At 37.8% G+C, this 474,055-nt stretch overlaps 14 protein-coding genes, 3 long non-coding RNA genes and 1 pseudogene across 25 annotated transcripts in view; 8 read left to right on the plus strand and 10 right to left on the minus strand.

Annotated features, from left to right (window-relative positions):
• Window positions 1-33,218: 33,218 nt before the first annotated feature.
• Window positions 33,219-50,469, minus strand: LOC139152333 (solute carrier family 23 member 2-like). The gene is made up of 13 exons (XM_070725476.1): window positions 50,414-50,469; window positions 48,343-48,582; window positions 45,025-45,188; window positions 44,471-44,565; window positions 43,805-43,875; window positions 43,267-43,448; window positions 42,343-42,469; window positions 41,634-41,790; window positions 40,174-40,424; window positions 38,601-38,730; window positions 37,439-37,582; window positions 36,692-36,787; window positions 33,219-34,302 (listed from the first exon to the last, which is right to left on the minus strand). Exons 2-13 carry the CDS (start codon window positions 48,559-48,561, stop codon window positions 34,133-34,135), a joined length of 1,806 nt encoding a protein of 601 aa, XP_070581577.1. The 5' UTR covers window positions 48,562-48,582; window positions 50,414-50,469; the 3' UTR covers window positions 33,219-34,132.
• A 5,113-nt stretch (window positions 50,470-55,582) lies between these two features.
• LOC139151051 (solute carrier family 23 member 2-like) lies at window positions 55,583-79,783 on the minus strand. 3 transcript variants are annotated; one of them, XM_070723579.1, is made up of 14 exons: window positions 79,376-79,783; window positions 76,371-76,461; window positions 72,193-72,418; window positions 67,154-67,317; window positions 66,583-66,677; window positions 65,650-65,720; window positions 65,116-65,297; window positions 63,638-63,764; window positions 62,532-62,688; window positions 60,288-60,538; window positions 59,561-59,690; window positions 58,250-58,393; window positions 56,783-56,878; window positions 55,583-56,280 (listed from the first exon to the last, which is right to left on the minus strand). In XM_070723579.1, exons 3-14 carry the CDS (start codon window positions 72,406-72,408, stop codon window positions 56,111-56,113), a joined length of 1,803 nt encoding a protein of 600 aa, XP_070579680.1. In that variant the 5' UTR covers window positions 72,409-72,418; window positions 76,371-76,461; window positions 79,376-79,783; the 3' UTR covers window positions 55,583-56,110. The 3 variants fall into 3 exon arrangements, with proteins under 3 accessions (XP_070579680.1, XP_070579679.1, XP_070579678.1); XM_070723578.1 differs by lacking the exon at window positions 79,376-79,783 and adding an exon at window positions 76,837-76,924; XM_070723577.1 differs by lacking the exon at window positions 76,371-76,461.
• Window positions 79,784-82,946: 3,163 nt separating this feature from the next.
• On the minus strand, window positions 82,947-96,985 carry LOC139152228 (solute carrier family 23 member 1-like). Its single transcript, XM_070725368.1, has 6 exons — window positions 96,739-96,985; window positions 96,339-96,433; window positions 88,438-88,594; window positions 85,254-85,504; window positions 84,627-84,756; window positions 82,947-83,122 (listed from the first exon to the last, which is right to left on the minus strand). Exons 1-6 carry the CDS (start codon window positions 96,983-96,985, stop codon window positions 82,947-82,949), a joined length of 1,056 nt encoding a protein of 351 aa, XP_070581469.1.
• Window positions 96,986-97,348: 363 nt separating this feature from the next.
• Window positions 97,349-100,580, minus strand: LOC139152334 (uncharacterized). The gene is made up of 3 exons (XR_011556599.1): window positions 100,491-100,580; window positions 97,703-97,898; window positions 97,349-97,503 (listed from the first exon to the last, which is right to left on the minus strand). It is a non-coding gene; the product is annotated as an uncharacterized lncRNA (long non-coding RNA).
• Window positions 100,581-115,625: 15,045 nt separating this feature from the next.
• On the minus strand, window positions 115,626-140,207 carry LOC139151050 (solute carrier family 23 member 2-like). The gene is made up of 13 exons (XM_070723576.1): window positions 140,031-140,207; window positions 128,625-128,934; window positions 126,475-126,638; window positions 125,933-126,027; window positions 125,188-125,258; window positions 124,656-124,837; window positions 121,915-122,041; window positions 121,474-121,630; window positions 120,800-121,050; window positions 120,289-120,418; window positions 118,919-119,062; window positions 118,442-118,537; window positions 115,626-117,959 (listed from the first exon to the last, which is right to left on the minus strand). Exons 2-13 carry the CDS (start codon window positions 128,841-128,843, stop codon window positions 117,790-117,792), a joined length of 1,806 nt encoding a protein of 601 aa, XP_070579677.1. The 5' UTR covers window positions 128,844-128,934; window positions 140,031-140,207; the 3' UTR covers window positions 115,626-117,789.
• A 3,972-nt stretch (window positions 140,208-144,179) lies between these two features.
• On the minus strand, window positions 144,180-162,159 carry LOC139151052 (solute carrier family 23 member 2-like). Its single transcript, XM_070723580.1, has 13 exons — window positions 159,276-162,159; window positions 157,827-158,049; window positions 153,837-154,000; window positions 153,302-153,396; window positions 151,431-151,501; window positions 151,079-151,260; window positions 149,763-149,889; window positions 149,313-149,469; window positions 148,666-148,916; window positions 148,136-148,265; window positions 146,759-146,902; window positions 146,145-146,240; window positions 144,180-145,642 (listed from the first exon to the last, which is right to left on the minus strand). Exons 2-13 carry the CDS (start codon window positions 158,025-158,027, stop codon window positions 145,473-145,475), a joined length of 1,788 nt encoding a protein of 595 aa, XP_070579681.1. The 5' UTR covers window positions 158,028-158,049; window positions 159,276-162,159; the 3' UTR covers window positions 144,180-145,472.
• Window positions 162,160-163,597: 1,438 nt separating this feature from the next.
• On the minus strand, window positions 163,598-185,006 carry LOC139151054 (solute carrier family 23 member 1-like). Of its 2 annotated transcripts, XM_070723581.1 has the most exons (14): window positions 184,938-185,006; window positions 184,477-184,567; window positions 174,303-174,525; window positions 173,942-174,105; window positions 172,812-172,906; window positions 172,251-172,321; window positions 171,780-171,961; window positions 171,178-171,304; window positions 170,725-170,881; window positions 167,859-168,109; window positions 167,252-167,381; window positions 166,517-166,660; window positions 166,084-166,179; window positions 163,598-165,875 (listed from the first exon to the last, which is right to left on the minus strand). In XM_070723581.1, the coding sequence occupies exons 3-14, from the start codon at window positions 174,507-174,509 to the stop codon at window positions 165,712-165,714; spliced, it is 1,788 nt and encodes a 595-aa protein (XP_070579682.1). In that variant the 5' UTR covers window positions 174,510-174,525; window positions 184,477-184,567; window positions 184,938-185,006; the 3' UTR covers window positions 163,598-165,711. The 2 variants fall into 2 exon arrangements, with proteins under 2 accessions (XP_070579682.1, XP_070579683.1); XM_070723582.1 differs by lacking the exon at window positions 173,942-174,105 and having other exon boundaries at window positions 184,938-184,989.
• Window positions 185,007-194,365: 9,359 nt separating this feature from the next.
• Window positions 194,366-221,222, minus strand: LOC139151055 (solute carrier family 23 member 1-like). The gene is made up of 13 exons (XM_070723583.1): window positions 221,132-221,222; window positions 217,678-217,900; window positions 217,314-217,477; window positions 213,077-213,171; window positions 212,392-212,462; window positions 211,714-211,895; window positions 205,113-205,239; window positions 204,655-204,811; window positions 196,694-196,944; window positions 196,151-196,280; window positions 195,450-195,593; window positions 194,918-195,013; window positions 194,366-194,694 (listed from the first exon to the last, which is right to left on the minus strand). The coding sequence occupies exons 2-13, from the start codon at window positions 217,876-217,878 to the stop codon at window positions 194,519-194,521; spliced, it is 1,794 nt and encodes a 597-aa protein (XP_070579684.1). The 5' UTR covers window positions 217,879-217,900; window positions 221,132-221,222; the 3' UTR covers window positions 194,366-194,518.
• An 8,875-nt stretch (window positions 221,223-230,097) lies between these two features.
• LOC139151056 (uncharacterized) lies at window positions 230,098-241,248 on the plus strand. Of its 2 annotated transcripts, none has more exons than XR_011556331.1 (3): window positions 230,098-230,235; window positions 238,082-238,263; window positions 238,666-241,248. It is a non-coding gene; the product is annotated as an uncharacterized lncRNA (long non-coding RNA). The 2 variants fall into 2 exon arrangements; XR_011556330.1 differs by having other exon boundaries at window positions 230,102-230,235; window positions 238,082-238,259.
• Window positions 241,249-244,388: 3,140 nt separating this feature from the next.
• On the plus strand, window positions 244,389-356,360 carry LOC139151058 (xanthine dehydrogenase/oxidase-like; annotated as a pseudogene).
• Window positions 309,549-318,694, plus strand: LOC139151061 (xanthine dehydrogenase/oxidase-like). Its single transcript, XM_070723586.1, has 8 exons — window positions 309,549-309,675; window positions 310,979-311,036; window positions 315,521-315,617; window positions 315,983-316,091; window positions 317,006-317,194; window positions 317,539-317,595; window positions 318,219-318,298; window positions 318,559-318,694. The coding sequence occupies exons 1-7, from the start codon at window positions 309,601-309,603 to the stop codon at window positions 318,237-318,239; spliced, it is 606 nt and encodes a 201-aa protein (XP_070579687.1). The 5' UTR covers window positions 309,549-309,600; the 3' UTR covers window positions 318,240-318,298; window positions 318,559-318,694.
• On the plus strand, window positions 319,181-345,074 carry LOC139151059 (xanthine dehydrogenase/oxidase-like). Its single transcript, XM_070723585.1, has 13 exons — window positions 319,181-319,312; window positions 319,902-319,978; window positions 320,249-320,345; window positions 320,602-320,711; window positions 320,887-321,050; window positions 321,316-321,472; window positions 321,957-322,055; window positions 322,309-322,426; window positions 323,237-323,288; window positions 323,488-323,623; window positions 325,455-325,574; window positions 342,932-343,150; window positions 344,984-345,074. The coding sequence occupies exons 2-13, from the start codon at window positions 319,937-319,939 to the stop codon at window positions 344,984-344,986; spliced, it is 1,317 nt and encodes a 438-aa protein (XP_070579686.1). The 5' UTR covers window positions 319,181-319,312; window positions 319,902-319,936; the 3' UTR covers window positions 344,987-345,074.
• Window positions 356,361-357,245: 885 nt separating the features above from the next.
• On the minus strand, window positions 357,246-389,556 carry LOC139151057 (lysosomal alpha-glucosidase-like). The gene is made up of 18 exons (XM_070723584.1): window positions 389,323-389,556; window positions 383,722-386,386; window positions 379,012-379,157; window positions 377,763-377,928; window positions 376,668-376,764; window positions 370,157-370,395; window positions 368,682-368,813; window positions 367,057-367,164; window positions 365,952-366,065; window positions 365,735-365,819; window positions 364,278-364,395; window positions 363,675-363,811; window positions 362,997-363,169; window positions 362,250-362,398; window positions 361,479-361,620; window positions 360,772-360,985; window positions 360,019-360,224; window positions 357,246-359,368 (listed from the first exon to the last, which is right to left on the minus strand). The coding sequence occupies exons 2-18, from the start codon at window positions 385,864-385,866 to the stop codon at window positions 359,306-359,308; spliced, it is 4,434 nt and encodes a 1,477-aa protein (XP_070579685.1). The 5' UTR covers window positions 385,867-386,386; window positions 389,323-389,556; the 3' UTR covers window positions 357,246-359,305.
• Window positions 389,557-390,721: 1,165 nt separating this feature from the next.
• Window positions 390,722-412,501, plus strand: LOC139151062 (lysosomal alpha-glucosidase-like). 2 transcript variants are annotated; one of them, XM_070723587.1, is made up of 17 exons: window positions 390,722-391,347; window positions 396,141-396,286; window positions 396,821-396,986; window positions 397,580-397,676; window positions 398,172-398,410; window positions 398,898-399,029; window positions 399,794-399,904; window positions 400,523-400,636; window positions 402,479-402,566; window positions 403,171-403,288; window positions 403,987-404,120; window positions 404,923-405,074; window positions 406,990-407,138; window positions 407,842-407,983; window positions 408,426-408,633; window positions 409,302-409,504; window positions 410,988-412,501. In XM_070723587.1, the coding sequence occupies exons 1-17, from the start codon at window positions 390,922-390,924 to the stop codon at window positions 411,048-411,050; spliced, it is 2,688 nt and encodes an 895-aa protein (XP_070579688.1). In that variant the 5' UTR covers window positions 390,722-390,921; the 3' UTR covers window positions 411,051-412,501. The 2 variants fall into 2 exon arrangements, with proteins under 2 accessions (XP_070579688.1, XP_070579689.1); XM_070723588.1 differs by lacking the exon at window positions 404,923-405,074 and adding an exon at window positions 404,450-404,601 and having other exon boundaries at window positions 390,742-391,347.
• Window positions 412,502-424,657: 12,156 nt separating this feature from the next.
• Window positions 424,658-437,374, minus strand: LOC139151063 (uncharacterized). Of its 4 annotated transcripts, none has more exons than XR_011556335.1 (4): window positions 436,947-437,374; window positions 436,164-436,241; window positions 433,278-433,385; window positions 424,658-426,792 (listed from the first exon to the last, which is right to left on the minus strand). It is a non-coding gene; the product is annotated as an uncharacterized lncRNA (long non-coding RNA). The 4 variants fall into 4 exon arrangements; XR_011556334.1 differs by having other exon boundaries at window positions 433,278-433,391; XR_011556332.1 differs by lacking the exon at window positions 436,164-436,241.
• A 17,453-nt stretch (window positions 437,375-454,827) lies between these two features.
• Window positions 454,828-457,275, plus strand: LOC139152335 (uncharacterized). The gene is made up of 2 exons (XM_070725477.1): window positions 454,828-455,294; window positions 456,171-457,275. The coding sequence occupies exons 1-2, from the start codon at window positions 454,879-454,881 to the stop codon at window positions 456,196-456,198; spliced, it is 444 nt and encodes a 147-aa protein (XP_070581578.1). The 5' UTR covers window positions 454,828-454,878; the 3' UTR covers window positions 456,199-457,275.
• A 701-nt stretch (window positions 457,276-457,976) lies between these two features.
• LOC139151064 (uncharacterized) lies at window positions 457,977-463,147 on the plus strand. The gene is made up of 3 exons (XM_070723590.1): window positions 457,977-458,149; window positions 460,748-461,194; window positions 462,072-463,147. The coding sequence occupies exons 2-3, from the start codon at window positions 460,803-460,805 to the stop codon at window positions 462,415-462,417; spliced, it is 738 nt and encodes a 245-aa protein (XP_070579691.1). The 5' UTR covers window positions 457,977-458,149; window positions 460,748-460,802; the 3' UTR covers window positions 462,418-463,147.
• A 4,503-nt stretch (window positions 463,148-467,650) lies between these two features.
• The window catches only part of LOC139151065 (uncharacterized), a 14,121-nt gene continuing 7,716 nt past the window's right edge, over window positions 467,651-474,055 (plus strand). Inside the window, exon 1 of the mRNA XM_070723591.1 lies at window positions 467,651-467,840. The gene's annotated coding sequence lies outside the window, so the exon portion shown is untranslated. The remainder of the gene's footprint in view (window positions 467,841-474,055) is intronic.

Here is a 474,055-nt window from a genome sequence, read left to right on the forward strand (position 1 = left end):
GCTGCATATTTAGAAGGCAAGACCGAATACTAGCAATAAATGATGAATGGATTAATGGATGAATAAAAGAAAACGAATGTAAAGCGCTCATGAAACCTGGACTATCAAGTAGTCGATTCCTCTGGATGAGAAGGCTAGTATATGAATTCAGTGCTATCACACATTTTCTTATCACTAAAAGGTGCTTTTGCCATACTACTATCGAACTGATGTGGTGTTGATTCGAGATAGCATCAGTGTATGCTGTCGTCAAACCCTGCCGATTATTTACCTTCCTTTGATGGGCGACTCGGCATCTACTTCAATGCTGTCTCTGGCATCGAGCCCGCCCTTCTCAGTTAAAACCCTGACGAAACTACACTGAATACTACACTGAATCCTCTTTGTACCCATCATCTGTTCACTTTCGTGATCGGGGTAGCAAATACCTTTGGAAGTAACTGATCGCCATATTGGCATGTTATACCTTGAGGCACTTCCATGGTTATAGGAACTTCTGTGAACGACGCTGCCCAATCCAGCTCCAACAGCTTGATTGAATAACAGTGGCTCGACCTGCTCGACGGAAAATGGAAGGGGAACGGTCAGGCGACAGATATTTCAGGCTACTTCCAAAATCGCAAGTCTTGACACTCAGGTAACACAATTGTGAGCAGCACCTTTTGCATCGCTGTTCCTCTGAGAAAGTACTGAACAGACAAGTTGAAGTGTACTCTCAAAACCAATACAAGGGAAAACATTGCTGAAAACGAAGGCGTGACAACAATGGAACAGGTTGAAACTATGAGATTGAGCCCAAACTAGGGGGACGGACGCCCTTCGCTTCAGACAACCATTTTCCTGACAAACGGTTGTACATTTTTGTCACATACGTTGAAATGAGAGAAGGAATATGCACGTTACCGAGTCTCGTTTCCCGGCAAACGATTAAAGATTGGTGGATGTGCAACATATCTTGCAGTGAAAGATGGGTTTCCTTTCGTCTTCCATCCACAAAAATACTACTTTACCAAAACAGAGTCATAATTTAAGTGCATATTGAAATAACCTTTGTGTGCAAAGTGAAGCAAGTCCAATTTAGATTTGTTCTTCAAGTTGGAGCTTTAGTACATCTGATGTATATGAGTGTATTTTTTAATATGTAAGAATGTCCGTAATACCCGCCTCGAAACGAAAGAAGTTAAAACTTTGACTCAAACTTTCCTCAACGAAACATTAAACCATTCCATCTTATAATCAAGAATAAAGAAAAACATAGTTCACCGTGCAAAGTTGGAATTTACTTATTAAGTAAATTTGCTGATTAACTAATTAATTAATTAATTAATTTACTGATTAACTGTACCATCATGTCTCTAATATCTCATTAGCGGAAGATAAAAGTTGTGGTTGTACAAGAAAGGAATGCCAAACTTCGACTTAAAAACGAGTCTCACATAAGTTGCTGATCAGAAAAATATTAAAAATGGAGTCGATTATATATTTGTGTACAGACACAAAATATATACCAATTCTACATACAAAATTTGTGCTGTTTGCTTGTCAAAAATATTGTATTCGCCGGTCCAATTCATTTTAACACGATTGGAACTAATTTGGGATAATTGGATGGTGAAGTAATGTCGGTTCAATCTGCGAATGTAAGCTCATCTGCTTTTTTAAGTTACATACTAGTTTTATGAGTATGCAACATTCAGCTATATGGCACCTAACACTTTTGAGAAATTTGAAAAATATGAATATCCAATTATCCCAATTAGTTCTCATTGTGTGTTTTCTATCTTACTTATCGTACTGTATTTATTTATTTTTCAAAAGGAGGAATTTTATCACCGTTTCTCCTTTATTACGCACAAAACAGTGAATCGACGAAATGTTAAGAGATGTAATTAGCAGTCAAGGGTGGGTCCTGTTTTTTTTTTTAAATTACCATATACGCATTTTTCACCCTGCACCTGTCCAGCTCCCTATTCCCTGGAGAGTAGGCCTACTTGACAAATTTAATCTATGAATTCTCAACTATAATCCCTCCGTTGTGTCTCAACTCAGCCATTACAAGTCTCCGTGATTTTGAAAAGTGAACATTCGGGACCCGTCAGTATCTTCAGCAGGCGGGGGCAGCCTGTTTTTGACTTTGGTGATGGAGGGGTCACCATGTTTTTGAAATGCTCAACAGGGAGGTCAGTCAGCTTTTCATTTAAGTTGAGTGCTCGTAACAATACATCATAACACTGAAAATAAACTTTTATTCCTAAATTATCCCGAAAACACAGCGTTAAACTAATTTTGTCTTAGTGCTCTTTTCAAGGAGAGTACCTGTAGTTTATAACAACACAACCCTTTTATTATTTTTTCTGTAATGTCAACCACTTTGTGTATTGTAGTCCTTGAACCTTTTCGCCCCCATTTTCCAATGTATAGGTCCACCATGATGATGGAAAGGTATTTTTCAATGCCCAGTGTTTAGTTTATTTAAATAGCCTGTATATGTATGATCTGAAAGGGGAATTTCAGCCCAGAACAAAATCATTACTTACCTTGATTGATACTGATTATTGGAACTGTTTTGATATGTTGATAAACTGAAGTCTGGTCATTTCTGTCGTTAATAAGCTTATATAATAAAAATAACGGAAATTGTCAAAAGATACAGCTACGGTGTCTCGGATGGTCTTGAAGATTTTATACTGTTATTCTAATCAATGTAAACAATTTAGGGACGTTCGCTGTGTTTCCGACCCATGTTTAAGGATTTTCCAATGAAAGTCGACGCATATTTAGGGATTTTTCCGCGAAAAAGTGACCCATTCGAGCGGCACGTACCCGTTCACCTTTCTATGGGAGTACCCCGGGTGTGTGTTACCTGCGTTATCAGGTGCAGCCAACGAACAATGCACTTTTAAAGGGGTCCTTACTATGATAAGATATATTGTACATGACAAGTAATGTGAACTGACTAATTTTAAGTCAAGAGGGTAATTGATTAGCTGTTCATAATTTGCCCTCCCACTGAAAATTTTTCGACTTACCCTGCCGAACTCAAACTTCATTTTTTCCCGCTCCCCACATATTTTTGCCTGTTTCCCCTCCCCACTGTGAATGTTTGAAGCTCCCCTGCCCTGTGGCGAAAAAACTTGCCGATTTCCCCTGCCGTGGAAAAAATTGCCCTCAAAATTTTGTCATTCCATTTCCCCTGCAGACATGAAGCTACCCTACCCTGTGATGAAAAAAAACTGTCGATTTTCCCCTGCCCTGAGAAAAAAATCCCCCTGAAAATTAACATTCCCATGCAGACACCAGACACATACTGCAGTGGCCTTGTATTTGGTTTCCATCCTGCAGTACATAGAGTGAGATGTGGGGTCAATCGATAGGCTAAGTAGTCTGGGTAACCTGTAAAAGGTATAAGTACTTGCACTGTCCCCATCCCCGGAAACACCATGGCTGAAATTCCCCTGTCCCCGTTTTAAAAGTAGCTTCCCCTCTCCTCGTTTTTCGCCAAGCCCTGTCCCCAGGACAATCAACCAATATCTGCCCTGCCCGACAAAAAAACCAAAATTTGCTCCCCTGCCACCTAAAAACATGTCCCCTGCCCTAGCAAAATTAAAATTTCCCCTGCCCTCAAAAACTGCTTCCGGAATAGCTTTTTCGATGAATAGCTCCGTTGGCTGCACCTGCGTTATGTGGTGGAAGGCCGTATAACGCCGCTAACACACAGCCCTGCGCAGAGCTAGGCTGTCGACGGCCCTGCCACGTAATGCTTAAGATATTAATGCCTAGAAAATCCATCATATAAATCGGCCCGACGTGGTTTCAATACTAGATGCATGAACGGGGGTACTACGACCTATTAAAGGTCGCAGCAAAATATGGCGGGGGCCTCGACCTCCCCGCTTATCTGTCTATTGAACCCTGGGCTATACGCAGCGAGGAAGCAGTACTCTAGCTCAATTTCCATAAAGCCGTCTTTTTTTCAAATTGTGCCCTGAACATTGTGTTCAGAAAACTTAAATTTGGTTTGGAACAATTCTATTTCTGAAAAAAAATATCGAACCTTAGTAATTGAAATATAAACAACGATTTATCATGCGAAAAATATTATGCTAAATGATATTACATGCGAAATTATTTATAGGTGATTAGATGTAATCACAGAAATCAATGGCAAGATGTAAACTAAACAGGGCGGAACTTGTTTTAAATTTCCACTGTACCCGATTATCAGAACTTACTTTTAATTTTGTTGGTATAGTTCTGAAGGCTTTGAAATAAATCCGTTTCCCGTGACTGGTTTCACCAGTGACTGGTTTCACAAATTGCGTCCACCCTTTTAGATGTCGCGATTCTTGATATATCGTATTCTAAAACACTTTTTTGACATATTCGATTTGAAAGTGTCTTGCCTTCTGTTTTATTCACTTTGAACGTTTGAGGACCGGGCATTGTTACGAATTAGATCATCGAAATTTCAAATCGAAAATGTCAAAAAAGTGTTTTAGAATATGATACATCAAGAATCACGACATCTGAAGGGGTGGACGCAATTTGTCACGGATTAGGGAGGAAATTTTTATTCCTCCGATAATATTTAAATGCAAAACGTCCCAAATGTAAGTAAAATATATTTGTACATTCCAATAATTGTCTATGACAGATGCATATGGCCGTTGTGAAAAAATTGAGTGCGTTTCAAGTCCTCGCACACTCCCCGACTTTTATTTTAAAAAGTACTCCTTGCAGTAAATGTTTATTTGTTTTAATAATTGCCAGTGTGATACTATACAAGACACGGCACAACAGCTGTGTGTATGGTGATGCTTCAAACGGAATCCAGTGCACAGTGTGTTTTATTTGCCCGATCAACATAGCAACTTCAAGAAACAGCGACTGCATATTCGGCCGTGTGGATTTTACAAAAAACGATTGTTTTCGCTATTAATATCGCGCTCTGCAAAAGAACATCACGCAATCGAAGGGAAAACAAAAGAAAGAAACAAAATCGTGGGGAGACAATACAGTTTCAAAGGTTGGAGTCCTAGCAACGGATCAACATAGTTCTTTACGGCGCAAAAAGTCATAACGTTTCATAACAAACAAAGCAATGAAAAAGTCGTTAGGTACCCCCTGTGAGTTTACAAAAAAATAGCCATGTTCGAGAATAGTTTCCGACAAACCAAAAATAATGTGACATCTTCATTGAACGAATATTTTCTTGATACTTATCAGTACCGGCTTTTCAGTCACTATCTTACAGATGCAACTCTAACTGGCCGTAAAAATAAAAGGAAAGATAAGAGTACTCAATATGCCCTATTCCTTTCTCATTTATTCATAATTCTCATCTGGATTCATCTGGATGAGAAAGCTTCTATAGTGGAACGAATATGTTGAGATGATTTGGATTCTAATATTACAATACAACCAAATGCAGTGTGGTCTATATTTGGGAAATAAGTACGACAATATAATCGCTTTGTTAAGGTCAACCTATTATTTTACAAAAGAGTATATAATAAAATATAGATCATCGAATGAATCTAACATTGATTTCGGTACAAACTTCTGCGATTTTTGTCAATTGTACCACGGCTCTCTTGAATCGGAGAACACCAACCAGCGTCAAGTATGACGTCTGGCGTCTACAGTGACATGTAAAAATGTTTTATATTTAATTTAAAATGTTTTGTATTTATTACTAGTTCCTGCAGAAGCCTTAAAAAGAGTGTCGGAATATATATGGGTGTCGAAACATGGAATGTTGGCGCTTAGGGCGGTCACCACCCACTGCGAGTGTCGGTGATGGCGACCGCATTGGCAAAACGCGAGAGACTTTCAGACCACGCCTAACATAATCACACAATTTCGGTGATGGAACTTGGTATAATACCTTTAGCTCTGCGTGGCAGCTGGGTGTAACCGAAAACAGGCCACGCAGCCTCCCACCACAGCCCGTTTCGCAGCCGAAAACAACAGTTTTTGATGAATCCAGCGTATGAGATGGAGGTCGCCATTATGTGCAATGATTTCTGGGTATGGTTCAAATCATGATGCAGGTTAAATTATGAGTTCAGATAATAAAATCGGTCAAATAATCGCAAGTCAAGATAATGTCAAGATAATGTCGTAATAAAGTCGTAATCATGACCAAATAATCGCATAATAATGGCCAAAGTGACCATACCACCAAATAATGGCATAATAATGATGAGATAAGTTCCAAATCAAAGATATAAATACTAAATAATAGCAAAACAACCGAATTAACCAAATAATTTCATAATAATGTCAAGATGATCTCAAGATAATGTCGTAATCATGACCAAATAATCGCATGATAAAGACCAAATAATGACATAAAAATAACAAAATCACCAAAAAGGGCATAACAATGATCAAATAAGTTCTAAATCAAGACATCAATGACGAGTAATTGCAAAACAAAATATTATCCTCATAATTTCATAATAATATCAAGATAATATAAAGATAATGTCGTAATCATGACCAGATAACCGTATAATAAAGACCAATAATGACATAAAACGACCAAATCATAAAATAGTGGCGTAATAATGATGAGACATTAATTCCGAATAATGGCAAAACAACGAATTAACACAATGAATTCACTACGGCCCAAAGGCGCCCCATTTTGTACGGTATATAGCGTCCCGAATTTTCGCCACACATACGAGGAGTGCGCGTTCAGAGAGTCAATTTCACCTCCCGCGTCATGTTGAAAATTTCGCCGTATTTCCTTGCTGCACATCTAAATATTAATGAAAGAGCAACAGGTCCTATTTCCTGTATATGCTGCCCTTACAATTATAATATTTTGGGAAGAATTTCACAAGGGAATTCCAAAAATACGTAAGCGATAAGAGACATATGCAAAATCAAGTAAAAACACAGTCAACAGCAAAACGATCTTCAACTCGTCATTTCATAAAAATAAGAGGGAAACTAAAAAAAATAAAACCATAGAGTTTTAGTTACCCTTCATGATATGTGTCATACCAAATATTATAAAAAATAACAGCGAAATGAAAAAGTTAAACCAACGGTTTTTTCAGATGTATTTTTCATTTTACGATGTGTCTAATCTGCCCGATTTCCCATAGAAAACAATGGCGTTTAATGTACTGAACAGACCGTACAACTATCGCTCGTTCAAATTTCTCAATTCTGAACCAATTATAGTGAAAAGTGGCACGGTGTTTCCTTGATATATACAAAATTGCTGTCGTTTTAGTTTTTGGAATTTCTCGACGAAACTTGTTTTAGTTGCATTTTATTTTTCCGATCGCTGAACTTTTGCTCTTGCCCTCAATAAAATGGCGATCTTACGGCGTTTGCATATGCAGAATCAGGGTCTTATATTGACGCATTTAATCGGTTAGCGTCTCTTAAATTGTACAGACCAAATACCAGTCAGGTTGTTGTAATTTATACCAAATTTTGGCGAAAATAAACTATGAAAATCCCAGTAAACTGCAAAAATAACACAGAACAGAGGCGAACGGGCGTAGAGTCTCCACTGTAATCGTGCACGTGAACGTTATCGATCGATATCCTTTTGTCCGAAATTGATACATTGTTGTCTCGCTCACTCGCGTGTAGTCCCCCGTTCACAATGGCGCCAAACTACGCCGAGGTGCGCCAAAATGTGCTGAAACGTACGTAAAAGTATCACCAAAACTAAAAAAATTGTCGTCGATTTAATTTCAGTACAGGAAACCAACGGATACCTTGATGTTAAAGTGTATAAGTCAATATATGGGTTATTGTGGAAATGTTTATGACGTGACCTCAACACACGAGCGCCCTGCACAAGCGGCGCCCAAACAGATTTTCGATCGATAATCTATTGAAAATAACTTGATACAATGTTCGCCGTTGTCAATAGCGACCGGCTGAGAGCGCTGTTCGATAGAAATTATGCTTCGCGGAATACCGTACACTGAGGCATACTTTTGGGCCGTAGTGATTCATAATAATGCCAAGATAATGTCGTAATCATGACAAATAATCGCATAATAATGGCCAAATAATGACATAAAACAACCAAATCACCAAATAATGTCTAATAATGATGAGGTAAGTTCCAAATCAAGACGTCAATGCCAAATAATGTCAAACCAACCAAATTACCAAAGAAGTTCATAATCATGTCATAATAATATTCAAATAATGATCAAATGATTGCATAATAGTGGCCAAGTACTGACATAATTAGCAACAAATCACCAAATAATGGAATAATAATGATAAGCTAAGTTTAAATAAAATTTCAAGATAATTTTGGCGGTGTTGTCACCCCATAGAGGAAGCAAATATTCACACGATTCACTCTTGGACGTAGCTGTAATAAATCACTGTGCATTATTTGACAGTGTGATATTACAGGTACTGTTACATTGGGCGCATGGGTTGACGGTTTCCTGGAATGCCATGAAAAGACAAATATGGCAGTACCAAACAAACAAACAAAATACATAAAATGCCAGTATTTTCACGGCAAGCACAGACAGGTTCATGAGAGACGCCTCCTCCCAGATCCGCTCTTTCCAAGATGGTTTCTTTGGAACCAATTTTCCCAGGCTATCTTGTATGTCCTCGTACTTGTCAGAAAGCTGTCGTTGAACCCTTGGGAAAGTCCAGTCTTCAGACTTTATGCATTCTTTCTCTATTTTGCTTCTGTCTTCGATAACTCTAGTGTATTCCTCGCGAAGCTCTTGGCATCCTGTTTATTAATGCCTGCTACATCTTTACGCAGGGCTTTTAGCCTTCTGGCGGCTTCCGAGTGTTTGCTTGCTTTTTTCACCGGACTGTGCTCAGTACGTCGAAGGGTTTCGATAAGGGAGATAAAGATTCCAGCCGATACAGTGACAATGGACGCTATAACGTTCAAGCACGTCTGGTTGTTACGCGCCGGAGTTGCTGACGACGTTTTCAGGGCGTCCAGAATCATACTACCGCCACTCAGGGTACCAATAGCAGTGACAAAGGTATGCAGATAAGTGAGTCGACGATCGAAGGTTTCGTAGTAATCTGCACTGAGTTAGTGCGCCATGCTGTGAAAATACAGCGAAAATTCTAGCCCCTTCATCTCATCTACCAGACTTGTGGCTGTTTCATTTTTTGCTTTTGAAGTCATTTTACAGGGAATTGAACCAGAGTTTTGCTTACGTTTTCATCCTGCTCCTTCTTGAATGCGAAACATCGTCAGACATCAACGGCTACTGTTCAAAATCCGTTTGAGGCGTTTGCGATTGGAGCGGGTAAATGTGGTACTTGTGCAGAATGACATAAATAATGACATGCGACCGTTGAATACTAAAAGGACCGAGCGTTATACACAGGCAAGACAAAAAGCACAGCATGAAAAGGCAGATTGCAGAATGACCTTAATAATAACAAGCGACCGTTGAATACTAAAAGGACCAAGCGTTATACACAGGCAAGACAAACAAGCATTATATTTGTCAAAAACAATTGCCGGAAAATTTTACTGAAATATTTGCTGCATTGCCGAACTTGCGAAATAAATTCAAAGGACTTGATCTCATTGTGAAATCATGTCCGAAGTATTTATAGTCTGGTTTCTCCAACAACAAAAGCTATCTTGTATCTTCAGGGTTATGACCTCTCATTCTGACCGATCGTCCTCTCCAAACAATAACGAAAACAACATTGGACATTCCGCGTATACAATTAAGTTCAACAAGGTCATTTCGACATGATTCGGGAATACAACTATAAACTGCATCACATAAACTGCGCACAAGGCACGAACTTCTTAGTTGCAGCCAATTCAACACAAAACTGTGCGATCTGAAAGCACAGTTATAAGTACAACATTGCATTGTTTACTATACCTGTTGAGAAAACACTCAGTTATCTCAGTTTCTATTCGGCGGAAAAGGAAAACTCTTCTGTTTAAAGCATCCTTCCTTTTGTAAAAGGGATATATGACCCCTCTCCCCATGATTATGCTTTTAATATGGTCCTATTGGGGTGAAACTTGACATTTGGGTATGCACAGAGTAAACAATAAGCCAATTTATACGGAGAAAAAGAGAGAGTGAGAGGGGAGACAAGTGTTCCGCTTAATTCACAGGTATGCTAGGGAGTCGATGGTTTTAGGGATATAGAACACTTAGTCAGGGGTACCTAAGAAAGTGTAGCTTTTGAATGAAAACGATATCTTTGACACCCTGCAGGATAGCTTGGGTAGGGAAACCATAGTTGCTGGAATGGAATCCGTAAGTTTGGTCATCTAAAACGATAGCTTTGAACATATTTTGATGTTGAGGGCATAAAACAAGATGGCTGACAGCAAAAGCAGTGGTAGCGGCGGTAAATATTTTACCCGTTTTCGACAAAAAATCAGCAAGTTGTGTTGTGTAAGATGCTGCGTTCAGTGAGGTTCAGGTTCGATTACACTTCTGTAAAGTTTCTGCCCCCATTTTACAAAACTTGCAGAGAAATCTCCGTTCCCGTTTTCGAACTGAACAGGCTATTAGGACGTCCTATTCTAATACATGTAAATGGATTGTGTATGTGATAGTGTATAAAAAAGTGCTCGTGCATACATTGAAGGTAGAGAAGATAACTATTCATCTTATCTGAAGCTAACTTTGAAATCTTGGTAAGTCTTAACTCTGGAAAACAGACAATGCCAACACTAACGACTACGTCTTTACACAATCATATACATTCTCTTCCCTGTACATGTATTAGAATAGGACGTCCTGATAGCCTGTTCACTTCGAAAACGGGAACGGTGATTTCTCTGCAAGTTTTGTAAAATGGGCGCAGAAACTTTACAGAAGTGTAATCGAGCCTGAACCTCACTGAACGCGGCATCTTACACAACAGAATTTGGTGATTTTGTTGAGAAAACGGGTAAAATACTTACCGCCGCTACCACTGCTTTTGCTGTCAGCCATCTTGTTTTACGCCATTAACATCAAAATATGTTCAAAGCTATCGTTTTAGATGACCAAACTTACGGATCCCATTCCAGCAACTATCGTTTCCCAACCCAAGTTATGCTGCAAGGTGTCAAAGCTATCATTTTCATTCAAAATCTACACTTTTTAGGTACCCCTGTTAATAAAGGCTGAAGGTAAAATCCTCCAGATTTGTATCGAAATGTGTTGTCTCACGAAACCGTTCTGTTGCATCGAAGTCTTAAGCGTTTCTTCTTAATTTTTATAATGGTATCACAAATGTATTACTTCCAAATGCTGGAGGTCGCAAAATTGGAGGATTCATGATAAACGATCTTCTACGCAGTTAATAAAAGCACTTCATTGAAGTCTGCGAAGAATACGCATCTGATCATGATATTGATTACAATTCGAGAAAGTGATCCCAGCGTAAGCTTATGCGTTCATCAAACAAGTTATCGCCTTCCCATCAGTAATATTGTGTAACAGTTCTCTCTATTTTGTTCTGAGATTTACAGACTTCGGTCATATTTTCACTCATGATTTATCGGACATAACAACATCCAATACAAACTCAGGGCAATGCTTAGCAGAGAAAATTTGCTTCTAAATATTCTTGTACCGTTGACGATAAATCTCGTTGTTAATGGGTTTTATTATCATCTGTAGCAACAATGTACTACCTCCTTGCACCAATATTTTATACAAGTTTAAAAACCAGATAAACAAAATTATACTACGTAATTTTGAAAGTCATCGGATACCTGGATGAGGAAGTAATGCTCCAATTAGCATCGCCTGTGGTGGAAAAGCAAAAACAAATCTCAAAAGACAAAGGGGAGCACATATAGCAAAATAAATAAATATCGGTGAAAGAATCAATCACTCTTACGACATAACAAGTCATATGTTCATAAATTTGTAGAAAAATGCTGATAATTTCTAATCTAATTGTTGAAGTTACATGTCATATCCTCTGATTACAAATAATGAAGTAAATATAGAAGTATTGAATATTCAAATCTTCAACTAGATATTCATGCCGCTCTATCTAGCTTCTGAGAAAGCTTCCTGGCTACATGGAGCATAATAGACATTGAAAAAATTACCGTTTCTCTCGGTTAACCTGTTACCTGTTTGTTATTGATCCACCCACGGTGCTGTATGGTATGTTAGAAGAGAAACTTTGAAACAATTTGATCACTTCAAACGTTTTTGAAAACTTCATTTCATCTGGCGCCTAACATTATGCACAAAACAGTGGATCGACAAAATGTTCAGAGATGTAATTAGCAGTCAGGGTGGGTTGCGGTTTTTAAAATTATCATACACGCATTTTTCACCCTGTACCCACCCAACTCCCCACCCCATAGATACTTGAATTAGCAAATTTAACTAATGAATTCTCAACTACAGTCCATCCGTTTGTGTCTCAACTCAGCTGTTACAAGTCTCCGTGATTTTGAAAAGTGAACATTCGGGACCCGTCAGTATCTCCAGCAGGCGGGGCAGCCTGTTTTTGACTTTGGTGATGGAGGGGTCACCATGTTTTAGAAATGCTCATCTGGGAGGTCAGTCAGTTTTTGAATCAAGTTGAGAATCACGTACGGGGGACGGGGCAACATGAAGATTTAGTAACATCTGGAAAATGTAGGTAAAAATGGGACTAAGGTGTCTGGCACAATTTTTCAATACCCTTCCTATAATTTCATCGGGACCTGCTGCTTTGTTACTGTTTAATTTTAAAAAGCTCCCTTCAACATCACTTTGGGAGATCTCAATCTGATCAGAGACATGCATCAGACTCTAGGCCATAAGACAGTGTACACATTCAGCGGTAAAATCTCTTACATTCAAACGGGCATAAAATTTATTTAATTCATCGGGGAAGGCAAGTAAACCATGAGGAAATGAATTTAGACGGGTGTTTTGTTTTTTACCAATCATAACTTTCAACCCATGCGATGCAGCTTTACAATTATTTGTTTTCAATTTCTCTTCAACTTTCACTCTGTAGTTATATTTCGCAATTCCAGCCTGCCGTCTAAATTCCTTTCTTCTTCCCTATATTTCCTTCTGTAGCCTTAGTCTGTCGCTAGAGATGCTAATTTCTTTTCATTTTGAATCATTTTCAATTCTTTTGTTACCCAAGGCTTGTTATTCGGGAATACACATACTGATTTGGTGTTTACCACAATCTTTTCGCAAAACTTCACATAATAGGAAACAGTATCAACCAATTCCTGGAGTTAATGCAAGATGTTTTAAAAATGTCCAAGTCTGTTATTTGAAAGCAGTCTTTTGCAGATCGCAAATGCCCCCCGAAGACCAAACCTGTATGGTTTCGACTTATGGTTTTTCAGTTTTCTGCTTTCGACGATATTTCGGGAGCAAATGTACTACGTTATGATCTGAATGCCCGAGAGCTGGTCTGCCAATGGAGCGATATGCATCGGAGAATATTTCCATATCACATGTCGATAGTTCTGCCAAGACGTGTGGGAACTGTGACATACTGATACAAATTAGGGAGATGAGAAGTCATGTCACACCGATTGAAATCGCTTGACTATGAAGACAGGATTGTCAGGGGATCGCGTGATTGCTTCTCTGAGAGTTCGGAAATCTTCTCTCCAGCTACCTTGAAGTTGGGTCCTTGTACATAAACCATGATAACAGTTAGTTTACTAAACTCCCGGGGCAAGTAAAAGGGTCGAAATGACACCGACAACAGCTCGTAGTCGCGTGGTGCACACTTGTTCGTGAATATTGAACTGGGTAGCCCACCCTGCTGATGTGCAGCATTGAATAAGCTCTTTCTCTGATTGGTCCATTGTCACTATTCACAGCGACTTAGGGAGTCTATTTGTATTGTTTTAATTATATTGGTAAGATTCAGCTACCCAATTGGATAAAGCTTATTCAGTGCTGCACATTAGCCAAGCCCACCTGTTGCTAACAAAAGCACACAATCCTCCACCGCATCGCTTCTTTGCTTTGTTTTGGTCTCTGTCTGCACGCATTAGAGTGTAGTCCGACAAGGAAATATTATTCTCAGCTTCCTCTGTGAGCTACGTTTCTGAAAAACACAGTAGATTACTACGACGAAAATCCCCGTCGAATCTTACCAGGGCCGTTAGCTTACCCATCTTATTTTGAAATGATCTTACATTGGAAAACGTGATTGTAGGAAGTGGATATCTGCTACCACGTTTTCGGAGTCTTGCTCTGATCCCTCTCTTGATCCTCCTCATCTTACCACGTTTCTAACTTTGATATGATATATCTCCGTTGTTTTGGACTGATGCTGATGATGGGTCAAACAAAGTCAATGTTCAAATTAGAGTCTGGTATGTTGTTTTGAAATGTGAGTAGAAATTCACGACTATACTGAGAACAATGGCACCGTCGGTAAGTTCGGATTCCTTGACAGAAAAAGTCGTTAAAACGCAGTCAAGCAGAAGACAAATTACACCTATGATGAAAAAGATACACTTTCTTGTTGGAAGCAGTGGCCGACTGGTTTTGTGTGAGGCCTATCAGCTAGGCGATGTTGCCGTGAGTGTGTGGGGGTTCGAATCCCGTTTGGGTTATAGTAAAAAATTTATATTCTTGTCATACTTCCAATCGTCCATGTACAGTGACAGGGACACACACGACCTCTAACACACACACACACACAAATACAACAAAAACCGGGGACAAGTTGATGAGCCGGGGTCAGCCACTGCATAGCGCCCCTACATACATATACATCACATACATACAAACACACCCGTGTTTTGCATTGGCTTTGGGGGCTACTGTGTTTCGAAAGTTGGTATTTAAGAGGTGACGGTATAGTTGATCACAGTTGACAGGTGGCTTACAACCTGTCATGCGATAGCTTCGTTGTCTTGTACTTTGGACATAGAAATCAGCGAAGACTACAGGTCTTTTCTCCTTTGCTCCTTTTCCTTTTCATGTCCTCTGCGGTCATCAGAATCTTGATCTCCTCTTTAACTTGACCCCAAGTCCAGTTTTCACTTTTGACATAACTCCCCTCAATTCTTTTCTTTTCATCGCGAGAGACTTGTTTGGGTCATTCAGGCTGATCTCATACCATTTGATTATTCGCAGGCAGCTTTTCTGTGTTCCTCATGCAGCATTCTCCAAGAATATGGTGTACTGTTCACATTTGTGATAAAGGCAGTCCGGAAATGGCCGCACAACACAGTTTCATAGGACAGTATAATCTTGACAATCTTCGTGATGGACGTTCAATGTCAACGAGGGAAAAATGATTAAAGAATTAATCTGTTATGGGTTTTATTACCTTTTCGGAAGGTACGGTTATTCTTGTTTGTTATAAAAGCCATTTCACACACACAATTTTACTCTGAATTTTAGTTTACGTTTAATATGACATGACTGTACAGCGTAATGATTATACCATATAGCATAAAGACAAGCATCTTTGAAAGACTACACAACACACTGAGAACAACACATAGCATTATAAGACTATATATGACACGTATTAGACTTCAAAACTATAGACATAACATTATATGATAGAAGCAGAGTGGAACATGTTTGCAAAAATATACTATGTAATCAAAACAAAATATATATTTTACTGACATTACTATATATGCTATGATAACAAGGCTATACGACATAATTGAAATATTATAAAGGCGCGCGGAACAAACGTTATCATAGAACCGCAAGTCCTATGATGACAACACACAAGATAATTTCAAAACAACTGACATGCACAAAGAACAAAACTTGCACCATAGTTGTATTAAAAATGAACAAAATTGTATCATATCAATGAAAAGACTATTTTAAAGATCTGTTTGAAAACAACAAACACCTTTACAGATTGCATTATATAAGTGTTACAGAGTTCATTGACTTTTACGTCAATTCTGCATAAAGGTTAGTTATCAGGTTCAGACAGGTTCAGACTTTGTTAATTATATGCGATGATTATACCTTATGTGAGAAATCTAGCAAGTACATACTGTTGCCTTATGTGAGAAATCTAGCAAGTACATACTGTCCTGGTGTTTATGGTCTTGGCCATTGATATATGTAGGTACCTCAGCACCAAATACGTCAGGGAGAGACGTTGCATTTCATTAGTATGTAAATAAGGATTGTACGCATTGAATTGTATATACAAGGTGTCTTACGAAAACCAGCTCAGACGTAGGGACAACATCTTGAGAGAAGGAACTATCTGGTAATATGTAGCATCCATTTATGAGAAAAAAACGGTGGTATCTTTGAAGACTTGGAGTCTCTACGCTGTTTCTGTGTCCCGATATCCTCTCGCATGGCGATTCCTCGAGGAAGATAATTGTCAATGGTAACATAAGAGCATAACGTTATGACATAATTTAAAAACATCATCAAAACTGCAGAAAATAAAGATGACACTACAGAGCATATTAACAAGACTATTTAATGTAATGACAATATTAATATTCTAAACTGTAAAGGTAATGTTGTGTAACATAATATTGAGCACTGCATAACATTATACTACACAGTTGAAAGATTAAATAACACAACACGCGCGTGACACCACACCACACTGCACTAGACAACGCCACGCCACGTCACACTACACTACACCACCCCACACCACACCAAGTGTTGAAATGTGGCTGTCCAGACTGCTTCGACCTTTGGTATATATTCAATCTCTGTTCGTTTCCGAGTAGTGTTTCATCAATAGACAATTGCATTTTCTGTCACAATTCTGTTCCAGCAATGATAAAACGTAACATATCCGAAAACTCTACCAGTTCCTGTATCGAGACGGAAGCAAATGATTTACACGATTCACATTTGGACGTAGAGGTAATAAATCACTGTGCATTATTTGACAGGGTATTATTACAGGTAATGTTACATTGGGGGCATTGGTTGATGGTTTCCTGTAATGCTTTGAAAAGGCAAACATGGCAGTACCAAAAAAACAAACAAAATACATAAAAACCCAGTATTTTCACGGCAAGCATAAACAGGTTCATGTGAGAGACGCCTTCTGCCAGACCCACTCTTTTCAAGTTGGTTTCTTTGGAACCAATTTTTTCAGGTCATCTTGTATTGCCTTCAACCTTTCAGAAAGCTGTCGGTGAACCCTTGGGAAAGTCCAGTCTTCTGACTTTATGCATTCCTTCTCTATTTTGCTTCTGTCTTCGATAACTCTAGTGTATTCCTCGCGAAGCGACTCGGCATTCTGATTATTAATGCCTGCTACATCTTTACGCAAGGCTTTTAGCCTCCTGGCGGCTTTCGAGTGTTTGCTTTCTTACTTCTCTATACTCAGTACGTCGAAGGGTTTCGATAAGGGAGATAAAGATTCCGGCCGATACAGTCACTATAGCCGCTATAACGTTCAAGCACGTCTGGTTAGAATCATACTGCCGCCACTCAAGGTACCAATAGCCGTGACAAATGTATGCAGATAACAAAGGAATCGCACAAAAGTCCATCCCCAGGGGTAGGGATGAAATAGGGGTGTCTTGGTCTAAGCACAAAGTTCTTCTTACTGTGGTTCAGTTCATTTAATACGTTTGACTATAATATTTATTGCTGATAAAGATCTATACCACCAACTTTCTTTGCAGCTTTGGTGTCTTTGTCTTAACACTGGTCTTGTAACGATTTCTATTCCTCCTTCGCCCTGCCACCTATTTGTCCTTTGACAATTTTAAGCGAAGCTTTTTCACTGTGTTGCGTCAATTATCTGATTAGTTTGCTTGCCTAATTCTCCTAGGTAAGCAAAAGCAAGATATAACAAAAGGTCTTCTGTTATACCTTGCTGGTGCGTTCGTTTTAAACTTTGTCAAAGTTAATCCGGTGATAATCAGGTGACAGCGTCCACAGATTAGTAATTAACCCTTGCTTACTTTGGCGAATTAGGCACTCAAACTGGTCAGATAATAGACGCAACACAGTGACAAAACTTCGCTTATGTTGTCAAGATTGTCAAAGAACAAATACGTGGCACGGAAAAGGAGAAAAGGGTATCGTTACAAAACCAATGCTAACATAAGACAAAGACACCAAAGCTGCAAAGAAAGGTTGGTGGTATAAATCTTTATTGACAATATATAGTCAAACGTATTAAAATAAAATAAACCATACCATAGCAGGAAGAACCTTGTCATGAGACCAAGACACCACTACCCCAACCCCTACCTCTGGGGACGGACTTCTGTGCAATCCCCTATGCAGATAAGTGAGTCGACGATCGAAGGTTTCGTAGTAATCTGCACTGAGGTAGTGCACCATGCTGTGAAAATAGAGCGAAAATTCCAGTTCGTTTATCTCATCTACCAGACTTGTGGCTGTTTCATTTTTTGCTTTTGGTGCCATTTTACAGGGAATTGAACCAGAGTTTTGCTTACGTTTTCACCCTGCTCCTTCATGAGTGTCGTCAGACATCAACGGCTGCCGTAACGTTTCAAAATCCGTTTGAGACGTTTGCGATTGGCCGGGTAAACTCACGCTCATGTATTTACGTGAAACCACGCCATTTTATGAGTATGGTACTTGTGCAGAATGACCTAAATAATGACATGCGACCGGCTGTTGACTACTAAAAGGACCGAGCGTTATACACAGGCAAGATAAAATAAAAAAAAACACTTTAGATTGGTTAAAGGCTATGGACGGAAAATACTACTGAAATATTTGCAGTATTGCCGATCTTTCAAATTATCAAAGGACTGGATCACATTGTGGAATCATGTTCAAAATATTTATGGTGTGGTTCTTCCAACGACAAAAGCTACCTTGTATTTTCTGGGTTATGACCTCCCATTTCATAAGACCTCTCACTTATCTCAGTTTCTATTCGGGCAAAGAAAATTCTTCTGTTAAAGGTAGATAGCGCCCTTATCTAATATACCACTTGTGCGGGCTCATTTTAACGCTCTTGGTGTGATAAAACATTTCACCGGCTTAGTTTTCGAATTTGATAAATTTTATTTTTCTCTATAAACTTTACACAGGGATGGCGGCCATTTTGGATTTCAAATATCAGTAAATCTTGGGTTATTTGTTTTTCTAGTACCAAAATTAGCACAATGATTTTTATCTTTGATTTTGAAAGATATTGATGAAAGATTCCTTAAGGAAAGTTTGAGCAAAATTATAAGTACTTCACTTTCGAGGCGCATACTACCTTAAAGCGTCCTTCATTTTGTAACAGGAATATATGACCCCCAATGACGTGTGCTTTTAATATGATCCTATTTTGGTGAAATGTTACGTCTTGTCCTAGTGCTTCTTTCGGGGAGAGTAGCTGTAATTTATAACAATACAATCTCTTCATTATTTTCCATTCTCTAATGATGTCAACCACAGCGTATTGTAGTCCTTGAACCTTTTCGACCCCATTTTCCTACGTAGAGGTCCACCATGATGGTGGAATGGTATTTTGCAATGCCATTAGTTAAGCTTATTAAATACCCTGTATATGTATAGAGTGAAAGGGAATTCCAGCCCAGACAAATTCATTATTTGCAATTTATTTCCTTGAATGATACTGATTATTGGACCTGTTTTGATGCTATCATACATATATATATGCTATGTTGATAAAGTGAAGTCTTGTCATTTCTGTCGTTAATATACAGAATAAAATTAATGAAAGAATTTTCACAAATACAGCTACTGTCCCTCGGACATTAAGCTGTACCAAAAATAAGGACAACCAGACTTTGAGTGAGCAAAGCATGGTGTCATTAACACTTTAATTTATGGCTATTAACAGTATAATTACCAACCGAAGATTGTGATTTTGTGCAGTCTCTGTGACATTAGTGATTGACATCTATTTATATACAGCATCTCGGGTTGTCTGGTTTTTCAGAAAATAAGAACTACGTTTACAACTCATTCAAACATTGTATTCACTCTTTAAAATTCTAAATTTTAAATTCTTATACTACAACAAAACAAATTTAAGTTGGCATTTGAGAGGTGACAGTAAAGTTGATCACAGCTGATAGGTGCACATACGACAACTGATAAGATGCCATGCAATAGCCCCGTTATCTCGGAATTTGGACGTAGAAATCAGCGAAGACTACAGTTCTTTTCTCCCTTGCTCCTTTTCCTTTTCATGTTCTCTGCGGTCATCGGAATCCTCGATCTCCTTTTTCACTTGACTCCAAGTCCAGTTGTCACTTTTGACGTAACTTCCCTCAATTCGTGTTTTTTCTTCCAAGAAATTGTCATATTCATCACTTAGTTCCGCGAGAGACTTGTTTGGATCATTCAGGCTGATCTCATACCATTTGATTATTCGCAAGCGAAGGTCTTGCAGCTCGACGGCGGCTTTTCTGTGTTCCTTGTGCAGCATTCTCCAAGAATATGGTGTACTGTTCACATTTATGATAAAGGCTTGAAGGAGTCCAGATATCGCCGCTGTGAACACAGTGATCGTTTTGTATATCGAGTATTTGTTATAAAAGTCCGCCAGTAAACTCCCGGAACTCGCTGTATTAACAGCGGAAAGGACGGTTGAGCAATAAGATATCATGTGATCCCGTGTCTCGTAGTATTCACTGCTGATATGGTGGGAAACGGCGTGGAACCGAGCTTTGTCTGCTATCTTCCAGGCGAGGTTTCGCAACTTTTCAGTATGGTTAGACGAATTTGCATAATTTGCTGCATTCGGAGAACTGGTGTCACAGACAGATTGTTTATCTGATATCTTTTCAGACTTTGTGAATGGTGAAATGGTGATGCACAGGAGAACGATGATAAGAATGGTTCTACCATGGGTGAAGGCGTTGTAAGCAGTGAAAATTTGTTAGGAAGATCACCGTTGTGCTGTTGTTTGTGCGTAGGGGAGGTTTCGTGCAAGTCAAGAAAGTTAATATATGACTAGAGGTCTTTTGAGGTCACTAAAGGCGCCCTCATACAACACATTGGATTCCCCAATTATTATAATAAGTGCGTCGGTGGCCTATCCTAACAAAAACTGTTGAACATGTACTGAAACGTCGCACACAGAGACCGAAATTTAGACCAATTATTATTGCAATCATGAGCGCTGACACATAAAGTTGCATAATTGACATAATAACCGTTAATTTCGTGATTTCAAAGTCATGATGAAGCTAGAGAGAGAGAGAGAGAGAGAGAGAGAGAGAGAGAGAGAGAGAGAGAGAGAGAGAGAGAGAGAGAGACTTTCCAAATCTCATTGACCGAAGTATTGACTGATCTAGGACTCATATGGACGAAGATAGAGGGTTCCTTGTTTATTTCTACCATTTAACACAGCCAGGAAAGCAAGAAATTCGTTTTTAATGCTATAAGTATTGCTGACAAACGAAAAATAGGTCTTGGGTTAGAGCTTTGTTGAAAGGTATAGTCCAATGTCAAATGATCAAACAATGGGATTTTGATTTGGGATTTTGATTACCTTATTGAAAGATACGGTTATTCTCGTGTGTTATAAAAGCCATTTCACACACACAATTTTACTCTGAATTTTAGTTTACGTTTAATATGACATGACTATACAGCGTAATGATAATACCATATAGCATAAAGACAAGCATCTTTGAAAGACTACACAACACACTGAGAACAACACATAGCATTATAAGACCATATATGACACGTATTAGACTTCAAAACTATAGACATAACATTATATGATAGAAGTAGAGTGGAACATATTTGCAAAAATACACTATGTGATCAAAAAAAAATATAAATTTTACTGACATTACTATATATGCTATGATAACAAGGCTATACGACATAATTGAAATATTATAAAGGCGCGCGGAACAAACGTTATCATAGAACCGCAAGTCCTATGATGACAACACACAAGATAATTTCAAAACAACTGACATGCACAAAGAACAAAACTTGCACCATAGTTGTATTAAAAATCAACAAAATTGTATCATATCAATGAAACGACTATTTTAAAGATCTGTTTGAAAACAACAAACATCATTACAGACTGCATTATATAAGAACATAACATTATGACATAATTTCAAAAACGTCATCAAAACTGCAGAAAATAAAGATGACACTACAGAGCATATTAACAAGACTATTTAATGTAATGACAATATTCTAAACTGTAAAGGTAATGTTGTGTAACATAATATTGAGCACTGCATAACATTATACCACACAGTGGAAAGATTAAATAACACAATACGCGCACGACACCACACTGCACGAGGCAAAGCCACGCCAAGTCACACTGCGCAACACCACACCACACAACACCAAGTGTTGAAATGTGCCTGTCCAGACTGCTACGACCTCTGGTATATATTAAGTCTCTGTTCGTTTCCGAGAAGTGTTTCATCAATAGACAATTGCACTTTCTGCCACAATTATGTTCCAGCAATGATAAAAGGTAAGTAAGCAAATGATTTACTCGATTCACACTTGGACGTAGCAGTAATAAATCACTGTGTAGTATTTGACAGGGTATTATTACAGGTAATGTTACATTGGGGGCATTGGTTGATGGTTTCCTGGAATGCTTTGAAAAGGCAAACATGGCAGTACCAAAAAAACAAACAAAATACATAAAACCCAGTATTTTCACGGCAAGCATAAACAGGTTCATGAGAGACGCCTCCTCCCAAATCCGCTCTTTCCAAGTTGGTTTCTTTGGAACCAATTTTCCCAGGCTATCTTGTATGGCCTTGTACTTGTCAGAAAGCTGTCGGTGAACCCTTGGGAAAGTCCAGTCTTCTGACATTATGCATTCCTTCTCTATTTTGCTTCTGTCTTCGATAACTCTAGTGTATTCCTCGCGAAGCTCTTTAGCATCCTGTTTATTAATGCCTGCTACATCTTTACGCAAGGCTTTTAGCCTCCTGGCGGCTTCCGAGTGTTTGCTTGCTTTTTTCACCGGACTGTGCTCAGTACGTCGAAGGGTTTCGATAAGGGAGATAAAGATTCCGGCCGATACAGTCACTATAGCCGCTATAACGTTCAAGCACGTCTGGTGGTTACACGCTGGAGTTGCTGACGACGTTTTCAGGGCGTCCAGAATCATACTGCCGCCACTCAGGGTACCAATAGCTGTGACAAAGGTATGCAGATAAGTCAGTCGACGATCGAAGGTTTCGTAGTAATCTGCACTGAGGTAGTGCGCCATGCTGTGGAAATACAGCGAAAATTCCAGTCCCTTCATCTCATCTACCAGAGTTGTTTCATTTTTTGCTTTTGGTGCCATTTTACAGGGAATTGAACCAGAGTTTTGCTTACGTTTTCACCCTGCTCCTTCTTGAATGTGAGACATCGTCGGACATCAACGGCTACTGTTCAAAATCCGTTTGAGGCGTTTGCGATTGGAGCGGGTAACTCACGCACATGTATTTACGTGAAACCACGCCATTTTTATGAGTATGGTACTTGTGCAGAATGACCTAAATAATGACATGCGACCGTTGAATACTAAAAGGACCGAGCGTTATACACAGGCAAGACAAAAAAAACCCATTAGATTGGTAAAAAATATTGCCGGAAAATTTTATGGAGGTGGTGAAAGAGGAGACAAGTGTTCCGCATAATTATTTATGTTCTGGTTTCTCCAACGACAAAATTATCTTTTATCTTCAGGGTTATGACCTCTCATTCTGACCGATCGTCCCCTCCCAACAATAACGAAAACAACATCGGACATTCCACGTATGCAATTAAGTCCATTTCGACATGATTTCAGGAAAACAACAATAAACCGTATCATATTAACTGCACACAAGGCACGAATTTCTTAGTTACAGCCAATTAAACAAAGCTGTGCGATCTGAAAGTACAGTTATAAGTACGATGTTGCATTGTGTACTATACCTGTTGAGTAAACACCCAGTTATCTCAATAATAATCTTCTGTTAAAGCACCCTTCCTTTTGTAATGGGGATATATGCCCCCCCTTCCCCATTATGTATGCATTTAATATGATTCTATTGGGGTGAAACTTGATATTTTGGCATGCACAGAGAAAACGGGAAGCCAATTTATACGGAGAAAAAGAGGTGGTGAAAGAGGAGACACGTGTTCCGCTTAATTCACAGGTAAGCTAGGGAGTCGATGGTGTTCGGAATATAGAACACTTAGTAAAGGCTAAAGGTAAAATCCTCCTTCCCGATTTGTATCGAAATATGTGGACTCAAACACCCTTTCTGTTGCATCGAGGTCTTAACCATTTCTTCTTAATGTTTATATTGGTAGTATAAATGTACTATTTTCAAATGCTGGAGGTTGCCAAATTGGTCTATTCATGATAAACAATCTTCTACGCAGATGCTCCTTAATTGAAATCATTTCATTGAAATCTGCGAAGAATACGCATCTGATCATGATATTGATTACGATTCGAATAAGAATTCAAGAAAGAGATCCCAAGTATATGCGTTCATCAAACAAGTTATCGTCTTTCCCATCAGTAATATTGTGTAACATTTCTTTCGATTTTGTTCTGAGATTTTCAGACTTCGGTCATATTTTCACTCATGATTTATAAGAAATAACAACAACCAATACCAACGCAGGGCACTACGTAGCTGAGCTAATTTGCTTCTAAAATTTTATTCTTGTACCGTTGACGTTTTTAATGCGTTTGAATATCATCTGTAGCAACAATGTACTATGTGTATTTTAAACTGCGTGCCATCCGAAGTATTGTTATATGCCATAATAACGCATTTCCTAGGTTTGGTTATCCAAGTTAAACTAGCTCCTCCAAAGTGTGAATAAAGGTGATAATTCTTCGTCTGCTTTCAGACTTAGAGCCGCTTACAACTTCAGTATGCTCTCCAAACAATCAGAATACAGCAATCAGTCGCTTTGTTTCTTGTGATAATACGTAAGATTTAATTCTTCCTCCTTGCATCAATATTTTATACAAGTTTAAAAACCAGATAAACAAAATTATACTACGTAATTTTGAAAGTTATTGGATACCTGGATGAGGAAGAAATGCTCACAAATGTATTACTTCCAAATGCTGGAGGTCGCAAAATTGGAGGATTCATGATAAACGATCTTCTACGCAGTTAATAAAAGCACTTCATTGAAATCTGCGAAGAATACGCATCTGATTATGATATTGATTACAATTCGAGAAAGTGATCCCAGCGTAAGCTTATGCGTTCATCAAACAAGTTATCGGCCTTCCCATCAGTAATATTGTGTAACAGTTCTCTCTATTTTGTTCTGAGATTTACAGACTTCGGTCATATTTTCACTCATGATTTATCGGAAATAACAACATCCAATACAAACTCAGGGCAATGCTTAGCAGAGAAAAATTGCTTCTAAATATTCTTGTACCGTTGACGATAAATCTCGTTGTTAATGGGTTTTAATATCATCTGTAGCAACAATGTACTACCTCCTTGCATCAATATTTTATACAAGTTTAAAAACCAGATAAACAAAATTATACTACGTAATTTTGAAAGTCATTGAGGATGAGGAAGTAATGCTCCAATTAGCATCGCCTGTGGTGGAAAAGCAAAAACAAATCTCAAAAGACAAAGAGGAGCACATATAGCAAAATAAATAAATATCGATGAAAAAGAATCAATCACTCTCACGACACACAAGTCATATGTTCATAAATTTGTAGAAAAATGCTGATAATTTCTAAATCTAACTGTTGAAGTTACATGTCATAACCTCTGATTACAAATTATGAAGTAAATATAGAAGTATTGAATATTCAAATCTTCAACTAGATATTTATGCCACTCTTTCTAGCTTCTGAGAAAGCTCCCTGGCTACATGGAGCATAATAGACATTGACAAAATTACCGTTTCTCTCGGTTAACCTGTTACCTGTTTGTTATTGATCCTCCCACGGTGCTGCATGGTATGTTAGAAGAGAAACTTTGAAACACTTTGATCACTTCAAACATTTGGAAAAACTCCATTTCATCTGGCGCCTAACATTATGCACAAAACAGTGGATCGACAAAATGTTCAGAGATGTAATTAGCAGTCAAGGGTGGGTCGCGTTTTTTAAAATTACCATACACGCATTTTTCACCCTGAACCCACTCAACTCTCCACCCCCATAGATACTTGAATTAGCAAACTACAGTCCCTCCGTTGTGTCTCAACTCAGCCATTACAAGTCTCCGTGATTTTAAAAATAGAACATTCGGGACCCGTCAGTATCTTCAGCAGGCGGGGCAGCCTGTTTTTGACTTTGGTGATGGAGGGGTCACCATGTTTTAGAAATGCTCATCTGGGAGGTCAGTCAGTTTTTGAATCAAGTTGAAAATCACGTACGGGGGACGGGGGCAACATGAAGATTTAGTAACATCTGGAAAATGTAGGTAAAAATGGGACTAAGATGTCTGGCACAATTTTTCAATACCCTTCCGATAATTTCATCGGGACCTGCTGCTTTGTTACTGTTTAATTTTACAAAGCTCCCTTCAACATCACTTTGGGAGATCTCAATCTGATTAGAGACATGCATCAGACTCAGAGACAGTGTTACACATTCAGCGCTAAAACCTCTTACATCAAAACGGGCATAAAATTTATCTAATTCATCGGGGAAGGCAAAAAACCATGAGGAAATGAATTTAGACGGGTGTTTTGTTTTTTACCAATCATAACTTTCAACCCATCCATTGAGCTTTACAATTATTTGTTTTCAATTTCTCTTCAACTTTCACTCTGTAGTTATATTTCGCAATTCTAGCCTGCCGTCTAAATTCCTTTCTTCTTCCCTATATTTCCTTCTGTCGCCTTGCACAGATGCTAATTTCTTGACATTTTGAAACATTTCTAATTCTTTTGTTACCCAAGGCTTTTTATTCGGGAATACACGTACTGATTTGGTGTTTACCACAATCTTTTCTCAAAACTTCACATAATAGGAAACAGTATCAACCAATTCCTGGGTATTAATGCAAGACGTTTTAAAAGTGTCCAAGTCTGTTATTTCAAAGCAGTTTTGCAGATCGCAAATGCCCCCCGAAGACCAAACCTGTATGGTTTCGACTTATGGTTTTTCAGTTTTTAGCTTTCGACGATATTTCGGGATCAAATGTACTAACGTTATGATCTGAATGCCCAAGAGCTGGTCTGCCAATGGAGCGATATGCATTGGAGAATATTTCCATGACATGTCGACAGTTCTGACAAGACGTGTGGGAACTATGACATACTGATATAAATTAGGGAGATGAGAAGTCATGTCACACCAATTGAAATCACCTACTATGAAGACAGGATTGTCAGGGGATCGCGTGATTGCTTCGCTGAGAGTTCGGAAATCTTCTCTCCAGCCACCTTGAAGTTGGGTCCTTGTACATAAACCATGGTAACTGTTCGTTTACTAAACTCCCGGGGAAAATAAAAGGGTCGAAATGACACCAACAACAGCTCGTAGTCCCGTGGGTGCACACTTGTTCGTAAATATTGAATTGGGTAACCCACCTGTTGCTAGCAAAATAGGTGCAGCCAACGGAGCTATTCATCGAAAAAGCTATCCCAGGAGGAATTTTTGAGGGCAGGGGAAATTTTAATTTTGCTCGGGCAGGGGACATGTTTTTAGGTGACAGGAAAGCAAATTTATGGTTTTTTTTGTAGGGCAGGGCGGATATCGGTTGATTGTCCTGGGGACAGGGCTTGGCGAAAAACTTTTTGAGGGGAATTATTTCCAGGGCAAGGGAAATTGGCAAGTTTTTTTTTTTGCAACAGGGCAGGGGAGCTTCCAAAATTCACAGTGGGGAGGGGAAACAGGCAAAAATAAGTGGGGAGTGAGTAAAAATGAATTTTGAGTGCGGGAGGATAAGTCGAAAAATTTTCTGTGGGAGGGCAAATTATGAACAGCTATTTATTACCCTCTTGACTTAAAATTAGTCAGTTCACATTACTTGTCATGCACAATATATCTTATCACAGTAAGGACTTTTCTAAAAGGGCACTGTTCGTTGGCTGCACCTGGCAAAAGCACACAATTCTCCACCGCATCGCTTCTTTGCTTTGTTTTGGTCTCTGTCTGCACGAATTAGAGTGTAGTCCGACAAGGAAATATTATTCTCAGCTTCCTCTGTGAGCTACGTTTCTGAAAAACACAGTAGATTACTACGACGAAAATCCCCGTCGAATCTTACCATGGCCGTTAGCTTACCCATCTTATTTTGAAATGATCTTACATTGGAAAACGTGATGGTAGGAAGGGGATATCTGCTACCACGTTTTCGGACTCTTGCCCTGATCCCTCCTCTTGATCCTCTCTTCTTCCTACTTTTCTTATTTTGACATGATATATCGCCATTGTTTTGGATTGGTGCTGAAGATGGGTTGAAGTCAATATTCAAATTAGAGTCTGGTATGGTGTTTTGGAATGTGAGTAGAAATTCGCTGCTGTACTGAGAATAATGGCAGTGTTGGTAAGTTCGGGTTCCATGACATAAAAAGTCGTCAAAGCACAGTCAAGCAGAGGACAAATTACAACTATGAACAAGATACACTTCCTGCCATACTTCCAATCGTCCAGGTAAAGTGACAGGGACACACACAACCTCTAACACCCCCAAAAAATACAACACAAAAGTTGATGAGCCGGGGTCAGCCACTGCATAGCGCCCCTACATACATACATTACATACATACACACACACCTGTGTTTTGCATTTGGCTGGGGGGGGGGGGCTACTGTGTTTTCGAAAGTTGGTATTTAAGAGGTGACGGTATAGTTGATCACAGTTGACAGGTGACTTACAACCTGTCGTGCGATAGCCCTGTTGTCTGGTACTTTGGACATAGAAATCAGCGAAGACTACAGTTCTTTTCTCCTTTGCTCCTTTTCCTTTTCATGTTCTCTGCGATCATCAGAATCCTCGATCTCCTTTTTCACTTGACTCCAAGTCCAGTTTTCACTTTTGACGTAACTTCCCTCAATTCTTTTCTTTTCATCCAAGAAACTGTCATATTCATCACCTAGTTCTCCGAGAGACTTGTTTGGGTCATTCAGGCTGATCTCATACCATTTGATTATTCGCAAGCGAAAGTCTTGCAGCTCGACGGCGGCTTTTCTGTGTTCCTCGTGCAGCATTCTCCAAGAATATGGTGTACTGTTCACATTTGTGATAAAGGCTTGAAGCAGTCCGGAAATGGCCGCTACGAACACAGTGATCGTTTTGTACAACCGAAAGTTCGCCAGTAAACTCCCGGAACTCACAGTATTAACAGCGGCAAGGAATGTTGAGCAATGAGATACCCTGTAATCCAATGTCCCGTAGTGGTCGCTGCTTATATAGTGGGCAATGGCGTGGAACCGAGCTTTGTCTGCTATCTTCCAGGCTAGGTTCCGCAACTTTACGGCGCTGGTAGACGAATTTGCTACATTCGGAGAACAGGCGTCATGGACAGATGTTTTGTCTGATATGTTTTCAGACTTTGTGCAAGGTGACATGGTGATGCACAGGAGAATGATGATAAGACTGGTTCTAGCCATGGCTGGAGGCGAGGGACACTTACCGTCGAGTTGTTGTTTGTGCTTAAGGTAGGTTCGTGCAATCAAGATAGTTGATATATAACTAGAGATCTTTTGAGGTCACGAAAGGCGCCCTCATACAACACATGCATTGAATTAGGGACCCCTTAACAATTACAGAGGGGGTGGGCCGGGGGAATCAGGGGAGGGTCACTTTTTTATTAACCTATCTTAGGGGAGGGTCACTTTTAACAGAAGCTAATTTTACGGCCAAACCTTCCATTTTCCATGTGATACTTCCTGAATAGGAAATCACAGACGAATACACACATTATCAACAAGTTTCATTAGCAAAGAAGATGTAGTGGTATCCTACATTAAACACCTCAAACAGTTAAAACTGTCCGTTAAAACAGACAAAATCATGTGGGACAGGTGGTAAAGTCTATAAATGCACAGACATTGTTATTTTTATATTGGGAAAAATGTTCATAGTTCTCTCATAGACTACTATATATAGTGAATAACATTTCAGTGAAATTCCGAAATCAAATTTCTTGCACACACATGGACTTGTAACAAACCTAGTCAGGTATATTAATATCAATAGTCAAGTATACATAAGGGAGCCTGCAGTAATTACAGGGGGTTAGCCGGGGGGAAATCTTGTCACACTTGTACCGTAAAATGTGACCCTCCCCTATCCTCCTGTCACAAAATGTGCCCCTCCCCCTTGTCCGACATTCTAAAACTTGAACCCCCAACCACTGCAGTATTCTCCCCATGAATAAATGAAACAGTATCAGCTAATTTATATAACAATTGCTTTAATTGTCACGTAAGTTAGGGATAAATTAAGGAGGGGAGGGCTTGTTTAGTCGCAATTTATCACGCAATCTTTTTTGAAGAGATATGGTATTTCATACATTTGAGGGAGGGTCACCATGTTTTGTGCAACTATAAGAAGGCAAGATGTGGCTGATATCGTGCTTCATCCAAAAATATCAAATCATAATACATGGATTCTATCAGGCAAATTATTGACAATTTCCCCCCACAAAACATGCTATATCTGTATATTATATGTGTTTGATAATATATTTATATGTACTTTGCTTGAAGTGGGAGGTAACATGTGCATTTGTGTACAAGAAACTGATTTTTGGAATTTTCATCTAAAATTTCCTATTCAGGATATATGACTCGGACAATCAAAGGTTTGGCCATAAAATCAGCTCCTGTAAAAAGTCACCCTCCCCTAAGATAGGTTTATAAAAAGTGACCCTCCCCTTGAACAGTTCTCTAAAAAGTGACCCTCCCCAAATTCCCTCGGCCCACCCCCTGTAATTACTGAAGGCTCCCTAAATACACAGATTTAGCGAGTTTTGTTTTGAAAAAAATATCCATAGTTTCCTTATAGACTACTATGTATAGCGAATCAACATTTCGGTGAAATTCCAAAACTAAATTTCTTGTACACACAGGGACTTGTAAACACCCTAGTCTAATCAAGTACATTTATATCAATTAGGAAACGTTCGATAAATACACAGATATCGCCTTATTGAATGATTAGTGACTATCCTTATACTTGGCGGCTATGTATTATTTTGCGTCACCAACAGGAACTTCGTGGCAAGTTTCACTGTTTATATTCAACTTCAGCTCCGGACCAGGTATCCATCAGGAATGATTAGCGATGAGTGGCCTATGTTCACTCGTTATTTGGAAATTCGACCAATTTCGTGAGTTTGTCACAAACGACATACAACTTTATCCAAAATCGTACAACGCTGTCGTCTGCCACTGCATTGTGACCCGCTTACTTTGTAGTTCCAGTACGTGAGCTACTCATCGCGCCACTGGATAATATTTTGCACGTGGAGCAAAAGGCCGTTTAATATTATACCGCTTTCGTATATGCGCATTTATACACAGTGAAGGACGATTTCTGAGAGCGTGGGATCGATTTTGCCACAGCGATGATCCCACGTTCCCAGTGAGCAAGAATGTGAGGAAACGCTTCGCCATACCCCACCATGTACCACACACCAAGAGCTGAGTGGAAATGTACCTATCCAGACCGCTACGACCTCCCGTATTAGGTCTCTGTTCGCTTCTGACAAGAGTTTCATCAATAGACATTTGCAATTTCTGCTACAATTCTGTTCCAGCAAAGTTAAAATTAACATCTCTGAAAGTTTCACTAGGTCCTATATTGAGAAGCAAGAACATGATTCACGCAAATCATACTTGGACCATAGACCCTATAGAAACTCTACTGTCTATACTTTGACGTGGCAGTATTGTGGGGCATTTCTCAGTGTATTATTATGGGTACTACTCATGGGTTAATGGTTTCCTGAAATGCTTTGAAAAGGTATACATGACAGTAGCAAAAAGATAAACAAAATATATAAATTGCCATAATCTTTACGGCAAGTATAAACAGATTCATGAGAGACGCTTCCTCCCAAATCCTCTCTTTCTAGGTGGGTTCCTTTGGAGCCATCTTTCCATGGCTAACTCGCATGGCCTTGTATTTGTCAGAAAGTTGTCGCTGAACCCTGGGGAAAGTCCAGTCTTCTGACTTTATGCATTCCTTCTCTTCGATTTCACTTCTAGCTTTAATAACTCTAGTGTATTCCTCGCGAAGCGATTTGACATCCTGATTATCTCCAGTGCCTGCAAAATCTTTACGCAGGGCTTTTAGCCTCCTGGCGGCTTCCGAGTGTTTGCTTGCTTTTTTCACCGGACTGTGCTCAGTACGTCGAAGGGTTTCGATAAGGGAGATACAGATTCCGGCCGATACAGTCACTATGGCCGCTATAACGTTCAAGCACGTCTGGTGGTTACACGCTGGAGTTGCTGACGACGTTTTCAGGGCGTCCAGAATCATACTGCCGCCACTCAAGGTACCAAAGGTATGCAGATAAGTCAGTCGACGATCGAAGGTTTCGTAGTAATCTGCACTGAGGTAGTGCGCCATGCTGTGAAAATACAGCGAAAATTCTAGCCTCTTCATCTCATCTACCAGACTTGTGGGTTGTTCATTTTTTGCTTTTGGTGCCATTTTACAGGGAATGGAACGAAAGGTTTGCTTACGTTTTCACCCGGCTCGTTTTTGAATGCGAGACACCATACATCAACTGTTACCGTTCAAAGTACATTTGAGATGTCTCTCATTGGAACGTGAAACGCCATTTTTTGATAAATACAGTACCGTACGGTATGTGTAGAATGACCTCAACAATGACATGCGTTCGTTACCTACTAAAAGGATGAAGTGTTTCACACAGGTAAGATATAAAAACAAAACAAAAAAATTAATGTAATAGAAAAACATGTGGACGGAAAATATTAGGGAAATATTTTTCAGCATTGCCGAATTTTCAAAACTTTTCAAAGGACTTGACCATTGAATATATTTATGGTTCAGAGTTGTCAGGAAAAGTTGGTATTTCAGATACTACTAAAATGTTGTTGTTCCGTACATTTCACCACTTCCTTGCCCTAAAATAAGTCGATTAGTATGCGCGAACCAGCCTTCGCATATCAAAAATCAAATGCAAATACGCGTCAGCTAACCTCAGATACTGCGACTGGGTTTATTACATGTAAACCAAGCCATGCACGCATTCATGCCCGCAACACTAAAATTGTATTTAGACGTCGGTCTACTATTCTCAACATAAACTATTGCATCACTGACAACATAAATCTGAGCAAATATTTATCGTCGTGGACGTCACTACCGTCCTTCACTGTTGTATTTTTCTTTCCGAATCTGAAGTTGTACTCCATCATTTATGTTTATTACCTTTAATCCCACGAAAATCAGCATCTTTAAGATCAATACATAAACAAAATTATTTCTCTAAATAATCAACTACATCAATATCAATTTCACAACAAATCATGATGAATTATGGAATATCTCAAGTACTGTGCCAGGTGCACAAACGCGCACATAAATACATGCATTTCTATACGCGTTTGTACAGATGCCTTTGTTTGTACAGCAATCACATGATTTCTTGGGCGTACTGAGTGGCTGAGTTCCATTAAATAGTCACCAACAGAGGGTGCACTAACCAAGAAACTATATATTAAACTTTCTTTATAGTGCGTATTTGTTATTGTAAGACAGCTTTTATGTCAAAATATTTCCATACCCCCTAAAATGATAAGAGATATTAGCTTTTTTAATGAGGAAAACAACTTCAAGATGTTGTTCTTACAGTTCCCAAGTTCTGATATGACAAATTAAAATTAATACAGTGAGCAACAGCCTATGGTATTCTATGTTTGTGCTGTGTGGGGCACATTAGAGATATAACTGTCATACTCATTATTTTATCATTGCGAATGAGGAGAGATCCCATTCCAAACGGTTTTTGTCCAACCACTGATCAAAGCCAGATCGAACTCGCCAAGTTCTCTGACAGAGTGTCATTCAGGGTTTGGAGTAGTGTGATTTTGTCCGCTTTGAAATATTTTACTGAGAATTTAATTTTGAATGATTGAAATAATTCATCTTTAGAAACAGAAGTAACTTCAATACACTGTTGATACTACTTGTGAACAAACTACGAGTAGCCCTAATCGTTTTCATTTTACTTTCATGATTGTGTATATAGTATTACCAGACCTTGAACAAAACACGCATCACGGTAAAAGTTACAATGACTGAACAAAGCTGGATCCATTTTCATTCCTGCTTTTTCATAAATGTCGGGCAGATTGGAATGTAGCGGGTCCATCTCCATTTCCTTAGACGAGACATACCAAACGGTAAGTCGTACGATTTCATCGGTTTCTCCTCAGAGAGTTGCTTTCCATACTCCCTCCATGACAACAACCCTCTCTCCTTGGCAGTCCCTTCAAAAGATAACATTTTTTTCAACAGCGTTTTAGCGTGGTCACCATTTCGAGTTGGTATTTTGCAATTAGTACTTCGAACAGATACTTATTACTGTCGTATTTGTGTGTTTATACGGCTAACCAGGACACTGCATCGAGTTTCAATCTCATTTGGGAACTCATGTTATATACACATCAAGATGTTGTATGTTGTTCATAAAAGGGGATGATTCCCAAGCACAGACCACTGGAATCACCGAATCCCTTATGTTTGAAATACGGATAGTTTTCAATCGGATTCGAACCCACAACATACGGCATCAGTCGCCTGGCTGAGAGGCCACAGACAGAACCGCTCGGCTAAATCTCCACTCCCAAAAAAGAGTGGTTCAATAGCCGGCTAAGTTGTAACATTTTTCTGACTGAGACCGCTCAACACGTTGTAGAGTTCGTGAAGCACTCACGCACGCATGCTCACTATCATACATCGCAAATACACACTTTATCGAAGCGAAGAAACGAATTTCATCGCTTTAACTGGGCGAACGATAACCTCGGGGACAATTCTGTCCACCAGCAGTGTTACCAACCCAGGGTAGAAAATACGGATAGTTTTCAATCGGATTCGAACCCACAACATACGGCATCAGTCGCCTAGCTGAGAGGCCACAGACAGAACCACTCGGCTAAATCTCCACTCCCAAAAAAGAGTGGTTCAATAGCCGGCTAAGTTGCTTATGAAGTTTCAGCGGACCCTAAATTTGATGGACTAAATTGTCATACTGAAATAACCCTTGCCATTTATTCATTTGAAAGTAAAGTTAATATACTTAAGATAAAGTTTGTTCTTATGAGTAAATATTTGATTAACTTATACTTTGCATCAGTGAAGAAATGAGTGGTAGGAGTACAGCCTCCAGCGGCCAGTCGATATTCCAATTTATTCATTCAAATAGAAAATAGAAAGTAAACTAATAATCAATTTTTAAACGTTTGTTCACTTTGATGAAGCGCTTTATGGTTCTTTTCCAATTGAAAATGGTGAAATCATGAGAAATTGGTATAAACCCTTGCAAGTCAGTGTTTCATTTACAATGATCTTCATCTTAAATTCTAGTTATCTTAGAAACGTACCCATTTTCATTTATGTTAGGTAACTCTATACAGTTTGGTGTTTACCTCTCAAAACTGCAATTGGGAATTGGCGACTGCAACCTAATTTCCTATTTGTTATTTTCCGATTTCTATTTGATTTTTAGCGTGGTCTATGCTAAGGACTGGAGAGGGGGAGCACGAGACGAGTTATCATGACATCCAGAAAAAAATATGTCTAAGCATTCCCGTGAATATTACGATTAGGCTAATCATAATTCCATGGGTGTTTGATCCTTAAATTCCTGACAATTCACAACCTAAATGAATCAGCCTTTTCCTCTATTTTTCCTGGAAGTATTTCTGATAGAAATAAAAGGTTTAACATGACGGAATTGTTCATTTTCTCCACATGTCATAGCATGCACTACAACTACTCCAATGGGAAAATTAATAGTTGAAGTTGATCAACGCGCCAAGGTGTATAACTCCGCTACAATGCCAGCGCTCCTCGCGTACCTTGCCTTGGTCTGGGACAGGTCTAGCTAAGGACAGGAAACTAGCAAAACGTTTAACAAAACATTTAGCACGCAGAGTATGTCACAAACGTTTGTGATTGGTTCGGTATCCCTCTGTTCAAAAGTCGTGAAATTAGCTGCACTGCTGATGACCGTTCATCATGTTGCTGCCTACTATTTGGTTGGAGGGAGAAAGAACATTTGACCGCTACCTTGTTTGAAAAACATTGACAAACAAAACTATAGTTTTGTTCAAATATGTGGGATGTCAATCGTTCCCTTGTCACTATCTGGTTCAATCTGATTGGCTGTTTCGAGGTGTCCATCATTTACGTAAGGGGAAATCCCAATAGACCACGCCTAAACTCAAATACAAATTAGGATTTTGTATCGAATTTTCAGTTCGCTATTCAACATGGCATGACCCTGTGGACATCGATACATTGAAATGCAATTATACAAAAGATTTTTGGAAAGTTATAAAGAAAATAAATAGGTATTATCTAAAGATACTTTTGAAAAAGATAGGATTTTCAAATATTGAATGAAGCTTTCCAAGCAAAATTCTGATTGGCCACAATGTACAATCCTCACAAAGCTTTTTACCTTTTTTCTCACACTTTATCTTGAGGCAAAATCTAATATACTTAGAAAAGGGCCAAATGCACTTTATCTGCTCGCCTAAAAAATTGAAATTTGATAATTACTCTTCATTCTATTTTCTAATAGAATACCGAAATTATAAATTCGACTGACCGCAAAGTGCCACGGATTACTGAAGTTCGAACATTACTTACCTGGAACTGTGTTGTCCAAAACAAATCCAAGAAAACCACCAACTAACATTCCAGTTTTCAGAATTATGTCCAGTACCTGGTCAGCTTCAAAACTTCCTAGAATTACAACGTATGTGAATAAACAATGACCTAATTAAGTTGTAGCATATTCTGTGAAATGATATTCATTTCATTGCATTGTGTTGCATTGTATCTGCATTAGGGTAGAACGCGCCCCGGGACAGATATTCGGACTCTCAAATTTCTACTTTCTTTTCTGATCTGCCGCTTGTAGGAGCTCATTTTAAAGCTCTTTGAGAAAGAAAACTTTCATCATCTAAGTTTTTCGAAAATTCTAAATTAAAATTTCACCCCATTGAGTTAACACTGGGATGGCGGCCATTTTGAATTTCAAATATCACAAAATGTTGCATAATTTGTTACGCTAGTTCCAAACTTTGCACGGTGACCCCTGATTATCATAGTTGATTTGGTCAGAGAATTGTTGAAAAATTAAGATCATGAAACTTTGAACAAAAGTTTAAAGCTTTCATTTTCGAGGCGCATACTACCTTAAAGGGTAAGTTTTATGCCAGCACCGTCCGATAGCAAGTAAATCATCTAAAATATTAAAGGTGTAGGAGCTGCTGTTGGTCTTCAGTTGAAATCGGCAATCGACGCTCTCTGCTTTACGATACTCTTTGAGAATTCATTTTGGGTTTAAAGTTATCCGAGAAGGGAAGTATACGGTTTCTTATATATACCTACCTGTCTGAATAATGCCCGGCTCAGAATTCAAATATGCCGGTATCATTATTCCACTGATGAAAGCAAACCCGAAAATGGATAGGTTTCTCGTCGAGGTCATATCAGTGTGTTTCAGGCTAGAGACTCCAATGGACACAATGATACCTGTGCGTCCGACATAAATGCAAAGAAGAATGGTAATACAGATCAACATGTGAACATTGGTGACAATCTCATAGTACTCTGCTAATATGACAAGAGCAACCTCGCCTTTATTACGGACTTTTTAAAGTTATTAGATGTTAGTTTATGATGAATATTTGCAAAATTAGATGTGCTGTTATATCTTCGAGCAATGATAAGTATCAAGATATCTAAGATTGGTGTGTGTTTGAGGAAGTGCACGAATTCATAATTTCACTGTCCATTCGTTCATGAGATTGACTTTGCAATGTATCCAAACTGGAAGAAATTTTATGGTTTTTGCATTTTCCAATTCAATCACAGTGCAGTGCCAGACAGGTAGTGTCGAGCCCAATTTTTGACAAAAGAAAGCACCCTCTGCCATAAACTTTCAAATTAATATGAATACTTCTAAAGACCACTTCCCCCTTCATGAATGCATTCATTTGGCGGATATTATTGGGATTTAAATAAATGTGGTTTATAGGTTAGGCAAATAGTATCTCTTAGCGTCAATAACACATATATTTAGGAGGTGAGCATATCCTAGTACGACTTGCAGATTGATACATCGCTGGTGTTACATGCATGGCAGGATATGCGCATTCTTTTCGAAACCCTGATGTTACATATTGACTTTTTCACAAGAGCTCTATAGGTCTCCCTTTGTCTGTCTTTTTTGTTTCGCCTCTGTGGTCTTACGTTTTGCACCGAGTCCTTGTGGTGAGCTTCTTAAACGTCTTTGACTATAATTATCTGGTTTCAGATCGGTACATTAGCTAGCTGTCTTTCACTAAATCTCTTGCAATTCTACGGCTTCTGTAATGCTAGAGGGTTTATACATTTAGGTATTATCATACATCTCATATTAGCCTGCTTTAAGGTATACATTGTCATAAAATTATAAACTAAAAATCATGTAAAATAGTTTCCGTGTAATTCCTTGTTTCTAACGTATACTTTATCTTATTTCAATGACACTCATAGCTATACATCTTACCCGAAATAACCCACAAGACGCCTCCAACTATAGGTGTTGGTAGCGAGGCGACAACGGCTCCAGCCTTACCAACAACTGCGAATATAAAGAGCAGCAGACTGGTCCACTGAAATACTCGACGGCTAGCAACCTAAGTGGAAATCAAGCAGAGTTTTACTTGTAACAAACGTCGCCAAGACAATTTTCTCCGCTAGCAATTGAGATGTAGAAATAAATAAATGTGGCGCAGAAGAATTCAAGGCATTCGTAATTTTTAGAGATGTGAAAGACTTAGTTCACAACAACGTTCAAAGTTCAAAGTTACAAACAAAAACCTTAACGTTTAGGATGAAGTTTGATTCTGTTCGATGAATCGTTGTAGATTTTAAGATTTTGCCTTTGAAAATTCAGATAAGCTTGTATCTCACAAATATCTCTGCTGTTTTCGATACTGGCAGACAATATGAGCATGCATGCACGAAATTACGAAAAAAAAATATTGATCTTGGCAATGCCACCTAAATTCACATTAGGGGACATGGAGAGGTATTAATTCAGGTTATGTGATTACCTTTAGAGCAGTTTAGGCATTTCCATATATTGCTTAAGAGTTTTCTGTTACAATGGCTTCACACAACCATTTAGTTAAATGTTCGTTTTACAATTCGTAGTCTTTGCTGCATGTTTGCACAATTACGAAAATCCGCCTTTCTGTGGATATTACCAATTATCACCGAGACTTATTGCTTAACTGTTTGAATACGCCAGTGTCGTCTGTTACTCACATTACTTGATATAACACACTGCATACAACGTTGACAAGTTTTAGAAGTGCCAGAGTTTTTTATCTCTCGTTAATTGGTTGTGTACACTCTGACGGCTGTCTGCCACTCACGATATCATAGACTTCGTTTTGGTACGAGGGCGGTATGCGGTGAATGGTACAATGGCTTCCTAGTCATTTTGCTGGATTTCCTTACGTTTTCTGACCCAATCGTGATAAGGACCAGTGATATCGTTATCGTGGTTCAAACTTGTGTGTTCCTCTACCTCAGCAAAAGGCAGGTTTCGCCCCATGCACTTTTGTCTGACATTTTAAAAATATCTTCCCAGTCTGCTACTTGAGTGGACTCATCATTAACCTTTTGAAATGTGTGAGGTTTTCTTTGTCTTGTTTTTGTAATCTGTAAAATTTCCTTTTTCGCGACGGGGTGAACATTGATTATGGTGGCCATTTTGAATTTCAAGTATTGAAACAATTTTGATGATTGTTTTTCTCTGGTGCAAAATTTTCCACAGGGATTCCTGTTTGTGTTGTTAGTTTTGGAAACTGTCTGTTTCCAGGTCTATATTATTTGAACATTAAAGGCTGACATCTAAAGACGATGTTTTGTATCTCAAGTTATGATAATGTACAACCTAGAATCTGAATAAGACAAAAGAGGTAATCGTAACATACTATTGCAAATGTGAAATTCATTGCCATAGTCATTAATAGTTTGAAGTGACTGTTTAGAGCTCTGCATGCCAATGGCGTTTGATAGGTAAGTTTCTTGAAATCATTGCCGATTACTGGCGCTTATACACCCATTACCTTGGTAATAGCAATGGCGCCAATGTTCTGTGAATACGATGTAACGCCAAGAGAGCCCCACATTCCAGCGAACAGACCGGCTAGTCCCTCGACTGAAATACCACGATTTATAGCATGGCCAGGCGGTGGAGGGGCTCCAGACATGGCAGCACATGCGTAGTAGTCACCAACTGCATCGATGATGGAGGCGATAACACCAGCACACATACCAATAACTGCTGCTACACTAACCGTGGGTACACCCCATCGAACTGGAAACAAGATATCATTACATTACACGCTTAATATATTGAATTAAGTAAAAAAATAAGCCTATTTCTAAACTAGATGTACATTTATCAGGATCGGCTGAACAGGAAATAACACATAGAGAGGAAATTTATTTCTTTAGAGTCGCATATTCAGAATATTATTAAAAGGACCTTTCTTTCCGGACACCTGGTACCACCACTAATCATCAGTGATCCAAGATGGTCCTTCTTAACTTTGTAAATCACAAACGTCCCATAACCTGGTAATGTATAACCTTCAAAGAAAATGATTATTGAACCAGTTTAATGTCATATTTCAAACGATTCACGTTCTGCATAAGACAGAGCCCTGCAATATGTGAATCAGATAAGGGTCCGAATGGAGCTTCGAACGAATACGACCACTTAATGTAAGAATGAATTTAGCTCCATTGTCACTATCAGTAATGATATCAGGTCACATGTATCCAACTGATCGAAATTCCTACTTCAAGGCTGCGTTAAGATACAAAAAGTGCAAAGCTCGCCTTTTCTAGATTCAACCAATAAAAATACATAAACAATGCTCGCAATAGTTTCTTTACAGGTACATTGTAGAACGAACCAGCCTCGGAATGATACTACGCTATTGGATGCCAGAACGATACAGTTTTGAAACAACAATCGGATTTTTTGCTGCGTTCCTTTCTAAAAGACATGTAAATTTTCGGATAAAGTTTTACTCTTGCCGCTTGTTCCTTACCTTCAACCCAATTTTTTCACATTATCTGCTTATTCAACTACATTCATTGTTACATAAGTCGTAAGTATCTTCAATTTATGCGGCAGAGTCCAGTGTTCTCAATGGTTTACTTCCGGTTATTCTACACAACGATTCCATGCTTTGTGTAAATTCTGTTTTGTAGAGGTTGCAGTTCATGGAGTGATTTCAATAGGTTGTTTAGTCAATTCAGCTTTGTTATTTGCTTTTGTCTGATAACAATGGCGCACGAAACGTCTAATCTACCATATGAAGTGAATATTTTTACAACACTGCCAATTTTATCAGACATCTTAAAAGATATGAGTAAAGTTTCGAAGTTACTTGGCTCCACTTTAGCTGCTAGAAGTTTGCTTCACTTGTTTAATGCCCCTAATGAATTTCTTCGTCTCAAATAAGTATAATATCGAAACGCTGAATGTCGTTTATAAAAATAATTACAAGCTTACATGGAAGAGGGAACCAAACCCATGGAATAGACGCAATGCTGTCAGCATGTCTGTCAGTTCTGGCTTGGTAAGACGGATCTGATGGATCGTCGGTGAACACACCAGTTTCAGTCAAGATGTAACAGAATAGCCACGAGATGAGTATTGCTATGAGCACCTGAAAAAGAGCGAAGTACTAAATTTAAGGTAGAATGCACAAGGTGACAGATATCTGGTTTATACAACTTTATGACGCGATTTTAGTTTAACACTTGTGGGGCTCATGCTATGAAGCAAATAATGATTCGCCAGCTTATTTTTGTCAAAATAGAAAAGTTTCTTTTTTCTCCATAGAGTTACAACAAAAGGATGAATTTTGCAGCGTCGGTAAATATTTTATAATTTCTATAGACACAAATTTTGCGCGGTAACAACTGATTGCTATTCTTGATTTCAAAAGGGAATGGTTTAAAGTTTCCTTGAGGAAATTTTATGCTAACGTTTTTGATCTCGATTCTTTCATTTTTAGGCGCCATTTTTGTACGGCTAGACGAGGTGTTTCCTGAAAGGATGAATCTTATTCGTATATGCTTCGCACACAGAACCATAATTGTTAAACGTCATAGAATATGTTCCTTTTAGGTGTATACCCTTTACATGTAAGCGTACAAAACAATAGACACACTTTAGTGTAGGCATATCAATTTAGAAATCCCCTTAAAGTACTTACAGGAAAGAGTGAAAATATTTTGGCACCGTTGATGTAACATCTCCTTTGCTTCCTAATTGTGCACCACGGATAGGGTAATTTGATATTGCCCATGTACAGGTAGAACATTATCATAAGACCCGCCGTTCTGGCAATCATATGAAGAAATTTCCATGAGTAACAAAGATATCACCAGGCTTCCAATGTTTTGTTCATAGATCAATCCAACACATTAAAGGTGTTCTTACCATTATGTGCAAATATCAATGCATTCATTTCAAGTGTTTCATTCAGCAAACAACACAGGAAGGCGGGCAAGCTTGAATGTACCTGCTTGCAGTACTGTCCCATGCATTTCAACACAAACAGGACAACGCCGCCATCATTGTTCCGTAGATAGCCACGTTACAAAGTCTTACCAAAAGAATATACATGTATTTTCTGTGAAGTGTATTATTTTGGTCTTCCCCTGGTTGTTGGTCGATACAGAAACGGTCTTGTAGCATATTCTAGTAACTTTCTCATTAATTCAAAGTTACCATCTGAGCTGAGGACACGAAGGTGATGACAAACTTATGCCGCTGAAATATGTGTAGTTGTGTGAATATACAATCTAGTATGCAAAACGTTCTCTGCAAAGTACTCGAATACGACAATGTAAACCTACGATTATTTCTTACGGTTATATCGTAATGTTTGTCCAACATTTCCCCTTCTTGTTGTTGATTTAAAAGTACATTTCACATAAGAGTTGATAGAATAGCATCAGACGAAATTAATTTTCAGAAGTGGATAAAAAGTAACGAGCATAAACGAAATCGAGATTAAATATTTGCAATGGAGGCATTACTGGCTATAAGTTGAGGATTCAGAAACAAATTACATAAAAGATAGATTTTAAATGACATGTTCAACAGGAAAATAAGTACATGAGTGTGCACTTACAGGAAGGCTATACCCAAGTGTGTTTTGGCGTTTGGCAAAGCAATATCAGTGAGAGCAACTCCAATGAGTGAGATAGTTGGAGCAACGGTCAATGGTCCGACATAGTGCAAGACAAAGCCAATCGCACCGGATAATCCGATCAGGATTTGGAAACATGCTGCGACCAGAGTTGCACCTTGTATCTAAATTTGAGATCACGAATAAAAGTTTTTGTAAAGTCTGAAACACATGTCTGATTTGCAGTGTCAGCTAATTCGTATAAATTCTTTGGTGAAACTGAAGAATGCTGGGTCTGCACAATTTTGCAAATCGATGCATTCCAGGGGATGAATTTTTTCCTAACTATATATTGCGGAAACCCCAATTCTTTTCGTAAAGAAGATTGGGTGCAGCGGTCTTTGCGCCATGGTTTTTATGTGTTACGATTCTCTTCGGACGAAAACATGTTCGGACAATCAAAATGATGCAGGTAAGCACACTAGGTTTCACGGTAACTGTAAACTGTGCTGTTAACCACAAGGCTTAATTCGAATCTTACCTCTCTGACTCTGTCACTGTAAGTTATATCGTATTCCACTTTGGCATTCTCGGTGTCGTTTAGTCTTAGATCTGAAAAATAGAGGAAGCAGGAAAGAACGTTTGTTTCTAAAAAGTCGAACAGCATAAAATAGTTTCCAGGGCGAAAACTTTTCGCTGATAATAAAATATAAAATGAACCACTGTGGGCAATTTCAGTGTCAACAACAGTTTTTGTAACCCAGACGGCATCAATGACGACGATAATGGCTTCGTTTATTTCATTAACATCACTATAGATTTAGATAGAAATTAAGCCAAAAACCAATTCTGTTACTTCTATATAACTGTTTTGAATTACCTCATGTATCTTATGTGCAGATGTTTGGAGGAATACTTGCATCACACACTCGAAACTGCACAGTACGTAGCCTTGAAAACTCAAATGTACCTTGTCACAAGGTCCTACTATTCAAAGACTTTGTACTTCTAGACATAAATGAGCAATATACTTTCAATATACAGCATCGATGGAAATGTTCTTCAAACGATTATATGCTGGTTCTCAAGAATTCGACATTCCTATCAAACTCGATTCAGGGACATGCCTACCTCAATTTTGCTCCTATTTTTGCTTTCCTGTTATTATGATTTAAGTCATTTAGTCAGTTTGCCTCTCCTAAATTACCTATTTCAGAGTCTGCGCACTTCCATCGTTGTGTGGCCATGACTACGCTCGCTGGGACGAGTAGAGAACCTGCGATTCCCTGAACTATTGGTAACCTGCAAAGAAAACAACAAATCGTGAGAACTTTAAAAGCTTTTATTTTAAAGTCATGATCAACTAAAAATCCTTTGATTCATAAATCTTTGCCTTTGAAAGTGGCAGACTACAAGACACTAACGTTTTCTCAGTTTCAATTTATATATGTATTGTTTCTTAGAGGCCAACAAATAACAAACGTGTAGTTCCTGTCCACAAAGAAGTGTAGGCGTGTCCTTCATAACCAGAGGGCGATCACACTTTTAGGGGCAGATAAATTTGGTAAGAGTCACTGTAGTGTTCATCATTATTGCAATATAATTTTATTGATGTCGTGTTCCGGGACAGACAGGAGAGTGTTCAAGGAACGGTTTTCATCAATAATAATGTTTGTTTTTTTAAAGTTTTATTTGTGAAACCCTTACAAGAACAAATACCCAAATCCTATGTTAACAGGCTTGCTTCTTTCACATACGAACCTTGTGCCAAAGGTGGTTTGCAAATAGGTTCCAACAGCTTCGGTCAGGACGATCGCACTGAAGAATTGAGCAATCACAGTGTTCCTCTCGTTTTCTGGCACACAGGTCAAATCAGCCATGACAAACGGGACAAATAACGAACCAGCGAACATAGACAAATGATGCTGAAGAATATAAGGTAACACATGGGACTAAGTAATCAACCTATCATGTAAAAATATAACATTTAGTCAAGACAAGAACTTTTTTCGATTTTCACGTATCGGTATCCGTATCATGCTCGATAAAATATTTCCCTTTCAACGACCCAAGCTACTTAAGCTGCTAGTATAAAGTTCTGTTATATATGGTTTCCATTGGATTTCAACCTCTATTTTAAGTATTTTTTCTGATTCCATTGAATAGATATCATTTAATCTAGCTCCAATAACTCAACTTAACATTGTGTTTATAAATATTTCATGTGTAGCATCTATATGGTACAGAAATAATGTACAATTTCGCCTAGTGTAAGTCTACCGGTAAATGGTATAATGGTCAGCAACTTAAGTTACAGTATGGTAAAGATAATAATAATGGTAAAGAAAAGAAAATAAATCGGCTAAATCAAGTCCGTTTCTAAGAAAATGACTATCGTAAAGAATAAAGATTTGTCAAAAATTGCTCTTGGTTTGGAATTGGTATTCCTCTTATGGAGATTAAGTTAGCAATGGTGGTTTCAATTATCGGATTGACGGCCTTTCCAATCTCTAACAATTAAGTCATTGCTTTTGGAAGCCGTATGGCTATGCGATAGGCAAACATGGCCCTGAGAGTAAGATAAACAAACAGCAGATAGACTGATACTAGTATGTACTGTTGAATTTGATTTTTAGATATTTATAACAATTTTAACCCACTTATTATCTCATACGACGGTAATGTTTGAAATAATAGGTACCGTGTATATTTCTTCATTAAATTGTACTCCGAAAATATTTTACGGCTATGAGTGACTCCGAAATCCAAATTACAAGTTGTGCCGCTGTGTTAGGGGAGCCACAGGCGCATTAGCACGTCATTAGGGACACGATGTACGAGATCGGGCAGACGACTGATCGATGAAGCAGGGTACCCAAGGACGCCTGTGGGAGTTTCGTATTTGAAGAGTCGCTGGGTGTACAAAGCTTTGCAAGGGCTGTGATAAAACAGTTAACCGATGAGCGCGGCTGCTTTCGACATCGATAACATATATACCTTGTTCATTCTAATGATTTTGTTATGGAGCTGCATATGCCTTAGCTGATATGGTATAGAACGTAAGGGAGAAGCTGCAGATTTCACTTTATTCAGCATTTGTGATGCGTTACTCTTGGACATTTATCTGGAGAAGAAGGAGCAGCGAAACCTGTAGGAGTGAAACTTCGCATATTGCCCGGTTCGCCGTTCGATTGGTCCTTGTGAATCCCTCGTTATATGTTATGTATTCACCGTTTTTATCTTGGCCCAGAGATATGACACCCCATTCCTTCTGATGGTGCACATTACTGGCACGAAGACCGGTATAGCTTAGAGAACATTGAGCAAATAGGTAGCTATATGTGTTCCGGCTAGTAATGGTCGTCGTTTTTCTTGACCCCAATAAAAAAAAATAGCGAGGAGAAGATAATCTTTTAACGTCCTTCGCTCTACGGTCATTGCTGCCTCCCATACTTCAAACACGGCAACCTCTCGCTTTGTTTTCATGAAGGTATTCCTGTTTCTGTGGTTGCCTTCAAACAACTACTTAGTCTGTCGAAAAACTTTTGAATCTCGGGTTCTGGTTTGCCGAATTTGAAGGGCGCACGACCCCGGAAGCTCTGACTTCATCCGTAAGATCAAACTGTTTGAGCTTCTGAGGTTAGGTTGGTCGATTCGTTCACGCTAATGTATCTCGTCTGTGTAAAAACAATTGATTTTCGAAGTGTGGCGACACTTTACAATTCACCTAATCGTAGTATTTATTCTGCTACTCCACACAGAAATAGACAGATGACAATATTTATAAACAGAAAAACCTCTGATACCTTGTTCGATTAAATTTGCATATCGATAATATCATTTGTGTATGTCCCGGTGAAAATACCAGTTTGTGAACGAATCTGAGAGATTGTGTGTATGTAAATAAAGATAAACGCATTATTTTCGTTTTGGTAATTTGCAAGTCACCTTGTACAAATGCAGGTTTTATGTTTTCCGTTGAGAGATGGTGCTTCTACTGACAGTATCATGGAGGGAGATCTCTTCTGTATTTGGAAACCTCATATATTAAGGTAACACCCAAGAAGGGGTGCAGTTCGAACCATGGATGTACATCCATGTTCAGACAAAGACCCCTGACATCTTATCAGTGCTTCAGCTATATGGAATAGCAAATGAAAACTTCCAATAAGGAGTTCGACAAGTTTGTGATCACTCAATATTCAGGTGTCTTCCTACCAACACGCATTATGGCTCCTTTGTTATGGGCCATGCAGGGTTGATCTTTCTTGTACATACAAAATGAAGAATCATGACATTATTACATGCCGGCAAATCGTGCATCTTACCATAAGTATTCTTGCCGCGTAGGTCTTAATCTACACACCCACTAAAGATATGACATTCGGTAATAAACCCTTCTTGTAAGAATACGCATTTCAGGATCATAGACTATTCTTTGTATCCCACGTGAAAGTCTCTTTCAAAACCTCGGCTGCAGATTAAGTTTTGGATTCCATGTTCAAATGCAACTCCAACTGTATAAATCGTGTCTGCTGTCGTCTTCAAATGCAATGTCAATTTCTCCTGGTGTATGTTTCCTAACAAACTCACTTGCAAGTCCCGGAACCCTTTCACACGTTTTGGAATGATTTGTGATTCAGAAGGCCGATGGCTAAGCCACATGATCTGTTCCCGTCTTTTCGAAATGAATTAAAATTTGTTGACCGGAAGGGAACTGGAATACGCTCAAAGTATTGAAGGAGGGATAGAATGCGCTTAAATCTATGCAAAACATAATTCCTTTCTCTCACATGCTTTCAAAGCGTGATAGAACACACTATTCTTGATTCTGGAAACACATATGATTTAGAAATATTACTTTTATATAATTATGTTTGAGGAGATTCTTCCTGTTACTATGGAGGGATTCGTCCCGGGTACCAGGAATGAACGTTACCACGATACAGTACTTTTCTGTGGACATATCCTAAACCAGGAAATTTGTCTATGTATTGTTTGAGTGAAGTAAAACGCTTTGTCGGGGCTTGTCTCTTAAAGTTATCTCTTACCATTAACAGATAACTGAGTTTTTCTCACCTGAAGTCCAAACGCCAAGCAGGCATACCACGGTGGTATATCATCCAGCTTGTACTTCATTTGAACTCCATTGCGCTGATCGTTTTCTTGCTTCGAGGAGTCAGCAACATAGGTGATCTCAGTTTGGTCGATGACCTCACTCCCGACGACGCTGATGTTGTCATCTAAGCAATGGAGATCGATCTGCACACTCTCCACCTTGCTTCCGACCGACTGCATGCTTGGGACTCAATACTCTATCTGATCAAGAAAAATTCAGACAGAAAGCAGAGTTGGGCGCATCAGGTTCAAATATGACTTTTATCCATGCGTGGCGAAAATAGAACTTACAAATGAATATCATCCGTCCACTCCCATGTGCAAAGAGACATTTTAGATATGCGAGCAAAAGTGTTTGAAAAGTTTCTGAAAACTATAAGAATTAAATGATAGACGGCGGAAAGTTATAACAGAAATGTATGTCTTGTCGCCTTCTGTAATTGACTTCAAACATTCGAAGATTATATTATAGATGACATGACAAGTAAGATGCATAATACTTGGACTTGAAATGTGTACGTTCCACCTACAATTCAAAGGAATGTTATTTGATCCCAAGCTACCGATCGTTATGAATTGCTTAAGACAAGACCAGTCTTGCACGCACAACGAAGTATTATGCCTTTAAACTTGAATTTATTTATTTGTTTTGCTTTTTTACCTGTGAAACAGCAGGATACCTTAATTACAGATTCGTTTCAAATGTAAAAGTGTACGTGAAGGAATAAAACAATACACAACGATGACAAATATACAAATCATGCATTTCCAGATTTACACATACATCTAAAATTATTAACATTTTCAAAAATTTCAAAATTGTGCTAGTTAAAACAGTACCACTATTACGATATTTGACTCTTAATAAACAAATAAAAATGTTAGTTCGTGAGAGATTGGTCTAAAATATAGAATGTGAGTTGTTATATTCAACTAGGATGGGACCGTTATACTTTCACTGAAATATGTTTCCTTGGTGTACGTTAGAAGGATGAAAGATATTCAGTGAACGAATTTACAGTCAAAATACATTTAAAAGTTTTGAAATGTTGGTATGAATAAATTAAATGCTCTACCGACCAATTATAATGTGTTCCCGATAAGAGAGCAAGGTCGTGGCACTGCGCATTTTGTGTTTGCATAACATTAGGTGTCTTCATTTTTTCATTGTTTCGCTGCTTTTAAAAGGACCGTCCTTTTTCATGAAGAAAACATGTCATCGTACTTTCTATGAACTATATGTACCTTGGTAATATGGTATAGAAAGATTGTTGATCGCTTACGTCACAGCGGTCTTGGATTGCGACCAGCCTGTGAATGGGCGCGTTGGGCATTCTGATTGAAGTCAACTTCAATTATGCGAGACATATAAACATAAAGACAACGTAAAATACACGTTTAATACAAAGAAGCGTGGTTAGATTATTGGTTGATGGTATGGATTAAGGCACGCGTCTTTGCAATAACAATTTACAAAAAATAATATCATGATGTACTTTTAGCAGATTTCATGAAATCAAAGATTAAATGAAGATTTAAAGAACTCATTCGCTCGTGTGCTTTGCTACGCCTTTTAAACCCTTTGAGTGATGTAATTTTTCCCACCAAAAATTTAGTGCAACATTTTATCTATTTTTATGAATTTTTCTGTATTTTTAAAAATAATTTTGGATCAAATGGACATCACAAATAATTGGCGTGTTTTATATAGTTTTATATCAAAATTTTGTCAAAATCTGAAAAAAAATGACTGGGGTATATGTTATAAATGCAACAGAAATTGAGTTTGGCACTCAAAGGGCTAATTGACTAGTGATAATGTGTTTAGTACAAAGCGGTTAGCAGGTTAGCTGACAAGCTCAGTGCATACTCCACAGTAAAGCCTAACCAGACAAGTATCCATTGCTAATACAGATATAATAATTATGTTACAGTGCAAACGATTTTGATGAATGGTTTACTCTCTAAATATTTCATTTTCTTTGTGTTGTTGAAGATGAAATTATTTTAAAGGGAGTCTTTTTTCACTTACCTAGACATATCCTCTCGGCCTAAACCAGGTACGAGCTGTACATACGCTGACACAGTAACGTGTACCAGCGATATCGACAGGCATGCAACCAAAATAACACACATTAAGGCAGAGTGTAATAATAGAGGTAAATAAGGGTGGCGACCTGCTCGTATGGAGAATGACAATCGCTTAGACGTTTGACACCAAGAAAGCGGAAGACTACACAAATCTAAATCATTATATGGAATCAATTACACGAGTCGTCAGTTAAAATTCAAATTCGGACTTCTTGGACTTAAAAGTCTGGTTCGGCGTATCAGATCACAACGAGAAAACCCAGACTTGTTTCATGTCTGTGATCAAATAGAGCTTACCTCGTCAGATATTCACTATGGCATATAGGAGATGTATACACAGCGACTCAGTAACGCCTACCAGCAATATAGAGGGGCATGCAACCAAAATAACTCATTGTGGCAAAGGTAAAAAAGGGATGTGTCTTCTTAATTCAACCTGCTCGAGTATAACCACATGACACTAAGACTCTTTGTGAATAGCCAATAGCGACGCTAATTTGGATTACGGTGCTGTATTGCTGGATTGCTTTTGTGCAGAGATATAAATATGCATTTGTGTTGGCGGTTGGGCACAAAACTGTTTGAAGAAGACTTACCACAACTGACGATTACTTACATAGGAAGTTACACAAGCGTTTTAATCATAATAATCATTCTATAGCTACGCACGTCACATAAATGATATGCGACAACATGGGTAGAACCGAGATCTAAGTAAATGAACATAGCAACTAAACGCAGCATAAAGCAATACATTAAATATTACATTATTCAGATATTTTACTTGACAGACTATAGTTTAGTCATAGCAAGGACGTAGCAGCTACTGCCATGGTCGACTGCTGAGCATAGGCAAGGCATTCGGATAAGAGACCATAGAAGTTTTTTGATTTGTTTACAGATCAAACAAGGCTTCGGATTAAATGAAAGCCTGGAGATTAACACTGTGTTTTTCAATTCACGAGCGATCGACGAAAAGTTTGTGTACAGCATGTCAGATTTCAAAGCAAACAATTGAATGGAGCGTTGATCTATGTTCAATGAAAACAATATTGATTTTTGTGACCTCTTTCAAAACAAATTCCAAAGGAGCTCAACTTCCATATTGCTTGGTCGGAGGCATCTTGAATAATATGCTGCGCCGCCATCTTGCTCCTTTATTTACCCCGCCCACTCTTTCGGATATAAATTTAAATCGAGTAAACGTGGTCTAGATTACAGTATAGCTGTATTCCCAATTATGAGAAACATCACCCTAAACAGGCCAACAAAGGGATTATTTTCCTTTTGATGTCCACAATGTCCCCTGATGCTCTGACGGTGCTAAGGCGATCGAGTGCGAAAATTCAATGTTAACTATTTAGTAAGCTCATGGTTGTGATGCATTTTTGTGGCATGAAACCATAATTATGCATCAGACTCGATTTGATGCCACTTTAGACTAATGTCTTATTTGCATCTAATTTGCATTGACAAACAATGACAACCTCTCAAGGCACGAAAGACCACAACTAGCACGAAGTGGACATACTGCAAAAATTCCCTAACATTGATCAGATGTATATCGACGCACACAATCGAAACTGTTTATTTCTGTAACAACAGAGAACAAAACAAATTTGGCCAGCCTACCCCAGACTATAACCATACTATACAAGAAAACATAACTATAACCGAAAACTATAACTAACAGGAAGTTGTCCCACAAAGGGGATCATTAGGTTGCTCTTGATATGTCATGAGTTTTGCATCTCATTCGTGTTTGCTATATTTCATCAACATCTTTGAAACAATGATGACCTGCAGCCAGGACCCTTATTTCACAATGGTTGACATAGAACTCTTTTTCATTTTAAAATGGCGTCTGTAGAAAGCTGATACCTCGACAATTCACAATAATGCACATTTACTAGTTTATGAACGCAAACGAAACTGTCTTACCTGATTCATAATCTCTTGCTTGTAGATAGATACCACAAAATATAATTAACGTTTTTTCACACATATGTTTGTTGCTGAGAAAGTCTAGCCCTATGCTAAATCTTTTAAAAGCGGACGTTTGCCCAGGGAGGGTTCTGTTATTATAGCAGGGATTGGCGCGTCGAATTCAGCATGGAACTCTGTCAAAATAACGGAACCACCTGTCCACTCTAGGTCTATTCCCCGCAGCATTTTGCAATACCCAATTTGCAATTGTTTATCTAGCTTATGATTGTGTCATGTGCATTAATTGTTATTATATCATACCAGTATATTGATGTTGCAAATACAGCGATCTGATTGGTCGAGACGCGAGAACCGTGGTATATTGGCGATATACCACGGCTAGTATGCGCGCTAGCTCTCAGCTTGAGGAAAATTCATTTTATGACGTTCCACGCCAGAATGTCAATAAACTGTTATGATATGATAGACCAGTTCACTTCATATATGCACTCGTTATCGCTCGTGCATATATGTCGTGAACTGGTCAAAATCTCGTGGTATACCATCGCTGGGTGTGCTTTATTGCTTAAATATTGCATGCAGAAAACATATAAATCGTCAACAAGCTGAATATATGGTATTTCAAATATGCGGTTGGAAGTTCACCTAAAAGCTTTTCCTGTAACATGCAACAAACCCCGAAAAAGAATGTGCAAAGTTACAGTTACCGGGTTTTAATTACACATTCGTTGCGATTAGCATTATTTGTTGTGGAATCACTGTCTGTGGGTATATTTATTTACTGTTTATTTTAATCTAGAATAAAATCGCTAAAATCAAATGGCTGCCACCTTTACGTATGCTTTGTATCGACAGGAACATGAAGATCTTCGTAAGTTTTGTGAAGTATGGGCGCATTTATCAAAAAAGCCTGCATCACCTAACTCATCGCTACTGAAATACATGTATTATGAGACTGTTTGAATCGAAACCTTAAATGACATAAGTGAATGTCCACCTTGGAGATAAATTAGATTGCGTCATCTGTCATATATTTTGCGTAATGTCAGGCCATGTATTGGGTAATCAGGCTCAGCCATGCCAAATAAGTAAGCACTTCGGAAATTTTTATTAGGAAGTTGTGAACATTGAAACTTCAATGAGACATAGTGTAATGAATGTATTATCCCGAAAAAATCTTACTTTGGCACAGATCCATTATGAAGTAAATGCATAATCTATGTAAACTATCATTTGTTCATGAATGTCACATATAGCCATACTAAGTCTCTAATGTATAAGTTGTAGGCTAAGCTACGTCTCTAAGGTGAACGCTTTCTAAAATTGTAATTAAAGGCTATTGAAATTTAAACTTTGTGTAAAAATAATGCAATAAATGTGTTGTCCTAAATAGGTGTTACGTAGATACAGATCCACCAAGGAATAAATGTCATGTGTCTTAAGTATACTTATATTGTTAATCATTGGCCCTTAAAGTATAGGGTAAGATTAAGCTAACAGGCAAACACTTCCGAGATTGTTGTTTGAAGGCCATTGGAATCTGACCCCAAATAGATCTTACTTTCATATAGATCTATCATGACGTAATCATAATCTGTGTCGATTATCGGACATGTGTGTTCTATGGCACCCGACGTCAAACCACAGTCTCTCCAGCGGCATGTGCAGAGGGACTGTGGTATAGCGTATAGCTTTTTAAGCCATGTCTCATAGGTAAACACTTGTCGAAATGTTATTGAAAGGCTGCTGCAATTTGAACTCCGTATAAATATAGTGAAATAAATTAGCTTTCTTAAACCTATTTTTCTTGTATCAAGATCCATCTTGGAGTAAAAAAATATTTTGTGTCAGGTATATGCGTATCCGCCATTTGCCCAGATGTATAGGGTATAGCCTAAGTCAAGTCTTATAGGTAAACACTTCAAAATTTTATTAGAAGGTTGATACTATTGAAACTTGAAACATAGGGTATGGTTTACATGTCCGTCCCCAGGGATGGGGTGTAGAGGTGTCTTGATCTCTACACAGGTTCCTTATTGCTGTTGTTTATTTTATTTTAATACTTTTGACTAGGATATATGTAGGTAATAAAAAAATTTACCACTAACCTTGTGTCCTGAACTTATGCGCATGTTAGCACAGGTATGGCAAAGATTTTTTTTCCTTCACTGATTGATGTAGTTATCCTTTGACATCTTATGAGAAGTGTTATCACTGTGTTGCATCTATTATATCTGCATGGTGCGCCGAAGCAAGGACGGGTAAGTTACTAATCTGTGGACGCTGTAGCCAGAATTCACCGGATTAACTTTGACAAAGTCAAAAACAAACAAACGAGAAAGGGTTTTTGAAACATTTCACACGGATGTATGTATACTATCATAATAATAACCATTTTTGTAGGCAGGTAAACTCGATTTGGGTACAATTCGCTCCACGTAGCATATCCAACTGAGGCAGGGGCTTTTTGCCTAATAAATGGTCATCACATATCCCTAACAACTCAATAAGAGTCTCAAATTGTTGACACTCATTCTACATTGTATGATAGTACAGTAACTTATAGCAGCAGACAATTAAGTGTTTTAAATTCTTTAAGAAAGTTACATGCGAAAAGGAACCATGGTCTTATATACAATTTAGTAATTTACTTTCCGATAATGTTAAGGGCAACCATCCATGCAATACATTGGTACTGTCATGTATTTGAACGTTAAGAAATATATTCATGCTGGCTATTTGTGTTAAAGTGGTTAATTACAACACTGGTATTGTGCCGTTTATCTTTTGATAAAGAACTAAGAAATCATATAGTCTAAGACCCCTCTCTTCCTCTTTCTCTCTGTCTCTGTCTCTCTCTGTCTCTCTGTCTCTCTGTCTCTCTCAATATTACTGGTATTGTGCACAAAGGTTACATTCCAGCTGTTGACATGCAACAAACATAAATCATAGTTCAGCAGGGCTGTTAAAGGAGAGCTGAATAAATGCCTGTGACCCTACTCTGCTTGCACTGTAATTTACCTAATAAAATACTGTTGCTAGAGATTTATGCTGCATATCTAGCTGTGTGGATGTATTGACTATAGTACGCTATTATCATATGTGTTTCTGGAGTGTTTCTAGGCATTTAATATAAATAACCTGAATAAAAATAACCTGAATATTGATGACCAAGATAAACACCTTTATTAAAAATGACTTTCTGTAATCCAAGTTTTTTCGCTGTTATTACAATAATTTTTTTTTTCGTTAGTCTGTTAGAATATTTTCGAATGATGATATACATTGTGTCCCTTAATAAAATGACAACATATCAAATTGTAATGAGAAAACTGAAAACAATGCATATACCTAAACCCATAACATTACATTCATTGGTTTGCCATATAAAAACATATACAATTGTTGCTTACTTGAATACATTTCTTGAGGCTGCATACACAGGTTTTTTTAATTTTAAGTAACGCTATATTTTGAACAGACTTATTTCCGCTCAAAGTGTAAATGAAAACCAATTTACCAACAGGGATTATTTGAGAGATTATTAAGAGTATTTGTAGGTCAGCTACCACTTTATGATTGGTATTTTCAATTTGTGTTATTTTGTATGATTTTTCACCATATATTGTACAGCGAAGTTATAATTCATCGTAAAGCACAAATATGATACTGAATAATGTTTCATCAAGTCTCATTTCTTCTTAGTCATGAATGTCGGGCAAATTGGAATGTAACGGGTCCATTTCCATTTTCTAATGCAGGACATACAAAATGGTAAGTCGTACGATTTCATTCCTTTGTTCTCGGCATCTTGCTTACCATACTCTCTCCATGACAACAAACCTCTCTCCTTAATGGTTCCTGCAAAAGGAATATTATTTTTTTCAAAGGTCTTTCAGTATTGTTACCTTTGTGAGTGGTTAGCCTTGTACTCAAAGCTTAGTAATAAAATCAAATATTTATTACTTCTACTCTGATTGCCTATACTTAAGACCTTAGTCATCACTCACCGTAATTTTTTTTCGCTAATGGACATGGTGCGAATTCCTCAAACTCGCACAGTTACTACATGTTATTAATTAAAGGCAACGTTTACCTAGCTCTGACTAATAGAACCATTGTCCATTTTGTGTTCTTCAATAGATAGTCCCCCCAGTTCTGGACAGTCTTGTTTTATCTTAGTTCCCTTTGAAGTTTCATTATATCCTGATATTGACTTGACCTGGTTACTGAAATCACATTCGCCATGCATGTGTATGGATGTTATGAGAAAACGCCCAGTGAATGCCCACAGTGTAGTGTTAAAGAAGTTAGTAGGACAAGTACAGTATTCAGAGCACATTTGAACTGTTCCAATATCTACCTGGAATTGTGTTGTCCAATACGAATCCCAGAAAACCTCCGACTAACATTCCAGTTTTCAGTATTATGTCCAGTACCTGGTCAGCTTCGAAACTCCCTGGAATTGCAGTGTATGTGAATTAAAAACAATAATATGCGTTGAAATAAGTGTATTAAAAGGCCTACAACATTCCGATACAACCAAAGGTAAAATCACTCTTTAGATCTTAAGGTTAGCTTACGTCACTGCCTTGAATTGCGTATCGCCCCCTCTGTCCAGATAGTAGGCATAAAAGTTAGGGGGGTGTACCCCTAGCCAAACTCGAACGACTTTTTTGGCTTTTCGAAGTTCAGCCGACGACTAATCATAATACGGGTAAACATCTTTCACACCTTCGCAAATATCATGTCCGTAAAAGAGTGTGAGGCAAGGGCTTCCTTTGCTCAGAGCGTAACATCCAGCGCGCAGTGCACGAGAGAACTGCATCACGCCTATTTGTAACAATCAACCCTATTGTAACACAAAACCTATTTGTAACAAAAGTTAACCCTATTTGTAACAATCAACCCTATTTGTAACAAAAGTTAACCCTGTTTGCAACATTAGCCCTATTTGTAACAAAACCTAATTCAAAAACAACTTTGCCGTATTTGTTTAAATTTTGATGAAAAATATGCATATTTGTAGTTTTGGGGCAATTTTTCTTGTTTTTTTCCTTGAGGAAACTCATATTTTTCGGAAACTGCTCGTCAGATTAAATTTTGTTGTGCATGTTCCTAGGGGTAATAGGCCTAGTCGTAAGTCAAGTTGTGCAGATATATGCCAAAATTTATTTTTGGCAACTTTCACCATTTTCGGTCAAAAACGTGAAAAAATCGTCTTTGAAAAAATCTTCAATCGGGTGCGAAGTGGCTCCCTGATCACAAGGCATGAAAAAGGAGTCAAATTTCGCCATTCGCGTACATCTTTCCGAACTGACATAATATTTAATCCGTAGACAGGTTCCCTTGCTGAGTTTTTGAAGGGAAAAATAAAACTTTGGAAATGATGTCATATACCCTTTAACTAATTTTTAAGTTGTGCAACTAACGTACAAGTTGCAGGTTATTTGTATTTTACACCCACGTTGCATTTAAAACGAAAACTTTACCAGAAGGAATTGGATTGTTATTACACTTGTTATTGTACTTCCATTTGTAACATCGCATTAAACTCAATGGCGATGGTCCATGCCGCTGTCGGTCAGTATTGAAGTGTCTCAAAGGTAGCGCAATATTAATGCATCTTATATATGATTGTGCAATTTGTATTAAAATGCCCGTGTTTCCGAAGACACCCTCTGTTAGCATGTAGGCTGAAGAATAGGAATTGGAGTGGGTGCGAGTGAAAAGTTGAAATCGTAAGCAGGTACTGGCAAACTCCTTCTGCTTTGAGTAGCTCGAGTTTGCAGATTATTAAAGAACTATACCGTTACTGAGAGCTACCGACCTGTCTGAATAATGCCCGGCTCAGAATTCAAATATGCCGGTATCATTACTCCACTGATGAAAGCAAACCCGAAAATGGATAGGTTTCTCGTCGAGTTCATATCAGTGTACTTCAGATAAGAGACACCAATGGACACGATGACACCTGTGTGGTCGAAACAAGTATGGAATATTAGTGATATCATGAGGTTATTACAAAGAATGCACGAGGACTGCCGTGCAGCGTAAAGCAAAATGGTACGTAACGCTCACTGCTTTATGAAAGAATGTTGCTGGTGTAAGTCGGATTGTCATTTCTTCCTTTACGACGAACCTTTAGTGAGTTACTTGATATCGGTCAAAAAGTGGAGATTTGCAAAGGGATTCGCCACTTCACATTTAACCCTGAGATATTTAAAATCAAACAGTGACTTATTTCTGATACACGGGAATGTTTCTGTAAATTAAATACAGCCTTACTGACAGTGACACCTGTTTTTATGAAGCAATCTGATCATCTCCTACGACGACTCATATATTTCCGTGTGTGGCGGGTGCCAAAAAGGGGGCAGGATATGTTCATATTTCGATACACATGACATCACATGTTAATTCTTTGACTACAGAAATCCATATTTTCTTTGTTCGCCCTTTTTTGCACAGAGTTTGCCTGATGTTCTTGTTTGTCAATTTGCACACGTTTACATATACGTCTGTACACCGTCCCTCCACCCGTGGAGGGACGGTGGTCTGTAACGACAATTTTTTGGTTTTTGGATCGGTATATTCGTCTACTTTTCACCTTACTAAGCCCTCTAAAAATTAAGAAATTATGTTTTTCTAATGTTTTTTAGGAAATATCATATACGTAATATTGTTCTGCCTTCAGTATCGATTAAAGTCAAAGTAAAAGTACATAAAACAAAGTGAATGAAACTACTTCACAGTTTATCTAACTTTAAGGTAGTAATGCGCCTCTAAAGTGAAGGACTTAAACATTCGCTCAAACTTTCCGTAAGGAATTTTTCAACCGTTCTCTTTCAAAATCAACAAAAATCGGGGGTCACCATGCAAATTTTGACATTGGAGACACAGATTTACCGATATTAATAAAATTCAAAATGGCCGCCACCCGTATGCGAACTCTACGGAGAAAAGTAAAATTTTCGAACTTCGATAAAAACTAAGCCGATGAAAAGTTTTCTTGCACCAAGGGCCTTAAAATTAACCCCGCAAATGGTAGATCAGAAAAGAATTGTAAAAGTTTGAGAGTCCCAATATCTGTCCCCGAGATGCGTTGTACTTGAATCTCACTAATATGTACTTATATTACCTGATATAATCCACATGACACCTCCAACTATAGGCGTAGGTAGCGAGGCGACAACGGCTCCAACCTTTCCAACAATGGCGAATATAAAGAGCAGCAGACTGGTCCACTGCATCACTCGACGGCTAGCAACCTGAGTGGAAGATGAGCACAGTTTTGCTAGGGGGAAAATGCTCTTATGGCAACCTCTTCGACTGGCAACTGTTATATTGTATGTGGATTAGGTGGTGCAATTGCTTTCTTGGTTGATAGTGTACGTGTACGTCCGAAACGAGCAAACATGGTGGTAAATATATTTCTTTCTTATGTTAACACGAATGGAACTAATTGGGATAATTGGATGGCGAGGTAATAATATCTTTTTGATCTGCAAATGTAACCTCATCTGCTTTTCTTTTTAAGTTACTTGTTTTTAAAAGTAATTTATAATATTGCAACATTCAGCTATAGGGCAGCTAACATCTTTGAGAAATTTGAAAATATGAAAATCCAATTATCCCAATTAGTTCAAATCGTGTTTGTTAATTAAAACACATTATTTCCTGGGCAATTATGCGATAAACAAATATTTAAAAAAACATATGCCTAAGCGCCATACAAGAGCGGCATTCTAAACTATCATTTACATGTAGTTTGAAACGATGTCCGATGGATAAGCTCGGCCAATGAATTCATCAGGTTAGTTTTTCAAAATTTTAAACGACAATTCTCATGCATGTTCACCCATTACCTTGGTAATAGCAATGGCGCCAGTGTTCTGCGAATACGACGTCACTCCTATAGAGCCCCACATTCCAGCGAAAAGACAGGCTAGTCCCTCCATTGTAACACCGCGATTCAAAGCATGGTCAGGGGGAGGAGGGGCTCCAGACATGGCGGCACATGCGTAGTAGTCACCAATTGACTCGATGATGGAGGCGAAAACACCAGCACACATACCAATAACTGCTGCCGCACTAACCGTTGGTACACCCCATCGAACTGGAAACAAGATTTCATTGCATGTTTAATGCCTTCTTTTAAAAATGATTGATAAAGTCTGTTTCTAAACTATGGACATTTAATGAGATTTAGAGGAACAGGACACGATTCTTCTCGAAGAGTATTAGTTATCCTAAAATCTTGTTAGTAAGGAGGAAAACATTAATTCAATAGACAGGCATATTACTTTGACATTTAAAAAAGGAAATCGTTTCAAATCATCTAAGTTCTATAAAAGCTAAACACTTGCAAGTGTGTAGAACATAAACACAAGCAGCGCTATGAGCGTATCATACTATATAAGGATCAATTAATAGACGTTGGCATGCATGCCGTTAGCCTGAAACATCTGGCCAATAAAATAGTGAGTGGTATCGTGACCATAGCTGCAATGATGGACTTTTAAATCAATTCAATAATATTTCAACATTTTTCTTCTCCAGTACCAGCAATTACTGTGTTTTGTACAAGGTTATATTACCATTGTCTACAAAATGCGTTAACCTTTGGAGTCCATATCATTTACATAACAATGCACTGCGGAGGCCTTAACTTTTCAATGAATGATGAGATGATCAAAATGAGGTGTGTTTGTTTTGTTTACATTTGCAAAAAAATGGTTTGAAATTGGCTGCGGCAAGTAAAACTTATTTTTCAGTGCTGAAAATTTCCTTTTGAATGATGTGTAGCAAATGTTGTATATATTGAAAGTTTCCATTCATCATTACTTCATTAAAAGCAGCTTTTTGCACTTTCTTTAGCAGCTGAAGAGGAAATCAGCTTTGAATAAAACTAAAAAAAATTAAATAAGTAAGCAGTGTCTTTGTCCATTATTCATAGTATTTACAGTAATTTCTTATTTCTTATAAAATAATTTCTGTACTATTGTAACTTTCATTCTCGTCTCTACGTAAGTGTGCATCGGGGAGGTTGGTGTGTGCATTTATTTTATTGTTTTGATATTCTCTTTTTGGAGGATGTGCTTAGGCTTGAGGTCTGATTTTTTTCTTACTCAAGAAAACAACCACAAGTCCTCCATACTGATGGCCCTGAAGAAAACATTCTTTTTGTGGCCTGTATAGCAAGTTGTGGTATTTGACAAACCCGGTCTACTTTTCACAGAGCTAATACTATGACCCTATCCGATTTGGGCACACTACAGTGAAGCATACCTGATTTCAACAGAGCCAAGGCTAACCTGGCTGAACTCAAAAAATTATCATACAATAAAATATGCCCCATGTTGTGGTACATTCTTGATAGCTGCCAAACAATAGCATATCCAAGGCCCGTCTGGGCGACTTGGCCACGTACCCTTTCCTAGGCCCCCGCCTGAGCCTTATTCATATACCTAATTGTGGTCTTCGTATCAATGCTACAGAAGTGTTTTTTGGTAGATGTAACTATGGGACCAAAATGCTTTCTTGTATTGAAGTATGCTTAAACTATAGGATTTATCCACTTTTAATGTATTACAGTGACAAAATTTATATTTTGCGGGGACTATGTCATTGCCAATGACTCGTTATTGTTATGTCTACTTCAAAACTGTGTTCACACATTACACGATACTCAGTAGGTTCTGTACGAAGTGGGACTTTTCATCGAAACATTGTTGAACACGTAAGCTTCTGAATGTTACGATATTATTTAACACCAAAGCGATCGATATTTGAATAAGATATATATTTTTTAGGAGGATTTATCTGTTTCAGTGTCATATTAAACATCGATACATTGGATGATTTGCGTCACATTCCTTATTTTTCAACCGATGCTTTTATTGTATTGCCTGTCAATAATTAGTATCAATGAAATCACATAGTTTTCAAAGTCTTGAAATAACGTATTTTCTTCTTGTCTTGCAAAGAAGTTTACTTCACTCGTTTAATCCTTTTACCAAATCAATTTGTTTTTTTTATTTTAGTTGGGCCTTTACAAAGTTGACATTAGGTGAAGAGTGAATTTACATATAGAGTTTGTAATGGCTTACATGGAAGAGGGAACCAAACCCACGGAATCGACGCAATGCTTTCAGCATTTCGGTCCGTTCTGGATTGGTAAGACGGGTCTGATGGATCGTCGGTGAACACACCAGTTTCGGTCAAGATGTAACAGAACAGCCATGAAATAAAAATAGACAAGAGCACCTGAAATAAAAGAGGGATAAAAATAAACCAAACAATGTCATCTACGACTAGACGAGGTTAAATTCGAATTTTCTTGATAACATGTAACTCAACTCATTCATAATACAGTAGAAAGTCTGCCTAAATTTTCGCATAGTATGAGTTAAATACGTATACACACATCACAATAATCGTACAACGTAGACGAATGTGTCCCTTAACGTTCCAAGACAAGAAATTGACCTTTTTAATATAAACATTCTCTGGTTGTTAATAAGATCAAAACCCCTGTAGATTATACATTTTCTGAAAGCCTAGATATAGGGAAACATTTTTGTAACCACAGTGTCACCATTGTTTACATAACTATCACGTGAGAGGTAATTTGCATAACCTTTCAAAAATCGGTTTTCCCTATGTTTAGTCTCAATACAACAACATACCTGAATCAAACTTGCTGGAATGCAAGCTGTCACAACGCTCGTTCAATATGTGTCTGAGATTTTTTTATCTTGCTTGAGCACAATTTTAAAGAAATTAGCTACGGTTAAATTCACCGCTCTGGAAGTTTTTCTCGCATAAAAGTTTTAATTTAGACTCTTTGGAAGCTCATTACGACAGCTAGCATTCACATAAATTTCAACCACATATCTCAAAGCATTGAAACAAAAGATAGGGAAAACCGATTTTTGAAATGTTATGCAGGTTACCTATCACGTGATAGTTATGTAAATAATGGTGACACTATTGTAACAAAAATGTTACCATATATCTTGGCTTTCCGAGAATATAAAATTTACAGGGGTTCTAAGCTTATTAACCCCTAGAGAATTGTTAGCTTAAAAGGTCAATTTCTTGACTTCGAACCTTAAGTCGTGACGTTGCTGTGACGGTCCTGTGTACTTGCTGATAAGACAGACGAATTCTTAGTTGATGAATACTAGTCAAGAAAGCTAACTTAAGCACTTACAGGAAACAGCACGAATATTTTGCCGCCATCGATGTAACATCTCCTTTGCTTCCTAACTGAGCACCATGGATAGGGTATTTTGATTTTGCCCATGTACAGGTAGAAGACTATGATAAGACCCGCCGTTCTGACAATCAGATGAGGGAATTCCATCAGTAACAAAGTTATCACTATCTAAGATTTGGGCTAGGTCTAGATGGGCTGGCAGGAAATACATCTTAACATATAACACGTATACATCCTTTATATGTTTTACATTGATTGCGTGAAAGGTCTGCAGGAGTTACATTATAAGTTCCGAGCCGGGTCTAGATGGGGGTGCAAAAGTTCTGAATGGGCGAAAACTATCCCAGTACAGCGTACATTGCGGCGGAGCGATGCCTGGAACAAGTTTGACCCGACGAAGTGTTACATAATATATTCTTATTCAGCACCTATGGCCACGTAGAAGTCCAGATAGTTAAACCACGGTTCCTCTGACGTGTATTTCGTGCGAACATTATTACGGAAAATGTATTAATTGTAAAAAATATATTTCATGGAAGGCCCACTCAAACTAACGATTGCGTCCGATCTTCCCTCCCGAACAAGTCCTGGTAGTTAAGTGTATTTCGTGCGGACATGAAATGAACTGATATGTTAATCGAAAAGAAATTCCTGCTGACCTTTCATGTCATAAATGTAAAAAATGTAAAGAATGTATTAGATGTAAAGAATGTATTTCGTGCAAGCCCATCTAGACCTATCCTGGATCGTAAACCGTAATTCATGAGGGCCTATCAATTTCAAGATCAGCCAAAACTCCCGATGATATCCGACCGGCCCTCCTGACCAAATCCCGACAGTGAGATATATTTGGTCCGGACATTAATTGAAAAAATGTATCTAATGTAAAGAATGTATTGAATGCAGACCTTTTATGCAATAAATGTAAAAATGTATTAAATATAAAGAATGTATTTCGTGCGGACCTTTGATGTAAATAAATGTAAAACAAATTTATTAAACATAAAGAATACATTTCGTGCAAGGATAAATGTAATAATGTAAAACGTGGAGAATTCTTGACTTCTGGCCATGGATGATTTAGGTATGGAAACGGGGACGAGGAAAAGTTTATACCGCTGAAATATACCATCTCTGCGAAAGTATGAGTATTTCGAGGGGCAGTCGAGAACTGCGCTGCAAAAACGTCTTGTGTACAATGATGTAAAACTACGGAAATTTCGTGCGATTTTCTCGGAATGTCGACCAGTCGCACTTTTGACTTTATCTCGACCTTCTCATTTATATTTATGTGGATTGAACATAAGATATTCGAGACAGGTGAATAGCCTGGGATCATGTAAATTTCACGAGATGATAAAAGGAAATAAAAGAAAACTGAATAGATGTTAAATATCAGCGAGGAATTACTAACTGTGAAAGGTGGAATTAGTGACGTATTTTTTAAAACGTATCAACAAGTGCATACTTACAGGGAGGCAATACCCCAGTGCATCTTGGTGTTTGCCAGAGCAATTTCACCGAGAGCCAGTCCGAGCAGTGACAGAGTTGGAGCCACAGTAAGTGGTCCTACATAGCGCATGACAAAGCCGATAACACCTGATAATCCAAGTAGGATTTGGAAACATGCCGCGACCAAAGTTGCCCCTTGAATCTGGAGTAATGTAAAGCCGATAGGAAAATGTAAAACCTTTAATTCTTAATATCTTATTTACCGTGATTTGACAGATCTTTTAAATTCTTGCAAGATTGAAGAATATCGGACCAGCCTATTTTCCAATCAACGTGTTGCAAGCGATGTAATTTTTTGTAAAATATTATTAATAGGAGTGCTGTTCCCTACAGGAGAATCTCAGTCTTTGTGCCCCATTTCTCCGCGGAAAAAATTGAGTAATCGTTCAGAATATCCAAATAAAACTATTTAAAATACCAATTTTTGAGTAGAAAAAATTTACCTCTGGACTAAAACCTGTATTCGCACTGAAAATAATTATTGTCTAAGTTACCTCCGCTATTCTTTCCTTATACGTGATTCCAAACTCCAAAGTAGAATTCTCAGTGTCGTTTAAGTTGAGATCTGAAAAAAATCAGCGTCAATTATTAAAGTTTGCGAACTGAAAACAAATGCATAATCCTTACAACTCTTACACCGTGGATCCATAAGAAAACACGCGGAGAGATTTGTCAAGACTCTACTGGAGGTGAAAATAAGACATTGCTTAGCCATATTTTGATTGTAGCAGTTTTTACGAAAAGGGTAAAACAGTCTGTTTTAGAAGACAGTAAAAATGCATTAAATACTTTAAATTTGTAAATTAAAAAAGTTCGTTCTCTACGCAGACTTTGCGTATCAGGCGGGACAAAGCTCTTAGCATGCTGAAATAAACAAGATACCACGTCGGCTATTTTGGAGTCTTTTGTGATCCTGTTCTGATAAAAAGGCGAATAAAACATATGAAAATTATCGTTGCGATCAACTTTAGTGTCACAAACAGAACCAACCCATTTTAAAACTATGACAGCATCATTGACGACGATAACGACTTAACACCGACAACGATGTTGAGAGTTCTTATCGCGACCATGATGAAAACCAAAAGCAATAAAGTATATGAAGCGACACAGTCTTGAAATATCGAGGTTCAAAACTTCCCTTACTATTGTCTCCCATGAGGGCCTTTAATGGTAGTCTTTCCATATTTGTCTGTATGTCGTTTTCCTCATTTTATCACCCCGCGCTCTCTTTAGGCAGCCCTCTTTAGGCATCAACAAGCTACCACTTTTCATCTGTCTCTATCTTTCTTTCTACCCGTATCTATATTTTCTCTGCCTCTCCTGTCTTCCTCAATGTCATTATTATCTCGGCCGGGTTTTGCCTGTCGGCATTTGTCATGCAGTCAGTCAGTTTGTGCGTCCGCCGACCTGTCTTTTTAAAATACCTGTTTCTGAGTCTCTACACTTCCATTGTTCTGTAGTCATGATTACGCTTGCAGGGACGTATAAGGCACCCGCGATTCCTTGAACTATTGGTAACCTGTAAACAATTCCAAACTTACATTATTATATTATAACTATATCTTATTTTAAAGTCGTTGTCGTACGTGTGAGGAAGCTGAAATCTTTGCCTAAATTTAAGGCTGCTAACTTCCAAAGTTCCGGTATTTGCAAAATTCAGAAAGATGTCTTTGGTGTATAGAAAACAACATAAAACATATATAAAGTGTAGATCCTACAGAAGAATTAGTTGTAATTAATAAATGCACGGCATACTGATCTACCTGTGAGGCAGATAAATTGTTTCGATTAGTGCAATGCAGCAGCCATGATGGTGACAATTTATTATCATTGCAAAACATTTGATTGTTGTCGTGTTAGGGATGGAACGTAAAGTATTAAAGAATTTGATATAATGAATACTAATCGGTATGGTCATATTTAAACCCCAAACAAGAAAAACATACAGTATTTTAAACCACGAAGTGCTCTGGCACAATTGTTTCACATACGTACCGTGTACCAAAGGTGGTTTGCAAAAAGGTTCCAACGGCTTCGGTCAGGACGATCGCGCTAAACAATTGACTTATCACAGTGTTCTTCTCGCTGTCTGGTACGCAGAACAAATTGGCCAAGATGAGCGGGAATAGTAACGAACTACCGAACATCGACAGATGATGCTAAAAATAAAAGTAAACAGAACGTATGATTAATTACCAATTCATGTACAAAATGTACTGGAATAATGTAGACAACTGTCATCATAATTATCCATTAGCTATTGCATTGTCATCGACCAAGGCAGTTTTTACTATACAATCCGATGAAAATGTTACCTCTTCAAAATTATACGGAAATGAAAAGAAAAGTAACAGGAAACAACGAGAGAGAGAGAGAGAGAGAGAGAGAGAGAGAGAGAGAGAGAGAGAGAGAGAGAGAGAGAGAGAGAGAGAGAGAGAGAGAGTTGACTCGATTAGGTTATCCGTCTTTCAGCTAATATCTTGACCCACATGAGCCGATGTCGCAGCGATGTCTGTCTGTATGTCTGTCTGTCTGTTGGCATGAGATCTCAAGAACAGGCGATAGGATTGGGGAATACAGCGTATAGTATATGCATCCTATTTGGAAATAAGAGCTGATAAGTGGCTTGCACGTTAACGTACTCATTCGATCATAAGACCCTACTCGAGTATAAGACTCTCCCAAACTCTTCAAAGATGACATACATCCGTGTATAAGACACCTCCCTAGTTTAATTCAAAAAGCCAACAAATCACAACTCAAAAAGTGACAATAGTATGACTTTAACGATCACATATGCGAAGTTGTTGCCGTTTCACCAGCTAAAGATTTAGAAGAGCCTTAACTTGCACATGATTCGAACGGCAATTTATGTATGTAGCCGACTGCCCATTTACACTTTCAAGGTCATTTGGTCAACTTTTGATAATGCTTATTTACATAATTAATGATTTAGGAAGAAAACAAATATTGATAACAGATGCACAATATTTTATGGAAATGCTGCAAATGTTGATAACACAAGAATATGTCAGCGGTGATGAAGATATTGAGATGACATGAAAGTTAAAATTGCTGATTTGGATATTTAATGAAATTTCATTATCAGGGATTTGTATCGGGTCATATTAACCAAAGTTGACGAAACTTGCTTCGTGTATTGAAGATGCTATGATATCAATTATAGCAGGTCATTTTACAGCATTATCAGGTAATTACGAACTGCATATTGAACGACCTTTCCTAATAAGGTGTGTGTATATATATATAGACATATATCTGTGGATTGACTTCATTTGAATTAAGAAAACTTTCAGTGTACGTTTGTAAAAATGACAAGATTGCCTTAAACCAAAAATATGCAAATTCCATCACAATTTGAACAAATCATATTGAAGAAACCCTGGGTAAACTGCATATCAAATTTCAAAGCAAACGAATGTGCGGTTTCAGAGAAGAAGATTTTTTTACCAAAACCCGCAAAAAATATGCCCCTATATACAAATATGTAAATGTCACCAAGATTTGAACAAACGTAAGTGAGGTCACCCAAAGTGAATTGAATATCACATTTCAAAGCAATCGGAAATGGACGACAGACGATTGGACGACGATATGGGTGTTCCAGGTTGGATGTAAGATCAACACAAAGATCACAGTATTTCTTAACAGACTTTAATCTTTTACCATTCATAACATACTCAAAGTGCAAGGGTTTTCTGGATATCTTGTAAACCTGAGAAAATTACAATTTGTTGTATTAAAGGACATATCCCATTTGAAACTCCAATTGTAGAGCATGTAAGTTACTTTGGAGTGCAATACTATCTTGCTGAGATTTGATAGGACGAAAGTTTTTTAAATCATCAGCAAAGAGAGCTGAGTAGTCTGACTATATACACAGATTGACATGTCATTAACTTCAAGGGGAAGTTCACCAAGGATAATTTTTACACATTTGGTAGCTCTGTGGTCAGTTATCCAGGAAAAACTATTTTCACCATTTATAACTCGCGCGATTTAAAAAAAACCAAAACGATAGAAATAGTACAGGAAGTTGCCCATGCAATTATAATCATGGGAAAAAAGCTCCAAGCTTGGAGCTTGCATCATGTGATATGGAAGGGACCATCTTCGGATGGATATGGCCCCCACATTGTCCACTCACTGTAACACAGTAGAAAACAGCAACACAAAATCTGACATTGAACAGTTTATTATAAGTGATTCATCGTTTATGCAAGGATACTCAGTATAAACAAAAGTTATGTAAATACGCACAGCCTGGTTTAAGCATGGGTGAGTTGACAATGCCATACCCATGAAAAGATGGTCCCTTCCATATCACATGATGCAAGCTCCAAGCTTGGAGCTTTTTTCCCCCATGATTCAAATAACATGGCAACTTCCTGTACTATTTTATCGGTTTTTGTTAAAAAATCGCACGAGTTATAAATGGCGAAAATAGCTTTACCAGGGTAAGTGACCACAAGCTAGCACATATGTAAAAATCATCCTTGGTGAACTTCCCCTTTAAAACAAAAATAAAAACGGACCTAAATAGATCTCTGAGGAACTCCTGAAGGAATAGGCAACCAGTCTGAGTATTCTCCCGTAACCGTTACTCTTTTTTCCTATGTGATAGGTAATGTGATATCCAGTCTAAAAGCTTGCCATCAAAACGAAACAACCGTAATTTATGCAACAATTTATCGTGGGGTACTTTGTCGAAAGTCTAGAGAAGTCATGATAAAGCATGTCCACTTGCCCCCCCCCCCCCCTCGTTTAACACTTCACCAATATCATGAACAAGCTGCACAAGCTATGTACTATGTGACTTTCCTTTACATAATCCACTATGAATTTATGAAAGATATTTTTCATATTCATCTCATCCAATTTGTAATTTGTATATCTAATGTTTTTTTTTCACAGTTTGATATATTAAGCGTGAAGGACTTAACCAAAGGCATTTTTATTCATGGTAATTACATATTTGTATACTTATTGACTTTTTAAAATTTATTGATGGTGCATATTGTTCGTGATGTTTATCATCAATTTCAACGAAGTTGCAAACCTTTAGGAAATGTTTAATTTATTCAAATTACAGGCAAATGCAATAGAATAGAATAGAGTAGAATAGAATAGAATAGAATAGAATAGAATAGAATATACTTTATTGTCCTTTAGCGGAAATTTTTCTTTCGCTTCACCTACATATATACAATAAGACACACAAAGAGAATCACATAAAAAACAGAATAAAAGCTTATAAACGTAAACGTTGTTAAAAATTGATACGGGCTAATAAAAATAAAGACATCATGTAATGTGTAAAATGGGTGGAAGCTTACAAATTACAGACTGGAATTTAGTATGCTTATTGCACTTGGTATGAAAGATTTCTTTAAAATATTCTTACGAGTTATGGGCACTCGATAGCGTCTCCCTGAAGGCAACAGATCAAACTGAGGATACAATGGATGTGAGGCATCACTTACTATGCCTTGGCTTTCCTATATACAGATTGTCTATACAAATTACAGAGCTGGCATTGTTTCTTGCCAATTATTTTTCCGGCCATATTCACTACTCTTTCCAACTTATTCCTGTTGATAACACTCAAGTTACCATACCACACTGTAATATTAAAAGTTATCACACTTTCTCTGAGACTCTTGACTGACGTTAAAACCTCGAAGCCGTCTCAGTAAAAACATGCGCTGCATGGCCTTTTTGACAATACAATTGATGTTTTCATTAAAATTCAGCTTCTGATCTAGCTGTAAACCTAGATATTTAAAACACTTGACAATTTCAACAGATTCACTATTCAGTGTAACAGGCTCAACAGTGTCGGCACATCTATACCTATCTATCACAAGTTCCTTGGTTTTGGCAACATTCATTTCCAGAAAACTGCGTCTACACCAGTCTTGTAAGTTTGCAACATGGATGTGGGTGGAGGGACGGTGGTTCATTCAAGCATTTTTCTTTCACCACAAACGACATTGTGCAGTGCAAATGTATACTGAAACACGGGAGCATTTTCACTTCATAGAGAGTGTTTTTGTATGGATTGGCTTTCTGCATGAAATTTGTTTCTTAAAATTACTTATAGACATTTTCCTGTTAAAACGTCACAATCTAAATGAATTTTTTTGCTTTCCCTATTTTTTATATGTTATCGTAAATCAGCTCTTGAGAACGATAGAGTTCCTCAGCATACCAAATTCCTGTACTGTAACTTTTACATTTTCCAGGTGCCCTCAGCATTGCCTCGCGCCATTGCGTTTGCATGCCTGTTATTTGCCCTGCTGGCGGGCGACGTCATTGACCTTTGGCTTTCAGTAGACACCATGAAGACGTTTCTCAAAATCTATCCCAACTCAGGCATGTGATTTGCTTATGTACCTATCAGAGCCTCAGGTGACTACAGATAGAAAACAGAGAGTTCGCCGAATTACGAAAGTGCTCAGAAGTTGTAACAATTATAATTTTTTATCGTTCTGGATATCTTACTCAGGAAGAAATTTGCACTGCACAATGTCGTTTTTTTTTCTTTCATACGATATAAACGATATTTTTGACCATACAGAGAATGCATGTACTATGGTAAACGTTTCATATAGGGCATAAGGCGACTTTAAAATCAAGGCAGATTATATAGCCTTTCCCCAATTTGAACTTGTGTTATCCTGAAAGAATACACCATCCTGATCTTAGAAATGCATGTGAAGACAGTACGGTTCTTGGTGTATATTTCTTCTACCATAACGACATCTGGTAAAGAGCTTCTTCCAGGTACAAAGAAATGATCAACCCTCGCTGTCATAACTGGACATCACTACAGAATTGTTCAAATAGGAAAGCCGATTTTTATACGAAGTATGAAAATGTCAATTTAGGGAAAGTTTGTTCCAGTAAGTAAAAATAAAGTGAAGTGAAGTAAAAAAACTCTAGTATCGGGGTTTTATCTTTTAATTTTACTGAGTAACCTCCCTATTGAATATTTTACCGAGTTTTCTTACCTGAAGTCCAAATGCAAAACAGGCATACCATGGTGGTATATCATCTAACTTGTATTTGAATTTGACTCCATCTTGCTCATTGTTTTCAGGCATCGAGCGCTCTACGTAGATTACCTTAGCTTGGTCCAAGACCTCACTTCCGTCGGCGCTGATGTTGTCATCTACGCTATCGAGATCCACCTGTACGCTCTTCACCTTGCTTCTAGCTGATTGCATGCTTGGGACACTGATGAAGAAAATGTTATAGACAGGTATCAGCTGAGGAACAAACAGTGCACGTATAAATCCTGTTGATATCTGACGAAAACAAATTTCCTAAAAATGAATGTCATCCTTATTTTCCAATGTGAAAAGATACATGTAGATATCTAAAAACTTATGGTAAATGATGGACTGCGCAGGGTTATAAATGAAAAGTAGCCATTAAAAATGGTTGTGATGAATCATCGCGGACAGGGCAGGACTTGCATGTACAACTATATATTATGCCCTTTAACTTGTCATGTCCAAGCAAAGTAGATAAAATAAGTTTCAGGCAATTTCTAAAAGGCCCGTACAGTGTTTTTTCCTGATTAATGACACAATCGTGTTTTGCATAAGTGTCAGACAGGTTACTCGGTTGAATTAAAGTGTAAGTCGTGCATTGTGATATAATAAGCCTATGGCTACATATAGAGGCGAATTAAAGCCCCCACTCAATTATCAGATTTATCTAATATAAAAATGGTTTACTTGGTGAAATATTCAATGGAAAACAAAAGAATGACAAACTGTTAATGGGCTGTTGACACATTCACTAATGCGAGAACCTGGGATTGAGAAAGGCGCTTTTAAAGCCCCCACTCAATTATCAAGATTTATCTAATATAAATATTAGTTAGTTGATGAAATATTCAATGGAAAACAAAAGAATGACAAACTGTTAATGGGCTGTTGACACATTCACTAATGCGAGAACCTGGGATTGAGAAAGGCGCCTTTAAGCGTTCTGAAGAGAAATATCTGATTAAGTCAACACCACAGCTGTGCGTGAAGACTGTGGTGTTGACTTAATCAATTAATCCGCTGATACAGACAGCTGATTTGCAAGTTGGTAATGTTTGCGAAGCAATTGCAGTGGTATGTACATAGGTTGGAGAGGAGATATGGACTTGTAGGTAATAAAGAAAGCAGTCAGTCGCTTTGGAGTCGAAATCTTACAGTCGAAATTAATAAAATTACTTGTACTAATAAAGAAAGCAGTCAGACGGTTTGGAGTTGAAATCTTAATTTGAAATATCACAGTCAAAATTTTAAAAAATCAAACAAAGTAAACCGTCGCACAAAAAACATCCCTCCCCAACTCACCCCACGGGACTGACTGCTAGACACTGCCGAAACCAGCGAAATGGGAATCAACAAGATTAACGCAATGGCAGTCAACTTGATAATCGCTGAGGTGTTTGACGACCAGGTGGCAGGAGATCGTAAAAACCTAAATTGTTATTTCTAAAATCATTAAATTCGAGTTGTAAGTTAAAACTTATAGTTTAAAAACTTATCATCCTGGTTCAGCATCACAAATAATATCTCACTCGTTAGACGCCTCGATATATATCCCTACGGCGTATACGCGCGACTCAAGCAAACATGTCGATTCAACCAAAGTGACGTATCTGTTTTTGAAACTGACCAAATAGGGTACATCACGATCTCCACCATATATAATAAAGAATGTGTGAAAGTGAGGCTATGAATGCTACCATAGCCTTGGACAAGGCTGTTCCTAAGTGACAAGTGTAGCCTCCTAAAATAAACCAAGATTAGCATACGCTGTTTTCGTTTTGAGATAAGAAAATTTATATTAAATATTCTTCACGTGAAAATATTTACTATATACAGTAAGTTCCCGAACTGATATAACACATGTCAAGTCTGGGTAAAAAGGGGTGACCTTCTTTCACCGACCTGCCCGAGTTTAACCTCGGAACGTATTCAACAATATGCTCTATGAGCTCGTTGTGAACGGCCATACCAGCATGTCACTGTACCGTAGAATGAGCGAGCAGGACTAATGTACAAGTGAATTATTCCAGGTGACTCCGAACTATTGGCCTGGAACAGCAAAAACGACTGGATACATTCTGTTGGGCAGAATGGACCTCATCAGCTGAATTGAAAGCGGCCGAAGGTGTTTGACGTTTTTCGTTCGTATTATAAGTTGCAAGAAATGAAAAATAAGAAACATGAATAGTTCATCATCGAAGACAATGAAACAAACAAGTTCAAAAATCAGGCGGAATGGCCGTCGTGTGCCTGCAACTTTTTGCATAGTGGTATAATTTACAATTAACTTTTATACCTTAATCAATGATTCTGTGAATCGAACTTTGAATGTGAACTCGACACATGTAACCCAGATAACCATTTAATGATCGGTCGTTGGAGGTGGAATGATATATGACATGAGAACAGGTGCAGTCAACCAGACGATTTTGAGTAATGACTCCTTCCCCACCTTAGAAGCACCCAGAAAGATAAAGCACATTTCAGAATTGACCTATTATCGTCACAGTCACGTTGAACGGAAATTAAGAGCTGATGGGGTGGGGCACAAAGAATGACGGGGACGTGTAGAACGAATGTTCAGCAATGATATAGGAACTGAAATAGACGACAAAAAGTGACCACTCTGGTTTGTCAACGAAATGCCGAAATTGTCCAAAACGGCAGTTCTAACTTAATAATTTCAAATAATTACACCGGTTATTGAATACTCTGAAGGGTACTGTTCTTTCCATAGCCCCTATTTTTCTGCTCACCTGAAGGAGGCAGCTTTAGAAAGTCTTAGCAAGGGAATGTTACAGTAACTATTTTAATACATCCGGCGTGAGATCTCTGCAAATCAGGACGACGCATGTGTAATGGTGTAGGCCTAATTGGCACACTGATAACACTTTGAAACATTCGCCACGCTATTTGTTGATACGCAATAAATAACATTACCAATAATCATAATTAAATATTTTACCTTTTTCTACAAAAATCACCAAATTGTGTTGTGTAAGATGCCGCGTTCAGTGAGGTTCAGGTTTGATTACACTTCTGTGAAGTTTCTGCCCATTTTACAAAACTTGGAGAGAAATCTTCGTTCCCGTTTCCGAACTGAACAGACTATTAGGAAGTGTTATTCAAATACATGTACACGGATTGTGTATATAATAGTGTGAAGAATAGCTGCGAGTGTAGGCAATGTCTGTTTTCCAGAGTTGGTAATCTGAAGCTAACTCTGAAATCTTGGTAAGTCTTAATTCTGGAAAACAGACTTTGCCAACACTAACGACTACGTCTTTAGATATCATATACACTATAATCCATGTACATGTATTAGAATAGGTCGTCCTATATAGCCTGTTCAGTTCGAAAACAGGAACGTTGATTTCTCTGCACGTTTTGTAAAATGGTGCAGAAACTTTACAGAAGTGTAATCGAAACTGAACCTCACTGAACGCGGTAACAGAATTTGGTGATTTTTTTGCAGAAGCGGGTAAAATATTTACCACCGCTATCACTGCTTTTGCTGTCGGCCAACTTGTTTTAAGCCCCAACATCAAAATATGTTCAAAGCTATCGTTTTAGATGACTAGGCTTACGGATTCCATTCAAGCAGCTATCGTTTCTTCTACCACCCACGCTATCCTGCACGGTGTCAAGGCTGTAACTTTCATATTCAAAAGCTACACTTTCATAGGTACCCCGATATTGAGAGGAATCACCTTGTTCCACCACACTGAGTCGGAATCTCCTTGATGCCCGGGTTAGACATAGGGTATGCCATGTGCATGTCTACATTGATTTAGTTAAATAGAAGGTCGGTTGTCTTTTAATAGCCACTTTGCGTGAGGATAATAGGAAAAGAACAAAAATGTGAAATATGATAAGCGCAACTTATAACGGAGCTCTTCATAGTACACTAGACAAATTAAAAATGACCTGATTTTTATATTTTTCATCGAAACCTCACAATTACCATAGTATTAGGCCGATGACATTAAAATGACCTAATTTAGCCAATTTTCAATTTCTATATATTTTGCATGCTCAAACAATCAGAACCTGCCAAGGCATAAGAGGAAAAAACATAGGACGAGTACAGTGGAGAGGAAACGCTGCCACACATTGTTTGTATGTATACTTACGTTTAAATTATCAATTTCCAAACTCCAAGATTTTTTGTCAGTCTTCTCGGTATTAAAAGCGACGAACACAATTGAAACCGTGTATTTATTTCTGTAAAAACACACAACGTAAACGATGAAAGGTAACGTGGAAAAGCCTATCTAAGGGGCGTGACCCTAGGACAAGTGTCGTTAGGCTGTCTGCAATCGAATTTTTGTTTGCAACGTTTTAATAAGCATCATAGAAACAACCATACCTTGTAGCCACAGCCCTTTGATTAGAACGCTTAACGTCAACTACTTTGCATTTACACAAATGGCGTCAGTAGCAAGCTGACGCTTAGACGAATTGCTCAATGCACACTAGTCTTGCATTTTATTTACTCGAGTTAACAACGGAATCTTTGTTAACTGGTTGACATTACCTGACAGTAATTGGTCATTGAAGATTTAAGAAACGATTTATACATATGCCTCTGTTACTTACGAAGTCCAGTCTGGTCTTTAATCTCTGAGCTGCGAACGTATGCAGAGGTGGTGTGCAGCCAAACAAAACGTTTTAAGTCAACAAGAATATCAAATTTAATATATGCAATAAGGGCACGACTATTCCTTAACCTTTAAGCTAATGTCACGACATCGTCCTTGTGAACACTCTGTTTACACTGGAAAAGTAATGTTTCTTCAAAAGAAGTCGTCATTTCCGTTCAATGAAGGCAGTTTTTAGTTGTTGGGACAACCTCTCCCTAAAAAACCTGCCATTTTACATGTTTATTAACTCTGGAAAAAGAATATCAGTTTGATCAGGAGGACAACTAATTCTATAACTTATTGGGTTTGAGAGAGAGAGAGAGAGAGAGAGAGAGAGAGAGAGAGAGAGAGAGAGAGAGAGAGAGAGAGAGAGAGAGAGAGATTTAAGAAACGAAGAAAAATAGAGATAAAGGCCAGCGAAGAAACTCTGAAAGAGTTCTAAAAATTTGATGTCATCATAAAGGGGCTTCCAAAATTGGAAGAGTAACTTCTAAATAGGATTTTATTTATAAAAAATGTTGAAACGTATAAATAGTCATTCGCAAAAATTGAAAGTGGCCAGCGTAGTCGCAGGAGATCAAATGACCATATGTAGGTGAAATCATACACTGTTGCTAATAGCTGTCACCTATCACCTGCAATGCTGATGATACGATCCTTAACTGAACGTAATGTTTCTCTGGGTGTGATGAGTAGTTCACAATATCTCGTGTATTGTATCCCTACTGTACATCTCATTACATGGATACGTCCTGCCGCCTACCTAGGGCCTGTATTTTACCATAGTGTAGCCTAACCGATGAGCCCCTGAACAGGATTTGCAGTCAGCAGACTTTGTAAAAATATCTTCGACAGCGAACTGTGTACAGCTACACAATGCATGTTTTCTATTGGCGGGAGACCTTGATTATAAGACCTTGCTTGACCTAAAAAGGTGAATGCTCTTCTCACGAATAGGCAGCCAACCGAAGATTGAATAGTCTTTCAGAGATAAGAGCGTCACACTTTATTTGTTAGGAGACAGGTAAACAGCGTAAAATCTAACTCGTCAACCGGTGATACTGCACAAAGTTTACAATATTTGAGCTAGAACAAACAACTGTTAAAAAACAGTACCTTGTAACAGAAACATGCCATACAAAAGATGTCGACAACCCTGCATGTAGAATACAATTAAACATCCTAGCCTGTCGACTTAAGAACAAACTTCAGGTGGTACAACATGGTAATGCACACAATTTATCAATAATTCCATACAATTTATCCACTTAAGACGAATTTGAGGCGACTGATGATGAAAGTCTCGCAAACTCTCGAAACATTGTGAAAGGATCGCAGTGTTATACAGTCTTTCTCCTCTGTAATAGAGACTGCATTGACATGCAGATTTCTGCTGTGTCACGCCTGGCCAATCGCTTCTATGCACAAAAAAGGCGAATCATAAAATTCACTTACAAAATACATGCTACAATACACGAAACGCAATCAATCAAGATATGAACTATGTGTTGAGTTGCTTTCCTTTTATTGCTATCTGTTGGCATGAAGCAATCATGATGCAGCGGGTCTTTAACAGCACTGCTGGATCATATGGGTGTGACTCTACTTGGATACCATTATAACATTGCTACCACAATTCTGTTGCCATTGAGTTATAATGCATAATTGAAAAGATTAGCTGTGTCGAGATACCAACAAGCCAATATCCAAATAGCACGATCTTCATAATGACATCAATCTAGGTCATACGTTTGCTTCTTGTAACCCGACCTACTGTAAAAAAACCTGCTGACGTCAACGTTTGTGTTTGCTAGCAAGCGTGTCGACCTACTGTGCAAATTACTTCGTGTAAGGGAAAATGCTGATTTTTTAAGTACTCTGTCGATGCCGCAGCTAGTTAAAAGGTTGAAGAGCGACGTTTGCTCTACACGTAACGAATTTAAAAATTCAATACTCAATAAATCTCAGAAACTGCATAACAGGAGTAATTTGCTAAGACTACGCACAAAGGCAGGTCACGCCTATGATAGAATGAACATACACAGTAGTTGAGGGGGCCAGCCCAGCAGTTATCAGTAAAATGTGGCAGAACTGTCTCTAACATAGTCAGTATGGTGTATTTACATGTAAATGTAAGTCCTTCAGTGTCAAGGTGAAAACAAGAGCATGATAACGGCTCAACGTTTCCATTGCTACCATGCGTTAAGGCACGTTAGTACAGTGCTTGTTATAGATTATACACGTCTAAGGTTAGATTCTGTCTGTGTAAGCATCTGTCGTCCGTCGGTCTGTTCACAACATTCATCTGTCTATCTATCTATCTATCTATACACCTACCTGTCTACCTGTCTGCCTGTCTATCTATCTATCTATCTATCTATCTATCTATCTTTCTATCTAACAAGTGATCGATATTTATCGGCAGTGTCACCTCCAACCCATTCAAAGATATGAATAAAAAAAACTACAAAACTGTTTTCTTCAAAAGTACTCACCTTTTATTCCTACCGTCCACGACAGCCTATGGCTCTTTAGAATTTAAAATGAGCTGTACTGGTCTTGTGAACAAGTTTCTTTGATTTCCGATTGGAAATGATGTGTCAGGAATCTCGGGCCATGGTGCCTTATAAAGAGTTCAAGGAAAGACATACCAAACAAAGACAAGGAGATGGGCGAATCATGGGCCTTGAGCTCGACCTTTCATTTCACTAAAGCATGTTAAGGTGGTTAACCCACCATTGTTAATGCTGCCGCTTTATAGAGCACACACAAAAGGTCCATAAACTCACTTTGAATAATTTGTGAACGCAAGGTAAATAAGGCCGCCTAATAAGTAAGTCCCCCCAATAATGTAAATAATACAACCGCATATGTTACACTTAAGCCCCTCTGCTTTCAAGCTCGTGTTCACACACGTGAGCTAATGTCATAGCTATGTCTGTCTGCCTGCCTGTCTGTCTGTGTGTGTGTGTGTCTGTCTGTCTGTTTACACGATAACTCTAAAACACCTGAACAGTTTCAAGTCAGATGTGGTAGACAGGTACCATATGCTACATGCAAGAACTGACTAGACTTTGGTTAGTGAGGCTTGCATATTAACGAAGTTATGACGTATCATTTTTTCATGTAATGGTTTCCCTATTGAGACAATAATGACAGTGTCGACATATATCAAGAAATACTGCACAAAAGTTCATGAAACTTTTCACAGATGACAAGCTCAGAACATTATAACGATACTGTGAGTGTCATATCAATTATCTGCTCATTTGTATATTCAATGAACTTTCGTAATTAATGACATAACTCTGAAATTCCTACAACAGATTTGATGATGCATGCAACAAATATTGGTCTGATATACATCTAATTGTACTTGGAAGCATTGGGCAATGTCAAGTTAATAAATAGCTCAATTGCATATTTTATGAAGTGTTGTAATTAGTCATATAACTCCGAAATAACTGTGCTAAATTTGACGAAATCTGCAGCAGATACTGATCCAACAGATATCTAACTGTGATGTAAAGCATTTAGTAGTGTAAAGTTAATGAAGGGTTCATTTGCATTTTTAATGAACTTTGTGATTAGGTATAAAACTCTAAAATTACGGCATCAAATTTTGTGAAATTTGCTACAGATATTGATCTGATTAATATCTAATTGTGCTATGAAACATTGAGCAATGATAAGTTAATTAAGGGTCCATTTGCATATTTAATGAATTTGTAATTAGTGATATTACTCCAAAATTACAGCATTAAATTTGATGAAACGTGCTACATATGTTGATCTGAGAGATATCTAATTGTCCAATGAAGCATTGAGCAGTGCCAAGTTAATAAACAGCTCATTTGCATATTAAATAAAGTTTTGTAATTAGTTATTTATCTCTGAGAGTACTGTGCGAAAGTTGATGAAACCTGCTATAAATAATGATATAAAAGATATCTGATTGTTCTGTGAAGCGTACTACTATTAATGAATCTGTTGTAAAACACGTGAGCACATTCAGTTCACATCTGGTTTCAGATGCATAACTTCTTTCATACTGAGCAAAGAGTAGTCAGGCATGGCAGGACGAAGTGTCACTCTGCTACAATCATTATTTGTACGATGAAGTAGGAAGGGCGTACTTTGAGATTTTGCCTCTTTTACCAGTACAGGTCGAGCATGGAGAGGGTTTTTACACAAGTTTTTACTGGTGAGCCACAACCTTCCCTCTGGCAACGAAGTTAGTAAGCCTAGGGGTTTTACTACTATCATATTTTTACAAGCACGCGACTTAATTAAATAAACAGGACAGTCTATGGGATAGTTCTCCTCTAAGGGATGGGTACAACTATGCATAATTGTACTATTAGTAAAAGTGTTTGAATTTGCAGTGGACGCAAAAACAAGCCTCTACGAATTTTTGATAACAATAATGGAGTGCATTAAAAACGGGTTGACAAACAATCGGCGGTTCCTCGCTTTTTACTTTTCCAAGGGAGAGGGAGTGTGTTTGGTTTAAGTACCACCAACGATAAACTGTGATGTCCGACTAATGAGAAATAATAGTCCTCATAATTGTATTCTGAAAGGAAGGCAGAGACACTTGTTACAAGTTAGTTTGGTTTGTTCATAGATAGATGATACTTCTTTAATGATCTCTTGTTTTTGCGCCACTCTTACAATTATCAGCTGCTGTTGTTTGCAACTACTTGAAAGCGTGCCAAATGGAGAAATCAGCATAGTCTGCATTACTGTGAAACCTGTGTATCCTTCACAAAGGACCAACACACTAAACCTAAATAATTGACAAAGTCCTATCACTAAAATTACTTGATTCAAAAGTATTCAGCTGCCTTTCTTTTACATACGTCAAGTGTAGAAAAGGGAAGACAAAGTGCTGCAGAACTATTACTTTTACGCGAGAATTACATTTCGGGTAATTTGAGAAGGACGCCCAAATGTCTGTATTTTATATGTATGGAGTGTTTTGATTTGAATGAAAAATTAAGTGTTGCAGAAATGTCATACCAATGAGGCAAATAAATCGCGTCAACTGCCTCTCTTTTGCACTGTCAGTGACCAAGACAAATACATTTTCCTTCTTTGCTGACACACCAATTTCAACAGTCAACCTGTACCTGGGGCAGCGACAGGATCCAAAATTTATCACTGTCGCCGCTATGTTTGTAGGCTATGCAAGTTTCAATACTTATTCCGTGCGGACGACTTAATATTCCGTGCGAACTATTTATTATTCAGAGCGTACGAGATCATTATATTTCTTTGCTTTACAGAATGTCCCCTATACTAGCTTTCATACAATACAGAACGAATTATCAACTGATCTCACATACTGCATTGTCAGTGGCGTTAGTTTTCAGTCAAGACGTGAGAAGGCCATTGTAAACCTAATTGGTAGTTTATAAATTGTCACAAAATAAACTAAACTCAAAATACCTGAAACCATTTCAAGTAATTCATGCATATATGAAAAGACGCGAGCTAGAAGATGACAAAAAGTACGTTTGTAAAATGACATATTGTTTCTTGCTCACTTGACATTCTGTGCATTAAACGTTCAAAAGTAAATATTACCTTACAGTATCTCGTGCGCACGAGATAATATTTATTGTTTCTTCAAAAATGACTCATAAGGGTTATTGTAGGATTCAGGTAGATTTCAATCCTCACTTAAGTATTCGATTATTGAACGTCTTTTGCTTTTTGAAGATAGTTGCTCATTAAAGGTACATATAAAGCAAATTCGAAGGTTTCGATAAGTAGACATTTCACTCAGAGATGAAAATTCATAGGAACTTCCAAGTTAGCTTAAGCGAAGGTATGATGGAAATAAACATTGCTTTTGATAAACTTCTTTGATAAACATTAATCTATATGCAAGTTACGCGATTATAAAGGCAGTGCACATATTTCTAGCTCTATTGCTCGGTAATTTAATAGTTATAACTAAACTATAATGGATCTGCAGGATTTTTGCAAGGTTTGTGACTGAGAACGTTTGCTTTTGAAGTTTTTGCAGTATCATCTCAACATTTAAAAAACTCTGAAATATCACTCTTCCTTTTTCGCAAATGTTGGGCAGATGGGAATGTAGCGGGTCCATTTCCATCCTCGGACACGAGACATACCGAAGGGCAGATCGTATGGTTTTGCTGAAAACTTTCTCCCGGTGTCCTGCTCGTCGTCCGTTCTCCTCCACGTCAACAAACCTCTTTCCTTGGCCGTTCCTGCAACAATGAAATTTTGTAAAATTAATTGACTTTTTTGCCTTAACGATAGCCACCGGAACCCTCAAATATTTGTGACCGTAACATATGGAATTAGTCGATGTTTGGTTTTTGTAATGTTTGAACATCATTGTGTCGAATTACTTTTCTTTATTCTCTCTTTTTAGGACCAACTGAATTCGTTGACACTCGTACAGACACACTTACCGGGAACTGTGTTGTCCAATACGAACCCGACGACACCGGCAATTAGCATCCCAGTTTTCAATATTATTTCAAGAACTTGGTCTGCCTTTAAACTTCCTACAATTATGATGTCAAAGAATACCCATGAACAACCGCGGAGATGTACGCAAGCGTATTTGTTCAAAGGATTCATGGTGTAAAAATAAAACGGATATGCAAAGGGCTGTCTTTGGATCGCTTATTTAATGTGATCCACCGCATTCTTTAAAATAAAAATTACTATATATAGTTTATATATACATGTTCGTTTTATAAATTATGGAGATACACCGTATAGATAAAGACCAATGACCTGTGGTAATAGTAATATATCATTATCATATCATTATCGTTAACGTTTGCTTTTAGAAAGTGGCCCGATTTATAACTTGAAAGTGAATCGCAGTTTTTTTTTCTCTTGAAAGGTCGAAAGCATAAGGAATAACCTCTATACCTGTTTGAGAAGACAACTTGTTGTTGGGGTAGATCCCATCATTGGCAGCTACCTACCTGTCTGAATGATGCCCGGCTCTGAATTCAAATAATCCGGTATCATTATTCCGCTGACAACAGCGACTCCGAAAATGAATAGGTTCCTCGTCGAGGTCATGTCGGTATGGCGAAGACTCGAGACACCGATAGAAACGATTATGCCTTTGGAACAATATTAATATAATGTTAGATACGAAAGCTCCGAACAAATACCAGGTGGTAAATCCCGGGGATTGCTGAGTAAAAACACCGGTGCCCAAATGGCTAAATTTCTTTTCAGAGTTCTTTTAATGAAAGCGACACCCATTACGCTAACTGATCAGTTTAATACATATGAGTAAATAAGCAAATGGACATTCGTTTACAAAACGTTGCACGTAGTTATCCATGATGCAGAACACTGTTGAGGTCAAGGTAAATAACATAAAATTCTTTCAGAGATGTTTTGACGAAAACGCCGGATTACATTGATTTCACATGCCTAGTATTATGACAATATACACATCATTTCGCCTTCAGTTCAGTCGATCGAGGTAAGTAATATACTGGTTTTTGATAAGTTTTTGATGATTGAAAGACTTTAGGAGATCGTTCATTAGGCGGCTCACATTGGATCGCATTAATCTCATGGGAGTCCGTGAATTATTTATGCTTTAACGTCGAAGTAAGACATGTTGGTATGATTTAATACGGCTTTACAGTGAAACAAAACTTGCGTAATGACATCACTCGCTACAAACATTGAAAACGCGTCACATGCACCCAGATTCATGACGTATAGCGATACCTGACAAGACCCACACGACGCCACCAATTATCGGCGTTGGCAAAGACGCTGCGACTGCTCCCATTTTTCCAACGATAGCAAATACGAAGAGAAGAGCGCTTGTCCATTGAATTACTCGTCGGCTGCCAACCTGTCAGGAGTACATACAGTTAACAAACTTAAATATTCGTACGCTGATGAACACGCTTAGTTCAGCAACATTGCTTTGTTTTCTCCAATGAAGAAGAGGGTTACCATAACGATACTATTGCAAACTTCTGTCTGTAAAATATTAATCTCTGACTGTCCTTTAGAGGCACAGGAAGGCTATATTCTTTATGCCTAGCTGTGATTCAGGAAATGGCAAATGAAAGATTAAATTTCACAGATGAGTTTTCTGTAGTTTGCTGACGTATCAACTATACGAAACAGCTTATGTGAGGTTACCAGAAGAAAGGTACAAAGAATAGTTCAAGATGTACTTCGGATTATCCTCAGATATCGATCATATACTACGTTGTGCATTAATTGAGAACAATTGAAACTTCAACAAAAAATCCGTTACGGGAAGAGCCACCATTAAAACAGTTTTTGTAGTCATTAACGAAGGTCGGTCGTACATCAGATTTTTGCGTCTGTTTGCAATACCTTCGTGATAGCTATGGCACCAATGTTCGCCGAGTATGACGTCACTCCAAGCGAGCCCCACATTCCTGCAAGTAGACATGCAAAGCCCTCCATCGAAATACCCCGGTTGATGGCATGGCCCGGTGGTGAGGGCGCTCCTGATATGGCAGCACAAGCGAAGTAGTCGCCCATTGACTCGATGACGGACGCGACTGAACCAGCACACAAGCCGATCACAGCCGCAACGCTGACTGTTGGTAGACCCCATCGGACTGAAAGACCAAGGAGTGGACTTTCAGTGTATTTTCATGGAACACATTTCAGTAATGTAAGAAACTGATCGGCAGGAACATTGTCCCTTTCCATACTACTCTAGGGTGCGAATTACAGAATTATTTGAATTTTCAATCCTCTTGTATTTGTTCATGTGACCTTAGTCCGGATAAGACTATCGTTTTCGATGAAGACACAAGACGTAATTCAGCTAATAGAGTCGACTGAGAAAAGAGTATCTAGTAAACTATATATATGTAATTGTATATGGAACTTATACTGGCCTTTATTATTATTATTATTATTATTATTATTATTATTATTATTATTACAAGTTTAGGGGCTATAAGTATTATATAGAAATCTAATAACAGTTCATTGAAGCTGTGGGAATTCTGAAAAAGAGGTGTTGTTTATTTTAAATAAAAAAAAACTGTGCGCTACTGTTACTGCTTGTGATAAATAATGGTATATAAAATTAATTTGAGATACTAGTAGAAATTACTAGTAGAATTAATTTTAGCACATAAAATTAATTTGAAGGCATAAACTTAATTAAATGAATGCATAATAAGTTAGTACTATACTATATAACACTTATTTGGGATGACCGCATGAAACAAAATTGAAAATGCTTGATAAATTATTTCTGGTCTATATAAAATTAATTCTAACATACTAAAATTAATGGAAAACATAATTTTGACCAGAATGGCCCCGATTTACATTATCTTTATTATTCTTCCTATCTGGAGGCAAAGAAATTACAATTATAGAGTTCATGCTCTGATAAATACACTTAGTAGAGCATTTGCATAGTAACTGGGATTACTTTTAATGGAATTTGTAAAAAAAATGAAATTTTAAATGCAAATAGGTTAATATGGAAACACAGGGCAGCAAAATGGATATCATATTTTGTCTTTCTAAGCCAAAATAACCCTTTGGTATAATATTCTGTGGATTGCTGGTTTTTTAGACTGGATATTTGGTCTTTCTTACCCAAAATATCACTTTGATATAACACATTCTGTTGATCACTGGATTTTAGGCGAAATCTTTGAAAAACTGGTAATTTTTACTCCTGGATGGTTGCCATGGAAACATCTCACATTAAAATGAGTGTGATTTTTTTTTGGTGTGCTAACCAGAAAAAAAAACTTATGATCATTTTTTACATCAATTAATAGTTCTTTAATAGGAATTAGCGAAAAAGTAACATTTCAATCCCAAAATAGTTACCATGGCATCTTGAAACATTAAAATAAGTCTGGTTTTTGTGTTCTCTGACCCGAACTCCCCCACTAGATAATTTTCATATCAATCACAGTAACTTTTCATTGGATATTAGAAAATCCGAAATTTTCAACCCCTAAAATGGTTACCATGGAAACATGGGGCAGTGAAATCGATATATATTTGGTCTTTTCGACCCAAAATACTCTAATGGTGAAATTTTCACGGAAATTTAACCTATTATTATTCATGTTATTATTTCTATATAATACTTATATTAATTATTATTATTATTATTATTATTATTATTATTATTATTATTGTTCTTCTTATTATTATTTTTCTTCTTCTTCTTATCATTGTTATAGTATTATTATTATTGTTGTTGTTGTTCAAGTTGATTAAGACGATGTGTCCATAGTAGCATTGCACAAACACAATGGAAGTGTACAACTGAAATGATCAAAAATAATCGTGACCAAGTGAATGTGCTGAATAACAAATCTACCCGATTACCGTTGACAATAACGCAAGGTATACGGAAAACAGCAATTTCTGCCAATAAAACCCAAACATTCCGTGTTCTCAGAATTATAGAGTGCATCATTTACTTTACCGTAATCTGCACATACATGGAAGAGATATTGTAAACGTGTACGTACACGGAAGAGATATTGTAAACACTTAAAACTTTGAATGAGAATTTGCTATACACCACAAATAATATTAGAGCCAATGTTATTGTCACAATGCTTCTGAATTAGATCATCAATGTAAATGTTAAAAAGGTAAGGAGAAAGCACCCCGCCTCGCAATACACCATTACTCACATAAGACCAATAAAACATAGATTTCCCCATCGCACACAACACACAAATTGTTTCTATACAAAAAACAAAGGAATCGTTCTGTGTCGAGGGGGACATCCCTATCGATAAACGTCTGCGCCAATTTGAAGTGATTCACGCGATTAAATGTTTTTATTGCATTTAGAAAACAAACGAACATAGGACCACCAATCAAACAAGCAACTGTTGTAATAATGGTAATAAAAGTCGTTGAAAGGAATCTTGGCCCTAAAAGCACTACTTTCAAGACTCAAGAATCCTTTCGTACATCCTCTTTGTTAACGTAGCAAGCTCAGAAATTTACAATTGTTTCCCTAATCTACAATTGTGTATGTTCATTTTGAAGTTCTTAGTGGAATTAGATAAGACTTCACTGGCTTATTTTTGTGAAAATCAATACTTTATTTTTTTACCAAATACACAGGAACGGTAGCCTTGAATTTCCAAAATCGTTAAATCTGTTATCTTTGTTTTCTCATTACACAAAACTTCACTGTGGCCCGAGATTAATTCTTTATTTTGAAAAAGAATAGTTGAAAGTCTTCTTGAGGAAAAATTGAGCAAAAGTATGAGTATCAATTTCCAGGCACATACCGTAACTGAAACTAGTTATTCAAGGTCATGGTCATGGTCAAGGTCATGGTCATCTGTGGTAATTGAGAGAATATGATTTTCTTCCGATTGGTAATATTGAATTTTATGACTTTCTTTGATTGCAGAATCTGCCATGAAATATTAAAACATGTGAGGCACGCATAAACAATTTCATTTTCAGCTCATTAAAATGCTATTTTCTGATAGATTGTAATATATTTTTACGAGGCATGTGAACATCACTGTACACTCACAGGGAAGAGGAAACCAAATCCACGGCATCGAAGCAATACTTTCAGCGTTTCGATCAGTTCTGGCTTGGAATGCCGGGTCCATCGGATCATCGGGGAAGACATCGGTTATGGTCAGAATGTGGCAGACAAGCCACGAGATTAACACTGACAAGAGGACCTGGCAACGGATAATTGAAACAACACATGCATACGAGAGAAGAAATTTCGTTTTTCCAACTGGTTGAAACAGTATTGCAATTTTTCATTGTATTCTCTACGTAACAGTGTTAGTTAATAAATCGTCTGTGCTGTGCTGTTTGTGTTTGCCATATCGAGAGTTTCAGTTCGTAACATATGACCATGGGCTAGAGGGGGTCTACGTGCACCCCCCCACAGGATAACAAACCTGTATTTTTCAGAACCCTTGGGATCCCTAGAATACGAAATGGAATTTTAACAGGAAAAATATAGGGACGCAATAGCTGTTATGGTCATGTTTTGAAGGGTACCGCAAAATCACGATTTTCCAAGCCAAATGCATTTTCGTCAAATCTGTCTTCTTGTAAGTCATGTGCTGAGCTCATTTTTTAACATAACCTCACTTGTTTGGTATCATTAGAAAGGGAATTTATTCCTCTTTAAGATGACATATTGCATTATGCAATATCTTCTACAGTTTTTGTCAAATATAACCAAAACTTACCCCTAACCCCAAAATTTAACATTGCAAATTACAGTAACACTCAAATTCTACCAATTTTTTAGCTGGGCATAATAAAATATGCATTGTTTTTTTTGAAATCTGTTTTATTTGATACAGGGACATGTCAGAAATATGAAATAGACTTTTAACAGAAAAAATATTGGGAATCTACAGCTGTAACAGTCATATTTTGAAGGGTACCGCAAAATAACAGTGTTGCAGATTTGCATGCATTTTTGTTAAAACTGTCTTCTTATAAGTTATCAGCTGAGCTTGTTTTTGAATATAACCTGGCTTGTTAGGTATCATTAGAAAGATAATTTACTAATCTTTAGAATGACATATTGTAACATGCAATATCGTGTGTAGTTTTCATGATAGTAACCAAAACTTACCCCATACCCCAAAGTTTACATTGAAAATTTCAGTCATAGCTAAAACCAAATTCTACCATTTTTTTAGCTTGACACAAAAATATGGCCGTTTTTGCTATGAAATCTATTTTATTTGGTACAGAGATATATCAGAAACATGAAATAGACTTTTAACAGAAAAAATATTGGGAATCTACAGCTGTAACAGTCATATTTTGAAGGGTACCGCAAAATCATAGTGTAGCAGATTTGCATGCATTTTTGTTTAATTTGTCTTTCTATAAGTTATCTGCTGAGCTTGTTTTTGAATATAACCGGCTTGTTAGGTATCATTAGAAAGATAATTACTAATCTTTAGAATGACATATTGTAACATGCAATATCGTGTGTAGTTTTCATGATATGTAACCAAACTTACCCCATACCCCAAAGTTTACATTGAAAATTTCAGTCATAGCTAAAACCAAATTCTACCATTTTTTTAGCTTGACACAAAAAATATGGCCGTTTTTGCTATGAAATCTATTTTATTTGGTACAGAGATATATCAGAAACATGAAATAGACTTTTAACAGAAAAAATATTGGGAATCTACAGCTGTAACAGTCATATTTTGAAGGGTACCGCAAAATCATAGTGTAGCAGATTTGCATGCATTTTTGTTAAATTTGTCTTTCTATAAGTTATCTGCTGAGCTTGTTTTTGAATATAACCTGGCTTGTTAGGTATCATTAGAAAGATAATTTACTAATCTTTAGAATGACATATTGTAACATGCAATATCGTGTGTAGTTTTCATGATATATAACCAAAACTTACCCCATACCCCAAAGTTTACATTGAAAATTTCAGTCATAGCTAAAACCAAATTCTACCATTTTTTTAGCTTGACACAGAAAATCTGGCCGTTTTTGCTATGAAATCTATTTTATTTGGTACAGGGACATGTCATAAATATGAAATAGACTTTTAACAGAAAAAATATTGGGAATCTACAGCTGTAACAGTCATATTTTGAAGGGTACCGCAAAGTAACAGTGTTGCAGATTTGCATGCATTTTTGTTTAATTTGTCTTCCTATAAGTTATCTGCTGAGCTTGTTTTTGAATATAACCTGGCTTGTTAGGTATCATTAGAAAGATAATTTACTAATCTTTAGAATGACATACTGTAACATGCAATATCTTGTGTAGTTTTCATGATATGTAACCAAAACTTACCCCATACCCCAAAGTTTACATTGAAAATTTCAGTCATAGCTAAAACCAAATTCTACCATTTTTTTAGCTTGACACAGAAAATCTGGCCGTTTTTGCTATGAAATCTATTTTATTTGGTACAGGAACATGTCATAAATATGAAATAGACTTTTAACAGAAACAATATTGGGAATCTACAGCTGTAACAGTCATATTTTGAAGGGTACCGCAAAGTAACAGTGTTGCAGATTTGCATGCATTTTTGTTTAATTTGTCTTCCTATAAGTTATCTGCTGAGCTTGTTTTTGAATATAACCTGGCTTGTTAGATATCATTAGTAAGATTATTTACTAGGCTTTAAAATGACATATTGTAACATGCAATATCTTGTACAGATTTTATGAAATATGACCAAAACTTACCCCATACCCCAAAATTTACATCGAAAACTACTGTCATAGCTACTGTCAAATTCAAGCAATTTTTTACGCAGACATAAAAAATTAGACAATTTTTTGTATGAAATCTGTTTTATTTTGTATTTTGCCATATCAGAAATATGAAATGAACTTTTAACAGAAAAAATATTAGGATTCTATAGCTGTAACAGCTGTATTTTTAAGGGTACAGCAAAATCTCAGTATTCTGATTCGTATGCGTTTTTGTTAAATCTGTCATCTTATAAGTCGTCTACTGAGCTTGTTATTGATTATAACTGGGTTTGTTTAGTATCATTGATAAAGGTAATTGAATAGTCTTTACAATGACATATTGTAACAGGCAATATCTTGTATATTTTTCATGGAATATGACCAAAACGTACCCCATACCCTAAGGTTTATATTGAAAGTACTGTCATAGATAACGTGATCAAATTCCGTGAATTTTTAGCTAGACATGATAAAAATAGCTCTGTTTCGGTATTAAATCTGTTGTATATGGTACTAGGTCATGTCAGAAATGTGAAATAGACTTTTAACAGAAAAAATATTTGGACTGTATGGTTGTAACAGCCATATTTTGAAGGAAATGCAAAATCGCAGTACCGCAAACTGGCACCTTTTTTGTTAAATTCTTCTTCTTGTTAGTCATCTGCTGAACTTATTTTGTGACACAACCTGGCTTGTGAGGTATCATTAGTAGGGCAATTTATTCTTCTTTAAGATGACATATTGTAATATACAATGTCATTCATAGTTTTCCTGGAATATGGTCAAACTTTACCCCATACCCAAAAAGTTCAAATCGCAAATTACGGCTTATCTTAAATTCTACCATTTTTGCTGCACATAATACAAAAGGCAATTCTTGTTTAAAATCTGATTTATTTGTTAGAAAAGTATGTCACAAGTATAAAATTAACTTATAACGGGAAGATGATACAATTTAGTAGCCATTTGGATCATTTTTGGAGGGGGAACCCATATATTGCAAATGTATGTGTTTCGGCAAATTTGCCCTGATACCTGGGTACCCTTTCAAATATGATCCAAAAGGCTACAAAATCATATTATGTTCCTGTTAAAAGTTAGTTTCATATTTGTGACATACTTTTTTAACAAAATCACAGATTTCATAGATTGCATACAAGCATTGCCTTTGGTATATAAAGTTAATAAATTGTAAAAAAAGGTAGAGTTTCAGATTTGCAGTAATTTGCTGTGTAAACCTTGGGGTATGGGGTAAGTTTTGGTCCTATTTCATTAAACCTAAACAAGACATTGCATATTACGATTCATTTTAAAGACTAGTAAATTACCTTTCTATTGATACCTAACAAGCCAGGTTATGTCAAAAATCAAGCTCAGCAGATGACTTATAAGAAGACACATTTAACAAAAAAGCAAGCGAGTTGGCAATACTGTGATTTTGCGAGACCCTTCAAAATATGACTGTTACAGCTGTAGAGTCCCAATATATTTTCTGTTAAAAGTTTATTTCATATTTCTGACATTCCTCAGTACCAAATAAAAAGATTTCATATAAAGCATTGCCTTATTTGTTATGTCAAGCTAAAAAAATGGTAGAATTTGGTTTTAGCTATGACTGCATTTTTCAATGTAAACTTTGGGGTATGGGGTAAGTTTTGGTTATATATCATGAAAACTACACACGATATTGCATGTTACAATATATCATTCTAAAGATTAGTAAATTATCTTTCTAATGATACCTAACAAGCCAGGTTATATCCAAAAACAAGCTCAGCAGATAACTTATAAGAAGACAGTTTTAACAAAAATGCATGCAAATCTGCTACACTATGATTTTGCGGTACCCTTCAAAATATGACTGTTACAGCTGTAGATTCCCAATATTTTTTCTGTTAAAAGTCTATTTCATGTTTCTGATATATCTCTGTACCAAATAAAACAGATTTAATAGCAAAAACGGCCATTTTTTTGTGTCAAGCTAAAAAAATGGTAGAATTTGGTTTTAGCTATTACTGAAATTTTCAATGTAAACTTTGGGGTATGGGGTAAGTTTTGGTTACATATCATGAAAACTACACACGATATTGCATGTTACAATATGTCATTCTAAAGATTAGTAAATTATCTTTCTAATGATACCTAACAAGCCAGGTTATATTCAAAAACTAGCTCAGCAGATAACTTATAGGAAGACAAATTAACAAAAATGCATGCAAATCTGCAACACTGTTACTTTGCGGTACCCTTCAAAATATGACTGTTACAGCTGTAGATTCCCAATATTTTTTCTGTTAAAAGTCTATTTCATATTTCTGACATGTCTCTGTACCAAATAAAATAGATTTCATAGCAAAAACGGCCAGATTTTTTGTGTCAAGCTTAAAAAAATGGTAGAATTTGGTTTTAGCTATGACTGAAATTTTCAATGTAAACTTTGGGGTATGGGGTAAGTTTTGGTTACATATCATGAAAACTACACACGATATTGCATGTTACAATATGTCATTTCAAAGATTAGTAAATTATCTTTCTAATGATACCTAACAAGTCAGGTTATATTCAAAAACAAGCTCAGCAGATAACTTATAAGAAGACAGTTTTAACAAAAATGCATGCAAATCTGCAACACTGTTATTTTGCGGTACCCTTCAAAATATGACTGTTACAGCTGTAGATTCCCAATATTTTTTCTGTTAAAAGTCTATTTCATATTTCTGACATGTCCCTGTATCAAATAAAACAGATTTCAGACAAAGCAATGCATTTTTATTATGCCCAGCTAAAAAATTGGTAGAATTGAGTTTTACTGTAATTTGCAATGTTAAATTTTGGGGTTAGGGGTAAGTTTTGGTTATATTTGACAAAAACTGTAGAAGATATTGCATAATGCAATATGTCATCTTAAAGAAGAATAAATTCCCTTTCTAATGATACCAAACAAGTGAGGTTATGTTAAAAAATGAGCTCAGCACATGACTTACAAGAAGACAGATTTGACGAAAATGCATTTGGCTTGGAAAATCGTGATTTTGCGGTACCCTTCAAAACATGACCATAACAGCTATTGCGTCCCTATATTTTTCCTGTTAAAATTCCATTTCGTATTCTAGGGATCCCAAGGGTTCTGAAAAATACAGGTTTGTTATCCTGTGGGGGGGGTGCACGTAGACCCCCTCTAGCCCACGGACTAATATGACCATGATCTTGCTTATGGCTTGGTACTTCTTCTTCTTTTAATATATATTAGTTTTCTAGAAATAATATATGCCTTCTTTGTTAATGGTGTTGAAAAAATGAAACAACTTAATTTTAACTTACAGGAAAAAGTCCGAAGATCTTGGCGCCGTCTACGAAACATTTCCTTAGGGTTTTGCACGTGCACCTTGGGTAAGGTACTTTGACTTTGCACAAGTACTGGGAGAAAATTGTTGTGAGAGCCATAGAGCTGTGATTGATGTTAAAAAGGCACGTTACTGATGCAGATCTCAAGGAAAGTTGCGCACTGTCATTTACTTTAAACTACATAATTAAACTATGATTTAGTCTTTCTTCCTAATGCAACCAAGATCAAGACAGCTTCGTAGTTGTGGATAGAAGCTGGAACCCAATCAGCTCAGCAAAACAATATTTATTGTAAAATATTCACTGAAAGCGCTTCATTACATCAGCACAGCGATACGAGGTGAATTATGATTTGCTATAATATCTGCCATGAAACCACGTTAGGAAAGGCCTTTTTTCAAGTCAGGTACAATAGGCACTCAACGTATGCGGTGGCAAAATATTTGTTATGCCGTCCAGTAAAGTTTGAACGTGCGTCATCAAAAAGTTGCATCGGCAAACTGTTATCGCCGAGACTGTGACTGTACAGTAAATAAATATGAAAACATGTTTCAATTAGTTTTGATGCTAACATATAAAGGACAAGCGAAGGAAGGAATGTATACTCACAGAAAAGCTATTCCCCAGTGGCTCTTTATATTAGTCAGACTGACAGGATAGATAGACAGACCAATTAAAGTGATAGTTGGAGCCACTGTCAGTGGTCCGACGTAGCGAATGAAGAAGCCCATCACACCGGATAATCCCAGTAGCATTTGGAAACATGCTGCAACCAGTGTTGCCCCTTGAATCTAGTTAAGAGTTATTACGTCAAACAACATCACTTAAACGACTGAAAAACATTATACAAGATTAAAAATGTGGTGAAGATTTACCAATACGTATCAGGCATATTATTTTCTAATCCATATTTGATTACATTCTCGCCATGCTAATTTTTGAGTTTCATAACACAAAATGCAGCTGCATTTCTTTACTAAATAGAGCACTTACACAAATTGTTGTATTGTTTACATTAGCGCCTTTGGAAAGGAAGCTTTTGGCTAAAAGTCACATGTAGATTGACAAACTTTAAGATCTTATCTTACCTCCCTGATTCTGTCACTATAAGTTATCCTATATTCTAAAGTAGAATTCACTGTGTTGTTAAAGACAAGTTCTGAAAAAAAGTACATGGACATAAATAAGCTTCCTAGAATCCAGAAAAGTTTGAAAATGCTACATGCACCATGCAGATATTGGCACATGCTGAAGTTTTTGTTTGACTCAACTATGATTGTAGCAAACGTGATGATGACGACGACTCAGAGATATGAGACCAGATGTCTCCCAAAGTCAGATAATCTAAAATAGTAAAACACAGATATTAATGTTGACGGATGGCTGCATGTCTTTCTGGTTGTGTCCATGTTCGTTTATGTTTCTTTTTATATGTGTTCTGCCTGTCTGCTTATCTGTCGCTATGTGCATCCCTGTCTGCGTATGTGTCAGTCACAGTCGCTGTCTTTGCCAATGTCAGTCCATCACCACCATCACCGCCAATGTCAGTCCTTCTGTCTTTTGGAGGCGGATTTTGATTAGCGGTTTTGACTGTGATGCCTTCGCTAGGTGATCGGGTGCCGTGCGTTGTGAGTACGATCGATAATTTGCTGAATTTTCTCTGTCTGTCTGTCTGTCTGTCTGTCTGTCTGTCTGTCGGTCCACCAATCCGTCCGTACGTCCGACAGTCCGGGTGGCAGGAACAGAATCCGCAGAATAGTCTGGGTAACCCAGACTACCTATTAGCCAGTCAGTCAGTTGGTCAATCAATCTATCAACCAACAAAGCAACCACCTGAACAACAAACCAACCAACTAACCGACCAAAGTACCTGTTTCAGGATCTGGGCACTTCCATGGTTGCGTAGACATGATGACACTTGCTGGTACATATAAAGGAATTGCGATTCCTTGAATGATGGGTAACCTGGACAAAAATACAACATTTGTATGGGGCAAATCTATCAATTTCATGATAACATTTTTGTGTGCGCATTGAGGAAACGTCCGCTTTGAACTCTGTGCATCATCTAAATTGACTATGTAAGAGAGGCATATAATAGAACCATTATAGCAAACAAGGGAGTATGTATCCTCGAGGCAGGAGACCATTTGCTCTCCTTACGTCGGGCAAATGGTCACCCACCGTCAGACGCATAGTCCCATGTTTGGGCTATAATATCTGATATCACTTTTTCGAAACAATGAAATAAGTTTACACACTTGCTTAACCACAGTCCCTCGGACCGTGGCTTAACATAATTTTGCAGCAGAAAATAACAACAACAACAACAACAACAACAACAACAACAACAACAACAACAACAGCAACAGCAGCAGCAGCAGCACCACCACCACCATAACAACAGCCATCACCACCATCACCACCACCACCACCACCACTACCACCACCACCACTACTACTACTACTACTACTACTACTACTACTACTACTACTACTACTACTACTACTACTCATTTTCAGCATCATAATTATCATCATTATCATTTTCATCATTATCATCATCATCATCATCATCATCATCATCAACATCAGCATCATCATCGTCATCATCATCATGTATTGGTCCAAGATGACTGGTCAAATCCCGGACATTGAAATATTCCATAGGCATTCGGATATTAAGTTGTATTACTTAGACTAATCGCTGTCTTTTTTTCGAAAACGGCTGGCTTTATCGCAGTCACGTTTCCCACAATTTTGTAACATAAACCTTTTAATTGAAGAGGAGGGCGATGAAATAGTGACCTCATTGTCAGGGGCAATCACTTACACTGACTCCCAAGGCATTGTTGTTATAAGATGACAAACCTTGTGCCAAATGTGCTCTCCAAGAAAGTTCCCACAGATTCGATCAGGACTATAGAACTGAAAAGTTGGGCAATTACAGTACTCCTCTCGTCGTCCGGCACACAGTACATGTTGGCCATGATGAAAGGAAACACTAACGCACTGCTGAACATGGTGAGATGTTGCTGAAAACGGTAAAGAAAACAGGATCAAGAAACAGCACCGTACATCAAAACAACACTACAAAGTTTACATGAGTGCAAGGTACGCCATCATAGTGAGTAGTGAATAGCGAGTAGGCCTACGTGGAAGACGAACGTTCATGATTTCTATGCCGAACAGTAAAAAACTTTATTCTGACACATATTAGTCAGCGTTCCTTACCTGAAGTCCGAATAATAAGCACGCATACCATGGTGGTATATCATCTATGCTGTATTTCAATTTAGATCCACCGTGCTGGTCGCTGTCATGTTGCCCAGGACTATCATCTTCGACGATCTCAGTTTGAATGCTGTTAATTTCCAACTGTACGCTCTGAACTTTGTCAGTGTCCATGTCTATGCACAGGATCTAGTATCTGGGCGATAAATTTTAACATCAATTATCTACACACGGTCGCTCGTTTGTTGATTGTGATCCCTGAGAAAATATGAAATGAATACATGTTCAAATTTCATGTTCTCTATGTGTAATAAAGTTGCTTGTTCTGAAGGTTTATGAAATGGCTTCGTATTCGACATTAATACACGCACCAGGTTTAAAATCTTTGTTTCATACGATATTTTTCATCGACAGCTTATTTCAGTTGGGACAAGAATTATTAATTCTTTCAAAAGAAACGTGTCTCGTTAAGACACGCAAATAAGACGAAAGCTGGGAAATTGGATTTCTGGAAACAGGACGAAAGGGGGTTTCGCCTTCGTCCATTCAGTGAAATGTCGCTTTTTTTGGCCATTGTAGTTACATGGCCAGGTCAAAGTTCAAGGCGAAACAGTGAGTACTGCGAGTAAAGTCATTGTGATTTTATGGTTGAGTCTCATGGGTTCATATATTGAATACTTTGTACTATAAACACGATTGGAACTACTTTAGGATAATTGGATGGTAAAGTAATGTGGGTTAAATCTGCAAAAGGAAGCTTATCCCCTTTTCTTGTAAGTTATACACTTGCTTTTATGAGTAATTTCTTATATTACAACATTCAGCTATTGGGCACCTAACGCTTTTGAGAAATTTGAATAATATGAAGATCCAATCATGCCGAATAAGTTCCAATCGTGTTTATAATCTTTAGTCATGTGAACTTCATAATATTGGCTCGTGGCGTTAAACCTATTTCAGATAGTGCAGTTGCTGTGTTTGTTTTTTTGCAGATGATGTTAATACTTTTCTCCGATACCGTGGCAGCGCTAACTAAATGCATTGTGAAAATAGCATTTGGAAGTTAAATCGAACGGAGACGAACGTAATTGTCTTTAAGGCAGGTTGATATTCTTCTACAGTTAAAAAATGGTATTTTATGACGTAAGGATAAATGTATCATATTACAAATATCTTGTTCTTATTATTTAATGCAGGCTTCGAAGTCTGTTGCCACTACATGTTTGGTATTGCAAACTACAAAGGTTTTTCTTGGCTGGCATGTTTACCTTTTATGTATTTGTAAGATATTTTACGCTTCAAGTCTTTTGTTTAAACGTATGTTGTAGCAGTGTTGGGTTTCCATTGATATGAAAAAGGGAAAGAGTCAATACTTTTTGTGTGTTTCTACTAATGCGCTAAAGGTTGCTGCCCTGAGAGAATGTACTGGGTATCTGATATGCCCTTTTACAGCTAAAAGATTTATTAAATATCGGACCTGGCTCTTGAAAATTCCTTAAAATATATGCTCACAAAAATGTTACGATATGTTATACGATACCGAAAAGTCAAATGTAAAATCTTAACTTACATGGTAAATAATGTTAAGAACCCATTTTATTTTATAAACTTGCTTGAAGTATCGGAACGACAACACATGGAAAATGATTAAGTTTAAGGAATATTTTTATTCAATGTTTTAAATCTTGAGTACAGTGAATGGCGCAGCGAGGTTGTACGATTGATAAGGCTGCATGCTTCAAGGAATTAGAGATCTCTCTAGAACAAGAAAAATAGTTTTTTCTGTTAAAACCGTCCCACTTCTACAAATGCCTATTCTTTCATGCTGTTCCTCATACGTCTTATACATTGCAATAGTTTGGCAACAAGGTATTGAACGGAATCAGAGAATTTGTTTATTGTGTGATAAAAGTATCAGTATTAATCAGTCATTAACAGTGTACACATTTCATGCCATAACTGAGAAACGAGCTCGAGGATATGTAACTCAAGGTTTAACCTTGTCCTTGAATTATAAACATTATACACCAACAATGTTTCCTGTCAATTATCTATTTGAAATTTTACACATATAGTATTATATACTGTTGCCTGAATACATGGGTTTATGTGCCCGAGCGCAGGTGACAATTTGCCCGACGCCAGGAGGGCAAATGGTCTCCTGCTGCGAGGGCACATAAATCCATGTCACGCAATGATGCTATATGACATTTAGTTACATGCAGTGCATTTTCAAACAATTTTACCATTATCGACCAGCATCAAACAGATTTTAACGAAAGTCAAAATAGCAGTGCGCGCATGGATATTTTACATCTATATATAGTGTCAATAGGCTAGCTGCAATCGACCTTTTGAATATTGACATGGCATGATGTATATTTTGTTCAAAAAGGCATTAGCTTGCATCTGGGTGCAGTAGTAGTAAGATCGTATATATTCAAAACAGAAGGTCTGTTGTTTTTACAATAGCCAAGTGGCGTGAGGATAATTGCAAAAAAGAACAAAAGTGTACAATATAAACGCAATTTTTAAGTAGACACTTTATAGCACGCCTGACAAAATTAAAATCATCTGACTTTTATTTTTTTCATTGGCACATCACAATTACAACAATTGGGCCGATGACATTAAAACGATCCAATTGGACAAGTTTTCCAATTTCCATATATTTTGCATGCTAAAACAATCTGAACTTGCCAAGGCATACGACAACAAAAATAGGAAGTGAAAAGCGAAGGGGAAACGCTGCCACAAATTACCTCGCATTGTTTGTATGTATACTTACGTTTAAAACATCAGTGTCCACTCTCAAAGGTTTTTTTAGTCTTCTCGGTATTAAAAGCGACGAACACAATCAAAACCGTGCACTTATTTCTGAAAAAAAAAACACAAAACGTAAACGATTAAAGGGAACGTGGTTAATCTATCTAGGAGCGTTTTCTAAGGGCAAGTGCCAATAGGCTAGCTGCAATCGAATTCTTGTTTGCAACGTTTTAATGAGCATCATTGAAACAATCATACCTTGTAGCCACAGCCCTTTTTTTAGAACGCTCAAAATCGACTAGTTTGCATCCACACAAATGGCGCCAGTAGCAAGCTGACACTTAGACGACATGTTCCAATGCCCACTTGCACTTTATTGACTCGAGTTAACAACGGAACATTGTTAACTGCTTGACATTACCTGACAGTAACTGGTCGGGTCTGGTCTTCAATCTTTGAGCTGCAAACGTATTCAGAGGCCGTATACAGCCAAACAAAACCTTTAATGAAGACTATCTAATTTAATACTTGCCATAAGGCCACGACGATTCCTGAACGGTAAGGCTAGGGTCACGAAACCGTCCTTGTTAACACTCTGTTACCTTGTGAACACTGTTTACACAGGCAAAGTCATGTTTCTTTAAAAGAAACCGCCCCTTCCATTCAATGCAGGCATATTTTAGTCGTTGGAATAGCCCAACCTTGAAATATCTGACCTATTATATTGTCATTTTAATGAACTCTGAAGAAAGAATGTCAGTACTATCAGAAGGACAACTCCTTTATACGAATGTATATATACAACAGAGACATCTGTTGGGTCATATGCTTGTGTCACAACTTCGATAGCATTTTAACATTGCTGCCAGAATTCTGTTGCCAAAGAGTTATGGCACACAACTCCAAAAATTGGGTTTGCCAAGATGCCAACAAACCTATGATATCCAAATAACACTATCTTCATGATGACATATATCTGGGTCATATGCGTGCTTCTTGTAACATGACCCACTTTAATCTCCTTTTGTATTTGGTAGCAAGCGAATCGACCTACTGTACAAACTGCTTCATGTAAGACAAAATTGTTGATTTTGTAAGCGCACTGTCGACGCCGCAGCTGGTTTAATAAGTTGAAAAGCGATTTTTGCTCTGTACTTAACGAATTTTGTTATTCAATATTCAATAAATCAGAGAAACTGCATAAAGGAGTAATTTGTTTAGACTATTCACAAAGGCAGGTCACATGTATAATTGAATATAAGCCCTTCAGTGTCAAGGTGAAAACAGGAACGTTAGCATTTTGCTTGTTAAAGATTATACACATTTAGGATTAGATTCACTGTTTGCTTATCTGTCTGTTTGTCTGTCTGTGTGTGCGTCTGTTTGTCTGTCGGCCCGTTGAGCCACCCATCCGTCAGAATCTATTTATCTATCTGTCTGTCTGTCTGTCTGTCTGTCCGTCCGTCCGCCCGTCCGTCCGTCCGTCCATGCATCCTTACATCGCATCTATCTATCTATCTATCTATCTATCTATCTATCTATCTATCTATCTATCTATCTTTCTACCTACCTACCTACCTACCTAGAGCTCGACCGATATAATTTCACTAGTGAATGTTAAGAGCGACCAACCCATAATTATCAATGCTACCGCTTTATAAGATACACAAAAAATCCATAAACACACTTTGAATAGCGTATGAACGAAAGGTAAATAATATGTTGTGTAAGTCTGCTGTAAACAGCGGAATGTCCTGAAATCGTACGTATGTCTACAATCTACATTTCTTCAGCTTGATAGTTCGAAAATTTCAATCATAATGTGAAGGGGTATATTTGACAGCCGCTGTGAAAAAAAGATGTGTTTTGTAAACATTGGTGATATTTACAAGAACATATCTCCCGGATTGTATGGACTTCGCTTATGCTTCCTTAAGAACAGAAGTTGCGCGATATAACACACTTGCGCAATCCAACATAAAACAGGACTACTTTGGCATACTTTTCCCGAAGCCTCAGTCTAATATTCATCCATTCTCTGTCTGTCTGTCTGTCTGTCTGTCTGTCTGTCTCCATCCTCAATGTAAGTCAAACATATTAACTCTTTTGTTGCCCGTTAAACTACTAGTTAATTGTGGTGGCGCTTCATGAGGCTGCAACCTGTCAACGCTGTCTCCCGTAAATTTGATTTGTTTTACTTGTTTAAGCTTTTTATCTGTCTTATCGCGTGACTGTTTGATAGTTTTACCCGCCTACTCTCGGATTTTAAAAGAACTGGAGTCTAGAAGAGCTGGAGTCGATTTTATCGTCGTTTTCTCTCGTCATGTCTTTGGTTTCAAGAAGGTTCACTAGACCGGCAATTTTCGCGCAGAGGTGCTTCAGTCAGGTGCAAGTGCCCATAACCACAAGAAAGCCAATGTCAAGGAATTTCCTATTGTCTCCTCGATGGGCCCCGTGACTCTAACATCGTCACTAAAAGCTGGCATAAACTTTATGAATCGTCTGATGAGAAACAGACCTCGTGGATCAAAGGTTGGAAAGAATCGACGCCATGCAATTCAACCAGTAATTTCTCAATATCATTCAAAAACATCAGTCAGAGGCCGTGGAGTGAATACAAATAACTTGATTGCAGTAAGCAAAGTACCGATTCAGGAACAGGTGAGGAACTTGTCGTTCTGTTTGTGGAATGCCAGGTCACTCAACAACAAAATACCAGCTGTATGTTCCATTATTCATGAGAAGCTGACTGACATCTTTGTGGTAACGGAATCTTGGCTGAGTGACTCAAAACAGCAATTGACTATGAATGAACTTCGTTCGTCGTTGATTGGTTATAACATCTATAACTGTCCTCGTGCATCCCGTAAAGGTGGTGGAGTGGCCGTAATTGTGCGGAAAAATCTAACCACCAATGTTTCAACAAAAACTAGTTTCTCATCTTTTGAATCAATGGATTTACGTATTCAAGTCCAGTCTGAAATGATCCACATGATTGTTGTTTATCGTCCACCCCCTTCAAGGAAAAATTGTTCAACATCCGGAGTATTTTTCAGTGAATTCACATCGTTGTTGGAATGCGGTGTCGTTTCGCCTGGAAAATTGCTCATTCTTGGTGATTTCAACTTTCATATGGAAGATGATACTGACCGCGATGTCATCAAGTTCAAAGAACTTTTAGTATCATTCGACCTCGTCCAACATGTAAGTGGCCCGACTCATGAGAAAGGTCACACACTAGATCTCGTAATATCGCAGTCATCACAAAATCTCGTCAAGGACTTGGAATCGCACTGTCTCCTGCCATCTGATCACAGTTCCATCCACTTTGTGTCTAATTTGACCAGGCCTCGCACCAGGAAGATCAAAGCAGTTAGTCGGAAGATATATAAATATATAATATTGACTTCGATCAAGTGATGTCATGTATGGGTGACAATCCTTTCTCTTTATTGAAAGGCGCATCTGTGGATATGCTGGTCCAAAATTACAATATCACTTTGTCCAGGGTATTTAACACTGTCGCCCCAGCAACAACGAAAGTTGTCCATGACAAGCCGCGTGCACCTTGGTTTTGTGACGCAATACGTAATCATCGAAAGGAAGTCAAAAATTAGAACGTTTCTGGAAGGCAAATCCCCTAGAGATTAATAAACAAATCTTCCACGCGAAACGCTCTGCCCACAATCGTATCGTCAACAACGCCAGATCCGCCTACTATCGTTCAAAGATAGAAAAATCCGATCAACGAAGGTTATTCTCTGTTATCGATGATATCATGGGTGAGAAATCATCATCTGCCCTGATTCTGCCACACCATTGTGACCCCAAGGTTCTGGCTGAAAAGTTTTCGGACTTTTTCTGTGAAAAAGTGATGGTGCTCAGAGAGCGATTGGATTCTACGACCGGAGTACAAGTGTTTAATGACTGTGGTCCACCACTTGAAAATTTCATGTGTGTTTCAGAGCAATATGTTTCTAAGTTAATCACATCAATGAATTCCAAATCTTGTAAACTTGACCCAATCCCGACTTCCTTGCTGAAAATATGCCTTCCATTGGTATCATCACGTATTACTGACATAGTAAATGAGTCGTTTAATTCTGGTGTTTTTCCACAGTGTCTTAAACATGCCATAGTTAGACCTTTGTTGAAGAAGTTTGGATTGGATCAAGATCAATTGAAAAACTATCGCCCTGTATCAAATACTCCGTTCATTGGCAAAGTCATTGAAAAAATCATAGTAGATCAATTACACCATCATTTAGCATCGTCTCAGCTGTAATGTAAATTTCAATCTGCTTACCGCAAATTCCACAGCACAGAAACGGCTTTGGTAAAAGTACAAAATGACGTCATGCTTTCTATTGATAGTCATTCAGAAGTGATTCTCGTTCTTTTAGATTTGAGTGCTGCATTTGATACCATTGACCATGACATTCTTTTAAAAAGGCTAGAGACTCGTTTTGGCATTAAGGGACAAGCACTGGATTGGTTTGCATCATACTTAAAAGGAAGGACTCAGAGTGTAATGGTGAATGATATCGCTTCTGAACCACGTGAACTTTTATATGGAGTCCCACAAGGCAGTGTCTTAGGGCCATTATTATTTACACTTTATTGTGCCCCCCTTGAGAACATATTGGAAAAACACTCGATAAGATTCATGCTGTATGCTGATGACACACAAGTTTATTTAACCTGTAAGCGGGCTATCATTCAAAATTACAGATTGAAACCTGTGTGGACGAGATCCGTGAATGGATGGCCGTTAATAAGCTTGTTTTAAATGATAATAAGACAGAATTGATTCACTTTCATTCGAAATTCAGACCTCATACACCTCTACCTGGACTACGTGTCGGAACAGATCTAATTACACCTTCATCCGTTGTCAGAGACCTTGGGTTTTATTTTGACAGTGTTGTTTTAGCTCATAATCAAATTATGCAAGTTTGTAAGTCAGCCTCGTTTGTTTTAAATCGCATAGGTCGTATCCGTAACGTCTTGGATAGCAAAACTACTGAAAGATTAATCCACGCCTTCATAACATCACGCCTAGACTACTGTAATAGCATGTACATTCATCTACCTGATTATCTCATTAACCGGTTACAACACATACAGAACTCAGCTGCTCGCTTGGTTACTCGTACTAGAAAACACGAACACATCAGACCTGTTCTTCAAGAGTTACACTGGCTTCCTGTTATCCATCGAATTGATTTCAAAGTTCTTATGCTTACATACAAATGTCTCCATAGCCAAGCTCCAACTTATTTGTCAGATATTCTCATTGTTATTAAACCTAGTAGATTAACACGTTCTGCGAATGCTACAAAACTTGTGGAACCTCGCTATAATCAGGAGCATTATGGAAAGCGCGCTTTTTCGGTAGCTGCTCCCAGGCTGTGGAATTCCCTTGATGTTTCTATTCGAAACGCACCTTCCCTGTATTCTTTTAAAACACAACTTAAAACCCATCTCTTTAGGAAGGCTTACGGGATGCAATAATTATATTTCTCACAGTGAGTTTTTTATCTAACTCCATTAGTGTTTTCCAATGGTGTTTTTAAAGTTGAATCTTTTAGCGTGTACAATTTTGATATTTTACCAGATTGCCTAGTTTTACATTAGCTCGAGTGTGTGTGTGTGCGTGTGTGTACGTGTATGTTTATGTATGCTTGTTTGTAATGTTACTTATTATTTTTATGACAACTTTAATGTACTTTCTTTTTATCTATAAGTGTTGTAAAGCGCATTGAGATTTTATACTATTATGTAATGCGCTATAGAAGAAATAAATATTATTATTATTATTATTTACTATTTAATTGTCGGTATCCCAAAATCAAAGTTATATCTTCTGGGTACCAAACATATTGTGCACAAGTTGCCCGTGATTAATATTGTAGCGGATTATCTGAAATTAGGCACCAAATGCCGTGCTTAAAAGGACTAAAAGTTTCCTCGATTTAATGGTAGCATAATTGGGGCACAGGCGAGCCTAGAGGGCGATGAACCGGACCGACACAAACCGTAGTTCGATATATGTACTGTGTGCACGACGGAACGCGCGCTGAGACTGGTTGCTAGTACAAGTCAAAGGCCGACTGGTGTGCTCGAGCAACCACTCACTGAACAACTATAAAAAACCCCCAATAACGACTAGTTTAAGGTGGAGCTGCATATTGCCAACAGTTTTTTTCCAAGCAATGTTTCTCTTGAAAGACAAGGAAACCCTCTCACACTATATATTTTCAAAAAGCAGAGACTCTAAAGTGTAGTATGGTAGCAATATTTTACTCGAAGGATGAAGTGGGTGTATTTTTGGGGTAAAAAACCTCCATTTACGTATTAATGATAAAAATTAATCAAGTCAGAAACTTCACGCTATTTTCTAAAATGTAATATTTTACTTGAAAGAAGAGTATATGTAAAAAACCGACTGTTTTATCTGCAATATCTATCCTTATTCTAAAATGGCAAAGATTGAAAATCTGATACTAAAAAAAAGTGATTAAAATCATTTTAGTAACATTAAAATGCCTCTCATTCAAAATGTAAGAATTTTATCGCCAAACAAAATATTCGTTTTGTGATATAGCATTTAAGGAACATCATGTGATAATTTCAGAAAATTTGGCTTAGCCTGAGCGGAGTTAAATTCTGGTGAAATTTTGAATTTGGGAAGAAAAAGAAGGCAGTAAATTTGGTGATTTGCATACATTTGCATAAATTAACACTTCTTAATCATACAAATTACGAATGCTTGACAAGCTAAAAGGTGAACCAACAAATATTTTAATCTTTGGTAAACTAATTAATTCAAATTAAATGAATATTTGCACGAAAGTAATTTTTGAGCAAAAGGCGCTGTGTAAGGTGCAGTGCCCCTTTCACAACCAAGACAATAATACCTCACCGAGGCTTACACAAGATGTTCGCACAAATTGTAGAACAGGTTTATACCGAATTAAAAGAGAAACAACGGTTAGACAAAAATTCAGCTCAGTATAGTTTTGAACACTATGTTCACTGCACAACAACAGGTCTAGAAGTCCGTAAAAGTCAGTGGGTGTCGGGATATTACAAGTTTTTCCATGTGATCTAAGTCCCGCCCTGACATGGAGCCGACAGGTCTTATTGTACTCTTAAATACAGGGTTTCTGAACCTGAGATTCAGGAGAAAGTTGCATTTTTTAAGCCAGCGAAGCAAGAGCTATGTAACAGGTAACTGGCCCCGCAGTTCTGCAACCCCCCCCCCCCCCGGACCAGGCCTGTGAATGTTGTCTTAAACAACAACCTACATAAAATGTTAGTAATGAACCATCCTTCAACTTAACCGATGGTGTGTATCCCTCCTGCCATATCAAATAAAAGGAGTTTAAGAGGACATTGTAGTGTAAAAGTTAACCGAATCAGCTATCTGTGGATACTACATACTGGTTCAAGAGAGAATTGTCATTTTGTTTATCGCATTGTTAAAGGAGCAGCAACTTGGATGAGCGGGATTATTCTCACAAGGAGTTAACTACCCTATTGCACTGTCTGATTGAGAATTCTTCTCATCACAAAGATAGAGTGAAAGACAGAGTCAATCATAGGTTTAGGTATTTTTCACGGGTCTTGCTACCAATATTTTATACCACGTACAACCACTCAAAGACAAACGAGAGAAGAAGCTAGGCATTCTGGTTTATAAGAGGCAGAACTCTTCACTCTGCTTAATACCACCTTGTGATGCTCCAGGTCAATAATAACTAGCAATTCTTATCGACTCTGGAAACGCTCGCATACACAGACTTTTAATGTTTGCAATTATCTACTATTTTTTCTTTTCTTTGTTCGACAATTCTTTTGGTGATTTTTGTTTGCCTTTGTTGTTGTTTTTATTGTTTTCTTTGTCATTAGTGGGAAGGAAACTCATAAGCGATGGTCGCTCATCAAACAGTCACCACAAAATGTGACTAAATACCGTGAAGTAAGATTCACAATGCCTTGCTAATACAGACCTTTAACGTGCTCTGGCATTTTCTCACACTGTTTAGCTGCAGCTACTCTTGCGGTCGGTTGTACTGTTTCACTGGCAATGTGCTCATTTGAATTGTGGAAGTTTCTATGTCAAAATTCGTGTTTCTATCCTTTTTCAATAGACCAACACGTTGTCCCTTCTTCACCTCTATGTCCTTGCCACTCAGTTTCATTACTCTAACTACATGGAGATTACTCCCTGGCCGGCTAAGACAGTGAGCACCCATCAACCCAGTTTTCCAGGCAAAACTTGGTGTTACCATGGTAATGACCTCAGATTGCTTAGATTCAAAATCATCACATTTATCAGACACCCTTTGTACCTCTGTATAAATGAAAACCCACTTGCCCAACTCGTGGCTTTTTTGTGCATTCGAGCTAATAGTATAACCTCATGCCCGGCTTGAATAGACTGTGACCAATTAGCCTGTGACCGACAGCAAAAAAATTCAAATCTTCGTGTGTGGTTTTTAGTATCTGGTCATTAATGTCACTTTCCCTTTGCATGAATCAAGGTGACAATCAAATTTTCGCAGTAATTCCATACCTATGATGCCAGCAGATCCACCCAATGTCTCTGCCATCAGAATGCATTCAAATCTCTCTTTAGTACCAATCTTAATTTTCACTAGGATTTGACCAAATAATGAAACATTTGACCCATCAGCCAGAGTAAGGTAATTGCCATAATCTATCAGTCCGGACGCTCTTTTTCAGGAATGAGGTAGGAAAATTCCTTAGTGATTATTGTATTTGTACATCCCTCGCGATAAAGCATTTTTGGGTGACATTAGGTATGGTTGCATCAATCAAAAGTCTTTGAATCAATCCCGGATGGGGACTTACTAAATTTTCCTTAATTGTTATCTGATGACTTTGAACTGTGACCTCATGATCCTCTGTACTTTTGATTTCCGCATTATTATCAGTGTTTTGTTCTTTTTTTGTGTTTTTTTTACCTGGCTTATTTTTCCTCTTACGTGTTTTACCATTAGTTTTCTTATTGGGTTGCGTCGTTACATTATCAGCTTTGCCTAGTCCAGCCTCATCGCCTAGTTGTCTTGCTGACTGTTCTAATCGGATTGAGGGACCGCCGGTTCCCGCAATCCTTGATCGTTTAACGGCTTATTTTTCCCTTCAATTTGCTCCTGCTGGCATTGAGGGCAACTCTGCTTACGATGCCCTTCCTTACTGCAACACCAACATATAGTTTCCTTATTTGGATCTCGAACTCTTGCATTATTTCTACTGCTCGATTGAAATGTAGTCTCTACACGCTCAAATCTATCCAACACATGCAATAGCAGTCCCTGTAAGCCTGTATCATTGACCTTGCCTTCATCGTAACTTGACCGATGCCAACACTCCCGGCACAAACGCTGCGGTGGGTTAACCCAATATGAAATAAAACTCCCGTGCATTCTCTATGGAGGACTTTATTACATATGGGGTTAACCCAATATGAAATAAAACTCCCGTGCATTCTCTATGGAGGACTTTATTACATATGGGGTTAACCCAATATATAATAAAACTTCCATTCATTCTATATGGGGACTTTATAACATATTGGGTTACCCAAATATGTAATAAAACGTCAATGCATTCTCTATGAGGACTTTATTGCATATTTGGTTAACCAATATGTTTAACGCAATATGAAATAAAACGTCAATGCATTATCTATGGGGACTTTATTACATCCTGGGTTAACCCAATATGTAATAAAACTCCCGTGCATTCTCTATGGGGACTTTATTACATATTGGGTTAACCCAATATGTAATAAAACGTCAATGCATTGTCTATGGGGACTTTATTACATATTTGGTTAACCCAATATGTTGAAAACAATTCTGCATTCTCTATTAGGACTTAATTACATATTGGAATAAGCCAACATGTCCATACACAATGCATGGAAGTTTTATTACATATTGGGTTAACCCAATATGTTATAAAGTCCCCATAGAGAATGCATGGAAGTTTTATTACATATTGGGTTAACCCAATATGTAATAAAATTTCCACAGACAACGCATTATTACCCAATATGTAATAAAACGTCAATGCATTCTCTATGAGGACTTTATTGCATATTTGGTTAACCAATATGTTTAACACAATATGAAATAAAACGTCAATGCATTATCTATGGGACTTATTACATCCTGGGTTAACCCAATATGTAATAAAACTCCCGTGCATTCTCTATGGGGACTTTATTACATATTGGATTAACCCAATATGTAATAAAACGTCGTCAATGCATTGTCTATGGGGACTTTATACATATTTGGTTATCCCAATATGTTGAAAACAATTCTGCATTCTCTTTAGGACTTAATTACATATTGGAATAAGCCAACATGTCCATACAAAATGCATGGAAGTTTTATTAGCTCACGTGTGTAAACACGTGGGCTATTGTCATAGCGATGTCTGTCTGTCTGTCCGTGTGTGTGTGTGTGTGTGTGTGTGTGTGTGTTATGTGTGTGTGTGTGTGTGTGTGTGTCTGTCTGTTTACACGATAACTCAAAACGCCTGAACGGATTCAAATCAGATTTGGTACACAGGTACCATATGCTACTTGCAAGAACTGATTAGTTTTTGGTTAGTGTGGCTTGCATATTAATGAAGTTATGCAATATCGTTTTTTTCCGTACAATGGTTTCCCTATGGAGACGGTAATGACCGAGTAGACATATATCAAGAAATACTGCACAAAATTTCATGAAACTTTTCACAGATGACAATCTCAGAACATTATGATGGTACTGTGAGTGTCATGTCAATTACCTTCTCATTTGCATATTTAATGAACTTTTGTTATTAGTGAGATAACTCTGAAATTCCTGTACCAAACTTGATGATACTTGCAACAAATATTGATCTGATATATATCTAATTATACTTTGAAGCATTGGGCAGTGTCAAGTTAATAAATAGGTCATTTGCATATTTTATGAAGTTTTGTAATTAGTCATATAACTCCAATATAACTTGACCAAATATGATGAAATCTGCTGCAGATACTGATCCGACCAATATCTAACTGAAGTGTAAAGCATTAAGTAGTGTGAAATTAATTAAGTGTTCATTTGCATATTTAATGAAATTTGTAATTAGGTATATAACTCTGAAATTACGGTACCCAAGTCTTTGAAATTTGGTACAGATATTGTTTTTGATAAATATCTAATTGTACTGAGAAGCATTTGGCAGTGTCAAGTTAACAAATAGGTCATTTGCATATTTTATGAAGTTTTGTAATTAGTGATATAACTCCAAAATAACTGCACCAAATGTGATGAAATCTGCTGCAGATACTGATCCGACAGATATTAATTGTGGTGTAGAGCATTTACCTGTGTGAAGTTAATTAAGGGTTTATTTGCATTGTTACTTTGTAATTAGTGATATTACTATAAAATTACAGCGTTAAATTTGATGAAACTTGCTACAGATGTTGATCTGATAAATATCCAATTGTACTGAGAAGCATTGAACAGTGTCAAGGTAATAATTAGCTCATTTGCATATTTCATGAAGTTTTATAATTAGTCATATAACTCCGAAATAACTGCATCAAATGTGATGAAAACTGCTGCATATACTGATCTGACAGATATCTAACTGTGTTGTAAAGCATTTAGTAGTGTAAAGTTAATTAAGGGTTCATTTGCATATTTAATAAACTTTGTAATTAGGTATATAACTCTGAAATTACGGCACCAAATTTTGTTAAACGTGCTACAGATATTGATTTGATAAATATTCAATTGTGCTATGAATCATTGAATAGTGTCAAGATAATTTAGGGATTATTTGCATATTTAATGAACTTTGTAATTAGTGACATTACTCTAAAATTACAGCATTAAATTAAATGAAACGTGCTACAAATGTTGATCTGATGGATATCTAATTGTTCCATGAAGCATTGAGCAGTGTCAAGTTAATTAACAGCTCATTTGCATATTAAATAAAGTTTTGTAATTAGTGATTAAAATCTGAGAGTACTGTGCAATGTTGAAAAAAACCTGCTTCATATAGTGATAACATATATCTTATTGTTCTGTGAAGCGCACTACTATTAATGAACCTGTTGTAAAACACGTGAGCATATTCAGTTCATATCTGGTTACATATTGGGTTAACCCAATATGTTATAAAGTCCCCATAGAGAATGCATGGAAGTTTTATTACATATTGGGTTAACCCAATATGTAATAAAATTTCCACAGACAACGCATAGAAGGTTTATTACATTATTTGTTAACCCAAAATAGATGATTAATTACATATTGTGTTTACCCCAAAAATATTGTGCATGGGCACATACTTTAGGAGAATACCAAAAATAGATATATGTATTCTTTCTATCCTGTAAAGTAAGCCTTATAAACGAAATGTTAGTATTCTCATTCAATCAAAGTTGGTCACTTCAGCCTCTCAGAGCTATTATGTATAGTTTCTTCTTATTATTTTTCTGTGGACACATTTATGTCTGGTTAATATTCTCGTTTATTTGTTCTTAAAGTTGTAATATTACACAGCATATTAATATATGGGTAGTCGCTTTCATATTTACCGTAAATTGTCTTTGGTTTTATGAATTTTGACCGCCACAAAAGTTCCGCATAGAAACAAACATTACAAGTAAAGGATTTGAACCATTGCTGTCATTTTCTGATTGTTGTGAGGCCAGGAACTTGCAATATTGGTGAAACTTTCTTTCGTCATGAAATTATTGCTAAATGATTGAAAGAAATGTGTGTGTTTTCGGGTATTTTTCGGTGTATGAATGTTAAGGCACAATTAAAATTAAAATATAAATGCTTGACGACGGCTTGCTTATGGTTCCTTGGCATACTTAGCTTTTTTTAAAGTTTACTGAACTCAATAATTATCGCCTTCTTCAGTTTCATCTAAAGTTTTGAAGTTTTTTTGGCTACAGAGGGACGTGTTGATGGTTATTAGGCATTTTTTGCATTATTTTGCTTATTATTATATCCCAAGGTTACTTTTATAACATATTGGGTTAAGTGTTATTACATATTAGCTTAGTATTACATATTGGTTTAAGTGTTATTACTTATTGGGTTAGTATTACATATTGGGTTAAGTGTTATTACATATTGGGTTAATATTACATATTGGGTTAAGTGTTATTACATATTGGGTTACTATTACATATTGGCTTAATTATTACATATTGGGGTGATACAACAGTATACCTTTAATTCGAGTGTATTACAATTACTTATAGCAGCAGATATTTAGGTCTTTTAAATTGTTTAAGAAAGTTATATGAGAAAATGCAGGACTGTCTTACCTAATTTTTTAAATTAATTTTTCGATAAATCTAAAGGCACCATCAATGCAATACATTGGTACTGTCAGGTATTTGAACTTTTAGAAATATTCATGTAGACTCTTTGTGTTCAAGTGGTTAATTAAAACGCTGGTATCGTACCGTTCATATTGTGATAAAGAACTAAGAAATCATTTAGATATTTTAAGTTTTCTCTGTCTCTATCTGTCTTTCTTTCTTTCTCTGTCTCTCTCTCTGTCTCTCTTAATATTACTTATATTGTACAGAGCAGATACATTCCAGCTGTTGGTATGCAACAAACATAAATCATAATTCAGCAGGGTTGTTAAAGGTGTGCTGGATAAATGCCTGTGAACCTATACTGCTTGCACTGTAACATACCTGCCCAAATGCTTTTGCTAGAGATTTATGCTGAAGGCATCTGGCTGGATGGATATATTGACGTTATCATCATATGTGTTCCTGGCGTGTTTCTATGCATTAATTTTGAAGAATCGTTTAAAATAAAATAAATGTTGATGACCAAAATAAACACCTTTATATGAGTCTTTTTTATTACATTAATTTTGCTTTTCGTTCGTCCGTTAGAATATTTTGAGCATAATGCTATAGATTTTGTCTTTTCAGAAAATGACAACTTTAAAATGACAACTATAATGTGAAAATTGATAACAATTAATATACCTTAACCCATAACATTACTTTCCTTGATTTTCAGTACAAAGGCAAACACAGTAATGACTTACTGGAAGATATTTCTTGAGGCTTTACACACACATTGTTAAGTATCGATATACTTTGAACAGACATATTTCAACTAAACGTTTGAATAAAGTCCCATTGAACCAACAGGGATTACTTCAGAGATTATTTATAGTACTTGTAGGTCAGATATTACTTATAGGATAGGTATTTGTAATTTGTGTTATTTTGTATGACTATTCATCACTTATAACACGCCACATGCTCATTCCGTGGCGCAGTTCGCCAGAATACATCGTATGACGAGAAATATAGATACGTTTAGTCCCCACTGAATTGACAAAAGAGAGTCAGAGGTTTTTTTTGAAAAACTATTTCCCCAGGGAAATAATATTGACCAAATTTTGAAAAGTGCCCGTTCAAGTGACCGTAACGTCTCGAACGTGATGTGCGCCCGGGATGAGCGACAAGCCTCTCTGTAAAACATATATTTTCCAGTCCAACAGTGTAGGAACTTGAACAGCTCACCGACGCTAAAGATTAACGTGCTACCAAGAATGTTGCTAGTTATGCTTAGAATATTTTTGGACGAAAGTGGTACCATGTACTACTGTAACTGCTGTGGAAATATCGCCATGTAAAGTTGTCACAATAGATTATTGCGGTGCAAAATGTCAAAAGAAACACATTAAAATCTATAACATAATACAACATGAGTGTGTGGCGTGTTATAAAACACATATAACCTGGTCGTTATTTGGGCTATAGCGCCCTTTTATCACCCTTCGTGGCCGTGTGTTACCAGAAACACATCGCTATATCCCTCGGCCTACGGTCACGGATAATAGCCATTTGTTTCTGGTAACGCAAGGTCCCTCGGGGTAATAAACGGGCGCTTTATAATATATATTATATATATATATATATATATATATATATAATATATATATATATATATATATATATATATATATATATATAAATATATATATATATATATATATATATATATATATATATATATATATATACTTAGTTATTCACAATGATAAGTTTTTCCATTTACAGGCACAAATTGGGGAGAAGACAATAAGTTTGTAATTTAAAATGTAGTCCTTTACACAATAACAACAAAAAATAAAGGTTAAAGTCTATGTAAACTGTGATGACTAAAAAAACATACACGAATAGAATTAAGATAAAAAGTTGTTTTTCTACACTTGCCAGGATAAATGTTTTTAATTGACTTTTAACAACATTAAGATTGCTGTTACATCTTATAGTTTCTGGCGATGAATTCCAGTGTTGTGCAGCACACATAGCAAGTTTTATAACACACAACATGCTCATTCCGTGTTGCGATTCGCCAGAATACGTCACGTGACGAGAATATACATACGTCTAGTCCCTATCGGATCGACAAAAGTGACGTCAGAGGGTATTTTTTGAAAAGCTAGTTCTGACAAAATTTGGAAAAGTGCCCGGTCACGTGACCGTAGTGTCGTCTGCAGCTTTGCAACAATGGCGGGTGACTAGAACGTGATGTGCGTCCGGGATAGGTGACGACACATTCTCTAAACAGATTTTCTAACATTTTCCAATATTCCAACAGCGTAGGAACTTGAAAAGCTCATCGACGGAAAAGATTGAAGTGCAACTAAGGATGTCGCTAGGTATGCTTAGAATAGTTTTGAAAGATAGTGGTACCACGTACAACTGAAACTGCTGTGGAAACATCGTCCAGTAAACTTGTCACAATGGATTGTTGCGGTGCAAAATATCAAAACACATTTAAAACTATATAACAATACAACATGAGCATGTGTGTTACAAAAGACCTATAGCCTGGTCATTATTCGGGCTATAGCGCTCGTCTATTACCCCTCGTGGCCGTATGTTACCAGAAACACATCGCTATACTCCTCGGCCTACGGCCTCGGGGAATAGCGATGTGTTTCTGGTAACACACGGCCCCTCGGGGTAATATAGCCCTCATGACCAGGCAATAGGTGTTTACTATGTCCACTTGCAGTGCAGAATTTCGGAAGAAGCAATTTCAAAGTGGAAGCTGCACGTGTGTGATAATCGTGAACATTTCTGAGTGAAACGATCGCTTATATAAGATAAGGTGGCGCTAAATTCATGATTACATGTTAAAATACATGTAAAATAAAAAACACGTTGCTTGATAGATATAACATTAGCCAACTCAAAAAGTAGATCTGTTGAAGTAATAAAATCAGCGTTGAGAATAACTCTAAGTGTTCTCTTCTGTAATTTTTCACTCTGTCAATATTCTTGGCAGGCGTATTTCCCCATACAACACAGCTATAGTCTGAGCGTGATTGTATCAAACCGAGGAAGTACAATTTTTTTCTGATGTGGAGCGGAAAGAATTTGTACAAACGTCGAAGTAGGCCTATTCTCTTACTCAATGAAACGCAGACCTTATCAATATGGTTATTCCAAGATATTAAATTAGACAGATTTGGCTACACGTTTTATGTAAACGTGAAAGCGCAGAATCCATGTTGGCGTTGGCGTACACGTTCACGTGCAAAAAATCCGTTTGGCTTCGCGTTACGTCACGCGTTCGTTTGGCACGCGCAAGAAATGATTCAGCTCGGCTCGCGTCCCCGTAGTCTGTTTCCGCATCACAGGGAAAGCTCAATGGTCACATCATCGCATAAATTCGTGACGTTACGTCCACGTACTCGGAGCCGGCGTCGCTTATTTACATGGAGGCAGCTGTTTTCACGTAATTTTTAAATGTGTAAATTTATTCTCATATTTAGGTAGCAAAACAGGATCTAAACTATGAATCATTCATGCACATTGTAAGTTGGATATATGGTAGTGACATCCTCAAAGATATTTATTTATTTTCGTTTTTTTTTTGTATGAAACATTCGTTGATTCGCGGCATACCGAATAACCATTGAGCTATCTCTGTGATGCGGAAACAGACTGCGCGGACCAAAGCCGAGCCCAATCGTTTCTTGCGCGTGCCACACGAACGGTTGACGTAACGCGTAGCCAAACGGATTTTTGATCGTGAACATGTACGCCAATGCCAACGAAAATTCTACGCGTTCACGTTCACGTAAAACGTGTAGCCAAACCTGTCTAATATAAATCCCGGCTCAAGCCAATCAGATTGCCGGATTCCAGCTAAGCATATTATAATATAAACAGCGGAGTTATAATTCATAGTAAAAGGTGATACTGAATAATGTTTCTGATAGTCTCATTCCTTCTTAGTCATGAATGTCGGGCAAATTGGAACGTAGCGGGTCCATTTCCATTTCCTGAGGCAGGACATGCAAAATGGTAAGTCGTACGATTTCATCCCTTTGTTCTCGGAATCTTGCTTACCATACTCTCTCCATGACAATAAACCTCTCTCCTTAATGGTTCCTGCGAAAGGAATATTATTTTTATCAAAAGTCTTTCAGTATTGTAACTCTTGTGAGTGGTTAGCTTTTACTCCAAGTTAACCTTGTAGTAATCAAGTCAAATATTTATTACTTTGACTTTGATTGCCTATACTTAAGACCTAGGTCAGCATTCATCGTAAATATTTTTTCGCTGATGGACACGGTGCGAATTCCTCTTACTCGAACTGTTACTACATGTTATACATTAAAGGCGACGTTTACCTAGCTCTGACTAATAGAACCATTGTCCATTTTGTGTTCGTCAATAAACACTGCCCCTCAGTTTTAACTTAGTACCCTTTGAAGTTTCATTATGTCCTGATATTGACTTGACCTTGTTACTGAATTACATTCGGCATGCATGTGTATGGAAGTTATGAGAAAACGCTCAGTGAATGCCAACAAGGAATCAGTAGAACAAGTAAAGTATTCAGAGCATATTTGAACTGTTCCAATATTTACCTGGAATTGTGTTGTCCAATACAAATCCAAGAAAACCTCCAACTAACATTCCAGTTTTCAGTATTATGTCCAGTACCTGGTCAGCTTCGAAACTCCCTGGAAATAGAGTGAATGTGACTTAAACACCATAATATGCATCGAAATAAGTGTATTAAATAATTTTGAAGTTGTGCAACTAACGTACAAGTTTCAGATTATTTGTATTTTACACCAAACGTTGCATTCAAAACGAACACTTTTACCTGCAGGAATCGGATCGATTTTCCTAACATGGGATTAGACTCAATTGCAGTAGCTAATGCCACAGTCAGTCATTACTGAAGCGTCTAAAAAGTAGCTCGATATTAATGCATACTGCAATATGTGCGATTTTTTCGATTACAGTCCCCTTCCCCAATGACTGCATTAAGATAAATGATCAAGTGAAAATAAACACATTCGTATTAAAATGCCCGTCTTTTCGATATCACTACCGACCTGTCTGAATAATGCCGGGCTCAGAATTCAAATATGCCGGTATCATTACTCCACTGATGAAAGCGAACCCGAAAATGGATAGGTTTCTGGTCGAGTTCATATCAGTGTACTTCAGATAAGAGACACCAATGGACGCGATGACACCTGTGTGGTCGAAACAAGTATGGAATATCGTTGATATCATGAGGTAATTACAAAAAATGCACGAGGACTGTAGTGCAGCGCAACGCAACAGGTACGTAACGCTCACTGCGTTCGGGCTTTTTAGCGCGCACAATGCTACTGTTTTCGATGGTAAACGTATAATTTTATAATTGCATGGCGCTGCTGGAAGTCGAACTGTCATTTCTTCCTTTATAACGAACCTTTAGTGAGTTACGTGATTTCGGTAAAAATGGAGATTTGCAAAGCGATTCGCCACATATTTAGCCCTGAGAGATATCTAAAATCAAGAGATGACGTATTTCCAATACTGTCCCTTTTAAGCAGACAGTGAATGTATATTAACTGATAATTTCACGACCCAAACAAAAGAATGTTTCTGTAAATTGAATACAGCCCTACTGACAGTAACACCTGTTTTTATGAAGCGATCATCTCCTACGACGATTTGCAGATTTTCGTATGGCGGGTGCCAAAATACGGACGAATATGTACATATTTCGATACATAGACTTCACTTGTTAATTGTGTGACTAGACTCAGAAGTTCATAACTTTCTATTTCTTGTTTTTTTCGCCCTCTTTGAGCAGAGTTTGCCTGATGTCAGTGCTTGTCAAAGTGTACACAGTTACATACACGTCTGTGACAACAATAATTCGGTTTTGTGATCGGTATATTCGCCTACTTTTCATCTTACTCAGCCCTGTTAAAATTAATTAGTTATGTTTTTCAATTGTTTTTCAGGAAATATCATATATATCAAATTGTTCTGCTGTAAAAGTGTAAAAGCCAAAGTGAATGAAACTACTTCCTATTTGATCTTACTTAAAGGTAGTTTGCGCCTCGAAAGCAAAAGACTTAAACTTTTGCTCAAACTTTCCTTACAGAATCTTTCAACCATTCCCTTTCAAAATAAAGAATAAAGGCGGACGTCACAGTGCAAATTTGGTACTAGCGTAACAAACAACGTAAGATTTACCGATATTTAAAATTCAAAATGGCCGCCACCCCTGTGTTAACTCTATGAAGCAAAATAACATTTTCGAATTTTGAAAAACTAAGCCTGTTACAATTTTTCTTACCGCAAGAGCTTTAAAATGAGCCCAACAAGTGATAGATCAGAAAAAAAGTTGTAAAAATTTTAGAGTCCTAATTTCTGTCCCCGTGGTGCGTTGTACTCCAATCTCACCAATATGTACTTATCGTACCTGAAATAGTCCACATGACACCTCCAACTATAGGCGTAGGTAGAGAGGCGACAACGGCTCCAACCTTTCCAACAATGGCAAATATAAAGAGCAGCAGACTGGTCCACTGCATCACTCGACGGCTGGCAACCTGAGTGGAAGATGACCAAAAATCGCCTTAATGGCAACCTCTTCGACTAACAACTGTTATTTTCTATGTGGATTAGCTGGTGCAATCGCTTTCTTGCTTAATATTACTAGCTACTTGTATGTTCGAAACGAGCAACCATGGGGGTTAATATATTTCTTTCTTATGTTATTTGAAACAATATTTCCCGGGTAATTATACGATAAACAAATATTTATGAAAAAGATAAATTATGCAAACCGCAATACATTTACTACGAAAGTGGCATTCTAAACTATCATTTAGTTTGGAACGATATCCGATGGATAAGCTCAGCAATAGACATTAAGCATGTTAGTTGCTCGATATTTTAAACAATACTTCTCATGCGTGTGCACCCATTACCTTGGTAATAGCTATGGCGCCAGTGTTCTGCGAATACGACGTCACTCCTAGAGAGCCCCACATTCCAGCGAACAGGCAGGCTAGTCCCTCCACTGCAATACCGCGATTTAAAGCATGGCCAGGCGGTGGAGGGGCTCCAGACATGGAGGCACATGCGTAGTAGTCACCAATTGACTCGATGATGGAGGCGAAAACACCAGAACACATACCAATAACTGCTGCCACACTCACCGTTGGTACACCCCATCGAACTAAAAACAAGATACCATTGTATGTTTAATCCTTCATTTAAATTATTAATAAAGACTGTTTGTAAACTATGGGCATGTAATGAGATTCAGATGAACGGGAAACGATTCTTCTCGAAGTGTATTAGTTGTCCTAAAATCTTGTCAATCATTCCTTCGTTTTCAATCGATGCTTTTATCGCATTATCTGTCAATAATCAAGTACCAATAAAATCATATACTTTTCAAATTCTTGAAATAACGTATTTTCTTTTTGTCTTGCCAAGGAGTTTACTTCAGTCGTTTAATCCTTTCATCATGATTATGAATTAGTCAATTTGTTTTTTTATAGTAGTTCAGGTAGTTTGTCCTATACACAGTTAACATTAGGTGAAGGGTTTATATTTGGGATGCACTTGTTTTGATATAGAGTGTGTAAAAACTTACATGGAAGAGGGAACCAGACCCATGGAATAGACGCAATGTTTTCAGCATTTCGGTCAGTTCTGGATTGGTAAGACGGATCTGATGGATCGTCGGTAAACACACCAGCTTCGGTTAAGATGTAACAGAACAACCATGAGATAAATATAGACAAAATCACCTGAAATGATAGAGGGATCAAAATAAACCAAGCAATGTCATCTACGACTAGGTTAAATTTCCTTCATAACATGTAACTCAACTTATTCATGATACAGTGGAAAGCCTGCCTAAATGGTTACAATGTGTGAATCAAATACGTGTACATAAACCACAATAGTCGCATATTGTACATGAATGTGTCCCTTAAGTCGTGACGTTGCTGCGTTTCTGTGTACTTGCAAAAAGGACGGACAAATTCCTAGTTGATGAATGCCAGTCAAGAAAGCTAACATAAGCACTTACAGGAAACAGCACGAATATTTTTGCGCCATCGATGTAACATCTCCTTTGCTTCTTGACTGTGCACCATGGATAGGGTATTTTGATTTTTCCCATGTACAGGTAGAAGATTATGATAAGACCCGCCGTTCTGACAATCATATGAGGAAATTACAATCAGTAACAAAGTTATCACTATGTGTGGTCTGATTCTTTTGTAGGGGGAGCCTACAACTTCAAGATACTCTTACCATTAGATATTATTATGTGTCAGTAACAGCATTAGCATAAGGCTATTATAGCCTTTCGCTTAGCTTTGAAGGCAATCATTTGAAAACGACGGTGATTATGTTAACATACTGCATTGAAAGGATATAAACCTGCAAACAATCTTAGGAAGGTGTCATAACTTTAATGTAAGCTGATCCCAATATGACACTAGACATTATCCTGGCACGCCGACATACTATCATCGTGGTGATAAAAATGTAAGCAATATTTTGTTTTTTAACTTCATTATTTTGGTCTTTTCCCAAGTAAAGAAACATATAGAAACAAAGACAAACTCTATAGACGTTTCACTTAAGGTAGTTCGCTCCTGGAAAGTGAAAGACTTAAACTTTAAATTTGTTCAAACTTTCTTCAATGAAACTTTCGACCATTGTCTTACCAAAGCAAGAATAACCAGATGTGAACTGATTGTGCTCACGTGCTTTACAACAGATTCATTAATAGTAGTACGCTTCACAGAACAATCAGATATCTCTTATATCACTATATGTAGCAGGTTTCCTCAACTTTCTCACAGTACTCTCAGAGTTGGAACACTAATTACAAAACTTATTTAATATTAGTATGCAAATGAGCTGTTTATTAACTTGACACTCCTCAACGTTCATTGGACAATTAGATATCGATCAGATCAACATATGTTGCACGTTTCATTAAATTTTATGCTGTTATTTTGGAGTAATATCACTAATCAGAAAGTACATTAAATATGCAAATGACCACTTATTTAACTTGACACTCTTTAATGTTTCATACGACAATATTATATTATCAAATCAATATCTGTAGCAAGTTTAATCGAATTTCAGAGTTATATACCTAATTACAAAGTTTATTAAATATGCACATGATGCCCTGAAATGAACCCGTAATTGACTATACACCTGTAAATGCTTTACACCACAGTTAGATATCTGTCAGATCAGTATCCTCAGCAAATTTCATCAAATTTGGAGCAGTTATTTCGCAGTTATATGCATAACTATAAAACTTCATAAAATATGCAAATGAGCAATTTATTAACTTGACACTGCTCAATGCTTCTCAGTACAATTAGATATTTATCAGACCAATATCTGTAGCAAGTTTCACTGAATTAGGTACCGTAATTTCAGAGTTATATACCTAATTACAAAGTAAATAAAGTATGCAAATGAGCTATTATTTGACACGACATTGCCAAATGCTTCACGGTTCAGTTAGATATATGTCAGATCAATATTTGTTGCCTGTATCATCAAATTTGGTGAAGGAATTTCAGAGTTATGTCACTAATTACAAAAGTTCATTAAATATGCAAATGAGCAGACAATAGACATGACTCTCATAATATCATCATAATGTTCTGAGATTGTCATCTATGAAAAGTTTCATGAAATATTGTTCAGTATTTCTTGATACATATCGACACAGTCGTAACTGTCATCGGGAAACTATTATACGAAAAAATGATATTGCATAACTTCATTAATATACAAACCACACTAACCAAAATCTAATCAGTTCTTGCTAGTAGCATATGGTACCTGTCTCTTAAATCTGACTTGAATCTGTTGAGTTATCGTGTAAACAGACAGACAGTCCCACACACACACTCACACACACACGCACAAGGACAGACAGACAGACATACATGGCTATGACATTAGCCCACGTGTGGGGTCAGGGGTCACATGGCAAATTTTGGTACTAGAGAGAAATATTAAAATGGCCGCCATCCCTGTGTTAACTCTATGGAAAAAATTGGGGCGACTTGCAGCGATTTGAAAGCTTTTATCCAATTGGTTGGCAGAATCTCACCATTATAATTGAATAATGAAAATAAACTCCCTAAGTTGCTGTAAATAATGACAATCGACCAATCAGATATAACCTTGCAGACACGCTGCAAGTCAGCCGAAAAAATTACAATTTTCAAGTTTCGAAAAACTAAGACGGTGAAAACTTTTTCATCAAGACCTATGAAAGGAGCCCCCACGAGTGATAGGTCTGAAGTGAATTGATAAAATTTGAAAGCCCGAATTTCTGTCCCCGTGGCGCGTTTTACCTTAATTCAATGTACCGGAGTTAGGTATGGAAACGCGCATGAACATAAATTTATACCGCTGAGATATACCATCCCTGCAAAAGTATGAGTATTTCGACAGACAGTTGAGAACTGCTTTGCAAAAGGGTCTTGTGTTCCATGATGTAAAACTGAAAATTTCGTGCGATTATCGCGGAATGTCGACCAATCGCACTTTTGACTTTATCTCGACCTCATCATTTATATGGTTTGAAAATTAGATCTTCGAGGTAAGCATATAAGTTGAGATTAGGTAAATTTCACGAGTTAATAGGAGAAATTTAAAAAAACCTGAATCTAGGTTAAATATCAGCGAGGAATTGCTGGCTGTGTACTAGGAATCAGTGACATATTTTATGAAACATACTTTTAAATGACATGTTCAACAGGAAAATGAGTGAATACTTACAGGGAGGCAATTCCCCAGTGCATCTTGGTGTTTGCCAGAGCAATTTCACCGAGAGCCAGTCCGAGCAGTGACAGAGTTGGAGCCACAGTAAGTGGTCCGACATAGCGCATAAGAAAGCCGACTACACCTGATAATCCAAGTACGATTTGGACACATGCCGCGACCATGGTTGCCCCTTGAATCTGTAGTAATGTAACGCCGATAAGAACATGTAAAGCCTTTAATTTCTAATGTCTTATTTACCGCGTTTTGCCAGTTCTTTTATATTCTTGCAAGATTGAAGAATATTGGACACAACCTATTTTCCAAATCAACCTGGTCTAAGTGGTGTCATTGTAAACTATGATAATGGGGTTTTGCTCTAAAGACAAACTCAGGTGTCCCATTTCTCCGCGAAGAAAATTGACTTATCGTTCATCGTTTAGAATGTCAAAATGACGCTATTTAAAACGTAAATTTTGGGGTAGTAAAAACTTACGGTAAAACTCTGGACTAGGACCTGTATTCGCACTGCACTGAATTCTGATCTTACCTCCGCGATTCTCTCCTTATACGTAACTTCATATTCCACAGTAGAATTATCAGTGTCGTTGAAGTTGAGATCTGGAAAAACATCAGCGTCAATTATAATAGTTTTCAAACAGGAAACCAATTCATAATCCTTACAACCCAACAGCGTTGAATCCATGAGAAAAATGCGGTAAGATTTTTCAAGCCTCTACTGGAGGTAAACATTGCCTTGGTCATATATTGGTTATGGAAGGTTTTCTCTATTTGAGAAGACAGTAAAAATGTATTAATTGGTGTGAAATGTTTGTCAATGAAAAACAAGTTCGTTCTCTTCGCAGACTTTGGGCATCGGGTCGGATATAGCTAATTGTCCCTCTTTGCATGTCGAAATAAATAAGATATCAAGGGTCGTTTGTGACCTTCTTTGATAAAAAAACCGAATAAAACATATGAAATTTATCGTCGCGATCAACTGAAGTGTCGCGACAGAACCAACACATTTTTATCTATTACAACATCAATGTTGGTAGTCTCTCCATATTTGTCTGTTTGTCTGTGTTCTCATTTTGTCACCTTGCGCCCTCTTCAGGCGTCAACAAGCTACAATTTTATACCTGTTTCTATCTTTCCTTCTACCAGTATCTATATTTTCTATGCCTTCCCTGTCTCCCTCAACGTCACTGTTGTCTCTGCCTCGTTTTGCCTGTCGGCATCTGTCAAGCAGTCAGTCAGTTTGTGCGTCGGTCTACCTGCCTTTGTCATAGTACCTGTTTCAGAGTCTCTGCACTTCCACTTTCCTGTAGCCATGATTACACTTGCTGGAACGTAAAGGTTACCCGCAATTCCCTGAACTATGGGTAACCTGCAAACGATTCAACAAAGCGTGAGAATTTCAAAACTTACATTTTGAAATTATAAATATTTTATTTTTAAGTCATTGTTATATGATAGAGTAAGCTGAAATATTTGCCTTTGATCTTGAAGGCTACCAACTACAAAAGTCTGGTATTTGCAAAATTCAGAAAGATTTCTATGGTCTATAGAAAACAACCTAAAACAAATATATAGTGTAGGTCATTAGGACGATTTAGATACACGGCATGTTGATCTACCTGTGAGGCAGATGAATTGTTTCAATAAGTGCAAGTAGGAGCCAATGACGGTATTTATTGTCATTGCAATAACATTTCATTGTTGTCGTGTTAGGATGGATAGTAAAGTATTTAAGAATTTGATATAATAAATACTAATCGTTTTGGTTATTACTTGAACCCCTAACAAGACAACATATTTGAAACCACATACGAACCTTGTACCAAAGGTGGTCTGCAAAAAGGTTCCAACGGCTTCGGTTATAACAATTGCGCTGAACAATTGACTTATCACAGTGTTCTTCTCGCTCTCTGGCACACAGAACATATTGGCCATGATAAGCGGGAATAGTAACGAACTACCGAACATCGACAGATGATGCTAAAAATAAAAGTAAACATAACGTATGATGAATTACCAATTAAACTGAAAAATTTTCTCGAACAATGTCGACAAATCGTCATCATAATTATCCGTTAGCTGTTGCACTGTCATCGACCAAGGTAGTCTTTTACTATATAATTCGATAAAGTTGTCACCTTCAAAATGATAAGGAAATGAAACGATACGAAACGAGAGAGAGAGAGAGAGAGAGAGAGAGAGAGAGAGAGAGAGAGAGAGAGAAAGAGAGAGAGAGAGAAATGTGACTATGCATTCAATAAATTAGGTTATCAGTCTCTTTAGCTCACATGATGACTCACATGAGCTAATATCGCTGCGATAACTGTCTGTCTATTTTTCTGTCTATTAGCACGAGATCTCAAGAACAAATGATAGGACTGGAATGAAATACAGCGTATAGTGCATACATCCTGTTTGAAACTGAGAGCTTATTAGTTTTTGGTGAGTGTGGCTTGTATGTTACCGTACTCGTTCGATCATAAGACCCTGCTCGAGTATAAGACCCTCCGTCACTTTTCAAAATTGCTATACACTCATGTAGAAGATTCCTCCCTAGTTTAGTTCAAAAGCCAACAAAAATTCAAACTCAAAAATTGACGACAGTATGACTTCACCGATCATATATGAGAAGATTTTGCTGACTGACCAACTAAAGATTAAGAAGATGGAAGATATTTTTAATTTTCTACTCATCAAATTTGTTATTTGTATATCTACTGGGCTTTCACAATTTGATATATAAAGCTTGAAGGATTTGACTAAAAGCAATTGCTCTTGTTATAAATGGTGATACAATAACAGAAGTCGAAGGCATATGGTATTTTCATTTCAGGGAATTACATATTTGTATACATAATGACTTTTAAAATTAATCTATGGTGAATATTGTTCGTGATGCTTATCATAACAATTTCTATGAAGTTGCAAACCTTTAGTTTAGTTTCAATAAATTCAAATTAAAGACAACTGCAATATATACTGAAACACAGGAGCCTTTTTTCAAATACAGTGTTTTCGTAGGAATTTGTGCTTTCTGCACAAAGGTTTATTGCTAAATATTACTGGTAGGACATTCATTTTCCAGTTAAAACACTACAGTCTAAATGAATTTCGTGCTTTTCCTTATTTTTTATATGTTATTGTTAATCTGTTCTTGAGAGCAATAGAGTTCCTGTTCATACCAGATTCCTGTACTGTAACTTTTACAGTTTTCAGGCGCCGACATTGCTTCGCGCCATTGCGTTTGCATGCCTGTTATTTGCTTGGCTAGCGGGTGACGTCATTAACCTTTGGCATTTAATAGACACCGTGAAGACGTCTCTTAAAATCTACTACCAGTCACGCCTACAAATTGGCGCCGATTCATGTGTGATTTGCTTACGTACCTATAAGAGCCTCAAGTGACTACCGCAGTAGATAGAAAATAGAGAGTTACAGATTACGGAAAGTGCTTAGAAGTTGTAACAATTTGATTTAATCATCGTTCTGGATAACTTACTCAGGGGGAAATTTGCACTGCATAATATCGTTGTGTCTTTCATACTGTATGAACGATATTTTTGATCATACAAATAATGCATATGAAACAGTCAACTTTTTGTGATAGGGCATAAGGCGGCTTAAACTCAAAATAGATTATATAGCCTTTCCCTAATTTAAACTTGTGTATCCAGAAAGAATACACCATCCTGATCTAACATGTAGAAATGCACGTGGAAATATCATGTTTCTTGGAGTATATATTTGCTCTACCATATCGACATGTAGAAAAGAGCTTCTTCCTGGTACAAGGAAGACATCCTCCTAGGTGTCATCACTGGACGTCGAAAATGTCAATTGAAGGGAATTTTTCCGCTACGAAAGATAAAGTAAAGTGAAGTGAAGTAAAACAATCCTGGTGTCGGGTTTTATCTTTTAATTTTACTGTGTACCCTCCCTGTTTAATATTTTATCAAGTTTTCTTACCTGAAGTCCAAATGCAAAACAGGCATACCACGGTGGTATATCATCTAATTTGTATTTGAATTTGACTCCATCTTGCTCATTACTGTCAGGCCTGGAGCTCTCTACATCATAGATTACCTTGGCATGGTCCAATACCTTACTTCCATCGACGCTGATGTCGTCATCTATGCTATCGAGATCTACTTGTACGCTCCTCACCTTGCTTCTGACTGACTGCATGCTTTTGGAAACAAGACTCTATCCACTCGAGAAAATGTTATAGACAGGTATCAGCTGGGGCATAAGGTGCACGTATAAATTCTATAAATATCTGTTGATAAATAAATGATGATAAATGTCATTCTTTTGTTCCAATCTGGAAATATACATGTAGATATCTAACAACTCCCTGTGGAAGGTTGTAAAAGAAATGTATCCGGTAGACTTAATGGTTGTGATAAATAATCGCGGAAAAGGCAGGATTGCATGCACCACATTTTATGTCTTTCAACATGTCACGTCCAGGCAAAGTAGGAAAAATATGTTTCAGGCAATTTCTAAAAGGACTCCTAGGTGCTATTTTTTCTGATGAATGACACGATCCTGTTTTGTATGAGTGTCAAACAGGTTACCCAGTTGTACTTAGGTGGTAGTCATGCACTGTGATCAGCGTATGGCTATATAGAAGCGAATTAGACTTTCTGATTCACGAATTTTGTAACAATTGTATTAAATGTAGTTGTGATGTATTCGATATCGCCCTCGAGATTCCAAACATACTTCTTTGCAACAATTCATAATAACGAAATATCATAATCCACTTTGTACAACTTCATAAAATTCACGATTTAATTGTCAGACTCCTTATAAGTGACTTAATAACAGAGTGCAAGGCTGACAATATAACAAGCTTCTCGCACGCTACAGTGTGATGCCTGTTCAAGTCAGTATCTCGTGCACAAACAGGTATAATTATACCCATAAGTGTGTAAACCGTAGTTATAATTTTTTTTTTAATTGAGCGCATATCGTCGTTTGCAGATAAAGCTACTTTTTAAAAACATGTTATGAACTGAAAATGCTCCCATATTTCAGTATATGTTGCAGTCGCATGAAAGTGAATTTTCTCAAATGTTATGGCCATGAGTTTGCCTCTTCATTTAATTTCTATGATGAACATTACGAGATGTATTCATGAAGTATAAATTGATTTGAAATAACGTTATGTATACAAGTTACTGATTACCTGAAACGATAATGGTAAACTTATTTTACTGCTGTGATATCATGATATCATCGCATTGTGTAGCAAGTTAATTACTCTGAAGTCCTTCAACTTTTACATGCCATATGCAAATTACCAATAAGCTAATGGCAAAATGCATGGCAATATCATCAATTTTGGCTTTGATTCCAGTCAAACGTCAATAAATATCTATGTAATTATCTTTGTAAGTTTTATCCGATTTTCTGTATCCATTGCTTCGATAAAGTTTGCGTGCAATGTGTGATAGTAAGCGTGAGAGCGTGAGTGCTTTTGAACTTTACAACGTGTTGAGGGGTCACAGTCAGAAAAAATTTAACAACTAGAAGCTCGGTTATTGAACCACTCTTTTTGAGAGTGGGGATTTGGCCGAGCGGTTTTGTCTGTTGCTTCTTTGCCAGGTGAGTGGATACCGTAGGTTGTGAGTTCGAAACCGATTGGAAACACCGTATCTTTTCAGTTTTATAAGCGTCATTGACAACAGCTCATTAAATATGCAAATCGCCAGCTAGCTGACGTAAAATACGAAATATAGTTGACCTCTAATATGTCATCTTTTCATTAGTTAAGTTTCAACCATTTCTGTATAGTTCCTCCAGTTAAATATGCCAAATCGGAAATTTTCTTAAAATATGTAAATTGGTTCTTTGCTGGTGTGAAAATGCTGAATGACTTCCTTATCATTGTATCTTCAAAGTACACTGCAGGTTTCGTCATCTTCGGTGGAATAAATCTAGACTTACATCGCTAGTTAGGAAAATTCGTTAAATGTGCAAATAAGTTATTTGTTGATGTGAAAATGCTAAATGACTCTCGGTAATGATACATCATAGTAACTTTAATGTACCTTGCCATGTTCGTAATATTTGGTCGAATGAATCCAAAGATCTGAAGATATAGCCATGATAAGGTAAGTTCGTTAAATATGCAAATAAGTAATTCATTTGCTGAAGTGAAACTCCTTAATGGCTTTTACTACTGTTATATCATAGTGCCTTTGATATCTACTTCACGTTTCGTCAATTTCTGCCAAGTCAATTCAGTGATATTTCCCACAATAGGAACGTTTGTTAAATACTCAAATTAGCACTTTGCTGATGTGAAAATTCTAAGTGATTTCAATTATCTTATGTCATACTATCTTCAATGGAAGAAGCAACTTTCGTCAACTTCGATCGAGTCAATAAAGAGCTGTATCCCTAATAAGGAAAGTGCATTGAATATGAAAATGAACAATGCCTATCTGAAAAAATTCTCCTTGACCTATAAATTTTCCACATGGTTCCATTATTGACATCTTTAAGCGTATTCATAAGATGAGGTAGTGTCCCCTTTAAACCTATTTTATGCAGCCATCAAAATGCAGCCATTCTTGAAATATTGTGGTACAGTGGAAATCACTAATTATGCAAAGAACCAATGATTATACGAGCCATACCAACCAGAGTCCAATCTATCATGCTCACTGTCAATATTGCATCTTTGATCCAAATGTTGTTTAAATCCAAACAGTACTTTTTAAGGTACCGTCTAATATGATGAAATCATCAATTATGCAAATATCAATTATCATGCAAGCTACGTCAAACAAAACTAATCAGATCTCATAAGCTTCAATTCACATCTGTATGCTAAACTTTCTTCCATCTGATCGGCAGTTCTTGAGATATCGTGTCTACAAACAGACAGACAGACAGACAGACAGACGGATAGATGACAGAGAGGCAGACAGACAGACAGGCAGACAGACAGGCAGGTAGACAGGTGGGCAATGCAGACAGACAGTCAGACAGACAAACAGCCATTGTCTAGACGTTGGCTTCCGTGAACACTTGAGCTAAAAGGGCTATATATTTCAAAACTTTACAGTTTACTAAAATATTAAGTTCACATTTTGCACAAATCGAAATGATTTTGAATTCGGTGAACGCCCTTAGAGAAACAGTACAAGAAGTGAGACCCCATATTGTTTACATTGGAAACTGCAGAGACTGTCGTAAATAATCCCAAGGGACACGTGACTACGACTATGAGACTCAGAATGCACAAGGCTTGCCAGCGAAATGAGGATCAATAAGGTAAAAGCAATGCCAGTCAACTTCAAAACGAAATATCACATGCACACGCCCAAACCAGCGAAATGGGAATCAACAATTGAAGGTAAACGCAACTTCAATCGATACTTTCTATGGATTTCGACATAGAAATAGCAGAATGAAAATCGCTGAGCTGTTTGACACCCAGGTTGCAGGAGATCGTACAAACTCAGTAAATTCGAGTTGTCAGTTGGAACTGAAAGTCCGAGTACTTATAACTCTAGTTCAGCATCGCAAATAGAATGTACCTAGTAAGATACCTCCTTGTATATCCCTACGGCATAAACGCGCTGTGTGAACACCGACTAAAGTATTCATGTATATTCAGCCAAAGTAAAGTATTTAGTTTTGGAATTACAAAATAGGGAAAATTATGATTTTTCTCTATATATATAATAAAGCCTGTGTCAAAGTGAGGGCTATGACTGCTGCCGTAGCCTTGAACTAGGCTGTTGCTACGTGACAAGCACTACCGATATTGCAGCGTGCGGAAGCATGAATTAGCAATTAGATAAAACCCAATTTTCTGTTGATTTCTATCGCAGAATTTAATCGTTTCTTCACACCAGACCTATATTCTGGATTATCTGTGCAATGGACATTTCAGCAGTGGGTGTCTCATGGATATTTTGTGTTCTTAACATACGTAGTCTCCAACACTGAACCAGGATTAGCGAACGCTGTTTAGCCTCGTTTTGAGAAAAAATATTACCTCTGGTGAATATTCGTCACGTGAAAATATTTTCTATATACAGTAAGTATCCGAACTGATTTAAGCAAAAAAAGGTGTATCTCTTTTCACCGACCTGCCATACTGTAACCTCGAAATGTATTCAGAATCTGTTCTACGAACTCACTGCAAAATGCCATACCAGTATGTCACTGTACCGTAAAAAGAGCAAGCAGGGCTAATGTACAAGAAAATTATTCAAGGTGACCCTGAACTATTGGACTAGAACGGCCAAAAATACTGAATACATTCGGTTCGGAAGAATGCACCCAATCAGCTGAATTGAAAATAGTCGAAGATATTTGAAGTTTTTCGTTCATATTGTAAGTTTCAAGCAATGAAAAATAAGGAACATGAATAGTTCATCATTGGAAGCAGAGAAACAAACAAATTCAAAAGTAAAGGCGGAAAGGCCGTCGTGAGCCTGCAATTTATTACATAGAGGCATAATTTACCATTAACTGTTATAGCTTCACCAACTATGCTGTGAATCAAATTTGAACGTGAAGTAGACACACGGTACTCGGATAATTATTTAAGGATCCGTCGTTAGAGGTGGAATGATATATGACTTGAGAACAGGTGTAGTCAACCAGCCAATTTTGAGTAATGACTCCTTCCCTGGCTTTTAAGCACCCAGAAGGAGAAAGCACATTAAGCACCCAGAAGGAGAAAGCACATTTCAAAATTGACCGAATATCGTCACAGTCACGTTGAACGGAAATTAAGACCCAAGGATGGGGCCAAATGATGTAGTACGAATGTTCGGCAATGATATAGGAAATGAAGTAGACGACAAAAAGCGACAACTTTGGTATGGTCAATGATATATCGAATGTTCGAAAACGGCAGTTCTAAATTGATAATTTAAAAAAATACACCGGTTATTGAATACTCTAAGGGTGCTGTTCCTTCAATAGCCTCTATTTTTCTTTTTACCTGAAGGAGGCAGCTTTAGAAAGTCTTAGCAAACGTATGTTACAGTAACTATTTTACCACAATCGGCGAGAGATCTCTGCAAATCAGGACGACGCATGTGTAATGGTGTAGGCCTACTTGACACACTGGTAACAAAATGACACATTCGCCACTATTTCCAAGTGAACCTAATGTCGACATGATTCTCTGTGCTAAGGGAGCAGTAGCAACTAATGCGTTTCAAACCCAATAATCTAGTTAATGAGAGAACGCGCCAAACATAAATAGCCACTATGACACTACATGGCGGTCCGGACTTTGTAGCAGATCATTTTACGATTTTTCTTTGATGCTAATATGTCCTCTGTGATGAAATCCCCTCACATTTTGACTTCATGTTTTCAGAAATGAATTCATTTTGTACAAAATTTTGACATCATAATCGATCTATCGAAACAGATAACATAGGTTACTTTTGACCAAAGTTGTGGTAATTCAGAACAAACATTTATGGGTATTAGGCTTTTTGTTTGTTTAGTCGAATGAAAATGTAATAATATTAGGAAATACATATTGGTAGAGTACATAATTGTATATTTCGTATTTGTTCAAGAAGAAAAGTTGTAAGCCTATATGTAAATAGTAATGGTAGGTGTGCCGCAATTTTACATTGATGTTGTGACCGTTAAATATAAGCCTAGAAATTCAAACTGAAGCCTTACGAACCATCGTGATAGGCCAAAACCGCGTGTTCATGATAAAACGGAAGTCAAAGCTGCATGTATGCATGCTATTCATGCTCTTCAGGGCCAACTGTCGAAGTTTGAAAGGCGAAATGTTGGTGTTAGAAAACTTAACCAACAATATCACATTTCAAGTTCATTACGTTCTGCTCCAAGCAGACGTAAAATAGTACCCTGTTCTCGAGCTTGATGGCGGCTCAAGCGACCGTGGTTTGATTCAGTCGTCAAATTAGGTGCGTAAAAAGTTGTCCCGCGATTTAAACGTGACATAGAGTAACAACTTTTATAATTTTTTGTAAGAAAAGATGATATGACACATTAATTAAGTTCGGGAATGTCCTCCAGTTACCATCTTAAATGTGCTGATCTGTTAAACTTGCACATGCCAACTATTTAAGTTTGGGTTCAGCAATTAATAACATTATAATTGCTGTTTACTGTGTTTCAAAGCATCGATGAAAGAACGCCATGGAATAATGTTATTGTGTATGTTCCCCACTTTTGGGGGATATGACCTCCCCTTGCCCCCTCCTGCTCCCTACGCCATTGGGAATTTTTTCATTGTTGCAGTCCATGGAAAAACAGAAACCGAGAACTTGTTCCAATAAGCTACCTGTTAAAAACAGCTGGAATTGAGATTGTTGTTGTCAGTAGTGAAATAGCATTATGTACAGTTTGTTTGAAAAAGGTATCAACGTGCCTCTGGATGTAGTGGTTGTATCAACGTGCCTCTGGATGTAGTGGTAGTATAAGCTCGTATGTAAAGACAGTCAGCATTACCTGGTAATATTGAAAACAATCTCCTTGTTCCACCACAGTGAGTCGGAATCTCCTTAAAGCTCGGGTTAGAGATAGGGTATGCCATGCGTATGTCTAAATTGTTTTAGTGAAACAGAAGGTCGCTCGTCTTTTAATAGTCAAGCCGCGTGAGGATAATGAGAAGGAAAAGAATAAAAGTGTGAAAATAAGCGCAACTTATAACGGAGCACTTCATAGCACACTTGACAAATTAAAAACGACCCGATTTGTATTTTTTCATCGCAACCTAACAATTACCATAGTATTCGGCCGATGGCATTAAAACGACCTAATTTAACCAAATTTCAATTTCCATAAATTTTGCATTCTCAAACAATCACAACTCCCAAAGCACAAGAGAACAAAAAAATAGGACGAGTACAGAGAAAGGGAAACGCTGCCACAAATTACCTTGCATTCTTTGTATATATATACTCAAGTTTAAATCATCAATTTCCCCTCTCCAAGGTTTTTGTTAGTCTTCTCGGTATTGAAAGCGACGAACACAATTGAAACCGTGTGCTTATTTCTGTAAAGAAACACGCACAACGTAAACGATGAAAGGTAACGTGGTAAAATAATCGCAATCATACCAATCCATAATCCAATAACACTAGGTCAGAATTTGTAAGACAATAGTTGTAAACATAGACACAAAACAGCACAGAACAGACAGTGAATAGACAGTCTACAAACAAAGTCAAATTCATGAAAGAAAGATATATGGACCTCTGGCCAGAAGACCAAGAAGTGATGCCAGGTGATTCGAAAATAGTAAGCGCATCCTGCCCCAAATGTGGCACCCGCCATATATCAATCTGTAAGTCAGATAGATAGTGGTCACTAACTAAGGCCCCATATCACCGATGCCATCAGCGATCATTTGTCGAAGGGAGATATTGTATTTATCAACCAGCTTGCGATACCTGCCAAACAGAGTTTGAATGTAGAGTTGATTTGTAGGAGAGATGGCCATGTCTCTTTACAAAATCACCACATGAACTGCATGCTCTTGCATATCGAATAAGCTGGGAAATGCATACCCAAGAAACTGGTGAGAGTGGAATATTACTGATGAGGTGTGGAAAATTGATTATGCTAAAGTTGAAATCATCTCTCTTGTCATATAGCTTAGTAGAAAGGTGACCGTTAGAGTCAAAGTCAAGTAAAATGTCCAGATATGAAGCAGAGGAGGCCGTTTCTGTAGTTTCTTTAATCTCCAATTCTCGAGGATAAATCATAGCGAGATAGTCACTGAATTCAGAGTTATTCATTGAAATAACATCGTCTATGTATCTAAATGTTAGGTTGAATGTTCTACAGAGACCTATTTCTGTTTGATTAGGTTCTGGATAAATTCTGCCTCGTATGAGAACAGAAATAAATCGGCAAGCAAGGGAACACATTTAGTGCCCATAGGAATTCCTATAAACTGTTGGAAAATGTGTCCTCCAAATTCAACAAATATGTTGTCAATTAGGAAATCAAGCATACTGATAATGTCTTTCTCTGTATAAAACACTTTAGCGTTAGTAATATATTTAACAAAATATATAGAATTATACCCTAATACTATATATTTGTAACGGCGTGAACCGTTTTTGTAGAATGCTTGGTTTCAGTTTTCAAGCCTTCTTTCAATTTATCATGTGGTATGTGGTATACAATGTGGAAAAATTGACAGTTTTAATAAATGTTATTTTTTAAAAAAGACCTTGATTTCAAATTTTCCAAGAGTTCCTTCGAATTTTCTAATATCCAAATTTGATTTATACCACTCCGAGAAAAGACAACATCACTGTATTCTTGAAGTCCCCGTTTAACAGTACTAAGAACAAAAGTCATTTTCTTTGATATCTCTGTTGTTGAACTTTTTGAAGATCCTGCGATAAACCTAGCTTTGTAAGATGTTTTGCGGAGCTTTGGTATCCAGTATAAGATAGGCAACTTATTATGGTCATCCTTTGTTGTAATATTAAAATTATCCATGAATGACTTATGGTTTGCCAAAATTTCAGATTTGTTGAACATTGATTGTCTGTAAGTGGATTTGATGGAGGTCCTAGTTACACCAAGTTCGTCTATATGACATTCAAAATAATACTTCTTGCAGAAAAATGCAATGTTATTGGCAGCTTTATCAGCAGGGACGACAACACTTTGTCATGGATATCATTCAAACACTTAACAGCATTAGGATCTTTAAATACAGAATAGGGTCTTCTGCAAACACGGATTTCAGTCGACCAATACGGCTACGAACTATTTTCCTCACAAATTTGACCCATTCTGACAGTGTGTCTAGCTGTACATCCTCCCTGTTAGCCCATTTCCTGGCATATTCTTCAACAGAGTCCATAATGATCTTAAAAGTATGGTTCCAGTTGATCCTGCGAGGTTCTCTGAACTTGTGTCCACAAGATAAAATCTTACGAAGGTGGTGATGTTCAAACAAGTTCAGATCACGAGTGATGACACAGCCAACTGGAGTATATTTGAAGGGAGATGTAGAGCAGTCACAGGATGCTGTGTTTAAAGGAATTCATCAAGTTTTAAGTGCCGCGATACCTTATTGTAATTGAATATTTTATTGGGGATTGTCTTGGTGTACCGATATGACAGAATAGGTACAGCTACAGACTGGTTCTTAAAGTATACAGGTATAGTTGATGTAACCTTTTTGTTGTGAAGTATATTGCTGATATTAATGGCATCAATTCCTTTGTTAGTAAATGGAAGATGTATGAAATGACGATGATCATCAGTCATAGGTTCAGCACGAACAGGCTTGTATAGTCTGTATAGTACAATATCAGCAATAATACTGACCAGTCTGTACGGTTATTAGTTCGGATCTATCAAAGAAAATCCCAATGCATAGGCATGCAACCTTCTGAAGTCCCTGATGGAAAGAGCAAATAATAAGGTACGAATGTGATGGAGACCTTAAGGCTTCTGTAATAAAAGAAGCATTTCATGAAATTTGTCATAGCAGTTGGAGGTAGATGTATTCAATTTAGGCCGATATGGTAACGCCTATGTCCATGCATGACTACGTCTTCTACGGCTAGAAGACTCCAAGAGGCCCATCATATTCACTTCTGAACAAATAATCATTCCCGAAAATAGAAAGTGGGGAGCGTAGTCGCAGAAGATCAAATAGCCATATATTGGTTAAATCATAGACTGTTGCTCAGATATCTCTGCCGAAATAGCTATCGCCTACTACTTGTAAACACGATTATGCTATCCCTAACTAAATGTTTTGTTTCTCAGAGTGTAATGTGCAGTTCACAATATCTCATGTACTGTCCCTCTATAGCATATCTCATAACAAAGATATGCCCTGACATCTAGCTGGAGCCTATATTTCACCGGTGTAGTCTAACCGGTGAACCGCAGAATGGAATTTGCAGTCAACATACTTTGTAGAAACGTCTTCCACACCGAACTGTGTAAATCTACATACTGCATTTTTCAATCAGCGTAAGACCTGGATTTCAAGACCTTGATGACCTTAAAATGTGAATGCTCTTCTTTTATGAATAGGCAGCCAACCGAAGATTGAATACAGAGCAAGGAGGGTCACACTTTATTTGTTAGGAGACAGGTCAACCAGTTGTACCGCGCAAAGTTTACAACAGACGAGTAAGAACAAGCAACAGTGCAACAATATTACCTGATAACAGAAACGTACCATACAAAATATATCAAGATATGAATTTCGTATGAATTTGCTTTCCCTTTTTTGGTAGCTGTGGACATGAAGCACTCATGGTACAGAAGTTCTTTAACAGCACTGCTGGATCATATGCTTGTGTCACTACTTTGACAGCATTGTAACATTGCTGCCACAATGCTATTGCCAGAGAGTTATGCCGCATAACTGCAAAAATTGGATTTGCCGAGATACTAACAAGTCTATGATATCTAAAGAACGCCATTCTTGTGGTGACATGAATCTAGGTCATATGTGTGCTCTTTTAACCTGACCCACTGTAATTGAAAACCTCCTTTTGTATTCGGTAGCAAGCAGATCGACCAACTGTACAAACTGCTTCATTTAAGGGAAAATGCTGATTTTGTAAGCGCACTGTCGACGCCGCAGCTGGTTTAAAAAGTTGAAGAGTGACGTTTGCTTTGTACCTAACGAATGTAATAATTCATTATTCAGTAAATCTCAGAAACTGCATGTTAAAGGAGTAATTTTTTAAGACTATTCACAAAGGCAGGTCACATGTATGATAGAATATAAGGCCTTCAGTGTCAAGGTGAAACAGGAGCATAAGGACCCAAAGTGTTAAATGTTGCCATTCATTAAGGACCGTTAGTATTGTGTTTGTTAAAGATTATACACTTAAGGGTTGGATTATCAGTTTGCTTGTCTGTGTGTGCGTCTGTTTATCTGTCTGTCGTCCGTCGGCCCGTTGATCCATTCATCCATACAGCTATCTATCTCTATCAATGTATCAATCTATTTTTCTATCTATCTATCTATCTATCTATCTATCTATCTATCTATCTATCTATCTATCTATCTATCTATCTAACATAGACGTGTCCACTGTCGTTATCAAAGCGTTCACAATGCATGGGAAAACGCAAAGTAAGTCGATTCACCATTACAAGTAACGACGAAAAGTGTCTGAATGTTTCCCTTCGGTTGAACTCAAGGCCTGAAAACGCCACTTTGTGAACACCAGGAACAAGTGATCGATATTTATTCTCCATCATCAGTGAGTAAGTTCCTGACCTTGAGATGCATGTTGCAATCAGAACGCATTGGTAACCGGTAGTGTCACCTTCAACCGATTATTTAAAGATATGAATACCAAAAAAAACCCTCGATAACGGCTGTGTCAAGCAAAATATACTCACCTTTTTTTAACGGTCCCGGACAGCTTATGGCGCTCCAGAATCTAAAATAAACTGTGCTGGGCGGTAGACATTTACACAAGTTTACTTGATTTCCCTTGATAATGATGTGTCAGTTGTCTCGGGCCACAACCTATGTCATTTCACTAGGGCATGTTAAGAGTGACCAACCCCTTTTTATCAAAGCTACCGCTTTACAAGACACACAAAAGGTCGATAGACTCACTTTGAATAGCCTATGAACTCAAGGTAAATAATACGACGTGTAACTCTTCGTTGTGAACAGCGGAAAGTCCTGCACGGGTATGTATACAGTCTACATTTTCTTGGCTTAATATTTCAAAACTTTCAATCATAATGTGAGGGACTAATGTTTGACAGCCGCTGTGAAATTATACATGTTTTGAAAAGATGGGTGTAATTTACAAGAACATGTCTCTTTGATTGTATCGAGTTCAGGTATGCTTCCTAGGAATAGTAGTTACACCATATAACACACTTGCGCCATCCTACATAAAACAGGACCACTTCGGCATAACATTCTTTTCCGAAGACTTAGTCTAATATTTATCCATTCTCTATCTGTCTGTCTGTCTGTCTGTCTGTCTGCCTGCCTGTCTGTCTGTCTGTCTTTCTGTTTTTCTGTCTGTCTGTCTGTTTTTCTGTCCGTCTGTCTGTCTGTCTGTCTGTCTGTCTGTCTGTCTGTCTGTCTGTCTGTCTGTCTGTCTGTCTTTCTGTCTGTCTGTCTGTCTGTCTGTCTGTCTGTCTGTCTGTCTGTCTCCATGCTCAATCTAAGTCAAACAGATCAACTCTTTTGTTGCACGTTAAACTAAGTTTAATTGTCAGTATGTCCAAGATTAAAGTGATTTCTTCAGGGTATCACACAGATTGTGCACAAATTGCCCGCGGTTAATGTTAAGTACTACATAACATTTTAATGTAAAAAAAGCAGCCATGTTAGCCTTTGGCCCCGTCCTTTTATTTAGATTCATAAATTCTTTTTTTCACTTAGCCTAAAGTATTCAGACTTTGCAGTACGACTTTCTGCTCTGCTACAACCATTATTTATATGATAAGGTAGGATGGACGTAATATGAGATTTCACCTGTCGTGCCAGTATAGGCCGAGTGTGAAAAGGGTCTTACATAGCTATATATTGGCGAGACAAAACTTTTCCCCTAGCAACGAAGTTTTTATAAGCCTAGGGGTTTTACTACTATCATATCATATTTTTACAAGCACAAATCTAATTAGGACAGTGTATTTGATATTACTCCTGTAAGGGATGGGTAATATCGAAACTGTGCATAATGGTAGTGTTAAGTAATCTTAACCTTAATCTTTATTTCTTAGATAGCGTATAACTTTAACATAATCTCAATGCGCTTTACAAAAAGAAACATAAAATTATTTTAAAACCCATAGTAAAAACGCAAAGGAAAAAGCTGGTATTATAAAAACTCATCATAGAAACGCTCAAAATACGACTAAAAAGACGTGAAAAGGTGATTTTTAGTTTACTTTAAAAACATCCTATGTTTGAACAGCTCGAATATGCAATGGCAGAGAATTCCATGAGCGAAGTGCACAAATACAGAAAGCCCCATCACCGTTATACACTGTATTTCCAATCGTAATTATAATAAACCTATTTGCTGGCCTGTAAACGATCGATTTATACACTGTTCATGGTAATATGCCAACGTATAAGGCGTGGGGTTATTGCCCTATTAATTGTCAATCTAATATCCCTAACAATTCAATCAGAGTCTCGAATTGTTGATGCGCATAATACATTGTACTGTATTAAAATTACTTATAGTAGTAGACAGTTAGGTCTTTTAAATTGTTTAAGAAAGTTATATGAGAAAATGAACGACTGTCTTACATAAATTTTTGTAATTTGGGCCATGGAATGAGAAAAGGACCCTCTCGGCAAATTTGCATAACAATAGAAAAACGAGTTTAAAGTTCCCGCATGAAAACAACTAATTTCCAGTCATGCATTGCGTTGTATAATTGAATTTATCCCGTATTTTGCATACTCAGATGACTTGTGGGTAATCATATGACCTCTTAGAACAGGGTAAGTCATCAATGCTATGCTTTAGCCGCCATTTTAAACGTTGTTTACACGTGTGTACAGTCGAAGTTGTCGTCGTCAGCATTGAGCGTCGTATTTCTCTAATGAGTCTAACAGCAGCAGGTATTATCACCTAAAAATGCGACTCTGTTATTAGCTCTGGACAAAACGCCTGGCCTGGACATTTCACATAAATATCTTTCTATCGATTAGTGTTGACGGCTGTGTTGAACAGTGCAGACGAATTCAGTATCGATGTGAGTACTGCTGGCACGGAAATGCAAGTGTAAGCTATGACGATTAATACACGAACGAAACAAAACTTTGGTCAACAGTAATATAACAGAGACAGACATGACGAATGATGAAATGGTCGATGAATTTTTCAGTATTAAAGCTCACAGCGTTTGTCGTACTGTCTTTGATACGATGACTTATTAAGATTTCAAGAATCACACATAGACAGTATGTAGTGTAAGTACACAAAATGTGGAATCCTGTTGCAAGCATGAATTTCAGTCCGGACTTAGAGTCACGTGTTTTACCTAATGCAGCCTGACAAATTTTGATGTTTCTCATTCCATGGCTAATTTTTTTCAGATAAATCTAAGGGCACCAGCCATGCAGTACATTGGTACTGTCATGTATTTGAACGTTTAGAAATAGTCAAGTTGACTATTTGTGTTTAAGTGGTTAATTAAAATGCTGGTATTGTACCGTTTATATTTTGATAAAGAACTACAAAATCATTTAGATATTTTTATTTCCTCTGTCTCTGTCTCTCTGTCTTTCTTTCTCTCTCTGTCTCTGTCTCTCTGTCTCTGTCTCTGTCTGTCTGTCTGCCTGTCTGTCTCTGTCTCTCTCTCACTCACTCACTGTTAATGATATTGTACAGAGCGGTTACATTCCAGCTGTCGCATGCAACAAACATAAATCATAACTCAGCAGGGCTGTTAAAGGTGTGCTGGATAAATGCCTGTGACGCTATACTGCTTGCACTGTAACGCACCTGCCAAAATGCTGTTGCTAGAGATTTATATTGAAAGCATCTGGCTGTTTGGATATATTGACGTTATCATCACATGTGTTCCTGGCGTGTTTCTATCCATTTGATGAGTCGTTTAAAATAACATGGATATTGATGACCAAGATAAACACCTTAATTAAAAATGACTGTCTTTTATTACATTAATTTTCTTTTTCGTTAGTCCGTTAGAATATTTTGAGAATAATGCTATAGATTGTGTCCTTTCATGAAATGGCAACATAATCAAATTATAATGTGAAAACGGATAATAATGCATATACGTAAACCAATAAAATTGCATTCCTTGATTTGCAGTATAGAGGCACGTACAATAACGACTTACTGGAAGACATTTCTTGAGGCTGTATACGCTCACATTGTTAAGCACCGATATAATTTGAACAGACATATTTCAGCTCAACGTTTAAATGAAGTCCCATTTAACCAACAGGGATTGCTTCAGAGATTATTTATAGTTCTTGTAGGTCAGATATTACTTATAGGATAGGTATTTGTAATTTGTGTTATTTTGTATGACTTATCATCATTTATAAAAAGCCACATGCTCATTTCGTGGGGCGATTCGCCAGAATACATAGCATGACGAGAAAATAGATACGTCTAGTCCCCACTGAATCAACTAAAAAGGGTCAGAGGGTATTGTTTAAAGAAGATTTGTTTTGACCAAATTTGGAAAAGCGCCCGGTCACGTGACCGTAGTGTCGTTTGCAGCTTTGAAACAATGGCGGTTGACTAGAACGTGATGTGCGCCCGGGATGAGCAACAAGCCTCTCTCTGAAAGATAGATTTTCAATTCAAACAGCGTAGGAACTTGAACAACTCATCGACGAAAAAGATTCAAGTACTACCAAGGATATCGCTAGGTATGCTTAGAATATTTTTGGAAGAAAGTGGTACCATGTATAGTACTGCTGTAACCGGTGTGGAAATATCGCCATGTGAAGTTGTCAAAATGGATTGTTGCGGTGCAAAATATCAAGAGAAACACATTAAAACCTGTAACATAATACATGAGCGTGTGTCGTGTTATAAAACACCTATAACCTGGTCTTTATTCAGGCTATAGCGCCCGTACATCTCTCGGCCTACGGCCTTGGAAAATAGCCATGTGTTTCTGGTAACTTACGGTCTCTCTGGGTAATAAACGGCACTATTTATTTATTTATTTATTTATTTATTTATTTATTTATTTATTTATTTATTTATTTATTTATTTATTTATTTATCTATTTATTTATTTATTTATTTATTTATTCGTCTATTTATATATTTATTTATTCACAATGAATTATTTCCCACTTAAAGGCACAAATCGGAGAGATGACCAAACAAGGTTGGTATCTTCCATTGGGTCCTTTAAACAATAACAACAAAAAATAAGGTTAAAGTCTTTATAGACTATGAGGACAAAAAAGCAAACGTGAATAAAAGCAACGGAATTTCGGAAGAAGCAATTTCACAGTGGAAGCTGCACGTGTGTGATGATCGTGAACATTTCTGATTGGAACGATTGCTAATATAAGATAAGGTGGCACTAAATTCATGATACATATACATGTTAAAATACAGGTAAAATAAAAACACGTTGCTTGATAGATAAAACAGCAGCCAACTCAAAAAGGAGACCAGTTGAAGTCATAAAATCAGCACCGAAAATAACTCTAAGCGCTCTCTTTTGTAACTTATACAATCTGTCAATATTCTTGGCAGTCGTAATTCCCCATACAACACAGCTATAGTCTAAGGGTGATTATATTAAACCGAAGTACAAAGTTTTTTCTAAGGTGGAGCGGAATGACTTTGTACAAACGTCGAAGTAGGCCTATTCTCTTATTGGATAAAACGCAGGCCTTATCAATATGGTTATCAAAAGACATTACATTGTCTAAAGCTACTCCCAAAATATTTTTAAAAGGAACACAAGAGATTTTATGTTCCTTAATCGATATATCAAGAGCGTTCTCCAGTGTCTAAGCATTGTATATTTTTTGCCGTGAGCCAACTAGCATTATCTTCGTTTAACCTTCGCTGATAATCATGCCATTAACTTTTACCCAATTGGAAAAGGGTAACTTCATTTTGAAGTGAACGATTTACATGGGAGATTGAAGCTCCCGTCGTTAGAAAAGTCTGACCGTCAGGATACATATCAAGATTTGAATTTTATTATGAGAGTGGTAAGTCATTCATAATGATTGTGAGGAGAAGAGGAATTATAGCCCTCATGACCAGGTATAGGTGTTCAATATTAAACAGCAAAGTCATAATTCATAGTTAAGCATAAAGGTGATGCTGAATAATGTTTCAGCAAGTTTCATTCCTTCTTAGTCATGAATGTCGGGCAAATTGGTACGTAGCGGGTCCATTTCCATTTCCTGAGGCAGGACATGCAAAATGGTAAGTCGTACGATTTCATCCCTTTGTTCTCGGCATCTAGCTCACCATACTCTCTCCATGACAACAAACCTCTCTCCTTAATGGTCCCTGCAAAAAGGATATTGTTTTTTTCAAAAGTCTTCGAGTATGGTAACCTTTATGAGTGATTTTCCAAGCTAACCTTTAGGTAATCAAATCAAATATTTATTTCTTCGACTTTGAGTGCCTATACTTAAGACCTTGGTCAACATTCATTGTAAAAAAATTTTGCTGATGGAAACGTTGCGAATTTCTCAAACTCGCACTGTTACTACATGTTATTAATTAAAGGCGACGTTTACCTAGCTCTGACTAATAAAGCCATTGTTCATTTTGTGTTCGTCAATAGATCCCCCCGGTTCTGGATAGTCTTGTTTTATCGTAGTACCATTTGAAGTTTAATTATATCCTGATATTGACTTGACCTGGTTACTGAAATCACATTCGCCGTGTATGTATGTGTATGGATGTTATGAGAAAACGTCAAGTGAATGAACAAACTGTACATTTAAAGGAATTCAGTATAACAAGTGCTGTATTTAAAGCACATTTGAACTGTTCCAATATTTACCTGGAATTGTGTTGTCCAATACAAATCCCACTAAACCTCCGACTAACATTCCTGTTTTTAGTATTATGTCCAGTACCTGATCAGCTTCGAAACTCCCTGGAATTAGAGTGTATGTGAATGAAACACTATTATATGCATCGAAATAAGTGTATTAAATAAACTAAAGTACACGTGGCAGGTTATTTGTATTTTACACCCAACGTTGCATTCAAAACGAAAACTTTGACCGGAAGGCAAATAATTACTTGCATTTGTAACATGTCATTAAACCCCACTGCGGTGGTCTTTGTCGCCGTCGGTCAGTACCGACGTGTCTCAAATGTAGCGCAATATTATTGCATACTTCAATATGTGCAATTTTGTCGATTGCAGTCCCCTTCCCTATTCCTGCACTTAAATAAATGATCAAGGAAAATAAGCCCATCTGTATTAAAATGCCCGTTTTTCCGACAGCACCCTGCGTCAATACGTAGGCTGAGGACTTGGGATTTGAGTGGGTGAAAGTAAAAGTTGAAATCCGTAAGTAGGTACTTGCAAACCCATTTTGGTTTGAGAAACTCGAATTTGTAGATTTTTAAAGGAGGAGAATAATTCCGTTACTGAGAGCTACCGACCTGTCTGAATTATGCCCGGCTCAGAATTCAAATATACCGGTAGCATTACTCCACTGATGAAAGCGAACCCGAAAATGGATAGGTTTCTGGTCGAGGTAATATCAGTGTACTTCAGATAAGAGACACCGATAGACACGATGAGACCTGTGTGGTCGAAACAAGTATGGATATCAGTGATATCATGAGGTTATTACAGACAATGCACGAGGACAGTAGCGCAGGGCAAAAGAAATATCGTACGTAACGCTCACTGTGTTCGGCTTTTTAGCGCACGATCAATGCTATTGTTCTCGATAGTAAACGTATAATTTTATAATAGCATGGTACTGCTGGAAGTCAAATTGTCATTTCTTTCTTTATGATGAACTTTAGGCGATTGACTTGATTTCGGTAAAAAAGCTTTGCAAAGAGATTCGCCACATATTTAGCCTGAGAGATATTTAAAATCAAGAGATGACGTATTTCCTATATTGACCCTTTTAAGTAGGCAGTACATGTATATTAACCGATATTTTTACGGCCAAAACTCGGTATATTTCCGTAAATTAAATTCAGCTCCACTGACCGTAACACCTGTTTTTATGAAGCGATTTTCTCCTACGACGACTCACAGATTTTCGTATGGCGGGTGCAAGAATACGGACGGATATGTACATATTTCGATACATAGACTTCACTTGTTAATTGTATAACTACAGAAGTCCGTAGTTTTCTATTTCTTGTTGTATTGCCCTCTTTGCACAGAGTTTGCCTGATGTCCGTGTTTGTCGATGCGTACACATTTACAAACACGTCTGTGGCAACAATTTTTCGTTTTTCTTATCGGTATATTCGCCTACTTTTTATCTTACTAAACCCTCTAAAATTAATGAATTATGTTTTTCAAATGTTTTTCAGGAAATATCATAAACGTTGAATTGTTCTGCTTTCAGTATCGATAAAAGTAAAATTATAAACGACACAAAGTAAAAGTGTAAAAATCAAAGTGAAGAAACTACTTCCTATTTTACCTAACTTTAAGGTAGTATGCGCCTCGAAAGGAAAGGACAAACTTTCGTAAAAACTTTCCTAGAGGAATTTTTCAATTATTCTCTTTCAAAATCAAGAATACAATCTGGAGTCACCGTGCAAACTTTGGTACCAGAGAAACAAACAACTCAAGATTTACCGACATTTAAAATGGCCGCTACACCTGTGTTAACTCTATGGAGAAAAATAACATTTTCGAAAAGCCGGTGAAAAGTTTTCTTACACCAAGAGCTTTAAAACTCACCCTACAAGTAAGTGGTAGATCAGGAAAGAATTGTAAAAGTTTGATAGTCCTAATATCTTTCCCCGAGGTGCGTTCTACTTTAATCTCACAAATAGTCTTCTTACCTGAAATAGTCCACATGACACCTCCAACTATAGGCGCAGGTATCGAGGCTACAACGGCTCCAACCTTGCCAACTATGGCGAATATAAAGAGCAGCAGACTGGTCCACTGCATCACTCGACGACTAGCAACCTGAGTGGAAGATGAGCACAGTTTTGCTTGGGAAAAAATCGCCGTTATGGCAACCTCTTCGACTAGCAACTGTTATTTAGTATGTTGATTAGGTGGTGCAATCACTTTCTTGGCTGATATTGCTGGCTACGTGTACGTTAGCAACGAGCAAACATGGGGGTTAATATATTTCTTTCTTATGTTATTTAAAACACAATATATCCCGGGCAATTATACCATAAACAAAAATTTATGAAAACAATAAATTAGGCATAGCCGCAATACATTTACTACAAAAGAGGCATTCTCAACTATGATTTAGTTTGGAACGATGTTCGATGGATAAGCTCGGCAAATGACACTCATTAGGTTAGTTTCTCGAAATTTTAAACGACACTTTTCATGCGTTTGCACCCATTACCTTGGTAATAGCAATGGCGCCAGTGTTCGACGAATACGACGTCACTCCTAAAGAGCCCCACATTCCAGCGAACACACAGGCTAGTCCCTCCACTGCAATACCGCGATTTAAAGCATGGTCAGGTGGTGGAGGGGCTCCACACATGGCGGCACATGCGTAGTAGTCACCAATTGACTCGATGATTGAAGTGACAACACCAGAACACATACCAATAACTGCTGCCACACTAACCGTTGGTACACCCCATCGAACTAGAAAAAAGATACCATTGCATGTTTAATACCTTCTTTTAAAAACGATTAACTATGGGCATGTAATGAGATTCAGATGAACGGTAAACGATTCTTCTAGAAGAGTATTAGTTGTCCTAAAATCTTGTCAATCATTCCTTAGTTTTCAACCGATGCCTTTTTCGCATTATCTGTCTGTAATCAAGTACCAATGAAATCAAATAGTTTTCAAAGTCTTAAAATAAGTTTTTTTTTGTCTTGTAGAGAAGTTTACTTCAGTCGATTAATCCTTTCATCATCATTATATTTCACCAAGTCAATTTGTTGTTTCCATTTTGGTTGGACCTTCACACAGTTGACATTAGCAGAAAAGTGACTGTTTGAGATGCGCTTTTAATGGGATGTGTAAAAACTTACATGGAAGAGGGAACCAGACCCACGGAATAGACGCAATGCTTTCAGCATTTCGGTCAGTTCTTGATTGGTAAGACGGGTCTGATTGATCGTCGGTGAACACACCAGCTTCGGTCAAGATGTAACAGAACAACCATGAGATCAATATAGCCAAGATTACCTGAAATGAGAGGGATCGAGTTAAACCAAGCATTGCCATCTACGACAACACGAGGTTAAATTCAAACTTTCTTGATAACATTAAACTCAACTTATTCATGATACAGTGGAAAACCTGCCTAAATGGTTGCATAGTGTGAATCAATAACGTATACATACACCACAATAGTCATACAACGTAGGTGAATGTGTTTGTTAAGTCATGACGTTGCTACGTTTCTGTGTACTTGCAAAAAGGACGGACAAACTCCTAGTGGATGAATGCCAGTCAAGAAAGCTAACATTAGCACTTACAGGAAAAAGCATGAATATTTTGGCGCCATCGATGTAACATCTCCTTTGCTTCTTAACTGTGCACCATGGATAGGGTATTTTGATTTTGCCCATGTACAGGTAGAAGACTATGATAAGACCCGCCGTTCTGACAATCAGATGAGAAAATTTCCATCAGTAACAAAGTTATCACTATATGTAGTATGCTTCTCTTGTAGGTGGAGTCCACAAATTTAAGATACCCTTACCAGTAGATATTATGTGTCATTTATAACATTAGCATACGGCTATTAGCCATTCGCTTAGCTTTGAAGATCTTAATTTGAAAACGACAGTGATTATGTTAACGTATTCATTGAAAGGATATAAATCTGCAAACAATCTTAGGAAGGTGTCTTAACTTTAAGCTAATCGTAACATGATACTAGATATTATCTGATAAACACGCCGATATGCTATCATCGTGATTAAGAATCCCTCTGTCCAAAATGTTAGCAACAGTGTGTGTTTTTAATTTCAGTATTTTGGTCTTTTTCCAACTAAAAACAAGTGTATAAACAAAGACAAACTCAATAGACGTTTTACTTAGGTTAGTTCGCTTCTGGAAAGTGAAAGACTTAAACTTTTGCTCAAACTTTCGTCAATGAAACTTTCGACCTTTGTCTTATCAAGGCAAAAAGTAAAATCAGGGGTCACCGTGCAAACTGTGGTACTAGAGAGAAAAATTACCTAAGATTTCCAGATATATAGAAAATTGAAAATGGCCGCCATCCCTGTTTTAACTCTATGGGGAAGAATAAAAAATTCGAATAGCTAAGACGGTGAAAACTTTTCTTTCAGCAAGACCTTTAAAAGGAGCCCCACGAGTGATAGGTCAGAAGAGAATTGGTAAATTTGAAAGCCCGAATTTCTGTCCCCGAGGCCGAGTTAGGTATGGAAACGCGCATGAGCACAAGTTTATACCGCTGAGATATACTATCTCTGCAAAAGTATGAGTATTTGGACAGGCAGTTGAGAACTGCTCTGCAAAAGGGTCTTGTGTACGATGATGTAAAACTATGGAAATTTCATGCGATGATCTCGGAATGTCGACCAATCGCACTTTTGACTTTATCTCGACCTCCTCATTTATGTGAATTGAAAATTTTATTTTCGAGAAAAGCGTATAGCTTGGGATCGAGTAAATTTCACGAAACTATTAAAGGAAATTAAAGATAACTCAATCGAGGTTAAATATCAGCGAGCAATTGCTGGCTGTATAATATGAAATCAGTGAAATATTTTGTGACACATAATTTTAAATGACATGTTCAACAGGAAAATGAGTGCATACTTACAGGGAGGCAATACCCCAGTGCATCTTGGTGTTTGCCAGAGCAATTTCACCGAGAGCCAGTCCGAGCAGTGAGAACGTTGGAGCCACAGTAAGCGGTCCGACGTAGCGCATAAGAAAGCCGACTACACCTGATAATCCAAGAACGATTTGGACACATGCCGCGACCATGGTTGCCCCTTGAATCTGAAGTAATGTAATGCCGATAAGAACATGTTAAACCTTTAATTTATAATGTCTGATTTACCATGTTTTGCCAGTTCTTTTAAATTTTTTATCAAATTTAAAACACAAATTTCGGGGTAGTAACACTAGACTAGAACCTGTATTCGCACTGCACTGAATTCTGATCTTACCTCCGCGATTCTCTCCTTATACGTAACTTCATTCTCCACGGTAGTGTTCTCAGTGTCGTTGAAGTTGAGATCTGGAAAACATCAGCATCAATTATAAAAGTTTTCGGACAGGAAACAAATGCTTAATCCTTACAGCCCCAATAGTGTGGAGTCCATGAAAAAAGTGCAGTAAGATTTGTCAAGTCTCTACTGGAGGTAAACATTGCCATGTCATGTATTGGTTGTGGAAGGTTTTCTCGAGAGGATAATACTATATATTTGAGAAGACAGTGAAAATGTATTAATCGGTGTGAAATATTTGTAAATTAAAAAAGTTCCTTCTCTACGCAGACTTTGCGTATCCGGTGGGACAAAGCTATGTGTCCCTCTTGGCATATCGAAATAAAGAAGATATGAGGGGGTCTTTTGAGAACCTTTTTTGATAAAAAAGCGAATAAAATATATTATATATATCGTCACAATCAACTGAAGAGTCACAAACAGATGACAACATCAATGACAACGATAATGATGTCATATCAACAGTAACAACAAGGATGATTGTCCCTAATGCGAACTCGATGAAAAATCAAAAGGAATTAAGGATATAAAGCAAGAAAGTATTCCGTAAACAATCATGAAATATCAAGGTTCAAAACTTCCCGTAGGGAGCATTCGTTTTGTTCGGCGCGGGGGGGTGGGGGTTCGGTGGAATTTGAGCGACAAATGAAATATAAAAGCGACCACCTCTCAATAAAATTTCTAAAATTCATCAATTGTAAAATTTGACCACCCCCACCCAAAAAATAATCAGATTTGGTTCATTAACCCTACGCATCCTATGGCCCTGGGCTGGAAATTAGGCTATTCAAAAGTGTTTGCAAGAAGAAGAGTCACCCACCCCTTGAATTTTCATGCACAAAACAGCGACCCTCCCCCAGATGTCACAGTCCGTATCAATATATCGTATCGTATATAACATCTTAATTGAATTATAATTTTACATTTGACCTTTGGACTTTCAAAGAATCCTTTTTGAACTTTACAAATAATCACTGGATGAAATTTAAATATCATGTTGGTTTTTCAGATCTGTTCTTTCAAATTTAATATTGTCGTCACGTACATTTATATCATTGTCAAACTTTTTTAAAGCACTTATTTAATAGCTAGTTTTGTATCGTCAAAATAATATTCAAAGTCTCCTCACATACCACAATATATAGAGAATTAACATTTTTTGTGAAATTCCAAAATCTAATTTCTTGCACAAACATCCACTTGTAACCAACCTAGTCTAATCAAGTACATTAGTATCAATAATCAAGCGTAAATAAATACACAAATTTAGCTAGTTTTGTATTTAAAAGAAATTATTCATAGCTTCTCATAGACTACTCCAAGATTATGTGTGGAGGACCAAGCAAAATTTCCGTGAAATTCCAAAGTCAAAGTTTTTTCCATAACTCCATACAATCCTTTGTTATTTTGACCCCCTTCCAATCATTGATTGTAAAATTTGACTCCCTAAAAACGGTTTCGTACAAGTCAACACCCCCTCTGATTTCCACCGACCCCCCCCCCCTGTAAAAAACGAATGCTCCTTACCATCATCCCCTTTGAAGGGCGTTAAAGTTCAGATAAGAACAATGGTAGGCTTTCCATATTTGTCTGTATGTCTTTGTTCTTATTTTGTCACCTCGCGACTTCTTCACGTCACAACAAGCTAAAATTTTATTTGCGTCTCTATCTTTCCTTCTACCAGTATCTATATTTTCATTGCCTCCCCTGTCTTCCTCAACGTCACTATTGTCGCTGCCTCAATTGCCTGTGGACATCTGTCAAGCAGTCAGTCAGTTTGTGCGCCGGTCTACCTGTCTTTGTCAAAGTACCTGTTTCGGAGTCTCTACACTTCCATCGTTCTGTAGCCATGATTACGCTCGCTGGAACGTATAGGTTACCCGCGATTCCCTGAACTATGGGTAACCTGTAAACAATTCAACAAACCGTGAGAATTTCCAAACTTACGTTATCACATTATAACTATTTTATTTTAAAATCATTGTTAAATGATAGAGTAAGCTGAAATTTTTGCCTTTGATCTTGAAGGCTGCCAACTACAAAAGTGTGGTATTTGCAAAATTCAGAAAGATGTTCTATGGTCTATAGAAAACAACCAAAAACAAATATAAAGTGTAGGTCATATTTAGATACACGGCATGTCGATCTACCTGTAAGGCAGATAAATTGTTTCAATTAGTGCAAGTAGCAGCCAATGAGGGTATTTATTGTCATTCCAATAACATTTCATTTTTGTCGTGTTAGGATGGATAGTAAAGTATTCAAGAAATTGATATAATGAATACTAATCGTTTTTGTTACATTTACATCCATGGGAAGAAAACATATTTGAAAATACATACGAACCTTGTACCAAAAGTGGTCTGTAAAAACGTTCCAACGGCCTCGGTTATAACGATTGCGCTGAACAATTGACTTATCACAGTGTTCTTCTCGCTCGCCGGCACACAGAACAAATTGGCCATGATGAGCGGAAATAGTAACGAACTACCGAACATTGACAGATGATGCTAAAAATGAAAGTAAACGTAACGTATGATTAATTACCAATTAATCTGAAAAATGTGTTCGAATAATGTCGACAATTCGTCATCATAATTATCCGTTACCTCTTATATTGTCATCGACATAGTTAGTCTTTTACTACAAAATTCGATAAAATTGTCACCTTCAAAATGATAAGGAAATGAAACGATAAGAAACATGAGAGAGAGAGAGAGAGAGAGAGAGAGAGAGAGAGATGTGACTATATCATATCATATCTATATCATAGTTTATTGGCATTACTGAAAATTTTGTTAACACTAGAATATGTCAGCATATTTGATGAACTTTCACATTCAGGGATATATATCGGGTTTACTTGACCAAAGTTAACGAAACTTGCTATGTACATCGGAGATAGTATCATGTCAATTAAAGCAGGTCATCCAGCATTGTTACTTCAGTTATTTGCAAATTTGCATATGAAACGACTCTTCATTATAAGGTATCTATCTATCTATCTATCTTTCTATCTATCTATCTATCTATCTATCTATCTATCTATCTATCTATCTATCTATCTATCTATCTATCTATCTATCCATCTATCTATCAGAATTGACTTAATCAAAATTGACAAAACTTGTTATGTACATTGGAGATGGCATTTTAAATGTCATTTAGCACTTTCGTTTGGCAACTTTCTTACTTGTATATTAAACAAACTGCTGTAATTAGGCATTAGACATATATCTCTGTTCATTGGGGAATCTTTCAATGTACGTTGAAGATACTATGATATACCTTTCATCATGAAAGGTATTTTGTCGTTTTGAGAATAGTTAATAACTAGTTTGCATATTGAATGAACTTACTTCATTAGGAATATATATTTGAATAGACTCGATCGAAGCTTACAAAACCTTTTCTGTATATTGAAGATACTGTGATAAAATATAACTAAAAATCTTTTGGCATCTTGCAGCAGTTAGTTTTACAAATTGTATACTTAACGAACGTTCGCAATTAGCAAAGTAAGACCAGAATAACCTTAACAAAGTTTATGAAACCAAATGTGTGTATATTGATGAGACAATGATATTTTATTTTTTATTTCATTCTTTAAGATTTATCAAACGTAAACTGTAAAAAAGTCTACATAGGTTTGGGCGACCAAAATAGGTGCCAAACTCCTATAAAATGTCAGTCCCCCGCAACACACTAGATAACGAACAAAAGGAAAAACTAACACAAATTATACAACAATTAAAGTAAAATAATAACAATTATGTAGGTCTTCATTTACTACAAAAGCAGCGGATTGTCCGTGTACGAGTGTTATGAGAATCAAACGAACTATGATGAAGTTTGCTTCAATACCATACTTTTACTGCCCCGTTCAAAGTCGCATTGATCTTTCGTAATCCCCTGGGTAAAATGTTCCATAAACTGGCTAATTTGATATTAAAATAGGTGGAGGTAAGACAGAATGTTAAAGCGATTTAATCCCTGTGAATTTGAATCAGCACGGGACGGATGTGGATGATAGAACATGTAAACTCAACCAACTTGTATGTGTTCATAGAATACAGTCCAGTCATGCATGTATGAAAAAACACACACGGTCAAGCACCTCTCTGCACAATGACAGGGGTAAAACATTGACAGAAACCAGTCTCTGTTAATAATCAGCACCAGTATGATAATGGAGCATGTATCTGGTCGCTGCTTTCTGGATCCTTATCATTTGACTCTAGAGATTTCATTTTGAATGTGCCGTCCACACAACACTTCCATACTCCAGGTGGTTACAAATTAGTGAACAGTAAAGAGCTCTAATAGTTTCTGTGTCACACTTACACCCGCAAGCATGCTTCACGATACAAAGTAATCATTTAGACTTCATGCAAATGCTATCGATATGGGTGTCCCAATCTTGGTTGGATGTAACACCAACACCAGATCACAGTATTTCTTAACAAATTCTACACTTTTGCCACTCATAACATACTCAAAGTTCAAAGGTCTTCTTGGACTTGTATTGGAAAACATGCCCCATTTGACACTCCAATGGTATAGAGCATGTATGTCACCTTCGAGTGCAACACAATCTTGCTGGGATTTGATGGCACTAAAACAATTTGAATCATCAGCAAAGAGAGCTAAGTTAGTTTGACAAGATACACAGATTGGCATGTCATTGACTTATAACACAAATATAAACGGACACACAACAGATCGCTGAAGAACTCATGAAGGAACAGGCAGCAAGTGTGAGTGCTCTCTTATGACCATTACTCTTTAATTATATGTGAGAAGTAATCTGATATCAAGTTTAAAAACATGCAATTGAAACCAAACAACCGTTATTTATGTAACAATTTATCTTAAGGTACTTTGTCAAAAGCCTTACAGAAGTCAAGATACAGCATTTTCACCTGCCCATTCCCCCGTTTAACACTTGGCATTTATCATGAACAATATGCACAAGCTGTGAACTACATAACCTTCCTTCAAAGAAGCCATTTTGTATTTTATGGGAGATATTTTTCATTTTCATCTCATCAAATTTGTAATTTGTATATCTATTAAGCTTTCACTATTTGATGTACAAAGCTTGAAGGATTTGACCAAAGCAATTACTCTAAATGGTGATACAATAACAGAAGTCGAAGACATGTGGTATTTCATTTCAGGTTATCACATATTTGATACATAATGACTTTTTAAAATTAACCTATGGTGAATATTGTTCGTGATGTTTATCATAACAATTTTAATGAAGTTGCAAACCTCTGGTCAAAGTTTCAATTAATTCAAATTACAGGCGACTGCAATATATACTGAAACACAGGAGCATTTTAAATTCATAAACAGTGTTTTCGTAGGAATGTATGCTTTCTGCACAAGGGTTTATTGCTGAAAATTACTGGTAGGACATTTTCCGGATAAAACGCTACCGTCTAAATGAAATTTGTGCTTTCCTCAGTCATTATATGTCATTGTAAATCTGTTCTTGAGAGCAATACAGTTTCTGTTCGTACCAAATTCTGTACTGTAACTTTTATAGTTTCAAGGCGTCCTCAGCATTGCTTCGCGCTATTGAGTTTGCATGCCTGTTATTTGCGTGGCTAGCGAGCGACGTTATTAATCTTTGGCTTCAAATAGACGCCGTGAAGACTTCTCTCAAAATCTACTCCAAGTCACGCCTACAAGTAGGCGCCGATTCATGTGTGGTTTGCCTCTGTACCTATTAGAGCCTCAGCTGACTACGTAGTAGATAGAAAATAGAGAGTTATGGATTACGAAAAGTGCTCAGAAGTTGTAACAATTTGAATTTTTCTCATTGTTCTGGATAACTTACTCAGGGTGAAATTTGCGCTACATCATGTCGTTGTGTCTTTCATACTGTATGAACGATATTTTTGATCATACAAATAATGCATATACAAACAGTCATGTTTCCGTGATAGGGCATAAGGCGGCTTTAAACTCAACGTAGATTATATATTCTTTCTCCAATCTGAATGTGTATTATCGTGAAATAATACACCACCCCAAATCTCAGAAATACATGTGGAAATAGTATGTTTCTTGGAGTATATTTGGTCTACCATATCGACATCTAGTAAAGAACTTTCTGGTACAAGGAAGATATCCCCCTCGGTGTCATAACTGGACGTCACCACAGAATTGTTCAAATAGGAAAGCCGATTCTTATCTATGAAATGTGAAGGGCAATTTTTCACTGCTAAAAGTAAAGTGAAGTCAAGTAAAACATTCCTATTATCGGGTTTTATCTCTTAATTTATACTGTGTATCATCCCTGTTTAAAATTGTACCAAGTTTTACCTGAAGTCCAAATGCAAAACAGGCATACCACGGCGGTATATCATCTAACTTGTATTTGAATTTGACTCCATCTTGCTCATTATTGTCAGGCCTTGAGCTCTCTACATCATAGATTACCTCATTTCCGTCGACGCTGATGTTGTCATCTACGTTGTCGAGATCTACTTCTACGCTCCTCACCTTGCTTCTGACTGACTGCATGCTTTTTGACACAAGACTCTATCTGATCGAGAAAATGTTATAGACTGGTATCAGTTGGAGCACAAGATGGACGTATAAATTCTGTTTATATCTGACGACAAATAAATGACGATAAATGTCATCCTTCTGTTCCAACGTGGAAAGATACATGTAGATATCTAAAACCTAATGGTGAAAAATGGACTGCGGACGGTTTTAATAGAAATGTAGAGTTAATGGTTGTGATGAATAATCGCAGGAAAGACAGGACTTGCATGCACTACATATGATGTCCTTCAACTTATCACGTCCAAGCAAAGTAGGAAAAATATGTTTCAGGCAATTTCTAAAGGGACTTCAAGGTGCTATTTTTTCTGATGAATGACAGCTTGTGTTTTGCATGAGTGTCAGACAGGTTACCCAGTTGTACTTAGGTGGTAGTCGTGCATTGTGATCAGCCAATGGCTATATAGAAGCGAATTAGGCTTTCTGATCAAGGATTTTTGTAATAATTGTATTAAATGCAGTTGTGATGTATTGGATTATCGCCCTCTAGATTCCAAACATACTACTTTGCTCAAAGCAGACGTAAAACAGTTTCCTGTATTTGAGTTTGTTGACGGCTCCAGCGACCGTGGTTTGATTCAGTAGTCAAATTAGAAAAACAGAAAAAGAGAACTTGTTCCAATAAGCTCCCTATTAAAAGTACTTTGAAATGAGATTGTTTTCAATATTGAAATGGAATTGTGTACAGTTTGTTAAAAGGGATCAACGTGCCTCTGGTTGTAGTGGTAGTACAAGCTCGTATGTAAAGACAGTCAGCATTTACCTGTTAATATTGAAAACAATCTCCTTGCTCCACCACAATGAGTAAGAGGGTTAGAGATAGGGTGTGCCATGCGTATGTCTAAGTTGATTTAGTGAAACTGAAGGTCGGTCGTCTTTTAATGGTCACTTTGCGTGAGGATAATGAGAAGAAAAATAATAAAAGTGTTAAATATAAGCGCAACGTATAACGGAGCACTTCATAGCACCCTAGACAAATTAAAAATAACCTGGTCTTTTATTTTTCATAGCAACCTCACAATTACCATAGTATTCGGCCGATGACATTAAACGACCTAATTTAACCAATGTCCGATGTCAATATTTTTGCATTCTCAAACAATCACAACCTTCCAAGGCATAAGCGAACAAAATAATAGGACGAGTACATAGAAAGGGAAACGCTGTCACAAATTACTTTGCATTCTTTGCATATATACTCACGTTTAAATCATCAATTTTCACTCTCCGTGGTTTCTTGTTAGTCTTCTCGGTATTAAAAGCGACGAATACAATTGAAACCGTGTGCTTATTTCTGTAAAAAAACCATACAACGTAAACGATGAAAGGGAACGTGGAAAAGCCAATCTAAGGGGCGTGACCCAAGGGCAATTGGCGATAGGCTGGCTGCAATCAAATTCTTGTTTGCGACGTTCTAAAAAGCATCATTGAAAGAATCATACCTTGTAGCCGACGCCCTTTTCTTTAGAATGCTTATTATCGACTAGTTTGCAATTACACAAATGGCGTCAATAGCAAACTGACACTTAGACGAACTGTTCGAATGCTAATCGCACTTTGTTGACGAGTTAACAAAAGAACCTTCGTTAATTGGTTGACATTAACTGACCGTAATTGGTCATTGCAAAACGTAAGAAACGGTTTATACACATGCCCCTGTTACTTACGAAGTCAAGCCTGGTCTTTAATCTTTGAGCTGCAAACCTTAGCCGTGGTGGTGTGCAGCCAAACGTAACGTTTTAAGTCAACAAGAATATCCAATTTAATATATGCAACAAGGCCACAATGATTCCTGAACTTTGAAGCTAGTGACATGAAACCGTCCCTGTGGATACTCCGTTTACGCTGGAAAAGTCATGTTGCTTCAAATGAAATCGTTCTTTCCATTCAATGCAGGCACTTTGTAGTCGTTTGGACAGCCTCGCCTTAAAATACCTACCCTATTATATTGTCACGTTAATGGACTCTGGAGGACGAATGTCAGTAATATCAGAAAGACAGCTCTTCTATATCGCATTGTTGTTGTGTGTGTGTGTGTGAGAGAGAGAGAGAGAGAGAGAGAGAGAGAGAGAGAGAGAGAGAGAGAGAGGGCCGTTTAAGAAACGAAGAAAAATAGATAAAGTTTAGTGAAGAAACTCTGAAAGGATTATAGAAATTCGATTTTATGATAAAGAGCTCCCAAAATTTCTAGAGTACTTGCTAAATAGGATTTTATTCATACAAAATGTTGAAACGTATAAATAGCCATTCCCGAAAATTGAAAATGGGGAGCGTAGTCGCAGGAGGTCAAATGGCCATATATAGGTGAAATCATACACTGTTGCTCAGATATCTCTGCCGAAATAGCTATCGCCTACTACTTGTAATGACGATGATGCTATCCCTAACTGGATGTTTTGTTTCTCAGAGTGTAATGTGAAGTTCACAGTATCTCATGTACTGTATCCCTATTGGACATCTCATAACAAAGATATGCCCTGGAGCCTACCAGGTAATAACTGGTGAGTCGCAGAATATGATTTGCAGTCAACAGACTTTGTGAAAACGCTTTCGACAGCGAACTGTATACATCTACATACTGCATTTTTCAATCGGCGTGAGACCTTGATTTCAAGACCTTGCTTGACCTTAAAAGGTGAATGCTCTTCTTTTATGAAAGGGCAGCCAACCGAAGACTGAATACAGAGAAAGGAGCCTCACACTTTATTTGTTAGGAGACAGGAGACAGGTCAACCAGGGGTACCCCGCAAAGTTTAGACGAGTACAAACAACAGTGAAAAACATTACCTTATAACAGAAACGAACCATACAAAATAAATCAAGATATGAACTTCGCGCGAACTTGCTTTCCCTTTTTGCCCGCTGTGGACATAAAGCATTCATGATGCAGCAGGTCTTTAACAGCCCTGCTGGATTGCATGCTTGTGTCATTACTTTGACATCATTGTAACATTGCTGCCACACTTCTGCGCCAGAGACTTATGCCATATAACAGCAAAAATTGTGTTTGCCGAGATACCAACAAGCCTATGATATCCAAATAACGCTATCCTTATGATGACATAAATCTAGGTCATATGTGTGCTTCTTGTAATCTGACCCTCTGTAATTTATAACCTCCTTTTATATTTGGTAGCAAGCGAATCGACCTTCTGTACAAATTACTTCATGTGAAGGAAAATGCTGATTTTGTAAGCGCAATGCCGACGCCGCAGCTGGTTTAAAAAGTTGAAGAGCGACGTTTGCTCTGTACTGAACGAATGTAATAATTCAATATTCAATAAAGATCAGAAACTGCATGTTAAAAGGGTAATTTGTTAAGACTATTCACAAAGGCAGGTCACAAGTATGATAGAATATAAGCCCTTCTGTGTCAAGGTGAAAACAGGAACATTAGTATTTTGCTTGTTAAAGATTATACACGTTTAGGGTTAGAATCTCTGTTTGTTTGTCTGTCTGTTTTGTCTGTCTATGCGTGCGTCTGTCTGTCTGTCGTCTGTCGGCCGGTCGATCAATCCATCCATCCATCCATCCATCCATCCATCCATCCATCTATCTATCTATCTATCTATCTATCTATCTATCTATCTATCTATCTATCTATCTATCTATCTGTCTACCTATCTTTCTATCTTTCTATCTTTCTTTCTATCTATCTAATATAAACGTGTCCGCTGTCGTTATCAAATCGTTCACCATGCATGGCAAATGCAAAGTCGATTCATCATTACAGGAAAGGACGAAAAGAATCTGAATGTTTCATCTTCGGTTGAGCTGAAGGCCTGAAAATGTCACGTTGTGAGCACAGGGGACAAGTGATCGATATTTATTATACTATCATTAATGAGTAAGTTACAAATCTTGAGATGCATGTTGCAATCAGAACGCATTGGTATCCGGTAGTAGCATCCTCAAACCATCATTAAAGATATTATACCAAAAAACTGGAGAACTGCTTTGTCTAAATATACTCATCTTTTACTCCGACGGTCCAAGACAGCTTATGGCTCTTCAGAATCTACAATAAACTGTGCTGGGCTCTGGACATTTGCTCGTTTATTTGATTCCCGATTGAAAATAACAGTGTGTCGGGGTTCTCGGGCCACAATAACCTTTAAAGTGTCCTTGAAAACAGGTACCAAAACAAAAACAAGGAGATGGGTGAATCAAAGGTTAGCTCGACCTATTTCATTTCACAAGGGCATTTTAAGGGAGACCACCCCATCATTATCAACGCTACTGCTTTATAAGACACACAAAAGGTCCATAAACTCACTTTGAATATTCTATAAACTCAAGGCAAATAATACGACGTGTAACTCTGCTGTAAACAGCGGAACGTCCTTAAAGCGTATGTCTGCAATCTATTTTTTCTCGGCTTGACATTTCGAAAATTTCAATCATAATGTGAAAAAATATGTGTTTTTTAAAGATGGGTGTTATTTACAGGAATATATCGCCTGGATTGTATCGAGTTCTGTCATGCTTCCTTAGGAATAGTCGTTTCGCGATATAACACACTAGCGCCATTCAACATAAACGGTGGCAGACTGGTTTTGTGTGAGGCCTAGCAGCTAGGCGATGTTGCCGTTAATGTGTTGGGGTTCGAATCCCGTTTGGGTTATAGTAAAAAATGTATTTCTTTAACCTGAGTGGACAGTTTCTGCTGGTGGATATTTACTTGTCCCCGAGTCTGTCTTGATAGCTCAGTAAAAAGCTTCGTGCTTTTCCGATTACTATATGTGTGTTTTTACTGTGTCTGTGTGTCGTCTGCTCCATGCACACTGTGTTGCTCGGTCGCGCACAGGATTGTAACATCTAAGTCGGTTGCTGTGACCACCTCTTTTTGGGTTGGAAACGGTGGCCGACTGTTTTGTGTGAGGCCTAGCAGCTAGGCTTTGTTGCCGTTAGTGTGTTGGGGTTCGAATCTCGTTTGGGTAATAGTAAAAAATATATTTCTTTGGCATAATCTTTTCCGAAGACTTAGTCTAATATTTGTCCATTCTCTGTCTGTCTGTCTGTCTCCATTCTCAATCTAAGTCAAACAGATCAACTCTTTTGCTGCTCGTTAAACTAATGCTCAATTGTCAGTATGTCTAAAGATCAAAGTGACTTCTTCTGATGGGTACCAAACAGATTGATCACAAGTTCCCCGCGATTAATATCAATTATCGCCTAATATTTTAATGTTGCAAAGAGCAGCCATATTGGGCTTTGACCCCGTCCTTTTGTTCAGATGCAAAACTCCTTTTTAACTGAGCCTAAAGTATTCAGACATGGCAGTACGAAGTTCTGCTCTGCTACAACCATTAGTTTACGATGAGGTAGAATGGATGTGATATGAGCGTGAGGAGGGGTTTTACAGAGCTATTTTCTGACGAGACAAAAACGTTTCCTCTGCAACGAAGTTTGAAAGCCTAGGGGTTTTACTACTATCACATTTTTACAAGCACAAAACTTAACTAGGACAGTTGATTTGATATTACATTTTGTAAGGGATCGGTAATATCGAAAACTGTGCATGATCTAGTGTCAGTAATTCTAATCTTTATTTCTTATATAAAGTATCACTTTGAAAATAATCTCAATGCGCTATACATGAAGAAAAATAAAAAATAGATTTAAAACATACAGTAAAAAGCAAAGGAAGAAGCAACATATTAGTAAAACTCATCATAAAAACTACGAAAATTACGACTAAAAAGACGAGAAAAGGTAAGTTTCAGTTTACTTTTAAAAACATCCAATATTTGAACCGCTCGAATATGTAATGGAATAGAATTCCATAAGCAAAGTGCACAAATTGAGAAAGCCCTATCACTGTTATACACTGTATTTCCAATTGTAATAGTGTTTGAATTTGCAGTGGACGCAAAACGAGCCTCGCATCATAAAACAGCAATAATGAAGTTCTTGAAAACAGGTTGAGAACAATTGGCAATTCCTTGCCTTTTACTTTCCGAAGGGAGGGAGTGTGTTTGTTTAAGTACCATCAAAGATAAACTTCGATGTCCGACTAAAGAAAAATAATAGTCCGTCAATTGTCATATTTGCAATTTAGTTTGGTAAAGTGTACAGGTTATAAATAGATAGATGGTACATGTACATCATTAATAATCTCCTGATTTCGCACCACTGTTACAACCCCGAGTTAATGTTGTTTGCAAGTACTTGAAAACATGCTAAAATGAAAGCCACGACTACCGCAGGATCCAGCACGAGGCAAAACAACGTCTTTGCCTCTGATCACAGCCTACATCACTTTGAGACTTGTTCATCATTTGTGAACGACAACATACTAAACTATATGGCTGACAAAGTCCTATGAGTAAAATTACCTTTTTCCAAAGTATTTAACTGCCTTTGTTTCACATACGTCAACTTTCGAAAAAGGGAAGAGAAATTGATCTAGCGTAAGCGAAAATTACATTTTGAGCGATCTGAGAAGGACTCCCAAATGTCTGTATTCTTGTATATATGGAGTGTTTTGCCTTGAGTGAAAAATTAAGAATTGCAGAAATCCTACAGTAAAAAAGGATAAATAAATCGGGTCAACTGTCTTTCTTGTGCCGTGTCAATGACCAACATATCATTTTCCTTCTCTCCTGGCACATCAATTTCAATCGTCAACCTGTATCTGGCAGCAGCGGGATCCAAAATGAATCACTGTCACGTCAAACCCATGTTTTATATTTTTATATGTATTGTAGGATATGTAAGTTTTAATACTTATTCCGTCCGCACGACTTAACACTCCGTGCGAACTATTTATAATCCTTGCGCACGAGATATATTATATTATTTTGATTTACAGAATGTCCCTTACGAGCTTTCATACAATACAGAACAAATTATCAACTGATCTTACATACTGCATTGTCAGTGGCGTTAGTTTTCAGTCAAGACGTGAGAAGGCCATTGTAAACTTAATGGGTAGTTTATAAATTGTCACAAAGTAAAATAAACTCAAACTACCTGAAACCGTTTCAAGTAGTTTCATGTATATATGGAAAGACGCGAGCTAGAAGATCACAAAAATACGTTTGTAAACTTACATATTGTTTCTTGCGCACTTGACATTCTGTGCATAAAAGAGTTCAAAAGTGAATATTATCTCGTGCGCACGAGATGTGGCGTCCACAAGTAAATACCCCCGTGCGCACAAGACAGTATCTTGAACGCATGAGATAATATTTATATTTTCTTCAAAAATGCCTTTTACGGGTTTTTGTAGTATTCAGGTAGATTCTTATCCCAACTAAGTATTCTATTTTTAAAAGTCTTTTTGCTTTTTGAAGAAAGTTGTTCATTAAAGGTACATATAAAGAAAATTCAAATGTTTCAATAAGCGGACATTTTACTCAAAATTGAAATTTCATAGGAACTTTTAGTGTAGCTTAAGCAAAGGTATGATGGGAAATAACATTGCTTCTGGCAAGTTTTTTTGATAAGCATTTCTACATATGGAAGTTACGCGATTATAAAAAAGTGCGTATATTTCTATTCCCATTGCTCGGTATTTTAATTATTATAACTAAACTATAATGGATCTGCAGGATTTTTGCAAAGTTTGTGACTGATAGCGTTTTTTTTGGAAGTTATTGCGGTATCATCTCATCATTTAAAAAACCCTGATATATCACTCTTCCTTCTTCGCAAATGTTGGGCAGATGGGAATGTAACGGGTCCATTTCCATCCTCGGACACGAGACATACCGAAGGGCAGATCGTATGATTCGGCTGCAAACTTTCTCCCAGCGTCAATGCTCTTCCACGTCAACAAACCTCTTTCCTTGGCCGTTCCTGCAAAAATGAATGTTTGTAAAACTACTTGACTGCTTTACTTTAAAGGCAGCCGCAAGAACCCTCAAATATTTGTAACCGTGAAATATGGAATCAGCGTATGTTGGCTTTGTATAATGTTTGCACATCATTTGTGTGGAATTACTTTTCTTTGTTCTCTCTTTTAAGGACCAACTGAATTCGTTGATACTCGTACAGACTCACTTACCGGGAACTGTGTTGTCCAATACGAACCCGATGACACCGGCAATCAGCATCCCAGTTTTTAATATTGTTTCAAGAACTTGGTCTGCCTCAAAACTTCCTACAATTATAAGTAAAAGAATAACCATGGACAATGCTGTTATTAATGTACGCGTGCGTATTTGTTCTAAGGGTTCATGGTTTAAATTGAAACGGAAATGCAAAGGGCTGTCTTTGGACCGGTGATTTAATGTGATTCACCGCATTCTTTAAATTTTAAAAATTTCTAATATACAGTTTACGTTCATGTTCCTTTTGTGACCCGATTTATTACTTCTTGAAAGTGAGTCGCAGTTTCCTTTTCTCTTGAAAGGTCGAAAGCATAAGGAATAACCTCTATAGCTGTTTGAGAAGGCAACTTGTTTTTGGAGTAGATCCCATCATTGGCAGCTACCTACCTGTCTGAATGATGCCCGGCTCTGAATTCAAATATTCCGGTAACATTATTCCGCTGACTACAGCAACTCCAAAAATGAATAGGTTCCTGGTCGAGGTCATGTCGGTATGGCGAAGATTCGAGACACCGATAGCAACAATTAAGCCTTTGGAACAAAATCAAGAGAATGTGAGTTACGAAAGCCCCCAACAAATACCATGTGGTGAATCCTGGGGATTGCTGAGTACCAAAACCGGTGCCCATTCCTTTTTCGAGTTGTTTTAATGAAAGAGACACCCGTTACTGATAAGTCTAATACATATGAGTAAATCAGCAAATGACATTCGTTCACAAAACGTTGCAGGTAGAGGTCAGGGTAAATAATATAACATTTTTTAAGAGATGTTTTTACGAAAACGCCCGATTCATTGATTTCACATGTCCAGTATTATGACGATATCCACGTTACATCGCCTTCAGTTCAGTCCAGTAATATCCACTTCAATCGAGGTCAGTAATATATTTGGTTTTGATAAGCGATTGAAAGACTTTAGGAGATCGTTCACTAGGCGGCTCATATTGGATCGCATTAACCTCATGGAAGTTTGTGAATTATTTATGCTTTGACGTCGAAGTAAGACATGTTGACATGCTTTCATATGGCTTTATAGTGAAATAAAACTTCAGTAATGACATCACATGCTGCAAACATTGCAAGCATATCACATGCACCAAGATTCATGACGTATAGGGATACCTGACGAGACCCACATGACGCCACCAATTATCGGCGTTGGTAAAGACGCTACGACTGCTCCTATTTTTCCAACGACAGCAAATGCGAAGAGAAGAGCACTCGTCCATTGAATTACACGTCGGCTGCCAACCTGTCAGGAGTACATAAAGTTAAAAAACTTAAATAATCGTACGCTGATAAACATGCTGAGTTCAGCAACATCGCTTTGTTTTCTCCAATAAAGAAGAGCGATGTCATAACGATGCCATTGCAAATTCCTGGCGTTCAAATATCAATCGGACTGTCCTGTAAAGGCACAGGAAGGTTAAATTGTTGATGCCTAAGCTGTGATTCAGGAAATGACAATTGAGAGATTGAATTTCACAGATGAGTTTTCTTTAGTGTGCTGACGTATTTACTACACTGAAAGGCTAATCAGGTTACCAGAAGAATGGTTGAAAGAATGGTTCAATATGTAATTCAGATTATCCTCAGATATCGATCATAAACTAAGTTGTGCATTAATTGAGAACAATTGAAACTTCTACAAAAATCCGTTACGGGAATAGCCACTATGAAAACGGTTTTTGTAGGCGTACATCAGAGTTTTTGCGTCTGCATGCAATACCTTTGTGATAGCTATGGCAGCAATGTTCGCCGAGTATGACGTCACTCCAAGCGAGCCCCACATTCCTGCCAGTAGACATGCAAAGCCCTCCATCGAAATACCCCGGTTGATGGCATGGCCCGGTGGCGTGGGCGCTCCAGATATAGCAGCACAAGCATAGTAGTCGCCCATTGACTCGATGACGGATGCTACTGAACCAACACACAAGCCGATCACCGCCGCAACGCTGACTGTTGGCAGACCCCATCGGACTAAAAGATCAAGACTGGACCTTTAGTATATTTTCATGGAATACTTTTCAGTGATGTAAGGAACTGATCGGCAGGAACACTGTTCCTCTCCATACTACTCTAGGGTATAATTACAGAATTATTCGAATTTTCAATCCTCTGTCTTTGTTCATGTGACCGTAGTCCAGATAAGACTATTCAATGGAGATGGAAGGAGTAATTCAGCTAACCGAGTCGCCTGACAAAAGAGTATGGAGTAAATTATATGATTATGTAACTGTATATGTAACTGATACTAGCCTTTATCATTAGGGTTTCGAGACCATGGGTCCGAAACCCTCTAGTAATCGTTCTGATTTTATTATTAGGGTTTTTAGACCATGGGTCCGAAAACCCTAAGTAATCATTCTGTTCTTCTTCTTCTTCTTCTTCTTCTTCTTACTGAAATTAAATTCCTGTACAGAAAAGTACTTTATCAAATCAATTCAAATTTTGAGACGAAAAGCAAAAATGAAATCTGACGAATGCGTTACAGCAAATGATGGTCAATTGCTGCAAATACTAAGCAAAGTTGGACTATAAAAACTCAGCAAAAAACTGCAAAATGGCTACGACTTCTTCTTTATCTTCTTCTTCTTCCGCCTCCTAAATGCAGCCGCCACACAAACACCGTTGCACCTACAGACTTCAAGTTTGGCACATAGGTATAACTCCTCACAAGTAATTTTTTGATTGCATGACCAAAACAATTGGTTACGTGACCTGACGGGTATTTTTAAATTTAACTTTCAAATTGATTTTATTTGCATAAAAATTAATCAATCAAAATTCTGTCCTAAATTTTTGTCGACCATAGGGCTAGGCTCCTTCATGCCAAATATCAAGGTCTTAGGCCCTGCCGACTTTGAGAAGAAAATTCTTAAACTATTATTTTTCATATTTTTCAGTGACCTTTGACCTCCCCTTTACCTATGCAGCTATGTTAAATTATGAGAATGCAAGTGTCTTTTGGACAATGACCAGTAGGGGACCAATTTGCATCGCACAATTTAGGGGATTCCACTTGACCTATGACCTTGTCATCTTCCTGCAACTCATTTATTATGCACATATCTAATTCTGGGCTTTATAATAGGCTAGAGGTCTGATTTTGGTGTACAGGGATGACTATGGGATACAATTTTGTTGAAAAATATCACGTGACCTCGATAACCTTTGACCCTAAATATACGGAAATGTCCATAACTTAGTAACAATACGTGCTACACCCTTCATATTTGGTGTGATGGGACACCTTATGATGATACATCCTGTACCTCATTAATTATATACATATCTAATTCATTGTTTGATTGGTGGTCCTATATTCGTTTGTTTTCTCGATGCATTAAAAGCATTTCATCACGTGAATCACTACAAATTAGTGCAGAAGCTTTATTGATAGGAATGTCCCCCTCTAAACAGAAAGGTTCCTTTGATTTTTTGTATAGAAACCATTTGTGTGTTGAGTGTGATGGAAAAATTCTATGTTTTATTGGTTCTATTTGAGAAATGATGTAGGGCAAGGTGGGATGCTTTCTCCTTTCCTTTGTAACATATACATTGATGATCTAATTCAGAAGCTTTGTGACAATAACATTGGCTGCAATATTATTTGAAGTGTAATAGCAAATTCTCATTCAAAGTTTTAAATGTTTACAATATCTCCATGTACCTACAAATTACGGTAAAGTAAATGATGCACTCTATAATTCTTAGAACACGGAATGTTTGGGTTTTAGTGGCAGAAATTGCTGTTTTCCGTATACCTTGGTGTTATTGTCAACGGTAAATGGGTAGATTTGTTATTCAGCACATTCACTTTGGTCACGGTTAATTTTGATTTTTCAGTTGCACATTTCGATTGTGTTTTATGTACATTTCTCAATCAACAACAACAACAACAACAACAACAACAACAAAAAACAAACAAACGAACATAGGACCACCAATCAAACAATGAACTGTTCTAATAATAGTGATACAAGTCGTTGAAAGGAATCTCGGCCCTAAAAACTCTAGTTTCGAGACTCAAGAATCCTTTCGTATATCACCTTTTGTTAAGGTAGCATGCTCAGAAATTTAGAAACTTTTTTCTAATCTACAATTGTGTTTGTGTTCATTTTGAAGTTCTTGGAGTTTATTTAGACTTCACTGTGTTATTTTTGTGGAAATCAAAACTTTGTTTTATTTACCAAATACACAGGAATGGTAGCCTTGAATTTCCGAAATCGTAAAATATGTTATCTTTGTTTCCTTATTGCACAAAATTGCATTGTCACCCCAGATATATTCTTGATATTGAAAAAGAAAAGTTGGAAGTTTTAGCAAAAGTATGTATCAATTTCCAGGCGCATATCTTTACTGAAACTAGCTATTCAAGGTCATGGGTGATACATCTTTGGCAATTGAGAGAAGATGATTTTCCTTCCGATGGGTAGTATTGAGTTTAATTACTTTCTTTGATTGTAGAATTTGCCATGAAGTATTATAAAATGTGAGGCACGCATAAACAAGTTCATTTGCAGCTCATTGGAAAACGTTTTACCTAAATGGTACTATATTTTTACGCGGCATGAATAGCACTGTACACTCACAGGGAAGAGGAAACCAAATCCACGGTATCGAAGCAATGCTTTCAGCATTTCGATCAGTTCTGGCTTCGAATGCTGGGTCCGTCGGATCATAAGGGAAGACATCGGTTATAGTCAGAATGTAGCAGACAAGCCATGAGATTAACACTGACAAGAGGACCTGACAACGGATCATTGAAACAACACGAGAGAAGAAAGTTCGTTATTCCCACTGGTTTAGACAATATTGCGATTTTTCATTGTATTCTCTATGTAACACTGTATGTTAAAATAATTCTGCGCTGTGCTGTTTGTGTTTATCATATTGCGAGTGTCAATTCGTACCATATGACAATGATCTTGATTGTGGCTTGGTACTATTGTTCTTCTTCTTTGAATATATTAGTTTTCTAGAAATAATATATGCCTTTTTTGTTAATGATGTTGAACAGTGAAACAAATTGAATTTTAACTTACGGGAAAAAGTGCGAAGATATTGGCGCCGTCTAGGGAACATTTCCTTTGCGGTTTGCAGGTGCACCTTGGGTAAGGTACTTTGACTTTACGCAAGTACTGGGAGAAAATTGTTGTTAACGCCATAGAGCTGTGATTATATTAAAAAGGCACGTTACTGATCTAGATTGCAAATACAGTTGCGTGCTGTCCTGCACTTTTAAATACATAATAACTATCCTTCCTAATGCAAAGAAGGTCAATACAGCTTCGTAGTTCTGGATAGATGCTTGAGCCCAATCAGGCTCAGCAAAACAATATTTATTGTAAAATATTCACTGAAAGCGCTTTATTACATCAGTACAGCCGTACGAGGTGAATTATGATTTGCTATAACATCTGTCATGAACTATATTGGGAAAAGCAATAGGCACTCAACGTATGCGGTGGCAAAATATTTGTTATGCCGTCCTGTAAAGTTTGAACTACACATCATCAACAAGTTGCATCGGCAAACTATTATCGCTTAGACTGTGACTGTACAGTAAATAAATATGAAGACATGTTTCAATTAGTTTTGTCACTAATATGTAAAGGAAAAGCGACAGTTAATGAATTATACTCACAGAACAGCTATTCCCCAGTGGATCTTTATATAAGTCAGACTGATAGGATAGAGGTAAAGACCAATCAATGTGATAGTTGGACCCACTGTCAGTGGTCCGACGTAGCGAATGACGAAGCTCATCACACCGGAGAATCCCAGTAGCATTTGGAAACATGCTGCAACCAACGTTGCCCCTTGAATCTAGTGCAGAATTATTACGTCAAATAACAATCTCTTTAAGACCTAAATACATTATAAGGTTTGAAAAAGTGCTGGTAAAGATTTATTTATATGTATCTGGCATTGTTTTCTATTTGATATTTGATGATATTCTCGCCATGCTGATTTTTGAGTTTCACATTACAAAATGCAGTATTTCTTCACTAAAAGGAGCACTTACACACGTTGTTTTATAGTTCATATTAGAAGCATTGGAAGCGATGATTTTAACTAAAATTGACGTATGGGGTGACAAACGTTAAGATCTTACCTCCCTGATTCTGTCACTATATGTTATCTCATATTCTACGGTAGAATTCACCGTGTTATTCAAGTCAGGTTCTGAAACAAATGTACAAAGATATTTATGTGCTTTGTAAAATCCAGAATAGTTTGAAACTTCTACATACACCAGATGATATCGACAGATGCAGAAGCTTTTGTTTGACTCAGTCATGATTGTAGCAAAGATGATGATGATGACGACGACTTGATGAGCGGTTTTGACGGTGATGCCTTTGCTAGGTGATTGGGTGCCGTGCGTTTTGAGTACGATCGATAATTTGCTGAATTTTATCTGTATGTCTGTCTGTCCGTCCGTCCGTCCGTCTGTCTGTCTGCCTGTCTGCCTGTCCGTACGTCCATCCGTCCGACCCGTCGGCTAGTCTAAGTTACCATGACTGCTCTGCGGGGCTCTGTTCTGGATGGCCGGAAGAGTCCCGCAGAGCAGTCTGAGTAACCGAGACTACCCGTCAGCCAGCCAGCCAGACAGTCAGTATGTCATTCAGGCAACCAATCTATAACAAACCAACTAACCAACCAACAAAAGTACCTGTTTCAGGATCTGGGCACTTCCATGGTTGTGTAGACATGATGACACTTGCTGGTACATATAGAGCACCAGCGATTCCTTGTATGATTGGTAATCTGCACAAAAGGGTAACATTTGAATGGGATAAATCTATCAATTTCATAATAACAATTTTGTGTGCGCCGTGAGGAAACGTCCGCTTTGAACTCAGCGCATCACCATTATTACATGTCTCCTATATCGATCTTCGCGCGCTCTGTCGATGGGATTCTAAGTCGTTCATGATATCGTGGGCCGCATAGTCATCACTTGACTGAAAGTGAACCGGAACTATTTTCAACTTGACAACTTTGGGATTTAACAATTATAAATTACATGTTTTACTTAGGAAATAGCCTTTTTACAATATGAAGCCAAAATATTAACCAACCGAATAACAGAAGATTGAAATATACGCCATGAGATGATGAAAAGCTTTCTATTTTTTCAAAAGATTTTCGTTTAACATTGAAAAAGAGCATATGATCGTCATTTGAATGCAAAAACAAAAAATCGAACGAAAACTAATAGGAGAGAAATGTAATAAAATATCATAGCCCAAAAAAGGACTATGTACCCTTGAGGCACAATACCATTTGCTCTCCTTACGTCGCGCAAATGTTAACCTACCGTCAGGCATGTAGTCCCATGTTTTGGCTATAAAAGCTAATATCACTTTTTTAAACAATGAAAATAGTTTCACATACTTGTTAAACATAATTTCACAGCAGGAAACAACACTACTACTACTACTACTACTACTACTACTACTACTACTACTACTACTACTACTACTACTACTACTACTACTACTACTACTACTACTACTACTACTACTACTCATTATGATGATGATCATCATCATAACCATCATGATTATCATGTATTGGGCCGATATGACCGGTCAAATCCCGGACTATAAATATTCCATAGGTATTACTCAGACAGTCACTTTCTCGAAAACGGCAGGCTTTATTGCAGTTACGTTTCCGCAATTTAGTAACAGAAATTTTAATTGAAGAAGAAAGCGATTAAATAATGACCTGATGGTAAGGGGCATTCACTTACACTGGCCCCTTCTTATTTATAAGGCCTGTTATAAGATGACAAACCTTGTGCCAAACGTGCTCTGCAAGAAAGTTCCCACAGATTCGATCAGGACTATAGAACTGAAAAGTTGGGCAATTACAGTGCTCTTCTCGTCGTCCGGCACACAGTACATGTTGGCCATGATGAAAGGAAATACTAATGCACTGCTGAACATGGTGAGATGTTGCTGAAAACAGTAAAGCAAACAAGATCAAGGAGTCGCACCGTGCATCACAGCAAAGCTACAATATTCAAGTAAGTGCATACGCCTTCATAGTGAGTAATGGATAATGAGTAGACCTATATGGAAGACGATTGTTCATGATTTGTATACTTGACAGTAATAAGATATTATTCTGACACATATCGGGCTGCGTTCCTTACCTGAAGTCCGAATAATAAGCACGCATACCATGGTGGTATATCATCTATGCTGTATTTCAATTGAGATCCGCCCGGCTGGTCGCTGTCATGTTGCCTAAGACTATCATCTTCGACGATCTCTGTTTGATCACGTTGATCTCTGATCAAGTCATCGATGCTATTAAATTCCAACTGTACACTCTGAACTTTTTCGGTGTCCATGTCCATGCACACGATCTAGTATCTGGGCGACAAATTTTAACATCTATTATCTAGACAAGGTCGCTCATTTGTTGAATGTGATCCATGAGAAAATATGAAATTAAGACATGTTCAAATTTCATGTTCTCTTTGTATAATAAAGTTGCTTGTTGTTTTTGAAGTGCATGGCTTCGTATTCTATATTTAAACACGCACCCGGTTTAAAATCTTTAGAACATACGATGTTTTCCCCTAACAGCTTAATTCAGTTTGGACAAGAATTAATAACTCTCTCCAATGAAACTTATCTCGTCGACAAACGAGAATATGACGAAAACTGGCTGTAGTTGAATGGCCAGGTCAAAGTTCAGGGCGTAACAAGTCTGTTTACCTTTGTACTTCAAGTTAAGTGATTGTGATTTCATCGCTGAGTCTTATGGGTTCATATATCGAATACATTGTTTAAAGTACTATAAACTACAGTCATGTGAACTTCATGATATTGGCTCGTGGCGTTAAACTTTATTCAGATATTGTGTTTGCTTTTTTCTCCTTTACCTTGGCAGCGCTAGCCGAACGCATTTGAAAGTTTAAGCTAACAAAGACGACATTAATTGTCATTAAGGTAGAACGCACTTCGGGGACAGACATTCGGACTCTCAAACTTTTACAGTTCTCTTCTGATATACCACATATGGGGGTTCATTTTAAAGCTCTTGGTGAAAGAAAACTTTTTACCGGCTTAGTTTTTTGAAATTCGAAAATTTTTATTATTCGCCATAGAGTTAACACAGGGATGGCGGTCATTTTGAATTTCTAATATCGGTAAATCTTGGGTAATTTGTTTCTCTAGTACCAAAATATGCACGGTGACCCCCTATTTTTATTCTTGATTTTGAAAGAGAATGATTGAAAGATTCCTTGAGGAAAGTTAGAGCAAAAGTTTAAGTCTTTCACTAGGTGCATATTACCTTAAGGCAGGAGGATATTCTTCTATAAAAATGTTTTTATGACGTAAGGATAAATGTAGCAAATTACAAATATCTTCTTGTTATTATTTAATGCCGGCTTCGAAGTCTGTTGCAACTAAATTTTCAGTACTAGCTAGAACAGCTTTTCTGGGCTGGTATGTTTACTTTGATGTTTTTGTAAGATATTTTTCGCTGGAATTCTTCCTTTTTTACCTATGTTGTAGTGTGGGGTTTTGTTTGATATGAATAATAGAAAGAGTCAATATTTTTTGTGTTTCTAGTAATGCGCCAAACATTACTGTCCTGAGAGAATGAATCAGGTATCCGATATACCCTTTTACAGATAAAAGATTTATTAAATATTGGACCAGGCTCTTGAAGATTCCTAAAAATATGTACTCAAAGAAATGTTACAACATGATACAGGATAGCGAAAAGTCAAAGGCAAAATCTTAACTTACATGGTGAACTTTGTTAAGAGCCCATTATATTTGACAAACTCACTTTAAGTATGAGAAGATTAATAAGGTTCAGGAATATTTTTATTTAATTTTTATTAAGTCTTTAGTATAGCGAATGGCGCAACGAGGTTGTACGATTGATAATCCTGCATACTACAAGGAATTAAAGATCTCTCTTGAACCATAAAAATATGTTTTTCTGTTAAAATATCCCACTTCTACAAATGCCTACTCTTTCGCGCTGTTCCTCATACGTCTTATAGATTGCAATAGTTTGGCAACAAGGTATTGAATGGAATCAGAGAATTTGTTTATTGTGGGATAAAAGTATCAGTATTAATCAAACACTGTACAAATTTCATGCCATGAACTGAGAAACGAGATCAAGGAATCAAGGGTTAACCTTGATTTATAAACTTTATACATCGTCAATATTTCCTGCCAATCATCTATTTGAAATTTTACACATATAGTATAATAGAGACCTCTACTGAGATTTGTGTCAGATTACCCCGGTTTATATGACATCTGTCTTTGACCCTTTTATGCCTCCAGGGTTTGAACCAACCCTATTGTTTTCAACTGTTATCTTTTAGCCGACCCTCTACAGAGGGAAAGTACAAAATCCTAAGGTGAATAATTCTTACATTCTGATCGATTTGTTAAGATGCTTGTAATTTTGCCTTACAAGCAATTTGTTGTTGGGGTTAATCAAACCAACGGCCAAATTCCTGCCCGTTTGTTGTTACGGAAGGTTAATCTTAACCATGACCATGACGGCCCAACCTACATTTCGGATTATCTGTGCACTGAAGGTTTCAGCAGTGGGTGTCTTATGGATATTTCGTATTTTCAACATATGTAGTCTCCAACACTGAACCAAGATTAGCGAACGAAGTTTAGCCGCATTTTGAGAAAAAAAAAATTATCTGGTAAATATTCGTCATGTGAAAATATTCACTTTTTACAGTAAGTTTCCGAACTGAAGTCACACACTTTAAGAGTAAGCAAAAATGGAAAAAAGGGTGTATCTCCTTTCTCCGACCTGCCCGATTTTAACCTCAGAACGTATTCAACAATCTGCTCTACGAACTCTCTGTGCAATGCCATGCCAGTATGTCACTGAACCGTAGAATGAGCAAGCAGGACTAATGTACGAGTAAATTATTCGAGGTGACTCTGAACTAATGGCCTGGAACGGCAAATAGGTAAAATTCATTCTGTTCGGCAGAATGCACCTCATCAGCTGAATTGAAAGAAGTCAAAGGCATTTGAAGTTTTTCGTTCATATTATAAGTTGCAAGCAATGAAGAATAGGAAACATGAATATTTCATGATTGGCCAAAGAGGCGGAAGGGCTGTCGTAAGCCTGCAATTAATTACCTAGTGGCATAATTTGCCATAACTGTTATAGCTTAACCAGCTATGGTGTGAAAAGAATTTAGAAGTGAACTTGACACATGTTACTCAGGTGATCATTTAATGATCCGTCGTTAGAGGTGGTGTGATACATGCCTTGAGAACAGGCGTAGTTAACCGGCCGATTTTGAGTAATGATTCCTTCCCGAGCTTTTAAGAACCCAGAAGGAGAAAGTACATTGAAAAAATGACCGAGCATCGTCACAGTCACATTGAACGGAATTAAGAGCCTAGGATGGTGTGGGGTGCAACAAGTGATGGGGAAGTGTAGTGCAAAATTTTCGGCAATGATATAGGAAGTGAAGAAGACGACTGTTGTGTTATTGACTCAAGCTAAAGCGTTGTGGAGTGCGGTAGACTTATTTTAATCCGTCTTGTCCGTCTAAACACCAACGTTTACAGAACACCCAAACAACAAGATGGCTGCTCCGCCTAAAGTGCGGAAACCAGAGAAACAGCTGATGATGGGAGCTTGCCATAGAGGGCGCTCTAAGTAACCAACACTGATCATAACATCCCCCTCCCTTAGTTAGATAGCAACAGTTCACTAAAAGTATATTTTGAACACCAAGTCTAAAGTTCCGACTTTGAAGGATTAAGAACAACTTTTGTGATATGAAAACTTTAAAACTTCTCAACTTGCAATGTTCAAACATGTAATGATAAACTGAACCAGAGACTGCTTGCTAGTCATCTAAGAATCCTTGATACGTAATCATTTTACTATGAAATCATCATATTTTCTTGGAAGTCTGCTGTGTCACTTTGGTCGGCCTCCAGGGGAGGAACTTGAGTTTTCAGAGCCATGTCTGCTTCGTGTGTACTTCCTATTTCTGGTGGGTTGTCATCTGGCTTATCTTTCGTTGCTGTATCCTGGCTTGGTTGATGTACAGGCTTAATGTGAATTAGGTCACGTTGATACTGGACTCCTTCAGGTGTCTGTATAGTATATCGGCGGTCAGAGGAGTGGTCCATAATTGTAGCTGGTTGCCAGGTTGATTTTGGGCTTTTCTGAAACCTACATGATGAGCCTGTCTTGAGTGGTAAACCATTGGTTTGTCAACCACAGTATGTGTGTGCTCTCTGCTCAATTCTTTCTTACTACTTCTGATCCAGTTCTCCACTCCTTATCCACGTACATCACCAATGGATGGCCACAAGAGAAAACCATTAGCTGGGTGGTGTCCCATATTGTATGAATGGCAGGATTTGTCTTGATCTTTCTGCCTGGAAACATCAGTGAGAATGGTATGGGATGTCTGCTGTGATGGGTGTATCCCGCAATGTTGTCAGGATCTCTCTCAAGGTTTCCTCACCCTTCTGAAGTGATTCTTCAGCATGCTTTTGACTGTACCTATGTTTCTCTCTGCCCTCCCATTGGCTTGTTGATGATGGGGTGCACTAGTAGAGTAGTTTATCTCATGCGATTGGCAATACTCGTGGTATTCATCGCTTGCGAGTTGTGGACCGTTATCTGATATAAGTTTCTCTGGGTAGCCGAAATTAGAGAAGATGTTGTCCAATTTACTGATAACTGATGAACTCTTTGTATTATGTAGTTTGTCCGCCCAAACAAACCCTGTGTGGTAGTCAACAGCGAGTAGGTATTTAGACGATTCAAACTCAAATATGTCAATACCAATCATTTGCATGGCTTCAGAGCTGTGAATAGGCTGTACTAGAAGCTTGGTTTGGCTTCTCTGATGAGACTTGGCACTGATTACAGTCAGGTATCATATTTTCAATGTCTGCATTCAGCCAGGCCAGTATACTGATTGTCGGGCTCGTAGTCTGGTTTTCTCTACACCTTGATGTTGTTTGTGAAGTACTTGGAGTATTTTTTGTCTCAACATTGTCGGTATAACAATTCTGTGGCCCTTCAATAATCGCAATCATACCAATCCGTAATCCAATAACACTAGGTCAAAATTTGTAAGACAATAGTTGTAAACATAGACACAAAACAGCACAGAACAGACAGTAAATAGACGGTACACAAACAAAGTCATATTCATGAAAGAAAGATATATGGACCTCTGGCCAGAAGACCAAGAAGTGATGTCAGGTACTACACCATTGTGGATAGCTAGTTCTGAGCGATGCTGCCAGTATGCATGGTCCGTTTCATTGCATTGGTTTTTCTCTTGTGGCCATCCATTTGTGATGTACGTGGATATGGAGTGGAGAACTGGATCAGAAGTGGTAAGTTCTCTGATGCGATCAATGATGAACGGTTTCATTGTGGAGATATCATGAACATGTACATCAACATCAGGTAGCTGAAATGTCTGTCCAATGTCTATTCATCTGGAGAGGCAGTCTGCAAGTGGTACATCTTGACCTGGTACGTATTGGATGTCATAGTTGTATCCTTGTATTTGCATGCAAGATAAGCCTATGCAGTCTGGCTGGCATCTTACAGATTTGCTTCTTTGCTATGGCTTCTAGCAGTTTGTGATCAGTGTGAATGAAAAATGTCTACCGAAGACGTAGTGTTTGAAGTGCCTTGTTGCCCAGACGACAGGTAACATTTCTCGTTCTATGTTGCTGTAGTTAGACTCAGCAGGAGTTAGAGCCTTCGATGCAAAGTAAATGGGTTTACCGTCTTGCTGTATTACAGCACCAAGACCTTTGCTCGACGCATCACACTGAATCACGATTTCTTTGCTTGCATCAAAGTAAGCAAGTACTGGTGCTTTGGCAATGGCTTGTTTTATTCTAAGCAGTGCTTGGTCATGGCTCTCAGACCAGGAGAAGACAACATCTTTCTGAAGTAGTCTTCGGAGGGGTTCAGTCAGTTGGCTGAGTTTCACAAACTTTGATAAGTAGTTCACAAGTCCGAGGAGTGACTGCAGCTCTTATTTGTTTTTTGGTGCTTCGAGCTTCTTGGATAGCTTCCACCTTAGATGGGTCAGGCGCTATACCATCTTTGCTGAGGATGTGTCCGAATAGTTTGACTCTGTCCATGTTAAAGTCCCACTTTTTGCCGTTTAGTTTGACATTGTTCTGTCTGCATGCTGTCATAAGATTTTGAGTTGCCAAGTCATGCTGCTTTCTGGTTCAGCAGCCACAAGTATATCATCTTTGATGCAGTAAACGTTGTCGATCGGTCCACAGATTTGATCAAGTTCAACTTGAAACACGTCTTGAGCAGATATCAACCCAAAAGGCAATCGTGTGAAACAGTATCTGCCATAGATAGTACTGAACACTGTGAGAAGTTGCGATTCTTTGTTGAGTGGAATGTTCCAATATCCTTCCTGAGATCAAACGTTGAGAAGTATTTTGCATTCTTGAGGTCTGGCAATATATCATAAAGAGTTTTTGCATAGTAGTGTGGTCTTTTAATGAACTTGTTCAGCTTCCGGGGGTCAAGGCATATGTGTAGAGATCCATTGGATTTGGTGACAAGCACGACGTTGTTGACCCAGTCAGTTGGCTCGTGTACCTCTTTGATGATGCCAATTTCCATCAGTCGGTCGAGCTCATGCCTGAGGGGTTCTTTTAATGCATCTGGCGTTCTTCTGGTTGCATTAATGGTGGGTGTTGCATCATTTGCAAGTTGGATTTTGTGTTCCTTTTGGATTTTTCGGACACCTTCAAATACATCGGCGTTGTCTTGATGAGTTGCTCCTTGCTGGTGTATGATATGATCTCCTCAAAGTCAAACTTCTCACAGCACTCATGCCTGTCACAAGGGAAACTGACAAGACTTAGCTTGCAACACAAATTTATGCCAAGTAGATTGTTTTCGTGCTCTGATACAAAGAATTCAACATTCGCAGCACAAGTGTTTTGATGCTCAACAGTTGGCACTGTTACTCTTCCGTGGCACTGAAAGGGTTTGTCACTGTAACCACTAAGACGAACACTAGTTGTACTAGCCTTTTGATATGGACCAAAAAGTGACCGATATGTTGCATAATTCAGGATATTTGCTTGAGCACCGGTATCAACCGTTGCTTTTAGACGTCTTTTCCCTCTGGGTGTGGACAGCTTGATGACAGCAAACTTATCTTTCTCACCCAGAGTGCATTCATCAAACCCATAGTGGTCTTGGTTGTCAGAATCACACTCTGTTCTAACTTCATGTGTTTTCTTGTCATGTTGCTGAGACAGTAGCATGCTTGAGGCTGAAGAACGACATTTTCTTGCCAAGTGGTTGCGTTTTCCACACTTCCTGCAATCTTGGCCAAAAGCTGGACATTTCCTTGGCGGGTGGTTCAGACCACAATTTCTGCATTCACCGGATGTGCTTCCCTTTGGCCTACTTGGTTTGTTGATTGAACTTGCCTCGGCTGAGCGCACTACTTCAACTGGTGTTGATTCAGCTGGCTGTCCCATGGACTTCAATGCGGATACATGTGCGTTGGCAACTTCATAATTTCTACCAAGAGCTACGGCTTTGTCGAGTTTGTATTCCTTGGGTTTGACTATAAGCTCTTTCTGGAACTCTAGTATTGGTGTGGCTGCAATGATTAATTCTGTAATTTTTTCTTGGAGTTCCTTTGGTTGGAATTCGCACTTCTTTGCCAGCAGTTTGCATTTGCTGACGAATGAGTCCAGGGATTCACCAGGTTTCTGTCGTAGAGTACTTAATTTTAGTCTGCTTATTCTGAAATTTTCTGCAGGCTCGATGGCTTCTCCGAATTTCTTGAAAATTACTTCTGGGTCTTTTTTTTGGTCACTCGACAAGTCCCAGCTGTTGAATTTACGCAATCCTTCCTCGCCTATTGCTAGCAAGATATTTGCAGCTTTTTCTTCACTTTTCACATTTTTAACAACGAAGTATAGCTCTATACGTTGCTTAAACAGCTTGAAAGATTCAGCTAAGTTATCCGATTCCCAGTTCATCACAGGTAGTTTATCTGCCATGGCTGCTTTTAGATTGAGATCGTGTATTGAGTCAGGCTGCAAGTATTCAGAGATGTTTTACTGTGTTAACATCAGAGACAACTTACGCCAATTTCTCCTTGTTGGGTATCACCTGTCTTCTGATTTCAATGTCCGGGGTCACCATGTTGTGTTATTGACTCAAGCTAAAGCGTTGTGGAGTGCGGTAGACTTATTTTAATCCGTCTTGTCTGTCTAAACAACAACGTTTACAGAACACCCAAACAACAAGATGGCTGCTCCGCCAAAAGTGCGGGAACCAGAGAAACAGCTGATGATAGGAGCTTGCCATAGAGGGCGCTCTAAGTAACCAACACTGATCATAACAATGACAAAAAGCAATAAGTCTGGTATAATCAACGACATGCCGAATGTTCCAAAACGGCATTTCTAACTTGATAATTTAAAATAATTACACTGGTTATTGAATACTCTGAAGGGTGTTGTTCGTTTCATAGCCCCTATTTTTCTTCTTACCTGACGAGGCAAGTTTAGAAAGTCCTAGCAAAGGTATGTTACAGTAACTATTTTACCACGAGCCGCATGAGATCTCTGCGAATCAGGACGACGCATATACAATGGTGTAGATTTACTAGACACAATGATAATACAATGAAACATTCGCCACACTATTTTCAAGTGAACTTATTGTCGATATGTTTCTCTGTGTCAAGCGAGAAGTTGCGCCCATTAAGTGTAATTAAACCATTCTAATCAGTGACAGCACACGTGAAAACCAATAGCCACTGTGACACCACAATGACGGACTTTGTAGACTTTGTTTCAGACCATTTTCTGATTTTTCTTTGAGGTAATATTAATAATAACATTGTGTGCTCAGTAATAAAATCAACTCACATTTTAACTTCATATTTTCTGAATGAATCCATTATTCACAAGAAATTTGACATAATCGAACATTGGAAACAGACAACATTCGTTAAATTTGCCAAAAGTTGTGGTAATGCACAACATCCTTTTATGGGAATTGGTTTTTGTTTGTTTGTTTAGTTGAATAAAAATACTGTACTTATAGGAAATGCGTGCTGAAAGAGTGCACGTTTGTATTTCTATTGATTTATAAAGGAAAGATGTAGGCGTATGCGAAATATGTAATGATACAATATGTGCCGATTTCACATTGATGTTGTGACCGTTACATTAAATTGGTGTTTTGAACCTTGGGCATTCCGTATTTTGGTTCGAGCGGACAAGCATGCAAACTATATGCCTGGAAATTCAAATCGAAGCCTTGCGTGTGGTTTGGAAGTGCCAAAACAGCGTGGCCCACAAGTTTCGAGTCGCCTGTTAATCATAAAACAGAAGTCAAACCTTGTTAAGATGCTATTACTGGGCTATTGTCCAAGTTCGAAAGGCGAAATGTTGGTGTCAGAAAACCTGACCAACTGACGCCAATATCACATTTAAGGGCCATTTTGTTCTGCTCCAAGCAGACGTAAAATGGTACACTGTTCTGGAGTTTGGTGGCGGCCCTAGCGACCTTGGTGTCATGCAATCGTCAAATTTGGTGCGTAAAAGTTGCCATATGATTTGATAAGTGACATAAGGTAAACAATTTTTTTAATGTTATGTAAGAAAAGATGACATGACACATTAATATCCAGGTTTGTGAATGTCCTCCAGCAACTATCTAAAATATTCTGCTCTGTTGTTGCACATGCCAACCAGCTAATTCTGTTTTCAGCAATTAATAACATTATTATTACACTTCCCTGTGTTTGAGAGCAATAATGCAAGTACTTCACGAAAGGGGGCATAGGCTCCCCAGCTCCCTATTAAAATACCTAGATTTACATTGTTTTTAACATGTTCATGGCATCTTGTACATTTTGTTCCAAAAGGTATCAACTTGCCTCTGGATGTGGTGGTAGTAAGCTTGTGTATTCAGAAGAGAAAGTCTGTTGTCTTTTCAATAGCCAAGTGCGTGAGGATAATAAAAAAAGGACCAAAATGTGCAATATAAACGCAATTTAACACTTGGCACTTTACGGTACGCTAGACAAATTAAAATGATCTAATTTTTATTTTTTAAATTGAAACCTCACAATTACCACTGTATTGGGCCAATGACATTGAAACGACCAAATTTTTACCAATTCTCCGATGACCACATATCTTGCATGCTCAAATAATCAGAACTGCCTAGGCATTCGAGAACAAAATAAGACAAGTACAGCGAAGGGCAAATGCTGCCACAAATTACCTTGCATTGATTGTATGTATACTTACGATTAAGTAATCAATTTCCACTCTCCAAAGTTTTTTGTCAGTCTTCTCGGTATTAAAAGCGACAAACACAATTGAAACCACGTGTTGATTTCTGTAAGAAACACAACGTAAACGAATAAAGGCAACGTGGAAAAGCCTATCTAAGGGGCGTGACCCAAGGGCAAGTGTCAATAGGCTGGCTGCAATGAACTTTGGTTTGCGACGTTCTAAAAAGCATCATTGAAAGAATCATACCTTGTAGCCGACGCCCTTTTCTTTAGAATGCTTAACATCGACTACTTTGCATTCGTACAAATGGCGTTAGTAGCAAGCTGACAATTTGACAAACTGTTGCAATGCACACTTGCACTTCTTTGACTCGAGTTAACAACGTAACCTTTGTTGACTGGTTGACATTACATGACAGTAATTGGTCATTGAAGATGTAAGAAAATGTTTCTACATATGCCTCCGTTACTTACGAAGTCCAGCCTGGTCTTTAGTGTTTGAGCTGCAAATGTATTCAGAGGTGGTATACAGCCAAACAAAACGTTTTAAGTCAACAAGTACATATAATTTAATATATGCAATAAGGCCACGAAGATCCCTGAACCTAAAAGCTAGTGTCATGAAACCGTCCTTGTGAACACTCCGTTTACACAGGAAAAGTCATGTTTCTTCAAGCGAAATCGTCATTTCCATTCAATACAGGCATTTTTTAGTCGTTTGGACAGTCTCGCCCTAAAATATCTGCTCAATTACATTGTCACGTTAATGAACTCTGGAGAAAGAATATCAATACTATCAGAAAAGAAAGAAAAGAGAGAGAGAGAGAGAGAGAGAGAGAGAGAGAGAGAGAGAGAGAGGGGAGGGGGAGAGAGAGTGAGAGAGGGGGAGGGAGAGAGAGGGAGGGAGAGAGAGTTTTAAGAAACGAAGAAAAATAGAGATAAAGTTTAGAGAAGAAACGCTGAAAGAATGCTAGAAATTCGATTTAATGATAAAATGCTCCAAACATTTGTAGAGTAACTTGCTAAATAGGATTTTATTTATACAAGGATGTTGAAACGCATAAATAGTTACTCCCGGAAGTTATACATGGGGGGCGTTGTCACAGGAGAACAAATGACAACACATTGGTGAAATCATAAACTGTTGCTCAGATATCATTGTCGAAATAGCTCTCCTACTAATTTTAATGACGACCACACTGTCCCTAACTGGATATTTTGTTTCTTAGAGTGTAATGTGAAGTTCAAAATATCTCATGTACTGTATCTGTATTGCATATCTCATTACAAAGATATGCCCTGACATCTAGCTGGAGCCGATATCTCACCAAAGTGTAGTCTAACCGTTGAGTCGCAGAATGGGATTTGCTGTCAACAGACTTTGTTAAAACGCCAACGACAGCGAACTGAGCGCATCTACATAATGTATTTTTAAAATATCAATTGATTTCAAGACCTTGCATGACCTTCAAAGGTGAATGCTTTCCTTTTATGAATGGGCAGCCAACTGAAGACTGAATACAGAGCAGGGAACCGAGGTGACGTCACACTTTATTTGTTACGAGACAGGTCAACAAGTGGTACCCCACAAAGTTAACAATAGACGAGTAAGAACAAACAACAGTCAAACATTACCTTATAACAGAAACGTACCATACAAAATATGTCAAGATATGATCAACGTGTGGAGTTGCTTTCCTTTTATTGCTAGCTGTGGACATGAAGCAACAATGATGCAGCAGGCCTTAAACAGCACTGCTGGAGTTTAAGCTTGTGTCACTGCTTTGATAGTATTGTAACATTGCAGCCACAATTCGGTTGCCAGAGATATTTATACCGTATAACTGCAAAAATTAGGTTTGCCTGGATATAGTCCAGTCAAAATACGAAATGACCCACCACAAATTGCAACAGAATTTATTTTTTGACTACTCACCTCAGAAAAACCCATATAAAAACATATCAAAAGTCTTCCAAAATCCAAGGAGTGGAAAACGGCCTATTTTGCATAAATCCAAAATGGCCGCCCCAGTATTATAGGTTCAATTCTTTTGGCCACTTACTGCCAAATATTGGTCTGATTTTGAAATTTTTTTTATTTCCATGTACCTTGTACATTTTCATGATATTTTAGACATGTTTACGATAATTCCATTGTTATTATTTACAAAACAGGAACATAAGTCTGAATTTTACGGTAAAACAATGGTATTCTCACACACTATGTCCTCTAATCAATACTTGTTTCATGATTTTAAAATGTGCAAATGTCTGTAATGTTAAATGAATAAATAAATGAATAAATAAATAAATATACAAGGAGTGGAACAATGTCTAATTTGCATAAATCCAAAATTGCCACCCCGGTATTATAGAATCAACATTGTACATTCTCTTCTAATTTCCTACAATTTTAGGGTATTTCCAATTGTAGTTATTAATAAAACAGGCACACGTCTGAATTTCAGGGTAAAACAATGGTACACACATACACACTTTACCTTCCAATCAATACTTGTCTAATTTTGCAAGATGCTAATGTATATGGTGTGAAATATATAAATAAAATTGAAAGCAATCTCAGTATAACTAATACAGAATATGTATCCATTTTATTTTTGGTTGTTTATTTGCCAATAACCTATTCCCTATTTCACATTAAAAGCCACCGGCTGAACTTACGCATTGTTTAGAACATTCGTTCTATAAAAAGTGGGCGGTTTATTCATATCAAACTCAGTTAACATGGTTTGAAGTCTAGTTATATCTAGAGTGGTGATATTGTGTTACCAGGGTACACTGGTTGTCACCACAGTTGTGAAATTCAACATGGGGTGCAATACTAGCTGGTAATTGTAAAATTATCAGTTTACCAAATGCTGTTTATTTTACCCCAAATTGTAGATAAACAGCCGTGCCTGAATTGACAGGGTGTGCCAGCGCGGGAGAGCCGAGCCAAGGGAGATGGGGTTTAAAGTCTCCTTGAAGGTGTACAGATCACACGGGAATTAAACAGTATTGGTAGTAAAGGAAAGCAACTCCACACATCGTTCATATTTGGGTCGTTTGCGTTTTTCGTATGATATCGTGTATAATATAAGTGTATATCATGTTTGGCTGTTTTATGTAAAATGTTGCTTAACCATGGCGAGACGTACCGTTGTCTATGTGTCTTGTGTTAATCCGCACTGGAGTGGAGAGATTGCTGCGACACTACGAACCTTTTCTTCATCAGTTGCTTAAAATTCATTTTTGATTGGTGAGACGTGTTGAATGGTTGATTGTTTTTTTCTGGTAATATGTTGTTCCGCTTACGTTTGTTGTTCAAGTAGGGAAGCTAGAATGTCTACAGTTTGATCTCGTTGTGGTTGTGTAGGTGTTAACCTGAGTTTGAGCTTTTGTAGTTTTTGTGAAGTCTGGCGCTTATAAGTGTGTCGCCTATATTTCTGTTCCTTCTATATGCGATTATTGGTTGGTTTTGGAACAGTTTTTTTAGTGTTTCGTCTTTTTCAAGTTCACTCCAGTTTTCTGTCAGGGTTTGCTTGATTTTTGTCGTTTCTATGTACGGGCTATATGTTGTTACAAAGACTATTGTATTGTTGGTGGCATAATTTCTTTCTTTTTGTAGTTCAAGCAGTTTTTTCTGCTTTTATGATCTGTCTCTCTGATAATGCGTTCTATTTCATTTTTTTGTATTGTCGGTCTTGTAATTTTTCACTAAATTGTGTGACTTTCTGAGTAAAAATCGGTATCGTTGTTACATGTCCTGATGTATCGTAATGTTTCACCTTTGATCAGACCTTTGAATATTGCTGCCGGATGGCATGAGTTTCTTTGTAAGAATTGGAGTGTATCTGTTGGCTTTGTGTGTGTCTTGATATCGAGAATATTCTCTTTGTTGTATCGACGACCTTTTTTGATAGTCAGGTCTTAATATGTGTAGTCAGGTCTTAATATGTGATTTCTTGAGAGGAGCTTTCAAATGAAAATTTGAAAGTAGGATGCATTTTGTCGATGTTTGATATGAATTCATTGAGTTCGTGTTGTGTTCTGATGAAAATCAGAAAAACATTGTCCCTGAACCTCAGCCAGGTCGATATTTGTTGTTTGTGTTTCTGTATTATTCTCGTTTCTGTCTCGTGAAATGTAATATCTGCTATTTCTGGAGAAGGCGGGGACCCCATCGAGCACCCCCATATTTACTGGTAGAATTCATCGTTGAATTCAAATTTGTTGTTTTTTAAGATTATTTCTAGCAGAGCTATCATGTGTTTCGTTGGTGGTTGCTTGATTATGTAATTGTTTGATGGTCTTTCCTGACTTAATGCTCTGCCGACTGATTCAATCGCCTCATCATGTGGTGTATTCGTGTACATGTCGCTTTGACCGGAACTTTGATTGTCTTAATTTTCCGTATAAAGTCTGTTGTCTTTGATGTATGTTGGTTGTTTCTTGACGATTTGTTTGAGAAAATGGTCAATGAATACTGATATGTGAAATGTTGGACTGGAGCATCCACTTATGATTGGCCGTCTTACGAACATAGCTCCTGGTGGCGGCATTTTGTGTATTTTCGGTAGAAGGTACCAAAGTGGTGTTCTTATTTTTCTATTGACTGGTGTGTGATGGTCAATATGTTTTTCATTGTACATTTCTGTCGTGAGATTGTGTATGTCTTCTATTGTATTTTTTGTGTTTATGCCAATTTGCCAATTTTGTGTAGTATTGTTGATCGTTAAGTTGACATTGGCATTGTCTTATGTAATCATCAGTATTTAAAATTTGTGTCCCCCGTCCTTTATCAAAGAATTCGATGGTTATGTTCTTGTTTTTTGATATCGTTTTCAACGCTACGTGTCATGTTGTTTTTTGTTTTTCGAATAGGTGTGTTAACAATAGCCAATTTTGTCGCTTCCAAATATTTTTCTAGTCTTGTGTTCTCGGTTGTATGAGGGATCCATCACACTGTAGAGTTCATTTTGAATGGGTGTTGTACGGTCTGTTTGTGTCTCATGATATATCGGAGTCTCATTTTCCGAATGTATTTTTATGTCCCCTAACAGGTGGATTCTGTTAAGACGATATGGTGTGGGAATGAATTTTAAGCCTTTGCTAAGTACGTTGATTTCATTGTTGGTGAGTTTGTGTGTCGATAGGTTCTTAATGAATCTGAGATTGTTGTTTGATACAGTGCTCAATTTTGTTCTATTGCGACGTTTCGTTATTTTTGTCATACTATGATTCTTGTTTCTGTGTTTCATTTTTTTAGCTTTGAACTTGGTCATACTAAGACACAATACAAAGCTGTCTCCGGCCATTCTGTGTCTCTCTAACCCGAACCTATCTCCCAGTGAGTACCCCAGAAAACTATGTTTTCGTAACTTAGCGCCAAAGTATCGTAGTGTCACAGCAATGTCTCCGCTCCAGTGTGGATTAACACAAGACACGTAGATTACGGGTACGTCTGGCCATGGCTAAGCAACATTTTACATAAAACAGCCAAACATGATATACACTTATATTATACACAATATCGTGATACAGGAAACGCAAAAAAAACAAATAAGAACAATATGTGGAGTTGCTTTCCCTTTACTACAAAAGACGAAGCAACAACTGATGAATAATGTTGTCTTTCTTGTCTTTCTTTCTTTCTTATTTATTTATTTATTCATTTAATTATTTATGTATTTATTTATTTATTTATTTCACATTACAGACATTTGTATCGTATAAAATGAAACAAGTATTGATTACAAGACATAGTATGTGAGAATACTATTGGTTTACCGTAAAATTCAGACTTATGTTCCTGTTTTGTAAATAATAACGATGGAATTATCGTCAACATGTCTAAAATATGAAGGGAATGTACAAGGTATATGGAAATAAAAAAAATTATCAAAATCGGACCAATATTGGGTAGTAAGTGGCCAAAAGCGTTGAACCTATAATACCGGGGCGGCCATTTTGGATTTATGCAAATTAGGCGGTTTTCCACTCCTTGGATTTTGGAAGACTTTTGATATGTTTTTATATTGGGTTTTTTCTGAGATGAATGGTGAAAAAATAAATTCTGTTGCAACTTGTGGTGGGTTACCCCCTTTTTTGGCATAAAATGACTGGACTAATATCAACCTGCCTGTATCCAAATAGCACGATGACATGATGGCATCAATCTTGATCATATGTGTGCTTCTTGTAACCCGACCCACTGTAATTTAGAATCTCCTTTTGTATTTGTTAGCAAGTGTATGGACCTACTGTACAAATTACTTCGTGTAAGGGAAAATGCTGATTTTGCAAGTGAGTAGTGAAGAAAATTTGGATTCAAGGATAGTATCAAAAATGAATCAAAGTGGCTACCAATCCTCCCTTCTTCCCCTCACACAATTACCCTCTGTAGATCAGTTTTGCTATAAAAACGTTGACTGAAAGCTCAGACCTGTTCCTGCCGAACTCAAATACACACAGCAGTGCTTTGTATTTTCTGAATCAACTTTCATGACCATTTTGTCCATAATGTCTCATGTATCGTTCCTGAGGAGGACTAAATTCTTCCTGCTTTGAATTTCTTGTGCCTGATGAAATATGTTCTTAATAAGATCAGGTGCTCGTTAAGGGTCAAACTCAGTAAAAGGAAATCGACCTCAGAGTTTGTTCATAGGTCAAAGATTAAATTCAGAAAACTGAAATCGACTAGAGAGTTTTGCAGGTCAGCAACAGGTATGAGCATTCAGTCAACATTTTTATAGCAAACTGATCTACAGAGGGTTATATCGGGGGGGGAGAGAAGGGGAATTTTTGTAGCGATTTTGGTTCATTTTGCTCCTATCCCATAATCAAAATTTTCTCCACTACTTAAGTGCACTGTCGACACCTCAGGTGATTAAAAAGATGAAAGGTGACTTTTTGCTCTACACGAAACGAATTTAAAAAATCAATACTCAATAAATCTCAGAAACTGCATGTTATAGGAGTAATTCGCTAAGACTACGCACAAAGGCAGGTCACACGTATGATAGAATGGACATGCACAGTAGTTAAGGGGCCCGCCCAGCAGTTATCAGTAATATGTGGCAGAACTGTCTCTAACATAGTCAGTATGGTGTATTTAAATGTAAATGTAAGCCCTTCAGTGTAAAGGTGAAAACAAGAGCATTATAACGGCTCAACATTTCAAATGCTGCCATGCGTTATGGTACGTTAGTACAGTGCTTGTTATAGATTATGCACGTCTAGGGTTAGATTCTGTCTGTGTGCACGTCTGTTTGTCTGTCGTCCGTCTGCCTGTGCATCTATCTCTCTAGCTATCTCTCTCTCTATCCATCAACCTATCTATCTACCTATCTATCTATCTATCTATCTATCTATCTATCTATCTATCTATCTATCTATCTACCTATCTATCAAGTGATCAATATTTATTCTCCATCATCAGTAAGTTACTGATCTTGAGATGCATTTGTAACCAGTAGTGTCACCCTCAAATCATTATTTAAAGATATGAATACAAAAAACCTGCAGAACTGTTCTGTACAAATATGCTCACCTTTTATTCCGAAGGTCCGCGACAGCTTAATGGTTCTTCAGAATCTAAAATGAACTGTGCTGGTCTGTCACGGTGAACATATTTGCTCGAGTTTATTTGAGTTCTGATTGAAAATGATGCATCAGGGATCTAGGGCTACCGTGCCTTACAAAAAATTCCAGGAAAGGCACAACAAAATAAAAACAAGGAGATGGACGAATCATAGGCCGCGAGCTCGACTTTTTTAATTTCACTAGAGCATGGTAAGGTGACTAACCCATCATTATTAACACTACCGCTTTATAAAACGCACAAACGGTTCATAAACTCACTTTGATTAAGAATGCAAGGTAAATAACGCCGCCAAAGGTAAATAACTAAGCCCAAGAGATTATCATTAACTATACAACCGCATAAACTTTAATGTGACAAACAGCGGCAATATTGGACTTAGGCCTTTCCTTTTTTCAGATGCTCTGAGCAAAGGGTATTCAGACACGGCAGGACGAAGTGTCACACTGCTACAATCATTATTTTTACGATGAAGTAGAAGGGGTGTACTTTGAGATTTTGCCTCTCGTACCAGTACTGGTCGAGCTTGGAGAGTGTTTTTACACTAGTCTTTACTGGCGAGCCAAAACTTTCCCTCTAGCAATGAAGTTATTAAGCCTTGGGGTTTTACCGCTATCACATTTTTTACAAGCACACGACTTAATTAATTAAATAGGACAGTCTATTTGATATTACTCCTGTAAGGATGGGTAATATAGGAAACTATGCATAATTGTACTATTAGTAATAGTGTTTGAATTTGCAGTGGACGCAATAAAACAAGCCTTTACGAATTTTTAATAACAATAATGGAGTACATGAAAAGGGGTTGACAAACAATAGGCAGTACCTTGCTTTTCACTTTTCCAAGGGAGACGGAGTGTGTTTGGTTTAAGTACCACCAACGATAAACTGCAATGTCCGACTAAAGAGAAATAATATTCCTCATAATTGTACTCTGAAAGGAAGGCAGAGTGTCTACACTTGTTGCAAGTTAGTTTGGCTTGTTCAGGTCATATAGGTAGATAGATGATACTTCATTAATGATCGCTTGTTTTCGCGCCACTGTTACATCTATCAGCTGCTGTTGTTTGCAAGTACTTAAAAGCATGCCGAAAAGAAAACCCAGACCACCGGATAAATCATGAGGCAAAAACACTGTCTTTGTCTCCGATTATAGCCTGCATCATTGTGAAACCTGTGTATCCTTCACAAACGACCAATACACCAAAGCCCAAGTGATTGACAAAGTCCTATCACTAAAATTACTTAATTCCAACGTATCCAACTGCTTTTCTTCCACATACGTCAAGTGTAGATAAGGGAGAGAAAATGTTGCACAACTATTACTTGTAGGCGAGAATTACATTTCGGGTAATTTGAGAAGGACGCCAAACTGTCTTTATTCTGTATATATGGAGTGTTTTTCATTGCGTGAGGCATTAAGTGTTGCAGAAATGTCATACCAAAAAAGACAAATAAATCGCGTCAACTGCCTCTCTTTTACTGTATCAATGACCAAAACAAACCACTTTTTCTTCTCTGCTGACACACCCACTTTAACAGTCAACCTGTATCTGGCAATGACAGAATCCAAATGAATCGCTGTTGCCGTAAACTTTCGCATGTATAGATATGTTTGGAAGGACATACAAGTTTAAATACAGAAAAAGTTATAGACTAATCTTTTATACTGCATTGTCAGTGGAGTCTCATTTTTAGTTTTTAGTCATGATGTGAAAAGGCCCTCGTAAAGCTAATGTATACCTTATCAATTGTCACCAAATAAAATAAACTCACAATAACTTAAGCCTTTTCAAGTAGTTTCATGCATATATGAAAAGGCGCGAGCTAGAAGATCGGAAAAAATACGTTTGTAAATTTACATATTTCATCTTGCACAACTGACATTCTGCGCATAAAAACGTTCAAAAGTAAGTATTATCTCGAGTGCACGAGATACTATCTCGCGGCCACGAGAAACTATCCCACGCGCACAAGATTGTATCTTGTGCGCACGAGATGATATTTTTTTTCAAAAATGGCCCTAATGGGTTTTCATTGGATTCAAGTAGATTTCTATTCCCCTAAGTGTGCTATTATTTAAAGTCTTTTTGCTTTGAGAAGAAACTTGTTCCAATTTCAAATGACCGTGGTTTGGATTAGCTGAAATTTCTCTCAGAGATGGAATTTCATACGAACTCCAATATAGCTAAAGCGAAGGTATGGTGGGAATAGACATTGTTTCTGATAAATTTCTTTGCAACGTATCCAATGAAATACAAAGTTGCGATGCAATGTATACGATTAAGAAAGTATGCATATTTCTATCTTTATTGCGAGGTATTTTAACACTCATAACTGGTCTATAATGGATCTGCTGGATATTTTTTGCGATGTTTGTGATTGAAAGCGTTTGTTTTGGAAGATATTGCGGTATCGTCTAATCATTAGAGACAAAAACTCCGAGCTATCACTCTTCCTTCTTTCCAAATGTTGGACAGACGGGAATGTAGCGGGTCCATTTCCATCCTCGGACACGAGACATACCAAATGGCAGATCGTATGATTCGGCCTCCAACTTTCTCCCGGCATCCTGAACATCATCCGTTCTCTGCCACGTCAACAAACCTCTTTCCTTGGCCGTTCCTGCGAAGAGTTTGTAAAATTAGTTGACTTAGCCTCCTTTAATTTAATATTTGTAACCGTTAAATATGAAATCATCTTATGCTTTCGGTTTGTATAACATTTACACGTCATTTGTGCGGCATCACTTTCCTTTTCTTTTTGTCTCTCTTTTAGGAGCAATTGAATTAGTTTTCTTTAATTTAGGACTAACTGAATTTTTTGTCACTGGTCCAGACTCACTTACCGGGAACTGTGTTGTCCAAGACGAACCCGACGAAACCGGCAATCAGCATCCCAGTTTTCATTATAATTTCAAGAACTTGGTCTGCCTCAAAACTTCCTAGAATTAGGATGTAACAGAATACCATGAACAATTGTGTAGTTGATGTACGCATGCGTATTTGTTGTAAGGACTCATGGTGTAAAAATAAAACGGAAATGCAAAGAGCTGTTTTTTGACCGATGATTTAATTTGATCCATCGCATGCTTTAAAATGAAATATTACTATATATCGTTTACATGCATGTTCTTTCTGTAAATTATGGAGATACACTGCGTATTAAGGCCAATGGCTCGTCGTATTAAATAAAATATCATCATCATATCATATCGCCGACGTTAGATTTTTGAAAGTGACCAGATTTATTATTTCTTGAAAGTGAATCGCAGTGCAGTGCCCTTTTCTCTTGAAAGGTCGAAAGCATAAGGAGTGACCTCTATAACTGTGTGAGACGGCAACTTGTTGTGGTAGATCCCATCATTGGCAGCTGCCTACCTGTCTGAATGATGCCTGGCTCTGAATTCAAATAATCCGGTATCATTATTCCGCTTACTACAGCGACTCCAAAAATGAATAGGTTCCTTGTGGAGGTCATGTCAGTATGGCGAAGATTCGAGACACCGATAGCAAGAGTTATGCCTTTGAAAAATATAAAATATGAGATACAAAAGGGCCGAACAAATACCAGGTGGCGAGGATTGATAGTGACTCAAATCCGTGCCTCAAAATGCCGTTCCTTTCCGAGTTTTTCAAGGAAAAAGACATCCAGTTTTGACCTGTCTAATGTATATCAGTGAATCATCAAATGGACAATTTCGTTCACATCCGACATGCAGAACACTGCCGAGGTCAAGGTTAATATATTCTTTCAGAGATGTTTTGACAAAGAACACCTGATTATTATTTCGCATTTAGTTCAGTCAAGTAATATTCACTTTGATCGAGGTGGGCAATGTACTGACTTTTGTTAAACGATTTAACAACTTAAGTAGATCGTCCATTTGGCATGCGCAGCTCTCTTTAGATCTCATTAATCTCATGGGAGTTTGTGAATTACGTATACTTTGACGTTGAAGTTGAAATTTTGGAATGCTTTGCTTTCGATTATGGTGCAACCAAAATTAAGTGACGACATTGCACTCTGTAAACGTTGCAAAAACGCTACATTCACCCGGATTTATGTATTATAAGGATACCTGACAAGACCCACATGACGCCACCAATTATCGGCGTTGGCAAAGATGCTACGACTGCTCCTATTTTGCCTACAACAGCAAATACGAAGAGGAGAGCGCTCGTCCATTGAATTACACGTCGGCTGCCAACCTGTTAGGAGTACATAAAGTTAACAAACTTCAATAATCGTACGCTGCTGAACATGCTGAGTTCAGCAACCTTGCTTTGTTTTCTCCAGTGAAGAAGAGTGATATCATAACGATACTATTGCAAACGTTTGACGTTTAATTATCAATCCCCGACTGCCTTTTAAAGGCACAGGAAGGCTAAATTATTGATGCCCAAGCTGTGTTTAAGCATACTTAACAGCTTATGAGGTTACCAGAATGGTTAAAGAATGGTTCAAGATGTGCTGGGGATTATCCTCAGATTTCATACACTAAAGTTCAGCAGTAATTTAGAACAATTGAAAATCCGTTACAGGAACAGTCACTTTTAAAACAGTTTTTTTTTAGTGATGAAAGAGGGTAGTACATCAAAGATTTTGCGTCTAGATGCAATACCTTAGTGATAGCAATGGCACCAACGTTTCCTGAGTATGACGTCACTCCAAGCGAGCCCCACATTCCTGCCAGTAGACATGCAAAACCCTCCATCGAAATGCCCCGGTTGATGGCGTGGCCCGGTGGTGAGGGCGCTCCTGACATAGCAGCGCAAGCGTAGTAATCGCCCATTGACTCGATGATAGACGCCACTGAACCAGCACACAAGCCAATCACCGCCGCAACGCTGACTGTTGGTAGACCCCATCGGACTAAAAGACGAAGGAGTGGATTTTGTTAATATTTTCATAGTACACTTTTTGACAATGTTAGGAAAGGGTTTAGAGGAACATCGTCCTTCAATAAAAAATAACATTGACCTGAGTGAATATGCTGAATATCTAACAAGTGTACCCTATTAGTGGTGGCCCATTTGATTTCGGGAGGTTGGGGGCTGATGGATTTTCGAAAAAAAATATAGTTGCCGGCCAAATACTGAAAAAAAATTGTCTCTCCAGAAGGGAAGAAAAAAAATGGTTCTAGGAAGGCTCTAAAAAAATTGCTGTGATGCACCCTTGGGTGGTAGGCCAGCATTCAATGATCTCTGGAGCTACCGCCTACGGCGGCATTTTTGAACAAGAATCTTTGAACACCGATTGAATTATATTGTCTTTGGAGCTGCTGCCAACGGCAGCGTTTGAATGGGTATCTATACAAGCAGAAACCTCTTCCCAGTAGCATGAATAACGGTCACTTTGTGTGGAGTGACCGTGCATACAGAGTGACTGATCATGAATGTGTACTTATATTCTGCTGCTGCACTCCCCGACTGCAAGGCTGTGTTATAAATGCAATGCTGCCGGTGTTAGAATAAATGTGAGAATGTTTGTAAAGTCTACAAAAGATATTAAAATCAATGAACAAACAAAAACAAATAAATCTCATTATAAAGCTGTAACACTTTATCAATAGATATATGTCTATTATAGTTTAACATTTTGTCTCAAATTTTACTAGAAAACAAATCAACTGGTGAATGTCTATCTCAAGTTGTATAGTATTGAACTGCCATTCATATCTCAGTAAATATGTATGATTTGTGATATTCATGGGTGTGTACGTGCTTTAACTCAAGTCTTCAGTAGCATTTGTTGATATTGCCTTCGTAATGTACATTAAACAATGACCGAAAATATAAAGATAAGATTTGTAAATTTCCAGATAGGGTCAAAATAAACAATATATATTACTGTATACAAAAAATCCTTCGTAAAAAATATCAAATAATAAATGAACAATTAACTGTGTTATACTCAAACAATTTTACAAATATTTTAACTTAAAATGTTTAAAGATGTATGGAAATCTATCCCAGGGCCTAGGAGTGGCACATGTAAAACAATGTGTATCTTTGCGTCAGAGGTGGAATAAACTATGAGTGTATCTATTTATCCAGAAAATCTTAATCCCGACTGCTATTTTTGTACGCTCATAGAGCCAGTCGACGTTAGGGACACAAAAAACAACACGAGGAACAAACAGGCGAGGGTTTTGACCAAAACGTAGCCGGTACTTCATTTATGTCTGTAACTCCATACATGAAAATATTCGTAGCTTGACGCACTTTGAACATAGCTCGTAACAAGGGACAGTGGAAAACAAATGGAACTTCGTGTATAACTATAACAGCCACTCATGTAGTTGGTGCACAGTGAAGATTTTTCCGATCAACAACTTTGACGGATAGTGGACTGACCATTCCTACCGCAATTGTTATCTCCCTCCATTCAGCACAAAATTTTCGTACGGACTGTTGATGCGGTGTTTACAGTTGTTACGTGGTGGCAAATCCTAGTCGTATTTGCGACTGCTGCGTAAACAGTCACTGAATAAACTTTGCACGCATTTACGAGCACTGGATATTTTTACCGTTTTTAATCGAAAAACGTCCGTATACGCGTATGACGGTGACAAAAACAACAAAGGAATCTGGCGTATATTGTTACTGAATTACTATGATCAAAATAAATTCACCAAAATGCAGAACTCTGTAGGTTTCTAGACTAAAATACCCCAAACCGACCAGATCTCTGTCAACTGTGCCGGGCTCGACATCTACTCTATCAGCGTCAACTCGAACTTTCACTCCAGACAACTTTACCCCACAAACTGAGAATATACTAAATTTACCTTGAAAAAAATTCAAAATGTGTATCGCATTGAAAAAATCTTACCGGGGCCACGGAAAAAATTAAAAAACCAACAAATCCCAACAGAAACAGTGGAATGATCATTAGTGTGCAAGGTCGCTGTACTATATGTCAGGGTAAAAAAATTTTAGCTTTGAAATTTCTGGACGGTACAAAAGGCGGGGCAGAATTAGACAAGATTACGACCAATGTGTTACCGTCGATGGTGCACAACGTACTGTTGATAGGCAAGGTAGTTCGGTGTCCTGTGAGAACACTATTACCAATATACCACGGCTGTTGATTTGAGCTTCCTCCGATCGAAAATTTTCAATACAAAGACATGATATCAATAATTTTGCGACATTATAAGTACCCGCTGTCTTCTCGCAAAATAGCTGCGATCAAGATCATTATGATAGAAGCAATTGACCGCCGAACACCTGCTTGCCATTCTTATACACAACGTGTAAAAATTGATTATTTCTGCTGATAAATAAGACAGCAAATATTACAATGTGAATTTCTTACTATCTTCCTCGCAATGGGTTTACATCTGTGTCAGATTTAATCACGGTCACTGGACCATTTCTGACTATTTTTACAAACAAAGAATCAGTTCACACTCATCGTGGGAACACATTGCAAAGACGTTCAAAAAATTTTCATCACATGAAAGATTACCATAATCCCTGTTTCAAAGATGTAGAAAATGTATAATGTGTTGTTCATCTTGTAAAATCCCGAAGTGTAGCCTCTAAATACAAAATGATTTTTCTTCTGAAAAACTTCCCGACAACTTTACAAGCACACTCCGGTCATCACATGACGGTTGTAACCGTACATGTGCTGCCGCCAATGGAGAATCAAAAGACTTCAAATCAAAAGCCAAAAAGTATAGAAAAAATATCAATATCCAAGCATTGTAAAACAGAGTAATTTAGATAAGGTCAGTTTATTGTATATTATAAAAAATCTCCATGCCACTCGGAACAGCGTAACATTATGATCTCACTCGTTCGAATACTACACTCAGACGGTAGGGTAAAAATGGGAACTCAGATCGTTATATATGGCTTCCGCCGAGCGAGTCCGCTTAGCTAAAGACTGTAAAATGACCGTAATTATTATTGCTATACTCTCTGTAAATTTTGCCGACTATTCGCTAGTAGTTGTCGAGTTTCTTGAGTTTGTCCGAAAACTATTTCTGACGTAAGTTTCAAGACACCTGAGTGCGAACGTAATCAGTCACAGACAATCGAGGAAGAACTTAAGAGTCTATTAATCTGCGAATTAAATGAATCCTAAGTTACTATGAAAGTAAAATAGGTAATGTTGTGCCCTGGTTGGGAAAGAAAAGTTGATTAAAGAGGCACTCCCATTTTGTAACATTTTTAAAACACATTTTTTAATGCCAACAGTCGATATTTGACTTGGCGACCGCGCGCGGATCGCGAGATATCGATAAAAACATGTCATTTCCCGAGCGTATTTTTCACATCCCGAAGTTTTGCGATCGTTCTAATTTTGACTCGAAATCCCCCGAAGGTTTGTTGTTGTGCTGATTGACGATATTCTAGGGAGTCTACAATAAGTTCGAACGACGCAATTAATTTACTTCCCACTGCAAAGACTTTATATACAGCATTACGCCTTTACCTCAGGTAAGTTTTTAAAAACTTCTCCTTAGTTTTTGTCGTTTTCATTATTCTAAATCGGTTGTATTATATTTTTAACCAATATCACATAAACATCTCAGTTTTTACATGTCAAATATAAGCCGCCTCCGATGACTACATTTTGTCGTCTGCCACACAGTACGACGTGCGCGTGGTATGCGCGCGTGGCATGCGTCTATGCATATCACGCGGCGGCCGCTATGTATCAACCGCACGTAACTGTGCTAGTCAACTTTGCCAATTCTGGTGGAATCAGCAAAAATTGTTTTTCGTTTATATGCCAAGTCAGTAAGACTCAGCTTTCTCCCATCGGCCATGACCGATCACCGACGCCAGTGGTACTGTGGCGTACAGCAGCGTCAGCGTAGACTCGTACTCCATAGCTTAGTTGACAATGGCCCCAGTGCCGAACGTTCAAGTTTCTCTTTTTGGTCAAATCCGACAGAGATGAATCAATCGCGATTTAGTTTCATCGCCCCGACCCGACAGGAAATAATGCAGCTCATGGACACCTGTATAATCGTGGCGTGAATGTATCCAATGGCCGTCCACTGCATGGGCCATTGACCGTGCATCGCCAGCAAACAACGGTTTTGGACGTCACGAGAGCATTTTTCGCAGTCTGTGAGCGGTTGAGTGATTTGGGTAGGCTGCATAGATCGGAATCGAGTCGATTTCGGCCGAAAACAGTTAGAAAAGTAGTTTTTCGTGCTCCGTCCAAATTGGATCCGCATGTTGCCGGTTTTGTCCATGGCAATCAGCAGAGCTGTGGTGGGAGGCCGTATAACGCCGGGAACACACGGCATCGTACGCAGGGCTAGGCCACAACATACTTCCAAAAGAGATCTATCGTAAAATATCGTACTGCAGGTCAACATGCACATCACTCATGGCATCATTTTACAAGTGGTATAGCCACAAACTGATGACGTCAAATCACCATACACAATACACAGTGCTGCAATTACAAGGCATCTGTGTTTGGTGTACGGCGATTTGACGTCATCAGTTTGTGGCTATACCACTTGTAAAATGGTGCCTCACTCATTCATAGTCCTACAGGTACACAGTCAACAAACAGACAGGGAGAGGCAATCTGCTTGAAACCATGAAATAGTCCGTTTGTGTCTGAACTCATCTGAGACTCGTGTTCAGTAACCGTTGGTCAAGTATTTTGTCAGATTTGCTCAGTTGTAAGAATCGTTAATTCATTGTTGATATCGTAATCGATCCGATGTACACAACAAAAGTTTGATCGTTTTGCACCTTTGTGCGTCCCTTCGTGATTGGCAGCTGTTTGAATGCTTTCATCTATTGTTTGTCGGACCCTTCGAACACAGCATCGAAGCAGTTTTGGAATCAAAAATCAACTTAACATGGAAAAAATGAGAAATTTCGCCAACAAGGTGATGCCACAAGTATTCACAAAACGTAATATGTTGGAACAGTGCTTTAATTTACACCATGGTTGTTGAAAGCTCCAGATTTTCGGGAGCATTCATTGACGCGGTTACCATGTGCCACTCATGATGGATTATGAATGCCCAAGGAGATAGGAGGTATTTATGGGCTCCCCTGCCTTTAACTACTTTTTAAAACAAAACTAAAGATAATGAAGAAAAATTAATTTTAAATAGACATTGCAAGATATAAGCTCTAAAGTAAGCAACACACATATGTGAGGTCTTTCTAATATGCCATTAACATTGCTAAAAAATACAAGCCTCTTGTGATAGCCTCGTACGAAGCCGACCTAAAAACAGGTTTGATAAAATAAAATATAAAATTCAACTCAAGAGATACACACGAAAGTCAACTCAGTACACGTCTTGTTACTTGAACTTTACGAAAGCAAAATATATTGCAAGAACATGCAAGAAACAACAAACAACCATACCTTTACAACAACAAATAACTAGCATACCAAAAAAATCAAACTATACTATGTACAAACAATGACATCAATACGACATCAATGTTCGCCCCAGGATATTCAAGTAGAGTTGTGGCTAATTTGCATAACAATAAATGTAATTGGTACGGTAATGAATTTCTATTGTTTACGAGAAATTAAAGAGTGATTTTTTATTTTTAAAAATTGCTTTGACTCTACTGGTATAAAATTGCTTTGCTGCAACCACTGGAAAAAAATCTGCAAAGGTAGGTTAAAAAAAATTGTCGTCATGCCCATTTCTTCCAGCTCCCGAAATCAAATGGGCCACCCCTTACCATTGACAACAACGTAAGGTATACGGAAAAGAGCAATTTCTTCCATTTAAAGCCACATAATTCATGTTCTTAGAATTAGAGTGTGCATCATTTTCTTTACCGGAGGAGATATTGTAAGCACATAAAACTTTGAATGAGAATTCGCTATTACACCACAACTATTACAGCCAATGTTATCGTCACAAAGCTTCTGAATTAGATCATCAATGTTAATGTTAAATAGGTAAGGAAAAAACACGCAACCTAGCGTTATACCATTACTTACAGAGAAGCAATGAGACATTGAATTTCAGTGTTTTAAATCTATACCTTGTAAATTTTCGCTTGGTGTACATCTCGATGTCGGAGGAAGATGTCGACATATGTGTAACCTTGCTACAAATATACCGTGTTGTCGAATTCTTTTTAAGGCGATACGCGCCTCCCGATTAATATTTCAACCATTCTCTTTAAAAGTCAAGGATGAAAATCGGGGTGTCATAGTGGAAATTACGATAGTAGGGAAACAAATTATCAAAATTGTCGTCATCCTAGTGTTAACTCTATGGAGAAAAATAAAATTCCGGATTTAAAAAAACTAAGATGGTGAAAAGCTGAAACCTACAAAACAGTTTATACTGGCTATATTTAGCGAAAGCGCATTAGTGTTGCAATTCTGGTGCCTATGCTTTCAAGGCTCTAGAATCCTTTCGTATATCTACATGTATATCCCCCTATTGTTAAGGAAGCATGCTTCTCCTTGACATACTTTTGGAAGCTCCGAAATTTACAATTTATTTTCCGATCTACAGTTTTGTGTGTTCATTTTGATCTTCTTGGAGTAAGTAAAGATTTCACTGTCTTATATTTGCGAAAATAAAAATATTACGTTTCCGAATAACAGGAATGGTGGCAATTTTGAATTTCGAAAAACGTTAAGGTTCCAAGACAAGTAATTGCCTTTTTAAGTTAACAATTCTCCAGTGGTTAATAAGCTCAGAACCCCCTTAGATTTTGTGTCCGGAAAGCATATATATAGGGAAACATTTTTGTTACTATAGTGTCACTATTGTTTACATAACTCTCACTTGACAGGTAATTTGCACAACCTTTCAAAAATCTGCTTTCCCTATCTTTTGTTTTACAATGCTTTGAGATATGTGGCTGAAATTCGTGTGAGTGCAAGCGGTCCTTAGGATCTTCCGAAGTATACCTCAGAAATGTTTTAAACCTTCTAAAACAATTGTCATTTCAGAAAATCTTCCAGAGTTATACTTTGGAAGAGCGTTGTGCATTCCAGGAAGTTTGAGTATTTTGAAGTATTAAAACAAAACATAGGGAAAACAGAGTTTTTAAAGGTTATGCAAATTACTTTTCAAGTGATATTTATGTAAACAATCGTGACACTGTGGTTACCAAAATGTTCCCCTATATCAAGGCTTTAAAAAATGAATAATCTACGGGGGTTTTGGGCTTATTAACCACTAGAGAATTGTTAGATTACAAAGTCAATTACTTGTCTTGGAACGTAAAATCTGTTGTATTTGTTTCTACATTATACAAAATTTTCTTGGTGACTCCCGCCTTTATTCTTAATTTTAAACGAGAGCATGTGAAAGTTTACTTGAGGAAAGTTTGAGCAAAAGTTTGTCTTAATTTCAAGGCGCATACTACCTTAACTGAAACTAGCGATTCGCGGTCATGTTGATATATCTTAGGTCTTTGACAGAAGATGATTTTCATCGGATGGGTAATGTATAATTTTGTGACTTCCAATGATTGTGGAATTTGCATGAAATGATAGAAAAGATGAGGCACCCATACACAAGTTCGTTTGCTGCTTATCGAAAATGATTTTCAGAAATGGTATTATTTTTAAGTGGCATGAACATCATTGTACACTCACAAGGACGAGGAAACCAAATCCACGGTATCGAAGCAATACTCTCAGCGTTTCGATCAGTTCTGGCTTGGAATGCCGGGTCCTTCGGATCATCGGGGAAGACATCGGTTATAGTCAGAATGTGGCAGACAAACCATGAGATTAACACTGACAAGAGGACCTGACAATATATATTTTGAAACAACATATTATACGAGAGAATAAAGTTCTTCCTGATGGTTTGAACGGTATTGCAATTTTTCATTGTATTCCTTATGTAACAGTGTTTGTTAATAAATCTGCGCTGTGCTGTTTGTGTTTGTTATCTCGAGAGAGTCAATACGTAATACATGACTATGATTTTCATTATGGTTTGGTACTATTTTTCTTATTCTTTGAATATATATTAGTGTTCTAGGAATAACATTTGCCTTATTTCTTAATGGCAGTGAAAAAGTAAACCAACTTCAGTTGTAACTTACAGGAAAAAGTGCGAAGATCTTGGCACCATCTACGAAACATTTCCTTTGCGTTTTAGGCGTGCACCATGGGTAGGGTACTTTGACTTTGTGCAAGTACTGGGAGAAAATGGTTGTCAGAGCCATAGAGCTGTGATTGATATTAAAAAGGCACGTTAGTGATGTAGGTCTCAAGGAAAGTTGCGTGCTGCCGTCTACATTTAACTATGACACTAACTATGATTCCTAATGCTAAGAAGATCAATACAGCTTCATAGTTGCGCATACTGGAGCCCAATCAGGTTGAGCAAAACAATATGTATTGTAAATATTCACCGAAAGCGCTTTATTTTATCAGCACAGCGGTATTCAGTAAATTATGTTTCGCAATAATATCTGCCATTAAACTATATTACGCAAGGCCTTTTTTCAAGTCAGACACAACAGCCACTCAACGTATGTGGTGGCAAAATATTTGTTACGCCGTCCAGTAAAGTTCGAACGTACTGTATCATCAAGATACATCGGCAAACTAATACCGATGAGACTGTGACTGTACAGGAAAGAAATGTGAAGACATGTTTCAATGATAGGTTTGACGATAACATGTAAGGGGGCATTCGTTATATACGGGGAGGGGGGTCGGTGGAAATCGAGGGGGTTGACTTTTACGAAACCGTTTTTAGGGGTCAAATTTTATATTCAATGATCGGAAGGGGTCAAATTTTACAAAGGTTTGTATGGAGTTATGGAAAAAAAATTGTCTTTGGAATTTCAATGAAATGTTGTTTGGTTCTCCATACATACTCTATGAGTAGTCTATAAGAAACTATGAACAAAACAAAAGGAAAAAAAATGTGCACACGAATCTAGTGAAGCTTACTCAATTTACAAGAAGTGAGAATCATTACATATCAATCAATGGGTTTAAGCTATCCCATTTTCTGTAATTGAAAATTGAGTTTGTTTTTCTTTTCAGCAATATAGAACTCGATCTGCCGGTTTGTTTTACATAGAACTTCATACCGGCACAGGAAGGTTGTTTATTCTGAACCTTACATATGTAGATATACCGTTTAAATAGCAAAATCAAATGATTCAGTGGCTGTTTACAATTTTCTAAGAAGCCAATAATGATATTTTTCTCGTTACAAGGTACGTCTTTCAATGCCTCGCAGTAAGTTTGCAGACTTGTCCAAATATCCTGAGCCTTCACACAATAAACGAATAGATGAGAAATTGTCTCTTCGAGCTCGCCACATAAAGTACAATTTGGGGAATCTGCTATTTTCCACTTGAAGAGTTTGTCATTTGTGGCCAAATAGTTGTGGAGGATTTTAAACTGGAAAGCACGCAGATCTGAAGAGAGTGAACATCTGAAGGCCAATGAATAGACCAATTTGCAGTCTTCCTCTGTCAAATTATATTTAGCCACAATTTTGGGTTTGGAAGAAGGTGGCCGAGATATTTTATTGACAAGCCTGCAGTACAATTTTTTAGACGTTAAAGAATCCAGAGACACACAAGTGTTATACCTTGTCCCTCTCTAACTTCTCAAAATCCCCAGTATTTAACATTGAACGCCAAGATAAAGGGATAGCGCTAATGATTCCATAAATCTTGAAGATTTGTAAACTCGTTAAACTTTTGTTTTTCCAGTAGTCCCAAGTGTGGAAATTTCCTTGGTTATCTAATAAATCTATAACTCTGTGAATTCCTTTGTCAACAAGTGCTTTACAGTATATGGGTTTTTGACCAATAAGAATGTGCCGGTTGTTCCAAATAACCTGGTTGGCAATTTGTTCAGGAGACGGCTCAAAATTGGTGAGATTTGACCATTGTAAAAACAATCTCCTTGTAAAAAGGGTGTATCTCAAGAGTATTGATACAACACGCATCAAAATTACAATACATTAGGTAATTCCCTCCTACTTAACTCAAAAAATGTGACAATATCTCCTTCCAACCGGAAGTTTGAATAGAGCCAAATCTTTTGATCCATTTGAATTTCTGGGCCAAAATAAATGGCACAATGTGGATCATTTTTAGTCCACCACTGTATATGTCTAAGATGAGAGCATCCCGTTTAACCCTATCTTTACCTTTCCAAATAAAATTAAATACAATCTCTTTTATTTCTTCGATAATACTCCTTGGAGTCGGTATCATTGTTGCGATATAAATGAATTGTGACAGACCAAATGTTTTCAAAATTTGAATTTTACCAATGATGTAAAGATCTCTTTGGAACCAAAGTGTGCAAAGTTGCTTCAATCTAGCTAATCTAGAGGTGAAGTTTTCTTGTGTAGCTTTGGTGTAATTATATGACATAAATACCCCAAGTATTTTAATACCATCTGAAAAATTTATATAAACTCTTTTCATCCTAGAATTGCAAGTACTACCTATCCAAAGGGCTTCTGTTTTTGCCCGATTCAAAACCAGACTAGAGCATTTGCTGAACCTATCTATTGACTGTAGAAGTTGATCAACTGAATTCAAAGAACTTAAGACAACTGACATATCGTCAGCAAATATAGCAAGCTTGATAGGTGTACCGCTATCAACCATGATACCTTGTATATCTGGGTTGTTCCGTATTGAAATTGCTGGAAGCTCCAGAGTTATTATAAATAAGTAGGGGGATAGGCGGTCACCCTGTCTAACTCCCCTTGTATCCGGAAAATAACCTGTTGTTGACCAAAAGTTCATAACACTGGCTGAAATATTATTGTAAAACATTTTGACCCAATTTATAATATCAGTACCGAAATTGAATGTTTCTATGGCTTTAAACATAAAGTTGTTGTCTATAAAGTCAAATGCCTTTTGGAAGTTGAGGGCTAAAATAATCCCTGGGATATTTTTAACTTTAGTATAGTGCATAATATCGGCAATTGTACGGACAGCATCACCAATATAGTGGCCTTTCACAAATGCAAATTAGTCTGTGTGAATTATTGACGGTAAGACTTTAGAAATCCTTTTTGCGATTGCTTTAGAAGCGATTTTGACATCTACATTGACAAGAGAGATAGGTCTATAGTTTCCCATAAGGGATTTATCTTTATTTTTTTGCAATCAGAGTAATTACCCTCTGCTTTTGTGAGGGAGACATCTGGCCAAATCTGAAGGAGTGGTTGAGGCTATCTACAAGAAGGTGACCAAGAACGGGACAAAACGTCGTGGAAAACTCGACTGTTAGGCCATCATTGTCAGGTGATTTGCCATTAGGGGAAGAGAGAAGCGAGTTATGGCATTCATTTACAGTAAGTTATCCTTCACAGGCAATTTTGAGAGTCTCCTCTAGACATGGAGCGTGTTCAGTTTCTAAAAAATATCTTGCATTTTCATCAGTATCTACTGTTTTGGCGGAGTTGAGGCAGCTATAAAATTTTCTAATCTCATAATGAATTTTCCTTTGGTCGGTGGTTTCTTCACCATTTTTCAATTTAAGTCTACGTACAGTAAATTTGGCTTTACGCGAAGAAATATCTATTACTTTCCTCACCATACTCATACCACGTACATTTTGATCTAAGAGTCATTCCCTTTGTTTTCTCTTCCCATAAATGGTCAAAATCTAATTTGGCTTGATAGTACTTGGCAAAGTCTGCATCATTAGGATTTGAGTCTATTTTGGATTCAAAATCGTTAACGATTTTTTCACATGCTTCCATGTGTTTCCTTTGTTCCTTAGCTTTAGTTTTTGAGTAGGACATGGAGAACTGTTTTATTTTTAACTTGATCCATTCCCACAGCACTGTAGGATTTGGGCTGTCAGACAAGATTTGTTCTTGCCAGTGATTTATCTCAGTTGTCGATGCATTGCAAAATTCGACATCATTACAAAGACCGTTGTTAAAGCGCCAGTAGGATGGACCATGTTCAAAACAGGCGCCGCTCTTGAATTCAAAAGTGATAGCAGAATGATCACTAGCCATTGATGCCTTAATAGTAACATTTGCAGCCTGGTCTTGTAATGTTTCTGAAATGAACCAATAATCCAGACTGCTCTGAATCAGCGGGTTTCGTTGTCTCCAAGTGTAGCGTTTTGCATTAGGGTTACTCACTCTCCATATATCAAGTAGTTAAAACTCTTCAATAAGTGAAGAAAATTATGACTGAACTGTTGGTCGATGTTTCAAATTACCGCCCGCCCTGAGTAAATTAGGGTTTATATATATGTTGAAGTCACCTCCCAGGACTACCAGGTTATCTACGTATATATTGTGAGTCGTTAAAAGATTGGCTATAGCATCGAAAAAACAACTCTGATTACTTGGCAGATTTGATGCATAGATGTTGAAAAAAGGGGAAGCGTTTGTCCTGGATTGTAGCAACTAAACATAAGTATCTACCTACTGAATCAGAAATCGTATTGTGAATTTCAATGTTGAGAGTATCTTTGATTAAAATTGTAACGCCGCAACTAAATTCCGTTCCATATGCGTAAAAAACATTGCCCTTCCATTGTTTATTCCAGACACATTCAGAGTCTTTTGTCGAATGGGTTTCTTGTAACATTATTACATCATAGTTAATTTTTACCAACCACGTAAAACCTTTTTCTGTTTGACATCGGATCTAATTCCATTCACATTCAGGGATAGCACACTAAAGTCAAGCTCAGTAAGGAGTCTGTTTTACAATATATCTTGAGCGTGTACACAAAAAAGAAAACAAACAAAAGGAAACACAGGCCATCTGGTCAGAAAAAAAGTAGACCAGGTGGCTGCGTACACGCAGTAGAAAAAATTTAGAAACAAGTAAAAAGCACAGAAAAAAAAGAGCACAAGAAACATTGACCAAAAAGCACACTGGTTGAAAACGTTCAGACTACAAGTCTATCAAGATCCTTTCCTTGCCTTACACACTGTAATTTACCATACTTATCTTCACACATGAGGACTGCGGGAACCAATGGGGGAATGAACGCTCTCTTATTTGGGTGGCGTCGGCGGAATTGGTCGCGTAATTTCCGTAGCTCTTTCCGCTGTTGTTGTAACGATGTGGTCATGTCGTCATTAATAAAATCCGGTGACTTGTTTCTCGATATTCCACTGTATTATTTGTCAGTCTACGTGGAGCTTGCTTAAGTAAGGAGACTCGGTCACTATAACGGAGAAATCGAACGTGGACAAATCTAGGATTTCTTCCTTTTGAGGCTCTAGTACGGGGGTTCTGTGCGCACGGTCGATTTCCCAATGTTCCGCTTCGGGTATATTCATATGTTCAGTCATTATTTTCTTCACCAACTCCAAACATCCGCCAGTCATATCTTTCTCCATTCTTTCTGGTATCCCAGTAAATATAACGTTGTTCCTTCTCTGTCTATTAGACAAGTCTTCGCAGCTTTCTGCCAATTTTTGGAGCTGGACAATGGTTGCTTTCGATGTTGCCGCCTGCTCGTCTATGGCTCTTTCTGTGTGCGTTACACTTGTTTCTAGCTCTTCAAGCTTTTCTTCCTATTTACTAAGTATTTCTTCAAGTCTTTTTGTTCTTCTTGAAGTATCAGTGACTATTTCGAGTACCGTGTCTACCTTGACCGCAAGAGACGTTGATCAGAATTCCTGTCTTTGTTCAAGGAGGCGTCAAATGAATCAATTTGGAGGTGGGGTTCTTCTTCGTCATTAGAGCCATTTGGAGTCACTCGGCCGCCATCTTTGCTTACTGACGTAGGGCTTTTCTTTGCCGAAGACTTGCCTGGTCCAGTTCTCTTTCTCGGGGGCATCTTTCCTTCCCTTGTCCTAAAAATAGTGTTCTTGTAACATTTACCAATCCAATCCCCGACATTCAGCGTGACATTTCCTCAATGAATGTAGTTTGACGTGCTGGTAGTCAGACGCGTGTTTCACTCAGTGTCGCATGGAGTACGCAACCTTTGACCTAGTGTATTGATGGACTCTTGATTATTGATATTAATGTACTTGATCAGACTAGGGTAGTTACCGGTGCATGTGTGAGCAGGAAATTTTATTTTGGAATTTCACCAAAGATGCTGATTCTCTTTACATTGTGGTATGTGAGGAAACTTTGAATATATATTTTACAATACAAAACTAGCTATTAAAATCTGTGCTTTAAAAAAAAAAAGTTTGACAATTGATATAAATGTACGTGACGGGAATATTATATTTAAAAGAGCAGATCTGAAAAACCAATATGATATTGGAATTTCACCCAGTGATTATTTGTAAAGTTCAAAAAGGACTCTTTGAAAGTTCAAAGGTCAAATGGGAAATTATAAGTCAATTAAGATATTATTGATACGGACTGTGACATCTGGGGGAGGGTCGCTGTTGTTTGAGCATGAAAATTTGGGTGGGTAACTCTTTTTCTTGCAACACTTTTGAAGGGCCTAATTTTTCAGCCCGGGTCAATAGGGTGCGAAGGGTTAATGAATCAAATCTGATGATTTGTTTGTTTTTTTTTTTTGTTTTTTTTTTTGGAGGGGGTTCATTTTACGATTGATGAATTGGGGGAGTCAAATTTTAGAAATTTGATTTGGAGGGGGGTCGCCTGTTACATTCCATTTGTTGCTCAAGTTCCATCGACCCCTCCCCCTCCCCGTAAAAAACGAATGCTCCCTAAAGGACAAGCGACGGAAGGAATGTTTACTTACAGAAAAGCTATTCCCCAATGGTTCTTTATATTAACCAGACTTACAGGATATATAGAAAGACCAATCAATGTTATAGTTGGTGCCACTGTCAGTGGTCCGACGTAGCGAATGACGAAGCCCATCACACCGGATAATCCCAGTAGCATTTGGAAACATGCCGCCACCAGCGTTGCCCCTTGAATCTAGTTAAGAGTTATTACGTCAAACAGCATCACTTAAAAGACTGAAAAACATAAGATTTATATAAGGTTAAAAAAATAAGATTTACCAATACGTGTCCGGCATATTTGATGACATTCTCGCAATGAACATGATTGGAACTAATTTGGGATAATTTGATGACGAAGCAATGTCTGTTTGATCTACAAATGTAAGCTCATCTGCTTTTCTTTTTAAGTTATACTCTCTATTTTTATGAGTAACTTGTAATATTGCAACATTAAGCTTTAGAGCACCTAACATTTTTGATAAATTTGAAAAATATGAAGATCCAATTATCCCACATTAGTTCCAATCGTGTTTACACTAATTTTTTCAATTCCATGACACAAAATGCAGTATTTCCTTACAAAGAGCACTTACACACATTGTTGTATTGTTTATGTTAGCGCCTTTGCAAAGGGTGGTTTTGACTAAAAGTCACATATAGAGTGACAAACGTTAAAGATCAAATCTTACCTCCCTGATTCTCTCACCATAACTTATCTCATATTCTAAAGTAGAATTCATCGTGTTATTCAAGCCAGGTTCTGAAAAAAAGGTACAAGGACATACATAAGCTTTCTAGAATCCAGAATAATTTTAAAATGCTGCATAGATGTAGACAGATGCAGAATCTTTTGTTTGACTCAGTTATGCTTGAAGCAAAAGGTGATGATGACAACAACTCGGAGAGATGTAACCAGATGTCTCGCAAAGTCAGATAATCTATAAAAGGAAAATTCTGACATAAATGTTGACGGATGGTTGCCTTTCTTTCTGCTTGTCAATGTTAAGCATGTTCGTTTATGTTTCTTTTTTGTATTTGGTTCTGCCTAGTTTTCTGTCTCTATGTGCGTCCCTGTCGGTGTATTTGTTTATCAGAGTCTCTGTCTATGCCACTGTGAGTCCGTCTGTCTACGTCCGTCTGTCTTTTGGGGCAGCGATTTGAATGACAGTTTGACTGTGATGCCATCGCTAGGCGACTGGGTGCCGTGCGTAGTGAGTACAAATTTCCTGTCTTTGTCTGTCTGTCTGTTTGCCTGTCTGTCGTCAGCAAGCCGTCCGTCCGCCCATCAGCCAGTCAGTCAGTCATTTGGTCAACCAATCTATCAACCAACCAACCAACCAACTAAACAACCAACCAACCAACAAGCCAAAGTACCTGTTTCAGGATCTGGGCACTTCCATGGCTGTGTAGACATGATGACACTTGCTGGTACATATAGAGCATTAGCGATTCCTTGAATGATGGGTAATCTGCACAAAAGCACAAAATTAGATGGGATAAATCTATCAATTTCACAATAACACTTTTGTGTGCCGTGAGTAAACGTCAGCTTTGGATGCTTCTCCTAAATAAACTGATGTTACTGTTTTGAAACAGTTAATAATAATTAATAATAATAATAATAATAATAATAACAAGGCAGTATTGCTGAAGGCAATGAGTACTTGGGCCATGATAGAGTAATTTTGAGGACAATACATACTACTATTCAAATATGGTCTCGAATTTCCTCCTGTCAATTAGGCATTTGATTAACTGGTTATTAAACGAAGCAATGGCATGACAACGGCAAAATATGTCTAGCAACTTTTGTGGAGTTTGAGGCAGGGGTTCTTTATTTATAGTGGAAATTGCTTAAACTCCTTAAATGTTCATATTACAGCAGATTTATTTTGTTCTCGATGGTAGATGTCTAATATTTAGATGGGCATATTTAGATTTCTACCCTATAGTTATCCCTATATACCAAAAATCGGACATCCAGCTCTATTGGCTTGCTCAGAATTAGATATGCGCATAATTAATGAGGTACAATATGTGGTGTCATAAGGTGTCCCATCATACCAAATATGAAGGGTGTAGCACTTGTGGTTACTGAGTTGTGGACAAATATATATATTTGAGGTCAAAGGTCATTGAGGTCACGTGACATTTTGTCAAATAATTGTATTGCTAAGTTATTCTTATATACCAAAAATCAGACCTCTAGCTCTATTGGCTCGCTCAAAATTAGATATGCGCATAATTAATGAGGTACAATATGTGGTGTCATAAGGTGTCTTATCATGCCAAATATGAAGGATGTAGCACTTGTGGTTACTGAGTTGTGGACAATATATATATTTGACGTCGAAGGTCATTGAGGTCACGTCACATTTTGTGATAATAATTGTATTGCTAAGTTATTCCTATATACCAAACATCAGACCTCTAGCTCTATTGGCTCGCTCAAAATAAGATATGCGCATAATTAATGAGGTACAATATATGGTGTCATAAGGTGTCCTATCATACCAAATATGAAGGGTGTAGCACTTGTGGTTACTGAGTTGTGGACAAATATGTATATTTGAGGTCAAAGGTCATTGAGGTCACGTGACGTTTTGTCAAACAAATTATATTGTTAACTTATCCCTATATACCAAAAATCAGACCTCTAGCTCTATTGGCTCGCTCAAAATTAGATATGCGCATAATTAATGAATACAATATGTGGCGTCATAAGGTGTCCCATCATACCAAATATGAAAGGTTTAGCACTTGTGGTTACTGAGTTATGGACAATAATGTATATTTGAGGTCAAAGGTCACCAAGGTCACATGATATTTTGTCAAAATGTCTGAGATATCTGCGTGAACTGATGGAATCACGGACGGATATGACCCAATCTATAAGCCCCCTCGACTTTATCCGTGGGGACAAAAAACTGTGTCACTGCATCCTTTAGGCAATATGAATACGATGAGAAACTAAATTTTTATTTTTCTTGGCCTTATACATGGGAGTCTATGGAGAACTGCCTTATACATGGGAGTCTATGGAGGTGTAAACTAAAAAGTCCTCTAACACGGCCAAATTCGATCGCATTGTGAAACAAATCGACGTGCATCTGTATGGGGTTGGGTACTATTCTTGTGCAAAGTTTGAAAGAAATTGACCTGGGCATGTCTGAGATATCTGCGTGAACGGACGGACGGACGGACTGTTATGACCAAACCTATAACTCCCCCAGGACTTCATCCGTGGGCACTAAAAACAACGCAACAGTTATTACAGCTACACCGGCGGTAGGTTCATATCCAGAGCCCCGTACGGTCTGCCGCCGTCGCTTGAAAACAATCTCATAAACCTGGCCATATGGGCAACTGTGTATGGGCAGCTGGATGCGTGACTTCCCGGAGAAGGAAGGCGAGCTGTCACGTTCAAGCTCAGGATAATTTGTCGATCAAATTTCAGTAAATTTACCTTACCTGGATGAAATTTTGTCTATAGGCTGAAATTTCGCCGAAGTTTGACAAAATTGCATCGATTTTTCAGGTTCATATCCGACATTTTTGAGTTTTGAGTGCAGACAGAAATAAGTTTTGAGGCAACATTGCTGCGACCCCATGTTGACCCCTAGCCCCGTGTATGATGCTATGTGCTACAGCTAACACACAGCATCGTATGCAGGGCTAGCGATAGAGTTGCCGACATCGACGGTTATTTTTGAGAAGTGAATAAAAGACTGTCATTTTTGGAAGCGATCGAGTAGCTGAGGTGGGCTGGGATACGACTTGGCCCAAGAACGCTGAATTTCGGCAGTAATTTGGCTTTTTACATCAAGTCCCAAAATGGATTTGAAGTCACCGACCCTACGTACGGGTCTTTGCAGGGCTGTGGTGAGCGGGGCGATTAGCTGTAGCGGAACACACAGCATCGTACGCAGGGCTAGTTGACCCCAAGTGAAAATGTGTTCGCGATCAAATCTTCCAATATTTTTTTCAGAATTTTCGACAAATTATTGCTTCTTAAATCTTTTGTAAAATATAAAATACTAAAATAAAAATGCGATGTGCCATGTCTCCAGATTTCTAAAATATCGTTCGTTGACCGTTCGACGGAATACTCATTTTGCAAACTTGTGACGCAGTTGAAATTCAATACTCTAGACATCCTCCAAATTATCCAACCATTCGCGTTAGAGTTCAGCTCGCTTAGAGTATCATAACATTCTTCGGCCTTCGTTTAGATCGACCCTAATCTCTCCCATTTAGGAAATAAATACACAAGCTACCTGACAAAACTTCGTGCACCATCCAGGACCAAACGCACTACAAATCTGTCTTGACGTCATCATCTCCTTACATGGTAATCGGCATACCGTATTTTTCAGCAGAGGAGACACAGAATACGTCGGAGTATTAAGTTTCAAAACGTATTACATTGTGTGATGTTGTCAAAAAAAGGTAATGTTACTGCAGTGGTATAAATTACAAAACACAAAAGTTCAAATCAGTTTATTTTGGACTGGCTTTACCCAACATTTCATATTGTTTCTTATGCCAGATTTGACCACGTGCTTACTGGCGACCCCTTTACATGCAAATTTTGTGTCAAATGGTGTGTTCTCCTGGAAAAACAAACGTACGATTTCTATATGAAGGAGGCGAAATTTGCCCTCAAACTCGACTCGAAACCACCCCTTTATGGGGTGTACCTACCTATTTTGAACGAGCTTCTCGAATCTGCAGCTCTATTTCGAAATGATGGTCTGGTTTTCTCAGCTCAAGGATAAGTGTTCTCCATCGCTGTGGGCATTACTATTCTCAAATGGGGGTACAGTTTCCAGTCGTAATGGTTTTCATTGTGTCCGGGATATAAAACCTTTCCTTTTAACCCTTTTACTTTGATTAACACTAGTCCACATCTTGTCAGCGATTAAACATGTTTCAAGTTTAAATGTTAAATTCTGGTCTCGAGCCCTCTTGTTCGACCAAACTGAAATTACCCCTCCCACTTTGGCTCGTCCAGTGGGTGTAGCAAGGGTCGTGCCATCGACTAGGAAACGGAGGGTGCATTAATTGTTGCATTTCGATGCACATTTTGATTATATTCAGAAGATTTTGTGGCAAAAACTCAGATAGAGAAGCATTAATATTCACATCTCACTTATTCAAGACTGGCTGAGAGCAGCACTTCCATTCAGTTAACATCATTACGCCATTTATTATGCCAAGAAAGATGAAGCCAAGACATTTTGCCCTCCCTGGTCTCAGCCAGAAATGGTTATACCTTACAGTTTTTTTCCCACGGAATGAAAACAAATGTACTTGGGCTGAGGCCCAAGTACAATAACAATAACAAGCTGACAGGTGAAAGCCCGGACAATAAAATATGCCATAGGTATTGAGTCATTACTATGTATAATTAAGACTAATCGCTATCTTTTTTACGAATACAGCTAGTTTTGTTGCAGTTACGTTTCCCACAATTGGGTAGGAGAAATGTTTTAGTTGAAGAAGAAAGCGATTAAATAATAACATGGTTGTGAGATGCATTCGCTTACACCGATCCCTTCTCACTTTTGTATAGAATATTTACAAGGCATGTTGTTATAAGGTGACCAACCTTGTGCCAAACGTGCTCTGCAAGAAAGTTCCCACAGATTCGATCAGGACTATAGAACTGAAAAGTTGAGCAATTACAGTGCTCTTCTCGTCGTCCGGCACACAGTACATGTTGGCCATGATGAAAGGAAATACTAATGCACTGCTGAACATGGTGAGATGTTGCTGAAAACAGTAAAGCAAACAAGATCAAGGAGTCGCACCGTGCATCACAGCAAAGCTACAATATTCAAGTAAGTGCAAGATACGCCTTCATAGTGAGTAATGGATAATGAGTAGACCTATGTGGAAGACGATTGTTCATGATTTGTATACTTGACAGTAATAAGATATTATTCTGACACATATCGGGCTGCGTTCCTTACCTGAAGTCCGAATAACAAGCACGCATACCATGGTGGTATATCATCTATGCTGTATTTCAATTTAGATCCGCCCGGCTGGTCGCTGTCATGTTGCCTAGGACTATCACCTTCGACGATCTCCGTTTGATCACGTTCATCTCTGATCAAGTCATCAATGCTGTTAAATTCCATCTGTACGCTCTGAACTTTTTCGGTGTCCATGTCTATGCACAGGATCTAGTATCTGGGCGATAAATTTTAGCATCGATTATCTAGACAAGGTCGCTCGTTTGTTGAATGTGATCCATGAGAAAATATGAAATTAATACATGTTCAAATTTTATGTTCTGTTTGTATAATTAAGTATCTTGTTCTGAAAGTTAAAACAAACACCAAGTTTAAAATCTTTATAACATACGATGTTTTTCATGTACGGCTTAATCAGTTTTGACTGGAAATAATAGCTCTTTCCAAAGAAACGTGTTTCCTCGCAAAGAAATGTGTCTCGTCGAGACACGCAGATGTGACGAAAGCTGGCCAGTTGCATCTCTGACAACAAGACAAAAGGGGATAATCTTCGTCCGTTCAGTAAAACTTCGCTTTTTGGCCTGTGAATAGTAGCATAAACTGGTCAAACTTCAGGACATAGCAATTCATTACCGCGAGTACTTCGGGTTAACTGGTCATGATTTCATTGCTGAATTTTACGGGTTCATATACTGAATGCTTTGTGTAAAGTAGGGCCATTATTTGTAACTTTTGACCATTTTTTACCTCGGAAAATTCCATGTTGGAGGCTCATATTTGTTGCAAAATGTTGTTTTACGAAGAACAAACATGATGTTAGTGATGTTATAGCCACATTCAACTGCTAATTTTTGTTCAAACGTGTTGCTCTTCCGAGCTCGTTTGTTGACGTCTAGCGTTCTCAGCGTGCTGCATTGGGAGAACGCAGATATGGTGACGCCGCGATCACGCCAGATGTACAAGTTCACGTTTATTGCCGGATCAAAACAACATTGCGTCGTGGATTGCCAGACATCTGGCTACGCAACGTGCTCGGACAATGGACTACGACGTAAGTACCGGGCATAAGTAATGAATATTTATTTTGAAATTGCTGTAAATGGCTCGCGCATGGTGCAGAAGAATGCCTTAGTTGCAATTCGCGTGTCAACAGAGTTTGTATTTCTGTCCGGACAAAAATTGAAATTTTCGTTGTAAAATCACATGTTATTTAGTTGTAGGGCACGTAATGTTTCCGAATAATATGCGATTCTCTGTTATTTGACAGGCTATTCAACATGAGCCAGTGATCATTTCAATCAAAACTAACGGAAAAATCGCCAGAAGATACAGCTAATGGAACTTAAAGTACTGTAAACTATAATCATTTGAATTTCATAATATTGGTTCTCGTGGCGTTAAACTTTTTAAGATAGTTCAGATATTGTGTTTTCTTTTTGCAACTGAATATGAATACTTTTCCCCGATCCTGTGGATTTTAGCTTTAACTAAACGTATCAAGTAGTTTCCTTAAAAATAGCATTTAAAGTTAACCTAACACAGACGAAAGTAATTATCTCCAAAGCAGGTGGATATTCTTCTATGACGTAAATAAATGTTGTATCAAATTGCGAATATCTTCTTCTCTTTATTTAATGCCGGCTTCGAAGTCTGTTGCCACTAAATGTTGAGCACTGCAAGCTAGAAAAGCTTTTCTGGGCCAACATGTTTACCTCTGATGTACTTGTAAGATACTTGAAGCTGAAAATCTTCCTTTTACCGTATGTTACAGCAGTGTTGAGCTTTGATTGACAATAAAAGTGGAAAGAGTCAATACTTTTTAAGTGTTTCTAGTATTAATGCGACAAACGTTGCTGTCCTGAGAGAATATACTAGGTATCCTACATACCCTTTTCAAGCTAAAATATTTATAAAATATTTGACAGAGCTCTGGAAGATTCCTAAAAATATATACTTAAAGAAATATTACGATATGTAATACGACATTATATTACCATGCCCTGCCTGTTGCATTTTGATTGGTCGAGCTGAACCACGTGACTGACCACAAATACACAGTAATGGTCTGTTTATATGGCAGAGAACAACTCAAAGTATCGTAACTTTACAGTTCAAACGTAAATCATAATCAATCACAAAATAAAATGGAGCACTCGTGGGCCAGGTTGAGATACTTTTACTGAAAATATTTCCAGATTTGCCAATAGCTTACAGCGCGCGTGACAGTGCGTCGCGCATTGCTCAGTTCTGGGGCACAGTTGTCGTTAACTCCGAAAATTTTCGCAAATTTTGACTTTTTTATTTTATATATCTCCGGTTCGTTGATAATATAATGGAAATAACAGACTCTGCACTGACCATTAACGTTTATTTATGGGTGCCTCGCCCGTTAATTTTTGGCTTTCCTCTCGCCTTTGCCCATAAATAAACGTTAATGGTCAGCGCGTCGCCCGTTATTTGTATATTGAAAAGTCAAATGCAAAGTCTAAGCCTTCATAGTGTTTCATGTTAAGACCCATTTTATTTGACAAACTTGCTTGAAGTATAAGAAGTTCAGAAATATTTTTTATGGAATTTTTGAAGTCTTGAGTATAGTGAATGGCGAAGCGAGTTTTTTACGATAGATAAGCCTGCATGCTACAAGGAATTGAAGATCTCTCTAGAACCAGAAAATATCTGTTTTTCTGTTAAAATCGCCCCATTTCCACAAATACCCCATCTTTCGCGCTGTTCCTCACACGTCTTACCGATTCAATTTTGCGATAGTTGTGCAACATAGTACTGAACCACAGTCCCTCTATGTGGATAGAGGGACTGTGACTGAACGGAATCAGAGAATGTGTTTATTGTGTGATAAATTCCCCACACTCTTTGAGTCTTTAAATAAATATATTGCTAGTATCTATTTCAATCCACCATCTCCAAGGAAAGTCGCTGAGAAATGAGACCACATGATGTCAGTATTAATCAATCATTAACAGTGTACAAATTTCATACCATGAGATAAGAAACTAGATCAAGTACATGTAACTCAAGGGTTATATATCGACAAAATTTCCTGTCAATCATCTATTTGGAATTCAATACGTATAGTATAATAGAGACTGCTGCTGATATTTGCCTAAGATTACCTCGGTTTATATGGCACCAACCTTTGACCCTTTTATGCCTCAAGGGTTTGAAGCAACCCAATTGTTTTCAACTTGAATCTTTAGACGACCCTCTACAGAGGGAAATGACGAAAGTCATGAGATGAATAGTTCTGACATTCTGAGCATGTGCTTTTACAGATACATTTGTTAAGATGATTAAATTTTTGCCTTACAGGTGATTTTTACAGGTGCTTTGTTGTTTTAGTTAATCAAGGTAACGGCTTACAGCTTGCGCTTTGGTTGTTATGGAATGCTGATATGACCATGACGGTCCAATAAATATTGTCATTACTTACCGAAAACCTCTTATTTTGCAGCCTCCAAACGACTAATAGAATCGGGACATTAATGTCCTTACTGACGATACCGTTCTTTGGTCTGTCCCCTTTTCATGTAATCATAAAATTTTAGTCATGTGACTTATGGCTCTTGCCGTTTGGTTGTTTTGAGATAAACCCTTGGTCTCCCACTCCCAGTAACTTATTGTGTAAGGCCACAGCTAAGTACACTCGGCTTGCAGCCACCTGACCTTCACAGGCCGATAACAAAGTTGTACGCGTTTACTGATTTACATCTACCCCTTCCATAACGTGGAAACCTTTACAAGGCCATTGTTAACGACAGGGGGAGCATGTAAATAGCCCCTATCTCCCTGGGCATTTATTACTGAACACTATTGGCACATGAAAACAGCGTCAACGAATGATCCAGAAATTCTGAATCTTACAAGAACCACGATGTAAATTAAAGCACTTTGCCAAATATTACGTTTTGTAAATACTTGTGGCATCACCTTGTTGGGGAAATTCTCTCATTTTGCTCTTTAGGCCAAAAAAGAAATGTTTCTCGCCAGGTCTTTCTTTAAAAAATGGTGCGGCGACGCGCATTTTATTTTTTTATTTTATTTTTTTCTCTCAAGGGAGGGAGGAGGGTCAGTTTTATAGTTTTATCGATATAGTCACATATATACTGTTCATGCAGTCACTGATAATGCCCCCAAACAATTTTCTCTTTCTCCTCAGCCATTTTGGTTTGGTGTCAGCCACGGCCGCAAGCCACAAACAGAAAAAAAGGTGACGCGCTGTTGTTCAAGTGACGCGCGCGCTGACAAGAAACATTTCTTTTTTTTTTTTGGCCTAAGTTGTTTTTTTTATGCCAAAACATCTTTAATGCTGTGTTCGAAGTGTCCAGAGCACAGTAGATGAAATCATTCAAACAGCTGCCAATCACGAGGAGACGCGGAAAGGTGAAAGCGACCAAACATTTGTTGAGTACTTTGGATCGATTACTATGTAAACAATGAATAAAAGATTCTTATTACTGGGCAGAATACATGGCCAACGGTTACTGTACACACCATGGAGGTACCTGGTATCTCCATGGTAGACATGGAGCAAGAAACGGAGTAGCTTCATGCTATAAATGTGTCTCAGATGATTTAGAGATAGACTGCTTCATGTTTTCAAGCAGATTGCCTCTCCCTGTCTATTTTTGGATCTGTGTACCTGTAGGCCTATGATATATGTTCACCTGCAGGCTGATATTTTACGGTAATTTTCTTTTGGAAGTATGTTGTGGCCCTGAAATAAAAAGGGTCGTTTTGTATACGTTGAACATGCGTACTTACTGCTGGTGGTGTCTTGTGTAAGGTTAATTAGGGTACAGAGATCGCACCAGTCCGCAATCGGCAATTATTTCCCTCTCGGCAACTACAACCCAACTAGTTTGCACGAGGCGATCTTGAACTTCAAGTAGCGGGGATCAGCTAGCCCAGAAATGTCAATTACTTTTTGACTCTCCATTGTTTGCAAATGTACACACCCGTCACGTGTGATTGCAAAGTTGTCGGGACATTGTTCAGAAGAAAAGGCACTTTTATTTATAGCCTGCAGTTCCTGGCTTTGCAACTGGAGATAAACAATCCGAAATGTATTTCTCACACCTTTGAATTGGGGATTACAGTAATCTCTCCTGTGATGGAACTTTAGGATCATCTTCGCAATATGATCCCGCGATAGGTGTGAACTGATTGTTTGTTCGTAAAAATCGTCAGGAACGGTCCAGTGACAGTGATAAAATAGACCCAGATGCAAAACCATTGCGAGGAAGATAGCAGGAAATTCATATTGGAATATTTGCTGTCGTATTCTCGGCAGGAATAACCCGTGTTTACATGTCGTATATAAGAAGAGCAAGCAGGTGTTCGGCGGTAGCTCTTTCACAATAATCTTGATCTCAGATGTTTGGCTAGAAGACAGCAGACACTTATAATCTCGCAAATTATTGATATTATCTCTGCTCGTTGAAAATTTTTCATCGAAGGTAGCACCTAAAATCAGCAACCATGGTATATTGGGAATCGTATTCATCACTGTGCGTAGTACTACCTTGTCATCAACAGTAGGTTATGTACCGATGTTCGCCCCTTGAAGTTATAGATGAGGCCTTGGTTCAACAGCTGTGGCATTTCCGGTTACACGTTGGTCGTAATCTTGTTTTATTCCGCCCCGTCTTTTGTACTGTCCAGTTCAGCTTGACGTTTTAGTTCAATGTCCGTATTTAACACATTTTCTGTGACAATGAAACGTTTTCACACTCAGATCAAGAGTGGACACTGATGAAGGACAAGTGCTTTGTTCGAAACATGTCTGCTATGTTAATTCACAGTGGAAGAAGAGAACTTTTCTATACTTAAATGTTTATGTTTCCATGATGTACATACACAGTATCATAGGTAATGCATGTTTACTTCATTCAGTACATATGGCTTTGTTTGGATATGTACGCAACGCAACTAAACATCAACTTGTTCCATATAACTTTACGTCTTTAAGTCAATTCGTGGAGAAAGCTAGCATTAACCAGCCATCCGTGCAATAAAGAACAGGCTATCAGTGCATGGTGAGACCAAACCATTGGGGAGTGAGCCTATATTAATGAATTGGGACAATCTTCCTCAAGATCACAATATCATCATTAAATCGATATCTATCACACGATTGAGAAGATAACAGGAAAAATTTTGAACATGAAAATAGTTTTATCACCTAAGCACTTTTCTTTGTCATAAATTTGAAGGAAAAAAATCTTAAAAGAATGTTAAGCAAAAGAAAGAGGAAACATCATTATAGAGAAAATAGAGAATAATTTTTAGGTGTGAAAAATCTAAGCTTTTGACAATCAAGAAAATCGGGGACGTTATCAAAGTTTTAGATGTCCCTCACTTTCCCTATATTTCAAGATCTCAGGATGTGAAGTCGAATTGTGACTTTAGCTGTGTGAGTCACACTACATTTACTTAATCAGCAGTTTTTCGCACTGTGCTAATCGGCGTTCTCAGTGACCTTCAGGTCATCGCCACCACATCTAGTACAGTACCTATAGCAACTCGATCTTTAAAATCATTCCACCAATGTGAACACAAGATACCTTAGATTTTGAAGAGATTTTGTGAATAATTGACAATTTCCTCAGGAACTATTTGCATAGCCTGGCGTTGATAGCAAGATTTCGTTTTATAAACACGGTGGAATACATGTATTTCCAAATGGAGGGATAGTTTTTGCAGATTCACAAAACATCTTACTTTATCGCTTGATCCGGCTAACTTCCACAAATGACTAGGGATCTACTACGACGATGATGATATACAGTAGGTACTTTGCATATTTTTACATTGGATTGCTGGTTCAATATTGACTATAATAACACTCTCGTAGTTGCAGAGAAGGGACACTCGCTGTTGCAGAGAAGGGTTGCCGGTTACCAAGGAATGAGAAAGTACCTCTTTGAATGGAATGGAAGGAGAAAAGGTCAGACATTGTAACAGGGTACTCCACTGACTTGTATCAAATTTCGAGCAAACAAAATAAACTTGAAAACGAGCCCGTTGACGAGTTTTCACCAGTGGCCGTTAGAGGTCGTAATTCAATAATCATTTTATTGACTCATATTGTTGAACTTTAAACTTTCTGTTATACTGACCAAGAGAAAATAATACAGATAATAAACATCGCCAAGGAAAGATGTTCCCTGTCTCTTGTATATTGAACATAGGCTATTTCACTTTCACACCATACAGACCAAGTTTGTCAACGTATGTTATTTCCCTTTTGTAAAAAACATTAGCTAAAACCTTCAAACTGGGAACAATATAGGCCTACGCTATTTTGCATTTTAAAAATATTTTGACGAGCGTGTTTTCTTTTCGATGTAACTATTTCAACCCTTGGGTTATTTTAACAAAAGGTATAGTGCTTTCTTAGATTTTCGTTAATAAGCTTCTTTCTTCATCTCTAATGAGACGAGATAAGATCTTCATACGATCTTCGTCAAAGGAAAAAAAAATCAAGTATCAAATAATTATTGCTGATAAATCCATTCTGTTAATGCAGAATGTGCTCCGGAGACAGATATCTCAAATCTGTTCAATTCTTTTCTTACACATAACTTCTTAGGATTCAATTTAAAGTTCTTGGTGAGAGAAAAAAAATTACCTTCTTAGTCTTCCGAAAATCAAAAATGTTATTTTTCTCCATAGAGATAACACATGGATGGCGGCCATCTTGAATTTTAAATATCTGAACACCTTGGGTATTAAATTGACTTCTCTAGCACCAAAATTTGCACCGTGACCACGTGTTTTATTCTTTATTTTGAAAGAGAAAGATTCCTTGAGGAAAGTTTGAGCAAAAGCTTAAGTCTTTCACTTAGAAAAAGTAGTTGCAGATACTATAGTATCTGCAATCGAGTGTTTTGGAACTTGGGGTTATCTCATCTTCGGTTTTGTCGTGAAACTCGCGAATACTCGAATGCAGTCAACGGGCTTATCCTCGACCGTATTTTCTGACGTGTGTTAGAAACGGAACGGAACTAATTTGGGAGTATTGGATATTTATATTATTCAAATTTCTCAGACGTGCTGAGTGCCGTATAGCTGACTGTTGCAATATTAAAAATTACTCTGAGTATAATGTAAAAGAAAAGCAGATAAGCTTACATTTGCAGATTAAATCAACATTACTTCATCATTAAAACACCCAAAATCGTTCCAATCCTGTTTAGAGTAATGATGTAGTATAACTCAATAGAGCAACCTTAATCATTCGCCTTGCCTTCATTCAGCACATTCATGGCTTTCATAATTTTTCAAAGAGCTATCCTAGTTACCAAGTACTGCCTTATTTCCTGGCAACCGACGACCTCATTATGCAACTGTTATGAATGCAACAGGAAATTACTACCTTCGTTTTCATGTACTTCTGATTTTTTTCATAAAAATATACCTAGGTATGTTCTGCGGTAGGTGTTTAACTGGCAGTGAAATATTCAAGGCCACCTACATACCCTGTTAAATATGAAAATGCATCATGATCATTGTGACCATGACAATGATCATCATCATCATCGTCGTCGTCGTCGTCATTATCATTATCATCATCATCGTCGTTCGACGGAAGCTACTCATTTACAATGCGAACGTTGACAAAACGCCTTTCAATTCAGAAATATTCAACCAAATTTGCCAAACGAAGTGTTGCTACCAACTCCGCATTATGATTACTTACATCGTGTGTGGCCACCCATGCTCTTTAAATATGATGAGAAGTGTGATTTCAGGAGAGACAGAAAGGTTGTTAGAAGTAAAGAATGACCCTGCGCAGTTTTGGGCCGTCTGCGAAATATGAGGCGCAATTATGTGTCCACAAATGCTATTACAACAGACCAATGGTATATGTACTTTCGTTCACTGCTTAACTTACCTCTGTCTACTAATATAAACATCACTTTTCAGTATACTGTCACAACAAGACTTGAAACTCATGATCACATTGTGACAACTGTCTTTATAGTGTTCCTTGTGACCTTAATGTGGTTATTTCTCAGAATGGCATTGAAAAGGCTATCCATTGCATGCCAAATGGGAAAACACCTGGTCATGAATTACTCAAATGTAGTTGGCATTATGAGTACTTACATGTCTTGTGTGGCCATCCACGGTCTTTGAAATAAGATAAGAAATGTGATTTATAAGCGGAGAAAAGGGTTACTGGGGCAAAGGTCCAATGGGGAAGAGTACAAGAGAGGGTAGGATTTCCTTGACGTATGGCATTGAAAATATTTAACAAATTTTGATGCCCTTATCTGCAATCTGAAACAGAAAACTGCTTAAAAATGTTATTTTCAAAGACATCAGAGACATACTCACTCAGTATTAATAACCAATTACTGTTATTTTTAATGAATCATGACACTAGAAGGAAAAACAAATGGTGAATCCAATAAAAATAAAATAATTTGGGACAGGTTTTCCCAAATCTGTTTGCAGTGTCTGATGTTCATCCCGCCGATACATGTAGCTATATTTTAAAATATGAATAAAAAAGGTTGGTCATCCTTCGGACATTAATTAAAATTGGTGTGGCTCGGATAGACTAAATAGAAATTCCATTTCATCGGCTGATGAAATCAGCCTATAAGAATTAAAAACAAACAATTCACACACAGATCAGTCAAAAATTTAATCCCTAGAAATTAATGTAAAGCCTTGCACGAAAATAGAATTGTGTAAGCTAACATTCACAAACTGTCTTCAATTGTTTCAAAGCACGGTAACTCATCTCTCTCAAGGTTTTTCGCTCAATATCTTGATATGTGCGTTAAAGCTCATTCACCTTGCGGCGTTAGTTGATTAAAACCAGATATGAACTGTAAATGCTCACGTGTTTCATTAAATATTGCAGTTACATTTATGTGTAAATTTGAAACTTTGCCACATGTTTGCAACTTCATTGAAAGTATTATGATCAACATAATGAACATAATTCACCACAGATTAAGTCTATAGGTCATTAAGTATTGAAATATGTAATTAGCTGAAAAAAATATTAATTTCTTTGACTGCTGTCATTGTATCACCACTTTATATAGCAAGTGTAATTGCCTTTGGTCAAGTCCTTCACTCTATATATTCCAAACTTTGAAAGCTCATTAGATATGCAAACTATAAATTAGCTGACATGAAAACTTAAATGCGAAATGACTTCCAATATTGATATAACCTGGTATAATCATCAATGTACATAGCATGTTATGCCAATTTTGATCAAATAAATCCAAGTATATATCCCTAATTAGGGAAGTTCATTAAATACACAAATTAGGAATTGGCTGAAGCAAAAATGCTTAATGCCTTTCAATAAAGTTAGCCTACATAATAGTATCTTTAATGTACATAGCAAGTTTCATCAATTTTGGTCATGTAAATTCAAATATATATCCCTAATTTCAAAAATTCATTAAATATGCAAATTAGGAGCTGCATGAAGTAAAAATACTTAATGACTTTCAATAATGTCGTATCATAGTATCTTTAATGTACATTTCAAGTTTCGTCAACTTTGGTCTTGTCAATACAGATAAATATCCCTGATTATGAAAGTTCATTAAATATGCAAATAAGGAATTGGCTAAACTTCAAATGCTTTATGACTTTCAATAATGTTCTATTATAGTATCTTAATGTACATAGCCAGTTCATCAACTTTGGTCTCGTCAATATAATTCAGATAAATACCCCTAATTAGGAAGTTCATAAAATATGCAAATTGGGAATTGGCTGATGTAAAAATGCTTAATGGTATTTAAGCATATTCTATCATAGTATCTTTAATGTACAAGCAAGTTTCATCAATTTTGGTCATGTAACTTCAAATATATAGCCTTAATTTCAAAAGGTCATTAAATATGCAAATTAGGATTTGGATGAAGTAAAATGCTTAATTACTTTCAATAACGTTAAATCATAGTATCTTCAATATGCATACCAAGTTTTGTCAATTTTGATCGAGTAAATCCAGATATATACTCCTAATTAGGAAATTTCATTAAACATGCAAATTAGTAATTATCTTTCACGTCACCCCTTAATATCTTTCAAAGCTGATATATCTTGGTGTGATCAACATTTGTAGCGAATCTCATCAAAGTGTGTGCAGTCGTTGTCAATATATATCAGTTTTTTCTAAAATCATTAATTATGCAAATGAGCAAAAAGTAAGCAAGCCACACCCACCAAAAACTAATCAGTTCTTGCCATTTGCAAACTGAATCTATGTACCAGATTTGATTCTGATCTGATGAGCCGTTTTTGAGATATTGAGTACACAGACAGACAGACACACAGACAGACAGACATCGCTGCGACATATGCCCACGTGTGTCAACACGTGAGCAAAAAAGCGTAATCACAATGACGAGACAGTGTACATGCAACCAGCGCCACCGAACGTGATATGTGCGTTATAGCTCTGATCAGTTCCAGACCTGTTTGGAGATTTATGATAGGAAGAACTCTAATTTTATTTCTATTGTGCTATTAATGGCAGACCTTTATGGCATTGTTACTGGTGTCATTTCCCGCCTTTTTAGGGAGCTGCCTAAGTTACACCTAATTACTCGTACGCCGGAAGGCGCGCAACGGCGTACGTCATTATGCTATAGGCGTGAATTTTTGGTTTAGTTTTCTGTTTACAATTATTGTGTTGCATTGTTTCTATTAGGCATGCGAATTTACTGTAATTTTACGTGACTACTATTCATTCCATCGAAGAATTAAATCGGCCAACTTTCTTTTGACACAGTTATTTATGAAGAAGAAACGAATCTTTGTACAGGCGTCACATAAAAGTGAAGTGAGACTACAACATTTCATTCATGTAGGGTTTCACAGCGAGTACTTCTTGTACTCCTGTAAATTCTACAAAATATTCTGATACAAAATGTCTGCTAATTAACAACTGCATCGCAATCTAGAAAGAGCGAGCCAACTTCTGGCTGTCATTTTGAGCGAATTCCTCGTAAATCTACAGAGACCTAATTAAATCTCTGACAGTCATTAAAATTTCACACCGTACAGTTAAAAACATGTTTCTCGATTACTGTTTTAAACAAATTAATACTTAATACTTAGACATCGACTAAGCTTCAATAATCATAGTTGACCATTGCTTTTATTAGATATTAGGTCCAGAAGATCCTCACGTTGATCAAATATTAAGAAAATGCAGTCTTCATTAACGAAAACGTGAAAACAAAATATTGATCAAATAATAGCGTGCATATGGAGGGGCACGTTTATCGGTAGAAATAAACGACTACCATAGTCTTAGGAGATGTTTCTCGTAGAGTTCAACGACACGAGATCGTTACTATGGTTACCTGTATGTAGATTTTCATTGCCGCCGTATCAGTGACGTAAGACATAAATCAAGCAACGGGTTTGGTGCCGTGTGGCAATCCTAGGTTTCTTGCAATGTGATTCTCTCCACCGATTCCGTAGGTTTATTTTATGCCGCGATTTATTCTACCCTACGGCAGATCCGCGTTCACTGTAAGAAAGGTAAGTCTGCCAGAAAGTGTGTTTTGATCTTCATCTCTTGATCCGTCAAGATTAGCGGGTTTTTTGAAGGTTCATTCTGTTGCCCTCTCAAATATCATCTTTGTACATATAAGCCGTAGTCAGACGTTGTCGGTGTTAAAATTGCAAACTGCGTGTTAAACGGGCCGCGCAAAGCAAAGACAGACCAGACTGCGAAATACAGTAGAGCGCCCTAATCGCGTTAATTCGGCTGTATTTTTTTATTAATCTCAGCGTCACCATTTCACGTCTGCGTCACGTCTCATACACGAAATACAGCTAGTATAAATTGACCGGCTGCGAACAGGAAGTAGACTGTTCCTTCATTTGACCGTATAGATCGAATATCATTATTGTCGTCTACATGATGTGTGCGCGCTAGTATATAACGTGGATGCGCGTTCCGGACGTGAGAGCGACGACAATTCTTCAATGGGTTCCAAACGTAGTCTTACCTAGTGAATTTCTTAATTATTCCGACTGGCCCTAATTTTTGTCACCGGCGAGAGAAAATTCATCTGTGACCGACTCTGAAAGAGACACGACCTCGACTCACAGACTCATCGTCTACATGCCATCCAAAAACGATGGGGAATCCAGGCCCAAGTTCGGCCTATTTAATTGAAGATGGCATCGTGTGACTGGTCAACCGGTCCGGTCTATTGTTGACATTATCATATAACTACATTCATTTGCCTGTGTAAAGCTATGGGAGAAAGCGCCCTCAGATCCGTGCTTTTTTTTAATCTTTACGGCCCTGATACGGCTTTTGCGGCCCGAGGTCGTACGGCGGAAGGGCCCGAGCGTGCGAGGGCCCGTACGCCGTACGACCAAGGGTCGTATGCTTCCTCCCATAGGTTTACACAGGCACGTGAATGTAGGTATATGATAATACGTATCACGCCCCGGCCCGTGCCTAATAGTTCTTTTACCGGTTCAATGATGCAGTGCGCGCCAGAGTATACAAAGTTTACGTTATGCATAGAACTTTTTAGCCGTACAGTACACGCACGGTACGTTACTCATAGAAATCTATGGCATATTACACCCTGACCTATATTGTCGTCGCTGATGGTTAGATTATACACAGGGCATTATTTGGTATTGCAATTTGTGTCATTCTTCTATAACAATCCGTTGTACAAAACAAATCAGCATGTTTTCGCTGTTTTGAGCTTATATACGGTGTTTGATAAAGTCACTGCAATGCATTGTGGGATAACCGGGAAAGGGTCTGTGGGCAATCGCGTGCATTTCTAAACTATTTCGATTCTGGTTACTACGCGCGTTGCTATCCGCAAACTTTCCATTCGTACACAAAGCCAGGGCGAGATTAGGAAAACGTCTGCTCGCTCAGATCGTAGCTGCGCGTGGCGTTAGTGGAGCCGCACAGTTGACATCGGCTTGTATTTCTAAATTCTAGTGAAATCCTGTGTATACTAAGTGCGTGCTTGTTCAGTATAAATCAGAAACTGACATCACGCTTTTGTCCTTCTTACATCTTGATTTCAGCCTTGATCTCTGTTAGTCACGTAAGAGTACGGATGTTGCTTTGCCCGTTCTAGAATAGCGTTGATCGCGATTTCGGGTTTGTTACTAAATATAGCTGCACGCGCGCGACTATCGGACAAATATGCTGAAATTCGGACAAATTTGGTCGTTGTATGCACGGCTGTTGTTGCAGCTTGTAGTCTCAGTCATCAATTCATAGGTGTGACGCTAAATAGCCATTCTAACACTCGCGCGATCGCAGGTTTTATTTTCGTCGTTTATGCGGAAAATGCGGACAAATGTTTATTTATGTATATTAATGAGAGTGAACAGTGACGTCATTTGCGATCAGCACGTAAACAGGTGACCGCGACGGGAAGCGGCCATCGTATTTATGAAAAACTGACACAAATGGCGATCAATATTTGATATCGCACGCATTTTTATCTCCTAAACAATGTTGAATATTATGCTGTTACGTGCAGAGAAAACGAACAAAAGGGTGAACTCAGCAGTTAACGTTTAAACAAAATTTATTACGAAAATAAAACTAATTGCTAAGTCAGGGATAGAGTACAAGCTTTAAAAGTGTACAGACTACTTATCTCAGCTGGGACGGCAAAGCTCCAGTCTCAGAGTTGTAACAGTCAGTCGGATGAATGAACAGTCCTTTGGCTTGCAGGCTTGAAGTTGCACAAAGTCCACAGTATAAATCCAGCGTTGGCAGTGAAGGTCTTGAAAAGTCTTGAGAATGACTACTGCTGGCGTTTAGTAACACACAAGAGACACGATCCCAAAAGTCTGACTGGAAGCTGTGCACGTCCCTTTTATACCCATGTGCTTACATAAAGGCATATAAGAACAATCTAGAACTTTTATTGACATGCTAATTACTGTTCTAAAATTATCTCTCTCACACAACTAATTTAATTTCCTAGAACATTCCAAACATGACTAATTGAATTCAAGGTTGTGAGGTCATTAAGGGCAGTGACCTTGAGAATGTTCTAGACTAATTGAACTCAGGTCATGATGAGTGTGGGGGAAATGACCTACATAACAATGTAAACTACATATTCATCATTCCATAAGGTGTATGATAAAACCTTTACGGCCCTGATACGGCTTTTACGGCCCTTGGTCGTACGGCGTACGACCTCGGGCCGCAAAAGCCGTATCAGGGCCGTAAAAAATAGACAGGTTTGGGAACACATTTTACGTGAACGTGAACGCGTAACGTCACGAATTTCAGCGATGATGTCATCGACTTGTGTGTACGTTCTCCACGTAAACGGAGCCGGCGTCGCGTATTTACGTGGAGACAGCTGTTTTCACGTAATTCATTAACGTGTAAATTTATTCTCATTTTTCGGTATCAAAACATGATATAAACTGTGAATCATTCATGCACGTTGTCGGTTGGATATATGATAGTGACATCCTCAAAGATATTCATGACTTTTCGTTATTTTTTATGTTCAGTTTCTTCGTCGATTCGCGGCATACGGGCTAACAATTGAGCTATCCCTGTGATGCCGAAACAGACTACGCGGACCCAGGCCGGGCTGAATCATTTCTTGCGCGTGCCACAAGAACGGTTGGCGTAACGCGTAGCCAAACGGATTTTTGCACATGAACATGTACGCCAACGCCAACGTGGATTCTATGCGTTCACGTTCACGTAAAACGTGTAGCCAAACCTGTCTATTATTAGAGTTGAAAGCGGGCGTGTGATAATGAACATGGCATTGTTTTGTGATGTAGAACCATCGACAACTTTCATCAACGTTTACAAAAAATGTAACTACCTGCGAAGAATTCGATGATGATGATGATGATGATGATGATGATGATGATGATGATGATGATGATAATGATGAAATATGAGAAGTGCAGCTCAGTTTTGAATCATAAAATTTGAAAACGGTACCGTGCAGATGGTGACGGCAACGAAATCACAGCCGAGACATTTACATCAAGTTTATTTTGACTCCTGGACCGCACCAAAATTTAGAATGGTGGAATTGAAGTCAAAACTTTGAACAGGATAGGGGTCGTGTTGTTCGTTGAGTGAAGATAGGACAATGGTGAAATCTCCTTCTGTCTCAAAAGTTATTAAGGAATGTTCATACGGATATTATATGTATCTTTATTCAGACAACACACTTTACAAATGGGAACGTTTGAAAGTATCGCATTTTTACTCAGACCAACAGACCCATACTATATCTTTGGCTTTTATGGTAATACGATAAGAAAGAAGAAAAAATACCGCCATGAAATCACATTTAAAGGGAAAGAGGTCCTTCCGTGACATTTTGCGTAGGAGGTTCTCGTTGCCACGGAGAGCAAGTATCGTGAGAAATAGCAGCGTGAAGTGAAGAGCGCTAGAGAAATTAAAGACGTGATTCGAATTCACTCTATATTCCCCTGCCAAGGTCGGCCATATTAAGATAATATGTCAAGGGAATATACTGCAATTCATTATCCTCCACTCACTAGCCACAACGCTGTCGTCACAAAACTGTTAGACCGAAATCGGTTTCTGATTAAAATCCACAAAACAGCAAACAGCAAACGCATTGTCATCTGATACATCAGATGCGAATATCTGGCTGGGCCTTTATCGCCAAAACGACCTAAATACATACAGGAACAATTAACGTTGAAACCTTTGCATTAATGTGCGATACACGGCCACATATCATGCGACGTTTTGTATATGATACTGCAATTGCCGGTGCGGATCTCTATTTCAAGATCACATGGGACACCATGATTAATTCGAAATTATCAGACAATAAGTCAAATTGTCAACTGAATTGCGAGAGAAATATTGCCTAACTTGTATTCATGAGACTCGGGAGTGAAATATAACTCTCGTTAAAGATATGATACGGTATACACTACACCGGATTCCCACAATCGTCGGGTCTAATGACGGTCAGAAGATTAGGGGAAATACCCGGGATCCCAACTTTTCCTATTTCCATATAACAATGAGTTGAATTTATTTTTGTATTTTCTTCAAGATAGTGAAGCGACCAATGATTTTCTATCCATTGATCAATTTTGCAAATAATATAGCAGAAGAAATATAGCAGCAGATGACAGTTGATATTTACAGTATGAAGACCTAACTGAAATGAACTTAACACACTCATGAAGGTTGATGATAATGCAATCATGAAAAATGGCCATTTTCTTTATAATTACATCCGCTGTAGGGTACGGGGAGTAGACAAGAAAATTATCATGAGGAAAAGTAGAGTTTCGGTCTTACATTTTCAGACACAGGATAGGGCAACCCGCCCCACCGTTTGTTTTAGAGCTGTTTGCGCTGATTTACGACAAAATTAATGACGGCCCTAAGATTTGTAGGGGTTGACTTTGACGGTAGCATTGTTGTGTCTTGAGGCAAAGCTTTCTAAAACATGTGAAATTTAGATTGTACAAAGAAAAATTTGTGTTTCAGACTACAAAATGTATATGAACATTAATATATTTATCAAAGGGAAAACTGTTTAGTCAGCATTTTTTCACAGGTTCTTTAGTACAGTATGGCAGAGTCTTGCTATTTTAGTTTTTGAATTTAGCACAATGACACCACTTTATGAATATGTATTCCAAGCCCGGATCGATCCCTCTTTAAAGTTCAGGAAAACTGCAATATTCCTTGGATGTATCCTAGCATTTCTACATGCAACCAAATTGACCTTGAAAAGAACGTACATGTATGATATCAATAAATGGTCAAAATATCACGCATTGGCATCCCTTTTTCATAAACACGGACACAGGCAGACAGATAGATAGATAGACAGACAGACAGGCACACACTTACACGAACCAAATCAAACAAAACAGAAGATAGATTTAGTTTAGTTGTATATCGTCCAGAAAAGCCGAAAATGATAACATAATTTCATACAAATGCAGTTGCGTCCGTTTAAGGTGCTTGTCAGTTTCTTTAGCCTTGGGGACGATGGATTAATGAGGATCACCCTGGTTTTAATTGTCTATGGTGATGGGGGTCACCATGTTTTGAAATGCCCAATGCGGAAGGGGTAGTCGCACTGTTTTTGAATTTCGACACGGGCTCATACTTGCCTTATATGCATCCCGCCGACCACGAATTTTATCATTCAATTGAGTCTTTCGGCGCGCCCTTCGGGCGCGTAACTTTAATAATCAAACATATTTTTCAGTGCACCCTTGGGGCACGTGACTTTAATATTTCAGACATATATAATGTATATATATATCGGAGATATTTGAATGTTTGATATTTTTCGGCGCGTAACTTTATCAGACATGCATGCGCATATATATATATATATATTATATATATAATATATATATATATGGCGCGTGACTTCATCAGACATATATATATGTATATTTCGGACATGCATATATATATATATATATATATATATATATATATATATATATATATATATATATATATATATATATATATATATATATATATATATGGCAGCTCACCCTTCAGGCGCATTACTTTAAAATATCAGACATTTTTCAGCATGCCCTACGGCTACATGACTTTCATATGTCAGAAATATATCAGAGATATCTGGGTGTTTAGTATTTTTCGACGCGCCCTTCGGGCGCAGTACTTTAATATATCAGAGATATATGCCAGAGATATATTGATGTTTTCAAATCTTAAGTCTGTTTTGCAAAGTGTACTAATAAAAATTAAATCTGTTGTATTTCATAGGAAAGTATGACATCTTAATTCCTGATACTTTTCTGTTTCCTCTGTGAGAATTCAGTATAAGAAAGCAACACTATGATGCACTAATTTCACAATATATTTTATACAGTAACACACTTTAAAAGAGAAAAATGACAATATATTTTCCATTCTCATTGATGCAACTATTTTCCTGTGTGTCACAGGTTTACAGTAGAAAGGTGCTTATTTTCATGACTAAAATGATGATTAACAAAAGGCAGTTTTTGTCATTATTATCCCTGCTTTCATGGTTTCAATATTAGAAAAGGGTCCTCTCAGTAGACACTGCGCATATCAGATATGGCTACAACTTATAAAAACAGGTCTCCGCTGTGTCTTCTCAGGAGATGTTAATGATTGGTTTGCAAGTCTAAAGACCTATCAAAGTTTTTAATTTACTGTGTCTCTCTCTATGATATTAATGATTGACATTCATTTATGTACAGCAGTTCCGGGCATCTTGCTATGCATAGAAAATGTAGAATATATTCACAGCTCATTCAAAATATTGACAAAATATTGATTCGTTATGTTACATCTGACATGACAACAATATCAGTAAAACACAGAATGATTGAAAGTATTATATATATATATAATATATATATATATATATATATATATATATATATATATAGGCCTATATATAGGCCTATATATATATATATATATATATATATATATATATAATATATATATATATATATATATTAACACACACATATGTATGCGTGTGTGTGTATGTTTATGTGTGTGCGTGTGTGTTATTTATCGAATTTATATTCCACCTTTTGTTTTACCTCCGCCCATGGGGGTCTACATACCTGTTTTCGAAATTCGAAATAGGAGGATCACCCTGTTTTCTAAAGTTGGAATAGGCAAAAAACAATCCACCGCCCAACAGGTCGAAGAAACTGATCAGTCCCTAAATGTTGAATATCAGCTGCAATTACATTTAACAGTAATTACAATATCGTTTGAATGTATATACATGGTAAAGTTTTCACTTCTACCATGAGCTTCATCTGGACGACTTTGACTTAAAATTGCACTGTATGACATGATGATTTCAGATGAGAGCCTACAAGAGGGAACTGTTTGTCCAATTAAGGTAGAACGCACCTCGGGGACTGACATTCGGACTCTCAAACTTACACAATTCTCTTCTGATATACCACATGTGGGGGTTCATCTTGAAGCTCTTTGTGAAAGAAAACTTTTCATTGGCTTAGTTTTTCGAAATTCGAAAATTTCTATTTTTCTCCATAGAGTTAACACAGGGATGGCGGCCATTTTGAATTTCTAATATCGGTAAATCTTGGGTAATTTGTTTCTCTAGTACCAAAATTTGCACTGTGACCGCCTATTTTTATTCTTGATTTTGAAAGAGAATGATTGAAAGATCCCCTGAGGAAAGTTAGAGCTAAGGGTTTTAGTCTTTTACTTTCGAGGTGCATACCACCTTGAGTCAACGAACTATGTCGGCCGATTACCCAGCATCATTTGCGTACTGTTCATCATTGATAGAATCTTGCCGTTTTCTTTTGTGAAGTTTCAAACTTTGTCTTGCAGGGGACACGTCACTAATGGCATAATGAAAAGTGCGGAAAACTGTCTGTAATTAACGAGTCCGGCGATGCGCATTCTCGAAAGCTGTGAGGCTCTGAATTATAATCTAGTATTCAATCCCTAGGACGTAAGCTTATGTGAAAATATCATCAACTTCAAATGGTTGAGAAATCGGCATAAGGTCTGTAAGTTCTCAATTATCAATACATCAATGCAAATTTCAAAGTTACTGCTACATTTCGATTCTACCGTCTGACTGCAATGTTTATGAACTCAAACTTAGACTTTATTGGGGAGGTAGAAACGAATTAGTATACAGTCAAGAGAAATGTCATACGCATTCATTTCCGATGTATGATATTTCAATGTGTGAGCATGATTTCGAGGAAATTGTCGTTTACCATAGTCATTCACAAATCATACAGTGAGACATTCACCAGATAGAAAGCAATGCAATACGGATGGCATGCCTTTTTTTAAATCAGCACAGGACCATCACAGATATTCACAGCAGTATGACATCGGTCTGTGTCAGTTTTCACACGCAAATGTGATTGGACAATGACATGCTTTTGCTCTTATTGTAGGCCACTTTGATAATCAGAGTCTTCTCTTCATCGTGCTACAATTATGAATCCCGAACCGGAAGTTGAAGACAACAAGGACTGCGTTGCAGACAGTGTACGCGAACCCCTGACAGTGACTTATTCTCGTGGTATGAAGGATTCGTCCACTGAGGGCGTAGTCATAAACATCGACGTGAAGACTCGGTCGCTTGGCAAGATCGGAAATCGCACCTGGATCTTTGTGTTTTTGGTAATAGTTATAGTCGTGACCACGGTAGGGATCGCCGCGCTCATTATCGGACCTCACGTTCACAGGCCGAACCAACGCTCAAATTCCCTCACTTTGATTGGAATTTCCATGTGCGTACTCGGAGGATTGCTGATTGTGGTCGTTGGCTCAGGTTTCCTCTTCTGGCGGGCGAGAAAACGCAAACATCACAGAGCGCCCTCAGTGTCATGTACAGTTACGAGCACAAACGTCGAAGAAGAATGATGCAGCGAACAGACTTGATACCGTGGCACTCGCTCTGGCCTTCAAAATGATACCTAAAGGTATCTGATAGCGTTGATGTTTAAAATGGCAGCTTTGTTCCACATCGGATAAAGTTCTGAGACTTATCTCGCACATGATCAATGCATTAATCATGATTAATGAACATCAAACGCAAAACAAGAGTGCGGAGCTTTCTTAAAAGTCGGATTTAGATCGTAAGCTTCCCTTGATTTTATTCGAACTATGAAGATGAACAATAAACATGCATGAGAATGTCAGTTTGGGTCGTAATATAATCAAATTCGGCCGTTTGGTGTGCGGCAGTCATTTTGTTAAAATTTTTTCATGTTTGCAGATATTTCTACGGCGATTTTTAAGAAGTGCTATTCTTTTTCATACCACATTCATTATAATCAGAGCCCGAAAGTATGGCAGCTGTCGATTGCAATATAATTATGCCCAAAGTTCCAAATCATTTTGTCATGCATGCCTTCAATTTTTGGCTCACTTTTACAGAAACCAAACAAGGAAACAAAAAAGAAACCTCGTATCACACAAAGATCGATCACATATCTATGTAACTGGTGGGGTCGGTGTAAGTAAATCCCTCGTTGTCAAATCTGTATACCAAGTGCGTTTGAAATACTTCTCAAGTCTTCCCGGTGGAAAAAGAGAAGCAATCAAATCATCTGTGGTTTCAGTGTTTTTGCTTTAGGCGATTAGATTAAAAGCCTGTACTCGGTGAATTTACATGATGACCTTCGGCATGATTATGGAATATTACCGGTCGATATCTGGTAAAAAGAATCAAAAATGTTTGAAGTAACGTCTATTATAAGGAACAAGGATGACCTGTATATCGGGTAACAAGTGTAGGTGTAGATATAACGTAATAATTGCCATTTTGATGTCAGTATTACTGCCCACAGTCTCTCTCGGGGAATAGCTAGAGGACGTCAGGCTACAGAAATATGATAGTGGCTCAAAGTCTTCAAAGATGACACCGTTTATTTCTTAAACACGGATGTTACATATTGCCAGGTGTTGTCCCTTCTTCCGCGGTATTCGTAAACATACCTTTTCTTATAGTGGTTATTTACATGCAAATAAAATATAAACTCTCCATGTCATTGGACATCATGCGTGATCAGTGACTCTAACACTGCTACGTCAATATCATTATCATTGGATGGTTTCGTTTATGATTTCTTGACTTATTGGTCACAAGGCAAAAAGTACTACGTAATAGTAGCAAAGTTGACTTCAAAGTGAATGGCTTCTAACACTTGCACCTGTGGTTATACATACATACTGGGGCAAGCCTGTTCTGGAAGACGCAATTTTGTTTTGCTCGTCAATTGGTAACGTTGGTCACATGTCCAGGTCCAATGATCAACATTCGAGAATATTTCCTTTTAAGTTTACAAAACAATATCCATTTTTAAAAGAATGCTTGACGAACACTTACGGAATGGAATGCGGATTTTGCACCTTAGGTAGGTGAATGTCTATGTACGAACAGAAAGTGTGTTATATTTTCAATACTGTGATAGAAATTTACTTTTTTAATTAAGGTGAAGTACTACGAATTACGTTAAAATTAAGTTGTGGTGTCATTTTCTTGAAACTTTGCACAAATATTCTTGGAAGTTGTTCAAGTGCAAAAATGAAATAAAAATGGGGGTCACCACGCTCGTTTCCATGGAAACGGACGTTAAAATGGTGTCGTTAGAAATAAATAAAAATGATATAATTCACTTAAACTAAAGAAAGCAATTATAAAACGCTTAGCAAATGAGTTAATTTTAATAAATACCAAGAATTAAGATCCATATCTATCGAATGTATAGTTTTCATGATGTTTGTAAAGTAATTTTAACATAAGTATCGATTACAAAATGACGATATCGAAATTATATCACTACATAATTTTCGAACTTTCTTCCTGTCGCTTTGAATGGTGTCATTTTGACCAAACTTGGCGAATAAAATCCTGACATAATACCATTTAGTTTACACTTTTAATAAAAGGGTGTCACCACACTACTTTTTACAATATCTCCAGGTGAATAGGCAATATGCGCCATGTAAATGGGTGAGAAATGTTAATTTTGCGCTCATATTGAATAAAAACCAGCTTCCTAGGGGTCAAAATTTGACAAGGTTAAAGGTCACATGTATTTCTAAGAGACTGGGTCAAGAATTAGGTAACAGCGCAAGTTCAACAATGACAGGTGATGTTAAATACATGCGCTACAAAATAACCCATTTGCGGCAGGCTGGAGTTAAATCTGCGCAGATGTTCTAAAGCGTGTGCGCGTCCGAATTCGTCGCCCTTTACCTTAAAGGGGTATTGTGATTTGGCGGAAGGTCGTCTGAATAGACTTACATACACCCACTTTCTGAGGATGGGCCTGTCTCGAAATGCACAATCCTATCCTTTATTGTATGGACACAGCAAACGCTATGAAATTCACGAAATTTATGTCAGGTCTCTTTGCTGATATCTGCGATACTTCCAATGAAGAACTGTATTTCTGTAAATGGTGTTCCTTCATTTAAGGTAGAATGCACCTCGGGGACAGATATTTGGGCTCTCAAGCTTCTACAAGTCTGTTCTGATCTACCACTTATGGGGATTCATTGTAAAGCTCTTCGTGTAAGAAAAAATATCAGTCTCAATTTTTCGAAAAACGAAAATTGTATTTTTCTCTATAGCATTTAAACAGGGCTGGCGGCCTTTTTGAATTTCAAATATCGCTAAATCTTGGGAAATTTGTTTCTCTAGTACCAAAATTTGCACAGATTTTTATCTTTGATTTTGAAAATGAATTGTTGAAAGATTCCTTGAGGAAAGTTTGAGCAAAAGCTTAAATCTTTCACTTTCGAGGCCCACACTACTTTAAATAATACATTCATTGATCACTTGACCATACACTACTGTTTGCGCATAATCACTGCCTGATAGGCTACTGTGTTTATTATCTTAACAGGGTCAACATCTCGCGATGTACCGATGACCTGAAAGAACGACCTTTTATGATAGAATCCCCCGATAAGGTTAACACGGTAGCTCATCCTAGGCGATGTTTATGGAGTGTAATGATAGGAACTTGCAGTTGGTGTTTGAAAGACATTTAAGATGTATATTTTTTTACTTTAAGGCTGCGTTCACAAAAAAACAGAGAGGGGGGGCTGGAGGAAAGTTCAGGGGGTTCGAAATTTTTGGGAAGTAGAGGGGAGGGGACTTGAAAGTTTTGCTCTGCCTATAGGGGGACCTGAAAATTTTTTGGTTCCCCTTTTTAACGAATCTAAGGCTGGTGGGTAATAATCCAATTGTTCTAATGTTAGTAATATTTAAACAAGATCCAGAACCATTTTGTCGCATTTCGTTACTTTTGCCTCCCCCAGTCTAAAAATATATGAATTTTCGTACAAAAAAAAATAGGCCTAGTATCGGGTCAGAAGCTGCAACTGTTGATATTTTTTTCAATATTTCTATGCAATATATCAAAGACAGTTTCTTGCTGTCTCCCTACAGTATGCTGAAACAAACAATATTCAGTTTGTCGACAAAAGCCTGCATCTATGAATATTAGTTGATAATAAAATTAGACTCCAGACTGAAAGTCATTTGTAAATGATACAAATGCGGGATAATAGTCACAGGCTGTGTTGGAAAGCTGAATACTGGATAGTTGAACATGCTGTAGGGAGTAGAACAAGAATGCAGTTGTGTAAACTGAACAAAATTCAAATTAGTTAATTCGGCTACTGCCCTGCTGATGCCTACAGGCAATGTCACTGTCACTGCATACCGGCAGTGACAGAGATAGCCCTGACTTTGAAGTAGCTGAAGAAGAGTTCGGGTCATGTAACGCTCATGACAGTAAAACATACTTCTACACAAGATCAGGCCAGAAAGCAACACATGTTACCCAACGTGCCCATGACGCCCAACGCTCAGTGCGAGGTGACTTGAATGTTGCTAACGCTTATATGCTTTGGCGAGGTATCCGTCGAATTTGGCCGAAAATCACATGAAACGACCGTTTTTTAAGCAGATTAAGTATCAGGTATGAAATTTGAGGAAAATGGGAACGATCGACAGTTACATGATAGGTAAACCTGCTAATTTCCACTGTAAAATCGAACGTGGAAGATGACATAGCATTGTATTTATAGCGCTTTCTTCTTCTTCTCAGGCATATGTACACACGTCTATGGGGCGCATAGGCGCAGAGCGGAATAGAACACAGGTGACTGCTTCAATACTGATAGCTCGGCACCGCTTGCGTATTCAAAGCTGATCTTTTCAGTCATTTGGGTGTAAATACAGCATTTCAAACAGTTTGAGGAGGAAACTTTTTTAAAAGCTTCCAACAGCTCCCATTAAATATTTTACCTCTTTCCTCGCCATTACCAAGACGCCTTCATTGTTTGACACGTACACACTTTGGCCAAGCAGATGTTGCCGCTCTTGTTATTCTGCCCCCGGGGGTACAGCCATATAGTGGTGGACATTTGCGTACCGCTATTTTGACCCTTCCCCTTTTCATGTAAACGGACTTTTAAAAAAGGGTATGGTTTAAAAAGTTTAAACATTTAAATTGTGGCGAGCCGTCAAGTGTTCACATGACATCCGAATGCCCTTTGCACTCATGAGGACGAAGTCCTGACCAAAGGGGCAGTCATTATCTATCTATCGGTTACCGCCGGCCTACGTAAGAAAGTTGCATGACCCCCTTCCCCCAGTTTATGTTGACTTTGTCAACGGATTGACATTATAAAGTTGTAAGGAACTAGCTGAATTGCAAACAAATATAAACAAAGCCCATGAATGAATCAAATGAAATAAACATACAGCAAACAATCAACTATATGAAGGGTAATGCGCACTTGCAGTTGGTGCTCGCAAGACATTTATGATGTATCAGATGTATTGTTTACATCAAAGCCTCAAGGTTGGACTCTTAGTATTAGCGACTGAAAAGAATAATTGTGAGTGCTACATAGAGGGTACGAAAACGTCTTTTAAATAAATTATTGTCGTTTGTAAGTTTTCAATTTACTTGTTGTGTTTGATTAAGTGTTCTGTAATACAAAAAACTCGAACAGACAAAACAATCAAGCTTAAAAGTTGTGCCTGGCCTGGTTTCAAAGTACCCAATTCAGGTCATTCGGGCCTGTTATTCATGGCCCCTTAGGTTAGTCATGTAAATCACTGATTTCATGACCTTGACCGGCTATTGTATGTATGTATGAAAGGGCTGAACTCACAATCCAAACAGCGTATACCCGAGGAAGCATGTCTGTCTCTGGAACGGACACAGCCGTACGGAAGACCGGAGATACATTAGTTTTCTTTGTGAACGGAAATAAGGTTAGTTACGCGTATGGTTGTTCAGAATTACAGAAGATTGATGCTACTGATTGCCTTTTTTCTCGAAGCATCCTGACGTGCGTGTGACGATGGGTTCAAAATCGTACGAGAAGGAGGTGGGAGATAGTGTGATACTTTTAATAATTATTGGTTAACATTTTAACGAGGACAATCGTGTGCGAAATATTCCATGGTGTGGTCTTGTTTAATCTTGAGTAACAATGAAAGACTGGCGAGAAAATTTCCATGTGGCTACGAGAGCAACATATCTGGCATTGAACACTCATTATTGAATGAAAGCCTGTAGTGCATTTGTAAAGGGGCCCTGTCTGGCGGATATATTCCGCTCTGTTCCTCGAGTTGCAGGCGCGTTTCTGGTAAACATTTTGGCCTTGCTTTTTGCGTATCCTGCTGTATGTCTTGCCCATTTGTCTACGGTCGATTCCTTTGCCAAAGACAAGCATAACTGTACCCTACTGCGGAAATATTTTTCCCCATGTGGATACAAAGGGCGAGTTGCCTGAGATCGCACTGCACAGTGCGGTGTGGGTCACAAAGGACACCCTAACTGAGTATCAATTGACCAATCACATCGCCGCATAAACCATTGTGACTGTTCACAGCAGCGTACAGTTTCAGTCAACCTTACAGTGCAGAAAAAAGTAGATTTTCCGTAAAATAGTCATTCCAACGATATTTAGACAAAATTACAAAGTTACATAATGTGCGCTAGACAACCTCTAGCATTTTATCAAATATGACTTGGTTTCACACAGCTAAACTACAAAGAATTTATTTTAAAAAATACAGCAAATTCACACTTTCGTCATAAGGTAGTTTGTGTGATTGGTACTTGAGAGGGCGTGCACACATTTAGTAATGTGAAATATTACCGAAAATTGTTCCAACACCTTTCTCTACACAATAGAAGTGGCCGACGAGGCACTGTTTTGGCGTGTTTGAGTTAATTGAAGGCTGCTTTCCTCATCTCAATAGAAATCGGTGACGGCCGTCCCCGAGCAGTACGCACAGTGTAGTATCCTCTGGGGTTCTGATGGCAGGACATTGGCTACTGGCAACCATTCCTGCCATCTTTTTAGCGTTTTATGTTCAATATAAGTTGAATCGTTGGAATTTCGGCTAAAAAAGCCCGGGCGGAAGTGCAATGGTTATCAACTTGAAGCGTATACTACACATGAAGTGAGCTAAATTTCGCCGTGCAGGTAAAGAATACGGCATGACCGTAAAAAGAAATTAAATTTTGTGAAAAGTTACTCAACTTTACAACAAGATTTGCCTAGAAGTAGAATTTTCAAGTCGTAAGAGTTATTGTAATCCGTCCAAATGTAACTTATTATTTACATTGATCTCTTCATAGATTGTTGATGATGACGTCGACCCGGAGACAACTTTGTTGTCATATATGAGACAAAAGCGTATCCTTTTTAAAAAACAACGTTGCATTTACTGAAGTTAAACATTAATATTGAAGATATGACATCAATCGAATTGTGCTCCGAACGTTTGTGGCAACTTTTGTGAAGTATAGAAAATATTGTCATTGAGCCTTGAAAAATTAATGAAAAAGATCTCATGGCAGAACAGAAGCTAAATATCTATGGACAGAGACTCATAAAAGTGAGGTAAAACAAGGTAGCCACAATCAGCAGTTCATTCTTCAAAATTTCATTTCAAAATACCGACGAAACCCACAAAGTTTCCATTTTTAACGGTGGCGGTCGATGGTAAAAAGCAAAAACAAACAGTTGACAAGGTAAAACAAATATAGCTAAGACATTTTTTTAGATTTTGGAACCGGTAATTTCAAGGTGGTACAAAAGTGAAGTAAGATAACTCAAAAGATTTATCCTAAACTAGAGTTAGGTTAAATATATTTAATTGCAGTGGACGTGTGACGATGGAAAAATGCTTTATTGTTCAGTTATTTTAAGGTGGAATGCGCCTCGAAAGTAGGACTTAAACCTTCCCCCAAACGTTCCCCAAGGACACTTTCAAGCATTCTCATTCCAAATCAAGTATTTAAGTTGGGGATCATCTTGCAAACTTTAGTACCAAGGAAAACAACACCTGATATTTGGAGTCGAAAATGGCCGCCAACCACGTGTTAACTCTTGTGGGAAATATATAATTTTCAAAATTCAAAAAGATGAGACAGTGACAATTTTGTTTACTCAAAATGAACCTCTACATATGGTAGACCAAAAAAAGTATGGTAAAGCTTCGAGAGTCCAAATATTAGTATCCGAGGCGCCTTCGATCTTTAAGTTAGGCCTATTGTAAAAATGTTATGGAAGCTACTGTCATACTGTAATGTAGGTCGCAAAATTGGACCAAGAAGAGCAAATAAAGTGAAAAAGTAAGGACCAAGATAAACAATCAATATGTTGAGAATGGTTTTTGAAAAAGACATCTTGTAAACATCTTATTTCCGTGACAACATCAACGACATCAGTACGTCTCAGAGGAAGTAAATACAGCTGTGGCGAGGGAGGTTGTGGTGCCTGTACTGTCATGCTGTCAAGATATGACCATCAAGAAAAGAGGATTTCGTATCCTTTCCGGTGTTCATTTTTCTCTGTTTTTTAGTTCCATATATTTGTGTGTGTTTTAGCTTTCAGATTACTAGTAAACATATTACACTGTCGACGTCGTTAAAATACAGCGACACTGTGTCAGCAGGGGCTAACTTGGTAATTTATCAAACCTTTCAACTGAGTGCATTTTGCATTCCCAATATCTTTAAAATGAGATAAATAAAGTTTGGGAGTTTACGTAAACAGTGTTCAAATTTGTATGATGATTTAAGAGATGTATTTGACACATAATTCGCAAGGGTCATCAACAGAGCGGCAAGCAAAACAACGTTTCGACATGATATTGAAAATATTTCCATCGGGTTAAAATGTATTATTCCTATAGCAACTATTAAAGACACCACGCCATCAATGCCTGCTATACACCTGTATGTGCTGTTCATGGCATGGCGGTTACAACGGTCGAAGGCATAGGCTCAACGAGGACCAAGCTGCATCCAGTGCAGGTAAATAAAACTGTCGTCATGACAATCATCTTTGGCATGGCCTTGACTGCAGTAAACCCAAGTATTGAGGAAATTGGAGAAAAAAACAACACTTCAACGTAACCGTAAAGTATGTTAGATTGTTTAAAAACCTACGTCTGTAACCGATAGAATTTTAGTAGTACTTTAGGTCTCAGTGGAGGCACAGTACAATAAACACTGACAAGTAGGCAAACAACTTATTTGACCTTTGACCTTGCAAATTTGTATAGTAACACTTGGAAAACAAGATAAGATTCTATATTTTCTTGTCAAAAATAAAATCTAACCTTCATTGAGTCACGCACTGAGCGCTAGCCAGTTCAAAGCCTTGAAATGTATGTGAAATAATCCTAGAAACGTGCAATATCTTTACATTCATTGCACTACAATCGCTGAATTTTCATTCTCTACGCTTAGCGGACACGCTAACGCGTTGTTAGTCTGCATGCGATCGCGCGCAACGCACTGTACGACGAGACATATCTGAAAATGCTATGCTCTCAGCCTTTCCTTTGAAATTTCACTTAAACAGACGTATAATGATAAGGTTGTTTATAATGCCGAATTTATGTCCTCGCACATCTCATGCTTTGTATTTGACGCTACTTGTCTCGGACGGTACCTCCCTTGTATACGATATACTGTGACATAAATCACGATATTTTGTGAATAACCTTGTAAGTATGATTTCCATGTTAGCACAACTCACTGTTAAATGTCTATAAAATTCAAAAATCTTAGATGATGGCAAAATAAAAAAAAAATCAACATCGTGCGAAAGACTATCCAATCTTCATGTACTTTTTATTTCAAAGGAAGGATATCTGACTTTAAATTTGTTTTCACTTTAATTAATTTCATATAATCCCCATATTTTAAGGAACGCCTGGCGAAGACTCACGGAATGCAATGTGGATTTTGTACTCCTGGCATGTTAATGTCTATGTACACACTGCTCCGCAACAACCCACTACCACTCGGCTCCGACATTGAGGAAGCCCTTGTCGGCAATCTCTGTCGATGCACGGGTTATCGACCCATCCTAGAAGGGTTCAAGACGTTTGCCGAGGTGAGTACACAGGTTTGTAAATGAGCAAAACAAAAATAGTGCGAGTTTTATGGTCTTATTGAGCGTAAAGGCACCTTCTCAAAACATAGCGACAATAAAAATGTAGTATATAATTTCGCAATTTTCCTTGGTTCAGACAATAGATATTACATCTAATGCTTAGAGTCATTTCGAATAACAAACATCATAGGACCATCAGGTGATTAATTTATAAAAATTATAGATCGTATTCAACAGTATTGGCTGATTATTTGTTATCCCTGAACAATATCCGTTGCTAATGCACATGCAAAAGGAATTTACATTTATATATATTACCGTAATACGTACATTGCGTTTGATTTTCTCTTCAAGAATGGTTGCTGTGGAAACCCTTCAGCATGTCAAAGTTTAAATGACGGGGACAGTGATGTAAGCGTCATAAAAGTTTTACACCTTTGCCATTTACTCCAACTTAGAGAGACTTTGAAATTGTTTATCGGTTTCCAGGAAACCAGAGAATGTACACTTGAAATAAGTGAGGACATGGTAAGGCCTTAAATCAAAGCGATCAATGCTTTCAAGTTTTAAAAGTCATTAAGGCCTTGTTCTCTTCATTAGATAATTCGAACTTACTGCCTAACCAACACGTTTCTTCAAGCAATAATGTACCCACTCCCGGTCCATAATGGACGAAAGAAAACTTTGTATGACATAATGTACGAGGCGAAGCCGGCTACATTATGGAGTGTAATATTTGCTTCAGTTCCTTATGTGCCAGGAGGGTACATTATTGCTATTATTTCATATTTTTGGCGATACCAGTGAATTTGTAGATGTAGAAAACATCTGATGCTACATTACTGGATAATCAGATTCATTATCAGTAATAACCTTAGGGTATGACGTCACAAAATTCGCCGGTATTGACAAAGCTATAATATTATATCAAGTTTATCATTCCAGTCTCTCAACAGTGTACAAACTAAGTGCGTATCATGGATAGAGAACTATATGAACGTAAACGTCGCACAAGCCTTTACAATTGTTATATCCATTACACAGTGAATTATGGCTATAACATTTTCATATCTTTATTGCTTTTTAGATGGTGTTGGGTCTTGGGAACTCGAAGGGTGACTATGTACCGTACGATCCGACACAAGAACCAGTATTCCCTTCCGAATTACAGGTATTTGTGAAATAAAATGTATATGCAAAAAAATAAATAAATAAAAACAACAAAACAAAAAACACAAGGAGTAATTCTGTCACAGAGCTATCGTCCAAATTTTTTTTGCTTCAATAAGTACACCTCTAAAGCTAGAATTGAGAAAAGACTGAAAATTATTTTTGAAGTCATTGAGTCGGAAGGTATCTAATTTTTTGACTTACATTTCGATACTTTTCGCAAAGGTCAAAATTGAAAGACCTTGTTTATTCCACATTATTTCAATGTGTTTTCTTCCGATAGCTAAGTGACAAGTATAATAATTGTATGGTACGTTTCGTGGGTAAATCAGCAACTTGGGTCCGTCCTACGACTCTACGAGACTTGCTGAAATTGAAATCTGAGGAACCAGAGGCGGTGTTGGCCCTTGGGAATGCCGAAGTTGGTAAGCAATATTTTATGATTAAAATTTGAATCTATTTTTATGTCCTCTGATAAATATTTTTTTAACAAACATGAAAAGGTTCATGGGTTATTGAGTGTTGGAAACTACAATGTACTGTGCTTCTGGTTCTAACTAAAGTCATTGATACAACACCCGTTATGCTTCCTCGATGCAAAGTATGTATCAGTTTTGGTTTGCATAAACAACATCCTGATAACAGATTCGAAATACAAAGTTGTTCCATATTCTTTACAAAATAATCTTGGATTCGAATATTTACTGTATAAGATAGGGTATAGGGTAGTGCTGTACATGTATATGTGCAAATAACAAAGTTATACTAAGTGTATCGTTATTGTAAGCAGCGGCATTCGATTGGAGAACAAAATGTAATATTACTTCAAGTACATTAAAGCGGTACTTCAGAAGGTACTGATGATTTAAAGTGTCGTCGTTTTATTTGCAGCGTTTGATCCAAAAGTACGAAAGCTGGAACGCAAGACATTTCTGTCTGTGTCTCATGTGCCAGAGCTGCTTCAAATCGACGTCACTGATGACGCAATAACACTTGGGTCATCTGTAAGAATGACTTGCCTGTGTGAAGTGTTGAAGAGACTTGTCGAAGAATTGTCAAGTAAGTCCTACCACACATGTTTTTGTTTTTTAAACTTGATATTCGATTTGTGTTAAAAAAGTATTTTCCAATGATTTATGAACTATGACGATGAATCTTAGGTTAATATGGTTCACTGAAAAGATTTTAAAGTGAGGTTTCCGCGATTGACTTGTTTATCGTGAATTTTTGATGGACTGAGTTAATATTTGAATTTTGTACAATCTGCTTAACGAGATAATTGAATATATCTAATGCACGGCAATAACATGAAAGTGTTAAATCGACGTGTACATACTAAATAATCTCTTACCATTTTACTGACAGAATTAGGAACAGAACTAAGTTCCAGATTATTGCATATTTACTATTATATAACCATTAGAAAATCATAATTTGTTCTAAATTTCCTCTCAAATAAAATAAAAGAAGTTGGGTCCGCAAGCTCATCGAGTTCTTGTTGCAATGTAAAAAATAGAAAATATTGAATCACTCTTTCTCCTGATCACCTGCGTCCACCAATATTTTCCCAAACGTTTGCGTTACATCGAGTTAAACAATGACCGAACATCATTTGAACTGAAAACAGTCGCCTTGTCTCTACCAAACACAATTGGAAAACTTTGGTCACCTATTCTCGTATCGGTATGCCAATGATTCGCAAGATTTGCACATTCCTATATTTGATATCTGCCTGTCTGTATATTTCCCTGTCTGTCTGTCTGTCCCTCCCCCCCTCCCTCCCTCTCTCTCTCTCTCTCTCTCTCTCTCTCTCTCTCTCTCTCTCTCTCTCTCTCTCTCTCTCTCTCTCTCTCTCTCTTGCCTGTCATTCGTTGGTACTTTTAATCACTGCAGCTTCAACAGGTCAAGTGTATGCAGAGCTACGCAAAATGTTACTACAAGTTGGGGATTGCCAAACAAGAAATGTATCTGTAAGTATATTAGAGATGAGCCATATCTGGTTTCGACATCGGATTTTCTGTGCAAGTCAGCCACTTTTCATGCTTTTGACAAAAAAAAAACAAAAAAAAAAATAAACATGCAATAAAGTTATATTAGTTTATTTTTATTTCAATTTTTGTGGTAATTAAAATGTACTTCAGGAAATTTATGGAATTACTTTTATTTTTGAAAACATAGTTTCTTACGTCGATTCAAGTTTTTATTGGAATACGTCTGTTGTTTTCAACAGGGCATTGGTAGCCACATCATGACAGCGAGTCCACAATCTGATCTTATTCCATTACTGATGGCAGCTGGAACTACAGTCACAGTGTCTTCTCTACAAGGTATGCGATACCATGGCGTACACTTGGATGGACAGAAAGATGCTTACATAATCTTACATTCTACAATATCGGTCAGGATTGGTCAGTCGTTGGCTATGTGTCAGTTTTGCCAGATATACCTTTGAAGACATGCATTGCATAAAACTAAACTTAAGGAAACTTATGTCAAAACATTTGCTTTAAACCATCTTGTACATTGTGCTCTTTTTTATTTTGCATTCTGTACGCATTTTTCGTCAGGTGGAAATCGCATCTTTCCTCTCGATGGTAAGTTCTTTCCAGGAGATAGAAAAACCCGTTTGATGAAAGAAGACGTACTGGTGTCTCTAACGATTCCAAGGACAAAGGAGGTAAATATTGAATACCCATTAATTCCAAACGCCAACGTGCATTTAGTGCTTATATTTTTGCTGTGATCATAACTGTTATATGATTGATTCCCCTTGTTGGTTTATTTGTTTATGGTTTATTCTCCTGTTGTTTTCTATCGTTTAGAATGAATTCTTCGGCGGGTACAAAGTGAAGAAACAAACTCATCGTCGGGACACGGACATTGCCATGGTGAATGCTAGCTTCAGAGTTCTCTTTGAAGAAAATTCTAATGTCGTCAAGAAAGCAGTATTTTGCTTCGGAGGAACTGGCCCGGCCGTGGTCATGGCAGAGAGCGTGTCCAAAGAAATTTACGGAAGGTATAATGCATTGGTTTCCGTAAAACTGATACTATTCAAATTTATACGTTTGGTGTTTGTGAAGCAGTCGCTAAGCTGTATAACTTCTGCGAAAGACCTATAGTGAGAAATAAAGATGATGATGAGGAGGAGGATGATGATGATGATGATGATGATGATGATGATGATGACGATGATGTTGATGAGCATAACTTTTGCGAAAATTGTATCGATCTTTCACATGGTGAAACAAGGTGACAATGTGCATTACATTCTGTTTTGGTATCAAAATGAAACCGATGTTCTTTTTGTTATTTTCCAACCCAAAAAGAAAATGGGATAACGTTCTCTTGAAAGACGTTTTGCAAATCCTTGGTGAAAACCTCCCTCTTTCGCCACACGGTGGAATGATGGAATACAGGCGTTCATTGGTACAAAGCTTTTTCTTCAAGTTCTACCTGAATGTATTGAATGGACTCTACGAAAAGGTGATGTGATATTTATTATTACATTTAAAAAAGTACATCGTGCAGAAGAGGAATGCGTGCTACTTTGAGTTATAATTTCATTAAACTATATACTGTCTGGTAGTTTGCTGTAGTCAGGGAGTAATAGAACTACGATTTGTATCTGCATGTATACTATAGATGTTACCGACTCTTTCATTATATGATCGACTGAATCCTTAACTTTGCAAGACAGCAAGCATTTCAAAAGTACTTGTTGATATCCTCAGATACATTGACAGCAGATTTTTTTATTTTGTAGCTTGTACTCATACAATGTATCACCAGTACTCTATCTTCTTTGCATGCGACGTTTTAGAAAACGTAACAGGATAATTGACTGCTACTGAAAATTACTTGCATTTTTCCTATCTTGGTGAAAAGGTGTTAGCTGTATTGGTCCACAGCGCAATTGAACTAGATAGAAATCATCTCCTGTTTTCTGTCTGTCTGTGTGTGTGTTACCTTCTAGTCACCCAGCACTGCAGGTTTACGGTCGGTCGACATGTCTGACAGATCTGCGTTGACTGAAATCGAAAAGATTGGGAGTGTAGGTTCTCAACTTTTTCAGGTAAGTGGATGAAAACAATAAGATGTGATTTATTACTAGCATTCACACCATCAATACTTAATTTTTATACGCAAATTGCCTTGGCGGTTTAAGGACGAGAAGATGTCTTCCTGACATGGTATAAGTAACATGTATAAGCAAGAGCTTAAGGTCAATTGATCGAATAAAATTTTGTTTGCTCTAACAAAAAACTAATATTATATCTTAATTTGACCCTTTACCAAACTTCAATGGTGTATGATTCGGATTCAGACGGTGCCTGATGAACAACTAACAACTGATCCTGTCGGACGTCCAGTTATGAATGAATCCGGGCATCAGCTTGTCACCGGTGAAGCAATTTATTGTAATGACATACTCCCAGAACCAGGTAATGAATAAACACTGTGAGACCCTTGATCCGGCCACCGATAATGAACATTCACGCCATCTTAAGGAATAAAAAACGTGTATTTTCACTTTTCTACTCTCTTTGTGCTAAATTAAGGATACTAGTTCACTTTTTCGTTACAGTAAACATACTCTTAGACAAATATTTCAATCAAATCAAACCTGGGTGCAAACACTGTGCAATTTATGCAATACATCAGTCTAGGTATTTGTATTTTGAATTTTTAAATGGGAACTTCTCTCTTACAACTTTGTCAGAAGGTACCTAAAAAGATTGTTTTTCCTTACCTTTGAATGATTTTATTGGTAGACATCGTGAGTTGGTGCATATAAAGTGGGAACATATAATTTTCCATCCAAGGGTTCAACAACTCTTTGAATGTCAAAATGATTTGAAAAAGACACAAGCCACAGTTAGAATTTAGCTTGACAAGTGTAACTTCTAGTTCCTAAAATAGTATGGTTGTATCAGCTTATCACATAAACTGCAAAAGGTTCTTAGTGAGAATAGAATATTCATGTTTCAGTGACTGTGTTGGGATAATGATGAATTTAACGTAAAGGTCAATTTTTCTTCGAATCTGTCATACAGTTAGACTGAAAGATCCGTCGCTCGAGGACGCTTTCTTTTTTAAGGGAGGAGGGGCGTAGAGAGCGCCCTCGAGCGACGGATCTTTCAATCTTTCATACAGTTTGCTTGAAAGCTACCATCGATATCAATTTTGAAAAAGAAGTACTGATATACATATTAAAGGATTGTTCAAACGTTTTTTCATATTTTCACTTGCGAGGTTAACAATATACATCCGAAATTTCTTCTCCTATGACAATCGGAGAAACATTAACATGTCATCTTTTTTCTCTATTCATCTTACCTTATAGGTGAACTGCACTTAGCTATCGTATTTAGCAGTCGTCCACATGCAAAAATCATGTAAGTTATTAAGTATTCAGACTCCTTCCATTTCTATAATTTACACTAGCATTCATCTGAGAGTGGAGTACGCCGCTGGTCTACTTAAAATCGAATTATGTCCTTTATAACAGACTGTGCTCATATCATTCTGATTGCTGGTCTTCTCTGCCACTGTGTGTATCAAACTCCTACTTCTTTGTCAGATCTGTGGACGCATCCATGGCATTGTTAATCGATGGCGTGCATTGCTACGTTGATGCAACAGACGTACCAGGTAAAAACCTGTGGCCAGCTACAAATACTATGGATGAAGATACAGAAACATTTGCAACAGAAAAAGTATGTGTACTCCAAATTACATTTTGCCTTTTCCTTTCAAGGAGGAAACATTTCATTAAGTTCAGCCAGCTCTCTAGAAGTCTTCTGTTTCTTATAGTGACACCAATGAAAAATGTTTTCGACAAGTCGCGATGCCATGGTCTTTCAGCTTTTGGCTGCATTGAGTAGAAGCTTCAATTTTGTGATACACATGCCAAAGTTAGAAGAGCTACATGCCCGATATGGTTACTACCATATGCGAATGTGAATAGGTTTACCATTGCAATGAAAGCTGCTTATACATTGAATAGCCGTGAACGATTTCTGTTCAAAATTATATAATATCTGTTTGTACGATATCTCTACCATCTAATTCATTCACGATAATACCCATTCGCCTCTTTAACTTCAACTACTATGGATTCAGGCGGCGCTGCACGTAACACAGCGTATTTTGCTCAATAAATCACTTTATTGCAAAGATTCATTAAATTTTACGTAGTGTTTTTAACCCAAGATTAAAGTATTGCTTAGGCTTACATTTTAGCTTGTCAAGCAGTCGTAAGTTGAGTGAGAAAAAAGTGTAAGATTATGCACATTTACTCACAATACCCGATTTCTTTGCTTCTCTGTTCTGCCAGTTTCAAGATTTCCAAAGAATTTAACTCCACTCCTGCTGTGTAGTTATTATTGTGAGTCAAAGTCATGAATACTGTCTCTCATCATCTGAGTAACAGATTTGTCATATATGTCATGTTTCAAATGTCATAATTGTCATATATATAAGATCCCCATAGCTACCGTAATACGCCTTAAAAGATCTAGCCAACCTACTCTGTGGAAATCCCTGTCACACAATGTCTATGACCATGGCTTCGTCGTCTTCTCGGGTAATATGACATTAAACTGGTCCAATAATCACTTCCATTCAAGTTAATACATTACCAGGTCCATGGGACATTTGAGATTTACAAATTTAAGTAGGACAATCCTGAACCACTGATAGTTAGTGGTGGTACCAGGTGTCCGGAATGGGTAAGCGTACCCTGCTAGCATGCTACACCCATCAGGATTGGTCCCAAAATTGTCTAAATATTGTATGAAGTGATAAAGTATATGAATCACTGTATTAAGTCAAAGCCGGGAACGCTGTGGCTAATCATTTGAGTGACCGAGGTGTCATATTTGGCCACAATGTCACCATATCGACCGTAGAATTTTTTTAAAAGTCCTCACGAGTCTTTTGGATGTAAACCCATTACATTGACAAATTTTCCCCTAGGGCTTGCTAGGTTACCCACTCCTAATATGCTGTCATTACTGACATATGGCATAGCTGTGCCGAGTTAAGTGATCCAATAGGGTTCTCGTTGTTTGGAATAGCTCCAGCTCATATTCTAACTTTAATATTGAACACTGAATTCAGAAGATTATTAAAGGGGTGTATAGGCAGGTAGACAAGTTGTTATTTATGTCAGACCTATGCCTATACACATCCTCTTTGGGAGTTTTTTCCCTGTCTCTCCCACATATATTAGGCCGAACTGTGTTTGTTACGTGCAGCTTCACCTTAAATGTAGTTTGTTTGTGTTTGTCCAAATCATAAGAGAAATATTTTTTGTTTTGTACAGCTTTAATAAACGCATGCAGTAGCAGTGTCATAATTATGTGTCAGTGTTATAACACCAACCTGACATGATTCCCTATTTTAAGGTTGCAAACAGAAAAAAAAAACACCCAAGTAAACAAACGAATGCATATTGCTGTTAGACTAAGTCTGTTAGTCCTTCCACATTGATTCAGATTTACTTTAAAGTAGTATTCGCCTCGAAAGTTAAATATTTAAACTTTTTCTCAAACTGTCCTAAATTAAACTTTCAACCATTCTCTTACCAAATCAATAATAAAAGTCAGGGGTCACCGTTCAAAGTTTTGAAGTAGCGATATGAAGTACTAAACATTTTAATTTGCGATATTTGAAATTCAAAATAGCTACCATTCCTGTGTTAACTCTATGGGGAAAAATGAAATTTTGCATTTTTGGAGAAACTAAGACGATGAAAGTTTTGTTTTTCCTCTAAGAGCTTTAAAATGAACCTCCAGTAATAGATCAGAAAAGAATTGTACATGTTTGAGAGTCCGAATATCTGTCCCCGAGGGGCGTTCTATCTTTAAGAATGTCTTTTGCCTTCGCGATATATTCCATCTGTGTTATTGTGCTTCAGGTTATTTATGTTGGCCAACCTATTGGGGGAATTGTGGCGGAAACCCGGGAATTAGCCCGCAAGGCAGCAAATCTCGTCACAGTTGTTTACGAAGACATGGAATGTACTCTGACCATACAGGTACCGTTTAGTTATTGGCCGAAATTGTTTCCATATGTCGGAAGAGACTCTCTTATTAAGTATTTATTATTTATTTGCTGTGGTAACTTCAAACAAGTAAGGGCCAAGAGAAAACACTTTTCCTAGTGTTTACCTGAAACTTTTAATATTTCAGTGATTTATCCATATTACATGTAATTTTCCATCAACCTTGCTATGACCCTTCGGATAAATACGTTTCTATTTACATTTGAGAGCTCAGATGTTATTTCAGTATTTTTACAACAATATTTGATAGTGCAATCGATAAATGTTGAGTTTTGCCCTGGTATTTCGAATATTGTATCATAATGTTACTTATGGCTATTGTAATCGTACACTTTTTTATAGCCAGATTATGATGCGACAACAGTCATCCAATTTTCCTTCTGGTTGTTCTTGAAATTAATCACGCAATTAGGCCCTCTGTTCAAGACTAAGAATATCGTGCATATGGTAACTATGTGCAAATAAAATAGCGCCTATAGTAAAGGATGAAGATATTGACTATTACTTTGAATGTATGATGGTGAAAATTGTAAAAGTTGCAACGCATAGCATCGCAACATTGAAGGGTACTTGTTGAGACTGTTTTATGTAATTTTCCCATTTACTGCATGCTAATTCACAAAGTCTGGCTTATTTTTGTTCTTATTCTTGAGGATGCTATACAACGAAACTCATTTTACCAACCTTTCCGGCATCTTGAAAAAGGAAACACGGCAGAGGAATTCGAAAAGTCGGACCACGTAATCGAAGGTGAAGTCTATGTGGGCGCCCAGTCGCACTACTATATGGAAACGCAGAATTGCATCGTAAAACCCCAAGAACGAGATGAGGTGTTAGTTATTGCATCAACGCAGTGGGTGCACGATGTACAGGTTAGATTCGAAATTATTTTTACCCCATTCTGCAGCAGTGCATAATTAGTAGCCAGGCCTACTCGTAAAGTCAGTAATAATGTCATGCTTATACGGTTGTTACTGCTGGTGAAGTTGAAGTGCTTTAATCTTCAGTGTTTCAATATTCCTCTGTGTATGGGAGTCTTGTACGTGAAGTAATTGTCTACTTTACCAAAACTTACCGAGTTTCCACTGATTATTATTGGTATATTGGACGTCATCTAATAGCTCGAAAATACAGGATTCTTTAAATTGTCGACATTCTTTCGACACAGGCCTTCTGTAAACAATACTGTAAGTGAAAGGAACATTTTTCTCGATAGAAGATCATGGAAGGAACCCACGGGTTCTGAAGTCAGCATTTTAACAGCTATATAAGTTGAACTTAAAAGCAAAATTTGAAGCTTGGTATTAGGATCGTGACTCTCTCTGTTACTTTTCCTTAAGCTTTTATCGTGAGTCTACTTATTCAAGGTTACACATTTTGAAAATAGATGAATGTAGCTGAAACTCTTGGCGTCTCAGCCAGTAAGGTCACAGTAAAAGTAAGACGAAATGGTGGCGCCTTTGGTGGAAAACAGAGTCCAGCAACAGCAATGGCAAAAATATGTGCCGTGGCTGCATTAAAGTAAGTGCATCTTTTTTTAAAAAATTCAGCAATCGCAGTCATATTGCCCTAATCCCTTCTTTAAATGAAATCTCACAATAATGGAGCTTGTCTGTAGTCTTTGTCTGACTTTACAGTTTTTTGTTGATAAAGACTCAAGGGCAAACAACAACAATACTTTGAATCACCATCCACGTTTACGGGAAACATACTGCATCGTTTAGAGGACATATTTTGGATATTGACCTAAAATCCATAATAGTGCATGCAGAATTATTTTCAAATGCGGTACGCTTTACTTGCTCTTAGGATTTGCAATTAAGCAATAACTTTCACAGGAACTAGCATTTATCTTAAGTTAAAAGTATTGCAACAAAATATTTGTCAGATTGAATGTTTATTTCTGTATTTGTTTATTTGTCTATGTATGTATGTATGTATGTATGTATGTATGTATGTATGTATGTATGTATGTATGTATGTATGTATGTATGTATGTATGTATGTATGCATGTATGTTTGTATGTTTGTATGTATATATGTGTGCATACATACATGCATGCATGCATGCATGCATGTATGTACGTATGTATGTATGTATGTATGTATGTATGTATGTATGTGTGTATGTATGTATGTATGTATGTATGTGTCTTTCCGCGTGTATATTGAAATACTAATGCAAAACAGGAACATGGCATTTCAAGAAATAATTAGCTGGTTAGATAGGACTGATAAAGCATTACATCATACTAGTGATAGATTTCGATATAAAAAGATACTTGGTTCGTCATAAGCTATAAGGCTGCATTCACAAAATGTCTGGAGGGGAAATTGACGGGGACTTTGAAAATATCAAGAGGTATAGGCCCTACAGTAAAAAAATTTATTGTTTAGAGTTGAATTCAAGTCCGGACTATAATTCATTGTCGAAACTAACAATGATCACGGTCTTTAAAAATATAAAATATATGAACTGAAAATGCTCACGTGTTTCATTATATATTGCATTTATGTGCAAGTTTGAACCTTTGCTACATGCTTTGCTACATTTAAAGTGTTATGATCAACACAATGAATTTCACCACAGATCAATTCTAAAGGTCATTAGTATTCAAATATGTAATTAGCTGAAATAAAATAATTAATTTCTTTGAGTACTGTCATTGTATCACAATATAGCATGTGTAATTACCTTTGGTCAAGTCCTTCAAGCTCTATATGCCAAACCGTGAAAGCTTGTTAGCTATTTATGCAAATTATGAATTAGCTGACATGAAAATGCAAAATGACTTTCAATACTGTTATAACCTGGTATAATGATCAATGTACACAGCATGTTTCGCCAAATTTTATCAAGTAAATGCCAGTATATATCCCTAATTTGGAAGGTTCATTAAATATGCATATTGGGAATTGGCTGAAAAAAATGTCAAATGACTTTCAATAATCTTGTATCATAGTATCTTTAATGTACATAGCAAGTTTTGCCAACTTTGGTCAAGTCAAAACAGATAAATATCGCTAATAAATGCGGGATATCGGACCGCAGGCGGGCGAAGATTGCATTATAAGCGCGCCAACCCAAACTCACTGCATGGACATCACATTTACGAAATCGAAGTCCAAAGTCAACTACGTCATTGTTAGAATAAGAGAGTTTTCCATAACACGGGAGCATACCACCACAAATTTTGCACAGATGGCGTTGCACTGGCATTGAAAAAGGGTGCATGGAGCATGGGAACGCGGGCAGTTTCCCTCGCTATGGGTAGGAAATGCATTGAGCAAGACACACTTCCGGGTTCGCAAAAAACGAGGATCCCATTTACGGGGCGCTCAAATATAACTATTTGCTGTGATACATAGCAGAGGCGTATATGTTTGTGATGCTGAGAATAACATCAGTAAATAAATGACGGGTTTTAAAAGTGACGTTTTTTGCGATGAAACAGACTTCTGAAGGTAGCTCGCTTGGGGAACACGTCATCCCGGCCGCTGTCCGCTTTGACCCCAGTAATTCACACTAGTTTTGGTCGGCCCCAGGTACCCAAGTCACTTCGACCCCGTCACACTTTTGCCTACATGTCCACGGAGACGATTCAACATGTTCCACAACAAAGCCAAGACAAAAATTGAAAATATCAATAAAATGGCTTCACAAAGGCTGAAATACACGATACTCGATGAAGTATGAAGTTTATGAAATGAAATCAAAATTGACAACACAAGTGTTTGTCTCGGGTAATACCACTTGAAGTTGAACTATTCTACAGACTGTTTTTTTCCATACAGTGCAGTATTTGTCAGTGACAAATTAATCTTTGCAATACAGTTTTTTGCGATGAGCTGGAAATTTGATTAATATCGAGTTAATGTACATAGATATTCCGTTATTTACTGGGACACGTTTATTTTCTCGATCCGCTATCTGCGGACTACGTGCTGAAGTACATTGACTGTTCATGTCAACGATCGTTTCTCCCTCTGCAGAGTTTCTGTATCCCGTTCAACAACGCTGTACCTCGATCACACGATAGTGACGCTATGTAGCTGTGCAGTATTGAAACTTATCATAAAATGGCCACCTCGTCTAACAGTAACACGTATTGTCGGGATTATCGTACGGAAAAAAGACTGCAAAAGTAGACTTATGAATCTTCATCAGAATTGAACACATCATGATTGTACACGAGTATCAACCGTGAATGCACGTTGAGCTCGGCAGTTACACAAGCATGGTACGCTACATGCATAGCCCTACGAGTATGGCGACAGTGTCCGGCTTTGGCTACGCCGGGGGCTACGCCGCCTACCGAAGGTGGGAGGCGGCGTAGCCAAAGCCGGACACTCTCGCCATACTCGTAGGGCTAGCTACATGCACTGCCGCGATGCCGATCGTATGCATTCCAAGGCCTATCCCGGAATTTGTTTCACAAACAACCTCAAAGGAGAGCAAACATACTTCTATGGACAATGACGAATACGTTTCTTGGCGAAGCAAAATCAAAACAGTGCAGAAGTACATGAAGTAGGTCATGGCCTTGGACTCTGTGCACGAACCTGATTGGACACTTCAATACCTTTGACCCAAAGTTATTATTCATCAGCACTTCCATGCCATGAGGCTAGGTAGAGAACGTATTAGCCCTGCGTACGATGCTGTGTGTTCCGCTACAGCTAATAGCCCCGCTCACCACAGCCCTGCAAAGACCCGTACGTAGAGTTGGTGACTTCAAATCCATTTTTGGACTTGACGTAAAAAGCCAAATTACTGCCGAAATTCAGCGTTCTTGGGCCCAAGTCGTATCCCTGCCTACCTCAGCTACTCGATCGCTTCCAAAAATGCCAGTCTTTTATTCTTTTTTCGTAAATAACCGTCGATGTCGGCAACTCTCTCGCTAGCCCTGCGTACGTACGCAGTGTATGCTGTGTGTTAGGAACGCACACAGGGAATGCACAGCGTACACTGCGTACGTACGCAGGGCTAGCGAGAGAGTTGCTGACATCGACGGTTATTTACGAAAAAAGAATAAAAGACTGGCATTTTTGGAAGCGATCGAGTAGCTGAGGTAGGCAGGGATACAACTTGGGCCCAAGAACGCTGAATTTCGGCAGTAATTTGGCTTTTTACGTCAAGTCCAAAAATGGATTGAAGTCACCAACTCTACGTACGGGTCTTTGCAGGGCTGTGGTGAGCGGGGCTATTAGCTGTAGCGGAACACACAGCATCGTACGCAGGGCTAAGAACGTATGTACTCATTTCTGGCGATCGAGCAGCGAGGGAAACAATCAATTACCAAGGATAAAGCTAATTTGCTAAACGATATTTTATCTTGAATAGTGAGTTGAATGAGTATAAAATATCATATTTTTAATGTTCAATACGAGGTTGAAACACGGAGGGACCGTGGTTGAAACCAGAGCTATCCAGCTGTAGCCAACCTGGACAAGCACTTTTCACAGCGCCCTCAAACAGTCGATTGTTTTCACTTGTCATACGCGGCGTAACAGAAAAATTAAAACTTTCATTACTTCATTAATATCCAAGCCACGCCCACCAAAACCTTTTCAGTTCTAGCCATTTGAATTCTGAAGATGTCTACCAATTTGACTGAAATACGTTCAGCCGTTTTTGAGAAAATGGACCCACAGACAGACAGACACACAGACAGACAGACGGACAGACAGACAGACAGACAGACAGACAGACAGACATCGCTGCGACATATGCTCACGTGTTCACACGTGAGCAAAAAAAATATACAAAATATCTTACCCTATCTTATCTTATGTATGTATGTATGTATGTATGTATGTATGTATGTATGTATGTATGTATATGTATTTAAGTGTACGCATACCTACGTACGTACTTAGGTATCTATGTAACTATGTTTGGAAACTATCAATAGCATCTTTTTTCCTTGATCAAGACTACACGACATAGTGCTTAAAGTATTTCTTTTGGAAAGTTGTAGAGACATGTGATAAAGGGGAAGTTTATAATTAATGTTTATTACCATATCATAGGTCTACAGTTCTGGGATGCTAGCGATGGAAGGCAAATTAACAAGAATTTTATTTTCTGAAACTTTCAGAGTTCAGAATCCTGTACGTCTTTTGCTTGGACGTGATGAAGACATGCAGTTTACTGGTACAAGACATTCTGCGCTGGCCAAGTACAAAGTGGGATGCAGTCACGATGGACTTCTTAAAGCGATTGATATGGAACTGGTAATGAATGGTGGTTGCACAGAGACATTATCAGTCTATGTAAGATATTGTTTCACTGTTCTGAATAGTAGAACAACAGCAGTTTACATTCCGATGCTTCTTCTGACTTTTGTCATCGAAATATTGATAACTATAAGTTTTAACAGTATTTACTCAAAATGTCTAATTTTGCAAGTTTGTTATATGTCAAAGGAGGACATGATGATGATGATGATGATGATGATGACGAAGACGACGATGACGTCGTCATCGGCAGTGGCGGCGGCGGCGACGATAAAGGTGGTGATGGTGATGATGATGATGATGAATAAAATGGAGAAAACTTGTAACTAGCTTATTCTTGGTTGCATATTTCGTAATTATCGTTACCACTTCCACAGTTCGCTGGAAAAGCGTTGATGCAGGTAGCACACTCCTACAAGTTCCCCGCCTTCAAAATGACATCAAAGGCATGCAAGACGAACATCTCATCGTGTAATCCGATGAGGGGTGCTGGTACACCAAAAGGTGTCGCTGTCATTGAAATGGTCATGGACCACGTAGCTAGAAAACTGGGAATCGCCCCAGAGAAGGTTTGTTGTTCAATTTTATCATTTAAACATATCAACCTAGTTATAAATAAGTGCTCTTATATACCCCGTAAGGATGCATTCATAAACACCTCTTTGGCGGTACACTTCAAAAAGTCTCTGATTTTTTTAAATGCCTCCCTAACAAACTAGAACGCGTTCAAATACCCCCTTGTGTTATTTTATGATATTGAAATGTGTGTGTTTATGTTGTGTGAGGGGGGTATGTATTGTGTGGTGTGTGTTTTCCCGGGGAAGGAGTGCGCCGGTTTTACTTATTTTCTCTCTTACAGGAAAACTTCACCTTGTCAAACAGAAAAAACAGCGATCACATTAAAAAATTCTTTGGAACCAGGGTGATTTCCCTCACGTGTTAGGAAAACTAAACATAATTAAAATATTTGTATAAAACTGACTTTAGCTGTACCTTTCGGCCAATTTTCACTACTTGTTTTCTGTGTATCGACTGCAGTTACTTGTTCTACTCCCAACAGCAAGCTAGAATCACAAATTTTCTACTTTGTAAAATATTCTCTATATTTTTAAAGACCGTGATCATTGTTATTTCGACATGAACTCTAGTCCTGCCTTGAATTCAACTTTAAACATAAACAATACAAATGCTGAGTCTACCCAATTGATATTTTCAAATACCCCGTCAATTTCCCCTCCAGACGTTTTGTGAATGCAGCTTTAAAGCTTATGATGAACCAAGTATCTTTTAATCGAAATCTATTTGTAGTAAGGTGAAATGCTTTACCAGGATTATCTTACCAGCTGATAATATCTTAAAATGTCATGTTCCTGTTTTTGCGATTGCGTAAATAGACCAGCACATACATACATACATACATACATACATACATACATACATACATACTTAATACACGCACGCATGCATGCATGCATGCATGCATGCATGCATGCATACATACATACATACATACATACATACATACATACATACATACATACATACATACATATATACTTCGCAGAGACATGACGGAGAGAGGGGGAATAACTGATTAAGTGAAGGAAAGACTAAAGTCTGTTTTATTTCATTTTACAGATTCGAGATATCAATATGCACAAAGAGGGAGATATCAATAATTTAGGTCAGGAGGTATCAGACATAGGGAACTTCAGAAGATGTTGGGATGAATGTCTTAAATCTAGTGATTTCAACCAACGGAGAAAGGAGATCGACATTTTCAACAGGTATTTCATGCCATGCTGGCTGTGTTCACATATATTTTCATCCATCATTTCGACATACCCTTCATTTCGGAAACATACCCTTTATAGTTCTTGGTGACACCATGAGTATTATTTAAATACTTATAGCTGAATATAAGTTTGTTATATGCTCAGAACTTTGACAGCGTTTAACAATTTGCTAATTTATTGTATTGTGTGACACACTTACATTGCTTATACACACACACACACACACACACACACACACACACACACACACATATATATATATATATATATATATATAAACATGTAAATGGCATTATATATATATATATATATATATATATATATATATATATATATATATATATATATATATATATATATATATATATATATATACATGTAAATGACATTTCGGAACTCAATGCGACATCAGTCACTATTACATAGACCTTCGAAAATGCCAACTTTTGAAACTCTTCATGACACTTTCAGTACCAATCGTTGGAAGAAAAGGGGTTTAGCTATTATACCGACAAATAGAGAGATCGGAATACAGTTGCCGTTTTTCAACCAGGTAATGAATCTGTTGCATTTTAATAAAGGACTCTTTTGGTACTGCTTTTCAGCCAAATTCGAAGACGTTATATGACTCCGTTATAAGACAGATTCATCGTTCATATGCATGATTTCTTGGTAAATTATACGAAAAGATATATGATATAGCTTAATGTGAAGACATGTAAAAACTTTTCCAGTGATAATGACGCCAAAATACCTTAAATCGAGATGAACTTGCTGAACTCATGGCGAATCTAAGTCATTCGAAGAGCAAAGTAAAGAAAGCAATAGAATGCATGTTTTTTAATTGCTTGCTGCTATATATACCATGCCCAGGCTCAGTATCGACAAGGTAGATCTCCTAAAACATAACGCCGTTGTACACATGTAGACGAGGCTGTCGAGCAGTCATCTGTGAACAGTGTAAAAATCCGCGTAAGTGATTAATCTCGCGAACAGACTTGTCATGACTTTGCCATGACGCCATGGGGTTTTTTTGCGATGCCCACTATGCACGTTGTTACGTGCAGAGAAAACGAACAAAAGGGTGAACTCAGCAGTTAACGTTTAAACAAAATTTATTACAAAAATAAAACTAAGTCAGGGATAGAGTACAAGCTTTAAAAGTGTACAGACTACTTATCTCAGCCGGGACGGCAAAGCTCCAGTCTCAGAGTTGTAACAGTCAGTTGGATGAATGAACAGTCCTTTGGCTTGCAGGCTTGAAGCTGCACAAAGTCCACAGTATAAATCCAGCGTTGACAGTGAAGGTCTTGGAAAGTCTTGAGAATGACTACTGCTGGAGTTTAGTAACACACAAGAGACACGATCCCAAAAGTCTGACTGGAAGCTGTGCACGTCCCTTTTATAAAGGCATATAAGAACAATCTAGAACTTTTATTGACATGCTAATTACTGTTCTAAAATTATCTCCCTTACACAACTAATCAACTTTCCAGAACATTCCAAACATGACTAATTGAATTCAAGGTTGTGAGGTCATCAAGGGCAGTGACCTTGAGAATGTTCTAGACTAATTGAACTCAGGTCATGATGAGTGTGGGGGGAATGACCTACATAACACACCCCCTCTTCAAAAAAAAGAAAATTTTCAAAGAAAAATCTTTCTTTTACAAATGTAATCTTGAAAAGGATTTAAGTACTCAAATTTTGTTTTACTCTAAAGTAAAGTTTCTTGAAAGTGAACAACAATAAAATTTCTTGAAAGTGAACAACAATAAACTCTAAATACGAGAGAGACAGTCTGCAATTAAATTGTCTCTGCCTTTGATATGTCTAATGTCAAGATTAAACTCCTGTAACATTAAACTCCATCTTAGCAATCTCTGATTTTTGCCTTTAAATTTCTGCAGAAAAACAAGAGGGTTGTGATCAATATGAACCACTATTGGCTGATTTGAAGAAGTAACATAAACTTCAAAATGCTGTAAAGCTAATATCAAAGATAAACACTCTTTTTCAATTGTAGAGTAGTTTCTCTGAGATTTGTTAAATTTGCGTGAAAAATAGCAAACAGGATGATCTACTACCATGACTATCCTCTTGCAATAAAACAGCACCAGCAGCCGTATCACTAGCATCTACAGCTAATTTGAATGGCAAAGTGAAATCTGGTGCAGACAACACTGGGGCACTTTGCAGTATGGCTTTAAGTGTATCAAATGCCTGTTGGCATTGCTCTGACCAAACAAACTTTACTTTCTTTTTAAGTAAGTTAGTCAAAGGCTCAGTAATTGTGGAGAAATTTGGACAGAATTTTCTGTAGTAACCAGCCATACCGAGAAAGCGCATCAGTTGTCGTTTGCAGTTTGGTATGGGAAAAACTTGAAATGGCACTGATTTTGGCATCAACAGGTTTTACCTCACCCTGTCCTACAGTATGTCCGAGGTAAGTCACCCTCGCCCAACCAAACTCAGATTTGGCAAGGTTGACAGTCAACATGGCTTTACTCAGTCTCTCAAAGAACTTCCGCATGAGCTTGATGTGTTCCTCCCAGGTGTCACTATACAGGACGACGTCGTCAACGTAAGCTGCACATCCGTCTAGCCCGGATATGACGTCGTTGATCATCCGTTGGAACGTTGCCGGAGAGTTCTTCATTCCGAATGGCATCACCTTGTACTGGAACAATCCGTCTGGTGTAACAAAGGCGGATATTTCACGAGCACGATCCGTCAGAGGGACTTGCCAAAATCCCTTCAGTAGGTCAAATTTCGTCACGTACTTGGCTTTTCCCACTCGGTCGACGCAGTCATCAATCCTCGGGATTGGGAAAGTGTCTGTCTTTGTTAAAGTGTTGACCTTCCTAAAGTCCGTGCACATACGATAACTGTGGTCTGATTTGGGAACAAGTATGCACGGCGAACTCCAGTTACTTTTACTGGGTTCAATAAGTCATTGTCCAGCAGGTATTTGACTTCTTCCTGGAGATATTTAGCTTTTGTTGGATTCAGTCTGTATGGATGTTGTTTTACAGGCTTACTGTCCCCAACATCAACGTCGTGATAGATGACGTTTGTCCTCGTTGGAACATCTTGAAATAGGTGTTTATATTCGTGGAGCAGTTCTTTCACCTGTTGTTGTTGTTCTGGCTGGAGGTGTGCCAACTTTGTAGACTCCAGCTTCTCCAGGATTTCTGAGTTCTGAAGCTTGACCGAGCCCAGCTTTGAGTTTAGAGTATTTTCACTCAAGTCAGTTTCAGTATCACTATCTTCATAATGGTTTGAACTGACTGCACTGACAGGCTGAGTTATAGTAGGATTATCCCTATCCAAATATGGCTTAAGCATATTTATGTGACATAGCTGTTTTTGTTTTCGCCTGTCAGGTGTTATTATGATGTAATTTAAATCACTCAATTTCTTATCAATTAGTATGGCCCAAAGTAACGAGCATGGAATGGTTTCCAGGAATTGGAAGTAGAACAAGAACCTTTTGACCTGGTTCAAACTTCCGTTTTGAGGTGTTTTTATCGTATTTGATTTTCATTGACTGCTGAGATGACTCAAGATTTTCTCTGGCTAATTCACATGCTTTAGAGAGTTTTGTACGAAAATCTGACACATATTGCAAAATATTCAGACCATCATCATCGTCTGATAGGAATTTCTCTTTAACGAGCTTAAGTGGGCCACGGACTGTATGTCCAAATACAAGCTCAAATGGGCTAAAACCAAGAGACTCCTGAATTGACTCTCTAACAGCAAAGAGCAAAAAATGAATTCCTTCATCCCACTGCTTCTCTGTGTCAAAACAGTAGGTCCTAATCATGTTTTTCAAAGTTTGATGAAATCGCTCAAGAGCACCCTGACTTTCTGGATGATAGGCGGATGACCTATACTGTTTAATGCCTAGCTGATCCATTACTTGTTGAAAAATACCAGACATAAAGTTGGAGCCTTGATCGGACTGGACACATTTAGGGAGGCCAAATAAAGTGAAAAATTTGACTAAAGCTCTCACTATAGTCTTTGTCTTTATATTTCTCAGTGGTATGGCTTCTGGGAACCGAGTTGATGTACACATTATTGTCAGCATGTACTCATTTCCTGATCTTGTTTTTGGTAGGGGCCCAACACAGTCTATTAGAATCCTACTAAATGGTTCTTGAAATGCAGGAATTGGCTGTAAAGGGGCCTTTGGAATGGTCTGATTCGGCTTTCCTACCATTTGACATGTGTGACAAGTTTTACAGAAATGTGCTACGTCCTGCCTGAGATTAGGCCAATAAAAGTGACTGAGAATTTTGTGATAAGTTTTCCTGACTCCTAAGTGACCAGCCCAGGGGGTTTCATGGGCCAGGCGCAATATTTCAGCACGATAGGGCTTTGGAACCACAATTTGATGTTTTATAGCCCAATCGTCATCAACCAAAACATCTGGAGGTCTCCATTTACGCATGAGAATACCAGATTTGTATAATAGGAAACAGAGCTATCTGAAGTTTTACCTTCATCATCTACCCTGTCAAACAAAGACAAAATATCTGGGTCTTTGTGTTGTTCTGCAATGAGATTTGATCTAGAAAATGTCTGACTTTGGTCAGCAGAAGTTTTACTGGAAGTTTCAAATCCACGAGGGATAACGGAATGATCCGTGTCAAACACCTGACTGAGAAAGGTGTCATTTAAGTCAACATCTGTGACATTATTTTTGAGAGTATTTTGATTCTCGGAAGTTTTCTTTGACATGGCTCGAGTAATGGCACATGAAGGAAATAAATCGGGTATCTCTTGTTCAATTGGCTCTGGATCCTGATCTAAACTAGGATTATCAGTCACAAGTGGATTAGTAATGACCTTGTCCCCAGCAAGGTCGTTTCCAAGAAGAAGGTGAATCCCTTCAAAAGGCAAAAAAGGCCTAATACCTAAAGCCACAGGTCCAGAAACAAAGTCCGAAGACAAATAGACATTATGGAGAGGAACAGGAATGTAGTCATTACAATCTACCCCCTTAATAAGAACTTTAGAACCTGAAAATGACTTTTCAGAAAACGGCAGGGTATCTGCCAACAAAAGAGACTGGGAAGCCCCGGTATCTCTTAAAATTTTGACAGGGGTAGCAGAAGAGAAATCACTAGAAAGTGATATAAAACCATTATGAATAAATGGCTCGAAAATACCCATAATGCTATCTTGAGAAGAATTGACCTTGACCTCATTAATTGGGGATAAGAGGGGTTTAACCTCAGACAATGTGTTACACACATTATTAGACTCTAATTGAGTTGATGAAGAAATAAAGCCGGTTGGCTTAGATCCACTTTGACCACTTTGACCTTCACGTTTTCTTTTCAATTTGAAACAATCTGACATTAAATGGCCGTCTTTCTTACAATAATTACAAGAAAGTGTACCAAACTGTTTGTCAGAAGGAGATTGAGACTTGGGATCTGATGATGTGGGAGTGTTACTTGAACTCTGTGAACTGTTGTCATTTGATTTCCTACTGTCCTTTGAGAAATTCTTGGATGAAAAGGAGGAGTTAAATTTACCTGCATTGTTTCTGTATGAAAAGGACTGGGATGGTTTGCTGAGAAATGAAGATTTGTGGGTCAATGAATAATCATCGGCCAAACGTGCAGCAACCTCTAATGTATCTGCCTTTTGTTCATTGATAAACGTCTTGATGTCACTCCGGATGCGCCTTTTAAATTCCTCAATCAAAACAAGCTGTCGTAATTTGTCATAATTCTGACTGACCTTTTCAGAAGACACCAACGATCAAACAGTTGTTCTTTTGTTCGAGCAAATTCAACATAAGTTTGATCCTTCACCTTCTCACAATCCCTAAATTTCTGACGGTAAGCTTCAGGCACCAACTCATAACCCTTGAGAATTAATTCCTTCACAGAATCATAATTTGAAGCCTGCTCTACTGACAACTGAATATAAATTTCTCTGGCTTACCCACCAAAGAACTCTGCAAAAGCATAGACCAGGACTCCTTAGGCCAATTCAGACTCTGAGCAACTTTCTCAAAATGAAGGAAATATTTATCAACATCCTTTTCTTGGAAAGGGGAACTAGCCTGAAATGCTTAGTGATGTCAAAACCGTCTGAAGGGAAGAATTTTCCTGACTTTCCAAGCTCTAAACGTCTCATTTCTAACTGCAGTCGGTGTTCTGCTAATTCTCTTTCCTTTTCTTTTTCCTCTCTTTCTTTCTCCCTTTGTCTTTCTTCCATTTGCAATTCTTTTTCTTTCATTTCCAATTCCCTCTCTTTCTGTCTTTCTTCCATTTCTAACTGCATTTGTTTTTTTTCTTTTTCTAATGCCTGTCTCTCCTTTCCATTTGTAATTCTTTTTCTTTCATTTGTAATTCTTTTTCTTTTTCTAATGCCAATTTTTTTAGCTCGAAATCTGCCTGTATTTCTAATTCCAATTTTTTGAGTTCGAAGGAAGACTCAGGCTCATAATCTTTTAAGGCAGACTCCTCAAAATGGCCAGAATTAACTAAATGTTTTGCAATCTTGAACAGTATTTCTCGCTTGCGCATAGATCTTTTGACATCTACTTTAAGGAAATTGGCCAGTGCTATGAGGTTGTCTTTTCTGAGGGAATTAAATGTGTCCTGATCAAGGTCATCCATAAATTCGTCTGGCTTGAATTCCGCCATGATTGAATTTCGCTGAGTTCACAGTGTAAAGTAGTTTTGAAAAGGTAGGCAAAATGTTGTCAAACGGCTCAAAATATTCGTCTCCCGGACAAGCCCCCAATTTTGTTACGTGCAGAGAAAACGAACAAAAGGGTGAACTCAGCAGTTAACGTTTAAACAAAATTTATTACAAAAATAAAACTAAGTCAGGGATAGAGTACAAGCTTTAAAAGTGTACAGACTACTTATCTCAGCCGGGACGGCAAAGCTCCAGTCTCAGAGTTGTAACAGTCAGTTGGATGAATGAACAGTCCTTTGGCTTGCAGGCTTGAAGCTGCACAAAGTCCACAGTATAAATCCAGCGTTGACAGTGAAGGTCTTGGAAAGTCTTGAGAATGACTACTGCTGGAGTTTAGTAACACACAAGAGACACGATCCCAAAAGTCTGACTGGAAGCTGTGCACGTCCCTTTTATAAAGGCATATAAGAACAATCTAGAACTTTTATTGACATGCTAATTACTGTTCTAAAATTATCTCCCTTACACAACTAATCAACTTTCCAGAACATTCCAAACATGACTAATTGAATTCAAGGTTGTGAGGTCATCAAGGGCAGTGACCTTGAGAATGTTCTAGACTAATTGAACTCAGGTCATGATGAGTGTGGGGGGAATGACCTACATAACAACGTGGAGGATGCACTGAGGGTACGCGTGTATGCAAAGGTACTTGGCCCTGACGCGATGCGGCAGCAAACAATAAGAGCGTTCACACTACTGCTTTTTTTTGAAATAATGAATACCCAAATAAAAGATTATTGAGCTTTATTCTGGCCATTTACGAATCCCTATGATTTCGTTGAACTGTTGGACCCAAAGATATTTTCTGTATTTTTATTTTACCTATTTACAGTGGTTATCTCTCTCAGATATAAAGATGTATTTCCAGGAAGGACTAACGTGAAATGAAAAAAATGAGATAACAATAATGTAAATATCTAAAACGTTTCACACTAAAATTCAACGTGTATAGCATCATAATAAAGATTTAAATCTCGACGGACAAACTCGTACGAAATGTGACAACTGATTGAATCAAAATGACGAACGTAAATTACCGACAAGGCAAACACTAAAGGAGACAATACCAATGCGGATGATGCAAAGAATCAAACAAGACGATGCCTTCTGAGTAAAGTCTGAAAATTGGACAAGAAAATGATCCCAACGGTATGATTAAACGAGTAGAAAAACAAACAATAAATCACGGAAAATATTAAAAGGTAAAGCCGCAAATGGCGGTCACCTGAATGTTGCACCACAATACGCAACATCACAACCGTCATTTAACTCAGTTTGTGTTTTCACTGCAAATCGGTATTTTTTGAAAATATGAAGTACTTTAATAGGTTACTGTATTCGAAAGTTTTTGAGTCGTTATCCTATACCCAATTATTGAAACAACAACTTTTGTATATTTGATGTCCGTCAAGGGCAGTAGTAAGTAATTATTGGATTTTCGGACGAAATTTTTAAACCATTTTATTCGAAATAACTACAAGGGAACTCCCTCTTACGCACATGCGCGTAAAGAGGGAGTTCCCTGAGTAAGGTCACTCAGCGCTAGCTATGACTGCACCTAACATCAATATATACTATACTAAAAAGAAAAAATAATTCCCAGAACTACTCGTTTGCTCCAATATGCAGTAACCCCCGGAGCCGGAACGGGCTACCTATCGGTGCGAACTTGTTCACCCGATAGATAAAATTTTAGTAATTTCCTCTGAACTTAAAATGTGACGGAAGACCATTACTTCAAATAAAATGAGACGTTTCAGATGAATAACACTGATATCTAAAGTGTTCACTCTTTTATCTCTACGTACAAATGTAGTTCCTAAGTCGTTCTCTACTCTATTCCCACCAACAAAACATTCAATACTCATTTCATTGCGATCTTTATCAATACTTATGATAATGTCACAAGATGTTCTGTTATCTGTTTTCATAGCATAATATCCAACCAAATCGTCAAACTCGTCTCCTGTAGCTAACTTTACACATCTAATGAGAACTGTACCATGTTGAAGTATTTTCATATTATCAGTCATCTGTTGATTTACTGTCTGTAAAGTTAATTCAGCTGCCTCATCACCGACACTTTTCAAGCCCAGTTTCTTTAAAGTTGTGTCCCAAAATAATCTTACTGGAACTCCGCTAGCTGTATACGAGCAATAATTCTCCCCCTCGTTTATCCACCTTCTTAGTGTATTATCTGCCTTCATTATTGTATTAAGAGGACTAATTTAAGGTGAATCGGTATACCAAGAAGTGCAATGTATGGATTCGTAGGAGTAAGCCAACTACGAAAATCTAGCAACTTATATTTGTTAACATTGCTATCGAAATAAATAACATTGGAGTTCCTGGCAGTTCAGTAACTCCACCACTAATTTCACTATCCATTATATCTAAGATGTTACGCGGTACATCATAAGGCATGAATTTCTGACTATCCCATCCACGTCAGAGCAAAAGGAGTAGGATCATTTGAAGCCTTTGTGGCGTCAATTATGGACTCATCAATGTCTTTCAGTTCGAAAATTCTACAGCATGCTCGTGGGTTTGCACCGCGTCAGAGGCTAAGACAAAAGTTTCTCGCGGTCCTTATAATGAAGGACATAATCCTTATTATGATTACCTGCTATCTTAGTATTATTGTTAACTTTAACATCACTCAGATCTTCGAGCTCGAGATTTTGTACGTGAATTGCACTAGACCGAAGTTACTTGGACCAGATATAATGAACCTATATACAGTGAAAAATAAATAATACCTTGTAATAATATACAACCATGGCTTCAGCTATAGGAATGACAGTTCTCGGTGCTGTATTAAATGCAACGGCATTCACAGGAGGAAATATTATCGGACAAAAGCTTTCGGGAATGGTGACGCTCTTATTGAAGAAAAGGTCCGACATGATAAAGCATTAGAAAAATTTGAACATGATCGCAACGTCTGGTCAGAAAAAAGATTACTACAGGCTGACTGGGAAGAGAAAATCAAGCAAAGGATGCACATGCTGCGGCAGAATTAAGAGATACAGATGCAGAAATCCTGGAAGAAGCAGAAGCGGTGCAAAGCAACTCTACGTCAGACCCCTTTCGGAACGGTTACGAAGGGCCAGTTCAATTCTCAGATTATTATCAGCCCAGTCCTGAGCAAAAGAAATATGAAATGATTTATATTGCTAGAGGATTGGTCGTGGGATGGTTTATGCTGCGTTAGCTACAATAATTCAATACAAAAGCTAGTTGGCCAGTTATTGAAATTGATCATGTTTCCATCCTGATCTGTTATCCAAATACGCATTGAACTCATATGGTCTGAACCTTTTCTCAATGGCATGGAAAGAGGAACGCCCCCGTTTTTAAAATCATAGGTGACCTTTTCACTTATTTCTTTTGTATCCTTGACGGGAAGTATTTGTAAACAGTCCGATAATTTTCCCTGTATGTATTCACCAGAGCCAAATGAAACATAATTTCCAGTAACATCAACGACATCTGAATGAACTATGTATTTAGTAAGTGTTAAGACACTACGGGCAAAAAGGGCCCAAAATCGTTCAGTGCAGCGCCCTCGCCGGACAACGCTTTAGGCTGGTTGCTAGTGACGACAGCGAACATTGTATCAATTTCATTTCAATAAAATATCGATCGAAATCTGCTCGCCTGTCGCTCGTATTTTCAGGTTACGCCATGAATTTTTCCATGACAGCCCGTATATATTGACTTATGTACCATAAAATCAACGTATTGGTTGTTTTCTTCCACTCAAATTGAATCGAAGACAATTTGTTTAGTTTTGGTGATACTTTTATGTCTCAGCATATTTTGGCGCTCTTTGGACAAGTTTGGCGCCATGCGATCCGCGGGTATGCAACACAACATTGTAACATTCGCGACAAAAGAATATCGATCGATAACGTTCACTACACGTTCACAGTGGAGACTCTACACCATTTCGCTTCCGTTTCGTGTTATTTTTACCAATTTACTGCGATATTCATGGTTCATATTCACCCAAATTTTGTATAAAAGACAACAACTTGACAGGTATTTGATCTGTACAATTTAGGAGACACTTGCTGATTAATTTGCGTCAATTTCAGACCCTTGTTCTGCACATGTAAACGCCGTCAGATCGCCATATTGTTGACGGCAACAGTATATTTCAGTGATCAGAATAAATAGAATGGCAATAAAACAAATTTTAGGAAGAAATTCAAAAATCTAAAACAATACGATTTTTACTTATTAGTCAAAGGATCACCGTGCCAATTTTCATTATTATTGGTTCAGAATTGAAAAATTTGAACCGGCGAGAAGTTTGCAATGTGTTCGGTCGATCGGACGCGCATAAACGCCATTGTTTTCTATGGGAATCGAGATTATTCGGCACATCGTAAAATGAAAAATACATCTGAAAAAACCCGTTGGTTTAAATTTTTCATTTCGCTGTTATTTCTCACAATATTTGAGATTAAGCATCTCATGAAGGTTAACTGAAACTCTATGGTTTTGTTTTTTAAATTTCCCTCTTATTTTTATGAATGACGAGTTTACGATCGTTTGTGCTGTTGGCCGTGTTTTCGCCTATTTTCGCATAGAGTATTTTCGCTTCGGTATTTTAAGAATTCCTTCATGAAATTATTGCCGAAATATCATAATGGACAGAGAAACATATGAGGAAATGGAATCTGCATCTCTTTCCTGAATATTTAGCTGTGCGGCTAGGAAATTCGGCGAAGTTTTCAACATAACGCGGAAGCTTGATTTGGCTCTCTTTACGCTCATTCAGCGTATGTGCGGCAAAAAATTGTCACACTTTGAGTGAACAATATAGAGGCCATTTTGCCCACAGTGTTAGAAATCTGCTCGACCTGAACTCATAGTACTTTTTGTCACGGGGTTGTCCTCAGGTTTATCTGAAAAGCCGACGACGTTGGCGAAGCTACCTGTGGCATTGAAATAGACTTTAATATCTTTAGCCAAAGTTAGAAGAACGTGGTTTGTCGGCAGATGTTTTTCAAAATTAATTTTTTGCTTCAACCCGATTGCTTTGTTTAACGTATCAATATTGTAGTTACCCGGACGTATTGATTTTGTTGTCTTATTTTTTGGGTCGTTTCCTTCTTGATATTTTAGTACATTATTCGCCCTCGTTATGTTATGCCATGAATTATATAGTCCACACTCTAGCAGTCGTATCTTCGTAAACTGTGTCATGTCAATGCTAGGGTTAAAATTAACAGTAACCGGTTTGCCTGTTTTGCTTACAATCCAAATGATCATCGTTGTACGTTGTATGTATATATTACTAAGTATAAGTGTTCGATGAATATTATTACAAAGTATAAGGTTCAGCAGGAATAATATTTTTCTGTTCAAGGAAATCTTTGGTCGCAACCGCGGCAGCAGTCGCACCACCTAATTTTGGCAATCGAGTTAAATTTGGACGACTTGGATCACCCATATCTATTTTCAGAAATTTGCTGGAGATCATTAGATATCCCATCGCAAGTCCTGCGATTACAATACCATCGTACATTGTGTTTACAACTGTTTTAGTATCCATGATTGCTGACAAGTATATAAAATAGAAAAATAAAAATAAAAAATATGGGGGAGTTGGAGAACAGGTTTGCATTAGTCATAATAAATAAAATTATGTATTACTCCATCTCATGCAATGTATAGGACTTAACGGGACAATTATGCCGAGCACGCCCAAAATATAGCCCTAATGCAGTCAATGAAACTCCTATAATTCCTAAAACAAGATAACATTTATTATACCATTTATTATCACCCTGTTCTTTCGTTGTAGGCGGTACCCTATCGGAACCGTTCTGAGAGGGGTCTCGAAAGGGGCTCGCTACCGCATCGTTCCCCTCCATTGCTTGGCGTTTCTTCTCCTTGTTTTGCCTGTTCCATTCCGCTAATCGCCTGCCCGCAGCAACCCTCCCTGGATGCTTCGTCGGTAACGTAATTTTCTCTATGTTGTGCTGTGGCGTAGGAGGTGTCGGTGTCGGTGGGGGGGGGTCGTCGGTGACGGAGTCGTTTCCATTTGCTGAGTCGGTGCTTGCGAAGTTGAATCCATTTATTTCGGGTATTATATTAAGCCCGATTTTTTTAAAATTTAAATGTTTACCCGTAATTAAACCGGTGGAAATTAGAGCAATAAGGGGCCCCATGTGTAGGCTATCCGTCCTGATAATCGTTTTATTTCACTGTTTAGAATAAAATCCTTTTTAAGATCAGTGGCATAGTTATCTCGGTCATCGATTGGAACTACCTGACTTATTGCACGGGCTCCTAGATCTATGAAACTTTGAGTGATGGTATCACTTATAAGAGAACTGTATTTCGCTTCGTACATTTTGAAGGCTCGTGTTATGTATTCATCGTTCCACCTTTCCACTTCTCTAACTGTAAACTCCTTACCAAAAAATAACTTACTTTGACCACTTGCGATGACACAGAGTATTTTTTCACGTTTCGTCTCTATTATGGATTGAGCGTCCGAAGGTAGTTCCGAAGGTAGTGACCCTTCGGAACGCGTATTTGCCGCTGCCGATGACTTTATTAAATTCTCCATTGTTTGCAGTATGTTATCTATTCTTAGTAAAAAATAAAAAATTCGTTTAAACCTGAATCCGAAATAAAGTATTAACATGGTCTGGAATGTTAGTATGATTCCGACAGGGATTCCGGGAAAATTTTCCTCCATTTAAATCTATCTGTATATAGAAATACAAATCATGAGTACAGACCTATTCCCAGTTGCTTTTCAATTGAATAAGACGAGCGTACCGACAGTACAGCATGCTGATATTCCTTCCAAACCGAACGGAGGAGTAAAACCTATTCTCATGGACTTAGAAATATATGTAACGCCGACAGAAAAATTTACTTTTCATCCAAGGGATGTGTTCAAAGATAACGTAATCACTCATCGATCAGCGAAAGAAAGTAATGTCTGGCTGGGCGGCCCAAACATGAAATACTGGGACCAGCAATTAAATTTCGCCGTATGGTGCAGCACTACTGGTTGTGGTATATCATTCGCCCATCTCGTCGATAAGAAATTTCCTCCGCAAATACGATCATTCTGCCGTTTCCATGTATATTTTACAATACGTCGTATTCTTCATGAAATGGGCGTTGCACTTCCAGACGATACCCCCACCTTCAAAGCCGGCGACAATCCGTACAATCTCGTCCAATATGAACTTCTATGTACAGAATTTGGAAATATAAGCCCAACGAAGTCCGACTTTCGTTATCGAAAAGGTCAAAACTCAGGTCTTGGTTATGGTTATGAATATTACACTAATCGTGGCCCCGTTTGACAGCCAAAAGCAATATACAATGGTCATGACTTTTTCCTCTCCGCCGACGGAGGCATTTTCTATACACATACAATTTTTGGAAAGAAAAAACATGTACTGTCCGACAAAGACCGACCACACTACTATTTCTTCCGAAATGATGGATCGGAGGGACAATATAATAGTTTCATTCCTCTGAAGGGAGACTCGGGACTAACAAAGGCCGGTCTCGCTCGCCTCAATGAAAGCCTTGAAGCCTATGTATATTGCATACTCGGCGCACAAGCAAATATTCGTAGTACCATAGTAGGTGATACTGGCAGTGCAGTGCAAGTAAGAAAAGAATTCGGCGTTCTCCTTGAAGATGAAATTCGTAATACCGACAAAGTAATCAGTTATAGGCGATATCAAGACACAATAATGAATATTGGTGTCAAACTTGATATGGCCGTTTCGCCCAATTTACTTCTCTTGCCGTCTGAAATGGTCATTCTTCGGGCTCGGCAATCTCGGGTTATAATAATGAATTGCAATACGCAACAGAATCTATGTCCTTCGGGGTGAATGGTGATATAAACACTGAAGTTCGAGAAAGTGCTATACATGAGATGGAAGGGTGGAGGATCCTGTGAAATGGCAGGACGAGCCTGGAGGAGGAGCGACTAACAATGATGCGAGTCGGGCCCACCCTCCCCTATCGGAACGGGCAGCATCTACGACCGGCGCAGACACTATTCACGAATATGGTAAAATTGGTTTGTTATCTTTAGCAATATTCATTACATTTATGTACAGTATATAGATCCGATGTATGCAACTGTACCATTCAACATGATTGTAACTGGACCGACAAATTCTGGCAAAACAGAATATGTAATGGATCTCCTCACCGGTCCGTACCTAGGAAAATTCGAATATATAGTTTTCATTTGTCCGACATTCATGAACAATAAAACGTACAATAAAAGATTCATTTTCACGGATGACAACGTATTCGTGTTTCCGGTCGGACTCGATGCTGTGGATGATACACTAGCCTTTGTGCATAAGGAATGGGCCGGCACGAACACTTTAATAATCCTCGACGACTGCGCCTCGTCCAAAGATATGAAGAAGCGCAGTGATGTTTTAGTCAAACTTGGTTTCAGCGCAAGACACGACGGATTATCTGTCTGGGTTCTGACTCAGCAATATACTAGTATTAGTAAACCATTCAGGGAAAACATACAGATGTTAGTACTATTTTACACACCGAGCAAGACAGACAACAAAACTATTATTAAAGAATATGGAATGGAGGTGTCAGAACGGGAGGTGGGTTCCCTAATCAGGCAATTGAAAAATACACCATTCAGTAAACTAGTATTTCATTTACGGCATCCGTACGACATTCAATTTTTCGTTTAATATAGCTAATCATGGAAGGCGACACCCCCGAAGGTACTCTTAGAGAATTATATTACAACCCGAAAACTGGTTTTGGAGGTGTACAAAAATTATATGACGCAGCACGCGCCAGCGGACTCCACGTCACTAAGAAAGAGGTGCAGGAGTGGTTAAAAACTCAGCTAACTTATAATCTACATAAACCGGTACCTCGTACTCGCGGGGCTACGGGCGGGAGGCGCGTTTTCGTAACATCGGTGGACGAGTTTTGGCAGGCTGACCTCGTGGAATTCCCTTCATCGTTCGCAAAAGAGAACCGTAACATTCGATACATGCTAACAGTAATCGATGTGCTCAGTAAATACGCATGGGCCAGGCCGATACAGTCAAAAACGGCAGATGATACGTTACAGGCGCTACAAGACGTGATTAAGAAATCCGGGAGAAGGCCCGACAAACTTCAGACAGATGAGGGGCGGGAATTTACTAACCGAAAAATGCAGGGGTGGCTCCAGGAGGCGGGAATTCACTGGTTTCACACCTACAGTGACAAAAAAGCTAGTGTTGTTGAACGTTTTAATCGGACCCTCAAGACGATGATGTGGAAATACTTCACATACAGACAGACACGTTCCTGGCTCCCCATTCTACCAGAACTTCTTGAGAATTACAATAACACCGTACACGGAAGTATCAAAATGAAACCGTCGATGTAACAGAGGAGAACGATTGGCAGGCATTTTATACACTTTACCCTGAGTTGGCAGCCATGGGAGCTGACCCTGAATTCAAGCCGGGAGAAAGGGTCCGAATTACAAAATACAAGACCACTTTTAAGAAAGGATATTTACCAAATTGGACAGAGGAGATTTTCATAGTTTCAAAAGTGGTGTACGCAGCTGGACTAGGAACACCACCAGTTTACAAAATAAAAGATCTGAATGGAGAGGAAATACTCGGCACTTTCTATTCTGATGAACTTCAGAGTGCCCTTTCGGAACGTGCCGACGAGCTGTACAGAGTAGAACGAATTTTGAAGACGAAAAAAATTAGAGGAAAGAAATATTATCTGATAAAATGGAAAGGTTATCCGGAAAGTTTCAATAGTTGGGAGCCAGAGGAAAATGTTATTAGAACTTCGTAAGTTCCTGTGCTGGTACTTGTCAAGTACTAACGTAAGTACTAACGTAAGTACTAACGTAAGTACTAACGTAAGTACTAACGTAAGTATTTACGAAAGTTATTCAGTAAGTACCATGGAAAAAGTCTTAATTTCTTGAAAGCCGAAAGTGTCAGTTTACCACCCCGCTTCCAACCACCTGGCCAAGTATTTATCATGTACTGTCGTAAGTAATGTTCACTTACTGCATCTTGTTTGGCCGTATGTGGATGAGGTGGTACAGGGGAGGGGGAGGATCCGGAGGCACATGGGAGGGAGATCCGGAGGCACATTTAGTTTGCAAGATCTTCAAAGCGACTTCTCATGTTGCCATAGTCCGTTCTTTCGAGTCCCCCTTTTTCAGCTTTATCTATAAGTTCTGGTTGAAGTATAATGTACACAACTGACATGAGCCATAGACAAGTAACTTCAAAGTCCCTTTCGGAACCGTAGGGCTTCATCATATCAAGTGCCCGTAAGTCAAAAGAAGCATTATAAGCGTGCACAGATTCACAAGCATTAAGAAGTTTGTGTAGGTTCTTGAGTGAGACTCGAGGTTGTTCTAGTTGTTCTTGTCCAGGTGGATAGTAAGCTTTTTCAAGTTCCTCCTTCTCGAAACCGTCTATTAAAAATCCCTGGCCGCCGCTATCGCGTGCCGAAGGGCCGCTCCATGCAATTCCAAAGTCAAAAGCTCGTGGAAATCTACTGGTCCGACTGTCTCGGTATCAATTGTTGGATTAAGTATATTCTTGAGAAGGGCAGGCGTAAGAGATTGATGAATTACCAAACATGGAAGTCTGTAGTCATTACAAATTTCTAAGAAAGTCTGTTTGAACTTGTTATGAATTTCTTCTAATTCTTTAAGGCAGTTATTTCGTACGACCTGGCTCGAGTCAACACATTCCGCCTGCAATAATCCCAAGGCATATCTTTGAATATGACAATGAAACTATGTAAATAGTCAAATGCTCTAGAAACAATCTTTTTTCTTCTGCTGCCACGCCTCGGATTCGAGAAAAAGTTAGATGTTGAATTATGGAAGAGTCACAAATAATGTAGCGTTCCGAAGGGAGGCCCTCCCCCCTCCCAGCGGGGCCCCTCCCAGCCTGACATTGTAAACTAAGAGTATGTTCTATAAACTGATTCTGAAAATCGGCAATCGAAACGACACGCCCATTATAAAAGTCGGCAATGTTGCTGGAAAAACTAGTGTCAAATTCTGGTACGTGAGTCACCGTAGCAACTCCCTCCGCCAAATTTACTGCATCGTAACTCTTACCACTTCCAGTTGGTCCATTTATGAATATGTATGACATTTTGGGGATACTATATCATAGAAAAATTTTTTAAAATTTTTTTTATTAAGATATATACGATAAGACAATGACAATCCTTTCTATTTCAGATGCAATAAAAATACTTGAAACCGGAGAAGACAATATTCGAATCAGTGACGGCAAACTCATATTTGGTGAATCTTTGGTAGATCCTATTATATATGTAGACAGTGAGCTAGAAGTAGTTTTCAACATCGGACCTAAATATGGATCCAACGATCCTGCTACATGTGATGAAATGTGTGTCCGTTGGCAACCGAGTCTTCAAAAGTTTACCGATCTGATAGTATTCCGTACCTTAGGTGAAAGTTTCGATGCAAGCACTGCTAAAAGTTATGCTGCAAGCCTGGCCGCTCACTCCAAGAATACTATCGGAACGAATTCCTGCGGATTTTACAATCCATCTAAAGTGTATCAGAAGCGAGGGAGCGGGGGGCAGGGCGTGGCGTATTTTAAATTTCGGTTTAAAAGAGGGGCTCACGATTTCGCTACATGTATTGATATGGTTCAAGAAATTGACTGTGGTTTTAAAGCAGTGAGCCCATTGCCAGTCCGAGAAAATCCTGCTATTGTACCTCGTAATATCAGGAAAGGTAGTAAGATAGAATTCTTAGCATTTAAACCGCGCTTAAATAAGCGTACCTTTCTTTCACTGTTGAGAGGTTATTTTGTGCTGCGCCTAATAAACCAGAAATTCAAGATGCGGAAGAACTAGTCGACTTAGAAAGATTAGGCGAGATATATAAACAAATAAATGCTGCCAAAAATATTATAGTGGATTTTGATGACCTATCATAGAATAATTATTTTTCTTTTTAAGAAAAAAAAATTCTAAGATATAGGACAGTTACAATGGAGCCAGTCGTGAACGAATATAAGATAACAATTGGCCGATATACTTAAACTCGATTTAAATAGAGGGCTAGATACTCAGAATTACCTATACACTATGTATCGATCAGAGATAACAGATTCGGCGGGAAACATTTTCCTTATGGAAGATCCCTTTGATGGAGAACAGAGGATAGATTTCAATGGTATCAGAGATATATTAATAAAGAAATGGAAGGCTGAAGGGGACCATTCCGATTTTCTTCGGAAGCTTACAACTTATTATCATAAAAGCAGCACCGCTTACGTGTAGCATTCGGCAGGGGAGATTTAGAAAAAGATTTTCCTGAAGTCGAGCGAGTCAAGGACATCACTAAGATTGATATCGAAGGTATGGCCGAGAAGGAAAAGATGTATAAAGTTTTTAACAATGATGGAAGTCAGTTTATTAGATCCCAAAAACGAGAAAAGTAAGCCACAAATTCGTAAATTGTATAAACAATTGAAAGGTATATACACAAAATGCGGCGGACAGGAGACTAAGATGAAAAAAGACTTAATAATTAAATACGAAGATGCGCTTGAATATATTGAACTTGCAGGTTCTGGTTTAGTTTTCGATAAGATCCTTAATTTTAGAGTAATTCTGTTAAAACTTCGACTGGGCGCGGGCATCCCTTCGACACGCGATAGCCCGATTCAACTGCCTGAATGGTTAAAAAATAAGCATTGTGTTAGTAATCTGATTCTTCCGCCCCGAGGCCCTGATGGTAGTGACACCCGGTCGCTGCTTCCAATACTCAGTTGTAGCAAGTATAAAGTTAAGTGACAAGGAGTTTTGCAAGAAGAAGGGGGTCAGGTAAGAAATAACTGGAATACGTACACCAAGTTTATTAATGATTACTGTTGGGATGGTATTCCATTTCCTACACCTATAGAAGATGTGACCATATTCGAGAAGTTCGAGCGGCAAAATCCGAGAGTTAAGTTACAAGTATGGTCGATTCACGAAAATGATACTGAATCGCGCGACATACCAATCATATATCATGGTAACAATGATGCATGTTCCGTAGCCAATATCTTACTAATAGTAAGTGCCGCGGGCGGAGACGGTCACTTCATGCCAATTACTTCATTAAGTCGTCTTCTTAATTCTCATAATGATCGTAAGAATGAGCACAGACGGAAGTGTTGTTGTTTAAGTTGTGGGAAAGGGTTTGCAGAGAAAGAAGAATTGGAAATACATCAGGAGTATTGTGGAACAGACATGGCTAAGCCAGTTTTTCCTAAGGAAGTGTGTCAATTCGAAGGACATAAGAAGAAGGTTCCTTGCCCCTACGTCGTGTATGCAGATACTGAGGCAATTATTGAGAAGGGGACCGGCCTGCACATTCATATTTGTCTTTCGTATGTTATAATTGAACGATGGCCGGGTCCCCGTTCCGAAGGCGAAGGCGAGCCGGAAATTTTTGATAAAAAACATTCACAGGTACAGATTGTGTTACAGAATTTCTCAAGGAAATGAAGGAAATGGCTGAGTATTATTCGGGAATATATTATTGTAAAATAAAACCGATGAAAGAGGCGAAGCACCAGACTTGCATTGCATGTGCGGCGCCCGCCGGATACCGAGTAGTGAAGGATCCTACGACTTTTTATTGTGAAGGGTGCCGCCCGTCGAGAACCATTCCTATCTACTTTCACAACTTCAAGGGGTATGATAGCAGTTTTATTATAAAAAAGTTACACGAATTCGATACCGGTCGCCCAGAGCCGAAAATAATAGCTAAAACTACCAATGGAATCATGGGTCTTATGAAAACATTTATCTTCAGCGCTTCAATTGTTGTCGGTGGAGAGTGGCCGAACCGAAAGAGGAAGGTGGTGAAACGTTTCTTTTCGATAAAGTTTATGGATAGTTTACAACTAATGAAAGATCCGTTGGATAAGTTGGCAAAGACAGTGCCAGAGGATGGATGGATGGTGCCACTTCCGTACCCGAACATTCAAAGGGGGAAAGGTTTCTTCCCCTACGAATATTTAGACTCGGTTGAGAGACTGGGAGAGGAGGAGCTCCCGGAGAGGGACAAATTTTATAGCAAACTAAAGGAAGAGGATATCTCAGAGTCCGATTACGAACACGCATTGAAGGTGTGGGACGAAGTTGGATGTCGGACAATTAAAGATTATATGGAATTCTATTGTGAGACCGACGTTCTCCTTCTTGCAAATATATTCGAAAATTTCCGAAACACATGTTTAGACATATATAAGCTGGATCCAGCCCACTATATGTCAGCGCCCGGCTTGACATGGGATGCTATGTTACTTTACACAGGTAATAAATTTAAACTCATTCAAGATGCTGAGCAGATGGATTTTGTGCAACGGGGAATTAGAGGCGGCATCAGTCAGTGTAATATTCATTACTTACAGACAAATCATCCTGCTTATGCAACAGATGAGATAGGGGGGAACTGGGATCCGGATAAACCATTGTCCGAAATAAAATATCTCGATGCTAATAATCTTTATGGCTGGGCAATGAGTCAGGCAATGCCCACGGGCGGACTTCATTGGATGACGAGGGAAGAGTGGGCGGAATGGTCAGCTAAGCACGATGGCGGAGCTGGCTTGGGAGGGGGGTGGGGACCTGTTACCACATTTCCGCCAAGTTTTCTAGAAGTAGATCTAGAATATCCGGCTGAATTACATCTAGACACAGCGATTTGCCATTAGCGCCGCATCACTATGAATTTCCGAGGCAGGGCACTCGACTGATTACAAGTGTGTTGGATAGAGAGCGGTACGTCTTACACTACAAGTTGCTTGAATTCTATCTTCGGATGGGAATGCGACTGAAAAAGATTATCGGGCGCTTGCCTTCGAAGAGTCACCATGTCTTGCGGAATATATGACTTTAACACTAAAATGAGGGCAAAGGGGAAGACAGATTTTGAAAAGAATTTCTATAAGCTTATGAATAATGCAATGTTTGGCAAGACAATAGAAGACGTTTGAAAGTATAGAAATTTTAAATTTGTTTCGGGCAGTTCTGATAAATACCAAAAGTATATACCAAATATGAAGTATAGAACTTTTATATCTAGGAAAGAGGATGGTAATTCCTGCGACAGTGTCCTACTGGAACTGAAAAGGGATCAATATGAATATAAAAAGCCAGTTTTCATTGGTGCGGCAGTGCTTGAACTTTCTAAGCTGCTTATGTATGAGAGACATTACAATTACTTTCGAAAGCAGTTCCCTGGAATACGATTAGCCTACATAGATACTGACAGTTTTATTTACAGTGTACCGATGCCCTCCCCAGATGTAACTTTCAATGATATAGTCCGAGAAGATGTAGAACAGAATGGTAAGGAGTCGATATATGATACTAGTGGGATAAAAGATGAGATGGGAGTTCCGAAGATTAATAAAAAGGTGATAGGTAAATTTAAAGATGAGTTGAATGGAGAACCTATTCTTGAATTTGTCGGCATACGCTCAAAAGTGTACGCTTTTCGGACTCCAACTTCGGAGACGAAAAAAAATAAGGGGATAAAAGATGTCTGTGTTTGTAAACAATTAAACTTTGAAAACTATAAGAATCTGTTTGACACTGGGGAGGAACCGGAGCAGGCACATTTTGTGCAATTTGTGCGGAAAGCCGGTGAGATTAGGAGCGAAGACTGTAATAAAATCATGATGGCAGTCAATGATATCAAACGTGTGCAGCTATATAATCTGGACACGGGCGAATGGCTGGCAGAAACATGGCCGATAGGACTGACCTACGATTACGGTTAAAATTGTAAAGACTTTAATCTACTATTTTCAACAGAGACTTGGGCATCACTGATAACATAAACGTGGGCAAATATATTATCATCGCGAGCGTCGTCGCCAACTTTTACTGAAGTGTCCATTTTTATTATCTCAAGTTGAATTCCATCCTTTGTGTTCATTACTCTAAGACCATTTCCATGAAATTCAATATCTTTAAAACTACGCAGATCGATAAACAGACAGAATTTATTCTTCAAATAATCGACCTCATCTATATCAATTTCACACCAATCTTTATCTTCAGCAAAATACCGTCGTGCCTCTCGCCAAAATTGTCTTGGTATCATCTTCTGAGCGTACACTTTATTTGCAATGCCTTCGATTGATACAGACACAGATTCAATGGATGGGTTAAAGAAAAGTTCACTGTTCAGTTCTGTCTGATTCTGATTTTTAGTGAAGAGTAATAAGATACCTCTAATGCTACGTCGTGGTACATTTATATTTTCATTGATAACCGTGGTTGATTCTTTGAATGGGATTGTTCTAAAATAATGTATATGCTCGTAGAGAAAACTTTTTCCACTGTTGTAATACCCAGCAGTATCTCTCGCGAGTACGGGATCAGAAATTGTTTCGTATTCCATTTGAATGTTTTTGAATTTATAATTGGGTGTAACAACATTATTACTGACAAGTAATTGGGAGGCGGGTGCCAATGTAAATTCCCATTCGATATGACTCCCTAACGCTTTTGGATATGCAACTCCATGACCTGTTATTAGGGGATGAGTGAGACGAATAGCATATTTTGTTTTATATGTGTCGAAAAGTAAAAGATCGTCACATTTTGAAAGCCTGTCGGCATTTGCATCGGCCGCGCCACTTCTCAATTTTCTTAGATTTTCGTTCTGAATTCCGTACAGTGTCATGTTCGTTCTCTCCTTTTTATGTTTGAAGAGATCGCGATAACATTCAATAAGGTTATATTTATTCAAATTGAAAAGTGCCAGCCCCTCAAATGTGAGAACCATACGCTCCACCAAATTTTTTGCAACATTTTGTACTACTCGGTTATCTTCGTGACCCGTTACTTCGAGATCAAAAACCAGGTTGAAAGTGTTAGGAACTAGTACTACTCCGCTTTCTAACTTCGGACATCGTATGATAAGTGTCTAGCATGGATCTGCCTCACTTGGATTATGAGCAATCACTGATGAGTTCTTTCTGACTTTGTTCCATTCGGTATTCGGTTGATGAAATTCGGTGATAATGTTCTATCGTACCCCATTTTTCGTGTAATGTAGATAGTAGTCAAGAAAAAAATTACAGTTAAAAAGAAAATAAATCACATCTTTACATAAATATTTCCGTCTGCCTGAAATATAAATCGATTACCTATGTCGCGAATCAATCGAAGAACCCAATATTCTTGGAGATGATGAGCCTCTTGGTCATCCTCAGTATCCTGGAATACAGCTATGAATTCTAGTCGCTTAAAGAAGTTAGTCTTTTGACATTCCTTAATGAAAGCTAATATGTTTATGATATAGATTATCATCTTTGAGTCGGACACCTGGATTTGCCCGAAGGATATGTCGATTTACCCGCCGAAGTTTGCACCATTCAATTCGACAGAGAAACCAAACAGGTCTTTATTTTTAGAAAGAAACTTTGCAATATTCTTTTCACCAAACATGTCGATGCCGTAGGGGGAGGTGATATATTAATACATAATTTTATTTATAATGACTAATGTTAATCCAGTTAAAAATATCCATAGCTGTTCTCCAACAAATCCGACCACCGATCCTGCTGTTTTTAATAGAAAACTGACAAGTGAACCGATTAAACCTGGTATTGCAGCAGCACTTTTTGCGGCCAATGTTTTTAACCATTCGCCAAATTGCTTTACAATTTCTTTCGCTTTTGTGTATACTTTGGGCGGACCTGAACCACCTGTGTTTGCTCCAGTTCCTGCTCCCCCTCCCCCTCCTCCTTTAGTCACAGCTAGGGCATTGTTGATATTGTCATTCCAAGGGCAGTCAGTATTGCAGCGATTGTTATACCATTTCGTTTAAATAACTCTGTTAACTTCAGCCTGAGTGACAATTCTGGATCGGAAATTACATCACGAAGAGACCTAGTAGTAGCCAGACTTTCACGTGCCTCACTGATCTTACCATGTTCGTATTCAATTCGATCAACAATTTAGCTTCTCTTGTTATGAGTTCAGCTAGTAGTTTTTCGGCTTTTGCTTTTCCTTGAGTGCTCGTTTCAGGATCCTTTAACTGTTTTTCAACGTCTATTTTATATCGCCTTATTTTAACCTTTTCTTTGTTAAGCTCGCTAATACGCATATTCGCAATTCTTAATCCATCATTAATAGCTCTATATCAGGGTTTAGATTGTTCCATTGTTCGATTTTATTTTCAAAAGCTTGTATTTTATCTGCATTACCAGAAGCATCTTGCCGTAAGAATGTCAGTTCATCTTTGTATACACCCATGTCTTCTGGCGTCATCTTCTCAGCCGGTATTTTATCATTTTTCACATCTTCAGAATACAATGTACGACTCACATATTCAGGCTCTGCGCTGTCCCCCGTCTTACTGTATACTTTAGTTACAAATTCATGTCCTCCCGCTACTTTTTTTAATGTCTTGAGCGATCTAAATCCACTTCCTGTATTTTTTGATAGCCTGAGGTTTTTATAATACAGCTTTCCGTCCCTAATCTTTGCATTAGTAATCAATTCAATTCGTGCTGCTTCATCGGTAATATTATTCTCATCTAAGAATTGTTCAGCCATTTGTATTTCAATTGTTACTCTATATCTAGTCGAAGGATCTACCTGCGGGCTCCGCGCGCTTGAGCCAGCCTGGGAAGGATCGGCTTCTGCAAAGGCATCATCATCGAAAAAGTTGTTTCAGCAGTAGCGTCATCATCATTTAAATTTGCATCATCGAAATCCTGGAGTGGTATATCTTCTCCTCCTTCTGCCATATTGTCTTTCTATATTACTACAATTATTTTTTATCATCCCTTACATATACAGTAAAAAAATGCACATCTCAGTTGTTGAAAGCGTTGAACAATTGGCCGACTATATAGAAAGAACTAGCGCTGCATATCGACGAAGTTACAAATTGATGGGTCGAATTGATATGGCTCTTAATGTGACTAAGGGAATTCTTGTAAGTTCAGCTGTCATAGCAGCAATTCCGACAGTTCCAGTTCTTTTAGCTTTAACTCCTATACCAGGTGTTATTATTGATGTGATACAGGGAAAAACGGGTGTAGCAAAGAGACGAGAGAAATATAAACATTATTACGTTCAATATAAACAGCTGCTTACACAAATACAAGAAAAAGGCGCAACAACAGAAAACGGGTCAGAACTTATTCAGAACATTTTCAAGCAGGCACTAGAAATTCAAAAACAAGAAGGGTTTAGTCCGCCGCTGGAACGATACCTACGACATTATGGATTAAATGGATATGAAAGTTAGTTCGTACCGATAGGAACTCTCGAGTTCAACATCAGCTAGACTCCGCGACTGACTGACAACATGAGGTAAAAGTCCCTTTATATAGGCTAGTTTGCCCATGGAATTTCCCGTACATGTTTATACATGTTGTGTGTTTATAAATAGGTCAGACAGAACGAGTTTCTACATGTCACGGATCACTACCAGCATCTGTGGTTACTGTACTGACATGTAGTGACATGTTCTGCCCACTGGATTATTTTTAGATAACCATCTGTTAGCCATATCAATGACAAAGCCCGTTCCGTTCCGGGGTTACTGCATATTGGAGCAGTTCTGGGAATTATTTTTCTTTTTAGTATATATTGATGTTAGGTGCAGTCATAGCTAGCGCTGAGTGACCTTACTCAGGGAACTCCCTCTTTACGCGCATGTGCGTAAGAGGGAGTTCCCTTGTAGTTATTTCGAATAAAATGGTTTAAAATTTCGTCCGAAAATCCAATAATTACTTACTACTAAGGGCTTCCTAACCTTTCCACTTATAAGTATAGTCCACTCTTATCCAATCAGGCTACAGCTCTGGTTCACATCTATCTAGACGGTTCTGTGTTGATTACACATGGTGGAATAGAGATGGGCCAAGGTTTGTACACCAAAACACAACAGATTGCCAGTCGTGTTCTGCGCATACCAATAGTGCGAATCCACATCAACGAGACCAGCACGGACAAAATACCAAATTCGGTACTAACAGCAGCATCATCGGGAACAGATTTGTTCGGAGGTGCAGTTAAAGTACGGAAATTTTAATAGAAATGATTAATAAAACTATTATATAGCAATAAAAAACGTGCATAATAAAAGGTCTAATTTTCATGAAAATTTAATAGATTCTCGATAAGATTCCAACTCACAATGTACGGTAAACACTCAGTCACCTGGCGAAGGCATCACAGCCAAAACTGCTAAAGTGCTGAATAATTTTAGGCTGGTCATATCAAAATAACATCATTTTGAGGGCAAATGTTACCATGGAAACCGTTTTGGCTGCCAAAATTGCAACTTTTTTCAAGTCAAGATAAAGGAACCTGAATATTCATCAAATTTGCATCAAAAAGGAATTTAATGTTTCTGATTGCAAATATGACATCCACTTTGTGAATGTATATTTCCATGGTAACTGGTTTGTGCCATCAAAATAACACTTTTCCTATATTGACAATTTCTGAAGACGATAACAATAGTATGAATATTCATAATTCTCACCTTTCAGTGGTGTTTAAATTTGTGAATACATAAAACGGTATCTATTTTATCGTTTTGTATTACATAGTGGCCATCAAAACTTTACAAATATTTCTAATTTTATCAATTAAGTGCAAATATTTTTCAAAACAGAGCGGGAATTTTACATTAATTAAAATGGTATCCTCATGTGCAAATATAATGCTTTTTCAAACTTTATCAAAACTGCCGATTATTATTTAATGGTGTGTGGATTGTTTGCGAAGCAGGAGCTTTTGAGTTCAGATCAAGTGATGGCGACAGAGACGGCGGCTCTATTTCTTTGTACTACTGTTACAATAACAAAATGTATAAGTGGGTGGATATGTGACGACCAGTTCCAGTGGTGAGCCATGAGTATACGCATGTGTTGCATACATACACTTACACATACGCTATATATATACAAAAGTGGACGATCAATTCAGGCTGTGATTAAGCCGGTTTTGGCGGGCCAGAATAGTCGTGTGTTTGATTTTGATTGTTTAAAGATGAATCACGTGAGAAAGAATTGCAAATATATGTTAACAAATACTATTTGAAGGAACTGACGATATGACAATCTGCGTTCATTGTTAAGGAATGAAGAAGTAGCTATCTATGCTTAACGTTTCTAAACAAATGGCAATAACAGATGTTCAAAGATACTTTATGTAATGGGTTGTTCCATAAAAAGTTGCCAATCCTGTGACATCGGAAGACCTCGGGTTGTCTTCCATACATTAGCTCAATTTCCTTTCTGGCACTTTTGCAGGTTGCTTGCGAGACTCTGATGAAAAGACTGGATCCATTTATCAACAAGAATCCTAAGGGATCATGGGAAGACTGGGTAAGGAGGAGTTTTCTTCATCATACCAACAGCTACAATTATAGTGGTTGAGGTCAGGTATATAGTTATCAAACTTTGTGGTGTTATTTTCCAGGCTACAACTTTTCTTACTTTTTATTACATGCATTAGGTAAACGCAGCATACATGAATAGGATCAGTCTGTCTGCATCAGGATTTTTCAAGTAAGTGTCATTGCCATTGCGCAAAGACTGTATGCATCCGAGGAAAACGCCTGATGGTGGACCGTAAATATATTCATAAACCCGAAAGTCCACAGAAAAAAGTTACGGCAATTATACTTTTAATTCATATCTAGAAGAATCTATTGGTACAGATATATAGACGGTCCTGTTAGAAAATATACTGTTTAAAAATGCTATAATTATTTGAAGCTATCTCATAGCATGAAAAAGAACCGCATCAGTTGCTAGTCAACTGTAATTTTGTAATTGAGATCTGTAGCGCCATGCAATACAACCTTTTTCAGCCAAATACCGATGAAGCATTAAATACAAAAAAGTAAGCTTCATGAAATTTGTGAAAAACCAACATAGTAACGAGAATCTCAACTCGAACTAAAGTGTTATCTCAATAATTTACTAAATTTTACTATCATAACATATGTCTTAAATGTTCCTAGGTACCCGGGTGATATTTTTTTCAACTGGGACAATCCAAAGGAAGGTCGAGGTGCATATTATTCTAGTTACGGCACAGCCTGCTGTGAAGTGGAGTTAGACTGTCTGACAGGAGATCACCAGTTGAGGCGAACCGACATAGTCATGGATGCTGGAGAAAGTCTGAACCCCGCTTTGGATATCGGACAGGTAAATTTCACCCATCCTTAACCATAACACTATCATACCAACATAGTTCTAATTAGCTTTGTCGCATTGGGTGAGCTTAGTGTCTAAAAATTTAGCACAGGCGTTTCGCAAGACCCTTATGATTTTTTAAATTAGAAAATGAAACAAAATATCCATAACGGACCGTATTCATTAAATATGTGCAGAATGCGTAAGGAAAAAAACAATCTATTTTGTCGATGTCCAGATCTTCCTCGAGGTAGAATGTTTCGTCATATAATTAACGGATGACGAAGACGTTAATGGGTCATATAATCTACGCAGTGAACAAAAGACGTGAAACACATGGACGTATAGTATGTGCCTCGAAAGTGAGAGACTTAAACTTTTGCTCAAACTTTCCTCAAGGAATCTTTAAAGCACCCTCTTTCAAAATCAAGAGTAGAAATCGGGGGTCACCGTGCAAATTTTGATTCTAGAGAAACAAATTACCCGAAATTTACCGATATTTGGAAATCAAACTTGCCGCTGTCCCTGTGTTAACTATAAGGAGAAAAATAAAATTTTCGATTTTCTAAAAACTTACACGATAGAAAGTTTTCTTACAACACGAGCTTTAAAATGAATACTCATATGTGGTAGATCAGAAAGAAATGTAAAGGTTAGAGAGTCCAAATGTCTGTCCCCGAGGCGTATTCTACCAGAGTGATCTTTCGAAATCATAAACATCTACTTGCCTTGAGTCAAATTTGTCTGCCAGAGTAAGTTACTGGCACTTAATAATTTATGTTTTCGCAGATTGAAGGAGGTTTTCTACAGGGTTATGGCTTGTATGTATCTGAAGAGCTTCGATACTCCACTGACGGCAAGCTATTGACAAAAGGTCCAGGGATGTACAGGATCCCTAGGGTTGATGACATTCCAAGTCAGCTTAATGTAACTTTGTTGAAAGCTGCACCGTGTGAAGTTGGACTTTATTCAGCCAAGGTAGGAACTGAGTGTTACAGTGAAAGTTTATGAAGTCAAGTAGTCGACGTGGTTCTTAAGATTTTCGATTTCTGACTAAGCAAGGACATCAACGGTACTTCAGGTAATATTTTCTCGTATTATTTCTGTACAAATATACATTATCCAATAGCTTGTGGTGAATAAAGAGGGAATGATTGCCAGCCTCTTTATCTGTTGTCAAATCTTACATAAAACGTTTGTTTTTTGTTTCGGGACCCGTGATTTACCATGCATTATGTTACTATTCTCAGAATATTCTTCAATTTTTCCTTTCCTCTTTTTAATCGAAACTGGTAAAACAGGGCGTAGGGGAACCACCAGTTCATCTCAGCTTTGCAGTTTTCCTTGCAATCAAGGATGCTATCGGATCAGCTCGGGCCGATGCTGGACTCAGTGGGCCTTTCCGATTGGACAGCCCAGCAACGCCAGAAAGAATAAGACTGGTGTGTGCTGATGACTTCGTACAGAAGGTGAGTGGGCGCAGCTTTTCTTTTGATCTGATGTGAAACTTCTTGAAAATCAAAGATGTTTTGTAGTACGTTATATTTTTTCATGCGTCACCACTTCATCTGTGTCGTCTTCAGCAGAACCAAAGTGCGTACCGGATCATAAGGTTTGCTCATTTCCTCGTACAATTAGTTATTGCACATACGGTATGATGTGCTCGCATCAATATTTTCGCCGATAGCTGATTACATAAGTAAATCACACAAAATTATTGCATGACTAGATGTGCAGTTCTGTGTTTGCGATACCCACATATGCAACGGTATTTAGTTCTTTGAGTGCAGCTTATTGTCGGTACGTTTTTAAATTTTGGTGCATATTATGCATATTTTGTCTATATTGTACTTAACTAACATTGAAAATCATGTAAATTCCATGCCGGAAGTTTGAAAAGACATTTGTTTCGACAACCAGTAGATGTAATACATCGATATTTACACGCAACAAAGAATTCTTCGCGGCTGTTTCACAGTATCAGGGATTATATTCCTGTAATTTTTCCGATATACTTTAAATGTTTTCCGATATTACATAGTCATACGGCTTATCTGAATATATTACACCCGTGGCCACTTTAGCGTTGACCAAGGCTACTTGATACAAACAGAAATTCTGTTCGTACAAAGGCAAAACTAGCTTTATCTGGGGATGTAAATGAGAGTTTACGATTGGCACCCTGTGTTCAAAATTGAGATAAAATGTGCACTGGTCCACATACAAGTCTTGTTTATTTCAATTTCCCCGGGCACACTGTCAGCATGGGACACACAGTTTTACTTGATGCTATAGCAGTGAGCTCATGAAAGTGTGTTGCCTCAATAAATTAATTATCGCGTAGAGGTTTTAATGAATGGAAGTGGTATCTTATGTCTCAATTTTTAACACGGGGTGCCAATCGTTAGTTCTCATTTACAACCCTTAGCAGGGCCTGTTTTGTCTTTATACAAGCAGAATTTTGTGTCTGTATCATGCAGGCTTGATCAACACTAAAGTGGCCACGGTTGCATGTTAGTATGACCGCAACGACACAACGTGACCTTATACACAGTGTATAATTAATCATTAAAACTGCTATTTCATGCCAATCAGATCCCGTCAGCTCATACAGTTCCGACATTATTGTAAGACCGTAAAAAGTTTTGATCATGTTATATTCTACAGATGCACTCAGCAGAACAGAAACATTTCTGAGCTCTCTCATCTTGGTCTTTCAGCTTCAAGACACTTAAGATTTAATCTAGCCGCAGCATTCTTGTACAATACGTGTAGGCGAGATCGTCTAACTACCTTCCTTTTCATTATGTGTATATATTACAGAATTTCTTCGACTTTTAAAGTTACTGCAACACGACATAATTCATTGAAGCATCTCAAAAAGAAATAAACACTATCGGAACTAATTTGGGATAATTGGATCTTTATATTTTTGAAATTTCTCAAAATTGTCAGGTGCCCTATGGCTGAATGTTGAAATAATACAAATTACTCGTTAAAACAAGTGTGTAACTTAAAAAGAAAAGAAGATTACATTTGCATAGTTAATCGATATTACTTCACCATCCGATAATCCCAATTAGTTCCCATCGTGTTAACAAAATATGATTACAAAAGATATGTTTGACGCACAACAAATCTGAAGCCTGAGCTTTGAAGTTTTGTATACATTTACGAAAATGACTATGAATTTATATTACTATTCCAATCATCCGATTTTTGTTCAAAACTTGAAACTAAAACGCCAGCCATATGGCTTTAATATCTAGTTTTAGATTCCGAGGAATGACTGCTTTCTGTTCGAGTAAATAATGATTACTTTTGCTCATGTATACTTTCGTGCCTCTCCGTATTTTAGTCAAAAGTCGACACAATTCCCGTTTTCGTTATTTCCACGTGTTTCTACATGCCATGCACACATTCAATTCTTGAAATTGTCGATCATTTTTACTAGTTTTCTTTGAATCGATTACCGCGATTATGGATTTTCTCATTTTTTTCATATTTGTAATCATCACAAGTACCATATATAACTTTAGGGCCACCAAAGTCTTACTTTGACTTTTATTTTGTGCTTTACAGGGATCATCGCCATATACTGGCCCGAAGTTTTTTGTGAGACCATAGGGTGCTTTCGTTCAGAGAAGTTTGTGTCGATGCGACAATATAACAAGGTTCAGGAATTTCAAGATTTTGTTTATCTGGTAACAGTATACATTTTGATAACCTCTATAGTGGTTGCAACCGAGATGAAAGATTATTTCTGAGTTGAAGTGAATGATCATAAATACTTCAACCCTTCCGATAAGTATCAATAAGACGTTTATTCTGTATAGAAAATTGGATCATTTGGATTGCGTCAGTTTTCAAATCTGTTTGCTTGAACGTTCTAAATCCTCTTAAACAAAATGTACACTTCAAACAATTTGTATCACCTCTATATTAACTGTACCACGTTCATAAAATTTAGTACAAACAGGGATTTTGGGACTGTGTAATTGGAAATAAAATAACATTCAGAGTTTCACAGATAAGTAAGATCTAAAACATGCAAGTTGGATTAAATTTGGCGGACGTGATCAGAGGACTTTAGTCTTGTTCCAAGATATTAAAGAAAGCTGTCAAAATTTAATATCATGGTCATTACTTATAATCTTGAAGATATTGAAGATAATTTAATCCTTTAACATTTGTGAGAAATGAGTTGTATCAAAGAGCTCAGTCTCAGAAAGTTTGTATTTTGCTAAAAAAACATATGCATTTTTTTTTTAATCAGAAAAATGGATATGTATACATTTCTGAGGAAAATAAAGAATGCGAAAAGAAAAATAATGTGTGTGCGTGTAGTTTTTCCTTTCAGCAAAAAGATTTTCAAAAGAAGCAAACACATGCTCATGCCAAATGCGGTTTATAATTCAAAACATTTATCACCATTGCTGACAATTTTTAGTGAAAACTGGTCCTGTAGATTGTTACACTCTAAAGGTTTACCGTCACCTAAAATCTTAATATGCCCATATATGGTCAAAGGGGCAATCCCTGGTATTTAAAATGTCCATTGAGGGCGCTGTTTTAAAAAGCTGCCACCCGCTTAAAATCTGAAATTGGTTAGATTTTCTCTTTCCAAGGTAACTGTGGCAAAATTGGAAAATGTGACAGTATACCTTTCAGGGCCTTCAACAAGAATTGGAATAGCGCTGTTCACAGTGTCAGGTTTGTTACTAAATATAGCTGTACGCGAGTGACACCAGACAATGCTGCTCGAAATGCGGACAAATTTTATCACTGTTACAAGGGTAACTTTTTTTGCAGTTTGTACTCTTGAGTCGTGAAATGGTCTTTTAGTATTCATTGTTACATTAGCAGTCCTACAAAGATGTATTTCCGTTATTCTTGTTTTCTTGCATGAGATCTTTTCAAAAACATAATCTAAAAATGCGAACAAATATCTAAATGACATCAACTTTGAACAGCCCTATATACGGATGGGAATATCAATGTTTTCTTTGCTTTGTATATCAATATCTTGTCAGGGCAGGTTGATGCTCCCTAAAATTAGAGTTATGGGAGACAGTAGTAGAACTAACTACCAGTGTTGGGAGCTGGGAGATTGAATTTTTTATTTTTACAAAAACAAGACATTGCAACCTTCATCTACTCTATACAATCTCCAACATAAGTCCACAGTAGCAGTATACCAGTATAATAATAGTATAAAAAACATTTGTGGAATGCATTCTACTTAAAGAAAAAACGTGCAGATGCTCCACTTTTGACTTGCTTGACCAGAGGGCACTTGGTACCCTTGAAAGAAAAATTAGAATTCCTACTCACCGTGAAATAGTCATACCAAGTGTGATTTGTGAATTAGCCTGTCAACTCAACTTGACTCTTTTGTAAAACAGTAGTGATGAGCATTGCTGGTCCTAATAGACACTGTCGATCCAAATCCAGTGCTTTAGGATCATTTGGAAATCTGAAATTCGGACAGTTTATGAATTTGAGTGAATAATGAATATGTCAAGAATAACTGTGGCTTGAAAAAGAATCGTTTAACGTTAGTTGAGAACAAAAAATAATTACTAACACAAAATTGAAGTAAAAAATAACTGTTGTGCCTGATAGTTTGGGATATTCAAAAAAAAAGTATGCACAAGTAAAAGGTCAGGAACTTTTGTACATTAAGGGTAACTTAGTGTTCAAGTACATGCAAAGTCGAATAGTCACCATATACATACATTTATATACTTAGCACAGAGTACATACTACACTTTTGAGGGAAACATAATCGTAGTTTTCATATGATATCATATTAAAGCGTCGTCAATACCGGTGAAATTTGATACGTCATCCCACCGCCATCCCAGATATTTACTGATAATGTATCAAATTATCTAGTATTGTGGCCCAGAATTCTTTTCTGATCTAAACATTCACTCGCATTGCAAAATATGTAAAAAGTAGCGGTAATGTACCTCCCCTCCCAACTCATAATAGACTCGAGCAAACTTTCAAGCTTACTTAACAACAGCCTTGCAACAGTGCTTCCATTGAGGTGACTTTTCTGAAACAGAGTGTAGATGTACGGTAGTAGACTAAAGAATATGTTGCATTTCTAGACTAAACGCTGTGATATCTCGATCCTGTCGAGCACAAAAACAAAATAGAGAAAGTCGTTTAACACGATGTACGATAAGAAAAGTATATCTTGCAAAAAATGAGGTCAGGTTCCAAAATGCAGCTAGTACAGTTTGTTTATGTTCAGTACGGCTACTCCTGAATAATATAATGTATATAACTAGTCCAGTCAATTTAGGGTTTAACCTAGGACTAATTGCAACAGAAATTATTTCTTCACCATGACCTTTGGAAAGGTCTCACTAATGACATATTAAAAGTATAGAAAAATATAAGGGGTGCAAATTGGTCAAATTTGCATATATTCAAATTAGCTATATATCGCCTTTAAAATGACTGCTATACTCACATTTTGGACATGTAAACTGAATTCAAGTGACTTTTTTCATTGCAACACAATTTAGTTCAATAAGTTATTTTCTAAATGTATTGAACAATAAATAATATGCAAATTAAGTAATTTGCATATATTCACAGTTTTTCCACTATTTCAGACAAAATGAATGTTTAAGCTCATATTTAAACAATTTTTTTCTCTATGAAATTGTTAAGGTTTTGCAAGAATTACCTAAAACAAAAGAGGTTGACCTAATTTGCATGCATAATTTGCATATTTTAATACAAAATGCCTAATTTGCATAATTGACACAAACGGTCTTCTGTATACAATAAGCCTACAATAGCTTCCATTGACATTTTCTGGTTATTCAGAAATGCAATGAATAAAGAGAAGAGTTTCAGAGAATTACTGTTTAAATAAAAGGAATCAGAATTCTTTCTTTGGATATTCTTCTTTCTTTTACGACGATAAGGTTATTCATAAAAAATCATTGGACGTGCTCAAGTTTTTGACATCAATTGTCATTTTAAGTCATTTTCTCCTACAACATGTTCGATTGCAGTAAAATTTTTGAAGGAATATTTTATGCTTTTGGTCATTATCTTCAATGACGATGGAAATATTCAGTTACTAATAAATGGTTCACCACACTTAACAGTTATGCCTGTGAATCATCCTTCTCATTATTAAACTATCATTAGTATAAATACGAACATCATTTGAATCACCATGATGGTAGTGGTGATGACAATTATTATGATGGTCATTATCATATCAAAATTTCTTCATCTTCCTCTCTGTTTACATCTTCCTCTAGGTGGTTCATTTGTTTACAGCCAGAATCCTTTCGTTGACAACAGAAAGTTTAGATTTTGCTTTCTGTCGGGGTTATTCATGCTGCTGCAGTTCATTGTAGAACCCATAAGTATGGGGAAGGATAACTTAATGAAAAGATGTGAAGCATAGGATGATATAATTGTACTGCGTATCATATCAGATCTAGATGTGCAAGTATCACTCATGGGGCTGTTATGTAATGGACTTCCCATTTGCAGATAAGTAGACGTTTGTATTATTACCAATAAGATCTATCACTCAAGGAATTGAGAGTCTGGCCAATCTGAGGTGAGACTTCCATAAGGTTCAAAATAAAAAAGGAACAACTTAGCCGGCTATTGAACCACTCTTTTTTGGGAGTGGAGATTTAGCCGAGCGGTTCTCTCTGTGGCCTCTCCGCTAGGCGACTGATGCCGTATGTTGTGGGTTTGAACCCGATTGAAAACAAGCCGTATTTTCTATCCTGGGTTGGTAACTCTGCTGGTGGACAGAATTGTCCCCGAGGTTATCGTTCGCCCAGTTAAAGCGATGAAATTCGTTTCTTCGCTTCGATAAAGTTTGATGTGCGATGTATGATAGTGAGCATGCGTGCGTGAGTGCTTCACGTACTCTACAACGTGTGGAGCGGTCTAAGTCAGAAAAATGTAACAGCTTAGCCAGCTATTGAACCACTCTTTTTTGGGAGTGGAGATTTAGCTGAGCGCTTCTCTCTGTGGCCTCTCCGCTAGGCGACTGATGCCGTATGTTGTGGGTTCGAACCGATTGAAAACTAGCCGGAATTTCCTTAAGGTTCAAAATACAGGATAACCAATTTTATGATAATTTGATGTCAAATTGGATATCCTAATTGATAAACTCGTTAACGGCAGCTTCTGTGATGCAAATCCCTTCACCTCTTGGTTTTCTTGTTTCACGGTCTTGAAAATTTGAAAGAGCAGCTAGACCATGTAACATTATGAAAAGTATCTAGATTTGCTTTTACCAGTGATTTAGATTATCATGATTCAGTCAACAGATTTTTTCAGTTTTTCCTCAAATGCTATGGCTGTGTACGGTAAGATTTAACAGGAAATCTCTCTCTTCAGTCCACTATATGACTTTATATTAATTTCAATAGTTGTCTTCAAGAAATTTCAAAATTTTGAGAAATGCAGTGTCCTTTGATTATTGTAATGTCTTTCAGCTGATAAAGGAACAGCTTTCCTAATCCATATTTCATGATAATTGGCAGTATAGTATAACAATTGTACCTCTATATCATGATGATCATTATAATTATTTATCATTATTATCATAAATTTCTGTATGTGGCATGAACAGGCAAGTTGCACACAGTCAAAAGTATATCTGATTTACCAGTCACCACACAACCTGGTCTTTAATTACATTTTATCCACACTTAATCTATATTAGTAATACGGGTAAGGGTGAAAATAAAAAGAAAATAGAGCTGAAACACAAATTTTCTTTAGCCTCCCTTAGTACAAAGTGTTGGTTTTTGGCCAAGCATTTTGGTATGCATTAAGAAATCCAAATCTTCCAGTAAGTTCCCGATGTTATTGACATTATGCAAATTCTCTAGATAATTGAAGCGAACTATACGAATCAATCATTGTTTATTTTTACAGGGCTTTTCATTCTGTAGGCCCTATTAGTATATAATCATTAAAATGAGTTAAAATACACAGAAAAAAAGTAACCATGTCAATTTCTTTGTACTGAGCAAAATGTTCATTCAAGTTATAAAATGGACATCTTTCGATAGGAAGAATTTAAAGTATTAAATAACTCAAACAAGTAGTGTCTCTTAATGTAACTTCTCATTTGACTGATAACATAATTAATTAAAATAAGTTGACGTCAATTTGAAAAATTAAAGAAAATTATTTTAATGATCATCATGTATGATTTATGCACATGAGGAATCGCTCAAAATTAGGTAAAATATATTTAGCAATGTTAGTAAAAACTTCCAATCGCCCTTTAAGATATTGTAAAACCTTTCAAGCTTCAATTATTACATTTAGTACAGTGTAGGCATTTCTATAAAATCTTTTAAAATTAGTCCTTTGCACAATGTAGATTGTATTAGGCTTTGAATATACCATTCTTGGACCTTTTAAGTATTTAAGGTGAAGAAATAATTCATGTTCCAATTAGAAAAAGGAAGTGACATGGTTGACTTATTGGACAAATGCAAATAAGAATTTTTTATCGCTGGAAGATATATTTGAAAACATTCCCTGAACTAAAAACAAGAAAATTGTGTTACATAGTCATTACAATGTCATTTTATCTCTTAAATCACTTTCGTAAATAGATTATCAGCACCAGGTTTGTATAGCATCTATGACCCATTTAGCATTTGGGTAAATTAGCTGTCTTATGCACAACTTCATTAAATGCACTTTTCGCGATCCCTTGGATCGCCTTTGTTCTGCCTGTTCGCCTTTGATTGAGGTGTAAGAGCCTTTTGTTTTCCATTGAAATTGTAATCTGATGGGTAAATTTTCTGATGAGAAAATCTGGTGCCAACACAGGCCTTTAAACTTGCGATATGTAACTTCCATGACCCTACTAAAATTCAGTTCTAATGATCTCCGTTGTTTTTTAACATTATATATAGTCATTTATACTATAGGTCAAAAAAGGGAAAAGTAAATTGGTAGGAGGGGCACATTGCAGTTATGTAAATATAATGAGGAATCTTAAATGATTTTATGCATTGCCTAGAAACACAAAACGTACATCAAATAATGAAATTGCTTGAATTAAATATCAATTTGCTGAATATATTTTTAGAAATCTATTTACAGCAACGATTTTGTTCCCTTTTCTAAGTTTTATATTTATTCAAATTATGCACTGTCTCCCCTCTTAACAGTCATTTTGTTTGTCATTCTATACATTCAATACAGAGTGGAAACAAAAACTTATTGTTCTGTAGATTGAATATAATTTTTAAGTGAAATGCAGTGGCAGCCATACTTGATTTAGGCAAATCAGGAATATTGGATAAATGCATACATAACTTGAACATAATGTCGCATTTTTCTCAATTCAATATGCATATTTCTTTTATCAGTGAATGTATTGCTCCCATTATCCATTTATATCTATACAAATAAGGTAATGTTATAAATCTTAGATTGTATTGGACTTTTAGTATGTCATTCTAGGACCTCTCTAAACACACAAGGTAAATTTAATTCTATTGCAGTCAGAAGTAGCTTATATAGTTATTAATTAGGGACATACAAAGAAAAACGAAGTGTTGTGGCGGCCATATTGGATTTATGCAAATGAGGAATATTTCTATGACGACAAAATATTTTAATCAACATTGCCTGAACCAAAAACAAGGCAAATAAGCCCCAAACCCGCATATATCATGTTTAGCCAAATATTTTTAGTAGCAACATTCTATCAGCACCTAGTTTGTAACCATAATCTTATTACATATATGCAAATTAGGCATTGTTTACAATTCTAGATTGTAGGAGGCTTTTAGTATGTCATTGTAGGGCTTCTCTGAAATACACAGTGGATAAATAATTCTATTGCTGTCAGAAGTAGCATAAAAATAGTTATTAATTGGGAAAAATACAAAGAAAAGTGAAGGTTGTGGCGGCCATATTGGATTTATGCAAATTAGGAATATTTCTATGAAAACTAGATATTTCCATCAACATTACCTTAACCAAAAACAAGGCAAATAAGCCAAAAACCTGCATAACATATCATGTTTAGCCAATTATTTTTAGCAGAAACATTCTATCAGCACTTAGTTTGTACCCATAATCTTTTACATCTATGCAAATTAGGCACTGTTTACAATTCTAGATTGTACTAGGCTTTTAGTATGTTATTCTATGACTTGTCTAAAATACAATGTGAAAAAATTATTCTATTGCTGTCAGTAGTAGCTTAAAAATAGTTATTAATTCGAGAAAAACTAAGAAAAGTGAAGTGTTGTGGCGGCCATATTGGATTTATGCAAATGAGGAATATTTGTATGACGACAAAATATTTTCAACAACATTGCCTAGACCAAAAAGGAGGCAAATAAGCCAAAAAACCCTGATCAAAAGCATGTTTAGCCACATATTTTAAGTAGAAACCGTCTATCAGCGACAATTTTATACCCATGAGCCCCTTTACATTTATGCAAATTAGGCACTGTTGCACCCCTTAGATTTTATTATACTTTTAGTATGTTATTTCTAGGACCTTTCCAAAATGCATGGTGAAGAAATAGTTTCTGTTGCAATTAGTCCTAGGTTTACCCCTTTTTTGGCTTAGATTGACTGGACTAAATGTACAATTGAAAGAGAAATGATCTATGGACAAAACATTTACGATGCATTTTGTACTTAAGGCCTGAAGGCTTCAAAGCCATGGACTATTGACAGCGAGCGGAAAGACAGATTGTTTGTGTTGGTTAGAGTTTATGCAGAATTTCTTTAACCTTGATTGTTGTGTTCTGTTCTAAAGTGGTTTCATGATTAGACACTCACTTAAACGAACATAAACCAGAGTTAAAAAGTCTTAACCCGTCTGATTTTAAGGTGGCGGTAAAGGCTAGAGCGTCAGTTATAAACTTCAATAAAACTATTAAAATATAAAAGTAGTCAACATTCTCTATGGAATAAAAAAACTAGACATTTGGGGTCAAAGGCATTGCAGAGTTATAGCCTGTTGAAACTTCTGAAAAACTGACCAAATAAGAGGAAGTTGGGGAGTCCTTAGTGTATTAACTATGGTAGAGGTCCCCTAGCTTCTAAAAAATGTTTGAAAAGGGAAAGTCAGTTTTTCAGGAAAGTTTGGCAAGGCAGTGCTTGCATTCAGAATGCGTGACTGCTATTGTAAATGCATTTTTAGATTCTTTGAGTGTGAAAGAGGTGTGAAAAGTGAGATTAACCAAAAAGACTGTTCTGTGACTTCAAAAGAGGGGTGCAAATATGGCTTGTTTTCAACATTTTTGACAGAATAACAGTTTTCCTACATAATTTTATGCCAATTTAATCCAACCTTTGAAATGAGATGTGGACATGGAATTTTGGCAGCCTATTAACAAGGTTACAGACAAGATGACTATGGCACAATTTTCCTGTATTTGAAGTACTTTTTGAAAAATCACATTTTGAAATTTGAAAGAATTTTGAAATAATTTTTTGATATATAAACCCATGTAAAATCATAAAAACAAATTTTATTTACAAATCCTTCCGTACACATCTTACAATTAATAGTGTCAATATATTTATAAATAATTTGGTAGCATTAAGTACTATCCAATTATTATTAAATTCAAATATGTAAAACAATTTGAAAAATTTAATTTTAATATTTCCTGATGTCATATTTCAAAACCATGGCTGCAAATATACAATTCTTATATTCTTTGGAGAAAGTATTTATTAAGGGAGGTATCCTGAAAATTTGAATTAAATATCTTGATTTTAACACTTGAAACTTGACATTAACTCTGAGAAAAGAATTGGAGAAAAAATAGCCTTTACCGCTACCTTAAATCATCATTCGCGGTTGCCGATCATGAACTTCTTAGATTCGTAATGCAAATCATGTGTTCCATGGTCCTTTGCCGGCTATTGTATGTGTTTTAAGGGCGCCGAGGAGGTCACTTTCAAGTCACAGTTCGAATGGTGAACAGCCGTAGGAATCATGGCTGTCTCGGCCGGAAACGGTAACTGGCGAATAGAACAATATAGATTTTAGGAGATACACTCGTGTTCTTAGTTAATCGATATACGGTTAGTTACGAAGTCAGAATTGTAGGAGATTAGTTCCACTGTTTGCCCTTCGTATACATGTATGTGATATTGATTATTAATTCTAACTAATCGTATCCTTGCAATGACAAACCCGATCGGAGACGCGGGTTAGCTGCAATAATGGGGGCCCGGCGCCTATCCCAGCCCAATCGATCCACCATAGCACCGCTTGTGTATTCACAGTTGGTGTTTTCAGTGATTAGGGTGTAATAGAGCATTTAAAGCATTTAAAACATTTTTGGACTAGAATTTTTTTAAAGTTTCCAACAGCTGCCATTTCCTCCCCACAGCTAGACTTGGTTCAGATCTGTGATTTGTGAATGATTGAGTGGGGTGAACACGATGATTTGTTTTCTCTTTTCATGTGAAACGCGTGATTGGGGTAAACGCGACCATTGGAGGGGACGTAATGAGTGGGGTGAACAATAGTCAGGAGAGTTTCACCCGGAATCACGATGACTCCGGCAGAAACTAACTCAAAGGCAACTCGTTCAATCGCGCAATCGCTAGGAAAACCTGGCCTGGGCTGCCAAATTCCAAATATATTTGTATGAAATTATAGGAGAGACACAAGAGAAACTATTACAAATTATTTCATTTTTTGAATTCGCCGACTTGAACCAAGTTTCCCCATATCCAAAATTCCTTCCTCCTTCGACACATACACAATTTGGCCAAGCATATGTTGCCTCTATTGTTTATTCTGCCCCCGGGTGCAGACATAGGAGTGATGGACATGTGTGTACCGCTGTTTTGACCCTTGCCCCTTTTCACGTCGTACAGACTTTAACGAAGGGTATGGTTAAAAAGTGCATAAACTTTTAAACTGTGGCAATAGCGAGTCGTCAAGTATTCACAGGACATCTGGGTTTTTTGAGGAATTCGACCTCAACAAGTCCAAAAATTTAACAAACTCAAAATTGTTACCGCCGGCCTACGTAATATACTACATGACCCCTCACCCCAGTTTATGTTGGTTTTGTCAACAGATTGATATTAAGACATAAGTTGTAAGGAACAAGTTGAAGTTGCCAAATTCGAATCACAAACAAATGTAAACAAAGCCCGCCATGAATGTACGAAATGAAGTAAATATACAGCAAATAATCAATTTTTACCTTATGAGCATTTGTAGTTGGTGTTCACAAGACATTTATGATGAATTGTTTACCTCCAAGGCTCAAGGCTGGACTCTTGATAGCGAATAAAAAGAGTGATCGTGTGTGTTAGACACAAGGTACCAAAAGTTATTTTAAAAAATATGACATTTTTCCAGTTTGCTTATTGTGTCAGATGTAGTGTTCTTCAATAATACACATAATTATCGACATGCTTAAACAGACAATTCGGTGGGTTCAATCGGGTTCGAACTCACAACGTACGGTACCAAATCACATAGCGGAAAATAAATCAAGCATAAAAGCTTTATCTGGCCTTGTTTCAGCGCACCCAAGCTCTGTTATTCGAGCAAGGTATTTATGGCCCCTTATGTTAATCATGTAAATCACTGACCTCACTGAGGGCTGAACTCACAATCCAAACAGCGTATATACCCAAGGAAGCATGGCTGTCTCTGGAACGGACACAGCCGTACAGAAGACCGCAGATACATTCGTTTTCTTCGTGAACGGAAATAAGGTTAGTTACAGGTATATTTGTTCACACTTACAGATTACCCTTTTCATGTAAGTCCCTATGCAAGTAAGGGAAAGTGTAGCGAAGTGTGGCAATAACACCCTATTATGCACAAATCAGTACAGTATGGTTGTTGATTTGTGCACAAGAAAGCATTTATTGCAAATTTTACTACCGTTGCTTTCGTTCGTTGCTGAAATAAAAGAAACGAATCCTAGCTGTGGGTCCATAGCTGTGGTGTTTTCGGCGGGATTTCTGCGTTTTACGGGCTGGTTTTGACTTTTATATTTTTGACCCCGCCACTACAGCTATGGGAATCTCCGTAGACTAAAGTCCACATTACGCCCGACAGCACACTTGTCGCAAAAATCCCGTCAGAAAATACCACAGCTATGGACCCGCAGATATAAGGATTGGTATGTACTTTGGCTTTGCGTGTCCTGCTGTATGTCGTGCACATTTGTCTACGGTCGATTTCTTAGCCAAAGACAAGCATTACTGTACCCCACCACGGCCATCTTTTGCCCTGTATGGCCACACATACATTAATCAACAAAAGGTCGCCTGAGGTATAGGTCACAAAGGACACCCATATCAACCAAATATCAATTAGACAAACAATATTGTCGCAAACACCATTGTGGGGGGGGCTCACAATTAGCAGCGTACACAATATGTGCTCTACTACCTCTAGCATTTTGTCAAATGTGACTTGGGTTCACACAGGCAAACGATGAAGAATTAATTTTAAAAATAAAGCAACAACATACTTTCGTAATAAGTTAGTTTTTGCGATTGGTACTAAAGAGGGCGCGCACATGTTTGTTCTATTTGTTCTAACACCTTTCACCTACACGATGGAAATGGCCGAGAAAGCATTTGTTGGCGTGTTTGGCTTAATGTAAGGCTGTTTTGCTCATCTCAAAATAAGTAAGTGACGGCCTTCCCCGAGCAGTATGCATAGTGTAGTATCTTCTTGGTTCTTAAATTGACAGAAAATGGGCTACTGGCAACTATTCCTACCATCATTCTAGTGTTTAATGTTCGATACATGTTGTATCTTTGGAATTTCGACTAAAAAAGCCCGTGCGAAAATGCAAAATTTCTCGAGCGTATATTACACAGGAAGTGAGTTAAATTTCGGCTTGCCCGGTAAAGATAATGGAATGGTCGTAAACGATTATTCAATTTTGTAAAAGTCACTCAATTTTACAACAAGATTTGCCCAGAAGTAGAACTTTTAAGTCGCTAGAGTTACAGCAATACCTCCAAATGTAACTTATTATTAACATTCATCTCTTCATAGATTGTTGATGATGACGTCGACCCGGAAACAACTTTGTTGTCATATCTGAGACATAAGCGTATCTTTTTAAAAACAAACTTGTGCTACGAAATTTGACCCAGTGTCTTCGGATTATGGATGGGTATGATTGCGATAATTTTTCATTTACTGAAGTTAAACATTAATATTGAAGATATAACATCAATAGAACTGTGCTCTGAACGTTTGTTACAACTTTTGTGAAGTATTTTTACTTCAAAGAGCCTTGAAAAATAACAAAAAAAAGCTCTCATGATAAAACAGATTCTTACAGTGGTTCAAAACAGAGGGTGGTGAAACAAGGCAGCTACAACCAGTAGCTCATTCTTCAAGCCTTTTTTTCAAAATAACCAACGTTTCGGCAACTCACAGAGTTGCCTTCTTTAGGGTGATGGTTGATGATAAAAGCAAAGAAAAATAGGTGACAAGGTGAAAACAAATATGGCTAAAATATTTGTATTGTTTTTGGACGCAACGTTTAAAGGAAGTACAAAAGTGAAGTAACATAACTCAAAAGATTTATCCTACAGTAGATGAAGTTAAATATATTTAATTGCAGTGGACGTATGACAATGGAACATTGTTTTATTGCTCACTTATTTTAAAAGTGAAATGCGCCTCGAAAGTAAAGACTTAAACTTCGTTCAAACGTTCCCAAAGGACACTTTCAAGCATTCTTATTGCAAATCAAGTATTAAATATAAATTTTACTATAACCCAAACGGGATTCGAACCCCTACACACTCACGGCAACATCGCCTAGCTGCTAGGCCTCACACAAAACCAGTCGGCCACTGCTTCCAACCCAAAAAGAGTTGGTCACAGTAACCGACTTTGATGTTTTTCAATTCTGTGCGCGACCGAACAACACGGTATACGTGTAGCAGACGACACGCAGACACAGTACACACACAAAGTACACACATATATAGTAATCGGAAGTCAGGGGTCACAGTGCAAAGTTTGGTACCAAGGAAAGCAAGACTTTAAATTCACTGATATTTGAAATTGAAAATGGCCGCCATCCACGTGTTAATTCTTTTTGGAAATGTCTAATTTTCGAAAGTAAAAAGATGAGACAGTGACAATTTTATTTACTCCGAGAGCTTCAAAATTAGCCTACACAAGTGGTAGACCAAAAAAAATATGGTAAAGCTTCGAGAGTCCAAATATTAGTATCCGAGGCGCATTCGATCTTTATTTTATTTTATTTATTTATAATATTCATCCACAGCGGACACGAAACGTGTACCGACATGGGATAGGATGACTGAAACAGGTGCGAACCACCTATACAAAGCCAGTCACCCTAATGAAATGAAAAATGTACAAATGAAAAAAGCAAACAACAATACAGGAGATAAAAAATGAAGAAAGTCTAAAAACAAAACAAATAAAATCTACATAGGTCTACACCTGCTACACAGACAACGAGAAATCCACGTACAAGTGTTGTCTGGATCAAAACAGTTATAAAATTTATCCCAATACCATTTCGTCAATGTTACTCTAAATGTACAAAGTGAAGCAGTGGTTCTAATTGTCGCCGGTAAATTGTTCCAGAGAATGACAATTCTATTAAAGAGAAGGTGTTGGAAAGTGACAGTTTTACAATGGTTTCTATCCAGTGCATTTGTATCAGCACTAGAACGTGTATTAATTTTAGATGAGTGAGTTTTGACATACTTATGAACATTTAAAGAGTATTTCCCAGTAGTGCATTTATAAAAGAAAATCAGATCAAGAATCTCCCTGCGAAATGACAACGGTAAAAGGTTTACAGCAACTAATCTTTGTTTATAATCAATGTCAGTGGGATAATTAAGAATATACCTTGTTGCTGCTCTTTGGATTTTTTCAATTTTTACTAAGTTGCGCTTAGACTGGGCTGCCCAAACGACACTTCCGTACTCCAGATGACTACGCATTAGTGAACAGTAAAGAGCTTTAAGTGTTTTAGAGTCACATTTGTAGCCACAAGTGCGCTTGATCATGCCAAGCAATCTATGAGATTTCATGCAAATACGATCAATGTGAGTATTCCAATTCAAGTCGAAAGTGAGATCAACACCTAAATCACAGTATTTTTAACTGATGCTAAGTCATTACCATTCATGATATAATCAAAATTCAGAAAATTTTTACATCGTGTAAAGTGGAGGACATTGCACTTTCCTGTATTAAAAGTCATACCCCATTTGACACTCCAGCTATAAAGAGAATGAATATCTCTCTGTAAAGCTTCACAATCTTGTGAATTATTATCACACGAAAACACTTGGAGTCATCAGCAAAGAGAGCTAAGGTAGTCTTAGGAGATACACAGACGGGCATATCATTGACATATAATAAAAATAAAAAAGGACCCAAAATGGATCCCTGGGGAACTTCTGAAGGAACAGGCAACCAATCTGAGCATTCACCTTCAACTACCGCTCTCTGTCTTCGATGTGACAAATAATTAGAGAACCAATTATGCAGCATACCATTAAAACCAAAAGAATGCAACTTATTTAATAATTTGTCATGAGGTACTTTGTCAAATGCCTTTGAGAAGTCCAGATAAAGCATATCCACCTGTCCTCCTTTATCTAAGACTTCTCCGATGTCATGAACAATTTGTACAGGTTGGGTACTACATGACTTCCCCTTGCAGAAACCATGTTGTAAACTATATATCTTTTCAGATAAGATTGGACAAACTCTATTGAATAAACACCTTTCCATCACTTTACTGGCTGAGCTCAACAAAGAAACAGGTCTATAATTACAAACGTCTTCCCTCAGACCTTTCTTATACACAGGAATAACATTAGCATGTTTCCACTGTGATGGTAGCTTTACCGCATTCAATGACATGTTAAAAAGGTCACACAGAGAACGGGATAACTCCCTGGCACATTCCCGAAGAAGACGGGGAGATAACTTGTCATTGCCCACAGCGTTATTGGGATCTAAATTTTTAAGAACATTGTAAACTTCATCAACTGTAAAAACAATATCACCCAGGGCAGGATTTGAATGGGCATCACTATTAAAATTAAATTCACTATCAGTACAAGTACTAACATGATTAAAGTTGAATAAAAAAAATCATTAAAAAGTTGAGCTTTGTCAAAAGCCGTTGACACATCTTTGCCGTTACCTTTTAAATACTAGGCAAACTATGTGATTTAGTCTTAGCACTATAAAAGCCCCAAAATCGCTTAGGATTTTTATGCATATCACTTGCTAAGTTGTCAAGAAAACTATCATACTTCAGTGAGATAAGATTTTTTAACTTGTTTCTTAGCTTGCGGTATTTCACCCAATGAACACCTTTGTAAGATAGGATTGCTTTTCTCCGGGCACGCTCTTTAGATTTGGATAAGTGTACTACTTCTCCATCAATCCGGGGTGGAGTGGCATTTTTACGGATTTTCACTTTAGGTATGTACTCATCGACAGTTATAAAAACCAAATCCAGCCACCGTTGCCACGAGGAATCAATGTCGTTCTCTAAAAGTGCTGACTTCAGGGGCACATAAGACAAGTGCTGCCTGAGGCCCTCAAAGTCAGCTTTCTTATAATTATAAACCTCTCTAGGTACTTTGTGTTTTCTGTCAGGTTTACAGTTAATATGGAACTCAACAATACAGTGATCAGAGTCAAAAATATCATTATATGTAATAACATCACTAAAAGCTTCTGGAAAATTAGTTAAAACAAGATCAAGTATATTACCACTTGAAAAAGTAGGATTGTGGTTTAACTGCTCCAAGGAGAAATCGATAACAAAATCACAGAAATCATTTTCAATGCCTGAGCCGACAGTCGAAGTGACTGACGACCAGTCTAACTTGGGTACATTAAAATCACCTATAATACAGACCTTTTCGAAGCCATTTGATAGGATAGAATCGAGTGTAAGTCTTAAATTATTCATAAAATCAGTGTCACCCCTAGGAGGTCTATAACACAGTACAAGTGCTATCTTTGATGACCTTGATGGACGTAATTCACACACAACAATAGCACTCCCAGGTGTCAGTTCTTGGCGACTGAGAGATAAGATGTCATCACGAACGGCGAGCAATACTCCACCACCTCTCCTATTAGGCCTGTCTCTTCTATAAATTAAATAACCACTGGGTAGGATTTCACTGTCAAAAATATCCCCAGTAAGCCAGGTTTCAGTCACACCTATCACTGCTGGTCTTCGTGAATAGACAAGTGACTGAACTGAGTTAATTTGCAGCCAGCTCTGCTAACCCGTTTAAGTGAATGGGCATTAATAACATAGTATGTAGACCACTTCTGCTAGCTGGTCCATCTTGATGTTCATTTACCGATTCAACAGAAGTATTTAAGTTAGGCCTATTGTAGAAATGTTATGGAAACTACCGTCATACTGTAATGTAGACAAAGAATAGCAAATAAAGTGAAAAAGTAAAGACCAAGATAAACAATCAATATGTTGAGAATGGTTTTTGAAAGAGACATTTTGTAAACATCTTATTTCCTTGACAACATCTATAACATCAGTACGACTCAGAGGAAGTAAATACAGCTGTGGTGAGGGAGGTTGCGGTGCCTGTACTGTCATGCTGTCAAGATATGACCATCAAGAAAAGAAGATTTCGTATCCTTTCCGGTGTTCATTTGTGCTGTTCTTCAGTTCCATATATGTGTGTGTTTTAGCTTTCAGAGTACTTATAAATATAATACAGAGTCGACGTCGTTTAACAAACAGCCACACTGTGTTAGGAGGGCAAACTTGGTAATTTATCAAACCTCTCAACTGCGTTTGGCATTCCCAATGTCTTTAAATCAGATAAATAAGGCTGTGGGGTTTATTTAACTGAAAAAGCTACTGAGAGATGCATTTGACTCATAATTCACGCAAGCCGGTTTATCAACAGAGCGGTAAGCAAAACAACGTTTCGACATAATATTGAAAAAATTTCATCGCGTTAAAATGCATTATTCCTATAGCAACTATTAAAGACACCACGCTATCAATGCCTGCTATACACCTGTATGTGCTGTTCATGGCATGGCTGTTACAACGGTCGAAGGCATAGGCTCAACGAGGACCAAGCTGCATCCAGTGCAGGTAAGATTGTCATCATGACAATCATCTTTGCCATGGCCTTGACTGCAGTAAATCGAAGTATTGAGGAAATTGAAGAAAAAACAACACTTGAATGTAACCGTAAAGTATGTTAGATTGTTTAAAAACCTACGTCGGTAACCGATGGAATTCCAGTAGTAGGTTTAGGTATCGGTGGAGGAACAGTACAATAAACTCTAACGTGGAGGTCAGCAACTAATTTGACCTTTGACCTTACACATTTATAAAGAAACACTTGAAAAACAAGATCAGATTCACTTTTTTCTTTTCAAAAATATAATCTTACCTTCATTGCGCAATTAGCGCAGTCCAAAGCCTTGAAATGTATGTGAAATTATCCTGCAAACGTGCAATACCTTTACGTTCATCGCACTGTGATCGCTGAATATTCATTCTCTACGCTTAGTGAACTCGCGCTAACGCGTTCTATAGTCTGCATGCGATCGCGCGCGGCGCAGTGTACGATGGGACATATTTGAAAGTGCCATTCTCTCAACCTTTCTTTTGAAATTAGATTTAAACAGGCATATAATGATAAGGTTATGTACATAATGCCAAATTTATGTCCTCGCACATCTCATGCTTTGTATTTGACGCTACTCGTCTCGGACGAAACCTACCTTGTATACGATATACCCTGACAGAAATCACGATATTTTGTGAATAACCTTATAAGTATGATTTCCATGGTGGTACAACTCACTGTTAAATGTCTACAAAGTTCAAAAATCTTAGATTATGGCCAAATAAAAATAATCGAGTCAAATATTTACTTTTGCATCAACATCGTGCGAAAGACTATCCTATGTTCATGTACTCTTTTATGTTAAAGGAAGGATATCTAACTTTTAATTGTTTTCACTTTAATTAATTTGACATAATCCCCATATTTTAAGGAACGGCTGACGAAGACTCACGGAATGCAATGTGGATTTTGTACTCCTGGCATGTTAATGTCTATGTACACACTGCTCCGCAACAACCCACTACCACTAGGCTCCGACATTGAGGAAGCCCTTGTCGGCAATCTCTGTCGCTGCACGGGTTATCGACCCATCCTAGAAGGGTTCAAGACGTTTGCCGCGGTGAGTATACAGGTTTGTAAATGGGCAAAACAAAAGTAGTACGAGTTTTATGGGCTTATGGAGTGTAAAGGCATCTTTTCAAAACATAGCGATAGTAAAAATGTACTATTTCGCAATTTTCATTGGTTCAGATAATATATATTACATCTAACATATAGAGTCATTTGGAATAACAAACATCATAGGACTATCGATCAGATGATTAATTAATGAAAGTTATAGATCGTATTCAACTGTATTGGCAGATTATTTGTTATCCTGAACAATTCGTTGCTAAAGTACATGTAAAAGGAATTTATATATATTACCGTAATACGTACATCGCATTTGATTTTCTCTTCCAGAATGGTTGCTGTGGAAACCCTTCAGCATGTCAAAACTTAAATGATGGGGACAGTGATGTAAGCGTCATAAATGTTTTACACCTTTGCTATTTACTCCAACTTAGAATGTACACTTGAAAGAACTGTGGACAAAGCATGGTTTTAAATAAAAGCTGTCAATGTTTTCAAGATTTAAAAAAACATGAAGGCCTTTTTATCGTTATCAGTTAGTGCGAACCTGGTGCCTTTGTTTAACCAATAATGTACCCTGTCCCAGCCAATAATGGACGACAGCAAACCTTATAAGACATAATGTATGATGGAGTATAATGTTTGTTTAAATCCATTATGGGCAGGGAGGGTAAATTATTGCTAATATCTAAACGTTTTGATGATGCCAGTGAATTTGTAGATGTAGACTACATTTTGCTCTACAAGACCGGAAAATTGGATACATTATAAGTAATAGTTTTAGGGCGTGACGTTTCAAAAATTAGCTGGTACTTACAAAGCTATATTATTGTACGATGTCAAGTTCTTTGTTTCAGTCTCTCAATAGAGTGTTCAAACTAAGTGCGTATCATGGAGAGAGGCTGTATGAACGTAAACGTCGCGCAAGCATTTACAGTAGCTAGATCCATTGCACAGTGTCTTGTGGCTATTACACTTTCATGTGACATCTATATTGCTTTTCTAGATAGTGTTGGGTCTTGCATACCTGAAGGGTGATTATGTTCCGTACGATCCGACACAAGAACCAATATTCCCTTCCGAACTACAGGTATTTGTGTAATAAATGTGTATTCAAAAAAAACAAACACAACAAAACAAAAAAATCCACAAGGAATAATTATCTTATAAAGCTATCGTCCAAACAAGTACACCTCTAAAGCTATCATTGAGAAAATACTGAAGATTATTTTTGAAACCATTAATTCGGAAGGTATCCATTTTTGCCCCACATTTCGATACTGTGCGCATGGGAAAAGCTGAAAGACCTTGGTTATTCTACATTGATTTCAATGTGTTTTCTTCCGATAGCTGAGTGAGAAGTATAATACTTATATGGTACGTTTCGTGGGTAAATCAGCAACTTGGGTCCGTCCAACGACTCTACGAGACTTGCTGAAATTGAAATCGGAGGAACCAGAGGCGGTGTTGGTCCTTGGGAATGCCGAAGTTGGTGAGCATTATTTCATGATTAAAATGTGAATCAAGTTTTCTGTTGTTTAATAAATATTTTTTAACACACAAGAAAAGGTTCATTAGTTATTGAGTGCTGAAAACTACCATGAACAGTTCTTCTTTCCGAGTCATTGATATAGTATCAGTCAGTATGTATTAGTTTTGGTTTGCATAAACAACATCCTGACAACAGATTCGAAATACAAAGTTGTTTCATATTCTTTACAAAATTATCTTTGATTCGAATATTTACTGTACAATCTGTAATTTAACAGGATAGTGCCATACATGTATATGTGCAAATAACAAAGTTGTACTAAGGTGTATCGTTATTATAAGTAGCGGCATTCGATTAGAAGACAAAATGTACTTACATTAAATAGCATTAAAGCGGTACTTCAGAAGGTACTGATGATTTAAAGTGTCGTCGTTCTATTTGCAGCGTTTGATCCAAAAGTACGAAAGCTGGAACGCAAGACATTTCTGTCCGTGTCTCATGTGCCAGAGCTACTTCAAATCGACGTCACTGATGACGAAATAACACTTGGGTCATCTGTAAGAATGACTCGCATGTGTTAAGTGTTGAAGAGACGTGTCGAAGAATTGTCAAGTAAGTCCTAGGACATAAGAGTTTGTTTTTCAAATTTAATATTCGATTGTGTTGAACAAAATATTTCCCAATGATTTATGAATTATGACGATGAATCTTAGGTTAATATAGTTCACTGAAACGATTTTAAAGTAATGTTATTTTTGACGTTATAAATCGACGTGTACATACTAAATAATCGGTTACCATATCACTTACAGAATTAAGAACCGAACTAAGTTCCACATTACTGCATGTTTACTTTTATACATAGAACCATTAGAAAATCGTATTTTTTTAAATAAAATTCCTCTCAAATAAAGTACATCATTTGAACTGAAAACAGTCGCATTGTGTACCAACCATCATTGGAAAATTTTTGGTCTTAATCCTCATATCGATATGCCCATTCTTAAATATTTGATAGCTGCTTATCTGTCTGTCTGTCTTTCTCTTTGAATGATTGTCTGTCTGTCTGTCTGTCTGTCTGTCTGTCTCTCTCTCTCTCTCTCTCTCTCTCTCTCTCTCTCTCTCTCTCTCTCTCTCTCTCTCTCTCTCTCTCTCTCTCTCTCGCTTGCCTGTCATTCGGTTGTACTTTGAATCACTGCAGCTTCAACAGGTCAAGTGTATGCAGAGCTACACAAAATGTTACTACAAATTGGGGATTGTCAAACAAGGAATGTATCTGTAAGTATTTCATTTCAAGCTATCGAAAAGGGTTAAGGGATGCGCCATATCTTTTTCAACATCGGCTTTTCAGTGTAAGTCAAGCTCTTTTTATACCCTCATATAAAACCTAACAAACAAGCAAAAAAAGTTACGTTCATTTTTATTTCAATTTTTGCTGTAATCTAAAGTGTTCTTCGGGAATTTATAAAAAATTACTTTTACTTTTAAAGACATCGTTTATTACGTCGATGCCCTTTTTTATTGGAATACCTCTGTTATTTTCAACAGGGCATCGGTAGCCACATCATGACAGCAAGTCCACAATCTGATATTATTCCCTTACTGATGGCAGCTGGAACTACAGTCACAGTGTCCTCTCTACAAGGTATGCGATACCATGGCGTACACTTGGGTGGACTGAAAGATGCTTAAATAATCTTCCATAATGCAATATTGCTCAAGATTAGTCAATTGTTCGTTGTGTGTCAGTTTTGCCAGATGTACCGTTCAAGACATGAAGCATACCTGTAGTGCATTGCGTAAAAATAATCTTTCGGAAACTGTTGTCAAAACATTTGCTTTAAACCATCTTGTACATTGTGCTCTTTTTTATTTTGCATTCTGTACGCATTTTTCGTCAGGTGGAAATCGCATCTTTCCTCTCGATGGTAAGTTCTTTCCAGGAGATAGAAAAACCCGTTTGATGAAAGAAGACGTACTGGTGTCTCTAACGATTCCAAGGACAAAGGAGGTAAATATTGAATACCCATTAATTCCAAACGCCAACGTGCATTTAGTGCTTATATTTTTGCTGTGATCATAACTGTTATATGATTGATTCCCCTTGTAGATTTATTTGTTTATGGTTTATTCTCCTGTTATTTTCTATCGTTTGGAATGAATTCTTCGGCGGGTACAAAATCAAGAAACAAACTCATCGTCGGGACACGGACATTGCCATGGTGAATGCTGGCTTCAGAGTTCTCTTTGAAGAAAATTCTAATGTCGTCAAGAACGCAGTATTGTCCTTCGGAGGAACTGGACCGGCTGTGGCCGTGGCAGAGAGCGTGTCTAAAGAAATTTACGAAAGGTATAATGAATTCGTTTCTGTAAAACTGGTACTATTCAAATTTACACCTTTGATATGTGTTTAAGCAGTCGCTAAGCTGCATAACTTCTGCGAAAGGCCCAAAATGCAAAATGATGATGATGATGATGATGATGATGATGATGATGATGATGACTTCTGCGAAAATTATATCTATCTTTCACATGGTAAAACTAGGTGACATCACATTCTGTTCTCACATCCAAATGAAACCAATGTCTCTTTTGTTATTTCCCACCCCAAAAAGGAAATGGGATGACATTCTCTTGAAAGACGTTTTGCAAATCCTTGGTGAAAACCTTCCTCTTTCGCCACATGGTGGAATGATTGAATACAGGCGTTCCTTGGTGCAAAGCTTTTTCTTCAAGTTCTACCTGAATGTATTGAATAGGCTGTACGAAAAGGTGATGTGATATTTATTATTACATTTAAACAAGTACATCATGCAGTAAAAGCATGCTTGCTACTCTAAGTTATAATTTCATTTATCTATATACTGTCTTGTAGTTTGCGGTAGTCAGGGAGTAATAGAACTATGAGTTGTATCTGCATTGGGGATGTTACTGACTCTTTCATAATATAATCGACTGAATCCTGAACTTTGCAAGACAACAAACACTTCAACAGTACTTGTTGATATCCTCAGATACCCTAGATTGACAGCAGATTACGTTGACTTGTACGTTGTTCTCATAAAATGTAGCCTTAGTACTCTAATCTTCTTTGCATGTGACGTCTTAGAAAAGGTATCAGGATAATTGACTGGTACTGGATTTTTTACTCGCATTTTATCTCGGTAAAAAGGTGTTAGCTGTATTGGTCCAGAGCACTATTAAACAAGTTGAAAATCATCCCCTGTTTTCTGTCTGTGTGCATGTTACCTTCTAGTCACCCAGCACTGCAGATTTACTGTCGGTAGCCATGTCTGACAGATCTACATTGACTGACTTCGAAAAGATTGAGAGTGTTGGTTGTCAACTTTTTCAGGTAGGTGGATCAAAATAACAAGAAATGGTTTATTAATATCATTAACACCATCAATAATTTATTTTGTATGCGCAAATGTCCTTGTTTTGGACGAGAAGATGTCTTCGTGACACGGTATAAGTAACGTGTAAAGCGCGATATTAAGGCAAATTGATCAAATTTTTTGTTTACTTCAACGAGGAAAAAACTAACGTCATATCTTAATTTGACCTTTGACCTTACCAACCTTTAATGGTGTTTGATTCGGATTCAGACGGTGCCTGATGAACAACTAACAACTGATCCTGTCGGACGTCCAGTTATGAATGAATCCGGGCATCAGCTTGTCACCGGTGAAGCAATTTATTGTAATGACATACTCCCAGAACCAGGTAATAACTATACATTGTGAGATCTTGATCTTGCTATCGAAAATGAAAATTCACCGCCATCTTAATGAATAAAAACGTGTATTTTCACCATTCTACTTTCTTTGTGCCGAATGTTAGGACACTGGACAGGTTCACGTTATCGTTACAGTTTCCAATTTTCCTAGACAAATATTCAAATCCAATCAAACCCGAGTGTAAACACTGCGCAATTTATGCAATACATTAGTCGAGTTATTTATATAATGAATTTTGAAATGATAACTTCTCTCTTGCATGTTTGTAAGAAGGTACTTAAAACAATTGCTTTCCCTTACTCTTGGATGATTTTATTCGTAAACATCACGAGTTGGTATGTTGCTATAAAGTTGAACATATAATTTTCCATCCAATGGTTCAACAACTCTTGAAGTGCCAAAATGAACTGAAAAAGACACAACCACAGCACAGTAACGATTTACCTTGAGAAGTATAGTTTTAAGTTCCAAAAATAGTATGTTTGTGTCCGATTATTACATGATCTGCAAAAGCTTGTTAGTGAGAATCGAATATTCTTATTTCGGTGCATTGTGGGATATTGATGAATTTAACATAAAGGTCAATTTTTCTTCGAATCTCTCATACAGTTCGCTAGAAAGTTACTATCGATATCAATTTTGAAAAAGAAGTACTAATATACATATTAAAGAATAGTTCAAAGTGTTTTCCATATTTTCACTTGCAAGGTTAACATTAACATCCCGGATTTCTTCTCCCCTAACAATTGGAGAAACGGTAACATGTCCTCTTTTTCTGATTCATTTTACCTAATAGGTGAATTGCACTTGGCTATCGTATTTAGCAGTCGTCCACATGCAAAAATCATGTAAGTTACGAAGTATTTCGACTCTTTCTATTTGTATCATTTACACCAGCATTTACCTGAGAGTGAGGGTACGCAGTTTGTCCACATAAAATAGAAATTCTGTTTGTTTGCTAGATTTTTATCACAGACTGTGCTCATATCATTCTGTTTGCTAGTCTTCTTAGCCACGGTGTGTATCAAACTCCTACTTCTTTGTCAGATCTGTGGATGCATCCGTGGCATTGTCCATGGATGGAGTGCGCTGCTACGTGGATGCAACAGACGTACCCGGTAAAAACATATGGCCAGCTACAAATACTATGGATGAAGATACAGAAACATTTGCAACAGAAAAAGTATGTGTACTCCAAATAATATTTTGCCTTTTCCTTCCAAGGAAGAAACATTTCATTAAGTTCAGCCAGCTTTCTATAAGTCTTCATTTTTTTTCAGTGACATCAACTAAAATTGTTTTCGACATGTCGCCATGCCTTTGGCATGGTCTTTCAGCTTTTAGCTGCATTGGGTAAAAGTTTCAATTTTATGATATCCATGGCAAAGTTAGAAGGGATACCTGCCCGATATGGTTTATACCATATGCGAATATGAATAGGTTTACCATTTAAGTGAAAGCTGTATATTGACTAACCGTGAATGATTTCTGTTCAAAATTAGGTTATTGTATGATATCTCTACCATCTAATTAATTTACGATAATACCCATTCGCCTCTTTAACATCAAAAACTATGGATTTTGGCGGTGCTGCACGTAACACAGCGTATTCTGCTCAATAAATCACTTTATTGCAAAGATTCATTAAATTTTACGTAATTTGTTAACATAAGATTTAAGTATTGCTTTTTACATTTTAGCTTGTCAAGCAGCCGTAAATTGGGTGAGAAAGAAGTGTAAATTTATGCGACTTTATGCCAATTACCCGATTTCCTGTCTTTTAATTCTGCTAGTTTCAAGATTTCCAAAGAATTTAACTCCAATCTGGCTGCGTAATTATTGTTGTAAGTCAAAGTCAGGAATACTGTTTTTCGTCATTTGAGTAACAGATTTGTCGAATTGGGATATATGATCTCCATAGCTACCGTAGAACGTCTTTAAAAATCTAGCCAACCTGCTCTGTGGAAATCCCTGTCACTCCATGTCTATGACCATGACTTCATCGTCTTCTTGGATGAGAGTTGAATAAACCCATGACATTGACAGATTTTCCCCTAGGGCTTGATAGGTCACCCACATCACCTAATATGCTTTCATTACAGCCATATGGCATAGCTGTCACAGTGCCAAGTTCAGTGATCCAATTGTGTTCACGTTGTTTTCGATAGGTCCTGCTTAGTTTGGAACTATTGGAAGAATGGTAGATTTTTTCATATTCTAACTTTCATATTGAATACTGAGTGTAGAGGATTATTAAAGTGACGGTATAGGTAGGTAGGCAAGTTGGTTTTTATGCCAAACATCCGCTTTGAGAGTTTTCCCCTGTCCCTCCCACATATATTAGGCCAAACTGTGTTTGTTACGTGCAGTTCCACCTTACACGTAGTCTAGATCTGTGTTTATCCAAATTACTAGAGAAATGTTTTTCGTTTTGTACAGCCTTGATCGACGCATGCAGTCGGAGTGTCAATGGTGTTGCTACATTACAAACCTGACATGATTCTCTACCGTAGGGTTGCAAAAAGAAAAAAACGCCCAAGCAAACAAAAGAAACAAACGCATATTGCTCTTAGTCCTTCCACATTGATTCAGATTTACTTTAAGGTAGTATGCGCCTCGCAAGTGAAATACTTAAACTTTTTCTCAAACTTTCCAAAATTAAACTTTCAATCATTCTCTCACCAAATAAAAAATAAAAGTCAGGGGTCACTGTTCAAAGTTTTGAACTAGCGATACAAATTACTCAACATTTTAATTTGCGATATTTGAAATTCAAAATGGCTACCATCTTTTTGATCCCTCGATTGGGGGAAATTAAATTTTGGATTTTCGAGAAAGAAACAAGGTGGAAATTTTTTCTTTCTCCAAGAGCTTTAAAATGAACCCCCACTAAAGGTAGATCAGAAAAGAATTGTACATGTTTGGGAGTCCGAACATCTGTCCCCGAGGTGCGTTCTAACTTAAGAATGTCTTTTGCCTTCGTGATATTTTCCATTTGTGTTATTGTGCTTCAGGCTATTTATGTTGGCCAACCTATTGGGGGAATTGTGGCGGAAACTCGGGAATTAGCTCGCAAGGCATCAAATCTCGTCACAGTTGTTTACGAAGACATTGAATGTACTCTGACCATACAGGTACCGTTTAGTTATTGGCTGATATTGTTTTCAAATGTCGGAAAAGACATTCTTATTAAGTATGTTCTTTCTTTCTTATTTGCTTTGTAAGTGGATGACTTAAAGCACGTAAGGGACCAGAGAAAACACTTTTTCTAGTGTTTACCTGAAACTTTAAATATTTCAGTGATTTGTTCATCGTACACTTTACATCAACTTCGCTATGATTCTTGGAATAAAAACGTTTCTATTCACATTTGAGAGCTTAGATATCAGTGCAATATTTATACAACAACATTTGAAAGTGTTATCGATAAATTGGGAGTTTAGTCGTGCGATTTTGGATATTGTACCATAATGTTACTTATGGCCTATTGTAATCGTACTTTTAGCTCACGTGTGTCACACACGTTATGGTTTAGCGATGTCTGTCTGTGTGTGCGTCTGTCTGTATACAGATATCTTAAGAACGGCTCAACAGATTTCAACCAAATTTGGTACTCAGGTTTGAATATTAAATGGCAAGAACTGATTAGATTTTAGTGGGTATGGATTGCATAAAAATAATATTATCATAGTTTGAATTTTTCTGTTACATGGTTGTCTACGGCGTGCCAAATGTTTTAAAAATATTTATCGATTCAGTGCAAAAATAAACTATTTTTCTCATTGAAATAAAAATTCGGTCTCATTAGGAAGGAAATAAGTAAGAAGAGTATAATTAAAAAATAAAAGACAGAAATGCCATTTAATACTTCATTTTAACTTGAGAAAAATCTTTTAAGCGTAATTAGGAAATAAATAATTTTCAACGATTTGAAAAAGTCATACATCCATATTTATCGACATACATACACGTATAATAGTTCGCGAAAAAAAGGTGCAATGAGTGCTGATTTAACAAAAAGAAAAAAGAAAAATATGTTATACAGTGATACGTCCAAAAAATTCACAGAAAATCACTAAAATCACTACTACCAATCGGAAAAAATATACAAAAATAAAACGTGAACCACATACAGAAAATAATTGTAAAAGAATCAGACAAAAAAGCCATGCACACATAAATTATTTATGTACTTCAGAAATTAAAAAGCACTACGTCTCATAATAAACGTATTATAGATTATCAAAAATATAATATGAATCACCAGCCGCTTTGACAGTAAAGAGAGAAAATCAGAGAAAAAAATCGGCAGTGATGGCTCTAGACAAAAGTGGATCTCATCTACAATAAAATAAAATAAAATAAAATAAAAACGAAAAAAATAAAAAAAATGCCATGAACAGAGATACAAAAAAAACGTGAGGCCTGTGGAAAGAAAAAAATAAATGAGGACTCGCCACAGCAAAAAAAAAAAAGAAAAAAGAAAAAAACAAGAAAAAAACAAGCACTCGCCACAGAAAAAAACAAGCCCGAAATTACAATTATTTTATTCAAAAAACTCATGGTTCACGTTTCCTTCGATCGATGAATCCCCAACAGCGGGGAATCCGATCACCACATACTCCAATGTTTGACGAAATATTAATCGAGCATTTCAGTGATAACGTGACATCTTGAAACCTAGCTCTGTTTGGCTGGGCCCTGCTCTACTGGAAACCATACTTGATGAAATGAAGTGGGCAATATCACCTAAAGAACGTCCAAGTTAACAGTGAATAGTTCCAGAGAGTCAAGTTAACTGAGCCAATTTCAGACAGTCCACAGGTCAGATCACGAGCGAGACGTACAACCCATGACCCTACATAGCAACACTGCGAACATATCGATGCCTTAGGCGCGGTATGGCAGGGAGCCCACTGCAGGCCTTCCACCGAGCCGCACTGTCATCGCCGTTTGGCCTACATGATTTCTACACAGTTTTATACATATGGTTCGATACATCGGGTTCAAATACCATGATAATAAACCACCTCGTTGTTTGCTAATTCCTCGTCTATCCTCAAAGATCACCCAAATCATGATAAAATGAATAGTTTTGAAGAAATCTGCCGCGTGTTGAGAGAACGTCCATCGCTTTCCGTGTTCGACAAGACAAGCGACGCAACTGTGCAAGCCTTACCTTACGACTACGAGTATGGCGAGAGTGTCCGGCCTTCGCAACGCCAGACACTCTCACTATACTCGCAGGTGCCAGGGCTAGACAGGCACATACACGACATGTCGATCCCCATTGCAGAAATCTTTATATCCACACAGTCCAATATATGGAGCTACGATATTTGTGCAGTAGCCTATACATAGCTCTTGGTGGCAGGGCAGGGCTGTGAGTTACCGGCGTTATACGGCCTGGCCGTATAACGCCGGTGTTATACGGCCTGGCCGTATCCGGTAACTCACAGCCCGGCCTTGCTGCGGTTCCGTAGCCCTACCACTCCCTTTGCTGGTTGTGTTGAGCTACAGTATACAGAGAAATAGCGGCTGCTTGATCAGTGTTTGTCAAGTCGGGCGCGTTCGCGTTCTACAAGTAGGCCTACTTGTGATAACGTTGCCTCGAATTTAAACGGAGTGTTTCAGCCCGAGTATTTTTGCCTTTGCCACACTCCATTTAGAGGCTAAACCCACGGGATACGTGTGTGGTTCGATACATAGCGGCCGCTGCTAGCTTTGCATGGCAGGGCTGTGTACGTGTTACCGGCGTTATACGGGAGGCCGTGTCACGCCGGTAACACACAGCCCTGCCATGCAGAACTAGGCCGCAGCAGTGCTGCGTGGTATGCAATTTTACTATGCATACCCACACGGCGGCCGCTGTGTATCGAACCACACGTAACCGTGGGCTAGCGGCAAGCCATCGTTTTGTTGGGGTTTGGGCACAGACTGTGTATGGTTTGGGAGAGGCGGTCTACACTTTACAGCGAGGGGATCGCTGGTTGCCGGCGTGTAGGCCTACTGTACTAGCGACGGGACCGCCGGCCGCTGGCTTACCACCTCGAGTGTACATTGGAGCGAAGGGACCGCTGGCAGCCGACGAACCACCACGAGTGTTTTGTCCACTTTTAACCAAAACTGGTAACTGTTTAATATAGAATGGGACGTGTCGGTAACTTGGACGTCCATGAGATGATATTGAAGACTAGAAGCTGAGAGTTATCGCTGAAATACCCCAAATATCATGTCCAACATCCGAGAAAGAGTGTGATGATCCAAACCCTCTGGCATTAAACTGTAACAATCATGACGTTGACAATTATTCAATTTTCATGTTGGGCTTTTTCTGTGGGGTGTCCCACTCTATTTTCTTTTCTCGAACGGGCCTCTTTTTTTTCTACTGAGTTTTTTTTTTTTTTTTTTGGTAACCTCTTTTTTTTTGTTCTTTTGTAACCTCGCTTTGGTTTTTTTTCCAAGCTGACCTCGTTTTGGTTTCTTTACAGCCTCAACGCCGGCGCGATCTCGGTCGACTTTTCAATTGTGATTCTCTTTCTTTTTTTAGTCAGACCTGATGGTGGTTCGTTTTGTTTATTGTAGTAGTGCAAGTACTATTTGTGGTTTTGTTTTTAATCATTTCGATATTTTTTGTGTGTACTTGATTTTTTTTCTTTTTTCCCTTATAATCAGCATTCATTGCACCTTTATATCAAATACACGTGTATGTGTACGTCAATAAGTATGGGAGTGTGGTATTTCCAAATTTTTGAAAAGTTTATCTTCTCATTACGGTTTAAAGAATATTTTACAATTAAGCATTACATAACATTCTGCCCTTTTTTGCAATAATACTTTTCTCGTTTATTTTCTTCCGTAATTCCATCGAATTTTTTTCAATCAAGAAAGACGGTTGCACGTCATCTTTATCTGTACAGGCACATTCAAATATTTAATGACACGTATTTTCAAATGAATGCTATTTTTATGAAAAGGTACATTAATAAATGCAATGATATGGACGAAAGAACTTTTTCTTTATTATTCATACACGTTTAAGACTTGTTTTTAGAAAGAAAATTTGACAGTTTATTTTTACTCTATGACGATAAATATTTTTGAAACATTTGGCGCGCCGTAGGTTGTCTATGGGAAGCATGATGACCATAGTGTCATATACCAATATTTACCGCACCAAATATCATGAAACTTACCATTTAAGCTATTACCTTAATAATTAGAAAGTGTGACAAGCAACATGTCAAATGAATTTTAATTTGCAATTTAATTGACTTTTGTAATTAGTGACATTGTTTTAAAACTACTGCATCAAGTTTAATGGAACTTTGTCTAGATATTGAGCTAACAGAAACCTGACTATAGAGTGAGACATTTAGCAGGACCATGTTAATTAAGAGCTAATTTGCATATTTAACGAATTTAAGCAATAAGCACCGTAAATCAAGAACTCGTGCGCCAAACTTCATGAAACTTGCTTGAGATTATGGTCGTGAACATATTAAATAGTGTCAAGAGATTTCGCAGAGTTCTTAGTCAAAACGAGCTAATATGCACATTAATCAAATTTAAGCAAGGGCCACAGTAAATCAAGAACCCCTGCTCCAAATGCCGTGAAACTTGCTCCAGATATTGATTGTGCCCATATTAAACTGTTCAAGAGACTTTTTTACAGTTTGTAATCAACAAACAGGATATTTGCATATTTAATGAATTTAACTAATTAGCACTGTAATTCAAGAACCACTCCTCCAACCTCAATGTAACATACTGGAGATATTGTTTGCGCATGTATTACACTGGCGCGCCAAATGTTTCAAAAATATTTATCGATTCAGTGCAAAAATAAAGTGTCTTTCTCAATTGAAATAAAAATTCGGTCTCATTAGGAAGGAAATAAGTAAGAAAAGTATAATTAAAAAACAAAAGACAGAAATGTCATTTAATACTTCATTTTAACTTGAGAAAAAATCTTTTAAGCGTAATTAGGAAATAAATAATTTTCAACGATTTGAAAAAGTCATACATCCATATTTATCGACATACATACACGTATAGTTCGCGAAAAGTGCAATGAGTGCTGATTTTACAAAAAGAAAAAAGAAAATATGTTATACAGTGATACGTCCAAAAATTCACAAGAAAATCACTAAAAATCACTACTACCACTCGGAAAAAATAGTACAAAAATAAAAACGTGAACCACATACAGAAAATAATTGTAAAAGAATCAGACAAAAAAAGCCATGCATACATAAAATTATTTATGTACTTAAGAAAATTAAAAAGCACTACGTCTCATAATAAACGTATTATAGATAATCAAAATATAATATGAATCACCAGCCGCTTTGACAGTAAAGAGAGAAAATCGAGAAAAAATTCGGCAGTGATGGCTCTAGACAAAAGTGGATCTCATCTACAAAAAAATAAAATAAAATAAAATAAAAACGTAAAATAAAAAAAAAACGAAAAAAATAAAAAATCCATGAACATAGATACAAAAAAACGCGTGGGCCTGTGGAAAGAAAAATAAATGAGGACTCGCCACAGCAAAAAAATTGAAAAAACGAGCACTCGCCACAGAAAAAAAAAACAAGCCCTAAATTACAATTATTTTATTCAAAAAAAACTCATGGTTCACGTTTCCTTCGATCGATGAATCCCCAACAGCGGGAATCCGATCACCACATACTCCAATGTTTGACGAAATATTAATCGAGCATTTCAGTGATAACGTGACATCTTGAAACCTAGCTCTGTTTGGCTAGGCCCTGCTCTACTGGAAACCATACTTGATGAAATGAAGTGGGCAATATCACCTAAAGAACGTCCAAGTTAACAGTGAATAGTTCCAGAGAGTCGAGTTAACTGAGCCAATTTCAGACAGTCCATAGGTCAGATCACGAGCGAGACGTACAACCCATGACCCTTCATAGCAACACTGCAAACATATCGATGCCTTAGGCGCGGTATGGCAGGGAGCCCACTGCAGGCCTTCCACCGAGCCGCACTGTCATCGCCGTTTGGCCTACATGATTTCTACACAGTTTTTATACGTATGGTTCGATACATCGGGTTCAAATACCATGATAATAAACCACCTCGTTGTTTGCTAATTCCTCGTCTATCCTCAAAGATCACCCAAATCATGATAAATGAATAGTTTTAAGAAATCTGCCGCGTGTTGAGAGAACGTCCATCGTTTTCCGTGTTCGACAAGACGAGCGACGCAACTGTACAAGCCTTACGACTACGAGTATGGCGAGAGTGTCCGGCCTTCGCAACGCCAGACACTCTCACTATACTCGCAGGGCTAGACCGGCACATACACGTCATGTCGATCCCCATTGCAGAAATCTTTATATCCACACAGTCCAATATATGGAGCTACGATATTTGTGCAGTAGCCTATACATAGCTCTGGGTGGCAGGGCAGGGCTGTGAGTTACCGGCGTTATATACCGCCTGGCCGTATAACGCCGGTGTTATACGGCCTGGCCGTATCCGGCAACTCACAGCCCGGCCTTGCTGCGGTTCCGTAGCCCTACTACTCCCTTTGCTGGTTGTGATGAGCTACAGTGTACAGAGAAATAGCGGCTGCTTGATCAGTGTTTGTCAAGTCGGGCGCGGGTGCGTTCGCGTTCTACAGGTACTAGTGAAAACGTTGCCTCGAATTTAAACGGAGTGTTTCAACCCGAGTATTTTTGCCTTTGCCACACTCCGTTTAGAGGATAAACCCACGGGATACGTGTGTGGTTCGATACATAGCGGCCGCGCTGCTAGCTTTGCATGGCAGGGCTGTGTACGTGTTACCGGCGTTATACGGGAGGCCGTGTCACGCCGGTAACACACAGCCCTGCCATGCAGAACTAGGCCGCAGCGTGCTGCGTGGTATGCAATTTACTATGCATACCCACATGGCGGCTGCTGTGTATCGAACCACACGTAACCATGGGCTAGCGGCAAGCCATTGTTGGGGTTTGGGCACAGACTGTCTATGATTTGGGAGAGGCGGCCCTACACTTTATAGCGAGGGGATCGCTGGTTGCCGGCGTGTGACCTACTGTACTAGCGACGGGACTGCCGGCTGCTGGCTTACCACCTCGAGTGTACATTGGAGCGAGGGGACCGCTGGCAGCCGACGAACCACCACGAGTATTTTGTCCACTTTTAACCAAAACTGGTAACTGTTTAATATAGAATGGGACGTGTCGGTAACTTGGACGTCCATGAGATGATATTGAAGACTAGAGGCTGAGAGTTATCGCTGAAATACCCCAAATATCATGTCCAACATCCGAGTGTGATGATCCAAAACCCTCTGGCATTTAGCCCTGCGTACGATGCTGTGTGTTCCGCTACAGCTAATCGCCCCGCTCACCACGGGGCGATTAGCTGTAAGCGGAACACACAGCATCGTACGCAGGGCGATCTGGCATTAAACTGTAACAATTATGACGTTGACAATTATTCAATTTTCATGTTGGGCTTTTTCTGCGGGGTGTCCCACTCTGTTTTCTTTTCTCGAACGGGCCTCTTTTTTTCTACTGAGGTTTTTTTTTTTTTTTTTTTTTTGGTAACCTCTTTTTTTTTTTTTTTTTTTTTTTGTAACCTCGCTTTGGTTTTTTTTTCCAAGCTGACCTCGTTTTGGTTTCTTTACAGCCTCAACGCCGGCGCGATCTCGGTCAACTTTTCAATTGTGATTCTCTTTCTTTTTTTAGTCAGACCTGATGGTGGTTCCTTTTGTTTTTTTGGTAGTAGTGCAAGTACTATTTGTGGTTTTGTTTTTCATCATTTTAATATTTTTTGTGTGTTTGCTTGATTTTTTTTCTTTTTTCCCTTATAATCAGCATTCATTGCACCTTTATATCTAATACACGTGTATGTGTACGTCAATAAGTATGGGAGTGTGGTATTTCCAAATTTTTGAAAAGTTTATCTTCTCATTACGGTTTAAAGAATATTTTGCAATTAAGCATTACATAACATTCTGCCCTTTATTTTCTTCCGTAATTCCATCGAATTTTTATTTCAATCGAGAAAGACGGTTGCACGTCATCTTTATCTGTACAGGCACATTCAAATATTTAATGACACGTATTTTCAAATGAATGCTATTTTTATGAAAAGGTACATTAATAAAATGCAATGATATGGACGAAAGAACTTTTTTCTTTATTATTCATACACGTTTAAGTACGGCGCGCCAAATGTTTCAAAAATATTTATCGATTCAGTGCAAAAATAAACTGTCTTTCTCGATTGAAATAAAAATTCGGTGTCATTAGGAAGGAAATAAATAATTAATACTTCATTTTCACTTGAGAATATTCTTTAAAGCGTATAGGAAATAAACAATTTTCAACGATTTGAAAAAGTCATACATCCATACTTATAGACATACATACACATATAATAGTTCGCGTAAAAGGTGCAATGAGTGCTGATTTAACAAAACTAAAAGTAAAATATATTATACAGTGGAACGTTTACAAAAATCACAAGAAAATCACTAAAAACCACTACTAACACTCGGAAAAAATAGTACAAAAAATAAAACGCGAACCACATACAGAAAATAATTGTAAAAGAATCAGACAAAAAAAGCCATGCATACATAAAATTATTTATGTACTTAAGAAAATTAAAAAGCAGTACGTCTCATAAAAACGTATTATAGATAATCAAAATATAATATGAATCACCAGCCGCTTTGACAGTAAAGAGAGAAAATCAGAGAAAAAATTCGGCAGTGATGGCTCTAGACAAAAGTGGACATCATCTACCAAAAAAAAAATAAAATAAAATAAAAAAAATAAAAAATGCCATGAACACAGCAAATACAAAAAAACGTGGGCCTGTGGAAAGATGAAACAAATGAGCACTCGCAACAGCAAAAAAAAGAAAAAAAAGAAAAAAAAAGAAAAAACGAGGACTCGCCACAGAAAAAAAATAAAACGCGCGAAATTACAATTAATTTATTCAAAAACTCATGGTTCTCGTTTCCTTCGATTGACGAATCCCCAACAGCTGGGAATCCGATCACCACATACTACAATGTTTGACGAAATATTAATTGAGCATTTCAGTGATAACTTTGACATCTTGAAACCTAGCTTAGCTCTTTTTGGCTGGGCCCTGCCACGCAGAGCTACTTGAAACCGTACTTGATCAGGTTAAAGTGAGCAATATCACCTAAAGAACGTCCAGGTTAACAGTGAATAGTTCCAGAGAGTCAAGTTAACTGAGCCAATTTCAGGCAGTCCACAGGTCAGATCACGAGCGAGACGTACAACCCATGACCCTTCATAGCAACACTGCGAACATATGGATGCCTTAGGCGCGGTATGACAAGGGGGACACTGCAGGCCTTCCACCGAGCCGCTCTGTCATCGCCGTTACATGATTTCTACACAGTTACGTGTGATTCGATACATCGCGTTCAAATACCATGATAATAAACCACCTCGTTGTTTGGTATAATTTCTCGTCTATCCTCAAAGATCACCCAAATCATGATAAATAGTTTTGAAGAAATCTGCCGCGTGTAGAGAGAATGTCCATCGTTTTCCATGGTCGCGACATGACGAGCGACGCAATGCAACCGCGATCCCTCAGGATCGGCACAAGCCTTACGAGTATGGCGAGAGTGTCCGGCCTTCGCAACGCCAGACACTCTCACTATACTCGCAGGGCTCGACCGGCACATACAAGACATGTCGATCCCCATTGCTGAAAACTTTATATTCCACAGTCCAATATATGGAGATACGATATTTCTGCAGTAGCCTATATACATAGCTCTGGGTGGCAGGGCTGTGAGTAGCCCTGCGTACAGGTTTGTGTGTTCCCGGCGTTATATGGCCTCCACCACAGTAGTGGAGGCCGTATAACGCAGGGAACACACCGACATGTACGCAGGACTAGGCTGTGCACTAACGGCGTTATACTGCCTGGCCGTATAACGCCGGTAACTCACAGCCCTTCCACCCGGAGCTACAGTATACAGAGAAGTAGCGGCTGCTTGATCAGTGTTTGTCAAGTCGGGCGCGTTCGCGTTCTACATGCACTAGTGAAAACGTTGCCTCGAATCTAGACAGAGTGTTTTAGCCGAGTATTTTTGCCTTTGTCACTCTCCGTTCAGAGGCTAAACCCACGGTTATGTGTGGTTCGATGCATAGCGGTCGCTGCGTGGTATGCAATTTTACTATGCATACCAACACAGCGGCCACTATGTATCGGAACCACACGTAACCGTGGGCTAGTGGCTAGCCATCGTTTTGTTGGGGTAGGACTCCATGGTTTGGGCCTAGAATGTCTATGGTTTGGAAGAGGCGGTCCTACACTGTACAGCGAGGGGATCACTGGCTGCCGGCGTGTAGGCCTACTGTACTAGCTACGGGACCGCTGGCCACTGGCTTACCACCTCGAGTGTATATTGAGGCACGCCATGAGAGAGGGGACCGCTGGCAGCCGACTAACCACCACGAGTGTTTTGTTCCACCTGTAACTGTTTAATATAGAATGGAACGTGTCGGTAACTTGGACGTCCATGAGATGATATTGAAGACTAGAAGCTGAGAGTTATCGCTGAAATACCCAAAATATCTTGTCCAACATCCGAGTGTGATGATCCAAAACCCTCTGGCATTAATAGTCCAGTCAATCTAAGCCAAAAAAAGGGTAAACCTAGGACTAATTGCAACAGAAATTATTTCTTCACCATGCATTTTGGAAAGGTCCTAGAAATAACATACTAAAAGTATAATAAAATCTAAGGGGTGCAACAGTGCCTAATTTGCATAAATGTAAAGGGGGCTCATGGGTATAAAATTGTCGCTGATAGACGGTTTCTACTTAAAATATGTGGCTAAACATGCTTTTGATTAGGGTTTTTTGGCTTATTTGCCTCCTTTTTGGTTATAGCAATGTTGTTGAAAATATTTTGTCGTCATTCAAATATTCCTCATTTGCATAAATCCAATATGGCCGCCACAACACTTCACTTTTCTTAGTTTTTCTCGAATTAATAACTATTTTTAAGCTACTACTGACAGCAATAGAATAATTTTTTCACATTGTATTTTAAACAAGTCCTAGAATAACATACTAAAAGCCTAGTACAATCTAGAATTGTAAACAGTGCCTAATTTGCATAGATGTAAAAAGATAATGGTACAAACTAAGTGCTGATAGAATGTTTCTGCTAAAAATAATTGGCTAAACATGATATGTTATGCAGGTTTTTGGCTTATTTGCCTTGTTTTTGGTTTAGGTAATGTTGATGGAAATATCTAGTCTTCATAGAAATATTTCTAATTTGCATAAATCCAATATGGCCGCCACAACCTTCACTTTTCTTTGTATTTTTCCCAATTAATAACTATTTTTATGCTACTTCTGACAGCAATAGAATTATTTATCCACTGTGTATTTCAGAGAAGCCCTACAATGACATACTAAAAGCCTCGTACAATCTAGAAATGTAAACAATGCCTAATTTGCATATATGTAAAAAGATTATGGTTACAAACTAGGTGCTGATAGAATGTTGCTACTAAAAATATTTGGCTAAACATGATATATGCGGGTTTTGGGCTTATTTGCCTTGTTTTTGGTTCAGGCAATGTTGATTAAAATATTTTGTCGTCATAGAAATATTCCTTATTTGCATAAATCCAATATGGCCGCCACAACACTTCGTTTTTCTTTGTATGTCCCTAATTAATAACTATATAAGCTACTTCTGACTGCAATAGAATTAAATTTTCTTTGTGTACTTTAGAGAGGTCCTAGAATGACATACTAAAAGGCCAATACAATCTAAGATTTATAACATTACCTTATTTGTATAGATATAATCGGAATATGGGAGCAATACATTCACTGATAAAAGAAACATGCATATTGAATTGAGAAAAATGCGACATTATGTTCAAGTAATGTATGCATTTATCTTAATTTTTGTCCAGGCAATATTTTTGAATACATTTTATCGCCCGAGAAATATTCCTAATTTGCCTAAATCAAGTATGGCTACCACTGCATTTCACTTAAAAATTATATTTAATCTATACAACAAGTAGTTTTTGTTTCCACTCTGTATTGAATGTATAGAATGACAAACAAAATGACTGTTAAGTGGGGAGACAGTGCATAATTTGAATAAATATTAAACTTAGAAAAGGGAACAAAATCGTTGCTGTTAATAGATTTCTTAAAAATATATTCAGCAAATTGATATTTAATTCAAGCAATTTCATTATTTAATGTACTTTTTGTGTTTCTAGGCAATGCATAAAATCATTTAAGATTCCTCATTTTACATAACTGCAATGTGCCCCTCCTACCACTTTACTTTTCCCTTTTTTGACCTAAAGTAAATGACTATATATAATGTTAAAAAACAACGGAGATCATTAGAACTAAATTTTAGTAGGGTCATGGAAGTTACATATCGCAAGTTTAAAGGCCTGTGTTGGCACCAGATTTTCTCATCAGAAAATTTACCCACAAGATTACAATTTCAATGGAAAACAAAAGGCTCTTACACCTCAATCATTCTCTTACAGACTAGAACGAAGGCTATCCCAGGTTCGCAAAAAGTGCATTTAATGAAGTTGTGCATAAGACAGCTAATTTATCCAAATGCTAAATGGGTCATAGATGCTATACAAACCTGGTGCTGATAATCTATTTACGGAAGTGATTTAAGAGATAAGCTGACATTGTAATGACTACGTAACATCATTTTCTTGTTTTTAGTTCAGGGAATGTTTTCAAATATATCTTACAGCAATAAAAAAATTCTTATTTGCATTTGTCCAATAAGTCAACCATGTCACTTCCTTTTTCTAATTGGAACAAATTATTTCTTCACCTTAAATACCAAGGTCCAAGAATGGTATATTCAAAGCCTAATACAATCTACATTGTGCAAAGGACTAATTTTAAAAGATTTTATAGGAAATGCCTACACTGTACTGAATGTAATAATTGAAACTTGAAAGGTTTTACAATATCGTAAAGAGAGATTGGAAGTTTTTACTAACATTGCTAAATATATTTTAACTAATTTTGAGCGACTCCTCATGTGCATAAATCATATATGATGATCATTAAAATAATTTTCTTTAATTTTTCAAATTGACGTCAACTTATTTTAATTAATTATGTTATCCGTAAAATGAGAAGTTACATTAAGAGACTCTACTTGTTTAAGTTATTTAATAATTTAAATTCTTCCTATCGAAAGATGTCTATTTCATAACTTGAATGAACATTTTGCTCAGTACAAAGAAATTGACATGGTTATTTATTTTCTGTGTATTTTAACTCATTTTAATGATTATATACTAATAGGGCCTACAGAATGAAAAGCCCTGTAAAAATAAACAATGATTGATTCGTATAGTTCGTTTCAATTATCTAGAGAATTTGCATAATGTCAATAACATTGGGAACTTACTGGAAGATTTAGATTTTCTTAATGCATACCAAAATGCTTGGCCAAATAACCAACACTTTGTACTAAGGGAGAAAATTTGTGTTTCAGCTCTATTTTCTTTTATTTTCACCCTTACCCGTATTACTAATATAGATTAAGTGTGGATAAAATGTAATTAAAGACCAGGTTGTGTGGTCACTGGTAAATCAGATATACTTTTGACTGTGTGCAACTTGCCTGTTCATGCCACATACAGAAATTTATGATAATAATGATAAATAAATTATAATGATCATGATGATATAGAGGTACAATTGTTATACTATACTGCCAATTATCATGAAATATGGATTAGGAAAGCTGTTCCTTTATCAGCTGAAAGACATTACAATCGTCAAAGGACACTGCATTTCTCAAAATTTTGAAATTTCTTGAAGACAACAATTGAAAATTAATATAAAGTCATATAGTGGACTGAAGAGAGAGATTTCCTGTTAAATCTTACCGTATACAGTCATCTTTTTGAGGAAAAACTGAAAAAAATCTGTTGACTGAATCATGATAATCTAAATCACTGGTAAAAGCAAATCTAGATACTTTTCATAATGTTACATGGTCTAGCTGCTCTTTCAAATTTTCATGACCGTGAAACAAGAAAACCAAGATGTGAAGGGATTTGCATCACAGAAGCTGCCGTTAACGAGTTTGTCAATTAGGATACCAAATTTTGACATCAAATTATCATAAAATTGGTTATCCTGTATTTTGAACCTTATGGAAGTCTCACCTCAGATTGGCCAGATTCTCAATTCCTTGAGTGATCGATCTTATTGGTAATAATACAAAAGTTTAATAATCTGCAAATGGGAAGTCAATTACATAACAGCCCAATGAGTGATACTTGCACACATTAGATCTGATATGATACGCAGTACAATTATATCATCCTATGCTTCACATCTTTTCATTGAGTTATCCTTCCCCATACTTATGGGTTCTACAATGAACTGCAGCAGCATGAATAACCCCGACAGAAAGCAAAATCTAGACTTTCTGTTGTCAACGAAAGGATTCTAGCTGTAAACAAATGAACCACCTAGAGGAAGATGTAAACAGAGAGGAAGAGGAAGAAATTTTGATATGATAATGACCATCATAATAATTGTCATCACCACTACCATCATGGTGATTCAAATGATGTTCGTATTTATACTAATGATAGTTTAATAATTAGAAGGATGATTCACAGGCACAACTGTTAAGTGTGGTGATCCATTTATTAGTAACTGAATATTTCCATCGTCATTGAAGATAATGACCAAAAGCATAAAATATTCCTTCAAAAATTTTACTGCAATCGAACATGTTGTAGGAGAAAATGACTTAAAATGACAATTGATGTCAAAAACTTGAGCACGTCCAATGATTTTTTATGAATAACCTTATCGTCGTAAAAAAAGAAGAATATCCAAAGAAAGAATTCAGATTCCTTTTAGTTAAATAGTAATTCTCTGAAACTCTTCTCTTTATTCATTGCATTTCTGAATAACCAGAAAATGTCAATGGAAGCTATTGTAGGCTTATTGTATACAGAACACCGTTTGTGTCAATGCAAATAATGCATACAAATTAGGTCAACCTCTTTTGTTTTAGGTGATTCTTGCAAAACCTGAACAATTTCATAGAGAAAAAAAAATGTTTAAATATGAACTTAAACATTCATTTTGTCTGAAATAGTGGAAAAACTGTGAATATATGCAAATTACTTAATTTGCATATTCTTTATTGTTCAAGACATTTAGAAAATAACTTATTGAACCTTACTAAATTGTGTTGCAATGAAAAAAGTCACTTGAATTCAGTTTACATGCCCAAAATGTGAGTATAGCAGTCATTTTAAAGGCGATATATAGCTAATTTGAATATATGCAAATTTAATCAATTTGCACCCCTTATATTTTCTATACTTTTAATATGTCATTAGTGAGACCTTTCCAAAGGTCATGGTGAAGAAATAATTTCTGTTGCAATTAGTCCTAGGTTAAACCCTAAATTGACTGGACTATAATCTGTAACAATCACGACGTTTGAAAATAAAATGTTGGGCTTTTTCTGCGGGGTGTCCCACTCTGTTTCTTTTCTCGAACGGGCCTCTTTTTTTTCTACCGAGTTTTTTTTTTTTTTTTTGGGTAACCTCGTTTTGGTTTTTTTTTTTTTTTTTGGTAACCTCGTTTTGGTTTCTTTTCAGCCTCAACGCCGGCGCGATCTCGGTCGACTTTTCAGTTGTGATTCTCTTTCTTTTTTTAGTCAGACCTGATGGTGAATCATTTTGTTTTTTGGTAGTAGTGCAAGTACTATTTGTGGTTTTGTTTTTAATCATTTCAATATTTTTTTGTTTGTGCTTGATTTTTTTTTCTTTTTTCCTTATAATCAGCATTCATTGCACCTTTATATCAAATACACGTGTATGTGTACGTCAATAAGTATGGGAGTGTGGTATTTCTAAATTTTTGCAAACAGTTTATCTTCTCATTGCGATTTAAAGAATATTTTACAATTAAGCATTACACAACATTCTGCCCTTTTTTGCAATAATACTTTTCTCGTTTATTTTCTTCCGTAATTCCATCGAATTTTTATTTCAATCGAGAAAGACGGTTGCACGTCATCTTTATCTGTACAGACACATTCAAATATTTAATGACACGTATTTTCAAATGAATGATATTTTTATGAAAAGGTACATTAATAAAATGCAATGATATGGACGAAAGAACTTTTTTCTTTATTATCCATACACGTTTAAGATTTTTTTAGAAAGAAAATTTGACAGTTTATTTTTACTCTATGACGATAAATATTTTTGAAACATTTGGCGCGCTGTAGTTTAAGACTTTTTTTTAGAAAGAAAATTTGACAGTTTATTTTTACTCTATGACGATAAATATTTTTGAAACATTTGGCGCGCCGTAGTATTACACTGTATCAAGAAACTTTTCACAGTTTTTAATAAAAAACCCCAACTTATTTGCATATTTAACGAATTCAAGCAATTAGCACTGAAAATCAAGAACAACTGCTGAAAGCTCCATGAAACTTGCTAGAGATATTGTTTTGCTCGTTTTAAATTGTATAAAGATATGTTTTCACAGTTTTTCATCAACAAATAGCATATTGGCATGTCTATTGAATTTTTGTGATAAGTTTTGTAGAGTGAGAAGTTGAGCCACTGTACCACAGATGATGGCCCGTGACAGATATTTTGATCCTACAGACATGAGATCATATTGCGAGATATTCAGCAGTTCCATGTTAATGAGAAGCCAATTTGCATATTTACCAAATTTAAAGAATTAGCTCTGTGAATTAAATGTTACTTTTCTTAACTCTGAAACTTGCAGGAGATGTTGGTTGTACATATATTAAACTCTTTGAGAAGACAGTTTCTATCAAAAAACAGTTTATTTGCATATTTAATAAAATTTTGCAATTAGTGTCACAGAAGTGAAACTACTGGTCCTAATTTGATGAAATATGGTACAGATATTGACCTGACAGATACCTTACTGTAGAGTGGGGTAATTATCAGTGCTATGTTAATTTACAGCAGGTTTATTGATTTTATGCAATTTATAGCACTGTCCAGCTTATTGTTTGTGCATATTAAACTGTATGAAGAGGCTCCTCACAGTTTCTCATCAACAAAATGATAATTTCTATTCAGTTCATATCTGATTTTACGATGCATCAACAGCGCATCCGCATATCCTGCAGGTCCTTTTTGAAATTAATCACGCAATTAGGCAATCTGTTCAAGACTAAGCGTGTCGTGCATACGGTAACAACGTGCGACTAAAAAAGCACCAAGGTGAATGATATTAACTACTACTTTGAGTGTCTGATAGTGAACATTGTAAAAGTTGCAACGTATAGCATCGTAACACTAGAGGTTACTAGTTGACTTGAGACTGTTTTGTGTCTTTTTCAAATTGACTGCATGCTAATTCAAATGTCTGGCTTATTTTTGTTCTTATTCTTGAGGATGCTATACAACGAAACTCATTTTACCAACCTTTCCGGCATCTTGAAAAAGGAAACACGGCAGAGGAATTCGAAAAGTCGGACCACGTAATCGAAGGTGAAGTCTATGTGGGCGCCCAGTCGCACTACTATATGGAAACGCAGAATTGCATCGTAAAACCCCAAGAACGGGATGAGGTTTTCGTTATTGCATCAACGCAGTGGGTGCACGATGTACAGGTTAGATTCGAAATTATTGTTACCTCGCTGCCTGGCTAGTGATCACTAGAAAGGCCTACTCGTAAAGTCACGTTAAAAAGTCATGCTTATACAATTGTTACTGCTTTAATCGTTAGCGGTAAAGGCTAGAGCGTCAGTTATAAACTTCAATAAAACTATTAAAACATAAAAGTAGTCAACATTCTCTGTGGAATAAAAAAAACTGGACATTTGGGGTCATAGGCATTGCAGAGTTATAGCCCGTTGAAACGTCTGAAAAACTGACCAAATAAGAGGAAGTTGGGGAGTCCTTAGTGCATTAACTATGGTAGAGGTCTCCTATCTTTTAAAAACATGTTTGAAAAGGGAAAGTCATTTTTTACTGTTTTTCAGGAAAGTTTGACAAGGCAGTGCATTCAGAATGCATGACTGCTATTGTAAATGCATTTTTAGCTTCTTTTAGTGTCAAAGAGGTGTCAAAAGTGAGATTAACCAAAAAGACTGCTCTGTGACTTCAAAAGAGGAGTGCAAATACGGCTTGTTTTCAACATTTTTGACAGAATAACAGTTTTCTTACACAATTTTATACCAATTTAATCCAACCTTTGAAATGAGATATGGACATGGAATTTTTACAGCCTATTAACAAGGTTACCGATAAGATTTGTACGGCACAATTTTCCTGTATTTGAAGTTTTTTTTGAAAAATCACATTTTGAAATTTGAAAGAAATTTTAATAATTTTTTGATATGTAAACCCATGTAAAATCATAAAAACAAATTTTATTTACAAATCCTGCCGTACAAATCTTACAATTAATAGTGTCAACATATTTATAACTAATTTGGTAATATTAATACTATCCAATTATTATTATGTAAAAAAAATATGAAAAATTAAATTTTAATATTGATTGGTGTCATATTTCAAAATCATGGCTACAAATATACAATTTTTATATTCTGTTGAGAAAGTATTAACTAAGGGAGTTATCCTGAAAATTTGAACTAAATATCTTGATTCTAACACTTGAAACTTGACATTAACTCTGAGAAAAGAATTGGTGCAAAAATAGCCTTTACAGCTACCTTAATCTTTAGCGCTATCATTTTTTCGTAGTGTATGGGAGTCTTGTAGGTGAAGTAGTTGTCTATTTTAGCCAAAACTTGCCAAGTGTCCACTGGTTATTTTTCGTGTATTAGACGTTATCTCATAGCTCGAAAAATCAAGACTCTGTAAATTGTCGGCATTCTTTCGACACAAACATTCTGTAACCAACACTGTAAGTGGAAGGAGCATTTTTTCTTGAGAAAAAATCATCGAAGCAGCCCACGGGTTCTGAATCATCATGTTAACAGTAATATTAGTTGGACTTAAAAGCAAAATTTGAACCGTTGCTATGACTGTGAAGGTCAAAATTGAAGTCTTTGTCTGGTTATGGCTCAAGAGAGTATGTACACGAGCCGACCTTACAGCTAATTTTTCTATTTTCATATGCCTGATGGATTCTATGTTCTACGGGCAGACTGATCTATGAAATATATTATTTAACGTTTTGAAGCCCTTTGACACAGTATCAGTTTAACATTGCTTTTTGTCGTACCTATAGTCAGTCGCAAGTTTCAGTCTGTCTCTGCTCGTGTCTCCTTTCAATTACCTGTCTTTTGCTGCCTCTGTCTTTCTCAGTATTTGCCGTCCATTATATGTGGCACAAGTATTGGCTTTCCAAAGAAGTGAAATAAGCAATTGATTTATGGTTACCGTATTTTACGAAAAGATATGTGACCTTCTTTGTGGAAAAATATGAATATATAATTATAAGTCTACTTATTCAAGATCACATATTTTGAAAGTAGATGAATGTAGCTGAAACTCTTGGCGTCTCAGCCAGTAAGGTCACAGTAAAAGTGAGAAGAAATGGTGGCGCCTTTGGTGGAAAACAGAGTCCAGCAACAGCAATAGCAAGAATATGTGCCGTAGCTGCTAAAAAGTAAGTGTAGTATTTTTTCAAAAAAATACATTAATCGCATTCATATTGCCCTAATCCCTTCCTTAAATGATATGTCACCATAATAGAGCTTGTCTGTAGTCTTACTTGACATTTACTCACATTTTTTGTTGATAAAGTCTCAACGGCAAACAATAATAATACTTTTAACCACGATCCACGTTTAGTCGAAAAATACTGTGTCGTTTGAATGACAGGTTTTAAGTATTGACTTCAAACCCTTATTATATCATATCAGACTAGAAACGTGTTTTGTAATATGACAGGTTCCCCATTGTTGTCTAGCGTGGATGTTTGATGTAGAAACTAATGAAAAAAAAACACACAACTACAGCAGTTGTGATGTGCAAATGGCGATAGAAAAATAATCGCAATCATACCAATTCCATAATCCAATAACACTAGGTCAAAAATTTGTAAGACAATAGTTGTAAACATAGACACATAACAGCACAGAACAGACAGCAAATAGACGGTACACACAAAGTCAAATTCATGGAAGAAAGATATATGGACCTCTGGCCAAAAGACCAAGAAGTGATGTCAGGTGTTTTCGAAAATAGTAAGCGCATCCTGCCCCACATGTGGCACCCGCCATATATCAATCTGTAAGTCAGATAGGTAGTGGTCACTAACTAAGGCCCCATGTCACTGATGCCATCAGTGATCATTTGTCGAAGAGAGATATCGTATTTATCAACCAGCTTGCGATACCTGCCAAAAAAGCGTTTGAATGTAGAGACAAGTCTTGCTCTGGTGTAACCTTGATTTAACAGTTTGAAAGAGAGATGGCCATGTCTCTCTACAAAATCACCATATGAACTGCATGCTCTTGCATATCGAATAAGCTGGGAAATGTATACCCCATAAGCAGGTGACAGTGGAATATTACTGATGAGGTGTGGAAAATTAATTATACTAAAGTTGAAATCATCTCTCTTGTCATATAGCCTAGTAGAAAGGTGACCATTAGAGTCAAATTCAAGCAAAATGTCCAGATATGAAGCAGAAGAGGCCGTTTCTGTAGTTTCTTTAATTTCCAATTCTCGAGGATAAATCATAGCGAGATATTTACTGAATTCAGAGTTATTCAATGAAATAAAATCGTCTATGTTTCTAAATGTATGGTTGAAAGTTCGAGCTATAGAGACCATTCTCTGCTTGATAAGGTTCTGGATAAATTCTGCCTCGTATGAGAACAGAAATAAGTCGGCAAGTAAGGGAGCACAGTTAGTGCCCATGGGAATTCCTATACACTGTTGGAAAAAGATACCATAAGTTTATTTTCTGAAACTTTCAGAGTTCAGAATCCAGTGCGTCTCATGCTTGTACGTGATGAAGATATGCAGTTCACTGGTACCAGACATTCTGCGTTGGCCAAGTACAAAGTGGGTTGCAGTCATGATTGGCTTCTTAAAGCGATTGATGTGGAACTGGTAATGAATGGTGGTTGCACAGAGACACAGTCAATCCTTGTAAGATATTGTTTCACTGTTCTGAACAGTAGAACAACAGCACTTAACAGTCCGATGCTTCTTCTGATTTTTGTCATCAAAATATTGATAACTTTAAGTTAAAACTGTATTTGCAAAAAATATCAAACGTTGTTTTTATATGCCAAACGAGGACATGATGATGGCGACGACGACAATGATGATGATGATGATGATGATGATGATGATGATGATGACAACAGTGGTGGTGGTGGTGACGGCGATGATGAAATCAGAACACTGAAAGTGATGAATAGTGTGGAGAAAACTTGTAACTAGCCTAGTCTTGGTGACATGCTTCATAATTATCATTACCACTTCCACAGCTCGCTGGAAAAGCTCTGATGCAGTTAGTACACTCCTACAAGTTCCCCGCCTTCAAAATGACATCAAAAGTATGCAAGACCAACATCTCATCCTGTAATCCGATGAGGGGTGCAGGTACACCAAAAGGTGTCGCTGTCATTGAAATGGTCATGGACCACTTGCTAGAAAACTGGGAATCGCCCCAGAGAAGGTTTGTTGTGTAATTTAATCATTTAAACATGTCAACCTAGTTATAAACAAGTCCTAATTTTTGAGCATAGTATATTCTTATATATCCTGTAAGGATGCATTCATAAACACGTCAGGGGCGGTAGACTTGAAAAGGTCTCTGATGTTTTCAAATGCTTCCCCCAACAAACTCAAATCGCGTTCAAATTCCCTTCTATTATGTTATTATTTTGAAATTCACCCTCAAAATAAAACTGACCTATTTTTGCAACGGACAGATTTTTGGGATGTGTGTGTTTGTGTTTGTTTTGTTGTGTAGGGGTGTATTGTGTGGTATGTGTTTTTCAGGGAAGTAGAGCGCTGGTTTACATATTTTGTCTTACAAGAAAACCTCATCTTGTAAAACAGTAAAAAAGAACGGCAATCACATAAAAAATGTTTGGAATCAGGGTGACTTCCCTCACCTGTCAGGAAAAGTAAAGCTAATCAAAATAATTCTATAAAATGGACTTCAGCTATACCTTTGGCTAATTTTTCACTACTTTTTTTCTGTGTATCGACTGCAGTTTCTAGTTCCACTCCTCACACCAAGCTAGAATAACAATGGTCTACTTGGTACGATTTTCTGCATGTTTTTGAAGACCGTGATCATTGTTAATTTCGACAGAGAATTCTAGTCCCGACTTGAATTCAAATTGAAACACTAATAATGCTGACTAAACCCCGTTGATATTTTCAAATACCCCGTCAATTCACCTTCCAGACGTTTTGTAAATGCAACCTTATGGCTTATGACGAACCAAGTATTTTTTAATATCGAAATCTATGAGTAGAATGGTGAAATGCTTTATAGGATTATCTTACCAGCTAATAATTTCTTGAAATGTCATGTTCCTGTTTTGCATAAGTAAATAAATGTACGGGTAAAAAACCTGTCATTCATACATACACACACACATACATACAGACATACATACCTTGCACAGACATGACGGAAAGAGGGGAGAATAACTGACTAAGTGAATGAATGAATGAATGCATTAATGCAGTCCATTTTATTTCATTTTACAGATTCGGGATATTAATTTGCACAAAGAGGGAGATCTCAATAATTTAGGTCAGGAGGTTTCAGACATAGGGAACTTCAGAAGATGTTTGGATAATTGTCTAAAATCTAGTGATTTCCACCAGCGGAGAAAGGAGATTGACATTTTCAACAGGTATTTCATACCAGGCTGGCTGTGTTCACATCTATTTTTATCCATAATTTCGGAAACATACCCTTTATAGTTCTTGGTGATACCGTATCATTTAAATATTTATAGCTGAATATAAGTTTGTTATATGTGATTAAGTTGTTGATTAACGGTGTTCAGAACTTTGAGATCGTTTAACAATTTGCCAATTCCTTTAAATAACATTGCGAAACTCAATGCTACATCAGTCGCCATTACATAGCAATTCAAGATGCCATCTTTATAATTTTTGAAACTCTACATGACATTTTCAGTACCAATCGTTGGAAGAAAAGGGGTTTAGCTATTATACCGACAAAAAGAGAGATGGGAATACAAATACCCTTTTTGAATCAGGTAATGAATCTGTTGCTTTTTTAATGAAGTACTATTTTGGTACTACTTTACAGCCAAATTCGAAGACGTTAGATGACTCCGTCATAAAACAGATTCATCGTTTATATGCATGATTTCTCGTTAAATAATACCAACTGAAACTTTCTCGGTAAATTCTACGAAAAGATGTATGGTATAGCTTAATGTGAAGACATGTACAAACTTTTCCGGTGATTGTGACGCTAAAAACCAAATAATCGAGATGAACTTGCTGAACTCATGGCGAATCTAAGCCATTCGAAGAGCAAAGTAAAGAAAAGCAGCAGAGTGCATGTTTTTTTAATTGTTGCTGCTATATATACCATGCCTAGGCTCAGTATCGACCTAGCAGATCTCACAAATCGACAAGACGGTGCATTCTGGGTAAAGTCTGAAAATGATCTCAACCGCATGATTACACGAGTAGGAAACATCACGGAAATTATTTAAAGTTAAAGCCGCAGGTTTAGCTCAAGTGAATGTTGCACCACAATACGTAAAATCACATACCATCATTTAGCTAAATTGTGTTTTCACTGCAAATAGGTATTTTCTTGAACATATGAAGTACTTTAATAGGTTACAGTATACGGTAGTTTTTGAGTCGTTATCCTATCCTCAATTATGGCAACACCATGGAAACACCAACTTTTTTATATTTGAAACCCGTCATGGGGTTCCTAACCTTTGCACTTATGAGTTTCATCCACTCCTATCCAATCAGGCTACAGCTCTGGTACATATCTATCTAGACGGTTCTGTGTTGATAACACATGGTGGAATAGAGACATGGGCCAGGGTTTGTACACCAAAACACAACAGATTGCCAGTCGTATTCTGTGCATACCAATAGTGCGAATCCACATCAACGAGACCAGCACGGACAAAATACCAAATTCGGTACTAACAGCTGCATCATCGGGAACAGATTTGTTCGGAGGTGCAGTTAAAGTAAGGCGATTTTAATACAAATGATTAAGAAAACTATTATATAGAAATGAAAAACGCGAATAATAATAGGTCTGATGCTCAATAATAAGCAGGTGAAATCAAAAATGCCATCATTTAGATGGCAAATGTTACCATGGAAACCGTTTTGGCTGCCCGAATTGCAACTTTCTTCAAATCATAATAAAGGAACCTGAATATTCATCAAACTTGCATCAAAAAGGAATTTAATGTTTCTGATTTGAAATATGGCATCCACTTTGTGAATGTATGTTTCCATGGCATCTGATTTGTGCCATCGAAATTACACTTTTCTTAAATTGACAATTTCTTAAAGGGGAAGTTCACCAAGGATGATTTTACCCTGGAAAAGCTATTTTCGCCATTTATAACTCGCAAGATTTTTTACAAAAACCGATAGAAATAGTACAGGAAGTTGCCCATGTAATTTGAATCATGGAAAAAAGCGCCAAACTTGGAGCTTGCATAATGTGATATGGAAGGGACCATTTTCCCATGGGTATGGCATCGTCCACTCACCTATGCTTAAACCAGGCTGTGCGTATTTACATAACTTTTGTTTATACTGAGTATCCTTGCATAGACGATGATTCACTTATAATAAACTGTCCACTGTCAGATTTTGTGTTGCTGTTTACTATTGTGTTACTGTGAGTGGACAATGTGGGGGCCATATCCGTCAGGAAATGGTCCCTTCCATATCACATTATGCAAACTCCAAGCTTGGAGCTTTTTTCCCATGATTCAAATTACATGGCAACTTCCTGTACTATTTTTATCGTTTTTTTGTAAAAAATCTTGCGAGTTATAAATGGCGAAATTAGTTTTTCCTGGGTAAATGGCCACAAAGCTAGCACATATGAGAAAATCTTCCTTGGTGAACTTCCCCTTTCAGATAATATTAATAGTGTGAATATTCATAAATCTCACCGTTCAGAGGTATTTAAATTTGTAAATAAAAAAATGGTATCTAGTTTATCGTTTGTATTACATGGTGGCCATCAAAATTATACAAATATTTCTAATTTTATTAGTTAAGTGCAAATATTTTTCAAAACAGAGCGGGAGTTTTACATTCATGAAAATGGTATACTCACATGTAAATATAATGCTTTTACAAAATTTGTCAAAATTGCCGATTATTATTAAATGGTGTGTGGATTGTTTGTGAAGCAGGAGCTTTTGATTTTAAGTGATGGAGACAGAGAGGGCTGCTCTATTTCTTCAAACTTTATTACTACAGCTACGATGTACTACTGTTACAATAACGAAATGTATGAAGGGGGATAAGTGACAATCAGTTCAAGTGGTGAGCGATGAACTCTGAGTATACGCATACACTGTGTTGCATACATACACTTACACATACGCTATACATATACTAAAGTGAAGGATTAATTCAGGCTGTGATATAGCCGGTTTTGGCGGGCTAGAATAGTCGTGTGTTTGATTTTGATTGTTTAAAGATGAATCACGTCAGAAAAAAATGCAAATATGTGTAAACAAAGGCTATTGGAAGGAACTGACAAGATGACAATGTATCTTAATTTTCAAGGAAATTAGTAAGTAGCTATCTCTGCTTAACGTTTCTAAACAAATGGCAATAACAGATATTCAAAGATACTTTATGAAATGGGTTGTTCCATATAAAGTTGCCAATCTTGTGACGTCGGAAGACGCTACCTTAGGTTGGCCTCCAAACATTATCTCAATTTTCTTTTTCATGGCACTTTTGCAGGTGGCTTGCGAGACTCTGATGAAAAGACTTGAGCAATTTATCAACGAGAATCCTAAAGGATCATGGGAAGACTGGGTAAGGTAGAGTTTTCTCCGAACATACCAACAGCTATAATTATAGTGGTTGAGGTCAGGTATATAGTTATCAAACTTTGTGGTGTTATTTTCCAGGCTACAGTTTTTGTTCTTACTTTTTATTACATGCATTAGGTAAACGCTGCATACATGAATAGGATCAGTCTGTCTGCATCAGGATTTTTCAAGTAAGTGTCATTGCCATTGCGCAAAGACTGCATGTATCCGAGGAAAACACCTGATGGTGGACCGTTAATATGTTCATAACCCTGAAAGTCCACATAAAAAAAGTTATGGGAATTATACGTTTAATACATTTCCTGGAGAATCCTTTGGTATAGGTGTATATAGACTGTACTGTCTGATTGTGTATGTTTAAAAATGCTATGTGCATTAATTAGCTGTAGCCATCTCACAGCAAAACGATGAATCAAAATAGAAAAATGCAGAACTTGCTAATCAAACACAACTGTAATTTTGTAAAAAGCAATTGAGATCTGTACCACTCTTCAACTATGTGGCGAGCACTGCAACCTTTTTCAACTGACTACCTCTAAAGCCGCCTTAATTATAAAAAAGTAAGCTTCATGAAATTTGTGAAAGACCAACAGAATAACGAGAATCCCAACATTAACTAAAATGTCATCTCAATAATCTACTAATAAAAGTTCGAATTGTAACAGTATGTGACTTAAATGTTCCTAGGTATCCTGGTGATATATTTTACAATTGGGACAATCCAAAGGAAGGTCGAGGTGGGTATTACTCTAGTTACGGCACAGCCTGCTGTGAAGTGGAGTTAGACTGTCTGACAGGAGATCACCAGTTGAGGCGAACCGACATAGTCATGGATGCTGGAGAAAGTCTGAACCCCGCTTTGGATATCGGACAGGTAAATTTCACCCATCCTTAAACATAACACTATAATGCCAACATAGTTCTAACTACCTTCGTCGCATTGGGTGAGCTTAGTGTAGAAACATTTAGCACATTAGGCATTTCGGCATTTTGCAAGACCCTTAAAATCTTTGAAATTAGAAAATGAAACAAATATCCATCACGGAGAGTATTCATTAAATAATTGCAGAATGCGTAAGAAACACAATCTATTTTGTCGATGTCAAGATCTTCCTTGAGGTAAATTGTTTAGTCATTTAATTAGATGACAAAACGCAGATAGGTCAGATAATCTACGCAGTGCACAAAAACACGTGAAACACATAGACGTGTAGTATGCGCCTCGAAAATGAAAAACTTAAGCTTTTGTCAAATTTTCTCTAAGCAAATTTTAAACCATCCTCTTTCGAAATCAAGAATTAAAATCAGGGTCATAGTTCAAATTTTTGGCACAAGAGAAACAAATTGCCCAAAATTTACCTATATATGGAAATCAAAATTGCCGCTGTCCCTGTGTTAACACTGTGGAGAAAAATACAATTTTCGGTTTTCCAAAAACTAACAAGGTAGAAGATATTCTTACACCAAGAGCTTTAAAATGAGTCCTCATAGGTGGTTGATCAGAAAAGAAATGTAAAAGTTACAGAGTCCGAATATCTGTCCCCGAGGCGCATTCTACCTCATGTTTTAGAGTGATCTTTCGAAATCATCAAACGTCTAATTGCGTTGACTCGAACTAGTCTGCTAGAGTCAGTTACCGGTACTTAATAATTTAAACATGTCTTCTCAGATTGAAGGAGGTTTTCTACAGGGCTATGGCTTGTATGTATGTGAAGAGCTGCGCTACTCCACTGACGGCAAGCTGTTGACAAAAGGTCCAGGGATGTACAGAATCCCTAGGGTTGATGACATTCCAAGTCAGCTTAATGTAACTTTGTTGAAAGCTGCACCGTGTGAAGTTGGACTTTATTCAGCTAAGGTAGGAACTGATGGTTACAATGGAATTTTATGAAATCAAGTAGTCGAAGTGGTTCTTAAGATTTAAGATTTCTGACTAAGCAAGAACATCAACGGTAATTCAGGTAATATTTTCTCGTATTTATTCTGTACAAATATATATTATCCAATAGTTGGGTGGTGAATAAAGAGGGAACGATTGCCAGTTTCTTTATCTGTTGTCAAATGTTACATAATTTTTTTGTTTCTGGACCCGTGATTTACCTACCACCCGTTATGTTACTCTTCTCAAAATATTCCTCAATTTTTCCTTTCCTGTTTTTTATCAAAACTGGTAAAACAGGGCGTAGGGGAACCGCCAGTTCATCTAAGTTTTGCAGTTTTCCTTGCAATAAAGGATGCTATCGGATCAGCTCGGGCCGATGCTGGACTCAGTGGGCCTTTCCGATTGGACAGCCCAGCAACGCCAGAACGAATAAGACTGGCGTGTGCTGATGACTTCATTCAGAAGGTGAGTCGGCGCAGATTTGCTGATTTGTTGATCTGATGCGGAACTTCTCGAAAATCAAAGATATTTTGCAGCACGTTATATTTCATGAACGTGTTCTTTGCGTCACCACAACATCTGTGTCGCATTCAGCAGAATCAAACTGCATTTTACCTGATCATAAAGTTTGCTCATTTCCTGGTACAATTAGTAATTGCACGTAAGGCTCATGTACTCGCATCAATACTTTCGCCGATAGCTGATTACATAAATCACTTCAAGTTATTGCATGACTAGATGTGCAGTTTTGTGTTTGCGATAATCGTATATATGTAGTGGGTTAAGATTCGAGTGTAGCTTCTTGTCGATACTTTCAGTAAATTTTGGTGCATACTATGCATATTGTGTCTATATTGTACTAAACTAACATTGGAAGTCATGTAAAGTCCATGCCAGAAATTTGAAAAGATACTTGTTGCGACCAACAGTAGGTGTTGTATATCGATATTTACACACAACACAGAATTCTCTACGCCTATTATATAGTTTCAGGGATTATATTCTTTATTTTTTTCCGATATGCTATGAATTTCTTCCGATACTCCGTCCGATTTCCTCTTATTAATCAAACAAGTTGTATGGCTTATTTGGGTATATTATGTTAGTAAGAACAGCAACGTGACCTTTACGCTGGTGTAGTTCATCATGCGAACATTTTTTTGAAAACTGTCGTTTCGTGCCAATCAGATCCCATAAGGTCATACAGTTCCGACGTGTTTAATAAGACCTTAAAAAGTTCAGATCATTTTATTCTAGAAATATTTTCGAGGATGTAGTAACACTTAGGAGAGGAGAAAACTGTGAGATCGGATCTCTGATCTCTTTCATAGTTGGTCTTTAAGCTTCAAGACACAGTAGATTCTACCAAGCCGCGGCATTCTTGTTCAATACTTCTTTTGAGATCATCTAACGTAACGCCCTTTTCATCATGTACACATATAACATTGTTTCTACGATGTTTAAACTTACTGCAACAAGACGTATTTCATTGAAGCAGCTAAAAATGAAAAAATCTAATTACAAAATATATATTTTGCCCACAACCAATCCGAAGTGGGAGCTTTGAAGATTTGTATATCTACGAAATTGAGTGTGAAATTTTTATAACTGTTCCCATTATCCAATTTTTGGTCAAAACATATTCACTAAAACGCCAGCCACATTGATTTCATATTGAGGTCCAGATTCTGAGGAATGACTGTTTTTTCTATTTTGAGTAAATAATGATTACTTTTGCTCATGTATATTTTTGTGCCTACGGTAAAAGTCGACACAACTCCTGTTTCCGTTATTTTCACGTGTTTCTACACGCCATTCACCCATTCAATTTTGAAATTGTCTTTCACTTTTACTAGTAACACGATTGGAACTAATTTGGGATAATTGGATTTTCATATTTTTCAAATTTCTCAAAAGTGTTAGGTGCCATAGAGCCGAATGTTGCAATATCGCAAATTACTCATAAAAACAAGTGTGTAATATGAAAAGAAAAGCAGATGAGATTACATTTGCAAATTAAATCGACATTACTTCACCATCCAACTATCCAAAATAGTTCCAATCGTCTTTAGTTTTCTTTGAATCGATTACCTCGATTATGGATTTCACCATATTCGTCACCTTTAAAAGTACCATATACGACACCCGGTGCAATCATAGTCTTACTTTGACTTTTGTTTTGTGATTTACAGGGATCATCGCCATATACTGGCCCGAAGTTTTTTGTGAGACCATAGGGTGCTTTGGTTGAGAGAGGTTCGCGTGAATGCCACGTGCACAGTATAACAACGTGAATGAGTACCAGTAATGTCGTTATCTGGTAACAGTTTACATTTTGATAACCTCCATAGGTGGTTGCACCCGAGATCAAAGATTATTTCTGAGTTGAAGTGAATGATCATAAATATTTAACCTTGCCTATACGTATCAATAAGTTGCTTATTCCGTATAGAAAATTGGATCCTTTGAATTGTGCCAGTTTTCAAATTTGTTTGCTTGAACGTTCTAATCCTCTCAAAGAAAATGTAATACACTTCAAAAAATTGTATCTCCTCTATGTAAACTTTACCATGTTCATGATATTTAGTACAAACACAGATTTGGGGACTTTATAATTGGAAATAAAATAATATTCAGCTGGCAGAGTTTCACAGAATAAGTAAGATGTAAAAACAAGCAGTTGAATTAAATTCAGCAGACGTGATCAGAGGATATTGAAGAAGGCTGTCAAATTTAATATCATGGTTATTACTAATAATCGTGAAGATATTGAAGATAATTTTATCCTTTAACATTTATAAGAAATGAGTAGTATCAAAGAGCTGAGTCTCAGAAAGTTGTTATTTTGCTAAAAGACATATATGCATTTTTGGTGATTTAGAAAAAAAATATTTGGATATGTATACATTTTCTGCGGAAAATAAAGAATGTGCAAAGAAAAAATCTGTGCGCGTGTAGTTTTTCCTTTCAAAAAAAAAAACAGATTGTAGATTTTCAAAAGGGCAAACCTATGCTTAGAAAATGGCACATGCTGCTTATAATTCAAAAAATTTAACACCATTTAACAATTTTAGTGAAAACTGGTTCTGGAGATTGTTACATTTTAAGGGCCTTCAACAAGAATTGGAATAACACTGTTCATGGTTTCATGTTTGTTACTAAATATAGCTGTACACACGCGACACCGGACATTGCTGCTAAAAATGCAGACAAATTTTATCATTATTGCATGTGTAACTGTTTTTGCAGCTTGCACTCTTGAGTCATGAACATGTCTTTTAGAATTCATTGTTACACTAGCAGTCGCCAGCTAAGATATATTTTCATCATTCTTGCATGCATAATTTTCAAAAATATATTCTAAAAATGCAGACAAATATTTATTTTTGCATATTAATGGAAAACAATGACGTCAACTGTGAACAGCTCTATATACGGATGGAAATATCAAGGTTTTATTGCTAGGTATATCAAAATCTTGTCTTGGCAGCCTGATACTCACTGAAATAAGAGTTGGTGGGAGATAGTAGTCGAACTAACTACCAGTACGCGCAGACGATGGTATATATACTTAATTCTAGTTCAGACTTGGAATCATTTGTCAACATAAGATTGTGTAGTTCACACGTTTTTCGTTTTTCTTCATGTCTGCTTTTGTATTCTCAAAGAGTTACTTGATATCTCATAGAATTTATCTGTAGCATGTCCTGTGATATCTATCATGTACATATCTGCCCACGTCATGTAGTATATCATATCCATAATCACAATCACCGATTAGACAAATATTATTCAAACATACATGTAAAAGTGCATATGCTCAGACAGTTTGTACTCTAAAGCCACGCTTTTTATTTGAAAATCAATTTCAATGTCATTATTTTAATTTCTAATTATATTAAATATTTTCAGACAAAAAAAGATTTACAACATTTTTTGCTTTTTCTCTGAATTGAGCTCCCCTATTCTGAGCGTTTTAGAACATACTTTGTTCACACAGCTACATGTAGTTATGACATAACAACATAAATGTACTCTGATATACTTTATATGACAGTGTACATCACTAAGTATTGATTGTACTAAGTTTGAAGACAGCATCGATCGATTATCAGAAAAATTTTTGATACATGTGCTCTCTGTTAAATCAATTTTAAGTGGGTTGTAATGACTGATCTATTAACTATGATGAGCTTTCCTCTTGTCTTCAATCATGGTTTCAGAGACTCATGGTGAAAATTGCAGATCCTGAGCACACAGCATAGACCACATTTTGCTAGATTTATATATGTACCAAAGATAACGTCTTAGAGTAGAGCAACACAATGTAATAAACATACTACTGGTAGTTCTACTCTAAAGCCTGCTTACATCAAAAAGAAATAAAAAGTGAACTGTTTTTTTCAATATTCAGAATCTGTGGGGAGAAAATATTTTTTGCAGAAAAAACAACAGGTGCACAGAGATTTATAAGAAATGCATCAAAAGTAAAATCCTAACAATATGTCCCATCTGCAATATTGTGTAAGAAAAATATCTGCTTAAAATCTCCTCTTAAAAGTACATTTTCAACTGCACAGCTGCAGTCTAGAACCATGAATTTTTTTACTGCCAAGGTATATGCAAAGTTTTTTGAGTTGTTGAATTCAGCTCTAGTCCATGATAGTACTAGTACTGTGAAAGAGGAACAAGTAAATTATACAGCATTTTACTGTTGCATTTCCAATGAAAATAATTAAGCTAATTAATCTCTGTTTCAGAGCAAAATATATGAGCATTACTCAAATTGTTTTTAATTAATAATCAATATGAACTGCATATATCCAGGAAAGAAAGCAACAGTCATTTTTAGAGGATATATCACATTGCTGAAAAACGTAAATGTAAAGCTAATCCTCTTCAAAATTTACAAAAGAGTAAAATTTTTGACAAAAATGCACCACATCATACACATGTAATCTCTGATTGATTCTCATATATCTATAACTCCTCATACTTCCGTGCCAATGTGATTGAAGCTAGGTTGCTTTCATGTGTGTTCATCAGAAGGAGGCTTAGATGCTGTATCTCAAGAAACATGTGAATATTAAAGGTGCATTATTAACATGGTAAATCAATTACCATGTCACCATGAAAAAAAACAAAATCTGTGGAAACACATTCATTTGCCAACCATTTCAAAACCAAAATCAAGAAAGTAGCACTGCTATGAATGTGTACACATACATGTAGTTTTGGGTGAGGACACCTTAAAATCCTTTTTGTTATTGTTTATTTAACACACACAAATGGCAACAATGGGCTTCTGCAACTAATGAACACCAAATTAAACTGTCTAACCCCTCTCTCTATTCCAACATGTCACTCTAACAAGATTGCTGGACATGTTGGGCTCTTCACAAATATACATGTACAGAGAAGTTTACTTTTCAAGCCCTTTCACTGCCTTCTTTTGATACATCTCTGATATCCTCTATGGCAATGTTGGACTTCTACAAAGAATAGTCGGGGTCAAAGGTAATAGTTGGGGTCAAAGGTAATAATTAATTCACTAATTGTCTCCCGTATCCCTACTTGTTAAGGTGTTCCCTGTACAAATACATAGTTCAATATCAACTGCTAAAAAAAGAAGCACACCAGACTCCTGACAGTCACACAGATGTTGCATTTTTAAATTATGCCGTCGATAAACTCCATGAAAGACAGCAAATGGTAATCATTCATCTTCCAGAGACACTGCATAGTGTAAAAACTATTGGGGAAAGTTACACTGTGACTTTCAGACATCCTTAAAAGTTTTCACGAGACTGAATTTTTATATAGGTTGAACCAAGGACAAGTGTACACACCAGGGTCTGATCAAAAGTTGAGTTGATCGATTGTAGATGCTATCTCCACTGGATGTCGATTGGTTGGAGCAGCGATAGTTGTAAATCAGATATTTGCAAAACCTGCAACAGAAATTTAGGACAAAGAAGAAAGCAATTTGAATGGTCACATTTACCATATCACAAAGCATTTCTCACTGTTCAGCCTTTTATGTATTAATTTGAAGTTGGAAAATTCTCAGTTTATTATACACGAAAAACAAAAAATGATCTTTGGTGTGGAATCACAACTACCGGTATTAAGTTCACATTTACAGTATTTTGGAGTAAAAAGTGACTCTGAGAATGAGGCTAAATGTTTAATTCAGGTTTCCATCGATTGCATACAGCATTTGATACGGATACATCTTGCAACTTGTGTTGCTTAGTTAGTAGTCTCTCTGCTCCACCTTTGCTTGTGGTTGATATGGTCCAAAATCTTTTAAAAACACTCCTGTATGCAGTGCATGTACTGTATCTACAGCAAGATTGAAGATCTGTAGACACAGGTAACATTGTCCATTCATCATTAGTAATGTACAGCGTGATTGATGAGATTAGGGGCAGAAAGCCATGTCAATGGTTCAAAGGTCGATGACTTCTAACCATCGCTTCTCATTCCCACTGCAAAGATTTCTGTGGCTAGTGTATATATTTGTAACAAATAATTAATCTTTGAAGTTGGTCAGGGGGACTGTTGACCTCACGATAAAATATACACATTAACTACTTACCTTTTGGTCTGTGTACTCAAATTTAGCTTCTTTCCCATTGGCTGTCACTGTTGTTGGCCTCACTGGGACACTAAAAACTCTCACAAAGCCAAGGTCAAGATTATCTCTCTCTTTACCATTGTACGCAGCGTGGAGTATTCTGGACACTAGACTATTTGTATTGGCATTGAACTCAACATAAAGATAGTCACCCCTTTCAAATGTACCTGTTAAAATATGATATTAGATGACATAGAGGTAAATTTTTACAATATCTGTATGACAGTGGTGTACAACTCAACCCAAGATATCAATTATGATACGAGATCATATATATATATATATATATATATATATATATAAATATATATATATATATATATATATATATATATATATATATATATATATATATATAATTGTATACAATACCAGCAAAGTGCTGTAGAAATTTGGGACTCAGAATATCTGTCCCTTGGCACATTCTCGATGTCTTACATTAAGCACAATTTCTGACTGCATCAAGTGGGCTTAATCAATAATTGAGTGGTCACTGGTGTAAATATCTGTGAAGTAAAACCTTACATGAATATTCTGGTGGCGGAGTTTTTGCAGTTGACAGACAAACAGAAAGACAGACAGACAGATATACAAACAGACAGACTTAAAACACATATGAGTGAACGGACACTGCTCAGCTTCCACTGCTACATACACGCATATCTATGCATAAACTGAGTGGAAAAAGAAGTCATATTTCAAAGTTGCACACACCCATGCTTTCTCCGTCGTCCCAGTAAAGATCTCCGTCTGCCAGTCCCTTGGCGCACAACGCAACGGTCAGTGTAAACTTGTTCTGACGGCTAGCCACGGTGGTGGTGCTGGGAAATTGCCCTGGTATCACATAACCCCCTTGAATGTGAAGGTTGATTTTGTCCATTGGCGTCAGCAGGTTGATATGCTTGCCAGTCTCTGGAAGTCTTTCACCCTAATGAGTGAGAGAAAATGAAAGCCAACTTCAATAATAGTGATCAACTGTTGAAAGAATACATGTACATTATTGGCATGTGCATATCCAGGTATGTACATGTACCGGTACATGTATGGGTAGCTCAAACCTCCAACTGGGACCACAGTCTTTGATTTCCAGTTGTCTCAGAAAGCACTCTGGCACCAGTCCTGGTTCAGCCTCTAACTTCGAGGAGAGGGGGGAGCAGGGGAGGAGGCAGGAGAGCCGGGAGATTGAATTTTCTATTTTCTAAAAAACAAGAAATTACAACCTTCCTCTACTCCACAACATTCAACATTAGTTCAAATTAGCAGTATACCAGTAAAGTATTAAAAATATTTATGGGCCTGAATATCTATCCGGAGGCGTGTTCTAGCTTAAAAGAAAAAAATGTACAGCTGCTAAATTTTGGACCAGCTTGACCAGAGGTGCACTCGGCAACCTGGAAACACAGATAAGAGTTCACACTCACCGTGAAATAGTCATACCAACTGTGATTTGTGAAGTAGCCTGTCACCTCAACTTGACCTTCCTCTAAAACAGGAGTGATGAGCAACGCTGGTCCCCATAGAAACTGTCGATCCACAGCCAGCGCTTGGGGATCATTTGGAAATCTGAAATGCAAACAGTTTTTGAACTTGAATGAAGAATGAATACATAGTGCTCAAGGATGCCTGTGGAGCTGCTGGGTATGAATGGAATCTTTAAAGTTAGTTGAGAACAGTAAATAATTGCCAACATACGATTGGAGGACACATTATCAAACAAGCCTGACAGTTCGGTCCCAAAATATCAAAGTATCCCTATCAGAATATTTGCAAAAAGTTAACGCACAAGTATTTGAAAGTCGAGAAACTTTTGATGGCAATTATCAGTTTTCTGTACATTCAGGGGAGCTCGGTGAACTTAGTACATACAACGTTGAAAAATCACTGTATACATACACTCATGTGCCTAGCTCAGAGTACCGGTACATATCACACTGTTGGGGGTAGCATTAATATAGTGTTCATTTATCTGTTTTTTTACAGCCTTGTCAATACTTGGGAAATTTGTGACATCATCACTCCGATCATTACTGTTAATGTATCTGATTACCAAGTATTGTGCCCCCCCCCCCCCCCCCCCCCCCCCGATGTTTTCTAAATCAACAAATTCATTGGCACTGCAAAATCTACATAATAATAGCAATAATGTACCACCTCCCAGCCCTTAATGGGCACAAGCAAACTTCCAAGCTTACTCAAAGAACAACGGCCTTGCAACAGTGCTTCCATTGACATGACTTTTGTGGAACAGAGTGTAGAGGTACGGCAGTAGAGAGTATCTCAACAACAGAGCTTTCCTTGTGGAATCTTGCATTTCTGGACTAAACGCTGTGGGATCTTGATCCTGTTGAAACGAAAACAAACTAGTGAAAAACCGTTCAAATCCATCCATGAAACAGAAAATATATCTTGCAAAACATCAGGAGTCAGGTTCGAAAATGCAGCTTGTACAGTTTATTAGTATCAAATACAGCTACTTCTGAATAGCATGGGGCACAGTTGAAATAGGAATGATCTATGAACTCTATGGGAATCACATGCATGAAGTACAAATGGGAACATCCATTTAGAGGGTGTTCAAAAACACGTTTGGGAATGCATGTATGGATTACTCCTGTACACATTTTCAAATAGTTTTGATTGTTTACCTTTCCTTCTAATTTTGGGTTTCATCTTAAACTGTCTTATGAAAGTCAACAAAGTTTGCATCATCCAAATATGAAGTACGATAGAAAGAAATGCATTTAGTACACCATGAATAATTAAACAGTGCAACAATGCAAAGCAATATGCTTTTGAGAGCTGTCAAAATTGGTGACATGTCAGAACATACCAGATTGTATCGCTGTCTTGTGGTACACATATTTTTCATATCAATGAAGATTTGAATGAGACAAGTTTAAAATATGACTCTTTGTCCTATGGTGTGGAAATGCACAAACCTTGCATTTATAATCTGTGCCTTCGTAATTCAAAGAGTTGTGGTTCCTAGAGAATGGATAGAAAGCTCCAAGCTGGTGCCATCGCTGACACAGCGGCTCCGATGCATTGAAGTGGAAGCCACAGATATCTGCACCGACCAGGGGGATGCCAAACAGATTGAAAGTCAAAATGCCTGTAATTGGAGAGAAAAAGACAGTGACAATATGCTGGTAAGGCCAGCTGTAAACACAACAATCTCCTTACCAAATGAGGTGCAGAAAAAGCAACCGTCTACGACATGACTGAAGCATGCTGGGCCCTCGTGAACACTTCCACAAATCAGCATAATTCTTTTATGGGAGGGGCCCCCTAAGGAAACCATACCATTTTCATATGACGACTGCACCAACTGAACCTCAGGTGCTACATGTATCAATGTTAAATAACTTTCGTCAATTTTTTCTTGCCGAGCTTTGAACTTTGTTAGTTCACAGAATATCTAAAGATGGGCTAATAAATTCTGAGGATTTAAGTCACTGAAAATCTCAGTCCCTCATGGCTGACAAATGCACAAAACTTTAGATATCCCATTGGTTTTGAGGCAGGGTATGACAAGAGCAATGTCAGTATTCACATTTCATTGCATTGTCTTTGTCACATCTACATTGTATCAAGTAAAAAAAGGACAAAAAATGTACCTGGTATGGAATAATACAAATCCTTCCAAAGGCTGTGATTGTCTCCAAGCCAATGTCCTCCATAGCGACCACTACTAGGGTAAGTTGACCTCGATATTATGAATGGCCTCTTTTCTGGTGTAATGCTTGTTATAGTCCTGTAGGAATACACAAAGCCCAAAATCAATTATCGGTGATATTGTAAATCAATTTTGTTTTCTGTCGTATATCCTAGGGTTGGCTTGTTTCTGTCTGGGGAAGTATTGTTCATTGACCCACTTACATTCTTCACGTTCTAGTTTATTCCCACAACAAATAAATGAAAGTACAATATCAACAACAACAACAACAACATCAACAACAAAAAAACACCATACATACAGTGGAAAGTACAATAAACAGCAAAGTATGTGGGTAAGAGGTTGGAAAATAGTTGTGATCCAACTAATCCAGTCCAACCTCGCAAGTAATAATTTCCGTGAAATAAAAGTATACATAGCTGCTGATGAACTTAGTAGAGTCAACAAATACAATTCCTAGAAATCAGAGAAATTGAACAGAAGACACTGAAGACAAAATGATATAAGAAAATACAATATTAGTATTGTGACAGAAGAAGATTACCGGTGTGTAGCATTCATTTCTGAGAGACCGTACAGGCTGTGGACATTATAGTGGAGGGAAGCGTGTTGGCTGGCAGATGCACAGATAGTCTCAGCATTTAGCTTACCACCGACAACATCTGCAGGGAAAAGAAAACATTGAATGGTTACTACACAGTAGTTCATCAAGTCTGGTGATCATTTCTGGTTTTTTGTCTACTGATCATATATTCCAATTTCTTTTCTTAACATCCATTATATTCAATTATAAAAACACACCATTACATCCTTGCGACCAATATCAACAATTTCAAGTGATGCTTCGTAACCATATATTCTGTTTTACATCACAAACATTTGGGGGTTTTTCCGCTGCAGATCTTTAAGGTAATGGTTAATAAGCTAGACCCCCGCAAATTATACATTTTCGGAAAGCCTAGCTTATTTCGTTACCATAGTGTCACCATTGTTTACATAACTATCATGTGACAGGTAATTTGCATAACCTTTCAAAAATCGGTTTCCCTATGTTTTGTTTCAATGCTTTGAGATATAAGGCTGAAATTTGTGTGAGTGCATGCTGTCTTTGGAATCTTTCAAAGTATATACCAGAATTTTTTTAAACCTAAAACAATTGTTATGCCAGAGAACTTCCAGAGCGGTGAATTTAACACTAGTTGATTTCTTTAAAATTGTGCTCCAAAAACAAAGTAAGATATAAAAATTCAGAGACACGCTTTGGAAGAGCGTTATGACAGCTTGCATTCTAGCAAGTTTGCGTCAGATATTTTGAAGTATTGAGACAAAACATGGGGAAAACCAATTTTTGAAAGGTTATGCAAATTACTTGTCACGTGATAATTAATGTATAAACAATGATGACACTGTGGTTACCACAATGTTCCCATATATCTTGGCTTTCAGAAAATATATAATTTACAGGGGTTCTGAGCTTAGTAATCGACAGAAAATTGTAACATTCGAAAGATCCATTTCTTGTCTTGAAACCTTAAATGATTGATCCATGGCAAGACAGTTATTTGATCTTCATACTGCTTGAAGTGTTTATTAATTTAACTTAATTGTAAACAAAATTTAAATGTTCTGAAAGATTTGACATATATAACAGTGACACATGTGTGCAGTTCTTAATGGAATGTTAGTGTCAGTTATTTTTGTACAGTTCTGTTTTATACAGAACTGTGTTATGCACTATTGTCGCATATTTTTGCATTTAATTTCTTTTACATTTTATTTCCTCATGAGCAGAAAAAAATGGTTGATGCGGCAGGTCTGAATTGACGCTCGCAAGGATGAGACACAAACTTTTTATTTTTCTTAGCCTAACGTGTGTTCTGCTTATCATGTACATGTTGATTTCAGGATCAAATGAAGAGGGCCACTGAAATCAATTATTTATCGAATGAGACATCAAAATTTTAATAACACCATAGTTATGAATTTAAATACTTGACAGACCTGGGGTATATGGCGGATTCTCATATTTGTTGTCAGGGCAACCAGTCCAGGAGCCATTAAGGAAGTTCACTGGTTCATTCATATCCTGTGGGCAAACAATGCTGATTGTGAATTTCTGAGAGCATCTATAGAAAGGATGTTTTTAATTGAAACTTTGTAAAGTACAAATAATGATGTACATTGAAATCTAAATGAAATAATTTGACGATCAACTTACAATCCACAGACCATCAAATGGGACTCTTTGATGCCATTGTGTAAACAGGCTTGTCCACCATTCTTGGGTTTGAGGTGCTGTGAAATCCGGGAAAACAGTTTGGTTTGTCCATACCTGTGATTGGAATGAACATTGAAAGAAATTTGTATCAGACAATGGTGAGATGCTCTTTGTGTTCAGATAACAGAGTTTATTGAAATTGTCATTTTTTAAATTTTTTCGTTCCATGATCCAAATTCAAAAGCTTATCACTCATTGTTTACAATTGCGATGTGAGTGTCATATAAATTAGTTTGAGCATATTTGTATTTTATGTGCTTTCATGAAATCGTATCATACATTTTCATGCCTCTGTCAAACGTTAATGTAGCCTAACAGTTCTCGCGGGTGCCAAGTTTGAACATGGAATTTTTCTGCCAGCAACTTTGAACAATTGGAAATAAAATATGTTCTGATGGTAATTCATTACTTTACATGATCAATGATACTAATGTGGCCAGGGATTCTAGAGCTAAATTTGCCTTTCTGGAAATACAAGTATGGGTAACCTTTAAAAACCAAAATTGGCAACTAAATAAACGCGACACATGTATAGGGTAAGAAAGTCCACCTAGTGAGCATTATTTTGGGATGATATGAATAGGAAGTAAAAAAATTTATACATATATACACTTTCCTTGATAATTTGATTTGTTATTTATCATGTTTTCAGATTGGTACATAATTGATATTTGCATCTTTTTCCTGACACATGTTCTTAAAAATATATTCTTTCATCTAAGTATCTAAAGACCGACTTATCTGTATTTCAAAGATAAATGAATTAGTTTCAACATGCCACAATTTCCCGATGTTGCAAATTTCAAACATGAATTCAAATACACATTGCATGTTACTGAATGATCACAATTAATAATTATCTTTATGGAGAAATACTTTTCACCCATAGACAAGCTAACTTCAACCTTTCTATGTTTTATCACAATAACATTGTAATTTCCAAGGTGACTTGACCAAGCATACTGCCTGGCAGCCATTTAAATATAAATTTACATTTATCAATGGGAGATAACACCTGGTAAAAACTGTTTAATTGATCACATACCTGACCAACTAATTCCAAACCATTCATTTTGATGAAGACATCCATCTTTTTACCAAGATCATATGGTTCATATGTTCCGGGAGTTTCTGCATTACTGATTCCGGGATCCTGGTGGCACAATGACAGAAACATTTTGTTGGTTGGGCAAAATACACAACACAGATGGTAAAATGGCAAAGTACCATACCAAAGTAAGCATGGCCACAACCAATTCATTTGCTTATAATATCCGTGTTTCTTAACATATGTGTACATATAGTCTACATATATACATTCAAGCCACTGTTACTTTTACATATTTTCAATTTTTTTATTCACTCTATCATTCAAAGGGCAAAAGCTCATCCACAGGATGAAGTACCAATCTTCTAGTCTAAGTAGACAATGAAGTGATTCGATTAAAGTGCCTTGCTGAAGTGCATAACACCATGCTCAAGTCACGAACTCATCCATCTCCCGATAGTGAAACTGCCACTCTGTCCATACCTACATGTGGGTCTCACACTCACCATCCGTTAACTACGAGTCTGATACCCTAACCAATGGGCACATCACTACCCCTACCAATTCCTACACAAATTCCACATACCACATGTACCAGCTCACTTTACAATTCCATGTAAAATCTGCACTTACTCCAAAATGAATGAATATGAAAATACTTGTTCTCTGTCTCTGTTATCTTGCTTTGATATATATATATATATATATATATATATATAATATATATATATATATATATATATATATATATATATATATATATATAATATATATATATATATATATATATATATATATATATATATATATATATATATATATATATATATATATATATATATATATATCAAAGCAAGATAACAGAGACAGAGAACAAAGTATTTTCATATTCATTCATTTTGGAGTAAGTGCAGAGTCCCATTTCGAAGAGTATGCACATACATGTATATCGAGTGTGAAGTGCTAGTAATAGGTCCAAAACTTGGTTTTTCATACCTACATTTGGGTCTCACACTCATCATCCTTTAACTATGAGTCTGATACCCTAACCAATGGGCCATGATACCTCCTACACAATTCCACATACCACATGTACCACCTCACTTTACAATTCCATGTAAATCTGCACTTACTCCAAAATGAATGAATATGAAATACTTTGTTCTCTGTCTCTGTTATCTTGCTTTGATATATATATATATATATATATATATATATATATATATATATATATATATATATATATATATATATATATAATATAATATATATATATATATATATATATATATATATATATATATATATATATATATATATATATATATATATATATATATATATATATATATATATATATATATATATATATATATATATATATATATATATACCGTAGTATATATACACACATCAAAGCAAGATAACAGAGACAGAGAACAAAGTATTTTCGTATTCATTCATTTCGGAGCAAGTGCAGTGCAGAGTCCCTTTTCAGAGTATACACATACATGTATATCAAGTGTGAAGCAATACTAGGTAATAGGTCCAAAACTCAGTTTTTACCTCTTTCACAGAATGTACAACATCATGGCAATGACGCAAAGTGAATTTAAACTTACCACAATATGAATGTAGTGTTGTCCGTTTGCATGTAGGTCTTCTATGAACTCCTTGATTCCACCAAATGTAGTTGTGTTTAACGTAAAGCCTTTGAGATCTATGGAATAATCATTGTCATTCCATTGTACGTCCTGAAATGTGGGAAAAAGCCATCCAATTATTTTCCAAGACCCTCAATTTAATAAGTTACAAATACATGTACCTCTGAATGTTCTTACTGAATGCATTGACCAGCTACTGTTGAGGTGCCACCTTGAAATAATTGTCTCACTCACAGTGTCTAGTGTATGGACAATACTGGGGCTCCCCTCCAGGGGGGGGAGGGTTGATAATTTTTATGTGAAAATACTGTACTATATGTCTTTCATTGTTGAACTATATTTGTATTCTTTATTTTGTGTAGGAATTAATTTGATCTTTCAGGGACAAATACACACATGCTGACATTCAAAGAGAACTAGACTTAGAGAATCTTATGTACATGTAGAATGATGTAAACACAGATGCAAAAGAGTCAAACAGCAATAACTTCAGTACCATGCTAATACAAATACATGTAAGGCATTGTGAAAGCATACATATGTATACACAGTAGTATACAGTACATGTATAATATGGCCTAAAGATGATCTCTGGTAAACATTTAAAGGCGGAGCCTCCCTTTAAAAGGGCGCAAAGCTATGGCAGCATTCATTGTGTAAGTGGACACCAAACAGGCAACACGGGGACACACGCTCCAGAAAATGCCTCTTTTTAGTTTTTTCCGACCGCAAAAACGCTGACAGACTGCCAAGCGGTCAGCACGAAGCAGCTGCTGATCGAACTCTGTGGTTATATTCAAATTCTAACCTGACTGGAAGACGATTTTTTAGGAAATTCAAGTGTTGGTGGTGGGGAATCAATGACCTTTGACGATTTGAACCGACCGTCAATCAAACGCTTGTATAAACTCTGTTTGCAGGATTAGCAAAAGGTGACAAAAGGTTGAGATCTGTTTGTGCAATTAATGTATAGAAATAAAATATTGTACTGGCCAAGTGTTTGACTGGGAGGAGAACTCCACTAATGCGAGAACCTGGGATTGAAAATTGCGGCTTTAAGAGTCAGAACGACTACAAGCTGTTTTGAATACTACATCGGCTATACCTGTCACATTGTAACAATTTGTTTATAAAGTCACCTGTGATGTCAGCATTTAGCCTGCATGGGGCATATCGTGAGTGAAAAAACAAACTGTGAAACTTGATAGCATCTCTTTAACCTGTTCACCCCAAATTGCCTGTACGCCTGTCCACAATCACCATTGATGACATTGCTTTCGGGCCAAACTATAGTAGCGATAGGGTAAAAGACCAGTATTCCTGTATTTTCATCGGCAGCATAGCTGTCAAATGTTGGAGCTGTATCATTCACGAAGATTTGACAGTAAACCAATCAGCAGAACACAGTGTGTACATTGATGTCATGTTCTCACCTGAGGGATCTTAGCCTGTCTCATTCTCTCGGTGACTGCCCGTGTTCCTGCCAACGTGTCGTAACCCCATCTGCAGAGATGGAATCCCAGACCCCAGTATGGCGGCATGAACGGTCGTCCTATCACTTCGGTGTACTGCTGTATGACCTCATCTGGTGTGGGACCCAAGAAGACATAGAAATCCAGCACTCCTCCAATTGTACGCCATGTCAAGTATGGCGCTGGTTGCAGAATGACGTCTGTTGAAAGAGAAGTTTCACTAAAATGGAAGAATTAAAACGATGATATCGAGAGTTCTTTGTCAGATAAAAGCTTTCATATCTTCAGATTTGGCAGAGGGAGATTCTTTGAAGCATTGCTACCAGGAGTGTACCATTGAGGAATATTAATTTTGTGGCTGACTTTCACATCAAAATACAAAGCACTGTGAATTTATTCAATACCAAACTGGAAGACAGGAGCAACTAAACTTTAGTCTTGACTCTGCTGAAATATGAAAATAAATTTGCTTTATACTTGCAGTCCCTGTATTTACTTTGGTTTTACAAAAAAGTAAATCTGCCATTTGCATTACATAAATATTGTTATTACTAACATTACATTAAACATGCAAGTGGTCCATTTATTTCAGATAGAAACATCGTTTTGTGTTTTCATTATAGGCTGAAAGAACTTTGAAAAGGATGCGGAATTTGGATGAAACTTTAATAATAATAATTTTTATCTTATGATCTTGGAAATTTTAACTTCTCCATCTAATTGATCGTTTACTACCACTGAAAAAAATCTTGAGCAGTACTCTTTGAAAGTTTACAATGGATCCCATTATAAAATTTAATGTGCTTTTGGTGTCATTATACAGCATGTGACTTTTTATAGGCAGTCAGGAAGCCAATCCTTCAAAAAATAGAAGAAAAAACTTTGAAAGGGCAGATAGCACTTAATCTAAACTTCCTTCACAATATATACAGAGGAAATTTAACCCTTTTCCTGCCAAGTCGGTGAAAATCCACTTGAAATTCGGTGTAGCTAGAATCTGAGCAGCCACAGCCGTTATCCTCCCAAGGCGGTGGAAATCGGGCTACTTTTTGGTACTCCCTTTCCTGCCTAGTGGACGGAACTACGTGTAGCAAACCCTTGCTCGCGCTAGGGGTCGTTCGAGGACAGGTTTTGGGCGAGGAACGGCGTTTGCTCTCGAAATGGGTTCACAGAGAGTCCAACGACAGGGAAAGGTGCGGAAGCTACCCAGCCAGTCCCCCAACCCATTGGGGGACTGGTTTTTTTGGGGGGACGAGTAGCGTACTTGGCAGGTTAGCACGGTGACGTATTCTAGCGGAGTTTGGGTTAACTTGGCTCTGAGGCACTACATAGATTGCGGCCGAAATTGACCGTCTCGGCAATGCTAATCTGTAAGGCAACCGCCTAAGACCGCCTCAGCTGGCGGTGCAATTTTTTGCCAATGGTGCGAGACGAAAATCACGGACTTAGTCCTGATTGACGGGAAGTGCGGACGGATTTGACGGACTCGGCTTGATTAGTCCCTGACATGGAACTGATCCGAACGGACTTGAGCGACATTTGTGAAGGGTAACCAATGCTTTTAACCGACTTGTTACCTTCTCGAAAAGACTACCCACTCAGATGTCGGACGTTCTCGGCTGCACTTGGCTCTAGACGTTCAAGCAGTGCAACGAAACAAACCGCCTCAGCCTTGCCATTCACGAACATGGCCTCAAAATTTGATACCATTGCTCACCGACTTGGCGGCTGCGGTTAGGTGCGTGAACCGTTGTTCACCGACTTGTTACGCCTATGTTGTCCCTGTGAAGTTCGGCTAACAGCCGAGTCTAACGGGAGTTGGCAGACCTTGTTTGGTTTATACCGTAGTATGACCGACTCAGGTAGAGGTACCTGTCGGTATATTCCGAGTTTTACGCACTCGGGCGTCAATGACGGGTCGTCATCACCGCTGATGACGTAGACGTGCTGGCCACGTTATTTAAAGGAGCCATGTTTGCCCAACGGACGAGGCCGAGACAGCTGTTGACAATTTTGGCATCCTTCATCTTTGACCGCCTTAGTTGGGTAAGCCGCTCGGCAGGCGACGGTTATGACCTAAACAAGCCGCTGAAGCACTGTTCGTTGCCGTACAAGAACGAGACGGCCAGTCCATTACTGCTTAATGGGCGATCTGTCGGGTTGGCTTGTCACCGACTTGGATGACAATACGCCCTGCGCAGGCGTACTTAGAAGGGACATGAGGTTAAAGATACGGGTTTCCCACCCGTACTAAACATGGGCTTGGGCCAACGTCCTTGGGTGGCAGGTGCGCATGCCACGTACCCAGCTGGACGGAATGTCAAGTTGAGATGCTAATGACATTGACTATGTTATGCTAAGTGCTCGAGGGATTTGCATTGCAAATGAGTATTATAGCATATCAAATGGTGCGGACAGGCAATTTACATGACGGGTAGGAATGTCAGCGCCGGTTGGTGGACTGATTGCCGTAGGTCCATTATAATAACAGGTGGCTGCATATATAAACACCCCTGCGTCCAATCATGTCCAGGGCTTTGTTTCCCTGTGGCTTAAAAGGGTGGGACCTGCTAGTCTGTCGACACTGTTCCAGACATGAGCTTGACGGACCGCAAAAGTTTTCTGAAGGCGAGCAGACGACTGAAGCTCAAAGATGCAGAGTCTCCGGGCGGTAGTGGTAGCGATCGTTGTGATGTCCCTAGTAAACGTTCTAAGAAATCGGGCAAGAAACGCTCCCGTAAGGCAAAGCTATCTCCGGCTGAAAAACCCAGTGGTAAGCGTAAACGTAAGACTGATCGTTCTGCCGATGAGGATGATGATGGGTCACCGGTTGCCAGTGGTTCTCACCCGGCTGCTCCGGGAGAGACTACTTCACCTGCAGAGACTACATCTGCTCTTGTGGGAGATACTTCACCTGCACAGACTACGTCTGCTGCTGCTAGTGAGACAGTGAGTAACGAGACGGCTGATGCCATTGGTTCTCCCCCGGCTGCTCCGGGAGAGACACCACCTGTTGCTTGCACCATGAGCCCTCATCCTGCGTCAGGAGAGGTTCCTGTGCCCAGTGCGAAAGAGCTTGAGTCCTCGTCATCAGCAGAGGCTGCCCAGCCCGCTCCTGCCATAGTTTCGTGTGCTGCGATGTCCCCGCCGAAAAAGATAGTGCGGAGGGTTCGTTATCAGGATAGCCCACCTGATTTTGAGCCAGATATGATCCTTGATGCCGCTACGGGCGAGTTCAGGCCCAGACGCCCAGACGACGGTGATATCACCGCTGAGTCCGACTCGGAGGTTGACGAGGATGCGGCAGAGGATGATGACTTTTATGACAGGCAGTATGTAGGTGAGGCAAGCTCTGACGACGATGATGACGTTGCTGCTGTGTTGGCGGAGGACGACACCCCTCCTGTCTGGCGTATGTCGGAAACTACTGATGCTAATATATTTGAGGAGACCGATTTTGACCATGAGAGAGGACCGACTTTCACCTTGCCCAGCCACTCCCGTGAGATCGATTACTTTTTTAAGTTTATTCCAGCTACACTGATCAGATTGGCAAAGGACGAGACTAACAAATACGCCAAATTCCACCAGCGATATATCACTAGGAAGATAGATAAATACTGGCGTAACGCTGACTACCGAGAGGTGCAGGCGTTCATTGGCGTCTTAGTCTGTATGGGTATCGACCGTAAATCATCAGTGGAGGATTATTGGTCTAGCGATCCATTTCTGAGAAACCAGGGTATTTCTACTGTGATTACCCGCAGTCGCTTTCAGCAGCTTATGCGATACTTTCATCTGGCAGACCCAGAGAACGATCCACGTCGTGATCCTGATGAGGCACGCCGCCGACGTCGGTGTCAGGAGGATCCCCTTTATAAAATCAATCCATGGATGGAGCCCATAGTTGACAGGTGCGTGAATAATTATAAGATGGGTAGAGAGATCTCCATCGACGAGGGCATGGTGCGATTTAAGGGCCGTTCTAAATTTAAGCAGAGATTACCGCATAAGCCTGATCGAGACGGTTTCAAGATATGGCAGCTGTGCGACTCCACCACTGCATACATCGCTAACTTTGCACCGTACCTAGGTGTGAAATTTCGGGATCGGACTGATGGGAGACGGCAGGAGCGAGGTGTGGTGAAAAGAATTACGATGGAGCTGGTCCAGCCATTTTGTGGATATAATCACAGCCTATTTTGTGATAGCCTGTTTAGCACGGTCGTTACTGCTAGAGAGCTGATGGAGACCGGGATCTACATGGTCGGGAGTTTTAACCGCCGTAATCGTCGCACCATGCCCCCTCAATTAATTCCGCCGGGTAAGAGGAAGCGCCTTCCTCTGTCTGTTGGGGATATGAAAGCCACGACCAGAACGGACTCTCGTCTTAACATCACTGCTTATCAGGATAGTAACGCTCAGGTGCTGATCTTGAATACGGTCTATCCACCCTTGGAGTGCGTGCAAGTGGGGAGGGAGACGAGCAGCGACAAGTGCCTCTGTCGCTGTATAATTATCGCCGGTACGTGGGAGGTGTCGTCCGAGCCAACCAGAAGCACAAGTACTTTCACACTGGGCGCAAGAATCACAGATGGTGGACATATCTGGCATGTTACCTGATTGATGTTGCCCTGGTAAATGCATATATATGCTTCAAGCATGTACACCCTGATAGTAAGCTGACCCATAAGATGTTTCATCTGCATGTCGGGAAACAACTCATTGGCGGTTATTGTGGGCGATCGCAGCCCAGTGTGAGAGAGGTCGAGGCCACCGTTTCTCTTGCCTCGTACATAAATCCACAAAATCAGCCGATGCACGTTGTCAGCCGTTTGGAGGGGCGGCAGAAATGCTGTAAAGTGTGCAGCAGAGAGGGTAAGACCACTGCGAGCGGACGACTGTCTGAGACGTCAAAGGATGTAGTCTGTGCGGGGTTCATCTTCACGAGGGCGAGTGTTTTGCGGCTTTTCATCATCGCATGATGCTACGAGGTAAGAGGAGCGTTGGCGTGCAGACCTCTACTCACACAGCCCCGACGACACCCATCAGCAAGAGAACCCAACGTAAATAACGGACAGGGGACAGCTTCGCCTAACAGTGGCTTGACTGTATTCTTAACACGGACCATGATCACATTTTGAGCACGGTTGTGCCGTTTGTTTGTGCTTTACGATCCCGCTGATTGTAAATTGAAACACGGATTATTTTGTACAATCCCCCCGATTGTAATCTTTGTAACACGGACCATGCACTTGGACGTCGAGACAGACTCTGAGATTTATTATTCGGCATAATGTAAATTATTCCCGAATAAAATACTATCTATGGATCGCATATTTTCGTTTGTTTTGTTTAGACGGATTATTTTGTACAATTCCCCCTATTATAATTTTTGTAACACGGATCTGCCACCCCGATTGTAATTTTTGAAACACGGACCATGCACTCGGACGTCGAGACAGACTCCGAGATTTATTGTTCGGCATAATGTAAATTATTCCCGAATAAAATACTATCTATGATCGCATATTTTTGTTTGTTTTGTTTTTACCCCCACTTTCGTTTTTGGCAGATCCGTAAGGACGCTATAGTAATGGATGAACGTGCGTTGTATCATGTGGGAGGGGCACAGCCCAACGGAGGCTGTGCTCGTGCGACGTAGACGTTGTACCAACCATCTGTCGTTTGGGTTAGTGCATAGAGCAGTTGCACTGTCCAGAGCTAAGGTGGTACAAAACTGCACCTTAGTAACAACTGCACAACTAACCTGTTAGGAACGGTAACACTAACGAGCTAAGGGTGCACTGAACTGGCCAAACTACGTACACGCCTTCCTTCAATGGCGAAGCTATGTCGTTGACACTACGTCAAAGCAGACTGCACTGTGCGACTCTTCCAAGTCGTTCAAAGTACGTGCCAAGTGACACAACCCAGGGGGAACAGGACAGGTTTGAGGGTGCTGCCGCACCCATAGCACTAACCCCTGGGTCTTTTACTAACCCACGAGCGAGGTGATGTTTCCCCGGTGTGGACGTGCGTGCCGGCGAACGAGCTTTACTTCCGCAAAAGTAAGCTAGAAAAGGGCATAAAAGTGCACGTCCCCCGGGGCAAACAACGCCCAAGACCTCGTCATTTTCTCGACACAACCTCATCAGCGGTTGCCCCTCTATACGGGCATTCAAAAATTTTTGAAGTCTAACACGTATATGGTCGGTAATCGTACCCCGAAATGCGGTATTTTCCCGCCAAATGCCTGGCAGGAAAGCGTGCAGGAGAGCCTATCTTCTGTAGACACGGAAAAGGGGGCCGGTTTTGACCGACTTGGCAGGATAACGGACAGGGGCGCTCGGCAGGAAAAGGGTTAAAGCATTACAGAATTCTGGAGTAAATATTGACAGTTAATAAAACACTTCAACTTTTTCTTTTTTGAAGATGAGACGATGGAAATTCTGCCATCTATGCAACTTACCCATGGCATTGCTGTTGAGCAGAAAGACACCATGAGCTTTTCCATCTTTTTCAACAGACAAGTAGAACGGATGTGAACCGTACAGGTTTGCATGTTCCTAAAATTATTGAAAGGGAAAACAAAACCATTTATTATAAATTAGTCATATAGTATTCTCACTATTTTAACAAACACCGTTACCTCACACTATCATTGCGAAGGATTCATGTCATATATTGGAATACCAGGTACATTTGATAGTAGATACATCAGTATCACCACTTAAAAGACCCTCCATGGACTCTCTATCTTACGAATTTAATAACACTACATTCTTCACCATATACGCTTCACCCATCTGACAAAAACCTTCTTCACACACTCAGATGGAATCTGACTTCCTCACCAGCTCCTGTCTTTTGGAACTCATCTTTACCCATGGACATAAACCCTATCCCAATATCAACCCTTTCAAAAGACACTTAAAAACACATTTTCCAGAGAGCATTTTAGATATCAACCAAAGTGCCACTGAGCATTGTATCATTTTTGGATATTAGGCACTATAGAGAGACAGACTTGCATTGGTGTTATGAAATTCTACACGCAGCTATTCACACCAACGCATGCAATTGGACTCTAATCACAGTGTCCATAGCTGTATGTGCATAGCTTTACTCTTATTTAGAGTGCAAGGAAGTCTTTCGAAATGTCTTACACACCACCAAATGTAGGAATTGACAAATCTGTACAGTTTCAGGGCCAATTGCTTTGTTAGTGTATGGTATCTCATACACTACATTCTAACATCTACCATTTTGTTTAAATATTGTTACACAAATGTATGCACCTCGAATACAACTTTTTCTCTATCCCATTACTGGAATTTATCCTCTCTTTTCTCTTAGTATACATGTAGTTATAGCCATAACATAGTATTTTGTTGTTGGGATTGATAGCTAGGGGAAAATTTCTACATAAATTTGAGCAGTGTACAGAATCAACACTTCATGACAATGGTTTCTGAGGTCCAATGAGTACATTACAATAAACAGGTTTGTTAGACTCCAGTGGAATCAAAAGTTTATGACGCTTCATTTGACTGAGGAATCTCACCTCTGGTTGATGGTCTCTTGTCCAGAATGCAAATTTACTCCAGTTGATATCGTGCAAAAAGCGCCCTCTATGTTCTCCAAGGCCGTAGATGTACGGCGACGCGAGAGTTGAAGTGATCTGAAGAAACTGGTCGGCAAAGATCAGCGGGCCTACTGTACTGTTAAACCTGAAATATGAACAAAGATACAGCTTCAAATCTTGAGAAGTGATACATACAGATCTGAGGATTATCCCCTTTGCACAAGCTTGTAATCCTCTTTCTTCAATGTCAAAATTTCTTGAATTTTCTGACCTTGTCCATAGCATCTGGCTACCCGAAAATGGCAAATTCTAAATCAACCTGTCAACTTTGGGTATTTTAAATATTCAAATCAATTCTCAGACTACTGACAGCTCTTGAATAAACAACTTCTAAAATAACCTTAACTTTCAAGATGTTTGACTGAAAGTTCACTTTAAATGAGTTCAATTTCCATTTAATGTAAACGGTATGATGCCCATTGAAACTGTGTAAGATTGAAAATTTTGCTCAAATTTTTCACAAAAAGTCTCCAAATCATTCCGTTTCAAAATCAAGAATAATAATCAGAGGTCAGTTTGTAAACTTCAGTGTGAGAGAAATCAGTTACTTAAGATAAACAAAATTTGACATTCAAAGTATCTGCTATCCCTAAGTCTATGAGGAAAAATAATATTTTTTATTTCAAACAAACTAAAAGATCAAAACCTCACTCATTCCACAAGCTTAAAAATGAGTGTACAAAGTGACAAACAGTATGCTGGTGAAGTATTGCAAACACTAGAGCATTAACATCTGTTCTTGAGGTGTTTTCTACCACAAGTAAACCTCACTCTGAACTACATTGTGTGAATTAAGACCAATATTTCAATTCAGGACAATTTTCATAGAAATGCCATTTTACACCTTCAAAGATAACTTCAACAGTATAAATTTAAAAGGTTAGGCCATGGTCTTTTTCCTTGATGGTGTTCAGAATATGGTATATGCGTATTTGTTTATTGTTTACACATAAAGGGCCGTCTGGCTAGCATCCAACTCAGATAGCATAAAACCAGAATGACGTATTATCGACTGTTGCCAATTTCTTTTTGATAACAAGAGATAGTTGAAGGTAATTATTCACAAAAACAGCAGCAGATGCACAACACACGATAAATGTATGCTATTCACGTACGGTGGGAAGAAACAAATTAACATTTGTCAGCTACGTGTTGGATTAACACTTACAGTACGGTGTGGGTAGATTTTCTAATGACTGAAATTCCAAATGGTCGAGTAGTGTATTCAACTGAATAGTTGGGTTCAGCTGACCTCTGTGCCACATTGGGAACTTCTATCGGTACTTCATATCTCGTGACCTTTGGGTCATAGATCTGTTGAAAGCAATGTTTCAATGTCAGAATTTTCTAAGTTGAGTCAACAAAGAACACAGCAAATACATGTACATATTATGTTCTCTATCATTTCTTTTTTCAGTTCTGTTCTTTGATGACTCTTGCACTAATATTGTCTCACTGTTTGAAAAAATGGGGGAACTGTTTAATCACTCTGAACACCAAATGGTGAGTTGGTAAATAAACAAAAACCATCTTGAAATAGTGTACATGTACATGTATTGCTCATTTTTCAAAAAAACTATTATAGTAATTGGTATATAAACTGTACTTGCATGCAGTTTACAAGTACAAGTATTAACCCTTTGAGTGCCAAAGTCAATTTTTGTCACCTTTATAAAAAATATACCCCAGTCAAATTTTTTCAGATTTTTGCCAAAATCTTAACTAGATACTGTAGCCAATGAAATATGATGTCCATTTGATCAAAAACTATCGACAAATTACAGTAAAATTCATTAAATTGGTAAAATGTTGTAAATTTTGGTGGGAAAATTACTGCACTCAAACGGTTAAAGACTGTAACTTTTTGATAGAATATTCTCAGACTGGTATTATTGTCCTGTCAGTAAAATACAAATGCTCGTTCTATTCCAAATTCATATTAAAATACCCTGAGTTATTCAATGCAGTCAATTGCATGATATCAGATGTCATTTCTTTTAAAACTGAATTTTAGTCCAAAAAAAAATATTTCTTCCATGATATTAACATTCAAGGATGGTATAGTGAACAGTGTGGTGTTTGCAAGGCAAATCATATATTTTGTGTTCAAATGTACTTTACAGAGCTGAAGAATATATATATAGCTAGTTTTCCAGATCACATAATGAGAAAATTTTCATAAGTTAGTGAATCTTTCTAGGGCACATTTCATTTTACTTCGATATCACTGTGAATGTGTTCATGTATTGAAAAAACTTCCATTCAAATATCTACACATGTATGTATACACAATATGGCTGGCAATACCAGCAAGGTTGTGAAACGTGACCTACTGCTTTCTCTGTTTTCAATGTACACGGTGACTGTGTATTCATCATACTGGAGAGTGGGTCGTTTATCAAACTGATGAAAGTTGATGACAACATTTTGAGATTTAATACAACCAACCCTTTTCCTGCCAAGTCGGTGAAAATCCGCTTGAAATTCGGTGTAGCTAGAAGCTGAGCAGCCACGGCCGTTATCCTCCTAAGGCGGTGGAAATCGGGCTCCTTTTTGGTACCCCCCTTTCCTGCCTAGTCGACGGAACTACGTGTAGCAAACCCTTGCTCACGCTAGGGGTCGTTCGAGGACAGGTTTTGGGCGAGGAACGGCGTTTGCTCTCGAAATGGGTTCACAGGGAGTCCAAGGACAGGGAAAGGTGCAGAAACCTGTCCGCCAGTCCCCCACACCCGAGGGGGGCTGGTTTTTTTTTACCGCTTTTTAGCGGACTTGGCAGGATAGCATGGTGACGTTTTCTGGCGGAGTTGGACGTACTTGGCTGCCTGGCACTATACAGATTGCTGCCGAACTTGACCAACTCGGCAATGCTAATCTAGAAGGCTACCTCTTGCAAACGACTTGGCAGATATGCCGATGGTGCGAGACGAAAGTCACTTATTCAGTTGTGCGTGACTGAAAATGAGAACGTATTTTTGACGGGACGGCTCGACTTGTTCCTCCCATGGAACGGATATGAACGACTCGGAAATACCATTACAAACTGGTGTCCGACGTACTAAGCTGGGCTTCAGCTCTGCAAGTTCAAGCCAGGCAACGTCCTTCACTGCCTTGGCCGTGCCATTCAATGGACGTAGCTTTGGATTTTTTATTTATTCCACCGTCCGAAGTACTGGCTCTGGTTTGCAGGCAAACGTATCCTCTTGCCGATGCATTGGTAACTACGTACGCTGTTTGCGTACAGAGAATTCAAAAGGGCACATGAGGTCAATATGCTACATGTACGGGGATACCGTCTGCATTTTAGCAGGGACTGGCTTTTGTTATGCAAACCAGCTAGCAGTACAATATGGCTGCCAGCATGTGGACACGTCGATGGCTAGAACAATGGAAGCATATTGCGTTGCACCCGTGCATCGCAAAAGTGAACTGAAGACTTGGGGGTAGTGACTGGTTATCACTGGTTAGCTGCAGCCCAAGCCATGTCGGTACAAACCCGTACCTGACTGAGGACCACTCGATTAAGTCAGTAATGAACGGTAACACTCGTAAGCCAACTCCCAACTGAGCTGGCAAAACTACGTAAAGCTGTGCTTCAATGGCTCAGCCATGTCGTTAATACACGGCAAAAACGTAGTTTTTGTGCTACACTGCCAAGTCGTTGGAGGTACGTATTCAATTGCCCCTACCCTGGGGAAACAGGACAGGTTTGACGGTGCTTCTGCACCCCTAGCACGACCCTCAGGGCCTCTGACTAACAGACGAGTGAGGTGATGTTTGTGCCTAGCGGACGTGCGTAATACTGAAGGAGTTTATTTCCGAAAAAATAAACATGAAACGGCAATAAAATGACGCACTCCCAGGGGCAAACAAAGCCGGTGACCTCAATTTTTTTCTGCAGCAACCCTTGAGCTCCTTCCCCTGTCTACGGGCATGTAGAAATTATCGAAGTCTAACACGTATAAGTACGGCTAAAACTACCCTGAAAATGGGCGATTTCTGCCAAAATGGCTGGCAGGATAACATGCAGGAGAGCCAATCTTTTGCAGGCACATATTATGGGGCGGTTTTCTACTGACTTGGGAGAATAACGGACAAGGGCGCTCGGCAGGAAAAGAGTTAATACAACCAACCAGGTTTTCTAAATGTGCATAAACTTGAAAAGGCATTAATTTTAAACAAAAATATAGAGAAATCTGTTTTGCTCGATTTCAATACAAGTTGTGCACGAAAATATTCATGTAAAATCAGTATCCAAGGTTTGTGTTAGTGTCCACTCAGAAGCAACTCTTTTTACGCCCATTTGTGTAAGCCATAGAATGAGATAAAGAACTGTATGGGTGGCACTCGAAGGTCATATGTAAATGATTCTGTTCACACTCAGTGCATACAACAGAAAGAGGCAGGGTCATTGGGACACTGCCCAAATTCTCTGAGTCAGGCAAATTTCGTCAAAGGCTATAATGACTTTTTGACAAAATTGTCTCACTAAACAATTTGCATCTATGTGTAGAGTAGATATCATGAGAGCAGAGCTGATTAAGTGACTGGAAGCCATTTTTTGATATACATTGTACATGTACTGGTACACTGGTGCATAATGTGGCCACTTCATTACTGACAAATGGTTTCTCTGAGTTACAGACGTGTTGATCAATCATGTCATCAATGTAACACGTATGACTGATGTTAACAGCTGCATTATATCAAAAAAACAGAAATAAGTGTTAAGCAATTCACCAAGTGCAGAGCTGGGTGTGAAGTGGGTTGTTGATTATAAATTGCTGTGAATGCAAAGCAGGAAAAATATTGTAACTAAATATTTTGGGTTTAGCCTAAAACTCTACTATGTCCATGAAAAAAGAAAAAAAGATAGAATAATTATATTAAACAGTGTTTCCCCAAACATCATGCAAATTTTCCATGAAATGTACTTGAAAATTTTTATCACTGTCAAACCAGTTATTCAATGAAGATGTCCAGTTAAAGTGACACAAGTTTTCAGTTTACTGCCTGCATCAAGCCAAAAACACATTGCACACATGATTAACAGCTTGCTCTGTAATCCATAAACTGATGTTATCATGCATGGTTTTTAGTGAACGGAAGTGGAAGAGCCAAAAAATAATCCATCAAAGTAAAATAATGATGTTTTAAAATAGTACTAACAGATGCTACTTTTTCTCCTTGGCTCAGGACAGCCACTAAGTGCAAGTAGTATACAAAAACCAGTGTTAAAAACTGCATGAAAAATGCACATCTAACTATTGTATTAGTACTCTGTCAAAATTTCACAGGGAAACGAGCAAATTCTTGGTTTGTGTCACTATTCAGTTGTGATTGGAAGTTATGACAAATTATGCTGGGATAACAGAATTTATACATTTCCTTCTACAGTACAGGTATATGTGGAAAATTGCACATGATATAAATTGCAAGTAAAACCAGCAGAACATAAACATCCTTCTGTTGACAAAATGAAACCTGTTCTACAGTCTCATAGTAAATGATGTTACGATTCTCCTTGATCCGTACACACACGGATAAACTAGGGAATAAGTTGCATTTGTGTTGGTGAAAGGGTAATGATTTTTTGAATCTTCACAAGAAAGGAAATTTGCATGTCTGGCAGGTGGTGTGATTAGACCATCTCAGTTGCTGATAACTTTAACTTCAAAAGTGTACAGTTTTTAACACCTACAAACATTGGTTTTCTATTCATTTACTCTAGAGTAATAAAGATCATGGATAATTTTGGAGCATACTTTTAGCAGATGATCTTGAAATTAAATTCTAATTTCAAATTGTGTACAGCCACATACAAATTACAATTGGCTTGACACAGAACATACATTTACCACTTACTTCATTTGATACATACCTTAAAGTGTACTCTGTTCTCAGTTTCAAAGAAGACGTCCAGTTGCAGCAGTTGCACATCGTTGGGGTATGGACTTTGATCATCTCTCATCAAGTAAGCAGTTTCACCAAATGGTGTTTGTCTTGTTTTGTCCTTCACATAGGATGGAAAGTCAGCAGAGTAGTAGCATGATGGAGGACCGTTGGACCTAGAGGTGTCTCCTTCTGTTAGATCATGCTCATCTGTTTGTTGTGGGCTTTTTAAGTTGGCTGTTGTTTCACGCCAGCAACAGCCTCTGGTTTCACAAGACTGTTGTGTTGCCCCTGCTTCTGGGTGACAGTCGATCAGCTTTGCCTCAGCCACCATGCACTGTGGCGAGATGTCCTTGACAGCATTGACTGGGAGGTCTTGATCTTTGACCTCACCATCGACCATTTCCCCATCTTCATTTGCCTGGTCAAGTTCATGTCGGTGCACCTCTCCATTGACATTGTTGATCGCATTCTGCTCAAGATTGGCTGAATTGGCTGGGAGGTTGTGACTTTTGACCTCAGTATCGACCTTTACAACACCCTCACTTCCTTGGACAAGTTCATGTGGGTGCACCTCACCATGGTTGATGTTATTCTGTTCAAGATTGACATGCACATTCTCTGCACTGTTCATTCCTGCATGAAGTGGTTCATCGTTATGGACAGCGTTCAAGTTCTGTGTTTGCTCGTTTTCGCCTGAGTGTTGTTGAGGTGCAATGAATACCTTGCTGTTTACTTCACCACCTTCTGTCTTTTGGGATTTTTCTAATGGAGTCCAACCTTGATTTACATTACTTGCCTCTGTCTTAGCTTGTGGTCCCGCATTCATATCTCCAATTTTGTCTTCACTTTGGTGCTCTTCATCTACAAACAGTTTTTCTTCATTTTTATCACCACTAAGGTGCTCTTCTCCCTCAAGTGTGTTTTCTTCATTTTTAATGACCAAGTGTGATTGTTGCACTACAGTCCCACGCTCAGTTTCACCTGCGTTTGGAGAGTTATCGGCCCGGTTGAGTTCAATCTGAGAAGGATCTTGAATATTCTGGTCACCAGCACCGCCTTCATTAATGTGTGTTTTCTGTGCATCATCTATCCCTCCGCTACCAGAGTGCCCGGTGTCTACCTTGCCAGGGGCAGTTTTGACATCAGCTGGTGGACTTTGTTGTCCGCTTTCACCATTTATGGCAACAGCCTTTTCATTATTTTCTCTGTTTTCCTTAGCTCGCGCTAGAGCCTCAAGCCGCCTCTGCTGATCTTCAGTGAGGGGAGTTCCCTGCCTGTCCTGCTGATCTTCTACTTGTTGAAGATGATCTAAATTGGGTTCATTTCCCTGGTGTATCTCTCCACCTCCACCCACTTGGTTGTTCTCCTCTACCTGCAGACCAGTGTCCTTGATTTCACCACCTTTAATATTTCCGTTGTCTATGTTTTGTTCATTATCCTTTATTTCACCTACATGTCCTTTGGCCACTTGATTGTTGGCACCCAATCCACTATTTTCATTCTGATCTTCTGCATTGTCCTCATTGATTTCACCCCCATGATTACTATCCACTTCTTCTACCTCATTCCTATGTTCATTTCCACCTTCCTGTTCCATGTTTCCTTGACCGGGAACATTTTGGCTTCCCATATTTGCATGGTCTTGTTTGGGTTCACCACCTTGGTGATCATCAACTTTGCCACCATTGTTCCCATCAACAGCTGTTTCCTTCTTCATCTCACTCTCACGGTTGACATCCGCAACATCTTCCTTTTGTTGATTTGCATCGTCCTCTTTCACTTTATCACCTTGGTTACTACCAGCTCCATCTTCTTCCTCACCTTGGCTACCGACTGCTTGGCCTGGTCCAGGCTTTCCATCACCTAATGCATTCTCATTGTCCTGACCACCTTCACCTGCAGCATTCTCATTCTCTCCACCTTGTTCCTCTCCAGCTTCATTGCCTTTCTCCTTTTCACTTTCCAAACCTGCTTCATTGCCGTTGACCACATCATTTCCCTCCTCACCACCGCCGCCATCATCATCTTCATCATAAGAATCAAAATCATCATCTTTAACATCATCAATCATCATCATCATCATCATCATCACCACCATCTCCATCCTTACCATCACCTTCATTGTCATCATTATTAGGTCCTAACCCAACATTATCATAATTACCGAATTCTAATTGCTTGGTGGGATAATTTATATACATATCCTCTTCACCATCACCCTGATCCTTATCAAGATCAACGGTCTTCTTTGAGCTGTCTTTCTGGGTCTCTTGCACTGCTTTATTGTTGCAGTTTGCCTGTCCCGGCTTGCAATCGCCCTGTGACATCAGTTTTGTTCCCGACTGTGAAGACTTGCTGGAGTAGTTACTGAGCATCAAAAATGATATGATTACAACGACGAAGAGAAGGAGCAGTTTGAACTTGTGTCGGCGCAGGACAAACCTATTTCCTCTCTTCATCTCTCCCCTGGTCACTGCCATTTAAATTGTTTACGTTGCAATGTTCAGATGTATGGTAATTATCGCAGAAATGTCCCACAGAACTCAGCAGTATAGCAGTTGGGATATGGTGATTACATTCCCGTAAATTCACCTGTCAGGCGCAGTCCAGGTAAAGCTGATGTAGATGATGTATAGATATATATCACTGCTCTGAAAGATAGGTAAAAGAAATCAGTGAATTACAACAAGGCAGACGTACAATGTATGTGTTGTGATCATTAACCGATAATGGAATATCATAGCATACCACATACTACTAGCATCTTAATTCATCCAATTATTACTGTGCGGCATTTCAACAAGTAATATTAAAAATAAGAAGCAAAAGTGTCCAAAAATTTGCTCTGATTTTGTCATACTGGGTTTTGAGATTACAATATCCAGAAGATCAAATACCCCAGTGTAAGTTGCTGTGCAATACTGCATCCAGAACCATTACATGCAATATCTAATAGGAGATGCTCTATTCCCCAACAGAAATGCTGAAATTTCAGCCCTGGTGGTGGGAGTGTTTAGCGGCAGTAATGTCAATGGTTGTTTGGTGGCTGAGTGTATCAGCTATTGCATCATAGCCTAAACACTATCTCTTACTCGAATAATCTCTCAGCTTCTACAGATGTATGATTATTGAACAAATATCAGTGTTCTATTGATACAATAATACTACATGCATAGATGTAAAAGCCTCACTCCTCCCTCTATGCTTCATGGATATGAAAGTACAGTTGTAGTGCATGGTACTCGTGGCTGTATGCACTAAACTTGAAAACAGCTGACCATGCCAGTATGCCAAGACATACTCAGGGGTTTCATTAAGAGCCGGCAGCCGGCGAAATTGACCGGTTACTCTCACAATTTCGCCGGCTACTTTTTCGGAAATTTGAACTCTTTCATAGCTAAAATATTGTTTACCTTGTGAAATGATCCGCACAGGTTTCACAAGCTGTGTAATCAAACTTTCAACGGCTTTTTTGTGAAACAAAATTTAGAAGACGAGCGACTACTACGATCGCCTTGTACTACGATAGAGCACGGTCTTGCGTATACTGCCGCAATAAAAATCGGAATTGCAACAGACGATTCTATTGGCTACCTGAATTGCTGATTCCTATGCGGTGACCTTTATATACGTCAATGAAAACGGGCATACTTCACATGTCGGCCGTCCTTAGCTCGACTCAAAATGGTCGATGAACAAATGAAGACGGAAACGATCGCAAGGTCAGGCTTCGCTGTACGATCCTCTGTTTTGAAGTGGACCAAGAAACAAGAGAAGGATAATTACGTGGATTTAAACTGTTTCGAAGGCAATGACCTGATTTTTTTCTCACGAAAAAACTTTCCGATTACAGTTTGAATTTTAGTAAGCCGACATGCGTTGCACTGCGGCAGGCTTAAATGTGAAGGTATATAACCAGCTGGGCGTATGATATGTACTGCTCTTTGGTCTATCGACGCCAATAAGAACGTCGCCCAGAGTGGTTACAATACGATCAGACCTCTAAATTCACTTCAAAAATGATCGTCAGCTTAAATCCAAATGTGAGTTTCTGAACGTAAAATTTTCATATCCTATATCAAGGTTCTTACTTTGCATACCCATATAGTCAAATCAACTTGATGGTCTTGTTTCTATTTGCGAAATATGGTAATGATTGTCATTTTTTTATCATTATTGTTATATAAATTATCCTTTTTACCTCCCCAGTGGTATAAAAGTTCTTCATCTACAGATTTCCATACCAAACATCGTAGTTCTTAATTTTAAGCATAACATTATTCATTAATGAAAAGTTTCTCATTTACTGTGCTTGAAATATGAGTGTTTCATCCAGGATGGCATCAACAAGGGGGATTTTCCCCCTTTACCAGAAAATTTCGGGGGCATTTCACCAGTTCATGTGTTCTACTTGTACCTCTAAGGTGTGACTGGCACCATTTCATCGGGGGGAGTGGTCCCCTTTGACAAATAAACTGGGGGTGCCAACATTTCAACAGAGGGGGAATTCCCTATCGCCATGTCCAGATGTAACACAGTATAATATCATCTACATATAAAATTTATATCATTAATAATTGTGAATTATCATAGTTTAACTCCTAAAAGTATAGAGGCTCTAAAGACTTCAGTTTCCTTTGTTCAAAATATCGTCAACATTACCACATTTTATCATTTTCAATTATGAATTATCATATTTAGGCCTAATCTCCAAGGAAAAGGCTTTTTATGATATGAACACAAATTGCCCTGGAACACTGCTGACAATTCTCCTGAAAATACTAGAAATTCAAGTGACTGCGAGCTGTAAAAAGTTAATTTTAGCTCATTTTTCAGGGTTCCCGGCCTTCGGACGGGAGGGGGAACACCCCCTCCCGGACCCTCCCCCAACGACGACCGCTTTGTGGTCATGGCAGCTGCAAGCCGCGCACTTTTCCAATCTGGCCCCCTACTTCAAAACTTAATGAAACCCCTGATACTAATATACTCACATAGGGCAAGAAATATAATTCCCATTTATCAGTTGAATACCAGTAACCACCATGACCACGGGAGTTGCTTACATGTACATGTATCAAGGTTAGGCTTATGGATTATAGCACGGTCCTTCCACAAAAAATGAACACTTTAGAAAATCATTTTTCGGTGGTATGAAAAAATTATGTGTCTACGAATCCTTTCTACATTAGCCTCAGTGTGCTGGTCTGTATGTCATGCCGGCTGCGCCTCCTAACAAGTAACATTGGGGCAGCCGGTAACAACACACCATAGAGCACAGTCCCTCCAGGGATTGTGCCACAGAGGTAGCTACCTCCGTCCCAAGGACATAGAAACCCGTATGCACTGTGCAGCACAGGAACAATTCAACTGCACTAGAACTGCACTTATACTCGATATATTCTCTTGATTTCAAATTTCATGCATCTTTCTCACATACAGCCACTATTCATAGCTAATATTTATGAGATCCGTCTTCAACAGTGTCCTTGAGCAAACTTGGACATGTCCATGGAGGTAGCCTGTACACGGTCCTCCGTGACTGTCTGAGAATGAGAGATATCGAGATGAACACAATGCGTACACTTACCCGGAAGCAAATTGTGCAGTTCAACTGCGGAGCTAGTCAGTGCGATGCGAACCAGTTTTCACTCTTTTCCTAGTTTTAGGTGAATCAAACGCTGATTGAAAACTGCGGGAAAGTAGTACTGTATAGTTTGCAGCAAATGACGTAGGGCACAAGTGACACGTATATAGGTTCCGCCGCGCTGCTATGTCGCCTGGCTGCGTCGTGTCTTGTCCACCAGTTCAACCTCCTGACCTTGACCTGACCCGGAGCTGTTTTTGCCAGAGCTGATATTGACTCCCTCAACGTTCATCTACATTATTCTTTCGTTTAGCCTCCACTCAAGGCAGTTTTTTTTCTAAATTTCTTCACTTGTTTTGTTTTCTCAGGTGCAGAAGAGGGTTCTCCTGCCGTTTTATTTTTTTCAAAACAAAGGGATTACGGACGACCCTTCCCGTTTCACTAGGAAGTACTAAAAGAGGTATATTATGTGTGATCATAACCCAGAGCAGATTGCACAATGGGGTTGTAGTATATTATAAAGAGTACTTTTGGTCTGATTGACAATCTTTTTGGTCTTCGTCTCCAAGGTCACTGTTCCTTTTCTCCTGCAATAGCATTCACGATTACAGGTTTGTTACTAAATATAGCTGTACGCGCGCGACATCGCACACGCAGTCTTGAAATGCGGACAAATTTTATCAATGTTGCATACGTGGCCGATTTTGCAGCTAGTACTCAGAGTCGTGAATATGTTTTTTAGTATTCATTGTTACACCAGCAGTCACCCACTGAGATGTATTTTCGTCGTTCTTGCATGCGTAATTTTCAAAGCGTTATATGAAAATGCGGACAAATATTTATTTTTGCATATTATGAGAGAACAGTGACGTAAACTGTGAACGGCCCTATTTTAGAATTTCATTTTTTTATTTAAAACTCACAACACCAGATTACTACTAGGGGATATAATCCATTTTAAATGTTTTTCAATCAACCGTGAACAAATTCAAGATGGTTCAATGAACTGATCAGAAGTACTCTTTTGTGATTTCCTACACTAAGGGTGTTCAATGTTGTTTTGTTGTTGTTTATGTTTTTATTGGTCATTAAAATTGAATAACATTCGTATTTCTTTTTGTTAACTTATTTGTACTGTTAACCTTCCAAATCGGCAAAAGAAGCGGCTATCGCAGAACAGTAATTTTGTCCGGCCGTATATTAAATGATAACTTTATTTCAGGATAAAAAAGCGATACACTAAATGCGTACACTATCCCATATACTAAAATGCAAAAATGAAAAAATGAAAACAAAAACAGGGTCAGAAAATAGTCAAAAATTATTAAAGTACATAATTATAAGATTTCATATACTTTGAATGCAAGAGGTCATTTAAGGTCACCTACAATCACATGATCTCACTTTTATCATGTGACATTCAGCTGGTAGCAGTGTAGAGCCAAGAGCGTTTCCGTATCTCCGATTCCTCTATGACGGTGCTAAACTTGCAGCAAGCTGTGTGAAGTTGATCAGCATAAACGACGTTTCCGTAGTTTCTGAATTCTGGTTTGTCTCTGTCTTAGGCTCCACGATTGCAACCACAAACTCTCGGCCACCAAAATGAAAGCGAAGCCGAATTCCAATGGTGGTACCGCCTCCTCACTGCCCAAGCTGACAGTAACATTGTTCTTACTGGTAACCTTACTTTCCGTAGAACACACTTTAGCATCCCAGTGCATCACTCAAGACTCCCTACGCTTCGATTGCTATCCCGAGCAAGGATCCACGCGGCAGAAATGCGAAGACCGTGGTTGCTGCTGGAGAGAGCCATCAGCTTCCGTCGCCGCCAACCTTTCCGCGACCACCGCTGTCCCTTACTGCTTCTATCCGTTGGACTACCCAACGTACTCCGTGAAGGCACTGGTTGAAACGAATTTCGGTTACAGGGCCGATTTGGTCAGAAGTACCAAGACCTACTATCCGAAAGACGTTATGCATTTGCGAATGGACGTGCTCTTAGAAACAGATAATTGGTTGCATTTTAAGGTAAATATCATTTTCTGGCACTGCTCAATGAGTCAAAGACATTTTGTTGACAGTGAATTAATTTATCGGATGCAGCCATTGCCATAAGGAATGGCTAACACATAACCATGCCTCTCGTCATCATCACCGTCTCCTCCCCCTCCTTACCATCATCATCATCATCATCATCATCATGAATTGCTCCATCAACGTATCAATTTCTAAATATGATCTAGAACTTCTGAACATCACCATGGGAACAATAGTGAGGCCGTTGATTTTGACTTTATTTTATTTGTGTTTTCTAATTTTGACTTTATTTTATTTTTGTCTTCTAATTCATCATGTCAGTCAAAATAAATTTATACAAAATATTAAATGGTGGTTAAATTTTATGATTAAATGAATTATCGTTTGATCAATAACTGCACAAAAAAAGGATAGTGTGCATGTGTATAGTCATAGTTGAGTACAATACAGTAGGATGTATTTGACCTCATGATCTCTTCAACTGAAGGGTTTTACACCCGTGGCCACTTTACTGTTGATCAAGCCTACTTGATGCAGTCAGAAATTCTGCTTGTACAAAGACAAAATAGACCCTGCCAAGGGTAATTGAGAACTAACAAGTACTTTATTTATTTGCTGAAAAACAGTCAAAAGTGAAACAACTTTGGACAATATATGTGGCATTTAGTTGACAGATACAAGGATTCATCTGACAATCCAGGGTGTATGTGTACCATGCTGGCATTGATTCAAGGGGTGGTTCCTTTGCAAATATAACTAAGCTAGAGCAAATTTTGGGAATGCAAAATCAAAAGACGCATGTTATATATTTCTCAACATGTTCCTACACATGGCAGGATCTGTGCTTGCCTCTGAAATAGTTGTACTAGAGGTTTTCTGATGGCATATATAGTGCAAAATGTTTTCTGTTGTCGAGAAAAAATTTGTAAGGTGATTTTTAGTCGATAAAAACACTTGATTTGATACTTAATAATTCCATTATGTACTTGGCTTCGATCGCCTCGTACATTATGTCATGCAAAGTATGCTTTCGTGCATATGGGCTGGGATGGGGTACATTATTCCTATTTTTTTATAGTTTTGGTGATGCCAGTGAATTTTTAGATGTAGAAAACATCTGGGGCCACAATGCTGGGTACATTATCAGTAATAATCTGAGGGTATGATGTCACAAAACTCACTAGTATTGACAAAGCTATAAAACCTTGTCAATGTCAAGATAATTATAGAGTTCTTACCTGCAGAGCACATCTTTGATCTACAGTTTGATAGCTTGTTTAATCAGTAATACGAAAGAAAAAAACTACAGTGATAGCTATGATTGTTACACCTCACCTATGATACTGATCTCATGATTGGCGAAAACTCTGCCATGTGACATTCCAAAAAAGTAATATAGATGGTTCGATTTGCTCTTGCCCTTGACTCTTGCCTGCTATGCAATAGCTGTTTGAACACAAGTTCGAAGCGCACACATGCATTACAGTGTACAGGCGCAGCACCAAGAAAAGAACTCTTGCGCGAGATATATAAAATGCATCATTCGAAACTTTGCATGTCATTTCAACCTGTTGTTCGATGTGCACAGTACAAGTACTGGACTTTGTGATGATTTCAAATGTTCGGTGTAATAAAATTAATAACACATGAAGATTGGGCAATACCATGGTTTGTGGCCTGCCCTTGGGCTGGTAATCCTGACCTAGATATTGATGATACCCTCATCTATGGCTCGGGCATCATCAATATTTCAGTCAGGATCACCATCCCTCAGGAAGGCTACAAATCATGATATTGCCCTCACTGTCATGTGTTATTATTTAACTATGATTATGATTCAAGCCATTGTAATTCTAATTTTTTGATAAGATCAGAGGTACATTGTTTTGGTTCCATAGTTATATAGAGCCATCGTCCCTCTATAGTTAATTTATCTTTCAGCCCTGTAACTGTAACTTACACAGGGCTCCCCCTAAGTCACCAAAATGATTAGCCAACTGATTAGCCAAATCAAAAATCTTGTAGCCACTTTGAGCAACTTTTAGCCAGTTTATGATCTCAATTAAGCGTGGCAATTACAGCTTTCTCCGCATTCAGGAGTTCCTAATTTTACAAATCGAGATGTTTTGTATGATGTTCCTGATAGTTTTTACATTAAAGAAATATTTGTTCAGTTTGTATTGAACAATCTGTGTTTTTATGACATTTCCAGGATAGAAATACTTTTTCATTTCAGATGGTAAACTTTTACCACCAGAAATATCAATTGAATTCTAAAAATCTGGTAGCAAAGTGAAGTGTATATTACAACAGGTAGAGAACATTTCTGCGGCATTCATTTAGTGTTCACAGTATGATAGCTTGTCATAAGCTACAAGCCTCTCATGCGGCAAATTTATGCAGTCTTCCATAACCAAAATGTTTTAGCCACAAGAATAAAAAATGGTGCAGGAGAAAGCATTTAGTAGCACACTGGCAGTGTAGATACAATTGGCCCAGGTGTTACTTGTATGTCATAGTTGTGATCAAGCAGGCTGAATAGCATTTTGATTATGAGTATTTTTCTTGAGACCAAAGGGTTTTGCCAAACACAACTCTTGTAAAACAAGACACAATGATATTTGTTCATTTAAATTACTCACTGTTTGAGAGTATATTACATTGTTTTAATGATTATGATATCATTGTAACACAGATATATTTTCACTTGATATTTTGATATCATAAAGAAATGTCTGGTGATGTTTACTTCTACATCATTAAACTGGTCGAATCTGCAAAAATATTAAAATAATTCAGAATCACATAATTTCTTGTATAACTGAATTAACAATTTTAATGAATTGTTGCTTTAATGTTTACATGCAAAATTGCAATTCACAAATGTGATGATTTGACAATGGATATGCTTACTGCAATTACTGTTGACAATATCCATTTCCAATGACTCTTAATAAATTTAATTTAAAACTGACAGTCAAGCTGAATGCCATTTAAATTGGAAGACACCAAAATTACCTTTTACCTATTGGACCACCCTAGGTGGCTCTTTTGAATCATAATTGTACACTTAAGGGGTTTTCATGCATGACATCACATGATGAGATGACCTAGACTTGACCTTTCAGAAAACCTCAGTTTTTCTCCTCTTCCTTTGTATTATTGCTCCGTTTGTGAAATTTCCCTTTTAAAATACGGTTTTTACTATCAAACTGAGTAGTTGCAGGCCAAATTTTGATTCTAGCAAAGTAGGTAAAACTTCTAGATAGACGGACGGGACTCACGGAGGCAAAACAAAGCCTCTATGTACCGCAGACGGAACAGCAACACTGCTCCACCACGTACCAGGGAATTTGTAACTTTGTAGAAAGGAGAGTAAACTGTTTCAATACATTGCAACTTTGTAGGAAGGAGAGTAAACTGTTTCACACATCTCACAACTTTTTTATTGTTAGCTGTATTTTTTTGTTGAGGTGGCACCTGGCCTGGGCAGGAAAAATTCATTAGCCACTATGTTCGCCAAACTGGAATTTTTGTAGCCATTTTTAACTTTCTTTCGCATTTGGCTAATTGGCGACCGGGTAGCGGGAGCCCTGTTTCAATGAACTTTATTAGGTATTCTTGCCCATGTATCAACAGCTTTCTAGCTGCTCAGTAGTTGATTTTGTCAACATACATACCTGCATTTCAATGAGGTTTTTTTCTGAATCTGGTAATAGCACCGTTATAAATAAGTTCCACTCTGGGAGCTTGAATTTTAGGTACAATATTTTATTTAGCAATGGGAGATAAACCACAACTTGGGAGAAAATGTCTCAAAATTGACCAAGACATACATAAAACTCTCTGGAATATGAGGAATTATGCCCTTAAAGACTCAACATTGGTTTGTGTTTAAAGATGGATTCTTTTTCTTTGCGTCTTATTGTTTGTGTATGTTTGTTTTGTACTTAATGACACTGCTTTTTCTGCAGTTTTTGCTTTTTAAACCGTTTCAAAGGTAATTAAATAAATAAATAAATAAATAACTAAATACTACATTAATGAGCTTAAAATTCGTATTCCAACATGCTCCTATGGGGTAGACAAAGATACTCCATTGATCTGTGGATCAAATAAAATATTTAAAAAATTGCCAAGAGTTACTATGACTTTTAATTTGTTGGTAAATAGCCAGAGCAACCAACTACATTATATGATAGTCTAGAGTAAACTTTCGAATTGATTGAAATCTCAAAGAGCAATTTTCAGAGCACAGACAGATATTGTACATATGAATTTTTATGTAGCTTTTCAGACCTATCATGACAGTTGTGCTAAAATAAGGTAATTTATTAACATTACCTCACGTACCGGTACTGTCAAGTAAATGATATACTGAACTGGTCAAAACTGAGAAGTTATGAATGTACTTTTTATGGCTTATTGTTCAACATTCATGCTGGCATTCATCAGTGTGCAAAGCTGATAAACACCCCCTCACCATGAGTAAGGTTCTAATTGCGGCATACAAAACAAACTGATTTATGCTATCACTGAAAGGCACCACTAACATTTTTTGGTCGCCAAGTCTCGGTTCCCTATTAACCCACACAGTTTGACCCAATGTCATCCTGACCTTGAAAAGACCCCAGGCCGAGTTTCATATCAATCAATATACAGACTTTATATGTGATGATCACAGAAAATTAGTCAGTAGAACAATTAATTGTTTATGCAATATTAATAACTGTGAAAATGAATTTCACATCATACTTGCATTTCTTGATTTGATTTTTTGCCAGATATATGATCCGAATAATTCACGATATGAAGTTCCCATAGAAACACCAATGTTTACCAATAAGAGCACATCGCCATTGTATACAACAGAATTTGGGAAGGTACCATTCAGTTTTCAAGTAAGAAGACAAGCCAATCAAATGCTTCTGTAAGTTCTGCCATTGTTTATTTCCATATGACCAAAATTTCTTGGTAGTAGCTGTTTTCCCTCGGTGATTTAAGTTATGCAAATGAACTGGCACTTTCCTTGGAATTTTCTCATGTTGAAATCACTATGACATTTTATTCTATACATTCTTCTTTGAATTCAATAAATACCTGAAGCTACGCGAGACCAAGCGGTACAAGCGACTGGCGAGAGTCTACATTTTTGAAAATTATTTCATTGTTGTTATTGCATGGGAAAAAGTAATATTTCAACGCTGTAACTACAAACTCATGTATTGGTCATCAACAGTACTGACCTTTGCTCGTCACTCTTTGCCTTTCAGTTCGTAAAATGGTGAAAATAACTTCAAATAAATGAAATTTATTGAATCAGTCACTCACTAAAAGGTGTAAACAAGCATCATTTGTCTCTTTTCCATATGTTTATATGTCATTTGCTATGAAATATACCAAATGTCTAATCTCAATGTATCCAGAAATGTACTGCACATTTCACACTCTCCACTGTTCACAGGTTCGACACCAGTGTCAGCAATTTGATATTCACAGACCAGTTCATCCAGATCTCAACGAGACTGCCAAGTAGCTACCTCTATGGCCTTGGAGAAAGTTATGAGTCTCTGCTTCTAGATCTGGAGTGGAAAACAAAAACGATGTGGACTAGAGACCAACATCCGGGTGTAAGTATCGGAAACCAGCTAAATGTGTGTGTGTCCTGGAGTTAAAGATCACCCAAGGGTCTTTGTTGTCTGTGCTACACGTGTACATGTGCGTATTTTAATGAAAACAGTACACCACAGGTAGAATGCCCGAGGACAGATATTCAGAGTCTCAGACTTTTACAATATTCTTTTGGTCTACCTTTTGTAGGGGTTCATTTTGAAGCTTATGGAAATTTGAGTTTTCATCAGCTGAGTTTTGCAAAAAATTGGGAATTTTATTTTTCCCTTTAACACTGAGATAACAGCCATTTGAAAGTCAAATATTAGTAAATAGTGGAAAATTTGTTTCTTTAGTACCAATATTTGATGAACCCCAATTTTCATTCGTGATTTTGAAAGAGAATGGTTGAAAGTTTGCTGGAGAAAGTTTGAGCAAAAGTTTTAAGTCTTCTATTTTTGAGGCGTGAACTAAACCAGCTTGACTTACCTGTAGCAGCAGCCAAGCATTTAAGTATCCAAATTCACACTAAAGAAAACAATGTCAAAGGTCAGTATACTACAAACCTCATGATATTAAAAACCATCATTTTTTTATGTATCTTCCCTACCAGCCAGATACCAATCTCTACGGTGCACACCCATTCTACATGGTCATGGAGAGTGATGGTAACTCTCATGGTGTCTTTTTACTGAACAGCAATGCAATGGGTATGTAAAAAAGCAAACTCAATTTTTTTATTGTATCATAGAAGCACTTCTCATATATACTACACATGCATATGAAATCAAAGTGAACTTGTTCATCGTGCATATGATAACATGTATACATGTACCTCTGTCAATGAATCTGACCAATGAATATGGATAAGACATGTAGAACATCGATATCATTGGTCCATGGTATGTCACATGATTTGTTGATCAAGTATTCATTGGTCACAGATACATGTATGGTGCATCATATATTAAGTTAATTCCAGTACTCATCGGGCAAAAACGTATCAACGACATGCTGGTCCATTGAACAGTCACTGGTCAAAGCTATATTGCACGATATTCTAATGTAATGTTACGAATTGTAAATTTCAATTTTATTGAGGGCACTGCAGCTGCAAATTTGTGATTTGTCCTGGAAAGTTCAAACAGTTTAGTGACTAATCTTACACTGGTTTAATAGTCTACGTATTTCTATGACATCAACAGACATTGTCCTCCAGCCAACGCCAGCCCTCACTTACAGAACAATCGGAGGAATCCTAGATTTTTACGTTTTCCTCGGTCCGACTCCAACCGAGGTGGTGCAGCAGTACTTGGATGTCATCGGCAAGCCGTTCCTACCTCCCTACTGGAGTCTTGGTTTCCATCTCTGTCGCTATGGTTACAAAACAGCCAATAGGACACTGGAAGTGGTTGAAAGAATGCGTGCAGCAAATATCCCCCAGGTAACATGTTACAAATTTGTTGAGTTTTCATCACAACATTTTTTTTACATCGTCAACAGAGATTTAGGTTTTATCTCAACATAATGATATAATGCTCATTCACAGCTAACATATAGTCACACTCTGTAGTTGCCACTTATGTTACATCTACGCCACTATGTGTTGTTGCATTGTTATGTCGCCCTCTCGCGTCGGCTCTTTACTCTTTACTTAGTTGTTATGCACATGCGTCTCTCTCTCTCTCTCCACATCGCCATGTTGTAGTTGTGTTAGTCTTGTACCAGTCGTAATAAAGTTTGACGTTTATCTCCGACATCCTGTGTCTGGTTGTGGTCTTGACCTGATGGTTAAACGGGGATTGTCTCCTCACTGGCGCTACTTTGAAGTGAACTTATCAAAGTTACGCCTTTTTTTGTTACATCAAACAGAATACATTTCAAGTTAGCCTGTTATGGTAAATTATAAATTTTATTTCAATTTGAACCAGGATGTTCAATGGAATGACATTGACAGCATGGATGGTTTCAGAGACTTCACAGTGGATCCAGATACTTTTTCATCATTGCCAAGCGTCATTGACAACTTGCACATGCACGGCCAACATTATGTGGTTATGTTGGTAAGTTGTAAATTGTTTACACTGATTCAAAAACATCATGAATTGTCAGTTTGTTTTATGGACATCCCATCAATGAAAAGTTTCTCCTGTTATAGAGACATTGAGATATTGATATTGTATGAATGGCTGACTTTCAAGTCTGGGGCCCAATGTTAATTCATTACAATAAGTGTCCATCCACACGTATTAGCACTCATATACAGGACAGCTACAGTGTTCAAAGAGAGACACCATTAATAACGTGTAAGGATGAAGTATTTCTGACCCACTGTAGTCTTTCCTTACAGAACACAGCATGAATGGAACAAAAATCCCACAAAGTGGTGTCATTTAGAGATCAATATAAAATGATAATGAACAGAAGAATAAAAAGTACATTTTTTTAATAAATTTAAAAAACTCTGATGATCTTTGAACTTTTCTGTTCATAAGAAGAATCACCTTACTTCATTTGGCAAGTTAAATATGAATAAGATATACCTGTAGGTTATCTATAGTCCCATCAATGTCACATCAACTCCAATGCAAACTGCAAAAAAAATTACTGGGATAGGATGTATAGTGGTGAAATAATATTTTGCCCATATCAAATGAGAATTATAATTTTTGTTTGCCAAATTTCATGTGATATGAAACAGTCTGGGCTAAAAAATGTAACCTTGGCAAAATAAATTTCCTACTTACAGTACAGATGCAAATAATTGAAGACATAATTTTTATGTTGATGTTCATAATTTTTCCATTTCAAACATTTCATTGCCTAGGATCCAGCTATCAGCAGTACTCAGCCGAAGGGAACTTACCCACCATTCGATGAAGGAGTCGCCAAAGATGTGTTTGTCAAGAATGCGACGGGAGACATTCTCATTGGAAAGGTATGATTTCTGTATTGCACATTGTATCACGCTTGATAGCAACAACATTCTTGTGAACCATCCCCAAACCTAGCCCCAACAGCAAGAAAAAACTGATCGAGTTGATGAGATTTAAACCCATGCCTATTTGCAGAAATATGACAATCCAAAGTACAGCGTACCGTGATACTGTAGGAATCAATCTGTTATAAACAGAAAGTTCCCTTTTTCTGGAAGTTCCATATTTCCATTTGTCTAGATTCATAGCTGGTAATGGTATTTGTCGCTCTCTATTGCTACAATATACATGTATGTACTCTTTTACTAATTCACGAAACAGATGGTCTGTACATACATTTCGTCTTGAAGTTCAACCATTGACATACAGTACCGGTACATATGGACCAGTAAATATTACTGTCTTCTTCCTCAAAATTTTTCTGTCAAATTTGTGAAGAAAATGTATGCTTGCTTTAGTCAGTAGAAGTTCAGATCAGGCATGCATTCCCTCCACGTTTGTGTATTGAATACCAAAGCTTATCCAAACCGTGTATGGTTCAGGGAAATAGAAGTCTTGACAATGTTATATAAAATTTTGTTTTCTGTGAAAGAAGGAACTTTTACACTTCAATCTTGCAGGTGTGGCCAGGCGAGTCAGCTTACCCAGACTTCACAAACAATGTCACCCATCAATGGTGGACCAATCAAATCAGCAAATTTCATCAGCTCGTTAAGTATGATGGCCTCTGGAATGTAAGTGTTCTTTTAACAATTAGCGAAAAGTTTATTGGATATGAAAAATGATGCATAAAAGAAAAGATACTTGTATACAGCTTTGAGAAAATGTCAAAAGTTGTACAATGCTTTTGAAAGAATAATACTGATTAATTAATACTGATTAATTAATAAATTAAATTTATATGTCGGTAAAGTATGAAATGATAAATGTCAAAATTTGTTCATTATGTGCAAGGAGAAAAACTGGATCCATGCGAATATAATATATATATATATATATATATATATATATATACCAAAACTTGTTTGTATCTTCTCAGAGGGGTAAAGTGCTCGATGCAGGGATGCAGAGCAATATTACAATAAATATGAGAACACATCAAGTATGTTTGGTACCTATTACTCGAGTTTCACGCATACACGTGATCGTCAGATAGGTAGATTTTATTGTGTGAAATTTGCTTCAGGTGCTTACATATAAGTGTCAGGTTGGGTCAAACCATTTGGTGTTGTGGGTTGGATTGAAATTTGACAAGTAAAATTTGTTTTCGTGTCGGCACTTGGACAAGGAGCAGACAGCGTAGAATTACATGGTACAACCCACCCTACAGTAAGAGTGTGAAAACCAACGTCGGAAAGGAATTCTTCCGTCTCCTTGAGAAACATTTCCCAAAGGATTGCAAATTACATAAAGTTCTTAACAGAAATACACTCAAATTAAGCTACAGTTGCATGCACAACATGGGCAGCATTATAAAATCACATAACAAACGGGTCACCCAGCGCAATGATATGAAACTCACTGACGAATGTAAATGCCGTATCAAGACCAATTGCCAACTCCAGAGAGCTTGCAAGTCTAATCTATAATCTATAAAGCTACTGTTACAAGCGACGCCAATAAGGCGAAACATTACATCGGTCTAACTGACAACACATTTGAAACACGCTATGCAGATCATGTCAAATCTTTCCGAAGTAAGGCATACGCCAACAGCACAGAATTGTCAAAATATGTCTGTCACTTGAAATCTCAGGAAAAACCATTTGAGATATCATGATCAATCCTATCAAAAGCAAGCAGTTACTCAAATGTGTAAAAGAAATGCAATCTTTGCCTTACAGAGAAGCTATTCATAATCAATGCAGATAAGTCCAACCTTTTAAACAAGCGTTCCGAGTTGGTCTCCAAGTGCCGACTCGAAAACAAATTTTACTTGTCAAATTTCAATCCAACCCACAACACCAAATGGTTTGACCCAACCTGACACTTATATGTAAGCACCTGAAGCAAATTTCACACAATAAAATCTACCTATCTGACGATCGCGTGTATGCGTGAAACTCGAGTAATAGGTACCAAACATACTTGATGTGTTCTCATATTTATTGTATATATATAATATATATATATATATATATATATATATATATATATATATATATATATATATATATATATATATATATATATATATATATATATATATATATGTATATATATATATATATATATATGTATATATATGTATGTATGTTTTATATATATATATATATATATATATATATATATATATATATATAAGTATACAGATATCCTCATGAGAAATTACAGTGCTCGATACAAAAGCAGAGCGTTATAAATAATAACACAAATTACTTCAAGTACAAAGTAATAATATCTGTTACTTAAGTTTCATGCATCCTGCAATCATCAGACAGAAAATTGCAGGATGCATGAAACTTAAGTAACAGATATTATTACTTTGTACTTCAAATAATTTGTGTTTATTGCATGGATATTTATTAAATAGATGTATTAACATAACTTCTCATCTTTCCTCTCACATAAAACAGGACATGAATGAGCCGTCTGATTTTGTATTTGGTTCTGTGGATGGATGTCCATTCAACAATACCTATGAAATGCCGCCTTACATGCCAGGTAAACTCTCGCCAGAGAATCTTGTCAGCATGGATAAATGAACTGTGCTCTGAATTGATAAAATAAAATGCAAAAATCCTGATAGAATTTGCCTCAGGAACAGACATTCAGATTCTCAAACTTTTACAGTTTTCCTTTGGCCTACCATCTGTTGGAGTCCATTTCAAAGCTTATGGAGAAAATGCAGTTTTCTGCAGAACAGTGTTGTGTAAATGGGGAATTTTATTTCCCGGATGGAGATAAGTCAGGGATGGTGGCCATTTTCAATTTCAAATATCAGTAAATATTTGGTAATTTATGTCTCTAGTACCTAAATTTCCACTGTGACCCCCAATTTTTTTCTTTATTTTTAAAGAGAATGGGTGAAAGTTTGCTTGAGGAATGTTAGAGCAAAACTTTAAATCCTTCAATGTCAAGGTATGAACTATCTTAATTTGAAAAGTACATCTGTATGGTTGATACCACATGAACTGTATGATATGTGTTGCTATTTTGAAAAGGAGACAAGACAAGTATTGTTAGAAAATTGAGCAGAAGTTATTAGATCGCTGATCACTTATAATTTTATCATTTGAAATAAATTATTTCATGATCTTTGTTTCAGCTGTTCGAGGAGGAGCTTTGCAAGAGAGCACAATTTGTGCAAGTGCCCAGCAGGCTTGGTCCCTGCATTATGATGTCCACAATCTCTACGGTTACTCGGAAACCATGGCAACACATATGTAAGGGAGAACCCTCTGGGGGGATGCCCTCTGGGTTGTCTTAGCTGAGTGCTCACCTCAACTGAAAAATATGGACAAGAAATAAATCATTTCGAATGCTGTACTAATTAAAATTTTGATGGATCAGTGCTTCAAGAAATTTAATATCGTTGGTACAATGTCATGTCGATGTGATAAGCATATGATGCATCTCCATACTTTTCTACTTTGCAAATGCACTAAAACTCACTATGAATGTGAAACGTGTTCGGATAATTATTCTGTAATGGGTTTCTACAAGGATTTCATTTTGTTTGAATTTTACCCCACGTCACAAGTAATTCTCAGTCATTTTCTTAAGAAGGGTGGGTTGTGCAAATAGTCTGTCACAACCTTGCACTGACACAACAATGTATAGCTTCATTCTTGCTGCTGTCATTAAAATATTAGTCCGATATTTACAGATGTACATGTACATTTACAGGTGTGAGCGGAAAACTTTTCATAGTTTTATCTGTGTGGCAAAAGGGCACAAAAATTGTCAACTGTCACAATTGAACAAGGAACCTGGCGCAGTAGGCATACCGTATACTGTACAATGCAGAACGATAGAAAACTCATCAGGACTACTGCCTTAAATGTATTTGTGTGAGGAATTTTAATACTGATCATCACCAAATAAACAGAAGATCACTTTCAATTATCCTCTTAAATTTCAGGGCAATTGAACAAGCACTTAACAAGAGGGCATTTGTGTTGTCGAGGTCAACATTTTCAGGAAGTGGAAAGTACACGGCTCACTGGACAGGTGACATCGGCAGCACATGGCAAGATCTCTATTACACTCTTCCAGGTCAGATCATGAAGTAGTTCTTCTGTCATCTGTCAACTTTTCGATTTACCTCGAAAGCAGGTGTACAAAAACAATTATGTCTGTCAAATCATTATTCCTGTTTACATCTTATAAAAGATTCATAATGCATGCTCACTGATAAGTTATTCATCCTCAAAGTTGTGATTTCCAAAATTAGCATATGCACTTTAAACTGCTCAGAATTACAAACCCAATATATGACAACACACAGAAGAATTATCCCAAAGGGAAAAAATTAGCTATGATTGATGAAATTAAATTTTGGCGCCGTCTTTCATTCCACTAATGGCACGTAGTCCACTTTTCAGCCATTTTGAATTTTAACATGTTCGGTATTCCGATGGTCGGAGCTGACATTTGTGGCTTTGAAGCTAACACCAACGAACAGCTGTGCCAGAGGTGGCAGCAGCTGGGAGCTTTTTATCCATTTGCCAGGAACCACAATTCCCTCCATTCCAAGGTATGGAAAACACAGAGGACTTTCAAGTGCTCTTACCCATGATGCACCTTTCAAGATGGCTGATGTTAGAGTTGAGATTTTGTGCATATACACTGTAGTCATGGCAGCAAAGGACAAACTAAATTGTACATTACAATCCAAATGGCAAAACATTTGCATCAAAACTGACAGGCCAGAATTTTGGAAAGTTTTTCAATACTTTTGTCAGAATCTCCTTTGCATCAGCTGTTATGAAATTTGCACACAACAACATGTCTAATAAATATGATATTATAATGTAAATACTGATAGAATATTTTTCATCAAATGCCTATTACACAGGTATGTTGAATTTCAATATGTTTGGAATTCCCATGATTGGTGCGGACATCTGTGGATTTGCCGGTAATACCACAGAGCAGTTGTGTCAGCGATGGCAGCAAGTTGGTGCCTTTTATCCATTTTCTAGAAATCACAATGCACTAGCAAACAAGGTAGTCTAAAACGTTACTTTCAGTCTCTCAGTGGGTTGTGTGTGCTGCATATAGTGGCTTCAAGCATATGGTGTAAGTACAAGCCAGCGTAGAGGCATAGGATTAGCAAAAGATAAGAGTGAGTCTATAAATATGGTATAAATGAAGGAGTCGACATACATGTCATGCATTTATTACACTAAGTGTAGTATATGCATCTTCAGAAGCAAACCAGTTCACTGCCATTGTGTGACCAAAACCTATTATTATCAATGTTTCTTGTGGGCATGTTTACAGGAGCTTGGGCGTGAACAGGTTTAACCCTTTCACCCCCAGTAACCTGTATACAGGTCCAACGTTACCACAGAAAACAATGGATTTGGGACAAACCATGGTGGTGAAAGGGTTAAAGAAAAGAATGCAATAAAAAATGTCACATACAGTAGCACAGTGTATTCTTGGATGGTGCATGCGTATATACGTAGTCAAAAATGAGTTTAGATGGCTACTACATGACTATGTGGAAATCATTTATAGTGATTGGTGTGGTGTTAGTGCAAATAGAGCTGCTTGCAGTATAAAGCTAATTTAAGCACCATTGTAACTGCACTTTTCTAGCAAAGGTGTTTTTTGCAGTGTGTGTTATAGAAGTGCATTTGCAATGTGTGTGTTATTGAATATATTATGCATTTTTCAAACAGCAAACGAAGTGTCTAGATCGATGCACAAATATGTACCATAGTTATGCATGCAGTCAATGTCAACGCTCATCCCTTCCCCACCTCAGGATTGTACATGTATCTTGAAATTTGGTAATGAGTCCTACTAAACTTGCCAAATGCCCCATCCCCTGGGGCAAGACAATTAAAAACATTCCCACCTAAAACAAGCAAATTTGCGAAAGCTCTTTGTGCTTGCTGGCTATTGTAGATCTTTGAAACAGACTTACATGTAGTAAGGACACTGAATGAGGTAATTGGCCCCTCCCCCTTGGGCCAGTTTCATGGCAAATTAATTTCATCTAATCCTACAGTTGTCCTGTATTGCCTGAGGTGATCCTCTAGGGATAATATTGACGGCTGCGTGCATGATAAGCAATATGATTTTGAGATTTATTTGAACTTGAGGGAAGCACTGATGCCTTTACAACCATTTGCAGTAATAGAGCGCGAAGCCACTGCAGTGAACTGCAATAAAACTGCTTACACTAATTAGTTTCAGCTGTAGCCGTGGCCACTTTGGTGTTGAACAAGGCTACTTGATAAAGACCAAAAAGTCTGCTTGTACAAAGGCAAAACTAGCTCTGTCTGAGGCTCGAGTTGTAAATGAGAGTTTACGATTGGCACCCTGTGTTCAAGATTAAGATACAATGTAACATTACCATGCACTGGTCCATGTACAAATCTTTTTTATTTCAACTTCCCCAGGCAAACTGTCTGCATGGGACATACCATGTCTTTGCCAGCTGGCTACAGCTGAAACTAATTAGTGTGAGCAGTTTTATTGCAGTTCACTGCAGTGGCTTCGCGCTCTATTACTGAAAAGGGTAGTAATACCAAAATGTTTGGTTGAGGATGGAAGCAAAATATTGTATATGACCATGACATGTACATTTTACATACATGTAGATCTGTACAAGTGTTTTCATATTTTCTCTAATGGTGTACAAATTTGTATGGTTCATGGTTTTGACTAAAACTGTCATCCTTATATAATGATTTACCTTGGTGTACTATGTGTCCCTGGTAGAGTCAACTGAGATACAGTAGGCAAGCTCCCATCCAGAATGAATACCAGATGAGACCAAATACGGACCAAAGTTTCCTTCGTGATCCACATCAGTTTAAAAAACAACACTTGCAACTTCTACTTTTTGAAGTTGCCATAATCTCAATTATTTGAAGATTTCCTGTGTTCTACTTTAATTCATCAACAGGACCAAGATCCAACAGTGTTCAGTAAAGCCATGCAGGACTCCACCAGAAAAGCCTTGTTGATTCGCTACTCACTGCTGCCATATCTCTATACATTACTTCATAGAGCTCACCAAGGGGGCTACACTGTGGCAAGACCACTGTTCTTTGAGTAAGAGTTTATAAGTTTTTGGATTTGTTGTGAATGGACAATGGCTCAGAGGAAAATTACAGATTAAGTTCAATATTCAAGGCAATAAATTACAGTTACAAATACACTGTGTTTTGTGCTGAAATAAATATGGTTTTGGAGCTTTGTCATGTGATTCAAAAATTCTATGTACACGGAAACTCTTATAATGATGACTGACCCAGTGCTTGGAACAATCATGGTTTGCATGAAAAGTTGCAAAGAAACAAATGTAAATTACTGATATTTGCCCTATCCAAAAATCATATCACAGTATGACATGAACATGTCACAGGGAACCTTAGGGTGTTTTTTGTCAAACATTTTATAGGATAATAATTCATCACTAGACATGATCCTGCTAACAATTTTATCACCAAATATCTAATTGTATTAAAGGTAAAATCCCCCCATGTGATATGACTTTCACATTAGCGAAAGACTGCATTAACTTGCATGGTACCTGAAACCCGAGTCCTTGCCTGACCAACTCGGATGACAAACAAAAGACTTTTAATCCCCCCAAGGTGTGAATGTTCCATTGTTATCTTATCTTATCCAGCTGGTGCCATTGTAGTGCCATTGTAGGAAAGGCAGGTCTGTGACATTAATCCTCTGATTACTAAATAGGGAAGTTGGGTATTCCTAAGTTAATGGAGCTTTCCCGTAATGATTCAAATTTTAGATTCACCAAAGACCTGACCACCTATTCCATCGATAATCAATTCCTGTGGGGAGAAAGTTTGCTGATTTCACCAGTAATTGTTGAAAATGCCACCTCGGTATATGCCTATTTCCCAAATGATCGGTGGTATGACTACTACACGGTGAGTGGTATAATGCTGAACATCATATGTGTGACAATGAGGGCACAGAAGCAATCGATATGACTAGCGCCCTCAGTGTTTGACTCTGTGTAATTATACTAATCGTCATGTTTTTGATTGCAAATTTCTACTACACAAAATTTTTGTCAGAAATATCAGTCAAAAGTTTTGCATGATATAAAGAATGAGGCAAAGCAGAGTTCACAACAGATTGCAGGAAGTTTGCTGGACTCAATTATTGACTGAGAGGGGTACATTATTGCTATTATTTTATAGTTTTGGCAATGTCAGTGAATTTGCCAGTGAAGTAGAAAACATCTGAGGCAACAATGCTTGATCGTCAGTTACATTATCTGGGTAGATGACATCACAAATTTTACTGGTATGGATAATTGACAAAGTTAAGCTACAATTACTAATAGAGTGAGGATTTTTCATACAGGGCTCGCAGGTAGAGACTGGTTGGAAGACACTGCATGCTCCGATGGACACCATTAACTTGCACTTAAGAGGTGGTTTTATTCTACCAACACAAGAACCAGACATGACCACCACGGCCAGCAGAAAGAAAAAGTTTGGATTGATTGTGTCGCTGTCTGCTGACAATAAAGCAAACGGAGAACTTTTCTGGGATGATGGTGATACCATAGGTGAGATATTAATAGTGTGATTTTTCTCTCTGTATGTCACAGGATTTGTGTGAATGAAACACTGAAGGAACAATAGTCGTAACTTTTGATATTTCTTTTCAGGAAAACATGCACATTTACTTATTCTTATCCCCAAAAGTTTGTTGCAGTACACAGTATTACTCTTGTCAACACAATGCAGCATACGTACATGCAATGTTTGCGAATTCTAATCAAAAGTAAAATTCATTGGTCAAAATACACAGGCTGAAGCAGAGTACCAGGCATTTCAACATTATTGGAAAAAGCATCTAAAGTTACATGTACATCCTCTGGAGCGTCAGTGATCTTTGACCTTCTCAACTTTGACCCTCTAAACACAAACATACCCTTGAAAAGTGCAATAGTGTATGCTTTCATGTCTGTGCAAAGTGATATATTCAACATCTCAGTTGTTACTGAAGATTCCAGTTTCAAACTTTTGATGTATTCTCAGCCATATTGAGTAGTGCTTTAGTATGAAGTTGTTATTGACTCTTAAGTCATGCTGTAGCAATTGCTTTTTCATGGGATACATGTAGTATTTGCTGCACTGGGCATTGTTTCCTATGTTTTAAAGATTTACACAGCAGCAAAGATAGTTGTAAGAAAACCGAGAAATAAGTCGTTGCCATGGAATATCTTTTCAGATACTTTTGACAAGGGTTTGTTTGAAGCGATCATGTTCTCTGCAGCCAACAATTCAGTTACATCATCTGTGAAACGTGATGGGTACCCAGATGCAGGCAGCATGTTGCTAGGCAACGCCAGGATACTGGGAGTTCAGGGCATACCAACCAAAGTGACAGCCAATGGAAACCCTGTGCAGTTTGAATATGATATTATGAACAAGGTAAAGGAAGGGATTCTTGTGGAGATCAAATGATTCACTTTGTGGGTGGTCTGTCCAATAGCATTTCAGATTCATGCATTGATGATGTCTGTTTTTATCCCTCTACTGTCTCAGTTCCCTGTCGTCACATCTTCAAAAATAGTACAGTTAAACTTTATAGTCTCTATAGTCATGGTGATGGAGCTAGGCAACGTTAATTAAAGGGGCAGGTTTTTAATGAGCGTTATCTCTGAACAAATTGACAACTTTCAAAGGAGAACAATTATGGGACTTAAATCACAGAATAGTCAATTTCAACAACGAATGATATGAGAGCCGTGGATTGACTGCCACTCTTGAAAGCAGCAGAAGTTATCACCTGACCAAAATATTTAATCTTTTATCCACATCTAAACTTTCAAACCCTCAGTTGTAGAAATGTAACCACCCCCCCCCCCCATATCCCCAGGTCAACATAAACTGTATGATCTAATTTTTTTAACTAAATGATCTCTTTTTTAACTAAACTATGTATTTTTTTACTACAAAAAATGATCGGTTAATTTCTGAGAAAAGCAGGAAGCCATACATATTCGGCTTGGGACGGTGGCTTTGGAAATAGAGTTTGGCTTTCAAGCCTTGTTAACGTTGAACTGAAACCTGTAAATTTCCTTCAGTTTATTGGCTGCACCCTTTTTGACCAAATAGAACAAAAGCACAACTGATGAGAGCACGGAAGAAATCAAACAGTAGACTGTGACACTGTGACAAAAGAAGCTTCTACTGTCGATGATTGAAAGTGACAGTTTTCAAAAATCTCGTTTTATTGTAATTTTACTATCAGAAAAGTCTGCACATGGTTACTGGTGACATTACCATTGCTTATAAAAGATAAGACTGCACCATGTACAATATACAATCTTTTATGCATTTACTCTGTATGTAATCTTTTATGAGCCAATTATAGCGGTGACGCAGTGTAGCTAAAATCTTTACTTTGAAAACAAATTACTTCATCACTGTTCCTATCAATGGTTTTGCACTATTTGAATGAAAGGAGCTGTATACTGTCACCTTATACTATTATGTTGTTTACTGTGTCTTTACAATGTTGTGTTGCTAGCAAAGAAGTCACAATACTACTTTTGTTCAAATATGTAAAGCTAGCACTAAAACACAATTTTCACAGGCACTCATGAACTCTCTCTAGACATCATTCCTGGTTGTTTTTTCTTGTCAATATGAAAAATGGAACAGTAATTTGAAATGATGTCGATATACTGGTGTGTTTTTTATCATTCACAGTGTGATGATAATTACCCTGCTCACCCTAGTTCCCTGTATAGAGGTCCACAGTCATCATGGATACAATGACTTTGGGCCAAACCATGGTGGTGAAAGGGTTAAGACAGCCTTGCTGTTCTTCAAACACCTCATCTCATCATATCTGATAAGTTTTTGGTAGATAACTCATAGTATCTTTTGTACATGCTTTGCCTCTTAGGTGTTGAATGTGACCGGCATGTCCCTACCAATGAGGAAAAACTTCAACATCACATGGAGTTAACCAGATCCAACATATACACCTCATCACAGATGGTAATATGCAAAGATGAAAATTTCAGAGAATTTGAATGGAGAGGACTCCTCCACTAACCAGATTTTACACAAAATCAGACATATTTTTATTGATGACAAGTGAAAGTCTTTGCTGTTATTCAAGATATCATGGCTGACATATTTTATTTTTGCAAAGTTTGAAAAAATCTACAAATTACAAATCTGTAAAAATGACCAAAGGGAAGTAAGAATACCTGAAACTGCTTTTTTATGCAAATGTATGCGAGGACTTGTAATGACTGAATTAAAACTTAATATCTTGCCAACCAATAAAATAAACTCAAGAGTCATTTGGTAACCAATTTTATTATTTGATAATGAATAATGCAAAGTGGATAAATAATGAACAGAGAAACAAATTATAAAATGGCTCTCCAAGAGAATGTTATAGATGTGAAATGTTAATGACACGGCGCAGTGCAATGTTACAAAATATTACAGATCAGATCAAAATCATATTGATTGTTATGATGTAGGGTCCCAATAATAACATGGAAGACAGGCTTGAAAATTAAGTGAGTTTCTATACACTGATGGCTGCTCCTGCCCTGTTCTGTATATTTTGCTTTGATGTAGCTGCCAATTCAGACATTTATGAACCTGTATACAATCACTAGCAGGGGTTTGGGTTTTTTTTTTCTTTTTAGGTAGTATGCGCCTCCAAAGTGAAAGACTTAAACTTTTGCTCAAACTTTTCTCAAGGATTCTTCCAACAATTCTCTTTCAAAATTAAGAATAAAAACAAGGGGTCACCGTGCAAAGTTTTGCACTAGAGAAGCAAATAACCTAACTTTTACTGATATTTGAAATTCAAAACTGCCCTATGTTAACTCTATAGGGAAAAATAAAATTTTCTATTATTTAAAAAACTAAGACAAAATTTTTTCTTACTCCAAGAGCTCACAAAAATGTTAGATCAGAAAGGAATTGTAAAAAATTGAAAGTCCAAATGTCTATCCCCAGCAGGCGCATTCTACTTTAAGAAAACCAGTTTTTGAGGCAGGTTTTGTTTGAAATTTTAATGATCCTACAAAAGTACAAATTTTGTTTTCGATAGTTTTGACTAACATTTCACATCCGTCGGTCTATTTTTGTGTTTTGTTTTGAGCAAAGAGATGAAGCAAACATTAGTTCCTATTTGGAACTACATCGACATTCATTCCTACAACCTCAAAACTTTGATATCAGTACTACGATAATTTGAACTGTGGAATATGAAAGAGATGTTATTTGAAATAAATTCGCATAGGCTTTGATTTAGCCATTTTATTTTTACCTGAACTTTACATTTGCTATATCAGCTGCAGTTTGTACTTATCACATTTCCAGTGCGTATTTGTTTTGAACTGAACTTTTTTAAATGAGCCGATAATAAAGTTGAAAGGTGTGATTTCCTAAGTTTGTCGATTTTGATATTTCTGTGCAGTGTAACATTCAATCTTTCTTTGTTCTACTTCCTGGCTTTTGGGGTTTAACATTTTTTCTGGCAACCGAACTCTGTTCTGTATATAAGGGCGACACACATTCCTGATATGGTGGTGTCCCGTGTTCAGCTCGACAGTGGACAGTTAATGAACAGTTAGTATGCAAAATTAGGCAGATCATAGCAATATTTTGAAAGGATTGCCATACAAGTTACAGCAGCTTCTGTCCCTCAAAAAATGCTCAGCATTCAGCAGAGTAAAATCGTGTGGTGCATATACTACTGTCTTCACAGTGTGATGTAAATGCCATGTAAACTTAATAATTAAGAGTCGTACATGCAGGCTTACATGCACCTAATACCCGTTCAGTCTATATGTCATTTACATATAAGAATCTTTATTTTTGAAGAGCAAGGCCTTTACCGATATCTTTGTTTGTAAGGTGTGTGACTTCTCAATATACATTGCATTACCAAAGATTTATGTTGATTCCAACCAGCTATTCACACAAAAATCCGCACCTATGTACCACAACGCCTAAGGGCCTGTCCTGTCCAAGGCAAATGCATTGGCACTCAATATTTGACAACTCCAATTATTTTTAAAGATGAACTTGTCGATAAGCTATCGTTAATCCTTCATGATTAAATACAAGTGTCAGTGGAATGATCTGGAACGTTCAATAATCTGCATTAATCTGTCATTTGCAGATGGTTTTCAGACATCATAAATTTCTACAATTACTGGGTGCATACAGCGTATGTTAGATTCCTACAATCCAAAGAATGTATTTATTGTCCCAGAGAGAAAATTAACACATCTTTCTCGCCGACGTACCTTTTTTAAGACGATGCCCTCTGCTTAACCAGATGATCAAAATATTCATAAGTATATTTCTTTCCTGAACATTTCACTTGGCGAAATTCCCCTCACAATGGACATGGCAGATATTCCGCTGATTTAAATTTTGTACCAGTGCAAGCATTGACAATAAACGATTAAATATTTAATTTATTTCATAATTCCCTCAGATTCAGGTTTTAGAAAATCGTGTCGAGTTCAGTGACGATAAATAGGTAGGTCATTGTGTAACTTAAATGCTGTACTTATTCGAGAGACGGATACTTTACTTTAAAAAATTAATGTTAATATTTTACATTCTCAAACAAGGGCTCCGCTTTGTCGCTAAGCATGACGAAACAGAAACAAAAGTAACATCAATATAACACTGTATGAAATCGGGCGTTTACACTTCCGGTTTAGCAACGGTTTGTCAGCGGTTCGTCACCGGTTCAATGGCTGATCCGACTGGACCGGAAGAGAACCGTCGGTTGTTTACTTACCAATACGTTACTTAACCGTCAGCTTATCCGCTTTGTAGGCCGACGTATACGACATGGCTTAAATGTCCTTTAACCGGCATGGTTAAGCCCAACTTATACATCGGTTAGGGCCACGTCGGTAACGTGAATCAAATACTCGTAACCCGTTCACAACCTCAAAATTCTGCCGAAACTTTTGTAAAACCGCAGTACTTGCTAGCATAACGTCATTTACCACTGATACCAGTTGTGTAACATAAGCTAGGTATCCGTATCTGCGCGTGTGATTTTTACTGGGATTTACAGGACATGGTTCATGATTGCATTATCAATGGAGGTATGCTACCTCCATGCTACCTCCACGCTGCATTAATGTAGAGAGTGGCAGCGAGACCTGACTTCTACTGTAGCCTATATTCGCTAAAAGAGTGAGCTTATCTAGGCATGGATGTCTATTTTTTACATCCATGATGTAGGCCAGTTTGTGGAGGGACAGTGTGTAGGCCTACGTTTCGAGTATTCTTCAACCAACGGAACGGCTATATGCCGTGAAACACACACGTTTCATAAATTACAACATTTAATGTTTGTCAGTCAGGCAGTCTGTAAAAGAAATCTTACACTGCATACCAAACGTCGGTTTCGAAACTATCGGGAATCGAGCGCAGTCTTATATAGAGCGCTCAATCTGGGGGAAAGCTTTATGACCACAAATGTAGTCGACTTATCACTTCAGACTAACAGGATTAATGTGAAAAAGCAAAAAAGCAAACAACGCTACCAGGCGGCAACCGGTAACCAGCTAATTTCATATGCATTTATGCAAGGAATGCCGTGACGCGGTTCAGCTTTGATGCAAAGGGGCAAATAAAAAGCTGTCACTCATGGATCATGTGAGTGATTATTTACTTCGATCATAGACGTGTTTTAGAGGGTCTATGCTTCGATGCGAAGACAAGTATCAGTGACAAGCGTAATATACAGTATGGCCACATGGTTCGTTGTCCACACGTGCAGCCTCATCAGCTTGATCTGTCGAAGGTGATTAAATATGTGTCTGATTAGCCTTAGCTATCAAGTGTTGGCACGCACAAAACACAAAAACTTTCAGATGATCACACCACAGATCCATTTTAAATGCTGGGAAAATGCCAGGTACGCAACAAATGTGCATGAGTTAGGTATATAGACTGGTCCGCAGCACAAAATCTCATGAACCAAACTGCAGGGACTGACGCAAAATTTATCTCTTTACTAATTCTGTCTGTCAACAAAAAAACACATTGATTACACAACAAACAAGGATGAGCGCAACAAATCTCTAAACCGAAGCAATCCGGTTGTTTCGTATCAAAGGCATTTTTCGTTCGGATGTAAAATTTTCGAAAAACTGACGCCAAATTTCTCTCCCTACTTGTGCTGTCAATATTAAAACACATTGATTGCACAGCAAACAAGATAAAAGCGACACACCTAACCGAAGCAACCCATTTAAATTCTCTAAATGCAACTTTATTTCGTATTCACAACACTTTGTAAAATTGTGTTAAGTCTGTTGTAAACATGGAGTTTTTACAAATCCCTGTTTCAGATTTTCGACTATTCATCAAAGTTTGGGTTGACGTTATGATTGGGAAATGAATCGGATAAGCATGAAGACATGCTTTACGGTAGTTCTCTTTTTGGAGGAGGTGATTGCCCTGTATGGCCATTTACTCGGTTTCAGATAAACATAGGAGGTGGAGCATGCAGACATATTTGCAATCGGAACTGCCGATTCTTTATTTTGTTTTGATAGTCCTATAGAATATAGTTGCATTTTGCCAAGGTCGGTGCCATTAACTTTACCGAAAGCGACATAGCCATTCAGTCGCCCGAGATATAGTCTTAAACTGCAGAACTTGCAATTGTTTCTTTCGACTTGCTGATTCCTGCTTCTTCAAGGGCACGTGTGACAACGTAATTGTGGGATGAGCTACTACTAGCCCTGCGTACGATGCTGTGTGTTCCGCTACAGCTAACCGCCCCGCTGTGGTGAGCGGGGCGGTTAGCTGTAGCGGAACACACAGCATCGTACGCAGGGCTAAGCTACTACAAGATCGTGTTGAAATTTTGCATCAATGGCGACGTCATGACTCAAATTATGAAAAAAACCCGCAAAATGCCTTTGCTCAAAACCCTATGGCTTGCCTACGAACCTGACCTAGTCCGACAAAGCTGCACGAAAACAACGTTTTCAACGCCAGCTTTTTCATTTACCCGTGATACCAAGCCTTGCCATTCCGGGAACGTTACTCGGTTGATCTTCGGCATTGTTCGGCAATGGTCGGTTACCCATAGCTACAGGGTATCATTCATACTCGGATAGACACGATTCAACCGTCGGGGGAAATCGGATGGGGATCGTGACATCGTCATCGTCGCTTGCATCAATGACGGCATCGGAAGATATTTCAATTCACAAAAGGTGAAACAGCCCAAACTGCGGTCAAATTTAATAAGTAGCCATAACTGTCAATTTTACTTGTGGTCAGCTAATCATAAGCTTGCCGCACCGGACGTTGTCAGTTCTTTTCGCGCTGGCTTTGCTCCGAGTCATCTATTTTGCATTGGTCGATCTCTCATTCACATTTTGGAAATGGCATTGTCACTGTGTCAATCGTTCAAGAAGAGCAAGCTTTGAAAATGCGAACACTGACTGCAAAATTAAAATATGATCATGGAGGTAACTGCGCGATACGATATTAAATTGTTCAGTACAAAAGACACTGACGTGCTAATAAAGAAACAACGACGGACGTGAAAACTTGAGTAAGTGGAGATTTTTTGGCTATCGGATATGTTGTCGAGTTGATTAATCAGATATCGGCACATGAAAACGGTATCGGGCTCGATACGCTAACAAACCCCTTTGAGTGAACACTACATACGTACTGCCGGAATCAGTAGGAGGGCTTCGTATCTTGGCTAATCTAAAACAGCAAAACATTTACACTGTAAAGAAGTACCGGGTCGTTTGTTAAAACACGTATTACCACCCGACAAAATCGCTACATTTACGAATCTCTGAGTAGTTTCCCAGTCTACCCATCATGGAAAGGAACTGGCGAGTGAACAAAAGAGAATAATCGATCTGGAACAAGCCTTTGTTTATCAGCTAATCCAATATTAACGAGGATCAGTTAGCACCTCCCGGCAACTGAAAGAAACCGTACTTGACAGTCCGACGTCATAGGCTAACCTGCCATCACACTAATTTATGTGAATACACAAACTGCCATGTAGACGGTTCATTTTCTGACGGAAACGTACTTTTTTCATGAAATTTGAAATAATTGTGACATTAGCCGTCTCCGCAATGCGATTTTCACATCGTAGAAATTTGGATAGGAATCCTAACTGATAAGGGCACAAAAGTAGTTTTAAGGGGTACACCATGGATGTAAAAAATAGATGGGTACACCCACCTTCCTTGAGTGATTTTGGTCATTTTTTGTTTTATGATAAATTTTGAATCCGTGTAATATATAGCCTTTGAGTGGACGATAAGTTTGAAACCATAACATACTCGGAAATGTGTTAGATTTTAACAAAAATGAACATTGTGAGCCAGTTCGCGTGCCATCGTTTATCTTATGTCTTAAGGTAGATAAATACTAAATTGGTCATTTTTCTGTCAAATTTTCGAAATTCTCAGAGAATACGCCTTGAAATCAAGGCCATCATTGAGCTGTGTCGCTCATTCATAATAAGTAATTGTTTCCGTGTAATACACGATTTTTAAAATTCAAACATATGCACGTGGCTATCCCGGTCAAATCGGGAGCTTTTGTAAACATTGTGGACACATTTGCATTCCTATTTGCATAATTCCCCTTGAATGACACAGCGTTGCGTAATTTACATAGTGACGTTGTTGGGCTTCTCCAAAACCCATGATCACTCCCACCTGTCAACAATAACCGTAACAATAATGTTTGTTGAAGCACCGTCCCTCCACCCAGGAGGGACGGTGGTTGAAGCCTAGTCCAATAAGTCAGTTTTCGACATACGGAAGTGTCTCCGCTCAAAACGCATTGCGGCCAAAAACTACCTGTTTTACCGGTATGTTTCACGTCTAAGCTTATCCATACCCGATAAGAGACAACTGTTCTCCATCCAACTTAATATTACGACCTCAAAACCCCAAAATACGTCCAATTCTGTTAACATTTTACATGTGAGTCGACATGCAACAAAGTTCCACACTCAAAATTCTTCGATCCTGCTCTGAATGAAATTAGGGTCGAAAAAACTACCAAAAACCACGACTTTTTCTGGTATATTATGTCGGTCAATACAATGTCTGACATTCAAAAACTGTTCCCAGAATCCCAACCTATGATGCAGAACACCAAATTATTATGTCCGTTTCTGAATATATTTAGCATATCTGCTCAAGTCCGACATCCAAAATTGTATCTACTCCGGACTAATTGGAGCCGAAAAAAACGAACATCTTTTTCTGATGCAGTGATTGTGTTTTACACATCGGTCAACCATGGTCAAACTCGGTAAACTTCGCGTTGTAAGCTTATGCACCTTCCTCAATGCATCTGAACGTAATCACGGTGAATAAAGATTACGTTCACGTACCTCACCAAGGGTTTCAGTGTCGTTTTATTTTGGAAATGGTTGCGATGTCATACAATTTGACAGTCGATCGGGCGACATCCCCCACGAACTCTTTTGAACTCCCCCGGATTGTACGCGAAAAAATATGCCGACCGCTCCTCGACCCTATCGGCAAACGTTGCCAGGGTATTCGTCGATTGTTTTACATTACGTTCGAATGACCTTGCTTTGGTTTGGAATCTCCACCCTCTGACCGGAGCTCAGAGCAATTCAAAACCTGTTTGTTGAAGGCAGGATAAAGTTGCTGCGCTACTTGCCAAAATACGGAAACATCAGTCGGTACCCTCCAAACTTCGTATGATAACCCTAATTATACAAGTAAGTTTAGGCTATACCTCGAAAATACCGATAGTTGTGGTTGGAGGATGAACTAGCCGCTTTGCGGTGCTTGACGGTTCTAGTCATTTATTAGATTACTTCTCACAACTTGTGAACAATAAACATTAGTCCGATGTATCTGGGGAACGTAGGCAAGCTTATATTATGAATTAGGACACGTCCGATCTCAGTAATGACTCATCGTCATTTTTTTTGCCTGGTAAAGCCATTAGCTCTGGCGACGTGCCGAAACGAAGGCTCCAAAAATCGGTAGTTTTCCGTGATTTATTTTATTTATTTATTTTATTTTTCTCGGAACTTTTCTTTGAACAATTGTCATTCCCGATCGACATTATCACTAGGTAATAAAATATGCCTGCGTTTAGGTTAATGCACGTTTAATTATCAAATACCGTCGCGTCGAAGTAACAAAACAGGTTTTTTGCGTTTTTTTCTCGAATTGACGTGGTCTCTATGCAAAGTATAGTCTGACATTCAAACTGACCCCGTCTCAATCAAACTAGGCCTACTCCGAAAATCCCAAAATTGCGTCTTTTTCTGATAACACTTTACATGTTCGTCTGCATCTAATAATGTCCGACATTCAAAATCGATCCCGCTCCGAACTAGTTACGACTGACGATAAAAATGTCAGATGACTTTTATGTCTGCTTAAAAACTATCTACTGTGTATTGACCAATCAGAGTGCTCAATTCAGGGTGTTTTATTTACTCATAAAGCCTTGGTCACCAAATTCCAGAAACGAATGACAGCGCCGTAGTAAAGTACTGTCCAATCAAAAGTGAACATGTCATATTCTGTAGACATCTGGTACGTTTTAATATTCAAATTTGGTAACACAGCGGAAACCAGCTGCAACACAAAATCTGCTGTGCCCTAGGGCATTTATATAATGTGCCCTAGGGCATTTATAGGATGTTCCATTACATTGGAAGGCTATTTCACAAATAAAAGTTTTAATTCATATCCTAAACATGTTACATTGACAAAGGGGACGGTTGACGTAAACACATTGAAAACGAAAATATATCATTAAGGGGCGATAGTTTTTAAGTCGGATAAAACCCTCGTACTCGGGCCCTTCTGGTATATAAGTCCAACCCTACGATAAAATGTCTCGGCCTGCGGCCTCGACATTTTATCGTTGGGTTGGGCTTTATATACCAGAAGAGCCCTTGTACTCGGGCTTTATCCTATACATATGCCCAGTGAAGTCCAGAAACCAAAAGTGTTCCCGCTTTATACTGTATGGTTTAAAGCATGCAATGAACATTACGATCCTGTACGTCACCAAACGTTTTCTGCCTTTTTTGTGAGAATTGTTGCGACGTCTTTTTGTTTCGACAGTTGAGCGAGCAACATGCCTCTTAGTAGAAATTAGAAATAATATGCCAATAGTTCGAACTTTTAAAGCGACAAAATATCGCACCGGTGTCTGCTCTGCCCGGTTTGGAAAAGCTTATCGTTATGTAAATTCTATGCGGGAAAAGAGGGAACGTGATACGGGTAACGCACGTAAAGTTTTGCTATATTACATTAGAATGATGCTGTGATTTACAATATAAACACAATGTTGACCTAGCATTTGTTTTTCAATCTGTACCGGCGCTCTTATAGAGCAGACCACGGTCCCTCTATCACGAACAGTTATATAGAGCAGACATAATTTGTCATTGGCGGACTGCTTATGAAATGAGTCGAAGTCCAGGGTCGAAGTAAATCTCGATTGAAAAGTATGCGATATTTCACAGCACAAATTCATGTCAGTATAGCTTGAAAACGATATTGAATAAGGTAATTATACACTTATGCAATAAATTTAAAGAAACCAAAATAGAAAATAATAGAATTATTTCCATGAACTTGAAAAAACTTAAACAACCACGAAAGTGCTTTTTTCGAATCACCAACTGCTTTTTTCTGTTTATAAACTCAATCACGCGGACAAACAGCGTGCTGCTGGGTTGTCTATCATCGTTATTATAGTAGTTCAACGGCCAGTCGCCACCGAAGAACGACGAATGCTCGATTCAACAGATCAGAAAACGCGATATTCAACTGTTTGACTGAAGTTCACGTATTTCTTTACTTGTACAAGACTCGAACCTCACGATTTTAGAATGACGCATTCAGTTATAGCAGTGTGCGAAATAACGTCGGTCCGACGGTCCGAGACCGACAGATTTCTCGTCGGGCCGAAGGTTTTTGGCAACATGTCGGTCCTTATGACCGACTGAAATTTGGAATAAATGATGAAAATTTCTCCGTCAAGACCTGTATCAGATGCAGATGATGACTGACTCTGAATCATGCGATTCAGACTTGAATGTCATGCACCTATCAATGTTTTCCACCGTGGGAGTGCGGGGCACAGGGGATATTGATCGCCTTCGTGTCCTGGTAGTGGGGAATTTGATCTCTATGGTACACCAGACCGGGGGTGGTGGGAGTTGACAATGTCGCAACATAGTAATTTTTTGTCTTGCGACTTTTTACATTTACAAAAAGTCTAACCCTCCGATCCACGCGCATAGCACGGTGCAACTGATTACATTCAGATCAGTATGAATTACGTCCGTGCATGCAGATTCTAGCAATGATGGAATGGATTGATTTTGGTGCAACAATGTGACACAATATTATAATAATACTCGTCTAGAGAGTGTAACCCTGGTAATGTTAGCATATCTGTGTCATATGATAACAACACCCAGTACTACTTCAATAGTTCCACACTTTAAGTGTTCGGAATTTACATGTACACAAATGTACATAATACAGCCTTCGTTTTATCAAACTGACTCTATTTTCTTTGCTTTGATTTTTCATTGAAGCGTTAAAAACATAAACGGTTCACAGAAGAGTTTAAGACAAAAACCTACTACGAGAACAGTGCTGTTGACTAAACATATTTGGTTTTGAACATGGAGGTATTTGTTTACCTCAAGTTTTGAACAAGGACTAGATGTTACACGACAGCCCAATTGCACTACCTGCAGTCGACAGTCAAGTTCAAGTTTCGCTGCGTTTGTTTGTGGACCGCTAGAACATCTTGCTCGCTTGTTGGTTTTTAACCAAAGTTCACAAGGCCGACTCTTACCACGACATATCGTGATAACAAGTGTGCATTTTATAAACAGAGCGACCTTATCATTAACAGTTTTGTCGAGTTGCACTGTCTGTCGTGTATACTCTCAGAGGCCGAGAGTAGGGCTTCAAATTGTTTCGATGTATACCGTTTTACGACAGGCAGGCAAAACTCAGCGTCATCATGGACTGTAGGCCTAAATGTCGCAAAAATTACGTCTTTTAAGATTTTACGGTATCATTAACTGATTGTGTCGATGGTTTTCAGCAGTATCGAGGTCTGTCAAACTTTTCAGAGTCATTTTAATAACTTTACGTCACTGTTCTTATTAATATGCAAAAATTAATATTTGTCCGCATTTTTAGAAATTGAAATTGCGCATGCAAAATCGACGAAAACAAATCTTAGTAGGCGACTGCTAGTGTAACAATGAATAATAAAAGGCATATTCAGGACTCAGAGTACAACCTGCAAAAACGGCCATGTGTGCAACATTGATAAAATTTGTCCGCATTTCAAGCTGTGTGTCCGATGTCGCGCGCGTACAGCTATATTTAGGAACAAACGTGTAACCGTGAACAGCGCTATTGTACACAGCAATGTAGAGAACACCATTCCCCATAGAAAGTTACGATAGAAAAAACTTCTCGCTATCATCAGCCACATGTAGCCATGCCAGTGCATGAGCCTGTATTCCCGGCCCCTGGGTGTTTGACATCATTTTATAGTCCGAGAGTAGGGGATTTGACATGGCTAGGAAAAATGTCAAATTCTCCTGTTTAGTCCCGTTGTCTCCCCCCCCCCCCCCGGTGATGGAAAACATTGATAAATGTGTGCGCATGACCTTGAGGAAGATGAGGGCTGTGATCTTTTTCCAGATTCCTGATCATGTAGATGAATATTTCATGATCATTCATTTACACTATTCTGCAATCTATGTGAAAAATAGTCCTTTGGAGTGAATACTTACTGGCTCTATTGATAAAAGGATATGAAAAATTAAATATTACAACATTCAAAAGCATAGTATCGGTGGAGAAGTTGACTTTAATGGTCGTTAACAACTGCATTTATTGAGGACCGGCAGTTTTCTGTAAGGACCTGAAGCTTTGGCTTGGTGCAGGTCCTATGACCTGAAGCTATTTTCTCTTAATTTTTTACATGCCTTTCACAAAAGTAATATATTATTTCTGTTCAAGGGCGACACGCTTCCTCCATCGATAGTAGTCGATCGCGACCTTTCACAGGTAGCTTGTAACTGCGACCTTGTTGATTTTTTACATGATTCCCATATTCAATATGTTTTAATTTGTGATTTACGGCATAGAAATACCTGATGAAGAAGTAGTCGATGTCGGGACCTCAAAATAATACTCTAATTAATGGGTGACCATCCTTTGAAGCAGTCTCTTCTACCGCCATGCACTTGATTGACCTTTCTATTTTATATCGGTGGCGTTATTTTTCTTATTTACTTCGACGATTTTGAATTTCATCGTATTTTGTGATACAATCATGTAGCGTTCAACAGTAATATTGGGTCAGTACAAACTGAGTACGCTGGGTTTTTAACGCCCTATTTGGCAATAAAGTGAATACGTTTGTCCATTGACGCACATGCATAAATTTCAGCCTTGAGACAGGAAAGTGAACATCCGCTTGGTCCGACAAACGAAACTAGCTATGAAATGGCCACGACGTCGATGGCTCCTGAAATCTTTATCACATGATAGATGTTCTAACAAACCGCGATTTGTTATTATAAACAGTAGAGTGGGCTCCCTCTACTGTCTATAGTTGAATTGCGTTAATTTGGGCATCTTTAGAGGGGACGGTGAGAGGGTAATAGAACCAAACTCATGATCTGTGACACAATTTTGTTTACTTTACTATTTTACCATGGGTTTGGTTTGTGTTGATCTGGTTGGTTAGCCGTCCCAGGGCCTGGGAACAGTAGCTGCAGGCTTGTCAAACACTAACTGGTGTCATCAACAGATTAGTCAATTAGGGGCTACTTATCTAACCGGTACACTGTGCCAAAAGTGAGAAATCCATTGAGGATTCTTCTGTATATTGTTCTGGATACTTCAAGAATCCACCAGAATACTAAAATATACATTATGTATGCCAGTGGATTCTGGTGGTCAATGGATTCTGTCGGATACGGAACAGAATCCATTGCTTAATCCATTGCAGGATTCTGCTGGATTCACGTGTTATCCATTATATATGTATTTCAGGATACTACTGGATTCTCTAATTTATAGGGAATCAAGGGACAAGTACTTTTGGCTTGATTGATTACATAATAATGGGAGGGACAGTTGCCGCATATATCCATACTTATTATTCACCAATTTTTACATAATTATCCAACACTGGCTTCGGGGACCTGGGGTGTGGGGGTGGGTCCTCAAATAACAGTAATGCTTTGTAGCTTTTGACTCATGTATTTCTACTCATACAGGCATCACATACACTATATATATATATATATATATATATATATATATATATATTATATATATATATATATATATATATATATATATATATATATATATGTGTGTGTGTGTGTGTGGTGTGTATACGCAATGAGTATTCTTTTTACAAGTGAAGACACCAATGTAATGATGCTTTCTACAGCAAAATAGAGTACAGATTGCATCTGAAAACATACTGCAATTTAGATACACAAATCCAAGATCACTGTAAATGATTCTTCTTTATTCCAAACGAATGTGTAAATGTTAGTAAAATAAATAAAAAATACAGACAAAAAACATTCAGAACAATTTTCCTGAGACACATTCAAAGTTATCTTCAATACTGTAAAAAAAGAATTTCCATAGCCTTGATAACTCTAATATCAATTAATGCAGTCACTTTTAAATATGCCTGAGCCTAACAGGGAGAAATATGGTTCATCAGAACAATTTGATATCTTACCATTATCATCCCTATTGACCTGTATACAAAATTTTGAAGCAATCTGTTGACCTGTTTCAGAGAAATTATTTTAAACAAAAACAGGAAAATAACCCAAAATACAACAAGCAACTAAAAATCAGCTCAATTAAACCCATATGACAATTTTAAATTATAATAGAATTCATTGTTTCACGGCCTGATCTGTGAAAATAAAACACAGTGAATCATGTGTCCCAAACAGCAAAATAGTGAAATTAAATCCTGGTGAAAATTAATGCTCTTTACAGTATGCTGTAAATTTTGGCATACGTTAAAAGATATACATGTGTAGTATTCCTAAGTTTTGTACAGTAAGTTTGTGTCAATTGAGATGTGTCAGCTAATGACTGTGTAATTCACCAATTACAAGATCAACTATGTGTACCTTTAAATATAGGAATAAAAAATCATTTCAAGAGTTTCTTGATTGAATATGAAGCACTCAAGCTATCTACACAGCAAGAAAAGGCAGACACATGCCTGTAACAGAGGATAATCATTACCTGTAACAGGCCCAGAGAAATAACCTTTTTTGCAAGACCAGTAAAAACCTGTCAAATTTAGGGTTGTGTAAATTCTGATTCATGGTGGTACAGGATTGTATACAATGCTGTAAATTCTGACTGTATCAAGACCTAAATTGCAGCACTGAACCACCGGTGTGCGTACAGTGGTGTGTCAGCTACAGGGCCTGAAAATTTGGATGGATTTCAGGGTGTAAATTTGTTGTAAAAATTGGCAAATTTTGATGATTGAAGCAGAAAGAAATGTTATTGTTTGAACACTGAAAAATTTCAGACCCTGTTAGAGATCAGTGTTCACAGCACTGTGTACAGGTGCTGTAATTGGTAGAAATACAGCCATGTGTTTACAGTACTTGATACAGACATGTGCATCAGCCCCTGATAGAACTCCTTCTGTATTTGCTGACACAGACCTGTAACACAGTTTGTATCAGGGCCTGTGCAGGAACTGTCTCAGGGGTGAATTTTTTTGTAGTGTATGTTTAATTAACTCTTACTTATCACATACATGTATGTGCACTGTTAAATTGTAGCTTTTGTGCAGTTCATCAAAATCTAAAAAAGTAGGAAAAATTGCTCTGAAAACACAATATTGCATATCTCAGGACAAACTGATTACTGCTTCAATTATATTATCCTAAGAGACCTGCATTTAAAATTTCAAAGCAATCTGACAAGCAATTTCAGAGAAATTTTTGGACAAGAAATAGAAAAATACCATCAGTAACACGGTGTGGCTCACATTTGTTTCAGCATGTTTAAACACTGTAACTGCACCTTGATAAATTCTTGAGGGCACAAATCCAGATACGTCAAAGTGACAAATTTCAGCAGTACTTCAAAGATGTACTTGTGAAGTATTTGTAAGTTATGCCTTGGTTATACTAAACTTTTCTTGGTGTAACTGACCTGTGCCAGCTAATGACTTTATATTTCACTGAACTTACAACACCAGCTCTGTGTACTACTTTTCAAGTAAAGCAATTAAAATTGAGAACAAATCAGTTGTTGACCAACAGAGGGATGATGGATAATTACTCAGAAAAGCTATGCATCACTGTTCTGTCTCACACAATTGTCACTGAACTGTTTTTATCAGGTGGTCTCTCACTGGCTCTGCCATACTTCCTCTGCAGTATGTAGTGTCTTGAATTAGAGTCATTAAGCATTCGCTGATTGAGTGTGTCTATCCTATCAAAACGTTTAGTTTGTCAGATCGCCAAGAAGGCCTGGAGGCAATTATCCTTCCATCTGGTGGGACTCCTCATCAGACATCAGGTCTGCAGTTACATCATTCCAGAAACCCTTCTCATCTGCATTGATCACTGCACTTCTCCTCTTTAAAATCTGTAGGTAGAAATGATAAATGATGGTTATTTAAAATAATGCAAAGAGTGAGATCAATGATGGCATAATACTTACAGTCACTGCCATAACTAACAATATGGTACATTTGATATTTTAAGATCAACTCTGGTATCATGACTTATTAGGCCAAAGTAAGTAAATTCTTTGTTTTGCGTCCACTCAAAATCCTAAAAGGTACGCGGGTAAGCGGTTAAAAAACACACACAGAAAATTTAACACAAAATCAGTTTGCCTTTAGCCTATGGACAATTTTTCTCAAACAACATGAAAATACTCCTGTCATAGTGTGACACACTGTATGATCGCTGTATGCATTTTCATAACAAATGGATCAAAATAAAGTCATTCTTCAAAGTTTGCTTTTCTCTTATTAGTTTTAGATGTCTTTCTTGTGCATTCAAAGGGTCCACATGCACAGCACCTTGACAGCCTCATCAAATTACTTAAATCTGGACAATTTGAGGAATGGGTACACTATAACGGTATACAGTAGCAGTCTTTTGTCCTCAAGTTCTTGCACGTTTCTTTCAAGTTTAATTTTCTTGGGTAATGTTTATGCTCTGATGGAATGTCATAGTTTTGCTGAAAGGTGTCTTTGTTTTGTAAGAAGCACCAACAGATCGGGTAAGTTAAAGCCTCTGTATGGGGTATCAGAGAGAACAAGACACTGGCGATATTATCGACAAAAGTCTTCCCTGTACCTTCCTTGGGACAATCCGTAAAACCAGCACCTTTCCTTTCCATCAAATCAATGAAATCATTTCGCAATTGCCAGTCTCAAAGCACAGACTCATCAGACCCGAATTTAGGTGGACACTTCACATCTATTTTCCTTGCACTTTCAAAGTACCACACCCCAGATTTTTTGAAAAGATGAAGTATCATGGCATAAATGGAAATATTCTACAGTGGATCAAAGCTTGGTTGACGAATACAAAACAGCGAGTAGTCATAAATGGAGCATCATCTGAATGGAGAATACGTCACAAGTGGTGTCACTCAGGGTTCAGTTCTTGGACCAGTACTCGTTCTAATCTACCGTACATTAATCACACTGACGTTAAAATTAGTTCTGAACTCTGAACTTACTGACAATACCAAGAAATATCACCCCTTGCGAAATTGTAGTGACCCTAAAATTCAACAAGCTGATTTTGACAGGCCAAAAAAATTCTTCATTCTACCTTAAAACCGTCAAGCAAGTGTGTTAAGTTTGCAAAAAGGCACAGAATGTTTGGTTTCAACAAACGATCACTGTCAATCAAATCAAAAAATGTCATTCTTCGTCTTTACAAGCAACTTGCTGTTTTGCTCGAATATTTGGTACAAGCTTGGTCACAATGGCTACAAAAGGACATAAATATCTTAGAAAAAGTGCAACGCAGGGCAACAAAAATGATACCTGAACTCCAACACTACAATTAACAAAATAGACTTAAACAGCTTGGTTTAATAACACTTGAACAAAAAAGAATTCGCGGCGACATGATTCAACTCTACAAAATTATCAAAAAGACTACGACCACTGTAACCTTTCACTTGAGTTAGCAGCAGACTCGAGAACTTGCCGTTCGACTTAACACAAGGAAGTACTTTTTTCAACAAGAGTTGTGGATACCTGGAATAAATTACCAGTCGATGTCATTAATGCAGAAAGTGTGACCTCCTTCAAAAGCAGCTACGACTGCCTACTACAAGTTTTAACTTTAACAGAGGAATTTTATCCTTGAGGATAACTTTCCCTTACCCAAACTGAACAAGTAGCACGTAAAGGCATTTCGTTTACAGGACTGATCACTGGTTTTGTTTTTTGTTTAAAGTTAAAATGGACAGATGAACCAAATTTTTGGCAAACCTGAAAGACTGATAAACTATGATAGGCTTCAACACTTTCCGATTTTTCCGTCTGCCATAAGCTTACTCAGTCCAACCGGCCGACTGAATCTCTCTCTGTTTAAGTCCGGGTTGCTCGCGATCTTTTGCCGTGCAAAGATTTCCTGTTTTGTAACGTCGATTATTTCCCTGCTTTCATCAATTTTCTTTCGTGACAAGGCAAAGCAACAACAGGTAAAGCCACAACAGACAGCGAGAATGATTGTGAGGCGGCGAGTATCGACAGGGGTAAATGTGTAGAGAGTACCATTTTACGTCACCGCATGGTCCATTAGTGAAATCCGACTGCCGTAAAGGAGTGTTTCGCCGCAAAGTAAAAAGCCACGACCTGTTTTTGCGACAAAATAGCGCCACCAACGGCGAAATTTTGAAAGGAACGTTTGTGTTTTTTTTCCTTAAAATCTCCAAAACCTAGGCGCGCGCCGGACGCAAAACAAAGAATTTACTTACTTTGGCCTTACTGATTTGAACATATTATGTTGCCTTCAATTCCACCTATGCTAAGGAACATAAGGAAATTCATGTATCATTTTAACATTGGCGTCCTTGTCCAAACACCTTTGAGCACATCAGAATGGAACTGTCGATTTACATTACCCTCAACTAAACCAAGTTTTGCTTTGTTTAATTTTATTTGAACCAATTAGTACATTTTACAATTATTGTGACAAAATTGTTGACTCTATGTATCTAATAGTGCTAACTGTGCAAAGACTCCAACCCATACTACAAATATCCCATGATTCATTCTGATTTGTACCAACAGAGATTCCCTAGTCAAGCCAGGCATCACATGTGTAGAGAACACTATAGACTACTAGAAAATAAAAATGTTGAAAACATGCTTTGAAGGAGACTCATTGTCAATTACCATTTCAAATGATTTTTAAATATCATGCATTATTTAGAGTACATATACACAATGGGAACTAATTTGGGATAATTGGATGAAGTAATGTTGATTTCATCTACAAATGTAACCTCATCTACTTTTCTTTTTATGTTATGCACTTGTTTTTATGAGCATTTTGTAATATTGCAACATTCAACTATAGGGCACCTAACATCTTTGAGAAATTTGAAAAATATGAAAATCCAATTATCCCAAATTAGTTCCAATCGTGTTATATACATTTTATATAATTTTCAAGAAATTATATAGACAGCCATACAGAAAAGTTTGAAGTATAATAGAGATACTTGAAGCATGGACTGACTGTTGTTGAATACTGTTCAATAACTGTCAGTTCAGCCACTAAGTAAATACTAGTTCAAAACTATATCCTTGTTCCCAGCGGGTGCAACACTGAAGCTGTTTTGACTATGCAAAATGTTTTTATGAAAAAATGTATATTAAGTTACATTTTGTGAAATAAGGCAAGAGTTTTCTTGCACACAGTTGGTTGTTCCAAAAACAGTTTCGTATAATGTTAATAAAAGATAAAACTATGGTTTTTTAGCACATCGTGTAATCTGGAACATGTTATCAGAGCATAAGCTTGTTTCATCTTTCAATATTAAATTTGCAACAAACTCTTGGACATGAGTGTGTCTTGTGATATTGTTTCAAAGTTGTGTTCCCTGGCAAGGTTCATAAAATACACTTCATGGATTCCTTCAACAATATTTTGGCCAGTTAAAAGCTGTTAAAAGTGTTAAAAGCTCATCCTGAGTTTGACTATGCTATTATTGTATGTTATGTTATGTACATTTGTGTTTTGAACTCAATCTAAGAGCCCCTTTAGTTGTTTCAACACTACAGATAAAGTATGGCATAAAACTTCGCCTCAGATCGCCTCTGTATCGTTTCCGACATTGCTGTCGCCTCAGTTTGTTTATTTTCTATATCGTTTCATTACCGCCTCTGTATCAGCCTTGCATTGCTTCCGCATCGTATCAGCCTAAACATCGCCACTGCATCGTATCAAGTCAATTTCATGGTCCCAATTGGCCACGGCATATTATTCACTCAAAAATGCCACAGCAAAGTTGCCGCCTTCGGAAATTTCGTCGCCTGGCATTGCCCATTTTTTTGAGAGTAAAGGTATACAAAATGAAAGATCAAATATATGTGTCCAACCCCATATGTCCAACATTATCCATTCATGAAATGTTGCTTCAACACACAAAAATGGGAACAAAGTTGAAACATATTGTGATTATAATGCGCTTCTTTTACGAATTGCTTTTATTTGATATGAAGTTTGTATACCGTTTTATTTGCGAACATTTTTGTAACAAGATAGCACTCTACCAGGGACAGACATTAACGGTTGCAAGTGAAAGTCGCGTTTGGACAACTGCAACTGAAACACCAGTACGGGTTGCCCGATGAGACAAGTGTCAAAAAGTGACGTGGGACAACTTTTCCACTGACTAGAAACCCAGAAATGTGTGGTACTGTGTGCGGATTACCATTTTAAATGACTGAAATTAGTATTTTTAAGCTTAAATACATGTACGTCCTTGAAAGCGCACAAGAAAAACTGGCCGTACAAAGTAAGGACAATTGCTAAAATAATAACTGCAGTGTATCATATACTAGGTTAACACATATAGTGATGCCGCCATGAATTCTCCTAACGCTTTACACAGTGACCTTTAAACCCGATTGACGTGAATAAATTATGATGTAGAGGAAGTCCGTGACCTTTAGTCACAACACATTGATAACAACTCTGATAGCGGGAACTTCCAAGTGTTTCAATAATTGCTACGCAATTCATACTATAGAGTTACACTCCGCAACCAATTATCCATCACAAATAAAATTAATTTTAGGCAAACTATCGCACCATGCGCATACGGTATAAATCTGAGTTGGCCTACATATGTCACGCCGCGCCAATCACTCTAAATCACGTACCCACATCGTCCAAGAACGTTCAAATTCATGATTATTAACCGATCATTTACCTTCAACTAGATAAAATCTTGTCTATATTCTCAATTTTCGATGACTTTTGACGAAATGACATCGACTTTTCATGCCCGATATCTCATATCCGATGTCTTTGAGTTCCGTGAATGAGGCAATGCACTAGTGAAACGATACGGAAACGATACCAAACAACCGAGTGAGCGATGTTGGATTTGGGGTTGGGCGATGCGGAAACGATACGGAAACGATAATGAGGCTAAAAAAGCGAAGCTTTGGGCGATACTTTATCTGTATGTTTTCTCCAAAATAATTTGCAGGGTTTACACATTTCATTGTGATCTCAAAATTTGACATTGAATAAGCTGCATAACTATCGATTACATCTGTATCTTCAAGGGAAGGTTAACAAGCGACCTAGCGGCCGATATAGCTCCGCTGTGTTTATGTAGAGAATAACTATTTTTGACACATGTTGGTGAAGAAGGTGGAAATCTTTGATAGCTCATTTCAATGGCCAGAAAAAAGAGGCTAAAATATCTGCAAAAATATACAATTGAAGATTTCATCATAATTTGAATTTTTACATTGGATCATTCCAAAGAACACGTCCACTAAAGCTATCTGACGAGTAGTTTTTAGAGAATAAAATTTTCTGACCAAAAATGGCAATGATTGTCCCCTAAAATAAAAATTGCAGATTTCACCATAATTTTAGTATATCACATATTACAATAATCCCCTGGAACCTGTATACCAAATATCAAAGCTATCCACTTGCAGTTTTTGAGAAACAAATTTTTTTAACAGAAATAGCAAAAATTGCCCCAAAATATACAAAATTGCAGATTTCATCATAATGTCAAAATATCAAATTTAGTTATTCTGTAGGAACCTGCATATCGAATTTCAAAGCTATCAGACCAGTACTTTTTGAGAAATACATTTTTCGACCAAAAATGGCAAAAATTACCCATAAATACAAAATTGCAGATTTCATCATAATTTCAATAAATACCATTAAGTTCATCGGTAGGAACCTGTATAACAAATTGCAAAGCTAAGTTACCCTAAGTAAACTGCACATCAAATTTCAAAGCAATCCGACGATCGGTTTCTGAGAAGATGACTTTTTTACCAAAAACAGGAAAAATTGCCCCAAAAATACAATTATGGAAATTTCACCACAATTTGAACAACCTTGACTGGGGTTACCTCCAGGAACCTCTATACCAAGTTTCAAATTAATCTGACTTGAAGTTTCAGAGAAGAAGATTTCTTGACCAAAAACAGGAAAAATTGCCCCAAAAATACAATTATGCAAATTTCACCACAATTTGAACAAACTTGAGTGAGGTCACTCCTATGAACCTCCATACCAAATTTCAAAGAAATCTGACTTGCGGTTTCAGAGAAGAAGACCATTGTTGACGGACGGACTATCGGATAAGCTCCGCGTCTCTGACAGCGGAGCTAAAAAGGCAGATTTTGTCGCTTAAAGCTGTTAGGTGCTCTGCAAATGTATAACCAAATATCAAAGCTGAACTAAGTAAAATTGATTTTACTTGTGTCATGATGGTTCTACCATGTACATGTACTATAATTCACCAACACTGGTGCTTTGGTTACCTTGTCCTTCAAAGTTCACTGGTTTAGACTAAAAAATTATCAGTGCAGACTTTGTAGTACATACCTCTCTTATTCTCCTGTTGTTGGCATGCCTTTTTGTGTAACTCTGTCTTTCCTTGAGACACTACCCTTTCCCTACTTTTTCAGTGCCTAATAAACATCTCCGAGGGGCCTGCAACTTGCAAGGATATAAATAAAAGAGTTAAAAATCTTACTGTGAAAAATCAAAATATCTGAAACACAGATGATGAATCATCATATTTCATGTGACAATAATGACAATGAATAATCATATTAATCTGAATATCAATTGGTATTCACATTTGAATCAGACAATAGCATTCCCATGGCCTACAAAGGCTTGACATCATCGGATTCCCACTGCACTAAGCATGGATGAAAGATTGACTCTTTTTACATCCATGGTTATACAATAATACAAAATGTTCATGTTGAAATAAGACCATATTTCATTTGATACAGAAATTGCATTAATTTAGAAAGTTAGAAATCATTAATGAAGTGATGCAAAATAAAATGACATACCATGTTTAGGTAAGATCAGAATTATTCTCATGTTTACTTTAAGGCAGATGAGTTGCAACTTTTGACATTATTTTTATGATTTTTATATTTAGATTAAAATCAGTTCATAGCAAATTTCTACAACTCAGAGATGTTTACTCTAGTATAATTATCCACAGAGTTGGACTGCATGAGGAGATTCTTGTAAGACAAATAATAAATGGGTGCCGCACCCAAATATGGCTGCCTACATGCAACTACATGATAAACAGCGTAAATGGTGGATGTACACATTTAAATCTTTACAAATACAACATGGTGCAACCCACTGAAAGGAAGGGAAAGGGATTCACTCCACTTAGAGGAAAAATTCTTGTTTTCACCTATTAATTATGGCAAGATTTTGAAAATTGCGGGAAATTTAAAATTAACAAAGATGTGCTCAATTTCTTGTCTATTCTGCCACAAGCAAATGCTGTTGAGGCACAGTTAATGACTATATCGTTCAATTTGTAGATTGCAATGAATATCTGAAGAAATTGAAGGTATTTTGAGGTTGGACAAATTTCACAGTGTTGCAGCTCACGGCCTTTTAAAGCCCCAATAGCAGTATCTTTAAGCATTATTTTATGCGTTAACTTTCAAGTTGAAATAAGTTTATGAGAGTGTATAAGGTGGTGCGTAAGAAGCTGGGTAGAAAGGACTGATGTAGGGTAGAGCTGTGTGCATGTGACATGGCTAATGAATGTAAACAAGACAAAATAGACTGTGCATAATGGCGATAGGCTAGTTGCGACTTGGATTTTTAATGCCAGTAGTTGATGCACCCCTGTTTTAGACAAGGTGATGGGGCATGCCCTCAAATTGAAGCGTCTGCAATGTCTACCACCCATACAAAGGTTGAACACTACAAGGCAAGCATCCATGTAGGGCCAGCTATGATCGTTTTGAACAGCAATATTTTAGGTCGGACATATCTGATTTTCCAGAGAAACAGCGCTATGTAAAACCCTTAGGTCAGAACCAATGATCATTAATTTCCAAATACATACAAGTTAACAGTATGTTTAAGAGTTGATATATACTTTATTTAAAGCTCCATAAGCTGTATCTTTTGGCTATTTTTTCAGAACTTTTGTTTTGTGGTTTTCCTACACTTTCTGCATTGAATCCCTAATTCGTAATTTAATGCCAAGTATTTAGCATGTCAACACAACCTAAATGAGTATAATCTACGAAATTACGGTATTGTTGAAAATTGCATTCAAGCCTGGACTAGAATTCATTTGTAAACAATAAACAATGATCACTACACACATACAAGCTGTGTTGACAAAAAGAATACTTGAAATTTCAGCATGACAAACTTTTTAGGATCAGACACAGTAGTTGATATACAGAAGCAGAACACTGAAAAACTTGCAACAAGTTACAGCTTATGTCCCTTTAAATCCCACGTTGACAGAATATAGTAATTTCCACAGAAGATTCAAGGGTTTTACATGTGTGTTGATGTCCCCCGAATTTCTAAAATGGTCCCCTTGGGACAGGAGTAGGGGTTTACAGTGACCCCCTGTTTTGACATCCCAGATTGAACACTGACAGAGGTGAATGTTTTCACCTGTGACGTTGCATGTTCTGTTCCTTAGGAATATTACCAAAATAAAATGACTGTTAAATTTGAATTTACTCATCATATGTTTCACAAATGTATGGTTTCCTACTGCAGTAAAAGCCAACATCCTTCAGAGCTGAAGTAAGTTTGTGAAAATACAGTAATTTTGGTGTATGTGCAATTTTGCACAAGGTAAAGATTGTGCTGTGATTAAATATTTGCCCAAACATGCAAACACTGAGGATACTGTGCATACCTGCACTGAAATCTTCACATAAAGTGCACAGAGTAGTCTAATGTATAATGCAGAGCGCTGAATGTTTTCAACTTAGACATTGTATGTTCTATGTCCTTAGTAATATTACCTATTTTTGAAAATGGGGAATTGCGAGGTGTAAGTCTTCCTAAAAGTTTATTTTCTAGAATCGATTTTCATTCTAACATTACTCAAACCTAGCGGCCGATATAGCTCCGCTGTGTAACTAAGGGATACTGTCGCATACAGTTGTCTAGCATCATTCCTTGCAAGCTCTATTTTGGAGGCCAAAAGAGTACGCGACAGCTTTGAAAAGAAATGAATTTTTATGTATAAAAATGTGAAAGAACCTTGAGGCCCCACCTCAATATCAAAATGTTTATGTTACAAAATATTTTGGTCTCGACAAGTTTATCCAGCAAAATCGCTGTAGTGAATATCGCCATGCATTCTGGTCATTTTGGATAAAATTAGCATATTTTTAATGCAAATTCACGTACTTGTCACATTAAGGTGTCAGAGATTCAGAGATTTTTTGTAATTGATATATTTACCAGCAACGCGGCTCGGAGCAAACAGGAGCTGTTTCCAGATCGGTGGGTGGAGGGACGGTGATTCACTTCACATTGTATCTATGAGGAAACCATTAAATCTTATTTTTCAATACAGAACTAGCCACATCTGTGTATTTATAGATGCTTGATTATTGATATTAATGTACTTAAATTAGACTGAGCTGTTACTAGTGAATCATGAATGTTGGTGCACGAAATTTGGTTTTTCGAATAGTACCGGATGGTGAGAATAGCGTTTGAAAGCAGATGTGAACAACAAATATGCTATTGGACTTTCACCCAAGTGATTACATGTTTCTAAAGGTTTAGGGTATTCTTTGAAAGTTCAAAGGTCAAATAAGAAATTTTACGTCAGTTATTAATAAAACATCAAATAAGACTGTGACACAAAGGACAAATGAAAGTTGGGGGCAATCTTTTTCTTGAAAACACTTTTGAAGGGTGATTATTCTATATTTTCGAAACACCAACACCAGAACCCTAACACCCCCCCCCCCGTAATTTCTGTACAGTCCCTCGCCACGAAAAGGTTACATTAGCATGAAGTTGCCTGGGAATTAGATGTTCATTGTTTATTGAAATTTTATCAGCAATATCGATGATTTAAACAACACAAACGTTAGACATTTTTGCAAGATAAAGACATTGCTGAACACGTTTATACGAGAAGGAGTAGACGTATGTACGAAAAGACACTTGGGCTGGTTACATATGGCTGGTTAAGAATAAATAAGACAAAGAGGACAAGTTAACTATACATACCTGTACCTGGTATACTGTACACGACCTCCGTCCAGCTGATGCAGGACTCAGCAGCGATCGAGGGGTCGACCTTTCGCTTGTGCGAAAAGAGTTGCCCTCTTCCGTCCAAATTGCTAAAATGGGTTGTCGAGTTTCGTCCCGATTGAACGGAGAATAAACTTGCTGCTTGTCGAACCGTTGAGCTTCTGTAGTAGCTCTAAACGTAACTAAGTTCATGACATCGACACGATTGGACTCTCCAGTTGTACTAGATTAAAACGTACAGCGTAGTCGTCGAGATGGTCCAGGATTTCAAGGTAGACTGTAGACATTCCTAAACACGGGCGGGACATGTCAGTAAACGCTAAAAGATGAACGACTGGAGATTTTGATCATTGTTGGCGGTACGTGTACGCCACGCCACGCCAACACCACACTGGGTCTTCTGATTGACCTTTGACCAATATGGCTTACGGCTCTTTAGGCTTTCAAATATTCACGAAACGAACTGCGAAGAATTTGATGATAACTATCATTTTTTACTCAATCTTGAAGAAAATGTTATTTTTTCGCTCTCGTTAGACAATAATATTACTAACTTAGCCCCATCTTTGTCTTACACCAGATAAATGTACAAACTCAAGGGCAGCAGGCTAGAGGGTCAAGTTTTGCCGTGCTATCAGACTGCGGCTTGTATCGTATTTACGCAATATTATCCTCATGAATATTCTGTGTTACGCACACAGACGTGCCAAACCCGTGCACAGAACAGGAACATCGAAAAAAGCTGTTCCGAGGCGATTTTTGAGGGCAGAGGAAATTTTAATTTTGCTCAGGCAGGGAACATGTTTTTAAGTGGCAGGGGAGCAAATTTTAGTGTTTGTTTTGTAGGGCAGGGCAGATATCGGTTGATTGTCCTGGGGACAGAGCTTGGCGAAAAACGAGGAGAGAGAAAGCTACTTTTAAAACGGGGACAGGGGAAGTTGAGTCATGGTGTTTCTGGGGATTGGGACACAGGGCTAGTACTTATAACTTTTCATGTCTGCAGGGGAAAAGGAATGACAACATTTTGAGGGAATTTTTTTCCAGGGCAGGGGAAATTGGCAAGTTTTTTTCGCCACAGGGCAGCTTCAAAAATTCACAGTAGGGAGGGGAAACGGGCAAAAATAAGTGGGGAGTGGGTTTGAGTGCGGCAGGGTAGGTCGAAAAAGTTTTAGTGGGAGGGCAAATTATGAATTAATTACCCTCTCGACTGAAAATTAGTCAGTTCACACTATATACCTTATCATTAGTAAGGACCCCTTTAAAAGTGAATTGTTCGTTGGCTGCACCTGGCTGAACCGGATATTTGGCGAGGTCTTTTTCAAAATAGTAAAAACTAGCAGCAATTAGGCCTAATTAAAACTTTGGGTAAGGCCTGCAATCGTGTGTCAGTCATACTAAGAGGTACCAAACAGACTCAAGACAGTATTTCCTAACCAAAAAAACGGGGTGTCAAAGAAAGTCGATAACTAAATTTTAAAAGTTGAATAAAATATTCATGGTCGTTGCTCACTGTTGATTAATTCGTGGAAAGTATCGTGTCTCCCGACTTTGATTCAACATACCCTCTCTTTCTTTTTTTTTTTTTTTTTGTCGATCGACGATAAAAGTATTTTAATCTTTAATATTCCATCATTTGTAACCGATGTCATATCCAAACCTACTGTATTTAGTTTCTGACGAAAATACAAGGACGTGTCCAATGCGCCAACGTGGTGCAATATGTTTTGAGACATTGAAGAAATATTGTAGTTCGGTCGCGCTCAACCAGGTTGCTCCAGAAGTAAGAGGATGTCACAACAAGGTCTAGGCGAAAAGATAACGAATCAGTTGTATAAAACACGGTTTTTAGTTGGATATCATATATGTTTCAATTTCTAAATAAGCTTTGGAATCAGCCTGGTATAATAACTATCAACCTGTAGGCACCCCCCCCCCCCCTATGACGGAAAAGCGAAATATAAGCACTTTTTTATGCAATTCATCATCATCGGGTCACGGTCGCGATTTCACATGCGGAACTGAGCTCGGTGTTCACCACAACTTGATGTGGGATTTGATGGAGCTTGGAGGTACCGGTGTATGAGTTAGGTAGTCAGAATAACAATAAATCACAAAGATTTATGCATCAAAATGTACAGATTAATGTGACTGAACTATCTTATGATTTGTTTGCTGATTGACGTTTGGGGCAAGGCGGCGAAAGTCCAAGGCCAAAAGAAGAAGTACGCAGTCGAATCACATATTTTGTAAGAAATAACCACCGGTTTCCATAGGTACTGTGCTCAATCCGCCCTGACTTATGCTCCCGTCCTGTTTCCAAGAATAAGTTTCTGCGTTGCTAAGCAATGTCGCTAAACAACCTTGACTCACCCCCGAGCCGATTTTTGATGTCGTTGATGCCCCTGGTGAATGTTAATGAGAGTGTATTGGCAATATTCGAAAACACACCGGTACAAAATGTAATGCAGCTCTCCTATAGTTATGTGTCAATTAATCAATTTTCGTCGTAAGTCACATCAATTTTAACAAAGTTGAACTCACAAGAGAGTGTCGTCTGCTGACTGCACATATTTGTCATATAAATGAGCGACATTTGCGATGGCAACCCTAACAAATCGAAACGAGAGCATTTTGCTAAATATTATGATCTTAGTTGTCCGCGGATTATAAGATTATAAAGTTGTTATAAAACGTGCCTGTCTATAAAATTCTTTGGAAGTCTTGATCGCTTACGTCGTACAATGATTCATAATAAACTGGACAAGTAGAATTCGGACGTCCGTCATTCTAAATCTCTCATGCAGGATTTTTTTACTTAATCAGGCAGTCTGGTATAGACCATCTTGTAAAACGCTCCATCTCTATATACTCGCTAACTCTTTGCAATTGGAATGCTATGCCTGGGAAAACAATACGAAAAGTTCAGACATGTCGCCATACGGTATATTTTCTATACACTTCGGGGGAAGAACAAATATAAAAAGCTTCATACTTCATAATTGATTTTATTGGTAATATAAACAGATGAAAGTCGATGTACATCAGCTCTCCTCAACTTTATTACATTTTGACTGTATTTTGGATAGTGTGCGGTTGTTGGTGTACTCTTTACATGTAGCTACCGAGGGACACATCTGACTGCGTTTCCGCTGTATATCGTAAATGTTCTTGTTCTGTACAAGTTTACGAGCATTTTCGTCTCGCCAGTCGTTAATAACCCGTTCCAAACGCCAATCATGTGATTTTACCCACCCAGCAAACAAACAAAATCTGCCACACATCCAGTTAAAATATTGTTTCACTGCCCTTAAAATATCCACTGCCATTAAAAAAATAAAACGATTCCCCTGCCCCTTTTCGATGAACAGCTCCGTTGACTACCTGTACCTGAAAATTTAGCGTTCTTTCAACTGTCACTATGGGTCTGGTCAGTTTCTTCGGCCTGGGGGATCCCAGGCTATGGAATTTTACCCGAATAACCGCCGTCACCCCACAAATTGGAGTGGCAACGAATTAACAAATCACACAAATTGCGTAACTTCTCACCCGTAGGATGGGACCGTTAGAGACTAGTGACAACTGCTTCTGAGAATTAGTCTTTGACTGTTGAGAAGATTTTGCGGTCATGTAACGTCTCTTGTCTTACCAATCAGATATTGTTCATTTATATGTTTATCATCAAGGGGAGGCGTTAGAATCTAGTTTCGCCTTACAGAAGTTTAGCTATGTTTTGTTGATCCTTTGACAAAAATGCTATCGGCGCGTGCCATGGGACCGCAAAGTCATGCAAACACGTGCTTTGATGCAAATACTGTATTGCTGATGCGTCAGTTTTCGGTGCGGAGCTAAATCGTGGCGATCAACAGTGCTCAGTGAACGATGGCTTGAAGCAGGGGACCTGGGCGATCTTCACCGCTCTAAAATTAAAGGCTGTTTTTTTCAGTGAAAACCGACTGTTTTGGAGAATGCCCGAAATGTCACCACCATTATCGTTTCACCTCTTTGACACTGATAGTACTCGCACCATACACCATAGGCGAAAGAAATCAGTCCCCTGGGGTAGGGAGGGGGGTTTATTTGTGCAACGGTTTACCTTATTTTATTTTATTAATTTTGACTGTGATATTTCACATAAAGTTCAACTCCAAACCATCTGACTGCTTTCTTGATCATCGAAATCTTTATTTGAAATACCACAGTCAAAATTAATAAAATTACTTTTATTAATTTTACCACAGTCAAAATTAATAAAATTACTTTTATTAATTTTGACTGTGGTATTTCAAATAAAGATTTCGACTCCACACCGTCTGACTGTTTTATATATTACCCGACAAGTCCTTATCTCCTCTCCAACGTGTGTATACACCATTGTAATTGCTCCGAAAACATTGCCAACTTGCTAATCCGTTGTCGGTATCAGCGGATTAAGTGATTGAGTCAACACCACAGCCGCCCTACACATGTGGGACGAATGTGGTGTTGACGTAATTAATAAGCCAATCCGCTGATACGCTGATACAAGTTGGCAATGTTTGCGCAGCAATTAGAGTGGTATGTGCACTGGTTGAAGAGGAGATAAGGAGTTGGAAACACAGTCAGATACTTCGTTCATACAGGCAAAAATTGAAACGTTTCAGCGACTTTATTTGTGATTTGTAAACACAGGGGATTAATAGTTTGGGTCCGCTCGTGTCCATACTCACAAAATTAAGCCATTGTTTTGATATTTAAGACGTCTTAATGCGCCCTCTCGAGTTCAAAAGGTGTGTATGGCCAAGCATACTGCATAACAAGATGGCTGAAACGAACGACGTCGTACTGGCTGTAAAGAATGTGAAAGAGGCTCCCCACCGAACTATCCAAAATGTTTTTGTGTCGAGTTTGTGTTTTATTCGTTTCTAAATTGTGTTCCTACATTTTTATCCGATTGTTTGTGTTAATAAAAATGTTTGTTTCGCCTCGCCATAAGCTTTCCTCACACAAACAAAACATTACCGTCCACACTAATCCAAACTTCCCTACAAATATCCGAGGCGAAACAAACATTTTTATTAACACAAACAATCGGATAAGAATGTAGGAACACATTTTAAAACGAATCAAACACAAACTTAATGACTCAATCGAATATTTTTGTCCCAATTAATAAATCATATAGACAATCTCAATTCTCGGTTTATGGCAATTTTTGTCGATAAAAGTCTTTTCATCTTCAACATTCCATTCTAATTTCACCTACGGTATATAATATCCTAACCTCCTGTGACTTTCCTTCTAAACGTTGATTTGCCTTGTGCACCAAAGAGATGCTGTATTTTATGCCAAACGATGAAAAAATATGTGAAGAAATAACCATGTATCAGTCAGTACGGCAGGCGAAACCCGGACGGCCATACCGATTGGAGACAGAGCAGAGTAGATCGAAACGCAAACGGGGTGTTATTATAGGAAAGGCGGTGACTTATTTTACAGCTGAATAAAATGCTGTCTCTGGTTGTTTAAGTCTGTTGATCGAAATATATATTTTGTTCCCAGTTGATTAATCATGGGGGATGGCAGTCTCGATCTCCCCTTTATGGTTCGATATTTACTGACTCGTTCCCTCTCATTTTTGTCAATCAATGAAAGCATTTTCGTCTTCCATATTCAATATTACTTTGACCGATGTTACATCCTGACCTATACTGTCATTAGTTTTGACCAACGTACAAAGATATTGCCCATGCGTTCGCTGATGAGATGTTTTGCAAAACGGTGAAGAAATGGGGGCCCGGGAGACATCGATGTCAGTCTTTCCGGACTGTTTACATGTAGCTAATAGGGGATATCAAAGGAGATGAATCAATTAGTTGAATAAAACATAACTTTTCGGACTTATTTTATGTCAATTTTGTCAATGTCGGACTTTTGATTCAAGAGAAACCAGAATCACCTACAGAGATGTCTGTATTAAACACGACGAACAATTGGGAATAGTTTGTTATGCTACTGTCGGTCTCAGTCGTGGTGTCTCTCCCATAAATTTCGAAGCTATAGGTCTACACTTGTCGTTTCGATTCACAGGTAGCGGTCACCGATGACCAGGTATTGTACTATTCTTAAAACTAGTCTAAGCAATTTTACGACACTGCACTATTTGCCATCGTGTCTCCCCGTGAACGTTCTTGAATCTATGGACATGACCATTGTTTTACTGCGCCCATTAGAGTGTAAACCCCTGTTCGTTACCAGCAGAATACTTTTTAAAGTTCTGTACATCAGTGTACACTGTGTGTATAAGCCCTAAACCTAGTTTAATTCAATTATGGAAAGGTATTAAAGAATAAAGGGTCGTTACAGTTGCTAAAATTGCGAGAAAAACGGCACTTTTACTCAAATAGTCCTATTCACAAGCTCTATTGTTTTAAATCACGTCCATGGTGTGCTGTTGATTTTCATTCTTTCGTGCAATTTCATTCGCTTGAAGCAATTATCCTTTCATTTGAGCTGCTCTGTGGGACTCTTCTGAATATGTGTTTTGGATAAAAAGAACTCTACAGTGAAATACATAAACTTCGACGGTGATAGGTATACTATATCGGTTCTCGACGGTGAGATAGGTATACAATATCGGTTCGATGTGTGAAGATATACAGATTACAAGTTATTTTAGAAGTTCTCAAAACCAGTAAAAATAATTCTGCGCGCCACTTATTGATAATTTCTTCTTGTGAACGTCCTTGAATCCGTGACCGCGACCATTGTTTTCGAAGTGTTCGACGGTGGATTATCGGTAGATTAATGAAGATATATGTTACTGAACTATCGTGTGATTGTTTAATAGCATGGTTAGGTAATAGACGGTGTAGTCTGTAGAGGCGATACGGCGAAATTCCACGGCCCAAGGGAGCGTACATCGCATGGTTTCTTACAACGAACCATAGACAGAGCCGTCGGTTTCCATAGCTACTACGTGAAATCCGGCCTCACCGATGTCCCGGGCCGATGTCCCTGTCCTGATTCGGAGAACAACTTTCAAGCTGCGTGTTGAGGTTCAGATGTCCGATTTTTTCATATTCAAAAGGCTTATTGATTTACAGAGAACGCCCGTCTTGTTTTTAGCTTTAACTTAGCGCAAGATGGCAAATGAAAATTCAAAGCCAAATAGCCAGTGGGAAAAAAATAGACGACTCGCTCTCACCAGCGGTCGAGGTCGCAATGAAAAAAAATCGAAGTCTCTGAAATCGGTATCATTGCTCCGCCATGTTTATTGTTGGTTGTACGGCCAGTTTAAACCGGTAACTCTCGGTAGGGCCCTACCGAGAAAATCGATAAAATGGGCGGAGCAAAACATAACTAATATGGTATCTTTGTGAACAAAAAGTAGCAAATTAAAACAGCTGGTCGAACACCTCCAAAAATAGAACGTGCACGCCACATAATGTAAACATTGACTGCACGGTGACTTTACGTATACTATTTTCACCCATTTTACGGTTTACTTTCCATACGATACATCCACTCATTTCCCCCATAGGTTTGTCTTGAACATAGACTTTTTCGAAGTCTTACTGGAGCAGAGGTTCGGCGCGGCGTCGCCTCGGATTTGTACAAACGGTGATGACGTTGCCAGGCGATCGATCGACACCCCTTAGATCTCATGCGTCATGGTATACGTTTCTCGTCCGAAAACGAAGCGTTTGTCATTGTATTCTGCGCGTTTTTGATTGATTCAACATAATGCATATCATGGCAGTAGCAATAGCTATCCACATCTTTGTATACGGGTAAACGATGCAGAAATCCAACGAGTAGTTGGACATTTACCACCATGCTCAACGGCCGAGTCGTCTACCAAATTTTGTAGAGCTTTTGTCTTACAAACAATCCTTTCCTCATTCTACCTTAGTTTAGCGAGGCAGGGCTGTGTCTCCATTATAAAACGTAGTTTTCCACAGTTCTTGGATGGTAGTTGTAGTTTCCTTTTCAAAATTTCGTTGTCTCACGAACTCGGCGCTGTCGCGGATGGGTACCGACGACTATTTCCCCGGCTTCGATTACAAGTTTTATGGTGACCGAAATGAAATGTGGTGTCGATTTGTTGTCTTATGATTATTTCAAAAAGCTTCTGAAAAATACTTATTTTAGAAATCAAACCTGTTAATATTTAAATACCTAAAATTAAATCAGAATAAAGTGATCGCATGATCTCTCGGAGTATTCATTTCAATGTTCATCCCTCCTTATAAAATGGTGAGTTCTAGTATTTCGCTACTTTGAACGATCCCGCCAAAATCGAGTGCACTTGCACTTCTACACTCTCCACGCAGTCGCTATACTAGTTCATTACAAACGCGTGGTAGTCAGAGTCAGACTGCTAATCACACTATGTCAACTGGCTTTATGAAGATAGCGGTCACTGATGAGCACTAGAGGTAGCCTCGGGAATTTTCTTTGCCAGGAATGAATTGGAGCTAGCTGTGATGGGGATCGAACGCGGACATTTGAGTGCAACTTATGGGACTGATTGGTATGGTGACCTCAGCTGCCGCCGGCGACGTTTGTCAACTCGACGTCTGATCAGCATAAGTGACCCAGCAGTGACGACCGAATATGCCGAAGGCGATAGCAAGGCGTCAAAAAAAATCCCGGTTTTGTCAGCACATTGGATTCTGGAGGCTACTTGTTTTGTGTTACATAGGCATGCACGGCTTTAGATCGGGAAAGAAAATGTATATCACTTTTGGAAACAGCTAAGCGTAAGCGATAGTTACGCATATCGCATTGCGATGATTGCGCTTTCAACAGTACGTTTACTCGAAGGTAAAACTTGAAATTTGAAAAGAAGACAGAAGATATACAGACAGTGCAGACAAAGTGAGAGATCATGCCAGAATTTGTGCTGGTACTTGTCCGTGGTCTCAACCCGAACATACCAGACGTACTTTATGTCGTGCATAAATGCTATAGGCCTTCCTGTCTGTAAAATGTACGGCTCAGGTAGGCCAACATAAATGAAAACGGTCCTTTTCAGGACCAACAAATTTTCCAAAAAGAGAACTACCTAATCAAATGTGTTTGCATGTATTTATTATACACAGTGTGTGTGCGTTTGTATCTTTCGGTACGCTCCGAGTATTTGGTGTTTTTCCCCTGCGTTGAACAATCAACGCTACGTACGTAAACAGTAAACAACGTATCGCTCATGACTCATTTGTAATTTGCATATCATGTCAATCATGCAGATTCAAACTGAACATCGAACGTTATACCGGCGATATTACCGTCAAGTATTTTATCCTTTTCCTGGTTCCAGACGTCATTTCAAATTTATTTTCGTCAGAAACCAAGTATATTGTGCTCCAAATACTTATACACATATCCCTCAATTTCCAAGAAAAAAATTAATCGGTAGATTTCTAAATTAACAGTTTTTATTGACGACGTCCAGAGCGTACCGAGTACGTTTGAATATCCCACCATTATGACCACTCTCGTAGGTTCTCGCGCTTTTATACGGGAGTTGGGGCTTTAAAGTCACAGACTTTCTTCTAGGTAAAGTTCATATAATTGCCATACCGCGAAGTTCCCTGTGCATTTCAATATGTCTATTTGGAAGCAAAAGCGCCACGGACATTCGATCGATGGTGATGAACTTTCTCCAGGGCGTGACATGTCACCAGTTACGAACTTTACCGGTTTTCGATACGAAAGATGCAATATATCATCAGCGTTGTTCACGTTGTGTTTTGAGTTTGATATGGAATATAACAGGAAAACACTAACAATTAGAGTGACGATAGAGACCGTGCCCGATACGGAAAAATTGACATCAACTACTTGCAATGAGCAGTGACCTGAAACTTCAGACTGATATATAAATGTCGACAATATAAAACATTGAAATGCCGGAGAGAGAGAGGGAGAGAGAGGTTTACGCGGTCGCGAACTGATTATACTCTTTCGGATATGACTTCGGTGTAGACGATACACAGACATCGAAAATGTACACCTACTTTCCAGAAATTCGACTAATCTTATAATAAAGAGTGGAACAAATCCAAAAGTGTTGGTGGAAGTAAATCTTCAGATGTTGGTTTTCTAAAGTTAGATAATACTTACAGAAATATGGTCGTCATAGTCTTCTTTTAAAACTATTATCTTCAACACCACGTTTCTTATGATCGGTGATGTCATTTTTTATTATTTTTACAAACTTTCAATGCATCAAACGCTATAAGACTATCTCATCTGCCTGTCAAGGAGTTACAATATATTTCCAAGGGCTGGCACACGATGTCAACTACGTGTCGTCCGTCGAGCGGCCGGTGGCAGTCTCACAGATTGTTCCGTTTGTAATCGCGGCCACTTTGATTTTGATGTGACACCAACGTGCGTTTGAGGTTTTTTGTTACGAAATTTGTCGACCTCACAAAATTTCACAGTCCATGCTTTGAAGCAGTCTCAACATGGCAAAAATGTCTTGCTTAAATTTCATCCTCGTCGTTCCAAATTAAATTCGACCACTAAATTATTTCGGCAGTTTTAATTTCCTATTAATTCGACGTTTTTCAAATCGTAATGAATTTTTTCTGGTCGAATTGATAGGGTTTTTGGTACAAGCTTATCTCTCTTCGTCGGACCAGTATACCGCGAGATGTAGTACTGTGTTCGGCAGCCATGGCGAAAGTGAATATTGTATATTGGTTGTTGTTTGTTTTATGTTAAAATACCTGTCGCGTGAGGGCGTTTGAAACGCTTCTGAAGCGGCTCAGTCTGTCCACACAGCGATTTGCGGATAGAGTTAATCCCTACAACGGCTCTGGTCGGCCGACTAAACCGTCTCAAATCTGAAACGCTTCAGAACCATTTCGGAGTGTCCACACATAACTTTCTGTGTCAGTATTGGCCCAGAACCGTTTCAGAGACTTTTCAATGGCCTGTGTATGAACGGCATAAGACAGTTTGGATTCGAAAGCTTTATTTGAAATATCACAGTCAAAATTAATAAAATCAAATAAGGTAAACCGTTGCACAAAAAACCTCCCACCCCGGGGACTTTCATCTGCCCCTTGTGCATACACAATGAACCATTAATTACAACACCGTCCCTCCACCTAGGTGGGTGGAGGACGGTGATTACAACATCGCTTCAACCCGTGAAAACGACAGGTTGAAATCTCATTTCACATGCATATGTGCAAATCCAAAGCCAAGACGGCTTCATTTAGATGCAAATGAACGAAGGGTGCAGTTGCTAATCATAATATCAAACAAAGGACAGCCGACTTCTAAGAATACCTAACATTAAACTATTTCCCCATCGATCTGCGTATCATAATATGAAAAGTTCTCTGGGAAGGAAATCAATTCTATAATTTTAGCGTAGCATTACGGTGTTTTTGTCCAACAGTAAAACCATATACAGAAACAAAGCCTGTGGTTAAAAATGAGCTTACGCGGACCACGGTCCCTTGGTGGAGGGACTGTACACGGACAAGTACAATGAGACATACACTGATTTTCTTGATTTCGTTAATGCTTTCCTCTGACTAATTTTTCTTTGATTTTTTTCCTTCTGAGTCCACCAGTAGAATTGAAAGCCATCTAGTCGATCGACACCCGTGACACACTTGTCAGATGTTATCTTCGATACCTCTAATGTCCGATGCAACATTCTCTTCGACAAGCTTGCTTGACTTATTCTACCTGCAACTTAAAACTTATAGTGATTTTGTAGCTCATTCCACTGTCATTCTTTACTATTTTGCGTAGTATTTGATAGCCGTTACGTTCTCTCGATACCTCGACACACTTGTCCGACAACCTCTCAAATGGGTTATTTCTCGGGGAATATATTGGCTATGAAATGCGGACCTGTGAACTTTTATCTCATTTTTGTACTAAATTGAACTGACTTGGCTACAATGTTTGTCGGCTGAAATATTTTTTTCATGATTGTTTAGAGAGTTTACTGGCGCAATGGTAATTGACACGTTTTGTACAAAGAAAACACCGTTTGAAGGACTTCCTCTGCGGGAAAAGCGTACCCGTTTCACACGATCTACATTTGTTCACCGTCCCTCCACCCACGGAGGGACGGTGATTTGTTGCATAATTGTTCATGTCAGTGGCTTTTCTGCATTTTGGAAAAAAGTTATGTTTCTATCATTTGTCTTTCACTCGTAGTTCTGACGTCGCGAAGGTCGGACGAATTCTGATCGCATGGTTTAGATGTCAAAGGAAAGTTTCACAAACGGCGATTTTCAGAAATTCTCTCGGATATTTGAGGAAGCCATTAGGCCAATTACCTCACAGCCATGATATAGCTGAATGATCTGGGCCTGACCTACACTTTGACAACTGTAATTACCACGATAAAATTTGCGTTAAAAAGACTGATAGCTTGCGGAATAAAAGGGTTTGCGTAGCGCTGGCTACCGGTGGCCTCCAGCCAGTCGTTTCAACCCATGTCATTACGATCTCAATTTCCGGCCGCAAGTCACATCGGCATCGTGACCTAAGTCGTTTCAGCATCCCTGTTTCGATTTGTTTTGTTTTGTTTTTGTTTTTCTTATTGTTGTTTTTTTTGGGGGGGGGGCAAACTTATCAGTCATTGACTGACTAGTTGTATTCGTAAGCTTGATTGACCTTTGCCTTCTTACCTTTACTTTTACGTGCATTTTGTTTTTTCTCCAACGGATCCGCCTTCAAGCTTTTGTTTTATCAGCGGCTAGTGCTATCGATAAACTTGTGTCACAGAATTGAAAATGATGTGAAGATATTACTGTGTTTTACCATGTTCCCTGTAAGATAGAACATGCTAGAGGCCGACACGAAACGGCTTGCGGTCGGAATTTACGACTTTATGCCGAAACATCTAGAAATTTAACCCGGAAATAAATGTTAAAATACGTGCCAGGAGGGACCGTGGCCAGTATCATGGCGTTTCCAGTCAGTGGACTTTTTCAGGAATTTCCCAGTTTTCACTGAAGCGCCATTATAAATTGACGAAAGTCCATCATGTGTTTTATGATAATTGCTTATTGCATCTGTCTTTGAGGTTGCGGTATTTTGTAAGTATATCATAGTTCCCAGCGATATAAACATTATAGTGCTGGTTTGCTCACAGTGGCAAGAAAATTCATATCATGCAATCGCAGATTCCATCGCGAAACATGAGGTGTCAAGAGGTTAGAACTACATTTACACATAAGTACCAGATACACCTCCATGCTCTATTGTATTTCACATTCAGAACAGGCGCGATCGGCGTTTGCGAAGAAACGCTTTGCGTTGTTCATGTAGTTATGTGTTTAGGGACTGTCGTTGTACATATGATTGTCAAATTGATAAATTGATGTATAAATTAGCGACATTTCCTATAGTATATGTATTCTTGGCAGCTATTCTATTCATTCGAGGAGATTTTCAGGGGGATAATTCACTTCACTCATGGAAACACGGTCCCTTGATCGTTCGAAACGTCAGTCGTACCGGCTTACTGTCACTCACAACTTTTTATCCTGTTCGTCCTGTAAAACATCGGAACATCGTTCCGTCGCAACTTACTGAAACCACGGTATTTAGTGGTTCACTGACCTTCAAAACAGGAACAATTGTTTTCGAAAGTTTGCGTAATATGCCTTTTTTTTCTATAACACGACCCTAACTTACACTAAACTTTTTTTCGCATTTCAAAAATTACTAGTGAACTTTCTTAATTTTATAGTTTTTTTGTGCGTCCCTATTGACCAGCCAGCGTTTTTGAATGTAAGTTTCGGGAAACTTATTTTAGGCTCAAATCAAAAGTAGCTCGCGCGCACCTAAGGACCACAGTAGGTAACGACATCGTCCAATTACTGATCAACGTCCAGCCAGAATTATTGCCACTTCGATCCTGATCATTCTGACCGCCAAGCTGTTTTGTGTGAGCAGTCAATCCATGGCTAATTACAAATCAAATCAGAGTGGGTTGAAATGATTCAAAGTTAAGTACATATATAGTTATGAGGTAAAGAAGGCGCTAGGCGATAATGCGTGCTGGTAGACACTAATGAATGCCATGCTACCGTGCCTCGGAGTGAGAGTTAACACGTTCTTGAACGTACTACATGTAGTACCTAGAATTAGCTTCGCCTTAAAACGTGCGTTAACATGAAGAAAAGGAGTGAAATGAGAATTTCCCTTGTTGGAAGTGACTAAAAAGGGGAATCAATGTGGCCGCGGCAAAACTAGACGTCGAATAACTCCTGTCGAAATGGTCCGGGTGTCCAAGTGAAGCTGGCTACCGTCAGCCTTTAGTTACTGGGAAGACTACATATTTACTGGGAGACATTCTGTGCTAAAATTGACCGAGGCTGCTCCACTATTAATGTTCTTTATATACCAGAACTAAAAGAGTGTGGTCATAGTATTAGTAAGGCACGTAACCGAAGCGATTCATACTTCCCGTGTGTTACCCGAGCGCGTTGCTTATGTAATCACAACGGACAGTGGTGACAATTGCCCCGCCTGTCCACTGACGCCACTCGCTAGCAACTTCGACATAGTTGAGTAACCCTGCTCAAAACCATATTTTCTATCCAGTTTTAGCTCCGTAAACCACAAAAGTGCATGTTAAAGACAACGTAGATCACTATGTTAGCACTATAGTTGAAAATTGCAACGAATCACCCTGCTGAAACGTACATTTGGGCGTATTTGTAGATTCGACGTACACGGCCTGTAACAGCTTAAGTGTGAGATTTAGGATGTGTAAGTTTCTGCCGGTCACAACCCTAGGAAATATAAGCTGGCTTAATCGACGGGACAGGAAGTGGATAAGGCGCGTTTACGTTAGCTTATAAAATCGTAAACGCCCGATTTCATACAGTGTAATTATCGGCATGAATGCGTTTTAGTATTTGTATCCATTGTTACCGATTAAATATGGCATTACACTGCAAATTGAAGTATGATTTATTCGTCATTCACTTTCAATTTCAAACGATAAAGATAACATATTTGATAGATTGCCATTAAGATATCATAAGTCGTTTTGAAAAAAAAATGATGAACGATCATTTTCGTTTGTGAGAAATTGCAGAGGTTACTCTGCAGGTGACACCGACACTTACCATGTGATCGATAAGTTATTATAGTGATCCATAATATCACATAACTATTTACGCGACTGGTCGTTTTAAAAGTCTATGTAGTAAGGTCGCAAGGTTTGATTTGTTTTGCGGTCTCATAATAATGTCTGTGAAAATACAGTATCTTGTTGTACTGCAACATTCACGCCCTATGCCCAGTTTTCAACTTGTCGGAACAGCCCATCACTGTACGTGTAATACCGATGTTATTGTTTGCACCAGAATTAAACTCGTGACCTGAATTCGCTGGTTTTCATCAAGAACATTTCACACATTAAAAATAACGTATTCCGTTATTAAAGCATATATTTCAACATACTTCCGGGAGAAAAAAATATGCTTGTCTATGTCTCAAAGTTTTCCTTGCCGCCATGGTCCCTTAAGGTAGTATGCACCTCGAAAGTGAAAGACTAAAAGTTTTGTTCAAACTTTTCCTCAATGAAGCCTTCGGCCATTCTGTTACCAAATAAAAAATAAAAACCCTGGGTCACCGTACAAAATCTGGTACTAAAGAGACAAATTACCTGAGATTTCCCGATATTTGACATTCAAAATGGCCGCCTTCCCTGTGTTAACAGTAAGGTGAAAAATAAAATTTTCGATTTTCGAAAAACTGAGACGGTGAAAAGTTTTCTTACACCTGGCGCTTTAAAATGAGTCCCCACAAGTGGTATATCAGAAAAGAATTGGAAAAGTTGAGTCCGAATATCTGCTTGTCATAGAGGCGCGTTCTACCTGAAACGAATTTCGCATAGCATACACGAAGGTGTTATAATCCCTCAGGCTGGAGCGATTATCTCTCAAGGCAAGCTCTCTAATTTATTAACTGTCTCCCGCTTTCTCCTTCAAGTTCGATTCAAAATATTGAGTATCGCACGTCGAACACATCGATGAAAGCAATACATTAGAATTCACTTGAAGGCGAAAAATGACCGTGAAATCATCCGGCGATAAAATTAGTCATGGTGTTGGTTCGTGACTGAAGATAAATACACGTATTGGGTGGCACCTCTTGCTTTTATTATTAACAGTTACAATCGACGTGCATGACATTCAAACAAGGAATACATTGATAACTCTAGATCGAAATCTTGTCAGAATAAAAATTCAGGAACCTTATTTATCTTGTCATGAATGACGTCATTACGTCAATATTCCTGGAGTAGTAATCCGTCTGCGGTATGTCTAATTGAATACCGCCTTGAAGATAAATGGATGGCATATTATAGGGCAAATATATACTTACAATTCGGCAGATCAACCTTTCGATATTTCCCTTGAGGAGTACAGGTTGAAGTAGAGATTGCGCGGGAAGCGACCTGAACTTTAAAAGTGTCATTTTCGAACTTCCACTATACTTGTAATGCTCGCTCTATATTTGACGATTTCATTAGTTCTAACGTCGATTTTTCCAGCTATCTGAACGCCCCTGTCCCCGCATTATATTAGGCTTCTACGCTAGTTTACGGTCACGTTTTCAAGTAGCACCGGTCTGTAGCGCACTGTAGCCAAATTTCAATTAAAATCTTTAGAATGCACTTCATTCATCTGAAACACTGTCAATAAATGTAATTTTTTAACAGCGACTGCTTCTGACAAGAAGTCCCACTGTTTTAACTGCAGTAGCTTAAACCACGGTCCGGACCGTACTGTAAACTGTTTCCGGAGTGTCAACATCAAACGAAGTGCTAAAAGCTTCCACTTGTGAACATAACTCTCGATTGTAGAAATTGAATGCGATTGTTTGTTTGTTTGTTTGTTAATCATTCCTCACTTCATTTATTCAATGGCATTAGATAATACTGTACATGTAGTTCATTTTCAAGTACACGTCACTTCCTGCAATTATTGGAATTTGTCGTAGGATAGCTACTGTCGCATTAGTCTTGCGAGCTTGCTGAGATTCCCTGCGTATCCGTACCCACACGGATAATCTCAATTCCTTATATACTTGATTCTAGAAGTAAAATAACTGATTATTAAATAATCCGACTTCTTTCTTCTGCTATATTTACTGCGGATTCGAACGGTATACGAGTACCGAATTCACTGGCAGTGAATAACTTTAAAAAAAAAGAAAACCCATTTCATTATTAAAGGGAGGGTGTCGTCGGAACTGCGCGTGTGCGACTTTCACAAACAATGTATTTCATGCACGATATCTATGCATCGCGTCAACATAACTGCAACATTTACATTTTACCATATCCATTGTTAAAGAACATATTTTAACTTTCATCAATTTCCAAAGTACCCTATAGATGCAGTGTTTACATCGGTCGTAGGGGTCCCTGACAACCTTTGGGCACTGCAGAGTTCCGACAACACCCTCCCTCTAAATCTACATGCGTATCGGTGAAAACAAACAAAACCATTGTGAACATTTTTTATATTTATTATCTCTCCCTCCCTTCCTCCCCCTCTCCTTCCTCTCTCTCTCTCTCTCTCTCTCTCTCTCTCCTCTCTCTCTCTCTCTCTCTCTCTCTCTCTCTCTCTCTCTCTCTCTCTCTCTCTCTCTCTCTCTCTCTCCAGATTGCACAGAGGACATGGTACAAGCAACCGTGGGGGTTAAGGATCAAATAACTGAAACTTTAACCATTGACAAAAACGATATAAAACTGCAAAATAGGTCTTGCATATAGCCCCATACCTCATATGTCGATATTCGCGTTTCCACAGTGGCCTCTTGTTGTCTGTCACATAGCTGAAAAATTGGACATGCGCAGGGAATTCCGCATTCCCACCGGTGATACCGACAGACAGATTAATGGCAGATACTTAAATCGTGAATGGACGACACTGCCGAACGAAGATGCAAACGAAGAAGGCACCGACAACGTTGCACCGTCTATCTTGCCGTGCACATCTTCGCGGACATCGTCGTCTTGTTGGGAGGGGGTCTCCTGTTCTTCCAACAATCCATAGCCACCATCCTGTTCGGTGCTGGGTTTCTCATCATCGGGGTCTTCCTGTCCCTCGTCACCGTCCGAAAACTCTCCCTTCTTAGCAACGGCGGCGGGAGCAATACACCGAGAATGACAAAGACTCTCAACATCAAGGTCGTGTACAGAAAAGAAGGTGACAGAGTCGAAGTGACCTTCTGTTCGGAGACAGTCACTTCAAATTCTGAGGAAAAGGAATTTGAGCTGGGATTGGGCTTACGAAGGAATGCTAGTCTCAGTTACGGGAGTTTATCGACAGACAGGTACGTACGTGTGCGTGTAAATACCCTATCGTTCGGTTATTTATCCTCACAACAGCGAAGTAAAGGAATTCGTGCAAGTTCACTAAAGTTGATTCTGTATCGACATACGTTGAGATGTTTGTGGTACAGTGGTTTAAGTTACAATTTTTGTTTATTTTTAAATCTCAGATCTAAGTGTCCCTTTGAACTGGGTCGACATGTGAAATATTGCAAATCAAAAATGTCACAACATTTTTCAAAATTATTTGAGTTAATGGCTCGAAGTTCCTACTTAAATGCAAGTGTTGGGCGCATGAGAAGAGAATTTGCACCGAGAGAACATGAAAATAAAAACCGGGTAATCCTTTGCTAGCTAGCACTAGTAGCAGTGATGAAGTGTTGAAAATGGAAAACGAAGTACGATTATTTTGGGACCAGGTCATTTAGCGTCACGCCATGTAGCAACGTCTTTCTCTGAATGGCTTTCTAAAGACATCTATTACTAATGCAAATTAAGCTTGACATTGATAGTGATTCAAATACAATTGAATATTGTCGTATTTTGACTCACTTTCCCATGAGAATTTTCTCATTGGTATGCTATTAGGATTGTGCACTGCGTGACATACGATTAAAACAGTATAATGCCTAACTCACTGAATTCAATTTTTAAATCCTACATGCAGCGGACTGGAAGGGAACACATTAAATGCCACTAAGAATTTGATTAGAGTCTTTTACTGTGTGTCTCCCTATTCCATTAACTGTCACATTCCTCGATGTCATATCAGTGAGTTATAATTAATTCTATATTAGCGGCAGTACATGATATCGATTTACTGTAATGAACGTACGCCTTCAGAATGACTAAATTATTTATTTTGTATTGCGTTTCAGTTCCTATAGCAGCTCCAGCAGCTATTAATGGAGGTACGGTGACCGACCAGCCATGCAGGACGGGTATAATGGTTACTCGTTGACCCCACAGCACGATGGAAGGAAAGACTCCAAGATAAAGTGATCAAGCTTTACGTGCATACAAAATCAGTTAAACTGGCCTGTATGTGAATCGTTGAAACTGCTTTAACGTCAGTGAAACAATGCCCATATTTGAGCCTGTGCATAGACCCTCGACTTATTCTCAAGGGTCTATGGCTGTGCCATTCCATGCTGGAATATACGGTTTCTGAAAAAATCAAATCATAACATTGCAACCTCTAACTTTATCGTATATGAAACGAAAATCTGCGGAAGCTACGTACTTTAAGCAGCTTTACCTTTATTTGTATGCGTAGATTATGCTTTAAAGTATGCCGGCCCTGGTTCACAACTGACAATTCGGTGCGTGCCACCCTGTAGAGGAAACGGCAAGTTTTACAAATCAACGTCATTTTACCGCGAACCGTGAATGTTGTTTTCAATCTCACTCAAAACTAGCTTTTCCCGGACAAGTGAACTAAACAATACATCAGAGACAATGCATTCAACGAGCTTCGGGTATTAGTTGATCCATGATCGCCGCTAGCCTTCGAGTAACGGAGAAATACTTCGCTAATATGGGATGCAATTGATCGTCGGGAAGAAATTCTTGTTACCCCCCCAACTCAACCAACTAAAAAACACAGAAGGATAGTAAAAGGAGGTCAGAAGAGAAAGTCACCGAATTATTCTTCTTCTCCAGTTTGATAAACGTTGACAACAATTGCAACGTGCAGACAAATGAGCTGTGTTGACACAGTCCGGTTTCACGAGGGTCTGCGGCGGCGATGCTCACAGTGTTGAAGATCAGACAACGTGTTGCTGCTGTTCTTTTTATGAGAAGTGAAATATGTATAGTGGTATTTTTGTCAAGATTCGTTTCCAGGCGTGAAACCCGAACTCAAACTGTGAAGATTTCAAGTCTGTAAAAAGTCTTAAAGTGGAGAATTTGCGGACATCTGTCAGAGAAAATTCACGAAATGGTGATCAACAAACATCATGTTTATGTCACGTTTCATTTTGCTATTTCTAAATAAATAAATGGTAGATGGACTACGATGACATTTGTCTGATTCTTTTATGAATTATGCTAATCCCATTTCAATATGCACTATTACTGAAAGTGAACGTACATCACACTCTCTTGTTGGAATCGACTCGTTGCCATGGCAACAGCTATGGACGTCACGCGATTTGTGTTTTGCTTTCCAGTCATCGGACAAAGCCCGATGAGATTCCTGTGCATTCGAAGTTAATTGAACCGTGCAATATAAAAAGGCTGCCAGGCTCACTGACTAATTTTAGCCAACCTCGACCCTTGAAGAAGAGTTTGATAAAAGCTATTTGAGCGACTTCAGCGGGAAGCCCATTTGATGACAGACTGGTTCTGACAGATTCAAAATATTTCTTGGAAGAACAAATTTAACGTTTAAATGTCTTCGATTTTTATCTTTTTCTGAAAATGTGTTCTATTAAGCTAATCAGCAGTAAGTTTATATGTTGGACATATTCGATTGACGGTCCACATAGAAACATGTAGAAGTATTGTTACAATTGATGATGGAATCATTATTTGTCAGAGTTAACGAAATAGTTGGAGGGAATTATTGTCAGTTGATCACAAGTGATTGATTCCGAATATGTGCTAAACATAATGCACGTTTATCGAGACTAACGTTGGAGGCGCCCTGACTCGTGATTTTATGGCATGGCGATCACATCAGTGTCCCCGTAACCTATATTCGTCAGGCGCTGTCTACACCGGCGAAATCTCGGCTGGCTGTTTGAAATCGTGTGCCAATATGAAGCTATTCTCGGGTAATTTTGTTCAAAATTCTTCTTGACCGAGACAATGGATTAGCGACGTCGTCAAATCGCGCCACACTAGGAGCTTTCAGGTATGTCAAAGTCGTAATAATTACGACGTTATGAACGCGAATGTCGGTTGAGCAACTGCAGGAGTGCGAAGCTGATTCGATTTGTATCAGCAACGCAACCTCTAGTAATAATAACAAAAGCAGACATTTGCTCATGCTTAACGTTTGAAAAGAGTTTTCTTTCCAACATGATAATACCCGGGGGGGGGGGAATACCACAGGTGCTTGCAGCGTTGATTTACAGTCAGTCGAAGACCGAAGGCCGAAGTGTGAGGCTGAATCCCGAACCTCGGTAGTCGCCGTGCGCGTGCTTCGGCCTTACATACACTCAAGCCTGCAGCCTGCGGCCTTCGACCAGCTATCCAAGCAACGCGGGCACCTGTGGCTAATAAAGATCAATCTTTTCAGCGGAAGATGTAGTCGTCAGTATATGCAGTCCTGCTATAGTATTACTGCAACTTGTGTAGTGTAGCAATCATATCGCGGAATGCTTCAATCGCACGCCGCGCCATACACATGATATAGGCCTAAGTTGCTAAATAACACGCCATCAGCATCACATATCGTATCCATATATCCTTTTTCCTCGGCCCCGGAATTTATTTGATAATGACAGGAAGCAGTGGCTCACAGTTCAAGGGTCCTCTGTGGAAACTCACCTCAACACGTATCGGGTCACGTATCCACATAAAATGGCTGCCCATATGCAAATATGCTCCCGGTCGTCGCGTCAGGTCATCATATTCTAAAAATATCTGCTTGTCTTTGTCACGTGACGAAAGGCCCTATTGTAAGGTCACATAATAACCGCTTCGACCTTCACGTAAACCAAAGCATAACAAACAATAAAAAAACAGCTATTTTGAAACCCGCATAAAACAATAACTTGATATTTTAATATTGGACTGAAGTTGAAATCGCGTTGTCTCATACATGTAGCATAGGCTGCACAAACTAGTCACCGAGTGATGGAGTGGGTGCGCCTATATAATAAAAAATAAATCCATCGTTCGGATTGGAAGAGTTTGATTTTCACGGTTTACCGTAACATGAAAAATCAAATGAGAATCAGAAATAAAGTAGCTATTTGACCGCCTTAGCCTAGCTCGTATTTTTCTTTGACCCACAGGGCTGTCCAAATACCACCCAAAAGTTTACAGTTCAATATGTCTCTTATATTTTACTGCAAATTCATCAGAAAAAATGCCCGAAAATTGTTCGACTTGTATGCCATTACGTGACCATCGTCTAAAAGTTATTCGTCAAAATATTTCCTTTTCATCATGAGAGACCCAAGTGATGGCGCCATAATATCTGGCATACATCTCTTCAGGGTATGTGATGCAATGAATTATATTGTGACAAAAAATCTGGAGAGTAAAGTGCTTAGTCCAGAATCGAGGAATGTATGTTTCACTTGACCTAAAGGGACACGTAGAAGTGGAATGTTGTCGATAGCTCCAGCCAATAAACATTTTCCTTGATTCGAAGGTGTTACAAAAACAATAACGACAAAACAACAGCAATTCGCACTACCATCCACTGCATGCATTGCAACATTCGATATACGACCTACACAGTGCTTGACATTTAAGGTTCAATTGAATGGCAGCGTACAATCAATCTGTATGTCGCATTGTACTGTGGGGAATTGTGGGAAGGCATTAATGACGATGAACAGTAAATTACAAAAAAACACATCTGGTTGTTGTTGTTTTTATTGTAGTTGAAGTAGTTGTTGTTGTTGTTGCTGTTGACAAATAAAATTCAACGAACATAACTACGTATATGTCATAAGAAACACTACAAGGACACTATCATCATTTGACCTAATAAACGTACACTGTACGTTACTGAGTTTCATTGGGTCTGATAATGATATAGCGTCCTCATACTGTTTCTTATGACATTTACATTAGGCCTGAAAAGAAAACACAATAGTGATGTTCGTTGAATTTTGTTGGTCAACAAAAACAACACGACCAACCTAAACATAAACAACGATACAAACAACAACAAAACCAGTTTACTGGGTCCCCTGTGAAAAAAAAACAGGAAAGTTTTCGTGTTTTATGGTTTGAATCTAAGATTTACGCCATAGTCTTGCCATAGTCTTGCGAATGACGTTCATAAGTTGACAATACAAACTAAGCAGCGTGCATCACATTTGTGTGTAAGTTCATTCCTTATCTTTAAACTACATAAAAGGCTAAGGATTCAATTCGAGGAATAAAATAGGGTAGGTCAGATATAGAATACATATTTTGACCTAATTAAAAAAAACCCACAACTTTAACTTTTAACACGATTGGAACTAATTTGGGATAATTGGATGGTGAATTATTATAATGCCGATATAATCGACAAGTGTAATCTCATTTGCTTTTCTTTTTGCATTACACACTTGTTTTTATGAGGAATTCGTAAAATTTGAACATTCAGCTATAGGGCACCTAAAACTTTTGAGAAATTTGAAAAATATGAAAATCCAAATATCCCAAATTAGTTCCAATCGTGTTTTTTCTTCTTGACTTTGAGTGCACTTCTCATGACCCGGTGTGTTCGACATTTTGTCTGATGCCAAATATAAAATAATATATGTTTGTAAACTTTTCTCAGATATCGATATCTTTGGGATTTCACCGTCACTTTTTTCCGTTGGAATCTCAACATCATGGCAAGCAAGACATCTTCACCCCGCAACGAAACTTCTGTTCGCGACGAGCAAGAAATACGCAATCGCAGTCTCGGTCGATTGTATCAGATGAACGACAAAGTGTTCGGCCTCATATTCATGGCGATTTTCGTCTCCCCGTTACTGTGCGTGGCATTCATCGGCATGGGAACTAATCACAATGCGGCGGCGGTTCCGATTCTGATCGTCTGCATGATTGTGTTGATCGGTATATCTGTAGTGGTGGCTAAGTACTGCCTACGACCGCGGGCGCTGGACGACTTCAGCAGAATCGGTGGTAAAGAGAAGAAGGCAACGGCCGACGGACTGGAAGAAGTCGGAGGAACTTCAAGAGGAGCACAGGATCTGACAGAGGAAATGACACCTCTTCGGTAACTGCAACAACTCCCGCCTTCATAATTAGATCAAATCTTAAATTCATATTTTCATATCAAATTGAAAACTTTAAACTTTCAGTAAGAGTGGAGCCACAAACCACATTCCTGCAACCGTACGTAGTCGAGAGACTGTACACAATGCTATACAATGCAAGATCATGAACAAGATGGGAGGTACATAAATATTCCACATAATAAAGAATCATAAGCATAAAATTTTGATACTGAAACAATACTCATTAATGTAATTTGCATAAAAGAATACTAATCCACTTCAAATCTTTCACTAATGCTATTAGTAATAGCACAATGCACTTTATTGACGTAATAACATCACTGTGTATACGGACCCTAGTAATTTTGACTCGAAGAGGCCAATACAGTGCAAGTAACGCGCCTTTTATGCGTGTACTTGTGTAGAACCACTTACCTCGCTTCAGTGTGACCGTACCGAGCGCTCAGTTAAAACACATATACTAACTATTTATTTCCTGTGCAAATATTTACAAAAAATTCGTCAATTATACATCATTTCAAATTAATGAAATGATCCTTGATCATGATGTTGCAGCCGTGCCAGGCCGTCAGTCAAGCTTAAAGCTTATTTTGTAATACTCGCGCCATGCAAATAGTATGGAATACTCACTGGAGACAAAGCGATGTGAAATGCTATGTTTGAAAAATAAATGTAATTTAACAATATTGCAACGCTACAGTTATTTTGATGTTTGATATCTTCGTGTGTGACATTTCAAAGTCATTTTCCATGGAAATTTCAAGAGATTGCGTGGTATAAGGTGTGAAAGAAGGATATCTAAAGAGAAATTCACCATTAGATTTTCTCTGTCACATTGTGTTTGTCGAATTACAGGGACCAAGTCGAGAAAGGGAACGGAACGCCCAATTGTGAAGATGAGAGCGGACCTGGTGTTACCAATGACAACAATGACGTCAAGATTCACAGACCTGACGTCAGTTTAAGATCTGTTGTCGCCATCCCGTCTAATGCCTACGAAGTCGAAAAGAGGAAAGGAGCTCGTGAGGTGTTGTCCCGCGTTGCAACCGGTTCATCGGCAGAACATGGTAAACCCGCCTTCGACCAAGAAAAAGTGTCGTGCGAGTTTGGTTCATCGGAAACTGATCACTTGATTTGTAGCGTGGGAAATGAGTCTAGCGTTCACTTAACCAACATCACTTGGACCGACACGAACGAGTGATCAGATATGCATGAATAATGAACCTGTATACAGAATGACCTTTATTTAATGTGTAAATTATTTGTGATATATTTTCGATGGACACTCCCTCAATAGATACACACATGCATCCATACATACATTCTGGCGTACGTACATCATGCTTTGTCTGCAGTGTCTGTCTGTCTGTATGTCTGTCTCCGGGGTTTGTCTGCTGTCTTTCTGTCTGCCTGCTGTCTGTCTGTCTATCTGTCTGTCTGTCGATCTATCTATTTATCTATCTATCAGCCTATGTATGTTGGTCCTATATCTATCACATCTGTCTGTATGATGTATGTTATTATGCGTGTATGTATGTATGTATGTATGTATGTATGTATGTATGTATGTATGTATGTATGTATGTATGTATGTATGTATGTATGTATGTATGCTATATGTGTGTATGTATATATGTGTGTATGTATGTATAATGTATGTATGTATGTATACAATTATAAGCAAATATTACAGATTGAATAATGCACACGTACAAACTATATAGGTAGGATTGCTGCATCATAATTTCTCGTTTTGAACATGTTAGATGAGTGGGGGACAAGATCAAAATAGACATTTGTGTAAAAACAGATCGACGAACAAGTATATTCGACCATTCGACAGTGATTTGAGAAAGAGCGACAAGGATTCTGAGGCAGCATCTCGAATCGGTGTATGAATATATATATATATATATATATATATATATATATATATAATATATATATATATATATATATATATATGAATGTAGAGCGTTATAAATAATAACACAAAATTACTTCAAGTACAAAGTAGTAATATCTGTTACTTAAGTTTCATGCATCTCGCAATCTTCAGACTAACTTTTCCTTAGCTTGTTACTCTCATTGATCTGGTTGGGACGTAACATTATACTATAGTCTTAGGTAGTGTTGTGATTTGATAAATAATATCTGTTTTTGTGGCGACATTTTGGAACCAGCTCAGAGTGTTTGTAGCAGCGTAGATTTATCAGCATCGATTATGTGAAGGTTTTGTGATAGACAAAGATGACATCATCGCTTGTCTATGTTAATGTAACTCGATGCTCTGGCAATGACCATGATACATCAAAGTCCTTGTCTTTGCCCTTGAGAGATCAAATAACCTTTTACAGTTCCGTTGTGTTCTCATCATAACTTTTTGTTACGGAACAATTACATGTGATAAGCGAAGCGTGTCTTAAAGATGTTATCAGTGAGGCCGATGTAAACTCCTAGTTGACCCCTGTTGAGATTTTGACCTACTTTGTAAATGACACTCCTGAGAGTCACCTTTCAAGGGACATGAATACTTATCCCGGCAATTGCAGCTGGATCATCTTTATGCTGTTTTCCAGCGATCATCAGATGTGATTTGATTATACTGGCCATGTATTCTCTTTGTAACTGCAGCTGACTTACTAAATCGCTTTTCTATTGAAGATCTTGTGTACTTAAGACCACTTTTGAAAGTGTTCAAGTCGAAGGAATTTCTTGCCTATGATAGTTTCCACATTGAAAAGGGTGTGCGAACAACGTGATGTTACAGGGTGTGAATTATATAATATAATATATATATATATATATATATATAATATATATATATATATAATATATATATATATATATATATATATATATATATATATATATATATATATAACGTAATAGAATTTACTGATGCTTCTAACGCGACCACGTCTCCGACTCGGAGGTGTAATTTTATGTATCCTTGAAAGTAATTTTGGCTAATTGCGTAGTGATTTTTAATTCCTGTCATTCCATTGTGCAGTCATATGAAAATGTGCACAAGAAATTTATAGAATTATATTATTATTTGGTGTGTTTGTTCGCAGTAAAGTCAAAATGACTATAATTATATTTCCACTGATCTCGTACAATTATGAAAATAGTTCCAGGTATAGTTCTGTCGAGTTGTATCAACAAAACGAAGTACCAACAAAGGAAGGTAAGCATTTATTCAAACTCGTAATGAACTTATCTGTATTGCTCATGCAACTCTTCGAATAGTAGACTTTATTCCTGTAAGTTACAGGTCCTTAAATGAATTTATTAGACCTCTACAAAGCCACGGCAAGACATTCCCCCATGCACTGTTTGATTAATTAACTCCAAAAACACACCTATCACACACAACATCAACGTGCAAATAACTTTGGGTTCAGTAATACCAGACGAGTGTACACACACGGACACTATGGTTTTAAATCCCTTGAGCGCCCTTATTTACATTCTTTTCATTAATTTACTGAATTTATAACTAATTGTTGTTCACAAACATACAGTAACCGTTTTGTTAATCATCAAGAACCCACACTGATCTGTCACTGTCAGGGTGTTTGCATTTCAATGTTAAATGTTTCTCCCTGGCCCATGACTACGCATATTTACACATGTGTGTGTTTGAGTGTGTGACACGTGTGTCTGTCTGTCTATGCCTGTCTCAGTCTAGGTGTCTGTCTCAGTTTGTGTGTCACACTTTTGATAGACATAGTGTTGACATGTCCAGTCAACGAACCGGACGACTGGAAAATGATACAGGTAAGGTGGATATATAGGTTGGTAATGTATATTCCGTGTGACTGTGTGCATTCTGGTAATTGGATAATGGCGAGATAGAGGTTGGCCTCTATCATTTCTCTGTTTTATTGACATATCGGCATTTGTCTCCCGAAAATGTATTGCTCCATTAGGGCATTGACATACATTAGGAGTTGTAGAGTGATACTTTGAACATATCATTAATCCTTCGAATGAGTAATTGCCTAATTACGCTTTACAATTCTCAAGAGACTCCGAAAGAAAAAGTACTTCATTTGCATGTTTCAACATGGAAAGAAAATGCTTGATGACTTTGCATTCTTCCGTCCGCCGGTGAACAACCGAATAAATACATCGGTGCATTCTGGGATGCTAGTTTCCTCGTCGGAAGCACGACGTTTAAATAATTGAATGGAATTCGGCCCACCTATAGGAAGCCATCTAAAAGTAGTCACGGATGCCAGAGCCAAGTTAAACCTCCATCAGCTGTAACTTTTGGCTCATTTTTGCAGCCATGTTCTGTCAAATAAATAGAGCTGTGTCTGGTTCTCTTCCAAATGCTATGTCGAAATGCTAGCTGTTCATCTTTTCGTCGCAGCCTGAATGTGTGTTCTGTCCCTTGTTATGTTTTAGTCCGGGCTAGAGTTCATTTCGACAGAAATGACTGCATACTGTATATAATGTGCCGCGTTTGCATGGACCTATGCATTTCAACATACTTTAGAATAAGCAAGATTGTACGTGGAACAAACATTTAAAAACTATGTTATGAAAAGTTAGAGCTACTATCTCTTTAGAATGCGTCCTCGTACTTACATCTTTTCAATAAAAGGCATTTAACTGATGCATCCGTCCCTCGTTCGAATACCTCACCTTATTTCTCAATACGGCAAGCGTGTTTTTTCTCCCCATATCACAGTGCTACTATGTGCGATTAATGTTGTGATGTAAATTTTGCAAGTCATGACCACGAAGCGTGCAAATAATTTTCATAAGTGCTCGAAGATTGCAATTGGTATAAACGTACTCATCGCTCATAAGTTTGTTTGTCAGTTAATATCCCATCTTTTATCCAAAATGTGTGGTATCCGTTCTCCCCGATAAATTAATCGCGTAGTTGCCAATGGTTACCTGGGATGACCGACCGATTTAGTCGGATCATGGTCGTCAGTCGCATAGCAACCTCTTCTGAGCATTTGTGAGCTCAATTAATTTCACTTACCGTATGTTGACTCGATATGGCGTGGAATTCGTCAATCGCAGTTCACTACAGTCTAATAGAATACCAAAGTGTTTTTTTTCCTTTGTGTCAATTGTTTAAAGGGATACAGTCGTCGGAACTGCGCTAAAAGGCCGTATGGGACCCCTACGACCAATGTAAACACTGTAACCAAGGTACGATGGTGATTGATGAAAGTTAAAACATGTCTGTCATAAAATTGTTGCAGCTATGATGATGAGGTGCATCTAGAAATCGTGCACGAAACACATTGTTTGTAAACAAGAAACTCGCACAGACGCAGTTCCGACGACGGTTTCCCTTTAATACACGAACATGGTGTAAACTTTTTTATTCTCCTTTTTTTCTCTGAAAAAGTTTAAAAGCAAAGTTATATCCAAAATCGATTGCTAGGCACTGATCACACTGTATACCCACTGCACTATTCTGAACATCAATCTATTTGTTATGCTTACTGCATGTCTTGATTACCACTACATAGTTTGGTGACGGAAGTTTTAAAAGCTGGTTAGTACATACAAGGGTAGTTTGTGTCCTTGGCGGTATTTATATGAACATTAGCATTAGCAATGGCCTGGTGTTTTGCCAAGGCCAAAACATTCCTTTACCGCCCGAGTCGTTTTATGTTGGTATATAACGACAGGATCTCGAGATCATACACTCACAATGACATGAAAACCGTTCTAATCTTAGTTAGAATCTGCCTTAGCAGTCTTCCGCTTTTATCTATTCTCAGTAGTTGGTTATTTAGTCTTAACCAGCTATAACCAGTGGTGAGTTCTGACAAGGTCTTGCTATGAAAGCTGTTGGCCGTTAATTGGCCGATAGTAGGAATGTATTAGATGAATTGTAATCGACTGCAGCTGGTGATAGCTATACAACACGCTGCGGATTTTACCATAGGCGATTTCTGACACAAGGAGCACACAGCCGTATTCCAACTTTTCGCAGTCTCAGGTTAGGCAAGTAAAGGCCGCGCCGATACGGCACGCGCCAGTGGCTGTTGAAAGGCTATCAGGCAATAATATAATGTTGGGATAGCATAATTATCTTTTATTCCCTTTTGTTGTTGGTATAGGAGGCACTAAGGGTGCAACGTTAGGCGCAAACGCTGGTTTTTTCCCGGGATAATTTTGCAAAAACAGTGCATACAATATCTGTACACGTCATTCAATAAAAAAAAAACACCCAGAGCATAATAACAGACGCTTTTCACCGTAAGCAGAGCCATTGACGAATGGTCAAATGCATGTATCACATTTTCATTGCAGTGAACAAAAACATTCTTCATCATAATAAACAGATATGATTGGCATTCCATTTATCCCTGCTGGACAATAGATGCATTCAAATTGAGGCGCGCTCCACCCCGCGTGATGAGCGCCACCAACGCCAGAGACCTATTCTGCGTTGGCACTTTTTGTTCTTTCCGTGCGGCATATATTACATTTCTGTAAGTGGTGACGTCACGACGGGAGGCTTAAATGGTTTGATCTGCGCGAAAATGACATTCTGAGTGCCAACGTTTCGAGGTGATACGGACGCCGGGAACTGTTTCATTCAAAAGCTGTCTGATTGTGTATGGCACCGGGGTCGACGTGGTAAGTTATTGTTTCGTACGAATGCTAGCGAAGCTGCAGCAGTGTTCATTTTCCCCCTCTGTTAGCACGAAAAGTACGACAGTACGTATCTTGTTATACGTACAGTAAGTACCAAATGGTGTTATTCTAGATATCCAATGTAAGCCCCATGTTTGCATGCGTAACGCGATCAAGGTCAACCGGCAAATACGTACATAGCAGATTGTATCACTGTTCCGGTTCCGTGTTCAATGGATTTTCATCTTCTAGTCCAATTCCAATTCAAATGACGATTTCTGTGTCCGCCGGCGAGGACGTGTGCCAACGTCCGATTAATACCTGTCCATACCTTCACGACGAGCGACCCATATCGACGACTACAGCGCTAGTTCCCCCAATGATGCCCTCAAAACGCGTCGATTGATAAGACAACAGTGAGTGGCACACTGCTGTCAGCCCATTTATCAATAATTTTGAATAAATCGGTAAATTTATGAAAAAAATTGTCTTTATTGGCACGTGTTACATGATTGTGTGAGACCTTAGACTACCTTCATGCGCTATGCGCTATTATAGTAACGGACTGAACTGGCGTATCTGTATCACAAAACGTACGTGCACAAGTGAAAACACCCCTATAATCGCCCCTCTTGTCGTCTGCTGTTTAGACCGCCTCGTTTCGGTACTGAACGCCCTTGTGTAATTTTCATTTCTTTGTCCGTCAAATCCTCACTGTCGCGTCGGTGAGAGTGACACTCAGCCGTTGATAGTTCATGTCATATAAATATATACATCGACGAAACGGCTCGAAATGAATCGGTACGCTGATTCTAACATTACGCACACTCATCAATGGAATTAATGAACGGGGTAATGACCAACGCTAGTCCATTATTGGATCAGCGAATGGAATATTTATCATATTCTATATAACGCGTCGCCGGGCATTGTTTTTCAGTCTCATAAACGTTGCATTTCACAGATACGTGGTGCAGGTTGTAGAATATTGACGTGTCGCATGTTCAGCCAGGTGAGCGATAAGGTATCCAATTATGCAATTGAACCTGAGACAATGAACACATCTATAAATCATTCATTTGTGTACACGAAATTCTGTCATGGTCTTTACTACCTAGATACAACCTTGCCCATAGCCTGATAGTATCTATTCAAGGCAAGCAATCCAGGCGCAGAGTATACCGTGCAATTCCATTGTTGTTATGATATCTTCAAAGCCTAATAGTTTGTCGCTGCTGGGAGAATGCATGGGTTCACACACTGACATGGTAGAAATTCATATCGACATGTTCAATACTAATTAGTAACTTATTTCTCGACCATCATAACCATACGAAAATGTATTAAAAATATTGGCATGCATTGCAATCCACGTACAGATATATATATATATATATATATATATATATATATATATACAGACACACAGACAACACACACATGTATGTATATATATATATAATATCCTATATATATATATAATCATATATATCTAAGATATATATATATATATATATATATATATAATATATATAAGTAGATGTCCTCGTGGAAATTACATTGCTCGATGCTAAGCAGAGCGTTTATCATGAAACTTAAGTTATAGATTTCATTATTTTATTGTGTGTATGTGTTATTTATGTGAAACACAGACATATTTACAGTATATACAGATATGCATATAATATCATATATGTGTGTGTATGTACAGACATATATACGTAAATATAAATATGAGTCAGGTAGATAGTATATAGATAGGGAGATAGACAGATAGATAGAATTATCAGTGTATAAAGTAGCACGTTGACAACGATTGAGGTCACCCTAGGTCAATATGATGTGATGCGTAAGAGGAGGGAGCGTACATCAGGACGCTGTGTTTTATCAAACAGTTGACAAGTCTTAGGTCACGAAATTCAATGGTCTTTCTCTCTCATTTCCCCCACTTGAACCAAGGTGTGAAGACTTACAAATATGCTTGATTGAGTTTTGTTAATTCGGGATGACTTGCGTTGGCTAAATATACACCGTCGTGTGAAACATGTTTACTATTTTTAGAGCGCAATTCTCTTGCTAGTCACAATTGCATTGTTACTCGGTATTTGCATGTTCGAGTAATTGCACTTCGGAATGAAATAAAATAAAGAATAAATTTGTTTAATACCAAAAGTATTTTTTCAGCTTTTGGCTCCGGATTATTTTGTCAGGTACTTCGAGCTCTAAGGTTTGGCTCATTTGACACAGTAGGGGTGCTTTGAAAATAATATCATTCCATCATTTGTTGTGAAAAAGATGTGTATAAAAGGCCGTCTGTTCATCCATCGTGGATATGTTTCCTCACCTCCAAAGCGAAGTAACCACAGTAAGTAATGCAGGCACAGCCATTGTCCGAGAGTGACCTTAAGGTTGTCCCTGCAGACACACGATCCCCCGAATGTATACACCGGTAGTGGTAATACTTCAAATTGGCCAGTCGTAAATGACACTCAGACATTCATGTATTGCATAGAAACGTATCAAATGATGTAACTCACTGCAATATATTCTAAAGGGAAGTTTGTTTTTTGTTTACCGAGGTAATATTAGTCAGACTAAAACAAGAACAGCGGATTTGCGATCACACATTTTGGTGTAACTGATGTAACACATAGGTTGACTATTGGCCTGGGAGACGGCATTTGGATATACAAACATTTACAATTCTTTTCTGGTCTTCTGCCTTTTCAAAATATAACTGAAATCTCTGGAGCATAAAAAATTTTCTATCTTATTGTATTCATGAAAAGCGAAAATTTAATTCTTCGCTCATAGAACAGAAACGGACCTGACGCTTTGAGTTGCAAATATCGGCAAGGTTTAAGTAAGGTATTTGTTTAATCCCAAATTTGTGTGGCCCTTGCTTATGAAATAAAAAGATGTAATGTTTCTACAAGCAAACTATGAGCAAAAGTGTAAAACTTTTAGCTCATGCGCCTAGCCCACGTGACAACCTTACAGAGAAGTGGTGTGTTCTGTGGGATGCAGTCACCACACGTGGAAGAATCTGGTTGACGCGTTCGCGATGCACTTTTATTATTCAAACTCTTTTATGCTCCCCTCCAAAATATCAAATGGTCCACTCCTAATTAAAAAGTGGGAAAACAGCCATAAACAGTACCCGCGTCATTCCACTGACAAAAATGAAAGTCACTAATTTTAGTTTCGATTCGATCGTGATGCGTCCGCATCGATTCCATAAAACCGTTTTGCAAGTACCGTCAGAGTAGCTGTGACATTGACGCACAATGAAGTAGCTGTAATATTAATTGAGTGGCGACATTTTCGAATATCGCATATAATTTGTGCGGATTTTGCTTTCAGGACGTTACTCTGAGTTTTACAAAGCCTACGGTTTGAACACAGTCAATTATCCTCGCTGCTAGAATCCTGGAATCCCATTTCCTTGTAAGCCTTCGACCGAGCAATGTTGGATTGCGATTCAGCGTGCTTTACAGATCGCCATGCCTCGAGTTAAACACTGTATCACCATACTTTATTCACTTATTCGTCTTGCTTACTCTACAAATTAATTAAACGGCATGAATAATTGATTATGTGTGCACCCTATGTCCGCCGTACGATATTTGCATACATGTATATTGTGGCGATAGGGAGGACTCTGCCCGTCACCATGGTATTCTCAACTCGATAACTTGACATCTATTATGATTTTGAGGTCTGTTTTGTAGACAGCTCAATGTAATATAACCTTTGTTCCGTCGCCCCTCTTTTCGAAGCAGCCAAAGCAGGTGAGATACCTTTCAACAGTCCAGAATTCACTCCATTCTTTTGCGCATAAACCGTTCGAAATAGTTCTGGTTCCGCCTTCGGGAACTAAAATGTGCAACAACCTCGGTGAATTATAGCAAATGTATTTTCCCGTCGTGACGTGACAATATGAAAAAAAAAAGGCGGTATGATCTCTTCCAGGACCAGTGAGACAAAGTCTAACGCTAGGAAGCAACTGGAATAAATAAATGAAAAAATAATTATAAATAAAGAAATGAAGAAATAACCTGGTATATTATACGCACCCTACAAACTGACACACACGACTTACAGTGTGTGCACATTTAAAAGTTAAGAGCACATATTGACTTTTGGTGTATTCTTCCAGGTGCAGTTTGGCAGTCAATACCAGAAATTATGCAACATGTAAATTTAAACTCCCATTTATACTTTTATCCATAAGGGACATACGGTTTAACAACAAGCTATTTGACCAATTGTGAAATGAACAAAGCAATTCCTGTTGAATGATAGGCCAGCGTTGGTTTTAAGCCACATCGAGAAAAAACTGCTGAACTAGATCGTAGCCGTCAAACTTTTCAATCATTGAGTTGGTCAGTGCGCTACCTCCATGTTCCAATGAACCGAAGTTGGAAGAGCGTTCGCGTCCGTGTCTATAAACATGTCTATTAATATATCGGTATTCTTGTTAATAATTTCGTCACAGATGGTCGAAGCCACTCGAAATGTCTTTGTCCCTGTTGTAGGTTGTAATTTAAATTCTCTTTTCGCCGAAGGATGATTCATTTTCAAATTGTCGTAAATGGGCAAGTTTACAAGAGGGACATTTAAGGCATATATATATATATATATATATATATATATATATATATATATATATATATATATATATATATATATATATATATATATATATATATATATATATATTAACAACAATATAGCTTTGTGCCGATTATCAGTGCCAGTGATAATATCGTTAAGAAAATCGAGGTTGCACTCTGTCTTCTCCGATCGCCTTTGAAGCTGTCATAATTTTCGGTTGCTTTGGTAACGGTCCCGTAATGCATCCATACAGAAAGCATCATCAACAATCAATTAGCTCAATGAGTAAGTAGTGCCCAAACCAAGTTATCATGGACACACACCGTATTGGTGTATAGCTGTCGATCGTAAGTGGCATCTGTTGAAAGAACACAATCTGTGTGACAGCGATAGCACAGCTGTGTGTGTCAATCGCTCATGTGAACACATTTGATTTTCAAAGGAACTTGTGCTTCATACACAATGAACTTGATATTCTCACTGGGTGCAGAAGTAGTGATAATTTTTAACTTTTCCCCCTGCATTTATGTATGTACATGTATATGTATGTAGGCATGGATGTGAAGATGTAATATTATGTAATACACACATAGAGACACACAGAGACAGACCAGACAGACAGACAGACAGACAGACAGACAGACAGACAGACACACATATTTATATATATATATATATATATATATATATAATATATATATATATTAGACCAGTAAACGTTTTATAAAACTTTAAATCAAAATTATATATATACTTATATATATATATATATATATATATATATATATATATATATATATTATATATATATATATATAAACAAATTACTTCAAGTACAAAGTAATGAAATCTATTACTTAAGTTTCATGCATCTTGCAATCCTTAGATCTGAGGATTGCAAGATGCATGAAACTTAAGTAATAGATTTCATTACTTTGTACTTGAAGTAATTTGTTTATTTATAACGCTCTGCTTTAGCATAGAGCACTGTAATTTCCCACGAGGACATCTGTATACTTCGAGAGAGAGAGAGAGAGAGAGAGAGAGAGAGAGAGAGAGAGAGAGAGAGAGAGAGAGAGAGAGAGAGAGAGAGAGAGATATATATAAGTTTCTGTTGTTATGAAAGGGATATTAGAAAGGACCGACGAGAGAAGAAAACTGGATTGCAGGAGGGTAACTTTCTAATCAGAGGACAATTTTCACTTTCCCCTCTTCAAACTTCGACTGTTCTTTTAAAATACTGGAATAGTATATTTGCCCTTAAAGGCATCTCTGGTATCAATTTCTCAAAATCGCTGACTGGCGATGTCATACCTTACCGGGCACATTGTACAGATGGCAGCCGGGATCGGCCTCGGAAAGTATCATATGCATGTATTTTTATTTGTAGCCACCCGCAACAATGCATGTCGTTTTAGATGATGTGAACTTTGATCTTTTCGGTAGACTATGAATGCGCGACAGCTATCGTTCCGGTCACGGCTACTGGAAAAACCTGGCGCGGAAAAAAACTCGAGGAAACAGACCTCCCATGAAAAGCAGGTCTTGCCGGCGATGATGGTTCATGATTAAAGGTTCCAATAGACAGGGCACACACGCAA

This window comes from Ptychodera flava, chromosome 15, assembly GCF_041260155.1.
Source record: "Ptychodera flava strain L36383 chromosome 15, AS_Pfla_20210202, whole genome shotgun sequence".
NCBI lineage: Eukaryota > Metazoa > Hemichordata > Enteropneusta > Ptychoderidae > Ptychodera > Ptychodera flava.

Coding starts and splice junctions, on each gene's coding strand:
- LOC139152333 (XM_070725476.1), bottom strand. CDS start 48,561: ATGCAGTCGGTCGGAAGCAAGGTGGAGAGTGTGCAGATCGATCTCCAT. Junction 44,566..45,024: donor CAAACCACCTTTGGCACAAG/GTTCGTATGTGA, acceptor TTTTCTTTGCAG/GTTACCAATAGTTCAGGGAA. Junction 43,449..43,804: donor ACAGTGACAGAGTCAGAGAG/GTAAGATTCGAA, acceptor TCTCAAATTTAG/ATACAAGGTGCAACTCTGGT.
- LOC139151051 (XM_070723577.1), bottom strand. CDS start 72,408: ATGCAATCAGCTAGAAGCAAGGTGAAGAGCGTACAGGTGGATCTCGAT. Junction 65,721..66,582: donor GTGTAGAGACTCAGAAACAG/GTATTTTAAAAA, acceptor GATTTTTTTCAG/ATCTCAACTTAAACGACACT. Junction 56,879..58,249: donor GCCGGGCATTATTCAGACAG/GTCGGTAGCTCT, acceptor CTGCAATTCCAG/GGAGTTTCGAAGCTGACCAG.
- LOC139152228 (XM_070725368.1), bottom strand. CDS start 96,985: ATGAGTAGTAGTAGTAGTAGTAGTAGTAGTAGTAGTAGTAGTAGTAGT. Junction 88,595..96,338: donor GTGCCCAGATCCTGAAACAG/GTACTTTGGTCG, acceptor ATCCGTTGCCAG/GTCCTCTTGTCAGTGTTAAT. Junction 84,757..85,253: donor GTGCCATAGCTATCACGAAG/GTATTGCAAACA, acceptor TACTCCTGACAG/GTTGGCAGCCGACGAGTAAT.
- LOC139151050 (XM_070723576.1), bottom strand. CDS start 128,843: ATGCAGTCAGTCAGAAGCAAGGTGAGGAGCGTACAAGTAGATCTCGAT. Junction 119,063..120,288: donor TGTCATGTGGACTATTTCAG/GTACGATAAGTA, acceptor TCGACCACACAG/GTGTCATCGCGTCCATTGGT. Junction 118,538..118,918: donor GCCCGGCATTATTCAGACAG/GTCGGTAGTGAT, acceptor CTCTATTTCCAG/GGAGTTTCGAAGCTGACCAG.
- LOC139151052 (XM_070723580.1), bottom strand. CDS start 158,027: ATGCAGTCAGTCAGAAGCAAGGTGAGGAGCGTAGAAGTAGATCTCGAC. Junction 146,241..146,758: donor GCCGGGCATAATTCAGACAG/GTCGGTAGCTCT, acceptor CTCTAATTCCAG/GGAGTTTCGAAGCTGATCAG. Junction 145,643..146,144: donor ATTGGACAACACAATTCCAG/GTAAATATTGGA, acceptor TCCTTTTTGCAG/GGACCATTAAGGAGAGAGGT.
- LOC139151054 (XM_070723581.1), bottom strand. CDS start 174,509: ATGGACATGGACACCGAAAAAGTTCAGAGTGTACAGTTGGAATTTAAT. Junction 171,962..172,250: donor ATAGTGACAGAATCAGGGAG/GTAAGATCTTAA, acceptor ATTCTGCACTAG/ATTCAAGGGGCAACGTTGGT. Junction 170,882..171,177: donor ATATCTTCGCACTTTTTCCC/GTAAGTTAAAAT, acceptor ATCCGTTGTCAG/GTCCTCTTGTCAGTGTTAAT.
- LOC139151055 (XM_070723583.1), bottom strand. CDS start 217,878: ATGGACACCGAAAAAGTTCAGAGCGTACAGATGGAATTTAACAGCATT. Junction 195,594..196,150: donor CGTCATGTGGGTCTTGTCAG/GTATCCTTATAA, acceptor TATTTTTCAAAG/GCATAACTCTTGCTATCGGT. Junction 195,014..195,449: donor GCCAGGCATCATTCAGACAG/GTAGGCAGCTGC, acceptor TCCTAATTCTAG/GAAGTTTTGAGGCAGACCAA.
- LOC139151061 (XM_070723586.1), top strand. CDS start 309,601: ATGGCTGTCTCTGGAACGGACACAGCCGTACAGAAGACCGCAGATACA. Junction 316,092..317,005: donor CCAAGCTGCATCCAGTGCAG/GTAAGATTGTCA, acceptor CCATATTTTAAG/GAACGGCTGACGAAGACTCA. Junction 317,195..317,538: donor GGTTCAAGACGTTTGCCGCG/GTGAGTATACAG, acceptor TTTCTCTTCCAG/AATGGTTGCTGTGGAAACCC.
- LOC139151059 (XM_070723585.1), top strand. CDS start 319,937: ATGTTACTACAAATTGGGGATTGTCAAACAAGGAATGTATCT. Junction 320,712..320,886: donor CGATTCCAAGGACAAAGGAG/GTAAATATTGAA, acceptor TACAAAATCAAG/AAACAAACTCATCGTCGGGA. Junction 323,624..325,454: donor AAACATTTGCAACAGAAAAA/GTATGTGTACTC, acceptor ATTGTGCTTCAG/GCTATTTATGTTGGCCAACC.
- LOC139151057 (XM_070723584.1), bottom strand. CDS start 385,866: ATGATGACAATGAAGGTGATGGTAAGGATGGAGATGGTGGTGATGATG. Junction 370,396..376,667: donor GCTCAACAGCAATGCCATGG/GTAAGTTGCATA, acceptor CTCTTTCAACAG/ACGTCATTCTGCAACCAGCG. Junction 368,814..370,156: donor GACAGGCTAAGATCCCTCAG/GTGAGAACATGA, acceptor CCCACATTTCAG/GACGTACAATGGAATGACAA.
- LOC139151062 (XM_070723587.1), top strand. CDS start 390,922: ATGAAAGCGAAGCCGAATTCCAATGGTGGTACCGCCTCCTCACTGCCC. Junction 402,567..403,170: donor AATGCCGCCTTACATGCCAG/GTAAACTCTCGC, acceptor TCTTTGTTTCAG/CTGTTCGAGGAGGAGCTTTG. Junction 403,289..403,986: donor GAAACCATGGCAACACATAT/GTAAGGGAGAAC, acceptor CTTAAATTTCAG/GGCAATTGAACAAGCACTTA.
- LOC139152335 (XM_070725477.1), top strand. CDS start 454,879: ATGGACGACACTGCCGAACGAAGATGCAAACGAAGAAGGCACCGACAA. Junction 455,295..456,170: donor GGGAGTTTATCGACAGACAG/GTACGTACGTGT, acceptor ATTGCGTTTCAG/TTCCTATAGCAGCTCCAGCA.
- LOC139151064 (XM_070723590.1), top strand. CDS start 460,803: ATGGCAAGCAAGACATCTTCACCCCGCAACGAAACTTCTGTTCGCGAC. Junction 461,195..462,071: donor GAGGAAATGACACCTCTTCG/GTAACTGCAACA, acceptor GTCGAATTACAG/GGACCAAGTCGAGAAAGGGA.